The 557,961-nt window shown below is 45.9% G+C and overlaps 2 protein-coding genes and 1 pseudogene across 12 annotated transcripts; 2 read left to right on the top strand and 1 right to left on the bottom strand.

The window, feature by feature from the left end:
• Window positions 1-102,927: 102,927 nt before the first annotated feature.
• SH2D4A (SH2 domain containing 4A) lies at window positions 102,928-168,618 on the top strand. Of its 4 annotated transcripts, none has more exons than XM_057697157.1 (10): window positions 102,928-102,989; window positions 107,973-108,347; window positions 123,196-123,355; window positions 124,635-124,806; window positions 142,580-142,660; window positions 147,674-147,785; window positions 149,351-149,552; window positions 151,997-152,127; window positions 166,569-166,789; window positions 167,443-168,618. In XM_057697157.1, the coding sequence occupies exons 2-10, from the start codon at window positions 108,167-108,169 to the stop codon at window positions 167,533-167,535; spliced, it is 1,353 nt and encodes a 450-aa protein (XP_057553140.1). In that variant the 5' UTR covers window positions 102,928-102,989; window positions 107,973-108,166; the 3' UTR covers window positions 167,536-168,618. The 4 variants fall into 4 exon arrangements, with proteins under 4 accessions (XP_057553140.1, XP_057553138.1, XP_057553141.1 ...); XM_057697155.1 differs by lacking the exon at window positions 102,928-102,989 and adding an exon at window positions 103,580-103,754; XM_057697156.1 differs by lacking the exon at window positions 102,928-102,989 and adding an exon at window positions 103,692-103,848.
• A 17,558-nt stretch (window positions 168,619-186,176) lies between these two features.
• On the bottom strand, window positions 186,177-507,517 carry CSGALNACT1 (chondroitin sulfate N-acetylgalactosaminyltransferase 1). 8 transcript variants are annotated; one of them, XM_057697975.1, is made up of 10 exons: window positions 506,853-506,920; window positions 356,468-356,540; window positions 343,692-343,807; window positions 274,694-275,588; window positions 232,033-232,249; window positions 219,662-219,763; window positions 200,434-200,612; window positions 199,485-199,579; window positions 190,580-190,661; window positions 186,177-188,079 (listed from the first exon to the last, which is right to left on the bottom strand). In XM_057697975.1, exons 4-10 carry the CDS (start codon window positions 275,301-275,303, stop codon window positions 187,790-187,792), a joined length of 1,575 nt encoding a protein of 524 aa, XP_057553958.1. In that variant the 5' UTR covers window positions 275,304-275,588; window positions 343,692-343,807; window positions 356,468-356,540; window positions 506,853-506,920; the 3' UTR covers window positions 186,177-187,789. The 8 variants fall into 8 exon arrangements, with proteins under 8 accessions (XP_057553958.1, XP_057553957.1, XP_057553953.1 ...); XM_057697974.1 differs by lacking the exon at window positions 506,853-506,920 and adding an exon at window positions 356,821-356,969; XM_057697970.1 differs by lacking the exons at window positions 343,692-343,807; window positions 506,853-506,920 and adding an exon at window positions 507,384-507,517.
• A 16,787-nt stretch (window positions 507,518-524,304) lies between these two features.
• On the top strand, window positions 524,305-525,080 carry LOC130829814 (vesicle transport through interaction with t-SNAREs homolog 1B-like; annotated as a pseudogene).
• Window positions 525,081-557,961: the final 32,881 nt, after the last annotated feature.

Here is a 557,961-nt window from a genome sequence, read left to right as displayed (position 1 = left end):
ATCACCGGCTCCCCAGTGTTAAGTGAAGCTGTCTTTACAAGAGCCTAGACCTGGAAGCAGCCCAAATGCCCTTGGAAGGAAAAACATCGATCAAAAAGTTATACAACAGATGGACAATGGAATAGCACACAGCCATGAAATGAATGAAATCAGGCCAGTTGCAGCAACAGGGGTGGCCCTAGAGTTGGACTGCCTGACCCCCACTACCTAGGTCTCAAATCTCCCAGCACAGGGGGCCAACCTACACTCAGTCATGCCTGGGACACCCCAAAATGGTAGCACCTCTGGTTGAGAAGTGATTGGAAGAGTCCCCTCATCTCCACACCTCCCCGCTCCAGCCTCTTTCCTCAGTCTCCCCACAGGGGGAATCACACTGACACGCTGGGTTTGCACGGCTTGGAATCTCTCCGGGGGATGAACAGGAAACAGGGGAAGGAAAGAGACACAAGCCCTGGTGTGTTTGCACAGGAAGAGGCCGCTGTCCTTCCCTGAAAGCGGAGGACACACCCGAAGGCCCAGGCTGCCCCAGGACAAGCTCGGACTTGGTAACGTGATGAGGGAGCCGAGGCCAGAGAAGCTCTTTCACCCACTGTGGCCATGAGACACCTTAGAGGCAGTGTTGGGACCAGACCCCAAGCTCCCTGGCACCCAGACCTTCCCCCCACCCCCACCCGCACACTGGCCCCAGGTCCTGTGCACCACGGCAGATTAGCCCTAAAGTGATGGAGGTGCTTGTCAACCTCTGGGCTGTTGGCCATCTACACTCACGGGTTCTGTTCCTGTTTCATTTTGGTGTCAAAGGCCTGACCTCCCCTTGTCCTTCAGGGGCCACTGAAGTTCAAGAACAGCAACACAGGTGGCTCTGAAGTGCCCCATCAAGGCTCAGGCTGGAAAGTAGTGTCCTGTGTCACATGAGCCCTGAATTGGGATGTTCTTGACTTGCAACCGGAGAACCCCAAACAAGCCCACATTCCTCTCTACTCTGTGAGCAGTGAGAGCACATATGAGTAGGACCTAGTTTCAGGCACGACCTTGGGCTGACCTTCAGAGCACTCTGCCCACAAGAGGCCTAGAAACAGCAGAGCAGCTCCCCCACCTCGTCACGGGGTCACCGCCCTGCACAGGACCATGTGGTCCGTTTCGCTCAGCTCCCTTCCCCTGGTGCTTTCTCTTTTCCCATAGGGCACCTGGCAGTGTGACGACACCACTTCATTCCTCCAAGGACTTGGCAGGATGCGGACAGAACAGGTTGAATAGAACTCACATCGGCAAAAGGCTGGGCGCCTCCCATCTCCTTCCCAGGACGATACATGTTTCATCAGTGCCCTTCTGAGCTTTCTTCTTTGTGTTACTTACTTCCTAGGTTTGGCCTCGGGCCACAGCCAGGGGAGGTGATGAGCAGACTGCTCAGTGGGAGGAGATGAACCATCCCTGGTGCTGGTGCAGGCACGTGTTTTCTTTCCATATGCAGTGCCTTTGGCTGGACCACCAGACCGCCAGTGCTGTTCTGGCATAACTGGAACAGCAGCCAATGAACAAGGAGCCCAGCATGGTCTCCCCAGTCCTCAGAGGCCCTGCTTCCCAGGCACCTGGGCAGGAGCAACTACCCTGCCAACTGCCCCCTGGATCTGCACATATACACCCAGGGCGCTGTGACGGGGTCCACCTTTCTGCATCATCACCTAATGTTTAAAAAGGTAATACCTGACTGCTAATGCGAAGCATCTAACACCTTGCCTGGCGCATGCTAAGTGGTAGCTACAGTTAACTATTAATGTAAGTATTATCATTTGTATTGTGCAAGTAGTACTATCCTGTAGTGTGTAATACTATGCACCCAAATCTTCATAAGAGCTGGCATATTATAGAATTTTACAGCTATTAGATAATTTTCGGTCGTAATGCCACGTGATCCTCAGAAACATACCTTAAAATCCACCTCTACCTAAAGTTTTCTCCATCGGTTCCAAACTCTTTCTTCTCTGAACCACCATAGCATTTTTGTTTGTCTCCATTCGTCCCCCTGCCCCTGCCAACCCCTCAGCACACATACCCCAGGAATCACTCACACCCCCTCAGCACTGCTTGCAGCCCCAGCAGGTGACATCACCTGGGCCCCCCACTGTCTGGGCTTGGTCGGTGGAAAGTACCAGCAGGAGATCGGAAAATGTGTAGTCAGGCATTAGGGCTGTCCTGGTACACAGAACCAATTATGTGCACGTGTTTGTGTGTGTATTGTGTGTGTGTGTGTGTGTGTGTGTGTATCACACGTAGAAGGAGGTGTTTTGTAAGGGATTGGCTCCCGTGCTGATGGAGGCCGACAAGCCCCGAGATGTGCAGGGTGAATCAGCAAGCTGGGGACCCAGGAAAAGGATGGTTTGCATATTCTTCAAGAAGATGTCCGTGCTGGGTCTCTCTGTGTATCTATACCCATATCCAGGCATCCGTGTATCTATAGTATATTAAGTGACAGAGTCCTGGTTCCAGCAACACGGGCATTTGAAATAAAATAAGCTCCATCCCATCAACAAACATAAAAATATAACAAAGATGGTAAACACATAGCCAACATTGAAAAAACAAACGGACTTTCTTCAATTATCAGCAACAGCAGAAAGGTTTTGGGCAGGGTGAGAGACTTACAAGCTGCCCCAGGTGGCCCCCGAAACATCGACCTGAATACAGGTCCAAAAGAGTGAGGTTTTAATGCTCTGAGAAGGGCATTTAGATGTGGTCTTAGGCTCTGCAAAGGAGGGAGCTAAAACTGGGAAATGCCTTATACAGCTAAGGCCCTGGAAAGAAGTGCTAGAAAAACTCTACTAGTAGCTTGCTTCTTGAAAGGGCTCTGATTTTTAAATAAAAATCAAATAAACAAAAATAAATTCTTTGGTGAGAATGAAAATCCAATCCTGAAGCCCTTGCAAAGTATAGAGTCCTCATTTATGGGCTCACAAACTGTATAATTAACACGAAAATGTTTCCAGATCAGTGAAACCCATGGAACACTTGGCAAAAGAAAATGTAAAACAAGTCTGTAGGGACATCTTCCTACCCAGTTCATGGGACACCTACAGAAACAAACAACTTCACTTGAAGATGAGCTCACAGTGAAAAGTTACAAACCACAAAAGAAAATGAATCGTCATAAGGAAAGTATGTGCTCCCACCAAACTGAAATATTAGAAAGAGGTTATATAATAACCATGTTTAAATCATTAAGAAGTTAAAAAGAGGGAATAGAAACTATATGAATGATCAGGCACTAAAGAAAGGAGAATCAAAACAGAACTAAAAATGAAATATGTCGTTATTGAAGTTAAAAATTCAAAATATGGGTTAAATAACAAATCAGATACAATTAAAGAGAAGAAAGACCTGAGGAAATATCCCATAATTCAGAGATAAAATGATTCTAAGAGGTAAATGAGGGAGGGAATACAGGGATATGTGTATAAAAACAGATGATTGAACCTGGTGTACCCCCTAAAAAAATAAAAAATAAAAAAAAAAAAAGAGGTAAATGGCAGTGAGTGTAATAGTATATTCAACTTTACACATAGATACACAGCACTTACTTTCAGCAGGTGCTGTACTGTGTTCTCTATAAATATCATCTCACTTAATCCTCGAACCACCCTATGATGTATTTTCAACTATTATCACTTCAGTTATTATAACTCACGGCTGTCCCCAGTCCATCCTTCGCCAACCCCGCACGCCCCGTTTGTTGAGGGCTGTAGTCCCAGCATGCCTACAAACACCCTTTCATTCTGAGCCCCACAGCAATCCTACAAGAGGAAGGGCAGGAATTATCCTCTGCATTAGGTAGACGGGGCAGGGGAGACAAGAGAGGTCAGGAAACTTGCCTCCGTCCATGCGGTCATTTAGCAACTTCAAGACTCACGGCTTCTGCCTGGGTCTGTCGCTCATGTCACCTTATCCTAAAATGGTGATGGTGGAAACCCCAGCATAATGGGGTCTCCAGGAGTTTCCTCTTTCTTCCCGGTCTGTGCCACTTTCTTCACCCAAACAGCCAAGATCTCTGAGGTCTTGAGGTCTGTAAAGATGCCAGGAAATTCCACCAGCTCCGAATTCTCAGCAGCCCAAATGCCACCTTCTGGGTGACGACTGCTCCCCCACCCCCCAACACCGCCGCCTCTCCCTTTCCAGGGAAGACTCATCACCCCTCTCTCCGTGCTCGGACATCCCTCTGCACAGGACTTTACTGAAAGTTTTCACTTCACGTTACAGTTAGATGTTCCAGGTCTGCCTCTCCAGCTAGAATGAGTTCTATGACGGTGGGTCTACATCTTCTTCTGTTAGGGCCCTGGACCCTCAAATTAAAATTTAGAGCAAGTTTAACAAAGGGACTATTTACAAAGATGGGAGCAGGATTTAAGAAAAAGAGATCACGCAGTGTCCTCCCTCCCCCCACCCCCCAACCACATATTTACCACCTCACCCCCAGAGGTGACCCGTTACCGGAACCCTTCTGGAACCACGTGGGCACAGCTGCCGATGGGAGCTGACCCCAACCAGAAGCCAGAAGGCAAGGGCCAGCCTCCCAGGGCAGAGCAGGGAGGGCAGGGCAGAAAGCAGGACAGACTGGGGACGCACCCCATCTGCACGTCCCCGGCACTAGCAGGGCTCTCAGCACACAGCCAGCGGACAGAAATACTTTTGATTGCATGGCTAAATCTTAGATACCTCTCACTGGTGTACTCTATAATGGTAGAAAGCATTTTTAGCATTGCTACAGCATGTTGATCACCATTTAAACCAGAGAAATACCAAACATACTATCAAAGTTTAACATGTTTGAAGTGTTATGTTGTCACAATGAACTTCGATTTCTACAACAGAAACCTAAAACTCATTGTTCTATTTAAATATTATAGCCGAGGTATACAGTGCTGAGTATGAAGTTATAATCCTTCCCCACTAAGTGGATTCCAGGAAGGACGCTGTATACTCCTTCATATTAGAAAAACATATCTTTTGTTCTACTTTTCTTGCCCAAATGCTGAAGCTCCTCAGGTGGTTGGAGAATTAAAACACTGTGAGCCTTAGAAGGAATGACAAACGTTGTTACTAATGGCAAACACACCCCAAGCCTCAGCTCCACCACCTCTGAAGAAAGCGGAGAGGAGGTCCAGACCTCCCCCAACAGGCACTGCGGGTCCTCTGGTCTCCAAAGCTCTTTTCCCCAGCAGTCAGAGCCTCTGCTTTTATAACTACGTCCACGTGGTCATTGCTGCAGCATGAAATCCTTGCTTTAAAGGCCACTCAGTATGCATTTCTCTAATTGACTATTTAACAAAAGGGCCCTAAAAGGTTTGCATCACACACGACTTGAACATCTGTAGTTAATAAACCGAAACTGTGGCTCCAAAAACAAACTCACCGGCGACCACTAATTTGAAAATGAATAGCTTAAGCCATTCATCACCCAGGGCAGTTGGTCCAGCACTTGCTGTCCAGTGTGGCCCCTGGTCCTGCCTGCCCTCCTTTCTCCGAAGTGTTCTAATTAGTCCACAAGTTATATGGTCGCCCTACTTAAGACCACATTCAATCTGATCTTCAGGTCTCTCAGTATATAGATGACGGAGCTCTTCAAGCAGCACCTTCGCTGATGTTAGAATCTCGATGTCTGTGCTGCCATCTGTCAGTTCATCACCATGTCGTGTTATCTTCCTGCAGCTGCCGTAACAAAGTACCACAAACGCGGCGGCTTAACACAGCAGAAATTTGTTCACTCACAGTTCTGGTACCTAGAAGTCCAAAATGAGGGTGCAGATTGGTACACACCCCTTCTAAAGTTCCAGGGACCCACCCTTCACCTCCTCCAGCTCCCGCTGGCAGCAGGAGCCCTCGTGTTCCTGGCCGTCGCCACCTCACACTGTCTCTGCCTCTTCCCCTCGAGGTTTCCCCTCTTCTGTGTTAAGCTCCCAGTCTCATCCTTACAAAGACAGCTGCTATTGGAGTTGAGTCCCACCGGGATAATACAGGATGAGCTCTTCATCTCGAAATCCTGAACTACATCTGCAAAGACTTTGTTGTGTTATTTTTTTCAAATAAGGTCACGTTCACAGGTTCCAGGGATCAGAACTTGGACAGATCTTTTAGGGGGCCACCATTCAACCCACTACACAGATTAAGTAAAGCTTACATTTTCTAATTATATTTTTGAAAGGATGGGATTTCTGTGTTACGTTTTTAAAGATCCTGTTGCATCGCTTATACTTGATACAATTATATCTCAGATGTCCCCATTACAAATTAAAAACCAGTTGAGGACAGCCTCCCTGGCCCCTGTCCTGAGAAGGCTGCTTTCTATAACACCCTCCACACAGTTCATTTAGAGGGTCCCTCACTGGGACTAGGGTGATGGGACTGAGGTGCTTGCTTTGGGCACAAAATTTAAGCAGGTACCAAAACCTCAGTGACCAAAAGTCATACACTGGATATTAGACACTGTGTATCTCACACAGGTAGATATCACTCATCTTGGTCGCTGAAGTTTCTGGCATCCTGCGGAGGTACGCACCCAAGGTGAGAGCCTCGTTTGCCTCAGCCTAGGCTCTACATCTTCTGCTATTTTCCTGTGTAAGAGCGAGCGTAGCTCCTGTGTTCGCAGCGTTCTCTAATGATGAGTGTACAAAATCTGCTCTTTCCTTGCCACCCTCAGTATCTCTCAGCATCATAACCTGCATCTCCCATAAATAAACATAGGATGTAAATATTTTGAAGGGTTGAGTTTCCTCAGTCCCTTCCCTGTCCCTCACCACCAGCCTGCCCCACAGTCTCTTCCTATCCTCAAGCCCAGAGGAAAAACAACAGACTTTATAATTTTCTCTTTTTGGCCATCAAACCAGTGGACACTACGTTGTTTTTTTTTTTTTTCAACGTACTTTTAAATCAATCAGTGAGTCATCGTCGGGTACCTGTAAGTGCACCTCCTAATCCCCACCAACTCGGGACCTCACACTCATCTCATGAGATGTTTCTTTCTGCTGGAAACAAGTACTGGTGTGTTACCACCACCGTATCTCATTCTGACAAGTCACACTCAAACATGAAGCTGAAGAGCCATCATCCTGAAAAGCTGGCGCTACCAGCAGTATCTTCCAAGTTAAGCCAGGAGGATCTAAGAAACCTGACCCCGAAGACCTCAGTCCCTGATCCTCACCTTGAGCCCTTCTCCAAAATGTCTCTTCTGGAGAATTCCAGCCTGTTCTGACATTGCCCTCCTTCACTTCGGAGAGCTCTCAGGCTTATGGGATCTCTTCCCAAAGAGTCTTGGTCTGCATCTCTGAGCCTAACTAACTCAGAGCACCTCTTCCAGGAGAGTGCAAGAGCCGTCCTTCTCAAGCAGGGGGTGGGCCACGTGCATCTGTGCAGCCCAGGGTGGCCCCGCGGTGCCCAGCAAGTCTCAGGAGAGACCTTCCCGCTGCTTGGGGTTTGCTCATCTCCGTTGCCAGGACAGGACAGAACTTCACGGCTGGTCTCCTTCCTGAGCAACCAGCCCTTCAAAGTCATTGTTTGGGCATGAAGTCAAGTCAGAACAAGGCAGTAAACTGTGTGGAGACAATTGGAATTTCTTATGGAATGTTTATGTGGTTCCAAAAAGGAAAGTTTAAGAAAGAAAGAATTTTCTGACTCGACTTTATTACCTCAAGCCTAAATGTGAGTCTAGTGGCTGTTAGCTATTCATTAGTAGCTCATTAATAGATTGCATCCATGTTATTTCTGTTTTCAACTTGATTTGCTTACTGGTCTTTAGTCTTAGCATTCTCAAAGGACGTTGTTTTTAAACAACTGAGAAACTATAGCCATCGGAGCTTGCAAAAAAAAATAATTTATCCGTTTGCTACGCTCAAGAAATTTTGTTGTATATATACAAAGAGCTCATACAATTCAACATCAAAAAAACAAACAACTCAATTTAAAAATAGGCAGAAGATCTGAATAGATATTTTTCAAAAGAAAACATGCAGATGGCCACCAGGCACAGGAAAAGATGCTCAACATCGCTAATTATCAGAGAAACGTAAATCAAAACCGCAACATCACCTCATACCTGTCCGAATGGCTATCATCAAAAAGAACACAAATAACACATGTTGAGGAGGATGTAAGAACAGGGAACGCTTGCACACTACAGGTGGGGATGTAAATTGGTGCAGCCACTGTGGAGAACAGCATGTGGATTTCTCGCAACTAAAAATAGAACTATCATATGACCCAACAATTTAGTGAAAATACTAATTCGAAACGATACATGCACCCCAATGTTTATAGCAGCATTGTTTATAATTGTCAAGATAAGGAAGCAGCCTAAGTGCCCATCAACAGATGAATGGATAAAGAAGATGTGATAGATAGCTATATACACACACAATGCAATATTACTCAGCCATAGAAAACAATGAAATTTTGCCTTTTGCAACAAGATAGATAAACTTGGGGGGGCATTATACTAAGTGAAATAACTCAGACAGAGAAAGAAAAATACTGTATGATATCACTTATATGTGGAATCAAAAAATAAAACAAACTAGTAAATATAATAAGAAAAGAAACTGACTCACAGATATAGCAAACAAACTAGTGGTTACCAGTGGGGAGAGGGGAGGAGGAATATATAGGTATAGGATTAAGAGGTATGAACTATTATATAAAAAATATATAAGCTACAAGGATATATTGTACAACACAGGAACTATTTTATAACGACTATAAATAGAGTATAATCTTTAAAAGTTGTGAATCACTTTCTTGTACACTTGTAACTTATTTAATATTGTACATCAACGATACTTCCATTTTTAAAATTTGTTTTTAACAAAAAAGAAGAAATCTGTTTTGTGTAAAGAAGATAAAGGAGTCAACTAATTACTCTTCTCAAATGTTAATTGCCGTACCAATACTTGTTTACTTGGAATCTTTGTATAATAATCATAGACTTTGATGTAGGTTACAGTGTTAATGTACTGTAACATAAATATAAATTTCATTTGTGTTAGAGAATTCCCCACACAGCTACTCTGAAGTTAATGAATCTGTGTAATACATTAAAAAAAAAGAAAGAAATTCTGTTACAATGTGGTTTACTAAATAAACCATTGGGTTGAGAATAATTATAAAGATATACTCATATTCTTTCAGTTTCTGCATCATTAAACTAGTAAGACAGAGAAACAATCAATCAATCACGTGATGCCTACTAAAAATATGAGGCAATGTCTATTATCTATTACCATAGAGAACAGTCGCTCATAAGCTAAAATCACAGATAATATTAAAAGTCGGATATTTATTGGCTTCTGCATATAATGCTTGCAGATCATTTATGTTTAAAGTTGTACTTTGGAGAGGCTAGTATTGGATTACATTATTCGAGCGCATAAAGTTGGGGCAATAAAGGAAGTGACCTAAGAGTTTGTTGGGAACCAGAGGAGACTTCAGCTTGAGACTGAGAAAGAAGGATAAAGAAAAAATTGAGAGAAAAACCCGCAGAAACCATGAGACTGAATAACTTGGAAAATATAATTAAGAATATGTTTCTTCCAGTCATGGCTATAAAATAAAGGGACAGTTTCTCATGTGCAGTTGGGTTAAAAGATGTGGTCGTCATTTTATCTATGGGAAGACTTTCCACTCAGTTCCCACTGGGAAGGGAAGGGGGGCAGGTCGAGAAAGAACACACCTGACGAATGAAACCAAATGTAATATTGCTGGTTTCTTTCCCGGAGACGACTTTGCTAACATAGACCCAGGCCCGCCAGTAGGGCTGCACGTTGTCTTATACTCAGGCTACAGGTCACAGGATGCCAAGTGTTTGGAAAGAAAAATATTTAAGCACATTCACCGCTGTGTGCATTTAACACTCAGACCAACTCCATGGCTGCCCATCAGCCCCTGCGGAGCTAGTGTCCCCTGGGAGCACGGTCCCCAGGGGGCCGCCCGCGTCTTCCTGCTCTGCTGCAGGTGTCCTCAGCCCCCCGCGGCTCAGTTGTGGGGTCTTTGCTCACTTCCTTTATGCTGTCTGAGCTGGGCTTGGACAGCTCCACCACCACTTACCTCTTTTGACACTTGGCTTTAAAAAATTTGAAACACCGTGTGGAGGTTATTAAAAGAGAAAACTGGTGCTCTGAGGATTCTACAAAAGCCGTATATAACTAAAATTAAAAAAAAAAAAAGTGAAGGACTTCCCTGGTGGCGCAGTGGTTAAGAATCTGCCTGCCAATGTAGGGGACACGGGTTCCATCCCTGCTCCAGGAAGATCCCACATGCTGCAGAGCAACTAAGCCTGAGTGCCACAACTACAGAGCTTGTGCTCTAGAGCCTGTGAGCCATAACTACTGAGCTTGTGTGCCACAAATACTGAGCCTACGCTCTAGAGTCTGTGAGCTGCAACTATTGAGCCCACGCGCTGTAACTACTGAAGCTCAAGCACCTAGAGCCTGTGCTCCATGACAAGAGAAGCTGATGAGGGAAATTTGGAGTTCATAGCTTTATGCCTGCTCGCCTTTGTTTGAGAAACCCTTTGCATGTAACCCCTAGCAGCTCCTGTGGTCTGTAGTCACCTGTAACCTATGGAAACTGAGTAGCCAATAAATTAACCCACTCAGTTAATGCCAACTGTAGCCAATCAATTAATGCCAATTGTAACTATGTATTTTAACCTATATAAGGAGAGAATTCATCTAGAACGGGGCCCAGAACTTTGGAGCGTTAGCTCGTCTGGTACCGCCAGTTCAATAAACCTGAGTTCTCCAACCCTCCGAGTGTGGTGCTTGGTTTCTCGTGGGATCGATTTCTGCAGCAAAGCCACTGCAATGAGAAGCCCGTGCACCACAAAGAAGCGTAGCCCCCGACTTGCCACAACTAGAGAAAAAAGCCCGAGCTCAGCCACAAAGACCCAACACAACTAAAAATAAATTAATTAAATAAATCTTAAAAAAAAAAAAGTGAAGCCAAACCAAGAAGAGTACATTCTGGCACACACTCTGTGCCATTTCCCTGAACAGAGATGCAGGGGGTCTGAGCTGGGTGTGAATTTCAAAGGTGATCTTTCCATAGAACGACACTTAGTGCCTGTGCCTTGGCTGCAAGAGGAGGCAGTGATTCAACCTTGTTAGGGGGTGGAGGACGGTTAATTAACTGTCGTCACATCAAATAGGCCAACGGGACTGCTGATTGGACAGGTTTTGTATGAAAATGGATCCAGCCTCAACAGGTATGATCTGACACCAACTCTGATGGTCTGTTTGCAAAGGCAAAACTAGAGAGAGGTGACCTACAGCAGCAAATCACTGAGAAAAAGTGATTTGGCCTCTTTGTCCCAGGGTTTCGTATGTGCTGTTTCCCTGTTGAGGTCACAGGAGACAGTGGGTTTTAAAAATATAACTTTCCTCAATATGTGTTCCTCCTCAAAAATTTCAGTCCCCATGGTAATTTTTCAGTTTTTCTTGCATACACAGAGAGTGAAATAAAACAGATTCGAATGCCCGTGTGTAATTATCACACTGTAACATAGCAATTCGAGCAGTGGTTCACAAACCACGGTCTCCCTACGAGCAACATCAGCACCGCCCGGAAAGGGTGAGGAATGCAGATTCTCGGGCAGCCCCAGATCCCCTGACTCAGAATCCCTGGAGGTGGGCCCAGCCATCTGCACAGGCAAGCCCTCCAGGCAATTCTGACACGAGGCAAAGCTTGAGGAAAACCTTGTCCTTGTTTATTACTGATTACCGTGAGATCATTATAAACCAAGCAAAAGGAAACCACAGAGTCCCACAGTTATGGGGTCTGTTCTCACATCTGCTATTTAGCAAGATAGATAATTTTGGAATTGCTGTGTCCACATGTATCTAAAACATAAATCCTAGACAGTCCACTGAAAAGGGAATTCTGAAATGATAGATTTCCTGCTGTTTGCCCTTCAGCTTCTGCAGAGACACTGGATCCCCCAAATAAGCCTTTGCAGCTGACTTGCCGACATAGCGGATTGCTCTAAAGGATGGCTATTCCGCAGTTTCAGATGCTAGACAGCACTTCACTGTCCTGGGAAGTAACTGGCAGGGACTCTGACTCCAAAAAGAAACGTGAAGCCAAACTCAACACAGGAACAAACCACAGCTTTTGTTTTGTTTTTTGGGTTTTTTTGGCCGTGCTGCATGGCTTGTGGGACCTTCGTTCCCCCACCAGGGATCGAGTCTGGGCCCCGGCAGTGAGAGCCCTGCCACAGAGTCCTAACCACTGGACCAGGGAAATCCACAGTTTTCTGTTTGGATATAAGTGGACGGGAATATTTGGAAGACTAAAGTGAAGAACAACAACCTACAGTATCATTAGCCTGACCAACCTCTTCCCGCCGGGCCACTTTCATTTTAAATTAAAGCTGCGTTTTATTCCAGGGTAAACCCTTGACATTGTCTAGAATACACAAAAGTGGAAAATAAGGTGAAGAAAAGGAGGAGTCTTCTGATAAACGTTTCCCACCTCACAGTATAACTGTGGACAAGTGCTCCCTGGAAAATTATCAAGTGTTCACATTCCTCTAAAAATTAAGTCTAAAAAAAAAGAAAACCAAAGGACTGTTTGGAACCTGATAAAATCAGTATCTCTACTTCCTCCAAAAGCCAGTACATGGGGGTTTTAACAAGTGCTGCAGATAAACTTTAGGAACATGGGGTCAGTGCGACATTGAGTTTTGAGACTCTGAAACGCTCAGCCACCTCCTTGGGGGGCCAGGTGTGCGTCCTGTTTCTCGATATCTCAAGGGCAGGAAGGAATCCCATCTGCACCCCTCCACCCCCACCCCCACCCCCCACCCCCGGCTTCTCTGCTTCCCTTCTCCTTCAGGGCACAAACTCACATCTTACTTCAGGCTTCTTTGCTGCTTTCAGTTCAGTATTTGCACAACTTCTGTTATCTGTGTCCGCTGATCTTCAGAAGAGATGAAAATGCAATTTTTAGGGGTTATTCATGGTTTCCAGTAAAATAGCACATGAGCAGAAAGGAAGGGAGGGCAGAAAGGAAAAAGAAAAAAAAGGTGGAAGACAAAGGAAGGCTTTGCTGAGAGGAGAAATAAGTAAGTAACTCCATTCTCCACCCAGAATCCATCGCATGAGTGGTCTGGCCTTGGAGACTGGCTTTCAGGGACTCTCCCCGAACCCACGGAAAGGCTTCACTGGGTGATTCCCTGGACAGTTCTCAGTGCCGTGCTGAGGGGGTGTTGTGTGCCTTGTGATAAAGACCACCATTTCCTAAATGAAAGATACGCACTTCTGCCTCAAGACTATTTCGTGCAGTGATTCCCGCCAGGAGGGAGTGTGGGCCTGGGCCCGCGGGAGCGGGGATGCTCAGAGGTACGTGGTCGGGGCAGCACTGTGTGCTCCCTTCCAGAAGCAAGAGCTGCTCTGAATTTTAACATGTCCTCATAAAACCCTCCTTTGTTCTGACTCACGTCAGAGAATCACCAAGGCCTTTGTCACCAAGAGTGACTTCCTTCCTTTATTCGGGTGAGGCACGTGGCGAAACAAACACGGCAACTTCTGAATTTGAGCGTCAGATATTCTGAAGCCTACTCGTATCTCTAATACCTGAGGGAAGAAGAGAAAGGGAAGCAAGAGACAACGCCTGCCTGGAGGTGTCCCTGGAGAGAACACAGCAGGAGTCTACAACGGAGCCCTTCTCTCCAGCCCCGATGAAAATCCACCCCAGCGAAGAACCATGGTGACACCTGAGGTTGGGATCAGAGGGGAGGGAGCTGCTCCACGAACCCCAGGGAGGAGGTCTCAGGAGGGAGGGCTGTCGAGAGGGCCAGTAAGGTGACCACTCAGAAGGACACTGGATTTCAGGCCATGGATGACCTTCGCTGTGACAATTCAGTCAAGTGGTGAGGATGGAAACCAGGCTTCAAGGGATCAGGGAGTATAGGACAGGAGAGGGCGCAGTGACGGTAGAAAATCCTTTAGTGAAACAAAAGAGAGGACGAGGGAAGTAACTGGACCCTTTGGGGGGTGGGAGGGGGGAGTTGTACACATTTATAGGCCGGGGGAGAGGAATAAATAGAAGAGAGACGCAGAGTAGGAAACCGATGAAATACATCCCAGGGAAGGTGGGAAAAGAGAAAGACATTAGCAAAGATGAAAACGGTTGGCTTTGGACGGACATGAAGGACTTCTTCTCCACTAAGGTAGGAGGGGGAGTACGATGGGTAAGGATGTGGACGAGACGAAAACTGAGGCCCCAAGCTGCCCCACAGCTTCTGCTGAGAGACATTTTCACACGTTGAGAGAGAAGGAAGTCATTCTGGCTTACACACGAGTGACCTTGAATGTTATGCAAACTAAAAGAACCTGTTTGTGGCCTGTCAAACATACATGGTACATCTGCTTTAATTATTAGACAAAAGAGTACGTTGACCGGAAGTAAAGAATGTCCATGTTAAAGATGAAATGCCTCCCTTCCTGGGGCACCGATGCTGGTCCTCCTTGACAATAAGACCCCCTTCCCAGGTGCCCAGGCCACGCTGACTCGATGTGTACATGCCAGTCTGTGTGAGGTTTTTGAGGGGTTTTGTTTGTTTGTTTGCTTGTTGTTTTGTTTTGACCTTGAAGCAATGCACCCCTGACTTGTTGGATGCTCTTAGTTCTGACAAGATGTGAAACTGGGCTGGAAACACCGCCTCTGCAGCGTAGACCCTCAGGGTCCTCTGGGAAGCAGCTTCTGGGCTGGTCCTTAGTTTGACTCAAATAAAGCTCTTTTCTATTCCTATTATTGATTGTTTGTGGATGATTTTCCTTGACATGTCTTTCCTGAGCAGCCCAGGGAGCAGGTTGTCTGCAGACGTGGTCATGCAGATGGGAACATGAGGACACAGTTCACTTAGCAAGCCCCAGAGATGCTATGGAAACTGGCCTTTAGGGACCAAAACTTAGAAAAGGAAAAAAACCTTGCTGGTTTTTTTAGTTTCTTCCTTCAGTCACCACATTTCCTGGTAAAACGGCACTTAAACCAAGGAGAAAAGAGGTGCTCAGGCAGGAGCAGGGTGACATCCTACAGGCACCACTTTCTGAAAGAGAAACCACAGCTGATGGCAGCCTTCGGACTGAACGTGGGACACGGATGTCTCAATTGTTCTCACAGGCACAAAGAGACGTCCGCCAGGCGAGGCGGTCATCCCCTTCGTTCTTGGACTCTTCCAGCAAGAACTGCGGAGGAACCTTGTCACAGCCTCACCTCAGGGGTCCCTGGCCTACTTGCTTGGCTCGAAAGGGGGAGGTGTGGGGGGGGCATATCCATCCCCTTTGAGGCTCTAGTGTCTGGATTCTGCCAGGGCAAGAGGAAAAGGCTGCCAACCTCCGCTGAGAGCCCAAGGAAATAAAGTCTCAGCAGCATCAGGTAACAGACACCACACTCAGAAAAACAGTAAGCTCCAAGAAGCAAGGGCTTTATTAGAAACAGGAAAATGACACAACATGTGTGACCATCCTTTATAAAATATTAAGCCTAAAATGTGCACTATCACAAAAGGGTTGAGTATATAAATACTTGCCCAGAACACGGATTATGTTTCCAGTAGAGAAGCTGCCACCAGGCAAAGAGTGATGCGTGATGCTTAAAGTTTGAGTACACAGGTGAGCTGGGTACACTTTTCAGCAAAGAAGTAATACAGTTAGTCATAATTCAGCCAATTATTCTTTTCCAAAAATATAATAAGAGAGGAAAAATATTTACTAACTCATGTATAACCAACACAAGCTGATTTTGAGCAAGATTTAAAGAAACTCAATCACCCAGGTATATTTTGGTACTAAATGAAATAGAATTCAAGTGTAACACTTCTGACTTTAAGACTCACTGAGCCTTTTCTTAAAATCAGAAATTACCTAAGACATTATACACCCAAGAACAATTCCACTTGACAAGAAAGCTTATTGTTTTAGCTGTTGGGCCTTTAATTACTTCCTTATTCTAATTACTAGGACTTTACTTCCTACTTATCCCAGGAATCTAAATTCCATGAATCTTCTTTTCTAGGAGAAAGTTACTTTTCTTCCTGAGTGTTCACTTCCTTATGGCTAGCAGGAAAAAAGAAAAAACACAAAACAACAAAACAAAACAAAAACAAAAACAAAACCACGGTATACACTACATTTTCCTGTGTCTTCCTTTTGTTCTATCATAAAAGAGTTGTCCTGGCAATTAAGTTACTAACTTCCTTTGAGTGTCTTTCTTTTTTATATCCAAATTGTGTGTTGCATCGAATAATTTTCTTGCTTAACCTTACAACTTTTAGTCCTAACAGATTTCTTTTTAACTTTTGCAGTTTTATTGAGATGTAATTGACATACCATATACATTTAAGGTGTATGCTGTAATAATTTCACTTACATATATTGTGAAATGATTAAGAGACTTTGCAAAAGGGTCAAACTTTTTTTTTTCCTGAACATTTTAAGATAAAGCCACACCCAAAGAGTGTTTTAAGCCAAGCTATCAGTAGTTTTTAAAAATAGCTATTTAGGAAAAACACTTTAAGCCATTTAACAAAATATAACAATACCTTCCATTATTTCCCACCATCAACTTTGTTGACTATGCCTATTTGACACACGAGTACCTTAAGGAGAATTTACTTCTCTCTAAATTTATTTAATGAGGCAAATTTATTTATTTATTTATTTATTTTAAAGAGTGGAATGCCACTTGCTAAACTATTTTATTTTTTATTTTTATTTTTTATTTATTTTATTTATTTATTTTATTGGCTGTGTTGGGTCTTCATTGCTGTACACGGGCTTTCTCTAGCTGTGGTGAGCAGGGGCTACTCTTCATTGTGGTGCGCGGGCTTCTCATTGCAGTGGCCTCTCTTGTTGCAGAGCCTGGGCTCTAGGCGCATGAGCTTCAGCAGTTGCGGTGCATGGGCTCAACAGTTGTGGCTCATGGGCTCTAGAGCGCAGGCTCAGTAGTTGTGGCGCACGGGCTTCGTTGCTCTGCGGCATGTGGTATCTTCCTGGGGCAGGGATGGAACCCGTGTCCCCTGCATTGGCAGGCGGATTCTTACCCATTGTGCCACCTAGGAAGTCTGAGGCAAATTTATTTTTATCTCCAATCATTATTTAAAGTTCCTGCCTCATAAGATAGTTGTGAAAATTGTATGATTAATGTTAATTACCTATAATGTAAAACACTTAGGAAAGTGCCTTCAAGTGAGCAGGGAGTATAAACATGTTAGCTGTCATTTACCATCATTTCAGGAGTAACTGAGAAAATAGTGATCACCTGTTCTAATCGTTGGTCTGTATTTTCTACTTAAGAAATCTATGAGTATCCACTACCAAATGTAAAATAGATGGCTAGTGGGAAGCTGCTGCATAACACAGGGAGATCAACGAGACACCCGGTGATGCCTTAGAGGACTGGGATAGGGAGGGTGGGGGGAGTATGGCAGGGAGGGGATATGGGGATCTAGGTATAAATACAGCTGATTCACTTGGTTGCACAGCAGAAACTGGCACAACAGTGTATAGCAATTATACTCCAATAAAGAGCTAAAAGAAAAAAAAGAAAAGAAAAAGAAATCTATGAGATTTTTTCTTTTTCAGAGAAGCCGTTCCAAAGCCAAATTTTTAAAGATATTAAACTCCTTGTTTAAAGGTGAGCAGGAGCTGGGCTCTGTTGTGCAATGGATAGCGCGTTGCACTTCTAAAGGTGAGCAGGACTAACCAAACATTTCCTGTTAAAACTTCGGGCAAATGCGAGTGGAAGAGAACAGGCTGCGCGGCTGGCTTGGGCTGTGAGCTACGGCCGGGAACAGACCTCTCAGGATCTGAACCATCCGCTGCTGCCGCTGCTTCAGCCCGAAGGACACGAGGTCACATTACTCGTGGGTACAACTGTGTGAGCCACAGTCTGTTCTTCTGTAACTGCTGCTAAATATAAAGGTTTGTAAAGAATGTAAAGTATTGGCAGCACTTTCCCTTACTGTGCTGAATTACACAGTCTTTAGAATGCAGGGCAGTGAACCCTGTCGTGAGTGGGCATCTTGGGGTTTAGTGTAAAAGTACACATTTCCGTCAGACCACAGGCTCCTCGGGAACAAATCTAGGAAGAAACCAAACCACTTACAGAGGCCGGAAGATGTGGTCTCTCACCGCAATGGTGAGATTTTTTTTTTTCTATGAAGATCTACTGATGATACTCAGATGTTTAAAAAGAAACCAACTAGGGACTTCCCTGATGATCCAGTGGTTGAGACTCCGGGTGTCCACTGCAGGGGGTGCAGGTTTGATCCCTGGTCAGGGAACTAAGATCCCACATGCCCTTCTGCCAAAAAACAAAAGAAACCAACTAAAGACTTCACATTAATTCAAAACAATCTCAGTTTTTGAGAGAAATAAATAAAATAACAATCACTTTGCGAACTAAAACCAAAAGATGCAGGACTTTACTTAAACAAATAAACAAACAAACAAAATCTAAGATATATTTAGAAAGGCAGAGGGGAAGAAGGAAAAGGAGAGAAGAGGAGGTTTAGGAAAACTTTAGGAAAGTTATGACACAGACAAAGCCATACAGGAGAATGATTAAAAGAGTTCCTTCTGCATTAAAGAAAAATATCTATATCTATTTTCAAATTCATTCTCTGATCAAATTCTGCAGTTTTTCTTTTTATTGCATTGGGTCACAATTGTATGTAAAATCATAAAATGTGGATCACAGATACAAGAATTTAGGGTGAATTTTTGTGTGTGTGTTTCATTTTTATTGGCTTTTACTTTGGCAGAAGCATAAATATGATTCTTATAATAATAAAGAAAAATCAGTGTGATCCAATTAAAAGAATCAAGGCACCAGGAGGTTCCATTTGAGTTCAACCTCAACCTCCTGAATTGAAAAATATGTATAAACTTATTAGGAAATTCTCAAGCATACACAAAGGTGGAGAGAATAGCAAAATACCTTCATGGACACACGGTCCGACTTCAACAATGATTAGCACATTGCCAGTCTCACTGCAGCCTTCCCCCACTAAGACACACACACACACACACACACACACACACGCACATGCACAGTTTCTCAAAGTGGGACCTAACACCCAGCAAAGCCAGCATATTTCAGCACTTTTTGGAAATGTAAATTCTTAGTTCCACTCCAGACCCACTGGATCAGTATCTCTGGGGGACACTCAGTATTCTATGTTTTCCCAGGTTCTCCAGGTAATTCTGATGCACGCACACTCTGACAAGCAATATTTGCAAGCAAATCCCACCCATGAGGTCATGTCACCTGTAAACTCTTCAATATGCATCTGTAAGTGATATTACTGCATCTAACAGGAATGAGTATTTCCTTAATAGCATCCAATCTAGGGTAGTCACCGTCAGTCCAGTTTATACCTGTTGTCTGGGAATTATTATTAAAACTGCCCCTTTTCACTCTCAAAAATATCCCAACTAGGATGACACACTTTACGGTCATGGTACTCACCCTCTGTCCAAACTTCATGAACGTGATATACAATTACTAGGTTCATTTGCTTCCTTGTGTATTGTTTTAAAGGTGCTTTTTAATTTTTTTAAAATATGTAAGACATTTTCATGTTTCTGAAGTAAAGATTCACTTTGGCTCCCTTTACCCTAATTCCTCCCTCCCCAAAGGTAAATATTTTGTATTGGTTTTGTTCATTCTTCACTTGTTTCTTTTTGAAACTTCGGGTGAATTCACACCCTGTTTCACTCGGTGCTTCTCTTTAACACTGTCCCATAGCTCAGGGTTTAGGTACCACATGGGGAGCTCCCTCCAGGGCAGGCCTATAGACTATTCTCATTCCTCTTACAGCTGCAGAGTGAAAGTAACAGCAACCAATTCTTACTGACAGACATTTGGGATTTTTACAATCTCTTGCTATTTCAAGTAATGTGGCAATAAACAACCATGTGCAGGTTGTCATTTCATAACTTTGCCTGCATATCTTTGACATAAATTCCTAGAGATGGGACTGCCAATCAAAGGATGAATGCATATGGAATTTTGCTAGCTATTGTGAAATGCCCCGGGGTGTTGGCAGGTCCACCAGGAATTACTGTCTAACTTCGGGATGTTTGCCTATTTGGTAAGTGAGATGTGGTATCTCAGCACAGTTTGCTTGTCAACTTATTTGTGTATAATGTACATACAGAAGGTGCACCTATCAGAAGTGCAAAGATGGTGAATTTTCACAAACTGAGCACATTCCTGTAATCAGCACATCGATGAAGAAACAGAAAAATTACTAGCCCTGTGGAAGCCCCTTCATGCTGACTTAGTGAACTGTAATATTCATTTCTCTTACTTTGAGCAAAGGTAAGCTTCTTCCCATATATTTAAAGGACATTTATATTTTTTTTGTGAAATTTTCTATTTAAATATTTTGCCATTTTCCTACCAAATAGACCTCAGTATGATTTACAGGAAACCCACAAAGCTTTTAGGATAATTGTAGTAGAAGAAAATAACATCAACTGGGACAGAAAAGGGTAGAAATGTTAATAAAATAAAGAGATCCCCTTTGGACCCACAAACTTCTGTACACAGGAAGGGATGGGAAAACCACTCAGCTGTGAACATGGGTTGCATTTTACTTCCAGGGAGGAATTAAGAGCCTGGAGGGCAGTGTTCAGAGCTGCAGGGAATTGATCCTACAGCTGTAGGCCTGAGCCCTAACCAAGAACCTGGCAGCAGCATGTGCGGGGCTGGATTTCAGAATTGCTGTGTGTCTCCTGTTACCTCCTTTTGAGTGGGAGCATCTATAGCAGTTATCCCATGCTGTCTCACCATTGTGGGCTGCACGTGCAGAGGGCAGATAAATTCTCTCTAGTTTGCAAGACTTCAGATTGAGAGGAATATTACACAAGGAGCTGTGTGTGAAGACATGTACTTGAGAAGCCTCAGCTGCACCTAAGCTTGATTTAAATAACTTGATCCTGAACCTCAAGCCTGAGAATGGTACCTTAATGCATAAGATTTGGGGGTCTTCTGAGAGGGGCTGAATATATTTTGCATATGGAAGGGATGTGGATAACAGTAGCCAGAGGACAAACTGTAGCATCCTGTGTTTTCCAAAAATGGCCATGACAACACTCCTGACCCCCACATGCTCTTCCAGAACTTCTCAGCTCTCCCATCAAGGGATGGAGTCTATGTCTCCTCCCCCTTGAACTTGGGTGGGACTTGATTTCTGTCTCAGTTAATAGACTATGGCAGAAGTGACATAGGATAAATTTCAAGGCAAGGTCATTATAGGTAATATAATTTCCTCCTGTCTCTATCTCCTGGGACACTAGCTTTGGGAGCCCCGCATCACATGTAAGAAGTCTGAGGCTACCATGCTATGAGAGGCACAAACTTTCTTAGTCAAAAGTAGAGACCACATGGAGAGAGAAACGCCTGGCCAGTCCCCAGATGCTCCTCACACTGCTGATCCCACCGCTGCCACCATCAGATGGACCACACCAGACGCCATCAGCTCAGACACCCCAACTACCTGGTCCACAAAATCCATGACGAACCCTACGCAAGGGTCCTTGTCTTGAGACTCTAAGTTTTGGGGTTAATTGTTACGCAGCACTAGATAGCTGGCACAGATTTCGATCCCTGCTTACAAAGTAAGAAAAAAACCTAATTCTCTACTAAATTTAAACTAAACTAAAACAAAACAAAATACCCTCAGGAATGGTGGCTGAAAAACAGCTCAAGTTTTAGAAATTCATTCTGGAACACAAGAGATGTTGGTTAATTGTGGGAAGACATTCAGTAGCCTTTCTGAAACCTTGAAAATGTTAAAGTATGTGGGCCGAGCGATGGGATTCAGAATGTCCTGCTTGAGCAGTGGAGGAGCTGAGGGTGCAGGGCGTGGAGACTAATATCACCCTGTTTGGCCCTGAAGGATAGCTGGTTAGCCAAAGACGGGTAAGATTCCTCAGAGGAGGAACAACCTAAGACAGGCACAGCGGCAGAGGGGCCAACAGGGGTGGGGCACAGACCCCTAATATCTGAGAGAGGTCTCCTGCCCCCAGGGCTGTTTTGCTCTCCAGGCCCAGCTCAAATCCACACCTGCTCAACTCGGACCCAGGAAGCAAACAAAGATAATTGCCTCAGTCATGTGAGGCCTTTGATTGTTTATGGGTGTAACCTGAGAATGTTAGCAAAGAACTCAATAAAAGCAACCTGGGATGAGTCAGCAGGGCTCTTGATCCCAGAGGTCTTGAGCCCCCCATCCCACTTTTCTCTTCAGTCTGTGTCTATGTTTTCTTCAAGCTTGCAGCACCCGTCACTCACCTCGAGTCGCGGAGCTGGTCTTGGCAGTTAATTTGATACACGTTATCTGTAATTTAAAGTTATCTGACTGCCTTACACTCTAATTTACAGCAATGGGACATAATGCCTGAATTGTCTAGTCTACATTTATTTAATTGATATGAGATTTTAACTCTTTCCATAATATCAAGCTAGGTTTAAAAAAATCTTGTCAGTACAAATTAGGATAACCAATAATAAGAATAACATCATCAAAAAATGAATGGAAACAGGGACTTCCCTGGTGGTGCAGTGGTTAAGAATCCGCCTGCCAATGTAGGGGACAGGGGTTGGATCCCTGGTCTGGGAAGATCCCACGTGCCTCGGAGCAACTAAGCCTGTGAGCCACAACTACCGAGACTGCGCTCCAGAGCCTGCGAGCCACAGCTATTGAGCCAACATGCCACATCTACTGAAGCCCACATGCCTGGAGCCGGTGGTCTGCAACAAGAAAAGCTACGGCAACGAGAAGCCCTCGCACCTCAACGAAGAGTAGTCCCAGCTCTCTGCAACTACAGAAAGCCCACTCACAGCAACAAAGACCCAACGCAGCCAATAAATAAATAAATAAAAATTTAAAATGTATGGACACTAAGCGGGGGGGGGGGCATTGCAAGATTGGGATTGACATATATACACTAATATGTATAAAATAGACAACTAATAAGAACCTGCTGTATAGCACAGGAAACTCCACTTCACTGTACGGTAGAAACTAACGCAACATTGTAAAACAACTATACTCTGATACAAAAATAAATAAAAATTTAAAAAAGCAAACATACTCTAGGAACAAAGTTGGAACTCCCGTTCTCAGAGATTCATCAGTTATTATAACCTTTTCTCTGAATGGAAATATTAAAGAAGTCAATGGATAGAAATTATTCTGTAAATCAAAAAAATATCCATTTTAAGCATAACTAGTCAAATTTATCTTAAAAAGTTGGGACTTGATAGAAGTTTTGAAAACCCTGATCTCTATCACTTGATTTGCCAAGAGCCAAAATACAGTCACTGGATACAATTTCCAATACTTTTATTCTATCATTTAAAAATAGCACCAACTCTTACCTTGACTGAAGTAGTAAAGCAACAATAAAAATGTTGGGTTATATACGTTTGATACAGAGGAGATATATATCCAGGCTGCCTTGTGAGCATAGAAATGGCATTGAATTATTGAGACATTAGATGTCACTGCTACTGTAATTCAATTATTCAAAAAAATAGTGTTTAATCTTTCAGATGGTTAATGTGGTTTTCTTCTGAAAGCTTTTGGAGTCTCAGCACATTTCATCATATTTCATGTGTGTTGTTTTTATTTTTAATTTTAACAGAAAACTAGGATGTGACTTGACCTGCTTTAAAGACCGAGAAACCATAGGTTCTAGGGACTGCCAAATCTCACACCTAGACAAGACGCAGAAGAGCTGAAGGTTGCTTTTATAAAGCTTAGCCCGCCCGCAAGGCGAGCTGGGATGAGCCTGAACGTGAAGAAGATTGGACGGAGAGATGGAGGTGCGCGTGGTGTTTCCCCACCACTGCCCTCACCTGTCGTGGGGGAGGGGAGAGGATGCTTCACCCCGACCGCAAATCAAGCGCGAGAGGGGCTTCAGCAGCACCTCGTGGAGAGCTTGGCACCAGCGTGAAGGTGCTGAGCCGGTGTTACTGGGTCAGCCTGAGGGGCGGCAGGAGAGGAAATACCTCTAGCGCAGCGCCTCCCCTACCTGCGGGCACAGGCGCCCCTTCCTCCCCCGGGTCCGGCTGCCCAGAGATGGGAGGGGACAAAAGGGGTGTTTGCCCAAGGCCTTCTGCCAGGGGCAGGCACACGGCAGCTCCGCAGAACCAGACTGGAGCAGGACCTCCGTTAAGGGGCCGAGGGTTAGAAGAGGTTGAAAATGACCGGCCGGGCGAGTCAAAACCCTCTTCACCAGAAATCCGTCGGAAGTACCCAGAAGGGATTCTTTTAAAAAGCCCGGACGCTCCCTCATCCCCCAACAGAGGCCTCAGACGAGGGAACCCACACACTCAGAGAGCACCCACATGAGCTTGGAGCTGGACCACAGGCGCCTATATGCGCCCCACCCCACCTTCCTGGGTGGGTCGAACCAGCTTCTCCGGGTGTCAAGTAGGGCCCCTGCAGGAGAGCGAGCTGGGATCGGAGATCGTAAGTGCATTAACCTTTTATAATTGCTGTGAAAATGTATTTCAGAACATTCTGGACAAAAGACATCTTGAGAAACATTTACTTGTAGTGATTTTTTAAAGCACAGACTCATACTAACAGTGAATGTATTAACCTTAGTTCTATGAAGAAATACCTTCCCCCTTCCTCTAGTTTTGTATATGAGTAATATGTAACTGGAAATGTTTCTGAAAACTGCCTCAAGTAGAGTCTTGAACATACATTGTAAGTTTTGACGCATCCTTTAACCTGTAATTCCTCTTCTAGCAGTTGATCTTAAACAACGAAAAAGATGTAAAAATATTAGCTGCAAGGTTGCTCACTGCAGCATTGTTTATAGTGCTAAACTTTGGAGACGTTCCCAGTTGTCAACAACAGACTGAACAACATGTCCAGGCATGTTCACACAGAGGAATACTGTTCCATGATATCAAATGATGTTGTAGATCAGCGTTTCTCAACCTTTTTCAGTGTTGTCCCTGAAAGGAGCCTTTTAAACTTTTTTATTCTAATAGTTCTCATCCACCTCCTTCCTCCATAAAATTCTCTCTCTCTCTCTCTTCTTTTTTTTTGGCCATGCCACGTGGCTTGTGGAATCTTAGTTCCCCGACCAGGGATAGAACCCCTGCCCCCTGCAGTGGAAGCTTGGAGTCCTAACCACTGGACCTCCAGGGAAGTCCCAACCCCATGAAATTTTAATATCCCAATATACATCTGTTTATGTACTGTGGGCCTTTGAGGAATCACAAAAGATTGGGGCTTATTCTCAAACTCAGTGAGAACGCAGGTCATTGACAGATATGTACTGATAGGGAAAAACGTTTATGATATTTTGGAAAGTAAAAAAAAAAAAAAAAGGTTGTATGCTACAGTCCACATTTATTTACTTGTAAATAGGTATAGAAAAATATCTAGAAGTTTCTATACAAAGGTATGAATACTGGTTGTCCCTGGGTGGAAACCAGACCTAGGATTTATTAATGTCCTATTATGTGAGGCACTGGTCATGTCATTTACCCCCTGAGAACTCTGTGAGGGGCTGGGCGCCTGCCGTGAGACCAAGAGAGGGTAGAAAGCATGGAGCTTTGCACGGTTGGCATTTGGTCTAAGTGGTGGCTATTTTATTATTATCTTTATTTGTTTTATTATTATCTTATTTTAGAGGCTCTCTCTGTTTTTTACAATTAAGAGAGCAGAGGTAGGATGGCACAGGGAGCCAGGGAGTCTGGCTGCTCAGGTTTGAATCTTTGCCATTGGCTGGGGAACCTTGCACCCGTCACTTAATCTCTGATGTTCCGCCTCCTCACTCACTGAATGATCACGGTGACTGTGATTATAGCCACCACATAGGCTGGTTGTGAGGGTTAAATAGACCAACGCACACACTCTGCTTAGCACCGTGTCCGGTGTATAGGGCACCCTCAATAGTGTTGCCTTTCATTCTTAATCTTCACAACCAACCTACTGAGGGAAGGTATAATTATTCCAGTTTTACAGCTGAGGGGACTGAGGCTTGGAGAGTTTAGGTGATGGAATATGACTGCCTTCCATCCCGGGGTCAGGACATCTGAGACCACAAGGCAGTGAACGGGGGTCCAGGAATCTGGTGGAAATTGGTGATTAGAAGAAGGTAAGTCCTCACCAGTTTCCTGTCCACATCTACAGTGAAAATTGCCCACATCTGTGCACAGTGTGTGTTTTACACACACACACACACACACACACACACACACACACACACGGCTGCCTTGTGCTCCCAGGGGTCCTTTCTGGGGACCACATGGTGAGATAGGATTGGGGAAGGTGTGCCACCTGGGGCTGAATCCTGGCTCCACCAGCGCTAGTTAAGTGGCCCTAAAATACACACCCTTCCTTGGAGCTGAGGTTTCCTTACCTGTCCAAAAGGGGCCGTAACATCCACCTCATGAAGTTCGTAAACTTAAGTGAAACACAAACAGATACCACGTAGCATGTGCCATGGATGCCTGAGTTACCTCACCATACACGAATCCCACAGGGGCCTCAAAAGGCTGCTCCCTCCACCCTCCTTCCCTCCCGCTTCTTTCCCGATGCTGATCCAGGAATGGTTTCATTCACTCGCTGTCCACCTGACAGGCCCTCAGCGAGCTGCCTCCAGGTCCCGGTACCCACCAGCTCCGGGAGGTGTCAGTAAAAGCACTTCGCCCAGCTCTGGAGTGGAACTCCGGCTGCTTAGGGGACATGTAAAGGCGTCACTGGAATACAGTGTGACGCAGCTCCCCAAGTGACAGGCATACAACATTTAAAAAGGTGTAATAACTGGGATGAAGTGAGAGAGTGACATTGACATATATACACTACCAAATGTAAAATAGGTGGCTAGTGGGAAGCTGCTGCATAACACAGGGAGATCAACTCGATGATGGGTGATGACTTAGAGGGCTGGGATAGGGAGGGTGGAAAGGACTCGCTGGAGGGAGGGGATATGGGGATCTATGTATAAATACAGCTGATTCACTTTGTTGTACAGCAGAAACTGGCACAATAGTGTAAAGCAATTGTACTCTAATAAAGAGCTTAAACCAAACAGACAAAAAGTTAAAGTCAAAAAAAAAAAGGCTTAATAACATTTCATTTCAAGCTGTAAACCCTCTGTGATTAACCCTTTCCTCATTTTGCCCCCACTGCCAGACAACACCATCTCGGAGACTCGTAACTGTCACCAAGGCACCTGCCTCGCTTTCTAGGAAATCCTCACATGAAATAGTGGTTTCTCCTCCTTCAGACCTCTCTGTTGCAGAGACAGGGAACCATGTCATGTTTCCAGGCAAGTGACCTCTTTTCCCAACTTTAAAACCTCTCCCAAGGGCTTCTATTAAAGGAATCCAGAACCCAGCGCTTACAAGAAGGCTGAAGAGTGTGTCCCAATACATCTCTATATGTTTCTAATATTTAATCACATGCTCCCAGGGTGAGTAAAAGGAATGACAACCTTCATAGCTAAAATCTAGTTTGGTAAAAAGAAAAGATGTTTGCAATTGAAGCTATAAGACAATGGGGAGGTTCTCTTTCCTGCAGAAATTCCTTGGAATGATGTAGAAAGATTACCTCCTAAAAATGGAGAAATGCACAAGGTAACTTTCTCAAGATCCATCTCCTCCAGTTAGGCGGAAGCCAAAGACGGAGAACGTTCAGTTCCTACACAAGCATTGAGGAAGCCTCTGGGATGATACATCAGTAACAAAACAGTCAAACCCGTGCCCTGCGGGGATTACATTCTAGTTCGTGCAGGCAGACGATCATTTTAGTAATGCCCAGAGCATATCTTAAGCTGTAATCATCGCTACTAAAAACAGAGCTAGTTAGCAAATAGAGCTCGCCAGGCATGCTCGCACAGGAGACTACGATTGTAAATGGGGTGGGGGGTGGGCATCGCGGAGGCTGGAGGAGTTGAAGGACCGGAGGGAGCATCACATCAACGAGGAGGAGGAGGAGGAGGAGGAGGAGGAGGAGGAGGCAGCGGCGGCAGCGGCCAGCCCAGGCAGGAGTGTCCCTGGCGAGTTCCGAGCCCAGACCAGGAGGAGACGCGGTAGGAGGGATGATGGCCGGAAGGACAGACGATGCAGGGACTCGGAGGCCGCTCGCTGGCAGGACTTGGCTTTTACTCCACATGAGACAAGGAGCCTGGCAGGGTTTGTGCGGCAGAGCAGTGTGATCTGACTTGTGCTTCAAAGGGGCCTCCCAGGCTGCCCTGTGGAACACATGGGGGGAGTGGGCTTGTGAGCGAGCAGAGAGCAGTTGCCGTGATGCTCCAGGTGGGAAATTACGGCGCTTGGAACAAGTGGTCAGATTCTGGGGTTGTTTGAAGACTAGACTTCCTGGAAAAGGGAATGCGGGATGTGAGAGAAAAAGAAGAATCAAGAATGACCTTGAGATTTTTGGAAGGATGGAGAAAGACTGTGGATGGGGAAGATTTAAGGGGAGAGTCTGGAACCGTTGTGTGCGAATCTGTTGGACACGGTGAGGACTTCCAGCTGCGTCATTAGAGCGGAGGCAGAGCCCTTCATTCCCAGCGTTCCTTCCGTGTCTTCCCGGTCGGGCCACAGGTAAATCTGCGCTGAGTGAAGGTGACGATCAGGCAGCATCCGAGGTCAGGACAGGACCTGCCGGCACGTGGCTGATGCGCTGGCCACCGTTTTGCCAGGGCACGTAGCAGAGCCTGCAGCCCCTCCAGCACCACCCCCCACCCTCGCACCCCACCCCTCGCCCCCAGCCCTCCTCTTCCAGGTCTGCTGATCCCGGGGCCAGGGTGCAGGCCACGTGTGGTCCAGGTTGGAGGCAGCGAGAGGCAGCTGTGGCCCCAGTTGTCTGGCTCCCTTCCATGGCCGGTCCAGCTCTTCTTCCCAACTGCAGGTACAGATGACCTACAGCACCTGCAGGCCCCCAGGTGCAGAGCCAACAGCTCTTCACAGACCCTTCAACAGGTGCCACAACTGCAGAAATGCTAATCCCTGCAATAAATCCTCCATTTCCCATCACTCATAGCGGCCCTGTCCTTCTGATTAGACTCTAACTGAGTGAGATACCCAGTAGGTGTTGCTATGAGTCTCAAGTTGAAGGGAAAGGTCCCAGCTGGATGTGTAAATCTGGGAGTTGTGGTCATATGATAGGTATTTGCAGCCGTTGAGACTGGGTTAGGTCACCCAAAGGGAGAGCATCCAAATAGGAGACTCCAAGACCCAGGCTCCTGGGAGCTCCACAGTAAAGAGGTGGGGAGGTGGGGGGAGGGGAGACGGGGAGGTGGGGGACGGGAGACGGGGAGGTGGGGGGAGGGGAGGTGGGGGGAGGAGAGACGGGGAGGGGAACAGCCGAGGAGACTGAGCTACCAGTTAGATAGAAGGAAAACCAGAAGAGCACACGCAGTTCAAGGCAAAGGAAGAAAGAATGTCAGGAGGAGGCCGAGATCGACCATGTCAGGTAAGATGAGGACTGAGAGGTGGCCGCTGTGCTTGAAGCTGTTATGATTGGCATTTTCCAGAGGGGTTTGCTGAAGTGGAGTGAGTACAGTCTGATTACAGCAGGTACAAGAGGAAATAGGGTGTGAAAAATTGCAGGAGGTAACTCTTGAGAAATTTCTTCATGGAGGAGAGCAGGAAAATAATGAGGAAAAAGTAAGGTCAATAAAAAGTTGTTTTTTTAAAGATGGGAAAAACAAAGCCTATTTGCTTCCCAGTAGAGAAGGAGTCTGATTGCTGGAGGAGTGTCCTCGAGAAGTGATGGTGATGGTGATGGGGTCTAGTTCACCAGGAAGGCTGTTGGCCTCGGGAGCCTGGACACCTCCTGAAAGGGCAGGAGCATGGGGTCACGTGCTTCCTGATTGGCTGTGTGGTAGGAGTTTGGAAGGTCTCTTCTGATGACCTCAGTTTTCTCAATGAGTAGAAAACAAAGCCATCAGCTGAGAGAGAGCACAAGGAAAAGGTTTGGAGGGTTTTAGGAGAGGAAAAGGCATGAAATATTTCTCTAGGTGAGCAGGAGAGCACACAGACCAGGGATATATAGGATGTTCTCAGGGCAGCATCAGGGCCCGCTTGGGGATTGTGGTCGCGAACGTAAAGTGAGACCATGTGGTGTGAGTGTGTGGGACCCAGGCTCAGCTGCACAGACGCAGTGCAGCGAGAAGGAGGGCAGGGTCGGGCAGGGTCGGGGAGGGTCGAGGAGGGTCGGGCAGGTCTGTGGTTTTGTTGATTGAGATGAAGAAGGGAGGAGCAGGTGAGGATGAGAGCCTGCACAGGAGAGCGATTGGGACACTCGGCCATAGAGCTTTAACTGGGCAAAGAGGGAGGAAAGGGGGTGAGGGACGGGGAATAGGTGACAGAGTCAATGGAACGAAGCTCCCATTGGGGTCAGAGGATTGTTGGGCTAAGGTGCTGGATGGGTAACTGGAAAGATGGGGGATGGAGACGGGAAGTGGGAGGCGTGAGATGAAGGTCATGGGAGGTTAGGATGTGGAAGTGAGTGGCTGACGGAGGGCAGAGGACAGGATTATGGGGAACAGGAATTAAAGGACCTGAAGACCAGGGCGCTGCAAGGATCACAGACATGTGCACTGAAATCAATGAGTTAATATGAGAAAAATGTTGAAAAAAGTAATAGTGACTCGGGGCTCAAATGATCCAGAAATGAGGGGACTTGGCTGTTGTGATCCCTGTCCCCCCACTCGTGGGTGGGAGAGGGTCCCTGCCTGAATAGCGTGGGACACAGGACAGCGCGGGACACAGGACAGTGCAGGGCGCATGAGTGGGCAGCGGTCTACCAGCCACACACACTCACAGCTGGGGGAGGAGGGCGCCGTGTGCCACGCAGGGTCTCATGGGGGCTGCTCTCAAGGTTACAGTGAACCAGCAAAGCCTGGGGGCAGGCTCTATAGTAACAAGAGGGCGTGGTGCCCCTGCGCCCCGTGGAAGGGGCTGATTGGCTTGTTCCGGTAATTTTGCAGGGACGTGAACTTGTTAGGTTGAGGATCTGTTGGGACGAGGCTGGGGCGACTGACAGGGGACCAGCACACAGGGAGCCTTTCCCGTTGGGCGGGGAGGGGTATATCTGGCGGGAGCAGGACAACTCAGGATCAGGCCTCTGGGGCCAAGGTGTCACGGCAGCGTTTGAAGTCTTAGGCTTTACAGTGCGCTTGACCCAAGCTGAGGACTCTGACCATGAGAGGCGGCAGCGTCAGATGGCATGGGGTTCAAGGCTGGGAGATGTCAACATGGGGGGAAAGTGTAGAGAAGATGGGGGCAGAGAGGACATCAACCCCCTCCCCTCCAGCTGCAGGGCCTTCCGGGGAGACACGGGTTCAGTTAGGCAGTGAGGGGACCATCCAGAAAGGAAAGCTGAGGGATACGGAGAAATTAGCTGAAGGCTTGCGGTGAGTGTCAGAGGCATCATGGAAGGTTGCAGGAGTTGGGGAGGACTGAGAAACAGGGAAGAGAGGCTCTGCAGAACCACATGGTCAGGAGAGTCCAGGAGGGGACTGGGACCCTGGGGGCTGGGGCTCCTTGTGGTGACAGATGTAAACAAGGGAAGAGGAACAATGAGAGCAGTCATGACAGCCTCAGGGCACAGCTGTCCACTCGATGGGAAGGAGGAGGCAGGTTCTGGCCGGGCTCTGCCACGATTAGTTGTGGAATCTTGGATTCATCTCTCTCTCTCTTTTTTTTAATATTTATTTATATATTTATTTATTTTGCTGCGCCAGGTCTTGGTTGCAGCATGCGGCCTCTTAGCTGAGACATGCATGCAGGATCCACTTCCCTGACCAGGGATCCAACCCTGGCCCCCTGCATTGGGAGCACAGGGTCTTAACCACGGGACCACCAGGGAAGCCCCTGGATTCATCTCTGGGCTTCACTTTCCATATGAATGAAATGAGGGAGGTGGAATATAAGATTTCTTAGGGTAACTTGTAGTCCACGATGGGAGATGTTATCCAGTTTGCGCAAGTGCTGCAGCGCTTTCCAGCCACCTTGGCCATGCCCTCTGGCCACCGTGGCCACGCCTAGCTCACCCGGCCTCACTGTGCAGGCTCTGTGAGCAGGACCAGCTCAGAGTCGTTCCTTGCTATTTCTTCCTTTCCAGCAGCCCCATCCTGCTCTGAACTTGTCACCGACTACTTCTCTGCAGGCCTCGATCCTGAGAGCCACACACCGCTAGCCCTTCGCGTGGTCTTCTCACCCTGTTCTCTGGCTCTCCACGTGTCTGCACCTCCCCCCTCCTGGATAGAGGCCTGAGCCGCTCAGGGAGCCTCGGCTTCCTGCATGGTCAGGACCCTGTCTATCTCTGCGTGGGCAAGACTGACACAGTGACAAGGCTCTCAGATGTCTCTGCATTCTCTGTACTTGTGTACACGGGGCAAGAAACATTTTCTGCTCTCTGTCCTACGCAGACACCACCCACAAAGCACAAGGGTCTTGGACTGGGCCCCCTCGTATCCCAAATATCCTGAGATACTGAGTGCGGAGCTGGAGCTCAGAAGCCCAGCTTCCAAGGCAGCGTGTGTCCAAGACACGTCTCTCCTCCACCCGTGTGAGTCCTGCCCTCGAACATGCTACTCGTGCAAAGGAGTTGTCCTTCAACCAGCAGTTCTGCACAAAGCTGCAGGCCTTCTTAGGTCCGCCTCTTAGAATCCCAGAGACCCCCTAGGCTTTCGTAACTTGGGCAGCATTGCTTCCCGGGGATTTTATTTCCTCCTTTTCAAAGACAGAGAGAGAGAGAGAGCGAGAGCATCCAGGAAGGAGATGGAAGGCTCCATCTGGCCTCATTTCAGGGAGGAGACATTCCCGGGACAGAGGAGGGAAAATCCCATCTCATGACAAAGAGTTCTTCCTGGGAAACTGGTCTTTTCAGTTCATATCCACAGAGATGCCTCAACCTCTCCCTGGACAGCTTCCCCTCCCCCAACCCCAATCCTTGAACTCTCACTACTATGCTGGTATCCTGCCCATGTATCTAATTGAGGTTATGGAATTAGGCTGACATGGAGTCTACACTCTCAGTTTCTAACACAAGCATATTTAGTCAATGTTATTAATGACACATTCTAATGTTTATTCTTCTTGGGAACATATAGGTTCACACCGGTGGCACCCTTTCTAATCTTTTTATCCTAATTATTTATAAACTGTGCATTTTATGTCATAATCAGCTGTCTTTCTTTAAAGGGAGTGCTGACATTTCCCGAGGCTGGCGACTGCTCTGCATGCGAGGTGGTTATCTGATATGTCTGGTGAACAAGTTCCTCTTTGACATTTAATAAACTGCAGTGATTTCACATTTAGGTATTTCCCCACTCGCTTGATGAGGGCAAAGCACCATGTAATGGCCATCTTAGTAGGTCTAACTACAAAAATAGTGGCAATTTTTATGGATAAGAGGAAATAAAAAGTTACCTTTTCTACCTCTGTTTTTTTGAAGTTTAAGCCTTCAGCTTTTCTTTGGAAATACATGTTCTTATTCTAACATTTTTACGGTTTACAGGTTTTCTTCGTGTATTTGTCATCAGCTGCTTTGGTTATGGCTTTGTCTGTTTAACACTAAAGATATTGTTAAATGAAGGGCAAAAAGCAAGTTTCATTTTTGTTTCTCTTTTATGGAACTAGAGCTCCTTAAATCAGAATAGACTTGAGTTTTCCAATAAAATCTTCCATCAGTGAATGTTCATGAGAACTCTACACATGCAACCAGGCAACATTTCAGAATATATTGAAAGAAAGGCATAATTCAAGGTCATCAGCCTACCCAGATCCTTAAACACCAAGTCTCTGGCAATCTGATTTTATGCTAGAAAAGATTTAGATTGTAAAACCAAGAATATTTTCCGACTCTTCTTCCTCCAAAGGAAAACATATCCCAAAGCAGCCCAGCAAAATACCCCAAATCACATCTCCCACCATGTGAGAATTCTTATTTTTACACAGTCACGGTTATAGAAAGTATAAAACTTTTCAAAGACCCAAACATTTCTTCCTAAAACATATTCTTACTGGTGTTTTGCTTCACACAAAAGTTTCAGTCCTAAGGAGTGACTTACCAGGCTTGCATCTGGCCAGGTCCTTGGAGAGGTTCCTCTTTGTTTTGAGGTTGTGTCTGACACTTAAAATATAAAATTCGGTCAGTTCCGCTGCCTGGTATTAGTGACTTGGTTTATCCCAGTGGACTGACTCCATGACGGGAAGAAATTCCAGTCCCTTCTCTCTGCAAATCTTCCAATTATCTTCTTCCTCGTTCTTCTCTTCTACACTGCGGGCCACGATGAAAACCACACAGTCTTGGTTTCCTTATCAAGGAAAAGGTGTTGGATGTACACGTATCAAGCAAAGTAGGAATCATCAATTGCAAAGTGATGCAGAAGTTTCTTCAGATAAATGTAGCAACCTCATTAGGTCTCTGCTTGCACACATTTGCCAAAGGAGTAAGTTTTTTCAAAGCGGGAATGATGTCCAAGTGAAACACTCCTGCCACCGACAGAGAAGGGGAGAGGGACTCGAAACCAGCCGGAGGGAGATCAGACCCTGTGACTCTGACAGTTAATCCAGGGACAGGAAGTGCACTGCTTTAGCTGACGTTGGAGAAACAGTGGCCTCTTATGGAACCAGATGTCACACTGATTACACACGGCGTGGTGACTGGTAGCTTATTGTGACAGTCATTCAAGAGAAAACACGGAATCAGAGGGCTGCAAGTGAAGAGCCATCTCAGGCCTGATTATTTCTGTTTGAGGAATAAAGTCCAAAAGTTCCCTAATGTTCTTATCCTCATCCTTCCTTTCCAGCGTGTTACCTTCCTCCTCAGAGACATTTTAAAGATGCAAACATACTCTAATGAAGTTTAACTCTTAAACAATCTGTAACAAAAACGTGAATTTTTGTTTGCCTAATGTTTCTGGCATTCTCTACAGTAGGGATGTCATAAGCAAAAATTACAGTGTTTGACAATTTGAAAAATATCTTACAACTGGGAAAAAATCTTGCATCTCTACACGGAGCAGTTTTGCCCACTTGCCACATAGGATATGGGCAGGAATCGCAAATACTGGGGGATGGTGAGAGGTAGTGAGAAATTCAGGTTCTTCCAATCCTTGATGTGTTCTTTATTTTCTTTTATGCCTTTTTTACAAATGTGAGCACAGCCAAGAAAAGTAGCACATGTAGGTCTACCCAAAATCTAGTAATAAGCTGATCCTAAAGAAAAACAGACAGAGAGGCTGCCCTCTGACCCTTTTCAGATCTAGTATTTACTGGGACTTGGGGATCTTTGTATTCAGAGAACTCTGATCTGGTACCAGGCAGACCTTTGCACACTCACCTTTGATAAGGTAGAGTAAGATCCAGAACAATGAGGGGGTATGTGGGCAAGGCCAATGTAAACTGTAGGTGAAACCATGCAGCTCAGATTGGGACTTGAACCCACGTGCCAGGACTCAAACCCAGCTAAACTCAGATTGGGACTCGAACCCAGATGGCCAGGACTCCAACCGGGCCAAAACCCTGATTGGGACTTGAACCCCTGAGGCCGGGACTCGAACCCAGTCTAAATCCAAGATCTTCCAACTGAGATCACACACCTGGTTTCAGGACTTAAGGAAGCTCAGGTTCTTGATGTCTCATCACAGAAAGAATTCAGTGAGAGACAAAGTGAGAGGTAAGAAGTTTATTTAGAGATTTATTCAGAGAGAAACACACTCCGCAGACAGAGTGTGGGCCACCTCAGGAGGTGAGAAGGGCACCAGGGTGTGGGAGGTGTTTGTAAGAGCAGATAATTTTATAGGCTAAAGTGTGGGTGGAGTGTCCCACCGTTGGCCACTGCCCACTCTTTGATCCTCATGGGCAGCCTTGGAACTGTCATGGTGCCTGGAAGTTGACTTGTGCGCCATCTTGGATCCATCAGGTTCTAATCAGTTTATATCATGACCTCGGGCTATGTCATTCTTTCAAAGGTTGTGCCCTGCCCCCTTCCCTCCAGTATCATAGGGAGGAGAAAAAAATATTTGAGGAGGATTCTCTGAATTTAAAGTAGCATGTCTTTGGTGGAAAACAACAACACCCAGGTAAATGTAAAATAAAGTCAACGATAGGTCCAAAGGGGACTTCCCTGGTGGTCCAATGGTTAAGACCCTGCACTTCCACTGCAGGGGGCACAGGTTTGATCCCTGGTCCGGGAACAAGGATCCCACATGCCTCGAAGCCAAAATATAAAATAAAAAAATAAATTAAGTAAAAAAAAAGATAAGCCACAAGGAAGGCCTCATTTGTCAGAAGTTTACCTGTTAAAGATAATTCCTGGGATTTTCAATTTAAGCGCTAGTACAAGGTCATGTGAGATACATTTAGCAGAAAACTTGGCATCAAAGACCGATTTACCCCCTCGTAGTGCCTCCAATCAGCAGCCTGTCATGTCATATTATCTGTTTATTAAGCACAAAGCCAGGAAGCTCCACAAATCAATATCAAGATTCTAAGATAAGGGAAATCCCTGGTGGTATAATGGATAAGACTCCCTGCTCCCAATGCAGGGAACCCAGGTTCGATCCCTGGTCAGGGAACTAGACCCCTCATGCATGCTGCAATTAAGAGTTCACATGCCACAACTAAGGAGCCCACGTGCTGCAACTAAGACCTGGTGCAACCAAATGAATAAATAAATAAATATTTTTTAAAAGATTTTAAGATAATTATTCTATTGGTTTTCAATCATTATTTTCCTGGTACATTTATGGTCTTATTTCCTAGTAGTTTATTTAGTTACATGTAAATTCATAAAAAATTCTCAACATCAATGTTTCATGATGTCACTGGATGGTCAATTTCATTTATGCCTGAATGCAGGTTCATTGAAAACATTTTGTGGTCCTGGTGGAAAACCAAGAGGAATCCTGACAAAGGTTTCCTGGAGGTTAGCAAACCTAGTGAAATACTATACAATGAAGCATTGTTTGCAATTGTGTCTTAACTGAATTCTTATCTACTTCCACAGTTGCTTTCAGATTTATCTGAGCTGTAAACAGCTTCCAAAGGTCAGACTACCTTACAGAGAAGAACTGTGATTTCCCTTCTGTGAAGGCATGTATCTCTGCTCTATTTTTGCAGTATTTTATCTTCTTCAGCCCTATTCTCTTTTTTCCTGTGAAGGTCACCTCTCCGTCTCTGCCATGTCTCAGAATCTATTCCACTCCACTGATATTTTCTAAATCAGATAGAGAAGGATGCCACCTCTCTACCTATGATATGCTGTTTTCTTTTGAAACAGTTATAAGGGAGAGAGCATATCTAAAGATTTTAAACACTCCTGAAACAGGAGGGAAGCGGGCAGGGCACAATGTTTAAAAGAATGACACAGCCCAAGGACATGACAAAAAACTGGTTAGAACCACCTGGGTCCAAGATGGCGAAGTTGACTTCCAGTGGACCTTGAGCCTCATACGTTAGCATCATTGTAATACATCAGCATATGCTAAGTGACACACCAACCAGCACCAGGACACTTCAGAGGCTGACCATCAAAGACCAAAAAGTGGGCAGTGGCCCAATTCTTGGAAATCTCCACCCCTTCCCCAAAATAGTTAGAATAATCTTGCTACTCATTAGCCTATGAAATTACCCAGTCTATAAATATTAACCACCCCATGTTTCAGGGCCTCTCCCCTTCTGAGATGGCCCATACTCTGTGGAGTGTGTTTCTCTCTAAATAAATCCACTTCTTACCTCTCACTTTGTCTCTCACTGAATTCTTTCTGTGAGACATTGAGAACGTGAGCTTCATTAAGTCCTGATACCAGGTGTGTGATCTCAACTAAAAGACTGTGGGGTCAAGTCCCCATCTGAGTTGCACAGTTTCAGTAGTAGTTGAACTCATTTCTTGTTCTTTTTTCCTAAATATTTTTTCTCATTATAAAAGCGATTGTACAAAATTTGCAAATTTGCAGAAAAGTCCAAAGTACAAAACTTGATCATACAAATCAGCCACATTACCATCAACCAAAGATAATCACTCCCCCAGTCCTTTTATCTACATGTATTTTCTTTTCATAATATTCAGATGGTATTGTGTCCTCTTTTTTCCACCTACTTTTGTTAGGAGAAACACAGACTGAAACCACCCACCCTGGCCAGGCAGACAGTAACAATTTGCAATTATTTTACGACAGAAAATCCTGGTAAGGAGCATGGAGCTAAAAAGCCATCACTAACTGGAAGAATATGGGAAAGGTCAAAAGGAGATGCCAGTCCACGTGTCCTACCCACCTCCCAGAATCCTCCTCGCTGGAGTCCCTCTTGGCAGAGATGCACACGCCACCGGAAAGGACCCTGAGTCAGAACGATTGGCCAGAGACAACCCAGAAACTGACCCCATCACCATAAAACCCGAGACTGCGAGCCACATGGTGGAGCGTCCTCCTGGGCTCCCTCACCCTCCTGCTCTCCGCCGGGCGCCCCTCCCAATACAGTCTCTTGCTTTGTCAGCTCATGTGTCTCCTCGGACAACTCACTTCCCAGTGTTAGACAAGAGCCCACTCTCGGACCCTGGAAGGGGTCCCCCTTCCTGCAATACTTTTATACTTTGAATATTTATGTCCTCATGTTTTAATTTCTATACAATATTCATAATGTATTTACCTCTCCCCCCATGGGAGGCACTTAGACATTTCCCAATTTTTCAGTATTTTAAATAGTGTTGTTGAGAATGTCTTTCTAGACATTTTAAAATCGCTGCTCTTCAACAAAGCAGCCAGTTAATCCAGCCCTTCTATGGACATACAAGCCTCAGTCCCCTGTGAGGTGAGGGCTGCCCTTGCATTGCCTTCAGTCAAGGAGCCCAGAGGGATTCCATCACTTCCCTGAGGACAAATAACTAGTTATTTGAAATTCAGAATCTTTGATATTTTTCATTCTCCATCTTTCATGCTCAAACACTGTCTGTCCTTTTGAATTGCCTTTTTTTAAACCCATTTATCTTCATTTTATACCAGCTCTTGCCACCCAGACCCAGGCCTTCCTTGTAGTCACACCCCAAAGCCACCTAGATGGGCTTCCTGCCCCTGGACCTCCGTGTCCTAACCCTCCCCACACACTACTATCAGATGGGTCTTCCTTTAAGCCACCAACCCAGTTCAAAGCTTCACTGACTCCTTAGTGCAACCCCGCATGAAACATGAACCTCTGCCTGGCTCTCCAAGCCCCATTTTCCCTTCCAGTCTTACCTCGTCCACTGCCCCCCGTGCTCATCTCCTCACCATCCCATTCCTGGCTTCCTTGCCTTCTCCTTATACTCTGTAACCCAAGCAGAACCTCATCTCTTCAGATTTGACTCACTCCTCTAAGGCCCAGCTCAAGTCTCATTTACCCCATTGCATTCGAAGTTGGCCAACTTGAGATCAAATCTCTGCTTTGCTGCTTTTGCTGGGGGATCTGGGGAGAAAGAGTTACCTTTTCGGAGTCGTTCTTGCATATGGAGAGGTAAATGATTATACTAATACCTGCCCTTTGTCAACCTCCCAGAATCCTAGGAAGGATGGAATGTGTGTCACAAAGGTTTGGTAAGCAGCTGAGTGCTATACAAACGAGAGGCAATACCGTCCACGTGTTGAGCCAGTTCAGTGCCCAGGGCTGCACCATGCAATGTGGTGCTGAATTACGTCCTGTCCCATCAGACCCTCTTGTTGCTTCATGTACGGAAATCCTTTTCCCTCAGCTTGGCTGTAAAGTCTCTGAGTGCAGTGCAGTATCTTACCTCACTACCCCACCGCCCAGGGCCTAACACAGCACGTTGTCTCAGGACTGCTGGTCTTAATCCTCATGAGTTCTAGATGGGTTTGGATCACACTGGAATTTAGATATAAAGGGAAGGGCCCTGCTCTTCTGGAGTAGGATGGTCTTACACTTTGGGCAGTCCTAGAAGACTGGGATCAAGGTTAGCAGAGTCTATAGAAATGTACTCTCAATTTGGATCTAGCCTCTCAGAGACTTTCACTGCATTTTCCCAATAACCCTTATTAAGTACATTTAGTGAAATCAGAGAACAGAGGCAAGGATGTCCTGTAGACATCCAGGAACAATGCCCAGACCTTGGATAGCTTTATCAGAAAGGTCAGGCTACCGAAATGTGAAATGCTGTTAAACATGGTCCACTGATGATCTGCTTGTAAATTACACATGTAATCTGAAATTCATTTCTCAGTTTTGATTACTAGTTTCTAGAGACCTGAAGAATATTTTATCCTAACAGGTCTACTCCTAAAACAGCCAGTCCTAGGGTTAAGGTGAGGGTTCGTGACAAGAAATGGGGTTTAGGTTAGAGTTAAGGGTTTGGAGTTCCGGTTATGACTGGGGTGTGGTTAGTGTCAGAGTTAAGGTTCCGCTTTGGAGGAGGTGTCAGTTTAGGTGTATAGAAGCAGATGAAGATTCACCCCAGAGTTAGTGCGACACACAGGTTGGGGGTTAGGACTAGAGTTAGGGTTAAGGGGACAGGTTAGGGTTAGCGTCAAGGTTAAGGTTAGGCTAGATTCCTGGATACAAAAGGCAATTTTACAAAAAAAGGTGTTCCTGAAGATTCTACTTTGTATGGTAAAGGACACATTTTTACCGATTTCCCAGGAACCAGTATAGCACTGTTGGAAAGAACATTCATTCTACAGCATTTCAAGATAAAATTCAATATACAGTTTTCCATAGTTCACCAGAGTATTTTTTAAATCTCTAATTCTGAAAAGGCAAGTAACACTTCAATACCACTGTTAACACCCTGAAGTTCACTTTGTAGATTGTGTTCGGTTTGCACTGCCCTCTTCCCCTCCTGATGTGCTGAATCCCCAACATAAAAGCTGACACCATGGAAGAAAAAAGTCGTGATATGGAATCCACTTACATTTTATCTGAAAACTACACGTTAAAATAAACACCATAAACTTTTGAAATGCTAGTAACTTGTCAAGTGCCATAAACAGAAAACACAGTCTGTTTTTAGTAGAAACACATTTCCAAATTGTTAGGTGTAGCCCACATCTGCATTTCCAGCCCAGACTTCTTTCCCAAACTACAAAGTTGGATTTCCAGTGGGAATCCGACAAGTCCGAAAGTGAGTCCGTGTCTCCACTGCCGTCACCCAACACACCTGCTGCCTCTTTTCCATTCTACTCAACCGCAACACCAGTAACCAAGGGTCCAAAACAAAAACCTTCTCTCAACTCTTTTCCCCACCTCCCACCATCCCCGCCTGTTGCAGAAGCTCTCAGATCTCCACTGCATCCCCTCTCTGTGTCCTCAATCAGGCCCTTACCATCTCTTGCCTAAATCACTGCAGCAGCCTCTTAAATAACTTTCAATTAATGTTCCTACATCCAAGCTCTTCCCCCCACATTGTTAGCAAGCCTGACATCTTTGTCCTGTTGCCCAACAGCTGAAATCATTTCTAGATTCCCTCCCAGAGCCTCTGCCGTGAGGACATCCTTCCTCAGTCCTCTGCTCCCCAGAAGTTTCCAGCCTCCTCTGCATCCCGCACCCCTTGCACAGCTACCAGACTTTACTGCACTCACCGCACTTTCTTATGCTCGTCTCCCTGGAGAGGATGGCGAGCTTCTGGAAGCTGAGACGGGCTCACTCATGCCTGCACCCCCAGGGCCCTGAACAGTGCCTGGCACCCAGTTAGCGCCCACAAAATTCTGCAGAAAGAAAATAGCTTACAGGGCTACACAACTCTCAGAGATTCTCTTTATATATTAGTACATCCAGTCCCAAAATAAAACTTATGCTGTGTAAGGCTTCTTTAAAAAGCACACCCTGCATCTTAACAGGAAGTTACAGATTAATAAACAGCTGACAGAACAAACTAAATAGCATCCAGTGAATCACCAGTTGGCCATTCAATTGCTGCTAACTAGATGCAGGGAGTGAGCAAAGATGGGACAAAACCCTGCTCTCCATTGCTCACAGGCTTTGCCAGACGCTCCAAAGCTCCGGGGAGCAGGACATTCGCACATCTCACTGTGGGCAAAACTCAGGCACAGAAGCAGACCACAGCAAAGATGAAACTGGGAGGCTTTGTGAGTACAGAACCTGATTCATACCAAACTGGTGGCCACAGAATATCCACTTGTGTAGCAGGGAGCCTGGCATGTGGTTTCTAGGTGCCATCCCTGAGAAGATGATGACTCTATAGACAATAAATACTCCTGTAACCTCTGGGTGTCTGTGCTGCAATAGAACTCAAGGGGAGAGGGGTGCTGGTTTCACAATTATAAAGTCAGAAAGCTCAGCTACCATCTGTATTACAGAGCCAGAGGCCCAGAAGACACAGCTCTGAGCACCTGCGTGCCTACCGCTTGAAGCTTTTTCTCTTAGGAAAATGCCAATCCCCTATTAACAGGTTGGAGCCTATTGAGAATCCCCACTGACAGCTTCCAGGTGGGAAGGTGTCTGGGGTCAGAGCAGGCAGAAGGGGATGAGTGGTGGGAGCCGGTATGCAAGGGGATCGTGGCCAGATCTCATGTAAGCATGGAATTCTGACCCACAGTCTCTGCAGCAACCAGACCAAAACCCTGAGGATTTGATCAAGCTATGCAAGCTTCCTTAACGTCCCCCACCCCGCCCCCATCCCGTGCTCCCAACTCTGGACCAACCAGGGAAACCCAAACCATCTTCCTCAATCAATCACACAGAATGCTTGGCTCGTCTCCCAGGTCAACTGCCCCCGGCCAGGGCCTACGGTCCGCTACGAAGCCGTCCTACCCCTGCCTGCCTCGCAGTCGCTCCAGCGCTAGCGGTGGCGGCCACTCCCGCGAGCTCTCACGCGGGGGGTCTCCGTGGATTTTCACCCTGGGTGTCTCTGGGGCGTCCTGAGCCCCCGCCTTCTGTGATGGAACGAGGACTCGGCGCGGGGAGGTGGGATCTGGAACTGTAAGGGGGCACTTTGGAGTTGGCTGGGAGGCAGGTAAAGGCCTGGGGGCCGCCGGGGAAAAGGGGAAGGAGGGGAGGAACCGCGCCAAGCCGGGCAGTGACTCCGGCGCCTGGCGAGGGGTCCGTGGTGATGGTGATGGTGGTGGTGGCCGTGGCCGTGGCCGTGCGGAAGCTGACCGGCCGCCGCAGGGGCGCTCCGCGGGCAGTCGTGCCCCGAGGCTGCCCCAGCGCGCGCTGCGGACCCGCTGCCCGTCCTCTCGGAAAAGACTGTGCCAAGAGCCTGGGGGCGCGGGAGCCGGGCTCGCCCCGGGCCAGAGGGCGGAGGTGGAGCTCTGCGCGCGGGGCGGGTGGAGGAGGCGCGGGAGGTGGGGGTTGGGGACCTCGGGCCGCCCGACCGCCTGAGAACCTCCCCGAGCTGGGGGAGGAGGTGCTGACCCCCGCCTTCTCTTTCTTATTCTGACTCGGTTCTTCACTTCTCTCTGCAAGCAGTCCGGAGCCCTCCGGGGCGGGGCGCTAGCCTGCGAGTCATCCTGTCCTCCCCGGGGCAGGAGTCAGATCCCCCAGGAACTAGTTCCAGGGCAGAAGCGGCTCAGCTGATGCGAAAGGAAGGCCTCCGTCCATCTCCGCGCCCACAGTCCTCATAGGCACAGAGAGCATGGGAAGGTCTTGTCTCTCCGTCCCCTTTCAGGGCTGGGTGATGTTTACTTTAACCTTTCCTCCCGTGCTTCCTCGTCTCTCCTTCAGGATTGCCCTAGGAGGTGATTTAAATCTGATTTATTTCAGAACCTTACTGTCCTCCTGAGGGAGGAGCCCGTTCATGTGCCTTTGTCGGTGTCGCTGTCAACTCCTGGTCCCTGACTCGTGCCCTCCAATCTCCAGGGGCAGCTTTGATGCTGCCACCCGGCAAAAGAATTCGCATCACTTTCAGGTCACAAGGGCCAAGGCCTTGTCGATAAGTTTAGCACACAGCGAAGTGACCCCCAGACACAGCAAGGGGTCATTGTGGGGACTTTGATAATCAGGGATGTAGCTCATTTGCCCGGTGATCCCATCGCACTCCATGTATAATCAAATGTGAACACTGTTATTAGATTAATCGTCCTTAGTAAACTGCTTTTTCTTACCAGTTTTTCAAAGACCATCAGTGAATCTAGTTTCCTGTAACATTAAATAGAAAAGTGACTTGGCTTTTAAACCCTTCCAAAATCCATCCCTGCAATGCCTCTCTAATTTCACCTCCTAATACTCTACAATCCTGAACCAGAGTCTGATTTCAATCTAAATCATTTCTATACATATTTATTGAGCACCTAGTTGACCCCAGGCACTGCACTATGCACTAGGAATGCATAAGACAAAGTCCCTGCACTAAGGGAGCTCAGGGCACATCAGGAGAGTCAAACACATAAGCAACTATAACATAATAGCAGCAATAATAACCACTAACTTTTTTACTGAGCGCTTCATATAGTCCAGGCACCATTCAAAGCATTTCATATCCATCCCTCTAATCCTCACAACACACCTACCAGGTAGGTATCATCAGTATCCTCATTCTATAGCTGAATCCACAGAGAGGTGGTTTTCAAGATCACAGAGTTGGTGGACCCAGTAACTGAATGATCAACACTTCCTTAACTACAATATTGATAATGTGAAGAGAGCTGTGCTCGGATGAGAACAAAGCATTCTGGGAGCATAAAAAGGACAGAGAGTCAATCAGCTTGGAGACTGGGAAGCAGCATCACCCAGACAGTATCACCCTATTTTTTTTATGTCCACCCCACCTCCTTCTAGAAAGGGGTTAGGCCAGCTTATACCAAAAGTGTATACATGAAGGCACTGACAAAATAGAAATAGAGGATCAGGACCAGGGAGAATGTAATTATCATATGCAAATCAAAACCAGAGGAAAATTAAATTTAGTCCCCAAGGAACAGTTTACTTACACCGCACTTTAACATCTGACGTTGCTGTGAGCTCTGTGGTAGTCAAAGAGAAAAGGCAGTCACAGGCAAGTGCGTAATGTTTATTGTCATAAAGGAAAAAGCAAACCAGTTTATCAGGGGGAAAAATAAGCCTTTCTTAAAACTATGTTCTAAAATAAAATTTTCAAGCAGGAGTTTTGTGAACGCCACTGAGAACTGTAGTAGAAAAAACGTTCCCGTGATGCTTCTATACCAAATGTAATAGGAGATTTTATATGCAATTTCTTATTCAAGTCATTGATGAAAGCCAGGAACATCGTGTAAATACAACTCAGCAAAGATGATTCCACTAAGGACACTATTGTCTGAACACGGAATCTTCTGGTGTCAGGATTTTGAACTGAGTCTAGAAAAATGAGGATTTTTCTAGGCTGAGAAGCAGGATAAAGGCGTTGAAGGAGGAGAAACAGCAGGTGTACACTGTCGCATGGTTTCTCTTGTCTGAATGTGTGAGGAGAGCAGGGATGCAGGGAAGGTGGTGGTGAACACACCTCTGTTGAGAGCCTGCTGGCAGTCTGGCCCTGTCCAGGCTCCGCCACAGTTGGGAGCAGGCAAAGCCCCTGTTCCCCAGGAGCTCACATTTCAGAGTGTGGGTGTGGGGAGGGGGTAGGAAGTCCACCAGTAAAGATGGAAAGAAACAAGTAATTTCACATGAACGCTGATAACTGTGATGAAGAAAACAAGGCGAAGTAGCTCTATGTCAGGACCATGCCGGAGGCAATCATGGGAAGTGCTTTCTCAGACGGAAAGCAGGGCAAATGCAAAGGCAGGAAACAAGGTGGGTTTTATTCTAAGTACCAGCAAAGCCAATGCAGGGCTTTAAGCAGGGAGCTGACTTGATGTGACTTACCTTTTAGAAGGTGATCGGCTGGGAATTCTCTGGTGGTCCAGTGGTTAGGACTCCGAGCTCTTGTTGCTGGCCCCGGGGATTTGATCCCTGGTCGGGGAACGAAGATCCCAAGATCCCGCAAGCTGAGCAGTGTAGCCAAAAAAGAAAAAAAGAAAAAGAAAAGTCATTGGCTGAAATGTGGAGGAGGCAATAGATCCAGGGGCCCTAGAGAGTGGAGAGAATATGGTGGCAGGAACATCAGTTAGGAGGCTGCTTCAGGAGCCCAGGGAGCACGTTGGTGGTTCAGCCAAAGCAAGTGAATGGGTGAGGTGCCAGTTTCTGAGCAGGAAAGACAGAGAACACAGGAGTGGGGAAGTAAGTAGTTCTGTCCTGACCACGTTAGGTTTGACATGGCAACCAGACAGCCAAGTGGCAGTTGGATGTACAAGGCAGGAGCTCAAGGCAGAAAGATGCGCACTGGAAACAGAGAAAATACATTATTAAAATATGTTAGTTGCCTTTGCAAACACAGGCCCTTTATATATAAAACCATACGTCCATTCTTTAATCTGGAAAAAGTACAGTAAATGAATATGTCCTCTGTTTCCTGGTTTGGGGAGAGTCCATAGATTTGGCCATCTTCAGAACACACAGATAGAGGTCTTGAGACAGGAAAGGATCATTTGGAAGACCTGGTAGAAGAGAAGGTCACAAAATAGACTAAGGAGGAGGAACACATGACAAGGTGGAGAACTAAGATTTATGGGTGGAAAAACCATAGAAGCAGTGTCACAGAGCCTGGAGAAGAAAGACTTTCAAGAAGGAGGGACTGGTCAGTCATGTAACATCCTGCTTAGAGGGCAGCGAAATAGAACATAGAACTGACCACAGGCTTTGGAGAGGTGTGGGTCGTTGGTGGCCTTGACTGGAGTTTTAGAGGTGAGGTAGGGCTGGAGACCCAAGTGGTGTGGGTGGAGGAGAGAACAGGAGGTGAAGAGTAGAGAAAGTGAGGAACACAACTGTTTAAGGGAGGATTCTTGTGAAGCAGGAAGAGGGATGTGGTACCTGGAGGGAGACGGGGGATCGAGGGAGAATCTTTTTCAAAAATAATGGTTGATATTAAGACTTGTGTGTGTGTACGTGTATCAGAATGACCCAGTAAATAGAAACTGTTGACGCGAGAGGTAAACAATACACGTAGAAGCACACGGTCCTGGGAAAGGGAGAGAAGAGGGAACACAGAATCCTCAAGGAGACGCTGGCCTGGGAAAGAGGCAAGGACATCCCTTGTAACAGGAGGGAAGGCAGAGTGGGTGAGTTAAGTTACAAGTAAGTTTTGGGTGTGGTGATGACAAAATGGGTGTCATCCTGCAACTGCTTTTTCTTTGAAGTGTGAAGCAAGGTCATGCCCCCAAGTGATGGAGAGATGAGTAATGCTCGCTGGTGTTTGTGGATTTAACTTAGAAGCACCTGAGGCATGGCGAAGTGTGCTCCTGCCTCCTTCCTCCCTGCAGTAACTTGTTTCCTAAACCAGTCTCCTACATGCTCCACGTCTACTCCACCCACGAACTTTAAACTCCACTCTCACGCTTCGTGACCTTGTATCCAATTTTCCAGTTTCCACCCGCTTGCCCCCCGGCACCACGCCCCTTTTAATGTCCCAGGGACCTCGGCGGCTCCATCTCTCCGGGCTGCGGGGTCCTGTCCAGGCTTCATTTCTTTCCACGTGTTGCCTGGATCCCACGGCCCATTACTTCAGGCACTTTCCCGTTTAGTATCTTCAGTTCTAATTCAAGATCAGCCTCATCATCTGCCTGTTCTGTTCCTGCACCTAAGCTGTAGGGCAAAGCTAGGAGCAAATGGGGGAAAAAAAAGAAATGAAAAACTGTATGAATTTTGCACACCTATCCATGGCTTCTCAATGCTCACGACATTCCCAGTGCGCGTCCTTAGTCAGGTTCTTCTCTTATTCTGCCTCAGTGCTACATTTCCATCACATTTCTGACATGTTGCCACTTCCTCCATGACAGTTTGAAGGTGCCAGAGTCTTACTTATGCCAGGGAAAACAGAAGGCATCCAAAAAGAACATCCATACACCGCTGCCCACCGCCCCATCAACTCTACTACACTGTGCTTCTTTTCCTTCTGTCTCCGTGGAAAAGACGTCTTAACTCGCTCCCACTTTAATCCCCCCTTGCATGCTTTCCCTCCCTGGATCAGCCCTGAAGGCCTTGCCTGTGGCAGACACCCAACTCAACTAACTTAAGCAAACCCCGAGGATGCGACCAGCTTTAACCACAGCTAGTTCCAAGAGCTCAAATGAATGTTTCAGGACTCTGCCTTTCCCTCGCTCCCCCGAGCTCCTCTTCCCTCCATTCCTCAGCCCCAAGACGTCTGCCTCCACGAGCGTGGTGGAGGCCTCCACGAGCGTGGTGGAGATCTCCACCAGCAACGCTAGCTTTTGTTGTCCTTACAAAGAATGATACCACAGAAAAGAAAATTTCATTCTCTTGGTAACTTAAGAAAAAGCACCAGGAAGGGTTCTGCTGGCCACACTTGGGTCACATACCTGCTCTGGACCAAGGACCTGGTCAGCCGCTCTGGGTCATGTGTGCATCCCAATGTCCAAGTGGGGACATGTGACTGGCAGACTTATGGGTGGGAAAGTGGCATCTCTTGAATGAAAATATGCTCAACTAACAAAAAGTCCTCAGCTGTACGCCACGTATTCTCTCTGCTTTCCGAAGAGCTGCATCCATGAAACGTCCTCTCTCTTTCCCATATCTTCAAAATCCTTGCCAAACATTACACAGTAATAATAAAACACTTAACACAAGTGCCTGGCACATAATAAGTCTTCACTAGATGTCAACATAGGAGAAATAATAACACTAACAGCAACTTGGGTCACAGTCTCGGCGTCTTCCTCTGACTCCCCTTCCCCAGACACGCATCACCCCCTGTCCTTCCTCACTGTCCACTGTCTAACTCCTATCATCTGTCTCACCTGCACCACTGCACTGAGAGGTCACCTACAGTCTTCATGGTTCCACGTCAGAGGGATGCTGTCCCAATTTTATCTCACTCAACATGTTCAATATTTGATGCTACTGACCATTTCATTCTTCTTGCAACTCTCCTCCATTCGTTTTGTAATTCTTTCCGAGGGCTCCCCACCGCACCCCCCAGCCTTATTATCCTCTTCCTGAATGGCTGCTTTCTGAATGCCATTGTTAACCTGACCCTAAGGATTCCCAAGACCAGCCCAGACCTCTTCACTGAGATGCAGGTTTTTGTAACACAGCTTCTTATTGAAGAAATCCACTTGGATGTTCCACCAGCACCCAAAGCAAAGCATTTTAAAAACTGGGGAGTTCCTAGGTGGCACAGTGGTTAAGAATCCGCCTGCCAATGCAGGGCACACGGGTTCGATCTCTACTCCAGGAAGATCCCACCTGCCTCGGAGCAGCTAAGCCCTTGTGCCACAACTACTGAGGCTGCGCTCTAGAGCCCGAGAGCCACAACTACTGAGCCCATGTGCAGCAACTACTGAAGCCCACATGCCTAAAGCCTGTGCTCTGCAACAAGAGAAGCCACGGCAATGAGGAGCCCATGCGCCACAAAGAAGAGTAGCCTCCACTTGCCGCAACTGGAGAAAGCCTGTGCACAGCAAAGAAGACCCAACGCAGCCAATAAATAAAGAAATAAATAATTTTTTTAAAAACGGAATTAATGATTCCCCACAGCCCACACAAAAAAATGAGTTCTGACTGCGTGTCCTTTTCCAGTGAATAGCTCCTTCTTGCACTTACCTGCTGGAGCCAAATGATTGGGAATTAGCTTATGTTTCTTCTCCCTCACACCCAATAGCCAGATTCACATTTAGTAAGATTTCCCTCGTAAATATCAAAACCACCCCCTTCATATGTCATTGCGCTGATTTGGCCCAACATCTCTCACCTGAATTATTGCCAAAGCCACACAATGGCTTCTCCTGCCTCTTCTGCAATCTGTCCTCCATAGCTTTGCTAATGTAATTCTTTTTTTCCCTGAAAAGCAAACCTGATGTGTTGTTCTTCAGTGGCTCCTGGTGGCTTTCAGGGCTGCTCTGTTTCTATTTCTGAGTGGGATAGGAGGCCAGGATTCTGGCTGACTGAAGTCCAGGGACAGCTTCCTTGCTTCTAGAACAAAGACTGTCCTGTCTTCAAGCTCTTCACACTTGCCAATGACCGAGAGCCTCCCATGAGCTTGACATGAACAGGCTCAAGGGAACCCACATTCATGAACAGACAGGGAAAGGTACAGCTTTTTAAAGAGGGTCTTGGTAGCTTGAAGGAGGACTGACCCTCACGTCCTGATATTCACATCCTTGTGTAAACCTCTCCTGCAAGGATGGGCTGGCCTTATTGACTCACTTCTAAGGTATAGGATGTAAAAAATGAGTGGGATATCATTTCTGAATTGGGTTAGAAATAGGCTGTGGCTCTGTCTTGCGTGTTGCTTCTCACGTGTTCTTGGGTTACTCCTTCTGGGGGAACCAGCTGCCTTGTCTGAGGCAGCATGTGGAGAGGCCACGTGAGGGTGCCTGGACACTTTCTCAGTTGTGCGTGAGAGGACAGCAGCCCTGACCAGCACCTTAGCTGCAGCCTCGTGAGAGCCCAGGAACCAGAACCGCACCTCAGCCACTCCTGGACGACCCCCAGCAACTGTGAACTAATAATGTTTATAATTCCAACCACAGCATTTTAGGGTAATTTGTTAGGCAGTAATAGCTAATTAATACAAAGTTCAAGAGAGGGAGGCTCTCACTGAGGCAAAGAAAAAGACAAAAGAAAATTTAATAGAAATTGACGAGTCTCAAATAGATGCAATTATACAATTTTTAAAAACATTCACTATAAGGACAGAACATGACTTTGGGTTTAAAGATTCAAGAAAAACTAAAAATAATTATGGCTGAGGTGAGAATTCAATTACTGGAGCAGATGACCAAAGGGACAAGTAATTCACAAGGCCCAGAGGAAAAAAGAAAAGAATTGCAAATCATAAGGAAAACAATAAGACACTTGGAAAGCAAACCTAAGAAATCTATTATACAAATAATAAGATTTATACGAGAAGGCAGAACAAACAGAGAAGTGATGATTAAGGATAGAATAGAATATAAAACTATTCTAAAGATTTTTAAGTGTTTGAATCGTTTTACTGAAAGGAAGCAGAATTCCAAGCAGGACTAGGCAAAAAGAAGACACACACCTAGACATATTCTCGCAATGTCTCTGAACTTCAGTGATAAAGGACAAAACTGTCTAAGCTTCCAGCCAGAAAGCACAACATAAAGAAAAGAGGATTCAACTTCTCCTCTGCAGGACTGGAAGCTAAAAGACACTGGACAATCATTGCGGGCCACTGTGTGAACAGCTGTAAGTCCCCAATTCTTATACCCAGTGAAGACATCATTCTCTACATTTGCACACTTTCAAGACCTCAGAAAGCACACCACCCACATATTCTATCCAAGGAAAATACTCCAGGAAGTAACCTAGCCAAAGGAAAAGTAAATCTGAAAAACGAGCTTAGATAAGGAAACTAAAGTGTACAAGAGACAGCGGTGAGCAATGAGTTTTGTAAGACGGTTAAATCTAAAGAGATGACTATTACCTCACTTGCCGTTACATACACGCACTGAGAGTGTAAGAAGAGCCTTCCAGCTTCTGGTTGGGCATGTAAGCAGCTTGGAAGTTGTCGCTGTGCTCTGACAGGTAAACAGCTGAACAGACTGAATCAACAACTGTTCCTAGTCCTTCAGAGATGTGAGGTCACAGGGCAAACTGCTGCTCCCCAAATCGGAGAGGCAGACTTGTGGAAACTGAGAATCTCAGCTTCCTAGAGCAGAACCCCCTCGGGAACTAGTACCAAGGTGGGGAAAGCTGAACTATACGTGACATATCACTGGAGGTTTAGTGTGAATAATTCTGAGTTAAAAACTCCGGAGGGACCTTCCCATTTTTGTATGTTTTACCTCCAGGAGTTCTACGTTCTCCTGGTGAAGACTGGAGAAAAATCTCCTGGTGCTTCTGGTAGAGGAGGGGAAAGTCGCTGTTCTGAACCATGTCAGAGTGCTGTGTCCTTCCTTAACAGGGGCCGCCCTCGGGAGCAGGCATCTTCCCAGAACCTCACCTCATGGGGCTTTAGCAGCGCCCAGCTGAGCTGTAGGAAGGGGATACTCCAGCTCCCTCTATTCTTCCACAGGGGGACAGGAGATATACCATTTCATCCCACTCTAGCCGTTCTGTCACACGCAAGGGGGAGGGAGAGAAACAGAGAAGCACTTCTGAAGTCTGTAGTTCAGAGGCACAAGCTCACTGAAAGAGTGTGATTTCCTCATAAGATTAAAGAACATTTCTTCTCCACATACACCTTACTACCACATTATGAAGAAACTACTTACTCCAGTTCCTTTTATCCAATACATCATATCCGTCTATCAAGAAAAATCACAAAACATACTAAAATGTGAAAAAATACAATTTGAAGAAACTGAAAAAGCATCAGAACCAGAGTCAGATATGTCAGGAATGTTGGAATTATAAACCAGGAATTTTTTAAAGCTATAATTAATATGTTACAGGGTCTAATGGACAAAGTAGACAACATGCAAAAACAGATGGATAATTTAAGTAGAGTAAATTTTAATAAAGAATCAAGAAAACACTAGAAATAAAAAACACTAACAGAAATGAATTTGATGTGCTCATTAATAGACTGGACATGGTTGAGGAAAGAATGTCTGAGCTTGAGTATGTTCCAATAGAAACTTCCAAAACTACAAAGAAAAAAGAAAGGACTCTAAAAAACAGAACAGAATATCCGAGAACTGTGGGACTATGACAAAAGGTGTAAGTATGTGTAATGGGAATGCCAGAAGAAGAAGAAAGAGAAAGGAACAGAAGCAGTATCTGAAGCAATAATGACTGAGAATTTCCCCTAGCTTGTATCAGACACGAAGTCACAGGTTCAGGAAGCTTAGACCCAAGCAGGATAAATGCCAAAAAAACAAAAAACAAACAACAACAACAAAAAACCCCCACATCTAGGCATATCATATTGAAAGTGCAGAAAATCGAAGATTAAAAAATAAATCTAGAAAGAAGCCCGAGGGAAAAAATAGTTTACCTAGAAAGAAGCAAAGATAAGAACTACATTTGACCTCTTCAGAAACCATGCAAGAAAGGAGACAGTAGAGTGAAATGTTTAAAGTGTTGAAAGAAAAAAAAATCAACCTAAAATTCTGTACCCTGTGAGACTACCCTTCAGAAACAAAAGAGAAATAAGACTTCACTAGACAAACAGATTTTAGGGGAATCTGTGACCAATTCACTTGCCTGGTGGGATATGTTAAAATAAGTTGTTCATAGAGGAGGAAAATTGTATATAGATCGGAAACTCAGATCTACATAAAGAAAGGAAGAGTGTTGGAGAAGGAATAAGTGAAAGTAAAATGAAAACCTTTATTTTTTTTCTTAATTGACCTAACAGATAAGAGTTTGTTCAAAATAATAATAGAAACACTATATTAGGCTATATGTGCCTGTCTACAACTGAAATAAATGACAGCAATGATACAGGGATGAGAGGGAGGAATGGAATACTTTTTACTATACGATGCTTGCACTACCTGTGAAGCAGTACAATGTTATTTGAAAGTGGACTTCCGTTAATTGTGAATATATATTGCGGACTCTAAGACAACCACTAACCAAATGTATAATTGATATGCTAAGAAAGGAGAGAAAATGGAATCATCTAAAGTGCTCAGTGAAAATCACAAAGGAAGAAAAAGAGTGGAGAAGCAAAGAACAAAGACCAACAAATCAAGAAAACAATACCAGGGACTTCCCTGGTGACGCAGTGGTTAAGAATCCGCCTGCCAATGCAGGGGACACGGGTTTGAGCCCTAGGCCGGGAGGATCCCCCATGCCATGGAGCAACTAAGCCGGTGCGCCACAACTATTGAAACCTGTGCACCTAGAAGCCCACGCTCCACAAAAAGAGAAGCCACCGCAATGAGAAGCCCATGCACTGCAACGAAGAGTAGCCCCCAGTCGCTGCAACTAGAGAAAAGACCATGTGTAGCAATGAAGACCCCATGCAGCCAATAAATAAATAAATAAATTTATAAAAAAGAAAACAATAACAAAAACAGTAGATATTAATTCAACTATAGCAATAATCACTTTGACTGTCAATGGTCTAAATGCATCAATTGAAAGGCAGAGATTATCAGAGTAGATCAAAAAATATGACCCAGCTATATGTTGTCTATAAGAAACTCATTTTATTATTTTCTTAATTTATAATTTTTTAATTTTTAAATTAAAGTATTGTGTTAGTTTCAGGTGTACAGCGCAGTGATTCAGTTGTGTGTGTGTGTATATATATATATATATATGTATTCTTTTTCAGGTTCTTTACCCTTATAGGTTATTACAAAATATTGAGTATAGTTCCCTGTGCTATACAGTAGCTCCTTGTTGGTTATCTATTTTATATACAATAGTGTGTATATGTTAATCCCAACATATGGGGGGAGAGGAAAGAGGTGGGTGAGGGGAGGGAGAAATTACAAAACCCACTTACAATATAAAGCTAAATAGAGCTTTAAAGTAATTGGAGGGAGAAATGTATACCATGCTAACACTACTCAAAAGAAAGCAGGAGTAGCTATACTGATGTCAGACAGAGCGGACTTTGAAGCAAGGAAAATTATCAGGGATAAGGGAGGCCATCACATAATAATAAAGGGGTCAATTCTCCAGGAAGGCATGATGATGCTTAACCTGTATGTGCCCAACAGCAGGGCGTCAAAGTATGTGAAGCACAAACTGAGGGAACTGCAAAGAGAAACAGACAAGTCCTTCATCATAGTTGAATCTTTCAGCACCCCTCATCAGAAACGGATGCTCCAGCAGGCAGAACACCGGTCCAGACACAGTGAAACTAATCAACTGGATAAAACTGACACCCACAGACTGCCTCATCCAACAATAGCCAAATACACATACTTCTCAAGGTTACATTAGCATTCACCAAGATAGATCATATTCTGAGCTATGAAATATATATTAACACATTTAGAAGAATAGAAGTCATACAATATATGCTCTCAGATGGCAATGGAATTAAACTAGAAATTCATACTAGAAAGATGGTCGGAAAATCCCCAAATACTTGTAGACCAAACAACACGCTTCTAAATACCACGTGGGTCAAAGAAGAAATTGTAAGAGAAGTTTTAAAATACCTTGAAATAATAAAAATTAAAATACAACTTGTCAAAATGGGTGGGATGAAGCAAAATCAGTGTTTAGAGGGATATTTGTGGGATTTGATGCATATATTAGAAAAGAAGAAAGATCTAAAATCAATCATCTGAGGTTTCACCTTAGAGAACTAGAAGAACAAATTATATTCAAAGTAAGAAAAAAATCATAAAAATTAGAGCAGAAATCAATAAAATTGAAAGCACGAGATAGAGAAAATCAACAAAACTGAAAGCTGGTTCTTTGAAAAGATCAATAAAATTAATAAGCCTCAAACCAGGCTAACGAAGAAAAAGAGAGAAAACACAAATTACTCTAACAGAAATGAAAGGGGACATCACTGGAGGTCTCTAAGCTTCGTTTGTTCTTCTTTTTCTAGTTCCTTAAGGTGTAAAGTTGGGTTGCTTGAGATTTTTGTTTCCTGAGGTGGGTGTTTATTACTGTGAACTGCTCTCCCAGAACTGCTGTTGCTGCATCCCCTAAGTTTTGGTATGTTGTATTTCTCTTTTCGTTTGTCTCATAAAAAGTAAGAGACTTTTAATACCTGTGCTATTACTGTATTACCATCTATTTCTCCTTTAAGGCCTGTGAGTATTTGCTTTATATATTTTGGTGCTCCTATGTTAGGTGCACATATATTAATAACTTGTGTTTTCTTGATGAATTGTCCCTTTGTCCATCTTTGTCTCTCGTTACCTTTATTGGTTGAAGTCTATTTGTCTGATATGAGTGTAGCTACACCTGCTTTATTTTGGCTGCCATTTGCTTGAAGTATCCTCTTCCATCCTTTCACTTTGAGCCTATGTTTGTCTTTAGAGCTGAGCTCTAAAGTCTCCTGGAGGCAGCATATATTTGGAGATGGTTTTTTAATCCAGCCAGCCACTCTGTGTCTTTTGATTGGTAAAGTCAATCCATTTACATATAGGGTGATTATTGGTAAATGAAGGTTTAGTACGTCCCTTTAATCTTTTGTTTTCTGGCTGCTTTATATCTCCATTGTTTCTTTTCTTGTGTTGCTGTCTGCCATTTTGGTTTGGTGGTTTTTTATAGTATTTTTCTCCGTTTCCTCTTTTGTATGTGTCTCAGCTCTAGATTTATGTTTTGTGGTTAACATGAGGTTTGTATAAAATATCTTATAGATAAAATAGTGCTTTTTTGGCTAACAGCATCTTGTCTTCATTTGCCTATACAGATTCTATCCTTTTCCTCTTCCCCTTTTATGTTTTTGTTTCCCCAACTTATCCCTTTTTATGTTGTGAGTTTGTTACCAAATTGAAAGTTATAGTTATTTTCCTGCTTTCTCCCCCTTTAATTTTTATTAAAAAATAAAGTGCTTTAAAACTTATTCTAGTATAGAGTTGCAATTTTCTGGTTCTACTTATTACCTTGCTTGAAGGTCTGTGTATTTTGGTCATTTTGTTTCTGGTAGAAGATGTCTTTTCAACAACTCTTGTAAGGCAGGTTAGTGTTTTTTTTGTTTTGCTTTTGTTTTGTTTAAACTAAGTTTTTTGTTTTGTTTTGTTTTGTTTTGTATAGTATTTATTTATTTATTTTTGGCTACTTGGGATCTTAGTTGCAGTGTGCGGGCTCTTCATTGCAGCGCATGGGCTCCAGAGTGAGTGGTCTCTGTAATTGTTGCATGCAGGCTTAGTTGCCCCATGGCATGCGATCTTAGTTCCCCGACCAGGGATCAAACCCACATCCCCTGCATTGGAAGGCGTATTCTTAACCACTGGACCATCAGGGAAGTCCCAAGGCAGGTTAGTGTTGATGAATTCCCTCAGCTTTTGTTTGTCTAGGAAAGTCTTTACAGCTGAATGATAACTTTGCTGGATAGAGTATTCTCCGGTGACAATTTTTGTCTTTCAGTATGTCGAGAATGTCATTCTGCTCCCTCCTGGCCTATAGGGTTTCTGCTGAGAAATCTGCTGACAGCCTAGTGGGGGTTCCTTTCTAGGTTACCATCATCTTATCCCTGGCTGCCTTTCAACTTCTTTCTTTCTTATTGACTTTCAACAGTGTTAATATAATGTCTTGGAACAGGTCTTTTTACATTGAAATAATTGGTTTTTCTCTTAGCTTTATGGGCTTGTATATCAGTACCTTCCCCAAATTTGGGAAGTTCCCAGCTATAATTTCTTTCTTTTTATTTATTTATTTATTTATTTATTTATTTTTTATAATTTCTTTTTATAAGCTTCCTGTTCCCTTCTGCCTCTCTTCTCATTCTGGAATACCCGTTATTATAATGTTGCACTTCCTAAAAGTGTCGGATAGTTGTAGTAGAATTTCCTAATTTTTTTAGATCTTAATTCTCTCTCCTCTTCTATCTGTGTCATTAGAAAAACTAGAAGTCTTCTATCTTCAGGCTGGCTAATTCGTGTTTCCATATGGTCTGCTCTATTTCCAAGGCTTTCTAATGCATTTTTCATCTTGTTTGTTGAGTCCTTCAGCTTCAGTATTTCTGTATGGTTCTTTTTTAGAGTTTCAATCTCTTTGGTAAAGTTTTTTTCTATTACTTGGCTTCATTCCTGAGCTTATTGAACTGTCTTTCTTAGTCTCCTTGCACCTCGTTGAGTCCCTTCATAATAACTATTTAGAATTCTCTATCAGTTACATCACAAATCCCATGACTTTATTTTCTGGAAAATTGTCATTTTCTTTTTGCAGTATGCTATTACTCTGGTTCTTTATGGTGCTTGATGAATTGTTTCTCTGCTGGTGCACTTGAAGTTGCAACCACCTTTTCTTCTTTAGATAATATTTTTGTTTTCCCTTGATTCTAAGAATACAACAGGTTAGAAACTAGTGGCCTTTCTTTTGTTTCCAGTAGATGGCGCTGTAGCACAAGGTTTTGGTTTTTCCTACCTGAGCTGCCTCTGGTTATATTTGAGTTGGGTTCCTGGATGGTGCTACAGCAAGGGGGGGGGGGGGGGGGGTTTGGGGGGGGACCAGAGTCTTGGTGCCTCCATGGCTGGAGAGATGGGGTCACAGGCCCTGCTGGTGCTGGCGCCCAGTTACCTGTAGCCATGAGTGCCATGGCAGCTGGTAGGCTAGCAGGCCGCCTCCCCTGCTGCTACCTGGATTTGTGGGCTCAGCTGCCTCTGCTGGGCGGGGACAGGATTGCAGGCACTGCCTCCACTGCTGCCCTCATTCCACCTCCTCTATATGTTCCGACCCACCCACCTTTAGACGTATGGATGTGTGGAATTCTCGGGCATCCTGGTGTGTTGGGCAAAGGCACATTCGTTGAACTGTGGATTTTACTGGTTGTAGTTTGAAAGGGAGAAACAAAGGGAGCATGTCATTCCACCACGATGCTGACATCACTCACAAAGGGGAGGATCTTAGTGCCTAGATTCAGGCTGATTGAAAGCCAGACCTTTAGGTAGCAACTTCAAAAAAGAAAAAAAAAAAAAAATACATAGAGTCCTATGAGACCGTAAGCATAAGCCCTGCTGGCCCCCAGAGCTGGGTGAGCTTGAGGTGTCTCCTGGGCATCAGTCACAAAAACTGGGGTTCCAGGTGGGTTTACAAGCTCCGTTCTGGGAGATACTGGTGAGCTGTAGTGAAGCAGAGGGAGAGCACAAAGCTGACACCCCCAGCCTACGTTCCCTGAAAGCACTTCTGTATCCTCTCGATGTATGCAAACTTGAAGCATGCCCCCCAGAGCCAAAGGTCCAGGATTAGCAAGTAAGCCTCTTGCGCAGAAAGGCTGGGGGTGGGTTTCAGTCCTCTGTGCAGTTCCGTGGATGGTAGCCTGCCAAGAACTGTCTCTCCAATTGTTACAGTCCCATGGCACCCAGGAACACACGCCCCCTGGCCTCCAGAGCTAGGTGACCGGGATGGGGGGTGGGGGTCCCCCGCATGGTAGCCATAAAACTCCGGGCACTAGATGTATGTCAAAGCTCCCCTCTGAAAGACACTAGCGCTCTGGAGCATGGCAGAGGGAAAGTGCAAACATGGTACTGATAAAAAGGAAAAGAAAAATAGGAAAAAGTAAAAAGGGACATATAAAAGAAAAAAAGATGGCGCCCGCTGGCTGTAGCGAGGCAGGGGAAGAGCAGGAAGAAGGCGCCCCCCAGCCCCCGCCCTGGGGAGCATCCCCGCAGGCCCCGCCCCTCAGACAAATGCTTCAAACTTAGGAAATGGGTCTCTTTCACACAAAGTCCTGGTGCTTTTTGAAGGGCTGCTTCTGCATTGGGCCCCGGGGTGTGTAAGTCTGTGTGGGAGCCCTCAGTTCACCACAGCCTTTCAGGTCTCGTGCACACAAGCCCCACTGGGTTTCAAAGCTGGGTGTTTTGGGGGGGTCTTCTCTCAGGCACCAATCTTAAAAGTTGGGGTTCCTAAGGTGGGATGGGAGCCCTTCCCTCCTCAGAGAGACACTCCTGGCTCTGAATTCCCTCCCAATTGTGGGGCTTTGTGTGGGGTGGCTTTATGGCGAGTGTGTCTCATCCTCTCCTGCCCACTGCAGGGTGGTTTCCCTCTCATTCGCCCAGTGAGAAGCTTTTGCTCTGCCCGTTTTCAGGGCTTTATTCAGAGGCAGGTGTCCCACACATAGCTACAGACTTGGCGTGCCCATGGGAGGGGAGTGCACGGTCATCACCACCCTGAACAAGAATCACCCATGCCTTAAGTTTTCAGTATACAGAACTTTCATCTCCTTGGGTAGATCTATTCCTAAGTGTTTTGTTGTTTTTACGCTATTTTAAGTGAGACTGCTTTCTCAATTTCTCTTTCAGATAGTTCATTGTTAGTGTATAGAAACAGGATTGATTTCTGCATGTTGATTTTGTATTGTGCAACATTACTGAATTCATTAGCAGTTCTAACAGTTTTCCAGTGAAGTATTTGGGATTTTCTTTACATACAATCATGTCATTTGCAAATAATAGACAAATTTACTTCTTTCTTTCTGATTCTGATGCTGTTTATTTCTTTTTCTGTTTTAATTGCTGTGGCTAGGATTTTCAATACTGTGGTGAATAGAAGCGGTGAGAGTAGACACCCTTGTCTTGTTCCTGATATTAGAGGAAAAACTTTCAGCCTTTCACTATTGAGTATAATGTTAGCTGTGGGCTTGTCATATATTAACTTGTTTATACTGAACTGTGTTTCTTCTATACCCGATTTATGGAGAGATTTTATCGTGAAAGGAAGTTGAATATTGTCAAATGTTTTTTCTGCATTTATTGAAAGGGTCATATGATTTTTATCTTTCCCTTTATTAATGTGGTATATCACATTTATCAATTTGGTATATTGAATTATTATTGCATCCCAGAGGAAAAGTCACCTACTGCTGAATATGATATCCAGTCCCAATCATCTAGTGAGCCTGATCAGAGAATCCAGGCAACCACAGAGACCATCCTATAGCCTCGTTTGGGCAGAGAACAAAGCCAGCCATCCTACCCAGTCATTCTCAGCCAGTGACATCCACCCATATCCCCAATCTCAGAGCTCAACTAGTTGTCTTGCTCCAAAATAGACCATAATAGCAGGCCCCACCTGCCCAAGGATGTTACCAGCAGACATGTCCAGAAACCCAACTGAGCCTCCTGGTGAAGAACTGTCTCTGTCAAAGTGAACCTGCAAATTCTGGAAGAGTAGACCAATTACTCAAATGTGCAAATACCAATGTAAGGAATCAAAGATCATTAAAATCACGTACATATGACACCACCAAAGGAAACTAGTAAAGCTCTGACAACTGAGTCAAAAGGAATGGAGGTCTATGAACTGTCAGACAAAGAATTCAGGACAGTCCTCTTAAGGAAGTTTAGTGAACTACACGAAAACATAGACAGACAACTAAACAAAATTAGGAAAACATTGCATGAACAAAACGAGAAGTTCAACAAAGAAATAGAAACCATACCAAAAAAAAAAAAAAAAAAAAAGAAAACCAGAAATCCTAGAGCTGAAAAATACAATAACTGAGCTTAAGAATTCAATAGAGAGCTTCGAAAGTGGACTTAACAGTGCAGAGGAAAGAATCAGTGACCTGGAAGATAGGACATTTGAAATTATCCAGTAAGAGAAACAAAAAGAAAAAAGAATGTAAAAGAGTGAAGAAAGCCTATGGGACCTATGGGACATAATGTAAAGAAACAATATTCACATTATGAGAATTCCAGAAGGAGATGAGAAAGAGAAAGGGACAGAAAATATATTTAAAGAAATAAACTCTGAAAACTTTTCAAACCTAGAGAGAGAAATACACATCCAGATTCAAGAGGCTGAAATGATCCAAAGTAGGGTGAATTCAAATAGGGCTACAGGAGGACGCATTATAATTAAATTGTCAAAAGTCAGAGACAAAGAAAGAATTCTAAAATGAGCAAGGAGTTACATACAAGGGTACCTAATAAGACTCTAGGCAGATTTCTCAACAGAAACTTTTCAGACCAGAATGGGATGACATATTCAAAATATTGAAAGAAAAAACTGTCAACCAAGAATACTATACCCAGTGAAGCAATCCTTCAGAAATGAAGGATAGGTAAAGACTTTCTCAAACAAACAAAAGCTGAGGGAATCATCACCACTAGTTCTGCCTGACAAGAAATGCTGAAGGAAGTTGAGTAGAAATGAAACTAGTCAATATCATAAAACATAAGAAGACAGTGTGAAACTCACTGGTAATGGTAAATATATACTCAGAGTTAGATTCTATAATATACTGGGTTGGCCAAAAAGTGCCTTCTGTTCCTAAGTAAAAATAAAAGACACATTTTTCATTTTCACCAAGAACTTTATTGAACAACGTATTCACCCTTTTGTTCCACTACCTTCTGTCATTTTTCAGGCAACTTGTTAATTCCATCTTCCCAAAACTTTTTATCTTTTTGAGCAAAGAACTCTTCCAAGTGCCTTTTATAGTCTTCCAGGGAACTGAAATTTTTTCCATTAAGAGAATGTTGTAAAGACCAAAATAAATGGAAATCCAAAGGTGCAATGTCTGGTGAACACAGCAGATGAATCAGAACTTCCCAGCCCAGCTGTCACAGTTTTTGCCTGGTCATCAAAGAAACATGTGGTCTTGCAGTATTCTGATGGAAGGGAATGCTTTCAGTTTTTCCCCACTGAGAATGATGTTTGCTGTGGGTTTGTCATATATGGACTTTATTATGTTGTGGTAGGTTCTCTCTATGCCCACCTTCTGGAGAGTTTTTATCATAAATGGGTGTTGAATTTCGTCAAAAGCTTTTTCTGCATTTATTGAGATGATCATGTGGTTTTTATTCTTCAATTTGTTAATATGGTGTATCACATTGATTGATTTGCATATACTGAAGAATCCTTGCATCCCTGGGATAAACCCCACTTGATCATGGTGTGTGATCCTTTTAATGTGTTGTTAGATTCTGTTTGCTAGTATTTTCTTCAGGATTTTTGCATCTAAATTCAGCAGTGATATTGGTCTGTAATTTTCTTTTTTTGTAGTATCTTTGTCTGGTTTTGGTAGCAGGGTGATGGTGGCCTTGTAGAATGAGTTTGGGAGTGTTCCTTCCTCTGAAATGTTTTGGAAGAGTTTGAGAAGGGTGTGTGTTAGTGCTTCTCTAAATGTTTCATGGAATTCACCTGTGAAGCCATCTGGTCCTGGACTTTTGTTTACTGAAAGATTTTAAATCACAGTTTCAATTTCATTATGTGTGATTGGTCTGTTCATATTTTCTGTGTCTTCCTGATTCAGTCTTGGAAGCTTATACCTTTCTAAGAATCTGTCTTTTTTTTCAAGATTATCCATTTTATTGGCATACAGTTGCTTGTAGTAGCCTCTTATGGTGCTTTTTATTTCTTCCCTGTCCATTGTAACTTCTCCTGTTTCATTTCTAATTTTATTGATTTGAGTCCTCTCCCTCTTTTTCCTGATGAGTCTGGCTAAAGGTTTATCAATTTTGTATATCTCCTCAAAGAATAGTTTCATTGATCTTTGCTATTGTTTTCTTTGTTTCTATGTCATTTATTTCTGCTCTGATTTTTATGATTTCTCTCCGCCTACTAACTTTGGGTTCTGCTTACTCTTCTTTCTCTAGTTTCTTTAGGTGTAAGATTAGATTGTTTATTTGGGATTTTTCTTGTTTCTTGAGGTAGGATTGTATTACTATAAACTTCCCTCTTAGAACTGCTTTTGCCACATCCCATAGGTTTTGGATCATTGTGTTTTCATTGTTATTTGTCTCTAGGTATTTTTTGATTTCCTCTTTGATTTCTTCAGTGATCTCATGGTATTTAGTAGCATATTGTTTAGCTTCCATGTGTTTGTGTTTTTTACAGTTTGTTTCCTGTAATTGATTTCTAATCTCACAGTGTTGTGGTCAGAAATGATGCTTGATATGATTTCAATTTTCTTAAATTTACCAAGGCTTGATTTGTGACCCAAAATGTGATCTATCCTGGAGAATGTTCTGTGTGCACTTGAGAAGGAAGTGTAATCTGCTGGTTTTGGATGGAATGTCCTACAAGTATCAATTAAATCTAGCTGGTCTTTGTGTCATTTCAAGCTTGTGTTTTTCCTTATTAATTTTCTGTGTGAATGATCTGTCCATTGGTGTAAGTGGGGTGTTAAAGTCCCCCACTATGATTGTGTTACTGTTGATTTCCTCTTTCATAGTTGTTAGCATTTGCCTTATGCTCCTATGTTGGGTGCATATATATTTATAATTGTTGTATCCTCTTCTTGGATTGATCCCTTGATCATTATGTAATGTCCTTTCTTGTCTCTTGCAATATTCTTTATTTTAAAGTCTATTATATCTGACATCAGTATTGCTACTCCAGCTTTCTTTTGATTTCCATTTGCATGGAATATCTTTTTCCATCCCCTCACTTTCAGTCTGTTTGTGTCTCTAGGTCTGAAGAGGGTCTCTTGTAGACAACATGTATATGGGTCCTGTTTTGTAGCCATTCAGCCAGTCTGTGTCTTTTGGTTGGTGCATTTGGTCCATTCACTTCAAGGTAATTATTGATATGTATGTTCCTATTACCATTTTCTTAATTGTTTGGGGTTTGTTTTTGTAGGTCCTTTTCTTCTCTTGTGTTTCCCACTTAGAGAATTTCCTTTAGCATTTGTTGTAGGGCTGGTTTGGTGGTGCTGAATTCTCTTAGCTGTTGCTTGTCTGTAAAGCTTTTGATTTCTCCAACGAAACTGAATGAGATCCTTGCTGGGTAAAGTATTCTTGGTTGTAGGTTCTTCCCTTTCATCACTTTAAATATATCATGCCACTCCCTTCTGGCTTGTAGAGTTCCTGAGAAATCAGCTGTTAACCTTATGGGAGTTGCCTTGTAAGTTGTCATTTTTCCCTTGCTGCTTTTAATAATTTTCTTTCTCTTTAATTTTTGTCAGTTTGACTACTGTGTATCTTGGTGTGTTTCTCCTTGAGTTCATCCTGCCTGAGACTCTCTGTGCTTCTTGGACTTGGGTGGCTATTTCTTTTCCTATGTTAGGGAAGTTTTCAACTATAATATCTTCAAATGTCTTCTTGGGTCCATTCTCTCTCTCTTCTCCTTCTGGGAGCCTATAATGCAAATGTTGGTGTGTTTAATGATGTCCTAGAGGTCTCTTAGTCTGTCTTCATTTCTTTTCATTCTTATTCTGTTCTGCAGCAGTGATTTCCACCATTTTGTCTTCCAAGTCACTTATCCATTCTTCTGCCTCAGTTATTCTGCTATTGATTCATTCTAGTGTATTTTTCATTTCAGTTATTGTTCATCTCTGTTTGTTTGTTCTCTAATTCTTCTAGGTCTTTGTTAAACTTTTCTTGCATCTTTTCAATCTTTGCATCCAGTCTTTTTTCCGAGTCCTGGATCATCTTCACTATCATTATTCTGAATTCTTTTTCTGGAAGGTTGCCTATCTTCACTTCATTTAGTTGTTTTTCTGGGGTTTTATCTTGTTCCTTTATCTAGTACAAAGTCCTCTGCCTTTTCATTTTCTCTATCTTTCTGTGGCTGTGGTTTTCGTTCCACAGGCTGCAGGAGCATAGTTCTTCTTGATACTGCTGTCTGCCCTCTGGTGGATGAGGCTATCTAAGAGGCTTGTGCCCACTTCCTGATAGGAGAGACTAGTGGTGGCTAGAGCTGGGTGTTGCTTTGGTGGGCAGTGCTCAGTAAAACTTTAATCCACTTGTCTGCTGATGGGTGGGGTTGAGTTCCCTCCCTGTTGCTTGTTTGGCCTGAGGTGACCCAGCACTGGAGCTTACAGGCTCTTTGGTGGGGCTAATGGTGGGCTCCAGGAGGGCTCATGCCAATGAGCACTTCCCAGAACCCCCACTGCCAGTGTCCCCATCCCTGCAGTGAGCCATAGCCACCCCCCACCTCTGCAGGTGACCCTCCAACACCAGCAGGTAGGTCTGGTTCAGTCTCCTATGAGGGTCACTGCTCCTTCCCCCTGGATCCTGGTGTACACACTACTTTGTGTGCCCTCCAAGAGTGGAGTCTCTGTTTCCCCCCAGTCCTGTGAAAGTCCTGCAAACAAATCCTGCTGTACTTCAATGTCTGATTCTCTGGGAATTCCTCCTCCTGTTGCCAGACCCCCAGGTTGGGAAGCCTGACATGGGGCTCAGAACCCTCACTCCAGTAGGTAGACTTCTCTGGTAAAACTGTTCTCCAGTTTGTGAGTCACCCACCCCGTGGTTATGGATTTGATTTTATCACAATTGCGCCCCTCCTACAGTCTCATTGTGGCTTCTCCTTTAACTCTGGATGTGGGGTGTCTTTTTTGTGAGTTCCAGTGTCTTCCTGTCAATCATTGCTCAGCAGTTAGTTGTGATTCTGGTGCTTTTGCAAGAGGGAGTGAGTGCACATCCTTCTACTCCACCATCTGATCCTGCTCCAACCTTGATAAAAAATTGTTTTATTAGTCTGTTCTCAATGATCGAATTTAAGTGTATCATCTATTTTCTACTGAGACCTTGTATGAATAAACTGGTTCATTCCTGGACACTTACCCATCCTTGTTACTATGTAAATGACACTTCATTTCCATTATATTTTTCTAGTTTTGTATCAGTGGTGTGAAGAAGGTAGTTCTCATCACACTCAGTTTACTTGGCACTTTTGCTGAACTCTCTTACTATTTCTATTAATCTGTATGTTGATTCTGTTGGTTTTCACTGGGTAAATAGGCGATCATACAATCTTTGAATAGTAAACATTTATCTCCTTTTCTTTCACAGTTTATACTTCCTCTTTTCCCCTTGTAGCATTGGCCAGAACTATATTGAGGATTGTGAACTTTATCTTAAAGGGAATTTTTTCAAAGTTTTTCCATTAAGTGTAATTCTTGCTGTAGGTTTTCAATATAACCTTTACCAAGGTAAAGATGTTCTGTTGTATTCATAACTTACTGTAAAAAATGACATAAATAGGTATTGACCTTTATGAAATAAATTGAACTTGTAAAAATTTTAAAATTTAGCTCTCCATTAAGAAAAGGAAAAGGAAAATCACAGACTGAGGGAAAATGTACACATGCAGAGGACTTGGATACGAATATCCAGCATATGTGACGAACTTACAAGTCAACAATAAAAAGAAAACTCAAGTTTAAAACATGGGAAAAGGGCTTGAACTTAACTTCACGTAGAAGGATCTATGTATTGTAAATAAACACATGAAAAGATGCTAAATATCATTAGTCACCAAGGAAATGCAGAGTATAACCACAATGAAGTACCACTTCATGCCCACGATAGTGGCTAAGATTTAAAAGATTGATAACACCAAATGTTGGTGAAGTTGTAGGACGACAAGTGTCTCCTACTTTACTGGCCAAAGTAAGATGGTTTCACCACCTTAGAAAATGGATCGTTTTGGCAATTTCTTATAAAGTTAAAAAGACACCTGCTGTGTAAACCAGTAATTCAGTTTCTAGGAATGTATCCAGGAGAAGTGAAAACACATCTACGAGAAGACTTTTACAAGAATGTTTATTGCAGCTTTATTCACCAAAACCAAAATATGAAGACAACGCAAATGTGTATCAGACAACTGGAGAAACAAATTGTTTGGAATATAGCAATAAAAAGCAGCAAACTACTTATACATGCAACAACATGGCTTAACCTTTTCTTTTTTGAGGTCTTATCATGGTTGACTCAATATTTGAAAAATTCTTTATAGATGGTTGACAGGCATTTTACATTTTTTAAGTTTTACTATTATACTGTTTTTTTACATTTCAGTTACAAATCAAAAGCTGGAAAATTCAAACAGTACAGAAACACTAGCTGGAGATATTGAAAGCTCTCCACATTCTCTGCCCTCCCCGCCTGCACCCTCACCCCAACGGTGGTTTGGCACATCCTCTCAACTCTTTTTCATATTTTGGAGGGATGAAGGAGGGAAAAATAATAACTATAGTAACATTAAAAGAAAAATAAAAGCTATTATTGGTCAAGATTTGACCAAGTTTCAGGCAATTTTCATCTTAGCACTGATTCTTACAAAAGAACCCATAAAGGCAATTATTATTATCCTTTTTTTTTTTTTGCCTGTGAAGAAACAGACTGAGAGTGAGTAAGTAACTTATCTAGCCACAGCAAAAGAGCAGAGGCAGGATTTGACTTTAGCTCTGCCTGGTTCCAAACCTATGCTCTTTCCACTGTGACAAGAGGGACAGTCACCATTTAATGAACCCCTATTATCTGACCTACACTTTAAAAAGTTATTTCCACTTTTTACAAGAACTCAGTGAGATAACAGTGGTCATTTCTCCTTTGAAGAGGGCGTGTGGTTGGCCAAAGCCAAGGGCAAATCAAGTGCATATGCAAGATTCACATCCAGGGCTCTTAGATGCCAGAGTCCCTGCTTTTCCCTCGACACCCCCACACTAACACTTCAAAGAAGTTGTGCCTGTATCTCAACATGCTTGTGCATAGCATGTTCTTTAAGAAATTATTTGAGTAGCTGTTCCTCAGGTTTTCACCCCTCTGCCAACTCCATAGATGGATGGTGGCTGCCTAGAGTATTGGCTGGGAAGGGCTAGTGACGTGTATCCAGTGCTGGGATGGGTAGTGACGTCTGTCCTGTGCTGGGATGGGCTAGTGATGTCTGTTTTGTGTGTGTGAAGGGGAGGCGCTGCGGCCTCAGTGCCAAAAACCCGCCATCCCCAGCGTGATTATAACACAAGATTACTAACTATTAGTTAGTTACATTTCTACAATAATCACTGTTGCCCCCTCAACCTCCCTTAATGATCTATTAAAAACATAAAACTCTAAAGAAAAGAAAGAACAATCTATAAGGAGGTATATACATCCATATACTAATTTCATAGAAAATTTTATATATAGGTAAGCTGTTTTTAATATATACCAAAGAGAAAATTTTTCAGTACAATTTGACCACTATTCTTATTCACACAACCTGCCATATTTCATCATAGTGTTGTGCTCTACGAAAAGACAGAAAAGTCTAACCTTCTGCTCTAATAATTTCCTGCTACTCCATCTGACTTTAAGCTACCAGACAATTTTAGCTGTTTGTGCATCTCCAACTTAGTCATTCGTCTGTAGTTAAGAGACCAACTTAAATGTTTTTCACTTGGGCAGAATGTTTGATCTCGTTTTAATTTGGTACTTTGGTTTTGTGCACACAGATGGGTCTGGAAAAAAGAAGGAAGTTGGCATCAATACAGGAGAATATGTGGCTTAATCTTAAAAAACATGGTGTTGAGGAAAATAAACCAGGTACAAAAGAGTACACATCTAGATGATTCCTCCAAAGAACAGCCAACATTAACCTATAGTGAGAGATATCAGAGCAGGGTCGCCTATGAGAAGGGAGATTGGCTGGAAGGGGCCCAGGGGTACTTCCCAGGGTAATGGAAACGTCCTGTCTCACTTGGTGCACCACACCGACACACAGGACCATGTGTTTGCCATCACCCGCCATGGTGCACACTTGAGGTCTGTGCACGTCCGCCTTAAGGTTTATCACCATCGTCCCCGTCGTCACAGTGAAATGACACCAACATCGCAAATGAACCGGGCGGTTTCATTCCCTACTTTTTGGAACAACTTTTATAAGCCAGGAAACAAGTGCTCCTTGAATGCTGGTAGAATTCACCAGTAAAACCAGTCGGGTATGCTGTGTGTGTGTGCGCATATCGGCTCTCTCTCACTGTGTGACAAACCACCCCAGAACCTAGTGACTTCACACAGCACACATCTGTCACTTCACAGTTTTGTGAGCTTAGTTGCCTCTCACTCGGGGTGTCTCACGAGGGAGCCCCTGAAGTGTGGGTCAGGCTCTCCTGAGGGAGAGTCTGCTTTTCATCTCACTCATGTGGTGCTTGGCAGGACTCGGAAACCCACTTCCCAGCCCAATCACACAGCTGCTCACAGGCCACAGATCCTCACTGACTGTTGGCAGGAAGCTCGGGGAACCCGCGATGAGGGAGTGGAGCCCGAGGGCCTGGCTTCCCAGGCTCTGCTTTGTCACAAGCTACCCGTGTGACTTTGAGAAAAATCACTAACTTCTGTCCATCTGGTTTTCTCCTCTGGGAAATGAAAGGGCCAGGAGACACTAAGATACAACAACAATAAGCTTATTTTTTCTCTGACTTCTTAATGTCTGTCCTTTTTTGGTCTCTGTAGTCTTTTTATGCAAGTAGACTGAGGTTAGTAATGTATAACTTTTCTGGATAAAGAAGATGTGGTACATTATACAGTGGAATATTATTCAGCCATAAAAAAGAACGACATGGATGGATCTAGAGATGACCATACTAAGTGAAGTGAGTCAGACAAAGACAAATACCATATGATATCACTCACTTGTAGAATCTAATTCTTAAAAAATTATACAAATGAACTTATTTACAAAATAGAAATAGACACTCAGATTTTGAAAACAAACTTATGGTTACCAAAAGGGAAAAATTGGGGGAGGGAGGATAAATTAGGACTTCGGAATTAAGATATACACACTACTGTATATAAAATAGATAAACAACAAGGACTTACTGTATACCAATACTCAATATTCTATAACAACCTATATGGGAAAAGAATCTGAAAAAGAAAGAATATAAAAAAACCGAAACACTTTGCTGTACACCTGAAACTAACACAACATTGTAAATCAACTATACTCCAATAAAATTTAAAAAAAACTTTTCTGTAATTAAAAGAAAAAAAAAGCATCCCTGCTATATCTAAGGTCCTTTACAGCAGTTAAAAGAACTCCATACTCATCTACACAAACAGTTCTGATAACCTAGGCAGGTAGTTCCCACACCTGCTCTGCATCAGAATCACCTGGGAGCACTTGTTAAAAATGCAGATTCGTGTTAAAAATACAGTCCCTGGGTTTTGAAAAAAGAGCCTGGAGGAGTCTGATGAGCAGCTGGCTGGACCCCCAGCAAAGCTCTGGTGTCAGGAACGTGGCCTTGTTTGGGGCACCAGGGCTGAGAAAGGGCACTGCAGACACCATTGCCAAAAGCATCCTGCCTGGGGGCTCTGAATCCCCACGCCTACCCTGGGCAACATCCTTCCTCTCCCTGGGCCTCAGCTGTTGCTTCTGTGAAATGAAGGCTCTGATTCTCTTTTGGTCTGGAATCCTACTCATTCACAAGCCAGCTGCAGGACCTGCCTCCCATCTGTCCCCACACACAGGACCAAAGCTGGGCCTTCCCACAGGATATTCCTTTGCCCAGAGCTGGTCCCCTGGAGAATCCCGGGGACACTTGTCTTTCAATCCTGGCTCCTGGGCATGATTCAGGGAGCCATCCTGAACCCTTCCTCCTGCCTGAGATTTGAGAGTCACACCTATTCCAAGGGGGTGGTCCATCCTTCCTGGGGATGTTTCTGTTTTCAAAGAGGCTCTCAGGCATGGACAATGTTTAGCCCAAAGAAATAAATTATTGGCAAAATGAAATACCTGCTTGGCTGACATATGTGATACTGGGCGGTGGGGGTGCTCTAAGTTCTCTGTATTTCAGACACAGCCACATTGCCTGCAGATAAGGAAAACCCTCCCTGGCTGTTAATCCTTTGTCATCAATCCATTCACTCCACTTTGAATGAGTCAGAGTGTCTGTGCTCAGGGAGCTCCGAGTCTAAGGGAGAGACGCTTTGCCTTTAAAACTGGCCAGGAAGGGTGGGGCAAGGCTGGGGGAAGGCGACAGACTTCACCGGGAAGCTGCCCTCTGACTCCTTGGTGAGTGGTGTGGAGCCCAGTGTCGGGTGGGAGGCATGCAGGAAGGGCGGGACGGCGGCTTCACAAGGTGCGTGGGGTGAGCCCAGGGCTGGCAGCTGTGGCACTGATGCCAGCTGGAGGTGCCTCGGCTCCTATGTTCTCAGGAAGTCTTTCTTCTCACCTCTTCTCCTAAAAAGAGTAAACAAAATCATGAATGTCTTTTCCTTTCCTCTTTTCCTCCTACCGGGGACAGATTTAATTATTCCTTCCAGGAGTCTCTGAGTCCCAAATCATTACATAATGAGTGACCCGAATGAGCACTGTTGTAAGACTCATTTGCTACTCTTGGACTATAAAATGAAAGAGGCTCAGTTTCCCAATGCTTCCCAGCCTCAGGGGAAGGACCAAGCTCATCCTGCTGACATCACTATGTTACAGTCAGTGACTGAGGAAGGCAGGGGTCTCAACAGCGATGTTTCCCCACTCAGCTCTTCTTCAAGGGCGGCGGGGGGGGTGGGGGGTGGGGCGGGGACACCAAGAGCTCTGACCCTTGATCATAGCTCCAGTCTGGTCTCTGGGTTTGAGGAAGTAGCCCAGCTCTGCCACCTGGTCCACTTTACAGATGAGGAAGCTGATGCATGAGAGTGAAAGCTCAGCAGCTGTGACGAGTTCTCCCCTGTGTCACACTAACCGAGGGCCAAGGATGACACGACTGCGGGACGCTTTGCGGAGGTGCCAGCAGCCCGTGCGGGAATCGCTGTGGAGCCCGAGAACCCAGACGCCCAGCCCACCCGGACCCGCGAGAGCGCAGGGGCGGGTTCAGGGATGCTTCCTTTGCTCTCAGGGTGATTCTGAAGCGAGCCTCTGATGAAGAAGCACCGCATCACCAGTGGCTCTGATTGCACTGAAGCTGTTCGCTTTACGTGGCTCGCTTGTGCGCGCAGTTGCGGCGGGCACGGCCTCTCTGGGGCCTCCCGGGACCATCCTAAGAGCATCCGGGCTCCCGCGCCCTTCCCGCCCCAGGACCGCAGTCCTAGGAAGACTGCGGGCGCCGTCCCCGCGGGGCCGCGGCTGGGTGTCTTGTCTGTAGAGCGATCACACGACAGTGCTGCTGGATTCCAGGATGAAATCCTGGCACGAGGCCCTGGCCCTGAACAAAGCCGGACGTGAGCGTTCTTTCCCGGCGGCAGGATGAGCACCTGGTCCCGGAGCCGCCGGAGGCCTGTAGCGCCGCGCGCTGGAGCAGCTGCTTATTTCCCGAGGCACCCGGGTCTCGGTTCCGGCGCTGAAACCCCGCGTTTACACCCTCATCCTCACCTAGTACAGCCGCTCGTTCTGTTTTCAATAGCACAGATTTCCTAAGGACGGCAAGAGTAACGTAACATTACTACTAAACACAGGGCTGAGAACACCACCGAGAGCAGAACGGGCTGGGGAGGGAAAATGTTAGAAGTTTTCAAAACAAAGGATCTTTGGCTCTCAAATACACATTTGGAAAATCTAAGGCCCTTCAATGGTTATAAAGTTTCCACAGAGACTGAAATTCCTGTGAAGACAGCCTCTCAGACTGCAGCACTTCATTTGTTTACAAGGATCTAGAACCTCCTTTCTGTGGCACAGCTTAATGTGTCCTAGATGAATGGATAAAGATGTGAGATATATATATATAATGGAATAGTACTCAGCCATAAAAAGTATGAAGTAATGCCATTTGCAGCAACATGGGTGAACCTAGAGATTATCATTAGAAGTGAAGTCAGACAGAGATAAATATCATATGATATCACTTACATGTGGAATCTTAAAAAATGATACAAATGAACTTATTTATAAAACAGAAACAGACTCACAGACATAGCAAACAAACATGGTTACCAAAGGAGATGGGGGGAGGGGGAGAGAGAAATTAGGAATTTAGGATTAACAGATACACACTACTATATATAAAATAGATAAACAAGGACCTACTGTATAGCACAGAGAACTATATTCAATATCTTGTAATAACCTATAATGGAAAAGAATCTGAAAAAAGAATAGGTATATACATATGTGTATAACTGAATCACTTTGCTGTACACCTGAAACTAACACAACATTGTAAACTGACTACAAGTCAATTTAAAAAATGGTAAAGAAACAAAAAAATAAGTTAAGATGTGTCCTATTGCTGGTGGCCAGGCAATCCCAGCCTTGAAAGAAAAGGCAAGCAGACCACTGAAAATAACTGTAAAGGTTGAATCCATGTCTAATTGTACTCCTTTCCTTCCTCTGCTACTCTCAGCATGAACGGGTCTAAATGTCAGTGTGGGGTAACATAAAGGACGCGAGCTTTGAAATCAGGGAGTCTTGGGTTCAAATTCCAACTCCGACATTTACCAGCCGGGTGACTCAGGCCAAAGTAGTTAGTCTTTCTGAACATGATCCTTCCTCATGTGCAAAATGGGATGATATGGTGCCTGCCTCACGAGCTTTTCCTAAGAAGCTGGGGAAGTCAGTGAGAAAGCATGTGATACACGGCCTGGTGCCAGGCTCCCGGTAGAGGGTGGCGATTGGCCCGAGGATACGGGGTTAGCGCAGGACAGCGGGAGGAAACGGCCAATGCTTTTCTCCTGATTTGCTGGGCAAAATGGACAAGGAAGCAAGAGAGGTCAAGAGACACGCTGGGGCCAGTGGACCTACGTGGGCCGGAGCGCCCCCCAGTCTGGGAGCCGCTGGCAGAGAGAGGCCAAGCAGGAGGTACCCGGCATGTGCCCCGCCCCCTCCATCCTGCCCTGAGCCTCCTCCAGGTGCCTCCCTGGAGGCAGCGGCTCTCACCTGGCCTCTCCCCGCGCGGACTTACTGGGCCAGCGGCTGAGGAGGTGGAGGGAAAGACTGAGGTGCAAAAGGTAAGAGGTCTGAAGGGCCCTGGAAGAGGATAAAGGAAGGGGCCTCGGCGGTCAGCACTGGACCCCCGGCTTCCTGGCGGTCCTTTCATGCATCTCACAGGCCGCGTGGGATGTGGTAAATGGCGTCTCTGGTCCAGGGCACGAGGGCGAGCAGAGAGAGCCAGGCCCCGGGCGGCTCTGGTGCTTCCTCCTCATCCCGCCACTCAGGACAGTGACTCAGAGTGGCCGCTGACCAGCCCTGGGACTCTGGGAGATCGCTTACCCCTCTGAGGCTGGGCGTGCTCGTGTGTGAAGTGGAAATACCGGTTTCTCAGAGCTGTTGGCAGGATTCAGTTAGGTAATATATTTTTAATACAGCACAGTATATAGTAGAAGCTAAATAAACACCAGCATTCTGGCTGTCATCTTTCTGATCATAGTGTTGAAGAGGAAAGTTAGAAACTTACACTCAGCTAAAAATAACTCCATGCTTATTTTGCTTTTGTGAAATATGCTTGTTGCCCTGAGAAAAACAGAAAAACAGGATGACCTAACAATCCAATGTAACTTTAAGATGTTTTGCTACAACATGGAATGTTCTACACCTGCTCTTGTAAGTTTCTGTTTGGAACCGTCCATGCTCTGTAAACATGGGCACTATAAAAGCAAAGCCCACTCTGAGTTAGGGGCCCAGAATTTTGGAGCATGAGCCCATCTGGGGCCAACGGCTTAATAAACCTGAGTTCTCCAACCCTCCGAGGGTTTCTTGACAGACCGATTTCTGCAGTAGTGTTATTACTGTTATTATTATCCTGGCTTCCTGCTGCGTATGTTGTTCTCCCAGGGCTTCCCCACGCTTAATAACCAGTCTTCATGGGGGTAGAAACATTTCCCACCACCGCTCAAAGCCGCCTCCATCATCCAATGAGCTGTTGCGCTTGGAGGCCGTGTGAAGCACGGAAGGAGAATCGTGTGGTCGGAGAGCGCCCTCTTCAGGTGCAGGTGATGACCCTCCTCCCCAAGACGCTGTGTTTATCCTGGTCACCTCTTCCTGTTCTTCCAACTGTGGTAGGTGCTGCTGCATCTTGAGCACGTGGTCCTCAAAAATGCACTGCTCTTAGATAATCCCAGTTTCAGCCATTAAAACAGCAGCGGTGTAGAGAGAGTGGTCAATATGATTCATGTTCTCATTTTATGCCCGGCTCAGTGCCAGGCCCTTCACTTGTATTAGCTCATCTAATTATAACAATTTTTGAGGTGGGTATTAGTAGCTTCAGTTTATACACAAGGAAACTGTGCTTCAGGGAGATTAAGAAACTTGACAAAGTCCCACAATGAATAGATGGTGGACTGGGGCACAGCTTTGTATGTGGCTCACGTAACACACCCGGGGGTCATTTTTAATATCCCTTCTCCTATGTGGCAAAATTATGTTGAGTAGTAATTATGATATGAAACAAATAATTTTAAAGCAGAAAGGAAATAGACAATGAAAATTATCTCTTATCGAACCCCATATTTATTTATGCCATTAAAAAGGTTTTAAATAAATAAAAATGAAATACATAGTACAGTACAAAAAAGGAAAAAACAATAGATTCATACTAATTATATTAATGAATTTTTAAAAATAAATTTATTTATTTATTTATTGGCTGTACTGGGTCTTTGTTGCTGCACACAGGCTTTCTCCAGTTATGGCAAGCAGGGGCTACTCTTCGTTGAGGTGCGCAGGCTTCTCATTGCCGAGGCTCCTCTTGTTGTGGAGCACAGGCTCTAGGCACGTGGGCTTCAGTAGTTGTGGCATGCAGGCTCAGTAGTTCTGGCTCTTGGGCTCTAGAGCACAGGCGCAGTAGTGTGGCACTTGGGCTTAGTCGCTCAGCAGCATGTGGGATCTTCCCAGATCAGGGCTCAAACCCACGTTGCCTGCATTGGCAGGCAGATTCTTAACCACTGTGCTACCAGGGAAGCCCCTGGATTTTTTTAAGGTAATGAACTTGTGATAAACAATAACGTTGAAGTTCAAAGGCAACAAATTAGGGAAAATGACAATTTTTAAAGAGAAGAACACATTAACTTCAAAGATGTCATTCAGATTCCGTGTACGAGCTTCCTAGGGTCTCCATAACAAAGCACCAGAATCTGGGTGGATTAAAACAGCAGAATGTACTCTCTCACAGTTCTGGAGGCTGGAAGCCCAAAGTCAAGGTGTGGGCAGGGCCACACTCCCTGTGAGACCATAGGGGAGAGCCTGTCTTTGCCTCTCCCAGCTCCCGGCGGGTCCCCAGACCTCCGTGTTCCTTGTCTTGCACCGTCATCGATGCCATTGTCACCCGCATTGTCACATGGCGTCCACGTGCGTGTCTGTGTCTTCACATGGCTTTCCCCTCCCCACGTGTGTCTCTCTCCTCTCCTTACAAGGACACCTGTCATATTGGATTAAGGGCCCACCCCCACTCCAGTACAACCTCATCTTAACTATTACATCTGCAACAACACTCTTTCCAAATAAAGTCACATTCTAAGGGACTGGGGGTTAGGACTTGAATACATCTTTGGGGGGTGGGGGGACACAATTCAACCCTTAACATTTAGTGAAATAGCTTGTGTCATGCAAGCTAAAATTTGCACTTACCATACAAAAATATTACACCTCGCAGTTCACACTCTGTTTTACTCTTAAATTTTAAAAAACATTTAAAAGCTCCAAGTGGTCATGTAGAATGATAGAGTTGAAGGACTCACGTTGTTTCTTTGTCTTTACTGTTCCTATGCTATTGTTGTTTAAAATCTACCGTTTAAATGAAGTATCTGTATAACTACCAGGGTTGGAGACACAAACTGTGCTGCAAGTAAGTTCAAAGCATTCTAAACCATCATGAATTTATTCTCTGAACCTAAGCGGGTAGCTGCATCCTCACGTATAGCTGGTATGGTTGCCAGTCAAAATACAGGATGGCTGGTTAAATTTGAATTTCAGGTAAACAATAAATTTGCTTTAGTATAAGTATGTCCCGAATAAGCATGAGACATAGCTATACTAAAAAATTAATCATTGTTATTTGAAATTAAAATTTAAGTGGTGCCCTCTATTTTTATTTAATCAGTCTGTCAACCCTTACTGGGAGGTCTCTCATTAACTTTCATGGAGAATACAAGGTTTATTAAAGGATAAGAAACAAAAATGTGGTAAGTTGAAGCTTTCACATATATTATTAAAATTCAATAGTAACCGTAAGAATTACTTGGAATTCAGACCTATGAAAGAGCTTCTCAAGAAAGAAATATTTTATCACTGACATTATTTAAAATTGTCAAACACGGTGATAACAAAAAGCAACCTAACTTTTAGTTGGTTTTATAACTGTTTCCATTTTTATTTTTAATTGGGGTATAGTTGTTTTACAATTAGTTTCTACTGTACAGTGGAGTTCCCTGTGCTATACAGCAGGTTCTCATTCGTTATCTGTTTTATACATATTAGTGTATATATGTCAATCCCAGTCTCCAAGTTCATCTCACCCCCCATCTCCCCCCTTGGTGTCCTTATGTTTGTTCTCTATGTCTGTGGGCGTATATGCAGAGAAAACCATAATTCAAAAAGACGTATGCAACCCAATGTTCATAGCAGCACTATTTACAATAGCCAAGTCATGGAAGCAACCTAAATATGCCCATCAGCAGATGAATGGATAAAAAAGATGTGGTATATGTATACAATGGAATACTACTCAGCCATAAAAAAGAACAAACCTGGGTTATTTGTAGAGAAGTGGATGGACCTAGGGTCTGTTGTACAGAGTGAAGTAAGTCAGCAAGAGAACAACAAATATGGTATATTAACACAGATATGCGGAATCTAGAAAAATGGTACAGATGAACCTGTTTGCAAGGCAGATATAACTGCTTTTAAGTTGTCTGCAGACAATGCACCGCCTTGATGGCTGACCTTGGCATACCCCTGACCAGGCACAGTGAACACCTCACCTTGGTAGGATGCTTTACAGTTTCCAAAGGCCTCTCTCACATCCAATATTTAATCAGGTCCTGGCAACAGCCCTCTGGATAGGCAGAGGTGGTTAAAGCAATTATGGAAATTAGCACGTCTATGTAACCGACTTAGGCTAAACCACGCGCTTCCCACAAGGCAGGACTCAGACCCAGCCCATCTTTGGACCCTTTATCTGAGGCCCTTTCTCCCTGGACATCTTGGTTATAGTGCTGGTCAAGCCACTTCACTCATCTTGGGCTCAGTTTTCTCATCTACTCAAAAGGAATGCATTGGACCAGGTGATTTTTGAGATACCTTTCAGCTGTGTGACTTTACAACTCAGACCTTGGGACGCTGCCGTGTGCAGGTGTTCATCCACCTGGGCTGGAGCAAGAGAGGAGAGTCAGGACCCAGCCAAGGGGATGTGAGGGCAGGTGTGGCGGCATCACAAAGGTGACCTCCTTCATCGTTCGGCCCAGAGCAGCGAAGTGCCATCCTGCCAGCAGGACACAGTGCGCCCGAGACTAGAGCATGGCGCCGAGGAAGCACGCTCACCTTCAGTTCACGCGCACAAGCACCTGTGTACACACGCACACCAGGGGGACCATGGGACACCTCGCTGAGGACAGGCCATGGTTTCCACCACCGGCCAACGCTGAGGATCTGACCATGCCCCCACACAACCCCTATCTAATTCCAGGTGGGTGTGACCTACTCAAGACAGGTGTGTCCCAGTTACTCAGCCCCTAGCAGAGCTTCACCAGGCCTGATGCAATCGCTATCTCTGCCACTGGGCTATTGCATTTTAATTATTGCTATGGAGGGTGTGCTCGGTGAAGAGAGGAGGATAGTCAGGGAGCATGTAGAAGGCAAGGAGACGGGGGTGGGGGCGGTGCTTGGCTCCAGGGACGCTCTTGTGTGCACTTCTGATTATATGTACGTCAGGGTGGGAAAGCGCAGGCCACGGGGCAGGGGCTCCACCGCGACCTCTGCGAGTCTGTGCAGTGAACTCAGCGCAGAGTCTCCCTGGGAGCACCCCCCTGAGTCTAGGACAGGTAGGGACAGGGCGATGGCAGGCAGGGGCTTCTGGAGGACACGTCGCACGGCCAAGGTCCAGCTGCTCCGAACAGAGATGCCAATTCGCCCAAATGGGGGAGCCACGCGGTGTCAGCAGGACCACAGATGGCGCGTGAGATCCTGGGGAGGCCAGACCCCTGGAATGGCCCACGGCGAGGCCAGGAGAGGTGGCGGGGAGGATCTTTCCAGGCTTCCCATCAGGAGCTCAGTGCCGAGGCGCTGGCACCAGGAAGGCGCCCCCGGGCAGGAGCGGCCCTTGTCCACACAGGCCTGCCACCCAGGATGCCCGAGGGAAGGAGCTCCGGCCACAACTGCGCAGGTGCAGGCATCTGTGACTCCGCCTCCAGGCACCGCGGGATCGGTGCCGGGATCCGGGACTTATGGGGATAGGCCGGGCCCCTGTGGGGACTTCTGAGGACTCTTAGCAATGCCAAGGTCCACCACAGGCTCAAAACAGGGCTGCCGGTTCCACTGATGCCAGATCTCACGAGACATCTAGGGAATAATCCCTGGTAGCCCTTCAGTGAGAGTTACTTGGGAGACCTGCCTCCCACGGAGGCCCTGTGTATCCTCCAGTCGCAGGGCTGCAAGGGCTCTGACCCGACGACCTGCCCACTCTGCACCCAGTTCCAGGGTGTCACCTGCTGGGCTGGCTGGGCTGCTATTCACAGCCTAGAGGTACTAGATTCCTGAGGGCAGGAGGCGCGGGGAGGGAACTGTACGTGCGCCCCTCCCCTCTGGCTGGCGGCCAGGCTGTCTGGGTTCAGTCCTGGGTCAGGGCCACAGGTGGGGACTTGTGGGGGACACTGGGCAGCTGGGGTCCATCCTGCTCCAAAGCAGAGTCACGGAATCCCCAGATGCCAGTTGTATGTAGATACATATATACCACATATGTATTTATATAGTGAAATAAAAAATGTACAATAGCAAATATAGCTATAGATATCCTTACTTCCAAAACTGAAATTTAGTAACATTTTCCCCCCATAGTTAACTTACAGATTTAATACAGGGAGTTGGCGGAGAGCTAGGAAGTTGACTACCTCCTATATCAATGGTGGCTTTGTAAAGCTGTACAGTCCTTTGGAAAGTTATCTGGCAATATCTGTAAAGCATCATAAAAATATTAAAGCTCTTTGGCCCATAATCGTACCTCCGGGAATCTATCTTAAGGAAATAATCCAAACTATGAGAAAAACCATATGCTCGTAGTTGCTCACTGCAGTATTTAGAACGGTGAAAAATTGGAAGCCATTTAAATGCTAACTAATGGAGAAGGGTCATGGTACGTCATAGAGAGAGTATTATGCAGATATTAAAACTACTGCACAGAAAAGAACATCAAGGAACAAAGCACAGTACAAGGCTCTATTGTTACAACTAGTAAAAATCTTGGAAGCAAAGCTTTAAAAAATTACACTTTATGAGTTCGGGTAGTAGGTGACTTTCTCCTTAGTAAATGTGCCACATTTTTCCTGCAATAATAAAAGTAAAACTAGGGCAAAATTGAATTAGAAAGTGTACTTTGTTCTTTGTGATTGAGGTAACTACATCAAAATTAAAGGGAAGAAGTTTTGGCCAGCCAGATATCACTACTCACTTGTTAGGTTTTTTTCCTTAATTGCAGAGACAGTACCGAAGAAGAAAAAAGCATTTCTTGAACATTTTTGGAATGTCTCGGAAAGCAAACAGATTAAATGAAAGCAAAGATTCTATCCCATAGCGGCCACTGCATGGAGTAGGCCAGGCTGCACACCCACTCGGCTTCAGTCAGGCCAGGGGGCTGGGCTGCTTCCCCACGTAGGGGCGGATTCCGGGGAGGGCAGCGCCCAGGAGGAGACCTGCCTCAGGGGATGTGAGGCTTTGCTGTATTGTGGGAGGATGCTGTGCGGGAAAGACCAAGAATAGTACGTGCGATGAAGACCAGTGTTTCCACTCTCACTACAGTGTCCCGATCAAAAATATCCTACTGAACTCCGTGTGTTTCTATGTCATCTCAAATTCCCACTGAAACAAGATGATTATCTACATAAACCTGGATTTAAAAAACAACAATAATTTACTGTATGTCCAGCACTATCAAAGCCATTCCGGTTGGGTGGTAGACACTTAAACAAGGCATCTGCCCTCACAGGCCTAACATCCGGTAGGCGAGATGGGGTGGAGGGGAGGGAGTACGAGAGTGGGGCTAGGAGGGTAAAAAGAGACCGGAGTTCTACTAGACAAGGGAGGAGAAGGAACAGAGCAGAGAAGGCACAGGGGCCCACAGCGCTGGGAGACACACCCACATGAAAGAGACATTCTGGGGAGGCAGGGAGCCGCTGGACCACAGATCCCGAGGGACATCAGAGCACCACTGTAAACTAAATCGAGTTTCAGTCTGGCTTCATGGTCCTGCTTTCTATTTGGGGAACTAGGAAACCCCATTTTGATTCAAGTGCGAACACATCTTGTTCCTTTTGATTTATCGGAAAAATTTCCATCAAGTCCTTAGCACAGCCCAGCCCAGCACTCAAGCTGTCACTTCTTTGAAAGACGCAGGTGATGTATGAGCACGGCCGCACCAGGGCCTTCTGCAAGCCGCTCGCTCACCGCCCTGCAGCTCTGAGCCCATCAGCCCTGGCTGGTACACTCAGCCTCTGTTGTCAGGCTCTGAATGTGGCTTTGGTCCCGGTCAAAGCTTATTTGAAAGCTTAAATAGACACTAAAATTATTCTGTTTTTTTATTGCTTGAATGATGAACTAAGATATTATTCCCGAAGGGTATGGCCTGGGTTTTTATTACTATGCAGATAAGCAAAGCTTATTTCATTCTGCTGTCAAGTTAAAAAGCTGTGCTATCTTTTCCAAGAGTTTCTATGACACTGGGACAGGGTCATCACTGAATTTTTTTATTTTAACAAATTGAAGACCACATGGGCATTGCTGCATCAGTCAGTGAGCATCCACCGGGCATCAGCTTGATGGGAGGTACTCTGCTCGACAAAGCAGGTTAACACACACACACACACACACACACACACACACACACACACACACACACGACAGGAGCCCACCTTCCACAGTGCTCTGAGCGAGCCTCTCGGATCAGAAGGAACACTAAGTAAAGACAGGAGAGCTCAGTCCGCGTGTGAGGACAGGGTGCAGGGCGTCAGGCTGATCGGTGGCAAAGTCACGAGCGCCCTTCCAGGGCAAGGCCACGTGAGCCTCCACCCGGCTCCCGCCATGGCTCTGACCTTGTCTTCCCTGCCCTCCCCGCTGCCACCATCCTGACCACCCCCTGCTCCCCAGCATGTCAGGGCCCTCCCACCGGGGCTGCTGTACAAGTGCCCTCCTGGCTGGAGCCCCCTTCCAGACGTCTCTGTGGCTTGCTCCTTCACGTTCTTTTCCCAATTCCCTGCTCTGAGGAAGGCCTTCTCTGGCCACCCCATCTCTCTCCATAAGACGCCATCCTTCTCATATCCCTGTCCCTCACGTTATTTTTGTCCTCAGCCCAACATAGTATATGTAGTATGGTGTATCATCTACCTTGCTCTCCACCCTGCCCCCCGCTGAAACGCGGGCTCCGCAAGGGCGGGACGTCTTGCCTGCTCAGTTACTGGTCCATCCCCAGCACGTGGCAGGTGTTCACAAACGCTCATCAGGCGTTATCAGGTGAATGAACAAATGCCCTCTGTGTTCCCTGGTCTGTGCTGGGTGCTTCCTGTAAGTCAGTGTTGGAACTCTCTCAGCAATTCCGTGAGGCAGATGCTATTTCAGGAATTTAAATGTTTGTCCTTAAGCCCATGTGACATTTTGGAATCCTTCTCAGGGCAAGGCCAGCTGGACATTTCCCAAAAGCTTTCACAGCGCAGTGCCCGTCACTTTGGTAAATTTACTCTGGCCCGCATGGCCTTGCAGGCTTGTAGACACTCAGCCAGGTGTTTCAAACTGCCTATATATTCACTCACAGCTCGAGAGAAAACTGCCCCATGAACAGGCATGAGCACCACAGGCCGTGGACATCCTTTCCTCCGTAGCCAGGCCCACAGGGAAACCAAACCATCACAGTATTGCTACAACCCTCCAGCTTCCATCTCCACGCTAGGACCCCCGACCTGAGGCTGGGACCATCGGATGGTCAGACCTCCTGGTCAGGTCAGCTCTCCTCGGCCCCGGGCAGCACTTGGAGGGAGGGCTGGCCCCCTCCTCGGCCTGTTTCCATCCTCCGTCTTCTCTGCCCCACTCTGGCCCTGAGCCTGCCCGGGCAGCCTGCATCCTCCTCCCCAGGTTCTCGTGCCCTCAGGCTTCCAGTCGGATGCCAGCAGGAGGCACCAGCGAGACGGACGCAGGGCAAGAGGAGTCAGGGTGTCTCCTCAAACTGCCCAGGGCAGGGCCATCAATTTGGGTCCAGTGACATCATGCCCCCTCGGGCCGCTCCTCAGCAGCGCGGTGCTAGCTCCCTGCTGTGCAAAGGCTCCAGATGTTTCTCCAGCTCTGTTGGTTGGATTTTAGATGGTGTAGCCTTATCTTTGTCAATAATCTGTTTACTAAACCCTCTTCAGTTAACCCTTCAAGCGCCCTCTGACTTATCCCAGGACCCAGACAGATGCAACCTCACTGCCAACATTTAACTTGAGATCCTCCATTGTCTGCAAGGTCAATAGCTGGCCAGCTCTTCTATCAGATCCCGGGAGCTTTTCCAGATCAGCAGTGACCAGCAGAGCTTTCTGTGACAATGGAAACGTCCTCAAACCACACTGTCCAACGTAATAGCCGCTGGCCACATGGTCTATAGAGCACTTGAAATGTGACTAGTGAAACTGGGGGACTGAGTGTTTATTCAATCTTAATTAATTTTAATTTAAATCACCACATGTGGCCACCATATTGGACGGCCCAGAGCTAGCCACTTACCCAGTCAACTACTGCCAGCCTGGTAGCTGTTTATTTGTCCTTCAGATGACATATCTGTGTCTCATCTCTTGTGGTAGCAGTTTTCCTCACTTCCAGGTTTCTGGTGGGAAACTCACCGTGGCTCCCAGAAATTACAACATTACCCCAGAGGTTAGGCAACGCGGCAAAGTGCGCTGTGCTCCAGTGGTCATGAGACCCTGGCCCTCCTGCAGGTGGGGGCGTGGAGCAGTGTGACACAGGACCTGCTTCCAGGGGTCCCCCGTTTCCGTTGGGAAAGGGTGACAAAATTCCCCCTTTATCCAAATAGGAAGGAATCCAGCAAATAAATAATAACAGCGATAGGCAGTACGTTCAGGGAGAGGAGTGACTTCCTGACCGGGGCTGGGGGAGAGGCACTGGGCATGCGCAGGCCAAGCTCTGCCCCCCTCCCAGAGCCCGCTGCCCGCAGGGAGCTCGCGCTCTGCGCTCTCCTCCGCCAGGAGACCTCGCCGGGCAGGGGGCAGGTGGAGGCGCAGGGTGTGTCTGGTTCTGGAGCTCGGTGTCCGAAAGCCTGCTTCACAGCAGACGTAAACTGAGCCTGGCATTTATCAGCGGTTAGGGATGAAGATTCGGTCTCCCGTCTGCCTTACTCTTGTCTAATTTCTTAAATGGCTCAGAACTTGAAAGGGAGAGAGAGGTGTTATTTCGGGACTCTGCAAACACTCCAGTTTGAGAGTCGGGCCACTGTTCTGCGATGACTTGGGGATGACCGAGCCACGTGACATGGCAGGGAGAGCCAGCAGAGGAAGGACGCAGCCCCAGGAAGGGGCTCCGTGCAAGGACGTGTGTGCAGGAAACGCAGCGGCAGGGCCACAAGCAGAAGCTTATCATTCTGGGTCCGAATGAAACTTTGTTTTGATGCTTACTTTATCAGTTAGGTACACAGCTGCAGGAGGGAAGGCACTTTGTTTTGTTCACTGCTGAATCTTCAGCACTTGGAGATGTCTGCACACAGTAGTTGCTCAATAAACATTTTTTGGATGAATAAATGAAACACGATTGCATCATAGATTCCTTTTACAGGTGAAGGCCTGAGGCCAAGGGAACTCGACTACTCAAGGAGAAACTGCCAATTCGTGGTGACCGCAGGCTCCCAGGCTCCCCCTCCACTGCTCTTTCCTCCCCTCCAGCTTGCCTCCCGGCTCCAGGCTCTGGACGAATAATCTCACCTTTAACCCAATTTATCTCAATGTGCTTTAGTCTCTCTTTTCTTTTTTTTTAAATTGGCTGTGTTGGATCTTTGATGCTACGTGCAGGCTTTCTCTAGTTGCAGTCAGCTGGGGCTACTGTTCATTTTGGTGCGCACAGGCTTCAGTAGCTGTGGCACGTGGGCTCAGTAGTTGTGGCTCTCGGGCTTAGTTGCTCCGCAGTACGTGGGATCTTCCCGGATCAGGGCTTAAACCTGTGTCCCCTGCAATGGCAGGCGGATTCTTAACCACCGCGCCACCAGGGAAGTCCAGCCTCTAATATTTTTAAGCAGTCAAACAAAGCAGTTCCTTGCCCCCAAACTTGACTTATTTTCACTTGTAAACTCTGCTCACTCTGAGCCTCTGTGCACTCTCCCCACTTTTGAACCAGGCGGGGCCCTTTCAACACCATTCGGACCTGCTCTCCTCCGAGAACTCCTTCCTGACCTGCTCGCCTGGCTCCAGTTGTACTGTTAGAGCTACTCTATAAGTATCCCTGTGAGCTGCGGTCATTTAAGCAGAACTTTAGGTAGAACTAAGATACGGGTGTGGTCACCAGCTCTCATCCACTGGCCTCTCTCTAGAAACTGCCTCTCGCCACCTCCGTCCCTCCCGAGACACAGGGTGGGACCCAGCATCTCTGTCTGTGCTCCTGAGACCCTATCTCCCCCATCGTAGGTGACCAATCCAGGTGTGGACGGCTGACCCAACCTGGGCTTGTCACATGTCTCTCCTGGAAACTGGAGATTGCAAGTTAAGAGGCACAGAGCTTCGGGGGCGGGCAGTCGAGGAGGGGGTCCTGGCTGCTGCGTCTCGGGCACAGCAGTGTTCTAGAGAGAAATTCCCAAGGTGCAGCAGCCTGGCTTCCTGCAGCTTCCTCGTCCCTGTTGGTTCCGGGCCTGGGTTTTCAACCCTTCTCTGGATTCGTCACACCCCAGCATCCTTCCAGTACATTCCTGCTTTTGCATTTGCCAGCGAGAGTTGGTTCCTGTGAACTGCTATCAAACGAAGACATGATCCAGTCTCTTCATTTTGAAGACAGGAAAGCTCGAGTCCTGGTGACAGCTGCTCCAGACCTTCTTGGGCAGGTGGTCCTCTTCTCTTGTGCTGGTGGGCACCTCCTCTTTGGCATCCCCCCACCCCGCATCCCACACCCCTCCCCCCTCCTGGTTGTGAGCTCGCGCACCAGCCAGCGTGCACTCCTCCCCAGCAAGCCTGGGCTCCACTTGGGCACACATGCTCTATGCACCTCACGCCTCTCCCTGCTGCCGGACCTGTTTCTCAAGGGAGGCAGCTTATAAAACACACGTTGCCTTTACGGCCTTTCGCCCTGGCTATCCCCACAGCCATCCATCACTGGTCATCCTTCAAGGCCATTTGCTCACTAGCTTCCAAGCTGAGATCCAGTAATGGCACAGTTTAAGAACAAGACTCCACCGCTGATGTGTATGCGTTTTGCCAGCCCGAAGAATTAACACCCACGTTCTGGGTTCCACAGCAATGGCAACAGCTGACCTTCCCGCCGGAAGACTGAGGATTTTATTTGCAGCCCTGCTTCTTTGTAGGACTGTGGCTGAGGGACTGTGTTGTGTCCAGACAGCCCTCGTTTCAAAGCCACCCTCAAAGCTTCCAACTCCACCAAGGTTGGGGAGTGGGAGTGCAACACGGAAGGGAATGAAACATCGCCCTTTGCAAAAATAATAAAATAGCTCAAAATATAAACTCTATTTTATTTATTTATTTAAATTCTGCTGTGAGAAAGCTAGTATATTTGTCCATCGGATTTAATGTCTTTCAGAAACTCACATTACTTTCTGATTTTTTTAAAGGATTCCTTTTTACAATAACTACTCCATTATATGCACAAAGATGGGTCATTTAATTCTAACTTTAAAACAGAAATAAAAAGGAGACTTGTGGTCCCTTGGGGAGTGAAGGAGAATATTTGCTTTCAAAATCAATTCTGAAGTTTTATCATTCAAGGCTTGATTTTTAGTACCTAATGATAAGTTAGTACCTGTATACTTTCTGTTCAGTTTTATGACAATATCTATTAGGTATTGCACGAACTATGTCCCCAGCTATCTTGATGTATCCTTAAGGAGCTTAAAATCTAGATGTAGAGACAAGACATTCACCTAAAACAATCAAATAACAGCCTAAGATGGATAGATTTGCATCCCGTGGCAGTCAAGAAGCAGGAGATCTTTATATAAATCTGCTTATGATTTTCAGAGACTGGTTTCCTTTCAAAAGCATGATGCTGATGGAATATTCCACAACCCAAATTACGAAGCACACTTTATGAAGGCAACCCATTATGCAATGACTCAGAACTGACATGCTCACTAATGACATCTTTAAGTATTTAAGTCAAAGAAGAATAATTTCCAAGCCATGTTTCATAACCACTTAAATAATACCATTATTCAAGGAAGTTAGAAAAGTCCAGAGACGCCTTAAAAAATTATTTCCCTGTGTGATGTCAGTGGAAAAGCCAGTTAGACAGCTTCCCTCCCAGACTTGCTGGTCCGGAAGGCACAGGCTCAGCCAGATCCTCACTCCGTGACGGACTCGGGGTCACACCTGCTGCGTTGTGGCTGGGGAGGCCGGGGCAGCCGGGGCAGACTGATGGGTTCCCATGGGCGCCAAGCATGCTTCAGATGGCAGCGTGGTTGACACAAATTCAAGAGGAATGTGGGGTGTGACACAGAAGACTTCCAATCTGGTTTCATTCCAGGATGGCAAGAGCCTGTGATGGTTAATAAGGACACAAACGTAGGCGTCCAATGGCCTGAGCTGATTTCCTCGCTCTGCCACTCTTTAGCTGTGTGATCTTCTCTGCCTCAGTTTCCTCATCTGTAACGTGGAGATGATGGAAGGTTTAACTATGAGACGTGAGGTGCCTGGCACACAGTAAACACGCAATCGACATCAGCTGGCTTTTCACCGAAGGCTATTTGAATAGTTTCGTAACGAACACACCAGTCCACACGGGGCAATGGTCTCTGGACCTTTTCCCCCTTTTCTTCAGGACCACATCCAGTTGTATAAATCAGCTGGAGAAAAGGGAGGGTGAGGAGGGACAGAGCCCATGTGTTTGCCACACCCCCTCTACACATCACTCCTGCCTGCAGGGGTTGACATTCTGTCATCTGTGTGACCTAGAAGCACACCACTCATAAGGTAGATAACCTCCAGGATGGAGGTAACAGACCGCAGTCACTGAGTCAATGTTTTCCATCTCGAGGTCGGTGTACACAGAGGACAAAAGCAGAGCCAGGCAGAGAGAAGCAGGGGCATGGGAGCCTGAGCAAGATGAGGGAAGATGCCACCTCCCTGGTGCTTTGAGCTCTTAAATTGACCCCATGACATGTCTCTGGCCAGTGGGCCTCTTAGGAGAGGAGGTGGTGACCAGGACACTTAACATCTGAGTGATGTTTTTACCCAAATAATCCTGGTCTTCTGCTGCAGGAGCCTCATCGAAATCTACTTGGAATCTTTGCCGCGTCAATCTGGAGGACGCCACCCTTCCCCGCTGCTCTGGAACCAGAGGGCAGAAGCCTTGTCTTCTTGCTTTTCTAGATGTTCCCCAACCTGGCACTGCACTGTGGACATGCTGGCACTCGGCACATCATTTTTGCCTGCTGGGTCAGACCCTGGACACCTGTAGCAGAACCATTCACATAGTTCAGCTCCACACAGGACCCGTGCATTTGCATTCTCACCCCCCCGCCCCTGGAAGGGCTGGGGGACGGGCTGGGGGACACGCTGGGGAACGGGCAGCGGACTTGGGAAGGCTCTCAATCATCAGAAACCCATCAGGGCACCCTGTCTCCAAAGCCTCCTGCGTCACCAGCCTCTTGCTAATCACCGCTGTGCGATGGGGCCTGGATCTGACGTCATCTGACTTTGGCAGACAGCAGAGTAGTTTTGAAATTCACCCAGATGCCTCCTCACGAGAAACACCACAAGGACCTTTGGATCCTCCCAGATGCTTGTTCCTAATGGGGCACCAGCAAATCGCCATCACTGGCCTTCGGATTTCAGATTGATCTTTAAGAAAGAAAAAAAAGTTAGGTGATTATAGGAACACAGCTCTAGTCCGACTAACACACCAGAATTTCTAGTCTTGAAATATTTCACACTTGAACCTCAAACTATTAGGTGTCTGATTTATGAAAACAAAAAGAAATAGATTGACAACTGGGTAAACCCTGTCATGGGCTGGAAAAACCAGACTATTGGCATCTTCAAAGTCTTCTCCATCTATTCTTTTTCTTTTTTAATTAATTAATTAATTAATTTATTGGCTACATTGGGTCTTCGTTGCTACACAAGGGCTTCCCCTACTTGCGGTGAGCAGGGGCTGCTCTTCTTTGTGGTACATGGGCTTCTCATTGCAGTGGCTTCTTTTGTGGAACACGGGCTCTAGGCGCGTGGGATTCAGTAGTTGTGGCACATGGGCTCAATAGTTGTGACTCGAGGGCTAGAGCGCAGGCTCAGTAGTTGTGGCACACAGGCTTCATTGCAGCACATGGGATCTTCCCAGACCAGGTCTCGAACCCGCGTCCCCTGCATTGGCAGATAGATTCTTAACCACTGTGCCACCAGGGAAGTCCCCTCCACCTATTCTTTATTATAAATCTGTATAGAATATTTGTTGGAACTTGGAAATTCATTGCATACACCCTTAATTACATTAATTCAGATTCTCAGGCTAGTTGGTTGTCTACCTCTCAAGTTTCCTGGATCTGTAGAATTCGGGACTTTTAGGCTCCTTTCCTGATAAGCCTTTTGTTATGTAGGTGAGGACCAGAGGGGAGCGGCGGGCCCTGGGCCCCGTTTGCTCTGTTAGAGCCGAGATGAACCTTCGTGTGGCCCACTTCTCTCTCCACTCTTCAGTTGGTAATTATCCTGCTCCCAACTGTCTTCCCTCTTTCAATCACGGCCGCTTCTGCAAGAGAACAGCGTTCAGCTTCTCAGGACGCATTCCCAGAAGCACAGGTATTTTAGTTAATGACTAACCTTCTAAATGGGGCTTCGGAAAGCTGCTTCTGTCAGCCAGTTCCCTGCCAAAGACACAGCCCAGTGGTGCCTTCTGTCCCACTGGGACCCGTCCAGGGGAGAAGGGGGTGGGCTCCTAGTCACAGTGAATACTGCTCCCACCATGCCGGGCAGAGGGCAGTGCATGGGGGCAGGGCAGGGGGTGGGGACGCTGGCCTTGGGCCAAGAGCTGGCATGTCCCCAGGAGGGGAAGAAGTGTCTCCACTGGGGGTTCCAATGAGTTTAACAAAACAGTAAGAGCCAGTGTGGACGTCATTCCACAGGCTGAGAGCAAAGGCTCCTGCCATCGTGGGCTAATGGTCACGACCCTTCCTGAGAGGGGCCCGTTAATCCTGAGCTACACAGCCCGTAGGTTCAAATAACCCATGAACCCTTTCAAGCTACCTGAGCGAAAGCCAATCATATGTTTGCAATTCAAACATAAAATTTGTGCCTAAAAAACTTTGCTACTTCACTGTAACACATTTTTGTTATCTTCATTATACTGGAATATTTACAGGCTGTAATACTTAACAACTGATCTTTTAAACTCTCCCCTGCTCTAATTTCAGCCTTAAGATTGCAACATATCAGGTATTTGCCCCTCACTTGGCATGGTCTTCCTTCTTATTTCACCTTCCAACCTTGGATGTGCTCTGACTGTCCACTGAGCCACAGGTCAGTGTTAGGTTTGCCTCATGATTTTAGACAAAGGGTGGTCTTCATTCTGCCACGCTTCTGATGCTGATGGGGCAACTGTGCAAACAGCTTTTAAAATACCCTCAGAAGTGTGTTTAGGTAGCGCTGCTATCAGGAAAGTTATAGGGACAATGAGAGTGTCGGTGTCTTGGCACCAAAACCTGACTCTAGGTTCTGTGAAGGTGATCTGTTATTTCATTTGCTTCTCAGATGTTAATCAAGTATCTACTAACTGTCAGGCACTTTACCAGGCTCTGAGGTTACAACAAGGAATGACACCCATATTTCCCTTAAGGAAGTCACAGTCTCACAGGGGAAAAGACCTATTATAACTTGATAGTACAAAATATCGAGTGAGTGCTTGGAGGGGCACATAAGTGGCATTATGCGGGCAGGCAAAGGAGGCTCTACCTCTGCGGTGGAGAGCGGAGGCCCGAAAGACTGTGCAGAAGCTGATGACTGAGCTGGGCGTGAAAGGATGAGGAGGAGTTAGGTGGTGGTTTTCAGGGGCGGGGTGAGGTGTTACGGTAGAGAGGAGAAAGGAAAGAACATTCCAGGCAAGAGATGGCGCGCACAAAGACAGAGAAGCCGCAAATGCATGAAAATGCAAGAAACTAGATAAATCATTATCTAGTTTGAGGTTGAAACTACGGGACACGTAGTGTGAGGGAAGAAGCTGGAGAGGCAGGAATCCCCTGGGCGTCAGAGATGGGCTTTGAGATGTCACAGCACAAGCAGGTTAACATATCCTGTCTGGTGGCTGTGTGGACCACGGATTTAGAGAGGACGAGATGGGAAGAAAGGAGACCAGTTAGAAATTCAGAAAGAGGTGATGAGACCCTTGACCAATGACAGCAAAGCTGGAAACGCTGTGATGAATCCAAGAAATATTTAGGCATTCGAATTGGCGTGGCCGGATTAACGTTAACATGGGATGGGGGACAGTGAAGAAAAGGGAAACAGCAAGAATATCTCGAAGGACGGGTTGACGTCGCCCGCTAAGAGAGATCGGGATAAAGGAGAAAAGTTAATCCTGTGTGTGCGATGAGAGCTGGCATCAGGTGTGATGTTCAGATGGCATGTGCATCGGGCAGGCATGGACTAGAGGAACAGATGAGGAGACGTCCACATATACGTGGGTTCAGAAATGCAAGGAGTTGAAATCACCCAAGCAGAGCCCACGAGACTTGCTACAATCAGAGGAGTCATGGACTTAGGCACCCCAGCATCTTCACAGAAAGTGGAAGAACAGCCCGTGAAGAAGCAGAGAAGGACCCATTAGAAAGGTAAGGGAGACTAAGAGAGCAGGGCATTCCCAAGAGCTAAAGGGGCAGGAAGTTTCCAGAAGGAGGAAGCATCTCCAGGGTCAAAAGCAGCAGCTCAGCACTGTGAATTTGGGATTAATCTGAGTTCTTTGGATCTGACCAGCTGGTGGACATCTATTTGCCATTTGAAGAGCAGCGTCAGTGAAGGCAAGGCAGGCGCATTGAGGAGTGGGCCAGAGCCTGACAGCAGTCGGTGGAGGGGAGCAGTTGATGAAGAAATGGAAATGATTGATTTTATGTATTATTCCAAGAAGTTAGCTTGAGGAGCAGGGGAGAGCAAATTGAGGGAGTCTAGGGGGGAATTTGGGGATGGAAGAAGCTTGAATATACTCATCGATTGAGGGTAGTTGTCAAAATAGAGAAAGATTCAGAATATACGGAGGAGAGGGTATGGGAGAGGACACGGAAGAAGCAGAAAGGTGGGGAGTTAAGTATAGAAATAAAGAGGGTGACCTTCAAACCTACAGGCACTGTGACTGGAAGAAGGAAGATCTGAATGGGTCCGAGGCAGATAACCTTCCAGGTAGAGGGGGGAGAAGGTGAAAGAGGTCACAGGGGCTGCTGATCACGACTGTAGCTGCCAAATGTCTTTTGATCCCCTCTCCTGTATTGGAGAATTTCCCATATGATGAATCCTGCCTCCACAAGGTAGAAACCCAGAACTCACTCTCCTGGCATCCCTTGCTGCTGAGATGCATGTCTGAAAGCATCAGTTTTCTCAGAACGGGAGGCAGGTCCTCTGCTGACATTGAGAGGTGGGGGCCTGAAGAGTGCGATTACGGTTCAGAGCAGTTGACGGGAACAGTGGGAGAGGAAGCTGACTCAAGACTAGGGGAAGAATCGACGGGAAGCCTGAGCGTCCAGCTGAAGTTAGAGCCGCGACGCCAGGTAGCTCTTATCTTCATCACTGTGTGATTTTCCTTCTCTAGCAGGATAGGGTAGGAGTAAGGGCATGGAGTAAGTGGTGGTGAGAAATCAGCCAAGGAGGACTGTGCTCGGGAGGGAAGAAGGAAGGGGCAGAGGGTGGCTGATAAGCCGATAAAACGGAAGGAATCAAGGCCATAAAAGTTCCTTGGAGCTAAAAGAGCAGTGCAGTGTGAGTGCATGAGAAAGCTGGGAGAACAGCACGCTGTGGCCAGAATTTGCAAGGTTCAACATCAAATTTAAGACATAAGAGAAGATCCAGGCCGTGGACAGCGCCAAAGGCGCAGAGGATGTCTTCGGAATTAAGGAGACCCAGGAACGGGTGAGCTGTGCTGTGGGAAGGATCCTCTATCTAGGTAGATGGTGAGAGTTTCCAGGTCGCTGGCAGGAAGGGGAGTGGAGGGGAAGACTCTGTATCATGTCTCAAAGTCTGTGAGCGAGGGGCAGTGCCTGGGAGTGGCACAGGTGACAGTGGTCAAAGGGATGAGATGGGACAGTTTAATGTCACAGTTTGACACCATGGAATGAGCTTCAGTGCAAGAAACATAAAAGACTAGAAACAGCAGTGGTGGGTGAGCGTATTCAGAGAGGATACACAGCCAGAACTGATGTATGTGAAACCCAGTGTAGCCACAAATAATAAAATGGACCAGGACAGGCAGAAGGCGGTGACAAGTTTCCATTGTCCTCCATTTGGTAAATGATGATTCCCAGAAGAGATGAGATGTCGTGAGCAACAACATACCTCAAATTTCAAATGTCCTAATTTGTCCCAGGTATCTCTAGTAGGTGAGACTCTTTTAGATATTCCAGGATGTTCCCACATACCCCCAAGCTTTCTTTGGTTCAGGCTAATCACCCCCAATTCCTTTAACTATACTTAACTTTTCCATTCTTCCCTGGAAAAACTACACTTCTCTGTGATTGACCTCACCTTAAACTGTGGCGCTCAGATTCAAACGAAATTTCCCAGAAGCAACCTACCCGAAGGAGGATACGGTGAAACTGTCAACCTTTCCTTCCGACAGCCTGACACTGAGCCAAAAGAAAGGCCCCGACTTCATTTCCTGTGAAACTCCCTTTCTTCTCTCCATGCCCTTCACATGCACTTGTGCCTGGACAAAACCGTGCTGCTTGATAAGTCAGGGGAACAGGTGAATAAGGACAGGGGGGAAGATGAGGAAGCTGAAGGCAACCCCCGGGGGGACGGCACCTCACAGAACCAGCACCAGCCCTCGCGAGGAAGGGCACCCTGGGTTTGGTTTGGTTTGTTTGTTTAACCTGAACCTTACACAGAGAGCAAAGACTGTGTGACTTGCTCAGGGACCTGCTGTCCTGATGCCAAATTACATCCTGGGTTGAGTCAGGGCACAAGCTGAGAGATTACTGTGGTTCCCAGAGACGCCCACCCACCCCCGCCTAGTGGCTGAGGGCGGAGAAGGGTGACTCAGAGAAAAGGCAGGACAGAAGGATGGACTCAACATCCTGTCTCTATTCGGCCCCCTGCTGTTTGTTAAATTAACCCTCGGGCTTAAAGAGAAATAAAGCCCATAAGAAATGTGCTCTGAATTCACTTATGGTTATAAGGTAAGGTTTGTCTGATGTGGAATATCACTTCTTTTCTGAAAAACAATCCAAGTTATCAAATATCAGACATAGTCTCATGGTTGGAATACCAGCTAAAGCAAAGCAAATCAAAGTTAACAATAAACAGGAGGAAACATACATAGTTTGGGAGATGTGAGGTCCTGCGCTGCAGGGTCTGGTTTGGGGTCATTCCTGTATAGTGTCTCTACTAGTTAATGTTAAACATGGCAAAAATGAAATTAATGAGAGTGAAGCAATCAGGAGTATTCATAGCGTTGAAAACTAGAGGAAGCAGCAAATAAATTATAAATATTGAAAAGCATATAAAATATTAGACAAGAAGTCCTCAAATGTTACAAAGTAAATGAAACTGGAGACCATATATCCACAGGGGCTGGAGAGGGAGGGAGGTGGTTTATACAAAGATCAGGAGACTGAGATCTAGATTCTAGTCTGTAAAGCTCCCTAAGTTAGCAATTGAAAGGAGGGGGGGGGGGAGGGAGGAGGCGGGAGGGAGGGAAGGAGGGAGCTAGGAAAGAAGGGAGAAAACGTCCTTGTAGGCAGGGTCACCAGTGGTTTATTCCAGTCTAGGAGTTGTCCAGACGTTCCACATGAGACATCTGCAGAAACAAGCCAATGTAGGACACAGGGGCATAAATTCCTATACAACTCTGTGCTTTCCTGGGCTAACTGTCCATGTTCTGGAGAGTTCTATGCTGGACTGTGTGGTACACTGTGCCAGTAATGGTCCCAGTGAGTCACACTTCCCAGAATCCGTGCAGTGTAGCCCCTCCTATATTGACTCTGGATGTGGCTTTGGGTTTGTCCAGCCAGCAGGACACTAGCACATGCGCTGTAACACACTGGGACGTGTCCTCTTGGAACCCTGCTGCTGCCGGTGGAGAAATCTGCCTGCACTCTGTGAGAGTCAAAGGCCACACACCTGCCCCAGGGTCCAGCTGCCCCACATGAATGAGTCCAGGCAAGCCCAGCAGGAGAACCCTCCCGGCAACCCACAGACCCATGAGGAATGTGAAACGTTACTGTTTAAAGTCCCTAAGTTTTTGGTGTTTGTTATGCAGCAAAGATAACTGATACAAGCTGGAAAGATAAGACAAGAGGACTAAAACTTCCCAATCACATAAACATTCATAAAATCCTATCCTGTGTTCAGCCTCACTGACAACCCCAACTGCCTCAGTGGCTGCCCCACAAATTCCCACCATCCCCTACCAACAAGCTCCAGGAAGGAAGACAGAATGTAAGATGAGTTCTCTGATGACCATCAGTTTCCAGATTCCTCCGGGTTGATCTAATCTATCGTCACATGAATGCTCACACCTTGGTCTTTGTGGCTTTTGCAGTATTCATACTTTCAACTTCTTTATTAAAATTAGTTTGATTGTTTTTATTCATGACATCTCCCCCTCTTGCTCATCACCATCAGGGGCTGTGTCTCTTCATCACCCCCAGCCCCCAATGTTGTGGGTTTCCTAAATGTGTAACAAACCAGCAGATGTATTCATTCACTTCCCTTTCATTTTAGCAATGGAAACTCACATCTGTAGGTTTCCCCATGTTATTTGAGAAGGAAGGGATGGGTGGGGGCATGTGGGGCTTCTCTTCTTAAGGTAAATATCCTAGAAACTGCTCCCTCAATTCCATCTACATTTTTCGCCCTAAGGACAGAAAGTTTCATTATAAAAACATATAACTCTTAGGAAATACTATGAGGAGTTTAATAAAACAGAATTCCATTCCAGCTACAATATTAAGTTGGATCAAGATGAAAACTAAAACAAACCAACCTTCTCTGGCGAGTATTATCAGACGACAATAAGAGCTCTGTCAAGGGAATCTACATCCTCCACCTTCACTTGTGTACCCAGAAATCCATACTTTGAGTCGGTCCTTCATTAGGCATGAGGGAGATAAAACACATAAAATGCAAGAGTCTATCTGAAGGGATCTGTAATCTAGTTGGAGAACCAACAGCAATGAAACAGTTGAACAATAATTCAAGATGGTGCGTTCCTACATTTGCAGGACTGATCATGTAAGTAATAATCCTTCTGGGTCAGAAAATGCTACGTATTTCAAAACAGTAGTTACTCACATGTGTGTCACTCACATTGTAGGGATAAAAAATTTACATCATTGCATGTAATGAATAATAATTTGAAAAGTAATAAAACATTAAGGGAAAATAAAAATAAGGCATACCATTCTGTAGCAGGATGATAATATAACCCGCATGACATTATCCCCTCCTGTCATACAGACTAGCATCTCAGGTCAGAACATTCAAGTTACACGAGCCATTCCTGGGCTTAAGATAATTCCTCAAGACATATCAATAAATTCTTAGGCTACAAAGCTACTTAACATTAATTTCCAAAAATAAACTTACCCAGACCCTGCAGGGAGGCACTGATTCTCTCTAGGCAAGCCCAAATTTAGATTCCTTCAGCTCATCAACAAACATGTAGTAAGTATCTACTCTATATCACAGCCTAGGCTAGGCTCTGGGGATGCAGAAATAAGACAAAGCTCCGGTCGTCCTATGCAGCAGGGGGAATGACGGTGACAGAAGCAGTAGCGTGTAGGGAAAGGGGCCTTGGACTGGGTGTGGGAAGCCTCGAGTTCCAGCCCTGGTCCACCACCACACATGCTACTGTGTAAATCAGGCAAATCATGGAATTACCCTGAACCCAACTGTCCCCATTTGTCAATTAAGATCAAAAGGCCTATCTCACCAAACACGTGGGACGGACGGAATGAAATCATAGCTCCAACATGCTTTGATTTGTACAGATTTACGATGTCGTGATGATTTAGAGCACACGCAGAGGGCTAGAAACCATTTCTATCGGACCATTAAGTGTCATCTCTTTAGTGACATATGTTACTTCCTCAGAGTCTAACTAGGAAATGGTTTTTAAAGGAAAAAACTGTAGGATTTGAGTCTTCTGTTTCCCGGGCATTTGATTAGACTTTTGACTCAGCCAGTTTGGGAGGCCTGCTCACCACGCAGCAAACTAGCACTAAAATGCATGTTTTCAAAGCCGGGGATTGACCAGAAATTCCTCCACTTCCAAAGGCTCAAAGTAATTTCTGGATGCTAGATGCACTCTTCCACCAACTCCTGTGAGACCCCTCCTCTACTAGGAAGCAGTGCAGATTTGAGCCTCCAGGGCAAGCTCCAAAGGGAAGCAAAGCTCATTTAGGAAATCAGCTGAGTCATGCACACATTGTTGCAATACAAACAAGTGAGTTTCTCCATTGATATGGAGGGAATGAATTAGCAGTGGGGGAAACTGTTGCAATGCAAATAGAAGTGATTGTTCTTTCTCTTGAGAGCAAGGAAAAACAGAACTTGGAACAGGCTACAGGAGAAAGATAACCTGGCTGGAAAGAGTTAATCATTACTAGTTTTACTTTAGCTGTCACTGATCTGTAGTAACTAGATTTTTACTTCACGAAGTTAACTCCCTGATACTATACAAACTACACGCTGGCAACTATGACCCTTAACTCCCTGACTTACATCGTGCCTCTCACTCCCTAACCCAATTACGACCATTCTCTACCACCATTCTCTACCACTACTGTAACAAATCATCCTCTGTAGGTTTTTTTGTTTGTTTTTTGCATTTCAGAAAGGTCTCCAGCCGATAAACTGGAGGCAAACGGACAATTAACAGACTGCCGGACCCCAATTACCAGGCGGCCTGACACCAGCTATGGCTGTTTTGAAATAATGCGAAGGAAATAAATGCAAGATCCTCACCACCTGGACTCCTATCATTTACCTGGACTGCGAGCCCCACGTGTAAAATCTCCCCTGACCCCCGAGGAGAGGTGGGCACAGTTCTTGGGGCGCTCGCCTGCTGTGTCTTCCCTTCTGCCTGGAAGAAAAATAAAGCCATCTCTCCCTTCCTCCAAAATCTGTCTCCATATTGTTATTCGGTCTCGGTGCAGAGAGTAGCCGTTATTACGGCAACATGTTTAAAAAAATCACCTCCATTCTCTTTATTCTTCTGGTGTTGATTCCTCTGTTCCTTGTTCTTATGCCTCCTCCTCTGGGCAGAACGTGACCCAGGGAAACACTCAGAATTGATTGGGGGTTCCTGCGTATTGTCCTGAAGAGGGTCACAGCCTCAGATCTGCTTTCTCCAGGGGCTGGAAAGCACCAAGTGGCACCTGCAAGTCTCCTTCTCCAAGTGCTGTGAGTGCGGCCAGCACAGCCTGGAGGGGCCTGATGCCCCACAGCTGGCCTTGAGCTGGTGCTGTTGCAGAAATTGGTCCAAAGAGAAACCTAGCACCACACTCGGAAGGTTGGAGAACTCATGTTTATTAAGCTGGAGGCCCCAGGCGGGCTAAGGCTCCAAAGCTCTGGGCCCCAAGCTCAGGGTGAGCTTTACTTTTACAGGGGTCAGTGCATATGTTTACAGTTAGCATTGGTAGATTGGTTACTTGGTTTACAGAGCACAGAAGTTTCCAAACAGAAACTTACAAGAGCAGGTGCAGAACATTCCATATTTAGCAAAACATCTTATGGTTACATTTGATTGCTAGGTCATCCTGTTTTTGTTTTTCGGGCAGCAAGTATATTTTACAAAAGCAGAACAGCATGGAGTTATTTTTAGCTGAGTGCAAGTTTCTAATTTTCCTCTTCAGGGCAGCCCCCAAGGAAGCTCCCCTCTCCTCTTCATCAGCAGACAGAGGTGCTTATGTTGGGAGAGAAACACAGGGGATGCTTCCCTTCATTCTTACTCCTGAACTCAGTAACGTAAATGATCTGGTTCATTTATTACAGTATAACTCTGTAAAGACTGTACGTGAGAAACTGTTTTAATTCTGTTTTCACCACTAAAGCTCTGTTATGGTTAACCTTGCTGTCCCATTTTTTCAGCTGCAAAAATGAGGTCCAGATAACATCCAAATTCCTTCCAGCCCTAACCAGCGTGTGATGTACTGTCTTTAATGAGGACAGAGCTGTAGCATTCACTCCCAGTGATGGTTCCCAGTGTGACTATATAAACTCTATGAATACAGACTCCTTTCTCTTTTATATTTCCCTATTATTAAAGCATGATCCTTCATTTATTGGTCATAACCTTCCAGTACACTGAGTGCTGTACAAACGTCCTTGTTAAAATGCTGACATGTCCATAAAACCTACTTTCTGTTTCAAACTTAAACAGTGGCACTCACCGCTGAGGCCATACGCTGGCTCTTCTTTAAACATGCACTTAGGGGAAGAGGCAAAGCGTCTTACTTTACCCCAGGCTAAGGCTCTCCTTCCCGTGAAAGAAGAGTCTTCAGGCAAACAGTACAATGGGGAAGATGGTTCTAGGGAAAGAACTAAACAGCTATACCCCGGGGAAAGGCCAGGAAGTGATGGAGAAGCCTGCAGCCAGGGGCATGGGTGGGTGTCTTTGGGCCAGAGAGCGAAGCCCTGTCCTCAACTAAAAGGCCAGAGGGAACATCTGGGTTTCACAACCAGGAAGCAGTGGATGGCAGGGAAGAAGCAAACCTCATCCCTACAGAGCAGCAGCAGCAGCAGCGAGCCAGACACAGCATTTATGAAATGAGAGGCTGTCCATCCCCAGACGAGGCTGAGGGACTACCTACCAGACCAGAAGCAAGAAGGGGAACATCTAGCTTCATGGTTTTTTAGTAAAGTCTAGGGGCTGCCATTGCTACTTCAAAACCTCCCTTAACCAATTAACTTTGTTCTCACATATTTTAGTGGTTTTCACCGTTGGCCCTCCTAGGATGCTTTGGAAAAATCCTGTCTGTGTTCCATCCCATCCCCATCAAAAGAACCCCTCAAGGGAGGGGACAAAGGGGCGAACTTTAAATCTCCCTTAGGTTACTTTCATATGTGCTTGAGAACTACCTCTGGGGTCACTGGCAGTAAACCTTTATGAAACTAAAATGAATTCGTGTACTTTTTGAAAAGATGGCATGTAAGAGAGGTTAGGAAATCGAAACCTGATTCTGAATCTGGTCCAAGGAAGAGATGAGACTTTGGTTTTCTTTGCATTAAGAGACCTACTCCAAGCTGCCTGGGAAGATCCAAGGATGCCAGGATGCTAGCAACGGCTCTTACAGAAGCACAAGAAACGAGGGACGTCTGGTCAGCAGCCCATAGCGTGGGTTTGGAGGAAACAATTCCATAAAGGCCATTCAGCAAAGTCATCAACAATTAGAGCAATCTAATTAATTCAAAGATGATGTAAAGACCAATAATTTATCTTGATATTCATGAAGATGGAAAACTAAAAGCCACACTGACTCATAAAGGAATGAAAATAGTTCAAAATCAAATCTAACCGCTGACAGAAAATGAAAGACATAGTAGCCCTCCAATACATTTAAAAAAAATGATAGATGACTTGACTGAGATTTATATTGAGATTTGGTCAATTTTTAGTAAAATTAAAATTTCTTAATCTTTTTCTTTCACATCTACTTCCCAGTCACTGAGGGACAAACATATAGCTTACTTCTTTTAAGAGTTAAAAGTGTGGTTTCTGATACTGATGATAAAGTACCACAGGAAAAGCGTTATTGGTGTTTAGCTATTTTCTTTTATAAAGAAAGCATCTGAAGGTAGCTTTCATCTTTGGTAGAATTTACACACTTATGAAAAGCGGTCTTCTTGGTCTTCCTGGCAGCAATGGGCTGCTGTGTCTCACAGCTGGGGGGTGGCCTGGCTTGTCGCCCCTGCTCTAAGCCCCTCCAGTTGCACAGCGCTGGGCCACGTGGCTGTACACGGCTGTACACAGCAGCCTGGCCGCCGGGATCTGAAGCAAATTCTAAAAGGAATGTCAGGGAACGTGTTCATTAAAACGTAGACCATCTCTTTCACAGTATCCATTACTACAATAAATGACTAATTTTAAAAATTAGTATATAGTAAATATATATTTAGCTTTTCTCTTGGAACATTGCCCTAGATCGGCATCGGGGACGCCTGAACACGTGTGCTGGTGACACCCATCTTAATGTCTCTGACTCGCCAGGGGCCAGAGGCAAGGGAGGCTCAGGCCCCATCCCCTGCCAAGGCCGTTGGCCCAGACCTCACAGTGGACAGGAGTGCTGCCAGCAACCCTCCCAGATCACATCCTGGGTTAGAGCATGGGGACACGCTTTGTTCCGAGGACACGGCCCAAAGGGAGGGAAAATAAATGTAGACCTCATACTCAAGTAACAGAGGCACTGACGTTTTTAGAGCAATATAAAACATTTTAACGGTCTGCTTTCGAAATTAAAGAAAAAATACATTTTCTGTGTCAGATGATGCCAATTGAAAGGAAATACTGGGTGATGGGAGAGAAGGAACAGAAAGGGAAGGCCGTAGCAGGCAGGGGGGCAAAGTGACAAGGATGAGGGGTACAGAGGAAGGAGAGGAGAAGGAGATCTTACAGATCCAGGAGCGAGGCCCATGGCAATCAGGATGGAGAGGAGGCGGCAGAGAAGAGAAAAGACACCCTGGGCTCCCAGCTGAGTGAATGGTGCTCTGTGTCCAGGGTCTGTGCTTGGTCAGGCTGTTAACACCTATTCAGCTAACGAGCACTGCGTGCCTGTCCTGTGCCTGGATGTCAGGCAGGATTCAAACTCGCCCGGGATCGGTCCTGGCAACATGTTTATGATTTCAAGGAGGCATAAGCATACACACAGCTACCGTACAAGGCAGTGCTGCCTCGGGGACGGCAGCAGGACCCAGCCGTCTGCTCCCTGCAGGTCCTGCTGTCATCACAGACCTGGCACCCAGCAGGTGTTCATTAAATGCTAACTTCGCAGTTCTTCACCTGCTCCTCCTTGCAGTGGTTCGGTTCACTGTGGGCTGCCCACAGCAGCCACCCGGGGGCAAATGACACGCTTGCCAGAAACACCCTACAGGCCATTCATTTAATAAGCAGTGGGAACCAACCCCAACCAGAAATTCTCCCCTGATAGGATCCCTAGAATAGTTCTTAAATAGCTCCTCAGGACGCCTGACCTCTGCCCCAGGTTCTAACGTTGAGCATCTTCCGAGGTCTGGAGAGGCTAGACACGGCAAGGTTTCCTTTCGGAAGCAGCAAGTCAGGTGGGCTGTGTCGACGAGGTCTACCCTCGCTGTGTACCGCACCTCTCCCCGACACCTGCGACCTGGGCGTCCCCAACGCAGGCTGTTTGCTCCGGATCGGATCGAAAATGCCCTCCACCGTTTCCACGCTGCTCCTGCTGAGCTGTCCTCCCAGATTTCCTGCTCGCCCGCAGCAGCCCCTCCCCCGCGCCACCCCGACCTCTCCCGGCCGCAGGCCTCGGCCTTCCTTTACCCTCCTTCCTCCTCGCCGCATTGCCTGCATTTCCCCCTCCTCTCTGCTTCTTCATCTCCTCCAGCCTTTCTCCTCCTCGGTGCTGGCCGTCTACGAAGCCTCACCCGTACGCACAAGCGCCCGGGAGTTTGATAATTTACTTCAGGTCAACAAAAGAAAAAAAAAAAGAAAGAAAGAAAAGTGAGCTCTAGAGACGCCGGAGCAGCGGCTCAGCCCGCGGATCTGCGAGGGGCCCCCCTCCTGCCGGGGCCCCACCTGCCCGGACGCCCGGCCGGGGCCCGCGGGACGCGCGCGGAGGCACGAGCCCCGGCGGCCGCAGGTGCGGGCGGGCCGGGCGGGGACGCGCTCGGCCCACGTCGCGGCCGCGTGTCTGCGCAGCGGGCCCCGCCTTCCCCGCCCTCGGCGCCCGACGGCCCCGGGCGGCCCGACCCCGCGCAGGCGGGAGGCGGCCGCGAGGAGCCAGCGAGCGCGGGGCTTCCCGCGCGTCCGGGTCCCGCCGGCGCGCCCCGCGCTCCTCCGCCCGGCGAGCTCAGGTGCGGGCGGGGCGGTGTCCGGTGTCGGGTGTCCGGTGTCTGTCGCAGCGCCAGCGGGAGAGCGGCGGCGCCGAGGGCCGGGCCGGTGGTCGCGGTGAGGGGCGCGCGGGCAGCTCCGGCTCCGGGCCGGGTCCCCGAGGGGGCGCGCGCGGGGCTGCCCGGGAGGGAGCGCGGGCGGCCGGGGGAGGACGGCGGGCCGGGCCGGGCCGCGCGGCGGGGGCGCTCCCGGCCTTCGAGGGCGCCGGGTGCGCGGGGGGAGCGCGCGGGGTCCGCCGTGGGCGCCCCGCTCCCGGGAGGCGGACCGGGACGGTGGCCGCAGGCGGCCCGGCCATGACCTTCTCCCCTCCTCTCTGGTTCACCGGGCGCCCCAGGGGTGGCGTGAGGGGCAGCGGCGAGTCACTGTGCAGGTTTGCTCAGAGCCGGCTTGCCCTCCCCAGGAGTCACAGGAGAGAGGCAAGCGAGCGCCCCTCTTTCTGAACTTAGAGCCTGTTCATCTCCTAAAGGGCTTTGTTTGATCACCTGTTTAATAGAAACGACTTGGATACAGTTTTTCTTTTAAGTGGAAGTAAGTGGAAGGCGTCTGCGGCATAGATCTGACATGAGTGGAGTTTCTGGGTAAATCCGTGTACGGTGATTTCAAATTTCTGAAGCGCGGTATATATTTACAAAATGTACCAAATTGTTGTCACTCTTGGTAATTCACTTTATCCTCAAAGCTACCCCTTGTGCAGGTAGATCAATAACGTAAAGATGAATAACTTAAAGTCTGAAAACAGAGCTGGCTGTTTTGAAATAATTAGAATTCAAACTATATTCTTACCATTAAAGTTATACTGTCCATTTCACAATATTTTTATTATTAATTTGGCTGTATCTCTGATATTTCTGGTAAGGTCTCAGAGTCATCAAGAATACAATTATTGTTTTATAGCACAGTGGCTCTGGAAGGTGTCAGAGCCAGGCCACATCTATGGGCATCCTGGAAGACACCCGTGACCCATTAGAAATTTATTTTTGGAAAAAGCAGATGTGGACTTGTTGCTTGTCATTTCTGTCTTTTAAGAAAAGTGCTGTACAGGAAGCTTTCCTCTTTACTGGCTCTTGATTAAGTGGAAGCCTGCTGCACTCAGTGTGTTAGACAGGGAGAAGTCATCTGAGTTTAAATCAGTTTCAGCACTGATTGTCTGGGGAATAAAGTGGGGAAACCCTGGGCAGTTAATTTCCTCATTTCTGCTTCCTCTCCCCCAGCTCCACTTGTCTCTGTAACTCGCTGCTACCCTGTATATGGCATAGACCTCAGATGACAGAGAGTCACAGTTCCGGCTCGTTTCACGCTGAGGAAACTGAGTGCAGGGAAGTGAAGCGACAGCCCAGAAACACACACCCGCGAGGGGCAGAGCTGGCCGTCCCATGAGCTCCCTGAGCTGTTTGAGGAAGGAGTCTGTCCACAGGCAGCAGGAGTCCGCAGCCTCTGCGTGACTTGCAGGGCATGTTATTCAGCAGCCTGTCCCCACAAGACGGTCGTCAGCTGGGTCCCCAAGTTTTCTCCGAGGATGGGGGAGGCCAGTGTCTTTCCCTCAAGGTCCACTAGTTACCTTCAATGCCAGTAACTCCATGTTTGCTACGAAAGGCGAAACAGCCCGAAATTGAAGCTGTGAGAGCTTGAACGTATCATCCCCGAGGGCAGAGAAGCCCTTCACCCCACCGTCATCCATGCTGCTCCCAGGGGCTGTGGGAGGGGGCGCCAAAGAGGCACCCACGCCTGGGCCTTGCATGACGGTCACTTCCCGCCGTCCTTCCTGGGGTGGCGGCTTTTCAATCTGTGGCCTCCCCTAAGCTCACCTGCAGTTGCAGGGACGAGGCTTCTGGCCCCGAGAGGGACCCTGCCTCACGTACTTTCAGTTCAGTGTTTCCGCTGTTGCGAGAACTTGTTGGGTTTCATCCTGAAGCTTCACCTGTGGTACCACATCCGGACGATGCTCTAGTTCTGGGCTCCCAAAGTCTGCTGCACTGACTTGGAACCAGACCGCCCGGTGCACCCCTTTCCATCGTATTCTATGAAATGGGGATAGTGAGGGCCTGGACTCCAAGGTTATGGTGAAGATTCATTAAGTTACTGCATGTCAAGTGCTCAAGGTAGTGGCTGCACAGCAGGTGTCCGTGCTCGTGACCAGGAGTGCTCTGGGTGGGGGAGGGGGAGTGTGAACTTGGCTCTACCCACGCTGTCACTGTTGCGGGGCGTCACCCAATTCAAACTGGGGAACAGAGCGGATGCCTCCAGCTTCACTGGGCAGCTCCTCTCTCTCATGTTTTATTTCTGTGAAAGTCAACCCCTGGGCAAGGAAGGTGCCAGCATAAGGACGTTCATCGGAATGTCAAGGACTCATTCACTTGGGTTTCTTACCACTTGGTCTCAGGGCACCAGAGTCCAGTGAGCCGAGGACCTACATTCTTCCCGCAGTTCTGATGCCTACAGATAAGAGCGCAGCCTCTGGAAACCTCCCTTTAGTGTGGATTTAGTTGGCCCCACCCCTGGAGAAGCTGTGAGACCTGAGCGTCAAGAAAGCATCCCAGGACATCAGTGCTGTGGCCATTACAGACTTGGAGAGTCACCTCAAAGCAAAATACAAAGCTAGCCAGGGAGCCTGGGGCGGGCATGGCTGACCGAGTTAAAGTCAGACAGTGCCTTTCATTCTTTTAAAATTTTCTTTTAACATTGTGTCCCATTTGAGTTCCCGTAGTTGAATACTGCAGATTGTAGGACGCAGTTAGCGGGAGCTGTGGTCGCCTCAGTAGAGGTCCCTGCCTCATGAGGACTTGGTAGTGAATTGAACTCTGTGTTGTGTATGCAAAGCACTCTGGGTACCCTGGCTGTTGGGCTGTTGTTCATGCTTGTCTCAAAAGCACTGGTGTAAATGGAGAAACAGAGGCACGAGAAGGAGGAGGAAAAGGTGAAGCTGCAGGGACCTCCCAGGGGGTGAGAGGAGCATCTCAGTCTGGCTGGAGAACGACCAGGTGGTGGAACTGAGAGAGCCTCGGTGTGGCTAAGAGACGAGTCTCAAGTTTCAGAGCATTTGAACTTAGTTTGGAGAAAAAGATACTTGAGAGGGCGTGGTGGCAAGATGGTGGGATTATTGAGGCATTGTAAGCACCAAAGGATTAGTCAGTTTCTTAGACCATAGGTGATCCTGGAAAGTCGAAATAAGGCAGCTTTTTTTGTGTATCCTATTATATTGGAGCAAAATAGACATCTTTTTTTTTCTAGAGTGGAAATCTGTGCATTATTTCCTTCTGATTAAAAAAATACGAAGGTTTGCTATATATTTTTAAATAGACCAAATAGAAATGTGTAAAGTAGAATGAAACCGCCGTGGGGTAGGCACCGCTATGCAACTACCTGTGTGCTTAGGGCCAAGGCCCCTTCCTCTGAGAAACTCTCTTCCAGAGCCAAGACCCTTTGTGGTGAGCCTGGCACCTCCACTCCCCCAGTTTATCTGGTCTGTAAGTTTAGATCCTGTTAAATTAGGTTATCTGGAAGAGGTACACCTAAAACCTGGTGACCTTCCAAAATGTACATGAGTGTCCTCTCCTGCACCTGCACTGTTTTCATGGTTCTAGTGAGTTGTCCGAACATTGCATTGTCCTTTTGTGAAGATGAAAGTACATAACTGTGTTTATTTAGTGCTACTTTTAAAGGGAAATGGGAAAATTGACCTGTGGTCTAATTTTTATTTCTTCTTTCTCCTTCCTAGAGCATGGCCCAGGTTTGGTTTGGGTTTGGTGGGTAATTCTCGGAAATCTCAAAAACAGTATTTTCTTTTGAAGTTAGTTGTTTGGAGCAAGGCTTTTAATTTCTTCCTGTGCCTTTGTCTCTTTTAACTCTGCTCTTAGCCGTGGACGTGGTGATTTGTCGGGCTCTGAGGTAATAGTATGTTTGCTTAGTTGGGAGAAGGCCAAACCTCTGTTTTTTCTTTTTGTTTCCCTGAGATTGACCTGTAAAAAGTTAGAGTTTTTGCTTTTTTTTTTGAATAAAGAATCTTTGGAAATTACAGGATACAGGTTTACACAAACTCTTAACAAAGCTTGCCTGAGCTTTCTCCTGAAATGAAAAGTGATACTGTATTTCCTCCAAGCTTTATTCCTAAGCCTGCCCTGGCCCAAGTCTGCACATTTTAACACTTTTTAACAAGGCCTGCACTTGGGCTGTTGCTCTTGCAGGTTCGTGAGTGGCGTTTTGGACAGGATGCTTGGTGCCGGGAGCCCAGAGCCAGTTTGCTGAATTACTGCCCCAGACCCTCGAGTCTCCAGGAAGGTCTGCGGGGGCCTCCCAGGGCCAGCCCAGGTGGAGGCAGCCCTGGAAGCCATTTTCAGGAACTTTCGCCACAGGTGTAAAAGACTCCAGCCCTGCAAAGATGCTGAAACAGATACTGTCGGAGATGTACATAGATCCGGATCTGCTGGCAGAGCTCAGCGAAGAGCAGAAACAGATCCTGTTCTTCAAGATGCGGGAGGAGCAGGTCCGCCGATGGAAAGAAAGAGAAGCAGCAATGGAAAAACAAGAGTCCTTGCCAGTGAAACCCAGACCAAAGAAAGGTAAGCAGAGCCTGCCTCACCCGGGAGCCTGCGTGTGGGATACCTCCCTGCTCGTTCCCACGTTTCACACCAGTCAGGAGCAAGCCAGGTGCCAGGTCCAGTTTGGCAGGTGGACCCTCAGTGTTGCTGAGATTTTAATGGTGCAGTTTATCAACTTGAAGTCTCCACGGTCATGCATGTACACACACACACACACACACACACACACACATACGGCAATTACCCTGGAGTTGTGAGGCTGAAAGCAGATCTCTTATTTGAAACCAGACTGACCTTAAGCTGCAGTAAAGTCACCCGTGGAGCTGGACTTGAGGGGAGTTAAGGAAGAGTTCTATCCCCTTATTGTCACAGACACCTAGTATTCTGCTATCAGCATACAAAGTCTTTGTGTCAAAATCTTTGTAGAGATGCTGTTGAGTTTCCTAGATTCTAAGAGATGTTTCTTTGAGTTTTCTTTTTTAGGGAAATTCACTCTTAAAATGTAAATACTACTAAAAGGAAAAAAATCATGATACTAATTTTTAGTGTGAGTTCATTTTTCAGATGTACCACCTCTTCCTGACTCAAGGAATCCCTGGTAGCTTGAGTGGGCCTTTTGGGACCATGGGTGAGGAGGCATTCCTTGTACATCAAGCTTAAAGCAGATACACACACAGATGTGGAAAAGCACACATTAACATCCCCCCGCCCGGACACACACATTCTGTTATGAATGAATACTATGTTGTTTTAAAAAAAACACACACAGTTTTCAGCTTTAAATGGTGAAAGTGTGATGGGAAGCCTTTATCGAGTAATAGTCAATAGAAAGTTAATCAGTCTTAGCGATTTATTCAATGCCACTCTTGCCATCATTTTGAAATTGTTAAACTGGGCATCGTTCAGAAAGCAAACCTGATACCTTTATGGGAGATGGAGTCACCTTTGTGCTTGGTGTGTTTCACCTCTGCAGGAGAACATTACGTTGTCTCTTAAAGACAAAGTGCTTGTAGGTTTTGCCTCTTTACTTTGTACTTACTTTTAAAGTTGCACTTGTTCACCTACCAGTGTTCACGAAATCCTATATTTGGGATGCTTTTTTTCTATAATAAAATGTTATCATTAAAAAAAAAAAACAGCACAGTTTTCAAGGTCACTTACAGAGAAGTATTCAAGATCAATTTCTCTTCATTTTCCATTAAGCCAGGAAAAGTTAAATTTGATAAAACCATTCAGGGTTTCAAAGATTGAGAAAATGAATCTCACTTGTATATACAGACTCAAAAAGGAAGTTAATTTAGTGACCTTTACCTTCTACTGCTTTTTATTAAAACCTTTTTCCAATTAAGCATTTACATTTTAAAAAAATATTTATTTATTTATTTGGTTGCGTTGGATCTTAGTTGTGGCCCACAGGATCTTTTAGAATTAAGCCCTTATAGTGATACAGAAATAAATATGAGTATCTCATTTGCTGTTATTATTATCAATAGCTGCTATTAATTAAACACCTGTTTTGTCAGACGCCATGTAAAACACTTTTAATACATTATGTGTCATCTTCACAGTGTTTCTGCAAAATAGGTACCAATTGTCCTATCTTACAGATGGAGAAACTTAGGATCAGAGTTCAGTAATAAATGCAAGGTCACACCACCAGTTGGTGCCCAGATCTGTTGAGCTTCACAGTCCAAATATATACTGGCTTTTCCTTCTAGAAGTAACACGTCCAAACTGAAGCATGAGCTTTTATCTTTCTGAGCTGGCTCCTTCGTCTCCTTGCATCCTTTAGTCGGTTTCCCAGGTATAACCAGGCCTCCTGGTACCATGTTGGTTGTGAATGTAACACACAGATGTGGTGGGTGACTCTGAAGACAGGTGACAGCAGAAAGGCTCTTGACCCTGGAATTGATGGCCTGGGCTCTTTGAAAGACTCTGGGTTTCTCATGTTTGCTGAATTGGTCTCCTTGTGCTGACTTCAGACAATAATTTCCATTTCTTTGCTTAAATTCTTCCTTTGCATGCGTTTGAATCTACCTCTCCAAAAACCTATATTACTTTATTAGTTCAGTGATCATAAAAATGTATGTTGATTTACACAGTGGAATAGGTGTTTAATAAATAGCTACTATTGATAATAATAAATGAGATACTCATATTTATTGATTTTCTGATCTATTACTGAGTTAAATCCATACTTTTGATTGTTTTTTAGCTTCTCCTACTTTAGCCTGAGGATTACTTAAAGGTGGACAGGTTCCTGGGTTACACGATATGCTAGTAATGCTAAAACTCTAGTGATGCTCTTTGAAAACTCACCACAGTAGACTATATAAAGAAAAAGTGACTGGATGACAGCAAAAGCACTGCTAAGTGGTGAGCTAGAATGATAAAGGAAGGGAGTGGGCATAGCTTATTTATAAGCCAAGAAAAGCACAAGCTCAAAGCCACAGCCCACCTACAAACCACTAAAGAAAAGTAGCACTTAAGGCAGCCAGACCAATGAGGAGGAGCACACGCAGAGGGCTCAACCAGCAGCAGCCGGGGCCTTGGGGAGCCCCGGCCACGACCATGTGGCCTTGACTCTCCGTGGCTTGGTCATCAAAGACAGAGCAAGATGAGACACAGGGGAGACCTGTCTTTAGGGGAAGTAGAAAAGGACTCTCAAACCTTCTCCTGTTCTGTAGTCAAAGATGAACCAGTTTGGTGCAAAACATATTGTTCCAAGTGTTAAATTTAAGGCAGTAATGAACTTTTGTTGGGAAAAGTTGAGAACTAGTCTCATAGCATTGCGGTCAGGAAAGATGCTTGATGTGATTTCAGTTTTCTTAAATTTACCCAGACTTGTTTCATGGCTTAGCACGAGATTTATCCTGCAGACTGTTCCGTGTGCACTTGAAAAGAATGTGTATTCTGCTACTTTTGGATGGAATGCTTTCTATATGTTTATTAAACCCATTTGGTCTAATGTGTTATTTAAGGCCTGTGTTTTCTTATTGATTTTCGGTCTGGATGATCTGTCCATTGAGGTAAGCAGTGTGTTAAAGTCCTGTACTATTATTGCATTATTGTCAGCTTCTCCTTTGTCTGTTAATATTTGCCTTATATTTTGAGATGCTTCTATGTTGGGTGCATATGCAAATATAACAGTTGTTACAATTGTTATATTTTCTTCTTGGATTGATCCCTTGATCATTATGTAGTATCCTTTGTCTCTTGTAACAGTCTTTATTTTAAAGTCTATTTTATCTACATAAGTATTGCTACTCTGGCCTTTTTTTTTTTTTTTAATTTCCATTTGCATGAAATACCTTTTTCCATCCCCTCACTTTCAGTCTGTGTGTGTCTCTAGGTCTGAAGTGGGTCTCTTGTAGGCAGCATATATATAGGTCTTGTCTCTGTATACATTCAGCCAGTCTGTTTCTTTTGGTTGGAGCATTTAGTCCATTTACAGTTCAGGTAATTATCAATATGTGTGCTCTTATTGCCATTTTGTTAATGTTTTGGATTTTTTTTTTCTTTAGGTCTTTTTTTCCCCCTTCTTTCTTTTCTTACATTTTGATGGCTATCTTTGTATTATGTTTGGATTCTTTTTTCTTTTTTGTGTGTATATCTATTATAGATTTCTGCTTTGTCACTACCAGGAGGCTTTTGTATAGCAGCCTATAGATAGATAGATAGATAGATAGATAGATAGATAGATAGATAGATAGATGTGACTGTTTTAAGTTGCTGATCTTTTAATTTCAAATGCATTTTAAAAATCCTGCTTGTGTACTTTCCTCCCTCACAATTACTGTTTTTGATATCTTTTACATGTAATTGTTTTGTGTATCCCTTAACTGCTTATTGTGGATATAGATGATTTTACTACTTTTGTCTTTTAACGTTCCTGCTAGCTTTGCGTGTGGATGACTTCCTACCTTTACTATATAGTTTGCCTTTACTGGTGAGCTTTACTGTATGTTTTACCTTTACTGGTGAGCTTTTTCATTTTTGTGATTTTCTTGTTTCTAGTTGTGGCCTTTTTCACGTAGAAGATGTCCTTTAACATTTGTTGTAAAGCTGCTTCCATGGTGCTGAATTCTCTTAGCTTCTGCTTGTCTGTAAAGCTTTGATGTCTCCATTGAATCTGAACGAGAACATTTCTGGGTAGAGTATTCTTGGTTGCAGGTTTTTCCCTTTCATCACTTGAAATATATCCTGCCACTCCCTTCTGGCCTGCAGAAAATCAGCTGATAGCCTTATGGGGCTTCCCTTGTATGTTATTTGTTGCTTTCCCCTTGCTGCTTTTAATATTCTCTCTTTATCTTTAATTTTTGTCCTTTTAATTACAGTGTGTCTTCGTATGTTCCTCTTTGGGTTCATCCTGCGTGGAACTTTCTGTGCTTCCTGGACTTGGACGACTATTTCTGTTCTCAGCTTAGGGAAGGTTTTAGTTATTATATCTTCAAATATTTTCTCAGGCTCTTTCTCTCTCTCTTCCCCTATAGTGAGAGTATTAGTGCATTTGATTTTGTCCCAGAGGTCTCTTAAACTGTCCTCACTTCTTTTTATTCTTCTTCTTTTTTTTTTTTTTCTGTTCAGCAGCAGTGATTTCCACTACTGTCTTCCAGCTTGCTGATCCGGTCTTCTGCATCATTTAGTCTACTATCAATTCCTTCTAGTGTATTTCTCATTTCAGTTATTATATTCTTCTCTATTTGGTTGTCCTTTATACTTTCTAACTCTTTGTTAAAAGATTCTGACTTCTTCCTCTGTGCATCCACTCTCCTCCTGAGCTCTTTGACCATCTTTACAGGCACTACCCTGACTTCTTTCTTGGGTAGATTACCTATCTCCTCTTCACTAGTTCTTCTTCTGGGGTTTTATCTTGTTCCTTCATGTGGAACATGTTCCTCTGCTGCCTCATTTTGTCTAAGTTGTTATCCGTATTTTTATGTATGTGGTAGGTTTGTTATGTTTCTCAACCTTGGAGAAGTGGCTGTCTGTAGGAGATGTCCCGTGTGTCCCAGCAGTGCACTTCCCTCTTGTCACCTGAGCTATATGCTCTAGGGGTGCACCCTAAGAGGACTATGTGGGCCCTTCTGTTGTGGGGGGCTGAGTATGTGGACCATCTGGTAAGCTGGGTTGGCCCCTCGCCTGGTCGGTCCTCAGGCCCTGCCTTGTGCAGATGCTGCTGGCTGCTGTTTAGCTGGATCTGATCACGAGGTGACTGGCTGAGGAATCCGAGGGGGTCCTGGCACAGTGCTGGCCCACTGGTGGGTGGAATCAGGGTACCAAAGACTCCAGGGGTGTTGCCCACCCACTGACAGGTGAACTTCAGTCCTGGGGATAGTGCTGGATTACTGGCAGACAGAGCCAGGTCCTGGAGTCTGGCTGCTGGGCCTGGGGATCCCAGAACTCGTTTCAAATCATTGGTGGTGGGGAGGCTGGTTCCTCACACTGTTGAGGATGGGGTTCAGCGTCTCCTGAAGCTTGTGTTGGCCTGCTAGTGGGCGGAGCCATGGCACTGCTGGTCCCAGGGTAGCGTCTGGCATGCTGAAGGTGGGCTGGATCTGCAGGCTGTAGGATTATAGTTTTCTTGCTTCTGGTGTCTGCCCCCTGGTTGGTGGGGCTGGTCCTGAAACTAGTGTAGTCTTCATGGAGGGAAGGGCCCGTGCCTGCCCACTGGTGGGTGGAGTTAGGTCTTGGCCCTCTGGTGGGCGTGGCCAAGTCTAGAGGTGTGTCTAGAGTCTGCTGTGGGCTCAGGAAGCCTTTAGGCAGCCTGCTCATGGGTGGGGCTGTGTCCCCATCCGGGTGGTGGTTTGGCCTGAGCCATGCCAGCAGTGCTGCCTGCAGGCTGTTGGGGGGGGGACCAGGTCTTGGCACTAATGAGCCAAGATGGCAGCCGCCAATAGCAGTGTTCTCACGATGGCATGTTCCCAGATATGTCTGCCACCAGTATTTATGGCCCCAGGGTGATCCGTAGCCACCCCTGTCTCCCTGGGAGACTCTCCAAGACCAACAGGTAGGTCTGGCCCAGAGTCCTATCAAATTACTGCTTTTTGCCCCAGGTCGTGGTGCGTGTAAGATTTTGTGTGTGCCCTTTACGCGTGAAGTCTCTGTTTCCCCCACTCCTGTGGTGATCCCGAAATTAAGCCCTGCTGGACTTTTAAACCCAAATGCTCTGGGAGCTCATCTTCCTAGCGTAGGGCCCCTGGGCTGGGGAGCCTGACATGGAGTTAAGAACTTTCACTCCTGTGGGAGAACCTCTGCAATGGAAGTATTCTCCAGTTTGTGGGTCCGCCCCCCTGGGGCACCCATCTCGTCGTGGTGCCTTCTTTGTGTCTTTAGTTGTAGAAGATCTTTTCTGGTAGGTTCTGGTCTTTTTCATCGATGGTGGTTCTGCAGACAGTTGTGATTTCTGTGTGCTCGTGAGAGGAGGTGAGCTCAGGGTCTTTCTACTCCATCATCTTGGGCAGCCGCCTCTTCTGATTTTTAATGGGGTGGAAAATGTATAATTACAGGTGGAACCTCCCTTGGACAGCACTGCTCTAGGCTGTAAACGTGGCACCAGCCAGTGCTGAGTGAGCTGATGGCATGTCAGACCCTGAACTCTGCGCTTAAATATCTTATCTCATTAAATAATCACAGCCAAGCCTGGAGCTGAGTTACTGTCCATGTTTTGCAGATGAGGAAAGTGAGGCTGAGGGACCTTAACTAACTTGCCCAGGGCAGCAGCTAGTAAGTGACCCTGAGTCTGACTGTCCCGGAGCTGATGCAGTTAGCACATGTGTCACCCATTCCGCTTCCCTGGAGCTTTGTAACAGTTCCTGTCATCTGCAGGTGTCCTGTGCACGTCCGAACCTGTGCTTGCATTGGTGTCCTGCAGTGGAACATTTATTCTGTAATATTTTTTCTGGTAACACACACAGAAGAGGGAGGGTGCCCAGCAGTGGACCTCTCTAGCTGGCGGAAACCTCATGCCGGAGGCTGGGCTCTGGTCACTGTGTGTGTTGCCTGAGAGGCTCCGTGCCCTTGAAACAGACTTGGGCTTGGAAATTTCATCTGTGGATTCTCAGGCAAGTTCCTTTGTGCAAAACCTTCCCCTTGTCGTGAAATGATGATAAAGCCTTGGTTCGTGCCACCTGCCGTGTCTACCTCTTCCACTCCAGTCCTCCTGACCCAGCGGTGACCTCTGTTGCTGGATTCAGTTCTTACCTCAGTTGATTCCTCAGCAGCCTTCCACCCTGTGAGTTGCCTCTCGGAGTCTCTCTTGGTGTTGTGGTCCCTTGCTGTCTCCATGGCTGTTTCTTTTGCATCCCTGCCTGACCCTGAATACCCGTGTTCCCCAGGGAGCCTCACTCTATACCAGCAGTTGGTAACCTTGAGATGGGATTGAGGGGCCCATAGACCATGAAAAACTTACTAAAAGCTTGGACCGGGAAAGTGCACACAGAGGACTTTTCGTATAGTTTCCCAGTGTTCACAGACTCCCTGAGGCTCTTTCACAGACTCTGACTAGGTTAGGTTTAGGGTCTCTGTATCCGCTCCATGGGCATCTCTTCTACTCTTCATGCCAGTGACTCTTACCCCTGTATTTTGAAGCCAGACCTTTCACTTGGGCTTTGGTGTCCGTGTCAGTTACCCAGTGAGCATCTCTGCTCATAAGACCCTTAGGCCCTGCAAGCTTGATGCAAAACCAAGTTCACCCCAGTTCTCCCCACCCCCAAGCCTGGTCCTGCCTCTCAGTCTCCACCATGATCTGTGGCCCTGCTCTCCCCTGACTCACCAAAGCCAGAAACCCAGGAGTCCCCTGGTTACTCCTGACCTCACCACCCCCCAGTCTGTTCCTTCCCATGGATGCTTTCCCCGCCAACCTGCTGGTCTGTTAGCGTGTGCCTTGTATTTATGTTGTTTCATTGAATCCTCACAAGAATCCAGGAAGGTGAACGTTGCCCCCTGTATTCTTACAAATAAGGAAACAAACTTGAGAAAGTACCTTGTGTGGGTCACCGGTGGAGTCAGGGTTTATACCCAGGTCCAGGTCTACTCCAAGTCTGCTCTGAGCCACCGGCCCCGGCCCCGTCTGTGCCCCTCAGGCTGGGCTGGATGGCGTAGTGGCCTTGGCATCTTACGTGTTGAGCACTGTGTACAGATGCTCACCGGCTGCCCTTCCCGTCACCTGCGCAAGCCGTGGACTCAGCGGGCCTCCCTCCTGACTCCCCTTCTCACCTGTCTGGGCCGCCACCTGCTTCCCCGGACCATGGGGCCCTGCAGGTTCTCAGCTTCCTTTCTGTCCTTTTGTCTCTGTAATGAGCATAAACGTCTGTAAAGTTTTAGAAGATGGACTTGTGTTAATCACTGCAGGATTATCACCCAGGTTAGCTTCAGGAAGCGCCTGTAGGTCTGGGGCTTGGTCTTCATTCAACGCGGGTGGGGCTGGAGCGGTCCTGCTCTGCAGGGCCGAGAGGGCCTGTGACGGTGACCCCACACCCAGCTTGCTCAGCAGAGCCCTGCGTACATTCATTTCCTGCCATTCCTGTCGGTGGGTTTCCTTTTCTGCTCTCAAAAGTATTTCAGTTTGGACAGTGCATCTGAGGCGACTCTAAACACAGGTTTTACCGTCTCACAGCCGCGTTTGAATTCTGTTTCCTGTCTCACCAGCTCTGTGATCTTGGGCAAGTTACTTGCCCTCCCTAAGCCTCAATTTCCTCGTGGTCAAGTACAGTTAGTAACAGCCTCGGTGATGCTCTACATATTTCAAGGCAGACCTGGCATAGGCATCGGTCAGCAGGGACAGGGTCGTAGCACCTGAGTCCTGGAGGCCCTGCTGGCCAGGCATTTACCCTTTGGTCTCTGGGTCGGAGGTGGGTGACCTCGAGGAGCGGCCAAGAGTGGTGGGAGATTCCCGGGACGTTTTGAGTTCACGGAGCATGTGGACACGACAGCCTGTGGGTGGTGGGCGCCCTGCTGCTGTCTGCCGTGGTGCATTTCATACAGGATGTGTTGGGGCCTTGGCACTGCTGCTCTTCTGGCTTCTGTTCTGCAAGCCCGTGGTCTTCTCGCAGTGGGGATGCAGCATGCGATTCTCTCTCTCTCTGCATCCCTCTTGCTCTCACGCGCACCTGTTACTGTGCTTGTCCTGCCGAGTGGATCCGTCGGGGTGGAGACCAGGTGCTGACTCTCTGAGGCGCAGTTGTAGCCCCGGGAGTCGTGTTGACCTCAGCGGAGGAGACGATCACGCTGACACCTTTGGGCACTGCCTCCTGCTGCCCTGCAGGCCTCACACACAGGAGAGCAGACCCCACGCCACGTGAGCAGTGTCACCCTCCCCCATCAGAGTGGAATGGGCCTGGCCGTGGCCTTGTGAGGACACGTGTGACCTGTCACTGTTTTCGTGTGACGTTTTACAGCACTGTCTTGTCAGTCCCTAAGAACAAACATGAGAGCACGGCAGCATAGAAACATGAGTCAAAGACTGAGAAACAAACTTATAATTCAGTGGAAGCGCTGTGACAGGTCCCTCGCGCACTGTCCTCTGAGCTGAGTGCAAGTCACTTCAAGGTGAAGGCGACAGAAGACTGAGGACACCTGCAGAGCGTTCAGTCAGGACGAGGCACAGGGCCTGCCCTCAGCATCCCTTTTGCTTGTACCTTTACCTTAAAGAGGTACGTCGGGGACTGAATGTGGTCCCTGCAGCCAGGTTTCAACTCGTAGCCGACCGAGCTTTTCTCTCCCTTCATCAGCACCCTCTTTCCCTGCTCTCTCATGTCCCTGCATCCCCATCCCTGGCCTGGTCCCTGGCGTCCCTCTCCCATCCTGACAACCCAGTGGACGCGTCCACGTCCCCCTGAGCCCCTGGGCTGCTCCGTCCTTCCTGCAGGTGCCGTGGGTTGTGGCAGGAGCTCAGCGATGCCTGCTGAGCCCCGCTGAACCCTCTTTTCTCCTTCACTAGTCACTTGTCCCCAGTCCTTTCTGCCCCTGCGCTGCCTGCCCCCGCCTCCCTGAAATGACCGTCTCTGAGGTTGGAGCCTCTCCTCTCCTGGAGACAGGGCAGGGCATCCTCCCCACGGTCCTTCCAGTTATTTAGGAACCAGAATTCCCTCTTCCTCTTTTTCCTTTTGAATCAGGACTCTCCTTCCCTTCCTTTTTCATCTGTGTCCTGAGGAAGCATGTGCTTTTCTGAGGGTCTCTCCTGGGTTTCTTTCTCCAGGCTGGAGGCGTCCACGATGGTACCTGTGAAAGTGATCCCCGCATTCACACTGTCCTTCCCGACCTCACTGTGAACTTTGGTTCCATGTTTCAGGTACCTGCTCCACCTTGCCGTGTGGATTTCTAGTAAAACTGAAAATAATTTATTCCAAAAAAATTCATTACCTTACCCCTCAAACACACTGACTTATCATCTTGATGTCACTGTTTATCACTCCACATCTTCAAAATGTTGGCCTCATCTTTGAGTGCTCCCTTGCCTCAGCTGCCTGGACCTCACGGTCCCGTCTAACACTGTCCTCCCCTCACTCAGGCCCGCTGGCCTCACCCCTCTTCTCTCCACCCCTTGTCTCCCCCAGCATCACTGAACACCCGCCTCACGCCACCTGGTGCAGGAACTCCCTGCCTGTGCATGTGTTGCAGGGCCTCCTGGTCCCCTTCCTGGTCCTCACACCGCCTGCACAGAGACCGTCCTGGGCTCTTTTTATGATTGAAGTATAGTTGATTCACAGTATTGTGTTAGTTTCAGATGTACAACATCGGATTGGGTTTTGGGGTTTTTTTTGTCAATTATATTTGATTACAGGTTATTACAGGATATTGAATATAATTACCTGTACTCTACAGTAGGTCCTGGTCTATCTATTTTATGTATCTGTAGTTTGTATCTGTTAATCCCATTTTATTTTTTTTATTTTTTTTTATATCTTCCTAAATGTTAATCCCATTTTCATCCCATCCTAATTTATCCCTCCCCACCTCCCTCTCCCCTTTGGTAACTGTAAGTGTGTTTTCTATATCTATGAGTCTGTTTCTGTTTTATATATGGATTCATTGTATTATTTTTAGATTCCACATGTGATATTATATAGTATTTGTCTTTGTCTGACTTACTTCACTTAGTATAATATTCTCTAGGTCCATTCCTGTTGCTGTAAATGGCAATATTTCATTCTTTTTTATGGCTGAGTAGTATTCCTGTGTGTGTGTGTGTGTGTGTGTGTGTGTGTGTGTGTATCCCATCTTCTTCAGCCAGTCATCTGTTGTTGGGCACTTGGGTTGTTTCCAGGTCTTGGCTATTGTAAATGGTGCTGCTATGAACATTGGGGTGCATTTATCTTTTTGAATTAGAGTTTTTTCCAGATATATGCCCAGGAGTGGGATTGTTGGATCATATGGTAGCTCTACTTTTAGTTCTTTAAGGAACCCCCATACTGTTCTCCATAGTGGCTGCCCCAATTTACATTCCCACCAACAGTGTAGGGGGGTTACCTTCTCCACGCCCTCTCCAGCATAGTATTTGTAGACTTCCTGATGATGGCCATTCTGACTGGTGTGAGGTGATACCTCACTGTAGTTTTGATTTGCATTTCTCTAATAATTAGCGATGTTGAGCACCTTTTCATATGCCTGTTGGTCATCTATATGTCTTCGTTCGAAAAATATCTATTTATGTTTTCTGCTCATTTTTTGATTGGGTTGTTTGTTTTTTTGATACTGAGTTCTATGAGCTCTCTGTATAGTTTGGGTATTAACCCCTTGTTGGTCACATCATTTGCACATATTTTCTCCCATTCCATAAGTTGTCTTTTCATTTTGTTGATGGTTTCCTTTGCTATGCAAGAGCTTATGAGTTTGATTAGGTCCCATTTGTTTGTTTTTGGTTTTATTTCTTTTGCTTTGGGGGACTGACCTAAGAAAACATTGGTATGATTTGTGTCGGAGAAGGTTTTGCCTGTGTCCTCTTCTAGGAGTTTCATGCTGTTGTGTCTTACAGTCGTGGGCTCTTGGTCGGTCACTCAGACCAAGAACATGGAGCTAATGCTTTGTGAGCACATGTCACATGACTGACCTGTGAGTTCAGACTCATTACCTCTGTTTTACCAAAGAGGGAACTCAGGCTCAGAGACGTAAGGTGATATATACATGGTCACATAAAGAGTTGGTAGAAACACTGCAATTTTCGTACAACTTTCTGGCTTTATGCAACACAGGGCTTAAATTTAAACCCTTCAGCCTGGTGTCTGGGACCTGTGCCAGGCAGCTGCCTGTTCCCCCTGCGTGATCCTCAGCCCCGGCCAGGTGGCTTCTGAAGCCTGTCGGCTCTGGCAGAGACCCTCGTTCCCCAGGCCCCTCATTGATTCCCTTCTCTGATCTTTGGTCCTGCTGTTCCTTGTGTCCAGCTCCAAACCCACCCCTGTTCTCTGTCCACATTCCACATCCATCCTCCCAGACTGAACACAAAGAACTTATTTCTTCTCTGTCCTTCAGAAGTGTCCTCCATCCTCCGAATCCTCCCTGGACCTACATCTCTCGTGGCTACCGTGTAGGTCCCCCTGGCCCTCCACACATCCCACAGCACTTCAGCACCCTCCCCAAGCCCTGCTGCTTTTATAATTAACTAGTTGTTCAGCGCCTGCCTCCTCCAGCTGGAACGTGGGTCCCCGAGAGCAAGAACTGGTCTGTCTTGTTCGTGTTCACATGTGTCTACCTGGCACGTATAGACACGCCATGAAGTTCTTTATGTAAGTGACCTGTCACCCGGCTTTCCCTCCCAGGCTCTAGGTGACCTGCAGGAAGGTCACCCCACGTCCCTGCGGCACCCGGCTCTGCATCGTGCCTGCATTAGGAGTTCAGTAGGGTTTTGTGGAGGGAGCTGCACAGAGGCCCTGCTGGCCCTCCCTGTCTCGGTACAAAGCCGAAGGCACCGGAACGACACTCACTTTACTAGAATGACTCCCCTTCCCTGGGTTCAGGGAGCCGCGTGGAACCCCTCGAGGACCCCAGTATCTTTGCCCCAGTGAAGACGAATCTTTGGAGCAGAGACTCGTGTCGGACCGCTAAATCTGACACATTGATCTAATCCCCTTTCTTCTTGCCCCAAAGCCACTGTCTCTTTACCTCCCCCCACCTCTCCCCCCCCATTCAGAGGCGCCAGGACCGTCCTCTCCTTTGCTGCCCCTGCCTTTACTTTCTAAGCCCCTGTGTTCACAGGGCTCCTGGGATTTCTGTGCCCCGAGAGGAGGCCCTCCTCACCGAGAGTCACATCCCCACCCGCCCGTCCCCTCGCTGTGCTCTTGGACACGGTTTGGGGGACACGGTTTGGGGGGAGCACTTCTGAGCAGGGCTGCTGGGACCTCTCCTCCTGCCCCCCCCCCGCCGGCTCTCGGCCTCTCTCCTCTCCGGCCGCCTTCCTCCTGCAGCCAAAACTGTTGGTGGATGGTTACTTAGGTGAAGGCTGAGAGGTGGACGGAGAGTATTCTTAGCTGCCCTAGAGGGTAGTGAAGCGGGGTTTGTGAGGTCTGCCGGCTTTCCACGGTTAATGAACCAGCAGGCATTTCCTCAGACGAACCAGAGCTGGCTGGGCCTCCCCCCAGGGCTCACCTGGGACTGACCTTCCCTCGCACCTGTGTCCGCCTGTGAGCACGGGATGTTTGGCTCCTGTCGTGGTGAAGACTGACCCCTTTCCCCCAAGTATCCTATTCAGAACATTGTCCCCGGAACATCTCCGTGGCCCTGCGGAGGGTGGAAGGCGCCCCAAGAAAGAGCAAGCCTGGCCCCGAGCAGCTGCTTTTTTAACGTGTCCTGAGGCAACAGCAGGAAGGGGTCCACGGCACGTTGGACAGAGACGCTTTCATTGGAAACTGTCCTCTCCTGCCCGTGACCCGGCTACCGCCCGGCCTGCGTGCCAGCAGCTGCCCCGTGTCACACACTCAACACCTCTGGCTAGCGTGCGGCCTCAGGCCCAGGCATCTTGACCGGCTGTGGACCATAGTGGCCCCGGTGGGCCCCCTCGGGGACTGCCCCCAAACCCCCACCCCACCCCGACCCTGGGAATGGTCTACCTTCCCAGGTTCCAGGGAGCACGACCTGCGTGGCCACATCTGAGGAGCAGGAACTAGAAAGGATGTAACACGACCCCTGCGACCAGTCGTAAACACGGCTATTCCAGTGGCTTCCCCGCGTCTCACACTCCGGGCGTGTCACCTCCCAGCGGCTGGCCCGAGTCTCCGAGCTGCCACGTCCGTCAGCAGCACAGAGGGATGGTGGCACCGGCCTCTCCTGAGCGCCCGCCTGTGTCATGTGTCAGACACCCGGGGTCCGGCCTGCACGGCTGCCACCTCCTCCCCACGCTGTCCTCTGGAGTAGATGCTAATATTCCCATTTTGCAGACAAGGAAATTGAGGCTTAGGGAGGTGAAATAATGTGTCCAAGTCACACAGCGAAGTGGCAGGGCTAGGACTGAAACGAAAGCCGGTCTGACTCTCAAGCAGTTGCCGTGTACCCAGCCGGTCTGACTCTCAAGCAGTTGCCGTGTACCCAAGCCTAGAAAGATAGTGGACACACCAAGGCCCGGGGCAGCCGGATCATAGGGAGACTCGTAGGCTTTAGAGGTTCTGGTGTCTGATGCCGGCTCTGTTCCCTAAAGATAATGCAGGCGATGTACACTTTCTTCCCGCCTCGCGTCTTCACGTATAAAATGGACATGTGCAGAAACCACATTCATCATGTTTCAAAACAAACGTACGGCAGCCCACGGCCCCTGCCCTGGGAATGCTGTTTATTCTGAGCAGGTTTTGCCTCATCTGATTTTTAAATACATTGGTGACGGAAAGCATCCAAACCCACGGCTAAAGATATTTGTTCAATCCAAACTCTGTTTTGCCTGCAGACAACGGCAAATCGGTTCACTGGAAGCTGGGAGCCGACGAGGAAGTCTGGGTGTGGGTGATGGGCGAGCACCACCTCGATAAGCCCTACGACGAGCTCTGCAGCGAGATCCTCGCCGAGCGGGCGCGGCTGAAGGCCGAGCAGGAGGCCCGCGAGGGCAGGTAGGACCCGCAGGGCCGTGAGGGACCGCCAGCTCCACACAGCAGGGCAGCAGTGCGCTCGCTCCCAGAGCCGGTGGGAGGGCCAGGGGGCGCTTGAGGGCACACGGTGACTCCCAGTTTCTGGAAAGTTCCTTCAGACTTCCGGGGACTCCGTTTTCACAAGGCTGCCGCATCGGCTGTCTCGTTTCCCCCTTGGACGTGGACCCGGTTCCCCGGTGACCCCAGGCTTCCCTAGCATCGTGCTGGAGCAGCGCAGCTGCAGGAGGGAGTGAGGCGCGGGGACCCCTCGGGCTTCAGGCTCCGGGGGCCGCCAAGGAAGCAGGCCCGGGGGTGCGCGTCTGTGCTGGGCGCTGGGGACTCAGGGCTGGACCAGGAGTTTGCGGGCCAGGGGGAGACACGGGCAGACACGCAGGCTGTGGCATGTGCTATGACTAAGGCCGGGCAGAGGGCTCCCCGAGCCTGTCATCCTGATCCACGAGGTGAACCCTGAAAGGTAAGTCGTTTTCCAGCTACAGAGGGTCAGGCAGGAGAACGCAGGCAGAGGCGGCAGCGGCAGCCCTAGACGGAGTGTGTGTGGCGCTCTGGGCCATGGTGAGTCCTTCTGCCTCTTTGGGCTTCACGTGGGCGAGGAGGGCCGTGCTCTAAAGTGCTCGAAGGCCAGGGGTAGGAGTTTGGACCTTATTCTGTGACAGTGAGGCTGTGCTGAGTGAGGAAGTGACGTAAGCAGCTGCAGAGACAGGAAGGTAACTTGAGTGGTGGTAGCGAGGCAGGGGATGGGTCCCCTCGGCTGCGTGCCGGGGTGGCCTCTGCGAAGCCTCTACCCCTGAGTGTTGGCAGCCCCGTGCGAGCAGGGAAACAGGAACAGACACGCAGGCCTCTGTTCCGTTCCCTGGTCCTGTGACCTCACAGCCATAGGTGAGCACGCAGAAGGAAAGGGGCTCTTTGCTGCTGATGACAAGAAGGCCCTGTGCTCTGGCTGGTTTGCTTCCGAACCAGGAGCCGGGCAGCCCTGGCCGCTGTGTGGCCTGGATGAGGGATACCATCCCAGAATTTTGAGCCTCTTACAGCAAAGCGAGGATAACAGTGCCTTCCTGGCAGCGTTGTTACGAGGACTAAGTTAATGTCTGTAAATACCCAGCAAAGGGCTCAGCATACCATCCGCGCTCAGTAAATGGTACCCATCGCTGGTTTCTACATAATTTGAATGCAGACCTCAACTATGGGGAGGCTGTCTTTGTTGAAGCCTGTTTTTGATAATTCCACATTTGTTTCTCTTCAGGAAAGCTCAGTCCGGAGAATTCACCGGCAGCTTGAAACCAAAGTCACACTCCCCCGAAGTGCAGGCGCCACGTGACTGGGAGCCCCGAAGCGTGGGCGAGAAGGCGGCCAAAGAGGGGGCACCGGCGCGAGGCTGCAGGCCGGCTCCACCCCTAGCAGAGGAGAAAACTCCCGTGAGTCTCACGTGTCTGTAAACGTGTGGAATTTCATGACGGGGGAGATGAAGGTACTGGGGCCACGGAGCATCAGGGTCCTAAACTGGCTTTTCTGGGAAATATCCCTCCCAGCTTGAAGGCCCTGCTGTTACTTCTTGTTGGGAGATTTGGGGGGTGGGCTCACCTGCTTCTTCACAGACAACATAAAGCACCCCCTTGTTCATGGGAGGAGGTGTGAGGAGAGAACTCTAGATATGAAATTGTGCATTTTAAGACATTTCCAGGGTTGTTTTTCCGTGCCATGTGCCTTCTGTAACGGATTGGCAGACTCTTTCTTGAAGGGTCCGATGGTGGACCGTGGAGCTTCTGGGCCCTGCAGCCTCTGTCGCGGGTGTGCACAGGCTGTGGCCACTTTACTCACCAGGACACACGGGGCTGGGGCTGGCGCTCAGGCTGCGGTTTTCTGGGCCTGTAACACCTGCACCTCCGGGATCTAGATGATGTCCTAATGGGTCTCCCCTTTCGTTGAGGATGAAGCATCAGTGTCTCTTGGCTTCATAGATTCTGCATGAGATTGTGGAACCGCTGTTGCCCCAACACAACGGACGGAATTCTGTACTCAGAACTAGAATGGATTCTCTAAGGTTTCAGGTGGTTTAAAAAAGCTCAAATGTAGTTTGCTGCTTGGATTATGGCTTGGAAGAATAATTACAGTATATGATGAGGTATTTCTTTTGCCAAGAATGTAATTACCCTGAGAACTAACAGGGCATTTGCAGCTGTGTGGCTTCCTTTAGGTCTCTGGCTCTATGACACTGTAGACCTCTTGGAGGCTGTTAGTGGAGTAATCTTTTTATATACCTTTATTTTTTATTTATTTTTTTATAAATTTATTTATTTATTTATTTATTTATTTATTGGTTGTGTTGGGTCTTCATTGCTGCACACGGGCTTTCTTCTAGTTGTGGAGAGCGGGGGCTACTCTTCATTGTGCTGCGTAGGCTCCTTATTGCAGTAGCTTCTCCAGTTTCGGAGCACGGGCTCTAGGCACATGGGCTTCAGTTCTTATGGCACATGGGCTCAATAGTTGTGGCTCACGGGCTTAGTTGCTCTGCGGCATGTGGGATCTTCCTGGAGCAGGGATCGAACCCGTGTCCCCTGCATTGGCAGGCAGACTCTCAACCACTGCACCACCTAGGAAGTCCCTATATACCTTTATATATATAGAGAGAGACAGAGACAGTGAGAAGATCCCAATAATGGTTGATCTGTTCATTCAATGAAGAAGTACCATCATGTGCTAGGATTGAGATTACAGTGCAGTAGTGGAAATAGCCTCACTGCTGTCGTGAAGTTCATAGTTGAGGGAGCAGGGAGAGACTTCACATAAAATATCATTTCAAATGACGGCAGCGCTCCAGGACTGGGGTGTGTTTCTGAGCCTTAGCCATGCCAGGACGTGAGCATCACCGGGGCATGCAGAACAGCTTTGCAGGGAACTTGGAGCTGGAGGTGACCACAGAGGGTGCCTGGGGCTGGAGGTTCCAGCAGAGGGACAGCTGGGCAGGGCTGTGTGGCTGGGGTTGGGGTGACTGGAGTGCAGAGGGAATGACGGAGTGAAGAGGTGGGTAAGGACAGACAGGACAGGGTCTTGAGGGCGACGTATGTGTTCTGACCCTTTGTGCAAGAACAGTTGGAAATTGTCAGTGATCTCTGAGCAAGGGGCTGACCTGAGCTGATTCATATTTTGAAAGAAACTGATCGTTAGGGCATCACAGTGCGCGGAGGATACTGCCCCGGCTGCATCTTCACGACCGAAGGAGGAGGAGTGAGGCTTCCAGCTCAGCCCAGGTTTCCAAGCTTGGGTGTGGGGGTGTATTCAGCATAAACAGGAACAAAAGGCTGGCATTGCTTCTGCTTGTAAAGAATACGAGTCTGGGATTTCTCATGCTCCTCTAGGTGTAGCTGTAAGTTGATTTGATACGTAATAATGAAGTACATGCAATTTGACTTAGCGTTTGCAAAGCTTTTTCTCTTGGATTTATTTCATCTTACAGCACAATGCAAGTATGATTTCTTTTGTACAGATGAACAAACTAATGCCCACAGAGATTGATTTGGCCCCAAATCTCAGAAAATCCTCATTTTTTTATATCTCCTTTAGCTTCTACTCCCATCATAACTGTGATGTACTTAAAACAGATTTATTTCTTCTCCAGATCTGTTCCTCCAACAAGATCTCTAGTGGGAAACCAAGACAAGAGCTCTGGGAGTCACCCAGTGCGTGCTACTAAAGTGCAATCCAGACTTGCACATAAAGATTTCCGTGTTTCAGCCATAATTTAACCATAGTATCTGGAAGGATATCGTCATGTCTTTAAAATTTCATTGTCTACACAAGGCCTAAAATTTATTTTAAAAAGAAAAATCGAGAGGTTTTTATTGAAGTTAGTGATCACACTGCTTACCTGAATAACCATGGGAGGACTTAAAGAGCAAGCAGTTTTCCAGAATTATAAAAATATTCAAGGAAAATCAGTTATAGATTTACTAAAATATTATGGTCTTGTTGGACTTGTAATGAATTTCCACGTGACAGATCATCACCAGAAAACGCGCCCCACATGCTCATAAAGTTCTCCAGGTCTGAATCTGAAAGCACTCCTTACTGGTGTGATCTGAAATCTCCGAAGGGCTACGGAGAAGAGAGAAAAGCTCAACCCAAATGGTGATGTGCCTTCAGCCCCGCAGGAGCTCTTGTGTAAGAGTCAGTTACTCGCAGGAGGTGGTACTGGGGTGTAAGAGCAGACTGGTTTCTGCACTGGTATCAGCCAGTGTCTTTTCAGCTCTGCTCTGATCATCTATGAAAGGTTGGAGGCAGACATATAGTCAGGGACCCCTTTGGGTCTATGTAGGACTTGGGGCAAATCCCACAGTTATTCCTCCATTATCCTCCCTCTTTCCCTACTAATATTTTGAATAAGATGAAATCAACTTAAAAGAATGCCAAGGCCAGCTTCAAGAGGAGAAAGCAGCACAGCCTAAGAGCATAGCCAGGAGCCTGGGATATTCTTTGGTGAGCAGGCAGATTTGCTCTCGTGTGGGTAGCTGGGGTGATCGTGGCTGGGGTGAGGAATTTGACACTTTAGGTACGTGTATCCCTGGACAGTTGCCGAATGACTTAGATTCTCTGTCTCACTCCGTCCTCACAGCAGCTGGAGGAGACGTGGAACGAGGTCTGCTCTCCGAGCGGAGGAAGCAAGGGCAGGGGCTCGTGCAGAGCCTGCATTAGACGTGGAGCTGGGCCATCTCGTCTGCCCTGGGGAGGAAGGTGTCGCAGCTGCATCTTCACGATCACGTGGTTGGGAGGAGAGGTTTTGCTTTTCTCCCCATAAAGCAGGATGCTTTAGATCCAGATGTTGTTGGCTTTCAAATTAAACAGTTGACTTTTTTCTATAAGAAAACATGGAGAAAGAGAAAGAGGAGGGAGTGGAGAAATGGACCCAATGAGCTGTAAGTCCCCAGAGCCTTGGCCGGATTCTCAGGGCGGCGTCCCCCTGCGCGTGGCAGCACTGAGTCTGTGCGGCGGGGTTTCTCACACGGGCTAGTGGACAACCCTCAGAACCTTTTGGAGCCGCTGTCTTCTCATCTGTAAAAACTGGGAATTGAAAATACCTGCCTTGTTTTATCTCCTCGTTTTTTTGTTTGTTTGTTTTGTAAAAATTACATGAGATAATATATTTGGAAATGCTTGGCAAACTCAAATCCCAGTGCAACTCCAAGGGGTTATTTTAACCAGAAACATGCGAAGCCTTGCCTGGTCTGCGTGACAGTGTCCTACACCTGGGCTGCACATGCAAGCAGCCGGCACGGTGAGCCCATTGAGGTGAATCGGTCCTTCCCTGAGCTGATGCTTGGCAGGGACTCATACGTGTAGTGATAGGTGTTACGGGACCACAAGGGAGGCACCTGACTGGGTCTTGGTGTCTCAGGACTTGGGAGAAAGAAGGGACACCACTGGGAAACACTGCACCTGGTGAGGCAGGACAGAATCAAGTTCTGGGTGGGGAGGGCGGGGCCGGCCGGAGGTGGGGGGTGGTGGCGTGAGGCCTGGGGGCCAGCAGGGTGTCAGAGGGGAAGGAGTGAAAGCATCCCAAGTGGGCCCAGGGAGGGAGCAGCCTGACCTGGGCAGGGCTCGGCTGGGATGCGGGGAAAGTGCTTCTGGAGGGTGTCGAGAGGCCTCATCATGGGGGAGGAATCAGGCTTGTCCTGTGTAGTTTTCTGTTGCTGCCATAGCAAATTACTATAAACATAATGGTTTAAAATAATACCCACTAGTTATCTCAGAAATGTGACATGATTTGTCTGGGTCTTCTGTTTAGCATCTCACGAGGCATAAATCAATAGAGGTGTTGGCTGAGAAGGGAAAGGACTGCTTCCATGCTAATCAGATCGTTGATGAAAGAGCCACTGCAAGCCCTGTCAGCCTGGGGACATTCCTGGGGCTGCCTGCCTGCCTTGCCCTGCCGGCATGGCCCCTCCCGCAGCAGTGGATGGGGGTCTCTCTCCTGCGTAGAACTTAGAGAGATGCTAAGATTCTAGACTTTACCTTCTGCCGCATCTCTCGGACTCCTGTGAAGAAGGGGCTCCTGTGATTAGATGGGGTCCACAGGATAATCCAGGAATGTCTCCCTATTTTAAGGTCCACAGCTTGTGATGAATGCCTGCGAAGTTCCTGTGTGATGTAACACAGGCACAGGTTCCAGACATGAGGCTGTTTGGGGGCTGCTCTGCTTGCCACGCCCTGTAGGTGGTGGGCTCCCTAGGACTGGCCTGCCCTCCCTTATCCAGACCCCTGGGCCAGATGCGTTTCAGATTTCAGCTTTTTTCAGGTTTTAGAAAAGAAATGCTGTGTCTGTACTGTGTAATGTACAGTGTCCCCGGCAGGGTTTGGTTACCCTCTGTAACCAGTTACTGTAGGTATTGAAAACGGCTTCATGTTAGCCCAAGTCAGGTTTTCCCCCCGATGTATGTTATGTATGTTCAGAGCTTATTGGATTTCAGAGCTGTTAACGAGGGTTTGTGGACTTGTAATAGGTTTTTGCGCTGTGGTAACATAATGGGAGCAAGCATGGTAAACATAGCCAGAAGAACTGGCTTCCATTCTCATGCTGTCTGCGGGATTTCGTTTTTTCTTATCTACAGAATGAGAGGCTTTTAGAAGGTCTGTGACCGCAGAGCGTGAGACCCCTCCCGCACCTGCACCCGGGCAGACATCACTAATGGATAGCAGCGCTCCTCCCCCCGAGCCAGGGCACATGCGCCCTGGCCTCCCGTCCACAGGTGCTCCGGGCTGCCGTGCTCAGTCCCGGGAGCGAGTGCTAGAGGTGGAATCTACCTGCTGAGATGATTCCTCCTGCGTTTCCTTCCAGCTCTAAATGCTGCTAATCCTACACAACACCCCTGCCTGTGTAGCCTGAAGGCGAGTCTCTTCTCACGTCTCTACAGTCTCTACAGCCCTTAAGGAGGGTTTCCGTGCAGCTTCAGTGGGTAAATCACATCACCAGGGCTGGACTCTCACATCCAAGCGGGAGTTCGGCAGGGGTGTGAGGGCCACGCCCAGCAGTGCAGGCCTGAGGTTAACCCAGCCTTATTTCTGGAAATAAAGTGCACATTACGTCCTCCATCCTTGGTCATTGGCTGGCCTATCCTGAGCTTTTCACCACAGCCCTCCACCCCCAGATTCAAAACCATATCTCTGGGCCCACCTGAGCCTAGTTAATCATCTCACACATAAAAAACTGTAGAGATCGGTGCCCATGGAACCAGAACAGTAAACAGCCCAATCTAAAAGTTTGCATTTGGATTATTTTATACCAGTGTAACAATGATTTATTTTATATCTTCATTGGCAGATGGCTTCATCCAAGGGGATCTCTTCTAGAATAGTGAAAGATTTGTCCTGATTCTAAGAGTAGAGAATTTCTGCCTAATCCTTAGATCTACAAGGAACAACTCTGGGGGATTTGAGAAGAGTTGGTTGATGCTTGCTTCAGTGTTTGGAAAACTTGGAGTCCAGTCTCAGCATCTTTTTACACACTTAGGATAATCTTTACACTATATGTATATATATATATATATATATATATATATGGTTTTTGTTTTTGTTTTGTTTTTGTTTTTTGGCATATGGGCTTAGTTGCTCTGCGGCATGTGGGATCTTCTTGGAGCAGGGATCCAACCTGTGTCCTCTGCATTGCCAGGTGGATTCTTAACCACTGCACCACCTAGGAAGCCCCCACAAAGTATTTTTTATTAATACATTTATGTTAACTTAAAATATTCATTTTAACAAATGGATAACCAAAAGTGAGACTGCCCAGTTGTGGGGGTGGGGGTGGAGGGAGGTCCAAGAGGGAGGGGATGTGTGTATGTTTGTGGCTGAGTCACTTCATTGTGCCGCAGAAACTAACACAACTTGTAAAGAAATTATACGCCAATTAAAAAAAAAATAAGACTGCCCAATCAAGTACCAGATACCTTGAAACAGTTCCGCTGACACAGAAGACCTTTAGTCTGGGAATAGAGGTTTCCATGCTTAGAAGCAGCTCTGTGACTTGGGGCCACATCCTGCAGGAATTGGTTCCCTGTATAAAGTAGCAATTAAATTAGCAACACTGTTTCTTTACAAAGGAAGCTGAGACAATTTATGAGGTTGCTTGCCTAATGTCATCTGATGGAAGCAGCAACAATTGTCCCCGAAGTCCTTCAGTTATAAGAGCTATTCTTCCCAGGAGCCCAGCCTTGGTCCTTTTCATTTTTCAGATGAGGAGGTGGAGGCAGAGGGAGGCTGAGTGGCTGGTGCAATCTGAGACGGATGCAGAAATGATGCCTAGATTAGAGCTGACTGCATGGTTTTTATTCTGGAAGCTGTTGCCCTCTGCAAAATACCTGCCCTCTCCTTGTTTTTGGCAGCAGGGATAGCACTTGCGAAACTCAGAAATGACGTTCTGCTTAATATTTACTGAGAGTGTTGTGGTTCTCAGTGGATCACAGCAAACACTCAGTATTGCTGGGAGCCTGTCACTGAACGGGAGCTGATGGTAAATATCAGAATTTAGCTGTCACCCGGCCATGTTCTGAGACACGCAAGTTGGGAAGCAGAAGCCATTCCCAGGCAGAGACCAGTCTGATGGCGAGTTAATAGGAACCAGGGAAAATGACAGGAGATGCTCTGTGTGAGCAGACGCCCCCTCCTGGGGGAGTGCCCCTCTGCTGAGCAGAGATCCTTAGGGACCCTTGGTGTGGGCAGCCCTCCAAAAGCAGTGTTTAACCCCTTCCTGCAGGCGCATGTGGGAGGGAACAGAACAGGTTTGAGGGTGGTGGGGTGGGGATGCTAGTTCAGAGATAAGCCCCTGTGTGTCTCTGTGTCCGGTGATTTGTAGGCTGGGGACTCACTCATCAGTAGAAGGATTGCCCTTGCCCCAAAGGGGACCTTGGATAAAACTGTCTGCTCACTTTTTAGGGTTTTATTTCCAGAGAATTGCTTGTTTTTACAGAAATGGCCTTTAAAGTGGACCACGTTGCAAAACAGGAGATTAAAAGAAAATCAGAACACAAACATCTGGAATTCAAAGCATTCCAAAAAAAAAAAAAAAAGACCTTGAAACCAGCAGATTAAAAAGCCCCGTCGTACGTCATGTCTTCTTTAACCAAGTGAAGCTGGAGATGAGACCTCTTGCCTCTCCACCCCTGCCATGTGTGCACGTGCACACACTCACACACACACACACCCCTCCCTTACTGCCCCAAGGCTTTGGTACCTGCTTTTACATCTGTCATTTTACTATAACAACTGATAACAAAAACACGGCACTGAAATGCACATTTTGATCATAAAGTTGACATTGAAACCCTGGTGGGGTTCAGTTGTGTTTTTAGATGTTATTCTAACTCGTAGTGTGATGTTTCCTTTAGTAGAGGACAATGAAGGAGCACCTGTAAAATGATTTTCGGGCACAATGAAAGGCTTCCAGTTAGGTTTTCCTTCTTCCTTAGCTCCCTCATCCCTTCCAAACCAAAGTTATTAGGCTTTCTGTCTACTCGGAAACCAGCAGTTCTCTGAAACTGGATTTTGATTGTTTGCCTTCAGAGATTCAGACTACTTGGAAAGAATGGAAAAGAATATGCCTGATTGCTACTTTTGGACCCTTGTTCATCTCAAGGTGCTTCTGCATCACAACCAAAGTTTGGGGTTCTGTGTGGCATAGGCTTTCTATTAAGAGTGAAAAGTAGTATTAGAGGGACTTCCCTGGTGGCGCAGTGGTTAAGAATCCGCCTGCCATTGCAGGGGACCCAGGTCTAGGAAGATCCCACATGCTGTGGAGCAGCTAAGCCCAAGAGCCACAGCAGCTGAGCTTGTGTGCTGCAACTACTGAAGCCCCCAAGCCTAGAGCCTGTGCTCTGCAACAAGAGAAGCCACCACAATGAGAAGCCTGTGCACCGCAACGAAGAGTAACCCTTGCTTGCTGCAACTAGAGAAAGCCTACGCACAGCAACGAAGACTCAAATGCAGCTAAATAATAATAATAAAAAGCAGTGTTAGAGCACAGCTCCTCAGGTGACTTAACCTTGGAGAGTAGGCGGGGGAGTGCCCTGTCCCCACCGCGGGGTAGACGCCCTGCGCCAGGCACTGGTGGAGCCATCGCGGGGCAGCTGGCTCTCGTCTGCAGACAGACAGGTTGCCGGTCCCTCAGAGGGAGTCGGGGTCACGCTAATAATGAGGAAACCACTGTAAATAGAAAGGGAATGTGTTCCTGAAATGCAAGTGGAATTTCGAGGGTTGAGCTAAATGTGGAGAAGAAAGAGAGAATCCCCAACCAGCAGCTGTTTCCCTTAACGTGTGTTCCTTCCTCATGTGCGTGCAGGAAGCATCTCAGTGTTGCTTTCATGAGAGATTAGAGTGTTGAGTATTCCAGGTAAACACAGGCGAGGAGTTAACTGTGCTCATTTTATTAATTCTAGAATAGAGCCACCATCAGAGAGTTATGTGGTTACCCAGACAGTTTTCATGTAACTCCCATAGAATGTCATGATAGTTTGTAGAATACGACTTTATATAAGAGAGAATCACAGAACCCTAAGCCCTTAAAAGCCTTTTAAGCTGTTGGAGTTTTAAAAGTAGTATGTTCCTATTACGAGCTTAATACAAAGTGAATTACAAAAGAGAAAAGCAGTCCTGGTGTTGAGAGTTGTGCATGACAGGGTTGGTAACACAACTTCATTTTGTGTGATGCACGTGACGTGGGTAATGACTGTTTATCCGACTCGCTGGGACAGCGTGCTGGGGAGAAAAATACGGAACCCTGAGTCGGGGCACATGGCCCTGCTGACCTCTCTGGGGCTCAGTCTCCCGGTTTGAAAGATGGAGGTGACACTAGCTACAGATCACTGGGTGGGATGTGAGGATCAGATGAAATAACACAGAGACAGGTTTTTGTAAAGTATTACATATGACATAAAGGCTATTTTCTATTATTATTTATCGTTAGGGTCCTATTTTATGTTACATCAGGACTTCCCAAATCAACCATGTTTTTAAGACTCTTTGACTTACTTTCTTAACAATCCTTTATTCCTATCCGTATACTTTATATCTTATACTTTATATTTATATATTTATAAATTTATATGTTATATATATATATCCTTAAACTTTATATTGAACAATTACTTTATTTCTCTTCCTGTCTTCCCGTTCTTCTTCATGGCACATATACCAGGCATCTCCCTAGTGAAAATGTGAGAGCAGGCTCTGAAACACTTTCGTATCTGAAACACGTTGCCCTAACAACCCTTGTTAGTTCGGATGGTGGTATTTCCTGAGGCTCTTACTGTCCAGTTTTGCTATTTGCGCATCGCCTGGAGGAGTCATGGCTGAGGTGCGCTGCTGGTGGACCGACCTTCGTGCAGCACGACAGCCCCTCCTCCACTCTGCTCAGAATAAACTCAGACACTGGAGACGAACGGATTGTTTAAGGAGCTGCTGTGAAATTACACATCATACTGGAGTCCACTGTGTTTTCAGATCAGGCTCTCCAGTCGCCTCTGTGCATAGATTTTGCTAGAAACGATGTTAGAGAAATGGGGAGAAGACCCCCAGAGGTCTCCGTTGTCCTAATTCATGTTTCAGTAAAATCTCTCCGCAGGGACCACACACCGGATTTTCAGCAGTACAGCTGATTGTTCCTTTTTCATCTTGTTAGCCTAGTAGGCCATAGGCAACTATCTCCGCTTTCTCTATATTAGTATTCTTTGTTACTTTATCAAAGCACAGTTTCATTATTCTGCTTCTCTCGCAATTTTAGAAAGAAAAAAAAAAGCTAAGCCCCACTGTGCTCAAAAGCTTACTGTTATAGTCACCGGGAAATTCCCTTTTTACTTAAAATGGCTGAGCATAGAAATAGGAACATGGTTATTCCAGCAACCCGATTAGAAAAGGGGGAGACAGACTATCGATTTTTGGAGCTTTTGAATTCAGTCTCTCTTATTAGTATTAAAATTAGACTGAATATCTTTGAATGATGCAGAAACTGTTCACGAGTATATAGTGTGTTCGTTCATTCGCCAAATATTTCTTGAGGCCATACTAAGTGCCCGGTCACTGTTCTCTTTGCTGAGGCTCCAGGCATCAGTGAATTGGTTAAGTTGATGTGGTTTTTGCCCTCACAGAGGTTGCTCTCCTGACCACCAGTCTGGTGAGGAATACCACGGATGGAAGAGCTGTAAGAACAGGATGAGCGAATACTTAACCTAGTGGTTCGTTTTCAAATGTAAACTCTTGATTTTATCCCCTTAATTAATCATTTTCTTCCTCAGCATTAAAAAATGAGCGGTAAAAATGTCCTGTTCAGTGGAGTTTTCTGGTTTATTCCAAAGGCTCTTGACATTTGTTTGACTGGATAGCCCTACTTTTAAACAGAGTGAATATTAGGTTAGAAGCCAGATTGAACCATTTTTCAAATTGGTTTAAAAAGTGCATATAGGGAGAGACAGGATTAAGATGGCGGAGTAGGAGGACGTGCGCTCACTCCCTCGCAAGAGCACCGAAATTACAACTAACTGCTGAACAGTCATCGACAGAAAGACACTGGAACTCACCAAAAAAGACACCCCACATCCAGAGACAAAGGAGAAGCCGCAATGAGACGGTAGGAGGGGCGCAATTGCGTTAAAATCAAATCCCATAAATGCTGGGTGGGTGACTCGCAAACTGGAGAACAATTATACTGCAGAAGTCCACCCGCTAAAGTGAGGGTTCTGAGCCCCACATTAGGCTTCCCAACCTGGGAGTCCAGCAACGGGAGGAGGATTCCCCAGAGAATCAGACTCTGAAAGCCAGCGGGATTTGATTGCAGGACCTCCACAGGACTGGTAGAAAGAGAGACTCCACTCTTGGAGGGCACACAAAAAAGTGTGCTCACCAGGACCCAGGGGGAAGGAGCAGTGACCCCATAGGAGACTGAACCAGACCTATCTGTTGTGTTGGAGGGTTGCCTGCAGAGGTGGGGGGCAGCTGTGGCTCAGGGAGGAGACAGGGGCACTGGCAGCAGGGGTTTTGGGACATGCTTATTGGTGTGAGCCCTCCCAGAGTCCTCCATTAGCCCCACCAAAGAGCCTGTGGGCTCCAGCACTAGGTGGCCTCAGGCCAAACAGCCAACAAGATGTGAACACAGCCCCACCCATTAGCAGACAAGCAGATTAAAGCTTTACTGAGCTCCACCCACCCAGCCCTACCCACCATCAGTCCCTCCCATCAGGAAGCACGCTCAAGCCTCCTAGATAGCTTCCTCTACAAGAGGGCAGACAGCAGTATCAAGCAGTATCAGCAGTATTTCATCCTGTGGAACTGAAAACCACAGCCACAGAAAGATACAGAAAATGAAAAAGCAGAGGACTTTGTACCAGATGAAGGGACAGGATAAAGCCCCAGAAAAACAACTAAATGAAGAGGAGATAGGCACCCTTACAGAAAAAGAATTCAGAATAATGATAGTGAAGATGATCCAGGACTTTGAAAAAAGACTGGATGCAAAGATCGAAAAGTTTCCCAAAGACCTAGAAGAATTAAAGAACAAACAGAGATATGCAACACAATAATGGAAATGAAAGATACACTAGAAGGAACCAATAGCAGATTAACTGAGGCAGAAGGGCAAATAAGTGACCTGGAAGACAGAATGGTGATCATCACTGATGCAGAAAAGAATAAAGAAAAAAGAATGAAAAGAACTGAAGACAGCCTAAGAGACCCCTGGGACAATGTTAAACGCACCAACATTCGCATTATAGGGGTCCCAGAAGGAGAAGAGAGAGAAAGGACCTGAGAAAATACTGGAAGAGATTATAGTTGAAAACTTCCCTAACATGGGAAAGGAAATAGCTCCCCAAGTCCAGGAAGCACAGAGTGTCCCAGGCAGGATAAATCCAAGGAGAAACACGCCAAGACATATAGTAGTCAAACTGACAAAAATTAAAGACAGAGAAATATTATTAAAAGCAACAAGGGAAAAACGACAAATAACATACAAGGGAACTCCCATAAGGGTAACAGCTGATTTCTCAGCAGAAACTCTGCAAGCCAGAAGGGAGTGGCATGATATATTTCAAGTGATGAAAGGGAAGAACCTACGACCAAGAATACTCTACCCAGCAAGGATCTCATTCAGATTAGATGGAGAAATCAAAAGCTTTACAGACAAGCAACAGCTAAGAGAATTCAGCACCACCAAACCAGCCCTACAACAAATGCTAAAGGAACTTCTCTAAGCGGGAAACATAAGAGAAGAAAAGGACCTACAAAAACAAAAACAAAGCAATTAAGAAAATGGTACTAGGAACATACATATCGATAATCACCTTGAATGTAAATGGACTAAGTGCACCAACCAGAAGACACAGACTGGCTGAATGGATACAAAAGCAAGACCCATATATATGCTGTCTCCAAGAGACCCATTTCAGACCTAGGGACACATACAGACTGAAAGTGAGGGGATGGAAAAAGATATTCCATGCAAATGAAAATCAAAGAAAGCTGGAGTAGCAATAGTCACATCAGATAAAATAGACTTTAAATAAAAAATGTTGCAAGAGACAAGAAAGGACATTACATAAAGATCAAGGGATCCATCCAAGAAGAGGAGATAATTATAAATGTATATGCACCCAATATAGGAGCACCTCAATACATAAGGCAAATGCTAACAACTATGAAAGAGGAAATGCAAGGCAGAAATAGAGACACAAGTGTAGAGAACAAACACATGGACACCAAGTGGGGAAAGCAGGGAGGGTTGGGGGGGAATGAATTGGGAGATTGGGACACCAAATTGTACACTCTAAATGTATGCTGTTTATTGTCTGTTAACTGTATCTCAATAAATGTTCTTAAAAAAGAAAAAAAAAAGTGAATATAGGGACTTCCTACATGGCGCAGTGGTTAAGAATCTGCCTGCCAATGCAGGGGACACGGGTTCGAGTCCTGGTCCAGGAAGATCCAGCAACTAAGCCCATGCACCACAACTACTGAGCCTGTGCTCTAGAGCCCGTGAGCCACAACTATTGAGCCCATGTGCCACAACTACTGAAGCTCACATGCCTAGAGCCCGTGCTCCGCAAGAAGAGAAGCCACTGCAATGAGAAGCCTGCGCACCACAATGAAGAGTAGCCCCCGCTCGCCACAGCTAGAGAAAGCCAGCACGCAGCAGCAAAGACCCAACGCAGCCAATAAATAAATAAATATAAAACAAAACAAAAAAAAGTGAATATAAGTAGAGAAATCCTCACGTGGCGCACAGTCTCTGGAGAAAATACAGTTTGTAACCGTGTAGTGTTGACGCTGCTGGCAGCGTCTTTTGTTTGCCCATTGCTTATGTAGATCTGAACGGCCATACTTCAAGTTTAATGGTAATTTATGTATGTTTATAAAATCCTTTGGTCAGTGTGGAGGGGCTCCCCTCCCAGATCAGTCTGCATTGATTGGAGAGGGCCATTCTGACTTGGTGTCTGTGGGAAGTCCACTAGCCTCTGATGTCATTGGCTTCCAAGTTTTCACTTTTTTTTTTTTTTGGGCTTTTTCATAAGTATTCCATGGTAGTTTTTGTTTTTAAATAAAACAAATATGAAGCAGATACAATTGCTTTAACTCTGCCCCTGGAGCTTCAGCAGCTGCAGAAGTCTCTGTTGTGCCACAGGTGGGGGGGGACTGCCGTGGCTTCCATGCACGACAGCACGGCAGCAGACAGGGACACAGAAGGAGCAGGGCATGGGTTTCAGTCCCTGCTTTCCTACCTATGAACAGGTCACCTTTCCTTTTTGGTAAAGGGATAATACCTGCTTTGACACCCTTATGGTGTTGATATGAAGGTCAGACGATGTATGGACTTGAAAGTTCTTTGTAAGCAAAAATTATGCAGGGAGGTGGGTAGTTTTCCAGCCTTCCTTGTGCTACAAATTGGAAGAGCTAAAGAGTCGACTCCCTGGAACCCAGCATCACACGGAAGCTGCAGAGAGGGCCCAGCGCCCTCTCCAGGATGCCTCTTTATCCTCGAACTGGGGGTGTTCTGGGTGCTGTTCTTGAAGCTGTCTCCCTCTGGTACTGGCATTGTGAACCGTCACTTTTGAGCCACGGATCTGGCTGTTTTTTAGGAAAGGAGATCTCCTGGCTCACACTACTTTCAGTCTGTTCCAGTGTCCGTGGTGTGCTTTGTGGATTTGTAAGCATGTAAGTGTATCTGAGTGAACCCGCTCTGCACAAGCCTGGATTAACTTCTTCATATTAATTTAACACTTTGAAATAAGAGCGAATCTTGGCTCACCTTTAAAATGAGAATTTTTATAAATGTGGTTCTTAGTATGTGTGTATAGTGTTAGAGTTGACAGTATGTTTTAGACACATGGAAGGATTGGGATAGACGTGCTGATCTCTGGGGTGGTTGTTAAATTAATCAGTTATTGATGCTAAATCTCATCGACTCAAGAACCAACTTGTGAGCTTTAATGTACTAAAAACAGAACCTAAACCTCCAGACCGGGGAGAGGCTGTCAGCTCTGAGCGGCACCAGCAGGTGGTGCTGGTGATCGCAGAGGTCCCTTCGGTCCTCGCACCAGGTCCCCAAAGTTGTCTCTTTCCTGTGTCTGTGCTTAGAGTTGAGTTATTTTAAAAATATTGATAACCCCTTAATAGCTGACAAGTGCAGAAGCAGTGCCCATGTTGAAAGTGAGAAAGGGCACACGATGATGATAGAAACGATTCAGACAGTAATTTTTTAAAAGGGAGTGTGCACGTGAGACGGATAGGAAGGACTGCTTCTAAGGGACAAAGAGTAACTCGTAGAGTGTGTTGAAGGTGTTGTGTCCAAGCAGAGGACAGTAATTGGCAAGCGATGGGGGAAAATGCTTGACAACATAGACCACACTTTGAAATATGTGGCTTAGAAGAGCAATGTCAGATACCTATTAGCCTGATGCTCATTCAGGAAATAACTAAGAGTTGGTTCGAGAGCTGATCATGGTGGAGGCGCTTGGATGAAACCTTGGTCCAAAGCTCTGCTAGTGGCAAAAGCCCAGGTCCCACTGAAACACATGAGTGGAGAGGCAGGGCCTGCAGCATCATCTACAGCATCTGAGGAGGTATCCGTGGAGCACAGTTACCTGCCTCCTAGTTTTCAGCGTAGAAGAAACTGATCCTTTTTGTGAAATGATGCCCCACGGATCTTACATCATTGAGGGAAGGGAGAGTGAGCCTGTTGGTAAAGTTCACACTCCTTATAGTGGAAAAGGATTCAGAGACCACACGCTTGAGCCCTTCAAAGCCGTCTCAGACTTTTGAACAGACAGATGTATACAAAGCCTGTTGGAAGAGTTCTAGTCTCTTCATCAGTAGAGGAACTGGTTATTGGCCTGTTCTGCTTTAGATGCAGGGCAGCTACATATCTTTTTATAATATCAAGGAAAAGATGAGACAGAATATGGCAAGTGGCAGTTGTGAAACCTGTAGGATTCATTACTTTGCCAAGTCATAGGCATAAGAAACCTTTGACCTGCAACTCATTTTCCTATCATTCCAACATTGATATTGTGGAGAAAGCATCAACTCTGGCACAGGCCGGCTCTGTGACCCCAGAAAGCTGCACAACCCCTCTGAGATTCCGTCTCTCCACACGAGAATGGCATCATGTTGCCCCTCTATCAGCGATGTTGCGGCGCGTGAAGATGGTACTTACTAAGGCCCTGACACAGAGCCTGGGCAGGACAGGCTCCAGTGACCAGCAGCCATCAGTGAAATCAGCGTTGACTCTTCTCCCGTGATCAGTAAAAGCCCTCAGCGGAGAGCTGGAGTCGAGAGCCACCAGCGATTTCTGTGGCCAGCTGTATCAGCTAAAATAGAATACACCAAACAGGCAATGGTCAAAACATCACGGAAGTTCATCTTTCTCCCTTGTAACATCCAGGATGGGTGCTCTGGTCCAGGAGGGCTCAGGTCTTCACAGCCGCTCAGGGGCTCAGGCTTTGGAGGCTCTGCTGTGTTTCTAGTAGGATGACTGCTGTCAGCATTGCAGCCCAGAGGAAGGGGGAAATGGCCTGGAGACTCGTGTGAAGGAGGTTTTGAGGGCCTGGATACAAGTGGCCAGTACCAGTTATCACCTGCATTCTTTTGGAGATAATTATTCACGCAGGCACCTAACTCGGGCAGCTAGGAAATGCCGTGTGGCCAGGTGGCCATGTGCCAGCTGCTGTGGAAAAGGGTCAGGAGTGAGGTGGCTGCCCTGGCTCGTTTTATGGCATAGACGTGACCCTGAAGTCCCCTCTGCGTTCTGCACTGAGTCTTGGTTCTGGCCTTTTGCTGAAACTTTGCAGGCGATTTCGAATCTGTACCAGGACCCAGGAAGGAGCCCTCAGGCACAAGGCTCATGTCGTGGTGCCATGGGTTTGAAGGTGGCTACATTGGCCACACAGGTCACATGACTACCATGCTGGCCTTGGCCCAGACTCTGCATTCAGGCCAGGGACCGGGTGACGGGGGCCAGTGTAACTGACCTGGTCTTAAGAGGCGCCCGGCCAGCTCAGTCACAGAGCCAGAGGGGCTGGCGTGTGGCCCACAAGGATGGCCCCAGGGAACCCAGGCGGCAGAACTGGGAGTCCTGTTGGCAGGAGCTGACGCGTGGGAAATCCGTCTAGAGCAGCAGATGCCTAGGTCCTGAGCTGGGCAGTGGGGGCGGCAGGAGAGGAGGGATGTGAGCAGGCAGGGAGAGTGGGCAGGGCTCCCAGGCACGGGGGGCTCCAGGCACGTCTCCAGCCATAGACCCTAGAAGGGGAGAGAGGTGAATGCAGTTAGGTGGCCGAGACTAAGGCGTTTCTCTGGTCTGACCTAAACCACGGGATGGGGTAGAGCAGGGATGAAGCAAGAAAGAAGAGAGTTGAGATTAAGGAGTAGCGTTGATGTCTTAAGGTCATCCCAGGGGCCCTGGGGCCAGCTGGGAGCTAGACAGGACAAAGCACCCGCTCCTGGCTGCTGGGCAGTCATTCATCTCTAACCCTGCTGACTGCAGAGGCCAGGGCTTCACCCACCCGCTGCCTCAGTCAGGATGCGCTCAGGACCTCACTTGCCGGTGGGAAACGGGTGGACCCAGCGTTTGGGAACATTGACACGAGAGAAGCGTGAACATTATCCTCTGAAGTTGCACTGCGGCCCTCAACGGAATAAAAATGTGTTTCATTTAATTTTCAGTTGCCCTCCAGTACCTCAAGAAACATTCAGCAGATGTTGGCAGATTCTATCAGTCGCATGAAGGAATATGGATTTCACCAGGTAAAAGGCTTACCTTCCGTCCCCAGGGCTAAGTGCAGAGCCACTTCCACTGATGGTTCACAGATTGGTTCATAACCTCATGCAGAAATGAAATTAAGCAGCAGACTGTGAACGCTGTCTTTGAAAAGCTTGTGAGCACAGCTATTCATCTTTACCTGTTTATCTGGAGTTGGAGAGTCTTGAGTAGCATGAAAAGAGCAGATGCCAGGACGTATCTGCTCGACTCCTCCCTGAAGATGTGACAACCAGACAGTGTCCTGGGCGGCGGCGGGCGCTGGGGGAGACTGCTTTCAGAGACAGATAAATGAAGCAGGAAACGTGGCAGAGACGGTGGCTTCAGATTCGGTTCTCTAGGTGCTCGGTCGTCCTCCAGCCTCTCCCTTGCGCTGAGCAGCTGCTTGTGTCACTGTGTCCACGGTGCCCCCCGGACCTCCGGGCGCTCAGGCCTCTGCTCTCTCCATCCTGCTGCCTTGTTACCGTATTTGCTGCTCAGGATAACTGGGGCAGAGACTGGAAACCTTGTAGGGTTTGACCCACAGGAGGCCTGAAAAAGTGGAGGAAGAGAGGAGGTGGTAAAAAGAAGGTTCTGGTGGCCACAGGCTGGGATGGAGGCGGCCGGGCCTGCCCCCCATGGGTGGTGTGACCCAGGCCTGGACCCCTCTGCAGGGCCACGCGTGAGCTGAGAGCTCACACATTTGAGACTTAAGTCGTGGGGAGGTTGGGAGCTGTGGGCCTGGAGTACAGCTGCTGATGTAATTCATGCCTCTTTCTGAAACAGCAGCCGTAGTTTCTAAAGGAACTTTCCAGTGGTACTGCCCTGATTACATCATGTCATTTTAAATGAGGGCAGGTGAGGAGGAAAGGACAGATCTGCACATCCACTCAGACGATATTATGAGTTTCTCCTGCGTGCCCGGCTCTGCTGTGGGCACTGGAGACGCAATGAGCGAGATAGATGAAGTCCCTACCCTCGAAAGGCTTCTACTCCCGATGGGGAGACAGAAGATACACCTGTGTGTGAAGTCAGGTCCCAGGAGCTCTGGAGGAAAATCACGCAGGATGAGGGCGCTGAGGCACCTGGGGGTGGGAGTTGGTTTTCATAGAGGTGGCCAGAGAAGGAGACATTGGCGCAGAGACCTGAAGAATGAGGGCGGGGCGGTGGGAAGTATGTCCCAGGCAGAGGGAACAGCACGTAGGAGGACACAGAGGCAAGAGCTCTTGGACACGGTGGAGGAACGGACAGAAGTTAGTGAATGAGATAGAGCGAGGGGCTGATGCGGGAGCTGGTGGGAGTATTTGCATCAGTCGCCCGGGAGGGACAAGCGGCTTTGTGTCAGGGACCTTTGACATCTCCGCCTGCCCATCTCCGGCTCCACGCCCCGGCCCCTGGGCGTTTGGACCAGTGTCCGGCCTCAGCCCTGCTGCCCCTCCACTCCCCGGCCGTCATTGTGGACCTGTGTGCTTCAGCAGAATGCTTCTAAAGAGGAAATAATGGTTTTCTAAGCAGAGAACGTAAAGATCAACTGGTAAAGACTTTTCTAAAAGTAAAATTTCTGGAGGAATCCTTAGAGAAACTCGGGACAAGTTCTTGATTGTTCTTGCTGCTTTGAATAAAAACAGCGGCCAGGGCCAGATCTCATCTGCTATTACTCTGTGAAACATTAATTTCATCTCCTTTCTGACTGTGCCCATACGTGATGACACTGCAGATGAAGAAGGAGTGAGACTTACTAAACAGTGCTTTCAGACACTGGAGTGTCACCTCAGCAACCAAGTACCGCCTGAATTTGTATTTACTTAATGCAGTTCTTTAAGTAGACTCACTTTGTAAACCTCTTGCTTTTCCTGAGCAACAATATCCATGATAGCATAGTTCAATATTGTAGCTATATTTTTCTAATTATTTAAAATCAGTTAAAAATACGGGTGTGGAAGACAAACAAAGCTCTGGTTTGATTTTTTTTTTTTTTTCTGTTTGAGCTTAGAAATTGCTACCAGCACTTTTCCTGTATTTCAGCCTTGCCAACAGCTTCACTAAGGCAATGGCAAATTTTAAGTCATTTCAAACACCAAAAGCTGTTCTTTGGTTTTTATAATATTAACTAAAGAAGGGGTCTTAGCTCTAGGCAGGAAAAGAATGCAAGAAAAAAAAAAGTGAAAACAATCAAACCACAAAATATTCGTTGCATCTGAGGTGAAGTGCAGTTCATGAATTGTCACATCTTCCACTATGACTGTGGTTTAATCGTGATTAAAACCAGTCTCACAGCATCGAGGTACATATTTTACTTGTGGTGAAGTAATTTAACCTATGTTTCTATAGGGAAACACAAAAGAAAACAAAACCCATCATTTTTGTGGTGCCGAGTGAAGCACAGGCAGTCTTTCCTGCCCCTCAGCCTGTTTCATGACTCAGCTGCCCAGGCGTTTTCTTGCTGCACCAAGTTGTAAGTTCGGTGTTCTCGTGAGCACTCAGAAGGCTGTCCTCAAAGAAAGAAAGGAATTTTTAAGTGATTCGGTGTGTTAGTTTTCTCCTTGGTTAAAAACAACTTCCCTTGAATGTACTTAAGGCTACAGAACTGTACATGTCAACGTGGTTAAGATGGTAAACTTAGTGTTATGTAAGTTTGACCACAATTTTTAAAAATGTTAAAATGGTAATTTTACGTTCTATGTATTTTACCACAGTAAATAACATTGTAAGTTCACTACCCTTCAAAAAAAGAAATTCCCTTTCTAAGGAAGGCTCATGTTTCTTATTCTGTATGTTTCCTTCTCAAAAAGGATGCTTTTTAAAGATATTTTTATATATTTTATTTTTTTCCTTTATTGAAGTACAGTTGATTTACAGTATTGTGTTAGTTTCCGGTGTACAGCAAAGTGATTCAGTTTTTTTTTTTTTCAGATTATATTCCATTATACATTATTATAAGATATTGAGTATAATTCACTGTACTATACAGTAAATCCTTGTCATTTATCTGTTTTATATGTAGCAGTTTGTATCTGTTAATCCTATGCTCCTAATTTGTCCCTCCCTCTCCCCTTGGTAACCATAAATATGTTTTCTATGTCTGTGAGCCTGTTTCTGTTCTGTATATAGATTTATTTATCATTTTTTAGATTCCACATATATGTGATATCATATAGTATTTGTCTTTCTCTGTTAGACTTACTTCACTAAGTATGATAATCTCTAGGTCCATCCATGTTACTGTAAATGGTACTATTTCATTCTTTTTTTCTTTTTTTTTAAAGTTCTTTATTGGAATATAATTGCTTTACACTCTTGTACCAGCTTTTGAGGTACACCAAAGTGAATCAGCTGTATTTATACACATACCATTCTTTTTTTAGGGCTGAGTAATAGTCCATTGTATATAAATATCACATCTTCTTAAGCCAGTCGTCTGTTGATGGGCACTTGGGTTGTTTCCATGCCTTGGCTATTGCAAATAGTGCTTCTGTGAACATTGGGGTGCATGTATCTTTTTGCATTAGAGTTTTCTCTGGATATATGCCCAGGCATGGGATTGCTGGATCATACGGTAGCTCTGTTTTTAGTTTTTTAAGGAACCTCCATACTGTTCTCCATAGTGGCGGCACCAATTGACATTCCCACCAACAGTGTAGGAAGGTTTCCTTTTCTCCACACCCTCTCTAGCATTTGTTACTTATAGACTTTTTGATGATGGCCATTCTGACTGGTGTGAGGTGATAGCTCATTGTGGTTGATTTGCATTTCTCTAATAATTAGCATCTTTTCAGGTGCCTGTTGACCATCTGTATGTCTTCTTTAGGAAAATGTCTGTTTTGGTTTTCTGCTCCTTTTTTGATTGGGTTGTTTATTTTTTTGATACTGAGTTCTATGAGCTGTCTGTATATTTTGAATATTAACCCCTTGTTTGTCGCATCATTTGCACATATTTTCTCCCATTCCATAAGTTGTCTTTTCATTTTGTTGATCGTTTCCTTTACTGTGCAAAAGCTTATAAGTTTGATTAGATCCCATTTGTTTGTTTTTGTTTTTATTTCTTTTGCCTTGGGAGACTAACCTAAGAAAATATTGCTATGATTTCTGTCAGAGAATGTTTAGCCTGTGTTCTCTTCTAGGAGTTTTGTGGTGTCGTGTCTTATATTTAGGTCTTTAAGCCATTTTGAGTTTATTTGTATATGGTTTGAGGGAGTGTTCTGATTTCATTGATTTACATGTAGCTGTCCAGCCTTCCCAACACCACTTGTTGAAGACTGTCTTTTCTCCATTCTACAGTCTTGCCTCCTTTGTGATAGATTAATTGACCATAGGTGTGAGGGTTTATTTCTGGGCTTCCTATTCTGTTCCATGGATCTACATGCCTGTTTTGTGCCATTACCATGAATGTTTCTTCCTGATGTAGCTTTGGTCGGCTCTATGTTTCTAGAAACCTGTCCGCTTCTTCTAGATTGTCCAACTTGTTGGCGTATCATTGTTCACAGTATTCTTTTATGATTCTTTTGTATTTCTGTGGTGTTGGTTGTTATTTCTCCTCTTTCGTTTCTTATTTTGTTTGTTTGGATACTATCTCTTTTCTTCTTGGTGAGCCTGGCTAGAGGTTCATTAATTTTCTTTATCTTTTCAAAAAACACCAGCTCTTGGTTTTATTGATCTTTTCTATTTTTTTTTTTTAGTTCTATTTTATTTATCTCCCCTCTGATTTTTATCATTTCCTTCTTTCTGTTGACTTTGGATTTTGTTTGTCCTTTTTCTAATTCTTTTAGGTGGTAGGTTAAGGTATTTATTTGAGATTTTTCTTGTTTCTTGAGGAAGGCCTGTAGCGCTGTGAACTTCCCTCTTAGAACTGCTTTCGCTGCATTCCATAGATTTTGTAAGGTTGTGTTTTCATTTTCGGGCATTCTATTCTCTTGCATTCATCTAGATGCCTGTTTTTCTGCCCACACCATGCCTCGTGCCCACCTCATTGCAGGAAACTGCCAGAGTCCCTCACTAGTGTTTGTTTTTGGTTTTTTAAACAGAAGAAGGAATCTGTGAAGAAAACACAAGATGAAGAAATAAAACAAACAGATGAAGAGAAAACCAAGCAGATTTATAAGAGCTGGAAAGAAGATACGGAGTGGCAGGCCTCTCGTGAGTACCCGGGGCCTCCATAACAGTGACACTAAGCCCTTTTGTTCGCTTAGTAAGACGCTCAATCTAGGAAGCACTTACAGTGGTTGTTGAGAGACATTTTAACACTAAATTATTACTCAAAGGCTACGAGCCACTTTTTGAATAGCAGAAAGGTTCTCAACTCATCTTTGTACCATCAGAATTATGATGTATCTGTACGGTGAAGTGGTATTCAGCTATGAAAAACATGTTTCGGAAGAGCGTTTAATGTCCTTGGAACGTGTTTTTATCTTTTTAGTTTTTAGCTTGGAGAAGAAAAATCAGTATAAAATAGTATGAAAAATATCCCTATTTAGAAATGTCTATATGAGGGAAAAGATGTGGCAGGTTAACATATTAACATTAGTTTTCTTGGAGAGGCAGGATTCAAGGTTATTTACTGGAATTCTTCTTGTTTTTCTGTGTTTTTCTTAGTTTCCCACAGTGAACACATTCTTAACTTTGTAATCAGAAGAACACAGGGATAAGAGGCTGGCCGGCTGCGTCAGCATCCCTCCCACACCTGTGGCTCAACCCTGCCTCCTTCCACATTAGCGCTACCCAGAGAGCATCCTCAGGGGAGAGGCCAGTGCAGATGAAGGCAGGGCAGAGCGTGTGTAAGGATGCTGGGAGGAGCCGGGTTTGAAACAGGATTAGGGCTTCCATCTGACTCGCACAAAGACTCCCTAACTGCCTGGTCATCCCTTGAGGCAGCAGGAGGAGAACAGGGGCGGCCGTGTTCACAGAATGTTGGGAATTCCATCACAGGGAACACCATTAAAATGACAGTTTTTGTGAAATGAAAATGTGTACCAGATCCAATCACTTCTATGCAGTGAAATCTTAGTGTGATGGAACATTTTAGGCATTTCTTTGAAGTCAGACATAACAGATTCTGAGCAATGATGTCTCAAGTGCAGATACACTCAGTAAAGCTTATTCTTACATCCTGCATTAGAATCTTTAATGCTAGGTTACTGAAACAAAAACAGCAAAACCAACAGCCCTCTATTTTACAAAACAATCGTAAAAGGCAGCCTTGGGACACTTTTATGTACCTACAAAGGCTGTAACTGTCTGTGTAAGAATCATTTATTTTCTGGTCTGGGAGGCTGATTCACGCGTGGTTCAGCCACGTAGGCTCTCAGCGTGGCCTCACTGCCCTTCCACCCTGCCCACAGCCACGAGCCACTGAGGAGTTCCTGATGGTTGCTGGTGACTCGGGGCTCAAGGGTGAGGATGTGGCATCCGGGTCCCGCTACTGACTGGACCCTCACTCGGGCTGGGACTCCTCAGTCTTGGCCACTGCAGGAGAGTCTCGAACACATGGTTCTGCTTTTGTCTCTCGCCCCTTCCTCCTCTTTCTTCTGTCCCTCCCAGAGAGTCTTGTAGAAAGAGAGAACTGGGGCAGCGAGCCCTGCTCCCTAACCCTGAGTAAAGGCGTTGCGGGTGCCTGTTCCTTGTTACTGGAGCCCACTCTGTTCACTGTCTGCGGTGCTGATTCTTCCAGACAAGGCCTTTCTCAAACCCCGCTGTCTTTCTAGTGCGAAAATCCAAAGCAGCTGATGAGAGGAGGCGCTCTCTGGCCAAACAGGCGCGGGAGGACTACAGGAGGCTGTCCCAGAGGGGGAGAGGCAGTGAGGGGCCGCAGAGCACCCCCGGTGGCCCCCAGAAACCCCGGAGGCCCCCCCTTCCACCCAAGCCTCAGTTCCTGAGCTCAGCAGGACACCCCTGCAAACCTCTCAGGTAAGAAGCCACACAGGCGGCTTTGAGCATAAGCAGTGAAATGGCCGATGAGAGATGAATCGCGTGGCCGCTGCCGGGAGAGAGGCTGTGGGTACCGTTCACTCCATCACCCCCAGGTGATGCTGAGACACCTGGGCAGCCCTCATCTCGCCTCATCTGCAACATCCCCACTGTGGGTACCAGTAACATAGCCAGAACTTCGTGAAGATGCACAGTGAGGTCGTGACTTCCTGTGCCCCCAGCCCAGCTCGTCCCCACCCAGGGACAGCCAGCGAGGGGAGGGGGGCACAGCTGGGGGTTCCTTACAGCAGGAACCAGGCTTGCCGGGCTTCACATCAGCAGCAGAGTTACATCTCCACTGCTCAGCCTTCAAAATTTGATGATAATTCTCGTTCTGGGATATACAGCCAAGTCATAGGTTGAGAATTTGGAAATGTTTCTTGTTTAAATGAAGACTTTGTTTGGTGATGGTGGTCCCTTTGCCTCCTAGGCTGTGGGAGGAATTCGGCAGAACAATTTGTTTTGGAAAATCCCTGAAGAGAAATATAGTGATATCACAGCAGAAACCCCCGTCCCTTATGTTAACTAATTATAAAATTATTTTCTCCTGGCTATTGCTGTTATATGATTTTTTTATATTCTGATGTGTAGAAAGATATTTAAAATAACCGAGAGAAATCAAATATTGATTTAATGAAACACAACTATCTAAAGCCTTTTCCTCTGAAATAAAACTAAAAATCCTTCTGTGTTAGGAGTATGGAAAAATAAAAAACAAAGATCTCCCTTTGTGTGGGGTCAGTAGTTATCTTCAGGGTTTTTTCCTGATGGAGATTATGCCCTCAGAGGAAGCAGGAGGTGAACCATTTCCTCCACTATGATTGTTTCTACTTACTCAATTAAAAGGTTCCATCTGGGGACTTGGGGACCAGCACTAAATGACCACATTCTACAGAGTGACAGTTTGGGGAGCGATTTTTTTTCCTTATGGACAACAAAACAAGAGCGGCTTGCAGCATTGTGACCGGGGCACAGAGCGTGAGCTCACACGCAGGCCCCTCCCATGCCTGAGCATGTCACTGCATCCGGCTGCAGGTCCCCGTGGGCTGTGTGCCTCTCCGGGCTCCTCCAGGGGTGGGAATACAACTTGTCATGCGCCCGCACCCACCGTATTTTTCGAGCACAGCCTATGTGACTGACAGCAATGAAAGCACCCTTTTAATGAGGGTTTTAAGATGATGTTTTAAGCTCAGTGAGTTCATATTTTCCAACTGAAGCCAGTTGCATAAAGTGCTTTTTTGTGAGGTGCCCAGACTGGATGGTTTCAGGGCTGGGACTTCAAACAGTGATGACTGAGGTCAGCTAGGCGCCGGCCCAGGGAAAGAGAGAGCCGGGCTGCCCTTGGAGTTTCTGTTTGACCTCCAAAGATTTCCCGAAGAAAAGAACCTCATCTGGGAAGAGAACTTAACATGTAATCTCATGTGTGTGCAGTGCCTGCTCCCTTGGAAAGTCAAGTAATATAAACTGTTTTCTCCAAAATACTGTGTACGTATATACATGCATATATGTCACGTGTATATATATGTATGTCTGACATATATGTCACATGTAATTCCTGGTAGTGTGTGTTACCATGAAAAGCATAAAGAGCATAAGTTAATTTACATGACAGGATATGCTGGTAGCGCATCCAAATTCATTGCTGATTTTACATTGACTTCTGCTCAGAATCAGTGGGCCTAGGACTTGGGAGTACGTTTATTACACTGTGGTGTTACTTTCTGTAATGGAAATAGACTTACGTCCCAGAACTTAAGTTCTGCTACGGAATGTATCTCAAAACCATTCTGCAGCCTATATCTTTCTCTTAACCAATCTTCAAACACTCTTCTTTCTTTTCCTTTTTATTTCTGACACTGCCTTTTAGCAGAACTCTTCAAAGCATGAGAGAGAAGGAAGCACATCAGAGAGGTTCGTGGACACAGAAAGAGGAGGAAATTGAATGACGAAAGTGTTAGGGAAGAAGCTTATTCTATTGCGTTTGGTTTCTTCTATTTGCAAGTACATGCTCTCCAGGAAAATACAGCTGGGGGTGTATTTCACTTCTTAATGCTCATTTTCTCACATTTTAATTGGGAGTTAATGGAGCTTCTCATTCATATTAAAAATGAAATAAAATCTGTGTCAGCGCGGCCGTAGCTCACGACTGGTCTGCAGGATGGGACGGGCCGGTGACAGGTCTGCAACCCCCTATTCCCTGCCCTGGAGGAACCAAGCGATGGCCGTGCACAGGCCCCGCCCCATGAGCTCAGCCATGGGACCAGAGCTTCACAAGTGTGTTATATTCCGTGTGTGTGTGTGTGTGTGTGTGTGTGTGAGTGAGTTTTGAAACCATTATTTTCAAATGAGTTGAATCTAACTTGAAAAACTTCTTCGAATGTCAGAAATCAGGGAGTGGTGAGGCCAGCGTCCAGCTCGGCCCAGGAGGACATCGTGCGCTGGTTCCGGGAGGAGCAGCTGCCGCTGCGGGCGGGCTACCTGGACGCCTCGGACAGCATCGCGCCCTGGTTCCATGGTGAGTGCGCGGCTCCAATTCCGACAGCGGGTGGGCGGGGCTCATCCTCAGGAGGGCAGGATCGAGGCTCCCTTTCACCGGAGCTGCCCCAGAAGAGGCTCTGACGTTGTTCTCACGAGTGTGTTTGCTTGGCTTCCTCGGGGAGCTGCAGGCTCTCGGCAGGTGGCCCGCAGCCAGGGTGGCTGCCAGCATGGGGGGTGTTTATCACCCCAGACGGACCCCACGGGGCGGCGCGGGAGGCAGGGCCCCTTGGGCGCCTGCACGGGGCACTCGGCTGTGATCCCCCCCCCACCCAGCTGGCAGTGCCGTCACCCACCCTCCACCCCGGGAGGGGCTGGTGGGGCCGCCGGGCGTGGTCAGAAGGTCACAGGCTGGGTGACCTTGAGCACGTCCTCGTTCTCTGCAGTGAATCCATGTATCTGAGCCTCACATCCCTCATCTGTTAAGTGAAGGGGTTGAACTTTGTGATCTTTTGCTTAAAAGTTCTGTGTCTTTGATCCGTGCGGTTAAGGCTGTGAAGTGGGTCTGTTGGAGGTTGAGCAGAGTCAGCTTGTGAAGCACGTCTTCATTCGACCCTTGAAACTGGGCTTACTTAAGCCATCTGTGTACCCAGCGCCCACCTCACTGATCTCTCAGTTTCTTGGATTTCAAGAACAGGAGGTGACTTCCTGCCTCTGTTGGCTTCCACGAGGTCTGTGGTTGGGTTGGACTCATTGGTTCTGTGGACAACAAAAGCTTTTTCTTTTTTTGGCTGCACGGATCTTAGTTCCCTGACCAGGGATCGAACACGCGCCCCCCTGCAGTGGAAGCACGGAGTGTCGACTGCTGGATCGCCAGGGAAGTCCCCACAAAAGCTTTAAGGCAGAAATCACATCCTCTCACAGAGCACACTTGTCCTAACAGCTGTCTTGGTTTGAGTTACATTGAAGGCTACTCTCTTTTCAGTAGGATCTTCTCACACACAAATATAGCCACAAAAATAAGCTCCCAAACATGTAGCGTGGCAAACACCTCTGTAAAGAACCAAGTTACCTGTGGTAGACTCTCTACAAAAGGGCTGCGGTACAGGTACAGCAGAACCATCTAGCTTTCCTTGGAAGTGCATGTTCTTTGGCGATATAGGCTTTGTAACTGTCCATTCCCAGGGGAGCCCCTCACCCCAGCCCTCCCAGGACCAGGTCATAAGCCTCCTTCCTTTCCATTCTGCCCTGAAGACATTGGGAAAAAGTAACAACGGCTTCAAAAGATGACTAGAAAGAACATGGTCAGTGACCCGTCTGCCATGGTCACCTCTGCCGCCTTGCATTGCCTGTTTTTTTCCTTTTTAACATAAGCAGTGAGGAAATCAGCCACTTTGTAGCTTCTGTGTCACTGGGCAGAAGATACTTTCATCCCTGATTACAAGGGTGGTAGCTTTTTTAACAGCATGGAGTAAGAAATTCAAAGTGTGGATGTTATTAAAAATCCTGATACATTAACAGGCAGATCTATTTGAAACAGTTGCTGTGAGCTAAGAAGACACAGTCGGGCTAAAAAGTCTAGTTGAAGCTCTGGTTAAAAAATAAGACTCGAGTTTTACATATAATTGATTGTTATTGATTTATTTTCATTTATACAAATATTTATCATAGGTATAAGCAAAGCAAGTAATATGATACAATATAATAATGTAATAACAAACACACAGCCAGGTAGTCAATGTAAATCATTATCTTCAGTTTTAAGGAGACAAAATTTCACATTTTTGTGACAAAGAGAAGATGGATCACGTGTTGTTTATTTATCAGGACCCCTGTTTTGAAACAGCGGCGTGGACATTCTTCCTTGCTGGTTTGCTGGCTTCCATTCATTGTCACACACTCCGTAAATCACCCTTCCTAGGCTACTGTCTTGGCCACCTAATGTTCCACCCCACAGAAGGCTGTATTTCACCCCTTTCTCTTAATCAGCTTTGGGTAAGGATGGGGGTGGGTAGGAGGGGACGGGGACGCGAGGGCTGCTGGGCCTCTGGCTCACGGGGCGGGTGGGAGCTGCACGCTGTGGGTGGGATGGGAGCCCAGGAGGATGCGGGGACTTAGGGGAGGGGCCCGTGTGCTTGTTTGGGGTGTGATGAGTTTGAATGTTTCTTTGTGTGAAAATATCCATTTGGCAGTCGGATCAGTGGGTCAGTGCTGGAGACAGTAGATGGATTGGATCGTCAGCCCAGAATTAAAAGCACGGAGGGGCTGAGTTTTCCAGGGGTGAGTTGGGAAGATGGTAAGAGAGGAAGACCAGGCTCAGAACCTGAGGGAGCACCAGCCAGCACTCAGGACCGAGGCGGCAGGGAGGAGCAGAGACCACCCCCCCATCTCTGTCCCAGGCCTGGTGGGTCCAAAACCTGCCGGGCAGGCCAGCCGGCAGGAGAACGGGGCAGATTGGCAGCTCAGATCCACAGGCTGTCTACACCCCCACCGCCACCCCGCTGGCAGATTCCTTCTTGCTCAGGGAAGGTCAGTCTTTGCCCCAGGGAGGCCTTCAAATGACTAGATGAGGCCCAGCCACGTGATGGAGGATTTCCTCTCGTTTGTTTGTTTTTATTTATTTATTTATTTTTTTTTTTTTATTTATTTTTATTTTTTTTGGCACACGGGCTTAGTTGCTCTGTGGCGTGTGGGATCTTCCTGGAGCAGGGATCAAACCTATGCCCCCTGCATTGGCAGGCGGATTCTTAACCACTCTGCCACCTAGGAAGCCCTGTTGTTTAATATGTTTAAAAATTTATTTTATTTTTTATTTATTGGTTGCATTGGGTCTTCGTTGCTGCACACGGGCTTTCCGTAGTTGCGGAGAGTGGGGGCTGCTCTTCATTGCAGTGCATGGGCTTCTTATTGCAGTGGCTTTTCTTGTTGTGGAGCAGAGGCTCTAGGCATGTGGGCTTCAGTAGTTGCAGCACACGGGCTCAATAGTTGTGGCTTGTGGGCTCTAGAGCACAGGCTCAGTAGTTGTGGCACAAGGGCTTAGTTGCTCCAAGGCATGTGGGATCTTCCTGGAGCAGGGCTCGAACCCGTGTCCCCTGAATTGGCAGGCAGATTCTTAACCACTGCACCACCAGGGAAGCTCTCTTTCCTTGTTTAAACATGATTTTTCTAATTATTAAATATTTTAAACAAAAATAGTACAGAGGGAAATATATCTAGTGCCAATGATGAAACAAATGTTATAGCATAACATTTCAGGTATCTCCAGATGCAGTGAATGTTAAAAGCCATATTTACTTCATATCTGTTTTTATTAAGAAATAAATCCTAACAGAGAATTAAGGCTCCTTTTTTATTCCTTATTTGATTCTGTTTCCCTCTGTCCTTCCCAAGGGGTGAACCACTCTTCTGAAGCAGTCCTTTCCATCCATATATTTATACTCATTACATATATACATGTGTGTGTATTTCTATGAAATATATTTTAAAAATATAAAACAGGTATATGCATGTTTCTATAAAACAATGTTGTGTTTAACATTTACCTGGTATCATGTTACAGACATTCTTCTGCAACATGTTTCCTCTCAACATTACATCATCTGGACTTTTCTTTGTTTGTAAATGTAGCCTGGCGCCTTCATTTTATCTGTAGTGCAGTATTTTATGATATATGTTATTTATATATTTATAATACACCTACTATAAACCACATATTGTTTTGTGTTTCACGATGTTGTGTATTTTATTATGCACATACATACACACACACTTCATTACTCATGCATCCCTTCTCTTACATGTGGTACAATATTTTTGCTGTTACAGAAAGTGCTGTGGTGCACACCCTGAACGTGTCTTGTTGTAGACGTGCATAGTAACTTCTTCAGGGTGTGCATCTAGAAGGGGACGTGCTGGGAGGTAGGGCACGTGCATCTTTAATTGTATTAAGTACTGACAGATGCCCTCCAGAGTGATTATACAAAGTTACACTCCCACCAGCTGTACTTGAAAGGTTCTTTTCCGACACTTGACATGCGTGGTATTGCCAGACATCTCTGTCAATCTTGCGAACTCACAGTGGAACCACCCTCTTTTCATTTGCACTGATTTCTGTCCAGTTAGCCTTTCACGGTTCCTAGCCAGGTGGGTGTCTTCTTCTGAAATTCCTTGTAATCCCTTGACCATTTTTCCAGTGAATTGAGTTTTTAAGATTGATTTCTGGGATTTTATATGTCCAGATAGTGTTCCTTTATCAATTACATGGGTCACGTGTGTCTTCTCCTAGTCTGTGGTTTGTCTTTTAGCTTTTTGAGGCATAGAAGTTTTTCATTTCAATGAGATTGAGTTTTTGCTGTCTTTATGGTTTTTGCTTACTGTATAATACACAATACACCTGTAATTTATTTTTATAGATGATATGTGGTATAGAGGCTTGATTTATTTATTTTTTTTCATACAAGTGGCCAGTTGTCCCAACGTTGTTCCTTAAATAGTCCTTCCTTTCTCCACTGATTTTAATGCTGCCTCCATTTCATGCCAAGAGGCTGTCTCTGGGGGACTGCACATCAGTAATGTCTTTATATCTGGTAGGGGAAGTCCACCCTCCTTCCGCCTCTTGAGATTGTCTTCACTCTTCTTGGCTCCTTTACTTGCCCACATGGCTTTCAGCGACAACGGGTCAAGTTTTAAATCCCTTGTTGGGATTTTTAATGGAATTGCATTGAATTTGTAGGTTAATTTGGAGAGGTAATTGCCATCTTTATGTTACTGTATCTTTCCACCCATGAACATGGTAAATGTCTCCTTATATTTCTTTTTAAATCATGAAATAGATTCCCCACACAGGACATGCACTTTGGAAAAGGCAAACTAGACTTTAGTTCTATGTATTTATAATCTTTGTTTCTATGTTGAAATTTTTTTTCAGTATATCATTAGTTGTTGTTCGTGTAAAGAAGTTCTGTTCTTATATGTTGATCTTGAATCCAGTAACACTGTTGAACTCTCATTAATTCAGATTGTCAGAGGATTCTGCTGGAGTTGTAGTATTTTGAGGGCTAACGTGGGCCAAGCATTGCACTGAGCACTTAAACTTTCATTCCCACTCCATCGGAGAAGAACCTGGAAACTAAGACGGTAGGTTCCTTTCCCACCTGTGGTGGCAGAGGCAGCACTCAGACCCGGTCTGTTTGCCTTCAGAGCCACGTGGCATCTGCACTAGGACACGTGAGAACACCCACGTGGTGCTGTCTATTAGCTTGTGACGTTTAAATCAGTGAATAGTAATACCACAGAGATTTGTTTCTCTGATAAGTGAACGAGGCCACTCAGTCTCACAGTCAGTGTCACAGAGACCTCGTTCAGCTACATGTTGCCCCATCCTCCCCTCTGAGAATAAGGGAAGAGCACATTTTTGTCCAGACACTGTTCTGCTCACTCCCAGGTGGGATTCCAAGAAGCAGGTATTTGACATACAAATGTCCCAAGGCCACGAGGGTTTGGGGTGACAGAAGTGTAATCTTATTGTGATTGTGGCAGGAGTTACCCAATGGTATGCATTTGTCAAAATCGATCTACTGCACACTTAAAATTGGTGAATTTCATTGTATGTAAATGATATCTCAAGCTGATCTTTAAAAATTTGGTGCCGCAAAGCAGCACAGAGTTTTCTCAGCTCCTAGCTCGGAATGGTAGCGTGGTATAGGCTTAGTACCAGACTCCAGGATGGACCACTGGGTTTCAGTTGTGTTCTCACCTCTCTAAGTGGGTGTAATAGTAATATCTGCACCATAGCATTGTTTTCTTAAGTAAGTCAGCTGACATGCGTGAAGTGCTTAGGGCCTGGGCAGTGTTTCTGTTGTAACTGGAACTGATGGGCTTAAGAGGAAGTTGCCTCTCCTGTCCTCCCTGCCCTTCTCCTCCTCATCCTCACCCCGCCACAAAGCAGTGTTTTGAATAGTCGCATCACATACAAGGAAGAGGCAGCACTTCAACAAAATAGATCTTAATTACTGCAAAAACTGTCCTATGCTATTTCCTCAAGTATTTACTTAGGGCCTGTCCTTAAAAAGCCCAGAGCCCAGGAGGTCACCTCAGAAGGCAACGGTAGTTTGGGAGAACAGATGGACAGTCAGCCCGCAAACGGAATAAAGCTGCTTAGAAAGTTCAGCAGAACAAGCATTTAGGGTTGGGTGTGGGGTTAGGAGGGAGGGTGGACGGCAGTGAGTCCTAGGGTCACTGAAGCAATGTCTTCTCTTTTCTAGATTTATAATTTTCTGAGTATTGTAGCTGTTAAGTCTATTTGGTTTTGTTTCCTTTAAGAAGGATTGTTTTCTTCTCTCTCTCCCTCACCCCTTATCTCCTCTCATGCTTCAGTGTTCAGTTCAGGGCTGTCTCGACCCTTGAGAACGATTCTTGTTTTTATCCATTTCATCCTTGCGTGTGGCCACCTGGTTACAGCACCTTCCGGTCTGGACTGCTTGTGCGGTTGGTGATAAGTGTCGGGGAGCCCTGCTGGCCAAACCGAACACCCCACTGAGCAAAGCCATTTCACTCATGCTGTCTCCTGCTGTCAATCTCCAGCGTGGGTAGATATATAATTAATTGTATTCAGTGCTTGGAGAAAAGGGCCAAGGATAAATAAAACTGAAGTTCGAAGGTCCATCTAGAAACCCGCGGACCCATTTCTTCGTTCTGTCCACTTTCCCACTCCTGTTAAATATGCAACAGTGTCAGGACCTTAGGAGCCAGCAGGGACTAGGAGTGGGAAGGTGGGGAAAAGATAGAAGTAAACGTATAAACAGATTTCTGATGTAGGAAATGGCTAATTGCTTCTGTTGCTGTTAGATAATTCACATGCTTGCTTCACGCATCAGTAGTTGATCACATTCCTCTGAAATGTGATTTATGCTTCCTTGTCCAAATACGGAAATGACTAGATTGTGGATAATGTTTCAGGTGGATGAAATAGTTCCCCCTGATTTATGTCTCGTGGATGTCTTTGCTGTCATGGCGTATGATCGAACCTCCCCTCCAAATGCTTTACATTTTTTTTAAAAAACTTTATATTTTAAGCTACTTAAAAAGCAAATCCCTTTAGCATCCGTGGGATCCCAACACAGTTCCTGCTGCAGATATTTTGATTGCTTCCATTTTTGCTACACCCTCCAAGTGTTCACTCTCCATTGGGGGTGAATCCTGCCATTTCTGTGGAGGCAGTTACTCTCTGGAACTTAAGTTCCCCAGAGGTGATTGTCCAGGAAGAGTCCTGTGTCTTTGTCTCCCAGTGTTACCAAGTCCAAGCTCATCCTGTTTGCCGCATGACAGGCCAATACATTGAGAAATGAGGTGCTGGGGCAAGGAACAGTAACTTTATTCAGAAAGCCAGCAGACCGAGAAGCTGGGGGAATAGTGTCCCAAAGAACCATCTTACCCAAGTTAGAATTCAGGCTTCTTTTATCCTCAAAGGGGAGGGGGTGTGGTTGGTTGTTGCAAACTTCTTGGTGCAGGAATCCTTTGTTCTTGCAGCTGTGCATGTAGGTCAGTAGGTCAGGTCACAGTGTACCTGTAAACCTCCAAGGAGACAAAGGTTATTCTCTGTTCTGCAACTTTTTAATCTTTTTATGAATGGAAAGTATTATACCTTTAAAGGTCAGAGCCTTGAGAATGGGTTACCCTGTACATTTCAGGCTCTAGGTAACATTCTTTTACAAAGGTGCAAGCCAGCATGACTAAGCACAGGCAACACTGCACAAAGGTTAGTGCTAAAGGAGTAGATCCAATATGGAGTAAGGCTTGCTCCTCTCCGTTACACCGGCAGGGTGCCATCCAGGCTCCCTCAGCACCGTCCTCCAGGGCTGAGTGTACATACCTGGATGGGTTGCATTAAGAAAGTCTCCCAGAAGCGTCCTTAGATTTCCTTCAGGCTAAAGCCTTAATGAGCCTGGAAACTGGCACCCATAAGTGATAACCTGTCCTTCAGTTATTTTGCTGAGGAGTGGAGATTTCTTAATTGCGGGGCTGTCAAAATTCTGCCCATCTCTCACAAAGGGATTTTTCAAGTTTCTATCTTGATTTAAGCACAAATTGCTGCTTTGTGTGACTTTCCAAAGTCACACAAATGTATCCACCCTGACTCAATTACATCTGTGATTCAGCTGTTTCATGGAATGGGAGAGGCTGTGGCCAGCAGCAGGAGGACGTGTGTGTGACAGCAGCACTGGCCTGTGTGTGGACCTCTCAGTGCCTGTGTGTGGCAGGGAAGGGCACGGGGAAGCCTGACCTTGGGAGGGACCAGCAGGGCCTGAGCTGCGAGTCCTGGGAGTCACCTCCATTCAGCATCGAAGCTTCATCTACAATAGTGTCAGAGCGCTTTGTCTAAATCGCTCTCTGTGGTTCTCCTCTGTGCCTGCGTTGCGTTAGTTCAGATTTCTGAAATAACTGAAGATGAAACAAAGAGGTGAAAGCTACTATATTTATTCAAGTTTGAGAAGACCTCTCTTTTCTGCAGCGAATACTATGCATTGCTTTCTTTCTGGGAGGCCTTGCCTTTTCTCATAAATTACCCAGGGCAGCACATGTGCTGCAGAACTCTTAGTGTGTTACTCCACTAATGTTGAGGATAGTCCATTAGCCCCAAAGCCCTCTATTCCTTGAGCTTTTCAAATGATGCAGTTGGGTCCCCACCCGGACGCTGCCCAGCCGCCAGGGTCACGGCCTGCCTGCGCCTGGAGCCCCGCAGCCCCCATCACCGACACCCAGGGCTCCGGGCTTGTGGTTGCCACCGTGTGCTTGGAGGGACCTCAACAGCAAGAGAGGAGGGTGGTGGGTCCCACTAAGGAGAGCAGCTCTGCTTGGGGGTTTTCCACGGGATATTTTTCTGGAAAGGGGTTTCTACTCTTCAGAAAGTTGTTTTAAATCCATGCTTTTGTTGCCAGCCTTTCTTTGTTGTCACGTGCCCCATGGCCTGGATTTCTGCGGCCAGCGCCAGAGCAGGCTGGGGGCTGCTTCTTGACACTGGTGAGGGGTGGGAAAGCAAGTGCACTGCCGACAAGTGCATCTCTGGGGCCTCGCGCATGCGCTCAGCTCCTGGTCCCCCCTCATTGGCTGTGTGGCCGCAGCAGCGGGCATGACTTCTGCACTTGACCCTCATCAGTCCTGTGCAGATAAAGATGTTACCTGCCTCCCAGGGCTGGTCTGAACACTTGACGTAAAACGTGTAAAGTACTTAGAACTGTGTGTTGCACGCTCAGCCCTAGTTAGGAAGCGTTAGAACATTAAGGTGATGAAAGGAGAACAAACGAGGTAATTTTCACCTTTGAATCATTAAGGGAACATCATGAATAACGCTTTAGGAGCTCTGACTGGTTTCCCTCATCCCTAAGGTGCCTGAGATGTCAGGGGAGAATGCCGGCATCCCAGTGCGCATCCTTCCACACAGAGGACCAGGGCAGGACCCAGAGCCTCCCTGAATGTGCTTCCTTTACACACTGCAGGGTCAGAGAGTGTGACGTAGCGGGGAGCTCTCTCCCAAGTGTAAGGCTCCCTGGGATAACGTGTGCACTCTCAGTCTGCAGGGTTCTGCTGGAAGTACCGGCGTGTGCACCAGGGGCAGATGTTCTGGGTGGGTGGGTGTGAGCCTGGTTCCAGCCAGGCTCTGGTTTCTGATTCCAGCCAGCACTCCCCGCCCATCCTCCTGGCCTTGCCCTCTGTTCTTGGAGGGCAGTGACAGTGCCTCTTTCTCAGGCCACTGTGAGTATTAAATAAGGGAACGCACACCTGCAGGAGCGCCAGGCAGATACAAAGAACTCTCAGGGCTCGTTGTTGGTTACCTTTCGTTTGGTTATTACACCCAGCTTTTCCTAGAAGCTAGAAAGCAGGACAGCTTTCCAGACACTGGAAGCAGGACACACAGATGTACGTGTATCAGCAGAGTTAGACCTGGGGTGCCTTGGAGAAACATGAGTGCACCCTTTGTACCCGTGGTGACAGTTCTCAGGCCAGAGGCAGTGGTGGCTGAGAGTGTCCTAGAGAAGGAAGCTTCTCACTTCACTGTGTGACGAAATTATTATTTTTTTGTTTGTTTTTTTTAGAACTTTTATTGAGATATAATTGACATATAAACTGTATGTATTTAAAGTGTACAATTTGATATACTTTTTCTTATTAGTAATGTACATATGACAATCCCCATCTCCCAATTCATCCCACCCCAACACCCCCCACGCTCCTCCCTTGATGTGCATATGTTTGTTCTCTACATCTGTGTCTCTATTTCTGCCTTGAAAACTGGTGGATTTCTACCAATTTTCTATATTCCACATATATGCGTTACTATACGATATTTGTTTTTCTCTTTCTGACTTACTTCACTCTGTATGACAGTCTCTAGGTCCATCCATGTCTCTACAAATGTCCCAATTTTGTTCCTTTTTATGGCTGAGTAACATTCCATTGTATATATGTACCACATCTTCTTTATCCATTCATCTGTTCATGGACATTTAGGTGGCTTCCATGACCTGGCCATTGTAAATAGTGCTGCAGTGAACATTGGGGTGCATATGTCTTTTTGAATTACGGTTTTTTCTGCGTATATGCCCCGTAGTGGGATTGCTGGGTCATATGGTAGTTCTATTTTTAGCTTTTCAAGGAGCCTCCATACTGTTCTCCATAGTGGCTGTATCAATTTACATTCCCACCAACAGTGCAAGAGCGTTCCCTTTTCTCCACACCCTCTCCAGCATTTAGTGCTTGTAGATTTTCTGATGATGCCCATTCTAACTGGTGTGAGGTGATACCTCATTGTAGTTTTGATTTGCATTTCTCTAATAATTAGTGATGTTGAGCAGCTTTTTGACAAAATTATTCATTAGACCTTTTCTGGACATCTTCTAAGTGCAGGTGCTGAGGGTATGAAAATAAACAAGGAGTGGTAGTTGCCCTCTAGTTGCCCCCAAGGAGGTGGGGCAGGGAGAGACAGAGCAGAGTGTGCTGTGGGCAAGCGCCCAGGTGGAGGTGGGGCCAGGTGAGCCCTTGGAGAGGCTGGGTGAGTGCTCAGTGGGGCTGGGGCCAGGTGCCCACCAGGCCTGGAGGACTCTGGGGCTCTGATCGCTCAGGGAGAGATGAGAGTGCTTCATGCTGTTAGGCTGAATGTTGGAGAGTGCAGAGGAAAATGTGGACAAGAGCATCCCGTTTACCTGCCCTCCTTCTGTAGGGCAGTGGCTGTCGCTTAGATTTCCAGTGAGGGTCCTGCAGGGGGTTCTGAGTTGTTTCGGGTCTCCTGGGGTCCATTTACTCTCTCTTGTGCAAAAGCAGTTTTCCTGGGCCTGGCCTGGAGCTCTAAACCTGCACTCAGAGAGGTTTAGGGCTGTGCTCTCTGACATGGAGCCACTAGCCATGCCTGGCTCTTTACATCAAAATTAATTAAAATTAAAAATTGAGTCCCTCAGTCGCACATCAGGTGCTCAACAGCCACACGTGGCTACCATGCGACCAGCACAGACAACACTTCCATCATCACAGAAAATTCTATTGAATAGGACTGTTCTTGAGGGCTCCAGGCATCACGCAGACAGAGAAGTGGGACCTTTTTCTCTGTCCCCTCCAAGCCGGGGGTCCAGTCTCTCAGAGCTCAGCCCCCTCCTCAGCCCCCTCCCCCTGGTGCAATGCCCTCTGCTCTCCCCTGGGCCATTCTGCCCCACCCGGCCTGGATTCAGCTCCAAAATAGACTGCTGGGTGAAGAGCTGGTTCATTTCAAAAACTGATGAAGTAGAAGGAAGCTTTTATGTATCTATTTCCACTAGCGCAGAAATCCTGCTATGCCTCAGACAGGTTTGGTTCTTGTGTGAGGACAGCTGGTCTGAGGCAGGCAGCCTGGAGGTGTTGCAGCCTCAGGTGGCTGGATGAAGACCATTCACTGCTCTAGAATTCATTTCTTAAGAATCGTGCACAGGCCACGAGTCTGTGGTAATGAGTATCTGATGCTGGACTTTGGCGTTACGTTCAAGAGCTTGCTTCGCAGGTAGATCAAGGTCACTGCTTGGCAATGACCTCAGCCAAGCCTCCTTGAAGGTACCCGCTGCCCTCCATGGAATCATGAGAAATTGTACATCAACCTGTATCACAGATGCACCAAGAGAGCGTGCCCTTCAGGGATACCGACCCTGTTGTAAAGCAAAAAGAGCAAGGCCTGGTCCCCTCAGCACTCGCCTGCTACCCCTGCCGTGGGTACCACCAAGTGGAAGGAGGCCCCGTTAGGACCGTGTTCTGGTGTCTCTGGAGGTGAGACAGCGCCAGGATTTGTGCGTTATGAGGGAGAGTTACAGACTGGGAGGCTCGCGGACGGTTTGATTTACGGCTGCTATATGACCTGATTTTAGGAGGAATTTGCCTTATTCTGGTCATAATTTTCCAGAATAGGTTTCATTTTAGGAATCTAAATCCATCTTGATAAAATCCAGACATTATAAATTATAACATCTGTCCCATCTGTTGAAGTAATCTGGAATCTCAGAGTCCACCTGTCAGTACGTCTGGGAGGGGAGAGAAATCTTTCCAGAATGAGCCTCTCAATTCGATTCTGAAGTCAGTGAAAAATAACCTCTGGTTTCAGAAACAGTCAGACCAGAGTCTTCAAACCTCGGTCCCCTGCAGGCCCTGGGCAGGCTTGTCGCCTGTGGTCTTGGTTCAGCCCCCGGTTGCCCTCAGTGGGACCGGGTGTGCGCGGAAGGTAAGACAGGCAGACAGACGCGGTCACAGCTGGGGAAGCTCACCTGGGTGTCCCTTGGGCACCTGACGTGGGTGCCCAGCACTGACCCAAGGGGCTCCTCGGGGTCACTGTGCCTGCAGTGTCCAGCGGCTCAGTCTTGTTGGGGAAGGGCAGGAAGGCAACTGGAGAGGATGGAGAAGGTGCCACGCGGGGCCGGGGCACGGCAGAGCTGGGCCGCAGAGGAGAGGCCACAGGGATTCCTCCCTTTCAGGCACAGTTCCTGCCCGTGAGGGGCTGCAGGGCCTGCCACCCCCCGGCTCGCATCCCATCGAGGCGTCTGCCTGGGGCTGAGCCTCACACACCCCGACGTGCAGGTTCCGGCCCTGCTGGTGGGGGGGCGGGGGGGGCGGTGGGGACAGGGCAGGAAGAGGGCGGGGGGGCGAACAGGCGATTTCTAAGCCTCCCCTTATGAAAGGTCTACTTGCAAAAAAGAACATAGACATGGTTTTATTTTATGTCTCACTCTGGATAATTAGGTTGAATGCTCAGTTAACTTTACTAACTTTAGTTTTATTAGACTAAAGGGCTGTGAGAATCCATTGCCTTTTCACCAGGAGGTTTTGGGGTTTTTCCTGATGGGATACGGAGTGTCCGCGCAGGAGGAGGCGGACACGGGAAGGGCGTGGAGAGCGCTGCTCGCCCGTCAGAGGGCAGCGTCGCACGGCGGTCACCGCCCTGCCAAGATGCGTCTGTGCACTTTCTCTGTGTCTCATCACACTGTTGCTTCATCCGAAGAATTCTACTAGGAGTGAGAAAGGAAACCGGGAATACAAGTCGAACCTCGTGCGTGTGCACTCACTGGGGAAAAGGCTGCTCTGAATTAGTGTGACTTCCTGAGGATCTAAACTGTACACATGCATACATATGTGTATAAAACTCGTGTGTGTATATATATATATATATATATATATACACACACACACACAAATATATAGATATGTGAAGGGTTTCATTCTTTTGAGTATATGTGAAGACAAATATTAAGCATATATACACGTGTACATGTGTATACCTGTATCTACCTTCATACCTTTAAGTGAAGCATCGTTTAGGAGTAGCTACCGCAGAGGACACTGGGTAGGCCTGGGCCGATCCTGGTTCTGTCACTAACGTGCTGGCACCCGAGCAGGGGGTCCGCCTTCAGCACTGGCAGCGTTTGGGGCTGGACCACTCTTTGTAGTGAGGCTGTTGTGTGCCTGTGGGAGGTTTAGCAGCATCCCTGCCTCAGTGCACTGGAGGAAAGTAGCTCCCCACCCAGTCCCTGCCCAGGACAACCCAAAATGTCTCAGATATTTCCAGACATCACCCTGGGTGAGAGCCACTGTTCCAGACCAAGGAGGATCGTTCCCAGGCCACAGAGTCCCCATCGGTCAGCTGGGGAGAGCTCACCCTCCCAGGATGACCGTCAGGGGTCCTACCACACTCAGAAGCCGCCTGTGCTGTTGTAACTGGGTGTGCAAGTGGAAATGTGGTCTGGGGGGGTAAACGTTTCAGGGCTCATTTAGGCTCTCCATTGGCTTATGTAACCCCCCCCCCCTCCCGGCCCAGTTACCAAATACCAGACGACGGACGATCTTACACTCTATCCCTGAGAAGCCCAAAATGAACTTGAGGTTGCTCGGAGTTTTATCAGCTTTATCCACACGGCTGTATGTAACAGAGGGGAGCTTTGGAAATGCTGTGGCTGAAATACCTGCTCTTCTTTCCCACAGGAATTCTCACACTAAAGAGAGCGAATGAGCTTCTGAGCACTTGCGTACCAGGCAGCTTTCTGATCCGAGTCAGCGAGAGGATCAAGGGCTACGCCCTGTCCTATCTGTCCAAGGACGGCTGCAAACACTTCCTCATAGACGCCTCCACGGACATGTACAGCTTCCTGGGCGTGGACCAGCTGCAGCATGCCAGCCTGGCCGAGCTGGTGGAGTACCACAAGGTGAAGCCCTGCGCGGACTCCCTGGCTCAGTGATAGGTGTCCTGCAGCAGCTCTGACCCGAAAAGGCAACTCCAAGAAAAATGACTGAAACAAGCAGTGGGGGATTAGCTTTTGACAACCCCTCCGATAATCAGGGTTGTTAATGGCATTTCCTTTATTGCTGAACCTGGTTCCTCCTCAAATACTCAGGGAGAACCCACTAGGGCAGAGAATTCAGGAGATGCTACAAAATCTGTAGCATCTGATCACACCTGAGAACATGCTCTTTTTTTTGAAGTATAGTTGATTTACAGTGTTGTGTTAATTACTGCTGTAAGTGATTACAGGAAAGTGATTCAGTTATATATATATATATACACATTATTTTTTAAAAAATATATTCTTTTCAATTATGCAAACACTCTTAAGTTAGAGCACAAGGCCGGGAGGGAGGGAGACCTCGTGGCAGTTGGCAGGCAAGAAAAATCTCTTTCAAGGCTGCCTAAGCCAAGAAAGTTTGTGTAAACCCAGGGGAGATCAGCAGCTATGTGCTCTGGTGAGGTCAGGAGGGCACGGCTTCGTATTAAACTGTCTTGTAAATAAGACTCAGGAGTCACCTAATACCTGTGCCGCTGTCCCTGGGCACAGCCTGACCTGTACCCTCTGCTTCACAGGAGGAACCCATCACCTCCCTGGGGAAGGAGCTCCTTCTGTACCCCTGTGGTCAGCAGCAAGAGCCGCCCGACTACCAGCAGCTGTTTGAGTGACAGCCTCGTCGTGCCATGCTGCAGCCACCAGCTGGGCCGTCCTCTGGACAGACGTCGCGGAGATGGACACGTGTGTGAGGCCACGTCACCCCGCCGCGAGCCAGTCCCGACCAAGTGAAAGGACCCTTGGGGTCCCGTGGCGGCCTCTCATCTGCACAAATGCTGGAGTGTAATTAATGCTGAGGGAACCGCCTGTACGTTGCACGCGCTCCAGCAGTAAAGGGTGAAGAGCCCCCATGGCTGTAGCTCCTGACATGAAGGCCACCACCCTGATGATGTGTGAAGTACGCCAAGAAGAAATTGGAAGCTTTAGGAATTCAGGGGCACCTCAAAACCAGAACTCTTCCATGGCCTCTGCACTCCCTCTCTGCCTCATCTCGGAAGCTCTCAGGTCCTGTTCACATGGAGTTCCACGGGGGCTTCGGGGGCTGGCGAAGGCGCCTGCACTGGTGGCTGAGCCCACGGTCCCCGCACATCTCACTTACTGTGTGTGTGGGGCCCGGGGTGTAAGACACACAGGGAACACAAGTTGAGGATGTTGTGAACTGAATGAGGAGTTTGAAGATGTAGGAAGAGAGGCTTCCCCTGAACAGAAGTACTCCAGACGAGGCGGGAGGTGAGGGGCCCTGTGTGAGGGGTTCCCTGGCTCTGGGGGATCGAGACAGGGCTCCACCCAGGACCACGCCGAGAAGGGTGAAGCCACACGTGTGTGTTAGCGGATAGACAAGGGCAGAAGAGTGAGCTCTTTGGACACTACGTGTTGTGGGTTGAACTGTGTTCCCCAAAGACACGTTGAAGTCCTAACCCCCTGCACCTGTGAACGTGACTTTATTTGGAAACAGGGTCTTTGCGGCTGTGATCACGTTAGGATGAGGTCAGGTCAGATGAGGGCGGCCCCAGAGCCAACGACTGGCGTCCTTATAAGGAGAGAGGGCTTTGGAAGCGGAGATGCGTGTGCAGAGGAAAGGCAGCCAGGGGACAACAGAGGCAGAGCCCTGAGTGATGAGCTGTGAGCCAGGGGACACCGGGGGAACCCGGGGGTGGGGGGGAGTGGTGGGGAGCAGACTCCCCAGGGCCCTGGACGGGAGCGTGGCGCTGTGGACACCGCGATGCCAGACCTCTAGCCTCCAGAACTATGACAGAATAAACGTCTTTTGTCTTAAGCTACGGAGTTTATGGTAATTTGTTACAGCAGCCCTAGGAAACTAACATAGACGTTTATGTAATTACAGACCCTGGCGTGCACTGGGTACCACTGGTTGGTGTGCAGCCCGCCCGCCTCCCCTGGCTCTTGGGCTCTGGAGGCAGATTTGCTCAGTCAGGAGCCTCACGCAGCAGCTCCCGGACCAGCCGCGAGGGCCATGGCCCCTCTGTTGTCTGAGAGACACCTGTCTGCTGTCTAAGAGAACCTGTCTCTTAGCTTTCATTTCTAACAGTAGTTCGTGACAGAATTGCAGAGATACACAGGGCTGCAAGTCAGAAACTTCTGTTCCCAACTCTCCCCACCATTAGCTGTGTGACCTTGGACAGGTCCCTCTACCTCTTCAAACCTCAGTTTTTCACGTCTCGCAAAACAAGGTGGGATAACCAGGTAATTCTTATTTTCATCCAGCTTTGAAACCTTACGGTTCTGGAATAAATACAAAAATACCCTATAGCCACTAGTAATTACGAAGACATATAAGATGCTAGCATCATCCTCTTCCTAAAGCTATTTTGGAGGAAATAAGTACAGTCATATCCAGATATAATTACACTGAGTGACATCCTACTGGAGGAAGACTTAGAATATAGAAGATGACCTAGAAACCTGAATTAACCTAATATTACCAGGGGAAGCAGATTTGAGTTCTCTACTCTTTTACCCTGTTGGTTATTGATATTGAGAGGAAGAAACTGTCCAGTGTTTGATGATATAAGGGCCAAGAGTAAACATTGATATTCTGAGGGAGTGTGGTTTATGTAAGTGGGGTTGGGAGGCCTGAATTCTCATCCTAGCTCATCCTAGCTCTATAATCAGACTCAGTCTTCCAGAATCCGAGCCTGGTTATGGCTGAAGGTGAGGACGTCCAGACTCTGGCCTGGTCTGGTCCTCCTGTGGCCTTGGTAAGGCCAGCACCCAGGCCTGCCTGCTGAGCTTTCCTGGTCGGGGATGCACCCCAGTCCCAGGCGCTGCAACCCGCCCACTTCCACGTGCGGCGACTCTTCTCTCCCTCAGTGAGATTCCAGGTCTCCTCCTGCAGTCACCAGGGCCCTCCGCTTCCCCTCCCCACTACCAGACCCTCACACCCCCACCAAACCCCCATCAGGCCGCAGGAGGGTGCACCAGCGTCACTCTGTCCCTGTGCGTCACCAGCAGGCTACGTGACGTGGGGTGTCAGGGGGCTCACACCTAACACCGAGAAGAGGAAACACGGGGACCGCTAAGGAAAAGAACCAAGAGAAAGGAGAAACAGTGACACCGGGGCACAGGCAGATCAGTCCACATATCTCAGGGGCATTCGTACCAAAAATTGCCACTCTGAGCTGATGCTTTGGAACTGATCATCCTTTTAGTGTAAGGTTACGGCTGATGTGGCATGGGGTCTGTTTTTAGGTTACACAAAATTATGGTCTGTGTTTTTGCAATTGCCACCTTCTGCAGGGACGGCTTTCTTCAGGCACAGGCATCCAAACATCAGTTATGTCCTCACACATGTATACCCTGGGACTCCTGCATCAGGTGCACAGAGAAGACACAGGAGATGCTCAGATATGTCTTCATGGGGCCTCTTTGCTTTCATTTTGTGAAGAACATGTTCCAGACTGCATTGCACAGGGTTTTGTTTTAGAACGTACATTTTCTACAATTATGTCTTTAAATAATACTTTCATTCGAACTGAGTGTTCCTGTCCTCAGGAACAGTGGTACTTTTCACTTCGATTTCCCGCCTTTGCCTCCCATCATTGTAATCCCCTCCGCACTGTTTTCCCCTCCATCCTCTTCCTTGTATTACTGTAGAGAACTGCTCCCCCTGGCCTTTCCACTCACAGAAGACATTCTTTGCAATGTAGATTCTTCTGCTCATACAGCCTGCAGTGTGGACGTTAGTATTTCTGTTTCCAGAAGTACTGGCTCTGCCTCTTTACCTCCCTGTTCAGGGATCTTTAGACGTCCTACTACTGCCCCAGACTGAAAGCCCCCAGGAGGCTTAAATGATAAAAGTGCCCTCTTGTTATTGGGTGGTACACACACGTTATTTGGTCACGAGGCAGCTTGACACAGCGGAGGGAAAGCCCTGCAGGTTTGGGTCTGGATCCCAGTAGTTCACTAACCAGCTGGGTGGCATCTTAAAGGAAAAAAAAAAAGCTAAGCTGTCCGAGCTTCAGCTTCATCTCTGAGCTCTAAAGTCACTCTTTGGCTTCAGAGGTTTAGAAAAGAAATATGTACAGTGCCTGGAATGCACAAAGTTCTCTACAAATGTGAGCCCTGAGCCCAGGATCGCTCTCCCCCTTTATCAGCTCAGCTCATATAACCAGTGGGCTGTGTATCCTAACAGCCCCTTTGCTAGAGTTTCTGGGATGAATTTAGGGGTAGAGGGAAACTTTTAAAGAGTGAAGGACCTGATGGTGAATCACCCAATGTATCAGCCAGTTGACGTGCAGAGAAATGGCTCACTGTTTGGGTTTGAAATACTACAGAAAGAGCATTCTCTAATGCCTGATGCTGATGTCACCCAAGGTAGCAGTCACCAGTCTTCACCCCAAAGCTGTCATTGACAAACGGATTCAGCTGCCTTGGCGTCCCCGGTCACAAATCCCGAAGTATTTTCCCCTTTTTTTGACTGGAAGACTTATTACAAACCCAGATCCCATGGGAGTGAACTGTGCCTTGGCTGCGAATAGATCGGGCAGTGCCGGTGCCAAGCCAGAGGGCCCGAGAGGGGGCCAGGCCCGACACCCTGGTCAGTCTAAATCAGCTTTTACTTTTCTTCCATTGAAAGGATGCTCCTTCATGAGTCTTCCACCACCCGAGTCCAGACCTGGTAACTGTGCATTGCACTGGGCCTCAACACCGCACAACAGGGCGGGCGCCTCACCTTTGGAAGACGCTCTTGGTGGGGCGGCCGAGCTCTGGAGGAGCCTTCTTAACCAGGCCGCTCCCTACGTTCCTGGCAGCAGGCACGCTAGGGGTGTGAATCTTCTCTTTTATCTATTTTGCTACCTTTTCCTGACTGTTGGAAACTATAGGCGTATGCAGGCCCTAACACTTGCTTTTGTTTTGTTTAATTTTTTTATACCCGTCCCCCCAAAAACAAAAACAGTTCGTCATTTCTCCTCCCCTCCACCCCTATCTCATATCTCATGCAACCACCATATGTTCTTCATACCTATGAGCTTGGGTTGTTATTTTTTTTCTTCTTCAGATTCCACATATAAATGAGGTCATATGGTATTTGTCTTTCTCTGACTTAGTTGCCTTAGCATAATGCCCTCGAGGTCCACTCATGTTGTCGCAAATGGCAAGATTCCATGCTTTTTCATGGCTGAATAGTGTTCCACTGTGTATAGTTACCACATCTTCTTTATCCATCGGTGGACATTTAGGTCATTTCCTCATCTTGGCTATTGTCAATAGTGCTGTGATGAATGTGGGGGTACATATATCTTTTCAATTTTTTGTCTTCATTTTCTTCAGATCAATACCCAGAGGTAGAACTCCTGGATCATATGGTAGTTCTATTTTTTGTTTTTTGAGGAACCTCCATACTATTTTCCACCAATTTACATTCCCACCAACAGTGCACAAGGATCCCCTTTTCTCCACACCCTTGCCAACACTTATTGTCTCCACACTTTTTAATAATAGCCATTCTAACAGGTGGTATCTCATTGTGGCTTTGATTTGCATTTCCCTGACTAACAATGTTAAGCATTTTTTCATGTGCCTGTTGGCCATTTGTAAACCTTCTTTGGAAAAAGGTCTATTCAGACCTTTTGCCTATTTAAAAATCAGGTTTTGGTTTTGTTATTGAGTTGTATGAATTCTTTACATATTTTGGTATTAGCCCCTTATCAGAATATATGACTTGCCATTATTTTCTCGCATTCAGTAGGTTGCTTTTTCATTTTGTCGATGGTTTTCTTTGCTGTGCAAAAGCTTTTTAGTTTAATGTACTCCCACTTGTTCTTTTTTACTTTTGTTGTCTTTGCTTTTGGTGTCAGAACTTAAAAAAATAATTGCCAAGACCAATGTCAAGAAGCTTGCAACCTATGTTTTCTTGTAGGAGTTTTATGGTTTCAGACCTTAAGTTCAAGTCTTTAATCCATTTTGAGTTAATGTTGGTGTATGGTGTTAGAGAGTAATCCAATTTAACTCTTTTGCATGTGGCTGTCCAATTTTTGCAATATCATTTATTAAAAAGCCTGTTCTTTCCCATTGTATATTCATGATTCCATTGTTGCAAATCAGTTGACCATATACACATAGATTCATTTCTGGGCACTATTCTGTTCCATTGATCCAAGTTTCTGTTTTTATGCCAATACCATTCTGTTTTAGCTTTGTAATATAGTTTGAAATCAGGGAGCATGATGCCTGCAGCTTTGTTCCTCTTTGTCAAGGTTGCTTTGGCTATTTGGGGTGCTTTATGGTTCTGTAAAAATGTTTGGATTGTTTGTTCTACTTCTTTGAAAAAATACCATTGGGATTTTGATAGTGATTGCATTGAATCTGTAGATTGGTTTGGGTAGTATGGGCATTTTAATAACATTAATTCTTCAATCCATGAGTACAGAATATATTTCCATTTATTTATGACTTCAATTTCTTTCATTAATGTCTTATAGTTTTCAACATACCGGTGTTTCACCTCTATGGTTAAATTTATTCCTAGGTGTTTTACTCTTTTTGATGTAATTGTAAATGAGATTGTTTTCTTAACTTCTCTGATAGTTTGTTATTAGTGTATAAAACACAACTGATTTCTGTATGTTAATTTTGTATCCTGCAACTTTACTAAATTCATTTATTAGTTCTAAAAGTCTTTTTCCCCCCTTTGGTGGAATATCTAGGGTTTATATATGGTACCATGTCATCTGAAAATATTGACAGTTTTACTTCTTCCTTTCCAACTTGGGTGCCTTTTGTTTCTTTTCCTTGTTTCTTGCCTTATTGCTTTAAGAATTCCAATACTATGCTGTATACAGTGGCAAAAGTGGGCATCCTTGTCTTTTTCCTTATCTTAGAGGAAATGTTTCCAGCTTTTCATCATTCAGTATGATATTAGCTTTGGGCTTGTCATATATAGCCTTTATTATGTTGAGGTACATTCCCTCTATATCCACTTTGCAGATAGTTTTTATCATAAATCGATGTTGAATTTTGTCAAATGCTTTTTCTGCATCTATTGAGATGATTACATGATTTTTATCCTTCATTTTGTTAATATGGTGTGCCACTTTGAATGATTTGCAGATATCGAACCATCCTTGCATCCCAGGGATAAATTCCATTTGGTCAGACTGTATGATCCTTTTAATGTATTGTTGAATTTGATTTACTAATATTTGCTGAGGACTTTTGTATCTATGTTCATCAGGCATATTGGCCTGTAATTTTCTTTTCTTTTCTTTTTCTTCTTTCTTTCCTTTCTTTCCTTTCTTTTCTTTCTTCTTTCTTTCATTCGTTCTTTCTCTTTCTTTCTTTCTTTCTTTCTTTCTTTCTTTCTCTTTCTTTCTTTCTTTCTTTCTTTCTTCTTTCTTTCTTTCTTTCTTCTTTCTTTCTTTCTTTCTTTCTTTCTTTCTTTCTTTCTTTCTTTCTTTCTTTCTTTCTTTCTTTCTTTCTTTTCTTTCTTTCTCCTTCCTTCCTTCCTTCCTCCCTCCCTCCCTCCCTCCCTCCCTCCCTCCCTCCCTCTCTCCTTCCTTCCTTCCTTCCTTCCTTCCTTCCTTCCTTCCTTTCTTTCTTTCTTTCTTTCTTTCTTTCTTTCTTTCTTTCTTTCTTTCTTTCTTTCTTTCTTTCTTTCTTTCTTTCTTTCTCCTTTCTTTCTTTCCTTTTGTGTGTATGTGTGTGTGGCATCTTTGTCCCATTTTAGTATCAGGGTAATGCTGGCCTTATAAAATGTGTTTGGAAGAGCTCCCCCTTCTATTTTTTGAAAGAGTTTGAGAAGAATTGGTGTTAAATCTTCTTTGAATGTTTGGTAGAATTCACCAGTGAATCCATCTGGTCCTGGACTTCTGTTTGTTGAGAGGTTTTTGATTACTGATTCAATCTCTTTGTTAATCATTCTGTTCAAATGTTCTGTTTCATCATGAATCAGTTTTGGTGGGTTATATGTTTTAGAAATTTTTCCCTTTCTTCTAGGTTGTCCAGTTTGTTCGAACATAATTATTCACAGTAGTCTCTTGTGATCCTTTATATTTCTGATGTATCAGTTGTAATTTCTCCTCTTCCATTTCTTTTTTTTTTAATTTAAGCTCTTTATTGGAATGTAATTGCTTTACACTGCTGTGCCAATTTTTGAGGTACACCAAGTTGAATCAACTGTATTTATACACATATCCCCACCCTCCTGCGACCCCCTCCCACCCTCCCTATCCTGGCCCTCTAAGTCATCACCCATTATTGAGTTTGTCTCCTTATGTTATGCAGGAACTTCCCACTAGCTATCTATTTTACATTTGGTGGTGTATATATGTCAAAGCTACTCTCTCACTTCATCCCTGCTTCCCCATTGCCCCCCACCCCCACTCTGTGTCCTCATGTCCATTCTCTATATCTGCATCTTTATTCTTACCCTGTCACCAGGTTCATCAGTACCATTTTTTTTTCTTTTTAGATTCCATATATATGAGTTAGCATACGGTATTTGTTTTTCTCTTTCTGACTTACTTCGCTCTGTATGACCAACTCTAGGTCTATCCACCACATTACAAATAACTCAATTTCATTCTTTTTTTATGGCTGAGTAATATTCCATTGTATATATGTGCCACATCTTCTTTATCCATTCATCTGTTGATGGACATTTATGTTGCTTCCATGTCCTGGCTATTGTAAACAGTGCTGCAGTGAACATTATGGTACATGTTTCTTTTTGGATTATGGTTTGCTTCAGGTATATGTCCAGTAGGGGGATTGCTGGGTCATATGGTAGTTCCATTTTTAGTTTTTTAAGGAAACTCAAAACTGTTTTCCATAGTAGCTGTGCCAACTTACATTCCCACCAACAGTGCAGGAGGGTTCTCTTTTTGCCACACCCTCTCCAGCATTTATTGTTTTTAGTTTTTTTGATGATGGCCATTCTGACTGGTGTGAGGTGATACCTCATTGTGGCTTTGACTTGCATTTCTCTGAGTAGTGATGTTGAGCATCTTTTCATGTGTTTGTTAGCCATCTGCATGTCTTCTTTGGAGAAATGTCTATTTAGGTCTTCCACCCATTGGTGGATTGGGTTATTTGCTTTTTTGGTATTAAGCTGCATGAGCTGCTTGTATATTTTGAAGATTAGTCCTTTGTCTGTTGCTTCTTTGGCAAATATTTTCTCCCATTCTGAGGGTTGTCTTCTAGTCTTGTTTATGGTTTCTTTGGCTGTGCAGAAGCTTTTAAGTTTCATGAGGTCCCATTTGTTTATTCTTGATTTTATTTCCATGATTCTAGGAGGTGGGTCAAAAAGGATCCTGCTTTGATTTATGTCATAGAGTGTTCTACCTTTGTTTTCCTCTAAAAGTTTTATAGTGTCTGGCCTTACATGTAGGTCTTTAATCCATTTGGAGTTTATTCTTGTGTATGGTGTTAGGAAGTGTTCTAATTTCATTCTTTTACATGTGCTGTCCAACTTTCCCAGCATCACTTATTAAAGAGGCTTTTTTTCCATTGTATATTCTTGCCTCCTTCATCAAAGATAAGGTGCCCATATGTACATGGATTTATCTCTGGGCTCTCTTTTGTTCCATTGATCTTCCTTTCTGTTTTAGTGCCAGTACCATACTGTCTTGATCACTGTAGCCTTGTAGTATAGTTTGAAGTCAGGGAGACTGATTCCTCCAGCTCTGCCTTTCCTTCTAAAGATTGCTTTGGCTATTCAAGGTCTTTTGCGTTTCCATACAAATCATAAAATTTCTTGTTCTAGTTCTGTGACAAATGCCATTGGTAATTTGATAGGGATTGTGTTGAATCTGTAAATTGCTTTGGGTAGGATAGTCATTTCACAATGTTGATTCTTCCAACCCAGGAACATGGTATGTCCCTCCATCTGTTTGTATCATCTTTGATTTCTTTCATCATTGTCTTATAGTTTTCTGCATACAGGTTTTTTTGCCTCCTTAGGCAGGTTTATTCCTACGTATTTTATACTTTTTGTGGCAATGGTAAATGGAAGAGTTTCCTTAATTTCTCTTTCTGCTCTTTTGTTGTTAGTATATAGGAATGCAAGAGATTTCTGTGCATTAATTTTGTATCCTGCTACTTTACTAAATTCATTGATTAGTGCTAGCAGTTTTCTGGTAGACTCTTTAGGGTTTTCTATGTATAATATCATGTCATCTGCAAAGAGTGACAATTTTACTTCTTTTCCAATTTGAATTCCTTTTATTTCATTTTCTTCTTTGATTGCTGTGGCTAAAACTTCCAAAACTATGTTGAATAATAGTGGTGAGAGTGGGCACCCTTGTCTTTTTCCTGTCTTTAGAGGGAATGCATTCAGTTTTTCACTATTTAGGATGATGTTGGCTCTTGGTTTGTCATATATGGCTTTTATCATGTTGAGGTAACTGCCTTCTATGCCCACTTTCTGGAGAGTTTTTTCATAAATGGATGTTGAACTTTGTCAAAAGCTTTTTCTGCATCTATTGAGATGATCACATGGTTTTTATCCTTCAGTTTGTTAATATGATGTATCACATTGATTTGCATATATTGAAAAATCCTTGCATTCCAGGGATAAACCCCACTTGATCATGGTGTATGATCTTTTTAATGTGCTATTGGATTCTGTTCACTAGTATTTTGTTGAGGATTTTTGCATCTATATTCATCAGTGATATTGGCCTGTAGTTTTCTTTTTTTGTGACATATTTTTCTGGCTTTGGTATCAGGGTGATGGTAGCCTCGTAGAATGAGTTTGGGAGTGTTCTTCCTTCTGCTATGTTTTGGAAGAGTTTGAGAAGGATAGGTGTTAGCTCTTCTCTAAATGTTTGATAGAATTCACCTGTGAATCCATCTGGTCCTGGGCTTTTGTTTGCTGGGAGATTTTTAATCACAGTCTCAATTTCAGTGTTTGTGATTGGTCTGTTCATATTTTCTATTTCTTCCTGGTTCAGTCTTGGAAGATTGTATTTTTCTAAGAATGTATCCATTTCTTCCAGGTTATCCAATTTATTGGCATATAGTTGCTTGTAGTAGTCTCTCATGATCTTTTGTATTTCTGCCGTGTTGGTTGTTACTTCTCCTTTTTCATTTCTAATTCTGCTGATTTGCATCTTCTCCCTTTTTTTCCTGATGAGTCTGGCTAATGGTTTATCAATTTTATTTATCTTCTCAAAGAACCAGCTTTTAGTTTTAATGATCTTTGCTATTGTTTCCTTTATTTCTTTTTCATTCATTTCTGCTCTGATCTTTATGATTTCTTTCCTTCTGCTCACTTTGGGGTTTTTTTGTTCTTCTTTCTCTAACTGTTTTAGGTGTAAGGTTAGGTTGTTTATTCAAAATTTTTCTTGTTTCTTGAGGTAGGATTATATTGCTATAAACTTCCCTCTTAGAACTGCTTTTGCTATGTCCCATAGGTTTTGGGTCATCGTGTGTTCATTGTCATTTGTTTCTAGGTATTTTTTGATTTCTTCTTTGATTTCTGCAGTGACTTCTTGATTGTTTAATAGCGTATTGTTTAGCCTCCATGTGTTTGTATTTTTTACAGTTTTTTTTTTTTTTTCCTGTAATTGATATCTAGTCTCATGGCATTGTGGTCAGAGGAAATGCTTGATATGGTTCCAATTTTCTTTGATTTACTGAGTCTTGATTTATACCCCAAGATGTGATCTATCTTGGAGAATATTCCATGTGTACTTTAGAAGAAAGTGTATTCTGTAGTTTTTGGATGGAATGTCCTATAAATATCAACTAAGTCAAGATGGTCTAATGTATCATTTAAAGCTTGTGTTTCCTTATTTATTTTCTGTTTGGATGGTCTGTCCATTGGTGTAAGTGGAGTGTTAAAATCTCCTACCATTATTGTGTTACTGTCGATGTCCCCTTTTATGGCTGTTATCATTTGCCTTATGTATTGAGGTGCTCCTATGTTGGGTGTGTAGATATTTACAACTGTTATATCTTCTTCTTGGATTGATCCCTTGATCATTATATAATGTCCTTCCTTGTCTCTTGTAATAGTCTTTACTTTAAGGTCTAATTTGTCTGATACGAGTATTGCTACTCCAGCTTTCTTCTGACTTGCATATGCATGGACTATCCTTTTCCATCCTCTTATTTTCAGTCTGTATGTGTCCCTAGGTCTGAAGTGGGTTTCTTGTAGACAGCATATATAAGGGTCTTGTTTTTGTATCCATTCAGCCAGTCTGTGTCTTTTGGTTTAATCCATTAATATTTAATGTAATTATTTACATGTATGTTCCTATTACCATTTTCTTAATTGTTTTGGCTGTGTTTTTGTATGTCTTTTTCTTGTCTTGTGTTACTGCCTAGAGGAGTTCCTTTAGCAGTTGTTGTAAGGCTGGTTTAGTGGTGCTGAATTCTCTTAACTTTTGCTTGTCTGGAAAGCTTTTGATTTCTTCGTCAAATCTGAATGAGATTCTTGCTGGGTAGAGTATTCTTGGCTGTAGGTTTTTCTCTTTCAAGACTTTATCCCCTGCCACTCCCTTCTGGCCTGCAGAGTTTCTGCAGAAAGATCAGCTGTTATCCTTATGGGTTTTCCCTTATATGTTATTTGTTGTTTTTCTCTTGCTGCTTTTAATATTTTTTCTTTGTGTTTAATTTTCATTAGTTTGATTAATATGTGCCTCAGTGTGTTTCCCCTTGGGTTTATTCTGCCTGGGACTCTCTGCACTTCTTGGACTTTGTTTACTATTTCCTTTCCCACGTGGGGGAAGTTTTCCACCATAATCTCCTCAAATATTTTCTCAGACCCTTTCACTTTTTCTTCTTCTTCTGGGACGCCTATGATTCAAATGTTGGTATGCTTAATGTTATTCCCGAGGTCTTTGAGACTGTCTTCCATTCTTTTTATTCTTTTTTCTTTTTCCTGCTCTGTGGCAGTTATTTCTCCCTTTTTATCTTTCAACTCACTTATTCGTTCTTCTGCCTCAGTTAATCTGCTGTTTATACCATTGAGTATTTTTAATTGCAGTTATTTTGTTGTACATTACTGTTTGTTTGCTTTTTAGTTCTTCCAGGTCCTTAACTGTTTCTTGTATTTTCTCTCTTTTGTTATTGAGATTTTGGATCATCTTTACTATCATTACTCTGAATTCTTTTTCAGGCAATTTTCCAATTTCTTCTTCATTTATTTGGTCTTGTGGATTTTTATCTTGCTCCTTTGCCTGCATGGTGTTTCTTTGTTTTCTCATTTTGTCTAATTTATCATGTTTGCTGTCTCCTTTCCCTATTCTGCTTAGTAGGAATTCCTCTTATCTCTGTTCTGTTTGGCTTGAGGTGTCAAGCACTGGAGCTTGTTGGCCTTTGATTGGGTTTGGAACTTTTTGAGAACAAGAACTCTGGGGGAGCACTTGCTGATTAATATTCCATGGAGTCAGGAGGTCTCTGGTGGTCCAATGTCCTAGACTCTGCTCTGCTGTCTCAGAGGTCCAGGTTTGGCCCTGGCCTGGGCACCAAGACCCTGGAAGCTGCACAGCATGGAGAAAAAGGAGGCAGAAGGAAAGCAAAGAAAAAAAGGAAGAAAAAAGGGAAGAAAAGGAAAGGGCAGACAGATCCCCAAGACTGGTAGTGAAAGCAACTCTAATCAGTCAAAATCAGACAAGGAGATGTGCACACTTGCACTAGCAGAAACAGATGAGGAAAAGAAAGCAATGAGAAGAGAAAATGGGAGAACAAAGAAAGGAGAGAGTACTCATACCAATTACAAGCAAATCCGCATACACATATGTACAGTAAATATTTAACTAATATCTAAAACCAGAAATAAAATAAGTATACCAAAAAGTCCTCTAATATTTCTAGGTATGGCTCTGCCCCTGCTGTGGAGAGGATGTGGGGAGCTCAGACTGTGATCTGGTATTAGTCTTGTGTGTATTTGTCCCCACAGTCCCCAGCTGTCCCCTATGTCTGAAGTCTCTGTTGTAGAAACACTCATCTAATCAGGTGATCCACAGGTGCAGGTTCTTTCAAGCCTATTGTGGGCAAAATCTCTGGGACTGCTTGCAGCATCAGAGTCCAGTGTGAGCCTGAGATGTTTGTGGGCTTCCCCTGCTGCTGGGAGTGTGTGGTCAATCACTTGCCTTACACACAGGACCCTTGGTGTCTGTGGGTGTATGGGCCACAGGCTGGTGGCATGGTGGCGGGGGCAGGGGAGTGGGGGAGAGGGGTGGAAGGCAGGTGAGCGGGCATTCTGCAGGACCCAGCTGCGCGTGAAGCAGGCGGGGCACGGGGTGGGCTAGTTTTTCGATCCAGCAGTCCCCCGGCCGGTGGCATGGTGGCAGGGGTGGGGGAATGGGGCCGGCGGGCAGGTGGGTGGGCGTTCAGTGGGACCCAGTGGTGCACAGCACTGGCTCGGAGCTGCGGACTTTTGGAGCCAGCAGCCATGAGTCACACCACTTCGCTGCTGCCTGTGGGTTCGCAGAGAGCAATTTTCCTCCCAAGCACTCTGAGACAAAAGTCCCCTGACTCTCCGTCTGTCCCAGATTTTCCCTCAAACTCCTTAACTTGCTGGCGCACCAGCCCGCCAGGCTTTTCTCATGCACCCAGCCTGTGCTCTCTCCCTGGGGACTGTTCTCCAAAGCCCAGGCCTTGGCGCCCAGCCCCCACCTCCTCTGCAGGTGAGCAGCTTGGCTTCTCTGGCTGGGGAGTGCTGCCTGACTCCCCCGCACAGGGATCTCTCCGCTCTGCCCATGGCAAACCTGCCAGTTGCTCTCTCTTCTGGGTGCTCCACGGCTCCCCCTGTCCTTCCCCACCAACAAGGGGGCTCCCCCGTGTGTGGGAGCCTTACCCCCTCACAGCTCCCTCCCAGATGGGCTGGTCTCCTCAGAATTCTTTGTCTCTTTTTTTCTCCCCCTTCTTTCCTTTGCCCTACCCGATTACATGGAATTTCTCTTGCCTTTTTGGTGCTCTGAGGTCTCCTGCCGGCATTTGGGAGGTGTTCTCCAGGAGCCACTCTGCAAGTGGTTGTGTTTTTCAAGTATTTGTGTGGAGGAGGGTGATGGCCACGTCCTACTCCTCCGTCATCTTTCTCCGGTCTCCCCTCTTTCATTTCTGATTTTATCTGTGTCCTCTCTTTTTCCTGGTGAGGCTAGCTACTGGTTTGTCTACTTTACTTATCTTTTCCATAAACCAGCTCTTAATGTGATTGATCTTTCGTCTTTTTTGTCTATTTCATTTGTTTCCATTCTTATCTTTGTTATTTCCTTCCTTCTGCTAACCTTAAACTTCATTCTTTTGCTAGTTCCCTGAGGTATAAAATTAGGTTATTTGAGGCTTTTCTTGTTTCTTTTTTTTTTTATATACATTTATTTATTTTTGTCTGTGTTGGGTCTTTGTTGCTGCATGCGGGCTTTTGTTGTGGCAAGCAGGGGCTACTCTTTGTTGTGGTGCATGGGCTTCTCATGGCAGTGGCTTCTCTTTTGTTGTGGAGCACAGGCTCTAGGCTAGTGGGCTTCAGTAGTTGTGGCACATGGGCTCAGTTGTTGTGGCACACAGGCTTAGTTGCTCCGCAGCATGTGGGATCTTCCCGGCCCAGGGATTGAACCCGTGTCCCCTGCATTGGCAGGCAGATTCTTAACCACTGTGCCACCAGAGAAGCCTCTTTTCTTGTTTCTTGAGGTGGGCATTTATCGCTATGAACTTCCTTCTTTGAACTGCCTTTGCTGCATCCCATAAATTTTAGCATATTACATCTCCTTTTTTGTTTGTCTCAAGGTATTTTTTAAATTTCTCTTTTGATTTCTTCTTTGACCCATTGGTTATTCAGTAGTTTGTTGCTTAATCTCCACATATTTGTGATTTTCCAGTTTTCTTTATGTAGTTAATTTCTAGTTTCATACTTCTGTGGCCAGAAAAGATCCTTGATATGATTTAAATCCTCTTAAATTTATCAAGATGCTTTGTGGGGTTTGTCTTTAATTTTCACTTATTTTTCTTACCCATTTCAAAGGAGGTTTGACATCCCAGCCAGAGAGGTAATGTTAATTGTTGTAGATCTGTAAACACTGGATGTTGGAGGTGGTTCTGGTGGTTGGTCAGTGGTAGGATTAGAAGCTGGAGGATTGATAACTTAGGTAGGGAGTTGCTGGAGGTGCTGCACTCATCTTGTTTCAAGCCAACATGTCTGACCCTCAAGTAGATGAAGAATAAGTTCAGTTCACCCAGCAGCCCCACCCCCACCCTGGTACTGCCTGTGTATGGAAGACAGGCCATCTGCACAGCCAGCCACTGGGCTAAAAGGGCATTGGGTGAGCCTTTGGCAGAGGCCGAGAAGGTGGCCTCCCCTCTCTGAAGCTCTGCATGAGGACGGAGGCCAAGACAGCACAGCGTCACTTCGTCCCCCCACCCCTGCCCCTTGGAAGAGCAGACAAGGCAGACATAGCTGAGGGGCACTGGGCTGGCTACTCCACAGGAGGTGTCAGAGGATCGGTGATGCAGAGATGTTTGAAGGGCACCTCTGCTGACTGAGAGAATATTTTCTCTGTGTGTTGAAAAAAGCACCACCCAAACCCCCCACCCAACTGGCACAGGCCCAATAGTTTTTGGCAGCAACAGCAATGCACTGAGTCCTGCCAGGAGAAACAGCTTTGAGTTGATACATAGAGCTATTCAGAATATGGACCACACAAAGCTGCCAGCTATTTGATGGGTGTTGAGAGTAAAACACACCCACCCTTCCAAGGGGCTGCCCAAGGGCATTCTCTCTGATCAGCAATCCTCAGAAACAATGTCAAATCTTTTCCAAAAAGCAAGAATTCCCAACTGGCCTCCCCTCCAACCCAAGGCAGACTTTACGTCCAACACCTTGGGATCCTGCTTGGAGAGCCGGCTCCGAGGTCTCCAACCCACTGGTGATGACTCAGAGCTGGAGGGGTCAGTGGGAACCTGAGGTACAAGAGGACAGGCGCTGGACTCCACCCAGACCAAAGCTGCCCCCGCCCCGAGACTGCCAAGCCCTCTGGAGCTGGTCCTGGGAGGGAAAATGATGCCACTTTTTGGCCAGGCCTTGGGGTGAGTCCTTAACCATTCCTGAGCCTCAGTTTTCTGCACCCGGAAAATGGAAGTAATGACATTAGCTACCTTAGAAGGTTGGTGATCTGTTCGTAAAGTGCCTGGCTATGCGTTTTACTTCAAAAACCTCTAATGCCTCTCAACTGCCTAGTCACCAACTCCAAATCACTGAGCACGGAATTTAAGAGAAACTATTCATTCTAGTCTACACTCCTAGTAACACTTCTTCAGACAGACTGAAACTGTTTTCAGAGTGACAGAAATAAAGGACAACGGTGCACGTGTGATGGGGTCATGGTCTCTACTGTGTGACCCATTGTCTGGTTATACCCAAGAGGTGCGGGGCCCCCTGGGAAGCACAGCAGACACAGCTGTGAATGCGGAATCGGTATCAAGTAACAACAAATGGACGTGAATACCTGCTATGTGCATGATGTGTCCGAATTCCATGGTCAGTGTTTGATATAAATGTGATTGCATTCACGACCCTGAATGGGGACACTGGGGTGGAGACTTGAGTGTCAGGTTTAAGATCATTTGGACTGGAAGTGAAAGAACTGAATTTAAACCTAGGTGCATGGCTGGGGAATCCCTGATACTAATTTCCACGCTGAACTGAAACTGTGAATATCACACATTCTACATAAGGGACTTGTACAAAAGCAGCCCCGCAGATGCCAGCAGAGGACTGTCTCCCCACCATGTCTGACTTCAAGCTGCCAAGCGTCTTTAGGTTACAAGTGAGGAGCGGGGGTGGGGGTGGGGTGCTGGCAATTGGCTCTCATGAGGCTGGTCTGCGCCTGGCTGCTGGATGGGACCCCAGGTTCTACCAGGGACCCTGCTCCAGTGGGGTGACTGCGGCCAGTTCCTGGGCAATTTACATACAGTCAGAACAGGGAAGGATGCAGTGCTGGAAGGGACCTCAGACAAGCTCAAGCCTCAGTGCTTCCCTGGCCACATCCTCCCTCTGTTAGACAATGTCGTTCATTACTGCCACCATTTGCTGCCTGAGGTTAAATGCCAAGTCTCTGACTAAATGCTCCCATGGGGCACTGCCAGCCTGTCTTTTATAAGCAAGTGTCTCAGGCAGGGAATGGGGCAGGTCCTGCCAGGGAGCGAGTGTTTGTGCCCCACGTGATTCTTAGGCTGAAGCCCTAATGAGATGCTATTTGGAGGTGGGGCCTTTGAGAGGTACTAGGTCATGAGGGTGGGGCCCTGATGACAGAATTAGTGCCCTTTTAAACACGGGAAGGAAAGCTAGCCTTCCATCTTGCTCTCAGCCATGTGAGGACACAGCAAGAAGGGGTCCTCACCAGACAACTGATCTGCTGGTGCTTTGACCTTGGACTTCTCAGCCTCCAGAACCTTGGAAAATCAACGTCGGTTGATGAAGCCACACTGTCTGTGGTATCTGTTACAGCCCAAGCTAAGACAGACCCCTCCTGCATGTGCTCTACAAGGGTTCCTGCCTCTAGATAAAATCGTTTGCCTAACTAAGCTTTAAAAAGAGGGATATATAGTTTGATATGACACTGTGGTCTCTTCTCTTCAGCTACCCTCAGCATTTTTTAAAATCCAGTCGTTAACCACTGCCCCAGGCACCCATGATATGCAATTTAGACCCGCGCAGGTGGCTGGTCACCCACACAGTGCAGCCCGGAGGCCTCACCTGCAGGACACTTAGACCTCATTCTGTGGTCAAACACTGGCTCCCGCTCCCAGCCTTGCTGGAACAGTAACCTCCTGACCTGAGGAAGACGGGCAGGAGTGGACAGGGTCGGCCCCACAAAGCCTGAGACCCACTGGAGAGACAGACTGGTGCCCTGAGGCTCCTCCACCAGGACCGTGTGTGCAAATAAGAAACACTTTAGTGCCAAAAGAGCTCGTGGAAACCATTCCTCAGCAACTCCTAATCAAAAAGGATGAGTGGATTGTATTAACTGCCAGGTTTTTTACTAAGGTTCTCTCCTCCCTCTAGACCAGTGCCCCCTAGGAGACACCTGGAGGTGACAGGAGACAGTTTAGGTGTCCCCTGGGTGACAGATGCTCCTGGTATTGAGGGGGCAGAGGCCAGGGATGCGGGGGGGGGGGCACAGGACAGCCCCCAGAAGAAATGATCTGCCCAAAAGGCCATGGGGCCACAGCTGGGGAACCCTGGTCTACACATAGAAAACCGTGCTCCCAAAACTAAAGACATGGTGTTCTTACTCCAACAAGAAAGCATACCCACAAATCACATTTTATGAGCTATCCAATGCCACCTTCCATTCATGTCCTGGCTTTTAATTAAATTTTATGAACTACCAGTACAAATCAATACAATGCATTTTTTTTTTAAACACACCAACAGCTTGAACGTTGTTGAAGCTTTTAAACAACGAGTCGACTGTGGGCAAACAGGAGGCGAGGAACCGGAGCGATAATTAGCTCATGAGTCTGGTGCTGGCTGAAAAATAAATAATTTTCACATGAATGTAGAAACCACTCAATGTTAACTGCGTTTATTTTTTTTAAATAGCGGGAAACTGTAATAAAATGCGACTTTCAGAAGCATCTTGGTGACCGAGTAGAACAGCTTCATTTAAAAAATAATGAAGTTACTGCCCCTCGGCCGGGGTGGATGAACGAACGCACAGCAAAATCCTCCACCCTGCTGGATGCTGGCAGGTGGAGGCACATTTCACAGAAGACATTTTCCTGCGTGTCTTCTCGTGGAGGCCGGAAGCCAGGAAGAGCACCCTGCTTGGAAAAGAGAACGTGTAGTTCACACAGTCTGCTTTGGTTTATTTAAACAGGTAAGAAAGTGGTCCCCAGTTCCCCTGAGGAGAAAATGTGTTTCTGACTTCTATCACCCGTCTGAACGAGTTTCCTTTTCTGCCAAGGTACAAAGTACATTTTCCTTTCCCTCCAGCGTTCAAGTTGCTCCTCTTCAGAAATACTCTTCAGATAAAGTATCCGTGTGTCTCGTTCGGCCAGCAGCCCCAGGCCACGCCTTCCCCACGATGACCGTCTGCTGTCCAGTGCCGCCCAGCGCCTGCGGGGTCAGCGTCTGCCACATCCTTGGAGGTGGATGACAATCTGATGCTCTGAACTGAAAGCTCTCATGATGCAGCGCAAAGTATCTTCTCAAAAAATATAAAAATGCAGCTAACTTGTGCTCTCTTAGTAAGGCTTGCAAACGGGTAATTAAATAAGCAGATTATAACGCATAAGCCAAACAAGTGCATTTTAAATGAAATTAAGAGATGGTTAAAACTACAACCAAAAAGATGAGCAGGTTATTTCTGGTTAATCTTGCAGGGAGATGATACAATAGCTATCGGCTTTTTTCATTTTTAGTCCATTTGGTTTTGCTTAATACACCCACAAAGATCACAATGAGTGCATCTCTGAATTTCACACGGGCTCCCTGCCAGCCCCCTGATACTTCAGCATCCCAGACATGAGAGCCCCACTGATAACCGCTCAGATGGGGAGGGCTGTGCTGGCCTTCCATTCTAATGAACTTTTTACAAAACCGGTCTTCCTTCATGAATATTTCAATAAGCCGAGAAAACAACACGGTGTCGCTTCGCTTTGCTGTAAACATGCCACAAGGCTCACCATCTCACAATCGGGCCGCCTCTGCAAGACACCGCACGCGTGCTGCGTTTGGGCTGCTTCTGCAGGCTAAGTGGGGTGTTTTTGATTCCTGTTGCGTAAGCGAAACAGGCAGAGAGACACAGGAGGCTCTCTCCCCTCATCTGTTTTACCCATCAGTCAAAATTCTTTTCTTGCCCTTCAGGGAAATCTTTTCCTTGCAGCAGCCACAAGGAAGGTCACTCGGTAACTGCAAAAGGACAAAAATAAGCCGTCTCCCCTCCGTGGGCCCCTGGGCATTCAGGTCTTTTTGCTGCTTGCCCTCTGTTTCTGTTTGCGGAGGTGGGCCTCTATCTCGTGCCTGAAGACGAGCATCCCCAGCTGCCCGTGGGACGCCTCATTCATGGCCTTGGACTGCATGCACATCCTGTACTGCTCGGGTGTCAGCTCGTCCACGCAGCGCTTCTCGTGCCAGAGGTGGAAGAGGCCCCGCACGGGCGTCCGCACCACGATGAGGTTGCTGTGCAGGTACTTGCGGTAGAGGTGCACGTCCTCACCGCCCCAGCCTTTGATGTCCAGGTCAAAGCCACCTGCGGGAGAGAACACACTGCTGAACGCACTGCGGGGGCCCCCGGGTCTGCAGAGGGCCCCACGGGAGAGCAGAAGCACCTAAGGGAGAGGTCTCTCCGCCCCTCCAGGTGATGTGAGTCCGTCGGGGTCAGAGGACTCGGAAGCCCCAGACGCAGCACCAGCTCCTGGAGCCAGGGTGACGGCACACAGCTCCCCAGCCTTGCCTGCTCCCCGGAGCCCTCAGCAGTGCAGCCCGGCTCCCACCGTAACAACGCTGGGGTCAGATCCAGGGCTGCTGCAGCGCCCCAGCATCCCAGCGGAAACCTCTGAACGAAAGTTCGTGGGATTCTGTGTGAACGCGGCCTCCTCCTGCCGCTGCAGAGAACAGACCAGGGCCCTGCAGTGTGCCAAGTTCACGTCCCACAAAGGCACTCCTCCTCCTGTCGACTAAAGGGGTCCCTGAAGCAGTGTGCCCCCCACAAGCTGATGAAAGGAGTCATTTTAAAGGGACTGGCCTCGCGGTTCTGAAGTTTTACTCAGAAGATGTTGTTTCACGTTATAGGGACTCCTTCACACAGCGAGGAAGGGTCACCTTTGTAAACTGAGATGCCCCTTCGCTTAAAGCCACCGCATCCCACACAGCGCCAAGAAGCACTGGCTTCTTTGCTGTCTGTTCCTTTCTCACTGAGGAGGTCTCCTGGACCCTGTCGGGAAGCAGTGAAGCGGCTCAACCTCCTTGTCACGTAGCCCTTGAGTCCCTGCAGCCCCCAGGCTGCGCTGCTCCGACAGAGGTGGTCGCTGGAGGCGGAAGTGGGGAACCCACCCCGCGCCCCCAGCTGTGAACGTGGGGGCTGTGGGGCCCCTGGACGCTGGGCAGGAGGGAGCCTGAGTCACAGCCTGCATCTGAGTCCTGGTTTTCATACCAGTGGCCACTTTCTGAAGTTTGGGTTCTTTCCCCTGAAACGGAGCAGGTGCCGTAACCAGACGAGGTGGTAGGTAAAGGGCAGCGCTTGGTTTGCTGTGATGGACTTACCATCACTGGTATCCTTCCGGCTTATGACACAGAAGGCGCACAAGTGAGGCACCTGCAAACACGCACAGGATGGCCAAGAACGACGGGCGTGCAGACGTGGCCCAGGGGCTCTGAGCAGGCGCCCCCTTCCTGCCTCCACCCCTCTGGCTGTCAGTGACACAGTGCTCCACCGTTAGGAAAACCTAGTGTGTCATACACACAAAACCGGTAAACGCACATCATCTCAGAATCACCCGTGCCTATACACGGAGCAAGGAAACAAGAGCTTCTCAAAAAGGAAATTTCCTTCAGAAAACTTTAAAAATATGTCACTTTTGGAAATGAGATTTGCCCGTAACCATTTAGGACTACTTCTTAAAGAAATCAAGGAGCACCTGTGGTTAGCTGCTGGGACTCTGAGCACATCCACCACTCAGAGACCTACGCCCCGCGTGTTCTGCTGCTTCTTACAGGACGTGACTTCAAGACGTTTGGGTTTTTTAAAATCTTTCTAACTTGCTGATTTGAGGGTCCTCTTGTCCACCGCACTTTCAAATGAAAGAAACGGGGACTCCTCAGACTGACCTGCTGACCTTCCGAGGACACGCCCTAGGCCTTGGGCAGGAGGGGGAGGGGCCAGGAGAGAGCAAGTCGGGGGCTGGGGGGTCCCAGGAGGATGCAGGGCTGGGAATCTCCACCCGAGGGGGGCCTCTGCTCCACCCCACTCAGGGTCCACCCAAGCCCCTGGGCCCAAGGTCAAGGCTTGGGCCTGTTCACGCATCCCCTGGTCACATACAAGCCCTAGACCTACTGCCTCCAGAGGCACGTCTGTAGGTGCTGCCATGGGGAGGGGCGTGGTATTTCCCAGGGAACAGGAGCTCCCTCAGTGTGGTCCTGACTACGCCCCCCCTCAGGCTGTGAGCATCCTCTGCCTGTGGGAGACTCGGTCCTTCATCTGCAGCCAAGATGCCTTTCCTCTCTGTGTTCTGGGGGCCACGCGCGCGCGCGTGTGTGTGTGTGTGTGTGTGTGTGCGCGCATGCATGTACACCTGTGTGCACGCGTTTGTGTACGTGTGCGTGCGTGTCCATGCATCTGTGTACACGTATGCGTGCCTGTGTGCCTGGTGACAGCGTGCACTCTGGACCTGAGGTGACAGCTGGAATTTTCACAGGTTCAGCAGAGAGACTGGGATCCTCCTGGAGTGTGATTTTCCCCAGGCCTCCAGGCTGCCCTTCTTTCCGGTGGGTCCCCTCCCCGTGGAGAACGTTCCTCACGGAGGGCACAGCAGCCCGGCTGGAGGGAGGCCCTGGACGACTTGCTTCGAAGCCACCTTCAGGCAGCAACCTGCCTCTGCCCTCTGTCTGTCCTCCCCCGGGGGGACACAAGAGGTGCTGGCGGAGGCGACAGGTCCCCACTGCCCTGAGGCCCAGAACCTATGTCTGCGGCAGGACAGCGGCCTCCTTACGGACCAGCGCCGTCTCCGTCGGGGAACCGGCCCCGGGCTCACCTATGTTGATGAAGTCGGATCGGTACTGGCACGTCATCCCGAACCCGAAGTCTCTCCAGAATCCAGTTTCCTTCTTAATGACCTGCAGGGAGAGCACCGTCACTTGAGGGAGGAGGATGGCGTGGACGCAGATGGGGGTGTCACGCATGAGGGGTGAGGGGGCCTCACTGACACACAGCCACTCCCCCTGGGGGGGCGGCAGATGACGGCTAGGACACAGCAAACCCACCCGTCCCCAAGAGGCCCTGTGATTTTTGGCATCTCTGGCCAGAATGTTTTCAGGGTGTAGGCTTGAAACACACACACACACACACACACACACACACACACACACACACACACGAGCGCACGCACACACACTCAGAGACCAGCGTGGGGGGGCCCAATGTGGGGCAGCGCCATGGAAAAGCCACCTATGCATCTGGCCCAACACCCGCGTGGGCGAGAAGGAGGCCCGGGCCCCCACAGGCGGGTGGATGGCCAGTGAAGGGCTCGAGAAGCTGCGAGAAGGAGGCAGAATGACTGGAATTCAGGCGCCCTGGCCCGGGGCGCGAACAGGACTCCCTCAGGGACTGGAAAGAAAACCCGAGGCTGCACTGCTGGCCCTGGACAAGGGCACTGAGAGGCCGAGTCCTGAGGACACGCTCTGTCCATTCATCCCTGGCCTATTTTAAGGCCGCTGCTCCCCATGGCTGTGCGGGGCCTCTGGGCAGAGACGGGCTGTGAACAGCCAGGCCCAGCCCTGCCCTGCATCTCACTTTCAAAGTACATTTCCAACATGTCTGCTGGAGCAACAAGATGTTACAAATGTTTGTTGTTTGTATATTTTTGGCTGCAGTAATCCTGGGAGTGGGTGTGAGACCCTAATGGTTATCTGTCCAGATTCGTTCTGGTTGCTCACGTAGGTGCTGGGAGGAGAGGAGGCCGCGCAGCAGGGCCCCCGTGCCCAGCCCGGTTCCCCGCTAACCAGAGACAGCATGACCCATCCTGGGGACACCACCGGCCAGCGTGTCTGCCTCAGGCTGGCCCCTCAGTCCCCCTGTTTCTGTTCCTTTAAAGAGGAGGTTGAGGGACTTCCCTGCTGGCGCAGTGGTTAAGAATCCGCCTGCCCATGCAGAGGACACGGGTTCGAGCCCTGGTCTGAGAAGATCCCACATGCCGCAGAACAACTAAGCCCGTGCACCACAACTACTGAACCTGAGCTCTAGAGCCCACGAGCCACAACTACTGAGCCCTTGTGCCACAACTACTGAAGCCTGCGTGCCTAGAGCCCGTGCTCCGCAATAAGAGAAGCCACTGCAATGAGAAGCCGCGCATCGCCACAAAGAGTAGCCCCCGCTCACCGCAATTAGAGAAAGCCTGTGCGCAGCAATGAAGACCCAATGCAGCCAAAAATAAATAAATAAGTAAATAAATAAATAAATAAAATTAAAACAAAAAGAGGAGGCTGAGCCATCGCCCTGAGGGCTCTCCCAGCCTGACACCCAAATACTCACCCCCTCGCTGCCCTCCACCTTCCCAAGGGCTCACTCCACCTGCACCAACGGCTACACTACACTCGACAGATGGCCTGCAGAAGGGCTGACGGACTTAAGATTTCCTGTCCTCGGCCACCTATGAAACCACCTTATTCCACGATGACCTGCACATGGGTGTCGCCTCCACTACGGCCGGAACAAATCAGGACCAAGGAGGAGATGGGCCGGAGGGGCCCGTCTCCTCCCCTCCGACTGCAGGACAGAGGCCTGCTGTACGGCAGCTCTCCAGCAACGATGTCATGCGTATCGACTGGAAAGATTTCACAGGGCAGGAAAGTCTGCAAAAATGTCCACTGAGTCATTTCTTAAAAATGATTTCTGTCCCACCCCAGTTGTGGCAGGTACACGGTTTCTGCCACAGCCCACGGCTCCCTGTCCTTCCTGGTGGCTGGGACACAGACAAGGCCTGAGTAAAAATGCAGTCAAAGAGCAGGGCAGCATTCCAACTTCAAATACTTGGCAGCGGTCTACCTGGAATTTCAGAAAGAGAACTCCAAACAGGGGAAACAACGGGCCAGCACCTGGGAAAGAAGACTAGAGGGATTGCAGGGGTCACCACCCAGGACCTGCCGAGTGGATGCAGTGCCCAGCAAGGTGCGAGCCTCACCTGGGGACAGTGCGACACAGGCAGACTGACGTGTGAGTGGGGAGTGAGCTATACAAACACTTCTTTTTTTCTTTTTTTCACTTTTTTTAAAAAAATTAATTTCTTTTTTTCATTTTACTTATTTATTATTTTTGGGGGGGTACACCAAGTTCAATCATCTGTATTTATACACATATTCCCGTATCCCCTCCCTCCCGTGACTCCTCCCCACCCTCCATGTCCTGGCCCTCTAAGGCATCACCCATCACTGAGTTGATCTCCCTTTGTTGTACAGCAACTTCCCACTGGCTATCTATTTTACAGTTGGTAGTATATACACGTCTGTGCTACTCTCTCACTTCGTCTCAGCTTCCCCTTCACCCCCCGCCCCCCAAACCTCGAGTTCTCCAGTCCATTCTCTGTATCTGTGTCCTTGTTCTTGTCTTGTCACTGAGTTCATCAGTACCATTTTTAGATTCCGTATATATGAGTTAGCATACAATATTTGTCTTTCTCTTTCTGACTTACTTCACTCTGTATGGCAGACTCTAGGTCTATCCACCTCATTACATATAGGTATACAAACACTTCTTAACGTGGACTTTAAAGCTGGCAGGCCACGAAAAGCCAGTATCTGAAAAGCACATCAACATTCAGCCCTTGGTGGGCACGGACCCAGTGGTGCCCTCAGTACGTACTGTTGGGGCAAGACAGGCGCATCTGCAGAGCCCGCACGCCTCAGGTGGGCCAGGAGCTCAGGGGAGCGGCGCCCTCAACAGCCCGCGAGGCCTCGAGCGAGCGTCAGACCCCCTCCCAGATCCTCAGTGGTTTAACTGCATCCTCCTCGAGGCGATTCCAATAAAATCCACTGGGAGACCTGCGGCCGGCAGAGGCCCCACCTGGCCTGCCCCGCCCCTCCATCTCGTGTCCCCTCGAAGGCGCCAGGCTCACAGGTCTCCACGGCGGGACCCCTGCAGCCCGCCCGGCGGGGGTCGCCCTGTCCTGCTCACCACTGGGCTCTGCTCCGGGCGGTCCTCCTCACCCCCAGCCAGGGTCAGCTCCCGCCCATGTCACGCCACCTGGCTTATCTTCTCTGTAACATCTGGGCTCTCTGAAACTCTCCCGCTGATGGGCGGTTTCTGTCGGCGGACCTCACCCGCCAGCACGGCCAACGTAAGCGCGGGCCTTGGCCCTGGTCACGGCTGGTTCACTGTCCGGCGCCCAGCAGGCACTCCGTCCCTCCTCCTCCAGCGAACGGCGAGGAGCTCCCGGCCGTGGACACAGACACGGCTCGGGGAGGGCGTTCTCAGCAGCGAGGGGCCCAGCCAAGGCCTCAGCGTCCACTGAGGGGCCGCCCAGAACCGTGGGCTCTGCACCCACAGACGGAGACACGTTCCCCTTCCTGGGCTCTAAGCAGGCGGCTCGACCGCGGAGGAGGAGGACATGCCAGAGGAAGATGACACTGCGAGAGAACCATCCCCGCCCTGGACTTCTCCCCTCTGCTCCCGTGCTCTCCTCATCGCAAGCCCCCCCACCGACTCCCCCAGCACCCTCTGCACCCGGATCCCAGCAGGCTCTGGCCGGCATGACCACATCACAACCGCACACACACGCGGGGGCAGACACGTGATGGGAGCGATCACGTCCTATCAGGACCCACACACACAGCACAAATCTGCATCCCTCCCCACCGATATGGGCAGGCACCCCCCGGAGGCCCCACGGGTTCAGCTGTGCCTGTCGGGGTCCACGCTGCGGACTTGGCAAATGCCCGGGGAGCAATCTGGGCTGGAAAGTAAAATAAATAACAAACACGAAGGCAGAGTATTTCCTCTAAACCACAGAGGCGCCCGGGAGCCGAGGCTGTGTTTGGCCGCCTCACGCCGCCAGAAACCCCACGGGCCCCACGCCTGGCGTGAGGCTCTGCTGCCGCCATCTCGGGATTCTTAGTGCTTTCTGAGGAGGACCTGTGATCTCACTGCGCTCCGGGATGCGCAGGCCTGCGGGGAGCGGCACAAACCCTGGGCTTCCCCCGCCCCGTGCTCCCCCTGTGGTCCAGGCCCTGAGGCTCCGGGCTCACACGCACAGGATGCAGGGGCCTCGACAGGGAGGCAGATGACCTGCCCCTGATCACTCAGCCCGTCATGACCGAGCCCAGGCCAGCACCAGGGTGGCCGTGATGGTGTCCATTTCTAGAGAAATAAGCTGTTTCTCAAGCCACAGCTTTCGAAGAATTGGTTTAAGAATGGACTCCTCTGGGATCTGTACTAACCCACACTTTTCTATGGGTCTCCTTTTATCGGGATCTATATTAAAAAATGAAGTGTCTTCTGAAGGGCATCATGCTGGACCAGGACTCTGTCCTCGGAGCCTGTAACCCAACGTCAGATCCTCTGCCCCCCAGAGGCTGAGAACATGTCCCCGCACTCGGCTCCCATGGTCTGGTCCCATCACTTGAGATCCTGACCTGCCACCCAGTGCCAAGGGCATCTGAGCAGGTGACACACGCCTCTGAGTGTCAACATTCTCCCCGTGACATGAGCGTGACAATCCTCTTCACCTTAGTGAGTGCTACACGGGACAACATGGGCAGATGCCGGCTGCCCAAAGGCCACAGACATCTGTTAATGTGACCTTTGGTTCTCAGTGAATGTCTGCTTCCCCAACAAACAGAAATAGACTAAAAGGATGGTCCAGGCCCAGCCAGCAATTTTTAGAAGTTTAAACTGAAAGCCAGGTCACTGGTAAAGTTCTCTTTGGACTAAAGGAGAGAGAAGGGTGTAACCAGAGAGAGGTGAGGACAGGGCCCGAGTACCAGTCGTCAGACAGTGACGGCAGGCCCGCGTGGCAGAGGGAGCAGCCAGGCACTGCGGGCATCAGTGCTGGAGAGCAGATGGCCCCGGGGAAGGGCAGCTCAGGAGACACGGGTAGGGGTGCCCGCCTGGCAGAGCAGCCAGTGCCACACCCAGGTGCTGGGGTTTGCAGACCCCTCCTCTGTGATCAGTGTGAGAGTCAGACTGTGGAGGGCAGTTCATCCCCAGAGGAGTCAGGATTCAGGGCTGTGCTGGCATGGCTGGGCCGGGACCAGCTCACTGCCTGGGCTAGGATGTCTCTTCCTAGCTCTGTCCAGAGATGTCACGGGGGAGCCTGAACCAGGCCCCATGGGAGGACTGACGCCCAGAAGACAGACAGCCAACACTGGGAGCCGAGTGGCTCCTTCCGCCTTTGGAGAGTGGGCTTTAAACACTTCTGAGCACACCACTGGCTTTATGCCTGCAAAGATTTTTTTAATGGAATTAACCTGTGTTTTGGAAATGCATCTCTGGCCAAGGGTGAAGGAGAGACTGGAGTGTAAGGGAGTGGTGGATCCAGATGGCCTCCTGCAGTGGCCTCAGTAGGAACTGACGAGGCTTGAACCAGGAAAGGGGTTGTCCAAAGCTAGCAATTACATAGATTAGGGTTATTCCTATCTAGAAAAATGGTACAGATGAACTGTTCTGCAAGGCAGAAATAAAGACACAGACGTAGAGAACAAACGTATGGACACTGGGGGGGAAGGGGCGGGGGGTGGGATGAATTGGGAGACTGAGATTGACATATATACACTAATGTGTATAAAAGAGATAACTAATAAACGCTTTTGTCTGTGAAAAAATAAAATAAAATAAAATAAAATAAAATAAAATAAAATAAAATAAAATATGCACACAAAAAAATTGGGTTATTCCTTTCCCCAAAGGCTGTTTCTGTATTAAAGCATCAGCAAGTTTCACCTCAGGTTTAAAACTCAGCACATTAAGTATTAGTATGACATCCCATGATTTCACTTACTACTGATTATTAACGGTCTGTACTCAAATGTAAAGAAAGAACTAACCTGAACACACATAAAAAATCCCCATAAATTTGGCTTCTCGCCTTTGTCTGCAGGCGAAAGTTATCGGATGTCAGTAGCAGCAGCCAGAAGTAGTGAGTGGTACACCGACGACCAAGGTCATACCTGCAGGGCTGCGGGCAGAGCCCGTCTCCTGTTTGCACACGGCAGTCACCTGTTACAGCTGAATTCTGGATCTGGGCTCTCCCTTCACCTTGACACTGATGTAACCCAACAAAGGCGCTCAAGAATTTATTAATAGACATGTGCTGTAACTTTCAAATGAAAGATATGACAGACACGAACCCCTGGCAGGAAGTCTTTCCTAAGTTACCCCCTGCCAATCATGACCTGCTATTTTCTACCTTCTCTGCACCCACACGTTCTCTCTCCACCGTATTAACTTCTGGAGTTTGATGTTCTCCTCTGGTCATTTCCTTTCCATTTCTGCTTTCACCTAGATCTTAAGCAAATCTGTTTCCACCACACTAGATAAGGGAATCCTGGTTCTGGCCTGAGCTCTAGCTGGCTGTGGGGCCCTGGGCAGGTCTAGGAGGCAAGTGACCTGGGTATCCCTGCCAAGCACAGGAAACTGCTCCAGCTCCCAGACTGTCCCACGCACACCTCACCTAGCTCGCTGTGGGCAGCAAGTCTCCAGAAACGGCTCATCTGGTGAGAATATAATTAACACTTTTCTTTTTCTCAGAGACAACTGCTGTTTTTCTGGGATAAATAGCCATAAATACTGACGCCTAAAATATCAGACCTGTGTGCTCTACAGAAGGTCTCAGCTGTATCTGGAGGTGAACGGTGAAGGCTGCAGGATAACTCAGAGGCCTCACAGCTGTGCACACAGCGATCTGAGCTCTATTTCTGACTTGACCACTAATTCTGAGGATCTGAGAAACCGGCTGGACGGTGCCAGACCTTCAGCTTCCCTGAAGGGATGGCAATAAAAGGGTAAAACTTTTAAATTGTGAAATGAAATGAATTCCTTGAAAGCAAATAAGGTCTTGATTTGAAGTTGAAACATGAACCCTATTCCATGTCAAATGTAAAGCAGTACTTTATTTAAAATCAAAAGAACTGTTATTCTGATTGGTTGAAAGAAAATAAATCCTACATCCCATTCCCCCTCAAGCCCTATGAGAAGCTTAGAGCTCTATGGAAAGGAAACACACAGTTTTTCCGTCTCAACAGGGGCGATATCAGCTCTAAGGAGGTAAAAACCGTTTCTTGGGGAGTGAAAAGCTCTTACTGTGTGTATGTTTAAAGCACGTGCATACAACACAGTACAGACAGATACACAATGAATCTGTGGTATTAAAATTTCCCCGGGGAAGAGAGAACGATGTTATCGCTGTGCTGCGCGGCTCAGGCCCCAAGTGAAACCATGCTAAGGCACGGTGAGGAAGGAACCTGTCCAGCCTGGGGGAACCCAAGCTGGAACTTTCTGGGAAAGATCACGACATTAGCTACCAGAGGTTAACTGGAGGGGGACCCACGATGGGGTGGGAGACAACAGGTTTTCCTACCTCTGGAAGCTTCAACACAGAATCAGCCCTCCAAAAGAATTCCATAGAACACATTCTCAATGAAAATCAGTTTACTTCCCCAGTGCAGGGAAGCATGGGAGACTCAATCCCATCACTTCCTCAGGGTCAAACAGCGGCTTCCTTTCTCCACCCTGAGAGGCAAAGAAACAGGTCTTTGCCTCAACAGGAGACAGAGCCGCTGGAGGCAATGCAATCCCCCCCCAACCCCCTCAGTTTCAGCCTGAGCTGGCAACAGCTTTAGATAAGCCTCGCTGGTCTCTCTGTAGAAGATCACAGCCCAGCTCGGTGATGACGACAGTGGGACATTTTGCCTCGGAGGGGCACGCCTTCCAGTGGCACAGGGACCCTCTGCTGTCTTCACCTCATTCTCCTAGGTCTGCACTGTTTCTCTGCTGAATGGACCAGTGAAGGCATCTCAGCCTACAGAGAGCCTAGGTGCCGTGTGGGTCCCCTACTCATCACCTGTGCTGCCAGGATCTTAGCACAGAAATCCCTCCCATATTCCTGTGAAAGCCACCTTGCTGGTGACACTTCTGATGCTAACGTGGGAATGGTGACGCAGAACAGGGATCTGGCTCCTGCTCCCCCTGCCCCACTGAGTGCCCGGGGGTCAGCCACCTCTTCCTGATGTCTGTTTTCCACCTGTCAAATGGGAACCTAAATCTCACCTTTTTAAAAAAAATTAATTAATTTATTGGCTGTCTTGGGTTTTCGTTGCTGTGTGCAGGCTTTCTCTAGTTGCGGTGAGCGGGGGCTACTCTTAGTTGTGGTGTGCAGACTTCTCATTGTGGTGGCTTCTCTTGTTGCAGAGCACGGGCTCTAGGTGCGTGGGCTTCAAGAGTTGTGGCACATGGGCTCAACAGTTGTGGGTCACAAGCTCTAGAGCACAGGCTCAGTAGTTGTGGCGCACGGGCTTAGTTGCTCCATGGCACGTGGGATCTTCCCGGACCAGGGTTTGAACCCATGTCCCCTGCATTGGCGGGTGGACTCTTAACCACTGCACCACCAGGGAATTCCCTCACCTTTCTTACCTCGTAGGATTTTGTAATAATAAAGGGGAAATGTGCTACATCCGTCATGCAACGATACCGGTTTCCAAAACCACAGAAGAAAACTACGAAGGTGTGAAATTACCTTTCTGTAAGGAGCCGTTTGTGTTTGTTTTCCACTTTTAAATACTGCAAGCACTTTTAATCAATAAGGCACTGGGAGCAGAGGCCAGAACATCTGCCAAGCTTACAAATTACCCTGGGAAGCAACCCACAGATTCCCACTCACCTCCACTCACGGTCAGGTGCCCCTAGCAATGAAAGACATGCAAGCCCCACCAAGGCCCCGCGGGAGCACTCACCAGCTGCTGTTCTAAGGGAGGGACCGCGTCGTGATGGCCGTATATTATGCCAGGATTGTACTGACTGAAAAGGACTGGATAAAATACCTTCTTCCCTGCAAACCAGAAAACAGACATTTGCTCAAAGTGATAGATAAAGCTATTAGGTTTATGGTTCATTTACATTCGACCCTCAGAAACACCCCAGGGATCTGTATCCACTTTCCTTTCTCCCTTCACTGGACTCGGACACAGATGGCAGAAGTACTGCAGCAGGTAGACCAGACGGACAGACTCGGATTCCCGACTTCTTGGCACAGGAGTAATGTTCTGAGTACCAACAGTCAGTGGCTCTGGCACTGGGCACAACCAGCGGGAGTGGGTGTGCAAGAGAGCCCCAGTGCCCCATGTGCTGCTAGACCTTAACCCTTTAACTGCTGGCTCGTGGGGCAGTCAGCCAAGGTGACCTCAGGCACCAGGAACGGACTTAGGCAGCCCAGCGTACCAGCTCTTTACCAATTTACACAGAAGAATTTCAGTATTTTAACAGCAGACATGGCCATTCCAGTGGTTATCAGCTGAGTACCAGCCTTGCCTCTAATCAAAGCTACGAGAACAATTTTCACAGCGTGGGTTCTCTGTGCTCGGAGCGCCCCTGCCCTGGGAGCTGCCCACAGACACTCCTTCCCTTTGGTCTCAGCAGCTTCTCCAGGCCCACGTCCTCCCTCCCAGAATTGCTCCCGGGTTGCCCCTTAAAGCCGACCTCCCAGGGGAGAATGGAGAAGAGGCTGTAAACATGAACTTGGACTAAGAGTCCACAGCTAAGGCGGCGGACAGGCCCACAGCGTGCCACCAAAGGAGGAAGAAACCGACGGCTTCCTTGTCTGTCACCAGGGAATCCATAAGGCAGATTCAGGCAGGTGGTGGGAGCGAGCTGTGCAGAGAAGGATGCCCTGGAGGGGCACCCCACCTGGCTGCGTGTTCAGCCTGCAGGTGTTGAGGAACTCGGAGGTGAAGTAGATGTCCACGTCGCAGAAGAACAGCAGCACGTTGCTTCCCCTCCAGGAACGGGCGCCCACGTCCAGCCCCTTCCCCCGAGAGAACTCCCCGTTCAGCTGGATGAAGGTGAAGTTCCTGAAGTTGGCGGCTCTGAAAGGGGAGACCACACACAGTCAGTCAGGCGCCCACGCTTGTTGCCGACGGAATTCCCTGGAAAACACACCCGAGGCCCACGACATCTCACCAGCTGTCTTCTGTGACCTGAGGGCGCTGGGATTAAGGGCGCCAAGAACACCTGGGGAAGTTTTAGCACCAATTTATTTCTTGTTTCTCTAGCAATTTCCCCACAGTGAAAACTCCTGTCGCGGCTAATGCGTGTTCCTTGTGAGGGAGAGAACGTGGGCCCGTGAAGACCAGGGGACAGAACCCGGCACAAGCCCGGCACCTGTGGAGCCAGTGAAACCACTGGCCAAGGAAGTAAAGCTACACTGCGATGGCCCCGCCTGAGGGGCAGCTGCTCGCCAGGACTCCCTCCAGAGCCCGGCCGGGTGGTCCAGGTGTACGTCTATCCCCAGAGGTACTTACACCCGGATCCCTCCCCCACCTGCAGGCAAAGCAGCCGAGCACAGTAAGGAAGTGACACTTGGATTCGGAAGATGAGGACGTCTGGGGCCTGGCTCTCCTGTGGATTCACGCTGTGACCCAGGCAAACCCATTAATCTCCTGGAGCCTCAGTTTCCTCATCTGCAAACCAGGAACGACGACACCTTCCTTAACCGTCCTCAGAGTTACTGGTGACGCAAGTGATGCCAAGAGGACAAAGCACCAGGTGAGCACCAGCCAGTCTGTTCCCAGCACAGGCCTGGGGTGATGGAGTCCAGGTGTTTCTTCACTTGGCTGTTCTCTCCCAGAACCTTCTGAGATGCAGCACATCTTGAGCAAAAACTCCAGGCTCTCATTCAGTACCTAGTGGCACAGGGACTGTCTTCTCCCAGACAGAACCAGAGGCCCACTCTGGGTCCTACTGGATTCCCAATTCCTCTTGGGGCACCTGGCCAGCCCCTCTCCCGCTGACACACCCTCCCTGTCCTCATGGCTTCCTCACTGCCCCCAGCCTGCAGCCCTCCCCACACCCAGCCTATCCCATTCCCCGCAACGTCTCTCTTAACCCAATGCCTCAAAACAGGTATGAAAACCCATCTCCACTGCTTAAAGTCTGTAACTATCCTGGGGAAAGGGCAACAGACGAGTCATAAGCTTTTCAAATGTATCTGGTAGTTTAATCAGTGGAACTAGTTCTGCTACCCTTCCTTGACCTGTCACCTCCTTTCAGACCTGGGTGCGAGCTTGGTTTTTTTATCCCGGGAACCTGGGCCCAATCTTGTCTGAGTTCCAGGCCAGACACGCTTTTCAGATCAAGGCAGGAGGCCCGATGCCTGGCGGAGCGCTGGAGTCTGAGCCGGGAGCCTGCGTCCGGGGCCTGGAGCCGCCCGGCCCCGCTGGGTGTGCGACAGATGCTGGTGGCTAACCGTGACTCCAGTCCAGCCCTGCCTCTCGTTATCTGGGGCGGGCACTTCACTTCTCTGCCTCGGTTTCCTCCTGCAAAGCCTCATGGTACAGAGCTCAGGCCCTCTACGTGCTGATATTCTCCTGTTGGGAGATTCAGGGGGGTTCTCCTTTTTCAGAACTCATCTCGACTCTTCTCTCCAGGTAGGCGGACCCCAGGTCCTATTTCGGGTGAGTCACCTCGAGGTTATGTCCCAAAGCCTTCCCTGGCAGGGACAGCACTGCCTCCCTGTCTCCAAAGAGGATGTCCAGGTGGCGTGAGGCCCTTGGCAGCACCTCTGCAACCCCTGGAGGTTTCTGCAGCCCACCCTGTCCCCCTGCCCAGCTTCCCCCGCCGGGCTTTTTCAGTTTTCAGGAAAGTTCCACCCTTGGGAGATGCCTGGATTTTCACCTGTTCATCTAAGGAGCCTCACAGGACTTGCCCACCGCCCTGTGGCCCGGCCTTCCCTCACAGCTGTAGCAGGTCTCTTTCCTGCATTACCTCACAGTTCATACTCTGTGGGATCCATCCGGACCACAGGAGCACCTGTCAGCTAATTTCCAGGGCAGGGAGGGCCAACCTGCCCAAGCATCAAATCCTTGTTCAGGTGTATCTGACTCGTGACTCAGGTGCCTCCTCCCAGAGGTTTCCCAGGGTCTATCATCAGAGACTGCAAATAGAAAAATGCTTCACATTCAAACAAGAGCAAGTAACTTTCACCAAGAGTACGGGAAACCAGACAAGAGGGATTTTCATCCCAAACAGCTTGCAGTCCATTTGTGGTGACATAAATATTCACACAAATAGCATATTTGCTATTTACTGTGTAAAATATGAAACATTTACACAAAGTGGAGTCATGTTGAATACTTCAATAAGAATACCAAGCAGCGTCAGAAACTGAACTAACGGCATCGGAGACGTGCAGCCTGGGGGCCCAGGGAGTGGCAGGGAGATGGTAGAGCGCTACGGATGCGGGGAGAGCGCTGGCTTGGGGAGTACACGTACCCCACGCAGAGCTTAGCCTTCTTTGTTCTGTCCCCCAACCTACCCCCCCCCAGCCCTGGTCTGAGCTCTGCTAACGCACTGCTCTTCTCTGCCCTGCCGCAGTGGGTGGGGGTGGGAGGAGGGGGAGGGGAGGGGGGGAGGGCTTGCCTGTCAATCACAGTCCCTGGGAAAGGGGGCTGGGACGGCTCACTGTCCTGGTGCTTGAGATGACCCTGCTTTAGAAGAATTTTTTTAGAGTCTTAAAACATCAGCCTCTGTGCTTCAGTGTGTTGTCTGCAGAGAAAGAGAGCTCAGGGCAGCAGACGCTGGGCCCCTCCACATGGACAGATGCACACGGCAACCTGCCTCCTTTCTCTTCCTCCGACGTCCCCACGCGGACGAGGAGACCGCATCAGACCCTCGACGCTACCCAATCTGACTGTGCGCTTTAACCCCCTCTCCCAAGCGTCCAGAGGCCGGGCAGAAAGCCCCGCGACACAGCTCCTGCCACTCGCCGTCCACGCAGTGGCCCCGCTGCCCCACGGGCACCGGCCGTCTCGGCCTTCCGCCTCCACCTCGCGTTCCACAGAACCCGGCTTTCTGTCTGCCCTGACCGACGCTGGCCAGCAGGGGACACAAGGGGCCTGGACCAGGGTGCACACAGAGGCAGGGTGGGGACAGAGTCCCTGCTGGCCCAGCAAGCCCCACCGGCCGGTTCAGGGCACTGGACAGGCTCAGGGTCACTGTCACCATCTGAGGTTCCCGGTGTGGCAGCCGGGTCACTGCGCTCGGTCACACGTCTGTCTGCAGGTGGATATCGGTACGGCCCTCCTCCTGATCACTCAGCCCAGCACCCCCATAATTAACTAGGACCTGGGGGACCCCCTCTTTCTCTCCTGCCGTCAGGAAGGGCCTCTGATAACTGACACGTGATCTCTGCTGAGAAAGAGGGCTGAGCTGGAGACACCAGAAAGTGAATCAGAACAACTTCCCTCCCCTCTTTTCTAGAGCAGCAAGATAAACACGCAGTGAAGCATCTGGGCTGGGAGTGGGACGCCCCTCCCATCTCAGTCTCATCAGCACCAGCTTGAGGGCACAGGCTGCATGGGATGGAGGGACACCAGCTTCTGCAGGACAACTGGGCCCCGGACCTTCCTGCCGAGGGACTCGCTCGCTGGGCCCCAGCGCCCTGCCCAGCAGCACAGGGACAGCGTACTAAGAGGCTGTGCAAAAGCAAGGACACATTTCCACACAAAACAGTGATCTGCCCCAGTGGGGTCGTGGGTTTGAGAACGTGCACAACACGAGCACGAGGCCACGGGTCCAGACGCAGGCCGCAGGGGTGCACGGGCAGCGGCCCTGTTTAGTTCTCTGTCCATCCCCGTGCCCCCCACAGCAACCAGCGAGACGATGGCACCAAGAGCATGGACACACTGGGGCCTCCTGTGTCCGCACGCTGGTCCCTCCCTGGAGTCCACTTCCTCCACTGACTCCAGTGGAGATCCCACCTGATCCTCACTGCCACATCGAGTGTCCCCGCCTTTCACCCTCTGTGGACGGAGGTGCCCTCTCTGGGCTCCTGGGCATTTGGGCCAGTCCTGCCTCCATCCTCCTTAGCCCAGCGCCTTCTCGCGCCCCGTGCACCTGACCACGTGGTCTGTCCTCTAAACCCTGGAGGACAGGGATTGCCTTACTTTCTTACCTATCATCAGAGATTACCAGCACCGTGCAGTAAGTAGTGCCCCCGGGGACACAGTACAGCTCAGTAAACACTGGGTGAATCCAGAGATGAGTCGATGGAAAACACAGAGTGCGTCTCAGGCCTGTCACAGTGGAAGGCGCTGCCTCCTCCCCTTGGGTGGGCACCAGAGAGGCCCCCACACATCGTATTAAGCCTGCCTCCCCATCAGTAAGGGGCTCCGACCAACACGTTCCCGAGGACAAGCTTTTGAGAAGACAACAAATATGTAAGTAACAGGAAAAAAAAGAGAGCTGAGCAAAATAAAATGCAATTTGGTTTGAAATATTTAATTTACCCATACAAAGAAATGTAATGTTTAATTAGCGCCATGTCTAGAGTAATGGCCTGATAAGGTATGGGCTTTTTCACAGTAGAATGTGGGCATTACACTCTCTACCATGTAATTTCCTGCTGTGAATCAGAGTCTGCAGTTCCAAACAGCCCCAGTACTACTTATAATTATTTTTTCTCTTTCCTTCTTGAATTGTGTTATCAACTTATGAAACTCTTGAGTTTCTCATTCAACTCCTTTCTTTTATATAATGAGTCTGATGCATGGGGTCTCCTCCAGGTTGTATGTAGTCATGCTGACAGAGGTTAAAATGACCTGAGGAAGCTACTGTTTCAACCGGAGATTTAATTTCTCTAATTGACTAGCATTTCCCAGAACTGCTGGCTTAAAAATGATAAAAGATCTTGCTGTCTAATGTGATTTACTCTAATACAAATTTCTTCCCACCAGTGCAAGGAAATTCTCTTAATGTGACACTTCCCATAAGAGCTCTTCATTAAAAAAAAAAACATTTATATATAAATATTATATTTGATGTATAACTTAAAAATTTAAATATAACAGCCTTGAATATTGACATTTCTTATGAGGTCTACTTACTAAAGGGATCTGAATACAGTATATAATTTAAAGCTAAACATATCCTCAACCAGTTTTTCATAGTAGGCATTTTACACAATTTAGAGTTTTCTAGTTTCTGACTTTATATACAAGCCCGCTTATACAATTGCTTTAGCAAGTTTCTTTTGAAAAGATAAACAAAATTGACAAAGCTCATAATCTAGAAAAATAAGAGAGATGACTCAAATTAATGAAATTATAAACAAAAAAGGAGACATTACAACTGATACCATAGAAATACCAAATATCATAAGAGACAACTATAAACAATTACATGCTGACAGATTAGATATAACTTAGCAGAAATGGATAAATTCCTAGAAACATACAACTTATCAAAACTGAATCATGAAGTAACAGAAAATCTGAACAGGCCAATAATGAACAAGGAGATTGAATCAGGAGTCAAAAACCTCCCAGCAAATAAAATTCCACGGCTAGATGGCTTTACAGATGAACTCTACCAAACATTTAAACAATTAATTCCAATCCTTCTAAAACTCTTCCAAAGTACTGAAGAGGAAGGAACACTTCCAAACTCATTTTATGAGGCCAGCATTACCCTGATACCAAAGTCAAACAAAAACACAAGAAAATAAAATTTCAGGCCAATATCCCTGAACATAATGCAAAATCTTCAACAAAATACTAGCAAATTGAATTCAAGAGTTAATTAAAAGGATCATACACCATGATCAAGAGAGATCCATCCCTGGGATGCAAGGATGGTTCAACATCTGCAAATTAATAAATCTTCTACACAATATTAACAGAATGAAAAATAAAAATCATATTATCATTTCAATAGATGCAGAAAGAATTCCAATAAAATTCAAACATCCTTTTATGACAGAAACTCTCAACAAATCTGGAACAGAAGGAATGTACCTAAACATACTAAAGGCCATGTATTATAAGTCCACAGCCAATATCATACTCAACAGTAAAAACTTAAAAGCTTTTCCTCTAAGATCAGGAACAAGACAAGGATATCCAGTCTCACCACTTTTATACAGTACAGTATTGGAAGTCCTAGCCAGAGCAATTAAGCAAGAAAAGGAAATAAAATGCATCCAAATTGGAAAGGAAAAAGTAAAACTGTCACTACTTGCAGATGACACGGTACTATATATAGAAAACCCTAATGACTTCATCAAAAAACCATCAGAACTAATAAATGAATTCTGTAAAGTTGCTGGAAACAAAGTAACATACAAAAAACCAGGACTGGTTCAAAATGGTGGAGTAGAAGATGTGCACTCACTCTCTCCTGCGAGAGCACCAGAATCACAACTAACTGCTGAACAGTCATTGACAGGAAGACATTGGAACTCACCAAAAAGACACCTCACATCCAGAGTTAAAGGAGAAGCCGCAATAAGATGGTAGGAGGGGTGCAAACACGATAAAATCAAATCCCATAACTGCTGGGTGGGCGACTCACAAACTGGAGAACAGTTATACCACAAAAGTCCACCCACTGGAATGAGGGTTCTGAGCCCCACGTGAGGCTTCCCAACCTGGGGAAGGTGGGAGGTGGGATCCTCAGAGAATCAGACTTTGAAGGCCAGTGGGATTTGATTGCAAACTTCCACAGGACTGGGGGAAACAGAGACTCCACTCTTGGGAGGGCACACAAAAAGTAGTGTGTGCACCAGGACCCAGGGGGAAGGAGCACAGATCTAGCTGCTGGTGTTGAAGGGTCTCCTGCAGAGGCAGGGTGGCTCTGGCTCACTGCAGGGACAAAGACACTGGCAGCAGAAGCTCTGGGAAGTACTCATTGGCATGAGTCCTCCCGGAGTGTGCCATTAGCCCCACCAAAGAGCCTGTAGGCTCCAGTGCTGGGTTGCCTCAGGGCAAACAACCAACAGGGAGGGAACTTAGCCCCACCCAACAGCAGACAAGCAGATTAAACTTTTACTGAGCTCTGCCCACCAGAGCAACACCCAGCTCTACCCACCAACAGTCTCTCCCATCAGGAAGCTTGCACAAGCCTCTTAGATAGCCTCACCCACCAGGGGGCAGGCAGCAGAAGCAAGAAGAACTACAACCCTGCAGCCTTCAGGACAAAAACCACAATCACAGAAAGATAGACAAAATGAAAAGGCAGAGGACTTTGTAACAGATGAAGGAAGAAGATAAAACCCCAGAAAAACAACTAAATGAAGTGGAGATAGGCAACCTTCCAGAAAAAGAATTCAGGATAATAACAGTGAAGATGATCCAGGACCTCGGAAAAAGACTGGATGCAAAGATCGAGAAGATGCAAGAAATGTTTAACAAAGACCTAGAAGAATTAAAGAACAAACAAACAGAGATGAACAATAAAATAACTGAAATAAAAAAGAATGCTACAAGAGACAAGAAAGAACATTACATAAAGATCAAGGGATAAATCCAAGAAGAAAATTTAACAATTATAAACATATATGCACCCAATGTAGGAGCACCTCAACACATAAGGCCAATGCTAACAGCTATAAAAGAGGAAACCAACAGTATAATAGTGGAGGACTTTAACATCTCACACCAATGGACAGATCATCCAGACAGAAAATTAATAAGGAAACACAGGCCTTAAATGACATAATAGACCAGATATGTTTAATTAATGTTTATAGGGCATTCCATCCGGAAATAGCAGATTACACTTTTTTCTCAAGTGCACATGGAACATTCTCCAGGATAGATCACATCTTGGGTCACAAATCAAGCCTCAGTAAATTTAAGAAAACTGAAATCAAATCAAGCATCTGTTCTGACCACAACACTATGAGATTAGAAGTAAATTATAGGAAAAAAAAACCATGAAAAACACAAACACATGGAGGCTAAACAAGACACTACTAAATAACCAAGAGATCACTGAAGAAATCAAATAGGAAATAAAAAATATGTAGAGACAAGTGATAACGAAAACATGAAGATCCAAAACCTATAGGATGCGGCAAAAGTAGTTCTAAGAGGAACTTTGCAGCAGTACAATCCTACCTCAAGAAACAGGAAAAATCTCAAGTGAACACTCTAACCTCACACCTAAAGGAACTAGAGAAAGAGGAACAAACAAAACTCAAAGTTAGTAGAAGGAAAGAAACCACAGAGATCAGAGCAAAAATAAATGAAACAGAAACACAGCAACGATCAATAAAACTAAAAGCTGGTTCTTTGAGAAGATAAATGAAATTGATAAACCTTTAACCAGATTCATCAAGAAAAAGAGGGAGAGGACTCAAATCAATAAAGTTAGAAATGAAAAAGTTACAACAGACACTGCAGAAACAAAAAGCATCATAAGAGACTACTACAAGCAACTATATGCCAATAAAATGGACAACCTGGAAGAAATGGACAAATTCTTAGGAAGGTATAACCTTCCAAGACTGAACCAGGAAGAATTAGAAAATATGAACAGACCAATCACATGTAATGAAATTGAAACTGTGATTAAAAATCTTCCAACAAACAAAAGTCCAGGACCAGAGTGCTTCACAGGTAAATTCTATCAAATGTCTAGAGAAGAGCTAATATGCATCCTTGTCAAACTCTTCTGAAAAATTGCAGAGGAAGGAACACTCCCAAGTTCATTCTACGAGGCCACCATCACCCTGATATCAAAACCAGACAAAGATACTACAAAAAAAGAAAATTACAGACCAATATCACTGATGAATATAGATGCAAAAATCGTCAGCAAAATACTAGCAGAATTCAACAACACATTAAAAGGATCGCACACCATGATCAAGTGGGATTTATCCCAGGGTTGCAAGGATTCTTCAATACACACAAATCAATGTGATACACCATATTAACAAACTGAAGAATAAAAACCATATGATCACCTCAATAGATGCAGGAAAAGCTTTTGACAAAATTCAACACCGATTTATGATAAAAACTCTCCAGAAAGCAGGCACAGAGGGAACCTACCTCAACATAATAAAGGCCATATATGACAAACCTACAGAAAATATCATTCTCAATGGGGAAAAACTGAAAGCATTTCCTTAAGATCAGGAACAAGACAAGGATGTCCACTCTCGCTACTATTATTCAACAGTTTTGGGAGTCCTAGCCACAGCAATCAGAAAAGAAAACAAAATAAAAGGAATACTAATTGGAAAAGAAGTAAAACTGTCACTGTTTGCAGATGACATGATACTATACATAGATAATCCTTTTGCCATCAGAAAACTACTTGAGCTAATCAATGAATCTGTTAAAGTTGCAGGATACAAAATTAATGCACAGAAATCTCTTGCATTCCTATACACCAACAAAGAAAGATCAGAAAGAGAAGTTAAGGGAACAATCCCACTCACCATTGCAACAAAAATAATAAAATATCTAGGAATAAACCTACCTAAGGAGGTAAAAGACCTGCACTCAGAAAACTATAAGAACTAATGAAATAAATCAAAGATGACACAAACAGATGGAGAGATATACCATGTTCTTGGATTGAAAGAATCAATATTGTGAAAATGACTATACTACTGAAAGCAATCTACAGATTCAATGCAATCCCTATCAAATTACCAACAGCATTTTTCACAGAACTAGAACAAAAAATCTTAAAATTTGTATGGAAAAACAAAAGACCCCAAATACCCAAAGCAATCTTAAGGAAAAGAAAAAAAAAAGATAGATCAATGGAACAGGATAGAAATCCCAGAGATAAACCCACACATCTATGGTCAACTAATCTGTCACAAAGGAGGCAAGGATACATAATGAAGAAGATAGTCTCTTCAATAAGTGGTGCTGGGAAAACTGGAGAGCTACATGTGAAAGAATGAAATTAGAACACTCCCTAATACCATACACAAAAATAAACTCAAAATGGATTAAAGACCTAAATGTAAGACCGGACACTATAAAATTCTTAAGAGGAAAACAAAGGAAGAACATTCTTTGACATAATTCACAGCAACATCTTTTTTGACCCACCTCCTAGAATAATGGAAATAAAAACAAAAATAAACAAATGGGACCTAATGAAACTTAAAAGCTTCTGCATAGCAAAGGAAACCATAAACAAGATGAGAAGACAACCCTCAGAATGGATGAAAATATTTGCAAATGAGTCAACAGACAAAGGATTAATCTGCAAAACATACAAAAAGCTCATGCAACTCAATATCAAAAAAACAAACAACCCCATCCAAAAATGGGCAGAAGACCTTAATAGACATTTCTCCAAAGAAGACATACAGATGGCCAAGAGACACATGAAAGTCTGCTCAATATCACTAATTATTAGAGAAATGCAACTCAAAACTACAATGAGGTATCACCTCATACTGGTTAGAATGGGTATCATCATAAAATCTACAAACAATAAATGCTGGAGAGGGTGTGGAGAAAAGGGAACCCTCTTGCACTGTTGGTGGGAATGTAAATTGATACAGCCACTATGGAGAAAAGTACAGAGGTTCCTTAAAAAACTAAAAATAAGAGTTACCATATGACCCAGCAATCCCACTACTGGGCATATACCCAGAGAAAATCGTAATCCAAAAAGACCCATGCACCCCAATGTTCACTGCAGCACTATTTACAATAGTAGGTCATGAAAGCAACCTAAATGTCCATCAACAGATGAACGTCCATCAACAGATGTGGTAATATGTACAATGAAATATTACTCAGCCATAAAAAGGAATGAAACTGGGTCATTTGTAGAGATGTGGATGCACCCAGAGACTATCATACAGAGTGAAGTAAGTCAGCAAGAGAAAAATAAGTATATTAACACATGTATGTAGAATCTAGAAAAATGGTACAGATGAACCGGTTTTCAAGGCAGAAATAGAGACACAGATGTAGAGGATAAACATATGGACACGATGGGTGGGGGAAGCGGGGAAGCCAGGGGACATGGGTGGGATGAATTGGGAGATTGGGAATGAGGTATATACACTAATATGTATAAAATAGATAACTAATTTTAGAAAATGCTGATACCCCCCCAAAAAAAATCAGTTGTGCATCTATCAATACAGATTTATAGTTATTGCTTTATGCAGTTATCTTTTACATCAGATAGGAAAAAAGCTATAAACAAAAAACATTTATACTGTGTCTCATCTCTCCCTGTGCAGTTACTTTTACTGGCTCTCTGCATTTCTTCACATAGATTTGAATTTGTGTCCAGTGTCCTTTCATGGCAGCCTTAAGGACTCCTTTCATTACTTCCTGTGGGGCAGGTTTACTAGTGATGAAGTCTCTCAGTTCTTGTTTACCTGAGGATGTCTTAATTTCTTCTTCATGTTTGATAGACGGTTTTGCTAAACATAGAATTCTTGGTTGGCAGTACTTTACTTTCAGCACTTTGAATATGTCACCCCACCTTCCATTTTATTAAGGATTCCTTAGACCTGATGAATTGCTTCACTCTTGCTGCTTATGTAACAGAGAACAAATCTGACTCCATATTGGATCTGCTTCCTTTACTTTAACTTTTATATTCTACTGCTTTTGCTACAAGTTAAGAATGTTGCCTATGGCCTGAAATATACAGGACAGCGTGTTCTCAAAGCTCTGGCCTTTAAAGGTGTAAGACTTTTCCATTCACATAGAGATAAAGAGTTGCAGAACAGAGAATAACATTTGTCTTGTTGGAAGTTTACAGGAACATCAAGTGGACAACTGCAAGAACAAAGGATTCCAACACCAAGAAGTTTACAACAACCAACCACTCCCCCTCCCCTTTTAGTATAAAAGGAATCTGAATTCTAACTCGAGGAAGATGATTCTTTGGGACACTAGACCACCGTCTCCTCTGTCTGCTGGCTTTCTGAATAAAGTCGCTATTCCTTGTCCCAACAACTTGTCTCTCAATTTACTGGCCTGTTGTGTGGTGAGCAGTATGACCTTGGACTCGGTAACACAGATTCTTTCTTTCAACCATTTGATTCTGATATGTCTAACGTGCATTTCTTTTGAGTTTTCCTCTTTGGAGTTTTTGAGCTTCTTGGATGTGTAGATTAATGCTTTCATCAAATACAGGGAGTCTAGGGCCATTATTTCTTCAGATATTTTTTCCTGCCCCTTTCTCTTTCTCCTATCCTTCTGGGACTCCCATTACATCTATGTTGGCATGCTTGAGGGTATCCTGCAGGTCTTTGAGATTTGCTCAGTTACTTCATTCTTTTTTATTTCTGTTTCTCAAACTGTATCATATCAATTGACCTACTGTAAAGTTCACTGATTCTTTCTTCTGCCTGTTCAAACTTGATGTTGAAGTCCCACAGTGAATTTTTTTATTTTAAATATTGTGCTTTTCAACTCCAGACTTTCTTTTTATAACAGCTCTCTCTTTATATTTAGTGAGACATGGTTCTCATACCTTCCTTTAGCTTTTTAAATGTGGTTTCTTTTAATTCTCTGAACATATTTAATACTGTTGACTTATATGTCTTTGTCTAGTAAGTACAACACCTGGGTTTCCTCAGGAACAATTTCTAATGATTGATTTTGTTCCCTGTGCATAAGCCATACTTTCTTGCTTCTTTGCATGCCTCATAGTTCTTTGTTTAAAGCTAAACATTTAAACTAATGCAATGTGGCAGCCCTGGAAATCAGAACCTCCACCCTCCTCAGGGTTTTGCTATGTTGCCATTTGTTGTTTGTTTGTTTGTTCAGTGACTTTCCTGAAATAATTCTGTAGAGTGTACTCTTGTCTGTGATCACTTAGTGGTAAGCTAATGCCTAGTCAGGGATTTCCTTAAATGCTTGGAACCAAAAAGTCTCCCAGTCTTTGCAAGGGGATTTTGCGAGCATGGTGGGGACTCTGTGTGAATTGTGGGGACTCTGTGAGCATGGTGGGGATGCTGTGTGAATTGTGGGGACTCTGTGAGTGTGGTGGGGATGCTGTGTGAATTGTGGGGACTCTGTGAGCGTGGTGGGGATGCTGTGTGAATTGTGGGGACTCTGTGAGCGTGGTGGGGATGCTGTGTGAATTGTGGGGACTCTGTGAGCATGGTGGCGATGCTGTGTGAATTGTGGGGACTCTGTGAGCATGGTGGGGCATGTAATCAACACACAACCAAGCAGCTAACAGCTCACCTGAGCCTTTACTTCCCTCCTGCACAGAGCCTCAAGATCAGTCAGAGGTGAAAAGCAAGGGCCTGCTCAGGGCTTTCCCAAGTCTGAGCACAGCCTCTGGACCCCCAGGAATGTGCTGGAGCTGCCAAAGCCCCTTTGGATATGTCACGCCTCAGATTCACCTCCTGAGCTTTTTGGTTAGTCTACTGTTTGCTCCAACTCTTACCTACCACCTCAGGCAGCCACAAAGTTAGACTTCCTATAACTGTTTTTTGACAAATACCCCTGGATAAAGGGTTCTGCTGGGAGGGCTCCAAGTCATGTCAAATGAAGACAACCTTGTGGGTCGGGTCTCCCACGGAAATCCCCAGGCAGGTGAAATGATAATTCTCTGGGACCAATGCTTCCAAGGGGCTCCAGCCCCATCCTGGCCCCATGTGGCTGCCAGGCTGCGATTCCTGTGGGCTGCAGGCCCTTAAGGCTATTGAAGAGCTGAAGGGAAAGGGGGTGGAAACGGGGCAAATTAAAGTTCACAAAGCTCCCTGTTCACACCAAAATCAGTCATTTGGATACTTTCCAGACGGTTGCAAGCTTTCATTTCCAGAGTTCTTAAAGAAGTTGATTCTGACAATTTTTATTAATTTTCTCATTGCTTTTATGGAGGAGATTTTGCAAGGTCTTTATTCCACCATTTTCACTGACATCACCTTTTTTTTTTTTTCAACTGTTCCATTATATTCCATTGTATGAACTTAATATCATTTAGTTTTTTTCCATAATATATTTTCCCAAAATTTTTTATTTGGAAAAAATTTAAACCTTTAGAAGTGTTATAAGCATAGTATCGTACCCATATACCATTCCCCCAGATTCACCAAGCGTTAAAATTTTGCCATATTTCCGCCCGCCCTCCCTCCCTTCCCTTCCCTCCCGTCCTTCCTTCCTCTGAACCATTTGTTACAGACATCATGACAACTTCACTTTCAAAGATGAGTACTCCCCAAGAACCAGGACACTCTCCTTTGTAACATTATAACAATGTAATAATCACACTCAAGAAATGTAACATTGTCACAATACTACAATCTACATGCCATGTTCGAATCCCCAAAGAACAACTTGAAATACCTACAACTACAAAGCACAGCTCCACAAAGAGCTGGTCAGCAAGCAGAGCCATGCTTAGCGCCTCCTCTGGCAGATGCCCAGTGAGATGGCCACAGGCCTAGATGCTGCCTTCACCTGTGAGGTGCTTCCCAGGGCCCAAGACTCTCTTCTAGGAAAGAATTCACTGTGTGGCTGTTTTCATTTTAGCAGATGAGATTCTTATCTAAAACGTCCTTGTTTATGAAAAATATTAAAACAAAGCAACAAGTCGCAAATTTCAGACACCTTTCCCCCCAGTTTTTTTTGGGGATGTCCTGATGAAATGTCCCTGAGGGTACATGCCAAGCAAATCCCTTCAAAGAGGCATGAAAGGCGGACAACACCACGGCAATAGGGCACGTTCCTGAAAACACACACACCAAACCCTCTCCCAGGCACACACATGCAGGACAGGGCAGTTTCTCAGTTCTAGTGCTTCAAGGTCAGAGATGAGTCTACTGAAAGATGCCTTTGCGTCCTCACGACTGGACAAAGGTCAAGATGCCATGCAGTAAATTATAACTCGTGCAAATCCATCTACCAGCATGATTTTTTTTTAAATTTCCTAATGCACAGCTCCAAGCAAATGTCCACCTAGGCCGGAATTCCTCATGGCGTGGACCAGGGACCACCCACATCAGCAACCCAGGTGGAACTCGTTCTCAGCGTGCATTCCCAGGTGCCATCTCAGGCCTAATGACTCAGAACTTCTGGGGCTGGATCTCAGAAATCTGCAGTTTAAAAAGCATCCACAGGGAGGGGGAGGGGTTGGGGTGGGATGAATCAGGAGATTAGGATTGCCATATATACACCACTAACAAGAAAAAAATATCAAATTGTACATTTTAAATACATGCAGTTTATTGTATGTCAATTATATCTCAATAAAAGTTCTTAAAAAAATAAAAAATAGAAATAAAAAGCACCCCAGGTTATTCAAAGTACATTTATATTTGAGAACCATTGAGCTAGGCTGTAATCTGAGATTAACTGAAGCTTAGTATGAAAAAATGCTGTGGAGATGTAGAGAAAAAACAACTGGACACCAAGGGGGGAAAGCGGGGACGGGGGGTGTTGGGGTGGGATGAATTGGGAGATTGGGACTGCCGTATATTCATTACTAATAAGAAAAAAATATCAAATTGTACACTTTAAATATATGCAGTTTATTGTATGTCAGTTATATTTCAATAAAAGTCCTTAAAAAAACTCTGTGGAATAAAAATCAGATATTGAGAACTGATTTGTATTGTTATCTATGCCAGTGGCTTCTAAATATTTTGACCACAACCCTTACCCTTACCAAAGAATTTATTATACATCATGACAGTGAGCGCGGGCACATACAAACACTGAAGTTAAAGTTTCATGAAACAATATTTATCTTTGCTGCTTGTGATGCATTCTGATAATCTCCTATCCTATTCTATTTTGATTTTTTTGAAACACTGCATATAACCCACTACATCAATTTCACAGCCCTCTAATGAGTCACAAACTAGTTTGCAAAGCTCGGCTCTACAACAATCAACTGAAATGTAAAGCTCGACAGAGTAAGCATAAAACAAGGGACACAAACACTGTACGCTAGTTACTAAGCTACATTTTTTCAAGATATTCTTAAAATATATACAGTAGCCAGATTTAGAACAGTTTGAGCACGATGCTGAGAGCCAAATGAAGTAAATTTCATTTAAACTGGTTTCAAATCTTATTATTTCCAATGAATAATTATGGCTTTTTGGAGTGAGCATTTGGTGCAATGTTAAGACTGGAAGTCCGGGAGTTACAGATGAGGTGCAGTTCTGGCTGTTCCCCGGGTCAAGGTTAGCAGCCTGAGTAACAACCTCTCTTTAAGCCTCCGTTTCTTCATCTAAGAAATGGGGTTAGTAACAGCTTCTATCTCATAAGGTTGCAGTGAATATTAAATGACAAAATTCATGCTAATAATGGTTAGTATAATATTCAAAGATAAGATGCACTTGAATAAAAGCTTTTGCATCTTAAGAGAATGATAATGGTATTTAAATAAAGCTTCTCATTTGCGTTTTATATAGGTAACAGTGTATCCAGGGACCTCCCTGTGGTCCAGTGAGTGGTAAAGAATCCGCCTTCCAATGCAGGTGACACGGGTTTGATTTCTGATCGGGGAACTAAGATCCCACATGCCACGGGGCAACTAAGCCCACGTGCCGCAATTACTGAGCCCGCACACCTCAACTAGAGAGAAGCCCACACACAGCAACAAAGAGCTCGCATGCCACAACTAAGACCCGACACAGCCAAAAACTAATAATAATTAATTTTTTTAAAAAAGCCAATCTGTGCAAATTTACTACACACCTGGCATTGTCCTTCTCCTGATGAACGAACATTGAACATTTTAAAACTGAGTAAGGCCCTACACTGCGAGCTGGAGTTACAGAAGCACATGACATGGTACTACGTAAGCAGCTTATCACCTAGTGAGGACAACAGAAAGAAATGTAAGCAGGCAAATCACATGCCAAGTGCCACATACAAGCGATGCTGAAGGGGACCATGGTCAGAGTTCAGAGAGGACAGGTCAGGACGAGCTCCAGAGTGGGGACCTGGGTGGGGTCTGCGGAAGTAGGAAAGAGGGTGGAGGGAACGCCAGACCTAAGAAAATAAGGGGAGTGAAGACAAAGGTGAAGTGCGCCCCCATCTGGCTGCGGGGCAGTACGTCATCAAAACAAGGTTAGAAGTAAGAGCCAGCCTGGGTACCAGGCTGGGATGGTGGGTGATGACGTGCACACTGCATGGTCTCCAGTGAACAGAATGAGGAATCAACACAGAAGATGGGGCTCCAATGAATCTGCCCGAGTTTCTGCAGCGCTGCTTTAAAGACCCACTCAGGCTCCAGCACGAAGTCCCCATCAGGGGTAGCTTCGTCTCTGGAAATTCTCCAAACCATCCCTATCCCTTAAATGACTTGACTTTTCTTGTTCAGCTTCTATTCACTCTTTGCTCACCACGCAACCTTCTGATTGCGAATTCAGCTCGCCAGGCAATGTGATATGGAGGAGAATGCCTTGATAGAGTCCCGGGTGCTCCGGTCCCTGGAAAGGGTATTTCCCGTAACACTGCCTCAACTGCCCTTCCACTCGTCCATCAGACTTGTGTAAAGTTGGTTACACGTATCTATCACATGTCCGATGACCTCTTGATGTCCTTGGACGGTGCCAGACCCAACAGGACTGACATCTCAGTCCTGGCTGGGCTTTCGAATCCCCTGGGTCTCTACATCAAAATACCTCGAAAGGAGGCCAGCTGGCGGCAACCAAGGCCTCTCTCGGGCAGCCCCTGGGGGGACCGCCACTTTCTCAGAGAGTCATCCTCCATCCTGGCTGCGTGTTAGAACCACCTGGGAAACTTGAAAAAGAAATCCTCACCGAGGGCTGGCTACTTGCAGAGATGTTAAAACCCATCCACTGGGCAGAGGACATGAATTCTAATAATTCAGGCTCCGCGCTCCTAAGCAGAGATGAAAAGGATACCGCCACGTGCTGGGGTTGAGAGAGTTCTATTTCACTGACATTTAGGATATTCAATTACTTTATTTCCTTTGATCTCCCGTCAACTGGTGCCACAGCTTTAAGCTGGTACCAGTTTTAAACTCTTTTAACTCCTTATTCCTTTAGAACAGAGGTCAGCAAACTTTTTCTGTAAAGGACCAGATACTAAAGAGCTTAGCTTTGCCGTCCCTGGCACAACTACTCAGCTCTGCAGTTGTAGCCTGAAAACAGCATAAATCATACAGAAACAGATGAGCACGCCTGCAAGCCAATAAAACTTTATTGACAAAAGTAAGTGTGGACACAACCTGACCAGTGCACTGCTTCAGATGTCTAAATAATAACTGGCATTCTGATGTTGTGCTCAGTAATACAAACTTAGTAACAAAGCTTGAACATAAACAAAAAAAGTGCACTTAGTCTCGGCATCTTATCCTTTGACTGTCATCCTGTTACCATTTACCAGAGACTCAAAACAGAGGGACTTGTTTATATTCAGACCATATGGACCTACTCAGATGACGTCTGTCCCCAGTACCTCCCACCACCCTCCCGGCTGCACCTACAGAGAAACCCCACCTGGTCACTCACCTGCAGCCCACAAAACAGAGGGAGCGGGCAGTACCGCCAGCTTCCTCGCTCTTAGAAAATGCCACAGATACGTACTCATTAAATACACGTTGTTCATTTCTTTAGGTGGGAAAACCCCTCTCTGCCGCTTCTGAACACATTTATTCCCCACGTAACCGATGAACAAGGTAGAAATCCACAAGCTGGTCCAAAGGTGCTGGTTAAACAGCGTCTGTTAATCCAGGGTCCCTCCCCAGCCATCACTGGACCCTGATCTCTCAAAATGCAGGATGCGTGCCAGCTGGAGGGGGAGGCCATTTGCTAAGTGGATGAGACGGAGCCCTGACGAGCGGGGGCTGAGAAGGGGTTCCCTGCACGGCTGTGCCCCTCAATTCCACCCCTGCCACGTGCGGTCCCCAAACCTGCCATGTCTCGCGGGGGCTGGAGGAGCCCTGCCCCCACCCTGGGTGCTCCGGGCAGTTGTCTCCACTGTCTGCGGTGACACCCCGCACAACGAGCGTGCGTGAGAGGCAGGTGGTCCCCGGGAAGCAGGGTGCAGACCCCCCCACACACACACAGAAAAGGCCTGCCCGTCACTCCCGGGCGGGGTCACCCACGGTCACAAGGACGTAAAACAGCACGAATGGGCTCAGGTACCTCCCCCCACGCTCAGGCTCCAGACTCCCCACCACCGCTCCACACGGGACTTACCTGGAAGTGTTTTCCAGTATCCCTTTGACCTCACTCATTTCTTCTTTCCCAAAGTACACGACGGTGAGGTGCACCCTCCCGTCCTGCTGGATGCAGGTCTCCCTGGAAAACAAAGCACAGAAATCTGGTCCTGCGTTCCCGACAGGCAAAGTGAAAACAAATACCTATCCTGTCACGTGCAAAAGGGTCCTGGGAGGGACCGGGGAGGCCAGGGCAGCAGAGGGGGACAGGACATTCTGGCTGGCTCTTGCCGTCACCCGTATTCCTATCTCTCTTACTAAGAAAACCGTGAAATTTAAACATGCAGCCCTGGTCAATGAAAGCTTGGATGCAAGAGGCCGCAGGCTCAACCTGCCTCAGGTCCAGCCCATCGGGGCCTGGATCCAGTGTCTAGAACAGCCCTGGGCCCATACCTTTCTCTGCCGCAAGACATCTACAAAACACACGAGACACAAAGCTGTTTGTACAGATGAGAACACGGACGTCCAGCGAGGGTGAGACGGACTCCTCGTCCCTGTCTTTTCTCGCGTGGGCAACACAGAGTGTGAGAGACTGAACGTCAGAGGTAAAAGATAAGACCCCAGAAACCCTGGGGACACCCCGTATCACGGCGACAGGCCAGAAGCACCGCTCCTGGACCTCACCCTCCACAGGCAGACGCGGTTCCTTCACAGGCCCCCACGGCTCCTCTCTGTGGCTCCCAGCAGCCGGCCCGGGCGGGACCAGGCCTACACCTGCCGTCCCCACCAGGGCACACCTGTTACCTGCCTGGGTCCTGTTCTCTCGATGGCAACACTGAGCTAATCTGGTAAGAGCCTCTGCCGAGGGTTTACTTCATCATGTGTGTGTAACGTGTGCATAACATGTGTGGATGTGTGTATGAGTACATGTGTAGATATGTGTGTGTGTACAGATATGCACATGTGTGTGCATCATTTGAGCAGATTTCTGAAAGCAGCTTAATGCAGCAATTCCACAGACAGGATGGTATCTCCTGTTGTACGTTGATACTCTGCATGTCCTTCCACTTCATTCTTTTGTCTCTGTGTTTGCAACTTCCCTGAACCCCGCCGGACAACAATCCGCTTCAGAGTGTTTCAGAGTCTCTGAGCTCTACCTGCAGAGGCCAATTTATCCAGTGATTTTTATCGTGACATCAAGAAGGAGGGACTGCCTACCTGGGGTTGCCGGGAAGATCAAAGATATGGTTCCTGCCCCCGAGAAACTTGCTTGAGAAATAAATGAGCTCAAATGAAATCATCAGACACCTCATGCATGGAAAAGAACACAGAATTCAGAAAGCACAGCCAACCCTGTGGGCTGGAACTGCTGGCACCTTGAAGGATGGGCAGGGTTTAGGGCATCAGAGAGGAGGAGGAGGAGAGAATTCCAGAGGGAAGAAGTACTGGGGAAGCGACTTCCCAGGTGGCACAGTGGTTAAGAATCCACCTGCCAATGCCGGGGACAGAGGTTTAAACCCTGGTCTGGGAAGATCCCAAAAGCCGCAGAGCAACTAAGCCTGTGCACCACAACTACTGAGCCTGCGCTCTAGAGCCCGTGAGCCACAACTACTGAGCCCATGTGCCTAGAGCCCGTGCTCTGCAACAAGAGAAGCCATGGCAATGAGAAGCCTGCGCACTGCAACGAAGAGTAGCCCCCACTCTCCACAACTAGAGAAAGCCCACATGCAGCAATGAAGACCCAATGCAGCCAAAAGTAAATAAATACATAAAATAAATATTTTTAAAAAGAAAAAAAATAAAAGTACTGGGGAAGGCTCTACTGACCCCAGGCAAGAGGCACCAGGGCTCACCTGGTCAGAGGCTTGGGTCTCACAATTATGCTTCTTTCCAGAGGAAGGAAGGGAAGAGCTGATTCTGAAACCAGAAAAGGGGCAGGGCTCCGAGAAGCAGGCAAGGGACAGGGCATGGGGCCAGGGTGCTCTTCCTGCTTCGAAACTGAGCACTCGCCCAGCCCCAGCCCCTGCAGACCAACCTACCACGCACCGAGGACAAAATTCTCTGTTCAAAAAAGACCCCTTCTGCAAACCTGCCAGATGTTGCTGTAACTTCCTTTGCCTGGGCAGAATAAAAACACACAGCACCAAGGGCCTGAAAAACTATGCTTTAAAAGTGTGCGCCGTTATAAAAATCCATCCCAGAATCAGCAGAGGGTCACCTGCTGAGCCTGAATAAAAAGCATCCTTGTTTTTCTCGTAACATCTCTGCTGACATTTTAAAATCCATCAAAGAACGTCCTGTTTTCAAGGACTAAAACAGAGGCACATTGGACCCTTACTTTTCATTCAGCAGCTCAGGCTTCCCGAAAAGGTACAGCAGAGTCTGTTCTGAGGGCCACCTCCAGGCCCCCATTCCATTTACCCATTTACTCCTTCCTTCCTTCTTTCAACAAACAACAAGGCTTAAAAAGTGAGTAGGGTGTTTCTGCCCTTGAGAAGTTCTTCATCTGACTGGAGACTGCATGATTAAAATTATCTATACTGCAGCCAACACACGCTGCCAGAGAGAAATACCATTACCGTCTGTCTGATGATCTTGTAACTTTTGTTATTTTTCAAAACAGTTCTCACTGGACTCCATCCCCTGAGAGATGTGTGTAAGAAAAGAGTGTGCACGTGGGAGACTGTGGGCACAGAGGTGTGTGTGTTCTGGTGTAACTACCTGTACCTGGACACAATGAAGGTGACCTGCTAGCCGGTCTCTGTAACCGCAGGGTGCTGGTGTTTGGAACGAACCTCAGGGAACCCGCCTTCCTAAGGCTCCCCTGCTTTAGCTCCACACTGGACTTTCTTCCACCTTAACCTGGAAGCCTAAAAATTCTCTATGTCACTAAGACCTTATCCTCTTAGGACTTTTTTGGGGAGGGAAACAACAGTTCCTTCTCACTGAGGATAGTGTAACACAGCATAGAGACTAATTAAGATAACTTTTGGATTATGGCCACTTAAACACATATTTTTATTTCTCCCGCGGCTGAGAGCACGGCATCGTCTCTGAGTTCTGCTACTAATCTGTACAACTGCACTGTGGAGAGAGACCCTTGATGGTCATTCTCACCCTTCCTGTAAGGTAAGAAAATGGGTTCCAACGTCCTGCCCATGTAGGCATGCAGCCTGGTTTCCCTTGGGACCAGCCCGGTATTGGTACCTCAGGTTTCCTTGGCGAGGGTGAGGGAGGCACCCAGGATGTCTCACGGCTCTGCTCCCACCACCCGGGACCCCAGCACAGAGCTGGGTGGTGGGCGTGGCCAAGTGGAGGATAGATGCTGCTGGCAGTGGGCGTGGCATCACGGCAGCCCCTTGGCATCCGCGAGGACCAACCATGCTGTTCTTGTCAGAAGCACCGAGTTTGCACCAGGCAGCTGCCCTGACAGTCAGAGGAGGCTGAAGTGTATCTGACCTTGTGTGAGACCTCCCTGGGGAGTCTGACCAAGACCAGAGGGCACAGGAGGCTGAATGTCTCGCCACAGAAGGTGAGAGAAAGCAGGAAAACTGTGTTTCTTGTCATTATGGGACTTGTTCTTACATCCCGGGCTGAGTAGCCCATGGAAACACAGGTTCAATGACAAACATTATTGAGTTCCTTTGTTCTGCGATGCATAATTCTCACTGGAGTAAGATTTTAACGAGTAATCACATATAGCCCTGTAGGGGGACCATCCAGGTTTGCCTGGGATTCTCCAGGGTTTGGCACTGAAAATCTACATCCCAGGAAACGCCTCAAAGCAAACTGGGACAACTGGTCACCCTTCCTGCATCAGGGGCTTGACAGGAAGGAATGGGCAGCTGAAGAGCACAGGACAAGGCAGGACAGAAAAACGGCAGTAACAGGTCCAACGAGCCAGGGGAGCACGGCCGAGATGTGGCTGATTTCTGATGGGTGATAGGGATAGGTACCAAGGTCAAGACAGCATCCAAGCCGAGCCTGGACAGGTGGGTAGATGCTGCGCAGGTGGAGAGGAACAGGGAAAGGGCTCTCCCAGCTGAGGAGGTGCAAATGCAAGGAAATCATGTCACGATTCTTCTCTCAGTCAGTCTTCTACTCAGGCACACCAGGTATGAGAAGAAACCCTATTTAGGCTTTAATTACGCCCCACGCAAGTGAAATAACACGTAACAGCCTGTCAGGCTACAGTCTCTCCCTGTGGTCGGCGAGGACACTGACCTCGCCAGAAGGAATCTGCTCAGGTGCAAACGGACTGAGGAGGGAACAGAGCGTGGTGGGAGTGGTGTCAACATCAGGCTTCAGAAAATAATCCTCTTCTTTTGGGCTGGTGGGTCCTCTCCCTCCCGCACCCCACGCTGAGATGACTCACGACTCCTGGACGGTTGAGACGTGAGGATGAACAGTGACCCTCAACCAGGCCATCGGGACCTATGCTCCTGGTCGCATGTTTCACAACAGCAAATGAGACCATTGCCAACTGACCATTTTCTTCCCTTGAACAGATGTTTCTACAAAATCTGCGCCTCAAACAAAGTAAAAAACAACTTTTATTAGGCCCCCAAGAGAAACCTTTACGGAAATAAGGTGAATGATGTAGATCAGTGTTTCTCAAACATGTAAACCATAAAACTTTCCTGGTGCAACACGGGCGTCTCAGCAGGGAAGGGGCCGCCAGAGGAGAGGCGGAGGGCGAGGTGGGGGTGGAGGATGGTGCTGGGAAAGCTACGCTGGTTTTCCTTCTGGGAAACACAACGAAGGCCAAGGCCTCCTGGATCACAGCCTGTGTGTGCGGCCCAGCACGCTGCGCGGCAGGGCTCGGCTGCTCCACGGCGCCATCCCGGCCGAGCCCCCACTGCAGCCCCTCTTCAGTCTCAGAGTCCACAGTCACTGTTTTTCAAAGATCCAGAAATGTCCACGAACGTCTTAAAGGTGCTAAGCCGGAAAACGATTTTAAAAATGGCTGAAGAGAAAAAAAAATGGCTGGAGAAAATTCAAGTAAAAGATGTCCCTGATACTACCTTTAAATGTCATAAATGCCATAGGAGGGACAAGAGGAGAGTCGGAGGAAGGAAAAGGGAAGAACATTAAAATAAAAATAACCAGCAAAGTCTGAGAAGACTCACAGCAACACGGAAAAGGGTTCTCAGTCCAGCTGGAAGGAGTCAAAATAAAAACCAAGCAAACTTGGAATGAATTGAGAGAGATCTTTGAAAATCGTAAAAAATCATTTCCATAAAAATCCTTTCTGGACGAGGCTCAGAGACAAAGACACAAAAATCTATAGCTTTGTTGTCATGAAGGTGCCTCCTGCTCCTACGAAAAAACTACACAATAAAACAACAGATGAGCTTGAAATCCATAAGCCAGACACCAAGGGAAACTGAGCAGACAAAAAGCAAATGCGAGGACAGTTTCAAAAGAGGCAGAATGAGGTGATTAAAAGAGAGGAGGAGGAGGGGAAGGTTCAAGCTAACAAGCCCCTGGGCAAAGGGGACTGAATCTGAAGCAAGTTCTCCTGGGTGCACCCCCTCTGCTCCTGGCCACGTGTACAGCAGTCCTGGGACTGGAGGCACATGGGGCCTTCATGAGAGGAGAGACTGCACCTGGAGCCTGTGAGGTTCATCCAGGGATCAGGACCATTGGAGAGCAAGAGAGAGGGAGCCATCTTATCTCCATAGCAACAGTGCAGCCCGCAGCACACAGGTCCCGAAGCAGCCCCACGGCACCTGACCCAAGAAGTCCCTACATCTCCTCAGGGTACATCCAGGTGTCATTCCCACTCAGGGAGGGGACAGTCCTGGAGCTGTAGCCTCATAACTTCCTGTAAATCCGGGAACATCACCCATTTCTTGTTCACAGCCTCTTAAAGGCCCTTAGGGTCTAGTGCTAGGAAAATCTTGTCTTACCCAACAAACAGCAGCTTCCTTTTCATTAATGACTAGGCTTGCTTTCTCCCTCTCCCCCTTGCCCGCCAGGGGGTTCAGAACTGGTGCTTCTGACAAGGTGCACTGCTTCCCCCAGGCCCAGCACCCAGGTGTACTTCACCCCCGTTCCACACCGTTATGAGTCCTTGTCCACTGACCTTTATAAAAATGGTTTTATGAAATCTCCATTTTTTTTATAAAACAAATAATTTTTAGGATTTGAGATGATTCTAATAATGATGAGAATAAAACAGTAATCATAAACTCCTTAGTCCACGAACTCCACAAACTCAGGAAGTAATTTTGTCGTGAGGGTCCACCCCACCCTGGACACAGTTCTGGGACAGCAGAGCTTGGTCCTTGGTCCTTGCGGATGGCACCCCATGCCTGGTCATCACCCCAAGTGAGCGATTCCTCAGACCCAGCCTTCCCCGGGGCTCTCTGTGTCTTGTGGCCAGCCCTGCTCTCTCTGAGGGATTCCAGGGTCTACACCAATTTTTTCTGTCCGAGAAGGCATATTTGTTATAATTCTTAGCCAACTGGGTCTTTTCTAGCTGAATACTTAGCAAACTGATGCTGCAGCGGGAAATAAAAAACCTAACAACCAGCATCAGAGGTGAAAGGGACTCATCTGAACCAGTTCTTTGATTTTCGAGAAGATATTAAAGCCCAGATACATGAAGTGACTTGTAAAAGTCCTCGGCCAAGTGGTGTCAGAGCAAAGGCTGTTTACATTTTCAAGGAGATGCACTGGGAGAGTAATGTTTTACATAAACTAATCTCAAGTGGTGATCATTGCAACCACGTATCCAAATAGCGGAAAGTGGCAAAAATCTTGCCACCAATAAATGGCCAAAAAAAAAAAGAGATACAATCTGCCATAACGTCACAAAGAGGAGACCAAGAAGAGGAACGGGAGAGTCCCCCTTAGCCTCGTGTGACTCCAGCCCCACAACTGCTGCAGAAGAGGGGCTGGAGGTGCCGCAGGAGGTGCGGAGGCTGGGGAGACAGAGGCCCAGCTCCCACGGCAGGATCTCGGTGCGGGAACAGCCGCAGCGGGATATCTGGTCCCTCAATATCGCGTGGAAAGTGGGGAAGGAAGGTAGGACCACCTAATGATGTTTTGTGACCTAACCCCTGCAGAGAGGTGGGCGTGGCAGAACCAGAGGAGAAAAGGCATCACATTGAGTCACGGTCCTTCCTAAGAACAGGCAGAGGAGCTGGGGTGAGGGGCACCGACAGCCAGGCCCCTCCCTGCCCACCCAGCAAATATAGGGCCAAAACTTCATCTTTTTCCCCCATTTTCACCTGTGGGAGTGGAAACAGCTGAAGATAACCGGTAAGTAAGAAGAAAGATAAAAACAAACAGGGCCAATTCCCCCTGACATTTTAGTCTCAGCACTTAACATGGGCCCCTGCTAGGTGTCCCCAGTTAGGACGAAGGTCCAGGTAGAGTGAGGCTGGTACCACCCACATGCCCGTCCCAGGGCCCGGAGGGGCTGCAGGCATCAGGAACCTCCAAGAAAGGCCGCACAGAGGCCAGCAGAGCTGTCTCCTCCTTCACGTGCTCTTCCAGACCACGAAGAACGTGAGGACAACACAAATACCGTCCTCAAAATACAGCTGGGAGTGTGACACGTCCACAGTCAGGGTGGGGCCAGCCGAGGACTACCCACCCCTGCAACGTCAGAGCAGCAGAAAGCCGTGCCCCCCACACATCGCACGCAAGAAGGATGAAGACGAACGGCAAGGCATCCGCATCTCCAGGGCCACAGCAAAGATGAAGGAAGAAAGAGAGGGAATTCAGAAAGCAGCAGCGTTCAAAAGGCAAATGAAAAACCTCGTCTGAAAGAAAACATAACTCTAATAGAAGGAAACGTCTTACGAACGTTTCACACTTTCTTAATAAAACTGTGAATTCAGTTAAAAAAAAGTTCAAAGAGGATATGATAAAAACAGCATTCTGTGCTCAGAAAATAAAGTGATAACCGAAAGAAACAGAAGTAATGAATGAGAAACAGCAAGGTACAGAATAGATGTATCTGAAAATCAAATTACTCACATAAAGGAAAGACTTATGTGAAAGCAGACAAAAGACTAAAGCATTAAAATTAGAGAGAAGCTAATAAATGAGAAAACCTGTGGAATCCACAAGTGGGTCTGAGAAGCAGAAGTACTCAAAATTAGAACCAAAATTAGTACCAAGAAAAGTTCCTCGAAATGAAAGAATCCACAGAACAAACAAGGAAACTGAATTACAGGAGAGAGAACAGACACTGAGCTGAGACATGTCCCGATTAAGTGATCGCAACTCACGACGAAGGAAGCATTCTTCCATCGTCTTCAGGAGAGAGAAAAGAAGCTGTCCTAACACTTCTCCACGGTACCATCAGATGCAGAAGAGCCTCTACAAGGTCCCGAGGAAAGAAAGTGTACCCAAGGGTTTGAAGCCCAGCCAAGTCATCCTCAAACTGTGCAGAGAACAAGCAGACATTCTATTCTCCAGCACTTATGACCCTTCCTGAAGAAACGTCTTGACCATGAAATCCAGACAACCCAAACCTCAGGCATGAAGAAGCCATCGTCGGAGGAGAGCTGACGAATGCACTAGATCCACTTACGCACAGGACTGTGGTTACAACGCAGTGTAAGGGCTGCAAACCCTGAAGCGGTGAAGATGATAGATGGCTGAGAAAATGGGGGGATGGGACCAGGAGCGCAAAAGTGTAACTGTGCTGCTCTCTCCTCTTCTTACCGTCACTTTTCAATCAACACAGTCTAAAACTAAAACACGGGGTAAAAATAATGGTTCCAATCTGTTCTGTTTTGTAAAATCACTTTTTTAATTTTAGAGGGATCTCTTAGGAACTGATATCTCTTATAGCACAGAAACATTTTCTCAAAGATCAGCAACTTCTTTGTTATACTTCAGATTCTCTTCTATAAATTTAAATAAGGTAAAATTTAATTCTTTAATTAAAAATAGAACATACAGCTGATCTCATGTGTAATTACATTTTAAGCATGTTATTTTTCTATCTGTATATGTGCAAAAGAAAGGCGCCCAGAATGTTCAATTAATGGTAAAAATGGATACTGTAGGGAAGCAGGGCCAAAACTGAATGTGTAAATAATTTATTCCTGGTTGTTTTCTACTGTTTAAACATCTCATAACAGCCATGTATCACTTTTACAAACTTAAAAGTCAGGTTGAAATTATAAAAGCAAAAAAATAATATTTCACTGAATTTTTAAACAAAACAAAAAATATGGTAACTATATAAAAATTTACAAAATGATATAAAAATGTATAAAACAGAGAGACTCCAAAAGAAGGAAATAAAAATCACTCATAGCTCCAGGGACTTCCCAGGTGGCGCAGTGGTTAAGAATCCACCTGCCAATGCAGGGGACACTGGTTCAACCCCTGCCCCAGGAAGATCCCACATGCCGCGGAGGAACTAAGCCCGTGCGCCACAACTACTGAGCCTATGCTCTAGAGCCCGCAAGCCACAACTATTGAGCCCACGTGCCACAACTACTGAAGCCTGTGTGCCTAGAGCCTGTGCTCCACAACAAGAGAAGCCACCGCAATGAGAAGCCCGTGCACCACAATGAAGAGTAGCCCCCGCTCACCACAACTAGAGAAAGCCTGTGTGCAGCAACGAAGACCCAACGTAGCCAATAAATAAATAAACTGATTAAACAAAAAAAGGCCTTGATTAATAAAAAAAAAAAAAATCACTTAGTTCCATACCCAGTGCCAACCACAGTTAACGGTTTCCACTCGTGGGATGCACGGGACTTCACAAAGACAGCATCAAATATTCAATAATTACCCCTTACATTTTCTCCCAATACTCTTACGGTCAACTTAACTGCATTTAAATATTTAATTGACCAGAGTTTGCTTTGGGTTTTGGTGTGTAGTCAGAATTAAATTTCTTCTGCTGTTTGGTTAGTTGTCCTAAAGCCACGCACTGAATAATCCCTTCTCTGCTGGCTGATCTGAAATGCCACCTGTACCAAGTTCTGACCCGGAATTAAAGACCCCAGGCCTGAGTACCCTCTCTCATCCTAATTTTTCAGAGACCTCAACGCACTCGGAAGCCCTGGACCACAGAGCAGACTCCCCTGTCAGCCTCTGCTCCGGCCCCCTCCATCCGGGAAGCCTTTCTCGTCCCACTGTCCTGGTCTCTGTTTCTATCTCTGCGTGGCTAGATTCTTCTCTACGTGAAGCCATGTTCTTCTTACCCCTCCACCTGGTCCAGGGTCCGGTGCACACACAGGCCCTCCTTGTCCCCAAGAAACCCATCTCGCCGCCCCCCTGCTCCTGCCCACCTGCCACAATGGGCATCTGAACAGGGACAGGCAAGAGAAATGGCCCTTGGATTTTTGTTTTTAAAACATGAACTAGACCTACATTTCATTTCACCACCTCCACTTTGGACACTTGCAAAGGTACGACTCTTACCTTTTTCAACACTATTTCCCTTCCAGTTAATTAGCTGCCACCCCCGTGACACTAAGGCAATCACCAGTCACGTGCTCCCCGGAGGATCTTGCAGGCTCCAGAGTCTCGCCAGGGGTCTGGGCCACCCCCTGAGCAGACCACCCCGCAGGGCGAGCACCACCTCACCAAGCCCAGCTCGCGAGCGACGCGCCTGCGTGCTGCGCCAACCTCAGGGCCCTGTGGGGCAGGCTCCACGCGGCTTCCTGGCCGAAGGAACTTACTGTAAACTCATCCTAGGAGGGGCACACCGGCCGCTGGGGGTAGTCGTTCGCCTTCAGGTCTGGGGTCCAGCCCCGGGTCAGTCCCCCCAGGATGGATGCTTCATCGGCCAGCGCACTCGGCCGGTCCAAAGAGAAGGCAGAGAGGGACACAGACGCACCTGGGGCTGGGCGGGGTAGGGAGCTGAAGGGGGCCCGAGCCACCCAGACACTTCAGTGCTGGAGCCAGGGCGGGCGGTGCTCACTGATACGGCATCCCGTCCCGCGGGGTGTGCTCCAAACCGGCGCTGGGGGTGGGGGGACGGGATGACAGGACCATCAGCCCAGCCAGCTCCGCAGGACATCACAGCTGAAGGCCCAGCTCCCAAACCCGGAGAAGACGAAGGGAGTCATTTCTTCAGAGTCCAGAACTAGACCCACTGGGTAGAAGTTACAGGGAGGCCGACTTCAGGTCCAAATAACAGTGAGCTTTCTACCCAGAGCCGCAGCCTGCCCTGGGAAGCAGGACATTACCTGGTACACACACACACACTGCACACACACACACACATACACACACACACAACCTCATGTCAGGAGTGCCCCCGGGGATTCTGAACGAAGGGAGGATCAGACCAAAGCCTCCCCACCCCAAGACTCTTGGATTCTGACCTTACAATTTAATTGGAGAAGCTTTATTAAGGACCTATTTACAAAACTTAGTGACAGGATGCAGGGAGGACACGGGGATGAGAGCAGTACCCCTCCTAGTGACTGCAGAGCCACTATCATCTCCAGCCTCAATGTGCTAGTGGAGAAGGTTCTGGAGGCTGGAATGAGACCATCTTGCGGGAAGGGCCATCTTGAGAGGAGCTGTCACCTTTGCTTCAAGGAGACATTCAGACTGAGGTTATTCCCGTCTCTGAAACCTAGCTGGGGAGTAGAAGAGGGTTACTCTTCACGTGTCCCTTGGCCAGAACTGTGAGAAGTATCACTACACCTTATACTGAGCATCGCTGGCTTTTAATAATGTGAATTTAACGATAAAAGATAAAAAATACATTTGCTCTTCCGATACTTATAATTAGGCACATGTGACTTTCTACCTTTAAAATGTGCTGGCTAAGTCAGCTAGCCGATGGACCTTGAGCAGCGTGTGAGTGCTGCCTGCAAGCGTGTAAGACGTGAACCACACAAGCAGGAGCTTGAAGACACATGTAAAACTACACACTGCATCCCAACATAAAACCTGCTTAGTCTCCTTGAGCAGCTGTAAAACAGCATGCTGGGAAACTTCTCAGCATAATTCCACATGTAATCTCTGAGGAGACACAGGCTAAAATAAAAAAGACTGACTCAGTGCATTCTAGCCACTGCCAGGGCAGGACAGCAAAGGAAGCCCGGCTGCAGCCAAGCAACCAGGTCCACGGCCACGTGGGCGCCGCCTTTCAGAGGCTGGGAGGGGCCCCGTCCACTAAGGGGACAGCACAGCCCCGCCATCCCCCAACCTGAGCCCCGACCGCAGTGACAACGGAACCCGGCAGGCGAGGTCCCACAGGTTCTGATGAAAACCCTGACCTTCACTTCTGGAGGTAAGCCTGCTCACCGGGCAGCTTTCTCACTGCTTTAGGGAAAGGCGCCTACAAGGATAATCTTTACAGGAAGGGAGCGGAATTGAATGGGGAGAGAAAGGGGCCTGCGTGCTGGGCAGGGAACAGGGAGGGACAGGACGTGCCATCAGCGTTGCACACACACCTGCCGACAGGCCCACCTGAAATTCTGCATGAACTGCCGGAACGTGTCCACCCTCCTGGCCAGCGGCACGATCACGTTAACCAGCGTGCTGGCCATGTGCAGCTCCTCCGTCTTCACCTTCATGATGGGGCCGAATGGGCGGAACAGGACGAGGCGTCGGAACTGGTGCTTGTGGTCCCCTCGGAACGTGAGCTCATACAGAGTGCCTTTATCCTTCTCTGTACGGTAGATGCCTGTGAACAGACACAGGAGAGCAAGTTCTAAAGATCAGACTTGGCTGCTGAGTGTTTGTAACAGTCGAGGGCTAGCACAAACTGCCTTATTTCAAAAAACTAAGATTAAATCTCCACACCGAGTGCGTATTAGAAAACTCAAAATACTCCCACTTAAATCACAGAAAAAATGAAAACACCGTCAATTTAAAAATCGGTTATAAAGACCTCAAAAAAAAAAAAACAGAAAAAGTGTGTAATGTTGGATACAAAGCTGTATTTACACTATTCAGAGGCATTTAAAAAGGACCATAAGGATATATGCCAAAATAAGACTGGCCGTGATGTGGAGCAAGGTTATGTGTTTTTTTCTCTTCTGCTCTTTATCTACATTTCTGCAATATGAGACACATTTTAATATTATACTTTAATATATTTATTTAATGTAAGAAATGTGTTGAAATGATCTCAGAAATGACAGCCATTTTAATATTTCAATATTATATTTATTTAATGTAAGAAATGTGTTAAAGTGATCTCTGAGAAATGACAGCTGTTTCAGATGAAGTAACCATAGTGGTCTATTGCGGGCACTGGGAGCCACTCGGGGCCGGTCACGCAGCCCCACAGAAGCTTCTGGAAGCACTAAAGCAGAAGACTTATAAAGTACCTGCACAGCGGCAGGCGCACGTCGTATGTAACTTCCCTGACCAGACTTCCCCACCTCGGGAGCAAATCATCCCCGGGGGCCTAAGTCCCACACCTCCCAGTGTCACTGGGCTTGTGGGTGTTTTTCTACCGTCAGAAAAAAACCATCAAATTCAACACAACGCCAGAGACGCATCCTCCTTTTCTCTCTGCTTGGCCGGGTTTTCTCTTCCCCATCCTCCCCTCCTCTGAGCCCCCACGGTGGCCGGGATGCACCCGGGGTTCTGAGCAGCTACCAAGGCGACTCTGCAGGAGGCATCCGCCTGGGGTCCCCTGTTCCAGGCCTCTCCCGAGCCCGTCTCTTTTCGTCCTCACCCTCCGTCTCCCTCTGTTTTGTGGGGACTCCTGGTCTGCTGCACAAACATCGCTGTTCTTTGCCTCCCAGGAGCTGTTCACCCCACAGCCCCAGTTCTGTGGCCTTTCCGATCTCCCCTGAGAGCCGCAGAGAGTGGAGCCCGGGGCTGTGAGCCTTCCAGGTGGTCTACTTCCCACAGCCCAGAGGTTCACACGTGCAGCCTGATGGGGGCGGCAGGGGGACTTGAGGACCTGGGTGCTGGGCTGCGAGGATGGACGGGGCGGAGCTCCCACCTGAAGCCGACAGGGGCTTCTCGATGCAGGTCGGGGAAGCTGAGAGAAGGTCTGCCCAGCTCCCTCGGGGAGAGGATCCAGCATCCCCTCAGGGACCACGCATGGGAGAAGGGAGGGGCACTTCCCAGGAAGCTCAAAGGATGTCTTTGAAAACGTGAAGCGGTTCCCTTCAAAGCCTGTTCACGTCCAGGCAACTGGTCCTCGCAGAGGAAACGGGCTCTTCCCGCCACCAGCTCCCAGGGCCCAGGTGAGGTGGGGCTGAGTCAGGAAGGAGTCAGCTCTGTAACAGCATCTCTGCTGGGCGGAAACACCCCTGCTCCCCACGGCAACCTCCAGCAAAGCTGCCACTGCTGAACCTGCAGGTAACAAGGTGCTTGGGCCGGGACGGTTTCTCAAAATTGAAGTCATCTTCCTCAGCACCGGGCTGAGTCGTTAACTTTTTAAAATCTAAATCCACAGATTTGAAGACACAGGTACGCACCCATCTCAAGAGGTGGGCATCTATTTATAAAGAACCAGAGAACGCAGCAGTTCTTATTAATAATGATTCCTACAACCATGCCTTTGGGGAGTGGCCCAGCATCCCGGGGGACAGGAGCCCTGCGTTCCTGGCTCCCAGACACAAACACCCCCCACCCCCCAGCCCCCCCAGCCAGCAGGAGCCAGTGCACCGGGAGGATCTCACCCACAGCTCCAGCTGTTTTCTCCGCACCACCCGCATCCTGGGCCTTGAAACAGCTGTTACATCCACTTTCTAGCATAATTCCCCAAACTCTGCCTAATTAAATTCATTGTGTTATAAGTAAGTTACTCAAAGCTTTCTTGCAGCCTGTGTCCACCAAACCCAGCCCCAGCCCTCTGCCCACCCCACCCCTCAGTCTGCTTGTGACATGAGGACGGCACCTAAACAGAGCCCGTGCCTCCTGGAAACCTTCGGGGGTGGAAACAAGGCGATGCTCCCCCTGAGAGAAAGGAGCAGAGGCACTGAGGCGGGGCCGGGTTTTCAGCCAATGAGCTGCGTGCACAATGGAGAATGCAAGGCAAACAGGCCACACGCATACGTCCCTGGTAACACTTCATGGGACGGCACCACTCTTACCCACTATGCAGATTAAAGATGAAAATAAGGACTCCGGAGCTGGCTCTGAGCTTAGCTTAACACCTTCCCCTCTGTCCGCCCACAGGTGCCGAGCTCACTTTGAGTTTGCTGTTTCTGCTCCCTGTGCTGTTTCTGCTTCACTCATGCTTGTCCTGCCCTCCTCCAGCGGGGGCCAGGCCCCAGGACCACCAACTTGGTAGGGACACCCCCAGGAATCCAAGACACAGCCCCAGGTCTGCTGCCAATGTCTACTCCTTACTAGGCGAGGAGCTTACCAGACACGGACGTGACCCCTGCATCCTGTCTCCCACTTAGGACCTCAGGAATCATGAAGCCGAGGGTCCCCCCCCACTCCGCAAGCCCCCTTCCTCTCCTCCCCGCCCACACTCAGGACACGTGAATATGATTGTGGCCGGCGCTGCACTGCTGAGTCCACAGGTGTCTCCACTTTCATCCCCGCCTTTCCTACCTTCCCGCATGGAGCCCAGGTCCCCCAGCTGGATACCCCCCGGCCTCTGACACCCCTGCCCCACCTCCAGGGCCCGGTCCATCCTGCACATACCCTGGGGCCCTGAGCTTCCTGCAGCACCACTCTCCTCCTGCCCTTCCCCAGCTCAGAAGCCCCCCAGCTGCCCACAGCCCACAGAGCAAAGCACCAATACTACCGCCAGACCTTCAAACCCTCGCTTCTCTGGCTCCAAACTCCTGCCCTACCTGTAGGTCCTGCCCCCGCCTCACAGGAAACTGGGTGTATGTCGCGCACACACAGCTGCTCTTCCCCCGGAGAAACTGGAACCAAAAGCGCAGCACTGGTGAGAATGCAAAATGGTGCAGCTGTGGAAAAGAGCCTGGCACTTCCCTCAGAAGTTAACCACAGAATTACAACATGATCCAGCCATTCCGCTTCTGGGTACGTACCCAGGACTGAAAACAGAGACGCCAACAGACGCGCGTACACACGTTTCCCCAGCAGCCCCAAAACAGAAACAATGCCAGCCTCCAGGAACGATGAATGAATGGATGGACAAAATGCGGTCTGTACACACGACAGAGTATCACTCGGCCTTAAAAAGGAATGACATTCAGACACATGCTACAGCTCGGATGAACCTGAAAACACGTGCTAAGTGAAGTTAAGCCAGACAGAAAAGGACAAGAACTGTATGATTCCGCTCATACAAGGTCTCTAAAGTAGCCAGATTCACGGAGACAGGAAGTAGACTGGTGGCCTCCAGGGGCGGGGGCAGGAGGAGGGGGCGTTAGTGTTTAATGGGCACAGAGCTTCAGTGTGACGTGATGAGAAAGTTCTACGGATGCGTGGTGACGATGGGGACACACGTGAGTGTACTTCATGCCAATGAACCGTACGCTTAAAAACGGTTAAAATGGTACATCTCACGTGATGTATATTTTACCACAGTAACTGCTGTCCTGCGAAAAGGCCTGGCACTTTCTCAAAACACAGCTTCCCACCAGTCCCCCGACCCCTTCTAAACCGGACCCTCCTCCCCTGGGAAGGTCCCCCGACTTTCTCAATCCCAGGTGATCCCTTGCTCCTCCAGACACGTGGGTCTCAGAGCTGCAGCTCCTCTGTGTGGAGCGGCTCTCCCGGCACGTGACACACGTGCCCCTGGACGTGGGCTGGTCCGGCCTCTCGTTTTACAGACCGAGACCCAGGGAAGCTGTCTCCTCCCTGCAGGTTACCTTCTGTACCCAACACGAGCCCCTGTGAGCGAAGGAAGAAGCAGGAACGTGAACAGCAGCGTCTGCGAAGCCAGACAAACCCCGTAAGTCACAGTTCACAGCTCCTCTACCCTCGGATGACCTTCTGGGCCCCCTTGGAGCGTCTCTCTTTTACACACAACTAACAGCTGTTAGATAACAATGATCTGAATTCAGGGTCTACAACATGTGGAAAGTGGCACATTTTGAAAAGGGGGAATTTTCTTGAAAAAAAATACCTCCAGAAAAAGGAGAGTATATACGGAAAGAAACGTGTACCGGGCAGAAATGCTGACAGCAGTGAGTAGTGACAGGTCACCTCCTAACAGCAGGGGGGAGATGGAACGTTATTATTTTCAATTTAACAGAAATGGCGGCGATCACCTAACATAAAACACACTCCACCCATGTAAACTGCCTTCAAAGACATCACTGTAGGAGCCTATCCTCCTTAGTCTGTTCAGAAAGAGAAACCGGGACACACCTGAGAAAGATTCTACTCCACAGCGGTAATTTTCTATGACTATGGTGCTTCCGTTATCTGGAGAATTCCACTTAGATGGACCGTCTCCCTCCCGGGCCACATGGGATAACGAGACATCATCACAGTGCCGTCTGTCGTCAGTTCTGTTTTCTTAAGGAAAGTAGCAGACATTTGTCATTTGCGAGAGACGGCTATGAATCCCCCAATGCTCAGATACTACAACGTAAATAATTCTCCCCATAAAAACAGTAAAAAGTAACTACTTAATGGCTTTCGTCCTCTGCCAGGTTACGGGAACCCCCGTCTACACCTTGTTTCTCCCGCATCACAGGGTATCAGCTCACAGCCGCTTCTGGACACGTCCTGACTCAGGTTCATCACCATTAACTGTCACTGAACATTTCTCTTCTGATAAGAAATGGCTGCACTGACTGACGTCCTTGCGGAAACAATTCATGAATCACTTTTTAAATTCCTATTCACTGCATTTCTTCATGCTGTAGATTCACGCAGACAAACTCAACACTTGGTCCTTAACCCATCAGGAATTCCTAAGAAGTTCACTTCCTGAGGGCTCCCCTTACTTCATCACTAGTACTGGCAGCCGAATTTTCTTTTCAGAGCCCTCTTTTCCCCACTAAACCGCATATCAACGCCAGGAAGGCCATCACGTATCTCACACTCAGTGGGAAGTGAAGGCGTGCTACGATCCCAGCACAGCAGTGAGCTGGGCTCCTCAGCAGGTGCCCTGCCAGCCACACACAATTCACAGTCACATGACATGGTTATTCTCATCCTTATTGATGTTCCTGTGGCCATCATTCACCACGGACTGTGTTCTCCATTAGAGACATAAAGAGGGACGTGATAAAAAAATCACCGTGCTCTCAGAATTCACATTCGAGAGAGGAAGGCAGACAGGCAAACCAAACAGACACACATAACACGCTAAGCACCTAGGAGTCTGCCCAGGGTGCAGGGGGCAGAAAGGAGGGTATCTCCACCTGCTGAGGGTGTGGACAGGCTGATACATGGTATTTCACCAGAACCGGAGACTGATGGCGTGTCTGTCAAGACTACAAAAGCAAAGAGAACATTCCAAGGAAAGATAACAAAGATACTGAACGAACAAAACCAACTTGTTATGTTTGGCAAACGTGAGGCAGTCCAGGCAGGTATGGGAGGTAAAGCTGGACAGGCAAGCGGGCACAGCACGCCCGCCACCAGGACATCCTTGGGGCAAACTCTCCCGGAGCTCACGGGAGACGTGGCTTTAGTGCCATCGCCTGACAGCAGTGCGGGTGGAGGACGGGGGTGCGATCAGGGCAATGGGGGAAGAACCCCTGGGACTCAGCAGGAAACTGAGGCAGCGCCAGTGAGGGGACGGCCAGTGGGAAGGGCTGGAGAGAACTGGGTTAGAGGACGGAGGGCAGCGAGGGGAGGGGCTGCAGGAGAGGCAAGGCTTACGAGTTACACTCTGAAATGCTGTGTGGGCAGGTCTGAAGCTCAGCAGACACGGGCCCTTTGCAGACACAGTGAGGCACCCCAGCGTTTGGGGGGAGCTGCGGGAAGTGTGGAGAATGGGAAGGGGGGCCCCCGATGCAGGTGCTGCGTGGCCCGCAGGGAGGCTGCCGGGTCAGGGGCAGGAGGGGGTGGCAGGGAGCCTACAGTGAGCCAGGGCGGCTCAGCACCCACTGCTGCGTCAAGGTCAAGATGAGGACGGGGCGGCCCACCGGACGGCAAGTGGCCCACCGGTGGCCCCAGCCATGACGCTCGTGGAAGCCACAAGGTCTGGGAGCAGATCCGAAAGAGGGTGAGAGGTCGAGTGGCAGGAGTGAGCTGGGTGAGGAGAGCATCCTTCCTGCTGTTTCCTTGAAGTTGTCAACTTCATCCTTGCACCAGGACCTCTGCCCTGCCCCCCTCTGCGTGGGATGCCTCCCCAAGGCCGGGCACCACCAGATCCTTCCCACCTTTTAGGCCTCGACCCAAATGCTGTCCCCCCAGTCCCCTCTCCCACGCTCCCTGTTCTAGTGCTGTCACTGCCCCTTACCTGAGGGTGTTCATCCTCCCACCTCCTCACTCCTGTGCAACCTCCCCTCTCCTCGCCAGCAGGTAAGCTCCGCGGGACCCAGAGCTCTGTTTCTGCAGCACAGAAGGCAGATGGGGAGGTGGCGGGGTGTGCTGGGTAAGAAGGGGTGGACACAGCAGAGTAGCAGCCAGAGGAACTCAGAGAGCTGACAAGTCCTTGATGAAGGACTTGAAAAATCGGAGAAAGAAAAGTCCTTCATGTGCTGAGAGGACGAAGCAAACAGAAACATGGTGAGGATACGTGGATGGAACGCAGAGGGAGGGGCGGGGCCCACACCCAGGGAAGGACCAGGTCTCGGAGCACCGGTCCCTGGGAGCCCTGACAGCATGTGCTTGCGAACCCCTGGGAGCCCTGACAGCACGTGCTCGCGGCCTCCTGGGAGCCCTGACAGCATGTGCACGCGGGCCCATCCTGGGCAGCAGGAGGGGGAGAGCGAGGAGGGGGAGACAGGACTCGCTGATTCGGGATGTTGCCCGCGCGTGTGCAGAGCCAGGGGTCGGCGCGGGAAGAAAGCGGCCGAGGGGACTCCCCGGGGTCTGGCCTGGGGGGAGGGTAGAGCCGAAGGAAAGGCAGGATCGGACTGGAGGGCGAGAAATGGGGCCGAGTGAGAAGCCACAGCTCAGCTCAGGGGCCGAGGTTGGAGGGGATGACGGAGTCACAGGAAAAGGCTCCGCAGGATGTTTAGGTTTCATGGAAGAGCGGGCTCTTTGGGAGACCAGGCCCGGGTGTGGCCGCCGGGAGTCAGGCCTCCTGTTCCTGCGATCTCACGCTGGCAGGACAGACCCCACCCCCACGGTCTCCTCTCCACCCGAGTTCTCACTCTGTGGGGACGGGGTCTCAGGACGCACCTGCTCCTTCCTCTAAGGAACCAACGTGGAAGGCGCGATGCTGCTGGACTGAGGGGCCAGAGGGGCTGGTGTGGGGGGGAGGGGGGGTGGCTGGGGGAGGGGGACCGGCAGGGGGTCCGGGGCTCCTGAGCAAACCCGGGGGCGGGAAGTCGGGCACCGTTATCACACTTGCCACCAGCTGCCGACCTCCTCTCTGAACACCGCGGACGGCACGTCCAGGATGTGGGGAAAGCAGCACCTCAAGACACAGGTGCAGCAACGGGGTGAAGGGTCAGAGAGCAGCGCACGTGTGACCTCGCCGTTGTCTCTGATGACTGTAGGCTGTGTGTACACAACCGCTTGGCCAGCCACCCCGAAGCAGAGGCCATGCAGCCCAAACAACGGTGCCTGCTCACGTCTGCTCAAACCACGTCCACCAATACCATCCCAATTCCAAGGAGGCTTCCAGAGGGCCGGCCCTTCACCACGTCCTCTTACAGACGGGAATGCTGAGCGAGGAACTCGTTCCAGGTTACGCATGATATGCTCACAGGGTGACGGGCAGGGCGGCTGTGAATCTAAGAGCCTGTCATGCTCAAGCTCTTAAAGGCCAATTAACCTCACCATCAGAAGGATGTTTATAACGCTCTGTCTTTTCTGCGCTTCCTTTCTGAGATTGAGAATAGAAAAACATCAATAAAGATACTTCAGAAAGATACTCAACTGTCTAAAGTACATCAGAAAAGTCAGTCTCAAAACTCACTTTTGAAGACTGAGATAACATACTGTGGATTGATTCACTGACACCCATTTCATCATCTTTAAGAAACGGGATCAATAATAATACAGCCTGGGACTTCCCTGGTGACACAGTGGTTAAGAATCCGCCTGCCAATGCAGGGGACACGGGTTTGATCTCTGGTCTGGGAAGATCCCACATGCCGCAGAGCAACTAAGCCTGTGTGCCACAACTACCGAGCCCAAGTGCTGCAACTACTGAAGCCTGCATGCCTAGAGCCCGTGCTCTGCCACAAGAGAAGCCACTCACTGAGAAGCCCGTGCACCGCAACAAAGAGTAGCCCCCACTCACCACAACTAGAGAAAGCCCACACACAGCAAGGAAGACCCAAGACAGCCAAAATTAATAATAATAATAATACAGCCCTATTTATTTTAGGGATGTTGTGAAGATTAAATAAATTAACACATGTAACCAGGCCGGGCACCCAGGAAGCACTCGGTGACGTCAGCAGCAGTAATAAGGATAACAGCATCATCACTCCCGTTATCAACACCATGACATCAGGCCCCTTTGCTCCTCTCGTCGCTGATGGCATCCCTGCTCTCCGTCACATGGGTCCAGGCTCGGGCAAGCCCTCCTCTCTGTGCTGTATATTAACACGCTGGCATCACACATGCTTGGAAGCTGGATCCAACAACATTTTTTTTAAGTCACTGTGGACCCAGAGACCAAGATTCTTTTTTTCTTTAATTTTATTTTTTTATTGGAGTGTAGTTGATTTACAATGTTGTGTTACTTTCAGATGTACAGCTAAGTGATTCAGTTATACATACATATTTTTTTTCAGCTTTTTTTCCATTATAGGTTATTATAAAATATTGAGTATAGTTCCCAGTGCTATACATTAGGTCCTTGTTGGTTATATATTTCACATATAGTAAGCAGTGTGTACATGTTAATCCCAAGCTCCTAATTTCTCTCTCCCCACCTCTCCCCTTTGGTAACCACAAGTTTGTTTTCTATGTCTGTTTTGTAAATAAGTTCATTTGTATCATTTTTTAGATTCCACATATAAGTGACATCATATATTTGTCTTTCTCTCTCTGACTTACTTAGTATGATAATCTCTAGGTCCACCCATGTTGCTGCAAATGGCATTATTTCTTTCTTTTTTATGACTGAGTTACATTCCACTGTAGATATGTACCACATCTTCTTTATCCATTCATCTGCATGTGGACATTTAGGTTGCTTCACTGTCTCGGCGGTTGTAAACGGCTCTGTAATGAGCACTGGGGTGCATGTATCCTTTCGATTTATGGTTGTCTCCAGATATATGCCCAGAAGTGGGATTCTGGGTCATAGGGTAATTCTATTTTTAGTTTTTTAAGGAAATTCTATACTGTTTTCCATTGTGGCTGCACCAATTTACATTCCCACCAACAGTGCAGGAGGGTTCCCTTTTCTCCACACTCTCTCCAGCCTTTATTATCTGTAGACTTTTTGATGATGGCCATTCTGATTGGTGTGAGGTGATACCTCATTTTAGTTTTGATTTGCATTTCTCTAATAATAATCAGCAATGTAGAGATCTTTTCATGTACCTTTTGGCCTTCTGTATGAGACCAGCATTCTTGATATTCTGGTAAAAGGCCTGGTGGTATACAAACTAGCATATCTAAGTCAAGGTAGTTCTTAGCAATATTGCAATAGAATCTTTTTTACCTGTTGCTTAAGAAATCCATTTCTCGTATATAATATCAACTGGAATTTTCAAATCACTGACCTGTATTTATCAGATACCATGACCCTTTATCTGACTATACCTCCCCCGCACCATACTGGTCAGCACACCCCTGCACGGTAGCCCACCAACACCCCTCCCCCACCCCTCCCCCATCATCAACACAACTAGAACAGCCTCCTTCCCTCTGCGGACGTGCCCAGGCCCACTGCGGTCCTGACCGTTGCTGTGCTTGGCAGCACCTAAACCAGAGACTCCGGTCTAACTCTGGCTTCACCACTCACTGTGTAGCACCTTAAACAAGATATTTCATGACACCAAGCTCTTATTTCCTGGTCTGAAAAATCGAATCACAGCGTAAGGTCAAAGCATCCACATCAGCTGCTTTGCGCTTCAAGGAGTACCCTAAGTTGGACCTCCTATAGGCATTTATTTTATTTGGCTAACTCATCCAATCAGTCAGTGGTAAGAATGCATTTTCGCTTTACTGATAGTCTATCACACTGGACCACTGAACATATGCATGTTTCTGTGGAGTTTCCGCAAGACAGATGAAACCACAGCAAGCTGAAGACTAAAAGAATCAGAAGCCCTGGCACACAGATCGCCACTTTCTACCAACAGACGCGGGTCCACCTGCATTTGTCTTTGCTGGTAGAAACTGGTCAGCCTTAGAAAAGGGATATTCTTGGGCCTCCCACCAGACCTATTAAATTGGGGAACCACTGGTTTACCCCAAACTGTTAGATAGTAAAATTAACATTTGTCTGCAAATGTTAGACAGTAAAACTTAGAACCAGCCACTGTAATAAATAATGATGTTCTGAGTCGATGGAGCTTTGCTGGGAGGGAGCCGTGATCAGGGGCCCACGGAGCAGGCCCCAGGGCAGGGCTCAGCCTGTGACCCCTGCTGCTTCTGGGGTCACAAAACGGGAGAGGAACTGGGGCCAGAGTAGCCTGGAAGACCAAGTGGGAAAGCATGTTTCAGACACCAACCCTCTTTTTTTTTTTCTCTTTGAACAACTCCTTCATAATATGAGAAAGTCTGGAGCTATGGCCCAAACTTTGGCAGTATTTTAAATGAAATCTGAATAATGAATCATTTCTTGCAAACATTCTAGGGCCTCAAGGGCAGAAGGAAGGGCAAGAGGCAGGTGAGTGATGGGTTATCTTCTGTGGACCCTCAATCCAGTAGCTCCTTCACTCCACGGTCCCTCGATTCGCACCTTCCATCACAGTAACAGACTAGACGCATGAAGATGAACAAGACCCAGGCCTCCTGGAGAGTGCTGTGGTTGGGGGTGTGGCCAGAAGCCCTGGCTCTGCCTGGGAGATGTGGGGATGCTGCCCGACAGGGAAGTGCCTGAGGGGCGTAGAGGAGGAAGGACGAGTCCAAGCAGAAAACTGTGGATGGTCCTGAGGCTGGGCGAGGGACTGGGTGTGTCCCCAGTCCCCTAAGCCTGTGAGTCACACCAAAGTAGGACTAGTCGCCATCACACAGGTTGCTGGTTTTGTTTGGATACTGGTTTGTGGATTTTCTTTTATTTTTTGACAATTACTATAGCTAAAATTTAACAATCTCGATCTTAAACTGTAAAAACGTATGTTCGAATCACCATAACGTTTTGAAGAAAACCCCGCTGAGAATAGCTTTCTTTTGGAAGAATGAATCCTGTGCCACACTTTCCTCCCCATCCTCAGAAACAGATGCGGATACACACCCATCCTTAGAAACAGACGCGGATACACACCTCAACTTGATCACCAGGGAAACGCACCGTGAGGAAGTGAACGCACTTTCCTCTGGAGGAAAAACTAAAAACTAAGAAACAACATAACACTGACTACTAGGAGCTGTGAGGTCTGTCACCCAACAGGAACCTCCTGTTTTATATAACATCCTGTGCTCAGAACACTGAGCTATGTGTCCTCACCCTCGAGGTGGTACATCATAGGGACCCCTTAGATAACACAGCCAGGGACGTTCTTACAGAGACACTGGCCCAGGAGAAAGAGACACTGAATTCAATTCCATTCAGGCATTAACTTGCTCTGTGACTGTGGACGAAGTCAATTCTCAAAGCTTCAGGTTCTCCAACTCCACAGGACATGCACCAAACAGCAGACGACTCACTACGTACATGAAATCACAATAAACCCAGAGAAACACAGTGTGATCTCAGGGTGATGAGCCTTGAGAGAATTCCTACAGCAATCTTACTGACACAGCCAGAGACCTAGTAGTCAAGCATAAAAGTAATTACACAGGGTATCAAAACAAGGTGGTCTGTTAGGACATGAAGTTTTCAGATGACAGTTTAATATAAAATTTTTTTTAAACTTAGAGAATCTAAAAGAACAGATACTACTTAACCTATTTAGGTGGCAGTACTCCTTAACTATTTTTTCCCAAATATGTCATGACCCCCAAATCATTTGACAAGGTTCCCATCAAGGGAGGGCCCATCCCCTGGAATCTCAGTGGGCCTGTGGCTGCTTTGCCCAAGAGAGGCCCTTGGAGCGACACAGCTGCCACTTTGTTTACTGGAACATTTTCTCGTGGAGCCCAGACCACCGTGTAAGAGGTGGACTGCCCCAAGGCCGCCTGACTCCAGGGACCGTCCTGGTGCTCACGCCACCACAGCACAGCTGCCAGATCCGCGAGGGAAGGTGCATTCGGGTGATTCTCTCCCCAGGGTCGAGTCACCCCAACATCCTGCCTTCTGAGATGTGGCCCCAGACGAGCTGGAATGGGACAGCCATCCCCACTGGGTCCTTTCTGAACTCTGGGCCCCCAGAGTCTGTCAGCATGTGAAATGGGGATCAAAAGCCACTGAATTCTAGGATAGTTTGCAATTCGGCAATAAAAACGGAGCGAGAGCAACTGATAAGGGCGAGGAGACATGAAAACACAGCATGCTGGTCACCGTGAGCAGATGCAAACACTGGCAGCCACGGTACTCGCAGTATCACTGACGTCCTCCTATGACACACAGGGCACGTGCCACAGCAGACGGCCACCCAGCCTCGGATGGCAGCTGCACACAGGGAGTCCCCAGGTGGGACTAAATATTCCCCAGAAAGAAGTTCTGGGTCCACCAACCACATGGACAAGTGGGCAGCTGACACCCTAAAACCCCATGCAATTAAGTGTGATCTCAATACATTTAGCCTAGAAAACTTTTCAAGAGGATGACATCAAACTCTTATTTTGGCCATAAAATCATGCAAATAAACAAAGATCCCTTGGGCAAGTACCCACTGACAGCTGTTCTTAGTTTCAACTCTTGTTGAGCTCCCTAAAAGAAAATGTACCCTGGTTATGTAAACTGTTAACCTGGGAGACAAACTCTAACATATTACAATTACCTCAAGTCTAAATGGCCTAAATATAACAATTTTAAAAAGGAGACTGGCAGGGTGGATTTAAAAAAAAGAAAAAAATACCATAACACAACTCCAGCTGTTTCAAGAAACTCACTTCAAATTCAACAAATGACAATGGGTAATAAACTCAAGGATAAACTGAAAGAAAACAGGTGGAGAAAGATGTACATTAAGTAAACAATAAAACAGGAGTAGCCATAGAAAATAAAGTAGACTTCAGAACAAAGAAAATTCCTAGAGACTAAGAGGGACATTATAAAATGATAAAGAGATCAATCCACCAGGAAGACATAATGATCCTAAATACACATGCACCAAACAACAGAGCCTCAAACAATAGAGCCTCAATCCCTTTGTCAGCAACTAACATAACTACTAGACATAAAATCAGAAAGGACACAGAAGAAAAAAAGAAAAAAAGGATGCAGAAGCTGTGAACAACACAGTCAACCAACAGGATCTAACCAACATATACAGAATACTCCACCAAACAATGGGATGATACACATATTTTTCAAGCACCCATGGAACACTCAACAAGATATATATATATCTTGGGCCATAAACAAACCAACAATCTTAAAAGAAGCCAAATTATACCAAGTGTGTTCTCTGATCATGATAGATTCAAAGTAGAAACCACTAACAGAAAGACAAGGAAATCACTAAACACTTGAAAGTTAAACAACACACTTCTAAATAATCCATGGGCCAAAGAGGGTATCTCAAAGTAAGTAAAACAAAGTACATTCAATTAAACAGTTAACTTGCTGTTTAAGGCTTTTAGATATAAAGAGCTGATATTACAGGACATCAATGAGGAATAATTATTTTGAAATTGATTTTAAGTCATTTTTCTCTGACAGCATTAGGCAGATCTGTTATCGTTAATTCACCACAATGAAAGTCTGAGTGAGGGCCTGGGCATGCTGTAGGGGCTCCGTAAATACCTGCTGAATGAATCAGTGCTTGGCTTTCTCTCTGTGGACTGAGAGGTAGGAGACAGGCGTGCAGACCCCGGAGCCAGGGTGCCTGGTTTCAAGCACCAGCTGTGTAACCCTGGGCAGGGGACTGAAGCTTTCTTTGCCTCTGTGTCCTCGCTTGTAAATATGAGGATTGTAATACAAGACTCTCCTCGCGGGGTCCTCGTGAGAACTGAAGCATACGTATGGCACTTAACACACAAAGCGCTTGAAGCACTCAATAAGTGTTAGCTAGCGTATTATTTGGGGAGAAGGAAAGGAAGACGAAAGACTTCAGTTCCCCCAAATGAAGGTCATGTGCTCATTACAGAGAGAAGGTCAAATATATTTCATAATCTTTCATGAAGAGCATCACAGCTTCCAGAGAGCAGCCCCTGAACAGGCAAGAGCTTGAGAACTATTACCTATAAGGCTGCTCCTGCTCTAGGGCTGGCGATTCCTTCAAGGCAGTGGTTCACAACAGCAGCTGCACACTGGGGTCACCTGGGGAGCTTTAAAAATAGCAATGCCTGGCGCCATCCCCAGAGATCCTGATTTAACTAGTCTGTAGCGCGCCATGGACTCCTCCACGAGATTGCAACGTGCAGCCAGGGTTGGAAAGCATTGCTTTAGGGACTACGACCTCAATGCTCCCACAAGCCAGTGACTCTCAAGTGGAGCAAAGCCATCACAGGGCCCCAGGGCTGCACCGTGGAGCAGTTCCAGGAGGTGAGTGAGGACAGGGACGATGCCCGCTTCTCCACCCTGAGCCTCTCTGACACTCACTCTAAACTGCACCAGGAAAGGAGCGTCCCGGCTGCAGAGGCCTGACGTGGCAGAGGCTTCATCCCATGGAGGCCGGACATTCACATGAGCTGGTGTGAACAACCCTGAAACCAAGAAGAGCTTGCTCCCTCGTCACATGTCATCCTGCTTAAAAGAGCCATTCCATATGCTGTGCATCTTCGCCGAGTGTGTAACAGGAAGGATCTCAAGAAGCCCTGGTTTTCCCTGTTTTATAAAATCCACCTTAGGTTGTCAGTGTGTGAGTGGTGGACATTTCTGTGAGAAGAAGTGGAGGGGGAACCTGGGGGCACGAGGACACTGTGACTGTCTGGAGAAGGCTTGTCTGATGGTGTTTAGACCTGGAATTCAGCGTGAAAGCCCCATAGGGTAATGGTCTTACGAATGACAGCTACTAAGGGATGTGCGTTGTCATGGTAAGGAGATGGAGTTGGGAAGAGACAGGAGGAAACACCATCCTTCAGGACAGGGACCCATCTGTGAAACTAGTGCAAAAGCTATCTTCTGGGCCCAGGGCCTCATCCATTCCAATAAGGTTGGCAGTCATCACAGCTGTCACTGACACACAGTAAGACACCTCAAGGCCCACCACTGTAAAGAAGAAGACTCCAGACACCATCCTCCTTTGTATGAGGAATGGCCTCTAAGGGCCAGAAGGCCCAACTCATGGTGAGAGCCTAGGCTGTCGAGGTGGCACTGTGGGCCCGTGGGCCAGTGCCTGCAGGCTGGCCTTCGCTTTTGTCAATGTTAATACTTTAATACAGCTGGATTTATTCCTCTTTTTCTTCCATTATTATTCTACTGTAAAATCAGGGTACTTCATTTTTCTCATTAATTCTGCCCTACTCTCATTCATGACTTCACTGTAGTAGTTAAGGCTTATGAAGAAACTCGGCATTCAGACAAAAAAACCACAGTTCAAAAGGTGTAAGAAGTGGACTTCCCTGGTGGTGCAGTGGTTAAGAATTTGCCTGCCAATGCAGGGGACATGGGTTTGATCCCTGGTCTGGGAAGATCCCACATGCTGCGGAACAACTAAGCCTGTGCACCACAACTACTGAGCCTGCACACCTAGAGCCTGTGCTCCGCAACAAGAGAAACCACTGCAATGAGAAGGCCCACACACCACAATGAAGAGGAGCCCCTGCTCGCCACAACTAGAGAAAGCCCGTACGCAGCAACAAAGACCCAACGCAACCAATAAATAAATACATTAATTAATTAATATTAATTAATTGATTTTTTAAAAAACATGTAAGAAGTGCTGTAATAGCCAGGCAAATGTCCAGAATTCAGGGACATTCGTGCAGGTACAGACACAGAAAACCAGGACAGTTAGTGTTCCTCGTGAAGTGCCCTCAGAAGCTGTGGGTCTCAGCAAGGCCCTGAAGGGAGAGCCAGGTCTCTAACTCAGGTAGAAAAGATTCCTGTCCAGAAATCACACTAGCACCTGTCTGTGGGGAATGGCTCTTCCCTGCTCACCAGGGCTCTTATAGAAGGAACAACAGATACCAGATAGCAGAGCCTTGAAGAGTAATTTTCAGTACAGCAGGCTTACTTTCTCAAATTTGAATTACAAATACCTACAGCAGTGCATATTTCAGTTGCCTTCTTCTCTAATTCCAATTAGGAAACAAGTAGTATATTTTCTACAAATCAGGCAAAGAGCAGCAGAGCACTTCGTGGTCTGGACGGTCTGGAGCTGAGGAGTAAAAAGGACGTGGGTGACCTTAGGGGTTGTAACATCACAGGTCTCTTGACCCCCAAACTCCCCAAACTATAGCATGCGGCAACACCCAAGTGGACCTTGGAACTACCCTGGGGAAAAAGAGTGCAAACCAGAGACACACACGTATTCCTATAGTCAAAATTAACTTCCACGTCCTCAGCACCCAGCACCCAGTGCAGGAGCTGGAGCATAGAACCCCGCCAGCACACGACACCACATGGTCACGCCGTGTACTGCATCACCCAGCACACAATGCCACGTGGTCACGCCGTGTACTGCATCACCCAGCACACGATGCCACGTGGTCGCGCCGTGTACTGCATCACCCAGCACACGATGCCACATGGTCGCACTGTGTATTACATCACCCAGCACACGATGCCACATGGTAACGCCGTGTACGACATCACCCAGCACATGATGCCATGTGGTCGCGCCGTGTATTACATCACTCAGCACACGATGCCATGTGGTCGCACCGTGAACGACATCACCCAGCACACGATGCCACGTGGTCGCGCCGTGTACTGCATCACCCAGCACACGATGCCACGTGGTCGCGCCGTGTACTGCATCACCCAGCACACGATGCCACGTGGTCGCGCCATGTACTGCATCACCCAGCACACGATGCCACGTGGTCGCGCCGTGTACTGCATCACCCAGCACACGATGCCACATGGTAACACCGTGTACGACATCACCCAGCACACGATGCCACGTGGTCGTGCTGTGTATTGCATCACCCAGCACACGATGCCACATGGTAACGCCGTGTACGACATCACCCAGCACATGATGCCACGTGGTCGCGCCGTGTATTACATCACTCAGCACACGATGCCATGTGGTTGCGCCGTGTATTATGTCACCCAACACCGATGACCCAGGAGGAGCTCAGAGTCTAAGTCAACAAGTATGTATCAACCCCACTTCACATGCAAAGGTGAAAAATTATCAAGATATAGGGATAAAACAATATTTTCTCTTTCCAAGTAAGTTTTTAAACACACCTAGAAGTATTCAAAATAATTTGTCAAGGGTATCAAAATGCTGGCAGGAGTAGAGGGGATCCTTTTTCTATTTACCACAGCTGCCTGACGGGACAGAGGTAAAACATATATTTCACACGAGCTCTTTCCCACCAACTCTAAGTATCTTATGTCTCTCTCATTACACACACACACACACACAGACAAACACACACACACACACACACACAGAGTTCAGAACAGCTACTGCTCCATTTCTTTCCTCTCCTTCACTGCTCCACATCTAGCCCATCACTGTCAAAGAGAATTTTCTGGGATGATGAAAATGTTCTGACAGCTATTGGGGACTTGAAATGTGACTAGTGAAGGTGAGGAACTGGATTTTTAATCTGCTATCACCTTAATTAATTTTCATTTTCAATAGCCACATATGTGAGTGACCACTATGCTGGATGGAGCAGTTCTGGAACATGTAGTCTGTGTCTGAGGACTCCATCTTCTCCCTCCACTGAGATCTTATTGCTGCCCCACCGCACCACGGGAAATGTTCTCATCAGCCCAGGGCATGAGTGACCTCCTGGGGCAAAACCAGTGATGCTGTGAGTCCTTATCTTGCCCTGCCTCTCACCAGCATCCCACAAGGATGCCCACTCTCTCCATCAAAAACTGCCCCCTTTCCTTGGCTTTCAAGGTGCCAAGTTCTCCTGGTTTTCTGCCAACTTCCTTGGCTGTTCCTTTCTAGCCTCCTGCACAGGTGCCCTCCCTCTGCCGGTCACTCAGTGGTGTGGGTCCTGGGTCCCCAGACTTCTGGACACAGATCTCTTCACCAGAGCATCTCACTCTGCTCTACAGATTAGATGGCATAAACACCACCCTAGTAAGCCCCACCTCCACAGCTCCAGACTCGATTTGTCTTGAGCTCCAAAATCCACATTCTGACTGTCCTGACCATCTCCTCTCACGTGGACCAGAGACACTTCAAAGTCACCAGCAAGGCTGGGCTGACCACCTCCCCTTGCTCTTCCCTTCTGAGGAGCAGTGAACAGCACTGGCACTAAACGAGATGTCCAAACCTGAGGTCCAACCTTAACCCCTTCCCTCTCCAGGCCCTGCCTGGCACACAGTGAGCTTCACCTACGTCAGGTGTTACTATCAGGGAATCAATCACCACCTCTGGAGCTGGCCACCTCCCATGTCACTAATTCTGCTGCCACAGATCAGCTGGCATCATCCCAGCCCCGAATCACTGCCACAGACCTCTGTCCCACTGGGCTAAGTCTCTCCAACTCATCCTCCACAGAGCAGCCAAGTGATATTTCTAAATTCTGATAGTATCACCTTCTGTTTAGCCCTGTCCAGTGGCTTCCTGGTGTCGTCAAGGTCAAGCTCCCAGGCACATACAGCTAAGGCACTTGGTCATCTGGTTCTCAGGGACGTTCCAGCCTCATCTCAACAAACCTGACCCCAACCCAAAGCTCCAGTCAGAATGGGTTCTGGTCCATGAATCTGCCCAGCTCTGCCCATCCCCAGGGCTCTGAATATCTCCACGCTGGCCCTGGCCCCCCATCTCCAGTCTCCTCCTCCCTACCCCATCCAGCTCCCATTCATCCCTCAAGACTCAGCACAGGTTATCTTTTCTGGGAGCCAGTCCTCCCCATGCCCTACAGGAGCAGGCTTGGTGGCCTTCCTCCTACGCGCCCCCGTGTCATCGGGGCATGATCTCTGGAATCTCGCCACAGTCAGTGATCACCTGTGGACCATCGGAGGAGGGAACTCTCTCACTCATCTTTGTTTCAGTGCCTAATGTGTCAGAAGTACTTCATACAGTGCTGAGTGAGTGAGCTGAACCTATACAGCAAGAGCATTTACTTCAATGTTTTGTCCTTTAATGTAAGGAATATTATAGACATTCTCATTCCAGGGGTCATTTCTCCCAGCTGCAAGACAGTCTAATCACACGCCTTCAGATTTCCAGATGCCAAAGAAGACCAACGTTATGGGCTGAATTTTGTCCTCCAAAAACTCACATGCCAACCACGCCTAGCGTCTCAGAACGTGACTGTGTTTGGAGCAGGACCTCTAAAGAGGTGATTACGTTACAGCGAGGCCATTAGGGTGGGTCTTAATCCAGTCTGACTGGTGCCCTTATGAGAAGAGGAGATTAGGACACACGGAGACAACATGGAAAAGACCAAGTGAGGACACAGCGGGGAGGCAGCCACCCACAGGCCAAGGACAGAAGCTTCAGAAGAAACCACACCTGCCCGCACCTTGACCTTGGACTTCCAGCCTCCAGATCTCTGCGAAAATAAACGTCTGCTGTTGAAGGCCCTCCCCCACCTGCGGTACCTGTCATGCAGCCCTGGGACCAATAATGACCACCATCAGTTACACGGGGGTCTACCTTCCCTGAACGTGTCGGGTTTTGCGTGTGTATGTGTGTGAGTGCTTGTTTAGGAACTCTATTATCAGAGTCTGTTTCTTATAATTTCCTCAAAAAACAAGTTTCGTGTAGTTCAGACATAAGAAAAACATCTGCATCTTGCAAAACAGACTCCTCTTCCCCTAACATACACACACACACACACATGCACACACGCACACACGTGCACACACTCCGCCCAGAGTTTGCCTGTCTCCATTAACAGCAACGTGCCCTCTGGATGTTCAGGCAGAGTCCCCAGCGTCACCCTGACTCTCCTATTTCGCTTGTCACTCCACTGGCAAACATGCTGGTTCTATCCTCAAAATACGCCCAGCATCCGACCACTGCCAACCACCTCCCCTGTCACAACCCTGGTCCAACCACTCCACCTGTGCGTGGTCCCTGAGACAGCCCAAGGGGTCTCCCGGCTTCTAACCTCCCCACGGTCTACTCCCAACACAGCATCCAAAATAATCCTTCCAAAACTCAAGTCAGATCAGCTGAAAGCCAGCCAGGATCCCCCCATTTCACCGAGGCATGTAAAGCCAAGTCCCCACAATGGTCCATGAGATGCGGGAGCCACACCCCCCCCCCCCCCCGCCACTGGCTCCATCTCCCCTCTCCTCCCCCACCGTTCTGCCCAGCTCGCTGGCTGCCCACGCCTCCCTCCTGGGCACCGGGCAGAGCCAGTGCCCCCGCCTGTCCTCTCTGGAGCCCTCTCCCTGCAGGTGTACGGAGGACCAGCTCCTGCACCTTCTTCACGTTTCTGTCCACCTGTCTCTGGCTCAGCAAGGCCCCGTCTGACTGCCTTATTCCAGACTGCCCCTGGCAGCCCCCGCTCCCCTTAAACTCCTTTATTTTTCCCCGATAAGGGGCCCATCTTTACTCCTGCCACGTAATTTGCCCCTTCAGGCTTGTGTTTACTCTCTTCCCCAACTAGAACATAAGCTCCATGAGCCGGGCTCTGAGTCTGGGTTCCCGCTCTGGGCCCCCAGCGCCTGGGACGCGCCTGGCACAGCCCAGAGATGCCGCAGGATGAGTGGGGGCAGGAAGCCGTCTGCTGTTTAACGCCTGTGCGAACGGCTCAGGCTTTACCACTCTGCCTCTCAGGAAGCCAAGATAAAGAGAAATCCTTTCACCATTATTTCCAGGGAAGAAAGTTAACCTATATTCAGATGCCAACTCACACTTCCATATGATGCTTCCTTTCTGAAGTATTACCTCATTTTTTTCCCTCAAGCTGACAGCTCTAAAGAGCTTAAATTTTATTCCTGAAAGCTTGTGTTTTAACATTTACCCATGACCTGCCCCAGAGGCTTATCTATCACATTAATATTTGAAAAGCACTATGAAACGAACTGCACCCTAAACACAGTATTGCTTTAGAAAGACAGACAATGTCACTCCAACCGACACTCCAAAGAGTTTACCATCCCACCTCCCAATGGTATGTAGCTGTGGGATCCTGAAATAAAAGGATGGATTTCCTTTATTTCTGCTCTTGCTTGGTCCCACCAGTCCCAGATCCCAAGAGCGCTGGACACCCAGTCTTGTGACAGCGAGGTCTCGGACATGGCCCCCAGGGGAGGAGGGGCCACCTCGCAGCAAGACCATGGTGGAGTCTGCACCGAGGTCAAAGGGCGGAGCCAGTGAGTCTGGGGCCAGAGAAACGAGAATCTAATTGCAATGAACAAGAGGAGGGGAAAGTCAGTAAAACTAATGGGTGACATTCCAGATGAGAAAAGCAGCCAGGCTTTGAAAGACCCAGCTACTCATAAACCCCAGCAGGCAAGAAGCCACCCAGCTAACAAATCGGCCTGCAGCTCAGCTCCGGGGCGTGGTCCACGCCTGCTGCTGACAGCAGTTCTCAGCACAGAAGTGCCTTTTCACATGCCAACTGCGAGAGCCTTCCTCTGCCCCCATCTCCTAAGAGGACTCTACTTGGGGAGACACTGCAGGCATCGTGAAATCATTGAGCTCCAGCCACAGGAGGCTTGGGGTTTGAGGATGGAACACAGCAGACCAAAGACAGAAATGAGAAAGAACGAAAGCTCACGTTCCAGGATGTGCTGAAATAAATGTGAATATTGATAATCACCCTAGATCCGAAATTCCTCATCTTACACGTTTCCCAAGAGACACCCTCTCCCTTCCGCAGATTCTGATGCACAAAACTAGGCTTAGTGCACTACAGACATTTAAAGAGGACCACTGATAACCACAGTATTGACACGGGGTTGGATCAGAACTCTAACTTTGTGAAGAGAACGTTTCAAAACTTCTGCACTGGAAGACGTTTAATTTTGCTTGTATTAAATGACATTTTGGAGATGAATCGGGAAAGGGAAATGAACTCACCACTATCTCAATGGTGCCTTAGAGAAAACCCACTATAATTCAGGAGTGTGTGAGGAGCCAGGGAAGGAGTCTAAAAAATTTCTGGTGCTATAAAAATGCCTCCCCCAGGCCTACCAACAAACAGCAAAGGCAGAAACAGTCACTAACACTCACTGTGCCTGGGGCCACTATAAAAGCATCTTGTGTAGTAAGCCATATACTTCTCGCAACAACCGCATGAGGTATTAGTAATGCCCACTCTGCAGGTGGAGAAGCAGAGGTGGTGTCTGTCTGTATGTCTACAGGTACAACTGGTTAGACAGCTCAGCTGAGATCTACATCCAGGCAGCCCAAGTCCAAAGCCAAACTTACGAAAGAAGACAGCATAGGGATGGGAGAGTCTAATACCAGTACACGTCCCCCACTGTGAGATCATGGAAAACATACATTGGTCCCTGCCCTGGTTCCTGGCACAGAGCCCTTGAAGTCCTTGGAATTTCCTAGGTGACAGGAGTACCTTTTGTTCTGATGAGGTGACTCTGGATGGCCTCCCGGATGAGGGCTGGTCACCTGAAGGACAGAGTCATGATTAGAAACTCGGAATTTTCAGCCCCACCTCCACATTCTCTTGAGAAGTGAGAAAGGCTGGAAATGGAGTGAGAGATCAATCATGCCTGTGAGATGAAGCCCCCATAAAAATCCCAAAGCTCTGGGGGTTCGGGGAGCATCCAGGTTGGTGAACAGGTGGAGATGCTGGGTGGTGCCCAGAGAGGCCGTGGAAGCCCAGCCGCTTCCCACGTACCCCGCTCTACACCTCTCTCCAATCTCAATGCTCATCTGTGTCCTTTATCACATCCTTCTATCATAAACCAGTAATCTAGTAAGTAAAATGTTTCTCTGCATTCTGTGAGCTGCTCTAGGAAATTAACTGAACCCAGTGGGGGCTTTGGAACCTCCAGTCGATACAGCTGGTCGGTCAGCAGCACGGGTGACAACCTGGGCTTGGGACTGGCGTCTAAAGTGGGAGAAGGGGGAAGGCTTGTGGGAGTGCACCCCCAACCTGTGGAATCCGATGCTCACTCCAGGTAGAACGTATCAGAACTGAGCTGAATTCTATGACACCCAGCTGGTGTCAGAGACCTGCTTGCTGGATGTGTGCGGAAACCTCCCCCCCCACACGTTGGAATGGGGTGCAGAACCCTTTTACCTGCCCACGAGTCACAGTAGAATAAGAGGGTTTGCATTTTACATAGACCAGGATTGTGAAACAGTAATTATATGCAGTTATGATTGTTTGTAAATATGTCCAAGAAGAAACACTGGCCCCCCTTTGAAGGGCAGAAGATGTATCTCTACAGGTGCAGTACGGAGATGAGCGGGGGATGCCAGGACGCCTAAGACGGGTTAACAGCAAAGAGAGTGCTGTGACTCGCAGCAGGGTGAGGTGTCCTTGGAAGAGAAGGAAGATGAACCAAGGGCAAGAACCAGGATGGTTACTAACATAGAAACGCCAAACACACATTAAATTAGCTTTCTGCTTTAAACACTCAAATACATGGAGGAATCGAAGAAGAAAAGTACCGTATGAAATCATCACCTCAAACATTTACTGAAGGGCTTCCCTGGTGGTGCAGTGGTTAAGAATCCACCTGCCAATGCAGGGGACACGGGTTCAAGCCCTGGACCAGGAAGATCCCACATGCCATGGAGCAACTACACCCGTGAACCACAATTATTGAGCCTGTGCTCTACAGCCCCCGAGCCACAACTATTGAGCCCACATGCCACAACTACTGAAGCCTATGCACCTAGATCCCATGCTCTGCAACAAGAGAGGCCACTACAATGAGAATCCCGTGCACCAGAAAGAGTAGCCCCCACTCACCACAACTAGAGAAAGCTCGCACGCAGCAGCGAAGGCCCAACACAGCCAATAAATAAATTAAAAAAAAATTTACTGAATACTAAGCACAGTGGTTATTTTTATGTGTTTAGATGTTAAATTGTCAGTCTCTTTCTCAGAGGAAAAAAAAAAATGAGCAAAAGTTTACTCATCACACTGCAGAGCTACCTCCTTCCTCCTGGGCAGGCCGGTCCCTCTACCTGTGTTCCTGTGAGTTCATTTATTCATTCAACAAACATCCATCAGCATCTGTGTACGAGGCACTCTGCTTAGTGTTAGGGCTAGAAAGTGGTATGAGAAATGGTCCCTCATCCGAGGCTAGTGGGACCTTGCAAACAGCAATCACAGGACACAAATGCTGTGAGAGGGGAGAGAGGGGTCAGCCCCAAATGCCCCATCTGGTGTTTTTACCGACATCTTTCTCCAGCCCCATTAGAGAGTTGAGTATCTCTACTTTGAAATGCAAAACAAACAAATAAAACCCCTCTCCTTCCATCTTTTGGCTAGGAATCTTCCACTTGGGAAGCCAAGCAGAACTGTTATTGCTCAGCTGTGATGATTCACTTCCACACATTTTCTAGCCCTGTGGGTTCTACCCAACGCCTCTATCCACGACTTGAATGGCACAAACAGACGCGAAATTCTGCTCCAAGCTCAGAAAATGACCAATTGCCTCCACGGACTAATTACCGCCTGGGCCAGCTGCCTTCACGGGCCATCTGCTCTCTCAATGTCCCCAAATATCTCTAACTTCTGGATTCTCGGAGAAGAGCCAACAGCACTGAGCAGCCAATCCCATCAAGAGCCCTGCTCTCCCATCTGACTTCCCAGCTCCCCTTGAAGCAGCACACAGAAAAGTCCCAATTTAGGCAGCTAAATATACAGCACATCATACAGACCGAGCTGCAGATGGAAAGCCACACATGCGAGGCTGCCGCGGTTCACGCTGGCTTTCACAAGCCGACTGCAAAGACATATTTTTGGAAAGGAAGGGAAAGGGGAGAGACAGGCTTTTAAAAATGACACCACTGACAGTAGGGTCCTTTTCCAAGAGGAGGAAGAGGAGGTGTTTTGTTCTCCTTGACATTTGAAACTCCCGTTCCTCTCACAGAAGAACTGGGAGGGCTTTAAAGAAAGTTAGAACTTGAGAAAGAATAGATACTGTACGTGTGTGTGTATAACTGAAGCACTTTGCGGCACACCTACAACTAACACAGCATTGTTAGTTAACTATACTCCAATACAAAATAAAAAGTTTAAAAAACAGCTATGTATAGAGAATAAAAAAAATTAAGTCTATTTTGTCTGAAACGGAAAAAAGAAAGAAAGGAGAGTAAGATGCTACAGGGACAGGGACTCGGGCGGAGAGCACCAGAGCTGCTGGGGTGTCAGGAGAACACAGCCTCCGCCTGTTTTTTAGGGGCCACGGGACCCAGGGCCACCGTCCTGCAGAGTTGGTAGCGAGGGTGAACGTACGGCTCTCTGCTGACTCCTTTGCTCCAGCCTGGACATCTGCGATCTGTCATAATGAGGGTGGGCACAGAACTCAGGGCACAAAGAAGCTGTGCTCAAGCCTCTTCCAAGAGGCTGGTCATCACCTTCCTAAGAGCAACCCTCACCTCCGCAGGCTGCCTCCTCCCGTCTTGGAATTTAGGGTAAAGATTGGTCAAGACTGAGAAGTGATCTACAATGTTTTTTTCTCGTCTCAGTTCTCCAGAAGCGGGATAGAAATGTACTAACACCGCCACCTTGGATTCTGGGTCTGTTTCAATCGCCAGATTTTGTCACTTAGAGGAGATCAAACGCTACTTTCTTTTTTAATCATGTCAACATCATTCAAGCACTGCTACATCCTTTTGCAAAGTATAAGAGCAACAGACTGTCAGAGTAGAATATCTGGAACCACAGGGTCACCTATAATTCCACCACTTGGGAATACAACCATAAATGCTTTGATACAGTACTTTCATCCTCTTAATCTTTTTTCTTTACATAGTTAGATGTAAACTTTATCATTATCCTCACAGCTAAAATTACCCCTTTGCTCATGACAGAGGCTTTGCCCCATTTTACTTAATAGTTGCTGAATAAATGACTTTTAGTGGCTGTACAATATCCCACTTTACAGATACTGTAGGATTTTACCATCTCCTACTGTCAGGCATTTGGACTGTTTCTATTTCTTCACTATTATAACCACTTATATGGTGAACTTGCTTGATATAAATATTCATGGGCATTTCTGAGTACAGGTTTTCAGAAATGAAAATACTGAGAAAAGGTATGAACATTTTAGAGGTTCTTGATACAAACTGCCTTACGGAATGGCTGTACCCATGTATATTCACATTACTACGTATAAATGTTCAGTTCACCTCACCCTCACCAATGCCATGTATTGCCATTTTTTTTAAACTGGCAATTTAATACTCAACTTTTGTTTTAATTTTTCTCTATTTCTCACTTCTTCATGTGTATTTCAGGCACCCGTGTCTCTTCTTCTGTGATCTGTTCATATCTTTTGCCCATCTATCTTCCATAATATTTGTCTGGAATTAAGTTTAAGGCAAGAACTGATATCATGCTCATTGTACCTTTAGCCATAAAGTAGGGTCTGTTTATACTTCACTCCGCGTTTGATGTGTGCCTGTTATTCAATAATCTGCAAAGGACATGACAGATTCTGAATACATTTGGTACACAATTGAAGGGTACTAAGGCATACTTTTATATCCACACTTTATGTGAGGCCACACAGTCCGCTATTTTTCATGAATTCCAGGGCAATTTAGTTTGCGGGTAGAGGTTACAGAGATTAATGATCTCCTTAAACGTGGAGAGAAGGCCAAAGTATACTCTGTACTGTTAATAAACTCTACTTAATGACCATAAACATCTTCATAATTTAAGGAGGTCCAGCCATGAACTTGAAAATGAATAACATTTAAACTATAGCCTTTTAGGAACATTGGTAATGAGTGAGAATCCTTAAGAAAACGTCCAGAAATTTATAGGATTTTAGTACGAGAATATTATCGACACAAGAATATTATCGACACGAGAACTGCGAAGCCTCCTTTCAGAGAAGCACACAGCCCTCCCCCTGCGGGCAGCCAGCAGACCGCCGGGCTCTGCCTGACATGCAGCAGACGTTCAATAAATGTTGAATGAATCATCGTCCCACGGTGCTGAGCTCGCTGCTCCTGACCTGACTCAGATCGCACCTCCTGCCCGTTCCGGGTGTCCAGCTGAACCCCCGACCTTTATCCCTGTGGAGCCCTTGAACTCTGCACCACCCGCCCTGCTTGGGCCGCCCTGTCACCTGGTGCCAAACCTTGCCTGGTCGGGCCTGACGCCCCAGCTGGACCAGGTTTTGCCCTAAAGGCTTTCGTCCCCTTCTGCACCAGCTGGAGGCCCTGCTGTGCGCTGGTCTCACAGCTGGTCCACCTGCAGCCCAGTCCTGGGCCTCCGCTGAGGGCCTCTGAGCAGCGATGGCACGCGCGCTTTAGGTTCTCATGCTTGAACGCTTGGCCTCAGACTGAGCACAGCGTGTTTGGATGACGACTCCCAAACCAGAAATTCATTTCGAAGGCAGTCAGTTGACTCTGGTCAGAAACATGTAAACAGAGATTTTCTGTATTTCTGTCTGTTGAATTAATCTTATAGTAAACATAAGCCTCTGCCCAACTTCTCCGCCCAGTGTCTACCCATATTGGTGTCTCATATGAGAGGACACGATTTAGCACTTACAAAAGTGGGAGAGAGGTCTGACATCAATAAAAACCACTGCCGCCTTAAGTTCCCTTTGGAAAAAGCCATGATGTCAGTAAATATGTTCCTGGTAGCTTGTTGATTACACACTCCGGAGAAATGCCTAAGGAAGAGCCCAGGCTGGACCCGAGGAGTTTCACCTCCCGACATACTCGCTCCCCGCGCCTTCCTGTCCCACGCCTTCCTTCGCCACCTCGACTATTTTTAAAGCCTTTTCATGAGTCTCCCAGCCTTCACTTTTTTTTTCTTTTGAAGACAGAGATTATGTCATTTTTTTGTGTGTGATTTAAATACTTTCTCTTTATTTTGAATTTCCACCTTTTGACACCTCTGATCCTTGTAGCCAGCTTAACCTTCTTTTAGATCTTAGATTACTGTCTTGGCGGCACTGTTCTCTGCCACTTTTAGGGTGTCATTTATTTTTGTTTATTTATAAGTGGCTCTGTTGAGATGTAATTCACATGCCAAACAATTCACCACTTCAACCGTACAAGTCACCTTTTTAACTATATTCACAGAGGTGTGCAACTACCACCACAACCTAATTTTAGAGCATCTCATCTCCCTGAAAGGAAGCCCTGGACCTGTTAGCAGTCACTGCTCATCCCCGCCCGCCCGCCCGCCCACCTGGAGTCCTAGGCAGCCAACAATCCACCTCCTGTCTCTACAGATGTGCCTGTCCTGGACACTTCACGGAAGTGTAACTATACAGTATGTGATGTTTTGTATTTGGACTCTTTCACTCAGCAACATGTTTTCAAGGGACATCTGTGCGACAGCGTGTATCAGTACTTCATTTCGTTGTATGGTGGATACTTTTGTGTGGAGAAGTCACAGTTTGTTTATCAGTCCATCCACAGGGGGACGGCTGGGATGCTTCCACCAGCCGGCCTTCCTGAACATGTGTGTGCAAGTTTTTGTGTTGAACGTATGTTCTGTCTCTTGAGTTCATACTTAGGAGAAGAACTCCTGGGTCATGTGGTGATGCTATGTTTCCCGTGTTGAGGAATTGCCAGACTGTTGCCCACACATGCCTGACTCTCCATCTCCTCCAATACTCCGTCCACCCCGCTATCCCAGTGACTCAGCCTGAAAGCCAATTTAATTAACCGCTATTAAAAATGGTCAACAGTGCTTGTGCCCTACAGGACAAGCTGGAAACCCTTAAATGCGTGTAAACCCACGATGATCTTGGTCCTGACCCTTCAGGGTCGTCATCTTGCCACACGGCCTCGCACCCAGACCTACGTCCTCCTACTTAATACTCCAGCCTCGCCTGCCTGCTGCAGGTCCCTGACGACGCCCAGCTTTCACACGCCTCCAGGTTCTGCCCCCACCACTCTGCTGCCGAGGGCACCCCCCGCCCCACAGCCTCGCCCTTGGCCTGACCCAGCTCTGACTGTCTTTCAAAAGCCTTCTCTGTGACGCCCTTTCTGACCCTGGCACCTACAGCCAGTCTCTCCCCGCTGTACCACTTGTTCAAGGTGCGACTCTGCCGTCATCACCTGTGAGGGGCAGGGACCGTGCGGATGACTGTCCACCCCGGCACACACGCCGCCGGCGCACAGGACACACCCAACGGATGAACAGACTGACCACCCAAGCCCTTAAAAACCTCAAACCGTAACTCCCCGTTACCCGTCTGTTCCTACATTTAAGAAGCTATGATGTTTCAGGTCCCTCCTAAACCAATCACTTCCTCCTGGAATTCCATTTCCTCTCAGCTCTGTCCTCTCCCATCAGCATCCTCCCTTCAAAACCCTGCACATGAAGTCACCTCAGGAAACTGTGTTTTCCAGACCAACTGATAAACCAATGGAACCTCCAAGGATGGAAAAGTCTATTCCTTCCGTTCATCTATGTCCACAGCAACGGCGGAGCCTGCGGTCAGAAGGAGAGCCGGGCAGGATGCAGGCCAGCATTTCCGCGATGCAGCCGCGCCCCTTGGTGCTCACCCTTCCCCACCTCAGCTCCTATGGTCCTAAAATGAGGACAGAGCCATGGGGCAAAGGCTCGGCGGCCCTTCCAGCCCACGTCCCTGCGGATTCCGACTTCTGATCAGCAGTCTCGGTGGAAACAGACGGGGAGAGAGGAGAGACGCTTCACAGACCCTGGTGACTGCCTACGACTCTAGGCAGAATGTAAAGGTAATCTCATCACTGCCACCCGTACGCTCCCTTTCCCTGGGTGAACTGGATGGAGTGTGACTTGTGGTGCAGGAAGCCCCAGCCGCAGCTGACAGAGACATTCACGACGCAAAGGAAATGGGGAGCGGGGAGTCCTCTATCCACAAACGCGCTGTGCTCAAGAGTTTACATGTAGATCGCTCAGACGGCGCAGGAATGGTAGGATCCGTGGTGGTGAGGTCCTCAGACCAGCCACAGCCCTGACCGCCACGCGCCTGCAGTGACACCTCCGGTGCTATAAACCAGCCCAAGCCCACGGCTGTGAAATCCAGCCACAGGCACGACTCCACAAGTCAGCACGACGTTGGATGGGACAGGGGACCAACCCTCCCTCTCCCACGGGACTGGGGACGAGGGACACAGGCTGCAGGGATGGAAGCAAAGAAGCCAGGGACAGAGCCCCGAGGAAGCAGCAGGACAGGATGCAGAGGGGAGAGCACAGCCTCCTGCGATTTGAAAGTCTTGGCTTTATTTCTGAAACAAGAGTTTGTGCAAAGTGGTGACAAAGAGGTAGGGGCAGCAGGTGCCAGCTTCAGCCACCAAAGTGTCCCCAGGCCTGTGGGGACAGGGGGGAGGGTGTGGAAGGGGTGGAGGGGGTGGAATGCAGGAAGAAGGCGGATGTTTGATGTGGGAACAAGAGCACCTTTCCCCCTTTTCCCTTTAACTCGCCCCACCCAGCTAACACAGGACCCGGATCGACGCCAGCTCGAGGGTGACGGGGATTCCAGGCAGACCAAGGTGAAAGGCAGAGAGGGATGGAAAATAATAACCCCAAATGCTGACAGTGCGGAAGGCAGGGATGGCTCCACACACCAGCTTGGGGAAGTGTGTTGGGAAATTATCAATTGTCACAGTAAGAATAATTTTACTTCTTACAATCACGTGACATTTGAGAGAAGAAATCCAAGTACCCACCACTGAAACGTTAAAACGCAAAGAACAGATATATGGTACCCGACAGGTGTAAGCAACACTGCTGTTTCTCTGACTCACGGCCACAGAGGACAGACCACGGGATGCAAGGTTTCCACTCAGAGGACCCAGATTTGGGATGTCCCAACCTTCCCACTCATGAGCGAACTCCATGCAATTCAGTGCTTTTAAACTGTTGGCTTGAGCGTGATGGTTGAAACTAGATTGTGAGAAGAGTTTATTGATTTATAGAGAAATGGAAGTAGAGTCATCAACAGATTTTAAATTATTTATTTTACTTTATTTTATTTTTGATGTGGACCATTTTAAAAGTCTTTATTGAATTTGGTACAATATTGCTTCTGTTTTATGCTTTTTGGTTTTTTGGCCACGAGGCATGTGGGATCTTAGCTCCCCAACCAGGGATCAAACCTGCGTCCCCTGCATTGGAAGGAGAAGTCTTAACCACTGGACCGCCAGGGAAGTCTCTAAATTATTATTTTAATGTGGTTTCACACTTCTGCTTCCACTCCAGGGTATAATGAGTTTAAAGACACATTGCTCACAATGAAAAAGAGCAGACTCATTTCAAACGAAGGATTTCTCTGAACTTAGGGGAGAGCTGAGGCCACAGAAGAAACGGCTGGTCCCAGATCTGAGCAGAGACGGGAGCCTGCAGAGAGGGGAGAGGCGGGAGCCCTGGCTCTGAGGGGTAGGTGCATCCGGACATGGGGAGGAAGAAAGAAGGCCAAGTGCAGTCTGGTGAGACAGGCACGGCCTGGGGTTCCAGAGACCGGAGAGGTCTGCACCCCTGCGGCTCTTCCTCCAGGAACCTCATCAGGTACTCACAGAAAATCAGCGCCTTACAAGTGTCCATGAGGTACAGACCCCGGGGGAGGGGGCAACAGCCATGTGTGTGGGGGGGCCTTCCCTCCTGTCCCCGCCTCTGGAACCCAAACTTTATTGCTGGGGAAAGTGCAGCAAACCTGTTTATCCTCAGGAACTGGTGAAAGCTCCCCGCAGCCGGGGGAGGGAGGAGCAAAAGGTCTTATTCCTGGGGTGGGACAGGAGATAACCCCAAGACCCAACGACCCGGCAGGAGCAAGATTTAATCAGGACGTCAGAGGACACCCCGCTCCCCTGCACTAAGCTAACAAGCATGAATAACAAGAGGCAGCAGAACTGCTGGGAGCCAACAGGAAAGGAGCACAGGGAGACCCTCCCTGGGATGCAAGGCCAAGGGGACACCTGAGTCACAGGGCTGGGCGGACAGCCCTCAGGCAGAACCGCCTCCACCCTAATGCAAGGTATCACCAAGGAATTGGGAGCCTGGGGTGCGCTGAGGGTAACCATGGCAACCACAAACCTCAAGCCCTGCCCACGCCGACTAGGCATGCATGCGGGTGCACACACAAGGCACAGGAGCGGGAAAAGAGTGCCATTTCCAGGCATAAACACTCTTTTTTTGGGGGGGGTCTATTTTTTTTTTGAGGTACACCAAAGTGAATCAGCTGTATTTATACACATATCCCCATCTCCCCTCCCTCCCGTGACTCCTCCCCACCCTCCCCGTCCCAGCCCTCTAAGGCATCACCCATCATCGAGTTGATCTCCCTTTGTTATACAGCAACTTCCCACTAGCTATCTGTTTTACAATTGTCAGTATATATGTGTCTGTGCTACTCTCTCACTTCGTCCCAGCTTCCCCGTCGCCCCCCCGCCCCCCCCAACCCCGTGTCCTCTAGTCCATTCTCTGCATCTGCATCCTTATTCTTGTCCTGTCACTGGGTTCATCAATACCATTTTTTTTTTTTTTTTTAGATTCCGTATATGTGAGTTAGCATACAATATTTGTTTTTCTCTCTCTGGCTTACTTCACTCTGTATGACAGACTCTAGGTCTATTCACCTCATTACATATAGCTCGATTTCATTCCTTTTTATAGCTGAATAATATTCCATACCAGGCATAAACACTCTTTATCTCAGTCTCTACCAGCCATACCAGATTCAACAAAAGTTATGAGGTTTGGAAAAGACAAGAAAAAACTCCAAGACACAAAGCAACCATCAGAACCAGACTCAGAGATGACACGGAGGCTGGAGTTATCGGACAGGGAATTTAAAATAACTGTGATTAATACGTTAAAGGTGGAAAAAGTGGACAACATATGCAATCGCACAGGCAGCTTCAGCACAGAGATGGAAACGATCGGAAATACATGCAAATGCTAGAAGTTAAAAGCTCAGCAACAGGGAGAAAGAACACCTTGACGGCCCGTCAGTAATCTCTTCGCTGAGGAAGAACCCGTTAACTTCAAGCGGGTCAATGGAAGTTACTGAACAAACTGAAACATAAAGAGAAAAAAGTGAAAACAAAAAAGCAGCAGGACATCCACTAGCTGCGTGTGAGGCATTCACCTAAGTGGAGTCCAGGAGAGGACAGATGGTGTGGGGCAAAGAAGGCTGCTGGAACACTGGCTCAGAATTTCCCCAAATGAATGACAGACACCGAACCACACAGCTGAGCTGTCCTGAGAACACCAAGGAGGAGAAACACAGGAACACAGCAACGCTCAGGCCCAACGAGGAGATGGTGCGGCACCAGTGCTCTTCCCCGTGCTGGTGGCCGCACACGTGCAGGACGCGGACAGCCGGAGGCTGGGGAGGGCACCTGGGAGCCCTGTGCTTCTTCTGCAGCTCTTCCGTAATCCCAAACCGATGGCAAAATAAAAAGTTTCTAAACGTGGTTTTGGTCAGGTTCTCTGTTGAGAATGTACTAGGAACACTCAGGGCAGAAAATGAACACAGCTTTCTAAAGAAGTCCTCTCCACTCATCCCCAGTCCCTGGCATTTGTGTCCTTGAGTTTAGAGTTTAAATCAGATTTGCAACGGGTCCCAGGAACCCAAGAACTATTCATGGTGTTGCTTCGGTGGAAAAGATCCTCCAATCAAACAGCTAATTTACAATGGAACTTGAAGAGCAGAGGTGAGAACTGTATGTACCTGTTTTCTGTAAACTTCCTTCCACAAGGTTCAAGCCATCTCTCATACACGCGGGCTGTGCAGGGTGTGCTCAGTGACAAGAGCTGAACGGGACGCGAGGCTGGTGCCCCAGGTGTGCGCCACTCACCCGGCACGGGGAGCGGGAGGCCGGGCCCCCCAGGGCCGGCAGGGGACCTTGCGGGGGTCAGACTCTTCCAGGCGAGGCTCCCACATAGGAAACGCCGCAGTGAGGGCTGTGCCGCCACCCAACAGGGAAAGCCCTGTGCACCCATCACAGCTGCTGCACGTGGTCAGGAAGATGGGCTGACAGAGGGCGGAGGGGCCGAGAGCGCAACCCACAGCCTCGGGAAGATGACAGGGAACGTCCCGCTGGGAGACCCAGAAGACTGCGGGGAGGAAAGTCTTACAGAGGGCAGCCCCGGGTGGAGAGGACGGTGCAGGGCAGGAGGAGGGTCGGGGCAGGATGAGTCCGTGGGAACTGGGCGCAGGGGGCGGGGTGGGGGGGGTGGCAGGAGGAGCAGCAGGAACAGAGCTGAGGGGAGCTGGGATCGGAAGGCGGGCAGGGTCCCCCAGGACAGCCCGCACCATGACTCACATCAAATCCAAAACTCACATGAAGTGCACACGCTGGAGGACAGAGCAGGAACATAAACCCTGTCCCTCCCCCGAGCGCCAGACAAGCAAGTCACCCTGCTCCCTGACGGCCCGGCTGGTCTGAATTCCATCTTCTCTCCTGACTCTTGGGCTCCCACCCCTCTTCCACACTGCCGAGGATTCTCCGAAGAAACGCACACCTGATCCCTGTACGTGTTTCATGCGGAAGGTGACCAGCCCTCGTGCCCCCCTCCCACCCCAAGGGAATAACGCAGCCCTTCCTGCGCCTCTGTCTGCCCTTCTCCCCCAGGAGCTCACGTTTTTCCTTCTCTTCCTTTAAAAACTTCTTCCCAAGAAAACCTCCACAACTCACCAGGGGAGAACCCTTCCCAAGGGTCTGCATGCCTTGGATGTGCTTTCAGGTTTCCCCACATCATCGGGGACCAGGGAAGCGTGTGGACTGGTCAGAGACCCTCAGAGGTCCAGGTGGCAGGGCCGGGAGCTAAGATCTAAAGGCTGGAAGCTGGGCCCTGCACTCACCAGCTGAGTGGCCTGGAGGCTGTCCCTTAACCTCCGAGTTTCAGACTCCACGCTGACAAAACAGAGTTTAAGTGAATGCAGGGCGCTGGTGAGGTGTCAGGACATGCCCTGGTGCACAGACACACGACTGGCTGGAATAAACCACAGGGTCCCCATCTGACCGCAAGGGTCCCCGTCTCCCAGCACGGGGACCTCCCAGGTGCTGCGGCTGCCTGAGCACTTGGGAACCACAGCAAGTGGGAGAAGGCAGGGGGTGGGGGGGAGCTGTGCTGGGACCCAGGAGCTGAGCTCACGGGAACGCTCCCCCCGCTGCAAGGAGGGACCACCTGACTCCAGATCCAGGATCCTGTGAGCTGAACCCCTTGGCCCAGCCCTCAGGATCCCCGTGTCCAACATTCCTAGTGACTCCTGGGTGCCCTCTGCTGGCTGGGCTGCTCTCCCTGCAAGCCCACACCCCAATCCCAGTCCCTGGGCAGTGGGCTTTCTGGGCCCCGCCGTCTGCTGCCATCAGTTCTCCCCTCGCTCGCCCCCTCCCCGTAACCCCATCTCCCTTTCGAGACTGGCTCAGGTCTCCCCTCCTCCGAGGTCTCCTCCCCCACCCCCCCACAGCCTCCAGCCACCGATTCTGGTGCCCTTGGCACAACAGCCACTTCCCGCCACCGACCTCAGTCACTCAGAGCTTTGTCTCCCCAGGTGGGCAACCGGGTCCTTCAGGCCTGAGACCCAGCTTCATCTTCCATCCCTGCCCCCCACACCCCAGGCATCTGGGGACGTTCTGCTCACAGGGCAGGTGTCCCATCCACGCACGTCGATTCAGCCTGGGCACAGGACCTCACCCACAACCCCGCAGAGGACAAACTCGGGGTCTGGCTAAACAACCACGGATCCTTCCTGCAAATACCACCTCCTACCCAACGTGGTGGACAGGCTGGGGCCACTGGCCACACCCCCGCCCGCTGCCGTCTCCTTTCCCTCCTCCCAGGGAGCCCGAGGCCCCAGTCCAGGCCTCCCTCCATCGCGTCTCTGCTCAGCACTCCTGCTAAACGCAGCCGCATTCCTCCGTCCTGGACACTCCCGTACCATCACAAGCGCCCTCTCTCTGCACAGAAAAACAGAATTTAAAAAAAATCTCCTGGGACCAAAATCGCTTTGAATGAGTCCAATAAAAATACTAACAACAGAGTTATCATAAAACAAAGTAAGACTTGCCGGTTTCTGCAGCCTTGCTAGAAAGTACTCCACACCCACAGGACGGGTGCCCAGCCCAGGTCGCACCTGTCCCAGTCCACTGTGGGTCCACAGAGCTGGCCTCAGAGACGGTGTCCATCTCCCCACCTCCCCTCCCCTCCCGGCCTCTCTACTCAGCAGCAGGACTGGCTGCCCAGGTTGCATGGCCCTGAGCAAAATGAAATGGTAGGGTCCCTTGTTCAAAACTCAGTGAGAATTTCAAAATATTCTGAGACAGCAGAGCACCCACCCTGGCAGGAGGCTCATCTGCTCCCCAGATGGGGGGCTGGGGTCCCGCCCCCACAAAAGTGCAAGGCCACTACCTTCCTTCTCACCATCCCCACAGGAAGACTCCCTCTACTGTGCAGCCTCGAACCATTTATTTCCATTTAATCCTCTTATCTGATTTCAGAATAAAAAGCATTTCTCCCTCTTTAAAGGAATGTAAAGCATCAGCAAACAAATGAGGAGATCTGAGGCAGGAAGCAGACAGAGGACAGAGGAACTCCACAGTAAACACGTGTGGTCCTTTCGTGTACGTGAAGTGACGGAAGGGTGAGGGTGGGTGGGAAGGGCTGTCCACCAGGACCTCCCCAGAGATGCTAGCAGAGAACTGGGGTCCTGCTCAGGACCTGATGCCCTCTGTCCTGCCCGCAGCCATCTCCCCGCACCACCTGCTCTTCCCTCCACACCCCGCCCACCACGCAGAATCCTTGCTCTCCGCTGTTTCTGCACCAAGATCCCCAGATGCCCCCAATGCCCGGAAATGCACCTGAACGCCTGCCTTACCTCTCCTCCCCAAGTCGCAAAGGAGCATCTCGCGGACATGCACACCAAGCATCTGGCTCTCCAAGCACCCGGCCCTGGGACTGGACTCAACTTGCCTAGAAAAGCTTAGCAACATGGTCACAGGGCATCCTTTGAGGTTATACTGAGGCACCAGCAACGGATGTAAAAGGTGCGGGATCCTCACTCGTGCCCCAGGCGCTCGGGGGGCATGCGGTCTTGGCTGGGGGGCACAGGAGGCGGGGCTCACTGTGCGGGCGGGTGGGTGGCTATGAAGGTTTTAGAGCTATTTCTGTATCTCCTTGTTTGAAAACCTGTCTCAGGGTGCCATCAAAACCTTCACTTTCTTGTGGCTCATGGCTTGACTCCATCTCACCCTAAAATCAAGTCTTGGCGTCTGAGCCACTCTCGCCACCGCAAACCCTGCAAAAGCTGGGGGAGGGTGAGCTGCCCGGGCTGGTACAGAACCAGTCCACAGAGACAGCCGGCACAGCACCTCCCACAGGACTCACGGTGTCAGGTGTTTGGACTGTAAAAGAGGAATAATTCGGGAAGCTAAATTGTTTTGTGGAATGATGTCAGATGTAGGTCCAAGAGCTCTGTTGAAAAATATGCCATCAAAGCCAAACCTCGTGCCACTCAGATTTCAACAGGAGTCTGTGCGTCTCACACACAAGGGGTCATAAACCACAGACACAAAGAGAGGCTTTCTGTTCCCTTGAGATAAACAGTTAGGTTTCCGAAGGCACAGGATCTGACCATGTTTTTCTACTTTCTCTTCTCTTCCCAGATGGTTGTACAGAAAATTCATTCTATTATGTGAGAATCCAATGCAAAAATCAGTGCCAGTGAAGCATCTGGAGACGGGAAACTGGGGCAAACGTTGTTCCCTCTATGCTTGAGAGAGAGACAGTAATTCAGTCTACATGGGTAATCAATTAGATGCTCATCAAAAGGCATTCGCCCTCCACAGGCTTCACAGAACTGTAGAAGGGGACTCGGTCAGGGCAGACCTTACAGACAACCTGTCTGAATCCCTCCTTCCATATGGCAGGATCCCAAGGGGTGGGCGTGTCCTGTCACCCAGCAGAAGGGGTGCAGGGTACCCCTCAGGGATGGTTCCTCCACAAAGCCAAGCAGAAGAAAGCCAAAGCAGTGCTTTGTATTTTGCAGAAGGCTGGGCCGGGCAGGCCTTGGGGGACGTGAATGTCAGCCTCTTAGTGAAGGAAGAGGAGAGCCAGCCGGCAGGAGGTGAGGTCTGGGTCGGAGTCACACAGCCCTGCTGGTCGTCACGCCTCCTGCCCACGGTGGCTTCAGGTCTACACCACTGCTATCACTGGAGGCATTCCACGGGGTTTTCTTACTATCCGTTTACACACAAAGAACCTCCATCCTCATCACACTGGTTCAGGGTTCAGCGAACCCGGGGCCTTCGTGCAGAGCTCTCTGAGGGTATGGAACCCACGTGTGCCCGTGGACTCCCACTCAACCACCCCAATGTTTAGACCACTGACACCCAAGCACAAAACAATCTCTCCAAGGTTATGTTTAAAAACCCAAACACGGGACTTCCCTGGTGGCACAGTGGTTAAGAATCTGCCTGCCAATGCAGGGGACTCGGGTTCGATCCCTGGTCCAGGAAGTTTCTACATGCCACGAAGCAAATAAACCCATGTGCCACAACTACTGAGCCTACACTCTAGGGCCCGTGAGCCACAACTATTGAGCCCTCGAGCCACAACTACTGAAGCCCGAGCACCTAGAGCCCGTGCTCCACAACAGGAGAAGCCACAGCAATGAGAATCCCACACACCGCACGAAGAGTAGACCCCGCTCACCACAACTAGAGAAAGCCCACGCGCAGCAATGAAGACTCGACGCAGCCAATAAATAAATAATAAAACCCCAAATATGTTATTTTAAAGACAGACTTCATCCTTACAGGGTCCCATCGCTTGTTCTAACGCATTATAGAAAGCAGATTTCAAAGCAGACCCCTTCATTCCCTTCTTTCTCCTTAACTAGGTGTAGAGCAGAGCATCGTGAACCAGGATTGCAAAGGTCTTCAGATATAATTCAGCCCAACCACCTCTCTGTTGCTGGAATCATGAATTATCACCTCCTGCCATCCAGCGGATGACAGATTCCTTGTAGTGATGGGGATCCCAGTCTGTTTTGAAACATCACTGTTCGACAGTTACTCCTTAGGCTGATGGTAACTCTGCCTTCCTGCGGCTCCCTGACTAGCGGAGTCTCTCATGACGCCCCAGTTCCTGGGGATATAAAAGATCCCCTCCAGGATCTTCCGTGGTAGGAATGAAAAAGTGTGAGTGACGCTGTGTGAACGATGGTCCAATATGTATATGCATATTTAAAGTGTTTGTGTCTATTTACTCATCATATGAAAACAGCCGACTAGACTTTCCCCAGATGTGGAAGGCGTGTGTGTGGACTGATCTGCCTTCACACACAGGCTGTGTTAAGCCACACAGGGCAGCGTGACAAGAGGGTCTGCGACAGAAAGTCAGCCGTACCGCAGAGCACATCGCCTCAGGGACAAGAGGCCCGAGTCACTGTTGACTGAGAACCGCAGGCCTTACAGTTTAGTTTCCTGTACACAGAAAAGCAGACGGGGATTTCAAATATGAACGCAGATTAAAAATCACAAGGGTAGGACTTCCCTGGTGGCGCAGTGGTTAAGAATCTGCCTGCCAATGCAGGGCACTCGGGTTCAAGCCCTGGTCCGGGAAGATCCCACATGCTACAGAGCAACTAAGCCCGTGCGCCCCAACTACTGAGCCCATGTGATGCAATACTGAAGCCCGCACGTCTAGAGCCCGTGCTCCACAACAAGAGAAGCCACCGCAATGAGGAGCCCACACACCACAACGAAGAGTAGCCCCCGCTCGCCACAACTAGAGAAAGCCCATGTGCAGCAACAAAGACCCAACGCAGCCAAAAATGAACAAATAAAATGTTAAAAAAAAATCACAAGGGTGAACATGCCCACGTGCGAGCACTGATTTGTAATGAAGCTCTTCTGAAAGTGCTCTGTGTGAGGTCAGCTCCGGCAGCAGACTCCAGGGCGAGGGGCGACCAGGGTTTCCTTGTTAAGGAGGTTTCGTGACTTTCCCTGGGGGTCAGCTAGGCAAGTAACAGTTGTGGAAACGCTTCACGAACTCTACAGCGCTATAAAGTGGGATGCTATATCCTCATGACATTTTCAACGCTTACCGAGTGCTTACCTTGTGTTTACACTTGCTAGCTGCCCAGCGCGCTAGGCGTTTTTAATAACTCATGTAAATGAGTAAAATCCTGACACCTGTGGGCGAAAAATTGCCACTTGCCACCTGCCCCTACAACAACGAAGTCACTGGCCACGGCAGCTGCTGGCCTTCAGCACCCCCTGAAAGGAATTCGGGGTGGAGGCCAGGAACCTCTGTGCTCCGGGAAAGCTGGCAGAACAGGCCTTCCGATAGTCAGATATTTTCAGGAGAAGATTTTAAAAGCCTAATGCTTGCATCTCCTCGTATCTAGAGAAGCACTAAAGCCATGAACGGTGACACCGGCTCCTCGTGACTGGCAGCAACCTTCTGCCAAAGTGTGTGCTTGACTGGACATACCCCCTTCACCTGAATCATATATAACACTGACCCCGCCCCCCTTTGGAGCAGGTCCTCTGAGCTTTCCGATGGGCTGTCTCCCAGGCTATCGTCCCCATTTTGCTCCAAATAAAACGTAACTCACAACTCTCATGTTGTGCATTCTTTTCAGTCAACACACAAAAAGCTTGATCTTAGAAAAGATTTCTTTACCTGGCTCTCAGTATACGAAAAATGATACAATCCCAAAATTGCATTAATTTATGGTTCACACATAAAGGGGAAAAAAAAATCACAAGACAGGAAGCGTCCAAAGAGAACAGGCACAAACAGCAGCCGCAGGGTTTCTGATACAAGTAAAGAGGGTCTGTCCTGCCCGTTGGCGGATGAGATGGTTACAGAACCCGAGCAGGGAGCGGAGTCAGGCGGACGAGCCACGCGTCCGGGAGGCAGGTCCCACCTGGAAACAGGGGGAAGGGCTGCCGTGAAGGCAGGTCCCCCCAAATCATGAACTGATTTTTGAACCACTAACAATGGAAAAATTGGTAAAAAAGAGTCTTCCAAGAAACTTCCAAGAGGAGGCTGCTTGCTTCTAAAATTGACACAAACACAAATTAATACTAGGCTGTTCTGGGCCCATGAAGGAAGGTGGGCCACTCACCCTCCTAGTTTCCAGGTGCTCTGACCACCTGCACAATGTGAACTGATGGTCAAGGACAGGGACCCTGGAATCGGACTTCTGGGTCCAAATCCCAGCTCTGTCACTTGCTCCCAGAGCCACCTTAGGTGATTTACTTAATTAATCTGAGCCCGCATTCCCTCACCTCCCAAAAGGGTCACTGCAAGTGTGGAGTTCCCAGAACAGAGCTGGGCCGACATGACTGCTACACCTACACGTTCACTGCTGCCCTCCTGTCCAGGACCTGACGACAGGGCCTGGTCCCTAGAAGTGCCTGCAAGAAGGCATAACACGAAAACTGCCTATCACGCTCTATTTGGGTTTCAATACTTCATGTTTATGTTTTGTTTTCTTTCTTTTTTATTGAAAGCAAAAGTTCTACCTTCTTCTGCCAAGAAACAATGAACCTGTTCACTCAACGCCTACGGTTTCCGTGAGGACGTAAGTGGAAACAGATGTTTCTGAAAATAACAAAGCCACGCTCTGCTTTCAGGGTCGCGCTCACGGAGCTGTCTGCGCGCCATCCCCGAAGCCGAGGTCAGCCTCCGCGGCCGGGTCCTCCCCGGGCCCAGACCCGCCGCCCCTCCGACCGCTCTCCACCCCCCTCACGAGCGGGCCAACCTTCGATGAAGTCCGAGGCCGTGTAAGGACGCTGGTCGGGGCTGCTCTCAGCCGGGCTGTTCAGGGCCTCCACCGCCGCCTGGACGGCCTCCACCAGCTCGTCCCGCTTGTCCCTGCGCACGGGCTTCTCCTCGGGGTGGCGGGTCAGGCCCGTCTCCAGCTGGTACACCTTGTGCAGGGTGAAGCTGTCGAAGGGCACCGCCGCGTACTCGCTGGCCTGCTTGACGCCGGCGTGCACCTCCGCCCTGTCCACCTGGGAGCGCAGGAAGGCCAGCAGGTCGGCCTGGGCCCTCCCGGGGGGGCCCGCGGGGTCCCCGGCCAGGTGCTGCGCGGTCCTGAGCTGCTCGCTCCTCTCTTGCAGCTCCTCCTGGAGCTGCGCGATCTGCCTCTTGAGGCTGCCGATGTAGTCTCGGTGATGTTCCTCCCACTCCTGCATCGCCGCCTGGTACCCGTCCTTCCCCGTGGGGCCGTTGGCCCTGGGCAGCCCCAGCTGCTCCTCGTCGCCTCTCGGGGTGCAGGCCAGCATGTAGAGGACGGAGACGGCGCAGCAGAGGAGCACAAGCAAGACCACCACCCGGGAGACCCACGCGAGCAGCCCCCGGCGCACCATCCTCGCTCAGGAGTCAGCCATGCGTGCGGCAGCCGCCGCCTTCGTCCCAGGCGCCCGGCCCGCGAGGGGCGCCCCTGGACTAGTCCACAGGGAGCACGCGTCTGGGGGCCCCCGAGCCGCTCTCATCCATTTCCTTCTACACCACGTCTTGCTCCTGGGAGCCCACCACCTCGAGCAGCAGTTTCCTGTCCTCCGAAGGATGGACTTCCGGGCAGAGGCAACGGCAAGTCTGGGGAACCGTCCAAGTCGTCAGGCTCCTTCCCATCATAGCCTTCCAGAGGGGACCTGGGGAGACACCAAACGACAGTAGCACTCAGGACAATAACCCCTCGTGTTCACCACGGCGGTCAATCATCAATATTCAGTGGGGTTTATGGAAAATGCTTACAACAGGTGATTAAATGTTGTTCAGTGTTTCTAAATCAGAATGCAAATATGCATCTGTAGAGTTGTGTACACAAAGAACAAAGGATGCAGAAAAGAGACTGAAAGAAACGATGGCAATGTGAAGTCTCTCGGGGTGGACGGATTAACGGGGATTTTTCTGCTTCTCTGCATTTTTCTCTACCTTGTAAATGGTCCACAGTGGCACAATATTATTTTCATGGTTAAAAGGGGAAAAGTAAAACTTGAATGACAATGAAATTGCAGATAGGGCCTGCCGGGCACTGGTGGACTGGATGCAAATAGCGAGCATCCCGGCTCCTCGTGGCACCCACCCAGGGCAGGGCTGCACACAGTGTGGTCCTCAGGCAGTCTGATGAGCAGGTGAGGAAGCACCTGGAGGCCCAAATATGTAAAAGCTAAGTGTGGATGATAAGATTCAGAATGCACCCGGACAGTCCTTCCAGGACAGGGGATGCTGAGTTTAGCACAGAAAGGGACGGGGCTGGGAGAAGGAGACCAGAAACACTGCTTTGTCAGGACTCAAACCCAGGAAGCCTCTGCCCAGTCTCTGGAGGGGTGGGAGGCGAGAATTCCCTGTCCCGGCAGCTCATCAGGAACCCCCAGCCAGACCACAGGGCCTTTCCTCTCGCTCTGCATCTCAACTCCACCCGCCCCAACAAATGAGGAGCCACCCGGCTCTGACCCACAGTCCCCTTCCCCCGGGCATCCCTCCTCCCTCCTCCACCCATCACGACACCCCCAGCACTCCTTCCCTGGTTCCTCCCTTCTTTAATCCCCTTTCCTCAGCTCCCCTGCCCAACTTGAGCCAGAAAAAAAGAATAATAAATGGATCAAATAAGATTTCTTGTTTAGGGAGATTTTAATAAAATTTTCCTAGATGCATCTTTTTGCATCACTTCTCTTAAACAAGCTCCCTGAGGGTACTGTGTCCTAGCCATTTTACAAAAATTCAATGTCTAAAAAAATTCCCATGACAACTAAATTACTTTTTTTTTTTTTTAATATTTTTTACTTGGCGTTGTTTTGTTTTTGGTCGCAACACGTGGCTTTGGAATCTTAGTTCCCCTACCAGGGATTGAACCTGGGCCTTGGCAGTGACAGCACGGAGTCCTAACCACTGGACTGCCAGGGAAGTCTCTAAATTACTTTTTCTTTTTTTTTTAAGAACTCTTATTGAGATACAATTGACATATAATAAACTGCATATATTTAAAGTGTACAATTTGATTTTTTTTATTAGAAATGTATATATGGCAATCCCACTCTCCCAATTCATTCCCCCATATTATTTTTAACATAGTCTTCACCAGACCTAAAAATCCAGATTCTCGCCTCATTTACCGGTGGTCTGTCCCATTTACTGACTGGAAGGACCCCTGGGAGAAGCGAGAGATGATTTTCTGGCATCCTCCCCACGCTGAAAATACCTATGCGGAAAATAATGTACTCACTGACCATCTAAGTAGTCACCCGCCATGTCCTATGGCCACACGTGAGAGTTCCTCTCCTATTTCCCTGGTGATATGCCTCTTAAAGATATCACTATGTTATCAAAATAGTTTATTTCCCAATTTTCCTTTAAAATTCAACACATAACATTCTCTCTAATATTTCCCTTGGCCTCCTGAGGATTCTCTCTCCAATAATTTAACACAATACACAGTTATCAGTGCTGAGATTAAAGTGCACATTTAGCCCTGGAAGCCTTTTCTGTCTGATGAAAATCTCGGGCTTTGTATAATTACTATAATTCTGTGATTAAAAACATCTCAGCTTTGGTATTCAGGCACCTTGCTGTTTTTAATGAAATCTCTCAGATGAACTCATTATATCCAAGTATTAAATTACCAGTGAAGACATGTTATTGCATTATTCGGCTACTTTAAAGACTTTTACTTTAAATAGACTGTCATTAAAGACAAAATAAGCAAATCAAAAAACAAAAATGGAACATTCAACAGCATTTATTATACTGTGGAAACTAAGTATGCAATCTCTAACATATTTTTAATGGAATAATTGCTACTTTTGCATAATAAACTGAAGTCATGTTGGTTAACTGAAACGGTGTATTAAAGCACTGGCTAAAGAAATTTAAAACTGTACAATAATTATTTTGTTGTATTCCATAAGTCTCTTGAAAGTCTGGTCCGGCTTTTGAAATTCACTAGTATAAATTTCAAAGTGATTTGGTATTCCATTCTTCAGGATGTAAAAGAAGGAAAAAACAGATCTAGGAAGGAATGACTTTTCAGAAGAAATAAAAGCCATAAAAGTTACTGCCAAAGGAGCAGTGATAGATTTCTTCTTTTCAATGTTGAGAGCATATAATGTATGTCAGAAACAAAATTCTGCATCTTTTAACACAGTGTTTTTTGGACCTTTCTAGCGATCTAACCCGTTACCCAAACAGTAACACCCAGCCACGCATTTGTCTGCTGGAGTCAGGAGGCTCCCCTCCTTCGCTCTCTCACTTCTATGAAGACATCGGGTTCTTCCCCTGCAGCAGAGATGTTACCTTCCCAGCTCCACCCACACAGGTAATACCTCCCTTAGCGAGATGCAACCCAGACCAAACGTACAGCCAAACCACAAGGTACAACCTCTTCCGCTCTCTGCAGAGGTGCCGGGAGAATTAAAGAGTTAACATTTATACTGTTTACAGCTGCAGATGGAAAGCACCATGCAATTACCAAGCACTATTACAAGCTAGCCACACAGTGAAAACACAGCTGTACGATCCCAGCAGCACTGTGCTACTATTTTAAAAACTTAAAAAAGGCACCCAGATTTCAGAGTCTTTGGGGTGGTTAAAGAGAGAGATGAAGCCCTGTCAGTGACCAACGTTAGGATGAGTGGGAGATGGGAGGTGCATGTTTCTATTTTCTAACGACAGAAAAATCCCTTGTGCTCATCAGGTGTCCATCATTCCCAAGTGCTTTCCCCAGTGCTTTCCGGCCCCTGGCCAAATCCCCAAGAATGTTCTGTGATGCACCCTGTCCAAAACACTGAACTTACTGATTAGACTGAAAGGACATCTGAGCACAGTGGCTTTGCTGCTGTTCTTACAACCCCTGGGCAACAAAACGGCAAACAGAGGTTCCTCCATCGTCCGCTGCAGGGCAGGGCTCGCAGACCAGCCGGGCTGAGCCCACCTAATGCAAGGTTACTCCCCAAACTCTCAGGCTGAACAAGGGCTCTCAGAACAGACAGAATAACCCTAAGAGCTGTGCCCTGGGGTATATAGGTAAGGGGCTACTTAAGGAATTTCTTTCTAAACACTTAAAGCAGAGAGTCTGAAAGACACACGGGGCCTCGGCCAAGGGGTCCAGCAACGGGTGGGTTTCCCAGACTCCAGGTCCGACAGCCCTGACATCCTGCCCAGCCCATCAACCATCCTGGGTAGCCCCGCATCTCCAAACAACACGGCAACAGCCCAACTGTGGGCCAGAGTCACAGTCTGTTCCACCCAGGACTGGGGCATTATTCATCCTTGCTGCTCCTGAGCATCTACTGTGGGACGTGAGAGCAGATGAAAAGTGAACCAAGCACAAATTTCATCAGCAAGTTCACGAGCTGGTAGAGGAATTAAGCCCTTTGCAAATAACTATAACATGAGCCCCCAACCGGCGAACGCCATTAAAACAAATATAAAGGGTTAATGCTACGTTCCCACCTACCAGATGTATGGGGGGGGGCGGCGTTCGAGAAGGAAAGTATAAATAAATAAATAAATTTCAAAATGACAAAAAGCTTCAGATAAATGTTAGGAATCAACAACACTCGTTAAAATAAGATCGGCAAGCAGCTACAGGTACTGTTTATCATTTCATCCTAGGGTGGAAACTCTTCGAGAGTGAAGACAGGTCTAAGTTTGGTCCAGGGTCTAACACTCACCACATGGGGACAGTGGAGATTAGAATTCCCACAGCTAGGACAGAGGCGCTATTAGGACGAGTGTCTGCATTCCACTCTGCAGACCCCAGTGCGCGTCCTGGTCACGAGGGCTGTGTACTGTGACAGAGAGCCTGTCAACAGGCATCTGCTAATGTCCACGAGAAGCTCATAAATCACCAGGACTGCCGGACAAGCCTGGCTGGGAGGGGCTGTCGGGGCGGCGGGCAGAAAGGATGGGGCTTCGTGGTGAGACCCGGCCGGGCGGCGCTCCACTCCACAATGACAGGCCGTGTGAGTGATACCGGAGACCGTTCAGGGAGTGGCCATGAACTCCACGGGACATCCCCACCCTGTGCACACACACGGCCAACAGGGATGGTGGGGAAGAAAACCAGCAGTGTGTCCTGAGCTGGGAAGGGGCGACCAGGGCCCCAAGGCCACCGTGCGTGCCGGCTCCTCTCGGGCACAATCAGCTCTTTGACGGCAGGACCACAGCTAAGCTGCAGTGGCAGGGTCAGCTGGACTAACAGGACATAAATCGAGGTCCTTCCTATCTCTTGGGTCAACATGCCATCCTGCGTGTGTGCAGAGAAGCCAACCTGCAAAAGATTCTTATTCAGAGATTGTGAACGCTCTCAGAAATGTATATGAAGCCACTCAGTAACCTTCACGCTGCATTTAGAACTCCCTCCACCTCCCTTTAGCTGCGGTGAGCACCGGGCAGCTCCCAGGACAGCCTCCACGTCCTGCTTCCCCATCATGGGCGTCTGCCTCCGCATCAGCCTGGGGCAGGTGTGAGGGACTAACGCCACACGCGGGAGTAGGGGGGACGTCTGCAGAATTCAGCAGAAGACAGCCCAAAGCCACTCAGGGAGCTGAAGACCCCCCAGCTCCGAGCCCCTACTCCCTGCCTCCTGTTGTTCTTTCCATCTGGTCTCTTAAGAGACAAGCGTCTACAAGCAACTCCTGCAGCAGCGTTACAGGGTCCACAGTAACCCGCCCCTTGTGCACACTTGCTACTTTAGGGCTGAGACGTTGCAGAGAAGTTAAAACGGCCTGAAGGTGAGGATAATCTCCCCAAACCACACCCCCAGAGCTCCAGCGCCGGGCTTCTCGGGCGTCATGGATCTTTCCGGAACACAGGCGTCTCTTTTTCGCTGGGGCTTGAGTCAGTATCCATCACGTGCCGCGTGCTTTATCCTCAGGGTGCTTCTGATGGTAACTGAGAAGCGGAGGGAAGACCCTGTCGCTGTCCACACAGGACCAGGGGTGGGCCAGCGGGAGCTTCCAAAGGACATCACAGCATCAGCGTGGCCAAGAAGAGTCCTCGGGGACCTCGTTCACCCTGACACCAGGCTGCCCGGCCCGAGGCCCTGCCCGGACACAGAACCGGGCTCCGGGGGCCACACTCCTCCTCCGCCCTCAGCGCTTGGATCAGGGTCTCCACACTGACCGACATAAGTAGCAGGATCCAGGCAGGAAATAACCAGTGCACAAGTACCACATGTGATGTGCTCACTGGTAAGTTACGTACCGGTTTTAGAGCACTGCTGTAGTCACAAAACAATACCCCTAAAATAGGGAATCATAAAAAGTTGCTTCTAATGTCTTCTCACCCTGATGGACCGTCCGGGGACCCTGGGGACCCACTTCCGGCTCCAATGTAACTGCCCTTTGCATCGCGTTTCATCCTAGTGACCCCAGGATGAAGCTGCAGCCCTACGCACCCCAGGGCCCCAGCACAGGCTCCTGCTGCTCAAGGTGACCGTCCTGCCTCTGGACCCCGGCTCCATCCCAGAGTCCCCAACACCTGCTGTCCAAACACTGCCTGGCCCCTGCTAGGAACATGCCTCCCTTCCGTCCAACCCGGAGGACTTGGACGTGGCCTTCGAGACACCCTGAGAGTTCGCTCTGAGGTCCTCCCTGTAGCCAGATCCGGGAGCTGGTTCCCCACGGCCCAGAGGGACCAAAATCCCCTCGTTGGGAGGTGCCCCTCCATCCCCTCATGTCTAAACTGTTCTGAAAGAATCGTTCTGATTCCTTTTTCCCTGTTTGGAAGCAAAAAAAAAAAAAAAATTAGGGAAATGTGGCTAAAAGAACTTGGGGTCTGCTAATCAGAAAATGAAAGCACAGAGGTTAATCACAGCTCTGAAAACCAAAAAGCCAGGAAACAGGTCCAAGCCCTTTCTGCTAGTTTCTTTTGATGTGGGATTCTAATTTGCTGATGAACCTTTGTAGAGAAGAATTGAAAGAGAGGGTCTTCCTGAACACGCATAGATTTTTCTACTTCCTCGCCCCTTGCCACCTCCAACCTCCTCTCAGGAAGCACCTAAGGAGGTCAATCGGCACAGGTGGCGGCCGTGGGGCCTGGGGAGTGAAGAGAGAGAAGGGCTCCGGCACATGAAGGCGGGACTCACGCCACTTGGACTAAGCCGCATAGAGAACCCTTTCCCGGCAGGAAGATGCCCCAAGCAGACGTGAAGGGCTGAGTCAGCTGCCCAAACCTGCTGAGAGACCTGTCTGGTCTCAGTCTCCCATGGCCCCGCTGGCTCTCCGAGGCTGGTGGGTCACCCTGCCCGCAAAGTGAGAGCCCCAGAAACCAGGCTCCCGGCACCTCCCAATGCTGACAATAACACCCACTCAGAGAGCGTCTGGTCCGAGCCAGACACCAGGCTAAGCGCTTTATACACATTATCTCATTTAATCCGCCAAACAATTCTATGAGCTGGGTCTTATTATCCCATTAAAGGTAAGGAAACTGAGGCTTAGAGCAGTGAGGTCACGCGCCCAGGTGCGCAGCTGGCAAGCGGCCAAGCCTGCTTCCAAACCCAGCTCAGTCTGATGCTACATCTGCCCGTACCCACTAGGCTATACTGTTCGCCACCCTCACTAATCCCGAACCGCTTGCTGAGACCCGTGCCTCACCCTGCACCCAACGTGTCCAATTCCTCCTGCTTCTGAGCGCACAGTGGATCTCGCCCGGCCCCTCCGATGTGGCATAAAGCAGTCTTTCTCTCTCTGTCATGTTCTGCCTCCCCATTTAGCCGTGGTTTGCATGTCCCCACCCCTTACCAGCTCTGCAAACTCACACCATCCCCGGAAATAATGCCGATTCCGGCCGTGCCTGGTGTGAGCCTTGCCCTGGCCCCTCGGCGGGGCCGGGACAGAATAGCCCTGCAACATCCAAGGGCTCCTGAGCAGATGCCGGGAGCTTCCATCCACATGTCAGGTTTAAGACGGCTCCATTAAAAAGCATCCTGGCAATGAACGGAGAGAAACAGGACATCTCTCAGTCAGTTACGGGAGATGCTGGCTGGCCTCACCACGAGTTCTCTCCTGCCAAACACCAGGTTCTCCCTTCCACCCTCCAGAGCCTGGTGAAGGAGCTGCCCGTGCAGTGGCCACACACCACGTGTCAGCTACTGTACTACCCTGCTCCCGTACAGGTAGAAGTCACCCTGATAGCTGACACCACTGGAGACTCAGGGCAGTGCACCCCTGGGGAGACCAGGTCCCGAGGTCACGCAGCTTCCAGGGAAAGGCACGCTGTTGACTCACAAGGAGAGGACTAATTAAAAGTGAGCGGTGGTCGTGCCAAGCCCTTCCAGCTGAGCGGCAAGCACGGGGGCCTCTCACAGAGGCCAGGTGGAGTCGCTGAGTGGTAAAGGTCAGCTCTGAGGGGAGGTCGGAGGTGTGAATCACTCTCCCTGTGCCGTGAAGGCTAAGGGAGGCTCAACTTCAGTTGCAGTGAGAGCAGCACAGAGAGGGAAATTGGAGTCCTCTGCTTCCTGAGAAGATGATCCGTGCATCTTATCAGCAGATCAGAGAAGGGAAGAGGATGAGAAATAAGCTTCACCAAATGCCTCTGCCATGTCCCAGCCAATGCCTTTAAAACACGTGTAGGCACAGAGCTCCCAGAGCAGGTGCAAGTCCAGGCAGAGGCCTGGTGGCCTTTCAGGCAGCCCCAGGGGCTCCACCGAGGACCTTCCAAGAACCCCCGGACCTCAAGCATCACCTGCAGTCTCACCTGAACCTCATGTGAGTGGCTGATCCCCATCTCGAGACCAGGCAACTGGGAAGTGGGGAGGCCTGAGATCCACACAGCCAGTGGCCTCCACATCCCAAACGCCCCCAAAGTCACTGACGCCAATCAGCCCGACACTCGAGAGCACAGACAGCTGCCACACGCCCAGAGCTGAACCTCACCAGCAAAGGGGAGGCAACGCCCACAGAAAGGGCCACAGGGAAAGGGCAGGAAAGCTGAGAACACGCGCAGCACGGAGAGCCCCACAGAGAGGATAAAACACGGGCCCTGCAGAGAAGTGCAACCAGACACCAGCCTCTGAAAGTGCAAGACGGCGGCGCCTGGACGTCACTCGGGTCTCAGGACAACACCCCTCCCGGCTGTAAGCAGCAAGCAGACCATGTGACCAGCGGACTGCCCACCTGGCCCACGGGCACAACTCAGCCAAGGTTGGACCCTCCAGGTCCCTGGTGAAAGACCAGTCGATACTATTTGGGAGAAATCTCAGGTCCTCCTAGGATATTTCTGAAACGCAATTTTCCAGCAGCTCAAAATGGCATGATTCGATACAGCAGTGTTCTAATTTTAGCTGCTGGCACTAGAGATATTCCTGGGGTTCAAAAAAAATTTTTAAACAACAATAAAATCTGCTTCCCTAAATGAAGCTTCAAGATCCCCTCTTCTGACTGATACCTAACAGTTCTCAGCTCAAAGCCCAGGGGCCATAAAGTGCTTCTTCCTGAGAGATAAACTGGAATGTTATCCTTTTGATTACACACGTGAGTCTGCAACACTTGCTAAAATGACTACAACTGCACGACCCTATCTCGAAGGAGCAAAACTGAGTCTCGCCCCAGCTGCAGAGACCCAGGGGCAGCAGGAATGGGTAGAAGATGAGCAGGGGCTCTGAGACCAACCGCCCCACCCCTGCCTGCCCCATGCCCACCTGGTCCCACCGAAGGGTGGCACACGGGACCCTCGTGACAAGCATTTTCTCCACAGTAACTGGAGCACAGACAATAACTCCTGAAATTCAGCAACGATGTTTTAATTAACATGAATTTTATCCACCTGGTCGCTGAAAATGTATTGAATGAGGCCATGTGGACTATGACAGGGACAGAGGAGGGGTCGCTTGAGGTCCCTGTCCTCACAAGGTGCCAGGCGGGGGGGAGGGGTGGAGGCACAGGTGGAAAACAGCTGGCTGCCAGGGGCACGTGATCAGTCATCATTGATGTCGCTGTGGTTCAGAGGAGAGGCGTTGCTGGAAGCATCAGAGAGGGTGCAGAGGAACCTTCCAGGTGGCAGAGCTGGGGACCCTCGGGAGAATCCCTCCATGACCACAGATATAAAACATGCAGACCTAGTTAAGGTTCTCCACTCCCGCTCCAATTCCACTGCTAAGGATGCCTAATTTTAAAAAGGGAAAAAGATAAAGAACTCTAAAAATTCAGCATTTTATTGACAGTGTCTAGTTTTCCCCAGATTCTTCTTTGCAGATTCTTTTCCATTATAGGTTATTACAGGATACTGAGTAAAGAGTTCCCTCGTGCTATACAGGAGGCCCTTGTTGTTTATTTTATATATAGTAGTGCATGTATGTTCATCCCAACCTCCTAGTTTATCCCTCCCCCTCCTAGACTGTGACTCTCTGAGTGTGTCTCTTGGTGCTCAAACCTCTTTCACATGTCCTTGGGCAAGGTGAAAACGCCACAGCCTGTCACAGTGCTTGTTTATTTATTTATTTAACATCAGCTCCTTCTAAGTAGAAAGAAGAGTTGATTTTTTTTTCCCCTTGAAACCAAGCTAATGGGTCTCAAGACTGACACGAAGGCAATTACCCTGTGGAGAAGCAGGTCTGAGGAGGGCCCCGCTTTTAATGAACGCTGCTTTATCTCTATTAAAAGCCTCTAATGAGATGAGATTTGTAAGGAGCTTCCTGAGTTACGGAGGCCGACCCTGCCGCTCACCTACGTTTACGTTTGGCTGACATAAGCAAAAACACAACGAAACGAAGGGTACCTCTGTCGAATATTCCACAGCCTCAGCCTCAGCATCCCATGAAAGATGCTGAAAAAGACAAAAGGAGGCCATCCCATCCCCACAGGGCAAAGCACACACTGACCACGCCTTCAGGCCTCAGCACCGCATATAATTCACTGTTTCCTCGGGTCTTTATCTACTGCAACTCAGAAAGGCAAGCCCCCCTCTTCAGCACAGAAACTTCCTGCTCTTTATCCCATTTATTTGCCAGGTCAAGGTCTCCCTCCAGAGCATACAATCCCAGCTGCAAACCTGATGAAAAAGTCACATCAATTTTCTTTGAACAAATGTGAAAAGGCTTTGCAGAGTACAAACTAAAACACTCACGATGGGTGGGACTGTTACTGCTTTTATCTTCATTATGACTGGCACTAAGAACCTGCAGAAATTTCAAAGGCATAATGCTGGAGGAAACCAAATTAGGAGGTGATAATCAGGAAAATAAATTCTTGTTTACACAGGAAGCTCAAGGCCAAGTCTGTCCTCAGATCATGGCCCCGCCTCTCCCTCCCAGCTCCTCTCTCCTCCAGCCGCACCCCCACACCCCCCCCCCATCCCTCACCTGGCACCAGGTGTGTTCAGAGAGGCCTCCCCTCCCCTGGAGACAGAGACGGGCAGCTGGAGAGACTGCTCCGTGTGTGGTCTGACCCAAAAGGATGAGTGGAGACTCCCAGTGGCCTCGCTCTCGGAAAACTGTAGTCAATGACCCTGGGGAAAAGCTGCCACCTGGGAGTGGTGGCCCGGGGCACGTGGCTGAGTCACAGCACGTCCGGAGCCTCAGGCCCACAACCTGAGTGCCTTATCAGACCCCAACGGGTGAGGCCGGGGCAGCTCCTCTCTGCTGCCTGCGGAGGGATTGCTGACGGGTCCCATACAGCTGCTCCCTGTCGATCTCGCCCCCCAGCCCCTGCCCGATTAGGAAGCTAGAGCCCGGTTCCACCCAGAGGCTTGCACTCCCTTAACTAGGAGGGTAGGACAGCCATTATTTCAGGGCCCTTAACTTTGAGCTTATAGATACATTTGAGATTTACAGATGAAAATTATAGATCAAATGAAAAATGCTTATTTGACTGATAAAGTTTATCTGACAAACTCTTAGAAGTCATAACCCAATGGCAGTCAATCAGAAATGAAAACAAAGCATCCCTGAAAATATCCTGTAATTTAATGGGGGAAAACTGTGTACTTTACGAACTTCAATCTAGATATTACTTTTCTGAATTATATCCTGCGTTAAGTAAAATACACCCAGATAAAAAACATTTGGCTTACTCTTTTCAGTACTAAAATCACCAAAGCCCTGGTCATTCCAGGACTGGATAAAATGCTAACTGAGCCTTCAGACAACCAGCAGTTGAACAAGCATGGACTCAATACAAAGACTTCAGTGGCAAGTCTAGTTCAAGGTCTCCGCTACCTATATCACAGACCTGTGTCTACATGTCTGCATTGAGATATACATGTAAGTGCAGGTAGATAAGTACAAAAAATCTCAAAACGTTAAGATGAATAAGCTAGAGTTCCTGCAGGAGGTAGACACAAGAACAGAGAAATCTCGAGCTCACTGCTGGAGGAGCAAAGGTAAAAATGACAGAGAGGGGCGTCCAATCCAGCCTAGAGAGTAGAGAAAAGGCTTTCTGCAGGAGGTGACACTGGGCTAGGTCTCGAAAGAGGGGCTTAGCAAGGCAGAGAGGATGAAAGAGCATGCCTGGCAGAAATAACCCCATGGCAGGGCTTGGGGGCAGGAAGCACACAGGGCCGTGCAGACCAGAGGGGTGGCTGGAGCGGGAGCTGTGGGATCAGGTTGTGCAGAACAGCGAGTTGAGGGGGGAGGTTATGAATTTGGCCTTGGAGGTGTTAAATGCCTCGGAAACGTCCAGGTGGAGATGGAGCATAAGGGGAAGTCTAGCACGCAGACGGTACGGCGTCGAGGCCATCCGCGTGGAGACAGCACTCAAACCCTGAGGCTGAAGGGGTAATGTGGGGAGAACACAGAGCCGCAAGAAGAGCTGGTACCCGCACCAGGGAGGGAGCCCGGGCACCGAACGGCCAGGAAAAGGAGAGGAGCTGCAAAGCAGCCGAGGAGGGACTTCCAAGGAGCTCCGAGTTCACAGGACTGTTAGAACCAGAGACCGAGACCCCGGGCGCCGGGGCCTGTGCATCTCCCGCGCCGTCCACGAGTGCGTGGGAGTCCGCCTGCTCGAGGTTCAATGTCAGCAGCCCATCTCTGACACACACCCAAACCACGTCCTGCACACTAACCTGCAACAAAGCTGATCTCGTGGTCTCCGTTGGCCTGAACACAGTTTCTCCACTTGTTCAGAACTGAGACAAAGAAAAAAGAAAGCAACTCCTGACATTCAGAAGCTGCGTGGACTCTCCCAGCAAGGCCAGGTACCCTCGTACCAGACATAAACCATCTCAAGAATCGCAGCCTCCCACACGGTTACTGTTGAGACCAGGATAAAAACTTTACAAAAATAAAATAAGGCCACCTCATAATTCTGTCTAATCACAGACAAAAACAAAGAAAGTGTCACCCACGAGATACCAAACACTCCTTTTCTTGGCCACAATGACTGACTCTGCTTCTTTCCCAGTTCCTCATTCAAGCCGCTGCCCCAGTGGGTGAGATTTAGGGAGGCACCACATCAGAGAATTAGCCCCGATTTCTGACAGCATCCAATCTGGAGCAAATCTCCCCTTCCTCAGACCCTGCAGGTCATCCAACTGAAACCCAAATCCAATACCAGGTTCTAACAGCCTCTTCCTGGCTCCCTCCGGACCCTCCATGGTGTGTCTTCACTGCAATGAGCAACAGACCCAGAAAGACCACGCACCGCCTTCCTGTCTGTGGCTGGAGACACCTGACGGAACTCAGGTGAGGAAGACGAACAGACGGAGCCCCAGGGCCCCGGACGGGACAGTCGGACAGCGGCTGCCTCTCAGGATGGAGCAGGTGAATGTGGCGGGGGAGGGTGGAGAGCCTGTGAGGCCCCAGAAGGAAACAGGTGTTCATATTGTTAAGATTCTATTTCTTAAAGTGGGTGGGGAGTATATGGGGTTGTCATATTCTTAATAAAATGTTTAAGTCTGACATCTTTAACGATATATGTTTAAGGAGAAGGATGCAAAATAACAATGTCAGGTGCCGCTGAGCTGTCAAGCTAAGAACTGAGAAAAGGAGGTCACGGTAACTCCGCGAAAGCTCTCTTAGTGGCTTGATGGGTGTGAACATAAGGTTAGAGCGGATTACAGAGGGGAGAAGGACACGGAGACAATGAGCATAGAAAACGTTTTCTACTTCAGCTGCAAGGGAGAAGGCAGAGGAAGCTGGAAAGGTGCTTAGGGGGCGGTGCGTAGCCTGTGATGTCACATGACAGACGAGACCTGTGGACCTCCACTCAAGACAGGCGGCAAGGGGGCCAAATCAAGAAGACCCGTCTCCTGCTGCCTCCTCTGACCTTAGGATCTGGCCTCTGATCACCAGCACCACCCCCTTCCCCACTGCTGCCTGACAGGTGTCACAAATAGGAGTGCAAGAAAAGACCGCATCTATAAAATCTCATAATATCTGCAACTCTTTCCTTCATTAGCATAGATAAGTAACAGACTTTGTGTTTACAGTTTAGTTTCTGTACCTGTAAATTATAACCACGTTGTAATTCAGATGCTAAACTCTTGCTTCCAAAAAACTATAGAACCAAGAGCAAAGCAGAAAAAAGTGACTGTCCACAAAGTGCAGAACTTTACATCTCGCCTCACAGACACTCTAATGAGAATGGGGCTGGTGACAAGAGCCACCCGTAAGGAGCCATGGAGTTTTGTTCAGCACAGCGTTTCCCTGCCCTGGGGCCTCCGTGGAGCTGCTCCCCCACCCCCACCCACAGTGGGACCGAGGCTGCAGCCACGCCCCAGCCTCTCCTGCCACAGCTCCTTCACCACGGAGGTCAGCAGGGCTCAAGGTCAAACCCAGAACTTGGGCCATGCTCTGGGGCTGGAAGAACCCCCGTCAGTGGTTACTTGGCAAAGCTGCCATTCCCATCAAACGAAAACAGGACGGTGATAAATTAAAACCTTTGACTAATTCCAGGGAGCTCGAAACTCACCACAGCCAAGATTATTTCCCTAATCCTCAGTATAGCTGCTAAGGGATCGGATAGCTATCATCCTCATTTGAGAGACAGAAAAACTTAAATCCTCAAAGTGCAAGCTTTCTAGATGCATGTAAAATAATTAAGAATCGGTCTGCTAGAATATTCATTCACGTCTACACATAAAGGAGAGAAAACAGAGAGACAATGTTCTTGCTATGGGAGTATAGAAGAAATGTTTAAAGATCCTCTTCTTCAAGGAATATGCAATCTGAGGGGAAATGATAGATATATGGAAAACAAGGAAAACAAAGCTTAAACAGAACTTCTTAAAAACGCCAAAGTGATAAGACATTCGAAACCACGAGGGGAGCAAAGAGAATCTTTAGTATCAACCAAAATACAGCCTCCCCAAGTTTTCTGGCTGCAGGCCTGAACGTCTCACCTCTTAAGAGTGTAGCCAAGGTGAAACTGTATATCAACAGTGACTTCTTTGGAAGAAAAGAACTTCGGCTTCTGCAACTGAATTCAATCTGCTCTCAGGGGCCCCCATCTGCAGGAGCAGGCAGAGATCCTCTCCTGTTCCGATGCACTCGCCCCATCAGCTCAAGCACCCTTGCACACCTGAACACGCGTGTGCGTCACTGCACAGGCCGGAGCTGCACCCCCTCCAGCAGGCAGTGCCCCGAGGTTTCCCTGCCCGCTCCTGCCCTTCTCCTGGAGACAAAGCTCCTGGAGGGTATGGAAGGGAGGCCCCTCGGAACCTCTCCGCTTCCTGCTGCTGCCTGAGTTTTCTTTTCCATTCCCAAGAAAACGTCCCATGTCAATACTCTGCTTCACGGAAAATTCTACGCTTAGGCTGTCCGCTTGGGCTTCTAGGAAAGCACAGATCCTTTTTTGTTGCTGGGCTGTTTCCTCCTTTCTCCCTCTCAACAAAGCCAAGCTTTTGGAACTATAAAGTGTGTGCTTTCAGATTACTGTCTTGCTATAAACCTTAAAACGACTCTGGTTTTGTTCCCGGAAGCCAACCAAGGTCCCAATCTCAATGGGTGGGAGCTGCAGGGCGCAGGGGACACTCGGGGCTACTGGGAACAAGACACGCTAGTTTGGTGTTTTCAACAGTATCCATGTTACAAAAGCCTTTGTATGCATCCTCTCTTTTCTAGTCCCTTAAACATCTCTTTTAGGTTCTGATCATACAAAGAGCTCCCCAGCCGGTCTTCCCACTCCACATCCTCCTCCATGGCTGCCAATAGGGTTTTACTAAACTCACAGCTTCAATTATGATTTTAATGATGGATGAATAACCAGAAACACCCCTCATGTCGACCTTCAAAGCCCCGCTGATGCGGACCTCTCCCGCCCTCCAGCCTTGCCTCCCCCACAGTCCAACTAGGGGAGTGCTCAGAAGGCAGGTGGTGAGTCCTCCAGCCCCACGGATATGCAAGTTCAGACTGCTCGGCTGTTGGCAGACACAGTGTAGAGAGCGAGGCATCAACTAATATGCCCAGATCCAATAACACCCCCAGGACAGTGCTTGAACACATCCTCCACCTCTGGACCACAGCCGGACCGGAAAGCAAGCTGCTGTCCATCGGGTGCCGTACTTTCCTACTGCTGTACCTCTGTTCACAGGGTAACCTTGGTCTACAACGGTCTTCTCTTCTTTTTCATCCCCTACTTTAAATTTATTCCTTTCCAAATCTGACTTCTCCTTCAAGACTCATCTTAAATACCTAACTGTTCATAAAGCTTTTCTTTTCTGCTATAGACTCTCCTGCTTAGCCTTCAAATCCCTTGATTTCATCTTTCTCGAGGCTCAGACATTCTGTCTCCAATCACATATTTCTACGCACTTCACATCCTCCTGACGGACTGTAAGCCCCTTGAGGGCAGGACTGGATCTGCCCACTTTGTCCATCGACAGCATAGAGAGCACAGAATAACATTCAGTTTCAATCTGTTGAGCATCTACAATACATTTAGAAGCCTCCTTGCTGGGGGAGTAGAGAAGAGAATTTTAAAGATCCTTTTCTTCAAGGAATTTGCAATCTAATTGAGGAGAAAAAAACTAGAATATGACAAAGCTTAAACAGAAATTCTTAAAATGGCCAAAATGATAAGATTTACTCAAAAGCATGAAGGGAAGGGAAAATCTTTCGCATTAGATCAAAATACAGTCTCCCAAAATGTTCTGGCCAGTCTCCCCCCACCCTCACTCCCCCACCAAAGTCACTATCATAAAAAACTCAGATGCAGCATTTGGTCTTCTTACCTAAAAGTCTAAATTAAATATAATATGAAAATATATCCTATTCAGTGATGTGTGAAAATTAGAATAAAGTTTGGAAAAAACCACACTTGACATTACCAGGCCCATAGCTGGGTGTGATATTCAGCTGCAGGAGCACAGCTGCATAACAAAGAAGCAAACTGCAGGGAAATCAAATGCCAGCAACTGAGCTGCTGCAGAGGTGGCCTGTGCGCAGGAAAACACTCATCGCAGCCCTGCACAGGCTACTAAGCCAGGGGCCCAGGGTTAAAGGAAACCCACCAAGAATTACTTCCTGTCAGAACTCAAGGCAGAAGGAATAGAAGATTGAATCAGAAATGGAAAAGCTCCAAGTGACCTAAACTCTCTCACGCATACCTGAAATGTGCAGGGAATAACAGTTTAAAGAGGCATAAGAAATGCCCGGAAGAAATCAAATAATAGTAATAGACAGCTGATTAGGACTAATCGTGCACGCAGCAATATTTCTTCCTCCTCAAGTCAAGCGGGGAGTTTGCAATCCAAATAGTTTTGGTGATTATAACAATGTATTTTGTGTCCATCCATTGCACTTCACAGTATTTCCTCTCAGAAGCTTCCCATCAGATGCATAGGGGCTGACAGGGCCAAGAGATGTTGCTGGTTAAAGTAGATGAGGACACCGAGTTCGCAGAGGAAGTGTTTACAAAGGAGAACGGCAGAGGCTCAAAACCATCCGTGGTGAGAAAAATGTGGAAAGTGAGAGGTTTCTAGTACTTTAAACAATGTTAAACTTATTTCCAAATTATAAGCCCTGTGCCTGTTATCTGTGAGTAGACTAGATCATGCAATATATAAGAAAAGAAACATTCTCTCCCATGTTTAATTTTATGGAATAATTAGTGAAGCCTTCCAGTTCTCTAAAGGCCTGGAAAAAGTTTTCAGGGTGCTCTTCCAGAACCTCAAAGAAGGATTCATCATCCAAGCTGCCCCTTAAACTATTTCCAAAATCAAGGGTCTAAGATAACTCAGTAATTTACAACTTCTGTCCCAATGACAACAGTAAAAAATGGGATAAAAGTTCATTACCACTTAAAATAGACCTTCTTGTAATGGGTGATTCATCAACTGAACTCTCCTGATTAGAAGGTTTAGAAAAAATATACACTCAATCTCAAAATCACTGGTTCAACTAAATGTCCATTAATAACAATGTTAAGATTTTAAACATTTGCAATCATTTAAACAATGATTAATAGGCACAGATTAACAACTGAAAAGGCAGGTTTTGTTTTTTATAACTGAGGGAAACATAGTGCTCCAATTCAATGTCTGGAAATTTAGAAACTAAACATGACACCAGGTGCAAGATGGCAGATTGAACCCATGCATTTAAGCTAATGTAATACACCGTATTAACAGGCAATAGAACAAAAATCGCGTGAGCCTATGAATTCATGCAAAAAAGCATTTGACAAAATTCAACATCCATTCATGATATAAAGCAAACAGAAAAAAAAAACCTCTCAGAAAACTAAGAGTAGAGGGAACTTCCTCAACTTGATAATATGTACAAAAACCTACCACTAACATTACATTAATGGTGAAAAACTGAACAGGGAACAAAGCATGGGTGTCCACCTTCACACCTTGTATTAGATCTAGTCCTGGACATCCTAGCTAGTGCAACAGACAGACCAGAGATGAAGAAATAAAACCCATATTTGCAGATGACATGATTGTCTCTAGAAAATACAAAAATCAACTGTATTTCTACGTAGTATCAATGACCATGTGGACGCAAATTTAAAATACAACAGCATTTACAATCACTCAAAGAACTGAAATGCTTAGGTATAAATCTAACGAAACATATATACGACCTACATGCTGAAACGACAAAATGCTAATAAAGGAATTCAAAGATCTAAAAAAATGGATTCATGGGTTGGAAAACAGATTCACAGATTCAAAGACTCAACACAGGAAAGATACGGATTCTCCACAAAGTGATATACAGATTTATTGCGACTCCTATAAAAAAAAAAAATCTCAGCAAAATTGTTTTCTAACAATTATATTCTAACAAAATTTCTAACAAAATTATTCTAACGATTATAATCAGGCAGCAAAGGAACCAGAATAGCTAAAACAATCTGAAAAAGAGTAAGATGAGAGGAATCAGTCTACCCATTTCAAAAATTATTATATAGCTATAGTAATCAAGACTGTGTGATATTGGCAGAGGGACAGACACACAGACCAATGAAATGGGATAGAGAACCTGAAATACACCCCCACGGATACGCCCACCTGGGTCTTCAGGGAGCTGCAGAAGTACTTCAATGGAGGACAAACAGCCTTTTCAACAAAAGTGCTACAGCAATTGACTATTCACAGCCCCGCCTCCCCCAAACAACGTCGAACAAAAATTAACTCAAAACAGATCACAAAGGTGAATGTAAGATGTTAAACTATAGAGTTTTTAGGAAAAAACACAGGCAAAAATCTATGGGATCTAAGACTAGACAAGGAGTTCTTTCACTGGCACCAAAAGTATGATGAATAAAAGGAAAAATTAATAAACTGGATGTCAGCAAAATTGAAAACTTCTGTTCTGCCAAAGAAGTTGGCAAGGGACTTCCCTGGTGGTGCAGTGGTTAAGAATCTGCCCCTCAGTGCAGGGGACATGGGTTCGATCCCTGATCCGGGAAGATGCCACATGCCATGAAGCAACTAAGCCCGTGCACCACAACTACTGAGCCTGTGCCCTAGAGCCCGAGAGGCACAACTATTGAGCCCATGTGCTGCAACTACTGAAGCCCATGTGCCTGGAGCCCGTGCTCCTCAACAAGAGAAGCCACCGTAATGAGAAGCCCACGCACCACAACGAAGAGTAGCCCCTGTTCGCTGCAACTAGAGAAAGCCTGTGCGCAGCAAAGAAGACCCAAAGCAGCCAATAAATAAATAAATAAATTTATTCATTAAAAAAAAGATGGCAAGAGGATGAAAAGATAAGCTACAGACTGGGGTAAATATCTGCAAACCACATATCCAACAAAAGACTATCATCGAGAATACATAAAGAACTCTCAAAACTCATCCGTGAAAAACACAAATAATCCAATTAGGAGACGGGCAAAAGGGCATGAACAGAGACCTCGCAAGGTGGGAAAGCATCATCCCAGTGAGATAACGGTGGTCTGGATGAGGAGGAGGGTGAGGGAGCGAGCGGGGCAGACAGTGGGATGCGGGACAGACGGAGGGATGCAGGACTGAAGGACTTGGCAACTGGACGGCAACAAGGGAGGGAGGAGGTGGTGTGGGTTCTGAGAGCCACTGGACGGTTTGATTTCCTGAGCTGATGGAGATGGGCTTGGGGAAGCGGGAGATGACTGTGAGGTGAGTGGAAAGGCCAGGGTTTCACAGGGCTCCTGCCCTTGTCCCCTTGCGCCCCAGTGCCCCGCACCTACGGGCTGTGTCATCTCGGAGCCTCACGAGCTCACTTTTGCCCGCAGGCCTGTACACATCTCTGCCTGGACCGCTCCTCCTGAGACCTCAACTCCCAGCCCTCACTTCCTGAGTGCCCTACTGACTTATTTCTCAGTCGCTAGGCTTCCTCCTCGCCCAGCGAGCTCTGTTAGTCCTGTTCCCTGTGCCTGGGAAGGCTCTCCTCTCCCTCCCCCGCTTTGGCCTGAATATTCTCGGGCATCCCGCAGCATCAGCTTAGGCCTCCGGAATCCTCATGTGACCTCTGGGCAAAGCCCCCCATGTGGTCACCTGACACAGCCCCCCTCACACTGTCCTGTGGCTGCCTGTTCACCCCCCACCCCCTCCCTAGATGACAGGTCACTGAGAGAAAGGGCTCCATCCTGTTCACTGCTGCCTCCGCCCTGAGTCAGGCCTCTATCAGCACATATGGGACAATCACACCTATTTTCTCCGGGTAGCAGGGTAATAAACAGTTTTCTCTGTTGTTAGTTTGGCTCTTACAGGTTTCCCATATTTATCTTCATTCGACTTTATTTTGTAGTAGAAAGTAAATATAATTCCTGAATGTTTCCATTTCCCCGTTCCCTCCAATGAGCGTCTGGAGGGGAAGCACGGGGGCAAAAACTTAGAGGAAGTCCTTTCGCCCTCCTGTCAAACAGCACTCTGCAGACTGCACAGGCATCCCACAGCATCTGACAGAAAAGGCTTCAAGAGCCCACAAACGCCCGAGTGGAGACAAGATGCGTTTATACAAAAGACCAACTTTGGCACCGGAAGATTTCATCACGGAAAATATTTCCAATGCAAGGAGGCTGTCTAGTTTGGGGTGGAGGAAGGAAAAAGGAGTATTTAAATGACAAAGAACCGTTTTCTGAATGCTCTCTTCTGTGGGCCACTCGGTTTTGACAAGGATTTTGTTCCAAGCATCCAAGGAAGGAAGAGAGAAGGCACAAGGAGACACACACACACACACACACACACACACACACACATGCGCACAGTGTAACTGCAGCCTCTTAGGTTAACCCAGGGGAAGGCTGTTTAGATTCCCTGTAAAGAAAACACTGTCAGCCTAACCAGGGCTGTGTCACTTCAGCCACAGCAAGAAGGGAAGACGGTCCATTTCACATTAGATTGAAACCGCGTTTGTGGCAGAGGGATCAGTGACTTTAAAACCCCAGGCTGGCTGGGGCTCCTGAGATGCCCTCCCAGGCCCCCCCCCACCTGCTTCTTCCCTTCCTCGCAAGCACCTGCTGCCCTCCCTCTTTTCGAGTCCTCGAGTCTTGAGTGACACCGTGAGGCTACACTAACGGAGTTACAGAGACCAGAGACGCTGACTCTTTTGCGCGGGGAAACAAAACACACTTCCACGTCTCTTCACAGCACCATTTCTTCAATCCATCATTTTTACTTATTTACTTACCTAGAACCTCATCATTCACTTGAGCTTTTAGTACAGTTGTTATTCAAAACAGAACCAAGGGCTTCCCTGGTAGCACAGTGGTTAAGAATCCACCCAGCAATGCAGGGGACATGGGTTCGAGCCCTGGTCTGGGAAGATCGCACATGCTGTGGAGCAACTAAGCCCGTGTGCCACAACTACTGAGCCTGCGTGCCTAGAGCCCGTGCTCTGCAACGAGAAGCCTGCACACCGCAAAGGAGAGTAGTCCCTGCTCGCCACAACTACAGAAAGCCTGCACGCAGCAACGAAGACCCAACACAGCCAATAAATAAAAATAAATAAATGTATGAAAAAAAAAACCATAATCAAAAAAGAAGAACATCTAAGTTGTTTTAATTGACTAAATGGCTCTAAAGCTGTTGGGTTAATTTATAAAAGTGACCTTGTAATAAGCACTTTATGAAGACCTTACATTCCAGTTTTGTGTCCTGATAAATCCAATTTAGTCTGCAAGCTTCCATAATGAAATCTCAGAGAGGTAACAGCTGCCCGTAGAATATTCACCCACAGGTGTAATTGACAGGAACATGGAGATAACCTACCAGCAACAAAACTGACTTAAACTGTATGATGCCCACGCCGGCGCATTTCAGAAGCAGTTGCCTGCATCTGCAAAATGTAACCCTGCTGAGGACTGAATTAGAATTTTAAATATTAGGCTCATGGATTTCTAAAACTAGAAGTCTGTTCTCCAGAGAATCCTCACATTTTTTCATCTTAAGCTCCTGGTACCTTTATACCATGCAGAGTCTGATCTTGGTGACAGTTCAGATGAACCACCACATCGCTTTCCCCAGCACTGTCACTTAGGGTTCAGTGTATTGCTGCAAACTGTTTACAAAAGTGAAATACAGGCTTGTGTGGGAAAGCATGCACACAGCAGGTCTGGGGCTGCTGTCCTTAGAAAAGCCTGCTTCCACGGTTGGCCCTTGGCTGGTGTCCGGGAGCTCAGCGTATACAAAGCTCCCTACGCCGATGTGAGGCGTCTCCTAGCTGATAAGGTGGTTTGGCTGTGTCCAGGTTGCCTGCCCTAACAGTGTGATTTATGGTGGACATCTGCTTTCTTTCTGGGAGGCTGGAGTTTTAGCGGGGGTGCTAGGCAGAGAACACCTGCCTGACCATCCCTACAAGAGAACCCTAAACTCAGACTCAAACAGGTTTCTCTGGGCAGAAAGCTCTGCAGAGAGCCAGCTGCAGTGTTCACCATCCAGGAGGGCATAGCCTGGGGATCTGTCACACGGACGGCACAGGAAGACTGCACAACCCTTGCTGTGTCACTGTAACTGCCCCCTCCCCAAGCCATAAGTGTGGCCACATGTTGATCCTGTGAGCCCTTCTAGTAAATCACCACACTCGTGATGTTTTGGGAGATCCCCCCCAAAAGACTTAAAACAAAATATTAGCTCTTATGGGATAAACATTTTGTGTTTGCTAATTTTTCTAAAGGGGAAAACAGACCGCCATCGTTCAATCCAGCCACCATAGTAACCTGATGCTGCCAAGGTAGTGGGTTTTCCATCATCAACACACAACTGTAACTTTTTACAGGCTGTTTGCGGCTAGTTTACGGAAAAAGAAGAGTTTGGGGACCACAAGGACATGGCTGTCAAACTACAGATTTAGACAGAGCCCAAATAATAAGTCTGCTCTCTGCCAGAAGCAACAAAATAAAGCAGAGCAGACAGCTGGAATGGGCCTCCTCCAAGGAGACTAAGACTTCATTTCTCTAATTCAATCTTAAGAAAAATACAATTTCATCAGACTCATCACTACTTTTCAAATATACATTTTAGGGTTACACATTTTAAAAGATACTGGGAACAAATTACCACTAACTTTTATTACTGAAACACTGAACATAATAAACATGAAAATTCAGATGTTCAAAATAAGAACAAGAGATTTTAATTTTTTTCTCCAATAGTGAAAAGAAAAAAAAACTACAGAGCTGTACAAAATAAATAAGCAACAAGGATATACTGTATAGCACAGGGAAACATAGCCATTATTTTATAATAACTTTAAATGGAGTATAATCTATAAAAATATTGAATCACTATACTGTATGTTTGAAACTAATGTAATATTGTAAATCAACTATACTTCAATTAAAAAAAAAACCCACAGAGCTTCCTGATAACTCTGAAAGAAGAAAACTCTGTTTTTACTACTTTAGAAATACACAGAACTGGGCTTCCCATGTGGCACAGTGGTTAAGAATCCGCCTGCCAATGCAGGGGACACGGGTTCGAGCCCTGGTCTGGGAAGATCCCACATGTCTCAGAGCCTGTGTGCCACAACTACTGAGCCTGCCCTCTAGAGCCTGTGCTCCCAACGAGAGAAGCCATCGAAATAAGAAGCTCGCACATCGCAACGAAGAGTAGCCCCCACTCTCTGCAACTACAGAAAGCCCATGCATAGCAACAAACACCCAACTCAGCCAAAAAATAAAAAAATTAATTAATTAACTAATAAAAAAAAAGAAGAAACACACAGAACTAAACCAAAGCTGACCCCAAATAAACATGCACCTGCTTGGAAGACCTTCCTTTTTTTTTTTTAATTAATTAATTTTATTTATTTATTTATTTATTTATTTATTTATTTATTGGCTGTGTTGGGTCTCGTTGCTGCACACGGGCTTTCTCCAGTTGTGGTGAGCGGGGGCTACTCTTCGTTGTGGCGTGCACGCTCCTCATTACAGTGGCTTTTCTTGTTGTGGAGCACAGGCTCTAGGTGCATGGGCTTCAGTAGTTGCAGCACATGGGCTCAATAGTTGTGGCACATGGGCTTAGTTGCTCCGAGGCATGTGGGATCTTCCTGGAGCAGGGATCGAACCTGTGTCCCCTGCACTGGCAGACAGATTCTTAACCACTGCACCACCTAGGAAGTCCAAGACCTTCCTTTTTTAACCACTCTGATGTTATGAATTCTACAGAGGATGTGCAACCGGATTCCCCAAATATTTCATTACATTTCTAGAGAAACAGGGAATCTGGCCTCACAGATGTAGAATATGTATGTAGACTACACAGCAGGTCCATCTTCATCCATTCCGCTCAGTGACTAGGGACACCCAACCTCATCCTCCAGACAGAGGCTGTGAATCTAAGAAACAAGAAAAGCCCCCTGAGAAGACAACAAAGAAACAGACTACGGTTACAGAAGGGACCTTGGGCCTCTTTCCTTTCAAAAAGAGAGGCTTTCAAAGGCGAAGATCAGGGACCATGGGAGAAAGCGGCCCATTCTTTCAGATGCTGTCTACTTTCAACAGCTTAGCTCCCAGGACGAGGGTGAACACAGCTGCACAGGGGTCCCTGGGGGCGGGACTGGAGCACAGCAAGGCCACTCCCAGGTCATCACAGGCTAAAAATGCATGTGTCTCCAGGGAAACTGGTGAAGTCCTATTTCTGGACTTGACTGACCAAGGCTGAGTCTGGCGTGGCAGAGAGGCCTGTTCACAGCAGTTAAGTGGCCGCCATAGGAGACATCTCTGCTGTAGGAGGATGTGGGCCTCCTGCTGGTTGAGCAGAGACAAATGAATGAAGTCTCAAGAAGAGACCTTCCTATAGAACGGTTACCATTTAACTGAAGATGTAAATTCACAGACAAGCCTCTCATGGAAAATGAGATTCTGAGAATTTTCTCACAGATGTATCCTGGAAAGGCAGACCCTGGCCTATGACTCTTTTTTCCTTTGGTAATAACCGATGCCGAGGAAGTAGAAGATGCCGTCGCTGATTCTGCCAGGCGAACTACTGGACAGCCACTTGCTGACAGCAAGGATGCTGCCGTTGCTGTTCCTTCCTTTCCAATGCCTAGTGCAGGGCTTCCAACATCACAGACACTCCAGAACTGTTTCTGGAAGAATGAAATGAGTATGTTAAAGAGATGAGGTAGTAAAACCATAGTGAAGAAAAAACTCCGAAGAAGTACATCAGTCCAACCATCAGATGAAAGCACAATGCACTTTTCCTCCCAAAGTCTCCAGACAGACAAGGATGGAAGATGCTGGGAGGAACTGATGAGGAAGCAATATGACAACCCCATTTTTTAAAAACAACAAAACAAAACACAAAAAAGCAGATAAGCAAGGCACATAGTGTGTAAATTGCAAGTACAGTTACGGAGTGGGAAATTCAGAACGTGCAGTTGCCACAGCGCTGGATAAAACCACTAGAGTACTTTTCTCTTCATTTAACACAAGGAAAAAAAGTTTTACGAGGAAACAAGAAAAGGCTCAATATGTTCCACATGTTTTATTCGATTACACAAATAGATATATGCAGAAAATTTAGTAAAACAGAATATTTACTTTTAATATTTTACCCAAGTTCTATACTCACTGATATTTATGTATCAAATATACCAATATAATAAAATACTTCTTTAAGCATATTTTGATAAATGAGTTAAATATGGCTTTCATGTATGCCTAAGGGGCTGTGTTTCAATATTAAGGTTTACATTTTTTCCTGCCCCAAAATAACAACAAGATGCCCATATGTCCATCTTATTCCTGCTGTGACAATTTCTGTGCAAGTTACTGACCACACACAAATTATTAGACAATATTCTTTCTAACAAGAGCTCTGCCTGTACCTCCTTTGAAGAAATATGTGAACCTCAATAGAACTATCAGAACAACCACGCCTCATCACTCTCCACTGAAACAGGAACATATCGTTAGGAATTAGGAGGATATAAAGCCAACTAGAATCTCCTTACCCAGACATGCCATCAAACCATTTAGAAAATAAATACTTGGAATAGCCTCTGACAATGCACAACAACAGAAATTCTTTACGAATATAAGTTCAAGGTTTTTTTTTTTTTTAAGTCTACTGAGTTGTAGGGACCTATAGATTAGAAATTGGCCCTTAGGCCATGAACAGATAGATACCTGTACACCAATGTTAATAGCAGGGTGATTCACATTAGCCAAAAGAGAGAACTCAGATGTCCACAGACAGATGCATGGACAAGCAAAATGTGGTCTGCACGTACAACGGACTATTGTTCAGTCTCATAAAGCAAGGAAATTCTGACACCGGCTACAGCATGGACAAACCCTGAAGACACTATGCTCAGTGAAACAAGCCAAACGCAGAAAGAGAGATACTGTATACTTCCCCTTATGCGGTATTCAGATTCACAGAGACAGAGAACAAAATGGTGGTCTCCAGGGGCTGGGGGGAGGCAGGGATGGGAGTTAGTGTTAAACGGGCACAGAATTTCAGTTTTGCAAGATAAAAAGAGTTCTGCAGAGGGATGGTGGCAATGATTCCACAGCAATGGGGATGTAGTTAATGTCCCTGAACCTCAGTGAACTGTACACTTAAAAATGGTTACGATGATAAGTTTTATGTTATGCATATTAAAAATGTTTTAGTTTTTTAAAAACTTTAAACATTTTAAATGACAGTTTTATATATATATATAACCACAATTTTTCAAAAATTAATTCTGTAATATACCAAAGCCATTGAATTCTGTACATAGTTGTTTTGTATGGTATTAACTTTATATCTCAAGAAAGCTGTTTTTAAAAAAGAAGACTTTGGCCTTTCCAATGTGACAAACCCCCAATTTAATTCAATCAACCACAACTGACGGTCCCCCACTGAGACTACACTGTGCTTAATGAATTGACCCCACACCAGATGGTGCAGGTAATTACACATGACCAGAAGCAGGCTGTGTGAAGGGACAGGCCAAAGCCTCCACGCTTCTCTCTGCTTCATCTGCCATCTACCCCTTGTTCATCATGCAATTATTTACACAGTCCTGCTGAACTGCTAATAAAACAATACCTTAAATGCTGCCTTGGTCTCTATCCAAACTCAGATGAAAACTAAAAGCAAACCAACTATTCTTTGCAAAGAACTTTAAATCAACCAAGCTGAGGTCTTGCCACTGTAACCGAGGTCCCTGAATCAGTGTCACATTAAGGGCCAGGGTGCAGGGCTCTCTTGTGGATTTACAAAGGCCATCAACTGCCAAGATGCTCTTCCAGGAGGGAGCCGACAGCAGCTGAATCATCAGAAGCCTCTTCCCTAGAAATACCTGACAGTGATTTTCCAAAAACGTCTCTGAGAGCTCGCCGGTACCTCAAAGTAGAGTCTCCCGGTATTTTTACACCCAAGAATATAACAAACAAGACACCTGGAGTCTTACTTGCTAAAAAAATATATGTTAGCCCAGAGATGAAGGTTTCATGATGCAACAATAAAAGCACTGTTTTGCTAAAAGTCTGCTCATCACTTGCTGGGTTTTTTGAGGTTTTATATAACATGTTTTTGGGTACGTGTTTATATAACATGTTTTGGTTACATAACATGCTGAGGGAGAGGAGAAAATTCTTTTATTTATGGTCCAGGCCTGATCATTTGGAATCAGAATGCTCGTAGGTGTTTAGAAGAAACAGTACCGTGTATTCTAGGGACCTTCAACTTACATCAAGAATAATAATTTAAAATTCCTTGGAAAAAGAGAGACAGATCCCTGATATAGAAAATAAATTTTGACTCGTAAGTAAGTTTCAGAAGCGAAGGAAAGAGCAAAACTTACATAAAAGGCAAACGGGACAAGAAGGCGACTGCCTGGCCTCGAAGACTGGGGTGTGTTCTGGGGGCTCCGTGGTGATAGAGGAGGGACGGGACGGGGAGAGCGGCTAAGGTTCTTGGCTCCGTTTCCACCCTGTTCCAAGCACCGTGTTACGAAATCCTACCTATGATGTAACACCTCAGTGAGGGTGAAAGCCCAGAAGTTTCCAGAGCTGGAAGGAGACCACTATAGGCTTGAGTATTAAATGTTCAAAGTGAATAGTGCATCTGGAGTATATTTCAGCCAAACCATAATCAACACTTACCATTAAACTAGGAAGAGGCAACTTGCCCATTGCACTGTAACTGGAATTTTCCTCAAGGGAGGCAAATTTGAATTCCAATGATTCTGGCACCTTTTTCTAATGCTTAATAAATATTAAAGAATAAACTGAACACTACACATGTGAATAATAAAGCTACGCTCTCACAAATTCCAATGTCAAATATCAAACCAACCATGACTCTGAACCCAAGATTCACAACAAACTCAAAAATGTGACCTTTTCAACACATTCCAAAAACTCGTTGCTGTTAGTTCTTCTTAAGTATTAGTAGAGTATTTTGTGAAATACATAAAAGTGTGCATGTGTAAATGCACTTTCATGTAAACGGTTTATTTTACTCTCATCAACACAACGCACACACATAATTTCCAAACTGAATGGCACTACAGGCGCACAGCGAAAAATGACAGACCTCTGCCCGCCCTGCCCTCCCATTCTTGAGTCCCAGGGACCAAAGGCAATCACTTTCAACCCTTTCCGCTGTTTGTTTGTTTTCAGTATTTACATTCATATTTTAACAAATATTCTTCAGCTGCTACTTCTGGCCCATTTCTACTGCCTCTGGCTTCCTACCGTAGAAGGTGAGGGTTTAGCTCTCTTGCCTTCGACACTTGTTTCCCAGGCCCCCCACCAAGTCCTCCCAGGTTAACTACATCACAGGTTTTGGTGGCAGTAGTACTCGGCATCCGCACTACACAATTACGTCTAAGTATCGTACAAGGCTGAGCCACATGGTGTACTATAATTATATTTCTTCTCTTGTGCAACCTTTTGTTTTTCCCAACGTTAATAATTACCTGTTTTCCATCTGAATGATTTTTTTTCATGTCTCTGACACTAATCTCCCCCGCACTCTAGTACAGAACTAAATACTCATCTCATCGGAGGTAAACACACTCGGTGATTGCTCTGATTTGCTGCTGGTCCCTCCTCTCCTGCCTCTACATCCTCCTGTCTGATCTGGAAAGGCTGTTCTCCGGGCCTCACACAGGTGATATCCAGGTGTCACTTGGAATGCCTCTTCACCTCCCCATCAGGGAGCCTCCTTCACTTTCCCCTGCTTCCCACATAATGTTTGGCTATTATCTCATCTTGGTAGAGCACTTCCTCCAGGAACTACCCGAGAAAGAGTCATGCGAGACCAATTTTTGAGACCTTTCGTGTCTGTCTGAAAATAGCCTTATTCTACTCTTGCATTTGGCTGACAATCCAGCCAGGTACAGGATTCCAGATTGGAGGCTATTTTCCCTCAAATTTGGGGATAAAGCTCTCTTTCTTCTATGTTCTACTACTGCAGCTGAGAAGTCAGATACCTGAACCTTTATATGTGACCTACTTTTTCTCTCTGTTAAAACTTCTAGGGACTTCCCTGGTGGCCCAGTGGTTAAGAATCCTCCTGCCAATGCAGGGGACACAGGTTCGATCAGTGGTCTGGGAAGATTCCACATGCCACGGAGCAACTAAGCCCGTGAGCCACAACTACTGAGCCTACATGCCACAACTACTGAAGCCCATGCACCTAGAGCCTGTGCTCTGCAACAAGAGAAATCACTGCAATGAGAAGCCCATGCACCACAATGAAAAGCAGCCCCTGCTCGCCACAACTAGAGAAAGTCCATGCACAGCAACAAAGACCCAACACAGCCAATAATAAATAAGTAAATTTATAAAAAAATAAATTTATAAAAATATAAATTTATCAAATATGTTTTGGAATTGGTCCTTTTTAATACATTGCACTTTATGTACCACTTCCTTCCCTATGGAAATTTATGTCCTTTAATTTTGAAAGAGTATTGTATATCATTCTCCTTTAATTTTCTTCCCCGCATTTTGTTTCCTTTCTAAACCTCTTATTAATCAGATTTGGGGCTTCCTAAAAGGAGCCTCTTCTTTCCTCCTCTTTTCTCTCATGTTTTCTGTCATCAACATTCCAACTCTTCACTGAATTTTTAATTTCTGCTCTCAATTTCCAAGCCCTCTCTCATGGATGCAGTATCTTCTCCAACCTCTCAAAGAATATCAATTATAATTTGTTGACCTTTCTTCCTCTCTGCATTTCCCTCTGTCTTCCCTGACTGTACATCTGCTTTGGTCCCATGCGTTCATGGCAGAGATGACCTTCAACGCGTGGTGACCCCTGGCTGTGCACGTGGGACCCAAAAAGGTGAACTTACGTCTTATCTCCCCACCTGGTCAGCTTCCCAGAGAAGAACCTTCTAGTCCTCTAGTCCAGGGATGGAGGGATACAAGCCTGGTTGTCAGAGCTCTGGGTGTCCAGAAGGGGGGTGGCGCCTGTCCACGTGTACATGTTTACGTAACACTCCTATTTTCTCCAAGGTGTCTCACCTGCACGCTCACCTGTTTCTGGTGTTTCCAAGTCCAGCGCGTCTCTACTCTAATTTCTCCAGAACATACACCTACCAGGGGTACCTGTCCAGCCGTGTGGGGTGGGAGGGGGTCCGATTAATCCTCACCTGCGTTTCCCCAGTTCTGACCTGTCCCCCAGCCACCCTCAATACAGCCCGTGGTGCCGAGTGCAGCGCCTTCTGGGTCTCGACCGCAGCTGCTCTCCCCAGGCTGCTTCCCCACCACGGGCACCTGGCTTGTAGTCTCCTCTGCTTTGCCACCATCCAAACATCCCTTTCCATCCCCCAAACATCTGCAGACACCCCTCATCCCCCAAGCCTATCTCCCAACTTCCTTGTTCATGTGGGTTTATGCCTTTTTTATTTGCTGCCCAGCATTCTGGGCCATCTTAGGAAACAGAGATAAACACGCATGCTCAAACTGCCACGTACAGCCTTAAGTCCAAAAATCTTTTCATCGTGAAAAAAACATTCAGGTTAGAAGTCTCGGTTAGAGAACTCTCTAAATAGAGTAACACCCCTCCTTGGTCAACGAGCTTTGGGCATAGGCTGGCAAAGTTTAAGGTTCAATTTTTGAGTCTATAAATCATAATTTATAGATGATATGGAGCGAATGTACATGGGAAAAAAACAGTAATAAGAGAATTTGGAAACTGGCTTAAGAGAAAGCTACACAAACAGATTATATCACAAAGGGAAGGCTGCTGTGGGATTTATCAGTGGCAATCAGGCAGCTGAAGGATTATTTCAGACACAAGATGCTCAGGCCAATCGCTCTGCTTCCATCTGAAACAGAGTAAGAAAACGGACTTAAGACATAGCGTAAGAAAAATACACTGCCCGTGAAGTGTGTTAAATATTACCAGGAGAGGCTGTGGAATTTTCTTTTCTGGAATTATATTAAAAGTAAGAATAGTCCACGTCTTGCAGGTAAAATCCTGCACTAGATGACATCTTAAATTTTTTCCAGCTGTGTGTTTCTTTTGTTTCCAATAGACCTACATGCAGAAAATAATCACTGCTATTTCAAGCCTTTTTTTTTTTTTTTTTTTTTGGCTAATAGAAACATTCTTCTGGGAATAAGAAGATTATTTCTAAAGCAAGTTCCGTTCAATTTCAAGATTCACACTTGCAAGTTTCAATAATTTTTTTAGCGAAATTAAAGATTCACTTTCTACACGTTAAAAGCATGACTACATTCAAGTTGTGGGCTATCCCTTCAACACTGAGACCAAAATCATTGAGAAAGTTTTAGATTCTGCTTTGCAATAAGATGCAAAAGCATTAGCTTCCGTGTGTAAAAAGACTCATGAAGATAGAGTCAAACTACGGCTAAACAGATTGCTTATTATAAGACTTTTCCTTTGCCATTCACCTTTCAAGGGGCAGGACAGTGGCTACTAAGGGGCCATCAGGAGGGACAGATGCAGAGGAGGATGTACGTACAATGGACAGAAACCACATCACAAGGTCAGGTTAAGGCTCAACCACACCGTCCTGCCTCCATCACATGCTTGATTTTCACATAGGTTTGTGTCTATTTGTTTTTAGTACAGAAATTCGAGCCTGACTTCACACCAGGTACAAGAGTCAATTCCAGGCAGAAGATCTAAATGTAAGCAACAAACCAATGGGTAGGAAAAAAAATACAAGGTAACACCTTGACCTCTGATTAGGACAAGATTTATTACATAAGACAGAAAAAGCACTAGCCACAAATACTGATTAGACCACAATAAAAAATATCTGTTTATTAACAGGTACCCCAAAAAAGTAAAAAGGCAAGTCACAGAGTGGCAAAAGATGTTTGTGACACAGATAGCTGACAGATAATTTGAACCCAAACACATTAAAAAAAAAACCCTACAAATCAAAAAGAAAAGGATAACCTAACAGTGAAGAAGAAATCCTAATGGCAACGTGACATGTAAAAATGAGTGCAACTCAGCCATCAGCAAATATAAAGAAAAACTACAATAAGATACCACTCCATACCTACCACAATAACAATTTTTAAAATCTGACAATACGTTGCATAAATTGGTATAACCGCTTTAGAACTGCTGGCAGCATCTAGTAAAGCTGAAGACATACATACTCTACGACCAGCAATTCCACTCCGCAGTATCTACCTGGCAGAACCACGAGCACTTGTTTATCAGGATACCTGTACAAGAATATTCCTAGCAGCACTACAATAGTGTGAAACTGGAAACAAGTCCAATGTCCATGAACAGTAGACTGGCTAAATAAGCTATCATATATTCACATAATTGGAATATTCTGCAGCAATGAAAATGAATGAACTACATCTACAGGTAATCATGGGAATGAATTCCACATAAGTGAAGCCCAAGAGATGACTCTATTTAAACATGATTCTAAATCATGATTCATCTTAAACCACTTCCAAAAGGTCACTAGGAAGCCATACTTAGGTAAAATGATAAAGAAATCCAAGGAAGTGGGCTTCCTAGGTGGTGCAGTGGTTAAGAATCTGCCTGTCAATGCAGGGGACACGGGTTCGATCCCTGGTCCAGGAAGATTCCATATGCCTTGGAGCAACTAAGCCCGTGCACCACAACTACTGAGCCCACGTGCCGCAACTACTGAAGCCCATGCACCTAGAGCCTATGCTCCGCAACAAGAGGAGCCATGGCGATGAGGAGCCCACACACCGCAAAGAAGAGCAGTCCCCGCTCGCTGCAACTGGAGAAAGCCCGTGTGCAGCAACGAAGACCCAACATAGCCAATAAATAAATAAATAAATAAATTTATAAAAAAAAAAAAGAAATCCAAGGAAGTAATAACCTTGGATTATAATAACAGGCTGTCCTGTGTCTCGCTCTGCGCAGTGGTTACGCAGGTCCTCACTTTAAATCACTCTCTGAGCTTTATGTTCGCTTTACATAACACCTCAAATAAGTCTTTACTATTTTATGTACTTCTCTTTGTTTTTATTTAAAAATCTAAATAGTTAAAGAAGACAAATACAGCATTACTTAAAGTAGAAACTCTGTGTCCTTACCCCACACTGACAAGTAACTACTGTTAACAATTTGGTGTATTTCCAGATGTGCCTGCATGCTTTTTTTATAACTTAAAAAAAGAAAAAAAACTGAGAAGGGATCCAAAATGGAACCACGCAACACCACCAATTCGCGACAGAAATGCTACAGTGAGGCGTTGATGTAGACTCCTTTTCATCTGAGTGGATCAAAATTTCGGTGAGACTCCTGAGAAGCAATTCCAGCAAGGTCCCAGGATACATGGCTAACACACAACAGTCAATTCCAGCAAGGTCCCAGGATACATGGCTAACACACAACAGTCAATCACCTTCCTACAGACAAGTAATGCACCAATGGAAATTAAAAACAGTATCATTTACATCAGTGCCCCCCAAACATGAAATACTTAGGTACAAATAAAACAAAAATGTAAAAGATCTATGTGATGCAAACTACACAACTCTGATGAAGGAACTCAAAGAAGAACTAAATTAATGGGGAGATTTTCCATGTTCAAGGATAGGAAGACAATATTGTCATGATGTCAGTTCTTCCCAAGATGATCTACAACGTCAATGGCGTCCCGGTCAAAATTCCAGCAAGTGATTTTATGGATATTGAGAAACTAATTCTAAAGTTTATATGGAAAGGCAGAAGACCCAGAATAGCCAATGCAAAACTGAAGGAGAAAAACAAAGTTGAAGGACTAACACTACCCAACTTCAAGACCTACTATAAAGCGACAGTAATCGAGACAGTGTGGTACTGGTGAAAGAAGAGACAGATAAATCAATGAAACAGAACAGAGAGCCCAGAAATGGACCCACATAGATACAGTCAACTGATCCTTGACAAAGGAGCAAAAGGCAACACAATGGAGCAGAGATAGTCTTTTGACAAATACTGTTGGAACAACTGGACATCCACATGCAAAACAATGAATCTAGACACAACTTTCACAAAAACTAAATCAAAATGGGGGACTTCCCTGGTGGTACAGTGGTTTAGAATCTGGCTCCCAGTGCAGAGGACACAGGTTCAATTCCTGGGCCTGGGAAGATCCCACATGCCACAGAGCAACTAAGCCAATGCATCACAACTACTGAGCCCACGTGCCACAACTAGTGAAGCCTGTGCGCCTAGAGCCCATGCTCCGCAATAAGAGAAGCCACAGCAATGAGAAGACTGTGCACCACAACAAAGAGCAGCCCCAGCTCGCCACAACTAAAGAAAGCCCACATGTAGCAACAAAGACCCAACACAGCCAAAAGAATAAAAATAAAATAAAATAAAATAATTAAAAAAAAATTTTTTTTTAATCAAAATGGATCACAGACCTAAGGGTAAAATGCAAAACTATAAAGCTCCTAGAAGATGACACAGGAGAAAACACAGATGACCTTGGATTTAGCAATGACTTTTTTAGCTACACCACCAAAGGCACAATCTATAAAAGAAAAAGTTGATGAGCTGGGCTACATTCACATTAAAAACTTCTGCTCTGCTAAAGACAATGTCAAGAGAATGAAAAGACACAGACTGGGGAAAAAATTTGCAAATACATATCTGATAAAAGACCATTACCCAAAATATATGCAGAACTCTTAAAACTCAAAAAGAAGAAAACAAAAAAGTCTATTAAAAAAACAGGCCAATGATCTTAACAGACACCTCACCAAAGAAGAGGTATAGATGGTAGGTTAGCACATGAAAAGATGCTCAACATCACATGTCATCAGGGAAGTGTAAATTAAAACAACAACGATACCGCTATACGCCCATCAGAATGGCCAAAATCCCAAACACTGACAACAGCAAACGCGGGCAAGGATGTGGAGCAACAGGAACTCTCATTCACTGCTGGTGGGAATGCAAAATGGTGCAGCCTTGCTTTGGAAGACAGTTTATTATTTCTTATAAAAGTAGACATACTCTTAGCATGGAATGCAGCTGTCACACGCCTTGGTATTTACCCAAAGGAGTTGAAAACATATGTCTACACAAGAACCTGCACATGGATTTTATAGATGCTTTATTCATAACTGCCAAAACTTGGAAGCAAGCAAGATGTCCTACATAGGTGAATAAACAACTGTGGTACATCCAGACAAGGGAATATTATTCATTGCTAAAATTAAATGAGCTCTGAAGCCATGAAAGACATGGAGGAAATGTGAGTGCATGTTACTAACTGAAAGAAACTGATCTGAAAAGGCTACACGCTATACTATGAGTCCAACTATATGAAATGCTACAAAAAAACCCAAAAAACAAAAAACACCTATGGAGACAGTTAACTATCAGTGGTTGCAAGGGACTGGGTGGAGGAACACATGCTGAGAAAGAGCACAGAGGAGTTTTAGGACACTGAAAATACCCTGTAATATAAAGTGGAAAGCTGTCATTGTATCAATACGTTTGTCCAAACCCACAGAGTCTACAACACCAAGAGTGAATCTCAGTATAAACTATAGGACTTTCCTGGTGGCACAGTGGTTAAGAATCCACCTGCCAACGCAGGGGACACGGGTTCAATGCCTGGTCTGGGAAGATCCCACATGCTGCGGAGCAACTGAGCCCATGCACCACAACTACTGAGCCTGTGCTCTAGAGCCCACAAGCCACAACTACTGAAGCCCATGGGCCTAGATCCTGTGCTCTGCAACGAGAGAAGCCACGGCAATAAGAAGCCCACACGCTGCAATGAAGAGAAGCCCCTGCTCTCCACAACTAGAGAAAGCCCACGTGCAACAATGAAGACCCAACACAGCCAACAAATAAGATAAGTTAAAAATAAAATAAAAAATAAAAGACATCAAAGGGTAAATTTAAAAAATTATAACTATAGACTTTGGGTGATTATGATGTGTCAATGCAGGTTCATCAGCTATACCATGTGTACCACTCTGGTGGGTGAGGCTATGCACGGGAACAGAGGGTATATGAGAAATTTCTGCCTCTTGAAAAGAGGTTTTTAAAATGTAATTATTATTCTCAGAGAGCAGAGAAAATACCGCATCCATAAAATAAGTATAGGATGTTATGAAAAAATCAGTCACAGAACAAAAGGATACACAGACAACAATCTTTTTAACCAACAAAAGATGGGAAGGTAAAGCTGAGAAAACCATCCAGAACACAGAAAAAGAAAACACAGGCATCTAAAAGATCATTTCCAGTTTGTCCAATTGTCCATCATCTAACAGAAGTCCTAGAAAAAGTGAACTGAGAAAATGGGAGAAAATTAGTAGGGGAAATAGGAAAATTAACGAAAGAAAACACACAGACACACACACAGAGACGCACACACACATGAGACAAACACACTCCTCAACACATGGAGAAATTTCAGAACCCCAAAAGTATAGAAAATATTCTAAAGGTCTCCAAAGAGGAAATGCAGGTCACCTGCAAAGGAAAGCCAGTGAGACTGATATCAGGCTCATCAGCAACACTGGACACCAAAGCGGAGCAGAGTCTCAGAGCGCTGAGGGAAAATCAACGTATCACCTTATCAAGTAAGCGGTATCAATGCAAAGCCCAGGGACAGGACAGAAGCGGATGGGAAGTGTGGAGAGGTGCTGGGACTTCACCCGACACATCACTCCACCCAGAGGGACGAAGCAAGATACACAACATAACCATGTTACTTAAATTACTGCAAAAGCGGAACTAAAAACTGATACAGCTGTGTTGGGTAAAGGAGGAAGGAGAGACTGGAAAGTGTGGTGGGAAACCAGCAGACACTGTCCAAACCGAGGGATGAGGAAATACCAGCGTAAGTACAGAGCTCAGACGTGTGGCAGGAACCACCAGAAGAAGCAGTTAAGGTGTTATAAGGGCTTCCTTTTGTCAGGAAGCCACTGTTCTTTTCTTCTAAGCCATTCCGCACTTTTTAACCATGGGCATGAGTTACTTTGGTAAAAATTTTAGAAGAAGCTATATTATAAAACTCATTTATAACGAGGTTATTGATGTGTTGTTGCAGGGAAGGTTGGGATGGCCTTTGGGGATGGATGGCGGGGTCACCCAACCAAGACAGCTCTCAGAGAGCAGATCAGGCTGAGGGCAACAGGAAGAATCTGGTAGAGGGACTTTCCTGGTGGCGCAGTTCTTAAGACTCTGTGCTCCCATTGCACGGGACCCAGGTTCAATCCCTGGTCGGGGACCTAGATCCCACATGCTGCAACTAAGAGCCCACATGCCTCAACGAAAGACCCGCATGCCTCAACGAAAGACCCCATTTGCCGCAACAAAGACCCGGCGCAGCCAAATATATAAATAAATAAGACCACGCTAAAAAAGAGAAGCTGCAGAGGACGAGGTGACACCCAGGAGGACAGGACTAAGGAGATCTGGATACGCAGGTGGAAGCTGCAGGGAGGGGCGTGGCCTGGAGCTGGCAGCTCAAGGTCATCTGTCCACAGGCTGTCAGAGGCAGGATGGGGAGGGAGGCCATCTGGGAAGAATATGTGGTGGGATTAAAGGAGCGGCCAAGGTGAGCCCTGCCGAACATCCAGGACAAGTGGAGGGAGGAGTCTGCAAAAGAGACCCAGGAAGGTTTGGTGTCATGGAGGCTGGAGGGGTGGAGGCTGAAGACGGAAACTGACAAGCGTATCAGATGCAGCAGAGAGGTTGCTCTTAAGCGGCCAAAACACTTTTCAAGATCTCCTATGCTACCCGCAAGCACTCTCTGATCTAAGTATGCGACGTCTATGCACAGACCGAAGCATAATTCCCACAGAGCTAACAAGGGGCTAAAATGGGACCTAGACACTGCCCAACCAGAAACACCTCTGAGCATCCAAACCATCCCTGTGGTTAAGGTGCTGTTTCGTGCTCCAAACCCTACACGTCGAGACTGCACCTGGCACCTAACAGGTGGCTGGGCTCCAGGGCAAATAAGAAGATCCACTTCCACTCACACTTGCTTTCAGAATGCCATGTACCGTCACCTTTACAGACTCTGCCTAAAAAGATGGGCTGCCTGCTCTGTGGGCGATCTTCAACCTGGTGTGTAAACTACTGAAAATACCACCTTTTGGAAACACACCAACTCCACGCACTCCTCCCCTTGGTAACTCAGCAGCGGGGGAGAGTCTGAAACTGGAGAAGTAAAATACTCATCTTCATTCTGCCTCCCGATCCCCATTCGAAAACCAGCCATCGGGAATGTCTATTCTGTGGCGTGTTCTTCCCTCAAAGATAAGAAAAACAATAACACTGAAAGTCGCCATGAGAAGCAGTGACAACATCCGGCATTAACAGACTGCATGGAAAGGAATATTTCATTAGTGAAGAAATCCTGATGGAACATGTGTTCCTTGTATTTTAGAAGAAGGAGGAAAAAAACAGTCGGCCATCGGTATTCACGAAACCCAACGGATCTGCCTTTGGCATCAATTCAGAGTCAAGACTCAGTGTCACTGAACCAGAGCGAGGGACGCTGCCCTCCAACAGCGAGGTCCTCTGGCCCATTTAATGAGCTGGAGCCATTGGAACATGGCATTGTTGGGACTGTTCTGTATGCTGTGAGCAGGCACAAACTAACAGATTCTCTCCTTCTCCCAGGGTAATTTCTGCAGTGCCAACACGCGGAGCTACAGCAACCATATTAATGCCCCATCTATCTTGAAGCAAATCTAACCTCAAAAAGGCTTAGCAATTTTCAAGTCAATGCGGAGATGAAAGGAAAACATTAGGAAGCTTCCAGATGTAAAATGAAACTGAACCAGGTGCAGGCATTTAAAGTCAATCTGATTCAAAGTTAGCAATACCTGTGGGCAGGTGCGCTGTAAACAAACCTTCCATCAGAGCAGATGAGAAGGATGTCTGCCCAGCAAACAGCCTGAAGCCCTGACTCAAACATCCCCAGGAGAGAAGAGCAAAAGCGCATCCTGGCAGAGCCCTCTAAGGAGGGGTGGTCAGGGGAGGGAACAGGCACAACTGTGAGGAGCTGGATTCCCCTTGCATCCCACATCCAATGCTTCTGCCAATCTCGTTCCTGAACCTTTAAAATATATCAAGAAGTCATCACACTGTCTGTCTCTCTCGATAGTCCTGGTTTCTCACCATCAAACTGCAGCCCGCCCCCCCGCCCCAGCCCTCCTCCATCCTGGTCTCTCTTCATACCATTGATTCTACAGCAGCCAAAGGGCACCCTTCAACCTGCAGTCAGACTGTGTCACTTCCCTGCTCAAAACTCTGCAATGCCTACAGACACAGAGTAAATCCTGAAGTTCTCACCAGTCCTCTGGCCCTGGTGACCTGGCCCAGGTCCCACCCCCCTGCCCACCTGCCTCGGCCCCCTTGACCTGGCTGCCTGGAACTCTGAGCACCTGTGCTTCCTGTTCCCTTTTCTTAGGACATTCTTCCCCAACACGCCCAGGGGCGGCTCACTCCCTCATTTCAAAGGTCATCTCCTCATGAGTCTTTTCTTGACCAACCTACCCAACAACATCCCTGTCACCCCCACTCCCCCCCCCACTTCATTTCTCTTCTTGCCACTTCTCCACGCCAGTCACTGTGTCACACAGCTCTCTGCTTACTGCCTGTCTCCTACTTTGGAATACGAATCCCTGGAGAGAAGGACTTTGTTGACTACCATATCCCCTGAGGAATAAAAATTAAGCTTTTTGATATGAAAGGCACCATTGCGTTTTCCACACATAATAGGTTCTCAGTAAATGTGTGCTGAACATAAGGGATGAAGAAAGAAACAAACAAACAAATTTGGCCCCAGCTCTATAAACAGGCACATCACCGGTCTCATCTCTGGGAGGAGGGAGTCACACTGCATGGCGGCCGATGTCGCCTCTTACTCTGAGACGCTAATACTTCCTTCATCAGCTTATCACCACCGTCTGATTAGTATTTGTCATGTTTGCAGGAAAGGATATTAACAACCTGGGTGTTCACAAACACCACCTCTCAGCACACTTTCCTTTTTATGGATTCAGAGTTCCTCGACATCCTATTTGTTTCAATTGTCGGTGGCATTCGTTTATACATATATACTTACCCAGTAGGAACCCTCTTCTCCGGCTGGCTACCTGGCTCTCTGTCCTTCCCAACGCTATCTCATAAATTTGATGGGTTTTATAATTCGGGGTGCAGGAGTCCCTGTGGCTGAGCAAGTTATATCATCAGGGTTTCCAGGTGGTTTCTGAACACTCTCGCAAAGCATATGTGGACACATAAAAAGATATACATGATCTGGAAAGTTACTGAACGTCAATCAAAATTATAACTTTTTTACATCATGTGGCTTTTGTCTAGATTCTACTTTTTTAACTTATAACCCTTGTCTTTTGCTTCCAAAAACTATTTTTAGAAAAGACACCACTCAATTACTGACTCAATACTCAAATTGTTCATATCACGGGGCCTCCAGGACAAGAAAAGCTCTTTCCACACCAACATTCAGTTTAGAGACTGAAATGGAATCGTGGTCAACTTTTAAATCTAATTAGCTTTTAAAAATTGGCTCATCAGAGGATGAGGCCATTACGTACCTGTCAACAACATTCTTGTAACGATTTTGAAAAGAACTCTTTTCAACCATGAAAGGATTTGTATAAAGGAATTTTCTCGTTATTAGCCAAACGGAAACATTCTGAACATGATTTGAAATTTTCCAACGGAAATCAATTCTAAATATTTGATATTCCTTACACTACATGCATGGGTAAATAGTTCTATTTCAATGCAATGGTGCCTTTCATATCAAAAGGCTTAATTTTTATTCCTCAGGGAACTTCAGAACGAAATTCAGTATTTCAAGGCCTTATTTTAACAACAAAGATGGTATGAAAAAGGAAAAAATCATAAACTAACCTCTTTAATAAACACAGATACAAAAACCCCCACTCAAAATGTCAGCAAACCGAATTCACTAATATATAAACTATCAAGTTGAATTTACCCCAGATACTAAGTTGGTTTAACACGATGAAATCAGGAATCTAATCAGTCTAAAGCAGAAATATCATATAATCTTCTCAACAAATGCAGAAAATGTATTTAGTAAAATTCAATATTCATGACTCAAAACCCTTAGAAAAGTAGAAATAGAAGATCACGTCTTTCCTCTTTATTAAATTATCTGCTCCTTCCCACAAAATGCCATAGCAAACATCACACTTAATGCTTAAATGCAGAAAACTTCCCTTTGAAATTATAAGCACAAAGATGTCCACCTTTCTAGTCAACAGTAAATGAAGTCCAGCCAGTATAACAGGGTGGTTATACCATTTATAACTAAATGGTATAAGGCTAAGAAAGAAAGCCTTATATATTTGGATTCTTCACAAATGAAACGATCATGTTTGTAGAATATCCAAAGGTATTTACACATAAGCTGTCAGGAGAGTGTAACAATGTAGAAAAATCAATTAGCAATGCAGAAAAACCAACTAAATTTCTACAAACAGCAAACAGAAAATTAAATCCTAAAAACAATAACATTTGCAACAGTATAAAAAATATATGAAATGCCTAGCAATAAATCTAACAAAATACATAAAATTCCTAAGGAAAAAACTGCAGAACTTTATTAAAAGACATTTTAAAAGACTTAGAGAAAGATTCAATATTATAAAATATCAGTTTTCTTCAAATTAATTCACAGATTCAATGCAATTCCACTCAAAATCTCAAAACTTTATTTGGGGGATGTGGAACTTCACCAAGTCAATTCTAAAATTTTAAATGGAAATGTAAAGGGCCAGGACACGTCAAGACTCTCTTGAAGAAGAATGTCCTCTTACAAATTAAGATTTAAAAATAAATAAACCAGTGTGGTATAGGCATAGAATAGACCAACAGACAAGACTCACACTCATACTGATGGGTGATACATCACAGAGGTAGAAAGGATAGTCTTTTCAACTACACATCCATAGAGAAGAAATCAATTCAGTTTTTAACCTCACACTGCATGTCAAAATTAACTTCAGATGACCTTCAGACCTACGTGAAAGGCTAAATATAAAAAATAATATAGAAGATACATTAAATATACTTAAGTTTCTCATAGAAAATACATTAAATATAGAATTTAACATAGAAAACACATCCTGACCTTGGGGTAGGAAAGGATGTCTTAAACAAGGTCCAAAATGCAGAACCCATAAAGGAAATAATTTATAAATGTGACTACATCAAAATTAAAATTTTCTGTTTACCGAGAAACACCACAGGAAAGTCGCCAGAGAACAGGAGAAGACATGAGCTATACACAGAACCAACAGAAGACCGGGGTCCAGAATGAGTAAAGACTTCTGCCACAATACAAAACAGACAGACAACACAACAGAAAAATGACCCGCTCCACAAAAGAGGAAATCCACATGGCCATAAACATATGAAAAAGCGATCAATCTCATACTAAACAGAGAAGGGCAAAGAAAAACCATACACTTTCGTTTAGCAAAAAACAAGGTCTGCCAACACTAAGTGCCGACAAAGTCAGATGACCTTCTGGAACAGAGCAGAGGTGAGGACAGCCAGAAACTCCCCTTCTCGGCTGACAGAGAATGTCAAGCTGTGCACGGGACACATACACAGAACAGTCACAGCTGCTTCATCTGTGTTCCCCAGACTGTTAGCAACAGCAAGAGGAGGATAAACACATGTCATATTATCAGGCAAAGAAACACTACATTGCAGTGGAATTTAGCAAACTATCGCTACACACAAGAAAATAAATGCATCTTACACATCTAATGCAGAACAAGGAAGACACGAAAGAAGGACCGTCTGACTCCACTTACATATGATCCAAAAACAAGAAAAACCAAATGATATTACTTAAAGAATGGTGAGATTATTTTTTCAAGCAAGAAAATTATTATCATAAAAATGAGAATGGTTAACCTGAGTGAGGAGGAAGGGGTGTGATCAGGAAAAAACTGGCAGGCTGTCCATGCTCTGGGTTACACAGCTGTTTACTTTCTATTTATTCATTAACCTATATATTTATGGCCTAACCTATATATTCATAGTCTACGTAATTACTGAAAATAAATACATAAATTCCAGTGTTTGATTTGGAGCTATTAAAGTTGCATTGTCATAAGCAAGCACAGGAAGACAGCAGAATAAGAAACAGACCACAAATAAGAGTGGAGGCTATCCTCTATCCACTAGTCCCTCTTCTTAGCCCCCTGGGCTTCTCACATGTTCCCTCCACTGAACCACAGAAAAAAATTCATGTCCAAGTGCTGCGTCCACCTCTGCTAGAGCTGCCCTCTGTTGTGCTGTGGTCCACGGGTCAGGACACAGGCGCAAGTCTGGTCTTCCTTCACCCGGGGAAATAGAGAAAGGGGGGCAGGGGGCACAAAAGAGAAGACGTGATGACCCCAATCTGCCTGGATGCTAGAAGCTATCACAAGGCCAAGAGCAGAAGGAACCAGCAGGGTGAGGACGGCCAGGGGAAGCAAGAGGGGCTGCGGGCCGAGGAGGCAGGGAGGCCTGGGCCACGGTGGCCACAAGGGCAGGGGAGGGGTTGCTATTCCAGCCGGATGCCAGCTCCCCCACTCCTCACTCCTGGCCCTGGGGCAGCTTCACATCCCCCACCCCTACCTACATCAAAGGGCCCCGGGCTTTAAGACACCACCCTCAGTTTTCAACTTTGAAAAAGCCATTCGTGCTCATTTCAAGTATGTTTTCCAATTAGGCTGACTTGCTCATTTTGTGCAAATTCTTTAGGCTGACACCAAAAAATTACTTTGAAGCTCCCCTGTACCCAGCAGTAACGACTTAGAAATAAAAGTCATTTTCAGCTGCAGAAGCAACTGGCAAGTCCCAGATAACCCGGAGTCACCTCTGCCGGCTCCCACTGGGTGACAGCCCCCCCCCAACCCCGCCACCGCATCCTCCCACGTCCGCATGGTCCTCACACCCACCTCTTCTCCGCACGCAGGTCCTCACCCTGGCTCCACCGCCCTCCCCGGGGCAGCCCCACGCCCTCCCGGCCTCTGCGCTCCAGGGTCACCGCCCAGGCCTCCCAACCCCGAGCCTGCTCGAGCCTCGCTCCCAGGGGCTGCCCGGCCTCCTTGCGTGACACTCATGGGCCTCGGCCGGCCCTCCAGCCTCTTCCGCCTTCGCTGCCCGCCTCGTCCTGCCCCGCCGACGCATCACCACGCCCCATCCCACCCGCCCCCACCTCCACCCACGCTGCCTCCCGCCCCACGACGCCCCTCATTTTGCCACCCCCCCCCGCTTCCTGCCCCTCGACGCCCCCTCCTGCCCCCCCCCCGCCCCCTGCTCACGGTGCCGGCACGTTGCCCCGCCCCATGATGCTCCCCTCATCCTGCCCCCCAACCCACGCTGCCCACCGCCCCACGACATCCCCCCCAGCCTGTTCCGCAGCCACTCTGTCTCCCCTTCACCCTACTCCCTTATGCTGCCCCGCCCCACGCGCCCCGCGATGTCCCCCCGTCACGCGGCTCCCCGCCCCACTCTGCTCCCTGCCTACACTGCTGGCCACCCCACGCTGCCCTCTTCGCGATGACCCCATTCCGGCTATGTCTGAAGCCTGGAAGGCATGTCTTCGCCGCTCTACTTACCAAACACCTCCTCCTTCAACTCTCCCTCCTTCCCCTGGGAACCTCCCCAGCCTGACTTGACCCCTCTGTGTTCCTGGCACCCACAAGCCTCTGCTTAAACGTCAGCTGAAGGATTTGGTTCACATGTCTACAGCCGAACTCCTAATTTTCCTCACCAAATCTGCGCCTCCCTTGGGCTCCCCGTCCAGTGCTTGGGGCACCGTCCACCTGGTCACTCAGACCGAAGAGCCAGGACCATCTGGGATGCCTCTCTCTCTCCCCACATGTGGTCCATCAGCGGCTTAATCAGCACTGCCTGCGTCCCCCCCTCCGTCTCTGCCACAGCCTCCCTGTGGCCCCCGTCTCTTCTGTGCCCTCCAACCCCTTCTCCACAAAGGACACAGAGAGACCTAAAACCACAAAGGCCATCGTGTCATTCCCTCTGTTAAAGGACTCCATGACCTTCCACTGACTTTAAAATAAAATTCCTTACCTTTTCAAAATCCTGAATTACCATGCTGGCTTTAGATTAGATTAGGATTACATTAGGATTTTTCTTCTTGCAATTAATTATAAATCAGCATTTATTAAAAATAAACCAAAACTTGTAAAGGAAATAAATCAAGAGAATCTAAACTGTTGATCTTGCATTAATCACATTTAGCTTAGAACTTAGCTGTACTTTCTTAGAAACAGAAACAAAATAATCATGGGAATGTCTGAAACCCATCGGTACCACTGGAGAGTCGCCACACCACAGAGATCTCCCCCAGAGAGCACTGCAGCCTCGTGGGCTACTCCCCAACAGTCTGACACAAACCCAACGTTAGCCTATCAGAGTGCACATAATAAATCAAAGATCCTTTGCTTCGGGCTGTGATTACAGCAACTCAAATTGGTAAGAAGGACAATTTCATTTTAACCATAAGTTATAATTAGCTGTTGATCATAAAGTGATTTTCGAGGGCCATCTTAGAACAAAGCATCCCAGAGAGTAAAAAAAAAAGTGGGGGAATTGCTGTTTAAAATTCACCAATATCTCCTTGGGAACAAAACAAAACAGAAAAAACCAGCAACAAAAACGGATGCCAGTTCCACCCTCAAAGCCTCTCATTTAATTTGTCTCGGGTGAGATCCAGGTAAGGTTTTCAAGTCCCTGCAGACGTTTCTATGGGCTGAGAACCACAGAACCAGGTGACTGGCTCTAACTCCCTCTCCAACCTCATTTCCTCCCACAAACCCTTCACTTGCTCTGCTCATTTTTTGGTTGCTCTGAGACGGCAAGCTCATTCTTGCCTCAGGGCCTTTGCAAGAGCTGTTCCCGCTGCCCTGTATGTTTCTGCACCCTCTCTAGGCCACCCACAGCTCACTCCTTCCTGTCCAATCCGAACTCATCTTAGATATCACCTCCTGAGAGAAGCCTTCTCAGCTGGATCACCCAATCAAGAAGCCACTGGCCACCCTGTAGCATTTCTTACTTCAGCTGTCTGCAGAGCACTTATTCTCTACATTTTTCATGTTTGTCTCTTCCCCACCAAAGTAAAATCTTTATCTGTGCCGTTCATCACAGCTTCCCAAGCTCCTAGAACAGTGCCTGGCACATGGCGTCAATTCGGTAAATATCTGTTGAATAAATGAGTGATAAGTAAACAAAAGAATAATCTAGGTCACCTCCATCTACCATGCCTCATGAAAATCACCATTATATTACAAATGTAGCCAAACTAAATGTTACAGTCAGCCTTACTGAAAAAATATCCTTTTCCTGTATCTACAGAATGAAATATTAAAGACGAAAAATCCATCTTTCAGAAAAGTTCTAAAATTGATAAACATCATACAAAAAAATTACCAGTCTGTCTGACTCCCAGAGTGAATACATTTAAAATAAAGCATCCCTTCAATTTCCTCTGGCATAAACTGTCACCTCTCTAGGCAATGCAGCACAACTGCTTACTTATATCCTTCAACATCATGGAAACTCTTTAAAGTAAATCTTTTACTCTGTATTTATGACATTCACTCATATAATCGGGCTGTTAGAGATATCTTTCAAACTCAATTTTAGTGGAAATAAACAGGAAGTGCAAAGGAGAAATGAGAGATATATTCAAATATTATTTTCTCTAGCTCCACTTTTTGGGTACTAAAACTAAAAGCACCTCTATTTATACATTAAAGACATTCAAGGCTAATCTAGTGTTTAAGTGTCCATTTCTAGTTACACTGAGAAAATCACCACCAAAAAATAGGTTTACTTTTGTGGGCTGAATGGTGGTCTCCAAAAAGATCCAGCCACATCCTCGAATCTGTGAATATTATCTCACATAGCAAAAGAATGAATATTACCTTCATGGTAAAAGATGTGATTAAGTTAATGATCTTGAGAGAAGGTGCTTACTCTGAATTATCTAGTTGGACCCTAAATGCAAACCCATGTATCCTTTGGAAGAGAAAGGCAAAGGGGGTTCTGACACAGAGGGGGAGGAGACAACGTGATCATGGAAGCAGAGACTGGAGTGATGTGGCCAAAAACCAACAAACACTACAAGAGGCAAAGACCAGATTCTCCCCCAAGCCTTCGGAGGGAGCACAGCCCTGCCGAAACCTTTATTTTAGACTTCCAGCCTCCAGAACTGGGAGACAATACATTTATATTGTTTTAAGCCTTTCAGTTTGTTGTCATTTTACAACATTTGTTACAACAGTCACTTAACTGATGGTTACTATGCACTAGACACTATGAAAAGCATGGCTCAAGAAGTTTGAGAGCTATCAAAAAAAGCATTTGTTTTAAAGTAAATAAATTTTGGACTTCCCTGGTTGCACAGTGGTTAAGAATCCGCCTGCCAATGCAGGGGACATGGGTTCCATCCCTGGGCCAAGAAGATCCCACATGCTGCAGAGCAACTAAGCCCGTGCGCCACAACTACTGAGCCTGCGCTCTAGAGCCTGTGAGCCACAAGTACTGAGCCCACATGCCACAACTACTAAAGCCCACTTGCCTAAAGTCCATGCTCCACAACAAGAGAAGCCACAGCAATGAGAAACCCTCACACCGCAACGAAGAGTAGCCCCCACTCGCCACAACTAGAGAAAGCCTGTGTGCAGCAACAAAGACCCAATGCAGCCAATAAATAAATAAATAAATAATAAAAAATAAATCTTTAAAAAAATAAAATTTGATATTTATGTTTTAAATAAGTATAATTTAAATATATTCAATTTCCATTTGCAGGACAGATCTAGAAATATGGTGCTCTGTTCTTGTGATTTGAAGCCAATCTCTTGATCACTGTAAGGTAGTTTTCCACCTGAAAATACAGGATTAAAATTCTTGACCCCCTCAGGATTGTAAGGATAATAAGAAAACTGATGATGACAGACAACCCCTCAAAGATTCACAGAGTCTTAGAGCTATAGTAGCCCTAGAGGAGAATTTAGTGCCAACCTCAATCTAGGGAGGGGAAGGAACACAACAGCTCACGGGGTGAGGCCCATGCCCTTCGAGAGCCAGGGGACCCCAAGTACCTCGACTCTGCCAAGAGCCCTTTGCACAGAGATGTGCTGCCTACAGAAGGATGAGGACAACATTCCCAATTCACCCGGTTGCTCTGCTTTCTTCCTCCAATCCCCTCTTATTCAATGCAAACACTCAGTGATCTTAGGGCTCATGGCAAAATATGGGGCTTGGACAGGGATTGTTTCCACTGTAAAGACTCTAGCCTAGGCCTGCTGGGGGAAAAGTAACAAAACAAAAACCCAAAATGTATTCTGAGGAAAATAAGTCAGGCCCTACACAGAACCAGCACAAAAAGGAGGTGTCAGGCAGTCGTAAACATCAATTCTTTCAGCATGGATTAGCCAAGAAAGGGATTGAAAGGATCTGCCTGGAACCCATCCTAGGTAATAAACAATGCAACAAATCACACCTTAATGAATGTCAGTCAGTACTGCCATCTTCCCATTAAAGAGACAGTGTGATAGAGACAAAGTGTGCAATAAAACTCATCATCCAAACAAGATAAAACTGTTAACCGAGAATAGGAGGCAGCCTCTTTAATTTGATGAGTAGTATTCACAAACACCCTCTAACATGCACCAGACCTATTGGTGAAATGATAAAAGTTTTCCCCTCAGGATCAGGAGTAGGATAAGGATGCCAACCACCACTACTTCCCTTCAACACCACACTCAAGGTCTCAGCCTATGCACTAAGGCAAGAAAAAGAAATAAAGATTATGAGGGATGGAAAAGAAGAAATAAAAGTGTCATTATTTACTGATATGTGATTAAATATGTAGAAAATCCAAAAGAAAGCACAGATGAAATATTAGAATTAATAAGGCAGTTTAACAAACTTGCTAGATACAAAATTCAGCATGTAAAAATAAACTGTATTTCAATATACCAGCACATAAGAGTTAGAAGACGAAATATTTAAAAGACACCACTGACCACAGAATCAATAATGTAAAGTATCTAGAAATGGGTTTAACTAAAGCTGTGCAAAACCTGTACTAGGGAAATTATGAAGTTTACTGAGTTTTCTAAAAGTAACTCAGGTTGTGTGCAAAGGTTTTAGTGATAACAAATGAAACAAAAATAAATTGGATATGATTATCACCATATCTTCTCATTCAAAATTGGTTTTTGAAATCTACAGGTATCTCGATGCATTGTATAAGAATTCTGATCAGACAAGTACAATGTAGGTTCTGATGGTGGACCAGAATTCTTATCATTATCCCACGTTTTAAGTAAACATTGAAGAAACATTTGAATTTCCACACTAAGTACTATATTAACTATGAAAAATAAAAAGAATTTAAGTCCTTTAATTTTACAATGTGTATACAGAAAAGTCTATTGGAATATAAGATCTAAAGTGGCATTTATACATATCTGAAGATATGTATAAAATTTCAACACATCTGAGATTGTATTCCATCTACTCTATTCCAATCCATTTAGAATAAGTGGTCCAAACCAATGGGTATATAATGGGGCCAATTCATCCTTCAATGGGAATTATTTGAAATTTTGGCCTTGTTTTTTTGGTTATTCCCGTTACAGCTACCTTTAAATGTAGGTAGAGAGACTTCCCTGGTGGCACAGTGGTTAAGAGTCTGCCTGCCAATGCAATAGGCACAGGTTTGATCCCTGGTCCAGGAAGATCCCATGTGCCACGGAGCAACTAAGCCTGTGCACCACAACTACTGAGCCAATGTGCTGCAACTACTGAAGCCTGCATGCCTAGAGCCCATGCTCTGCAACAAGAGAAGCCACCACAATGAGAAGCCTGCATACTGCAATGAAGAGTAGCCCCTGCTCTCCACAACTAGAGAAAGCCCATGCACAGCAGCAAAGACCCAACACAGCCAAAAATAAAAAATAAATAAATAAATAAATAAAAGATTTTTAAAAAATTAAATGTAGGTTGAATGGATAGCTTCCCTTAATGTGATATTTATAAAGTAGACTTCTCAAAATTCTCCATTAGCCTGAAAACATCAAAAATCCAAGCATCAATGGTAATTCCTTTGAGCCAAGACACAATGTCTCCCAGGATCCATTTTTAAAAGAAAAATACTTCTTGGAGGAGGTTATATGAGTCATTATCCAATTGTAATACAAAACTTAATTTACCTAACTCATGAGCAAGATCTTGGGGAATCAAGTCTGACAATGTAGAGGGGAAAGACAGAGTACTTTTAGGGAATACACAGCACTACCATTAGCCAGATGGGTTGGCACAGTGAAGTATGCTGGAAAGTACAAAGTGATGACATTACAGCACTAAAGGAAAAGTGAAAAGACACCAGGGTTGAGCACAATGCACTTGACAACGTAACTGAGGAAACAGTCCTGCTGTCAAGACGTGTTTACGAGACTGAATATGGCACTTTTATCACATCCTGACTTGTAGTGCTGATGGCCTGTACTCTACAGCACCCCAGTGGAATATGGTAAACCTGTGAAAGCCGGGGTTATATTTTATTCTCTTACAGACCCTAAGGCAAAATAAAGCCTTCAGTAATACTCAGTAATACGATTTGGGGAATTGAAAGTTCATTTAAAAGCAAGGAACTTAGCTCTGGGGATATAAAAATTGTATTTTTAAATTAGAGATAGAATTTTTTAAAATGTTAAAAGTTGGCTGTTGACAAAACCAAGTGCTGACAAAACCAAGTGTTGACAAAGATGTGGAGCAACTGGAACTCGCATACAATGCTGGAGGGAGTCTACACTGACACCAACAATTTGGAAAACTGTTTATTACTGTGTTCTAAAGATAAGCATAGGCTCTGTGATCCAGTAATTCAAGAACAGATGTGTCCGCCAGAGCTTTATTTGTAGTAGTCATTGTATGACAGACACAAATCGTCCATCAACAGTAAAATGATAAATTGTAGTATATTCCTACAATCGAATACTACACAGCAACAAACAAGAACAAACTATTGCATCAATCTCACACAGTGAAAGAAGCCAGACACAAAGGAACACAGACCTTGTGATGCCACTTACATGAAGCTCAAAAACAGGCAAAACTAATCCAAGATGTTGGATCAGATCAGAGGTCAGAATAGCAGTTATCTTTGAGGGCAGGAGTATTAAGTGTAAGGGAAGGGTAGACAGGGAGCCTCTTTGGTGCTAGACATGTCCTAAGTCTTAATCTATGTGGTGATCTGTGTGGGTATATTTGTATGTAAAACTCCATTGAGCTGTATACACTTAAGATCTGTGTACTTTATATGAATTATACCTCATTAACATGGTAAATAAAAAATGTTGGCTGTTTATCAATGCCTACTGTTTGTTTTAATCACTTTAATTATGAGAAGCCGATTTTCTTTAAACGTATTTCCGCTGTTGGCAATAATTACAACGTCTAAACACTTGAAAGGAACTTTTAGCCAATCAAATAAAGAACGGGACTCTCCCGACACAGATATTTAAGGGGGTCTAACTGTCTCAGTAGTTTGATCCTCATTAACACCTCAAAGGAGCCCTAATCAAAATCCAGACAGCAACAGAGAGCAAGAGGTAATGAGGACAGGCACCGAAACCAGGAGCATCTCCGGCTTTGTGACTGGGGGACCCCAGGGGCTCAGGGCCCGCGATACCCGAGGACTCTCCTAATGTAGTAAGAGGTGTACAGAGATGCCTCTGATTCCTGAAGCTCTACACCTGAGATGCATAACACACTCGTCTGCAGGACTCTGAGTCTTACGTGAGCCAGTCACCAGCTAAAGACCCGCTACTCGGAAGTCACAGAAACTAGAGCAGGAGAACTACTGCTGATAGGAGCCTGGTGTGTCTATGGCGGAAAGACCAAGGCAGTGGAGAGCAGGCAGGAATCAGAACCAGGGAAAGGGTCTCTGTCAGCTGCCATCTTTCTCATTGATTAATGTGGCTACAGTGACATTTGCATGGAAAAGGTGTTGAACTTAAGTTAATGATTACACATAAAGGAGTTGTTATTGTTGTTTAAGTAACTCCAGAGGAAAATAACTAATATTTGGGGGGAAAATAATATTGAAAAGCCACAGGGAAAGGCATTAATTTCAGCTTCTACAGCCAAAAGCCCATGGAAAATGGCCTCCGTTATTTCAGCCACTAACTTTCGGAGCTTTCAAGCAAACCTACATCCGTCTGCAAAATGAAAAGGAGACCCCTGCCCTTTTTGTTACCAGAACTGGCTACCTGAAAAGCTAATGTATGATACCTCTGAATTCTAAGATGATGCTGTAGGTTTTCAGTGGGGTCTAGATAGGTAAGCTGGACTCATTTCAAAATATTTAGATTAAAACTGGCAGATTCATTTTCGTCAACAGAAAAGTCACTACGTCATTTTCTCCCTTTAGCCGACTTCCCACATGAATGGGAAAGACGCTCATCATATATCACTTCATAATAGCGTGTTTTAAATGGCTACAGAAAATCATTCACCATCCAGTGTTTTTTTTAATACTGAAAACAGTAAAATCTGCCAGTCAACTGGAAAAACATCAGCAGCAACAAAAATGTAAACACTTCCCCTTAAAATATCATACAGTCACTTCCCCAAAAGACCTAAACATTTATCTACCTATAAAATTTCATCTCTCCTGATGAAAGGGATGAAAACTTTAAAATTTACGCCATTAATTTTCTCCTTTTCTTGTCATTCTTCATGGATATGAGGCAGTGAAAGAAGAGTAGTATTTTAGGCTTAACACTGGTTCTAAGAAAACAAATCACAGTAGTTTTCAGAACGGGTTAACACAGGAAGTCAAGAAAGCAAAAAGCAACATGATTCAAGAGTCCCTTCTGGGACACGAGCCTTGAGAATGGTTAAGGCCCAAATGTCAAATGGACAAAGTCTTCTTTATGTGCACTACTCACAAAGGAAAAGTATAAATTCAGCAAAAATAATAAATTATTTCAGCAGTTCAAACTAATTCTATTATCCAACTACAAATAAATAAATTTACGCTTTGGGTGGATAATTTGCGAGGTGCACTTCCTATGCAAGAGAGAGACCAGACAGCAAATGCTAGAAACGACATTTCATAAAGACTATTAAAGGTTTACGCAACTTCATGTTTTATTAATCGGGGCCACTTGTGACGATTCACACTGAAGTTTTTCATGGATGTTCATAAAAGACAAAAGACATTATTTTTCATTTTAGATAAATAACCTGGAATGAAACATAATTATGTACTTTCTCCAGAAAACTGTCATGGCCCTGAAAATCGTGTTTAGAAAAGAAGACAATACAAGGGAATCCATGTCAAACCTGTACGCATTACCACCTGTGGAAGCGACATTAAATGAGAAATACACACAAGACAGAGGATGAATGAACAGAGAGGGGGTTTGCACTCCCACCAGCAGATCATTTAAAAGGATAGACTCCCACGACTGCCATTCTGAGGTTTTAACTTTGATTCAAGACATGAAACGAGTTCAGCTTGGTTCATCCTCTCCTCACCCAGCCCAACCCAGCAAAGCAGCCCCCACCCACTTCATCCAAACATGCACTGTCTGAGCAACCAGCACGTTGAACAAGCATAACCACAGAATGTGATCAAAATACAAGGGACCCAGAGGACAGACTGGTGGCTGCCAAGGGGGAGGGGGTTGGGGAAGGGACAGAGGGGGAGGTTGGGGTTAGCAGATGTAAACTTTTATATACAGAATGGATAAACAACAAGGTCCTCCTGTACAGCACAGAGAACTATAGTCAACATCCTACGATAAACCATAATGGAAAAGAATATGAGAAAGCATGTATATATATCAATGAATCGCTTTGCTGTACAGCAGAAATTAACACAGCATGGTAAATCAGCCACACTTCAATTAAAAAAAAAAAAAACAACAACACAGCTTCCTCCCCCACAAGTCACCTGTGCTAAAGCCCATGACACTTCACATCTGAGCCAACTGCAGCTCCCACTTTCCCCAGGAACGGGATCTGAATCGGTCAATCTGGAGTTTCCTGGTCAGCACCAAGGAGGTAGTCTGCATGATAAGACCCCTGCCACTTCCCTCCCCTAGAAGAAGAAGTCCTGGCCTGAAATAATCCTAACTTTTCTTTTCCTAATAACTTTCTTGCCCCACCCTCCTTCTGTCTATGAAAACCGTCCATTTCATACAACTCCTCAGAGTACCTCCTTGCTGGATGGGATGCTGCCCGATTCACAAATAGCTTAGTAAAGCCAATCAGATCTTCAAATTTACTCAGTTTAATTTTTGTTCTTTAATAGACACAACGGATTAATAACCAATGGTTTTATTTTTTCCAGTAACTGCAACAGGCACACTGTGCCCCCTTCCCCCTGGGAAGTGAGCAACTTCTATTCAGTCCATCCCCAAAAGCTTTAGTCTCCTTTGCTTATTAAAATACTAACAATATTAATAATTAATAATATTTAATATTGATAATATTAAAATAACCAGCTATGAAGTAATCTTGTCTAAAAATAATTGAACCTGAATCTAGTCAAGTTTCTAAGTCTACCTACCAGCTTACAGGCAATACCCGGGATACAGAAACAAGTTCAATGTCACCAGGAGGAGTCAGTCAAGAGGGTGACACTTGCTATAGGACAAATGAACCTGCTTCTCCACCAATCAGTGTCAAGAGGAAAAAAGAGAGCGCTCACTAGGGAAACAATTACATAATAAAAGAGACTTATGAAACACAGTAACCAAATGCAAAATGCAGGTCTAGTTTATATACAAATTTGAAAAGTAACTGTAAAATGATCTCTTTGAAACAACTGGGAAAATTTGAATGTGGATTGGGTGTTATATAATATTAAGTAAGGAAGTAATATTAATTTTGTTGTAAACAATAATGGCATAATGGTTTTGCAAAAAAAAGTCCTTGTGTGTTAGAAATATACACAGGAGTATTTACACATGAAATGACATAATGGCTAGGATTTGCTTTAAAATATTCTCACAAAAAAATTCTTTAAGACAGTATGGTACTGGCACAAAAACAGAAATATAGATCAATGAAACAGGAGAAAAAGCCCAGAGATAAACCCATGCACCTATGGTCACCTAATCTGTGACAAAGGAGGTAAAAATATACAATGGAGAAAAGACAGCCTCTTCAACAAGTGGTGCTGGGAAAACTGGACATCTACAGAATGAAATTAGAACACTCCCTAACACCACACACAAAAATAAACTCAAAATGGATTAAAGATCTAAGTGTAAGGCCAGACACTATAAAATTCTTAGAGGAAAACATAGGCAGAACGCTCTTTGACATAATTCACAGCAACATCTTTTTCGACCCACCTCCTAGAGTAATGAAAATTTAAACAAAAATAAACAAATGGGACCTAGTGAAACTTAAAAGCTTTTGCACAGCAAAGGAAACCATAAACAAGACGAAAAGACAACCCTCAGAATGGGAGAAAATATTTGTAAATGAAGCAACTGACAAAGCATTAATCTCCAAAAATATACAAGCAGCTCATGCAGCTCAATATCAAAAAAACAAACAACCCAATCCAAAAATGGGTGGAAGACCTAAAAGACATTTCTCCAAAGAAGACATACAGATGGCCAACAAACACATGAAACGATGCTCAACATCACTTATCATTAGAGACATGCAAATCAAAGCCACAATGAGGTATCACCTGACACCAGTCAGAATGGCCATCATCAAAAAATCTACAAACAATAAATTCTGGAGAAGGTGTGGAGAGAATGCACTGTTGGTGGGAATGTAAAGTGATACAGTCACTATGCAGAACTGTATGGAGGTTCCTTAAAAAGCTAAAAATAAAATTACCATATGACCCAGCAATCCCACTACTGGGCATATATCCTGAGAAAACCATAATTCAAAAAGATACATACCACAATGTTCTCAGCAGCACTATTTACAATAGCCAGGACATGGAAGCAACCTCAATGTCCATCAACAGAGGAATAGATAAAGAAGGTGTGGTACATATATACAATGGAATATTACTCAGCTATAAAAAGGAATGAAACTGGGTCATTTGCAGAGACATGGATGGACCCAGAGAGTGTCATACAGAGTGAAGTAAGTCAGAAAGAGAGAAGCAAATATCGTATAATAACGCATATATGTGGAATCCAGAAAAATGGTATAGATGATGTTATTTGCAAAGCAGAAATAGAGACAGATGTAGAAAACAAATGTATGGATACCAAGGGGGGAAGAGGTGGGGTGCGAGAAACTGGGAGACTGGGATTGACACATACACGTTATTGATACTATGTATAAAACAGACAATGGATAAAAAAAATTTATTTAATAAAACAAAAGTTGGGGAAGGAGAGAAGAAACAAGACTGGCAAATTGTCGATAACTGTTGAGACTGGGCGATGGGTTCATGAAAGTTCATTATATTCTACTTTTGTGTATATTTAAAGATTTTCATAATACAAGGGTTCTTTTTAAGTTCATGCAACATTTCAGCCTCGTGTTCAATTGCAAGATTTCCCTCCTTTCTGCAAAGCAGGCCAAGCTGGCGGTCTTACTGGCTGAGGAGGGACGAGGTGGGTGGGCAAAGACGGAGGAAGCGGTGGTCTGCTCCCCACACCTCTCCCTCTTCCCTGCACCTGCTCCTCTGACCACAAGAGCAGAGAGGCTGGGGGGGCGGGTAGCTTTTCCCTCTGTGGTGAGTTGTTTTCTGTGTTGGTGTCCTATTCTTTTACACAACTGACACAGAAAGATGGAACAAGACCCCAGCAAGCCTTGCAGGCAGGGTCTCAATCCCGAGCTGCAACTTAGGCATTGATGGTCTCATGTGAGGTATGACTGCATCCTCTAGCTAAATCCCCAGCCAGCAGCAGCATGTCACCCGGCGCGGATATGAGAGCCTTCTCCCCCGGCCTGTGACAGCCCAAGCTACTCTTCCCTCTGTGGGCCAGGATGTGAGCCTGCTGGTGGCGGGAGCCTGCCTGCCTATTTCTCAGGGACCCTGAATGCAGGAGGCTGTCTTGTGTCCTCTGCGTGTGACCCCACCACACCCTCTGTCACCAATGCTCTGCTCTGCGCTCCATTAGCCCTGGGGCAGGTCAGCAGGTCCTGGAGCTCAGCAGACATCCAATAAGAGAGAACACACGCAGCCTTCCCTCCTTGCAGACCCCAGGAACTTGCCGAGCAAGCCTCGTGCCCCTCCTCCGCCTCAGCTCAGGAGCATGGTACCCTCCCAGCCCCCTTGGCCTCTCCGCTCTCCTTTGGGAAGGAGAAGGAGGAGCAGCCTTGATTCACAAGGTTGTCTGCAGGAACCCCCCTTCTTATCTGTCACCAGTATAAGTTTGACAAACTAGTGTTCCCTTTTGCATGTGGAAATCAATTTGGGGTGTACTGGGGAACTTAGAAGCTGCTCTCAACAGGACACCAGCTCTACTCTTGGGGCTGGGGGGGGTGGCACAGAAGACCCCAGCCAGCACCTCCCACCACCCTCCTGCATCTATTAGGCATCAGGTTACTAACCCAGGCAACCAAAATATGAAGGCAACGGAGACTCGCGCCACTGGCTTTGACATCCCAGGGACTGAATGTACACACAGACCTGACACTTCCCAGGGCTCTGCCTGGAGTAAGACACTGGAGCCAGCGCTGTGAAGACCCTCCATCTGTCGCTAGGGAAAAAGGAGAGGTGGCCGAGATGACTCCACAGCTCGGAGCCCTGGAGGCTGGTGAACAAATCTCCTGGCATCCTGTGAGCCCGGCCCTCTGCCACAGCTAATTCAAAAGTAAAGAGCCAGCTGGTGTGCAAGACACGTGGGCCCTGCAGGTGTGGCTCCCTGAATGGAGTGGAGGAAGACACTCAGCCGACGGGCCAGCACAGGGTCCAGCTCGGGCGGAGTGCACAGCCCACGCCCGAGGCACAGGGCAGCAGGCGGGCTGCCGACACTGCCCTGAGATTCCACTGCCCTAGCTGTTCACTCTGCCACTGGCATGCAGGATGACAGTTTATCATAATTCCTAATGTTATCTCTCCCCAGAGACCAGTCCTATTATGAGAGCTAGGCCAGCACCCAGCCACTGCGAGCACTAGGATGAGCTGATGCACTCGACACCTGCCACGCCCCGGGCTTTACATACCCCTCCCACACTTAGGGATCAACCTATGATGGTGCTGCCTCAAAGAAGACATGTATTCTCCCAGGCTCTCTTGCATTTTTTTTTTTTTTATTTTATTTTTTTGGGGGTACACCAGGTTCAATCAACTGTTTTTATACACATATCCCCATATTCCTTCCCTTCCTTGACGCCCCCCCCTCGAGTCCCCCCCACCCTCCCTGCCCCAGTCCTCTAAGGCATCTTCCATCCTCGAGTTGGACTCCCTTTGTTATACAACAACTTCCCACTGACTATTTTACACTTGGTAGTATATATATGTCTGTGCTACTCTCTCGCTTCTTCTCAGTTTCCCCTTCACCCCCCGCCCCCTCCCATACCTCGAGTTCTCCAGTCCATTCTCTGTATCTGCTTCCTTGTTCTTGTCACTGAGTTCATCAGTACCATTTTTAAATTCCGTATATGTGAGTTAGCATACAATATTTGTCCTTCTCTTGCATTTAATGTGAACCATCTCCTCTGAATTTTAAGTGAAAAAATTAACTATTATTCAAGTCACTGTATTTGGGGGTAGCTTAGCCCAGACCCTAATACTCACACAAAATGAAGAGAGTCTGTTCTACAGGACCGCAGACCCTACCACCTCTGTACCGTCTATGAACTTCTATTAGAGTGTGTGTGTGAATCTGGTCGCACGCCGGGTTTCTCAGAACAGCGTCGGCCCTGGCGTCTCTGTGTCTGGCTCCGTGTCCCTCAACCTGGCTGCCACGTCCACCCCTCCACTCACATTGACCCTCCTGAGGTCACCTCTGAGCTCCCTTCCAAAGCCCTGATTGCCAAATGCCTTAGGGGTCAGGTCAACAGAAACATACCCACCTGAACTCCACCCCGATCATCATGATTGTTGACTGTATCTAGAGAAATAGATTTACTCTACTGCCCGCCAGAAAAAACTTAAGTCTTCTCTGGAAGAGGATAACAGCACCCAGAGACCCTACAACTTTTATACACAATGTCAGGGCCTTAATAAAAAATTACAAACCACAACAAGAGACAAGAACAAATGACCAAAAATGAAAGACAAAGAAGGGACAATGTGTACCCTCTAGCTATAATATCTAGGCAATATACTATAATTATCAAAGAGGAATTTTAATATAATTATAATTGCTAAGTGCAAGAAAATAGAATAAAGATGATGAATTTCATCAGCTACCTGGAATCTATGTAAAAGAATTGAATAGAAATATAATAATTGAAATTAAAAATGCAGATGGGTTTAAGAGCAGATTAGACACAGCAAAAGAGGGATTTCCTAAAGTAAAAGAGCTGTAAGGAGAAGATGTCCCTATAAAAGCACAGAGAGGACAAAAGAATGAAAATACAGAAAAGAGCTAAAGTGGCACCTGAGACATGGATAAAAGAACTAACATGCCTGTAACTGAAATCTCAAAAGGAGAAAAGAGGAGACAGAAGCAACAGCTGCAGAAATACTCACCAAAAGTTTTCAAAAACTGATTAAAGATATTGGGTTGCAAATCCAAGAAGCTCCGTGAACCACAACTAGGGAAATATACTGGGGGAGGGGGAGTAGATACAGCAGATATAAATCACATATTTAGGCCTGGCTCATAACTTCATCTCACTTGTGGAATTTTGATAGCCTCTCTCACCCACTTTGCTATGAAGGATAAAAGGTCAGATAACGCCCTTTTTAAAGTTCCAAGGTTAAAATTTTTTATTAATTTGGGGCAGAATTCTGCAAGATATCAATTGTGATGTAAATTATTTTCTTTTTTTCTGATTTTTAGTTTTAAAACCTGTCACTTGTTCTATAAAGAGAAAAAATTCTTATTGAAGGCTGATGCTTCTTTAACTCCAAAAATGAATATAAAAATATGTCAGCTACTGGGTATCAACAGTATGCTTATACTCATAATTTCACTTTCGAGGAACCCAAGGCCCATAAAGGAGAGAATAAAATTGAGTTATTATTCTGGTGTGCTGAAATTGATCTCCTAACATGAAGACAGAAAGCTGCTATTGTAGATATTTAAGACCGGTGAGTATACCTGTAACTTATATAATACTGTACATCAACTATACTTCAATAAGCTTTTTTTTAAAGATGAAGAGTTCAAAGGGGATTTACACTTTAAAAAGAGTGGGGAGCTCATCATAATTTCAAAGGCTTCAGAAATTTCTTCTGATTTTTCCAACAACCTAGAAAGTTATTCATTTTCATTAACAGGAAAAGAAAGCAGATGCAAAAGCGTAACGATAACGTTGTGAGGGAAATGAGTGTGCAGACAAGTGAAGGGGGGTCACCTGTATGGTGATGGATGGAAACTAGACTTGAGGTAATGGCCACCAGTAGTATACGCAGATGCTGAACTATCGTGCTGTACACCTAAAACTTAGACAATGAAAAAGAACTTTTACAGATAAGTTTATAATAATAATTTACTCGCCCAGGCTCTGTTTGAGTATCTGCCTCACCAAAATGAGTCCTGGCAAAGCTGGGACAGAAAAACGAGGCTTGAGAGGGTTGGGGTAGGATGAATTGGGAGACTGGGATTGCCATGTATACATTACTAATAAGAAAAAAAATATCAAACTGTACACTTTAAATATATGTAGTTTATTGTAGGTCAAAAAAAAAAATAAAAGTAATACCAAGCCGCCCCCCCCCCCCACCCAAAAAAGAAAAAGAAAAACGAGGCTTGAAAACACAACAGTGCTGTCACTCAGCCCTCCCTCAAGAAGGCCAGCGCTGTTACTGGGCACTACAGCTGAATATAGGTCCCCCCATTTACTGGGATTTTAGATACTGTCCTGGTGAGTGATAGCATAATAGAGGAATATGGTTCAAGTTTTCACAGGTGACTCAGAGAAATCAACACAAGAACCTTATGGGTGAAAAAATCAACCCTGACCACTTAGACCATGAGTGACACTGCAGCATCCGGGTCAAGGAAAAAGACCCCAATGCTCGTGTGCCCTCAAAGTCCCGACAGCTTCCTTCGAAGCGCCTGAGCGCATCTACTAAACCATCATTTTCTCCAGCTCGTGTGTGGAGAAAATCACCTGGCTGCAGGAGTGATACACACGACCAAGACCTGGGCAATGAGTAATTCAACCCCCAGACACGGGGACTGGTTTAGAGACAGACACATGCCCCCATCAAGGCCAGCAAGAGTTCGTCCTGGGATCTTCCGGGACGACCAAGAGAGAAGCACTTCCCTCTTCAGCTGGAATAAAATCTACAGACACCTAACGTTTCCCACTAGCTGAATGAGGCCAACATAAAGAGCAGGGCCCAGAGATCTGAGTCCCTGGACCAAGGAACCCCAGAAGCCACCCTGTGTATTTACATAAGCCAAGCCTTTCTTGCTTGCGCCAGAGTGAGCTGGGGTTTCTATGTCTCATAACAGAAAGAGTCTCAAATAACATGTTCCCTCTGCAGAAAGGCAGCCATCCTAACAGGTACCGTCGGGCGATGCCTCAACAGATTGCTCAGCTGGGAGCCCTGGGGACCGCATCAGAGCATGGAGGGCAGACACTGACCATGGACATACACTCTGGGAAAAAAAATTCTAAGCTGCACTGAACTCAGTGCAAAACCATGGAGTAAAATATGGTATCTGACCAGTCTCTAACGTTAAAATAAAAGTAAGGTCATTTGATTCCGAGCTAAGCGTCCTTTCCTCAGAACGTATCGGGCTACCAAACGTCCCAGTCCTTTCTGATAAATGATAAGCCAATATAATTCAGAACAACACAACAGAGAGAAATACATGTAATTTTCCCTAAAATTACCAATCACTATAAATCCAATTACTCTGACCACAGGCCTTGTTTCGGCTTAGTTAAACTCCCCTGTCACCTTCCTGCTACCCTGCACCGGGCTTCCAGATTCCACCTGCTCTTCCTCCGGGTCTGAGAGGGCTGACACGGACATCCCTCATTCCACGCGTCCCGCAGCTCCGAGGACTGTCTGCATTCCTCGGTTACCATTAAATAACACATAAGAAGCAAACACCGGGCCAAGCCTAACAGTTGGCTACGTAATAGTCTTGGCTAAAGTGTTTCTTAAAAATACTGCAACTAAAGGCAACACTATCTATGGTGACAAAACAAGAAGCGGTGTCTGCCACCCACCAGCCTTCTGACTTTCAAAAGATCATTCACCTTTGCATTTTACCTGTAGAAGGCGTCTGTTCTTACGACTTAGGTTTAGTCTAACTGAATGGTCACCCTCCAGAGCTACCATTTGAGAAACCTGTGTTCCCTAAACCTGAACGCTTACGGCCACGTGCCTCCCGGGCAGTGGTATCTGGCTTCTGGAATTAACTCATGGAGACAGTTCATATTACTCACGCTGTGCTTTTGCAAGTCTATGGTGATTTTCACATTAGAATTTCAAATGTGAGCTGAAATAAAGGTTTTTCCCTCTCTCTTTTTTTCTTTTTAAACACAGTAAGGCTTAACTTGGATTCTGAATTAAGAGAAAGCTTAGGCTAACAGTTAACCTTGGATTAATATTTATTTTACTAATGTTGGCTTTATATCACATGGTGATATTCTATTTCCTCCAGGAAATTTTTTATGCCATTATAAAATTCTAGCTAACGCCACAAATTCTAGACACAAGGCACACTGCCAGTGAGCATTAGTAACTGCTTATTTGAAAACCAATTATCTATTTATAAAATCAAAAGAAGCATAATCTAAATACACTCAGGGGATAAAAAAGCTGGGTCCTCTGCCACCACATTCCTTTCATTCAGAGTCTGACCCAGAATGACTGGTGACAGAAAGTGCTCCGTCCCATGGCTGCAGCACTATCCGATAAGCACTAAAGCATTACAAGGCATCTCTATCGTTTAAAGAGCTTGTTATCCAGCCCAACCACAAAGAAGATATTCAGGAGCAAGAGTGAAGGCAACCTTGACATGAGGACCAGCAACAGACAGCAGGACGGGCCAGGGAACACCCAAGGGGAGTCTGGAATCAAATAGATTTAACTCTGAATTCTACGCCATCACTCTCAAGCCATCCGTGTACCTTGCACAAGACATTTTAACTCTGAGCTTCCATGTCTCTCATCTTTACTTAGAGAATTAACAAGAAGTACTGCCCAGGGCTGCGGCAGGGAATAAATGGGGGAAATACACAATACATGTGAAGTAGATTACACAGCGCTTGGAACCGTATGCAGAAAGCGGTCCCCTTTCCTCTCCTTCTGACCTACCCCTGGGCAGATCACGTCCCTGCACCACACAGAGAGACCAGTGAGGGCTCTTTCCTCCACCCATAAATCCACAGGACAGGGGCTGCTTTCCGTCGGCATTTATACTCTCTGGTGACAAATGGCATCATTTCCGTGGTGAGGCTGGTGACCCCATGTTGACCATGTGAAGACAAGCTTGATTCGCCTGCCTCTGATCAAAGATTTAGCGACTGGGTCGATTTGCTGGACTCTGGCTTGGCTTTAAAACCGAGCAGGACCCTATGGGGCCTTTCCAGGACAGACCCCACCATGTCCTAACCTGCCTTTTGCCTGTAGAAAAACTTTAGCCAAAGAATAAACTCAATCAGAAGAGTGAGAAAATGCAAAAGCAAAGAAAAGTAGTCAAACAGGATGAAATAATAGTTTAGTCATTAAACAAAGTCAAGGACCTTTAGTTCCTCTTCAAGAGCTATAGGTAATATTCTGAGCCATGTCCTGTGAGCTGTCTTATAGATACTGAAACCCCCGCCAGGTGGAAACCCCCATCATTAACTACATGATGACCAGACTGTAGCCATGACGGAAGCTGCCACAATTCCAAGAACTGGCCTCAAAGAAATGTTAACAAACTGACCCTGGAAAACTGAAGATTAACTGTACTTAAAACAATCAAGATGATGCTGATCAGACCACCACAGGACCAATTTCAAGATGACTGTCAGAGCTGACTGCTGTTTCTGCATGTAGCCCCCTCCCTCCACCTATACATCCCTGAGGCTCCCCCTTTAAAAGCTCCTGCCCCCTGATGAGCAGGTGAAGTTGGCCTTTGGACGAGTCTGCCTTTTCCCCTGGTTTCCAGCCTTCAATAAAGCAACCTTTCCTTTCTACCAACACTTGTCTCTCAAGTATCAGCTTGCGAACAGCGAGCAGCTGGACCTGAGTTCAGTAACAGCTTCTGTGTCCTATGCTCTCACCTGGGCCCTTTCCTGGAAAAATTCCCAGGGGGCAGCCTGTGGCAGCAGGACCCACCTCACTATCCTGGTATTAATTTCCTGAGTAGCTGAAACACAAAAACACCCCGAATAGCCAAAGCAATCTTGAGAAAGAAAAATGGAGCTGGAGGAATCAGGCATCCTGTCTTCAGGCTATACTACAAAGCTACAGTAATCAAGACAGTATGGTACTGGCACAAAAATAGAAATACAGATCAATGGAACAGGATAGAAAGCCCAGAGATAAACCCACACACATATGACCACCTAATTTATGACAAAGGAGGCAAGAACATACAATGGAGAAAAGACAGCCTCTTCAATAAGTGGTGCTGGGAAAACTGGACAGCTACATGCAAAAGAATGAAACTAGAACATTTCCTAACACCATACACAAAAATAAATTCAAAAATGGATTAAAGACCTACATGTAAGACCAGACACTATAAAACTCTTAGAGGAAAACATAGGCAGAACACTCTATGACATAAACCATAGCAAGAGCCTTTTTGATCCACCTCCCAGAATAATGGAAATAAAAACAAAAATAAACAAATGAGACCTAATGAAACTTAAAGGCTTTTGCACAGCAAAGAAAACCAGACAAAAAGACAACCCTCAGAATGGGAGAAAATATTTGTAAATGAAGCAATTGACAAAAGATTAATCTCCAAAATACACAAGCAGCTCATGCAGCTCAATATCAAAAAAACAAACAACCCAATCCAAAAATGGGTGGAAGACCTAAATAGACATTTCCCCAAAGAAGACATACAGATGGCCAACAAACACATGAAAAGATGCTCAACATCACTAATCATTAGAGAAATGCAAATCAAAACTACAACGAGGTATCACCTGACACTGGTCAGAATGGTCATCATCAAAAAATCTAGAAACAATAAATGCTGGAGAGGGTGTGGCGAAAAGGGAACCCTCTTGCACTGTTGGTGAGAATGTAAATTGATACAGCCACTATGGAAAACAGTTTGGAGGTTCCTTAAAAAACTAAAAATAGAACTACTATATGACCCAGCAATCCCACTATTGGGCATATACCCAGAGAAAACCATAATTCAAAAAGATACATGTACCACAGTGTTCACTGCAGCAGTGTTTACAATAGCCAGGACATGGAAGCAACCTAAATGTCCACCAACAGAAGAATGGATAAAGAAGATGTGGCACATATATACAATGGAATATTACTCAGCCATAAAGAGGAATGAAGTTGAGCTATTTGTAGTGAGGTGGCTGGACCTAGAGTCTGTCAAACCAGAGAGAGAAAAACAAATACTGTAAAGTAAACCAGAGAGAGAAAAACAAATACTGTATGCTAACACATGTATATGGAATCTAGAAGAATGGTACTGATGAACCTAGTGGCAGGGCAGGAATAGAGATGCAGACACAGAGAACGGACTTGAGGACACCAGTGGGGAGGGGGGAGGGAAAGCTGGGACATAGTGAGAGAGGAGTGCTGACATATACACACACTGCCAAATGTGAAGTGGATGGCTGGCGGGAAGCTGCTGCAGAGCACGGAGAGATCAGCTTGATGCTTTGTAAGGACCTGGAGGGGTGGGATGGGGCGGTTGGGAGGGGGGCGCAGGAGGGAGGAGACATGAGGATATGTGTGTACACATGGCTGATTTGGTTTGTTGTACAGCAGAAACGAGCACAATACTGTGAGGCAATTATACTCCAATAAAGATTAAATAAATAAATAAATAAATAAATAAATAAATAAATAAATAAATAAAAAATGAAACCCTACCAACCTCACTGAGCTGTTTCCCACCTGGCTTCTCATGGTACAATGTGAAGGAACAAAGATTCGAGAGGATGTCAGGCCATGAGGTGAAAGAGGAGAAGAACCTAACAGGACATTTCTCCAAGACAACCTGAGGTCCACCTCCATGTCACCAAGCCAGCAGCTGACTGACGGGCAGAGTTCCAGGTCTGAGCAGCACCTGAGGGCTCAGGAGCGGGACCCTTGATGTGCCCTCCTCTTCATCACTTCCTTCTGCCCTCCAGCAACCTCAGGACCACGCCTGCAACAGACGGGGGCCAAACCCCCATCCCCTGCACCCAACAGCAGGAGGCTGAGGGGCTGAGGACCTCCAAGCGACGTGTCACATTAGATTTCTTTCAAAAGGAAACCAATTCCCTTGAGGAAACATCCCAACGTCAAGGAGTTTGAAGTGGATATAATTACTACAGCCTTAGAGAAAAGAAACAGAATTAGAAACCTCTTCCAAGCAGAGTAACTCTCAACTTCTAGGACATTTGGGACCACCTGCAGGGCATCTTAAAAATGTAGGTAACTGGCACCAGCCCAGACACTCAGGACCAGAAACTCCGGGAGTCTGGGCATCTGTATTTTTTCAAAGGTCCAAGACGGGGGCTGAGAGATGCTGGCTGAATCTGTGACTATTAACGAAGAGCAAATCAAACTCAGAATCAGATTTTCCCATCGTGGGCAGTGTTTCTTAAAGGCTGGTGGGTGGAACACTGTTCTTAAAAAGTTAAGAACTGTCATGTTGGAAAAGGATTCTGTGGAGTAGAAAGCTGGGACCCACGAGGTTAACCCAAACTCAAGTCTTCTCTTTGGAATTTCCAGAACCTTTAACAGGCCCAGGTTCACTGTACACTGCAGAAGAGGAATATACTGTACGGTGTTTTCCAAACTTATCTGATCAGAAAAATTCCCCTTTGAAAAAGTCTGGCAGCTCTAGTAATCTCCGGGAAACACCTTGGGTCTGACATCCTGTCCTCCGTTAACTGCCTCTAGAGGTTTCCTGAAAGAACAGCACAGTGAAGATGCTGGAAGGCAGGAGGGGCGATCATGACTCCACTCGGAGCTTAGTCGAGAATCAGGTGAGGAGGACCCCATTTCCCTCGTCTCCCGACCTGGGATGCCCCTCTACACAGCTCAGCACTCTTCTAACTTGGTCCCAATAGAAACAAAAAGATGATGCTTCCAAAAAGATGATGCGGTACAAGTCCTGTAAGTTGTTATTCCAGGACCTAGTCCCAAGGGCATAAATACCGCTGCATTACAACAGGGATCCTTAAAAGGGAGGTACCTTTCAGCCTTGGGTCAGAGAGGGGCACAGCTTTCCTCTGCTTCCCCTCTTGAGGGGTCAGAATTTTAAACTCTGGCTATGATCGGATCACACTTGTACTCCCTTTGTGGCCAGCACTGCAAACACGCAACAGAAAAAAGTCGTAAGTAGGGTATTCCGTGGGTGATGACATACATACCAATGTTATAATACTGTCTTCAACATCATATTCTAGCAGTGAGAACTCAGCACAGACGTTATTATTATTGCCATAGGTTATTTGATTGCAACATGAAATAAAGTTTATCTAAGCAAACTTAAAAGAATCCAGTAGCCCATATCCTACCAGAATCCTGACTACCTAGGTGTAATATTACCCACAAACACGACCCATAAGCTAGAGTGTGCCCGTGCAGCCACCCCCACATCTCCAGAGCGTCTCCTGGTCGCCAGGCAGTATCCTAGGAGGTGGAAATGCAGCAGCATGAGACAAACATCCCTGCCCTCCTGATGCCTTTATTCTAGATCTATGGATCCAAATAGTTAGCAAGTTAACTGGATTTCTGTCATTTCCATGTTCTTCTAAGGTTTATTCCCTATTAAACTCCTGCCTCACATGCACCCCAATATTCACAGCAGCACTAAGACGTGGGAGCAAACTAAACGTCTACTCACAGATGAGTGGGCAAGGAAGATGCGGCCCATGCTCACCACGGAATACGGTGCGGCCATAAAAAAGAATGAAATAATGCCATTGGTAGCAACACAGATGGACCTAGTAAGCGAAGTAAGTCAGACAGAGAAAGACAAATACCATGTGACATCACTTACATGTGGAATCTGAAAACAATACACATGCATTTATTTACAAAACAGAAAAAGACTCACAGACACAGGAAACAAACCTATGGTTACCAGAGAGGAAAGGAAGGGGGGATAAATTAGGAGTCTGGGATTAGCATATACACACTCTACATTATAAACACCCTACTATGTATAAAATAAATCAATACAGACCTACTGTATAGCTCAGGGTACTGTATCCAATATCTTGTAATAATCTATAACGAAATGTAATCTGAAAAAAAAAATCACTTTGCTGTTCACCTGAAACTAACACAACACTGTAGATCAACCACAGTTCAATAGAAAGAAAAAAAAAACTCCCATCCCTCTCTGATCTCAAAGATCTTGGATTATCAGAGCTGAAGGAAATGACCAGGGTAGCTCTGTCCCTGGCACGGACTCCAGGCAGGGGGGCAGGGGACCGAGGTCCTGGCTGTACTTGTACCTGTGACTTCGGAGGACCTCTTTCCTGCTCTGAGCCTCAGCTTGCTCATCTGTTAAACAAGGACTGGGTTCGAGTCTGACTCAAGCACAGTGGTGAAGGGTGTTTGGAAATGTTGCAGGGGGTGGGGGGTGAGGGTGGGGATTGTGGCTGACACCACAGCTGACTGGGCTCAGGACAGGTCCCAGGACAAGCCCCGCCTGGGCCACAGAGCTTGTGAGCCCAGAGCTGGCCCAGGGCCGAGACCGCTACACACAGCTTGGGGCTCCTTCTGGACACCTGGCCATTCCACTGTGTCTTAAGGACGGTCTCGGCCTTCGGTGGGGAGGCCGCCTGCCGTGATCCTCTGCTCTGAAGTCCTCACAGCGTGTAGAGTGAGTGCTCCTCGTCACTGTTCTAAAGATACCCTGACTTTCAGAATATCCACCTTCCTCTCACAGAAGTCTTTTCACAGCTGAAGCTCAAATACAGAAAGCTGAAATTATTCCATCAACTAGATCTAATTGCTACTAGGCGCTCGCTAAGCCGCACAGCTTGGTACCAAAGATAGAAACCTTATGGTGACACTCTGGGTTTGAGACAATTTTCAACATTCTTCCAAAGCCTGAGGTGGACACTGCTAAAATATTTGACAAGGAAATCATAAATCCACAGAAAATAAGCAGCTCGTGGGAAGAATAACATGTGACCCAAACGAAAAGGTTAAGTAAGAAAATCTTATCAAATAAACAATGTAGTTAAACAGCTATTGGCTTATCCATGGCAAGCAGGGTACAACACAGTACAGACCAAGAGCCGGATCAGGCCTCCTACCTGAGCCGTACTGTAAATAAAAGAAGGAATTTTCATCTTTTGCCAATTAGGTTGAAATGTCATCTCTGCCCTCTTGTCCATGTGCTGTGAAATTATAATCTTCCTCCTTACAGTTATTTAACCCCTAACTTGCCCTGGATGTATATATTTGGGCAGCTAAAGGCTACAGAAGGATTACAAAACATGCCCAGAAAGATTCTTATACCTAACTCGATGGTTCCCAAACTGTGCACCGAGGCACCCTGGGGCACCAAAGGGAGCTCATCACTGTGCTTCAGAATATTTTAAATTTTCAAGCAAAGCACTGGGTACTGGACATCTGTTGGATGTTATGCAAACTACTAGCTCCAGGCAATTCACATTTTCAACATCCGAGCGACATTCCTTTTGAAGATATCACATCTTTGTGAAACTACATTTTGAGCAGCTACTGTGATAAAACGCAACGGCTACACAAGATGAAGCGTCCACTGTGACTCCAAGGTCTGGAGGGCTGTGCAGGGCCCAAGCGAGGCACACGTCCCGTTATTAAGTAACTGTGGTTAAGAATGAAAAACTATTCTTTTTCTTTCAACGTATTGTATTATTTTTCAAACAGCTATTAAGTTATCAGGACATCAATACTCATACTGAACATCACCACTTCATGGGAAAAAAACTGTTAGCCATTTTCTTAGTCAAGGGTGTTGGGAAAACGAACGCGACACTAATGACACCGTGAACTGAGACAACCAAACCTCAGACCAAAACATCTCGGTCAATCTCCAAAACAGGGCCGACAACATGAAAGCTTCTTTTGCAGAGGGCAGATCTTCGGAAAAAGAGGTCCCTTCCGGGGCGGCCTCCTCAAGCGTCACAGTGACGGCATCCCTGCTGCGGCCCCCGTGGGAGGGCCAGGACCGCCAGGCCACCAGCTCCCCATGTGGTATGGCGGCTGCCACCTCTGTTTCTGGGGTTCAAACACGGGAGGACAGAGTGCCTGCAAGTGTACAGCAAACACAGCCTTCCACGTCGTCACCAGACTGAAATTTTCTTACCATGAATTTAGGAGTGCGAGCGCCTCGGAATAATTCACCACATGAGCATCCGTAAAAAACCAGCAACAGTTACTTCAGTGCCTTTTCAGGCCTCCTATTCATCAATCTTCAGTCCATCAACTGCTTGTCAGGCTGGAGCCTCCATGTAAGACAAGCACCTGAATTGCACAAAGTGGGCTTTAAGAATGCGAATTTCCTTACTGCGAAGAGTTGATGGACAGGCATCAAAACAAAACAGACAAAAGTAAGGTATTTCCTATTAGTTACAAGGAGAAAAACAGCAACCACATGGTGAAAAAACGAATCGTCACCTTGCCTGGGTCACCAAATGAGCATCACCAACGAGGGGCAGATGGGGACCGACAAGAACACATCCCTAAGCAGAATCCCCACGAGGAACACACAGGCTGAATCCCACCGCGAGATCACTCCTCTAACCCCAAGATTGTGGGGTTTCCCTGGTGGCGCAGTGGTTAAGAATCCACCTGCCAATGCAGGGGACACGGGTTCAATCCCTGGTCTGGGAGGATTCCACAGGCCACAGAGCAACTAAGCCCATGCGCCACAACTACTGAGCCTGCACTCTAGAGCCCGTGAGCCACAACGAGAGAAGCCACCACGATAAGCCCCTGCACCTTAACAAAGAGTAGCCCCCACTCACCGCAACTAGAGAAAGCCCGTCCAGCAACAAAGACCCAATGCAGCCAATAATAAACAAATTTATTAAAAACAATGATTGTATTCCTCAAAAACATCATTTCACAAAAGAAAGACTGTGAAAACGTTTCAGATTAAAGGATGATAGAGACATAACAGCTACATGGAATGCCTGGTCCTAGGAGTTAGGGGAAAGGCTATAAAGGAGATTATAAGTCAGCTTCCAGAGTCAGAGTGCAGACAATGAGATAAACTGAGATAAGATAAACTGGGTGATACCTGCACTGTTGTCATATTAGAAACACGCTTCTCCTTAGGAAATACACACTGAACTATTTTGGAATAAGAGCTATAGTGTATGAACTTACTCTCAAATGGTTCAGAAAAAAACATGACATAATAATTTTATGTATATATACTATATATATATATAGAGGGAGAGAATGCACAAATGAAAAACAAATGGTGCAAAATATTAACACGTGGATCTGGGTAAAGGCTTTAGATACTTTTGGTTCTATTCTTATCTCTGAAACTTTTCTATAATTTGAAATTATTTCCAAATAACGTATTTTCAAAGAGTAAAGTGTTGAACTACATTTGGGCACAAGAAAACAACTGCTAAGTAACTAAACAGGACACGTGCACCACAGCTAAAGAACTTGTGTATCAGAAATGGGTGGTCCTATCTTCTCTGTAAAAGTCTTTCCCCAACTCTTGTCAGTGGAGTGCTCCTACCACTTTCAGTTTGGCGATGCCTGAGTTGAATTAATTTTTGCTAAATAAACTCTTAAAAAAAAAAAGAAAAAAGAAATGTGTGGTCCTGGTGGCAAGACATTCACCATAAACCAGGAGGGATGACACAGAGCACATGAAAGAGGCCCTCCAGTCGTTGGCCCAATGGAGGCTCTAGAGTAAATGAGCTGCAGGACCAGTGAAACACTGCAGATGGCCAGACTGGAGCAGAGACCACGCATCCTTCAGGGGCCCCCGCTGGAAGGTTCTCCACGGCGAGGTGAAGTCGGCGTTACTCTGAGGCTCCTCTGGGCAGAGCCAGAACACCCAAGCTCCCCAAAGATTCTGATTCCGAGTGAAGCCTGGGACTCCAGGCGGGTCCCCAGCATCCCAGAAAACTCAGTGCAGCGGCTCAAGGACCAAGTCATGGACTCCTTGAGGGCAAGGACCGTCCATCCCCACGAATCTTCAGCATCTAGCAGTGGACGACTCATGGCTGACACCCAAGCCAACGTTTGCTTAATTAATTAACTAATTAACCAACAAACATGTGAATTCTTTCAATTATGGAAGCTGGGAAAGGAAAAGGGAGGGAGCAGGGACCAGAGGGGTTTTTTTTTTTTCCATTTTAGAATAATGTGAATATTTACATCCTATTAGTTAATGCTGGTAATTTCTTGCATCCCTGCAACATGCCAGGTGCTTCACAAACATTAGTCTCAATCCTCACAACAACTCTAAAAGGTACCAGTCTTTTCACTTTCCAGATGAAATGAAGGGCAGAGGGGTTCAGCAACCTGTCCAGCTCATGGGATTAGTAAGCTGAGGCTCCAACCCCAATTCTAGGGTCCCCATGAAGCTAGCTGCCTCGCCTCTAGAAACAGGGAAGCATCGACCCCAACGCCAATCAGCCGAACAACCAGAAGGACTAGGGGTTAAAGTGCCCTAAGTTAAAGAAGAAATCCAGGAGAAAGGGGATGTCTAGATACACCTTTAGTCTGCTTCTAACGGGAAGAAATACGTTAGGACAAAGACATCTTAGGGAGACACCAACATGCAGACTACAAGTTACCAGGCTGGTGGCCACACACTTATGTTCCCCAAACCAAAGTAAAACAACCGGAAACAGGAGTGAGAAGTGCAGTAAGTAGAATAAACAACAAGTTATTTCTCTGATGCACTTCTGACTCTTTGTTAATTATTTTCTTTCATTCACATACTTCTTTGTCTTAAGTTTCTCCCACGATTTTACTCAGGGAAAAATGAGAGCCCTTCCTAGAGGAGAAGGCACAGACCAGGAGAAGAGGTGAGGAGAGAGATGCTGGTGAGAAGACAGATGCTGGTTTGAAGCCCTTGACAGCTTGCGCCTCTGCATCCACGTGTCCACCCTCCTTGTCAGAAGAGCAAGTGGGGCTTCCCTGGTGGCGCAGTGGCTAAGAATCCGCCTGCCAATGCAGGACACGCGGGTTTGAGCCATGGTCTGGGAAGATCCCACATGCCGCAGAGCAACTAAGCCTGTGAGCCACAACTACTGAGCCCACGTGCTGCAACTACTGAAGCCCACGTGCCTAGAGTCCATGCTCCACAACAAGAGAAGCCACCACACTGAGAAGCCCGTGCACAACAGTTGCCCCTACTTGCCGCAACCAGAGAAAGCCCACCCACAGCAACAAGACCCAACGCAGCCATAAATAAATACATAAATAGATAAGAAATGTGACTTTAAAAAACAAAAAAAGAGAGAGCAGGCAGACCCGCTCCCAGCTGGCTCACAACCACCCACTAACCTAACCGCTCGTGTCGCTGAACACCTGCTCTGTGCCAGGAACTGAAGGCACCACATGGTCCAGAGGAGGCTCAGGACCCTCTGGACATCACATCACAGGCTGGTTAACCGGGAAGAAAGGCAAGGAAATCAAATGTAATAACACGATGCAGCAGGTGCCCTAACAGGGGAGCTTACTCTGCAGGTCAGCCCAGGGGGCGGGGTCTGGAAAAAGGGACCACCTGAGCCAAGTCACGGAGGACAGGTAGGAGTCGGCCCAGCCAATGAGCCTGGAAGGGTGTCTCGGGGAGAGGACCCAGCAAAGGCCCTGGGTCAAGCCACGGAGCCCCTCAGGGCTGCCGCACCAGAGCTCGGGCCACCTGGAGGTGCTGGGAGGCCACTGGGAGATTCTGAACAGCAGCAACGTGACCAAAGATGCACTTCAGAAGGGCTGCTGTGGCTGCAGGGGAGTGGGGGCGAAGGTGGGGGTGGCGAGGTGAGGACAGCCTGAAGAGTCCAAGTGCAGAGCAACACGTGAGGAAGAGGGCTGGGCAGGGTACGGGACCATGTAAGCCTGCGAGCGACAGTGAGGACGTCAGGATGCCTTTGGGGGGCTCTGGCTGGTGACTGAGGGAGAGCCCGGGGACGTAACAAGTGCAGGGTGCTGGCAGGACACACGGCAGAGACGGCCAGGAGTCCACGGTGCCGGACGGCAGTGTGAGCTGGGGAGACCAACGTGAAGTCAGCAGAAGCTCACCACTTACAGCAGAGGACACTGCGTGGATGGTACAGAATGAGAGGGCGGAGGGGACGGAACACCAGGGAGCGCCGTTACGTAAGGGACGCGACAGGCACCGCACAGGAGCCGAGGGAAGTGAGGGTTTGCAGGGCAGTGGTCGGAGTGTGGGACGCTGCAGAGAAGCTGGGTCACACGCATCGCCACAATCTGGCTTCCTAAGTACTAAATAGGAGTTAAGATGCCTTATCAAACTACAGCGAAATGAGCAATAACGCTGAAACTGAAACACACAAGGACTTCGGGGGAAGAAGTTAGGTGATCAGATAACACAAAACACATCCCGCCCACATGCAGTCAGCTAATCCAAGCCCAGGTGAAGCTCCCATTCCAATCGCGGGACTCCAGTTAGGTCATTTCATTTCACCTTGCTGCGAAAAACTATCATAAAAGTCAAATGGTATATGTCATGTAATGGTACTTAATTTAATTTTAATTTAATCCTTTCTTTTCCCCCCCATCACGACCTCTGTCCCTTGGCATATATCCCACAGGCTTGGGACAAGGTTGGCTAGTCACATGTTTTATAAACTTAGAAAACACATTTAAGGATACCAGTAGCCCTGGCTCAAGTTTTATCATATATGAGGTTTGGGTTCTCCTATCACCCTGTGGGACATTCTTCCAATAGATTCCTTTCCTAAGGTGGTCTAGTCCATTTCTATTGTTTGCAACCAGGAATCCTAAATGATATCCAACATTTTAATTTGCCAAGAAATAGAATTTTAAATATTAACTACCATTATAGTCTAAAAAAAAATAAACATTTAAAATTTTTACACATAAGAAAAAAGACTAGAACCTCAAAGTAAAGGTTATTTCTTTAAAGTGAATTAGCTCTTTGAAAATATCACTTTATTTTTCTCATTTCTCTGTGGGTGACTGACACCTTCACCAGAGACTGGATTCCAATCTAAGAATTGGCACTTTGTAACCAAAAGGACTCAAGTCTAACATTTGGTAAGTCTCACATATTTGTTGAATTGCAAATATGCAAGTTTTTACTGCAACATTTAAGTATAAACTAAACTAATTAATGTTTATTAATAATTAGTCCATTATTCCTAATTACCATATTTTAAAAAGAACTTTAGGAAAAAATTTACAGTATTAACTTGGATTCATTTCTTCATAGTACAGATTTTGTCTTTTCTGGTGGCCTGGACCATAGGCTCATGTTTGCAATGACTGAGCTGGAAGTTTCCGTAAGGTCATAATTCCTTCTTTCGCCCCCACCCCCCAATCCCCACTTTTCCCGCAAACCTTCACACACAGCCCCACCAGATCCTCCCACCTTCCCTTCCCAGCAAACGTGTCCCAAGGCTGACGGGATTCAAGTTGCATTTCAAATTCTTCAGGAAACACTCCATAGCGGGTCAGAACCTTCAAGTAGAAAGAGAATTGCTTCCTAAGTGTCAGCTGAACCTTGTGCAACTGTGCTCTGTCAAGCACCAGAGTGTTATTTACAGTTTTAGAGCCATGATTTTCCATGTGAAAGGGCCGGTGTGATGAAAAAAAAGCCAAAAAACAAAACATGACCTAAACAGCTATCTCCCTGTGAGCAAATTAAACCCGAGTTTGTCACACCCTCTGCTTGTGACAGAACAAACATTTCTGCTCTTCCTCATAAGAGTGATTTTTAAGTGTCATACAAGTATTTCTGGGTGAGGAACAAGATCCTGTTATCTTTGCTGAAGAAAAACAGGTGAGCAAGTGGGTAATTGAATGAGGTTTTAACTGCAAATACAGGCAACACTAAGAAAAGGAATAAAGAGGTCTAAAAGTAAATTCCAAAGGCCTTATCAATGGAAATACAATTTGTTTTTATTACATAACACATTTTTTTTATTAAAAGTGATTTTTAAATCTTAGCAAATGAAAAATAGGGACAAGGAAGGAAAAGTCCCCAAGTCAAGGAAGGAAAGGTCCCCAAATCAAAGAAATCCTTTTCAACTTTTTTTTTTTTAACTTTTAAAGGATTAATTATCCTTTTTAAAGCCAGGTCTTTGACTTACTTTGTTATTTTTAATTACAGTAAAATACACATAACATAAAAGTTACTTTCTTCACAATTTTCAAGTACATGGTTCAGTAGTGTTCAGTACTGTATGACACTGTTGTACAATCTCTCTCCAGAACTTACTCATCTTGCGAAAGTGAAACACTGTTAAACAACACTCCATCCTCTCCTCCTCTCGGCCCCTGGCAATCACGATTCTACTTTCTGTTTTTATGACATGACTGCTGTAGCTACCTCCTAAAAATGGAATCATACAGTGTTTGTCTTTTTGTGGCTGGCTTATTACACTTTGTATAACATCCTCAAGGTTCATCCATGTTGTGTCAGACTTTCCTTCCTTTTTAAGGCTGAATACTATTCCATTCTCCATACAGAACACATTTGTTTATCCATTCATCTACCAATGGACACTTAGGGTTGCTTCCAACCTTCTCTGACTTACTTTTAATATAATTTATTTAACTAAGCAGGCACTGGTGCTGGAGCCACAGTACCAGGTTCACATCCCTCCTCTCCATGGTAATGCAGAAAACACAAGTGTGAAAAACAAAGAAGACAGAGAGAGAAAAAAAGAAGGCAGAGAAAAGATAGGTACACATTCAAACTCTGAGCACATTAAAATACTGACACTTAAATTCTGATGAGGGTTTTCAGATACCAGAAATTCATCCAAACATTTGTTTGTAAATGTGACCAAACATATGCTGGAGGCTGCAGATGCAGAGATGGTGACCCTTCTGAGGACAATAACAGCCAAAGGACAGACATTTAGCAGGTAAACAATTGCAGACAATGGGGAAATAAGGTTGGGGAGGGGGGGCACCGGGGCCCAGCCCCAGGCCAGGCAAAGGCTCAGGAAAGGCTTTCCAGGGCTGAGTCCAGAGAAGGAACACAGTCAGCAGGGCACAGGGGACAGAGGAGGCAGGGCAGAGAAGGGCCAGCAAGATGAGATTTGGACATGAGAGACTGAGGCAAAAAACCAACCTGATGGAAGAGGAATCTCAATGAGCAGAGCCCTGAAACAGAGCAGACAAGACGAAAGCCAGGCCTAAGGAAGCGTCAATCAACAGAGAGAGGTGGCGGCCGCCTGGTGCACCACCGGTCACCCACGCTGGTGGCAGCGTGACTCTCCTGGCCTGGCCTGGAGAAGCCTCACCTGCAGCAAACAAATTGCGGCTCCAGAGGATAAATTAAAAGTGCAGCAGCAAATGCTGACACTCCTGAAAAGCCTACAGACTTTATGTCTCATTCCACTAAATGGAAAGATTCTGAAAGTCTAAAACAGGGCTCAAAGAAGGCCACTTCCTAAAATACAAACTGTTCTACTTAATTTTCTAGTTTTGCAAATACGTGCAACTTGCCAGGTTACTCCATTATACTTTGATATCAGCATCATATTTACTTATAACGCCCACGTCATTGCAAAATAAAATGGAATCAGCTACCATTTTATGTTACCCGGTAGATGCATGTCATGGGCTCGTCAAGCTGCATAGAACTACAGCGTTATCCGTCCACACACAGAGTCTGTATCCCTCAGACACCAGGTGAAGAACTAAGCAGGTCACAGAAATGAGAACAGGCAGGTCTGCACCTTGCTGGGGATGGGACGGTGTGGGAGGCCCGGGGCCGGTGGGTCCTGCAGGGCTGGGACACCCCTCACTCCCTTTCCCACGCGTCTGCTCACACATCCATGGCTTCCTTCAGTGCCTCCAGGCACCAGGCCCTGGTTCTGAGTGTTGGAAGCCCCACGGGGGTGGCTGCTGGAGGACCAGTAAACGTTCCCTGGGGGGTGGCAAAGATGGAAGAGTCCCCGGCAGGAGGAAGAGTGGGGACACGGGGCACAGGGTGGGCGCACAAACACGGTTGGCAGCGACTCACTGAGAAGGACGGGCGGCAGCACAGGCTCCATGGAGGACGTGGGGGACACCGGGAGGTCCCTGGGCAAGCTTCTCATGGCCTCGTGCTGGTGAGTATCTAATCGGTCAGCTCTCCTGGCTGGGACTCCATGACCACCGTGCACGGGGGTGGCATACCTGCCGACCAACAGCCCAGCCACTCTTTTCCCAGTTCACACCATTGTTCCCTGCAGGTCTGCTGAAGGGCCACTAGGGAGGGACATTCTAGTCCCCGTGTCTACAAAGGACTCAGTCTATAAGGAGCAGCTCCTGGAAAACCAAAGGCTCTCCCAAGCTGGTACTGCCCTAGTGGAGCCTGACGCCCTGGCGACAGCCTGTCTCCACAGCGCGACACAAAGCGCCCCGGATCACTACCAAACCCAGCTCGGCCGCCCTCATCGCTTCATCCTGGAGAACAAACATCTTAATCAGCTTCTGATCACGTCTCTATTTTGTACGGTTCACTTTGGCTCTTTTCTACAATTCTCTCAAGGTTTTAATATCAGGGTGCTCTAATGACACTGTTCTCTTCTACATCATCCAAGTAGTTCTCAAAAACATGAAACATCGCAAGACCTCAGATTAGAAGAATTCCATTATGACCCTTCAGCTGGCCTTGAATCACTTGGACCTCTTAGCCCTTCGACTTTCTACTCAGAAAAGAATTTGTGAAGAATCATGCTTTAGTTATTTTTGTTTGTATTATGAACTTTGGCCAAGGTTGGTTTTATTTTTCATTATTGGTAACTGAGATACAATCCCTTTAACTCCTCATTCTCTGTTGTTTGAGGACCAAGTAGTTCATTAACGCAAAATCACATCCAACGTTCTGACTTTCACTCTTTTACCTTAATCAGTGTAACAAAAGTAAAAACAAAACATACAAAATCGTGAGCAAAGCCTCTACAGAAGTCTGTTAAATGAAGAAGGGTGAAGAGGTTTTCTTGAAGATATGCAGATGCTGAGCACCGCTTACCTATTTTCATTTTTACGTGTATAGAATCTGGTCCAGAGAAAACTAAAAAAGTGTTTGCTCTGCTGAAGATAAGAACCATATATACGACCTCCCATCTCATACTGTTCCATTTCAACTAACGATGTCCCCGAGGTTCTTGTTTTTTTGCAAAGTTCAGTCTTGCCAGATGTAATAAAATATCTTATTGCTGAGAATTACAAGAGCAGAACGAAAACAACATTCCGAGATTTACACGCGTCCTCAGTCTGAAACCAACCACACAATCCATCCGGGTACTACTATTCTCCAAGAATTCTAGAAAGTATTCCCCTAAGATGCTGGACGTCAGAAAGGAAGAGTGTCCTTCAATTTCCTAAACATTTTATTTAAATAATTATTTTGTAGCATGGTGAAAATTACGATGCCCTGTTGATTATGAGTTACATATTTGAGAAAGCTTAACATTTTGTCACAACTTTCAAAGAGAGAACAAACGTTCCTATTCGCGTGAACATTTTTTTAGAAGAATTATGTAGTTCTTCTAACCAGATTATTGGTTTCAGGCATTTGCCACTCTGAGAAGAGAGAAATTCTGAGGAAGTTGGCAACGTTAAATGTAGATAGCAGGCTTTACAAGTGAATAAAAGGATTTTCCAAAGCAGCCAAGTAAATGAGTACTTAGTACTCATATGATAAAAGAAAACTTTGTTATTAATGGAACTATTGAAAGTAAAATGAACTTTAGCACATTTCAAATATAGCCAGAATACTGAATAAACTCAGATCATATAGAGGTTCATTTCTTAAGTAATTCATGATTAAGACTCACTTACCTGGAAGTATAAGAAGGTTAGGATGAAACTACATCATTCTTCCACTGGGTAAAAAAATATCTTGACTTCTCTCCTTGAAATGGAAAGGAATCGAAAATATAGAAATTAAAATAGGAGTCGCCCTTGTGAATTTCCATGTCTTAAACGTAGATAATATTACAAAATTTTAAATCATTTAGGAGATAAAACACAATTCATCCAAAGTTCTGCCCCAAAAAGCAGGATGGTATTTTCCCCTTCTATTTTAATGGGTAAAATGCAAAATATTTGTTAAAAACAAAAAAACATAATCAAGGTTTAAAATAAACGCTGAAAGCCACGTAGATGTGTGTGTAAAATCAAAGCAGAGTTACCTTCTTGGAAAGGAACCCAAAGAGCAAACTTCACAGCGAAGAAGGGTGCCCGCCGCTCGCTGCCGCGCGGCTCCCTCCCTCGCTGGGGCCTGGGCTCTGCATCCGCACGGAAACCGCGGCTCAGGTGGGGTCAGGGGACCGCGCGCGGCGCCGCCACCTTTTTTTTTTTTTTTTTTTTCTCTAATAGTCGTAGGGAATGAAATGTTACAAAACAGCAAATCCCCTGGAAGTTGGAGAGCCCAGCTCCTTGGGACGCGCGCCCCCGCAGCCCTCGCGGACGCCCCCGCGCAGCCCAGCGCCCCGCCCGTGGGACCCGCCCCGCCTCCGCCCCAGGATGCGCCCCGCGCCCCGCCTTTCAGGAATCCACCGAGCCGGCCCTGTGTCCACGGAGATCAACGCGGATGGAGAAGAGGTGCGAGCAAAACACCGCGGAAGCAAAGGCAAGGAAAATATTCTAAAGAAGAGTGAGCCCCCCGTTAAATAAACGTTAATGATGCTATCTTCAGCCCCTTTACGCAGAGTCGTCCTTCCCGAGTTTGTGATTTCATCTCATCTGTCTATATCATTCAAGTCATAGCAAAGAAACAAACAATACTATATGGTTTCCATTTCACACGCAGATATAAAAGAGGTCCAGGGTGGTTATACAGGGACAAAGAAAAACTGAGAAGATGCTCGGGTCTGCGATCACTAACTAGTGCCCTCGCTCCGCGGGGTCGGCCTCCTGGTGCCAGAGCGGGGCCGTCACCTGTTTGTTCCTTCTTCCCCCTAAGTTTGAAGGTTTTCTCTGCGGCACGGACACTAGGTCAGCACTGCGCGAGGTGTGTCACGGCAGAAGGTGTCCACACACTCTCACCGCTTTGCTGCGGGTTCAGCGCTGAAGCGGGTGGGCCGGCCGGGGCCGATGCTCCCAGGCCCCGCGGCACTGCCTCCACTGCGAATTCCCCCCGGCCTTGCTGCCGCTCCTGGCTTCGCTCTCACAACCCACTTCCGTCCCTGCCTGGCTAATTAATCTGTGTCTAAATGGAATTGCAGTTGGCAGAGCGGCAGCAATGCCAAAGTCGAATAATCACTTGGACCCGAATCTGAGCTGTTTTCCATCCTTGACAACAAATAGTGTGACTGCAGAGCCTGCGGGCCAGGGGCTGAAATGAGTTTATAATTTGGCCTCCGATCTCACATCCTCATTCTCAACCACTTAAATGTCCTTTTCTGCCTTTTAGCATGCAGGGGGCAACTTTGCAGGCCGAATCACAGACTCAGTCTTTACTGATACCCGTAATGAATATTCTTTGCCGTCTAAATAAAAAGAGGAAAAGTCCACATCATTCAAAACCACACTTGTTTTAACAATGAAACGAAATAGACTGTCGGCTCATACTACCACATGATCATTAATAACCTAATTTGTTCTTCTCACTCCAGCAGCTTGAAGAGAAACGCTCAGTTTTTTCATCTACACACAGAGGCCCCATTCATCAGGCCCCTGAGTGCCTGGTCCTGGCCGATGCCAAACTGCAGGTTAAGAGCCACAGGACGGGCCAGCTCCTCCTCTTTTTCCTATCAAAGAACTTATTAACATTCGGGTCCTTGGCTCTGGGAAGTACATTATCTCCTTCGCAGTTCCAAACATCGTGTGCCCTAAGAAGGGTAATCATTACACCTCCAGCTGGTGATGGAAAAGGAAAGAGATGGGAAGGTAGAACCACTGGCAAGACTCCCTAGAGATCAGGGTGGGAAGGAAATTAGCATCCTGGAAAATTACTGGAGGTGAACCACAGGTATGCAAAGGACGGTGGGTGTGTCTGGCTGGACACACCCCCTGTTAGGAGGAAGGGAAGGGTCCTCACTGCAAGCCTACCAGTGCCTCACACTGAGCGAGCTCCTCCCATCCCCGCAGCAGTGCCACGAATGTCTGCATTAACATCCCCATCTTACAAATGGCTCAAAGGGGGTTAAGAAACCTCTCCAACTGGTACGTGGTAAAGCCAGGATTTTTCTGACTTCAAAACTGAAGCTCTAAAAAGAAAAAGAAACGCAAGCTTTCCAGTGTCCAACATGGCCTTGTCTGCAAGTGCCAGTCCTCATGGGTGGTTCTCCAGCGGGTGGGTGGCTGCCACCAGTGGTAACCTGGCAGACACACTGCCAGTATCCAAAGGCTGCCCATGTGGTCTTGGGAACGTAGACCCTCCCCAGGCTCCTGAATCCCTTATCCTTCATAAGAAACCACAATGACAAAACCACTCTTGGACAAGCTTTCCTGAGAATCAAAGAAACAGACAGTAAGAATGTGCTAAAAATAAAAGCTAAATCCAGGAAAGCAACTGCAGGTACAGAGTAGAAATAGTACCTCACTTTGTCCAGTTCAGAAAACAGTTCTCAGCGACATCCCTCAGGCTAAATCCAAGTCTGAGGGCTTCTCTCCTGTCATCTGATGCCCTGGTGTTCTTTGGCAAAGAGAGTGAGAATTACGGAGGGGCTTCTGTGGCTTCCTGAGTTCTAGCTATGGTAAAAAGTGAGCAGGAGAGGGCTTCCTAGGTGGCGCAGTGGTTAAGAATCCGCCTGCCAATGCAGGGGACACGGGTTCCATCCCTGCTCCAGGAAGATCCCACAAGCCATGGAGCAACTAAGCCTGTGCGCCACAACTATTGAGCCTGCGCTTTAGATCCCGTGAGCCACAACTATTGAGCCCATGTGCTGCAACTACTGAAGCCCATGTGCCTAGGGCCCATGCTCTGCAACAAGAGAAGCCACCGCAATGAGGAGCCCGTGCACCACAAGGAAGAGTAGCCCCCACTCACCGCAACTAAAAAGCCCCCACACAGCAAAAAAAGACCCAACACTGCCAATAAAATAAAATAAATAAATAAATAAACAAATAAATTTATGGGGGGAAAAAAGTGAGCAGGAGAAGGCAGGATGTGCATGAGAGTGGCTGGGACAGTGTCTGTGGGAAAAATCACACACTCGGTTTTAGAAATTTCCCAGTTGGGATTCTACAGGTTGGGAAGCCTGCCCTCCCCCACCCCACAGTAACAGAGTTTGACATCCGTCAATTAGCAGCACTCCATACATAAGGCAGCTTTTAATCATGCCAAAGGAGACCGCCAAAAATCAACTACGGAAAAAAGAGCAGTTGAACATGAGAACACTGAGATCAATAGTATTTTAACAAGCTAGGAAGCCATGCAAGTCAACATACAACAAATCAGCGAAAGTTCCCAGCACTTCCAAAGAACTTCAAAGACACAACTGGTCCAATGGTGTGACTACAGCCATCCATGTACCTTAAGTTCCAAGGCTTCCTCACATTCATAAATGTAAATCTAAATCTTTAATGTATCTAAACCACCACTGCGTCAGACAAATTGATTCCTGAAATGTGAAAATAAGACGGGAAGACGAGAAAGCCCTTTCATCACCAGCGTGTCTACAATAACAAAAGCACCGAAAGATGAGAAACATGTCAGCCAACTCAAGCTGCCCGGTGGGATTTTCTTTGTGCAAATGTGGATAATAATGTATACATTTTACAATCTTGATGGTAGTGTTTTCATTTGTATAAATCAGTGGAGCCCTCGGGGTAACAGCACTGGGAGAGAGAGCAGGCTCAGGGTCAGGAACCGTACAGCCAACTTCTAAAATTATCTTTCTCAAGAATATGTTTCAGAAAATAAATGCCCTTGGGTGTGAGATGTTACAAACGGCATGTTGTTATGTTCTTGACAAGATTCCTTCCACATTAAATAATTTTACTGAGAACAGTATGCTTTAGGACACAACTGACTTTAAAAGTCATGAAAGTTCTTCTCCCCACGTTGTCTTCTATCATTCTGTGAAATGAGCAACAGGGTCTCAGTGTGTACAGACGCGAACTAGATGAGAAGATGCCCCTTTCTTATTCCTAATCCTGCCGTGAAGTAGGCCAACCTCACTTTCTTCACTTCGATTTCTCACCCTGATAACTGGGGGTAAGCACAGATACTGTGACTGGAACTACCAAGACGATGGGCCGAAGTATGTTGCTAAATTATTTGAAGTCTCTTTTAAAATGGGTCTGGGGGCTTCCCTGGTGGCGCAGTGGTTAGGGACCCGCCTGCCAATGCAGGGGACATGGGTTTGACCCCTGGTCTGGGAAGATCCCACATGCCGCAGAGAAACTAAGCCCGTGCACCACAGCTACTGAAGCCCGCACACCTAGAGCCCGTGCTCCACAACAAGAGAAGCCACCGCACTGAGAAGCCCGCGCACCGCAACAAAGAGTAGCCCCTCCTGCTCACCGCAACTAGAGAAAGCCCATGTGCAGCAACAAAGACCCAACGCAGCCAAAAAAAATCAATCACTTAATTAAAAAATAAAATAAAAAATAAAATGTATGGGTCTAATATTGCCTTAAATAGTATCAAGTATATTTCCTTATACTGCAAGGATTTACCAAGTGCCTCCCACCCTAGGCTATGGGGTCCCTGTGAGGCCCCTGTGTGAGCCGTCTTCACACCATCAACATGTAAACCCCCAACATGAGGGAGAATGAAATGACTCACATGCTAAATAGAGATGCAAATAATACGCTGTCAGAGCATCAGGAAAGGCAGGCCAGGGCTGGCGAAAATCAGACTTACATCCAATCTCTCAGAAAGAAACTACAGGGCTCTGTTTGCCATGGATGCTGAGGTCGATAACACAATCTTTCTCCTAAATCAGTTGGGATACAGACAGACAGCTGATGCTCCTTCATAAAAGAGAGCTCTTTCCCAGCACAGTCTGCGGTGACACTCACACAGCCTCTCCCAGGAAACTCCTCCAGGCCAGCCCCGCCCCTATGCAATGCTGCAGCTGCCCGGGGGTGGGGGGGGTTGGGGGGGAGGACACATATGCTAGATACCATCACAGATGCTAATGAGGGAGACCTGGTGCACTTAACCCTGGGCAGAGCAAGAGATTCGGGTTTTCATCTGCTATGGACTGAATGTTTCTGTCCCCCCAAAATTCACATTTCAACGTCTAATCCCAGTATGTTGGTATTTGGAGGCGGGGTCTTTGGGAGGTCATTAGGTCACGAGGGTGCAGCCCTCTTGAGTGGGATGAGTGCCTGATGAGATGCTCTCTTTTTTGCCACATGAGGACACAATGAGAAGTCAGCTGTCTGCAGCCTAGAAGAGGGCCCTCACCAGAACCAGATGGTGCTGACGCGGTGATTTTGGACTTGCAGCCTCCAGACCTGTGAGGAACAAACAGCTGTTGTTGATAAGCCTCCCGGTCCGTGGTGTTTAGTTATAGTGGCCTGAGCTAAGCCATCATCTTAAATCTGTCGCCGTGAGCTTTCAGACACGTCCATGACTTCTTTGCCTGTGTTTCCTGGTCTGTAAATAAGGGGCTGGACCAGGCCAGTGGTTCCCAGTGAAGGAGGACGGTCCTCATCCGCTGCCTCCCCTCCCCACTAGCATTCTGTCTGTGGAGAAGATACATCACAGAGAGGAACAAGCAGCACAGACAAAGGAAGATGAGGCAGGACAGCATCTAGACTTTGATGTGAAGGATGAGGGAGGGGAGCTTTGAAAAGCACAAGCTCTTGCAACACTTAAAGTTACAGCCTTTCTGAGTATAAAGATTTTACCAGGCTGGTTGATGATGGATAATTTGACGATGAAGACCGTGGGTTTGTCCGTTAACAAACATCACATCTCACATAACTGACAGAGCCGGAAGCACAATCCTCCCTTCACCAAAGTACACCTCCCCACAAAGAAGACAGGATGCTCAGGAAAAAGAGACCGTCAGGTCGCTGTGCTCCAGGGACTGCTACACTGGGCAGCTCAGAGAAAACAAATCACACATTCCAGCACTACACACACCAACGAACCAGCCCCAACACAACAGAAGCAGCAACACAGAAGACACGAGTGTGTGGTTCAGAACTCCCAGATCTAGTCCCAGTTCTGCCATTAAGTTATTGTGTGACCTTGGGCTGGTCACCAGCAAAATAAAAGTCTGGATGAGATCATCTTCAAGTTAACCTTCCAGCACAGAAAGTAACTGACTTACTTTTTATTGTGCTACATAAAAATCTATCTGCTCCTAGAATCCTTGTGGCATCTTTACGGTCAGTATATACATCTCCATTTATGGGCTCAGTTTTTAAATTACTGCATTCCCAGGTTTCCCAGGACAATCGCCCGGAACTCGAGTCCGAGATGCAGGATGGATGAAGTTTGTTTTCTCTGGCTTCTTTACAACTCCCTCTGGCTAAATGCTACCCTCGCCCCTGCCAAGTCTCTGCACTTCTGGTGCTGAGGTTTGATCTATAGTGTTCATAGGGCTTGTGACACTGTGATAGATGAAGAAATTAAATCTTTCACTAACTTGAACAGGAGTTTTGAATGGTAATTTTTATCTCCTTGCTTCCCAGATGCAGAAACGTCAACAGTTGAGATACTATGATGCTGGTAAAAAGTCATTACAAAAATGGACTTGCCTCCCAAATGATCTCTTATTATCTTGCAAATGTATTACTTTTGTTGTATCAATTTTTTTTTTGGTTTATTTCATGTTATGCTCCAGCTGCAAGGGAATTGAGAACATACTGTCCACATTTTCAAAAACAGACTATAACATTAACAAAAGAAATACTTCACCATAAAAATGAAAACTATGTGTAAATATTTATATAATTGAATTTATTCAATCAATTTATTGAGTCAGGCCAATGGAAGGATGCTTTTTTTGTATGGAGAGCCAACAAGACAGGAGAAAATTTTCATCTCAATGTTCAAATAAATAGTAACATTGCTTATGGATATCAATTTTTTAAAATATGCATACAGAATATAACGGGCGTTGCTCTCAGGGAACATACAATTTCTGTATGTTATTTACTGTGTATACTGGATAACAACAAAATGAAAAATAAGAAGGAGAAACACAGATATTTAATCAATGAGTATTTAAAAATCATTTAAATATGTTTTCATTCCATACCATGGCCAGTTAAGCAAGACAGGGTAAAAAGCAAACAAAGAAAAAATTATTGGAGAAATCAGCCATGAAAAGGAATGAACTATTGGTACACATATCAACAAGGATGGTAATTGTGCTGAGGAAAAGAAACCAAACAAATAGTAAACATATGTACGACTCCATAATATAAAATTCCAGCAGGTCAACGTTTGCCTGGTGATGGGCGTGGAGGGTTGGGAGGCGCCAGGAGCAGGCAGGAGGGTAGGATGTCAGCATGACCAGGGGGCAGAAGAAAACCTTCCTGGTGATGCATATGTGTTTGTTATCTATATTTGCAGGGTGGTATCAAAACTAATCAAATTGTATACTTTAAATATGTGAGTTTATTGTATATCCATTATAACGCAATAAAGCTATAAATACTATTGAGTAGAGAGACAAAAATAGGGAAAAAGCTTTAAAGATCAGGAGTAGGTATATCTTGAGGCAATTAAGATAGCTATTGGATGAAAAGCTGCAGAAAAAATTAGGCTACACTAGACCCATAAAAGACTACTGAAGAAAGAGTTCTGATTGTTGCTACATAAATATATATATATACACATATATACACATAAACTTTTTATTTCCTTAGGATTTTTCGCAGAAATAGTTCTAACTACCCTCTTGCAATAACAATGGCCAACACTTATTGAGCACTTACTATAGATCCGGCCCCAATCTAACAGACTGAGCCATTCTATCCTCACCTAAGGAAACTAAGAGATGGGTACTACCTATTATGGTGAGGATATCAAGGTTCAGAGAAGGCGAACAACTTCTTCACATCCTCCACCAGCCCGGTGGTGGAACTAGGATATGAACCCAGGTCAAGCCCTTGAAATTAAACTTCTCTCCCTCAGCTAGACAAACAGAACCAATGCTGTGGGTCACAGTTTGCTGACACACCACTGATGGCTTCAAGAAACTCTGTGCATTAAACCGCTACATTTCTAACTCTGAAGGCTAATCGTGGTAGTACAGAAAAGGTCAGTAACGAAGCAGTGGTGGAAGGAAGGGAACTGCAGCAGGGGGAGCAGGAAAAATAATACCCGGGAATCAACAGATTTTGTTTTGGCCGTGTCCTCAGTGATGACGATAAACCTGGGCAAGCCATTTCTCTTCCTGGAGTCTATCTCCTCTTTAATAAAATCAAAGGTTTGGACTAATCGATTTCTACGACTCCTTCCAGCCTGGTGATTTCGCCAGTCCTCTCTGGGGTAACACACCTTGCATTTTGTAACTTGGGTCAAAAAGTTTCCATGACACCAAACACATTTCCCGATACAAAGCTTCCTCCATCGCTTTGAACACCTGGACCCCTCCCACACCAAGCAAATCCCTTCATTATTTCCCAGAGGTATTCTGTTCCCAAGGGACAGCCCAAAGAAAAAGCCCAAGGAAAAGGAGGCAGGTCCCCCAATCAGAGCCCACCATGTTCCCCTGTATACACTAACAATCTTTTTCACTTCAAAAACACTAAAACATTGATTTGGGAGGTGTGGCCAAGATGCTAGGGTAGAAAGGCCCTGAGCTCACCTCCTCCTGTGGACACACCAAAATTACAACTATTTACAGCGCAACTATTGATGCGAACAACCTAAAGACCAACAGAAGAGATTTTCCACAACTAAAGATAAAAAAGGAACCATGATGAGATGGGTGGGGCTGGAGATGAGGTATAGTTAAAAACCCACCCCCTCAGGAGGGCAACCCACAAACTGGACAACAGCCACCAATCTCCCCAGGGAGTGAGGGCTCCGAGCCCCACACTGGCCTCGTCAGCCCAAGGGTCCTGCCCTGGGAAGACGAGCCCCCAGCACGTCTGGCTTTGAAGGCCAGGGGAGCTTGCATATGGGAGAACCAGAGGGCTATGGGAAACAGAGGCTCCCCTCTAAAGGGCACACAGAAACTCACATGCTCTGGGACCCAAGGCAGAAGCAGTAATTTGCAAGGAGCCTGAGTGAGACCCACCTGCTCATCTTGGAGAGCCTCTGAGAGAGGCAGGAGGCATCTGGGACCCCCTGGGGACACAGACACTGGCAGCAGCCACTTGGAGAGCTCTTTCTACCACGTGGGCACTGGTGCTGGCAGGTGCCATTCTGGAGCCTATTAATGCCAGGGGCTTACTGCCCACCCATGGGCTGGCACCAGTTCCAGCCCCACCACCCAGGCCATGCAGCCAGGGAGACCTGGACCTACACGTCAGTGGGGCAGCAGCCACTGCACAAGGGCCTGGCAGCCAACCAGGCAGGAGGCAGCCTTGCTCACCAGCCACACACAGGGAAGTCGGCCCACGCAGCGAACACAGGGGCATCCCAGAGCATATAGCTGTGGGGAGGGGACTGTGCTGCTGGGCCCCATGGGACATCTCCTACATATGGCCACTTCTCCAACTGGGAAATGGGACCAACCCAAAATAATACATAGAAATAAACACAGAGAATTAGGGAAAATAAGGAAACAGAGGAATATGTTCCAAACAAAGGAATAAGAAAAAACCTCAGAAAAAGAACTAAATGAAGTGGAGATAATCTATCCAACAAAGAGTTCAAAGTAATGACCATAAAGATGCTCAATGGGGACTTCCCTGGTGGCACAGTGGTTGGGAATCTGCCTGCCAATGTGGGGGACACAGGTTCGAGCCCTGGTCCGGGAAGATCCCACATGCTGAGGAGCAACTAGGCCCGTGCACCACAACTACGGAGCCTGCGCTCTAGAGCCCGTGAGCCACAACTACTGAGCCCACCTGCCGCAACTACTGAAGCCTAGAGCCCATGCTTCACAACAAGAGAAGCCACTGCAATGAGAAGCCCGCACACTGCAATGAAGAGTAGCCCCTGCTTGCCACAACTAGAGAAAACGCTGTGCACAGCAACAAAGACCCAATGCAGCCAAAAATTAATTAATTTTTTTTAAAAAAGATGCTCAATGAACTTGGGAGACGAATGGATGGACACAGTGAGAAATTTAACACAGTTAAAAAATATAAAAAAGAACCAAATGAAGAAGGAGGAATAAAGTAACCAAAATGTAGAATGCATTAGAAGGGGCTCCACAGCGGTTCAGATGATACAAAGAAACAGATAAGTGACATGGGAGACAAAGTAATGGAAATCATCTAGTGGAACAGAAAAAAAGAATTTTTAAAAATAAGGACAGTTTGGGATAAATCAGGAGTTTGGGATTCAAATATACACACTACAATGTATAAAATAGGCAACCACCAAGGACCTACTGTACAGCACAGAGACTTCTACTCAATATCTTATAATAACCTATAATGGAAGAGGATGTAAAAAAGAAAAAATATATATATACATACACATATATATATGAATAACTGAATCACTTTGCTGTATACCTGAAACTAACACAACATTGTAAATCAACTATATTTCAATAATTTTTTTAAAAGAATCGAAATAAACAAACATGAGGACAGTTTGAGAGACCTCTGAGACAACTCAAGCATATTAACATTCACATTATACAGGTCCCAGAAGAAGAAGACATAGAAAGGGACAGATAATTTATCCGAAGAAATAATAGCTGAAAAATTCACTAACTGGGAAAGGAAACAGACATTCAGGTCCAGGAAGCACAGAATGCCAAACAGGATGAACCCAAAGAGCTCCACACCAAGACGTATTGTAATTAAAATAGCAAAAATTAAACATAAAGAGAGAATCCTAAAAGCAGCAAGAGAAAAGCAACTCATTATGTAGAAGGGAACTCCCCTAAGACTATTATCTGGCTTTTTAGCAGAAACTTTGCAGGCCAGAAGAGAGTGGCACAACATGTTCAAAATGATGAAAAGAAAAAACAGAAAAACAAAAGACAAGAATACTCTACCTGGCAAGGCTATCATCCAGGTTTGAGGAGAAGATAAAGAGTTTTATGAACAAACAAAAGCTTAAAAGGTTCAGCACCACTAAACTGGCTTTACAGGAAATGTAAACTTCTCTAACCAGAAAAGACAACAATTAGAAATTAAAAGAATGAAAAGACCGCAATTACACAAATGAAAATGGAAACACAATGATCCAAAATCAGTGGGCTGCAGCAAAAGCAGTTCTGAAAGGGAAGTTTATAGCAATATAAGCCTACCTCAGGGAATTAAAAAAAAAAATCTCCAATACACAACTTAACCTTACACCTAGAAGAACTAGAAAAAGAAGAAAAAATAAAACACAAAAATTTGTAGAAGGAAAGAAATCATAAAGATCAGAGCAGAAATAAATGAAATAGAGACTAAAAAAACAATGTAAAATATCAACAAAACTAAGACCTGGTTCCTTGAAAAAATAAACAAAATTGATAAGCCTTTAGCCACATTCATCAAGAAAAAGAGGGAGAGGGCCCAAACCAATAAAAACAGAAATGATAAAGGAAAAGTTACAACTGCCACTGCAGAAATACAAAGGATCACAAGAGACTACTAGAAACAACTATGCAGCAATAAAATGGACAACCTAGAAGAAACGGACAAATTCTTAGAAAGGTACAATTTCCCAAGACCGAATCAAAAAGAACTGGAATTGCCATATATACATTAATATGCATAAAATAGATGACTAATAAAAAAAGAAAAAAAATATCAAATTGTACACTTTAAATATATGCAGTTTATTCTATGTCAATTATATCTCAATAAAACTCTTTTTAAAAGAAAAAGAAAAGACTGAATCAAAAAGAAATAGAGGGCTTCCCTGGTGGCGCAATGGTTAAGAATCTGCCTGCCAATGCAGGGGACATGGGTTTGAGCCTTGGTCTGGGAAGATCCCACATGCCACAGAGCAACTAAGCCTCTGTGCCACAAGTACTGAAGCCCGAGCATCTAGAGCCCATGCTCCAAAACAAGAGAAGCCACCATGAGAAGCCCACTCACCACAATGAAGAGCAGCCCCCTGCTCACTGCAACTAAAGAAAGCCCGCGTGCAGCAACTAGCACCCAATGCAGCCAATAAATAAATAAATAGATTCATTAAAGAAAAAAGAAATAGAAAACATGAACAGACCGAATTACCAGTAATTAAATTAAATTAGTAATTTAAAAAACTCCCACTAAGCTAAAGTTCAGGACCAGACAGCTTCACAGATGAATTCTACCTTCTCAAACTATTCCAAAAAAACTGAATAGAAAGAATGCTTCCAACTCATTCTACCAGGGCTGTGTCACCCTGATACCAAAACCAAACAAAGACACTGCAAGGAAAGAGAAAACTACAGGCTAATATCACTGATGAACACAGATGCAAAAATTCTCAACAAAATATTAGTAAATCAAATTTAACAATACATTAAAAGAATCATACATCATGATCAAGTAGAATTTATCTGAGGATACGAGGATGGTTCAATATCTGCAAATCAATCAATGTAATACAATACATTAAAAAATTGAAGACTCAATATCACATGATCATCTCAACAGACGAAAAAAAAAACTTTTGACAAAATTCAAATCCATTTATGATAAAAAAGCTCAACAAAGTGGGTAGAGAGGGAACATAACTCAACGTAATAAAGGCCATCTGTGATAGGCATCATATGCCGTGGCGAAAAGCTGAAAGCATTTCCTGTAAGATTAGGAACAAGTCAAGGATGCCCACACTTGCCAATTTTATTCAACATAGGATTGGAAGTCCTAATCACAGCAATCAGAAAAGAAAAAGAAATAGAAGGAATCCAAATTGGAATGGAATGAGAAAACTGTTACTGCTTGCAGATGGCATGATACTATATATAGGAAATCATAGAGATGTCACCAAAAAAACTCTTAAAACTAATAAATGAGTTTAGTAAAGTTGCAGGATATAAAATTAATATACAGAAATCTGTTGCATTTCTACACACTAACAACAAACTATCAGAAAGAGAAATTAAGAAAACAATCCAACTTACAATTGCATCAAAAAGAATAAAATACCTAGGAATAAGTCTAACCAAGGAGGTGAAAGACTCAGAAAACTATAGACACTGATGAAAGAAACTGAAGATGACAGAAACAGACATAAAGATATACCATGCTCATGGATTGGAAGAATTAACATTGTTAAAATGACCATACTGCTCAAAGCAATCTACAGACTCAATGCAATTCCTATCAAACTCCCAATGGCTGGGCTTGCCTGGTTGCAGAGTAGTTAAGAACCCACCTGCCAATGCAGGGGACACAGGTTCGATCCCTGGTCCAGGAAGATCCCATATGCCGCGGAGCAACTAAGCTCGCATGCCGCTACTACTGAAGCCTGCAGAGCCCATGCTCCACAACAAGAGAAGCCACTGCAATGAGAAACCTGCACACTACAAAGGAGAGTAGCCACCACTCACCACAACTAGAGAAAGCCCACAAGCAGCAATGGAGACCCAACACAGGCTAAATAAACAAACAAATGAACAAATAAATAAATATCCCAATGGCATTTTTCAGGAGCTAGAATATTTTTCACAGAACTGACTTCAGATTATACTGCAAAGCTACAGTAATCAAAACAGTATGGTATGACATGGAAACAGACACATACATTGATGGACCAGCATAGAGAGCCTAGACATAAACCTATACTTATATGCTCAATTAATCAACAAGGGAGGGAAGAATATACAATGGGGATAAGACAGCCTCTTCATTGAATGGTAGTGGGAAAACTGGACAGCTACATGCAAAAGAGTCAAACTGGACTATTTTCTCACACAATGCACAAAAATAAATACAAAATTGATTAATGACTTAAATGTAGGACCTGAAACAATAAAAATCCTAGAAGAAAACATAAGCAGTATGCTCTTTGACATCAGTGTTAGCAATATATTTTTGATATGTCTTCTCAGGCAAGGGAAAGAAAAGCAAAAATAAATAAATGTGACTGCAGCAAACTAAAAAGCTTCTGCACAGCGAAGAAAACAATCGATAAAATGAAAAGGCAGCCTACTGAATGGGAGAAGATATTTGCAAATGATATATCTGATAAGGGGTTAATATCCAAAATACGCAAAGTACTCCTACAACTCAATATCAAAAGAAACAAAAAACCCCAATTGAAATATGAGCAGAAGACCCAAATAGCCATTTTTCCAAGAAAACATACAGATGGCCAACTGACACATGAAAAGATGCTCAACATCACTAATCATCAGGAAAATGCGAGTCAAAAATGCAATGAGATACAACCTCATGCCTGTCAGAACAGCTATCATCAAAAAAAGACCAGAAATAACAAGGTCTTGAGAAAAGGGAACACTTATGCACTGCTGGAGGGAATGTAAATTGGTGCAGCCACTGTGGGAAACAGTACAGAGGTTCCTTGAAAAAGTAAAAACAGAATTGCCATATACTCCAGCGATTTCACTTGAAGGTTTTTACACAAAGAAAATAAAAACAGTAATTCAAAAAGATACATGCAGGGGCTTCCTAGGTGGCGCAGTGGTTAAGAATCTGCCTGCCAATGCAGGGGACACAAGTTTGATCTCTGCTCCAGGAAGATCCCACGTGCCACGGAGCAACTAAGCCCATGAGCCACAACTATTGAGCCCATGTGCTGCAACTACTGAAGCCCATGCGCCTAGAGCCCGTGCTCCACAACAAGAGAAGCCATGGCAATGAGGAGCCCGCGCACCACAGCGAAGAGTAGCCCCCCACTCACCGCAACTAAAGAAAGCCCATGCACAGCAAAAAAGACCCAACACAGCCAATAAAATAAATAAATAAATAAATTTATTTTTTAAAAAAAGAAACATGTAGCTTTATATTTATTGAAGCATTATTTACAATAACCAAGGCATGGAGGCAACCTAAATGCCCATCAGTAGATAAATGGATAAAAAGATGTGATACATATATAAACCATATATATATATAAAACACAGAATATATATATGTGTTACATATATACATATATATATAAAACACAGAATACTACTCAACCACAAAAAAATGAGATCTTGTCACGTGCAACAACATGGATGGATCTAGAGGGTATTATGCTGAATGAAATAAGTCAGAAAAGACAAATACTACATGATTTCATTTACATGTGGAATCTAAAAAATAAAATAAACAAAAAATGAAAGCAGACTCTTAGATACACAGAACAAATGGGTGGTTGCCAGAGAGGAGGGGAGTGGGGGTTGGGTGAAACAGGTGAAAGGATTAAGTGGTACAAACATCCAGTTGTGTGAGTTATATAATAAGTCACGGGGATGTAATGCACGGCATAAGGAATATGGTCAATGCTACTCTAATAACTGTGTATGGGGACAGATGGTCACTGACTCATCACGGTGACCATTTCATAATGTATGCAAATGTCGAGCCATTATGTGGTACACCCGAAACTAATATCACATTGTTTGTCAACAATATTTCAATTAAAAAATAAAAATACACTTTTTTAAAGTTGGTTTGGGCCTTCAGGGGGTGAAAATGAGGCACCCGTTGCCCACATCTCATTCCATTTCCCCTGTAAAGCTTCCGACATCTGAGACGATCCAAAGTACTTAGCATGTTGTGGCCATGGGGCCAGACTCCATTTATCTCCATTCCTGCTAGTTCTCTAAAGTGGCTATTCTCTCTTTGCCCTAAAAACACATCATTTTCTCTTTTTCAAATGATGGATTTTTGTGACCCTTTGGGGGAACGTAAAAAATAAGAGCAACTAAATAAGGCAATCATATACCATTCCAGCATCTATAAAACCGTCTCCTTTGTCACAAAAGAAAACAAGGAAAAGCAGCTGGGGAAAAAAAGTGCAACTGACAGGGAACTAGATATCCCTAAAAACAACTTCTCTGTGAGTTTTCTTCTCCATATTTGAGGGTTTTCGCTGCCTTGAAAGTTATTTCTGGGAAAAGCATGTGTGATATCAGTTATCAAGTGTGATAACTAGTTTCATGATGCATTGGTGGGGCAAACTTCTAAAAATTATGGGAAGTGTAATGCCTACCTTTCTATAATTCCATCTACTTCTGCTCTACATTTTTATTCTGTAGTTCATATACTCTCTTTCCATAGATACCCTGTTCTACCTCAGAACATATAATTTATATTTTTATTTTTATTGACTCAGTGATCATTATACTATAATAAATCAAAAATTAAAATATAAATCTCCTCTTTCCCACATAAAACTGGAGATTTACAAAGTTCACTTCCAACCTTTATCACTTCATAGGCATGGGTTTTGTGTGGTTGTGTTTGGATGTGCACACTATTTTCTAATTTTTTGCTTGTATTCGCCATGTATCGACTCGGTCGTCATATCTGTCATTTTAAATGGAGAAATATTCTACTGTATTGCTAAAATGGTTTAATTAAGCCATCTTTCATCTAGTTGTTTCCACCCATTATAATTCAGTCAAGCATTTTTAAATAAATAAATTTTGTTTTTCCTTTTTGTGCTATTTCCTCAGGCTGGAATCTGAAAAGTGGGATTACCAGCTTAAATAACGTAATCAGCTGGGTGACTCTTATTATACATTGCCAGGGGCCCTCCACAAGAGGCATTTCCAATTTGCAATGTCACCAGAAAAATATGAGTCTAGCTTTTTCTTCATTGTGTCTTTAACACCGGGCTTTCTGGGTTTTATTTGTTTGGGGGTGATTTCAAAAGAATAATGGGAAGTATTTTAGTTCTTTGAATCTTCATTTGTTTGTTTAATACACTTAGTGCCTCTTCTTAAAAATAGGTATTGATCACCCACTCCATGCCAGGTGCTTTCTGCGCCTTATAACTCACTTAATACCCTTGACTGCCTCATAGACACTATACATTTCATTTTCACTTAAACTGAGTCTCAAAAGCTCAAATAATGTGCACAAGATTCAAGGGCTAATAGTTGATGTTGTCAGGACTCAAAATCACTATCTACTTCCTGTGAATTCTCCACACACCATCCTGTCTCATAGCCACAACCTTTAAACATCTTGCCAATTTTTCTTCTGCCTCTGTCTCTCTCTCTTGGTTTATTTATCCTGTTATTTATCCTTATTTATATTGAGGTATAAGACACACAGGTAAAGTGATTAAGGTGCCTTCACCTTAAAGGTACGGCTGATGTACATTTCTACATACATATACACAATGTAACCACCACACCAACCAAGACACAGAATCTTTTATCAACTTAGGATCTTTTCTCTACTTTTTCAACACAGATTGGTTTTGAGCTTCTCATTCTACATAGGCCTGGTACTGAAGCTATGCAAATAGGTGTTTAATAAACTCTGTTTAAAAATAAAAGGTTGAAACCAAGAAGCAACCTCAGCGATTATGTGTCACAACCTCCTAAACGTCATAATGTGGACCCTGAAGCCCAGAAGGAAAGTGGCTTCTCAGGATCTAATCATTCAGAGCTATTTCTGCGTCCCCACGCTGCCTGTGCAGGCCTGGCTGCCTGACTGACGGGAGACACAGTGAGGCTGACATGGGAGGCAGGGTGCACAGCAGAGAAAGGGCCTGGACAAAGATTTTGTTTTGTTATCTTTATTTGAAATGAGTCTTGAAGTAACCAAAAGGTCAAATTACAGTAAGCTGACCTTACTGTAAAACACTTCTGTTTTTTAACATAAAAGTATCAACACTTGAAATGAAATGAGTTTGCCTGTTTCCTTGGGTGGCAGACACTTATTCCAATAATGCTCCATGGCTCGTGACTTCTTTCAAACACCCTCTTTTACAAGAACTTTCAGAGCTAATTTGAATCAATTTTATTTTTTGAAGCTATAAAATTGGCAACAACAATAAAAAATGGACGTGTGCCTTTCAAACCACTAGAAAGAAAACAAAAATAGAATCCATACAACAAACCACACAGAATGAGACACATATACAGAAAAAAAAATTTAATTGACAAAAGATCAAATTTATCAAATATGACAATAAATGTGAACGGGTTAAACGGACCCCAACAAAGACAAGGATTCTCAACATCCAATTATACACTGTTTATGACAGAGGCCTAAAACCAAATGACTCCAAAATCTAACATAAAAAGATGGGCAAAATATTTCTAGAAAACACAAGTGGAAAGAAGGTTTAGATGGCAACATTTATACCAAACCAAGCAGAATCTGAGGGAAAAAAACACTTAACGAAACAGACTACGTTAAAAATTTCAACTGTACTAATAATAAGAATTCCACTTTTAAGAAGCAATTTAGTTTATCAAATTGGTAAATATATTTTAATTATAATAGTTTTATCATTGAGTGTACAGGAGAATAGACACATCCAGGAGTGACTATTAATAAGGCGACAGGAAAATGGTCAGTACGGTATGGATACATATGATAGAATAAAATATAACCACTAAAAATCATGTTTTAAAAATCTAATGAGCGGCAATGTACTCATCATACAGTACTAAGTAAAAGAGGCAAGATACAGAGATACAGGCAGTAAGATCTCAATTTGTCTTAAATATACATTTGAGATTTTTTTTAATTAGAAAAAAATATACCAAAATAATAATCTGGTTAAATTAAGGTAGATCTTTAGTTACATTTTTACCCTATTTTTTCCTATTAAAAAAAAAAAGAGGGCCTTAAGTCCAAGATAAAGGAAAAGATAGCATGAGGGGACTTTGCTTCCTTAAATGAATTCATGTGTCCAGACTTCCTGACACAAACAAACCCCATTCTAGGGCACTGGCAAGGAAGTCAAAGAAAAGACTTTTTGTACTGGATGAGAATTCTGAAATTACAGCATCTTCAGGATCTAAAACCATGATGTCTAGTGTTTTCTTCCAAGGACTGACTAGTCTTCAACTGAATATAGACTATGTTAATTTTCTTTTTTATTCTAGGTTCTCCAAATGAACATAGAATAAATAAACTAATAAATAAGGAAACAAAGCAATAACACAGTTCAGCCACCCAGTTTGTTCACAGATCTGTCCTGCAAAGACAGATTTGCCAGCGTTAGAAACAAGAATCTGCAAGTTCTCAAGGATAATTCTGAACAGAAGTTCCAAACATATTTTAAGCGAAGGCAGTCTCCTGGGAACAGCCTCCTGGATAGCTTCACTGAATTACTTTGCATTCATTTTGATGTACATATTTTACATGTTAGGGTATCTTAAAATAAAATTGTACTGATTTATGTTACCATGTCATTTATTTAACAGTTTGAAGGAAGAATAAATAAGCTTTTACAAGAGGGACTCAATAAAATTAATTCTATTCCTATATGCTGAAAATGAGATGTGTACTCACTATTATGATTAGGAAATAATCAGATTCCAGATCTTCAGGGAAGTTCTGTACCTCTGCACAATATATACCCCAAATTATAATACACTGGCTATCAGGTGTGACAGTAAGGGCCACCGACCTGAAAGAGTCCTGGCCATCATGGTGTCCAGTGTCTGCTTCTCCTGGAAACCACGGTCCAGGGAGGGGGGTGACTCGTCCAAGTTCTTAGCTGATGCTCTTTCCTAGCGTAGCCGCATCTGTCATGCCTTCTGAATTTTTTCTTCCTGCTAAATCTACATAATGTAATTCTCACCACCACTCATCTTCTTCCACATTGAACTCTTTACCTCAAAAGGAAAGGAGACATTTTTACTGGAGCAGAGAGCAGGAGCTTGAACAGGCAAACCTCCCATTTCTCTCATCCAACAGAAATGTCCCGAGAGGCCCCAAGGGTCCAGTTCTACGATGAGGCTACAGCCGCTGCCCTCAGGGAGCTCCCAGACCCTCTGCTCCCCCACCATCCAAAAATCAGAAGGCTGTGGAGTCTGGGGGGCACTGCAGGTGCTGGAGGAGCATCTAATCAGATTCACACCTGAGCCGCAACAGGAAGGTGGGAGGGAAGATGAGAGAGAAAATGGGAGAGAAGAAAAAAAGCATTTAATGGGACTGGAAGTACAGATGCCCAGGGGCCCTGGAAGCAGGCGAGGGGACAGAGAAGGCTGGAAGCCTCCCTATGGGAAGGAACCGTGTCCAAAAAGCCATGGAGCCACTAACAGAACTTAATTGAGAGATGGAAATGGTCAGGTTTGTGTTTTAAAATGCTCACTGTAGGACAGTGAAGCAGCTAGGCTGGGGAGGTGAAGACCCCAGGTGTGGAACCTTCCAGAAAGGTCCAGCAGTCACCCAGTCGAAAGGACTGGGGGCTGGGTGAGGAGGGCAGGTATCCCGGGGCAGGTCGAGGGGACACCCAGGCAGGCACTCGGGACAGGTGATGGTTCTCACGATGGGCGAGGGAAAGGAGGAAGCTATCCAAACTTAACTTTCTTCTTTTTCAAAACACGTTCAAATCGTTTACACATTCATGTGTAACCACAACAAAATGACCCTGTCCTCAGACTCTACATTTCAAGGAATCCTAACTAAATTCTGACTATAAAAAGGGAAGCAGAGGCCAGTAAAGTTCCTTGAGAAACAAAGGAGAAACCGCACAGACGGCTGACCAGTCACAGGACAACATAGTGGTTACAGCGCCAGGTGAACTTGGGTTCAAATCCCAGGCTGGCCACTTGATACCTCGGGCAAGTTACTCTTACAAAATCTCAGTTTTCTCATTTCTAAAATGCGGGGAAGAATGGGACCTACTTAGCAGGTGAATCAGGAAGTTGATATAAGGAGAAAGTGCAAAATGCAGGCTCTGATTACCACGAGCGGTCCTCAAGTGATCACTCTCATTACAGAGTACAGAGGATTTCCGAGGGCTGGAAAAGAATAATGTTTTAATTTTTAATATTAGCTTTTACTGTTAAGATGTCCTGAATTCGGGGCATTGGGCAAGAAAGAGAGCATCGACTCCACGGCAGGTAGCAATGACTTACGGCCACGGTCAGATGCGCCTTCTCGGTTTCTATCAGGGGGCATCGGAGTGAGCAAAGGTCCTCACAGGGGGACGGTGAGGTGCTCCCACCCAAAGTCTGCCAGCAGGACGCAGGGAAGTGCACGCTTAGAAGGCGTGGACACGGGAACAGAAAAATCTTTTAGGCAAAGGGAGAGGAATTATCTACTTCATATTCTGAATAGATAAGCAGAGAAACCCAACAGTATGTAAAAATATTGTGAAAACCTTGAGTGACACCTGGGTAGTTTTGACAGAGGTGGTAAGAGGACAACTTGTCCAAGTTCTAGGAAAATTCTAGCAAAGAAATGTACAAAGAAGCAACTTGGAAAACTCTAGTAATGTGCAAAGAAGCAATTGCCGCATTTAAGTCAGTAACATCTGTCACTTTTTATGGGAGGAGTCCTAAGTAAGCAGATACAGTAACAAGGCTTTTAACTCGTTTTAGAGGAATGACTCAGTGGTGTGCTGGCAAATGTTAACAACCAGCTCCCTGAGAAAAGAGGAAATGCCTGTATGTCTATACCTACGTACATGTGTAAATTATAAATTTTCCTGATGTAGAGTATTAGTACACAGTTTACAAATAACAATAAAATATATGATGTTCTTTATTATAAATTCCATATAGCCACTTCACTTATTAATTTTTGCCAAATTCTTGTTAACTATAGAAAACCTATGATGGTGGCAAGGGACAAATGAGTGTATTAGTTCCAACATGAATGCCTTATTTTACATCAGGAGTAAGACATCAGGAGTAAGACAACACATCACTTGCTTACCAATGGCAAGAGCGATTTTTTGCTGAGTCAGATCATTGTTTTCGAATATTAGAAGAATATTTCCGTGGTTTTTGTGCTATTTATGATGTAACGCTACAGACAGGAGACATCATTAAATGTAATCTGCAATTCTCCTAAGTCTAGAAAACTAAACACTAAATCACGCTCTGATGTAGAGCCAATACTCCCAAGCAGTAAATAGTCCTGAGGCCAGTTTCAAGCCACAGCACGCCCACCACTCAACAGGGCTTGGAAGGAAGGGAGTAGCGCATGGTTACACCGTGTTTCCACCACACAGGTGTCTCATTGTGGCATGTTTACAAACCCCTTCTCAATCCTTCATCCAGGTCATCAGTAAAACTGGGCCCCATTTGTTGAACTTGACAAAACATGGTGGTTGTCTCCTTGTTTAGGGATCATATACATCCGTGTTTGGATGCTGAGATGTTTGGGATTCCATGGATTATTTTTATTAAACTTGGCTATCAGTCTAAGAAATGACCTCACTAGGGACTTCCCTGGTGGTCCAGCAGTTGAGACTTCACCTTCCAATGCAAGGGGTGAGGGTTTGATCCCTGGTCAGGAAGCTGGGGTCCTGCATGCCTTGCAGCCGAGGGCCCAAAGCATGGAACAGAAGAAGTAGAGTAGCAAATTCAATAAAGACTTTAGGGATGGTCCACATCAAAAAAAAAAAAATCTTAAAAAAAAAAAAGAAAAGAAATGACCTCATTCAGTGGTACTTGAGCCAGCTCATATCAGCTTGCAAAAGATAATTATGCAGTTTTCAAGGATTTTGCAAGCTGGTGGTTAAATACAACCATTACTAAAAAATAAATTATACAGACATATAATTAAATTATATCTTTAAATTTTAAACAAAGATATTAAATATTCAAGAACCATCTCTTCCTATCAATTTTACCACATTGTACTACTATCATTGCTCATGGAGTTATTCAAAACACATGAAAATAGTAGCGTATAAGTTTGGGGGGGTATAAATGGAATTCAAGTATTCTAAGGCCCTTGCATTGGCCAGGAAGTAGCATAAGTACTAATTTGTATCAGCCCTTAATAAGTCAAAGGTGAACGTTGTACCCTCTCTAAGGCAACCGCTGAAAGAACAGAAAAGAATGTATAACTCACCAGCCAAAGAAGAGACGGAAAACATGGAAAAGTAAAAAATACTTGATTGAAAACAAGGCAAGAAAGAAGAGAAGAACGAAAAAGAACAGGTGGGGCAAACAGAAACCAAATAGTAACACCGTAACTTGAAATCCAAATAGATCTGTAACTTCAAAGGCAAACAGTCCAGTTAAAAGACAAAGATTGACAAACTAGATGCACAATAAGATTTAACTCTGCTGCTTGTAAGAGACATGCTTTACACATAAGGATGCAAATGTTTGACAGTAATAGGATTTTAAAAAAAGATAAAGCATGTCAACACTAACCAAAAGAAAGCTGGAAGAGCTATGTTAAAGCAGACTTTAAGGGAAAAATCTTGTCATCAGACTAATAAAACAATTCTATATTTTGTATAATTGTAATAACAGGCCCTGAACCATATAAAGCAAAAAAGTAAAAGAAATGAGGGAGGAATAATCACAAGCGCTAATCCATAGTCACAGTGAGATATTTCAACACCCCTCTCTCAGGAGCTAATAGAAGAAACTGGAAAAATTCAATTTTCCTACCCTTTTACTTTATCTTCTCTATGACCTTAATTCAAGAACTATCTCTTATAAGCAGCATAAAGTTGGTCTGACACACTTTTTTAATTGAACAATGCTTTTAACACTCAAACACTCAGCAACTGTAGAACAGGCATCATTTTCAGGCGTAAACAGAATGTTTACAACAACTGACCTCATGCTGGGCGAGAAAGCATGTCTCAGCAAATCTCCAAAGATGGAAATTACTCTGAATGCATTCACTGATCCCAGTACAACTGAGCCAGAAATCAATAACAGGATTGAAAAATCCCCAGGTGTCTCAGTATTAACCAGTAAACTTTTAAATAATTCATTCATCAAAAACTACTTCGAACTGAATGATAATGAGAAGATAAACCCTTCCAGAGGGAAAACCTCTAAGTCAAGGAGGCATCTTTTGATCCGTCCACTGAAAGTGGTGAAGAGGTCTGCTCCCCTCGAGACATGCTGTCCTGAGATCGCGGTCATTTTTATTAACAGACCACACACTGAGCCTCCGCCTGAAAAGGGGCCTCCTCCCTCCTACGTCTGGGAAGTCATTGGGGGCAAATGGTTAAATACCTTTAATATAGACCCTGGGCAGCCACTCCACGGAATACAAGAATCTTCCATTATACAGTGAGGATTGGTACAGTCTTTCCTTCCGGTGCTCAGAAGTACTCTCCCTGTAGAAGAATACCCACCCCCACTAGACCATCGCGACCACCTCCTCAGCAGAGGAGACCCTCCAAGACTTAGTCCTCTGCCACTCTGGTTCCTGACGGCTCTTATCCTTAAGGGACTATTGCCTTGACTTTCACCTAGATAAAGGAGCTGCTTTCTGATGCTTGAAAAATCACATAAAACCACAAATATATAAAACTCTCAAAAATATTTCAGTTTGAAATTTTATATTCATCACAAATGAAGAGCTTGTGTTACAGCCTCCTACTAAATTGCCTGCGTGCTTCATAATGTATTTCCTGTCGCTCATTAAAATTATGAAGCATTTAGAGCATTATAACAAATATAATGTTCAAAAGATAATTTTGTTTAAGTTTTTAAACATCCATCAGTACATTAATTGGAGTAATTAATACTAAGTGCTGTAGCCCATTCCCCCCAAATCTCAGGGGTTTAAAACAACAAAGGTTTCGTTCTCCTTCAAATCACTGCAGTGACTTGGAGACTCAGGCTACGGCCACCTTCTTGCTGCAGTGTCATCTGGGTACCACGCAGCAGGAGCAGAGGCGCCTGCAGGCCGATCAGACCAGACCAGGCCAGGCTTAGCTTCTCAGCCCAGCAGAGACACACGCTAGCCATGCTCACAGTCCATTGGCCAGAACTAGTCACGTGACCCTACAGATGCCACAGGGTGGGCAAGTGTGGTCTCCTGTGATCAGAAGAAAAGTGAAACGCTTTGTTAAACGCGTAACACTGTCCCTGCCTCAAATGGACATCAAACCTCCCAGGCCATTAAGGAGGAAGGAGGAAGGAAGTGGCCTTCACGGATGTGGGTGTCAATGTCACACACACTGTGTTTAAACAGAAAGAAAACTTAGGAACCAGATGCCATTATCCGCATTTTACAGATGAAGAAACCAAAGCACAGAGTAAACAGGCAGGAGTTGACCTAAGTCTATGACTCCAGGGCCATGTGTTTCTCCATCACCTCAGGTTGCTCCAAGCATGGCCCGTGGCCCACCTACATCAGAGTCACTGAGGTGCCTCTTCAAATTGTGGGTTCCTGAGCCCCACACCACACTTCCTGAACAAGAACCCCCAAGTACACGAACCTGTACTTTTAACAAGTTTCCAAGGGACTCCATCACGTTATCTCTGGAATTCAATAGCAAAGTCTACATAACCCCTTTCAAAATAAGTAGAACAATGTATGGGAAAAAGAAAAGATTCAGTAGGTTTAAGAAGGGAGGCCTTGTGGAAAATTGAAAATCCTACAAATGAAAGAGTCAGAAGCCGTGGACACTGGTCCTCAACCAGTTAACCTCCTGAGGGACCTTAGGAGCTGCTCACCCGCACTGAATCTGTTTTGAAGGAAGATGACATTTTCTCCACTGAAAAACACTGGAATCAGGCTAAATGATCTTTAAAGCCCACTTTGGCTCTATGATAATGTGAGAACTGTAAAGTGAGACAATAAAACAATAGCAGAATGAAAAAAGTAATAATAACACTTAAAATAATAGCTTATCCCAGCAAGCTTTTTTTTTTTTTTTTTTAACAAAGACAAGCTTCTTCTAAAATTTATAGGGAAAGGCAAAATAACTAAAATAACTAGAAACAATTTTGGAAAAGAAGAATACAGAGAGAGGAATCACAATACCCAATTTTGAGACTTACTCTGTAACTGCAGTAATCAAGACCACTGTTTATTGGCAGAGGAACAGACACAGATCAATACAGCAGATTTAAGAACCCAGAAATAGCTCTGCATCAGTATGGTCAATGCATCTTTTTACAAAGACACAAAAGCAACTGAATGGAGGAAGTACAGTGCTTTCCACAAATGGTGCTGGAATAATTGTTTATACATATGCAAAAAAAAACGAAGGAATTTCAATCGAAACCTCACACCTTAAACAAAAATTAAATCAAAATAGATCCTAGATCTCAATGCAAAATGTAAAAATATAAAGCTCTTAGGAAAAACCATAGGAGAAAATCTTTATAATTTAGAGTTAGGCTAAGAAATCTCAGACATAACGAAAGCATGATCAGTAAAAGAAAAAAATAAATTAAAAACTTCCACTCTGCAAAGCATCCTGTGAAGAGGATGCCACAAAAAGGGAGACGATAACAAAGGACTTGTATGCTGCATATATGAACTTTCTAAACTCAGTAGTAAGAACACAAAGAATCCAATTTTTTAAATAAGCAAAAGACATGAAAACAGACCGCACCAAAGAGAATACACAGATGACAAATAAGTACATGAGGAGATGTCCAACATCACTAGCCATTAGGGAAATGTAAATTAAAGCCACAGTGAGATACCAATTCACAGCTGCTAGGATGGCACAAATAAAAAACAGCAATGCAGAGACACTGGATGTCTCCTGCATTGCTGGTGGAAGTGTAAAATGGTACAGCCACTAGAGAAAATAGCTTGACGGGTTTTTTATTTTTTAAGTTAAACATACACTTCACATATGACTCAGCAATCCCAATTTTAGGTATTTATCCTTTGAGAAATGAAAACATGCTCACAAAAAAAGGACATGAATTTGCATAGTAGCTTTGTTTGTAATAGCCAAAGAATAGACAACAACTCGAATGTCTTCCCAGCAGTCGGTGGATGAACAAACTTGGGGCATCCGTACAATGGGCTACCACTCAGCAGTGAAAAGTCAGGGACTACTGCCTCATGAACAACCTGGATGGCTCTCAAGGTCATTATGTTGAGTGAAAAAGACCAATGTTGAAAGGTATGATTCCCCTTGTATAACATTCTCCAAAGGTGATGGAGAACAGATGTGTGGTTGCCGGGGTCGAGTGGAGGGAGGGTGTGACCGTGACGGGACAGCGTTTGTAGAAACAATTCTGCACTCTGACCGGGGTGGTGGTTACACGAAGGCATGTCATGAAATTTCAGAGAACTGTACACACATACACAGGAACACACAAAAGAGAGCATGAAAAACAGGTGAAATCTGAATAAGGTCTGTAGTGTTATAGCAATGTCAGTTTCTTGGGTTCAATAAAGCACTATAATTATGGAAGATACTATTATTAGATGAAGCTGGGGTGGATCCATGGGAACTTTCTATACTATTTCTTCAACTTCTTGTGGGTCTAAATGATTTCAAAATAAGAAGTTAAAAAAAAAAAAAAGCTAATATTTGTTGGGTACTCTCTACGTAGCCGTACTGTTCTGAGAACTTTATATTTACCTACATATTAAATGCTTAAATCCTTACAGTAGACACTGTGCTCACCCCATTATATAGATGAGGAAACTGAGTTTCAGAAAGGTTAAGTAATTTGGGCAAGGATGCAGTTGGTAAGTAAAAGAGGTGGGACTTGGACCCAGGAAGGCCAGCCCCAGAGCCTTAGCTAACAAGCAGTACTTATAAAATAAAATAAAATAAAATAAAATAAAATAAAATAAAATAAAATAAAATAAAATAAAAAGCAAGTCAAAGAAAAGGTCAGCACAGGAGTCAATAATATGGAAGGAAAGAAAAAGGACACAAATAGAGAGTAAAATGAACACTGCAGGAAAGGCCCCAGAGTGGTCATTCCTCACCACTCTGTGTGTGTTCCCAGGAGGACACATGGTCCCTTTTGATCCAAGTATCACTGAAGACTGAGGAGAAGCTGGAGAGAGGGAAGAAGCATTTTCAAAGGAGAATCGATAGGTCAGAGGAACTGGGGTTATTTAATCTACAGGAAGTCAGGAAGGGGGTTTAACTATCACCTTGATGAAGGCTCTTGAGAGAGTGTGCAGAGGACATGGGACAAAGCAAAGGAGACTCACACTGAAAAAAGAGTTTAGTTTGATATTAAAAAACGGTTTCCCAACCACGTGAGGAGGGAGAAAACTAGGATGGATAAGAGGGAGATGACTCTTCTGAGATATTCTAGAAGGAAAGCATGAAACTGGCAGTTCACTCTGCTCAAACTTAAACCTGTGCGGACAGTCCCCATCACTCCCTGCTGTGCAGGCCTGGTGGAGGGCACGTAACACATGATATCTGATTGAATCAGCTGGTTATAAAGTAGGTGTGGCCGGTCCACTTTACACATGAGGAAACTGAGCTTCAGAGAGGCTGAGATCTAGCCTAAGCCCCTCAGCTGCCAGGGTGGACATGTGAGGTCCAAGCCCATGTGCTTCTGCCTTCAAGCCCAGACTTTCCACTACATGACACTCTCTGCTAAGTTCAAAGATATAAGGACTTGAGAAGTCCTCTGCCTGCTGGCATTAAAAAAAAAACCACTGTGGTCCTTTCCAGCTGCAAACATTATCTGTCCAACAAAGTGCAGCTAATCTGGTTTAAAAATCAGCTCCGTCTCCCCTGATCTCTACGAGGTTGATCTTTTAGGATCTCAATTCATCCAGTAAGTGAACCCATATTTCTGATTATCATTCTCTTTACAACATTCCTGTGGGTGTGACACATCAAATTAGAAGAAACTCAAGCGAAAGAGGAAGAACGATGACTCTCGTTTTACAGATAAGGACACCTGGGCTGCCCACTCAGGCAGGCGTGGGGTCGAGATTGTGTGTGGGTGGGAAGCGACTCGGGGGCTTGGGAGGGAACCGCCTGCAGATTTCAAAACAGAGCTAGTGCAGCCCAGGGGAGGCCACCTCAGAGCAAACGCCCCTGGAAGGGCTCCTCCCATCCAGCCTGCGCAGACGGTACCGCAGCCACGGTCACCATGTCAGAAGAGATATCCACCAACGTGCCCCAGGTGTGTATTTATGTGTATGCTCCAACAAAATTTCATTTATGGACACCGAAATCTGAATTTCATTTCACTTTTTGCTGATTTTTAAAATGAATAGATGAATTTTAGGAGACGTTTTATGTTTATGGAAGAACTGGGCAGAAAGTACTGAGTTTCCATATATTCCCAACCACCCCACGGAGTTTCCCCTATTACTCACATCTTGCATGTGGAACATTTGTTACAGCTGATGATCCAGTACGGATACATCATTATTAACACATTTTGCTTTAAGGTTCACTCTCGGTTACACAGTCTATGGGGTCTGCCAAATGCGTAATGACACGTATCCGCCATTACAATATCACACAGGATAGCTTCATTGCCCTAAAAGTCCCATGTGCTCTGCCTATCCATCCCTCCCCACCCCAACCCCTGGCAACCACTGATCTTTTTACTGCCTCCAGAGTTTTGCTTTTTCCAGAATGTCATAGGGTTGGAATCACATAGTACGCAGCTTTTTCAGACTGGCTTCTTCCACGTAGCCAAGTGCATTTGTTTCCTCCATGTCTTTTCATGACTTGAGAGATTTTCTTTTTAAGAGCAATTTTAGGTGTACAGAAAAATAGATCAGGAAGTACAGAGAGTTCCCACAAACCCCCTCTCCCCACACACTCACAGTTTACAACTTACACTAGTGTGGTGTGTTTGATATAATTCATGAACCAATACTGTTACCTTATTATTATTAACTGAAGTCCACGCTTTGACATGAGAATTCACCAGTTTATGGCAGACGTATAAGGACGTGTATCCATCCTTAGCTCATTTCTTTTTATCCCTGAGTAACATTCCATGGTATGGAAGTACTATAGTTTATCCATTCACTGCTGAAGGACTTTTTGGTTTGTTCCAGTTTGGGGCAATTATGAATAAAAGTACGATGTGTTTGTGTGCACGTTTTTTTGTGTGGACCTAGTTTTCAATCCATTAGGAAAATACTTGGGAGTTCCTGTTGTTCTACATCCTCGCCAGCACTTGGTGTTGCAAGTGTTTTAGATTCATCCATTCTAATGGTCTGCAGTGGTATCTCAGTGTTGTTTTAACCCAAGTGCATATTTTTTAAAAGCACAATGTTTGACTCCCTAAAGCAAAAAGCAAGTTCTAATTAATAAATTGCATGATAAACTGCCAGGATTTAACCCATAATGGTCATTCTCAGAAATGCCAATCAAACAAGAAGGCCATGTTGAGAGAGGGAAAAAAAAATTTTTAAGCAATTAATTCCTATTGCTGAAGGCAAGGTTGCTATGACTTGGAACTTGAAATACACTGAGCTTAAAAAAGCCAAAGCAAAATTTGTCCCTTCATCACGAATATATTTCATCACTAAGATGCTAACATGAACTTTCAAAAGCAGGAGGACACCTGAAGTTTAGAGATTAAAAAAAAAAACGTCTTCTAGTGACCACTTGCTACACACAGGCATTTTCTCTGACATTCCTGGCTTTGCTTTAACAAACTTCTCAGATTTAAACATTCTGCCGTCTGAAATTGCTCTGTACTACTTCTAAGACACTAAAACTTGTGGAGAGGGGAGGGGAGGGAGGGAGGGCTGGGATTTTTCCTTCTTCTATAGCTTGTCCAGATGTTCTCTAACACTTTTTATGGAAACTAGAAGAAAGTTTTTATTACATTTTATTTAGTATATTATTACACCTGCTATGGCTTGAATTTTCATAAAGATATTCTCTGACTATATTTATGCCAAAGCAGCATTTCACACCTGCATGTTGATATAATGCTTTTGATGTTCATTAACTCAACAAAGATTCTGGCAATAAAGTACAAAAAAATTCTTGAAGCAAGAAGTCATTCAATGTCATATTTTTTTGCCTCCATGCGAACCTGCCACATGAAACTTAACATAATCACAAGTCACATAACACATCTACCTTGAAAAATTATTGGCAAGCATCTTAAGTTTTTCAACAGCCCATTTTACGTTCCCATTCTTAACAGGCATGATTTAACCCATACAAAACAAGTGCTTTACCCTCAACTGTGGATCTGCTATTTATGGCAACTTCTCAAAAGCCTTGGAAATAGTCCATAATGAGGTGGCAAAGATGCCTGAAAACTTTTCCAAACCAAATGGCAAAACATTTAGGAGAAGCATCAAAAAAGAATTTGCCAGGAATAAACCTAACATTTGGAATACTTTTTCTTTGCATTTTGAGAATACATTCTTGGAGGATACAATCAAATACTTCTGTTTTTAACCACTAGCTACCTACAAGAATTGATGCAAGGCGTCCCCGTATTTTATACGGCAACATCTTCTAGTTAAAAACCTTCAAGTAAAAAGCTTAAACAGCCACACTTCGGTAACGTTAAGATTATTCTCCCCATTATTTTGCTGTCAACCTAAGCAGAGTGACTATGCATTCTGCTGAAAGCTTTTTTAAGGGGAGTTTTGGAGCTAGTAAAAGTAAAATATAGTCTAACTTGTTTTCAAATTTCCCGAGAGGGACTTTGGGCCCAGGGGATACTTGATTATGATGCTAAATTGAAGGTGTCTCTGCCAGGCCAACCACACACCCTCACTGACCACGCTGTGGAGTATCCAGGACGGGAGAGGCACAGATGTTTGATGTAGTACAAGTAACTGGAAGATTTCTGTAATTCACTCCTTTCCTTTTTCACCCACAGCTTGATAAACATACTACTCCCATCCACACCAAAGATGGAAAATTTTCTAGCATACACTTGTGGGTTGAATTTTGTGCCCCTCAACAACAAAAAAAGATATATTGAAGTCTTAATACCCAGTAGTTCAGAATGTGACTTATTTGGAACCAGGGTCTTTTCAGACGCTATAAGGTCATCTCATTGAAATCAATTGGTCAATGGAATAGGGCAGATCCCTAATCCAATATGGCTGGAGCCCTTATAAGAAGATGATGTGAAGACACAGGGAGAGACCATGACAACAGAGACAGATATTGGAGGGGCTGAGAGATGCAGCTGCAAGCCAAGAAAGGCCAAGAATCAGCACCCACTACCAGAAGCTAGGAAAAGGGAAGGACGGACTGCCCCCTACAGGCTTCAAAGGGAGCATGGTCCTTCCCACACCTTTCAGACATACAGACTTCAGACATCTGCCCTCTAGATTTGTGAGACAATACATTTCTGTTGTTTTAAGCCACTCAGCTTGTGGCGATTTGTGTGGCATCCTTACAAAACTAATACACAACATGATCAAGTGGGATTTGTTTCCTGGGATACAAGGATGGTTCAGCATGCACAAGATGACCAATGTGATGCACCACATTAACAGAATCAAAGATAAAAATTACATATTCATCTCAACAGATGCAGAAAAAGCACTTAACAAAAACACAACATGCCTTCATGGTAACATTCCTAACAAACTGAGTACAGAAAGAACATACCTCAACACAATAAAGGCCATATATGACAAACCCACAGCCAACATTATACTCAGTGGTGAAAGCTTTTCCTGCAACATCAGAAACAAGAAAAGGGTGCCCATTGACACCACTCCTATTCAGCCTAGTACTGAAAGTCCTAGCCAGAGCAATCAGGTGAGAAAAAGAAATAAAAGGTATCCAAACAGGAAAGGAAGAAGTAAAAGTGTCTTTGTTTGCAGATAACATGATCTTATAAAAATCCCAAAGACTCCATGACAAAAGTTGCTAGAAGTAATCAGCTAATTCAGTAAAGTTGCAGGTTACAAAATCAACACATAGAAAATAGATGTGATTCTATATACTAACAACAAAACACCTGAAAAAGAAATAAAGAAAACAATTCCATTCACAATAATATCAAAAACAATAAAATACTTAGTAACAAATTTAACCAAGGAGGTGAAACATCTGTACCTTGAAAACTATAAGACTTTGATGAAAGACACTGAAAAAGACACAAATAAATGGAAAGATATCCCATGTTCATGGATTGAAAAAAATTAATATTATTAAAATGTTCCTATTACCCAAAGCCATCTACAGATTCAAAGGAATTCCTATCAAAATTCCAATGATATATTTCATGGAAATATAAAAACTATCCTAAAATCTGTATGGAGCCACAAAAGACCCCCCAAAATGGCCAAAGCATTTTGGTAAAGTAGAACAAATCTAGAGGCATCACATTTTCTGACTTCAAACTGTATTACAAAGCCGTACTAATCAAAGCAGGATGGTACTGGCATAAAAATAGATACATAGACCAATGGAGCAGACTTGAGAGCCCAGGAATAAGCCCATGCATATGTGGTCATCAATACTTGACAAGACACCAAGTATACACAATGTGGAAAGGATGGTATTGGGAAAACTGGATAAGCACATACAGAGGAATATGCACCACTCACAACAATGAACTTGGAATGGATTAAAGACTTAAATTTAAGATATAAAACCACAAAACTTCTAGAAGAAAACATAGAGGCAAAGCTCCTTGGCATTGGTATTGGCAGCAATTTTCTTGACATGACACCCAAAGCACAAGCAACATAAGCAAAAATAAATAAGTGGGACTACATCACACTAAAAAGCTTCTGCATATCAACAAGATGAAAAAGCAACCTACTGAATGGGAGAAAATATTTGAAATCATATATACGGTAAGGGTTTAATATCCAAAATATAAGAACTCATACAACTCAGTAGCAAAAAATCAAATAACTCAATTAGAAAATCAGTGGAGGAACTGATTTTACACAGAAGACATCCAAATGGCCAACAGTCATGTGAAAAGGTGCCTGACATCACTAATCATTAGGATAATGCAAATCAAACCCACAATGAGGAATTACCTCACACCAGTTAGAATGGCCATCATCAAAAAGAACACAAACAACAAGTGTTGGTGAGGAAGTGGAGAAAAGGGAACTCTAGCACACTGTTGGTGGGGATGCAAGGTGGTACAGCCATTATGGTAGTTCCTCAAAAAAGTAAAAATAGAACTACCATACGATCCAGCAATCCCACTTCTGGGTATTTATCCAAAGGAGTTAAAAATCAGGATCTTATAGAGCTATCTGCAACCCCATGTTCATTGCAGCTTTACTCACAATAGCCAAGATATGAAAATGACCTAAGTGTCCATTAAGAGACAAATGGATAAAGATGTGATATATATGTAAGATTGTATAAGATTAACAAGTTCTGGGAATCTAATGGACAGCATGATGATTACAGCTAACAATACTGTATCATATATTTGAATGTTGCAAAGAGAATAGATATTAAATATTCTCACCACAAAAAAGAAATAATTATGTAACAGATGGAGTTGCTAGCTAATGCTATGGTAGTAATCATTTTGCCATATATAAATATATCAAATCAACATGTTGTACACCTTAAACTTTCACAATGTTGTATGTCAATTACATCTCAATAAGGCTGGGAGGGGAAGTAAAAATAAAATTAACCATCAAAAGAAAGAAAGAGAGAGAGAGAGAGAAAGAAAAAGAAAAGAAAGAAAGAAAGAAAGAAAGAAAGAAAGAAAGAAAGAAAGAGAAAGAAAGAAAGAAAGAGAAAGAAAGAAAGAAAGAAAGAAAGAAAGAAAGAAAGAAAGAAAGAAAGAAAGAAAGAAAGAAAGGGAAAGAAAGAAAGAAGGAAGGAAAGAGAAAGAAAAGGAAGGAAAGAGAAAGCAAGCAAGCCAGCAAGTGAGCAAGCTAGTAAACATATCTTGTGAAAAATGGGTTCTGGAGTCAGGTTGAAACCCTGCTGTCTGGACAAACCTTCATGGCATTCAAAGCTCCTCTGGGCTAGCCTTGCTGCAGTAACCCCTCCCCAAGGGCCAGAATCCTGTCCAGACCCAGAGTCAGTGCCTCGTACCCACACCTCCCTTAGCAGGGAAACAGCCTCCAGGGACACCACCTAAATGATGGTGTGTGGTCAGGATTCATGGGGGCCTCCAGGGATGTGCGAGTTTGTTTTTTCTTTCTCTGATATTTAATAAACCCCAAATAAACTGGGAAACTCATTTTACCTTAAAATTAAAATATACCTAAGATATTTTATGTCATATTCATTAGTCCTAAAAATATATTTTATTACTTTTATACATATGAAATAGCTTTGGCTTAAAAGTTGTTGGTATAGGTTGAATTGTGTTCACCCAAAATTCATAGCTGGAAGCCCTAACCTCATTGGAGATGAGGCCTTTGGAAGATAATTAGGGTTAGGAGGTCATGAGAGTAGAGCCCTCATGATGGGATTAGTGCCCTCATAAGAAGAGAAGAGACACCAGAGAGCCGAGAGAGAGAGAGTGTGTGTGTGTGTGTGTCTGTCTGTCTGTCTGTCTGTCTGTCTCTCCCACCCCAACACCCCCCTGCCATGTGAAGACACAGCAAGAAGGCAGAAGCATAAGCCGGGCAGAGAGTCCTCCCCAGAAATCCATGAGCTGGCACTTGGACGCCCAACCTCCAGCACTGTAAGAAAATAAATTTTTGTTGTTGAAGCCTCCCAGTCTATGGTATTTTGTCATGGCAGCCTGAATTAAGACAACTGTCATACACAAGTGAGAACACAATTTAATGAAATGGTGACAACACCTCAAATTCTGTAGTGGTTATTAGATATCAACTGGGTCAGACCTCCCTCCTTGCAAGTCTTAGGTGCTTTAAGCACAAACAAATGTCGAAATGATTGTTTCAATTCAGCTGCTGTGATCCTTTGCTTTCAATAACAAATAAGATCTGGTAATTTCATGCTTCACGGCACAGCCCTGCACCCTGGGGTCGGCTCTCAGGGCAAAGCAGAAAAGGAAGAGGGGAGGGAGAAGAGGGCTCTCCTGCCTTCTCCAGGGTACACCGGGTCCCTGCCTGAACCTCCCCATCAGCGATGCTCACAGAACGCCACAGCGTGTGAGCGTCAAGAGTGGGATGAAGCGAGGCTGCTTCTCTGCCTGGCTTCCGCGGTGCCGACGCCCTGTCCAGGGCACCAGACGAACAGCTCCCCCGCTCACCGCCCCCATCACCTCTGAGATCAGCTCCACTGCCTGGCTATTGGGGTCTTTTCATTAGGGGATGGGCAGAAGAGAACGGGTGTGAGGCTTCCAGAGTAGGGCAGCAGGGAGTCTCTCCACTTTCCTGTCCATCTCTTCACTGTCCTATTCTTTCAAGCTGTTTAGAAGGCCTCTCACACAATTTCTCACATTTCATGATAATAGTCTCAGAAAGGATGTATAAGAAATACCAGAACCCCGGACAAAATACCTCTGACATCAGCACCGCATCACTTTTGCATAGTGTTGGGGCCACTTCATAGAGAAGGGCTGACTTTTTTTATATTCTATATTTTTTTTGAATCTGAAAGGTATTGACAGGTCCATAAAAACATATTGGCCTGTTATTTTTAATACACCTGAACAGGACTTCCCTGGTGGCGCAGTGGTTAAGAATTCGCCTGCCAAGGCAGGGGACATGGGTTCGATCCCTGGTCTGGGAAGATCCCACATGCCGTGGAGCAACTAAGCCCGTGCACCACAACTACGGAGCCTGAGCTCTAGAGCCCAAGAGTCACAACTATTGAGCCCACGTGCCACAACTATTGAAGCCCACGCACCTAGAGCCTGTGCTCCGCAATGAGAAGCCACCACACTTGAGAAGCCCGCGCACCACAACTGAAGAGTAGCCCCCGCTCGCCGCAACTAGAGAAAGCCTGTGTGCAGCAACGAAGACCCATCATAGCCAATAAATAAATGAATAAATAAATTAATTTTAAAAAAATACACCTGAACAACACAACCCATCTGGCCAAAATCGGTGTTCACAGCAATTGAGGTTCACGAGTGCCCTATACTCAGAGCCAACAGCACCTTCCCCAACTTTAGACAGATCTTTGTAACATCCTTCTAGAATTCTCTATTCAACAAGAATAGCAGGAGAGTCCTTCTCCTGGGAGGTTTTATGAAGTATTTTACCTTGATTACTTAATGCACCATTTTATACCACTTGGGTATGGCTGCTTTGAGACAATGGTTTCGAATGAATCGTTCGTTAAAGGAAGCAATGACTTACACTGCATCATCTGCTTCCATTAAAATGTCTTAAGGAAATTGTTCTGCCTTAAAGGCTCTCTTTCCTAGTTCACATGCAACCAAATCACCCCCTTCTCTTCCACGCAAAACCTTTATTCTTGCAAGTTAGAGTTGGTAATTTTAATATTTAGTAATAGCCGCAATCATTCTTTTTTACTTACCATATGCAGTTGGTAAGATTTTTATTTTACTGTTTTTCTTTCCATTTTATGATAATGTTCTCTTTTTTGTATGATAATGTCATAAGCCTAATTTTCCCTTCTGTTAGGTCTTGGTTATTCCCCCCAAATGCTGATATTTTAAATGAAAGCGTTTAAAATTTAATGTTAGCAGAACGGTTATGCGGTCACATGCATATATAGTGAAATAAGCCAAAGATACTGTTGCTATTATTCCATGCAAATTAAGTCTAATGCACACGTAGGAAGCAGCTTCCCTTCAGGGCCGAGCTAACTGTAAAACTGAGGCTAACGTTTTAGAAAGTTAATAAGAGGGAGAGCAAATAGCTAGCAATCAGTTTGTCCACGGCCCTTGCAGGGCTGACTTCTCAGTATCATTTGCATCTGACGGAAAAAATGACAACCTAAGAATTATGTCCATTGTATGAGAGTCTAGTCTAAATTAACCTGACCAGCTTTTTGCTGCCACAAACATACCAGACCGGTGTCTCTTGCAGACTTTAGCTGAGGTTGGCCCGAGGAATCAGTTAAACAGGTCCTTCCAGGTTATCTGGAGCCCGAGTGCAAGTTGAAAGAGACACCAGTGTAACTGAAGCCAGAGGATGGGGGTGACAGGAAGGAACAGTTTCAGGAAGGCAGGAAGTGGCAGTGAATCAGGCTTACTGGCTTGACAACCAGCCTAAACTGTCAGTTCCTTGAGAGCAGGCACTAAGATTTCTCTCTAGCTTCCCATTTCTAACAGGTGCTGAAACCTTCTCTGCGCCTGAAATTCCCTCCCGCCTCTCAGCATCTCTGGGTCCACACCACCATTCTGGCCTCAGTTCCAATGTCAGCTCCGAAGAGAGGCCAACCTTGGCCAGGCCCTACCCCAACGCTGTCTACCGAGGCAGCAGAGCAGAGATAAGAAACAGAGAAGGACGACCTGCAGGGGAGAAACGGCCGTGGCTTGCCCGGCGTGGCAGCCACGCCCCAACGATACCTACTTGTCTTGGGGCTCAACCTGACCCTGGACCTACCGTTCTTCTCCCTGCCCTGTAAGATCTGTGCTCTCACACGGCTCACTGTTCTAATTACCTACGGTTCTCAGGAGCATCAAAAACGTTATCCCAACGTGAAGTAAAGGAAACTGGAGGAACTCAAAAGGGAATGATAGAAAAAAGAATAATAAAAGGGTACTTGGAATGTATTATAATTGAATGAAATCGAAATGCACAAAAGACTGACCCACCTGGAATTCAAACAGCTTTAGGAGATCTTTGCAAGAAGCGACTGTGCAAGTGGACGGAAAAGAACAGGAATAGAGAGGAGGGACTGCAGAGTGCTCCTCCCCCGGCTGAGAGAGACGGTGAAAGAGCTGAGCGGGGCCTCTGCGAAGGCATTTTGTAAAGTCAGTGCATTATCCACACGTCTGCAGACCACATTTGGATATAAAAGCACATACAAAGCCTTATGTAACTTCCAAGGTCAGCCAAAACCACCACATACATAATTCGACAAAGGCTTTTTTAATTACTATAAATGCCGGCTTTTGTGTTCTTTTTCTGAACTTTTATGACTCACTAATAAAGAGACGTGTCATCATGATGTTTTCTCTAATGAATCTGCCCTCTCTGTTCAGGACTCTGAGAAGGAGAAATCGGGAGTAAATGTAAATGTTTTTCCTAGCCCTTATAAAAGTACAAGACTAAAAAGGCCCGTTATCCTGCAATGGAAATATTCCACTTAATTGAAATCTCATTTTCAAATGACCCCACTGCAGAACAGTCAACAATCACAGGCTTTATGTCCCAAGGGGAGAGAAGAGGGGCACGGGTAACTCACCCGTGGGTTAGAAGGGTTGTATTTAAACAATGAGGGCCAAACATATCCATACGATGGGCTCTGAGGAAAATATGCTGGGTATTTTTTTTAGTGGATGGGAATTTTGCTTCCAAATTTCCACAGAAAGCTTTTTCTTTTCTCATCTGATTATTCATGGCCGTTGTAGCCACTGCCAGGAAGAAGTCAGAAGACTGTAAAAATCTACGACATCACATCTGAAGCAACGTGACATCCAGTTGGGGTCCCTGGGGGCCGCTCGTTCCCGCGTGAGCTGAGTGTGGTGGTGTGGGGGTCAGGAAGAGAGATGCACAGAAAAGAACAAGCTAGGGAGGTCCCCGAAACAGGAGCAAGTACTGAGACCCACAATCACACCAAGTGTAGGTGACAGGAAGCCAGGTCAGCAATTTCACACTTGACAAAAAGTTTCCCTCTCCTCCCACACCCACAAAGGAATAAGGCTGCTCTTCTTAATGAGGCCACAGACAACACGCAAGTGCTGTGACCCTCTCCCTTCACCATCGACAGATGGCAAAGGATGACGGTTTCCTGGATTTACAGGGACATGTCCATTTGCATCCTCTAGAAGTGCTCTTTGGAACACTCACTTTTAAAAGAGCAGTTCTTGAAACAACAAGGTCCTATTGTACAGCACAGGGAACTATATTCAACAGCCTGTGATGAACCATAATGGAAAAGAATATGAAAAAGGATGTATAACTGAATCACTTTGCTGTACAGCAGAAATTAACACATTATTAAACTATACTTCAATAAAAATTAATTTTAAAAAAAGAACAGTTTTTGAAAACTGATATAATAAAAAGATGACAAGAAGGGGGATTAAAAGGTGAGAGTTTATAACTTTAGTCACAACTCAGCATCATTTCAGTCTAATGAGATCCCTGGGAGATTTCAGCTTTATTTTGTAATATATAGGATAGTCTCATACAATGAAAACGAGTAAATGTACCAAGATAATTTAACAAGTTTATTTGTTTCCTTGTAAAAATCTTGATGCTACTACATGTGGAAAAGCCACACACGACCCGCTCACACAGCAGTGTCAGCAGTAACAGCATTACATCTCTGCGTCTCTCCGGGTGCATTATATGCAATACTTTAGGTCCCTGTCGTAGTAATTATTACTCCCCCGGGAGGAAGTCACCCAGGCAAGTGGCAAAGAGAGTCAGTGAGGGAATACCGTCCCATAAACAAAGCACCCAACCCCGAATCCAGTACTTTTTTTTTTTTTAATAAATTTATTTTATTGGTTGTGTTGTGTCTTTTTTGCTTTGCGCGGGCTTTCTTTGGTTGCGGTGAGTGGGGGGCTACTCTTCATTGTGGTGCACGGGCTCCTCATTGCCATGGCTTCTCTTATTGCGGAGCACGGGCTCTAGGCACGTGGGCTTCAGTAGTTGCAGCACATGGGCTCAACAGTTGTGGCTCAAGGGCTCTAAAGCGCAGTCTCAATAGTTGTGGTACACGGGCTTATCTGCTCCGCGGCATGTGGGATCTTTCTGGAGCAGGGCTTGAACCCGTGTCCCCTGCATTGGCAGGTGGATTCTCAACCACTGCGCCACCAGAGAAGCCCCAAATCCAGTACTTTTATTATTCACCCCCTCATTAAGGTCCAGTTTTCTGAGGAAGAAAATTAATCTCCTTAAGAAAGGCAGTATTGCACGGTGGTTAAAAATACAGGTTTTGGAGGCAAACAAAACTAAGTCCCAGGCCTTTTTCTGCCATATTCCAGCTGTGTGACTTTGGACCAGTAACCCATCCTCTCTGGGCTCAGTTTTACCATCTGTACAATGGACCCGTGAGAGCCACTGTCACTATAGCAGTTTCCGTGCCATCCCCCTCCACCCTTCCCAGCACACAGAAGGCTCGCTTCTCAGCCCCCCGCAGCTGGATGGTACCACAGGACCAGTTCTGACCAATGAAATGTGAGCAGATGGAGGCTCGTGGTACAGGTGTGGCCAGTGAGAAGTCCGTGCACCCACGATGCCAAAGCCTCTGTGGTACCCAGTCCTGGGCTGAGATGGCAGAGGTATGCTGAGACCAGAGTCATCTCACGTGGGGCTGTGACTGCAGCACAACCTAACAGGTCCTGGCCCAAGTGTTCCTCAGGTGTCTTCTTGTGATGATCAAACAGAACGACAGAGGAAGTTCTTGACACAACGCCTTTACAGTCACAACCAATAACAGCCGGCCCCCATCAATATGACTAACTATACGGGGCGAAATGTGAGAAGTAGGATTTAATCTCAAGACACCTAATTTATAGTTCACTTATTCCCTCTACAAATGTTTACTGAGTCTCTACCACGTACCAGGCACCCTGCTGGGAGCTGAATACATGCCCCCCCACCCCCAGCCCCCAAGAAATAAGCACATCTTTAAAAATCATCTAGAAACCCCTTTCTGAGGGAATTTAGATGCAACTTTTCATGAATATGTACGGATCTGTCCTGGTGACTTGGAAAGCAATGAAGCCCTGCCCCAGGAAGGATCTGAGGTGTTAGGAGAGACCACCTAGGAAGCTCCCAAGGCCTCGACTCCCCCCCCATCCCCCACCCCACACAGGACTCACTAAGCCACCCTGCCTGCTGAAGAGTGCACTAAATGTCAACACACCTGTGGAAAAGACCGAGGTCCACCGGGATAGAGCTCTGATTTCCATTAAGGACATTCTGGTGAGCAAACAGCTTATTACATTAGCATCTCACATCGTATCCTACAGCACTCGCCAGGTATCAGCTTGCTTTATGAAATATGTGAGCTGGATGGATAGATCCAGATAAATCTCCCAATGTTTTAATCTTGTTGTTTTCTCCTTGATTCTCAAAATTATACTTTTCTTGAGCGGGAAATTCTCCAGACTCCTTGGAGTTCAGCTGCTAGAATATTCCTGACTAAACACCCAACTGCTGCTAGACACATTAAAGCAAGAGCTTTGAGCTCCTGATACAGCCATGTTTTCATTTACTTAGAGAAAATGATTACATCTGGAGAACGTATATACTTGCACTCAAAACTCAAAATCGGTCCCCCACAGCATCAACAAACAACGCTAGTAATTGCAGGCAGACTCCTGTAGAATTTAACAGTGAGACTCTACGGCATTTCTCAGCAGTGATCAGTCACACTCAAATCTAATTTAAATTTCCAACAACTTTGCTTTAGAAGTTTTTCCATGAAATTTGGTCTTTGCCTGACTTGCCTGCTGTAAATTCTATTAACCACACTCTGCATGGCCTTACACTACCCTTGAATAATGCTACATTTGGAGAAAAAAAAAGATTATGAAACATAATTATAAACACTGTCTATATTTCAGAAAGTAGACTTAGGAGCTTAGGACTTAAACTTTGGTTCTTTTTCCTGTCAGATCATCCAAAAGGCTGGATTCAATGCCTGAACAATCATATTTTCCAAGACACAGGAAACAAACCCTAAATTTGGTCCCAGCTGTGAGACTCAGGTTGCTCGCGAAACCAGGTCCCACGGGTCCTCTCCTGCCCTTTCTTCAGCAACCATGGAAACTTCTAGAACAGAGGCAGAACTGATGTTATTTTTCTGACTCATCTGTCTTAAGTCGGGGTTTCCAGGTCTCTCAGGACATGGAATCTGCCCGTATTACCAGTAACAGTGACCTGTTGACCCATCTGTCTCCTGCCAACTGTCTCTCATCCTCAAGTCTTCTCCCAAGACCTTGCAAAAGTCTTCAAGCTCCTTCAGGACACCTGCAGCCTCCGCAGGGCTACTTCCTCGCCTGAACTGCTAGGTCCACACTCTTGCCCTGTCCCCGGTGGAGTCTGAGATCTCTCCAGCGATGTTATCCTTCAGAATCCACAGGGGATTGTTTCTGGGACCCTCATGGATACCAAATTCCAGGGATGCTCAAGTCCGTTTTGTAAAATGGTGTAGTATTTGCATATAACCTATACACATCCCCTCCTATACTTTGTTTTGTTTTGTTTTGCATTGACTTTTGTTTAGTTCTGGATTTTTATCACAGCAACTGCTGAAAATGCTTTACAAAGATAAGACATCATTGCAACATATACATATACCAAATCATTATGCTGTACACCTAAAACTAATACAGTGATATATGTTAATTACATCTCAATAAAACTGGAAAAATATGACATCAAAATCTCCTATCCTTTGTCATGTCCAGATTACTTCTAATACCTAATACAATGTAAATTGCTATGTAAATAGTTGTAGATACAATGTAAATGCTAGATAAATAGCTGCTGGCACACAGCAAATTCACGTTTTGCTTTTTGGAACTTTCTGGGATTTTTTTTTCTCGAATAGTTTCAATCTTCAGTTGGTTGAACTTTCAGATGCAGAACCCATGGACATGGAGGGTCGACTGTAGATGAAAGTTAATCAGATAATAAACCAGATCACATCAGGTTAATAAAATGCCTTACTCCAGTTAAGAAGAAGTCTATGAAATACCACTGCTGGTGGGGTTTGGAGCACGGCGCAGGCCTGGGGAGTCTGCTTAGAGCCCTGCAGACACGCCTGTGTGGGCAGCTTCCTGACTACCCCACCAGCCCTGCTTCAGGACACCCGTCATTAAAATGAGATGTTCCGACAAGCAGACATAAGCCTTCCAAAAGAAATACTTTCTTAAAATATTTTATTTATTACTTATTTTTGGCTCTGTTGGGTCTTCGTTGCTGTGCACTGGCTTTCTCTAGTTGTGGCAAGCAGGGACTACTCTTCGTTGCAGTGTGCGGGCTTCTCAGTGCAGTGGCTTCTCTTGCTGCAGAGCACAGGCTTTAGGTGTGCGGGCTTCAGTAGTTGTGGCACATGGGCTCAGTACTTGTGGCACGTAGACTCTAGAGTGAAGGCTCAGTAGCTGTGGCGCACCAGCTTAGTTGCTCTGTGACATGTGGGATCTTCCCGGACCAGGGGTCTTCCCAAACCCGTGTCCCCTGAATTGGCAGGCGGATTCTTAACTACTGTGCCACCAGGGAAGTCCCCAAAAAGAAATACTTAAAAAAAAAATTTCACAACACTCAAGGCACATTTTAAGATGTATAAAAACATTTTGAAATGTAGGGAGAAAACAGGAAGAAAGGAACAAAACCTGCAGTCATTCACTCATTTCCTCACCTAGGATTACCTTAAATGCATTAAATAAACAAACAAAAGCCTTCCACATGCCTGTCTGTGGGCCAGTGCTTTGCTGCCAGTGCCCTCAGCAAACTTTATCTGTGAAGAGCCAGACAGTAAATATTTTTGGCTTTGTGGCCACAAAAGCATATTCTTCTCTGATTTTACAAGTTTGGTGGGGTTTTTTTGTTTTGTCTTTTGCCACACTGTTCGGCATGCAGGATCTTAGTTCCCCAACCAGGGATGGAATCTTCGCCCCCTGCAGTGGAAGCATGCAGTCCTAACCACTGGACCATCAGGGAAGTCCCTGATTTTACAAGCTTCTAAAGGTGTAAAAACTATGCCAGCTTGTGAGAGCCACAGGTGGTGGCCTTGACCACCTTTGGCCATTTTCAGGCTGTAGTCACACGGTTCTGCCTTACACCATCTTTGGTGCTTAAATGGCAATGCATGAAACCATCTCTGAAACGACAAAACTGTAGATAAAGCAAAACACAGAGAAATGAGAAGCTTCTGTTTAAAAGGAAAGTGCCTTTCTAGATAGGCACTAAAAGAGCTCAGTTCTGCCTCAATCATTTTATTGATTCTACACAATTACAATTACAAATCCCAGAGCTGTCTGTGTTTCCTTTTGCTTTTCATTTCGTCTGCTTTTGCTTTAGGGTGGAAGTAGGGAGGTCAAAGGAGATAGAGGATAAAGATTTGGCAGAATGATTCTTTGACATTTTTTTTAAATTAAAAGGTTGGGGCTTCTGATGGCGCAGTGGTTAAGAATCTGCCTGCGAATGCTGGGGACACGAGTTCGAGCCCTGGGCCGGGAAGATCCCACATGCCATGGAGCAACTAAGCCCATGGGCCACAACTACTGAGTCTGCGTTCTAGAGCCCATGAGCCACAACTGTTGAGCCCAGGTGCCACAACTACTGAAATCCACACTCTTAGAGCCCGTGCGCTGCAACAAGAGAAGCCACGGCAATGAGAAGCCCGCGCACCACAATAAAGAGTAGCCCCCACTCACCGTAACTAGGGAAAGCCCCCTCGCAGCAACAAAGACCCAATGCAGCCCATAAATTAATTAATTAAAAGGTTAAAATAAGTAAGTTCTGGAAAATAATTGTAAGAAGAAGAAAAAACAATCTCTCAAATAATAAAGCATATTATAAATCTATAGTAATTAAAAGTATAATTTTAGACTAAAAATAGAGTTTCCATATGATCCTGCAATCCCACTCCTGGGCTTTATATGTGGACAAAACTATAATTCAAAAAAATACATGCACCCATATGTTCACAGCATCACTCTTCACAATAGCCAAGACATGGAAGCAACCTAAATGTCCATCAGCAGAGGAATAGATAAAGAAGATGTGGCAGATATATATAGATAGATAGATACACATTTATATATATAATGGAATATTACTCAGCCATAAAAAAGAATGAAATAATGTCATTTGCAGCAACATGGATGCAACTAGAGATTATCAATACTAAGGGAAATAAGTCAGAAAGAGAAAGACGGATATCATATGATCACTTATATGTGGAATCTAAAATATGACACAAACGAACTCATCTATGAAACAGAAACAGACTCACAGACATAGAGAACAGACTTGTGGTTGCCAAGGGGGAGGAAAGTAGGGGAGGGATGGAGTGGGAGTTCGGGATGAGCAGATGCAAACTATTATATAGAGAATGGATAAACAACAAAGTCCTACTGTAGAGCACAGGGAACTATATTCAACATCCTGGGATAAACCATAATGGAAAAGAATATGCAAAAGAATGTGTATATATGTAAAATTGAATCACTTTGTTATACAGCAGAAATTAATACTACATTATAAATCAACCATACTTCAATAAAATAAATTTTTAAAGCATAATTTTTATGGTAAATAAGAAACAGATCAATAAAACAAAATGTCACAGAAACAGACCCTAAGAGATACAAAACACGAATACATGATGAAGTGATGACAAAAGTCTGTGGTGACACAATGGCTTATTCAACAAAATAATTGCCAGGTCAATTGATTATCTACTGGAAAAAATCAAGTTAGAAATATATACTCCAAAACAAACTCCAAGTCAGTCACGAAATTTAAAAATTCCATTAGAGGAGCTATAAAAAAAATAGTTAAATGTATTAACTCCTTTCTGTATGGAGAAAGACCTTCTAAAAGTATCACAGAAATCACACACACATAAAAGATAAAACTGACTACTTAAGCATTAAAATTAGTAAATTAAATTAGTAAATTTATTTTTACATAATAAATTACATATTCTATATTCTATTATAAATTATATAGTAAATTAACATTATAAATAAAAATTAGTAAATTACAGGCATCTAAACATCAAAAAACTAAAAGCCAACAACTAACTAGAGAATATTTTCAACAAATATAATGGAGAAAGGGTCAGTAGACGTAATACATAAAGACCCCTTATAAACTGGTAGGAAGATTCTACAGTTCAACAGTTTAAAAAGTAGAGTATTTTTTTTTTAAAGAGTAGAAAAGTTAATATACAGATTTAAAAAATGTTTAACTTCACTGGTAAACAAAGAGATGCAAATTGAAACACCGTGAGTTTTTGCTTCTCAAATTAGCCAGGTCAGCACACGCTGTCTGATGAGGGAAATAAGTCCAGGCTCCCACCCACTGCTGGCTGGACAGAAATTCACTCTGGGAAATAATGTTGGATTTTTTTAGTGTTTGATTTTTCTTATCAAAATGTAGTTGATTTACAATGCTGTGTTCATTTCTGCTGTACAGCCAAGTGATTCAGTTATACATACATATATACATTCTTTTTTTTTATATTCTTTTCCATTGTGGTTTATCCCAGGATACTGAATAGAGTTCCCTGTGCTGTGCTGTAACGGAGGACCTGTTGTTTATCCATCCCATACAGAAGAGCTCACATCTGCTAACTCTGGGAAATCACTTGGCAAGCACTGTGTATCAGTACCTTTAAAGTGATCACACTTTTTGAAAAAAATCAATCTAAATGAAAGAATCATAAATCTGGACAAAGCAGATGCACGAAGGTGTACATGGGAGAATTATTCATAAAGTTCAGAACAATTTAATGCCTTCCACTGGGGAATGGTTAGTAAGTGATGACATACATACACATCCTATGAGATATTATGTTGCCATTAACACTGTGCTCATGGCGAGTTTTTAATGATGGAGAATTTATTATGATCTACTTTAAACGAGAAAGGAGAAGACAAAATCGTACGCGTGTTGTGATCTCAGGTCTGATAAAATACACACACACGCACACACACACACACACACACGAGGACTGGAAAAAAATCCTAAAGTGGCCAAAAGAAAGTGAGAAAGTGAGATTATAGGTGGTTAATATTTTATTCTTCATATATCACTGCATTTGCTACATTTTCCACAATTAATATATATTAACTTCCTACTCACAAAAAATAAACTTTAAAGACATTCCTCGACACCTCAAATAAGATAGTAAGAAAGGAAATACTGATACTCACCAAGCCAAAACTTATTGGAAACCAGAATTACAGAACTAAAAAGTACCTTAGGCATCTAATATAAAGCTTTCACTGTAGATTAAAACTCATTATAAGAACTTTATGAAACTGAGATCTACCCTGAATTCATCAAGATCTTATCCCTGCCTGCACTCAGCTCCATATTAACCATATTCCCATGTAAACATCAGCAGAATGTTCTGTTTACGCAAGACACGGGACTAAGAGTTAAAAAACCAGCACCGATAAAAAGAAAGAATCCATGTAAAAGCGTCAAAGTTTAATTCATTAAAAGGAAAACAATCAATAACCTTGACTCTGATGTTATTGATATTAGATGGTCAGGGCAACACATGATATTACCTTAGGCCTGCTCTCACAGTCCAGGAGGGTGGATACGGGATTCACCAGGTACCTGAATCTAACACAGTGAACAAGGGAAATGATGTACTGAGATTATTAATGAATGAAATAGGGAAAAATGAATAATTCCAGGGGGAATGATGCAATAGTATTAAGCTACAAACTAAGACACCCTCTAATTTGGACACGAAGGCGGACCCAAAAGAAGATGACAGAAAGTGTGGAAAGCGCTCAAGTACCAAGTTCACCTGGACAAAAAGATGCACTGCGTAGAAACAATGAAGGTTCTAGAGTCGCGCAGACAGGGCTGGAACCCCAGAGCATCCACTGACAAGCCGTGTGCTCCTTGGCAAGATTCTTAACCTCTCAGAGCATCAGTTTCCTTGACTGTCAAACACAGCGAGGAACGAACCTTGCAGGGTGGGTGTGAGGTTCAAGGTAAAGGCACCAGACACCTGGATCGAAGCCCAGGTGCCCAGCCATGAATGCAACCCAACACCCACTCCGTTAGGAAAGACCAGGGGCCACAGAGGCCACCCCCCCCACCCCATGCTGGGAGCACTGCTTTCCCTTTCCTGGCCGACTTGCGGGCCCCAGCGAAAAGCCTTGCTTGGTGCTGGCAGGAGGGCTGGGGCAGGTATGAAGGGAATGGTGGGCAGACCCTGAGTGATTCCACCAAGTGCAGGCCCGGACGGTCCCTGCGGGCTCCCCCAGGCGGTGCTGGCCTGGCCCTTCTCCACCACAACCCAACCCAGACTCCGAACTGCCCGGAACAGAACTGGGGCAAAAGAGATGGGAAAACAGCAGAAATAATCCCCAGGGAAGGAACAAAATACAGTAAGCCTTATAACTAAAAGCAAAATAACAACAAATGAATTAAGAATGAGAAATCGACAACTCTCAATGAGCCTACCGAACACTTTAAAAGAGACGTTATGCACAAAGGAAGAAGAAAATTGGCAGTGATGGGAGGAATTAATGAAGACAAAAATCAATATCACTCAGTAGGAAGACAGAGAAAAACCTGGAAATGCAAGTATGGGTAGACTATTAGAATGCTGCCTGGTGTGCTTGAGGATCTTAAGAGAACTGGACAATGAGCTTGCTGGGTGGTGGGGAGGGAGGCATGGGGGGGAGAGAGAGAGAGAGAGAGAATTCCACCCAACACCAGAAGCTGATGGTCACTGAAAAGTTAAAGGGCAATTCTGACAACTTGTCAATGAATTAAGGCCCCAGTCTTCAGAGAAGTAATAAAGATAATTAGGGGAAATATTGAAAATCATTACCAGCATTAAAATTCTTTATTTAATGTATTTATTTAGCTGCGACGGATCTTAGTTGCAGCATGCGGGGTCTTTGTTGTGGTTGGTGGGATGACTAGTTGCGGCATGGCTGTGGGATCTTGTTCCCTGACCAGGGATCGAACCCGGGCCTCCTGCACTGGGAGTGTGAAGTTTTAGCCACTGGACCACCAGGGAAGTCCCAGCAGCATTAAAATTAACTGTAATTACATTACGGGTACTTAAACTAGGAGCAATAATGAGCCCTTATTTAGAAAAAACTACTGTGTCAAACAAATGTGACAGCTCCTTACCTCCGTGCAGGCACTTCTATTTTTAGCTGGTGGGAGAGCACAGTGGATAAAGCAGCACCATCCTCAGTGTGAAAAAGACCTGAGCGTGAATCTCAGTTCTGTCCCCTTCCTAGTTTACGTGTTAGTTAATCTCTCTAAGCCTCAATGTTTCATCTGTCTCACTGGTGTGGCTGACAATTAACAACTAACTGACAGGGCTTCCCTGGTGGCTCAGTGGTTAAGAATCTGCCTGCCAATGCAGGGGACACGGGTTTGAGCCCTGGGCCGGGATGATCTCACATGCCATGGAGCAAATAAGCCCGCACGCCACAACTACTGAGCCTGCACTCTACAGCCAGTAAGCTACAACTACTGAAGCCCGCACGTGCCTAGCGCCTGTGCTCCACAACAAGAGAAGCCACTGCAATGAGGAGCCTGGGCGCCACGACGAAGAGTAGCCCCTGCTCGCTGCACCTAGAGAAAGCCCACACACAGCAATGAAGACCCAACACAGCTAAAAATAAAAAATAAATAAATATACTTATTAAAAATAAACTAAATGATGAAAAGCCTAGAATGAGAGCCACATAAATGGTACCTACTGTGAAGTTTAACAGCATGTCTTGTGTTGCGCTAGATTCTCAACAGGGGGGAAAAAGACATGTTTCTCAAGTCGAGATGTTGTCAAGCTGCTAAGACGGGATGACAGCCATGCTGATAGAGTCTGCTGTCCAACTCCTCAGGGTACATGTGCACTGTCTCCTTGGCTCCTAGCAACACGCGAGCCTGGAGGGCTGGGATTCAGCCCACTACAGAGCACCTGGGAACCCCACCTGCCCATGGACCCCTAAACCAGAGCAAAACTTCTGTGGCCCCGAGCGTCCCTACCAGGTGGGGAGCAGTCAGCCGAGAGCCGGCTGGGTACCACCTCGACCCGCTGCCCCCTGCAACACAATTCACGTCCAGCGGTATTTCCTGATTGACGCCAGGGACCAGAAATGGCTGTGCCTCTTGGGAATTAAAGTTAGCTTTGTTTCTCTTTCAACTCCTCAGCTCATCTGGATAGTCAAAAAAGAACCCAGCGATTGTCTGCTAAATGGATTAAAAGTGTGTATTTCAGCGGTACTCATAATCGCTCACCACAGACTAGTGTCGTTTCAGGAAGCAGTGTGTCGTGGTCTCTGTAAAACTCAACGGCGGAATCGTTTACAAAACGTAAATGAGATAAGAGGACTGCAGATATTTTGCATTGCTCAAAAATTACTAGAAGGTCACAGCTTTCGCCTACACCCTAAATAAAAGCTGTTGGCAGCAAGGGTTTGTATAACAAGATGTGTGAGTGACAGGAAGAGGCTCTCCACCGGCCAACCTCGGAAAAGAAGGCGCCAGGCTGAGCTAGGAAGCCCTTATCTAAGCTCCAAGGAGCCTCCAGAGGCCAGCGCCACGCACACTAGAGCATTGCGGACACCGTTGTTCCCGGATCTTCCACGGGGTTTTGCTTCAGTATCGCGAGAATACTTTAGGACTTAGTGAATATACTGAGTTTGTTTCACACTGCACGCTCCTCACCACGCCACCCTGTCTGTCCTTCTACACCTCAGTACAATCATTTCCCCAAACACCTGTTCCAAAGAATCTAGCAAACTTAATGACATTTCCAAATACGCATGGGTATTTTTACTACATATTCATGAACAAAACTGTATTTTTTAAACTTTTTTAAATTGAAGTACAGTTGATTTATCATGTTTGTTAGTTTCAGGTGTACAGCAAAGTGATTCAGTTGTACATATATATATTCTTTTTCAGATTCTTTTCCCATATGGGTTATTACAGAATACTGAGCAGAGTTCCCTGTGCTATACAGTAGGTCCTTATTGTTTATCTATTTTATGCATAGTAGTGTGTAGTTAATCCCAACCTCCTAATTTACACCTTCCCACCCTTTCCCCCTTGGTAACTGTAACTTTCTTTTCTATGTCTGAGAGGCTGTTTCTGTTTTGCAAATGAATTTGTGTCATTTTTTAAGAGTCTACACATAAGTGATATCATATGATATCTGCCTTTCTCTTACTTCACTTAGTGTGATCATCTCTAGGTCCATCCATGTTGCTGCAAATGGCATTATTTCATTCTTTTTATGGCTGAGCAGTATTCCATTGTGTATATATATACACTACATCTTCTGTATCCATTCCTCTGTTGATGGACACTTAGACTGCTTCCTTCCATGTCTTGACTACTATAAACAGTGCTGCTATGAACGTTGGGGTGCATGTACCTTTTCAAATTAGAGTTCTTGTCTTTTCCAGATATATGCCCAGGGGTGGGACTGCTGGATCATATGGTAGCTCTATATTTAGTTTTTCGAGGAACCGCCATACTGTTCGTCATAGTGGCTGCACCAGTTTACATTCCCACCAACAGTGTAGGAGGGTTCCCTTTTCTCCATACCCTCTCCAGTATTTATTATTTGGAGGCTTTTTGATGATGGCCATTCTGACTGGTGGAAGCTAATACCTCATTGTAGTTTTGATTTGCATTTCTCTAATGCAAAATTGTGTTTTTAAAAATTAAAGTTAAACACTGTCAAAACAAGTATATGAGAATATTTTGCTGGTAGGAGTACATCATAATATGGAGGGCAATTCATCAGTATGCAGCAAAACAAAAACCTATACTTTGACTATTTCTAGATTCCACTTCTAGAAATCTGCCCTACAGACACACTGGCACATGTACACATGCCATTTCACCAAGGCTTTTTATAATAACGTAGGAGTGGAAACAACCTAAATGTCTACCCATAGGGGACTGGATACATAAATTATATCCATAAAACAGAATCCTGCAGACCCACTAATAAGAATGAGACAGATCTATACGTAAAAAAATGAACCAATCTCCACATTGTTAGGTTAAAAAAAAAAAGCAAGGTGTGGAAGTATATACAGTACGCTACTATGTATGTACAGAAATGCTTAGAACATAAAGAAACGCTCACATTTAATATTAATTGTTGATACTTGAGTGTACTCTGCAGGCCAAGAATTGTTCTTTGCACTTCACATGAATTATCTCATTAGTTCTTCTCGGCAGCTCTGAGATCCCATTCGTACATCCATTTTGCAGATGAGAAAACTGAGGTACAATGAATCTGGGTAACTGGCTTAAAGTCACAAAGCTAGTGGCCTGGGTTCAAACTCTGTCTGGCTTCAGAGCCCCCCCTCTTGGCAACGACCACACTGAACTTTCTAGTACATATGCTATCTCTGAGAGTGTCCCTAAGAAACTCGTACAAAGAGGTGCCCCCATGGAGGTAACTGCCCGGCTAGGAAGTGAGAATGGGAAGGAGGTGATCTAAATTCTGTATATGGGCATAACCTGCCCCAAAATAAATAAATGCAATAATGTTTTACTCTGCCTGCTTGGACTAATTGGCAAAAGGACAATTTCAAGGACTTGAAAAAATGGAAAATAAAACTTCACCTAGTACAGAACTCCCAGCTACGCATACAAGCAATGTCCAGGATAATCAAGGGGGAAAAATGAAATACACACACAAAATAGCATTCAGCCTGTGGCTACAGCTGAGAGCAGAGGTTGTTCACTTACTATCCCAGGCTCTCCTCAAAGGCAGGAAGAGGGTTAGACTTTGTCATTTCTACACAAACAGAGAAATTAAATGCAGAAGGAATAAAAGCACTCACCACCTGTCTCTTACGTATGATCTATCTCCAGCAATAACCAAGAAAAACAGCAAAATTTTCTGATAGGGAACATCTTCATCGTAAAATAAAAAACCACACCATCACAACATAGACAAGCTACAAAATGCCTGTGAGGTAGGGCTCTATGTTTTGAGTGTTTGTCTGAAACACAAGGTCAATAAGCCAGAGTAGTGCTTCCCAAACTTTAACATGTGTACACATCCCAGGGGACCTTGTTAAAATGCACATTCTGATTTGGTAAGTCCAGGTGAGATCCAAGACTCTGCGTCTCTAACGCACTCCCAAGGGACGCCTAGACTGCAGTGGGCTGACCACACTTTGAGTAGCAAGGCGCTAGACAATACGGTAAGTAGGCACAACTACAGCCTGATAACGTAAGTTGTAGAACTACATTGCAACTCTTAAAATCTTAGTCCCTTTGTTACTGACCAGGGTTCTTGGCCTCCTTAATCAATAGAAATTGATCAGAGGCCAGACAAGAAATTCAGGCCAGGCTTTATTGGGGCCCCTCCTGCAGCAGGGAGTGAAAACAAACAACAGGTTCCCTTCCTCACTCTCTGAGGGGGAGTGGTGAGCTGGTTCCTTATATAAAGGTGGGTCCAGGGGTTGGGCCGGAGGGGTGGCTTAGGTGGTCTGCCCACCCCTCTGGTGGTGTTGTGTGCAGGGGAAGCGCTCAGTACTGCTTTTGCTCTCCGCTCTTCAAAAGTGACAGTGAGTTTTTGGTCTTTTTGTATGCTGTACACAATTTGCCCCAACTGTGCATGTACACAGTTACTTTTAGTCCCTTATGGTCTCTCTGTATTTTGTTGCTCAAGGAGACGTCTGCCCAGGTACGAGCATTGCGGCAAATGGTCTCAGGGCCCAGGTCCCAGCCTGTCTCACCTGCAGAAGCACCTGAAAATCCAGCAAAGACACAGATTTGAATGGATGTGTATTTTCTCTTGAAAACTGAACCGTGTGGCATAAAGAGAGGAAAGGTACCTGTAAACATGTTGCTTTCAATTTGGTCAGTAATTCACAGTGGATTCAAAAGAGTCAGGGGAGGATCTGGTTTCAAGAGTGGCTGAGAAGGCCCAGCAATTAGTACCATTTCACGCTTAAGTGAGCAGTTCTGCAGCACTTAAAATTTTTCAACTTCGTCAAAATTCTTGTGCTGAGCATCAGTACCCGCTGAGCAACTGTGGGACACAGGGTCAGTGTGGTCCCCATCCTCCAGGTTAGAACAGACCATGCAGCGGCCCCATCACAGAACACAGATACTCGTGAGAAATGCATGTGTGGGATGGAAACAACACACATGCTGGGGAAGTTCAAGGCACGGAAACAAAACCACTGGGGTAAGAAATACGTGGGGGGGCTTCCTTGGTGGCGCAGTGGTTAAGAATCCGCCTGCCAATGCATGGGACATGGGTTTGATCCCTGCTCCAGGAAGATCCCACAGGATGCAGAGCCACTAAGCCCATGCATCACAACTATTGAGCCTGAGAGCCCATGAGCCACAACTATTGAGCCCATGTGCTGCAACTACTGAAGCCCACGCGCCTAGAGCCCGTGCTCCGCAACAAGAGAAGCCACCGCATTGAGGCGCCCATGCACCACAATAAAGAGTAGCCCCTGCTCACCGCAACTAGAGAAAGCCCATGTGCAGCAATGAAGACCCAATGCAGCCAATTAATTAATTAATTAAAAAAAAATACAAGGGGGATTTGGTAACGATTTCAGAGAGAAAGTAGGTCCTGGCTTCTTAAAAAAGGTGGAGAAAAGTAATCCAAGCGAAGCAGAATAAACCAGCACATCTCAGTCATGGAGAGAGCAAGGCAGGCAGACTGCATCACCAGGACTCCTGCCTTTAGCATACGTCCCCTAGGAAGCACCCAGACACGTGTCTTTCTAGGGTGTGGCCAGGAAAGGTGTAAATCTGACCTAATCTACAACTGTAACAGTGGAAGTTGCTGACAGAGGAGTCAGCAGGTAGTTCTGAGCAGGCAGCGTCTGGAGAACACCAGGGGACACAGCAGGAAGCGCTCCCAGAGATACGGAGAAAGGCTCCTCTGAGGTCAACACCCTCTCCGCACCTCAGTTTTGCCACCCGTACAGAGGTCAGTAAATGTCTGAAAAGGGCCAGTCAGTGACTATTTTAGGTTTTGCCGTTGTCATGCAAAAGCAGTCTGAGACGCCGGGTAAATGAATGAACAGACCATGGCCGTGTGTCAATAAAACTCCATTTTACGGAACAGGCGGCAGGCAGGCTGGATTTGGCCATGCCCCTGAATTGTAAGGTGGGGTGGTAATAATTTCCTAATGTTAGGTACTTGGGGGTAAAAATCAAGGAGGGGGAGTTGATGCAACTTACAGGTGACACGGCACGCAATCAACAGTCATTGACTGTAACCATCTGTGTCCATCTAGAAACATCTGTATCCCTCTCATCTTCACCTCTGTCCCTCCTGATCACGCGGCAAGGTGTCTCTTCCCATCCACCCCCCTCCTCCTCCAGGACCTCACCCCTTAAACCTTCTCTCTCCCCCCAGGTCTTCAACTGCCCTCGCTCTGTTGCCTCTTTCCATTAGCTTACGAACAGCACAAGTCCACCCTGCCCCCCAAAACAACCCCCACGTCTTGACCACATCCCTCTCTGTCCACCGCAGGGACCCACACCAGCTCTGCCCACTTCTCAGCACTTCCACTGAACAGCCCTGTGCTGATGGGATTTCAACCCCCCTATGCTTGTAACAGTCTTTGCCGAAATCACTTCTGAGTCAACGTCCCTGACCATCTCGAGCAAGGGAAACTGCTGACGGCCAGCCCCTCCTTCAAACCCTCTTCCCCCACCTTGGCTGGCAAGCCGGCACCAGCTTCTCCTACCTGTGGCCTCTCCACGTGCTCCTCCTTCTCCTCCCTCAAGTGTTTCTGTTCACCGGGTTTCTGCCTTGAACCTCCTCTCTGCATATGTAATAATTTATGTAACACGAGTTTGAGAGTCATAAACTTATCATTTTAATTAAAGCCGTGGAAGTGAATGATGAACTGATGAAAACTGAATCCACCCCTTTCTCTTTAGAGCTGCCCCCCCTCAGATCTGCTGTCTCCCTCGGTAGAACCAGCATTCACCTTGCTCCCCAAACCACAACACTGTTCTCCCCCACTGCTCCTCAAGCCCCATTTTCAACTGACGGTCTTCTGTCAGTTTTAATTCTCTCATGGTCCTCATATCTTGCCAAATGAACCCATGAGCACTTTTCAATTTCACTGTGACCTGATCTCTCGCAGGGCTGGCACTGCCGGGGATGCCCTCAGATGGAAACCCTCCCCTGTGATGTTAGAGGTCCTGCACTCCTGCCCCTGCGAGCACCTGCTCCCACGACCACCTGGAGGCTCCCTTTCCATGGCCCGTTGTGTGCTTCAAGGTCCTGCCCTTGGTCCTGATCCAACCCTATGGCTTTAAGTCCCGTCTATGTGCCTTAGGTACCAAATCAGAATCTTTCCCTGTGCATTTCTCCCTGTATCCAACTATCCACTCACCTCTCCATTTAGGTGTCATCAAGTGCATGACAGTGGCTGTAGTTTCTGACTGTCTCCATGCCTCATGCACCCTCCCCTACCCCCCGTGACCTCCTCCTCCTCCTTGGGAGGAAGCCATCCTGGGTGCTTCACGCAAGACCCCATGTCCCCCACCCCAACCAATGAGAGCCCTGCAGCCCCCTCGCCGTGCTCACTGCACCAACAGTGCCCTGTCCAACAATCACTGAAAACACCTCGGACTACTTCTGAGTGTGTTAGGATCTCACACTAGGACGTAAGCATTAGTCATTGTCAGTGGTAGTCATTGAACAGATAATATTTTCCTGCTGTTTCTCCAGATACAAAGTAAACGACAGGAAGTAGAAACGCTCAATCACTTTCCGATGAGGTCATATCCTGTGAATATCACAATAAGCTTTGAATTTCAAGTGGGAAGGGAAGGCATCTAAACGTGCTTAATGTCAAACATTTAAAATCTGACCAAATCATAGTATAGAGCTGAGTCTGTGAATGTGTGGAGGCCAGAAAAGAAAGCAGAGGTATGAGTTCAGGTGAAGCAAACCGTAACAGTCCCAGCCTTAACTGGTGACTAGGACAAGTTATTCTGCTTCAGTTTCTCAATCTTTAAAATGAGGATCCTGTAGGATCTTCAATGTTTAGATCAGGTAGTTTATAAAAAGTTCCCAGTTCAAAGTCAATTTTCCAGAAGCACCAGATAAAGCAAACTCAAAACTTTAAAGAAAACGTTTCTCTAGTTCTACTGAAAAAAAAAGTTCTAAAATCACCTGATATTGGCAAAAAATTGGAAAGGAAGAAAAACTGCAACATGCGTTCATTCACTCAACAAACTGAGTAGAATATATTGAGTGATAATCAAATAAACTTTAGGGCAGTCATTTTTAGAGACCAGTCTGGCCTCATATCTCTTTGCAAAAACAATGATTGATAGAAATCTTTTTCCCAGAACGACACAAAGATTTTCCTCCATAACAGACATCTCTGACTCTATCATGAACTGACAGAGTTTTGCCAAACCACTCTGAACTCCAGACACTGCGACAGTGCAAAAAAATCCAAGCTCTCTGTGCCGGGGCATGCCATCACCCAGAGGAGGCCTCCACCCACTTCCACAGCCTTTCTGAACTACACACGTGAGATTTAAGGAATCTTTAGGCACCATCCAAATTGCTAGCCTTTCGTAATCCTGTGTTTAGTAGGTTCACATCCTGTTACTCAATTAAATTCTTTCCTTTGATTATTGAACAAAATACTCCAACTACTGCTTAAGGCCTTCCACTGAGTGCTGTGGGACAGAGAAATATGAATTAAACATGGAGCTGTCAGTCTGGTGATGGAGATAAGGGTAAATCTGTGATAAATGCACACTGGCACGGCAGTAATTCAGAAGACAGGATGCCTTTGGAGTTAGCGTAGGGAAATCAGGGATGTCTTCACAGAGGATGGAGGGCTCCAACCAGGACTGGATGTGAAATAGGGAAGAACAAATCTGACTCCGTATTAGATCTGTTTCTTTTCCTTTAACCTTTATATTCTATTGCTTTTGCTACAAGTTAAGAATGTCAATGGTAGCCTGAAATATACAGGGTAGCCCATTCTCAAGGCTCTGACCTTTAAGGATATCACACTTTTCCATTCAGAGAGAGATAAAAAGTTGCAGAACAGAGAATAACATTTGTTTTGTTTGAGGTTTACAGGAACATCAAGTGGACAGCTGCAACAACAAAGGATTCCAACACCAAGAAGTTTGCAACAACCAACCACACCCCTCCCTCATCTTGCCTTTAAAAATGCTTTGCTAGAACCCTTCCGGGAGCCTGGGGTTTTGGGGGCACGAGCCACCTGTTCTCCTTGCTGCACCCTGCAGTAAACCTTTCTCCGCTCCAAACCCCAATGTTTTTGGTTTTTGGCCTCACTGTGCGTCCAGCACACAGACTTGCATTGGTAACTTCAGGGCACCACTGTCGCCCGCATGGTGGGAGCTGGGTGGTTTCAACCAGTCTAGGGCCTGTGTTCTCGCGGTCAGCAGTTTTCATCTGGTGGGGGTCTGCTTCCTGTGAAAACAACTTAGGAATGTGTTTCAGGCCTTTATCTATATCTTTCAGGTAACTGTGAGTCTGGTGTTTCTGTTATGTGGCAGAATTATAGTCTACGTTGTTATCAACACCTATTCTTTGTTTCTACATCTTCACATTCCCTAATCATTAACTTCTGAGTCAGCCTTTTCTTCAAAAGACAAGGACACAGGGGCTTCTGTACAGTTTCAGTTGAAACCAGAGGTTGATGATGCTTGAAACCTCACCTATCCAAGAATTGTACACGAGCTGATCATGCCCTGCAGCCCCCTCCCTCACACTGCCTTTAAAACCCCTTTCCTGAAAGCCACTGGGGAGTTTGGGTCTCTTGAACATGAGTTGCCCATTCTCCTTGCTTAGCACCCTGAAATAAATGTTGTACTTTCCTTCACCACAACCCAGTGTCACTAGATTGGCTTTACTGTGCGTGGGTGAGTGGACCCAAGTTTGGTTCAGGAACATTATGAAATTTTTCTGACTGAAATAATAAAGTATCTTGAAAAAGGAGCATTTTTTTTCCTAATTTGCACAGCATCTCCACAGGACAAGAAGCATGGCTGCCTCCCAGGGACTGCAAGCATACCTGACTCCTCAAACCTTGCGACTTCGTGGAGGAACAATCTCCCCTAGAAATCTATCAAGATCTAGCCCTCACACAGGATCTGCAGTCCAAATTCACAGCACCTGGTGGCCTGGGAAGCCTCAGACAAAAATGTATTTTAAGGTGTTCCCAGGTTGGTGGGACCCCAAGAAATCTGGCAATAAACTCGCTGCAGAAACCCACCTTCAATCCAGACCCCAAAGAAGCCCCACAGATAAATTTTCAAAACATCGAATTCACACTTAAAAATTACAAATATACAGGAGGAAGGACCAGCAGAAACCACACACACAAAAAGATCAGCAAAGATTTCAAATATTAGAATGATCACACAAAATGTAACACAATTACGTTCAAAGAAATAAAAGTAGCAGTTAATAAGATGATACGAAACAAGAGTGTTAAAAATAAGCAGTCTTTTTAAGTCAATAGAACTTTTGGAAATAAAAGCGTGTAAGATAAGTGACATTTAAAATGCAACGGATATGTTTATTAGTAGACTAGACACCGATGAAGATACCTCTTGAAGGCAGAACTGAAGAAATTATTGAGAATGAAACAGAGAAAGACAGAGGTGGAAAACTGAAGGAGTTATTAAAAGACATGAGGATGCTGAAGACATCTTAACAAATCTAATCAGATTCCCATAAGAAAAGAAAGAGACTGGATCAGAGGCAGCAGATGAAGAGAATGGCTGGGCGTTTCCTAGAACGGATGGAAGACACCAATCCAAAGATTCAGAAGATCTACCGAATCCCAAAGAGAGTCATCAAAAGACCTCCTGACATATCACAGAGACACTAGAGAACACCAGAGACAAAGAGGTCTTACAAGCAGCCAGAATCAAAAGACAGAGTATAGTCATCCCTTAGTATCCAAGGAGGACTCGTTCCAGAACCACCCTGCAAAAGCAAAATCCATGGATGCTCAAGTCCCTATGTAAAATGGTGCAGTATTTGAGTGTAACCTATGACATCCTCCCGTATACTTTAAATCAGCGGCCCCCAACCTTTTTGGCACCAGGGACCGGTTTCATGGAAGACAATATTTCCACGGAGAGAAGGGTGGGGGGATGGTTCGGGAGGTAATGTGATCGATAGGGAGCAATGGGGAGCAATGTTGGGTGGCAGATGAAGCTTTGCTTTCTTGTCAGCCGCTCACCGCCTGCTGTGCAGTCCTCTTCTTAACAGGCCACAGACCAGGACCAGTCCGAGGCCCTGGGGTCGGGGACCCCTGCTTTAAATGATTCCTACATTACTTATAATACCTACTACAATGAAAATGCCACACAGCTAGTTGTAAATACAATGTAAATGCTATATAAATAGTTGTTGGCCCATGGCAAATTCAAGTTTTGCTTTTTGGAGCTTCGGAATTTTTTTCTGGAATTTTTTTTCAAATATTTTCAGTCCACAGTTCGTTGAATCCTCAGATGCGGAATCCGTGGATATGGAAGGCCAGCTGCACCTTCAAAGGAACAACAATTAACTGATTTCTCAAGAGCTACAATGCAAGTCAAAAATCAGTGGAATAATAACATCAGGGTAATGAGAGGAAATGAATGTCGGTCTAGCACCAGCACAGGCTGAGGAAGCATCTTAAGGACTACGGCAAAAGAAATGTATCACAGAAAGAGTTTTCTAGACGGAGCAGACAGAAAGTACACAGTACAAAGGGATGGGCACATGCTTGGGACATTTGGGAAAAAGGCCAGAGTGATGCGGGTAGAGTAATGGAAGAGGGGTGCCAGGAGATGAGGACAAGGGGACCCTGGGGCACGTTACATGGGCCTGTAAAGCTCATCTGAAGGACCTGAGCTTCTCCACTGGGAAAGTCAGTGGAGGGTCCAATTGGCCACACGGGCCGAGCCCTGCATTGTTGAGTACGCAGACGTTGATCAGACGGCCTGATGCACAGAAGACTCAGAACATCAGCTTTGTGGTCCAAACAGCTGATTTTTAAGGCTCCTCTCAACCCGGAAATCTTATTATGCAGGCAGAACAATGGCAGGGAAATTGCGGTTAATTATTATTCAACCAACCATACTTTATTAAGATATATTTCAAGATAGGAAACACCAAGAGAAGTCAAGAGGAATCCCAAAATCCAAGCAAACTCTGTGTGCAACCAGACTTTCAGCAGCTATGGTATTTAGCAAGTTTCAGCTCCTTCAAGGGAATTTTGAGACTAAAAAGTAACACATTGCATTCGCTTTCCAATCTGTAAGCCTTGTGTTGAACAGGTCCGTGGGATGTGACAGTCAAAATCCAGTACTGATGGCGAGTTACGTTTGTTGAAGTTGTGAATAACTAGCTTCATCTAAGTGATGGAATCTCTGGTTCAGTTCTCACTGAAAAGGTGAAGGTTTTTCCAACTTGCATGTCTTTATCGTCTATGTTTTCTGCAGGACAGTTTTGGCATTGTAATGTCCAGTGTACCTCTGGAGGACATGTATATGCCGGCAAGTTTACCAAGGCATCTCCCAGACGAAGGGGGTGCAATGGTATTTCTTAAGTCCATACTAAAAAGCAGAAGTCTGTAACCCAGGTTCACCATCATTTCCCTCCTGTAAGTCTCCAGCATCTCTTTCTTTGCCCCAATTATGTCATCATCCTAAAGGATGACGCCATCAACCAACCATACTTTATTAAGGATGAAGTGTGATGTCCTAAAGGATGAGGTCCTCCACACTCTCTGCGTCGACTCCAATTCAAACACTCCCACAAAGCCGTCTGCAAGTAATTGTGTGTTTTCAACGAAACTGAAGCCTCCTCAGGAGCAACTGGTCACTTGAATCCCCCAGAACTTGTATCTTTGTGCTGCTTCCAAAAGTATTTAAATTGAATCTGCCCAGAACCTACAAACAACCATGAAAGTGCTTTTCATCAGAATCGGATATCATCTTAAATTTTCATTTTCTTTCTTGCATAATAAGAGTATAGGACACATACCCTGTTAATCTCTGCCTAGACTGTAATCTAAAGGCGGGCTGATCATCCAGTTTTGCTTAGTATGTTACCTAGAACCTTGTCCGCCGAGACCTCGAGCATCAAGGCACCTGCACGGGGACAATGCTGCGTGTCCTGCCAGCCACAAAGTACCCACCTCTTCCCCTTCCTGAAGAGACAGCAGCAAATTATGACAAAATAATAATGGCTCACACGTAGTGAGTGTTCATCATATGCTAGACTCTGTCCCACGTGCTTTCTAGGGAGTAATTCATTTACTATTTTAACAACATAAAGTCGGTACTGCTATTGTCCCTGGCTTACAGATGGAGAAACTGAGGCACAAAGAAGTTAAGTAACTCGCCCAGGCTCATAACTAGGATGTAGCCAGCCCTTGATGTATACCTGGTAAGTCTGTTGGGCTCCGCAATTCACATCTGTAACCACAATTTCATATACGTGTGTATAAAGGGCACACTGAACTATCCCCTACATCCTGCCATGGATCAGAGGAAGGAAGAAAGGAAGGGAGGGAGACAGGGAGGAAAAGATGAGAGGGTGCAGCAGATTTCAAAGTGCAGTCTGGGAGCCAGACAGGCCTGAGTTACAGTCTCGACTCTTTAAACTATGCGACCTCAGGCCAATTACTTAATCTCCCTAAGCCTCAATTTCCTCATCTGTAAATTGGGGATAATTATACCTTCTATCACTGTGATGAGTGGCAGAAGCAGCGTTCAGCCCCATAATCTTTCCATAATGCTGTACTGCCACATCCTCCAGAAGGTTATAATCTTTCAAAACTGTGGGGAACAGCAAAGCTTCCTGCTGCTGGCTGGTTTGGAAGCAACTGTACCTCCAACCAGGATCTCCTGGTCCCATCACATCTGAAAAGGCTGGGTTCTGAGTGACCAGTGAGCCGCAACACAGACACACTCCCTAGCAAAGAAAGGCCATCCCCTTCCTCGTGAGCCGCTCCAGTAGCTACGGGAGTGTCCTCAGAGCCCACCTCCACATCACCCCCTAAGTCAAAGGCGACGGCATCATAGCTGAGAATGACCGGCGCCTGCCCAAACAGCATACTCCCTCCTACACACAGCGAAACACAAGGTTCTCAGAGCGTGCATCCCCAAAAACTCCTAGACACACCTCCTGCTATGGGGACAGGGCCTTTCAACCCCCCCACCTGGGATCTGCGAGAGCCCTGGGAACTGGCTCAGCTCCACTCAGACCACGTGAAGATGAGTCACACCAGGGAGCACGTCGAGCTATCCTCATCCGGCACAGCTCCTCGACAGGATGTTGCAAAGACCTTTTATGGACTCACTATGCAGCAGCCCCAAAGTTGTTTATAAAATGAAGGTTAAAAATCAAAATGAGGGGCTTCCCTGGTGGCGCAGTGGTTAAGAATCCGCCTGCCAATGCAGGGGACACAGGTTTGTGCCCTGGTCCAGGAAGATCCCATGTGCTGTGGAGCAACTAAGCCTGTCCATCACAACTACTGAGCCTGCGTTCTAGAGCCCATGAGCCACAACTAATGAGCCCGCATGCCACAACTACTGAAGCCCACTCGCCTAGAGCCCGTGCTCCACAACAAGAGAAGCCACCACGAGAAGCCTGCACACCCCAACGAAGAGTGGCCCTTGCTCACTGCAACTAGAAAAAGCCCATGCACAGTAACAAAGACCCAACACAGCCAACAAATAAAATAAATAAAGTAATAAATAAAATAAATTAACTTAAAAAATCAAAATGAGAAACTATCTAGAATCTAAAGTATACACAAAACCAACGGTGTCTGTGTCAGGGTTCTGGTTTCGTGGCTCGTACTTTTTTGAGACTTTCAAATGTTCAGTAATACAGTATTCTTACTGCCATAGAGATTTTTTTTAAGTAACACAGATAGCATGTAGCCTGGATTGGAAGAGAGGCAGGGATGTTCGTCCCTGATCTATTTCATGACCGTCTGTGTTATGCTCCCCATAAAATAATGGGACAGATGCCTAGATATTCTGCTACCGGGGGAGGGTCCCATCTTCCCTTTCCATGAACCCTAAAGGTCAGGTATATCTCGACTCTAAGAGAAGCTGCTGATTGATCTATCACTGATATACACAGTTATGGGTATCCTGCCTTCCACTGCCTCAGTAAATTTCACATGTAAACAGCATCTTCTCTCATGAGACTTGCTTTGACCTAAGAGCACACTTTCATCCTCATAAGTCAAGATTTGGGGAACAAGCCCATGTTCCACCTCAGCCATTCCCCTTCTTAATGTCCACTCTCTGGGATTCAGAGCTTAGACATCTTTAGATTCTCCCAACCAGTATTAACTCCTTTCCCACCCATCATTTAAAGCTGTCCCTCCTTGCTCTTTGTTGAAATTCAGTAACTAAAACAACTGCAACATAAACTCATGTTCCCAACACTCTTACTGACTTAAAAAAATCAAAGTTAAAATGCTAAGGTGATGTTTGGGTTAAAAGGGTTTGCATCGTCCAATACATCTATGCCATCTAAACAGTTAACAACCATGCTACCAGTAAGCAGATTTCCTCCCCACAAGAAAGCCTCCACCTATTCTACTTCCTCTTTCCTGATAGGAAACCTTTAAGTCCTGAAGCGGAACACAGCAGCTGGCCCCAAACAGGGGGAAAAATAGCGGCCAGGAGGATGCTGCGGTTGGGCAGTAACACACCAGAGCAAGAGGGCTGTTGGTCTCACTCCTTTGGCGGCAGGGGCCAAGCTGCTAACACCTCACCTGGCTTTGTCCCCGCTGGGCCTTGGGACCCTCGAGAGACACAGCCCACCTGCTGTGGCCTCAGCGGAGCTGTCCTGACCCACCCCCCACGCGGGGGCCGCGCTGTGCATCCAGCCACTCAGAGCCTCCGGCCCCCAGCAGAGGATGAGCCTCTGCCTCAGCTCTCCCCCGACGGACCCCTACCCCACCCCGCAAGGCAGAAACCCCGGCATTATCCGCCCACGCAGACAAGCGCACGAACGACAGAAAGGAAAGAAAACAGCTGCTAGCGCTACACCCGCCTGGAACAGGACGCAAGCCTCGGTGCTGGCGGCCGTCTGTGTATCTGTTGTGTTTCTCACCAATCACGATGGCTCTGCCTCTGCGATGCCACGAGTCCCCCGCCCCGTGCAGTTGAGCAAACACTTCCCTGGAACAGCATCAACACCTCTGAAGATAAGCGCGGTCCACGGGACTTCCCTGGTGGCACAGTGGTTAAGAATCCACCTGCCAATGCAGGGGACACGGGTTCGAGCCCTGCTCCAGGAAGATCCCACATGCTGCATCGCAACGAAGCCCATGCACCACAACTACAGAGCTTGTGCTCTAGAGCCCACGAGCCATAACTACTGAGCCCGTGCACCACAACTACTGAGCCCACATGCCTGGAGCCTGTGCTCCGCGACAAGAGAAGCCACTGCACTGAGAAGCCTGCGCACCACAACAAAGAGTAGCCCCCGCTCATGGTAACTAGAGAAAGCCCATGCACAGCAACAAAGACCCAATACAGCCAAAAATAAATAAATGAATAAGACAACCACAGTCCTGCCGACGGACCTTTCCATCCTCCATGACTTAGGGTCAGGTCTGCACTTACTGTATGTTTTTCATCTCCCATCATGGCTCAAGGCTAAAGTAAGTACTATGAAAACCCTATGTTTTCTTTGGGTGATCTATTTTTCTTTTAAACCTCTCCCCCAGCCCCAGCAAATCTAAAAGCCAAACATACTGAAAATCACTCACGGTAATTAAAGATTCCCAGAGCAAATCTTACATTTGAAACAACCCGTGACCGAGCACCCCAATCCACCTTTCCTCCCAGGAAGAGGGGTCCCTCCAGTGGGCTCCCTTCCAGGTGGCGTGCCTTCATGCTTTCACGAGCTGAGAATAAGCAGTCCTGCAGGCTGCAGAGGAGGCCTTATTCACATGCCAGGCATGCGTGGCCGGGGTGGCAGCGCTTCCTGAGGCTTCCACCACTCAGACCTTGGAGGAGGGTACAAAGAATGACTACTGACCGGGGGTGGGGGAGGGGAGCAGGGGACCGTGTACACATGCCTGAGACCTAAAGAGACAAATGTACTACCTGAAACAACTTGCGGGAAATGTACTACTACACTTCTGTGGTGCAAAGAGTGCCAATTCATCACCGAGGAATTTTAGGTACAAAGGCTGGTAAGAACCAGCGAGATAACCCCCCACCCCCGCCCCGCCTCCTACAGTTCTCTGTTCCCAATGTTTGATTTGACCCTGAACCCACCTTTACATGCGGGTGTGAGCAGACACTGGCAATGTGAAGACAACAGACAAATGTCACTTTCTATACGGGACTAAAGAGGACAGCCTCCGTAGCAGAGACTTTCCCAATTACCAGCAGAGGGACCCTGGCCGGAGAGGGCAGTCCACCATCAGACGGCCCCCCAGGCCCTCGACGGGCCGTGTGGTAGCTCAGGCGAGGCCCTGGGAAGCAGAGCAATTCTGCTCTCATCACCTCTTGGTATTGCTACACTCTCCCCAATTGTTCTTCAGTCTCACATTTTACGCTGAAAACATTTTTCAAAGCTGTACATCGAGGTGTGGAATAAAGACATTACTGATTTTGCAGGGTTGCAAGAAATGGCATTTCTGTTCAGCTTCAAACTATCCTGAGAGATAAATTTGGGACTTATAAAAATAAAAGAGAAACTTGTTTGTGAGAGTATTAAATACCCTGGTTCTTTCAGGCTTTTAACACAGTGTTTAAAATAGTTACCAAATGTCTATTAATAACCAGCTTGCCTCCTAAGATAACACACAGGAGCCAGAACTCAGAAGGATCAAGAAAAGGCAACTGTCTCAAAGGTCCGGAGGCTCTGGGTGGACTTGGGTGGAATAAATGCTTGTATTCACAGCCTGGGCTGAAACGTCCCGCACAGCAATGACTCACCATACCTCCTCCCGACTTGCAGCCCGGGCAGGACCACAGTCTACCGAGGAGACCTCGGTTCTGCCGTCAGGACCAGGGTGGACGGCTGCCTGGGAAGACGTGATCCCCCACCAGGATCCTCCCAAAGGACGTGACTTTCCCCCAGACTTCACCCCTTGCGTAAGGGTGTGGGTTAGTTACACTGGGGATAGTGGATAACTTAAAACGTACTTTCCCCTGTCAAAGAGCACAGCCTCCATTCACTGAAACTTAACACATCAACGTCCAAGAGGCCACCGCTCGGTCTCACCTCCCTGGACGAGGTCAAGCCCCTCGTTCATCTAACCCCATCCCTGATGATGTGCCCGACGTCTTAGCTCCATCATCCTGGTCCAAGTTTCCTTTCTCTTTACATTTGCCTCATGTCAGCTTTCACGTGGCGGGTCCACATTCAGGTTATTTTCATTCCTTTTGGGGTCACTTCGTAGTGTTTGTCTAGTTTAAATCCAGGCAACCTTAGAGGTCGTTCCCTACATTGGTGCAAGATGGTAAGTAAAAGGAGGGTGTCCTGTGTCCTCCCAAGGTTCACGGAAGGAGCGAGTCGGACATGCTGGAGGCAGAGACCAGGACAAGCCACCAGCGCCCCTCCCGGAGCCCCAAACCCACGTTACCAGCCTTTCGCTGTCAGACCACAAAGAGCTAAAGGGGAGTTGGCAGCATTCAACCCACCGGCCCCACTTTACAATCAAGGGACGGAGGCCCAGAGAAATGCAGGCACTCGCCCCAGGTCCCACCAAGAAAACACCACCTCTTTTACTTCCTTCTCTTCTAGTGTTAGCTACTTCACCAAGGCATTGACTCATGTTTTCTCCTCCAGAGATCATTTCTATTCTACCTTAGTACTTAAAATGTGAAGTGATCTCTTTTATATGTGGAATCTAAAAAATAATATAGATGAACTTATTTACAAAACAGAAACAGGCTCACAGACACAGAAAACAAACATGGTTACCAAAGGGGAAGGCGGGGGAGGGATAAATTAGGAGGTTGGGATTGGCAGATGCACACCTCTACATATTAAATAAACAATAAGGACCTACTGTATAGCACAGGGAACTGTATTCACTATCTTGTAATAACCTAGAATGGAAAAGAATCAGAAAAAATATATAAATATGTTTAACTGAATCACTTTGCTATACACCTGAAACTAACACAATATTGTAAATTAACTATCCTTCCATTTTCAAAAATGTGATCGAAGTATTCCTTCAACACAACAAGGAGAGGAATGGGTTGGGACTCCCTTTGAACAAGCAGGACTGGAGTTTGGACAGGTTGAGACCCTAAATCCAACACGACCACAAAACGACTGTCAGGAAACCACGTCTGCAACTCAAAACCTAATGTCTCTCCCTCCAACGAGGAGAACTTCCACAAGGCAGAGAAGATCACTTGCTGCTTCGTGAGAGAGAAGGTGAAATCATAGGCTGTAAATCACTCTCAGTTATACCACAGAGAATGGAATGTAAGACTATACCAGGCACACATTTTCATTATGAGGATTAAATATTGGTAAGAAATTCAAAAACTTGAAAAAGCATTTGAAAAAAGTATTAAACTCTATGAAGACCACGAAACTGCCTTCAACTAAACATTTTAAAAGGGAATATAATTAAAGTGCAGATTACAACTCCTCTGAAAATGAGGATAGGGTAGTTGAACAGAAGGAACTGTAAAATTCAAATACGAGAAGAAGCTGGAAATGGATTAAGAAAATACAGCCTTGAGCAGCATACATTATATCCTGTAACTTTTCCAACAGGAGAGAAAAACCTGGCTCCAAACTATAAAACACAGTCATCTACACAGGGAAAAACAGTTCCGACAGGTTTTTTTCTCTATTTTTATTCAAAAATGCAAAAAAGGAAAGGTAAAAACCACAGATAATCTCATCACTCTTTTAAAAGTATATTAAGTAAGAAGTGCCTGGCCCTTCCCCCCTCCTCCAACCCCACCCTCGTCCCCGGAGCCGCTTCAGGGATGCAGTGTGGGGCCAGACGCTTGCTTCTCTACACACACAGCCCCGCTCAGACACACACACACACGCACACACACACAGCCCCGCTCAGACACACACACACACACACACACACACACACACGCACAGCCCCGCTCAGAAACACACACACACAGCCCTGCTCAGACACACACACACAGCCCCGCTCAGACACACACACACAGCCCTGCTCAGACACACACACACACAGCCCCGCTCAGACACACACACACACACAGCCCTGCTCAGACACACACACACACAGCCCCGCTCAGACACACACACACACACACAGCCCCGCTCAGACACACACACACACAGCCCCGCTCAGACACACACACACACACACACACAGCCCCGCTCAGACACACACACACACACACACACAGCCCCACTCAGACACACACACACACGCACAGCCCCGCTCAGACACACACACACACACACAGCCCCACTCAGACACACACACACTCACACAGCCCCGCTCAGACACACACACACACACACAGCCCCACTCAGACACACACACACTCACACAGCCCCAGCTCAGACACACACAAAAACTTTACAGAAACAGGCAAACATTCCACATGAGTCTTCAATTTGCCTTTTTTTAATATATTTTAGAATTTAAAAACTAAAAAAAAATAACAAGGTGAATCTTCATTAAGTAATACCAAAAAAAGTTAAGTAACTGATTACTCCTGAATAAACTCAAATACAAAGATTCCTAGCTGTGTACTCCTAAACTTCAAGTCTATTTTTAATAGGAAGATACAAATTGTGTCCGGTTAGGAATATATACTTTTGAAACCTTTTGAAATACTATGAAATATAGTTTATGAATTTCCAGTCATCATGGTTTGAATTCCTCCCCCAAAATGCTTCTTAAAACTGTTATAGATGGTCGTTTATTGACTCTGAAACAAATTCTGCATAAAGCAATAGACAGAAATAGCATTAATATCAGCACACTCATTGCACAGTGATGTCAACCATACTGATAATTATCACACAGTTTCTGGTAAAGCACTCTTCTTAGAGACCAGGCACATGGAATCCATTCAAAAGTATTTTAACTATTTGCCATACAGCTTTGAGAAAATAATTTCTTTTTGGCCAAGCCACAGGGCTTGTAGGATCTTAGTTCCCAGGGATTGAACCCGTGCTCCCAGCAGTAAAAGAGCAGAGTCCTAACTACAGGACTGCCAGGGAGTTCCCTTGAGACCATAACTTAACCACGTAAAATTTACCTCCATTTTCCCGATAGTAGTTGAGTAAATTTGCAAATTCAATTGCTAGTCCAATCCAGTAGCTGTGCAACCACAGAGGGAAAAAAAAACATATTTCTGGGAGCAAACAACTTTCTCTTTGATTTTATGTCTGTTCACTGAGTAAATTTCATTATGAGAGGAAAGGCACTACCCTAAACACGAGAAATACCAAAAGCACATGGTGCCACTTCTATTTGTCAAACCAAATGAAAACTGGAAACCTTTTGTTTCAAACCCCATTTCCAATGCGGGAGAATATCCGGAGGTCCCTTGGGAGGCTGAAAACAAAGCCTCCTATTCCAGCAGGAAGGCTCTCCCTGTGGTACCTGAATCCACCAGCCAGCTGCCTCTGTCGGCCCTCACCTGCACATCCCCTGCCCAGGAACCCACTGTTCACCCAATCCCTTCTCCCATCCCCTCTCAACTGTGTCACCTCCGCCTGGAATCCTTTATTTCCCCCATGTCTACTGTCTCCCGCCTAACAAAAGTCATAATTCTGGGCCCATAATAATGTCCTCTACTCCATGTAGATACACCTGCCCCCAGATCTCGCACAATCTCTCCCCTCTTTAAACCGCCAACAATATATCCCTTCGGCATCGTTTATGCACTTAGAATCCCACCTCACAGGCTATTTTCAGCTGACCTCTACATTGCCCTTCAGTGCTTACTGAATTACCTTATAAGCAGTAGAATCTCCATAAACACTTATGGAACTGAATCATCTGTTATCTAATAAACTGCTTCCTAAAAATCAATCTGTATTCCCTGAATAAAAACTGCCCAATTTTGACAGCGGAAGGTTCCCGCAACCAAGTGATATGGACCTTTCACTTTATTAGCTTTCCAAAATTATTCATTACAAACTGTCATTAAATATACACGTGCACGTGAGTCTCCGCCCATGCTATTCTCATGCCATCTCTCGAGGGTCAGAAAAGACATTTATTTTATATACGGGAAACCAACGACCAACCAACAAGTATGTGCTGTCAACCTGGAAACCAGAGCCATATATAGCTAGCAAAGGCCAGAGGAGGAGAAAACAGAAGCCTGTTTCTCCAGCAGCTTGTTATTTGCTTGCAGAGAAAAGATGGCACAGGGACGTGTGTCCCACATGTGCTTAGAGTATTTCTACGGTTGCTTCTTAAAGAGGTTCCACGTGGCTCACAACCGTAGTAGCTCTGGCCTCTGGTCAATGTCGGTGGCAAACGAGGGTCTCCCAAAGGCCAGTGTGAGAGCCGTGAGTACGAAGGGTGTCGAGGGACTTTCTAGGCGGTGCAGTGGTTAGGAATCCGCCTGCCAATGCAGGGGACACGGGTTCCATCCTTGCTCTGGGAAGATCCCACATGCCGCGGAGCAGCTAAGCCCGCGCGCCGCAGCTACTGAGGCAATCCGTGTTTATTATAGAAAATACAGAAAGTTCCGAAAAGTAAAAGGAGATAATCAATAACAATCATCTTATCACAATCCAACTCTGTTATCTTCAACATTTATTCAACAGTCAGAATATCTATGAGGATCTGCCATGTCCCGGACACATCAGAGAACAAGACAGGAAAACACCCCTGCCCCTCTACAACTTACATCCTATCAGGAGAGAAAGACAATAAGCAGAAATAGGAAGTAGGTTGTACAGGACACTGGCAGGTGGTAAGCACAGAAGGTCAAGGGCAGGGTGGGCCCGGGGTGCGTGAGAACGTCATGTTACCATGGTGAGATCACCCTGCTTTACAGGCTCCCTTCCCCACTAGTTAGAGGGTGAGTGTTTCCCTGAGCCATTACACACTCTCTTGCAAAATAATTTTTAATGATTGCAGAGAACTCCATCTCATGAACGTACCGTAATTAATTTCACCATTCTGCTCTATGCAGCAATGAGATTTTCTTTTTTTAACTCTCACAAATAATGCTTCTATTTCCTCGAGAGAAATGTAAAGAAGAGGAATTACACAGGATGCAGCGCACTGCTGAGGCTCACAGTACCCGGTCACTGCACAGGGCACACCATCTTCAGGCCACGCACTCAGACTCATCATCCTCTCTCTCCTTCAATGTTCCTAGATGCCCACCTAGCGCCATGTCTGGTATGGAGCGGAACATGCAATACATACTTACTGGATTAATAAACGCATAGAAAAATGAACGCGTACTAAAAAATCACTCTGGCTGTCAGACAGCCAGGAAGCTGCTTAGAAATTTTCCCTCCCACTAAGGAGTGAGTCATATCTCAGACACATTCAGCACCTTCCTAACAGGGCTGCAAAGTATTTCCCGTAATGCCTTTCAGATGTTGGAAACTGCCATACGACCTGGACAACCAGAGAATACTATTAACCATCTAAATTAAACCCTAAATAGCACACAGAAACTATGCAGAAAACGCTGCCATTACTTTCCCTCTACTTAAAGATTACAATTATATAACACCTTACTTTTTTGGGGGGGGAGGGGGTGCACTGGGTCTTTGTTGCTGCTTCCTCTAGTTGCCGCTAGTGGGTGCTACTCTTTGTTGTGGTGCGCAGGCTTCTCATTGCTGTGGCTTCTCTTGTTGCAGAACACAGGCTCTAGGAGCATGGGCTCAGTAGTTGTGGTGCACGGGCTTTGTTGCTCCACGCCATGTGGGATCTTCCTGGACTAGGGCTCACACCCGTGTCCCCTGCATTGGCAGGCGGATTCTTAACCACTGCGCCACCAGAGAAGTCCTCTTGAAACATAAATGAGAAGTATATCTTTTAATAGTTCACGAGCTACTACTCATCCTAAATGCCAACCATAGCATTATAAACTGCTACTCTCATCAAAAACAAACAACAAAAAACTTGTACTATCATAAAGAGGAAAAGCCTTAAAATGATGTGTATAAAAACTTGGCAAACAATTCAAAACAAGCTCACAGACATAGAGAACACACCTGTGGTTGCCAAGGGGGTGAGGGGGCATGGGAGGGATGGATTAGAAGTTTGGGATTAGCAGATACAAACTACTATATAGAGAATGGATAAAGAACAAGGTCCTACTATAGAGCACAGGGAACCATATTCAATACCCGGTAATAAACCATAATGGAAAATAATATGAAAAAGAATGTGTGTATATATATATATATACACACACATATAACTGAATCACTCTGCTGTACAGCAGAAATTAACACAACATTGTGAATCAACTACACTTGAATAAATTTTTAAAACCTGGCAAACAAAATACAGCACTCAAAAAAAAAAGCAAAGGAGACATCAGTTCTTTTTCCCCTGAGCTGGTTCATTACGGGGCCATGTGACTGAGCAGTAACAGTTTCATTGTTGAGGGAATGGAATACTCTGAGTCATAGGCACGATGTTTCCCATTTAGAAAAACAACCTTGAAATCCTCCTTCCTCAAGTCCATTTTCAGAAATCAGAAGTAAATCCAGGAAGCCATCTAAAAAGAGCTCCTCGTTCATAATGGAGCCTTGAAAAAACGAGAGGCAAATGTCCCCTCATACGCACCAGCAGTAAGAACACACACCCTGCGGTAACAACTGTCCTATCTGTGAATAACCCACATGGCCCTTCATCCACTGCACTGCAAATGGCCTCGGGTGCAAAGAACAGAGGGGATGCGGACTTCAGAGTCTCCACGGGGTTTCTGGGTGTGCACACTGGAGCTCCATAACTACTGCATCTCCACAGCCCCTTGGCTGTGTCTCAGAGGTGCTGAGATCAATACAGGAGGGGAGGATTCTGGCCGCAGCAGGTGACTGTGTAAAGTTGCTCACATTTGGGGCTACCTGCATAAGACCTCGCAGTCTGTCCGCATGATCATGGGACCTGGCCACAGCAGAACAAGATGCAGGGATAATGAGGCCAAAGCGGCTTGTGCAACGTGGCCCGGGTGGGCTTCCACACCGCGCTGTCCACCCCGTCAGTCTGCACATGTGTCGCATCTCTGATTCCAGCGGCTATCCTTAGAGAAGTGGCCCAGTGGGAACCAAGCACCCAGCCCAGGTGTGTGAGAGTCAGAATTCATGCCTCTGCTTCCACCAGGGCACTGATGCTCTGCGCTGCGAGGGGAGCTTGTGGGTGCCAACATCTCAGATCACATCACAGGAACTCTGCCTGCATCCTTCTCTTAATATAGTGCTTTCGGAAAAGACTGGAAAGTAACTCTACCAAATACCTGTCTGTGAAGAAATACTCTGACTACATCGTTTGTCTTTTGGTCTGTTCATTCAACACATATTTCTTATTTATTGGCTGCGTTGGGTCTCCAATGCTGCGCACAGGCTTTCTGTAGATGTGGCGAGCAGGGGCTACTCTTCATTGTGGTGCGCAGGCTTCTCATTGTGGTGGCTTCCCTTGTTGTGGAGCACGGGCTCAAGGCACGCAGGCTTCAGCAGCTGCGGCACGTGGGCTCAATAGTTGTGGCTTGCCGGCTCTAGAGCGCAGGCTCAGTAGTTGTGGCACACGGGCTTAGCTGCTCCTCGGCATGTGGGATCTTCCCAGACCAGGGCTTGAACCCGTGTCCCCTGCATTGGCAGGCAGATCCTTAACCACTGAGCAACCAGGTAAGTTCAACACATATTTCTTTTTTTTTTTTTCATAATATTTTTATTTATCGATTTGTTTGGCTGCGCCAGGTCTTAGTTGCAGTATGTGGGATCTTTTTTTTTCAGTTGTGGCATGTGGGATCCGGTTCCCTGACCAGGGATGGAATCCAGGCCCCCTGTATTTGGAGCACGGAGTCTCAGCTACTGGACCACCAGGGAAGTCCCCAACGTGTATTTCCTGACTATCGGTTTTACAAGATGAAAAGCACTATGGAGACAGACAGTGGTGATGACTGCACCACATTATGAATGTATTTAATACCACTGAACTGTACAGTTCAAAATGGATAAGGTGGTAAATTTTGTTATATGTATTTCACCACAGTAAAAAATTTGGGGGAAAAGCAGGCAGATTGTAGAAAGGAGTGGAAGTTGGGAAAGTGACCTGCAAAGGGTTAAGCCCCCCACTTCCCTCCCTCACCCCCATTTTCCTTTGCCCCCAAGGGAGGACCCCAGTCAGACCAATCACAGAGGAAACTGGCTGGCTGTCTCAAGTGTGAGTGGGGCCAGAGAGTAGAGAGAGCTAGACAAGGGGGTCCCTGAATTCCATGTGTGAACTCATCCAAGCTGCAAACGTGCAAGACAGACCCCAAACAGAAAGCAGAGGCTCTGGAAAACTAAACCACACGGGAACCACCACTCAGAGGGCATGACATAGAACTTGTGTCCTAACCTCACCTAACCATGTCGACTACCTGCTAAAACAAAGAAACAGACAAAAAACACAGCACCCTCCTGGATTACAACAGGACCCAGAGTTTATACACACAACATTCACCACGTTCAGGACAAAGGAAAATTACTTGATGTACAAAGAACCAGGGAAATGTGACCAGTTTCCAAGGCAAAACAGAATCAGCAATGGCAGCTCAATCTGACCCAGATGTTAGCGTTACAAGCAAAGGCTTTAAAGCAGCTACTGAAGCTGCGTTCCGCGAGGTCAATGCTCTTGAAATCAACGGCAAGTTGAGTTTCCCAGCACAGAAACAGAAACGACAGAAAAGAATCAAATGGAAATTACAGAACTGAAAGCTAGAAGATATATAATCAAAAATTCAGAGGGTCATCGCAATAACAGAAGGGAGATGGTAGAAGAAAAGCTGGTAAACTTGAAGATCAACAGAAATTACCCAATCTGAAGAAGAGAGAGAACAGATATCAAACAATAATAAATACCCAGCCTCAGGAACCTGCGGGGCAATGCTAGAAGATCAGACACATGTTGTCGTAAAAGAAGGAGCAGATGATGAAAGCAAGACCAAAAATAAATATCCAAGGAAATAAAGTCACGGGACTAGATGAGAACCTCTGTGAAGTAAGAGAAGAGGGGACCCAAAAACTGAGCCCAGCACTCAGACTCAAGAGTAAGAGAGACCATCAACACAAGGTAAAGGGGGGAAACAACAGGACAGAACAGAGAGGCTGGGCCCCCAAACCCAGGGAAGAGGACCAGAAAGGAAGGAGCGGAGGGTTGTGTCAGATGCTGCAAGTGTGGCCAGGATTGAGAACCAACCATTGGACTTGACAGCGTAAGAATGATCAGTGACCTTGGTAAGACCTATTTGGTAAAGGGATGGGGACTAAAGCCAAAATGATAAGGATGCAAGGAAGGCAGGCAGGAAGGAAAGGGAGTGCAGATAATTCTTTCGCAAAGTCTCGCAGGAAAGGGGAGGAGGGCTCTACCTAGAGGGTTCTACAGACAGAGTGGGTTCAAGAGTGTGTTTTCTAAGATGGAAGAGATTTCTGAATGCTGATGGGGTGGATCCAGTACAGAGGGAAATTCATGACACAGGAGAGAAGGCTCAACTTTAGAAAGACATCCCTGAGTGATGAGTGGGGATGGAACCCAGCACAAGGAGGACAGGCCTCAGACAGGCACTCAGATGAGAGTGCGGGTGTTTCAACAGGAAGGAAATCAGAGTCTAGAAGTGCAGATGTGGGGGGCTGCTAGGTTTAGCTGAAAGGATAGAATCACTGTCTTCAAAGTGTGTCTACTTCATCAGTGAAATACGAACCAAGACCACCAGCTGATATTAAGGAAGGGTGGGAGATGCTGGAGGTTTGAGCAGGAAACAAGATGTGAAAAAAGTCATTTTGGAGAGAGAGAGCATATCTGGACCAGGGAGAATCCACGGTGCAGAATTCAGCAGGGACGTAAGGAGGACTCCTTTGTAGAGAAGGTTGAAAATCACAGATGCTTTCCAGACTGTCTGAAAAACAACCCCACTAAATGCGACCTCAGCCACATTACAAGCATATTTCCTAAGTCATTTCCTCAGGGAGTCATCCCAAATGCTAGGCAACCTCTTCAGCCTTAACACCCAGCCCTCCAGGGCTCGGCCAGGGGCTAGAGAGAGGTCTCTACATAACTTGCTTTGTGGCCTCAAGGAGATGGCCGTTGGGAATGAATGTGAAATACTGACACCTCATAAGTAGACAAACGTCAGGGGAGGGAAACTCCAGACCAGCAACTCTTCAGATAACCAACGACCAAGCCAAAACTATCCCAGGAAGAGCTGTACCAGGGGTAGCTCAGTTTAGAAAGTTCGGTCTCCTTTCGTCCTCAGAGCTGAGCAGGAACGGATGATGTCTGACATGATTGCAAAGCGGGCACGACAGGGAAGGTAAGCAGGCTTGAGGAATATCCCTCCACCTCCAGATTCCTAAGAAAATAATAATCCAAGGTCCAAGACTAACAGCGGACAGGAAAAGGTCAAGGGAAAAAAAACGCTGCAAGGACTCTGAGACCGCAGCGAGGAAACAAAACCAGTTCCTGCACTGTAGCAAATCAAAACTCTTAAAAACATAAAAAAGAAGAGATTCTGTACCTCTTGACCCATAAAGGAGAGCTCGCGGACTATGAGACAGATTCTTCTGGAGTAACAGAAAAGACCTTCAAATTAGGGCCGAGGCCCTGGAAAGCACAGGAAACCCCCCGAGGAGCAGACAGGAAGAGGCTCCCAGCAGGGATGGGCATCCCTGGCTGCCGTGACAACAGGACAAGAAGAGAAGACACACGATCGGGGTCCCATTATCACAGGCAGATGGTGCCAGGTCATCCTGACCTGTCATGATCCTTGTTTTAGGGATGAGGAACAGCCCCACCATGTTACGCAACTGACACACGAGAAAACAAACTTCATCAAGTTCTGAAAAACAGCAGTTATTGTTCTAGCTACTAGAACTCTTAAAGGTAAGGAAATTCCAGATGGCCGGAAAGCCAGGAAGAAACTCCAACAATGGAACTCCACGGGCAGATCCATGTCATTTTAAAGTAGGGATGGGGACACCAAGAATGTGGACTGAGCGAGGCCAGCGGCCACCTTTCAGGTCTAAGGAGCTGTGACTCTCGCGGCCACTCTTCAGATGTCCTCTCATTTTAATGAGGTCACGAGTGTGAAATCTACCAGGCACCCATGGAGCTGAGGGTCCTGGGAGCACAGGCGGCTCCCTTGCACCCCACCCCCCACCCAGCTCTCTACCCTCAAACAGGCGCTGGTGCCCAAATCCCCCAGGGAATCAAAACAGCGGTCCTCCGTCCTGACAGGGGTGGGAGGGGGTAGCAGGGAGGGCTCCCAGGCCTGGCTGCAGACAAGGCTTTGCTTAGCTTTGTAGAAATCACACTCTCTGATCGAGGTTTTCTCACCCATAAAAACCAAGCAGGTGGACTCAAATCACAGCCTTCAGAGCGGCAAGGGGCCCCTGCATCAGGTGAGGTTTGATTCCGTCCACCGACTGACGTGCAAAGAGTATCTTTCAGGTCCAAAATTCTAAAAATAACAGGCACAACAACCAACACATTTTGTTCTGGAAGTTCATTTCTAAGTCAGTTATTTGAAACTGGGAATGTGCTTCTCCATAGAAATAATGTTATCAGGTTAGGTTTCCATGTCAACCTACCCAAACCTATTAACTTGCAGAAAACGTGAATATAGTACGATTGTAATACGTCACCGCTCACTGGGCTGCGAGGGAGGCTCTCCCACCTCCTCGTGGGACCCCCACTGCCCTGCCAACCACCGCCACCACTGCCACTGTCACCAAGCATCAGGGAGAAGGAAATTCTCAGGCACAAAAGGAACAGAAAGTGAGAATGGAAATAAAGTATAAAGATGGGTCTAGGTGGGTGGGTGGGGGGTGAGGCCAAGAGTGGGGACCAGACCAGCAGGTCCATAAGAGCAGAGGCGGGAGAAGCCATGTGTCCCAGTCCTCCCCAACCCCACTGCTGGCCCCTTTCATCACTGTGGACTCCCTCTTCCAACACCAAAGCCACATGATAAGGAAGAACTGGGGACGGGGGCTGGGAAGGAGAGGGGCCAAGACAGCACCGTGTCCACGGGGTCTGCATCAGAGAATCCATGAGTCCGTACACGTATTGCCCGCAACCCAGGAGTCACAAAAGGGCATTTCTAACATCACAGGGTGGCACGTCCCAGGGTCCGCACGCACTTCTCCAGTGCCATCCACACCTCCCGTCTCCATCCCCCGGCCCCACTGGGAACTGTAAGCTGGGCAAGAGGCTGGGCCAGTGCCCTGGGCACCAAGCCCAGAGGAACCCCGCTCACGCCTCTCCAGCCACACCACATCCCCGAGGCCAGGGGCTCACAGGGCCCCCCGTCTTCCAGACCACACCACAGTCCTGGACCTGCTCCAGGCCCTACCTGGGTTCATGCAGACCTGGGGTGTGCAGCAGGGATGGACGCAAGCACCATGGGAGATGCTGGACAAGAAACCAGAGGTGCAGCAGATCTTGACCTTGAACCTCGCTGTCCAGGTCATCATGAAGGTGTATTTATCAAGAGAGGAGGACAGGACTTGACGTACAGGGCGGCGGACTGATGCCTCTGAAATCTGTGTTCAGACGCGTGGTATGCGAGCCTCCACCTGTGCTCCCGGCCCCGTCCCAGCGAGCATCACGGGCGGGGCTGCCCATCCTCCCCCGCCCAGACCGCCGGGCAGTGTGCCCACAAGGTGGGATCGGGTTTGCAGTGAGCTGATCTCCTTCCTCTGGGCTCTTCTTCATTAGAAATCAAATGACTCCCAGCGCTCCCCCGACGGAAGGCTCTCCAAATTTCACTCCCACGGAGGATATTTCCCCCTGCCCACCCCCACACAGGATCACAAAGATGACCCTTGTAGGCGCCACACCGCGGGGCTTGTTCCCCTGCAGTAAGACGCTCGCTCGCTCACTCGCACCAGGGGTGCAAAGCCCACACACTGTGTTGCTTCAACATGAAACAATGTTCAAGTGTAACCCGTCTACACCACAGGTAAGTCACGGATGCAGGTCCCAGGTCCTTTCACTTTCTGCAGCACATCCTGCAGCACAAGGGAGCAGTAACACCTGTTGCAGGGCTCCCAGCCCATCAGCTGTCTGTGTACCTGGGGCCCACCTGCTCACCCAGTGGCACCTGTGCTCACCCAGGGCTAGTCCAGCAGGCACTGTCCTGCACAGCCAAGAGCAGGCAGAACCAGGGGACACTGACTGGCGTCATCAGACAGGACAGTCAGGGTAAGTGAGAACCAGCCATGTATTATCAGGGCTGCGACCAAGTTCAATGTCAGCTCAGGATACGTGACCTGATCTGTACTATAGCGGAATCTGTGCTGTGGGTCACTCTTTGCCAGGCTCTCAGTGATTTCTGCAACGTCCACAGGTTCTATGCATCCTCACCTTTGCCCTGCTTTGCTCCATCACAATTATGATGATCAGGAATCCTGCCCGATCAGGTCACCAGGATGATGTCACCAGGCCCTGACCTCCTCCCACAGCACAGAGGCCAGTCATTATAGCATGTTTCCAAAACTGGGTTTGATGAGGTGTCAAACTCTTTTTTAAAAAGCCTTTCTATGTACCAACACCAGCCAGTTAGAAAATTTTCTGATATGGGAACACTGGTTAGAATGGGCATCATCAGAAAATATACAAACAGTAAATGCAGGAGAAGGTGTGGAGAAAAGGGTACCCCCTTGCACTGTTGGTGGGAATGTAAATTGACACAGCCACCATGGAAAACAGTATGGAAGTTCCTAGCAAAACTAAAAACAGAATTACCATATGACCCAGCAATCCCACTACTGGGCATATACCCAGAGAACACCATAATTCCAAAAGACACATGCACCCCAATGTTCAGTGCAGCACTATTTACAACAGTCAGGACATGGAAGCAATCTAACTGTCCATCAACAGACAAATGGATAAAGAAGATGTGGTACATATATACAATGGAATATTAGTCAGCTGTAAAAAGGGATGAAATTGGGACATTTGTGGAGACATGGATGGACCTAGAGTCTGTCATACAAAGTGAAGTCAGGAAGAGAAAAACAAATATTGTATATTAACACATATATGCGGAATCTAGAGAAATGGTACAGATCAACCAGTTTGCAAAGCAGAAATAGAGACACAGATGTAGGGAACAAACATATGGACACCAAGGGGGGAAAGTGGGGGGGAGGGATAAATTGGGAGATTGGAATTGCCATATATACATTACTAATGAGAAAAAAATATTAAATTATACACTTTAAATATATGCAGTTTATTGCATGTCAAAAAAATTAAAATTAAAAAAAAGAGAAAAGATTATGGGAGAGTGATATAAGATCCCTTTCATAACAAAAATAAAAAATACTACCTAGAACTGAACACTAAAATTTTGCCAAAAAGACAAGAAAAACCACTCACAAAGAAAAGGAATAAAATGGAATAAAGAGAAATACCACATTTCTGGAAAACCTAATTTAATATTATATAGATTTCAAGTCTTTAGAAAAGAATCTGAAATTAATACGCACCCAATCAAATCCCAACAGAATTTTTTTCTGGAGTTTGGCAAAAATGATTCTAAACATCACCTGGAATAATAAAATATGTGAGAAGAGTCAAGAAATTTTTTTAAAAGGAAAGCTATTGAGGGGACAGGACAAGACCCCACCCTCCAAATATAAAAATATATAACTAAAGTTCAACAATGGGGGGAGTAACGGCCTAGAAATAAACTGGCGTATCAATGCAACGGAACAGAAAACCCAGAGACAGATCCAAATATAATCAATATATGGTAAAAAGTGGCATTTCAAATCCGTGGGGGCAAGGTGGATTAGTTAACAAATGGATTGAAGCACCTGGTGAAAACTTGGAAAAAATAATAAATCAGATCCCTACCTCAAACCATTCACCAAATCAAACTAGATGTGACAAAAACAAAACATGAAATCATAAAATTCTGAGAAAATGCCAGCAAATGTCTGTATCACCTTGGGGTCAGACAGGAATTGTTCCACCCCTGCTGGGCAAGCCCAGGGACCCCCAGGCACGCAGCTCAGAAGAGGAGCCTCCTGCCCTTGGCTGCAGCCCTGGGACCCCGGCTCTTCCCCTGCCCTGTGTCCCTCCCCTGCAGCCAGCGAAGTGTAGGCAGCAGGACCCTCCCTCCCACAGCCCCAGGGAGGGTAGCAGAGCCACATTCCAATCTGATCAGAAAGCCTTCTTAGTGTAAGCCAACTGCCCACGGAGAGCCCGGAAGGAAAAAACGGAGCTGAATTTCCAAAGCTCCAGGGATGTGTTTTGATTCCTTTTCTCGTTCCAAGTAAATATTCACTTTCACATCTAATTCTCTATTCAGATTTTTATATGCTTTTCCTTAAACAGAAACCAACATTGCAGAAGCTTCAGCCCCTGCAAACCCTGGACCCAGGCTGCCCCACACTTTCCTGCTTGCTCACAGCTCTGCACAAGCGCCTCGCGGCAGCAGCAACACAGCTGGGAGGAGGTCCTGGATGAGAATTCACAAAATAATTGCATGTTCATAACATGTGGGGTACGGCTGTGGTTAGAGCACAGCCTTTGAAATCAGACCGACTCTTCAGAGCTTCAGTTCCCTTTTCTGTAACATGGCAATTACAATACCTTGCAAGGTGGGAAGACTTGATGGGATCAGATATGCAAAAAAACGCTCAGAGCGGTACCTACCCTACGGCAGTGAAGGTGAACAGAAAGAAGGGCCAGAAGAACACACACATTAAGCTGGTTTGGCTTCTGAAGACGTGGTTCCAGAGCTGAAACGCCACTGTCCTATTACCTACTCCCAGCCATGATTTTTACTCCTTAGAAAGAAAAAGACAACCTAGAGGCAGGACTGTTATTACTGTGTCCACTACAACTGTACATCACGAAGCAAAAAATCATTGCAATTTTTCAACTGCTGACACTTCCAGGCAATTTCTTATATAAGTGAAAAAACAGAAAAGTGAAGCAGATGGTATATGACCCTCAGAGAAAAAAATTCCGGTTTCTCATAAAACGTGAACACCCACACTGGCCTGCGGGACTACAAATAATCGGTTCCCTACATCTGTATAGCGCTCGGCAGGTCACAATGTTTACCGTTTAGAGAGCATTTTTACAAGAGTGATCACTCTCACAACATCCCCCAAAGTAGGTATTCATACCCCATTTTATAGATGACCAGTTGACACTCCAAGAAAAATGGCTATCTGGCCAGATCAGTGTTTGGTCCTGGGGCCATCTGTGGGGGCCCCTAGAAGCCCTCCAAGCCCCGGGTCTTCCTACAGGCTGTTCTGCTTCAGGGGTGACCTGGGAAGAGGTAGAGTTTGTTGGTGAGCTCTCTGAGGTCAGGATGAGGAGAAGAAGTCATCATGAATTCCAGTGGAGGTCACTGGCAGGCCACGGCTGCCAGCAATGCAGGAGATTGATTTTTACTTAAAATCTCCTTGGTCTACTGGGAAATAAAATGGCAGGCGAAGGGTCCTGCCCTGAAGGGAAGGAAAGAGGCCACCGCAGCCGGGGAGCCATCCCACCAACACTGCTTGTTCTACAGCAGAGGTCTGGGGGGGCCCATGGTGTGAGGCACGGTGCAGGATCCCTGCCCTGGAAGCGGGAGTAAGTCACGCAGGTGGACGGGGCACCAGCTTACGCCTGGCATCGGCTCCTTCCCTTCACCCTACACACTCGCCCAGGCGTGAGAAAAGCAAACGAAGAGGGACGCCGTCCTGGCCCATACCACCGTACTCTCCACACCTGCACTGAGCACCTGAGCCGCCATGCCCACCGCGCGGCATCCTCCCCGTCACCCCACGGTCCCAGAAGCCCCACAGCCTGACCTCCATCCCCACCGCCCCGACAGGACGGCCCCGCCCCGCTCACCTGGGCCCACGGCGGTGCGCACCTGAACAACACTGCTCAGCAGCACCTGCTGGGCCCAGACGGGGTCCAATCAGGCCGTGTGATCACAGGAAGCCGGGCAGCCCCTCCCGATCGGTAAACAGTCAAAAGTCTTCCACTCGGAATTCACAACAGCCAAGACACGGAAGCAACCGAAGCGTCCATCGACAGAGGCGTGGAGAAAGAAGATGTGGTAAACGGACACAATGACTGCTACTCAGTCATAAAAAAGAATGAAGTAATACCATTTGCAGCAACATGGGTGGACCTACAGATTATTGTACTAAGTGAAGTAAGTCAGACAAAGACAAATACCATAAGATATCATTTATATGTGGAATCTAAAATACAACACAAAGGAACTTATCTATGAAAGAGAAACAGACCAGACTTGCGGTTGCCACTTTGGCGGGGCGCGGGGGCGGGGCGCGGGGGCGGGGGGGGGAGGAGCGTTGGGGAAGAGAAGGATTGGGAGTTTGGGATTAGCAGATGCAAACTATTATACATAGGGTGGATAAACAGTAAGGTCCTACCATACAGCACAGGGAACTATATCCAAGGTCCTGTGATGAACCATTATGGGAAAGCATATACATTGGTATAACTGAACCACTTCACTGTACATCAGAAATTAACACAACATTGTAAATCAACTATACTTCAATTGAAGAAAAAATTTTAAGTTTTCCATTTAGAAGCCACAGCTAAATGTTGACCAGAGGATCCTAATGGGGGTTGGGGGGGGGCTCCTCTTGTCAACAGGTGGAGTCTGCGGTCCCCACCCTTCCAACATGGGCCACCAACGGAGCACAGAAGTCACACCCTGAGACTCCCAAGACCGGCAGGAAGAGGACAGCACAGCTTGCCACCTGGTTCCACTGGGACGATGGCTCCCAGAACCCGGCTCCCGTGGCACGAGAGAGCTCAGGCACTCACGGAGGGTCGGGTCGCACAGGGAGAGGGACCCAGGCCCTGGCCCGAGGCTAGGGAGCGCCCAGGCTACAGCTGGAGTCAACTACCCAGCCTGCAGGTGGAGTCTTGGAAGAGGATTCTCCAGCCCCTCCCCTCCCTCTCCCCTCCCCCGCCATCTCCCTCCTCCATCCCCTCCCCTCCCTCTCCCCTCCCCCGCCATCTCCCTCCTCCATCCCCTCCCCTCCCTCTCCCCTCCCCCGCCATCTCCCTCCTCCAGCCCCTCCCCTCCCTCTCCCCTCCCCCCACCATCTCCCTCCTCCAGCCCCTCCCCTCCCTCCTCCATCCCCTCCCCTCCCCCCTCCTTGAACACATGACCTGCAAGCCTTGCATGGCGTGCAAGCCTCCCACGCCAAGTTCTGGCCAAAGTGCCTGTTTGTGCGTAAATAATAAATGACTGTTGTTGTTTTGAGCCATTATGTTTGGGGAAGGTTTGCTATGCAGCTATAAATAACATACAAGGGACTGCAGACAATTCCGCTCCCATTAGAAATTCTAAATGAAAGATGGTGAGAATTTTCTGTGTATTAAACCCATCACATAAAGCACAATACTGTATTTTAGAGATAACTGGAAAACCGCAGGTACACATTTGTAAGAGTCTGAAGCAAACTGGGTTTTGAAGAAAAGGTCACAAGCAGCTATTTTCTAATAGATTGCCTAATGTTGATTAGCAATTAATACACGAAAACTTTCAGAATTGGTTTCTAAAGTAACTGAAAATAGGATTTTCCACCTTTTCTTTCCAGAAGGCCGCATTAACTGCATTAATAGCCAAGTAAAACTGTTTTACAATCTCTACCATTCAAACTATTTATCTACATTGTTTTAAATCCATCCCTTTTTCTAATCTAATCCAGGTCCCAGGACCTTGATTTCTCTACTTTCGGTCTTAATTCGCTATTTCTGCACAGGAAACACGATGGAAGCTTCTGCGACTGTGATATATAGAACTATTAAACAGTAAACAGCTCACATTTCTCCTAACTGAGAATCTGGCTACAGTTCCCCAAAATGAAAAAATAGAAACCATATATCAAACAGTTTTTCCTTGATAAGCAAAGCCCATTTGTAATAAACTACATGAGATATTCAAATCCTCTTGATCATAATAGAGCTGTTTAAAAATACATGGATGGAATTCACATTTGCAGTCTGCAGAGGGAACAATAAAGATACTCAGAATTAATAATTCATACATGATTTAAAGCCAGCAGGGAAGGAGGTGGCGTGTCACGCACACACTCTCACCCTCTTTATCCTTCATGTCCTACGTCTTCCCGTGGGCGGTTTTGCTCAGTGTGTGACTCGGGAAGTTAGGCAGAGTTTGTGGGCTTTCTATCTGAGATCTGGGATTCACGACTCTGTGAGGGTCCCTGGGAATGGCCACAGCATCAGTCCACGTGGGAGACCGATTTTATTCAAAATATCCTCGGTTATTGTGAAACAAAATGCCAGGCAACAGGCCAAACCCCGAGGCAGAAGGAAAGAGGTCTCAGTGCACTGGAGCCCTGGTGGGGGAGGGGTCGGAATCCCAGCCCAGCAGTCAGCCAGTCACGCAGAGGGTTCCCCCCCCGAGGACCCTGGAGTGGGGCTCCCAGGCCTCACAGCCACAGGCAACACAGCCAGCCTCAGCCAGCAGGGGCGTTTGTACCAAAAGTGAAAGTCCACTAACCGATCCAAACAGGATCCAATGTTTTTAAAAATGTAACCCACCAACCAACAAGGACCTTACTGTACAGCACAGGGAACTAAACTCAATATTTTGTAAAAACCTATAAGAGAAGAGAACCTGAAGGAGATAGATATGTATAACGGAATCACTGTGCTGCACACCTGAAACTAACATGCTATTGTAAATCAACTACACCTCAAGTCTTTAAAAAATGTAACCCATCAATTCACTTTCACCAGAGAATAAAATTTAAGTAAGCCACTCACGAAGGCTGTAAGACCAAACTACAAATTCCACAGGTGGCCACTGAAGGTGGTACCATCCGGTCCCACAGCACCAAAGCCCTAACGATGGTCCAGGCCTGACCGTGCTCGAGCCAGGGGGCCACCAGCAGCCGACACACACAAGGACCTCCTGCTACCACGTCTCAGCCACGCGGCCCTGAACCGGTGACACGACCTCTCCCAGCCTCAGCTCCTCCGCTGTAGGATGGACATGACTGCCCGTGACCTTGTGAGAAGCTGAGGCACTCATGCTGTGGTTCTCAAAGTGCACCTGGGACCAGCAGCATCAGCACCATCTGGAAACTAGTGAGAAACACACACTCTCAGGCCCCACCCAGACCCACTGAGGCAGAAACAGAGTGGCAGCCCATAAAGCGGCGAGGCTGCCTGCATTTTAACAAGCCCTGCAAGTGATCCTGCCACGCTAAGGTCTGAGAACCACGGCCCAGCTGTTCTTTTTTGCTAATTGCTTTTTTATTGAAGTATAGTTAATTTACAATGTGTTAGTTTCACGTGCACAGCAAAGTGATATAAATATATACATATTCATATATATTCTTCTTCAGATTCTTTTCCACTATGGGTTATTATAAGATATCAAGTAGAGGTCCCTGTGCTTTACAGTAGGTCCTTGTTGTTGACCTATTTTATACATAGCAGTGTGTATATGTTCATCCCAAACTCCTAATGTATGGCTCAGCTGTTCTTAAAGCACTTTGCACAGTGCCTGGTGAGTGTTAGTAGTTCCACAAATGCCAACTGTTATTGTTACAAAGAGCTGAACTCAGCTTACCTCATCCCTTCCCTGCAATGCACAAGGTTCTACTGATAGGTGTTCGATTTCTGTGACGATGACAATGGGGATGGTGACAGTGGTGACAGGATGATTAAAATGGCAATTGTTCTACCTAGAGTGGCTGGAAGGGGGTCACAGACCAAAAGACACCCTAGTTCATGGCTGGGAATGTACAGGACTGACTCAGAAAAGTGTTGCCTCTGCAGCCACCCAAGACAGAAAGGCATGAAAGGAGCCTCCTTTACAGAACTTTATTTTAGTTCTCACTGCTGTAGAATTCTCCATCACTGATCCAGTGAGGTCTGGGCAGCCCTGGTCAAAGGCCGGCTGCTGCGCCTGCACGTGGCAGTCAGAACCCTGAAAAGGTGCCACTGCCCCACAGCTGGCTGCGCTCCCAACGGGCTGGGGAATAAGCACCGTCTCCCACGCGAGGGGCCCGCCGCTCGGGCTCCGTCACCCCCGTGGAAGGTTTGCTCTGCTCTCCTGCAGGTGCACTGGGCAGGCATGCAAATCTCCAGGAGCGTGTCTCCCTGCAGCCTTGCCCCAGACTCGCGCCTACTGCTGGGTCCGGGTTTGCAGTAGGATCCATTACCACCTCTTCCCCTGCAGACCACCTTTTCCAGACTCAACTGCGGACTGGTTCCAGCTAGGCTGAGGTGGAGGGCTGGAGGATGGGCAGGAGGAAGAGGCCAGAGTATTTCTTCCCTTTCCTCTGTCTGCTTTGGATGGTACCTCCAGCGGTGACACCAGACAGGCCTTCCCTCCATGGCCCCAGCGGCCTCTGTGAGCCGCCATGGAGATCCAACTCTTGGCCTCTGTTCCACCAGCCTCAGGGTGGCACTGCTTTCCTGCTATTGCTAATCTCTGGGTGACCACGTCACCCCTTATTTGGCTTTCAGATATTCCAAAGACCTTCATGACTAAGTCCCTGCATTAAAGGGCTCCTATTTGATTACATGGGCCACAACTAATGCAACCTCTTCTCACATCTTCAGCCTTGATCATGCTTTACCTGATGCCTGACTGGCTGGCTCAGCTCCCTAGCCAAGACTTTCCTTGGGACTCTCTTCCCCTGTGGGGAGCCCCTGTTCACATCTAGCTCTTCAGTTCTTATCTGTCTGTGATCAACCAGATTTGATGCCAGCCTATGCAACTGAACCCTGACATCAGCCCCATCCCTGATCACCCAGACTTGACAGATGGAGTTAGATCACCCAATTCCCTCGAGGACCAGCATTGCCCCCCATCCCTCCTTGACCTCAGTAACTAAGTTAATATGCACACCGAGTTTCTCAATAAATATTTTACATTTTAAACTCTTTCCAGGAGCAACCATACACCATTAACTGAGCAAATCAATCAGGTAAAAGTAAATTTGTGACTTGAAATAACTATCCAACTGGCCCCCAACTCACCTGATAGTTTCACAAAGTTCCACTTTCTTTTGGCTAGAGAAATGCAGCAGATGTACAAACTCGAGTCAGAACACAGTGCTCCAGAAAATGAGGATGCTTTTGGCAACTACCTACATAAGTGCAGTAAGTACAGTATTAATGACTATCCTTGCATGATGCTTCTTGTTTTGTAGAAGGATCTGTCCCATTTCAAGTCTTGCAATCCAAAAGAAATCACTGAATTATCCTTAATGGCCAATCTTTAAAAGCTCAACTCTCTTAATTAATTTCTCAAGAAGCTCAAAAGTGGAAAAAGCAAACCAGACAACTGCATGTAAGGAAGAACGCGGTGGTGTTGATCTGGGATTAGAGCCAGGCTGGCAAAGGCAGTGACTTTCCTGGGCAGACAAGCACTATATTTATTTGAGTTGCACACTGCACTACAGCTTTTGGAAACATTCAGTTCATGTCTGTGAGAGCTTCTAGAATGGGAAAGGGTATGGATTTACTTAAATATTAAGTAAACTGCGAGAAGTGATCAACTACCTTAATATTTGCTTCTGAGCCCTTCTGTCTTACTTGGCTATTCCCAGTTTGCCCCGAAGCTATGCAGGCAGCTGTCTTAAGAAAGAGCACATTAATATAAAGAAGAAAGGGAACAGGCACAGATTTACAGGTTATGTTCTAAAGCGATCCACTGCACAAATGCACAAGATCCCCAAGAGTTTATGCCATCCTACCTGTGCAAAGACACAGGGCACCATGTCTGCAAAACAGCCAGGGCCCCTCCCACTCGACAAGCCTGGAGACCTGACCTGAGAACCCTCAGGCAACAGAGGGTGCTCATCTCGCTGTACTTGCCAAGAGCCTAGTATTTTAACATCACCTAACATTGTGAAGGAGGATGCAAAATCCCAAGAAAACGTGTCTATAGAAACATCAATGTGAAATACAGCGCTTTTTCAAAGTGCATTGTTATTACTTTCCTAAAACCAATGACTCAATTTTAGGTTTCTACAAATTGGAGATCACTTAAATCGTAATAGCTTCAGTTAAAAAATAAGGACTTTTATTATTTTTTCCCACCCAAGTTTCTGGATGATTTCATCCCTGAAAACTTACAAAAGGGAAAATTTTCAGCAAGGAAATGTAAGCATGTGGGTCTTGTCCTGGTTCTTGTCTTTGCTCCACTGCTGTCTAGTCATAGGACCATGGGTATATTTCATAATCTCTCTCCTCGTCTTTCTTTCTTGTAAACAAGGTGGTTGGCCCCTTCTAGGCCTAAAATGTTCTGATTAAAGTGTACAATCAGCTCCAGAATAATAACCTAAGAAATGCAGTTTTCATTCAAGGTAAATTTGAAGCATGATGAAATGAAAACACTGGCTCTTTGATTTCTAAAACCATTTTGGAAGCTACACTGCCGCTTGGGCTGAGATTAATAATATAAAAGAAACAACAATAAAAAGACAAAGGAATGTGTGTGACAGAACAGCTTCCAAAAGTTACTAAGGTTTCACATGATGTAATGCACTTTTTTTTAAATTTGCAGTCAAAAGCTTTTTCCTTCGGTACAGAAGAGTTTGTAATATTTCTAAATGACAGCTTGTGAGGAAGAGAAAAATCAAATATTACACTACATGAGCTTTCATCCTGTCACAAAGCCATTAGAGCTAATGAAAAACGGTGGCATTGTTAAGTTTTATTTATAGTTTCTTCTTAATAAGATGAAAAATGAATAGAAAAACACTCTAAATATAAATTTTTAAAGACTTTAAAGATCGAAGACCAGTAGCAAAAATATATATGTTGACATAGGCCTATAAATAGTCTTTTTTTATGTATAGCTAGGCTTGTGTATGGATTCTGCAGAGTTTTCCTTTTCCCCACTGGCATCATGAGTAATTAGCTATCCTGCAGTCCCAGGTCACTGCCATCAGGAATTTGGGGACCTCACAATGTGAAAGAAATTCTGTCTCCAATTCAAACTGTAACAATCTGTCCTAAACACCACTGACTGGCCCCCAGGATAACCGAGCGAAGCATGATATCACACAGTATATCGTTTAAGTCACTTGCCCTGCAACCAACCAACCAGGCACTACCCTAAACTAGGTTTAGGAGCAGGAGAGAGAAAGATCACACCTTTTAATTACAATCACACTTGTTTAGCACTTTCTGTCCAGTCTTACATTTAGGTCTTTAATCCATTTTGAGTTTATTTTTGCATATGATATCAGAGAGTATTCTAATTTCTTTCTTTTACATGTAGCTGTCCAGTTTTCCCAGCACCACTTATTAAAGAGACTGTCTTTTCTTCATTGTGTGTTCTTGCCTCCTTTGTTGTAGATTAATTGACCATAAGTATGTGGGTTTATTTCTGGGCTTTCTATCTTGCTCCATTGATCAACATGTCTGTTCTTGTGCCAGTGCCATACTGTTTTAATGACTGCAGCTTTGTAGTATAGTCTGAGGTCAGGAAGCATGATTCCTCCAACTCTGTTCTTCTTTCTCAAGATTGTTTTGACGATTCAGGGTCTTTTGAGTTTCCATACAAATTTTAATTTTTTTGCTCCAGTTCTGTGAAAAATGCCATTGGTAATGTGATTGCAATTGCACTGAATTTGTAGATGGTCTTGGATAGCACAGTCATTTTGACAATATTGATTCTTCCAATCCAAGAACGTGGTATATCTTTCCATCTGTTTATGTGATTTCATCAGCAACTTATAGTTTTCAGAGTACAGGTCTTTTGCCTCCTTAGGTGGGCTTATTCCTAGGTATTTTATTGTTTTTAATGGGATGGTAAATGGGATTGTTTCCTTAATTTCTTTCTGATATTTCATTGTTAGTGTATGGAAATGCAAGATTTCTGTATATCAATTTTTATCCTGCAACTTTATGGAATTCATTGATGAGATCTAGTAGTTTTCTGCTGGTGTCTTTAGGATCTTCTATGTATAGTATCATGTCATCTGCAAACAGTGACAGTTTTACTTCTTCCTTTCCAATTTGGATTCCTGTTATTTCTTTTTCTTCTCTGATTGCTGTGGCTAGGGTCCCTGCACCCAGGACATAAGCATAGCTAAAGGCTCCCAGTGTACTTGGAGGAGAGTGTACCAAATGCCATAACACAGATGTGTGTGAGTCGGGTGGGGGCAGGGCAGCCCAGGAGGAAGTGGCCGCCTCTGTCTGACGCAGACAGACAGCACTGCTCCCGCGATTCAGAGCCCAAAGTCCAGAGTGTGACTGCCTGTCCTCAGATCCCCACTGGCCACTAGCCATCTGCATAACCCTGAGCAAGACATTTAATCTCTCTGTGCCTCCTTTTCCCAACTGTGAAATGAGAGTGACAATAATGGTGCTTACCCTATAGGTTGTTTTGAGGATTCGGCGAATTAATTCATGTAGAGCATTTAGAGCAGTGACTGGCACACAGGAAGCATGTGCAAGTGTTGGAGGCTCTCCTTATGACAGAGACAACTAGGATGGAGCTGAGTCTCAAATGATGAGTGGGAATTTCCCAGGAAGACAAGGTCGAGAGTATTCTCAGCAGAAAACAATGCATGCAAACACATACCAGCATGAAAAGCCACCCCTATTGCTTTGCTGTAGCTCAGAAGTGAAGGGGTCTGGCAGGCAGGAGGGGAGGGCAGTGAGAACAGATGGCAGAGGCTGTGTGCACCATTTAGATGAACCAGTTCTTGATCTGCAAGAGGGTGCGAGTTCTAGACAGCTGAGAGCAGCAGCGTTGGAGGGTCTAGCCGCAGAGCGGAGGATGCCCGGGAGGAGGCAAGGATGGGCACAAAGAGACTGGACAAGGGCTAAAGCAACAGTGACATGGAGATGACCACAGCCTGAAAAGGAAAGTGGTGTTGAGGACACAAAGGCGGTGAGGACTTGGGAGCCCTGCAGAAGCAATTTCAGAAGCTCAGGGACCCTCAGCTGCGGGTCACAAGGGAAAGGGGCGAGGGGCAGTCCCGCGTGACAGCCAGATCTCTGGCCTTGGTAAAAGGTGGGTCGTGGGACTGACTGCCTGATGGGAACTTAGGCGGAGTTAGAACTGGCACGGAGGGGTCCAGACACAACAGTGAACCAGATCAGCCCAGGGAAGGCCCAGCCACACCCCTGCAAGGCAACCGGGCACGAAATCCCAGGGCCAGGCAAAAGGAGAACAGGAAGAGCCAGGTTACAGCTCCCTCCTGAGCGCCTTCAAGTCAGCGTGTCCCCAGGAACCCTCAGTTCAGAAAGTCAGAGGAAGCGGTGTCCCAGGAACCAATGTGGAAAGATCACAAATAGAGAGGTAAACACAGTCAGGTGCTGCAAAAGAGCTGAGGAGGACGAGGCTCCACGCTCTCCAGACTTGGCAATTAGAGAGTCCCCGTGAGAGCCGTTTGCAGGGGAACTTACACTTCAGGCATGAAGAGAGCATGCAAAGTCCCAGGGTGGCAGCAAAAGGGAGGCTGCTGGAACCCCACTTCTGGGTATTTATCCGAAGGAAATGAGAACAGTGTCTTGAAGAGACGTCTGCATCCCCAAGTTCACAGCAGCGCTACTCACAGCAACCGAGATGGGAATACAACCTGAGTGTCTGACAGCGGATGAGTGGGTAAGAACCTAAAGACCCATGAAGCATATGTACAGACAATGGGACGTTATTCAGCCGTGAGAAAGAAGGAAATCCTGCCATTTGCCACAACACAGAGGGGCCTTGAGGGTGTTATGCTAAATGAAATAAGCCAAAGACATTAAACACCTTATGTTCTCACTTGTATGCAGAATTTTAAAAGTCAAGCTCAGAGAAACAGAGTGTAGAATGGTGGTTGCCAGGAGGGTGGGGGGTGGGGTTGGGCGGGAGAATGGGGAGATGTTACTCAAAGTGTACGAACTCCCAGCTAAAAGGTGCATAAGTTCTGGGGATCTAATGTACAGCACAGTGACTATAACTGACTGTATTCTTTACTCCGAAGTTGTTACGAGCTTAGATCTTAAATGCTCTAACCACACACAAGAAAAATGGTAATTTTTGAGGGCATTAGAGGTGTCAGCTAATCTTACTGCGGGGATCATCTTGCAATATGTAGTTGTACCAAAGCTTCACACTGTGCACCTTCAACCTGCGTGTGTTACATGTCAGTAACATCTCAATAAAGCTGGGGAAAAACTTTAGGCTGTTGTGGGGAGTTAGGTAAGTATACAAATCTAGTCCCCTGAGGTGCCCACGGGTTATGCCTTCTTTTTTTTTTTTTAACAGATAAAGAAAACAAGACCCAGATATTTGTCCAAAGTCCCTCAACTAGAAAGTGGGAAAGCTGGAATTCTGTTCCATCTCTTCCAGCTCCAAGACAAATGCCCTTTCCACTATAACACTTTGGAAATATCGTGTTTGGGATTAGGATGGAGGAGGAAATCTATAGCTAGGAACGATACGAATATTAACAAGAGTGCACTTTGTTCATGCCTTTAGCTTTTCCAGGGCCGTAAAATTAGTACCTGAATGGGCATATCTCACCAGCATCCGTACAACCCCTCCAAACAGGCATTTTTATTGAGCGCAAAATGAAACTGAGGCTCTCAGGCTAAGTAACTCTCCCAAGCAGACACAAGGATTAAGCAGAGGAGCAGAGATTCGAAAGATAGTTAATCTGGAGGCAGTGCTGATACTGCTTCAAAACTTCCATAGATACCTCACTCCTATGAGGATGGCCATTATCCATAACACAGAAAACACGTGTTGGTGAGGATGTGCAGAAACCGGAACCCTTGTGCACGGCTGGTAGGAATGCGAAATGGGGCAGCTGCTATGGAAAACAGTACGGCTGTTCCTCCAAAAGTTAAAAATAGAATTACCATATGATCCAGCAATCCTACTTCAGGGTATATGCCCAAAAGAATTGAAAGCAGAGTCTCAAAGAAATATTTGTACACTTATGCACATAGCACCATTATTTGTAATAGCCAAAAGGTGGAAGCAACCCAAGTGTCCATTGACAAATGAATAAACAAAATGTGGTATATGCAAACGATGGAATATTATTCAGCCTCAAGAAAGGAAGGAAATTCTCATGCATGCTGCGCCATGGCCGAACCCTGAAGACATCATGCCTAGTGCAGGAAGCCACTCACAAATGCACATGCACTGTGTGATTCCAGTTCTCTGAGGGAACAGTCAAAGTCATAGAAACAAAGCAGAATGCTGGTTGCCAGGGGTTGCGGGGAGGGAATGAGGAGGCATTGTTTAATAGGTGTAGAGGTTCAGCTGGGGAAGATGAAAAAGTTCTGCAGATGGATGGTGGTGATGGTTATACCATGTGAATGTGTTCAGTGCCAATGAACTGTACACTTAGAAATGGTTACGGGGGGGTACATTTTATGTTGTGTGTATTTCACCACAATTGAAACAAAAACTTAGGCACAAAGAAGGCAAGTTATTTTTTGTTATATAAATCAGTTACTGCAGCTCTGAGCCTAAGGCTGAAACCTCCTACTTCCGGGCGCTGATCTTACTAGATACGCTCTCAGGCTTGCTTTCAATTCTCACTTGGACTTGAGGTGATGCAGGTCCTCGTAACTCGTTGCTGTGGTCCTTCTTTATGTGTAACTCTTGCCCGATAGTCTTTCTTATCTACAGAATCAGGCTAATTACCTTCCTTCTTTGCATCTCGTATATATTTACAGTGTTTTTATATTACTGTCAGCCTGACTATAGATATAGAAATATGACAGACAGGATATAGACCGGATGACAAAGCCTTCCTCACCATCAGTCAAAAGAGCACGTGTTATGTGACCCACAGATTAGATCTTAGGTATAAACTACAACTCCTCCCTACACCTATACTGACAATTAATTGGGCTTAAAACATCCTACGTTATCATCTCTTTCTGTAATTGTCTTTTCTTTCTTGAACAAATTTCTTAAAGGCAAAAACTTACAATAAGCTGACCAGGCTTCCAGAAGCTGTCAATCTGGGAGAAGGCAGTGAACTGCTAATGCAGAAATAGACAAAATTCTTTGAAGCCCTGGAGGTAGTTTTCCTGCAGTGAGGTCCCACTGTGGCAGAGATCGCTAGCTGCCCATACAATATCCATCCTTCTCTTTTTAATTAGTAACAGAACATATGTATTTTTGAGGGGAGCAAAGTGCCTGGAGACAATTAGCTTTCCCAACAGCCTCTGAAGATAGAGATGGCCAATATGGTATTAGTGGAAGCCCTTAGGTAGGGTTTCTAGGAAGGAATTATAAAGAGAGCTTACTGAACTGGCAGGTACCCTTTTGATCTTCCACCCTTCATTCTTCCTTCAGTGAGACAGACATGATGGCTGGAGGGGCAGCAGCCATCTTGAGCCCACGAAGGAGGAAATCTGTTACCTTGACATCCCAAAGACATCAAAGCAGTGTCAGCAACTGTCTACCTGCAGTCTTCTTGTTAAGAAAATAAACCCTTAGGAGTTTAAGATCATGGTGGGGGGAGACTGTTAATTCTCAGCCAAATGCAACTCTTAAGAGGGACTATTTAGGATACTGAAAAGATTCTGTATGTCTGTGCAGTAAGACACTTAATTTGTGACAAACAAATGTTACAAATGATGATGATGATGGCCACCTTAACTTTTGAGAAGGTGGCAGGCACTGAGGCACAGGAAGGCTAAGTAGTTCACCCAAGGGCTCACAGCTAATAAGCGGGAGGCTGGGCTTTGAATCCAGAGTCCATGCTTTTAACTACAAGACAATAATATCACGCACAACAAACTACGCTGCACAAAGTAACCTCCACTGATACACAAATCTTAAAGGAGCTTTGTTGATTCAGCAAGGAAAATCCTTATTACATGTCAGCTCTCAATCACGCCTCTGTTTGAGAAACTGACATTCTCGTAAGTCTCACAAAACATTGGACTGGTTTCATAGCTGTCTTACTTGTTACCTTAAACACCGCTCGGGCCATGACCACAGTCTGCTGATGAAAGTCCCTCCTCACCCCCTTCAACCGCTGCAAGACTAACCTCCCGAAAACGAGCTCTGATCACATCACAGCCCTTGGCATCACAGAAGCCTGCAGTGGATGCCTGCATCTGCTCCCAGCCCCTCGCCACCTTCCCGCCCCCCCCCCGCACACGCCACACCCTCCAATGTGCCCTGCGTTCACCTGGGATTTCCCATCTCGGACCCTGGCACACGCTGTCCCGTCCACCTGGATGCACGTCCTCTCCCATCCCTCCCCCGGCTCTGTCGGCACCAGACCTCACCCTCAAGGCCCACGTCAAATGGTTCGCGTGCCATGTTGTAGCTCCTTCCAGACAGGGGCTGCGCTGCCACGGAGCTGGTTTGCGAGGAAAAGTGCTGGGTTTCAGAGTCTCCCCTAAAGAGGCCAAGCGCAGCCCAGCCCTGCAGCGGCCCCAACCCAGACGAGGGCCAGGACTGGACCCCTTCCTCCACCACTCACCCACCCTCCTCGGCCGCCTCCCACTGTGCTTTCACTTCCCTCCTGTTGTCGGGTCAAAATCAACACCATGGACAGCCTTCAAGTTAAAAATACTTCACAAAAGGGAAACTTGTGGGCTTCCCTGGTGGTGCAGTGGTTAAGAATCCGCCTGCCAATGCAGGGGACACGGGTTCAAGCCCTGGTCCGGAAAGATCCCACAGGCCGCGGAGCAACTAAGCCTATAAGCCACGACTACTGAGCCCTCATGCTTCAACTACTGAAGCCCACGCACCTAGAGCCCATGCTCTGCAACAAGAGAAGCCACCACACTGAGAAGCCCACGCACTGCAATGAAGAGTAGCCCCCGCTCACCACAACTAGAGGAAGCCTGCGCACAGCAACAAAGACCCAACACAGCCAAAAATAAAAAATTAAAAAACGGAAACTCGTAACCCTCAGGATGTGTGAGACAGGGGAAGGAGAGAGGCCCTGGGGAAGCTCTCCCAGGGCCAAGGGGTCCAGCCAACAGGAGGCTGCTGCCTCTCTGACCTGTTGACCAAAATCATCCAAGTCAGGGAAATCCAGAAGGCAGCTCGCCCAGCTGGTGCAGCATAAAAAGGGGCTCACCTCTCCTGAGACCCCCCAGGTAGCTGGAGGGCGGATTACTACTGACTGCACAGCACCTTGCAGAGGAAAACCAAGTTCAACCAAATATAAAGCATCCTCTTGGGGCTGCAGGTCTCGCTGACTGATACAAAGTTATCAGATTCAATCACTCAAAACCACATATTCTAAAACAAATCCTGCACCAAGCCTGGAGCTCCTCGGTGTGACTGACTGCAGTTCACCCGGTGAGGACTGCTAGCCGGGTCCTCCACTCACAGGACCATGCGTGCTGCTCCTACCCGCGGTACACATACACCGTGTGCGGGCATCTGGCTGTCACGTCCTCCCCAGCAGCTGGCAGCTCCCGAAGGCTGCGGAGGTCGGCATCCACATCTGCTCTGCTATTCCCGCCCCAGTTAGACAAACAGCCCGCACTGCACTCGGGAGAGCTTTTTAAGCTTCATTCAATGAAGAATGAGAATGCTCCAAATTTGCTGCATCTGATGGTTAATTAGGCAATTCCATTGGTCCCTCTCACACCCTTCTCTCCTCCCGCCCCCACACCCGCCACATCCCCTGGAAAACAAGGCACCAAGTGAACATACAGCCAAAGATGAGAGAAGAAAAATGCATCTGAGTCCCACATGCTTCTGCAGCCCCTGTTATCCTGGGCTTAGATGGATTTTTCCAAAGCACCACGAATGCTGGGTTTTTATTTAAAAATAGATGTCTAATCCGTCTCCACCCCCAGTCACACACGGCCGGCCGACACACAGTAAACCACACCAGGGGGAGAGCTATTTATACCCCTCTTCCTTTGTCTGCCAGTGAACCCCAACCCCACCCCTCCCCAATTTAATCTCTAACTCCCTTAAGTTAGGAAGAAGTCTGTTTCCAGCTCTCACAGATTTCACAAAAGGGCCAAGAGGGTGTGAACCAAAGCCCAGCTCGGCCACATCCCCATCCTCGGGGAACAGCGTTTCCTCAACATCCTCAAAGGAAACGTGACTTGCTAAAAGGAAAGCTGTAGGGGGGGCCGGTGGTCCCCTCGGAGCCGTAGGTCTGCTGCCACTCGGGCCGCCAGCGGTGTGAACCCAGGCGCCAAAGTCAGATGCAGGGAGGCACCGCATGGGGCTTGGGCAGGGGGGCTGTTCCTTGCCCGAAGCCCACCAGGCCCCCAGGAGGAAAGGAGAGGGACCACTGCAGTGGGGATAACAGATACACACAGGCATCTGGAGGCCAGAGTCCCCCCAGGTTGGGGCCCCCCAAGGGGAGATGCCAAGCACAGGCTCCCACTTCCCTCCACATCTCACCTGAGCAAAATCAACACCAAAGACAGTCCTCAAGCTAAAATACGTCACGAAAGGGAAACTCGTGACCCTCGGGATCTATGAGAAAGGAGGCTGGAGGGAGGCCCTGGGGAAGCTCTCCCAGCGCCGAGCGGTCCGGCCAACGGAAGGCTGCTGCCTCTCTGATCTACTGAGCAAAGCCGTCCAAGGCCGGGAAGCCCGGAAGGCAGCTCAAGGGAAAAGCAGTGAGGTTCAACAGGATGTGAGAACACCAGCAGTGCCGGGGGAAATACTGGTGCTGAAGCCAGGAAATTCTCAGTTGGTTGACAGATCAAGCAGTTCTGTGTCCAGAAGGCACTGCACAGTTACCGTAACCAACAACCACCTTTAAATCCCAATTAATAATGCTGCGAAAACCTAAGGGACCCAGTCGCCAACCTAGTTACCGATTATTTCCTATTAAACTGCCCGATTTCAGACAAGGACGTGCCTGTGGGCAGGTCAGCAGCGGGAAGTGTGATGCCCCTGCCAGCACTGTGATAAGTGATACAGCATCAGAGGCGGGGACTGCTTATTTACAGTCACTGATCAAAACTGGGACGTTCAGAGAAGATCATGCTGGACAAGGTGGCCTCTGTAACTTATCACCAAAATGGGCACCCGTCTGGGAGCAAGGGCGTCACCATTAATAACTGTGCGAGGACAGCAGACACCACAGGGCCGTCCCGGGCAGGCCAGCATACAAAGTCACCGTCCCCGGGGCCGCATTCAAATTAAATCCAAGGCAGGGACGAAGCTTTAAATGACATGCTCTTGAAAATCCACCCTCAAACGCCCTTAAAACTGTATTAGATATAAACAACAAAGCTACTCGCAGCTCCATTCTGAGCAAGGTGAGGAGCCAGGCAGACACAGGGACAAAGATGACGGGGCGGGGCCGAATGCAGGACCACAGAAGAGCAGCTTATTCTGGTCCTGAGGTCGAGGTAACCAATCACATTGCCCTGTCTTATTTCTTTTTGTTGTTGTTTTTTGTTTGTTTGTTTTTAACATCTTTATTGAGGTTACAATTGAAATACAAAACACTGTATATCAGTTGTTTAATCTAAAGTATATCATACGATGAGTTTTGACATGCGTACACCTGATTGGGTAATAAACATATCTGTCACCTCCAAAAGTCTTCTCCTGCCCCTTTGGTTTTCTCCTGGGGTTTTTTTTGTTGTTGTTGTTGTTTGTTTGTTTTTATGGTGATAAGAATGCTTAATATGAGACCTAACCCTTAACACATTTTTAAGCGCACAAGACAATATTGCTAACTATAAGCACAATATTGTGCCGCAGATTTGATAGTGGCATCTCAAAGAGTAATGCTTTTCTTCTTCCACCCCTGTCTTATTTCTTATGCTTTAATGGCTGAACGATGTGATATTTCCACATGCAAAGGAAGATATGCAGCACACACCTAAGTTAGGAAGCAAACTAGCAAACTCAGCATCCGTGACCCCCCCCACCCCATCACATCAAAATCAGAACAGCATCCACCCCATTGCATCACATGGAGGCCCATCCAGGTGATGTATTTTTTTTAAATATGTATTTATTTGGTTGCAGTGGGTCTTAGTTGCGTCATGCAGGATCTTTAGTTGTGGCATGCAGGATCTTTAGTTGCGGCATGCAGGATCTTTAGTTGTGGCGTACAGGATCTTTAGTTGTGGCATGTGGAATCTAGTTCCCCAGCCAGGGATCAGACCCAGGCCCCTTGCATTGAGAGTGCAGAGCCTCAGCCACTGGACCACCAAGGAAGTCCCCAGGTGGCGTATTTTAATCTCTGTCAGTTGGACACTTAGACTGATGCGCCGATTAGTGAGGACTCCAGGCTTTAGGATCTTTTCCTGAAACTCACGGCCAGCCACGATTAGGGTTCCCAGGAGCTCACTGAGGACGGAGGCTGCCCTCAAAGCCAACCAGGTGGAACAGAGTCAAGCTGCTCCAGGTCCTCACCTGCACCCAGAGAGAAGCCACAGGAAACCGTCCACGCAGAGTGGAGGGGCAGCGAGTGCCCCGGTGCTGGAGGGGTCCGATGCCCTCTCTCCCCCGCTCATGGTTACCAAAATGGGCACCCATTCCAATCCTCTCACTTACCACGCTGTGGACTCAGCCATGTTATTTATTTCTTTATTACTTTTGGTCCCAATTAATTTTATTTTATTATTTTTTAAATGTTTTCAATTTTTATTTTACATGGGAGTACAGCTGATTTACAACACTGTGTTAGTTTCAGGTGTACAGCAAAGTGATTCAGTTACACATATACATATATCTATTCTTTTTCAGATTCTTTTCCCACGTTATCACAGAGTATTGAGTAGAGTTCCCTGTGCTATACAGCAGGCCCTTGTGGATCATCTGTTTTATGCACAGTAGCATGTATAGTTAATCCCAAGCTCCCAATTTATCAGTCACGTTCTTTACCTGCTCTGAGCCTGTTTCATCACCTGTGTGTGATCTCCCCACCCCCGAGGAAAGGATCAGGTCAAAGTACGTGAACGTTCCTTAGAGCTGATGATTACTGTATACATGCTTGTGTCCATATTTCTGTTATTATTATTATTATTATTATTCATTAGGAGATACTGAGGGAAGACACAGGCCCAGGACTGGGTTCCAGGGTACATTGCCCTACATTCTGATTAAATACAAAGAGACCAGCACATCTTTTCAGGAAAGTAGTTACCCTTCTTTAGGTCTTAGAAAAAGGGCAAACATGTCCAGTGGCCCTTCGAGGCCTCCTCATACTAAAATTCATTCTCACTTAACAAATATTTCACACGTATGTATTCCAGGCACAGGAACACAGTGTAAACAAGGAGCCAGGGTCCTGCTCTCAAGGGGCTCATTTTCTAGTGGGGCAGTGGAGAGAATAAGCAAGTGAACAAACCCAGGGACCATTTCAGATGCTCTAGTGTGAGGAAGGGAACAGAGCAGGTGCCACACTTTGGTCCCGCTGGCGAGGGGTGGGGCGGCTTTAGAAAGGCTGGTCTAGGAAGGCCCATCGGAAGAGGTACAGCAGGTGCTCCTGGGGCGAGGAGGCACGTGGTGAGTCCAAGCACCCGGGGATGTGACCATCTGGGTACGGCCTGGAATCGTCCAGGCTCCCCAGGTGTTTCTGATGCACGGCCCAAATTAAGGACCACCAGGTAAGATTGTAAGTAGGCTCATCCGGACAGAGCCCTGGGCCGCCGGGCGACTGAGACCTTCCAACTCGGAACCTTTGTCCCAGGAGCATCTACACCAAACACTGAGTGAAGGCCCGTGAGGGGGCGTGTCCACAGCAGATGTACAAGAGTCATTACTTCACTCCTCAGCCTGGAGGCAAGCAAGACAGTGTGTGTGAAATATTTACTCCCTGGAGCCTTCATTTTTCTTCCTTAAGGAATACTTCTAGGAAAAACATTACAACTGAATCCTCTCACTCCCCATCCCTGGAAATTATCCGCTACTTCTCATTTCACGCGTTAAAAAATATACCGAAGAAGAAGGCATCAATTCATTCTGATTGTCTCTGTCATCCCATAAAACGCATAATTAAAAATTAACACAGCGTGACTCTGCATGGGGAGTGAACAGGATTTACAATCCATATGTCAAGAAATAATGACCAGCTGAGCATTGGCTGCTGCAGGCACCCAGCTGACTTTATAGACCATCGTAAAGCAGAAAAGTCATCTGTACGAAGGATGGTTCCTGTAAAAGAAGTTGATCATCACCTTGACCGTGATCTGCCCTGCGACAGGAAGCTCACCAAACTCACCACCGCGGCTTCCTCTGGGGGGAGGAGGAGAAGGACAAAGAGTTCCCTCACCAGAAATATCTTACTTCTTTCATTTAAAAAAATCTGAAGCAAACATGGCACAATGTTTATGACTTCTAGGGAGTGGTCCATGAGCGCTTGATGTATTTACCCTATTCTTTTCCATATGAAAAAGAGAAAGGGAGAGAGAGAACATTTGAAGCGCAAAAAAATTATTCTTTTTCAACACTTCTTGCATAATGTGTTAAATTGGCCGAAACCCTATAATTATTTCTTACTGACTGTTTGCCAGTTTCTGAGGCAATGCATTTGTGCTCCTCTTATATTTATACACAAAGACTAAGGAGGATGCTGTTCAATGCTGTGTGGATTGTCTCTTTCACACTCTCCTCTTTTATTTGACTGACCTTAAGCGCCTCTCTGCCGTTCTTCCTAAAAGTACTACAAGGACTTCCTAGGTGGCACAGTGGTTGAGAATCTGTTACCTAAACCACGGATGCTTCCCCAACTCTGCTCCCCCCACCCCCCACCTGTGCTCTCTCATCTCCTAACAGCAGCCCACTCCAGACTCAGCCCTTTGTCAGGACAGCCTCTCCCGGCCCCTCTACTGAAACGACCCTGGAAGGGGGCGGATTAGACCACCGATCGCTGACTCCTATGACACGTCCAGTTTCCTTCCCCACAAACTCTCTGCACTGCTGAACACGAACACCCACTTTCTCCCTACGTGAAATGTTCTCTTCTTCTGGTTCCTGCAGGATTACACTCCCCAAAGCTCCTTCCCAACTGCCCCTTTTCTGTTTCCTTCGTTGGCTCTAGATCATTTAGGTGTTCATTTCCTAAGTCACTCTGCTATAGCCATTCTTCCTAGCATTTGCCCCAGGATCTACAATACATCTCCGATTGCTCAGAGCTCACCTTTGAACAGTATCACATTGCTTTATGTGTCGTGTAAGAACCTCACCTTGGTAAGTACCTAACTCCCCACTCCCGTTATTTGTGGTATTACTGTCATATATTTTAGATTTTTTTAATTTAATTTTTATTTCATATTAGAGTATAGTTGATTTACAATGCTGTGCTAGTCTCAGGTGTACAGCAAAGTGATTCATTTATACGTATACACATATCCATTCTTTTTAGATTCTTTTCCCATATAGGTTATTACAGATTATTGAGCAGAGTTCCCTGTGCTATACAGTAGGTCCTTGTGGATTATCTGTTTTATAGACAGTAGTGTGTATATGTTAATCTCAAACCATTATCATATATTTTAAAAGCTAGCTTAGAAATACACCCCACATACATGGACAACTGGATTTACAACACAAGAGCAAAGAATATACAATGTAGAAAGGAGTCTCTTCCATAACTGAAATTGGAAAAACTGGACAGCCACACGTGAAAAACTAAACTAGACCACTATATCACACCATGCACAAAAATCAACTCAACATGGATTAAAGGCTTGAATGTAGGACCTGAAACTGTAAAATTCCTAGAAGAAAACATAGGCAGTATGCACTACGACATCAGTCTTAAGAATATCTTTCTAGATGGTTTCTTCGGGCAAGAGAAATAAAAGCAAAAATAAACAAATGGGACTATAGGAAACTAAAATCTCCTGCACAGCAAAGGAAACCATCAACAGAGTGAAAGGACAACCCACCAAACAGGAGAGAATATCTGCAAATGATATATCTGATAAGAAGTTAATATCTAAAATACATAAAGAACTCATACAACTCAAAAAAAAAAAAAAACCCAAACAACTGGATTAAAAAATGGGCACAGGACCAGAACAGACATTTTCCAAAGAAGACCAACAGATGGCCAATAAGAACCTGAGAAGATGCTCAGCATCACTAATTACTAGGGATGCACATCGAAACTACAACAAGATACCTCACATCTGTTAGAAATGGCTATTATCAAAAAGGCAAGAAATAAGAAGTGTTGGCAAAAATGGAGAAAAAAAGCGAACCCCTGTACACTGTTGGTGGGAATGTAAATTGATACAGCCACTATGTAAAACAGTACAGAGATTTCTCAAAAAATTAAGAGTAGAACTACCCTACAGTCCAATTATCCCACTTCTGAGTATTCATCCAAAGCATATGAAAACACTAATTCAAAGATGTATGCGCCCCTACGTTCACAGCAGCATTATTTACAAGCGCCAAGATATGGAAGCAACCTAAGCGCCCATCAACAGATGAATGGATACTGAAGATGTGATATATATACATATATACATACATCCATGGAATGGAATCTTGCCATTTGCAACAACATGGACAGAACCTGGGGTATTATGCTAAGTGAAATAAGTCAGATGGAAAAAGACAAATACTGTATGATATCACTCATATATGTAATACAAAAAAAAAAAACCACAACAAACAAGTAAACAAAAAAATAAAATAAATGAACAAGCCAAACCAAACAAAAACAAGCACACAGATACAGAAAACAGAGTGATGGTTACCAGAGGGTAAGGGGTGGGGAGAAAGGCAAAAGGAGTAAAGGGGATCAACTGTATGGTGATAGATGGAAACTAAATGTTTGGTGGGGAGCACACTATAGGGTATACAGAAGCAGCAATATAGTGTTGTACCCAGGAAGCATATACTGTCATAAACCAATATGACCTCAATTAAAAATAAATTATAAGTAAAAAAATAAAATAAAAGGTAGGTAAGAAATACACAATACACTGCAACTACTTTTGTCTTGCACAGTTGTCTCTTTCAAAGCAATTAAAAATAGGAAAAACTGAATTTTTTTTTTTAATTTATTTTTTTGGGGGGTACACCAGGTTCAATCATCTGTTTTTATACACATATCCCCGTATTCCCTCCCTTCCTTGACGCCCCCCCCTCGAGTCCCCCCCACCCTCCCTGCCCCAGTCCTCTAAGGCATCTTCCATCCTCGAGTTGGACTCCCTTTGTTATACAACAACTTCCCACTGACTATTTTACAGTTGGTAGCATATATATGTCTGTGCTACTCTCTCGCTTCGTCTCAGTTTCCCCTTCACCCCCGGCCCCCTCCCATACCTCGAGTTCTCCAGTCCATTCTCTGTATCTGCATCCTTGTTCTTGTCACTGAGTTCATCAGTACCATTTTTAGGTTCCGTATATGTGAGTTAGCATACAATATTTGTCCTTCTCTTTCTGACTTACTTCACTCTGTATGACAGATTGTAGTTCTATCCACCTCATGACATATAGCTCCATCTCATCCCTTTTTATAGCTGAGTAATATTCCATTGTATATATATGCCACATCTTCTGTATCCATTCATTTGTTGATGGGCATTTAGGTTGCTTCCATGTCCTGGCTATTGTGGAAAAACTGAATTTTATTTTACCTTCATTTATGCCATTTCCAGTGTTCTTTATTTCTTTGTATAGATCCAAGGTTCCCCCTGGTATCATCATCCTTCTGCCTAACGACCTTTCTTTTTAACATTTCTTGTAGAGTGTGTATGCTGGCAACAAATTTCTATAGCTATTATTTGAGAAAAAATGTTTTTCTCTTTCATTTCTGAAATAGATTTTCACTACATGTAGAATCTGGGTTGACAGCTCTTTCCTTTTAGCAATTTTTAAGTGTCACTCCATTGTGCTCTAACTTGCATAGTTTCTGCAGCATGGTCTGCTATAATTCTTACTTTTATTCCTCTGTATTGTGTCTTTTTTCCTCCAGTTGCCTTTAAGATTTCCTCTTCTTCTTTTAGCCATAACTGCTTGAATGTGTGTTTTGTTTTGTCGCATTTAACCTGCCCGGTATCCTCTGAGCTTCCTGGACCTGTGAATCGGTGTCACTAATTTGAGGAATTATTCAGCCATTGTTTCTTCAAATATTTTTTTCTTCCCCATTCTCTCTCACATCTCCTTCTGGCATTCCAATAAAGTACGTTAGACTCTCTGATATTATCCCACAACTCTTAGATGCCCTGGTCTTTTGTTTGTGTTTTGTTTTGATCTGTCCATCTTGTTTTTAGTTTTTTTTTCCTGTGTTTCAGTTTGGGTAATTTCTATTAACCCATCTGATCTTGCACATTTTCTATTACAGACTTTAGCCTATTTAATCACCGTTACTTTAAACTCCCTGTCAGACAGTTCTGACATCTGCGACATACCTGAGTCTGACTCTAATGATTGCTTTGTCTCCTGGGATTTTTCTTCTTGCCTTTTCATATGCTTAGTCATTTTTTACTGAAAGTTGGATATCTTGTGCAGGCATGTAGACTAACGTAAACATTTTTTAACTCCTGGAAATGCGCACACCTTTCCTTCTGCAAGGCCTTAGTTTGAGGGTTTGAGCTCATCTAATCAGCAGTTGGGCTGGCTTTGAGGTCTGTCGTTGCTATGGTTACCTTCAGTGTCCCACCCTGTGTTAGACTCAAATGCCAGAGTCTTTTGTTTTCCAATGACTACTGCACCCTCAGCCTTAAATCCTCCTTCTGCACCAGGCCTCAGAGATCTGCCTCTTGCAAATTATTTGTTATTCCACACTGGTGGTAGGGTGAGGGTGGAGAGTATCCTCTGTTGTTCCAATTAAGCCTCAGTCTTGGGCAGGTCCTATATCCCTGGACCTCGAGGGGACGGCCTACTCAGTGACCTTGCCGTCCTTCAGTGGTCCTGCCCTCTCCTGCATCCACTGTCCAGCTTGTACTCTTGCCCCTTCCCTGGGGGTTGAGATTTTCTTCCCCATTTTCTTCCCCCAGCTACCCTGAGATTTCAGCAGTACCCTAAAGATAACAGTGTCTGTCGTCCCTCTCCCAAAGTGAAGCTTTTGTCTGTGGGCGAGACACAGAAGAGGTCAGGAGAAATTTCTTGCCCCTCCCACAGCAACTTCTGTCTCCTCCCCCTAGTTCTGCCCAATAAAAAAGACTTTCTATAGACTTTTTCAGTCTTTTCTGTGAGTGACTGGTGTGGTTCATGGAGAAGAAACCTTCCAAGATAATGCAGACTCTCCCATATTTGCACCCCCAGGGCCATCACTCAGCCAGCCTTCTCCCATCTCCAGCCAACCCTGCTGGGTTCTTCTTATCCATGTCCAGGTAAGTGAATGCTGTGTCTCCTCTCCATGCTGGGCCTGGCACCTTCAGCATGCCGTGGGTTCAAGATCAGTCGTGAACTTGCTGTCTGTCCACCTTTTACTCATTTCAAGGTTGAGAGTGAAATTCCTATCTTTAGTCTTCCTAACTTTCTTTTCTCTTCCCTCCACCAAGAAGGACCTTCCTGTTTATCTCCAAACACCAAAACCCACTTCAAAAATTACACACCCATCAAAAACATTCCTCATTTGTCCCAATCATAATTCAACTTCCCCCACACTCCAGAGCACTGCATTTGGACCTCTCCTTTTGCACTTTACACCTGCTGTCTGGGAGGCAGTATATTTCTAAATATGTTTTACCTCGTGTAATAGAATATCAGGTTTTCCCATGGTGTCAATCTTGTCTTATCACTATATAATCATTCCATACATGCTTATCTGGTATCTTAAGCAAAATCAGTTCTTCTCTGATAATACAGTACAAACTTTTTTTTTTTATTAAATTAATGTTTCTCTTTTACACCACGTTATACTCTCCTCCAACCTCCAAAGACACAGGTTCGCCTGGTCCTTTCCTGCTGACTGTAAATGACTAAGAGACAGCAGTTCATGCTGGGGCCTCAGGTCCCCTCTTGGTAGCTGCATGGCCTCGGGCAGATGACTTAAACACCTGAGTCTCGGTGGGGTTCATACTTAATTCACAGGACTGTTGTGAAGATTAAATGAGAGGGTGCATGTGAGATGCACTGCACAGATGCTAGTTTGAGGTATAATCATTTTAAGAAATAATCACAGAGATTGGGACTGACATATATACACTACTATATATAAAACAGGTAACTAATAAGGACCCACTGTATAGCACAGGAAACTGTACTCAATACTCTGTATTGACTTATATGAGAATATAGGTCATTATAAAAAGTGGACATAAGTATAACTGATTCACTTTGCTGTACAGGAGAAACTAATACAACACTGTAAATCAACTATACTGAAATAAAAATTAATTTAAAAAAAAATCACTTCTAGCAGAGGAGGAACAGAGTGACAGCCTTGACAGGTCCCAGCACGGTGCCCAGGACTTTGCACTTTCTCACTGAGCCTCATTGAAGACGAAAGTTAGAAACTTACACTCAGCTAAAAATAACTCCATGCTTGTTCTGCTTTTGTGAAATATGCTTGCTGCAGGGAGAAAAACAGAAAAACAGGATGACCTAACAATCCAATGTAACTTTAAGATGTTTTGCTAAAAAATGGAATGTTCTGCACCTGCTCTTGTAAGTTTCTGTTTGGAAATATCCATGCTCTGTAAACATGTGCACTATAGAGGAAAGCTCATCCTGAGCTCAGGGCCAGAACTTTGGAGCGTTAGCTCATCTGGGGCCGCCGGCTTAATAAACCTGAGCTCTCCAACCCTCTGTGTGGGGTGCTTGGTTTCTCGATGGGCCGATTTCTGCAACATCATCACTGCAAAGCTAACTGTGTTATCATCCAAATTTGGGACACGAGGAAATGGAAGCTCAGTCAACACTAAAGGTCACGTAACTGATTAGCACCAAGTCAAGACTCAAGTCCAGCCTGTTCCCCCAGCTGCTCCGCTGGCCCAGTGACCTGTGCCGCAACCTCACAGGGATTCCGCTCACCGAGCCCACGACTTCCTGAACACCCAGCACCAGCCATGTGACACCAGCGCTCGTGGCCATAAGGACAGAGTTTCACAGGCCCTGCGGTGGGGGTCCCGGCAAAAGGTCCACATCCTTTCAGAACAGGATCCATCACACAGAATCAGGACGTGAGGTCCACACCCTGGGCTCCAGGTCCGGCCAGGCCTCGGTGCAAGTGGCCTCGCCAGCAGCAGGAGGGGACGGAGCCCATCGCGCCACACGGCCAGGGTGCCTTCCCTGGTAGCCTCTGGTGCCCCCCGCCGGCTCACGGGGCAGCTAAGGAGCAGCTCCGATTTCCTTGGATGAAGCCACTGCCACTGTGTCCCATGCAACTCAGGTTCGAGAGAACATGACTGCGCATCACAGAAGCAAGGGACAAAGTCACGGTGTCACCGCTGAGGTGGCCAGTACATGACGACCACCTCTTCTGGGGCGTCAGAGGGACCCTAGTGTGTACAGGAGGGGGTTCCTGATGAGGTGGCGGGGCTGTGACATCACTGCTGGGCCTCCGGACTCTGTGTGCTGGGTTATGTGAGTTTTCACAAACACAGCAGGTCAAGTCATCCCCACCCCCGGACCCCAATAAAACACGGCCGGTCACTCCACAGTCCCCTCAGGCTATGCCTTGTGTGGTCTGGGGGTTGGGGTAACACCATACAGCCAGCAGGCCCGGCGGCGGGGCCTGATTCCTAGGCCCCAGCCCCCCACGCTCCTGACTGGGACCAAGTTAACAAGCCCAGCTCGCTCATCCAGGGACCACGAACCCAGGCCTTATTTCTGCAGACTATTTCCTTCAAGGCTAGAGGTCATTTCTCACATGATACCCCTCAAAGTGTCCCCTAGTCCAGCCTTGGGCACCACTACGTGGCAGGCCCCGACTATCCCTGTGGCCAAGGAGCCCGGCCACGGCCCTGCCTGTCCACCCGGCCACGGGCTGCAGCATGGTGGGCACACCTGTAACAGGCAGGAACAAACTCGATTCCCTATTAGATCTGTTCCTTTCACTTTAACCCTTGTGCTCTGTGGCCTGTGCGTAGCCATGCCGGCTCTGCACCTTTTGTCAAAGAATGTTGCCTATAGCCTGAAATATACAGGACAGCCTGACTGCGACCTGACTCGAACAGAAAATGATGTTTGTCTTATTGGAGGTTTATAGAAGCGTTGTGACCTGACCTACATGGATAGCTGCAAAAACAAAGGATTCTAGGACTTTCCTGGTCGTGCAGTGGTTAAGAATCCACCCGCCAATGTAGGGGACACGGGTTCGAGCCCTGGTCCGGGAAGATCCCACATGCTGCAGAGCAACTAAACCTGTGCACCACAACTACTGAGCCCACGTGCAACAACTACTGAAGCCCAGGTGCCTAGAACTCATGCTCCACAACAAGAGAAGCCACCGCAATGAGGAGCCTGGGCACCACAACGAAGAGTAGCCCCCGCTCGCTGCAACTAGAGAAAGCCTGCACACAGCAACAAAGACCCAACGCAGCCAATAAATAAATAAATTTATTTAAAAAAAAAAAAAGAACTCTCCTACACTGTTGGTGGGAATGTAAGTTGGTAGAGCCACTATGGAAAACAATTTGGAGGTTCCTTAAAAAACTACAAATAGAACTACCATATGATCCAGTAATCCCACTACTGGGCATATACCCAAAGAAAACCATAATCCCAAAAGAAACATGTACCATAATGTTTATTGAAGCACTATTTACAATAGCCAGGACATGGAAGCAACCTAAATGCCCATCAACAAATGAATGGATAAAGAAGATGTGGCATATATATACAATGGAATATTACTCAGCCATAAAAAGGGATGAGATGGAGCTATATGTCATGAGGTGGACAGAGTCTGTCATACAGAATGAAGTAAGTCAGAAAGAGAAGGAAAAATATTGTATGCTAACTCACATATACGGAATCTAAAAATGGTACTGATGAACTCAGTGACAAGACAAGAACAAGGACGCAGATGCAGAGAATGGACTGGAGCACTCAAGGTTTGGGGGGGCAGGGGGTGAAGGGGAAGCTGAGACGAAGTGAGAGAGTAGCACAGACATATATATACTACCAACTGTAAAATAGATAGCCAGTGGGAAGTTGTATAACAAAGGGAGTTCAACTCGAGGATGGAAGATGCCTTAGAGGAGTGGGATGGGGAGGGTGGGGGCGACTCGAGGGAGGGAGGGAATACGGGGATATGTGTATAAAAACAGATGATTGAATTTGGTGTACCCCCCAAAAAATAATAAATAAATAAATAAATAAATAAATAAAAGAACAAAGGATTCCGGCACCAAAAAGAATGCAACAACCAACCACGCCCCTCCCTCACCTGGCCTTTAAAAATGTTTTACTGAAACCCTTTGGCGAGTTCGGGGGGTTTGGGGCATAAGACACCCATTCTCTTGCGATAAACCTTTCTCTGCTCCAGACTCCGATGTTTCGGTTTGCTTGGCCTCCCTGTGCGTCAGGCACTTGCGGTCAGCAACACACAGTTTGCCTGGAGTTCAGAGCCCAGGGCTGACAATCCCCATTTATGATGCCTGAAAGGTCCAAAATGTCACAGGTTATTTCTTATTCATTTTCCTGTTTACAAAGTAGAAGCCAAAGACTGAAGTTGAAATAAATGTGCACAATTCCTATGCTATATCAACAGAGATGTGTGGTCGCAGGAAACACTTGTGTTCTCGAAGTGATCTAACTGAACAGATTCACTTTTCCTTTTTTCTTGCCATCGATGTACTGTTTTTCTTTTACACGAACTGGTAATTACTGTATGCAGTGTTTTCGCATCGTGAGCACTTAGTAATTTTCAAAAACACTGCTGTGATTCTGTCACTTCCCTGCCCCCAAACATTTCACAGTTTGCCATTATTTATCCGGTAAAGTCCAAACCATTTAGCCATCTCTAAATGTGCCCAGATTGCCTCCCACGACACAGCTCTGCTCTGGAAAAAAGACTGATTTTCACCTTCCCTACCCCTGTCCCTTCTGCAATTGTCACCACCTCCAGGAAGCCCTCTCAGGCCACCATGAACAGGAATGAATTTCCTCCCTCACCTGGATTTCTGTCAACCAAACTCACCATCCTAAGCTGCCTTGGTGCTGTGGTGCTCTCTCAGCACCAGAAAGCACCAAGCTTCTCCTGAGTAATTGTCTGTCTTCGCCTCATGGATGAGGGGTTCGTGTCCTCTACCTGCTGAGGGATAATAAGCTCAGGGCTAAACGTGCCCCTACTTCCAGCAGGTGTACAGGACCATGTGGCACACATTTCACGTGGTCACTACACCTTCAGCCTGGGCTCCAATCACAGGTCCTGACCCTTATTTCCTCTTAGACTCATTTGTCTCTCTGACTTGTCATTCGCATAATCCTGCCATGTGCATGTGTTCTTGGGAGAGAGGGTGAGAATGTGTGAGACACTGAGGCTCATTCTGACACGGGCATCCTGTAGCATCCACAAGGCAAAGTTGGCAAGAGGGGTCTTAACATGCTGGTATCTGTCATCATATACAGATGTGTCAGAAGTAAGCACAGGTCCTAAGTCCTGAAGGCTGCTGCTATGACCAACCGGGACCATGAGCCACTCAACCCTGGGTGCATTAAACAACACCAAGGCCCTGATCTGGCCCAAATCAGAAATTTTCCATTCTTTTAAGGTATTTTCATAAAAACTGTAAGAATGCCCATGCCACCCAAAGTAGCCTACAGGTTCACTGCAATCCAGCCAAGATTCCAAGGGCATTTTTAACTGAAATAGAAAAAACAATCCTCAAATTCACATGGAACCAGAAGAGACCCCAGCGCACACATAACCAAAGCAGTTTTGACCAAGAAGACCCAAGATGGAGGTGTCACACTCCCCGATTTCAAACTATATTACAAAGCTACAGTAATCAAAACAGTATGGAATTGGCATAAAAAAGACACACATATCAATAAAACAGAGAGCCCAGAAATAAACCCATGCATATACAGTGCACGCATATAATTTTCCACAAAGGCACCAAGAACACACAATGGGGATAAATAAATAAATGGTGTTGGGAAAACTGGACAGCCACATGCAAAAGAATGAAACTGGACCCTTTTCTTATACCAATCACAAAGCAACTCAAATGGATTAAGGACTAAAATGTAAGACACGAAACAATAAAACTCCTAGAAGAAAACATAGGCAGTAAGCTCCTTGACAATGGCATTTTGGATCTGACACCAAAAACTCGGGTAACAAAAGCAAAAATAAAAAGTGAGACTACATCAAACTACAAGGTTTCTGCACAGCAAAGGAAACCATCAACAAAATTAAAAAGCAACCTGTGGAATGGGAGAAAACATCTGTAAATCATGTATCTGATAAGGGGTTAATACCCAAAATATATACAGAACTCTTACAACTCAACAGCAAAAAAACAAATAACCTCATTTAAAAATGGGCAAAGGGGGCTTCCCTGGTGGTGCAGTGGTTAAGAATCTGCCTGCCAATGCAGGGGACACGGGTTCGATCCCTGGGTCAGGAAGATCCCACATACCTCGGAGCAACTAAGCCCACAAGCCACAACTACTGAGCCCAAGCACTGCAACTACTGAAGCCTGCACACCTAGAGCCCATGCTCTGCAACAAGAGAAGCCACTGCAATGAGAAGCCAGCACACCGCAATGAAGAGTAGCCCCCGCTCGCCACAACTAGAGAAAGCCTCTGAGCAGCAACAAAGACCCAATGCAGCCAAAAATTAAACAAATAAATAAATAATCAAATAAATCCTTATAAATAATGATGGCAAAGGACCTAAACAGACATTTTTCTAAAGAAGCCAAGCAAATGTCCAACAGATATATGAAAAGATGTTCAACATCACTAATTATCAGGGAAACTTAAATCAAAACCACAAAATCATCTCACACCTGTTATTATCATACCTGTCTATTATCAAAAAGACAAAAGATAACAAATGTTGGCAACGACGTGGGGAAAAGGGAACCCTATTGGTGGTTATACAAATTGGAGCAGCAACTGTGGAAAAATATGAAGATTCCTCAAAAAATTAAAAATAGAACTACCGTATAATCCAGCAATCCTACATCTGGGAATGTATCCAAAAGGACATGAAATCACTGTCCCAGAGATCTCTGCACCCCCATGCTCACTGCAGCACTATTCACATGAGGCAAGATATGGAAACAATCGAGGTACCGAAGTGTCCATCAGTGGATGAGTGGATACAGAAAATGTGAAACACACACATATACACACACACGTAAACACACAATGGAATATCACTCATCCATTCAAAAGGAAGTACAGTCGACCTTGAACAACAAGGGCTTGAACCGCGTAGGTCCACTTACACATGGATTGTTTTCAACAGGAAATAATATGGTACTTCAAGACCCAAGGTTGGTTGAGTCTGCGGATGCAGAACTGTATCCTGAGGACCCGCGTATACGAGGAATGGAGGGCCAACGTCGAATCACAGGCAGATCTTCAACTGCGTGGAGGGTCAGTGCCCCTAGGTCCGTGCCCCTAAGCCCCAAGTTATTCAAGGGTGAACGGCACTGCCTCTTGCAACAATGTGGATGAACCCAGAGGACATTATGCAAAGTGAGATAAGTCAGAGAAGGACAAATACTGTACAGTATCACCTGTGAAATCTTAAAAAAAAAAAACCCAAAACAAAACGCTTAAACTCATAGAAACAGTAGAATGTTTATTTCCGGGTGAGCGGGTTGCTGGTCAAAAGGTACAATCTTCCGGTTATAAAAGGAATTAAGTTCTGAGGATACAGCGAGGTAACTATAAGAAATAAGAGTGTATTATATACTTGAAATCTGCTCCAGAGAGTAGATCACAAGCAGTCTCACCACAAAAACAACAACAAAAAGGTACCTCTGAAGTGGTAGATGTGTTAATTAACTTGACTGTGGTGATCGTATCATCGTGTTTGTATATCAAATCATCACACTGTACACTTTAAATACATTACAATTTTATTTGTCAATTATTACCTCAATAAAGCTGGAAAAAGGAAAAAGAAAAGCTACAAGAAGACTGAATTCCAAGTGGTAAGCCCTCCAAACAGTCTTCCGGTGCTGGCAGGAGCAGCCTTCCACAAATGTCCTGTGCTTCAGGGTCACCTTCATCTTCCCTCCTGCCACACAGCTTCCTGTCCACTACACCACCCACGTGGCAAGTGTCTGAGTCATTTCTACGTGGCAGTGTCTCACAATGCTAGCTGCCTACCTTCTCCTTTCTTCTTCACCATCAGACCCCAATTTTGCTCCAGGCAACAACAAAGAAACGTCATTTGCCCGGCTCCCTTACGGCTAAAGATGGCCTACTTCTGGCCAGGGAGGTGTGGGCAGAAGAAAGCTGTCCTTTTCCTAAGAACAAGAGAAGCACCCTCGGCTGGCCCACACCTCTTGACCTCGCCATTCACCCTTCTTACTACTGGGAAGGTGACGTAAGGACAGAGGTGCAAGAGCCATTTCTAGACCCAAGAATGGGAGAAAAGCAGAGCAGAAAGCTAAGGATGCGGCTGCTGCACCATCGGGTAACCGGGCACCAGCCTGGACCACTACCTCCTCTGCATATCTCGCGCACGAGAAAAACAAACCCCCACATTTCAATCCAGCAGTTTAGGTTTTCTAGTACATGCAGCCAAACTCAGTTCCAACGTGCTGGGGAAGAGGTGTCCTTGGCAAAGAACGAAACGAGTAAGGTCTCGTCCCAGCAGCCCTCCGACGGTCATAATCTATCAGGGGAGGTAAGAAATGAGGAGGAACAATCCTAACAGCAGATGGAATGTGACCAGCACCTGGGCCACAGCTGGCTGCTCAAGGGAGCTCAGAGGGGAGAGGAGGGCTTCCAGCTGAAAGCATTTAAGTCCGGCCACTGCACACAAATATCACATTTATCCCACCTGGAGAGACACTGTTCAACCCAAGAGAGTACATCCCTACCGGTGGACTGCATGGGTTTGAGCCTCTTGGCGGGTTATCGAGGTGACTCCCCTTCCACGGGCGGACAGGGCTGAGGCGCGTGGCCGTGCCAGGCATGGGCAGGGAACGTGTCTAGGATTCCCTGCCTCCCCCTCCCTTCTAACCGCCCACCAAAGAGCCCCAAATGTGTGTTCTCAGGGCCCGAAGGGGACCAACCTGGCTCCATCCTCTCCAGATGATTCCAGAGCTGCTGGCTGGGGCCCAGGAACACCTTGGCAGAGCAGCTCCCGGAGGAGGTTTGGGTCCATGTTTTAAACCACTGCAGCCAAAGCCCTGATGAGGACCCTGAGCCTCAGCCTGCAGGGAAGGCAGTCCTGCCATGGCTGTGACAACAGCCCTGTGCAGAGACCCTGAGGCTGGCTGAGCGCAGGTGCCCGCCCTGGGCACCCAAGAAAACACACCCAGAGGTTTGCAGCACTGTCTTCCCAGATGGCACAAGGCCCAGGTAACATACTGGAGGTCACCAGAAACAGGACCCCAACCGTGCAGCTGACCCTCTCCCCCTGCTGGAACTCGGCCACCCTTAAGTGTCCCCACGGGGTCCTCCACTCAAGGCTGGTGCCCATGACCCACCTGAGGATCTCTCAGTGTCTTCCGCCCAGGCCCCCTGGGGTCGTTGGCCATTGCCATCTCCACAACCTGCTGCTGCCACCAGGGCACAGCTGGTCCCCGCGGCACTCCCTGCCCTGGCTTCCCGGGTCGCAAATCGGGGCACCACCCTCCACACCCGCCCCCTGCATTCCACGTGGGCCACACGCAGCGCTGCTCTGTGCTTTTTTCAGCATCCCCCCCACCTGCTGTGTCCACACCCTCTGTGATTTGGGGAGGTTCTTTTCTATTTTTTTATGTTAAAGTATAGTTGATGTATAGTGTTGTGTTAGTTTCTGGTGTAGCCAAAGTGATTCAGTGTTTTATATATATATACACACACATACATATATATACTTTTTCAGATTATTTTCCATTATAGATTATTACAAAATATTGAATATAGTTCCCTGTGCTATACAGCAGGTCCTTATTGTTTATCTCTTTTCTCTTTATTTTTTTTATAAATTTATTTATTTATTTATTTTTTGGCTGCATTGGGTCTTCGTTGCTGCACACGGACTTTCTCTACTTGCAGCGAGCGGGGGTTACTCTTCATTGTGGTATGTGGGCCACTCACTGCAGTGGCTTCTCTTGTCGTGGAGCACGGGCTCTAGGCACACGGGCTTCAGTAGTTGTGGCACACGGGCTCAACAGTTGTGGCTCACAGGCTTAGTTGCTCCGTGGCATGTGGGATCTTCCTGGGGCAGGGACCGAACCCATGTCCTCTGCATTGGCAGGCAGATTCTTAACCACTGCTCCACCTAGGAAGTCCCTGTTTTCTTTATTTTATATATAGTAGTTTGTATCTGCTAATCCCATACTCCTAATTTATCCCTCCCCCACCCCCTTTCCCCTTTGGTAACCGTAAACTGGTTTCCTATGTCTGTGAGTCTGTTACTATTTTGTAAATAGGTTCACTTGTATCATTTTTTAGACCCTACAGGTAACTGATATCATATGATATTTGTCTTTCTCTGTTTGACTTTCTCCACTTAATATGATAATTTCTAGGTCCACCCATGTTGCTACAAATGGTAATATTTCATCCTTTTTTATGGCTGAGTAATAATCAATTGTATACATTCTCCACATCTTCTTTATCCATTCCTCTGCTGATGGACAGTTAGGTTGTTTCCAGGTCTTGGTGATTGTGAACAGTGCTGCTATGAACATAGGGGTGCATGTATCTTTTCGAATTATACTTTTGTCCCAATATATACCCAGGAATGGGATTGCTGGATCATATGGTAGTTCTCTTTTTAGTTTTTTGAGGAACCTCTATACTGTTCTCCACAGTGGCTGCACCAATTTACATTCCTACCAACAGTGTAGGAAGTCACACCCTCTGCTTTGAAAAGTGCCACTGCCCTCTGGGACTCAGGCCAGGCCAGACGGAGGGCAGCACATGGGCGTAAATTCCACCTCACCCTCCAAGGCTGACACCTATTACTAACCTCCTGGCCATCAAGCCCAGTCTACACCCTTTCTCAGGTGGCCCCCGGTCCTCCTGGTAATCACCAGCCTGGAGACCTCGTAACTAGGTCTCCATGGAGACACACAGACACAAACCCTAGAGCCCCAGCCGAGACCTCAAGCCCTCTGCCTCCGCCCACCCCACCCCACACACACAGAAGGATTCTGATGAAAGAAGCATGGAGAGCACTGTTTTCACTGTGAAATCAGTAACTATAAAAATATTTTACCTAAAACACAGAGGTTGTAACAGTCGACAGAATTCCATTTGCCATCTCAAAGGTTAAATTTGAAAAGGCAGCCATTTCTTCTCACGTAGTCAAAAAATACCATTCATCACACTGAAAACACATTTACAGCTAATGAGCCGGACTACATATGCAAACTCACACATGCTAATTGGCTTTGGCTGTTTCTTTTACATAAAGTCAATATTTTCATGGGTCATTAAATGTCTCCCTTAGCATATTAATTTCAAAAGAAACATTAATGCCTATAAAATCAAAGACCCTGCTGCAATCACTGTAGAGACTGAAAACACTTAACATGCGGCCACAGCCAAGTGTTTTAACACGCTGGTACCTCAACTCAAGCAAAAAATAAATTTTGTACTGAAGTCTTTCTTCCTGTGATTTAAAGCTGACTGACCGATTCTGTCTAAGTTTAACGTAAGCTATTTTGCTCACATTTCAAATGGTTTAAAATAAGTATTCACTCATCACTTTTTTTTCTTTTTTTCTCATTAGATGAGAAAAGAACATAAAAGAACCAAGAAGGCAGCGAGAGGAATCAGGTCAAGAGGCTACACTGCCTGCTCTGGGATGGCTCCTTCCCCAGGATGCCCACGGCAGAGCGTGGCACAGAGGAGCCCAGACAACATTCAACATCTTCATAGAACAAACTACTGTGTATAAAATAGATAAACAACAAGGACCTACTGTACAGCACAAAGGACTGTATTCAATATCTTGCAATATATATGTATACACACACAGAGACACACACACACAACTGAATCACTTTGCTGTACACCTGAAACTAACACAAAACTGAAAATCAACTATACTTCAATAAATAAATAAATAAATAAATAAATAAATAAATAAAAGAAAATATTCTCATATAAATGAATGAAGGAAAAAATGAGCTGTTTACAGTACCTTATGATGCCTTAAGTTAATTAAAATAATACCAACCAATACTATGTTCCAGGTACCCTTAAAACATAGGTAGTGTCCCCAATTTACAGAGAAGAAAACTGAGGCACAGGAAGCTTATGTGCCAAGGTTAAGCAGCTATTAAGGGACAGCCAAGATTCAAAGGCAGGTGTGGCCACAAACTCCCACCACCACCTGCGCCTCATTTCCCTGCCCCCAGTGCCCACCAGGCACAGTCTGGCCAGCGCCCCGCAGGGGGCCTCGCAGCCCAAGAGTCCCGATGGGGCACTGGCCTTGCACACCCGGAAAACTGATTTAACCAGCAGCAGCCAAGTCATCACTTGGAGAGACTCAGACTAACCTAGTCCCCCGTGCTGGGCGTGATCAGAGCACTAGCTCCTCTTCTGCGGTGGGAAATAACGTCACAGGGACCAGCATGTTCTCCCGCGTAGCAGGATCTGCTACACAGGAAGCCAAGGAGTCGTCAGAACATTGCCGGGAAAGCAGAACAAGGGCGGGTACGGCCGTTTCACAAGACTTTTTCAGAGCAACTGTTTGGATTTCACTGGCCACCACTACCAGCCACGCACCTCAGCCCTGGGGACAAAGCCCAGAGACGCAACTCTATCGTCTGTCTTGAGACTGTCCTTTTCCATGTCTCCACCTGAAAGCCAGCCTCCTCCAGGTACACAGGCTAATATTCACCTAAGCTACCCTCAAATGGAAATTCTGGGAATGTTTTACCTCTTGAAAGACATGTAGCATTCGGGGCTCTGACCCAAGGACCCAACGGATTGATATCAAAATTTAAGGTCAAACCTATTTCCCTTATTTTCATGTTCTTACATTTGGGAGGACTTCTGGTATAAACTAAAGAACTGAAAACAGTATTATATGTGTGTTTAACATTTCGAACGTGCTGATAAAAGACAAGTGTGCCAATAACAACAACAAAAAAAAAATCTGGCCATCAGCACTATATATTAGCCTTAAACACTACATATTCACATTAAACATTAGGTATTAGCATCACATCAGTGGAAACATCACATCACTTCCATGCCCTCCAGATACCAGGGACTACTCGGAAAAAGAATAAACATTTATCTCAGACCTCAAGGGTGGCTGACTGTGTCAGTTCTCAGATTAGCAAGCGTGAGAAAAGGAAATGGGATTTATAAACTAACCACTAAGGAGCCAATGCTACTAGGATAAAGAGAAGATGAAGGCGGGGAAGGAAGGTAAGCTGACAGGTTTGTTTTCTAGTTCAGGGCACAGAGGTCATGGTTAGCTCCTCCCACACTACGTGTGACCTTCATTTCGGAAAAAGTGCCTCCCCTGCAAAGCTCATAATTAAACATAATGATATACTTTCACCGTTTAATGGTACTGTACATGAGAACATGCTATAAATGCCCTGGAAAACTGAGGTGGCTATACTGTAATCTGAAAACTGTCCTGGTCCCAAATTCAAATGAAAATAAAAATAGTGGGTTTGAAATAGAACTCTGACCACCAAGTCTATCTTTCAAGGGTAGGAGACGTTCTTCTATCAGTAGAAGCAGTTTATTCTATTTTCATCACCAATTTTGTCACCTTTTTTTAGGAGGGGGGCTTCAAATATCCCATTTCGAAAACCCTAGGATTTTCTGGCTCTTGGGTATATTTGTGCCTGAAAGTGGGGTTTGTGCATGAAACCTCTGCACTGGCTTCTCCTTTTCCCATCCCCCAAGCCAGGCTGACCCCGGGAAGCAAGGCCAACCCGGCAGCACACTTCTGCCCATTTCCTGCCGCTGCTGTAACAACTTACCACCAACTTGGTGCCTTAAAACATCTCAAATGTATTCTGTTACAGTTCTAGAGGTCACAGGTCTAAAATGGCTCTCCCCGGGCTGGCCCCAGTCTCCAGGGCTGGATGCTTCTGGACCACAGGGAGACCCTCCAGGGGAGAATCATCTCGTCACCTTCCCGGTTTCCAGAAGCCACCTTCACTCCAGCCTGTGCTCCTGCCTCTACCTCCGAGGCCGGCGACGGCTGGTTGCGTTTTTCTCACATCACGTCAATCTGGTTCTATGTTCTCCTCATCACATCTCTTTTCTGACTCTTTTAAGACTTGTGATGACATTGCCTGCCCCCTTCCCCAGATAATCTGGAATATCCTCCCCGTCTCCAGGTCCCTAATCCCAATCGCATCTGCAAAGCCCTTCCCGCCACGTAAGATATCACGGACTCCAGGGATGAGGATGCAGACGCCTTCGGAGGCGACTGTTCTGCCCACAGCACCCTCGGCTCACGAGAGGAGACAAGGGCGATGAAGCTGCAGGGCCTCCAAAGCACGGCACCAACGTACGTCCACTCTGCCCAGATGTCCCAGGTTCTACAGCCTTGAGGGCTGCAGGTGAGACACGCATATGCTCTGAGTGTCATGACCTTCTGGGAGATGAGAGGATGGCAGGGGTTCAGGTGCGAGACCCCATTCGCACTTAGTGCCCCCACACGCCCTGCTTCATCAAGGCGTCTGACCCATGATCTCCACCCTTGCGGCAGCCTTGGCTGGTGCCTTCACCTACCCCTGAGCCCTGCTGTTTAACCTGACCCTGAATCCATCCTTACCCAGGAAGCTACGTCAGACCAGGAAAAAGCACAGTCTTCCTCGGGCAGTGTGGGTGACAGCTCAGTCTCAGATGGTTGGACGAATCTGAAGGCACTCAAGCATCTCCAGTGCAGCCCAGCCTCCAGAATAGTCAGTCGGGTGGTTCTGGACACACGGCCGTCAGAAGCATGGCCCATTGCCTGTCCAAGACCCCAAGAGCATCCTACTCGATGAATTAGAGCCCGTGAAAATACACCAATAGACCTGAATTTCTGCAAAGACCAGAAACTGGTAATATAGCCAATAATCACAGCCAGTGATCATTGGCTATATTACCCAGGGAAAGTCATGAGGCCTCAGATTTAGTAGCAAGACACTGGCAACCCTGCCTGAGTCGCCTATATGTTAGAAAGCATATACTATACTTGGATATGCATATTTGGATTTAAAAAGGTATTGCAAGTACTTACAAACTTTAAAATATGTGAATATTAAATTTTAATGCAAGTATAGTCAGGACCTTTAATAAATGAAATGGCCCTATGTTCCTAAAATGATGCCTAATAAAGAAAAAAACATTTATTTAAGACACAAAAAATGTTAATTATCTCAATAAATATGAAATACCCATGCGAGGTAATAATATACAGCTACTTTGGTGAAATAGGGAAAATATTTTTAGAATGGGTATAAAATTGTATGAACAATATAAATATTGAGTATGTAAAAATATATTAAGAGACAACGGAAGGAAAATAAATCAAATGTTGGCAGAAATTTCCTCTAAATAGCACGTTTATCAGTTAGAGACCTTTAGCTGCAAACAACAGGGACCCGTTCTGGCTAACTGGAACCAAAGGGGTTTTACACGATACCGGGAGCTCAGGGGACTGGGAGCTGGGAAGCTGAGCTTGTCAACAGGTGAGAAGTAAAGTGACCTCAGGCAAGTCCTCACCCAGGAACACCACTCAGGTGCCACCACCAGGAAGAAAGGAGCTCTGGAATTCTTTTTATTTTTTTTCTCCCCTCCCTCCCAAGACTCCTTTCTGCCTTCCCTATCCCAGCCCTCCAAGTCATCACCCATCATCGAGTTGATCTCCGTGTGCTATGCAGCAGCTTCCCACTAGCTATCTATTTTACATTTGGTAGTGTATATATGTCAATGCTACTCTCTCACTTCGACCCAGCTTCCCCTTCGCACATATCTGCCCCCCCCCACCGCCACCCTCAAGTCCGTTCTCTACAAGCTTTGGCATTCTTAATCTTTGTCACTATCCTCTGATCCTTGGGAAGGAACACCATTTACCCAGCCGGGGTCACATGCCCACCCCCCGGGGAAAACCACGTGAGAGGGAAATAAAACTTTCTTCTCCTTAAGCCACTAAAATTGTTGAATCTCTTTGTTGTAACCTCTCGGCCTTATCCTAACTGATTCAAGACTCAGGATGTCCCTACAAGGGGGTCGGTAAGTCTAGAGCTATGCTCTGAGAGGCCGTGTCCAGGAGTGACTGAGCCACACTCAGGACAAACTGCCACCAGGACAAACTGCCAGGGCCTCGGGCTCCCCCTCAGCAGAGGCGAGGCCGGGTCCAGCTGGTGAGACTTCCGTGCCTCAGTTCCCTCGTCTGTAAAATGGAGCTAACGGGGGATGAAGGGAATTAGTCTGTGTAAAGCATCACAGTGACTGCACAAAGGAATCACTGTTACATTTCTACATTATTTCAAAAGAAGTCGTCTCATTTTTTACAGCTGTGTTTCAGCTATTTGATTTGGAAAAATATTAACACATCTGTTAGTCAGCCCTAAAAAGAGGAAGTGAACAGGGTGAAGACTAAAATTGTAACAGAGAAGAACAAACCTGACTCCATGTTACATCTGTTCCTTTTTCTTTAACCTTTGTGCTCTGTGACCTCTGCTTAGTCATGCTGGCTCTGCCCCTTTCGCAGCCTATACCCTGAAATATACCGCGTAGCCCATTCTCAAGGCTCTGACCTTTAAATGTCCATTCCTATAGAGACAAAAAGTTGCAAAACAGAGAATAACATTTGTCTTGTTGGAGGTTTATGGGAACATCCTGACCTGACCTAGGTGGACAGCTGTGAGAACAAAGGATTCCTGCACCAAGAAGTCTGCAACAACCAATCTTCGCCCCTCTCTCACCTTGCCTTTAAAAGTGTTTGGCTGAAACCCTTCCAGGAGTTCAGGGTTTGGGGGGGGCATGAGCCACCCATCTCCTTGCATGGCCCTGCAGTAAAACTTTCTCTGCTCTAAACTCTGATGCTTGGGGGTTTGGCATCACTGTGCGCCGGGCACACAAACCTGCATCCAGTAACAGAACATTCTCCACGTGTGTAGCAGGAATTATTAGAACCACAGTAAGAACGGAGTTTAAGAAAGGCTTAAACTCAGTGGCGTAAGCTGAAGATAGAGTTTGATTCTCAATTCTTCTCTTTAGGGTTCTGTGAGTTTAGGTCAGAGGTTTCATCTTATTTGCACGGGCCTGTTCTAACCTGAGCACGCACGCACACACGTGCACACACACACGTGCACACACACACGCTCACACACGCACACAGGCACCCTCCTTGATGCAGATCTGGCTCCGCATTTCTGCCCACGACTCATGCAGCTGAGGATAAAGTGCTATTCACTCGGTGGAGGGGCACGTCACTGCCGCATAGAAAGGTGGCTTGTTAATTCATTTCTCAAGTTTTAATACTTTCTTACAATTTCTACCCAAAACTCTGCAGTGGTTTCAGCTGTGTATGACCACACTGCCGGGGGAAAAAAACAACTCTTTCCTGGACCCTAGGAGACTTAATTCCCCTCTAGCCTGGGCCTTTCAAGAAGGTGAAAGAAAAGAAAAATAAATAAAATTGTCCTTCAGACAAGGAGCTGTGAGTTTACAGATGTCATGGTCCTGGCGAGTTTACTAAAGGAAAATTTTAACTGTCCCCTTTCTTATTTTAAGCTGAATATATTTACCCAAGGCAATTAACACAAATTTCCTCTCTGTCCTCTGACAAAATATCCCATGGATATTTCCATAACAGCATAAACTGGTTACATTGGGCCTACCAGATTCAGCCCAGCGTGGTTGAAATGTACCACTGTTGCCAGGAAGGAAAGCAGTATCTTTTGAAAACTAACACACGCACTCGGAGGCTCTGGGCATGTTAATCAAGGGACTAAAATCACACAAAATAACGCCCGGAGTCAAGAAGCAGGCTCGGCTCACGCTGACACTTACATGCTCCTGTGTGCGCCTGCCTGCTTGTTTGTTACATGATCACGTGCGTGTCTCCACACGGGGTTCACATGCAAACCGTACCCACCATTGCTCTTCCTGTCTCTAAGGGGCAGAATTTAAGACCAATGGGTAGAAGCTGTAGAAAACATACGGAAAATTTTCAAATAGGGCCACCCAGATTCAGAATGGACTGTACTGTAAAGGGGTGAGTTTGCTGTCCCCAGAAGTATTCAAACACAGGCTGCACAGCCCAGGATGCTGCAGAGAGGCTTCAGCATCACAGTGCTAGCTAGACTCCATAGAGATCTAGACTCAGTCGAGGTCTAGGTCAACTGAGGAAGCCCACGACCTCACCGAGGCAAACCGGGAGGCGACTGTTCCTTTCACCTCCATTTAACTATGTTTTTCTCCTGAACCTCCCACCCCGGAGGAACCAGCTCTGGGAGGTACGGGGCACATACCTAGACTATGACAAGACTTCCCGGCCCTTGACCTCCGGGGAAGGGTAATCCCCACCACCCAGCGCCTGGGGGGACTCCGGGTTCCTCCTGGGGGCCCTTGGCAGCAGTGAGAACAAAGGGTCCAAAGCACATCCCACAGAGATGGTCCCAGGCTCCTGCTCGGGGACAGACACCTCCCCGACCCCGCCAGCTCCCTGGAGGGAGCGCCGATGAGCTCTCCCAGGAGAAACATGGACATGAACAGGACCAGGCCACCCCGTGGCAGAGGGGGGACCGCGGGGGGGGGGGTGCAGGAGGAGCCTGCCATACTAGAGACCTCCTACAGAAATCCTTGCGATCTTTCTGATGGTGCCCACGAAATAGAGATCCCCAGTCTACAACCCCAACTCTCAGCTGCTCTAGTGATAGAAAAGAAAGCTCATTCCTTAAGAAACACAAAGCCCAAATCACACTACAAGTCACCACACTCCCTTCTTCAGACTCTCAGTATCACTATTTCCAAATCCTAACCAACTAAGGGATTATGAAGGCAGAGACAGAACGACTACTGGGAACGAGGCCAGGCTCCCTGCACGGCCCTGGCTTCGGAGACGGCTGAAATGCGGCACTAAGAGAATCTGCATACTGGAGGCCCTCCAATCAAGTTGTTAATAGAGAAACTGCTACGCTACATGACTAAAAATGCTATGCATTGTTAAAAATGTGTGTTATGTACATGCTGAGAATGACAATGTTTAAGTGACCGCTATCCTGAATGGACTTTATCCAAAAAGGGGAAGTGAGGGGGTAAGGAAAAAAGTAAAGCAAGAAGGTGGACCCACAGGAGGGAAGAAGCAGGCCATTGCTCTGAGCTGACTGCCGTCTTCCTCGTGTGCAGAGCCACCGTCGTGGTCCACCGACAGCTGTAGCTCCAGGCCCCGCCAGGGACTGCTGAGTGGGAGCGGCAGTCCAACCCTGACCATCCTCTGACTACCCCTAGAGCAGGGTGTCCTTTAAGTCGCTGGCTCAACAGTAACAATGAAATAATTCTCGTGCTTTCCATTTTCTGATCATCTCGCAAACCAGATTCCAACTGCCACCGGCCAGACCTTCCTTGCTAACCCAGAAAGGTTGCTCACAGTCAGCTCTCATGCACCACACCTGGGATGACCGGGACCTGGCCTCCCGCATCCTTCAGCCACCAGGATACAGGCTAAACCTTGCAGGGACTTTGAGCAGATACCCCTGGGAGGAGGAGTGGGAGAACTGGTGGCAGCATCAGAGAACTGTAACAGGGAAGAACAGATCTGACTCCATATTGGATCTCTTTCTTTACTCTAACTTTGTATTTTGTTGCTTTTTCTACAAGTTAAGAGTGTTTCCTATTGCCTGAAATATACAGGAAGCCCATTCTCAGAGCTCTGACCTTTAAAGGTTTAACACTTTTCCACTTACATAGGGATAAAAAGTTGCAGAACAGAGAATAACCTTTGTCTCGTTGGAGGTTTACAGGAACATCATGACCTGATCTACCTGGACAGCTGCAAGAACAAAGGATTCCTGCACCAAGAAGTTTGCAACAACCAACCACATCCCCTCCCCTTTCAGTATAAAAGAAGGCTGAATTCCAACTTGGGTAACATGGTTCTTTGGGACACTAGTCCACCACCTCTTTCATCTGCTGGCTTTCTGAATCAAGTCATTCTTCCCTGTCCCAACACCTTGTCTCTCGATATATTGGCCTGTCGTGCAGCCAGCGGTACAAGCTTGGACTCAGTAGCAGAACTAACCTTGACTGGGCTTCCCCCTAAAATTAGGGCATGTGGGGAAATGGAAGGGCTCCCTTAAAGAAAGGGCCTCATGAGTCCTCTAAAGATGGGTGTTCTGTGACATACCACCTTAAAACTTAAAGACCTGAGAACTTGTGGTGCCACCTGTCCACAATGAAATTCCATCAGGCTAGCTAGAACACGGTGCTCAAAGTAACAGTAATACAATCAGCTCCTGGAAGGGCTCCGGGGATGAATGGTGGTGACAGCTGCACAACAGTGTGAATGTACTTAATGTCACTTAACTGTACACTTTTAAGCAACCGTTTTTTTTTTCTTTTTGGCTGTGTCGGGTCTTCATTGCTGCACGGGCTTTCCCTAGTTGCGGCGAGCAGGTGCTACTCTTTGTTGCAACGCGCAGCCTTCTCAGTGAGGTGGCTTCTCTTGTTGCAGAGCACAAGCTCTAGCCACGTGGACTTCAGCAGCTGTGAAACTCAGGCTCAGTAGTTGCGGCGCACGGGCTCAAATGCTCTGCGGCAAGTGGGATCTTCCTAGATCAGGGACCAAATCTGTGTCCCCTGCATTGGAAGGCAGATTCTTAACCACTGAGCCACCAGGGAAGTTCCTTAAGTAACCATTTTTAAATGGTTAAGATGGTAAGTTTCATGTGTATTTTACAACAACAAAAAGAAAAGCTCTTCCTTAGGCTTTAATTCTTGATCAAAAAAGAGCAGATATTTACTTGTCAGCATCCTCTATAATTTTACATTAAGAACTTCTTTTAAACTGTTGCCATGGTTAATCATTTAGAAAATAAAATGTTGAATCGAATAATAACCAAGTTGTCAGGCCAGGCTGCAACTCTGTCTTTGCCATTTCAATTATGTACGGCACCAGTTTTTATCTCCATAATGCGTTGATAGCACACAGAAAACAAGAACATTTCCAAAAAAAGTGTCATCCGCCAAACCCTTTCTTACAATCAATTCTAAACCATCCAAGTTAAGAGAATTAAGTACTGTAAGCCAAATGCTGCAATCTGGATCAATCTAGCTTTAATCAGATCTTCCTTTTTTCTAGAAATCAGTGTGCTAAAAATGGCATGTTTTCAAATAAACTAACAAGGGTTAACTATATTTCTCCTACTGTGTTTGATGGATATTAACAGGTAAAATCTGCACTCAACGACACTGTTTTTAATTTCCTAAAATACAAAAGTTAGCGTTTTTAACAGTATTTCTACAACAAAATACAGCAATTTAAGACCCAAAAGTATATCCACTGTGGTTAATTCCAAAAGTATATCCATAGAACAAATGTATCAAATTACTTGCTGTGCTCAACGCCCATCTCTTAAAAACCAGAACATGAACACAAACTGTGACTCTCCAGTAGTTGACCTTTCACTTAGATATTGAATTTCCCCAACCCTGAAATCAGAATAAAAAGCAGCTGTGTGTCCACGTGACTGTTCCCGGCACCAGCTCAATGCAGGGCATATAGCAAGGGCTCCATGAGCGTGTGTTAAATGAATAAATAATAACATCAAGGTTCAACAGTTTACAAGCATATACCCCACAAGCAAGAAGTATTCACAGACACTTTAGTCTTGGCAAGAAGTCAAGTTGCAAAAAAGTTATATACGTGAATCTTTAAAAATTACGTCATTTCCAAACACTCGCTTTATGAATTGCTAACTGTATTGCCTGTATCACTGCATCCCGTGAAGGAAAGTTTGGTGGGTTGGTTTTGTTTTTTTTTTTAGAAAGTAAGTAATTTCTAATTTATTTTGTAACTTTGATGATACTGGATTTATTGTTGTTCTTTGTTCTTTTTTAAAGTAGAACATGTAGATACCTCAAATTCATTTCTAAGTATGAAAAGGAGAAAATATAAATACCTAAAACCTGGAGAACCCATACTTTCAAACAATTATACTCCTCAATCAGCCCTTTATTTAGACTGACATGTTGGGGAAATGGTAGAACACTGAAAGAGGATTTCTGAGGATTAATAACATAAATTGGCAAAGAGTAAAACGTCTGGAAAGAAAAGGGGAGAACAGGCAACACTGTCCTAAGAAAACCCATTGTTTTCCATTTCTTTTGTCTGACACAGCAGTGCTTTATGTGGAAGGTATGCAGGAAATTCAGGTTAAAAAAAAAAGTACAATCCTATCCATGTATTCTAAATACCCAATCTTACAAAGCACCCCAGTCACTCTGGAAACACGCTCCTTGTGGTACGTTACCATTACAGGATCACATCCAAGGCCCACACTCGACCAATGGTCCATGCAAAATTCTATTTAAGCATAAAATAGATTCCACTATTTCCCACTTTGAAGACCTTTACTTTCCATTAGAAAGAATAAATCAATTCTCTGTCCGGGACAAGCCCAAGTCAAACTCCACTGTCTCAAAAACTTCCTGATTTAGGAGTCAGCAGCCGGGTGACACGTGGAGTTTGGTGCCAATGTGGATTATCTGCTCCTCCAGATTCCTGGAACAGGGTCACGGAGGTAACGCATCAGGCATTCCGTGTGCTGAGAGGGCCAGGTCTCTCTGCCCTGGGGAGAACGTCCAGAGCTAACCTATGCCGGCTTCCACACCTGAAACACACCTCACACACGCTGACCTTTTGCAAATGAGATGCAAAGAAAAAGAGATACTTCTTCAGATAGTCAAGGCAAAATCTGTTTTCACTCATCAATATATTTTAATCATATTTACACATCATTAACCACCTACATCATTCTTCCTAATGGCTAATAATAACCCCTCTGTATGGACACACCATAATATCTTCACCTTTTCCCACTGCTTGATATTTAACATCTTTTCTCTATAAATAAGGCTTCAATGAACACGCTTTACTCACCTTTGGATACTAGTCTGAGGAACTCCGTAGGATGAATATAAGCAGACTTACTAGGTTAGAGTATGCATTTTTGTAAATTGAAGTCTAATTGACAGAGATAATTAGTTTCAGATGTACAATGTAATGATCCAATGTTTGTACAAACTGCAAAATGATCGCTGCAATAAGCTCAGGTAACACCCATTACCATAGTCAGTTACAAAATGAGGAAAACTGAAACATAGCCTGGGATATTAGGCACTTTTTACAGGACGATCATTAATTTTTCAGGTGTGAAAATGGCATGGTGGTTTTGGATAATGACATTATTAAGTTGAAATAAATGTGATGTTCAAGCAGTGGTTCCCCCTCTGTTACCCAAGGGAAACTCTGGTAGGTCCCGTAATTCTCTGGCCATGTGTAGGTAACAGAAAGTCCTAAAGTTACTTTAAGTCACAAAACGCAACTATGATTCAGAAAGTAAAATGTCAGGTCAGTATATTATCCACCTTTAAGTAAGGCCAAAAAAGTTAGAGGCGTTGGCTTCTGCCAGCTGGCTGTGGTTACTCTTCCCTCCAGGGCTGGAAGATGGGAGAAAGGGCACTCGACTACTAGTGCCTGAAAAAGAAGAGGCACAGGCTTCTGGGTACCTCCCAACATCCACTACTCCCTTCCTCTTGACAAAGAGAATCCCAATTTTAAGCTGGGCCTGGGGCTACCCAGCAACAAGCTTATATTTCTGAGCCTCTCAGAGCTGGGTGTGAACCCATGACTCAACCCTGGCTAATGACATATAAGCAGAAATGCTGGGTGATGTATCTTAAAAGTATCCTTAAAAGGGAGGGAGCAGACCCTGCCTCTGTCTGCCAGAACCGTAATGTGATGGCTGGAGCTGCAGCAGCCCCTCTGACCAGGAGCACTAGCACCAGTCACGGGCCTGGGCCGTGGGGCAGTGAACTAGGAGGCATGATCCTGACAGCTGTGTGAAGCCCCCATCCCATCCCTGAACTGCCTATTTCCCGACTGATTCTACGTAAGAGAGAAATTAACTTCTACTGTGTTACCACTGTTCTTTCACGTACATGCAGGCAAACTTACCCCTCATCAGTACAGATGACTTTGCACTCTCTGGACCAGCAGATGCTCAGACCTGACTCTCTGACTCTCGTGGATACTTCTGTGGGTTCTCCAGGGGCTCCTCTCAAATTCCTGTGGTATGGGCGATGGACCCAGCCCCTGAAACTCAGTCCACAAGCTCTCCACCAGCTGTGCCCTTGGGCAGGGGTCAAGTTCCAGGCTGCCTCTCTCTCCCTACAGGGGCCACACCTGGTCCAGGGGAAGCACCCACATTCGCCCCAACAAACACGGCAGGGTTGGGAGGAGGCCTGTCCCAGCTACTCTTCACTCTCCACACCCCCAGAACATCTCACCAGAGTCAGAACCAGCCCACCACGCACCCAGTGGAGGGGACACAGGGCTCGGGGTGAGGGGGTAGCACCCCCAACCCCACTTCCTCCAGGAGGAGGGGCGGGTGCACTCCCAGCAGAGGCGTCTCCAAATAGATGGATGATTCTTATACCCTCACGTTCAGATACTGCCTTTGAAAATGCCCATTTTGGTCTTTCTCACACCTTATTTTTGTAACTGCTCTCTAGTGTATCTGGAGGCTTTAGTCACATTTCCCAATTCAACAGGCTGTCACAAAGACAATAAACTGTGTAGATGCACACTGGTGGTAGAACTCTAGTAAAGCAAGGAAATGACTAACAATATCTGGGAGAGTGGTTACCGGAGGGGGGGAGGCAGGAGGAAGGGAGGAAATAAGACCGGGAAGCATGTGAGGGGCTTCCGGGAGAATGCTCCGGATGCTTATTGGACAGTTACTTTATTATTATAAGTTACAAGGCACACGTGTTACGTATACATATGTCCATCAGGTCTTAAGAACACACGGCAGAATATCTAAACTCCACAGCAAACACTCTGGAAATAAGCCTGCCCTTAACAACGAGGCTATGAACTCACCACCAAGTGGAGGACGCTGGCCAAAGAAGGACTCTTCCCAGATCTCTCAAAGGTGTGCGTGTCGCCCTTGACCTCTGTGGCGGAAGTTGGTGCTGCGGCAGTGGCAGTGTCCCGGGCAGATCTGACCCACTCAACTGTCTGGGTGACAGATGAGGGGACATCGTGCAGAGCTGCTGTCTGGAACCCCAGAGTCATCCCCCACGAGCTGGAAAGGCGTCTCGGCCACCGGCTCCCCCCCACGGCCCCTGCCCGGCTCGGCTCTCCCCGCACTGTCCACCCAGAGGGACGTCTGACTAAGGCTTCCGAATTCTCTCTGCGTGACTCTTGTCATTGCCAAAGTGACTTTCTGATTATGTCCTGGCTTCTAGGAGCTCGCTGAAGGGCCAAGAAGGCGCTGATCACGCAGATTTTCCTGCTGCCCTTATGAAGGCAATGCCAGCTTTCCTACAATCAGTGAGGAAATAAGCCTGCGTGCTTGTCTCATGTGATCTTCACAATCATCTTAACCCCACTAAGAGGCAGCAGAGCAGAGAGGTAAAGAGTAACAGGCTGCCAAGATTCACACCCCAGCTCCCACCCTCAACACCTGTGCAACTCGAGCAATTCGCTGAACCTCTTTGGGCCTCCGTCTCTGCATCTGTAAAGTGGGGATAACGGCAGCACCCACCTCACAGGGCTGCCGTGAGGACGACACACGTGAATGGTCCTGGAGCACCAGACAGCAGCTGTCACATAGTGAGTACAAGATAAATGTTTGCTATTATTCCCACTTTACAGACAGAACACCTGAGGCTCAAGCGGTAAGGTAGCTGGCCTAAATTCCACACACGGCAGCAAGCCCAACCCAAATACGTTAGGCTTCAGACCCCACGTGCTTAACCACCGCACTTCTTACCAAACACCAAGACGGCTATTTGTCAAGGTAAACGAACCCCTAACCCCTGTGCCCTGGCGGTGTTGGCCGGATGACTTACTTGGAGCCTGACAAGGCCACCGCAGCCTGGAAAAGGCCCCAGACTCTGGGCCTTGGGAACAGCTGAGCCCCGGTTGGCCAAGCAGCAGGCAACCTTCCCTGGGACCATCATCCCAGGACAACAGACAGCTGTCTCCCTACTGATTCCCTGCTGAGCTCGGAGGTGCTCAGAGGCAGACACCAACTCCCAGTTCTCCGTTTCTAGAAATGTGCCAACTAGCAGATATGAAACGTAAGTTATCCTCTAACCCCGGACAGGTTCAGACTACACCTACTCTGCCTTGAGTTGGTTGTAAGGCAGCAAGCTTTCCTTCGAAACCTTTCTAACCAACCCAGGCCCAAGCATACTACACCTGCGAAGGGCAGGGAGATGGGACCTGGCCCGAGTGTCACCATCAGGCCTGGAGTCAAGTGCAGGGGAGCAGGATCCCTGCTGACACCCTGTGACCTTGAGGAGCTGCCTGCCTCCCTGCCTCGGCTTCCCCACTCAGGAAGCAGAAACATTAGACCACGTGATCTGTAAGGGCCCCTCCATTCTCTGATCTTTAGATCTGTATTTTAACTCAGCTAAATCTCATTTTGATTTGACCACATTCAAAAACAACTCAAAATAAACTCACTTTAAGGAGATACAGGCTGCTTTCTTTCCATAGTGCGTAGAGGGCAAGTAATGCTACTGCTATTTGCAATTATGAAGGGATAAAGCCACTTTCAAAACCCTAACAAGGGGTTTCCCTGGTGGAGCAGTGCTTAAGAATCTGCCTGCCAACGCAGGGGACACAGGTTCGAGCCCTGGTCCAGGAAGATCCCACATGCCGCGAAGCAACCAAGCCCGTGCACCACAACTACTGTGCTTGTGCTCTAGAGCCCATGAGCCACAACTGTTGAGCCTGTGCCACAACTACTGAAGCCCGCATGCCTAAAGCCCATGCTCCGCAACAAGAGAGGCCCAAACACTGAAACGAAGACTAGCCCCCTGCTCTCTGCAACTAGAGAAAGCCCGCGCACAGCAATGAAGACCCAATGCAGCCAATAAATAAATAAATTATAAAAACACAAACAACGTAACAGGAGCTGCTGGGACCATGAGAGGGAAAAACCTACTAGCCTGGTACCCACACATCACACGAAACATGGCTTAAAAGCTATAGACTCAGCTTACTCCTCATCCAACTCACGCCCATCAGCCCCAGATTACACGTGTACACGTGTGTGACTGTGCGCATGTCTACATGCAAACGGCAGACTGCAGATTTTTTTAGGAATGTAAATAATGAGGAAGTACCATGAACACTTCAAAAAAAACAGACATTGTTACGGTGATTGTCTCAAAATGATGTAGATAACTTATCAAAGACACTAGCCTGACTCATAATCTGACTTTTGGTCTTACGCTAATAAAATGCTTGCTATGAAGTCCACGATGCAAATTAATTTTTGAATTAGACTGCACAGAAGAGATAAGTTGAAAAAGTAATGGACTGCCCCATGAACTTTCAGGTGATAGCAGTTCAACATCTAAAATTATTCTTTTTATCAGCAGCGTGTATAAAATGCAACTTCTCCCTGATGGTTTTCTCTTCATCCAAACAATACTGCAACTTGTATTTTTAGCCTTTAAAGCTATGTTAAGATTCTTTTTTTTTTTTTTCATTTGTCTTTCCTTTTTTTTTTCTTTTTTTTGGGGGGTACACCAGGTTCAATCAACTGTTTTTATACACATATCCCTGTATTCCCTCCCTTCCTTGACGCCCCCCCTCCTCGAGTCCCCCCCACCCTCCCTGCCCCAGTCCTCTAAGGCATCTTCCATCCTCGAGTTGGACTCCCTTTGTTATACAACAACTTCCCACTGACTATTTTACAGTTGGTAGTATATATATGTCTGTGCTACTCTCTCACTTCCTCTCAGTTTCCCCTTCACCCCCCGCCCCCTCCCATACCTCGAGTTCTCTAGTCCATTCTCTGTATCTGCATCCTTATTCGTCACTGAGTTCATCAGTACCATTTTTAGATTATATGTGAGTTAGCATACAATATTTGTCCTTCTCTTTCTGACTTACTTCACTATGTATGACAGATTGTAGTTCTATCCACCTCATTACATATAGCTCCATTTCATCCCTTTTTATAGCTGAGTAATATTCCATTGTATATATATGCCACATCTTCTGTATCCATTCATTTGTTGATAGGCATTTAGGTTGCTTCCATGTCCTGGCTATTGTAAATAGTGCTGCAATAAACATTATGGTACAAGTTTCTTTTGGGATTATGGTTTTCTTTGGGTATATGCCCAGGAGTGGGATTACTAAAAGGCAGCCCTCAGAATGGGAAAAAATAATTGCCTGTGAAACAACGGACAAAGGATTAACCTCCAAAATATACAAGCAGCTCATGAAGCTTAATACCAAAAAAGCAAATAACCCAATCCACAAATGGGCAGAAGACCTAAATAGACATTTCTCCAAAGAAGACATACAGATGGCCAACACACATATGAAAAGATGCTCAACATCACTAATCATCAGAGAAATGCAAGTCAAAGCCACAATGAGGTATCACCTCACACCGATCAGAATGGCCATCATCACAAAGTCTGGAAACCACAAATGTTGGAGAGGGTGTGGAGAAAAGGGAACTCTCCTGCACTGTTGGTGGGACTTTAAGTTGGTACAGCCACTATGGAAAACAATTTGGAGGTTCCTTAAAAAACTACAAATAGAACTACCATATGTTAAGATTCTTTGATTAAAACTGGTTTCATCAGAAATATCTGTTCAGATGCCTGATTCATGAAAAATGCCAGCTGTAGATAATGCATCTCTCCACTCATTTTTAAAAGGTTTCATAATCTTTGTAGCAGAGCCCTTCTCACTGGCCCAACGGTGCTGAACCATTCACCAAACTTTACTGCACTATATTCGGTACATGGGCACTCTGATAGAAGGGGGAAAAAAAAGACAAACGATCCAGGAAGCTGAGGTGTGTCACAGGTAATGAGTAGCCTATCACCGTGAATGATAACGCAGGCTTGCGCTGAGCGCTTTGCCTAATTAGACTTCACACAAGGGGGAAAAACACTTTAATATTTAACATGTATAATGGTGTAATCGATGTACACAAATCAGGCCTGATGAGGAATACTGCTTATTAAAGAGGCAGACAGATGGCTACGGGAGAGGTAGCATCATTAAATGTAAAATCCCACAGGCTCTCGCTGTGAGCACCGGCCACATATCACGACTCCAACCCCAGCCAACCAATGCATTATTTAGTCTGTCCTCTTGCCCAGCAGGCGACAGCTACACCCACATCACAGTCTGAAGAAAATCACTTGGTGGAAACAGATCACCTCTCATGGCGTCTGAAGCACGCGGGCTGCGGTCAAAATCCCAGTGAGTCAAGATCTCCAGCATTTCTCTTACAATCACTTGAGTGAGATAATTAGTCCTCCTTTTTATTACCTTCAAGAACCCTTAATGTGTTGGAAGGCTTCCTGACTGTATTAAATCCAGCTGGCCTGCCACAAGATTGTGAATGCATAATGTATTTACAGGTAGCTTGGAAGAAAACACCAAGTAAGAAAACCATACGTGGCAAAAGAGTTGAACACAGGCACGCGTACGAACAGCAAATGATATGAAAAGAGACCCGTAAGGGTGGGTTATTTGTTTGGTTTCTCCAAGGTCAGCTTTACACTCACATGCAGGGTTCCTGGAAGGGAATGTGCCCCGTTCGTGAACACAGTTTCTCACCAATGCTGCTGACTCTTCAGGTGCTGCCTCCGTTCATTTCATGCATATTTACAGAGAACCTACTGTGTCCACACACTGCGCTTCGCCGCTCACAGTGCATCAAACAACTGTGTGAGCTGCAGTCCCCATGCTCCATGCGTCTGCAGTCCTGCCCAAGGATGACACAAAAGCAACTATAAGGCCACTGCCACATCACGCATGGTACCCACGGAGGTGACACACTTGGGAGCAGGAGCTGCAGTGGCAAACAGACTTTTGTGCAAACGCTGGGTCTCCCTGCCACCCCATCTGCCCCTGCCAAGGCATTCTATCTAACCGAACCTCGGTCCTTCCAGTCTTTTTACATGGGTTTAAAAACAATTCCACAGGACTTCCCTGGTGACGCAGTGGTTAAGAATCCGCCTGCCAATGCAGGGGACTCGGGTTCGATCCCTGGTCCGGGAAGATCCCACATGCTGCAGAGCAGCTATGTCCGTGCACCACAACTATTGAGACTGCGCACCACAACTATTGAAGCCCGCACACCTAGAGCCCGTGCTCCGCAACAAGAGCAGCCACTGCACAGAGAAGCCTGCGCACCACAATGAAGACCCAACGCAGCCAAAAATAAATTAAAATGAAAAATAAATAAAAACAAAACTAAAACAATTCTACAAATAAAGTGCTTCAGATACTGCTTAGTACCCAGTAGATTTCTTCCTAAGCTTCTGCCAGCTCTGCACTACTGGGGGGAAAAATGGGCCTCAATTTAATTAAAAAACCAATTATTCAACCCCTGACTCAGCTACAGCGACACCCATATCCACATCTTACTTCTCCTTGGCGTAAAACATCCGATTTTTACTTGAGTCTGTAAACAAACTCCTCCAGAACTATTCTTACCAAGTGTTTCCAGAAAGATCACGGATTTGAAGTGCAGAGAAAAAAAGAGTTTCAAGTTTTAATCCACTCGCTGGATGTGTACAGATGAGACTGGGACCATTTTCAGTAAATTTGATTCATGAAGTTCATGGCCATCATTCCATTTCTGACATTGTAAAATCAACAGGAAATAAAAAGTAATCCCGTTGACCTTGTAAGTAGGCGCTGAGAGCTTACCATCCCCAAGGAAGATGTTCCACGTGTCACTAAGCCATGGCTTCATGATACAGTCCCTTCTTTGTATTTCACTCTACTGTGAGCTCCTTGAGGTCAGAAACCCCTGTCTTTTCACCTATGATCTAGCACTAAGAACAGTGCCAGGCACACGGCAGGAGCTCCATAACCAGATTCTGAAAAACCTGAGAGCAGGCAGTTGTGTAGGTGACATCATTATCTGGGCACCTAAAACTACCTGCCAGCCGGGGCTGGTACCCAAAAAGGATGCTTCACGGCCCATTAAATGCATTGGGATGGAAACAAGGGACCTGGGCTCCATTCCTGACAATGTCATTCCCCTAAGTAGCTGGGTCATCTTAGCTAAGGCACTTCACCTCTCTGGGCCTCTTTTGGTTCATCTGAAAAATACAGAGATAGTCCAAATGATCTCAAATGTGCAATTATTTCTGCGAAATACTGATGCTGGTCCAACTGATCTCAGAGATAACATTTTTTCTGTTGATGTATTCTTGCTAAGCAGTGGTCCTCCCATGACTTCTAACTCCAACAAGTCATGGACAAGACCATTAAATGAAGTCTACAAATCCTCCAGAATCCAAGTGTCCCCTTCAGATGCACGATTTTGCCAAGTCAAAGATTTTTAGTTCCTGTAGATAAAATAGATCAACATGGCTAGCTTTAGTCAAAATTTCTCCATTCTTTCTCTGACTTTCATTCCTAAGTGATTAAGAGCTGCAGTAATGCCTCTCCACTTTACACTGGCATGACATTTGCCCCCAAAATAATGAAACAGTTGCTTACGGAGACCAGAGAAGAGAGTATTAAAAACCTGGTGCCTCCCGTGCACCTTCACCCCAGGAAGAACAATCCCCACAAGCCCAACACTCACCTCCCTGTGCTTTCAGGCAACCAGATGGGTCTAGTTCCTGAATCTCCTTCTGCCTCTGGCCTCACTTCTATCAGGACACGAGACACCCGGTCTGCGTGAACACCTAAGAGAGCACGTTCTCACGGCCTCTGCTCTCTACACTAACAACAGCCCAGACACTGGTCCAGACTCACTCTTGGAGGAAGAGAAAAAGGTAATTCCAGTGAAGCTGGATAAATTCTCCTATATACCCAAGGATATTCATGGAAAACACTCAGGATTTTTAATTACTTCAGTGAATAATACCCTCTCTGCAAAGAAAAAAACATTTTTGAGACAACCCAAGACCCAAAGGGTTGAATCAGCTCACTTGATCCAATGCGGTAACTAGTTTTATGCTCAGATTTTGACTTCAGCCACCATCTGGACGGATGAAACCATTCCCAGTCCAAACACTTCATTGCTTTCCATTCAAATGGTCCCTGAGTCTCAATGATTAAATTCCTACTTTAGGGATTAAGAACTTACTCATGGCCACAGAATGAGCCAGCTCAGGAATCCTTTCTCCACCAACCTAGTCTCCTTCCGGAGCAACATGTGTACACCTCCATCTGGAGGAGAGATACAAAACAAACAAACAAAAACTCTTTAAATTCATCAGCTCTCTCATTATTCTGGCCCAGAAATCTATGGGTCAAGAGTTCGGTGAAAAGACATAAAGGACCAGGACTTCCCTGGTGGTCCAGTGGTAAAGAATCCACCTTCCAACGCAGGGGACATGGGTTCGATCCCTGGTCGGAGAACTAAGATCCCACAGCTGTCCTCGCACCACAACTATTGAGCTCATGCACCACTAGAGAGCCCACGTGCCCTGGAGCCCGAGAGAAAACCAGAACACCACAACTAGAGAGAAGCCCACATTCCTCAACAAAAATCCCGCGTGCCACAACTAAGACCTGATGCAGCCAAAAATAAATAAATTAAAAAAAGAAAAAAGACATAAAGGACCCTCCCAACCAAAGAACATGCTTCAGACACAGGAGCTTACAGGTCACAGCGACATCCAAAGAAATACCCCCCAAAACACAAGTCTCCTCTGATGGGTTCCTATTATGCAGCCACCAAAGTATTTAAATAAATCTTACTTCTACACAAATAAGATACCCAAAGGTACCCCGGGTATTTTGAGTTATTTATGTCTATGAGGCCTAAGAAGTACTTATTTTCTATCCATCTGTATGTAGAGTAGATGGGAAATAAGACAAGGTATTCTAGTATCCTTTGGGCAGCTCGTTGAAACAGCCAAGGGACACTAGAACTCCTTCTGTAACGGCAAGACCCCGTCACAGTCTTGCCTCTCTCAGCCTAAGACCATGGGCTACATGAGAACACCGAGAGTGGTTTTCTGGGATCAGAGTCTATACCCAGGTCCCTTATCATAGGGACATACACACAGAGCGTGTTCAAGATGTATTTGATTATAATCATCTAGAACCTGACATTAAAAACTATGCAAATAGCTCAATTTCATTCCTTTTTATGGCTGAATAATATTCCATTGCATATATGTGCCACATCTTCTTCATCCATTCAAAGGAATGAAAGTGAGCTATTTGTAGTGAGATGGATGCACCTAGAGTCTGTCATACAGAGTGAAGTAAATCAGAAAGAGAAAAACAAATACCGTATGCTTACACATACATATATGGAATCTAGAAAAATGGTACTGATGAACCTAGTGGCAAGACAGGAATAGAGACGCACACGTAGAGAACGGACTTGAGGACACGGGCCGGGGCGGGGGAGATGCACGGCGGAAGCTGGGACGTAGTGAGAGAGTAGCACTGACATATACACGCTACCAAATGTGAAGCAGACAGCTCGTGGGAAGCTGCTGCAGAGCACAGGGAGATCAGCTTGATGCTTTGTGACGACCTAAAGGGGTGGGATAGGAAGGGTGGGAGGGAGGCTCAAGAGGGAGGGGATATTGGGATATATGTCCACATATAGCTGATTCACTTTTTTCTACAGCAGAAGCTAACACAATACTCTAACGCAATTCTACTCCAATAAAGATTAAAAAAAAAAACAAAAAAGCTATGCAAGAGTAGAATTAGAAGGGTCCAGCCCAGGGTGGATGCAGACGCCCCCGATCCTCCCCTCCCCCCTTCCTTCCTGCGCGCCTCTGTAATCACGGCAGCTGCGGCTACCTGCCGAGTACCCACCTCGTGCTAAGCAGCCTCCCTACGTTACCCACACCCATCCACCAACTCCCCGACACGACGGGCACTATTATCCCTCCTCTACAGACAAGAAAACCAAGACCTCGAGGATTCAGGAACTTGCCCAGGATCACAGTTAAGAACGTGTGGACCTGGGTAAACCGGCTCCAACGTCCAGGTCCGTCCCCAACGTCCAGGTCCGTCCCCGAGGTGCCGCCTCCCCCACGCAGTTCACTCTGCCCAGACTCTCCCACCTATTAGAGCGATCAGCGAACATTATTCCAACTCAGCTCCCCGAGGACCATAGGAACCAACCTGGATTTCATTTCAAGGTTTACTCTACTTCCCACAAAGCTACCCTTCTGCCACTTTTTTAAAGTCTGCTTGTTCATTTCATTTTAACACGCGCTATTAATTCCACAAAACGGGCTTTTGAAGATTACAGTAGCTTGCTTTGAACAAACTGTTCCCCGAGTCAATACCTTTTTTAGAATTTCTTGCATTTTTTTTTAAACCCTGAATCAAGCTTGTCTTGCACCCGGGCAGGTTCTGTTTGCTTATTCACAGAAGGGCTGGTTTATGCCCCTGTGCCGACGCAGAATAAATGTCAGGCCTCCTGCTCCCTGGCTGAGGTGGCCGTTCCCAGACTGTAAAGATTTTGTAAAGCCCGCATTCCATCCCCACCACACACGGCATCCACCCCGGACACCAAACAAGGCGGCCCATTGTCATAAAACCGCTAGGAACATCTCCCTGAAAAACCCCCGATCTCACAACACAGCCCACGCTACAGAAATGCCAGCAGGACCCCAAACAGGGCCCCGTGGACCTGGCTCCCTGACTCACCAGGAACAGAGCTGGGTGTGTTTACCCGAATCTCCAACTGGAATAAGGAAAGGTTTATTTTCCTGCGATACCAGCTACCCCTTGAAGATCTAGAGTGGAAACTGGCAGCAACTAATGATTTTGACGTAGCTGTTTGCCGGGAGAGGCTGCCGTGCTTCTGGAAAAACCCTGCAGTGGAAAGCCAGGGAGCCGGACGTCTGGTAGAGGCCCTGCAGCACTGGGGGAGGTAGCGCAGGGCTCAGGCCTCTCCCCACGCCTCAGCACAGCCCCCCGGCCCCCACCTCTGAGCCACCCGACCCCCCTGGTGCCCCAGGAACAAGCTGCTCACATTCCTGCCTCGCCCTCCACCCAGATCCCAAACCTTTTCCCCTCCGCCCGCCTCAAACTTCACTTCCGGCTTGTTCTAATTTCCATGAGACTCAAGTTCTCGGTTACTCCCCAAAAGACCCTCCTCCCCACCCCTCTGGACCCACAGGCATCTATCCTGGGCTCCAAGCTGCCCTTGCTTTCTGGAATTCACCCTCGTCTGGGCCTCCTGGGTAACAACCCCGTGTGACAGGAACCCTACACTCCACCAGCTCCTGTACCACCCAACCCCACCGCCGGGTCTGCCCCAGCCCCACAAGGGAGAACCAGAAAGGAACATTCTGAATAATTCTATCTTGGATGTTAAGTATCTTTATTGCTACCACCCCCTGTAATGGGTGGTGTGAGAAGAGACAGGAAAGACGGGAGAAGCGGAAGGGCACCGCTGTGGGTACCACCCACAGCATCAGTACCACCACCTCCAGTGGCCTGATGTCTTCCCCGTGCATCTCACTTAATTCCTAAAACAGCCTACAAGGTATTATTACTCCCCATTATGTACACAAGAAACTGAGCCTCAGAAATGTCCACGGATGGGGCCAGGCCCCCAGTCAGTGAGCGACAGAGCTGAGGTTCAAACCCCAGCAACGCCAACCCCAAAGGCCCAGAGCCTTCCTCTGCACCACAGCCTTCCACACCTTTGCCATCTCCGTGGTGTCTGGCAGTGCGCCTTCAGAGAAGAGGTGAGTAGGAAATATTTGTTAAGTGAATGCGTGAATGGCTGGCTCCAGTCTTCATACCTTAATTCTCTGCAACCCACACGCTGGATTTTAGTCACATATTCTGCTTATAACACGCCTGAAAAGCGCCTTGATAAGACATGAAACGTTGTACAGAAATAAGTTGTACCACAACTGTACTGTATTTCAAGCTGCTAGAAAAAGCCACATATAAAAATCTATAAATAAGAAGTGCTGAACGGACCCACTGATAACAGTTCATTTGTCTTCTTGCGCCATCCTGTCTCGAAAAGGATACAAATACAAGAATCTACAGAAAATCAATGTTTTCACATTTTGTTAACCCTCAGAACTTGAAGACGTTTTCTGGCTACTAGTTCAAGGAGTATGGATGGTGAACCAGACAGCAGGGAGGCTCTGGGGCCGGGCAGATGTGGCTCAAGGCCCAGGCCCGCCACCCATGAGCTGACCTTGGGCAGGTAACTCGCCTCTGTACACCCCTGGTTTTCTCATCTGCAAAATGCAGATAATAAGAGCACGTGCTTCTTGCAGCCGCTGTGCTGACTGAATGAGTAACTCACGGCCCAGGTTTAGCAGAGCAGCTGCCACGCAGTTAGGGCTCTGTGAACAGAACTCTCATGGAAAATGCAGCAAGAAATCTAAAATGAATGAGTCACTTGCTTTCGCAAACGTTATTATCAGCACTAAGTTCACCTGAATCCTCTGTTCCGGGTTACTGTGCCTGCCAGCATGCTCTACCCTGAAAGCAGTAATATCAATAATAATAGTAATAATAATAATAATAATAATAGCCACCACAGCAGCTATGACACAGCTCTCATCCACCTCGTGCCCAGCACTGTTCTAACCACTCGTACAGGTGAAAGCCTCCAAAACAGTTGTGCAAACTGTGCTCCACAAGACTGCCCCCCTCCCCAGAGGTGCACAGGCACGGGCGGAGGTCCATGCTCCGTTTCCCACGCTGTGCACCCGGGCACAGATGCTCCTCAAACGGGCACCTCCTGGGCTGGCAGCAGCCCAGTTCACAGATGGTAGCAGACACATTAACTGCAGCAAGTTTCTAAAGGATGGGAGACAGAAGTAGAAGATCACTTTTGAGAGCACCCAGGCCCTAAGTCGGAGACCAACATCTTAGTAATTTCATTAACGGAGTAGATGAGGATCCCTCCAGATCACCAGGGAACAGCTCCTATTACCAAGCTGCACGCGTGTGCCCACGTGCCTGGGGAAGGGAGAGCAAGGGGCCCCACTGTCCAGTATAAACAGACAACTCCCGTCTACCTCCTCCCTGTTTCCTGCTTCCCTGTTCCTCCATCAACACAAACATCCCTGCCAGTGAAAAGGAAACAGAGTAGCAGACATGACCCCAGGATAACCAAATGTATGTTTTACACGGTCCAAAAACAACTAAACTGATCTGTGTAGCAAAGTACTGTTTCACTAAGTCACAGGACCCAAACCTTTCTCTGCCAGCTCTAGAGCTGCTGTTTCTGTGCATCTAGGCAGCACCACCCAAGTGCAAGTTCCTAAGAAGAGACTCCCAGGTGCAAACAAGCAAGTCCTCCCACCTCGGGCATCCATAATCTTGGTCAGCTCCAGGGCTCCTGTCCAAACTCCAATGCCTTGCTCTACACCAGGCTCCACCCCATCACTGCAGCAGAGCCTCGGCCTGCTTCTGGGGGAAGTCAGGAGGCAGGGAGACCCAGGGCCTTCACCGGCCAGATGTCTAACGGCGACAGCGGCGCTCTCCCAGTTCTAGAGAAGCATTCTTGTGCAAACAGGGTCTCTGTAACTCAGAATCCTAAACATGGTTCCCAAAAGTGAGCTTACTCATGGGGAAGTGATAAGAAGAATTATCTGCGAACTTCACGCAGAAGCTCTTCCTCTTCCCCAGTTCTTAGTAATGACCTAAACCTTGACAGAAAGGCAGCAAAGATCAGACTGCCTTGTTTTAAAGTCCTACCATGTGATGTATATCCAGACAAAACTCTAATTCAAAAAGATACATGCATCCCTTATGTGCTTAGCAGCACTATTCACAACAGCCAAGACATGGTAGCAACCTAAATGTCCATCAACAGGTGAATGGATAAAGATGTGGTACATATATACAATGGAATATTAGCCATAAAAAAGAATGAAATAATGCCATTTGCAGCAACATGCACGGCCCTAGAGATTATCATACTAAGTGAAATAAGTCAGAAAGAGAAAGACAAACACCATATGACATCACTTATATGTGGAATCTAAAATATGGCACAAGTGAACCTATCTGTGAAATAGAAACAGAATCACGAACATAGAAAATGGACTGGTGGTTGCCAAGGGGGAGGGGGTTGGGGGAGGGACAAAGCGGGAGGCCGGGATTAGCAGATGTAAACTTTTATATATAGAATGGATAAACAAGGTCCTACTGTACAGCACAGAGAACTATATTCAATATTCTATGATGAACCATAATGGAAAAGAATATTAAAAAAAGAATGTGGTTGTGTGTGTGTGTACACACATATCTGAATCACTCTGATGTACAGCAGAAATTAACACAACATTGTACATCAACTACACTTCAATTCTAAAAAATACTGGAAAAAAAAAGTCCTGCCACGAGAAAATCAGAAGTCTGATAAATTTCTGAATTCAGAAGAAATCCCTCAGTAAGATTTGGGACCTACAATGAGCTGAACTCTTCTGTAACTGTTGTTAGTTTTACTTTACTGATTACTGATATTTAGTTTGTCACTGTAATTAAACTCCACTGAAAACCTGAAAATATTCTCTTACAAACAATATGGCAATATTTTCAGTCATCGTGTTTAGTTACATACCTTGTCGATATTTTTTCTACCAAATATCAAATTCCATCTGACAAAATAAAAACACCAACACAACTTCAAGTTGTTCAATAGTCTCAAGCCTGACTAACTTCATTCAAGTTAGAATTCAGAAGCAAGAGGGCTTTTCAAAAACTCCCAGAAGAAAAATGCTTTTCAATGATACATCTTGGAATGTAGTAAAACATATTTTTTAATGTGTAGAATGTCACGTGGCCCCATTTTTTAAAAAGACAAGACACCAGCAGCTTCTTACTGGCCAGATAAACTCCTTGAGAAACAAGTTATCAGCACTCCAAGTACCAATTTAGGAAATAAAGCAATTTTAAACACATTAAAAGAAAAAATAAGCTCTACCAAAAACATACTCCCCAAAACCCTTAAAAATATTAGACCAAAATTATATATTTGAATTTTTAGACAGTTTTTTTAAATCATGTATTGGCATATAAGGATATGCAAAGCAAAAAGCCCGATTCTTACATCTCCTTTAAACTTTTAAAGTTATTCTAAAATGGTACCGAATCCGTCATTTAAGACCCCTTGCACATATTTTTAAGGCCTCTGGTAATGCTTTTCACACAGGTTGCCCTTCTCTAATAAGGCATTCCATGTGGAGAACCCAGGAAGTCAAGTTCCTTTGCTGCCTTACAGGACATGGCAGCCTGGGTGATACACTACGCAGAGGGGGCCCCTAGTGGTGGAGCCGCCGCTCCGACTTGGCTGTGTAGATTTTATAAGACTCCTTCATCACCAGAGCAAAATCAATAGGTAATAAAGTCTACCTGAGCTACCTTCTTTAATAACCTCTATTAGCCCTGATGTAGAGTAGGGCCATCATTTAGAATCCCAAGGTCCTTTCACTAAGAATAAAAAAGGAAAATGTGACCTGAAGAATAACTTCACTACATCCTGTCTTTCAAATCCACAAACATTTATGAAGCCGCGCCCTGCCAGGCCTGAGCTGGCCGGAGACACAGGGTAAACGCCGGAGCAAGCACCCACCGCACAGAGCTTCCTGTGCTTTCTTTCCAACGTGATATTACACGAGGGACAGAGTGAGAGCAACACGAAGACGGCAAAGTACAATTCCTCACCGTGTGACCTCGTGACGGGCTCTCATCAACAGGAAAAACCTTAAGTAGTGACCCACCCCACCTCCAGAGTGTCAACTCCTGGTGTCCAAACACCCAGGCAGGGCAGCACCCGAGCTTCTTCAATCAAGGGTGATTGAATGAACGGATGGGAAGGAAGACCGCACACAAGAAGGAATTTTAAATTAAAAACAACAGCAACGCTGAAACCTGCCACACCTGGGGGGCCCCAAAAGTCAAGGAAGACAAGAGACAACTCGTCCAGCGCATTCACTGTGCCCCCCGGGGCCCTGGGATAAGTTCCTAAGTGTTATTTCTTTTTTCCTAACATCTTCACAAGATGAGGAATATTATTGGCATTTTACAAAGTCGAAACAAGGCTGTGGAAGGGTGCCTTGCCCAAGGTCACACAGTTAATAAATGGGAGGCTGCCTGGAGCCCAGGAGTCTGGGCGGCAAAGCAAAAGTTCCCGTGGCTTCAGTGTAGTCTGGTGAGTCCAGCAGCTTGAGATTTTGCTCTGAACTCCATGGGTACAGTCTGCAATTTGGAACACAAAGATGAACGGAAGTAAAGCGTTTCAATGCTGTATACTTTAGAGAACATATAAGATGGAAAGAACCATCACGTATTTAAACCCTTATGGCCCCATCTCTCGCTTTCCAGGAACTGACCTTCTCTGGGAACAACGCCGCCATCCCATGTCCTATGATGCACTATTACACAAGTTCAAGCCACTTTTTATGACTAAGCCTTTATGGTTTTGCTTTATGCTTCTATATCCAAGTTTGAAAGACTTTTCTCATTCCAATTAGCAACATGACAACACCGCGCAGGGCTTGTTAATATTCATTGTTGCAAGTAAGGCTACGACAATTACGACTTTCCTGCATGAAAATGTGAACAACATCCAAGAAATCCGGTAGAACTGAATTTCAATTTCTAGTAAAAAAAAGACGCGAAAGAACAGTTAATTATCTTTATTATCTAGACCTCTCTAATGACATTTAAGTGAAAACCACTCCGAGGCTTTGAAATCAGAATAAAAGCGGAGTTTGCGAAATACCCACTCGATCATGTACTCGCGTTTCCCAAGGCTCGCTGTTTCGGCGTGCACGGTGCTGTTAAATCTCCTCTCCCATCGCTCTGCCCTGCGATGAAAAGATAACTTCAAAGCCAACTGACGGGAGTGCAGGTGCAGGAAGCGCCGCGGAAACAACAACTTGGCCGCGTCTTTGAGCAGCACTCCTCGCCGCCCTTCACCCCGCCCCCAGACCGTGCCCTCGAGCGGCTCCTCCGCGGACCGCACACGGCACTCCCTCCCGGCATCCCGGATCGCGGTGACCCTCGGGCACGTTCGCCCCGGCACGGGTCCCAGGCAGAGGGCACGCTGCCCACCTCGGCGCGCCCCCCGCGCCCCCTCCATCCCAGCCAAGACGATTCCGTGCAGCAGCAGCAAAAGAGTCACGCGGGCACGTGCAAAGGCTACTTTTTAGTGGGTGTTCGAGAAAGTCATTAAACAGCGAAAGGCCACCGGAGGCTGGTGAAGCCAATGTGACCGCGGCGCGACAGCGCCCGGGTCCCTCCCGGGAAGCCTCCCCGGCGACCCCGCGTACCCACCTGCCGGCGCCGAGCGAGCCCCCGGATCCGAGCCGCCCCCTCTCCTCGCCTCCCCCTCCCTCCCTGCAGCGCGACCCCCTCCCCGCGGCCCCGCCCTCCGCGGCCGCGCGAGCCCCCGGGTGCAGGCGGGCCGGGGGCGCGAGGATGCCGCGCGATGCCCCCGCGGCGCCCACGCCGGCTCGGCCCGGGGCCCGACTCACCGCGAGGCGCTGCCGGCCGGCTCCCGCCGCTCCCGCCGCCGGCCGCCCCTCCCGCGCGGCGCCGCGGGCTCGGCTCCACCTCCCGCTCCCGCGGCCGCCGAGCCTCCGGGGACCCGGGGGCGGGGAGCGCGGGACCGCGGCCAAGCCCTGCGCCGGGTGGGGGCCGCGAGCCGCGGGCGGGGCGGGGCGGGGGTCGCGCTGGCCGCGCCCCCGCCGTGCGTCCCTCGCCCGCGAGCGGGTGCCCGGGGCCGAGCAGCTCCCGCTACGACGGGCGCGCCGGAGACCACCCCGCAGGTGGCGGCTCCGCGCGAGCCTGAGACGCGGAGCAGTGGAGGGAGGGGCGAGGGCGCGGGGCGGCCCGGGCCCCAGTAGAGGGGGGTCCGTGTCTGCTCGGCAAGTGCGGTCCTTCCTCTTTATGGACGGAGCCCCCCGCCCGGCCCCGGCCCCCCCACCCGCCCTGTCCCCTTGCCCGCTCTCGGCTGCCCTGCCCGCCCACATCCCCCCACCGACACCCCGGGCCGACGGACTTACCAAAACTTTGCAAATGGCACTTCGGAGAATTAATCCCGTAGTCGCTGTCTTTGCGGCCCCGGGTGGGTTACGACGCCTTCACGAGAGAGCCGTTACTCACGGCCAAGGTCAGAAAGCCCTCGAGCTCTGCGACCCCACCGCTGTGGGGAAGTGATGTCTGCAGGGACCCCTGACGGCCACTGGGAGGCCGAGGAGGGAAGTCGGAGCGGAGGGGAAAGGATGGAAAGCTGGCAGGCGGGGTGTTGAGTAATAAGGCGCCCCCCCCCCACACACACACACTCACACACACGCACAGTCGCACACACACATGCCCTCGGGGCCGCACGTGCCCTTGACTTGTAAGTACTCCAGCACTTCTCTGCAGGAAAGGAGTCTGGGGGTATTTTGAACCCAAATTCTCGGTATAATGGAGGAGACTCGGGAGGCATCAGTGTTCAGCCAGAGGAGGCCATCTCTCCACCTACCATCCTACCTGCAGAGGCCCCACGGCTGAGCCAAGGCCGGGCCAGAGCTGAGACCAGTCCTCCGATCCCTGGTGTTCCTTCTACTGCCCGGCCAGCAGAATGCCCAAAGTCCCCATCCCGGAGATTTGGGGGCAGACTGTACATGGGCACGGGGTGGCAGTCCTGGAGGCAAGCACCTACTTACCTGGAGGAAGCACCCCAGAAGCCAGCATTCCAGCAGCAAGCTTGCTTCCTGGGGTGACTCTCCAGCCCACCCCAGGCCATCCTTCTTCCAGCCCAGGCTGCTGTGGGACCTCAGGTGGCTCTGTCCCCATCCCCACACCTCTGATGTGATGAGGTCCCCACAGCAACTCAATTGTGATTTGGGAAAGAGGGGAGAAGCAGGTGTTAATCAAATGAATGAAAAATACAGTGCCAATGTACTGCCCCCAAAACACTGCAGAGTAATGGAGGTCATAAATAAATAGCTGACCCGGCATCCACACATATGTAGGTACGAGTCATGGGTCAAGCATCCTCCATACATTATCATGTGACAGTCCTCACTGAGCAGATGCAGGCGCTGCATGGAAGCTAGGTTAGTGATGAGTCGTGTGAATATTAGAGCCAGCACACTCAAGCGCTCTTGGTAACCAAGTAAGCTCCTCAGAGCCTTCTAGCTGTCACCAAGACATTCCCCACCTCCATGCGGTGATAGTGGGTTGTTAAAACATTGATTTTCTTTCCTCTGCTGGGGTATCTCTGTTCAGTGAGGTCTCCAGAATTTCTATATAATAGGGTTTAAGCGAGGAATCTGGTTTGGAGGATGGGCCAAGGACTTGAGTAGGGGCTGCTGTGCTGGCAAACCAGGCACTCAGATTCTAGGTCATGTGCACTGGCTTGGGGAAGGTAGAGGAGGCACCCACCCCTGTGGCTGTGATTGTCTCTTTTCCCATCATCAAGAAGGAAAAGGGAGATCACATCAGGGTTAATCACATTTTCTCCGGGGCTTGTAACACACCTGTCAAGGTACCTGAAGAAATTTTTCAGCCTTTCTCAGTTAGGATACTAATAGATCAGCACAGCAATGTAGGTATCAAAATATTTCACATCGGTTCACATCAGTATATATTGAGATGAGGTGGATAGACCTACAGTCTGTCATACAGAGTGAAGTAAGTCAGAAAGAGAAAGACAAATATTGTATGCTAACTCACACATACGGAATCTAAAAATGGTACTGATGAACTCAGTGACAAGAACAAGGACGCAGGTGCAGAGAACGGACTGGAGAACTCGAGGTTTGGGAGGGGGCGGGGGGTGAAGGGGAAGCTGAGACGAAGCGAGAGAGTAGCATAGACATATATATACTACCAACTGTAAAATAGATAGCCAGTGGGAAGTTGTTGTATAACAAAGGGAGTTCAGCTCGAGGATGGAAGACGCCTTGGAGGACTGGGACGGGGAGGGTGGGGGGGACTCGGGGGAGGGTGGGCAGGGAGTCAGGGGAGGGAGGGAATACGGGGATATGTGTATAAAAACAGATGATTGAACTTGGTGTACCCCCCCAAAAATAAAAAAAATAAAAAAATATGTAGAGAGAGTACTGAAGCCAATGCTAGCTAAGGGCTTGGTGCCTTCAGGTACATCTTCACAATAATTAGTATAATAATGAGAAAATAAGAGAGTTGGAAAATGATAAAACTACAAAACTAATAGCATAATGTGAGAAAACATACCTTTGTGGGTGTGCTACCCAAAAAGAAAGTAGATATTATTTCCATTATTATTTAGTAGCTACTATTTCGATTACATGGTTGTCTTTGGGGGACCACTGTTGGGGGGCCCTATTGTGAGGCAGTGTCGGTCATCGTTAGTGTTTACCATTAACAGAAACAGAACAGGGAAAACACCAACCAGCTCACCTCTGCAGCTCCCACTCGGTGACAGACGATGCCAAACAGAACTGGGACAGTGAAACCAGTAGAAGGATGGTTCCCTTAGACTTTCTTAGTTTTCTACATGGGTTTTAGCTTTTAGCCACAGTGCTCTTTTGTAAATGTTTTTCATAAACATAGTGATTTAGGAATCAGAATATGTTATTAGAATTTCCAAGCGCATTATAAAGGTGCTGCCACTTTCACATGGTCCTGGGAATGTGGTCACAGTACAGAAATATACACAAAGTTCTGAAAATAAGTAAGGTCATGATGCCAGAGTGATTTTATCCTCCTGGGGGGGAAACTAGTCCAGATAAAAATACACTATAAAGCAAGACGTAAGGTGTCAAACTTTACACTTGGAAAATACAAAATATGTATAGTATAATATGTAATGTGTTTAATAACCTGTTTCAGATGTATACTGCATAGATATTAAACTTTAAGTACAAAAATATTTCATGGAGTTCAAGGTCAGACTTCTCAGCCTCACCAGGATCCTTGAGAACCTTGACCCAGAGGCAGTCCAGGAGCTCGGGGAGCATTTGTGAAGCTCATTCATTAAAACTCAATTACAACTTTACCTTCTAACAGAGGCAGTCAGGCAGTCACTCAAGTGTGTTGACTCTTACCTTACATAGCTCTAATAATCTGCGTTATCGATTTCTTAGATCACAGCAACTGTGCTGTGGAGCCAGAAGGGCTCATTCAGTGGGCGAGGTCTGTGGTGTTCAAGCATGAAGACTGGTGGGTGGGGACCGCTGGGAGGGGTTGTCAGTGACATAGGGTCTAATTATATTCCGTAGCGTCTGCTTCAGAAGTCTCACAAATATGCAACGCATTTCCAAAAGATTTTCATTTACACTGAGGAAAATAATGTGTAACCTAAAAAGGCAAGCTTTGCTTTTCTAGACCAAAATCACACCCGCTGAAGACCTCATCCCATACGCCCTGTAACTCACACACAGTGGGGCTCGATTAAAATGTGCTGACTAAATAAGAGATGTTTTTAATTTCCTCTAGATGTGTTGCATTAACGTCTTTAAATATACGCATCAAAATCAATGAGTTGGTTAGTATTACTTGCAATCCTCCACTGTCCGTTCTTTGTGCTGTTTTTCCCCGAGTCAGTCCAGGAGGAGGACAAGAAGGAGAAGACGTTCCCCCATCCCAGCGCCACTACCGAGCGCTCTTCTCCAAGTGACAGGCGGCTGAAGCAGCTCCGCAGGCACGCGCTGTCAGCCGGATCGCTGAGACCTCACAAGGAAGCGTCTAGCACTCCAAGCGCCTCGCAGGGTGACACTGCCATTCTGCTTCTGTGCCTCCAGCATCCCCCACAGGAGAGAAGAAGAGTGTTACAGAGGGAGAAAAAAAAAAAAACAGAAAAACCAAGAGCACAGCAGCACCAGAGACTACTGCACATCTGGCCTGCATCTGCTGACATAAAATCCCGAGATCTAAACACAGATCAGCTCAAGACGGTGCCTTTTATGTCGACAGTAGATGCACAAATTCACCCTTGTACAGATCTAGCTCACCCAGGCCTGTCTTCTTGGAAACCAAGAATACTGGTTTGTAAACATTTCCCTTGGACACCTCACATCTCTAAGGTGTGCAGACAAGGGGTCATGTAACTTTCACCCCAGCTTTAATTTTTTAAATTAAAAAATGGATAGATTATTTTAAATTACTATTATTATTTCTCTCCAAGCATTATTAGCATCTTTTAAAAAAAAAGATTATTTATCAATGAAGTCAATGTCTGCAAAGTCCTGTCACTGCTATGAATACATGTTATGGTGAGATCTCCATTAATAAGAGAATATGTTTCAATAACAGATGTTACTGTAAGAATCTTTAGTACTGACAGTAGAAATATGATGTATAAGGTATACTCAGGGGTGTTAGAATGGGAAAGCTACTGTATAAAATATTAACATTCAACCAGCCAAGTGGCTTGGAGACAGGAAGGGCAAGGCTAGTAAAAATCAATAGGTCCAAGGGAAATTAATCCTAAAAAGAAGCAGCAAGCGAGATGCCCACCAACAAATAAGACACAGAAAGGCGAAGGTGGTGCAGGAAACCAGCATTGCCAATTTTACAAACAAGGGTATTTCCTTTCCTTTTTTCACACATATCTAAAACCTGGGCACACAAGGGATTCATTGTGTATAACCACACACACACACACACACACATCTGCAGGGGAGCTTTTCAAATTCCAAGATGCCAGCATTGCCTCTCTTACTGTATGAGACATATTTGGCTTCTTTGTAAACACAACCAAAATGTTTTAGGCAAATCATTATTCATCCAATACCAGTAAGTTAGGCAGTTTGTGTGAGCCAGGCACTGTGGAAACTACAAAAATGACTAAGCACAGCCCTTAACCTCAAGGAACCTAAAATCTAGTAGAAAAGACTGAACGCAGAAACATAAGAATTCAAAGGAGAAAAAAGAGAGAGGGGTGCCCATGCCTTCATGTTAGAAGTAGCTTTCCAGCTAGCTCTTGAGAGATGAGTAGGCTTTTGATGGGCAGAGAAAATAGGGTAGCACCAAGAAGCAATGCCTGACCCATGAGGCAGGGATGGGAAGGACTGCACAGGTCCTGAGAAGGTACCAGAACACAGAGGGCATTTAGAGAGAGAGGTACGAGTCCAGAAGTGGCCTGAGTCTAGACCACGCGGACTCTCAATGGCAGATAAGGAATCCACGATATGGATTTTCGTGAGCGGGGAATTGTGTACGTGGCCCAGCAGTGATAGCTGCCTGATCAGCCCTTCTTGCTGGAGGAACTCTTAGCTGTTCAGAGTGTATCCCCCAGAGGCCCCCCCGAGGCCCTAAGAGGGAGGTAAACATCCTCCCAGTTCTGGGGAGCGGGAGAGGGGCATGAATTGTGGTTGGTTTAAGCCAAGAGGAAAATCAGTGTGAAGAACGGCTGAGCTTACGGTGTATGTGCGTCCCCAGAGGACAGGACTGGCTTTCCATTAGAACTAGAGAGCTGGGGACTTCCCTAGCAGTCCAGTGATTAAGACTCTGGGCCTCTACTTCTGGGGGGAGGGGGGCGTGGGTTCGATCCCTGTTGGGGGGAAATAAGATCCCCCAGGCTGTAGGGTGCGGCCAGAAAAAAAAAAAAACTAGAGAGCTGGAACTTGGGGTAGGCTGGGGGAGGGATGTGGACGGAATGGGGACTCCTCCGCATATGAAATATCATCATTTAAATGAGGACGAAAGTATCTAAAATGAAAGAAGGTGGCTGAGAGCACAAGCCAGGGGGACACTAGAATTAATGGAAGAAGAAAAGAGGTTCTAGGAAGAAACTAGAAGGTGTGATAAACACAGGAACCAGGTGTCTTAGGAGCCAGAGAACTTCAAGGGGTGGGGGAGGGGTACGAGAGTGGCATTCTGTAGCATCTATTGGGTTTGTCCAGAAGCTGCTTTAGTTGTAGACAACCCATAATCATCCCTTCAAAAACCCAACAGAAAAGGTGTGTATATCCACAATGGGACAGCATCAGCTCACTAAGCACAGAAAGTTTCCCTGTTTTTTTGCTAGAATCATCTGAAATCAGTGTGGTTACATTTCACAGTGGACCAAGCTGATTTGCTGCTGATGGCATTGCAGGACTTCCTGGTGTGTGGATGGTGACCCTGTCACTGTGCACACAGGGTCCAACACACCGTCAGTCTTGGCCTAGAAACTTAAGTGCCGGTATGTTTACTTACCCTCATTGTTTTTTAGCATCACAACCATATCAGTAATTCAAGCCACAAGGTAAATTTATTCTATCCCTTTGATAATGGTGAATCTTTGGTTAAAATCTGAATGGATCAGAGATGAAATAGAAAAATAATGTGACTACAAATGGAAAAAGTCATCTTTGCTAGAGGGTCTCAAGGCCTTCAATCTAAAGACCCAGCCGTGTCCAAGCCCTGAGTTTGTGCTAAACTATTCGGATCTGCAGCCCGGCCGTGGGGCAGGGGATGTCTCTGGTCTCGCCACCCTCAGTCTGTATCCACTGTGAGCATCTGCTCACCACCAGCTGCATCCTCTCCCCCTTCTGGAGGTCTGGGTCCTCCTCTAAAAACAACCTCTGCTTTGAAGCCTGGCTATCTGCCCCGGGCCCTGATCCCTTCCTAGTTGTTTTGTTAGTCTGTTTTTTTCCTGTTTCACTTCCTCCACCTGCAATTCTCCCTAACCGAATCCTGCTCCAACCTTGACAACGCACGCAAAATCAGCTTAGACCTCTGCCCTTGAAAAACAGGACCACTTCTGCACCCAAACTCCTGCAGTCCACTCCACACTCCCTTAAATGTACAGGAGCATCACTTGACCAAAGTCTGCTGTGTCCCCCTGGGCATGGTGGGTGGGGCTGTAAGCCAACTCTCAGGAGGGCCAGCCCTTCTATCTGGTTAGTTCAAATAATAATAATAATGATGATGATGATGATGATATTATTATCATCATTGTTAAGATTTTGCCATTCACCACGTTGCAGACACTGCTCTAAGCCATTTATACATTTATAGACTTGCCACACACGAAGAGGAAACAGGCTTAGCGGGGGTATACAGCTTTCCCAAGATTATACAGCTGATAAGCCGTGGGACCAGGATTCACACCCAGACCAGCTTCCTTTGTTGCGGACCAGCAACCTCTCCAGTGCCCTCTTTGAGAACGAGGTGAATGCAGAATTGGGATGTAGCCCACCTGACTCGCGTCCCAACACGTTCTTCTGATGGTCCAAGGATACCTGGTCAGAGCTTTTAGGAAGCGTGGCAAGTATTACAATGGAAAGTTAAACAAAATTTTAACTAATGGGTCTGCTTTTTCCATCACTTGCTTTATTCTTTAGTCACATGACGCCATGTTTTGTCTTCCAGTTGAGGTGACAATGCCATTTACTTATTTTCAATTTATTAAGCCAACAACTAGTCATGCTAACAGTGCTTACCTAATGAAATAGAGAAGCCTTTTTGTTTATTTTCCTTCTCACAGTACAGATACTTCTCGTTCCTAGTTTTCTTTTTTTTTTTTACCAGCATCTTGGAAGACGACCAGTCCCAGGATCTATAAACAGTGCTTCCCTCCAGATAGAGCTTTTATCTTGATTGGGTGGAGAAGACAGACTGCTCTCTCACGGACAAAGGGCTTTTTGAAGACTTTTACATAACTTCTGCCGTGTATTTGAGAATAATGCCCAGGAAGAGAGGGGAAACATTACTTACTGCTGTACATACAGTTCTTTTTTTTTTTTTCAGAGTAATATGGCGTTACAAATAAAATGGGAAAATAAATAACAATACCACATTGCAGCTGAATTTCATCAAGAGGGAACTGGGCACTCGTCCATTGACTTTGGGAGTTTGCACGTGTGGCCTCTTTCCTGGGGTAGGAAGAGGTTGTGGGGCCAGCTCTTCCTGGGAAATCTCTGTAAAGCTCAGGCAGGCTTATCTGCTCTTCCAATCCTGCCTCTGAGCAACCCATTCTGAGAAAAACTAGGAAATAAAAGCACATTTTGAGGTGATTAAGAAGGCATCACACTTACACAAGAAAGGGTTCCCTAGTCAGGGTTCCCTGTGGCCATCTCCTTGCAGCAGCCCTGATGCAGCCCTGAATTTCTAGGTACAATTAACTGGAGGTGAGCTGTGAGTGTGCTATTTTACATGGGGTTTTGCAAAATCTATTTATATAATAGTCGATACCTAGTTTTAGCTTTCAGGTTGTCTTTCTTCAAAGGGGCCCCTCAGAGTCAGATAAACTGAGAGGCCAGCCAGGCAGCTTCTTGGAGTAACAATCTATAAAAGGAGGCTAAGAAGTCATTAAAACGAACCAGAGCTACAGCCCCTGTTAGCCTGAGTAAAGGAGAATTGGTCTCACCACTCAGGAAATAGATCACATTCTGGAGTGGGAAAACAAACACCACACACACACACACACACACACACACCCCACCTATCTCTGTTGAGTATGTTGTCACTGTATATGTGCTGAATAGAATTAGTTGCCTTCAGCTAAATTCTGAAATCACATAATGTATAGCATAACGTCTGCTGAAGTGAGTTGTTTATTATCCAAATTTTAAACCCTTTAATATACCTCCCAAGATGTTGTCTGCTTCAGAAAAATCACAAAAGGAAATGGAAGGGCAAACAGGAACTACAGAAAAATGGAAAATAAATTCAAACAAATGTATCCTCAGCCAATGAAGTGAATTAAATAAGTGACTCTAACTCCATACAGTGTCCGTTAATATAAACTAGTTTCTTCCCACTTCCACTAACTCAAGGCTATGTAATTATTTAAAGCATATGAATGACTGTGTAATTCCCGGCTTGCTTCAGGTGCTTGCATGGGAATCTTGAGCCAATGTGAGAACCACCCATGCTTTTTTCACCCCCCAAAAGAATAATAAAAAATGGCCTCTACCACTTTGAAAAACAGTGTGTCAGTTTCTTAAAAAGTTACACACACATCAACCATGTGATCTAGGCATTTCATTCCCAGATATTTACCCAAAAGAAGAATAAATGTATGTCCAAAGGTTTACACACAAATGTTCATAGCAATGTTATCTGTAATAGGCAGAAATGGATACAACCGAAACATCCATCAGCGTTGAAACAATACAGAAATTGTGTTGAATCCATACAACGGAATACGACTCAGAATAAAAAGGAACACAGTACTCAGACACCAACATGGATGAAACTCCAAACAGTTAAGCTGTGAAGGAAGCCAGACCAGCAAGAGCGCACTCTACATGAAAATGCAGACGGACCTACGGTGACATAAAGCGGAGCAGTGGTGCCCGCGTGTGGGGTGGGCAGGAGGGGTAGAAGGGAAGGATCGCAAAAGGGCACGAGCGAAGACGTGGGGGACGGATACTTTCACAGTCTTGATTAATGAGCCTGATCTTTTTGTTCCACAGCTAAAACAGTGGTTCTCCAAATTCAGGAGGGGTAAGAATCCCCGAGATGCTTGTTTGAAATGCAGATTCCTGAGTTTCACCCAGAGGTGTGCTAGAAAATGTTTATCAACTAGCTCTCCAAAAAAACGAAAAAGAAACAATGTAGGCATTCTATACACACGTAAGCATATAATACATCTTGCTGATAAGAAGGATGTGTACTACATAATTTACAATTAATAATACAACGTTTTTTATTGTAAATTTCATACAGTTGATTCTTACAGAATGCTTTTTTTTTTCTTTTTTGCCAAGCTCATTTATCTACAGCCCATCTGTGGTTGCAGTTGATGAATAAGTGTAGCTGTGACATGGATGTGGGCTGATATTTTCATTTATATTAATGAGTAAAACAAAAGTGAAACATCAATTGATGATGTGAGAGATTTCTTTGCTGAATTGTCATTGTTTTTTGAATATTGGAAGAATATTTTCTCATACTTTGTACTATTCAAACTGTCATGGCCATAGACATGACACACTTTTAAGTTTAATCTGCATTAATAACAATTTCTCCATTACTCTCTTAAGTCTAGATAATGAACAAAACCATAAACTAAGCCTGGTTTGTATTCGCCAATTTCCATCTTGGAAATGCCCCCATGTGGCCGATTTCAAGCCACCACTGAGTGTGCAGCTGGGAATTGACGCCCCGTGGCGTATGGAAACACAGTATTTCCAGCGGCCAGACACAACACGTGTAGCCTCCAGAGCACAGATCATAGCAGAGGAGTGAGGTTTTCAATATTTGTTACCTTTGTTTTTAATATAATGTATTTAATTGTTAGCATATATAATTTAATTTTAATGATTTTTAGTAATTGGCTCATAAAATTCCTTAAAATTTAGTAGTTGGGTTGCAAGAACCAGTATAATTTGGCTCCAGCAAACCCTAAGGAATTAGGTTCTCTGGGGTCGGGGGTCAGGAATTTACATTTTTAATACATCCCAAGATGATTCCAATGTAAGATACTGGTAGAGAATCTAATTGCAGGGGTTTTGGCTTTTTTTTCCTTTTTAGCTGGAAAGTAGGTAATCTTTAGAGGCAACATGTTTTATGGGAAAAGAATATAGGCTTAAGTATTAAGAACACTAAGGTTCTCACTCTGGTTCTGCCACTAATTAGATGGCTTTGGACAAATCACTAACCCTCTTGGTTTCCTCATCTACTCAGGAGGGAGTGAGACTGACAAAGGATTAATAGATGTAATTTTTAAAGGATTTACTTACATACTGAGGTATTTATGGATTTAATGGTCTGGTACCTATGATTTGCTTTAAAATGCTTCGGGAAACAGAAAAAAGTTGGGCTGGGAGGTAGGTAAAATAAGATTGGCACACTGTTTCAATGATGAGAATATGGGAATTTATTATTATAATATTATCTCCTCTTTTGAGTATGTTTGAAATTTCGCATAATGAAAATTTCTTGGAAAGTCACCAGTAACCTGCCAGGATCCCTTCATTCTTGAAAAATAATGTTTCACATCATCTTTGAGTTTCTAAACTCTTGAAAGGTACAGGGGTTAGGAATTAGCATCTACTATACATTTGATGCTTAGGAATTGAATCTCTTCGAAGTCTCAGAGCAAGTCAGTGGCTGGTCCGCCTTCCGAACTTCGAAGCCCCTGTGGCTGTTTCAGTTACACCGAGAGCCGGGGTGCTGCCGTCCCAGCGTCACATCTAACGGGAATACGGTGATGGGAAAGGGGGTGGAGTGGGTTTGCTGACTCAGATCCTCCAGTCACGAAGAATCCTCTAAGCGGGTTCTGGGCTGTTCAGAAACTGCTTGTACCACTTTCTTTCCCACTGATCGTTCCAGAACAAAAGGCTGGAGTCACACAAGCCTACGGGGCATTTTCTTTGTTTCAGCCAGGCGGACACCTGATACAGAGATTAGCAACTAGTAATCATTCAATAAATATATCTGGTGGAATCTAGGTAACCTTAAATGTTTTTAGCTATTTGTGCTACATGGTACTAGGGAACATTTAGCACTTCCATATTTTAGATTAATCTAGTAATTTTTGATTCATCGAATTATTAATAAATTGTTATATCAATAATGCTACTGGAATTTTTCAGTTTGGGAATCTTTAGATCCTTCTTGTATAAATTTCATACAATTAACCCTAAAATCATCAGTAAAAGACAAATCATTAGGTTGGAATAATAATTTTTTAAAAAGCAAGGCTCAGTTATGTCTGTCTGCAAGAACCAACTTTATTTTTTTATTAATTAATTTTTATTAGAGTATAGTTGCTTTACCATGTTGTGTTAGCTTCTACTGCACAGCAAAACGAATCAGCCACACATATACATATATCCCCTCCCTTTTGGACATCCCTCCCATTTAGCACACCATAGTGCATTAAGTGGAGTTCCCTGTGCTATACTGTATGTTCTCCTCGGTTGTCTATTTTATATATAGTATCAATAGTGTATGTGTGTCAGTCCCAGTCTCCCAATTCCTCCCATCCCACCCCTTTCCCCCTTGGTATCCATACATTTGAAGAAGCAAATATGAAGACATACATAGGTTAAGAGTAAAAGGGTGGGGGAAAATATACAATGTAAACTCTAACCAAAAGAAAGTTGGAGCAGCTACGTACATGTCGGACAAAGTAGGCTTCAGAACAAGGAATATTACTCTGAATGTAGAGGACATCGCACGGCAATACACGGGTCAATTCACCAAGAAAGCAATCCTAAGTGTGTGTGCACTTAGCAACAGAGGTCCAAAGTACAGGAAGCAAGGCACTTCCCTGGTGGTCCAGTGGTTAAGAATCTGTCTTGCAATGCAGGGGATGCCGGTTGGATCCCTGGTGGAGGAACTAAGATCTCACATGCTGCAACTAACAAGCCCATGAGCTCTGGAGCCCCTGTGCCACAACTAGTGAAAAGCTTGCCCACTGCAATGAAAGATCCCACATGCTGCAGCTAAGACCAAACGCAGCCAATCAATCAATCAATAAAATACATGAAGCAAAACTTGTAGAACTGGAGGTGAAATAGAAAAATCCACAGTCCTTGAGCTCACCACGAGGTCTGAGAGCTAAACCTCAGAGTCTCACATTTCACTGGGTCTTCTAAGGGAACCCCCCGGCACACAACAAAGGATAAAACAAATTCTTCCTAAAGAAAGCATCCTTGACGTAGGCCCTCAGAATCCCAACTAATTAAAATCAACCAAATGTGAACTCACAATGCAATCTCACCAAACATATAAGGAAGTAAGCCACCAAGACAAAAGTCGAGAAACAAGGAAAAATAAACTTAGAACTCCAAGAACTTGAGTATTGAAGTTATGCAATACAGAATACAATATAAACTTGAATGAAGATGGGGGGAAATGTGCATAAAAGAGCAATAAGAAAATGAACCAATAATTTTTTAAAAGAACCAAATCTTGAAAATATAATCATTGACACTCAATGTATGGGTAAGCAGGCAGATTAGGTGCGGTTGAGAGAGAAACAGCAAACTTGGGGATAAGTTAGAAAAACATCACAGTGAAACTGAAGGCCACGCAAGAGAAAAAGAAGATCTTGCCATATTGCTTACTGTCCAAACGGGGACACTTTTTTGGTGTCAAAGAGGGCATGCTTCATCATTGCCCTAAGGCAGCAGTCTTAAACTGGGCTTTCCCGGCAAATGCAGAGGCAAGGTCGTTCTGTTAAAGCAGCCAGTGAGACAAGCTGACCTCCTCAGAATGACAATTAGACTGACAGCTGACTTCTCACCAGCACCAGCGGAAGCCAGGGGACAGTCCAGAAGCACCTGAAAGATGCTGAGAGCAAACTACTGCGGATCTCGAATTATGAACTCACAAAGACTACGTTTCAAGAATAAAGTTGAAATAAAGACATTTTCAGATGGAAAATAAATTTTCAGTTTTTGTTTCCAGTGCATCTCCACTAAAAAAAATTTATAAAAAAAAACTTCTAAAAAAAACTTCAGAGGGTGAAAAAAAAACAAAAATAAAACCAAAACCTGCTTTAGGAACAAAGTATGGGACCTAAGGAGGAATGAATGAACAAAAAAGTAATGACATTGGCAAGTGTGTGTGTGTGTGTGTGTGTGCGCGCGCACGCGCGCGCACACGCACGCACGCCTAAAGCAAATACTATCTGTCTAAGATAATAATATCTAAATGGGTTTTTTTTAAAGATGAAATGCTGGACAACAATAGCATATAAATTGGGAAAGAGTGACAACAGGAATATATTCTAAAACTCTTTTATGACCCTGGGAGAGAAAAATGCTGATTAATGTTAGATTAAATATGTATGGTAAAATACTAAGGGTAACCACTAAAATAAAAGAAATAAAGCATATGACTTCCAAACCAGTGGAAGAGGTAAAATGGGACAAGAAGAAAATTCAATTAAAAAAAAAGAAAAAGAAGAGCAACAACTAACAGGTCTGACAATACCAAGTGTTGGCAAGATTGGGGAATCATGAGAACTTCTCTATCTGCCTTGGAAAAGTATTTGGCATCTTCTTAAAGTGAGATATGTTTCCTCTACAACCCAGTAGTTTCACTCCAGTGTGCATAGCAAAACAAACCAACAAAGGAAAAAAACACCTCACAGGCATCACCTCACACCAGTCAGAATCTAGAAACAACAAATGTTGGAGAGGGTGTGGAGAAAAGGGAACCCTCCTGCACTGTTGGTGGGAATGTAAGTTGGTACAGCCACTATGGAAAACAGTTTGGAGGTCCCTGAAAAAACTTAAAATAGAACTACCATATGATCCAGTAATCCCACTACTGGGCATGTACCCAGAGAAAACCATAATCGAAAAAGAAACATGTACCATAATGTTTATTGCAGCACTATTTACAATAGCCAGGACATGGAAGCAACCTAAATGCCCATCAACAGATGAATGGATAAAGAAGATGTGGCACATATATACAATGGAATATTACTCAACCATAAAAAGGAATGAAATGGAGCTATTTGTAATGAGGTGGATGGACCTAGAGACTGTCATACAGAGCAAAGTAAGCCAGAAAGAGAAAAACAAATACTGTATGCTAACTCATATATATGGAATCTAAAAAAATGGTACTGATGAACCCAGTGACAGGGCAAGAATAAAGGTGCAGATGTAGAGAACGGATTTGAGGTTGGGGGGGGGGTCATAAAAGAGCTTTAGAATATATTCCTGTGGTCACTCTTTCCCAATTTATATGTTGGGGGGGTGGGGTGGAGGGGAAGCTGGGACGAAGTGAGAGAGTAGCATAGACATATACACACTACCAAGTGTAAAATAGGTAGCTAGTGGGAAGTTGCTATATAACAAAGGGAGATCAAATCGATGATGGGTGATGCCTTAGAGGGCCAGGACAGGGAGGGTGGGAGGGAGTCCTGGGAGGGAGGAAATATGGGGATATATGTATAAATACAGCTGATTCATTTTGGTGTACCTCAAAAACTGGTACAAGAGTATAAAGCAACTTTATTCCAATAAAGAGCTTAAAAAAAAAGCCTCACATGCATATGTATAGGAACAAAGATGTTATTAGCAACATTGCTCATAATATTAAAAACTAGAAACAACCGTATATATACATACATACATTTTGTGTGTGTGTGTGTATATATATATATATACTTGCTAGGGCTGTCATTACAAGATATCACTGGGTGCCTTAAACAACAAAATTTATTTTCTTGTTGTATCCTTGCGTGATGTTTCCTTGGTTCGTGTATATCCCTGCTGTCTTTTTGTGTGTCCGAAATTCCTCTTTTTATAAGGATACCAGACAGATTGGATTAGGGCCTATCCTAAGGGCCTCATTTTAACTTAATCACCACTTTAAAGGCCTGATCTCCAAATCCAGTCACGTTCTGAAGTACTGGGGGTTGGGCCCTCAACATATGAGCTTGGGGGAACAAAATTGGGCCCAGAGCAAACCCAAACATACATCACTAGGAGAACAGATAAACGCTGGAATGATTACTCAAGTATTATACAGCAGTACCATGGACGAATTACAAGGACATGTGAGAGAATGGATAATGTTGAAAGTCAAAAGCAAGTCACAAAAGACAACCTCCATTACAATACCATTTTTATATAGGAAAAAAAAGCAAGGTTAAAAAGTACATAATTGAGGGATGCATACACACGGTATCACTATTGCAAAGGGGGACTTTCCTGGTGGCCCAGTGGTTAAGAACCCATTTGCCAATGCAGGGCACATGGGTTCGATCTCTGGTCCAGGAAGATCCCACATGCCGCGGAACAACTAAGCCCATGCGCCACAACTACTAAGCCTGCGCTCTAGAGCCTGCGAGCCACAACTATTGAGCTCGCGTGCCACAACTACTGAAGCCCATGCACCTAGAGGCCGTGCTCTGCAACAAGAGAAGCCACCACAATGAGAAGCCCTCACACTGCAATGAAGAGTAGACCCTGGTCTCTGCAACTAGATAAAGCCCACATGCAGCAACGAAGACCCAATGCACCCAATAAATAAATAAATAGACTAAAAAATAAAATAAAATAAAAGGCAAAGAAAATGTGGGCAGCCCCTAGAAACTGGAAAAGGCCAGGAACAGAGCCTCTGGAAAGGAATGCAGCCCTGCTGACACCTTGATGTTAGCCCAGTGACACAGAATTGGATTCTCACCTACTGAGCTGTAAGATAATAAAATGGCTGTTGTTTTAGGGCATCAAAAAAAAAAAAAAAAAAAAGGCAAAGGAATGATAAGGATAAAATTCAAGATGGTGAATTCTTGAATTCTTCTTGGGAAGAAGAAGGGGGATGGAACTTGGGAGGAGCCCACAGTATTGATAATGTTCTAGTTCATAAGTTGGGTGGTGGGCTTGTGGGTATTTGTGGAATGCATCATCGCTTGTGTCATCTTATATACAATATTCACGTGTAATACAGCCAGCTAGCTAGTGCAGACGGTCGAGCAGCATCTCCAGCCTTTACCACTAGATGTCAGCAGCGCACCCCAACCCCCACCCCCAGTCAGGACAGTAAAATGTCTCCAGACACAGCCAAAGGTCCCTTGGGACAAAATCCCCCCTTGTTGAGAACCACCCTTCTAAACCATTCCTGATGCAAAGGACAGATATGCCACACGGGAAATAACCTTTTCATCCCTTACTCCAGTGTCCTAGCTTGCCAAATAAATCCATTTTGTTCCTTAACACAAGATCTCACCTAGCCACCAAAACAATGTCGACTGTGCTATCACATGGAAACACTAGTGATAACTGAATTTGATTTTTTTCCTTAAATATTTCACCTCACCAAAGAGCTGTGGATGTAAAGTGAAGAGAAGGCACCTGAATTTCTCTGTGTTGTCCTGCTAGCAAACTTTAAATCTTCTACAGCTGCGGACAAATCCATGCTCTGACTTAGATGTTCCCAATCATGTCACAGGACTGTAAAATACTATGCAGGAACTTTTCTTTCTCCTTCTTCATAAAGCTCTTTACATATTTAAAACAAGTCCATTTCTGAAGCACCTCGCATCCTGGACAGTGGTGGTGGTTGCTGTGATGCCCGCGGGGCTGGGCGGCTGATGGCGGAGTAGGAATGGCCTGGTGCTCTAGAGTGGCCTGCACCATAGCCACCCCCACCAGGGCCACTGTGGTCACCTCCGCCAGGGCCACCTCCACCAGGGCCACCTCTGCCGCGGCCACCTCCACCGCCTCCACAGAGCATTTTCAGAAACTACATGAGATCTCCTGCGGCCTCCGTGAAGACCTACGAGGGGTGCTGGAGCAGCTCCTGGGGAGGGCAGGCACAGAAGAGAAGAAGTCGGTCAGAGATTTCAATGACAAGCAACGGGAAGCAATTGAAATGCTGGCAGAGATGGAAGAGGAACTACGTTAGGCACCCCTATCTTTTCGTAACCCTGTGATGTCAAAGCTTCGAACCTTGCTGAACGCCATCGGGAAGTGAGAAGCACACCTTTGACAGCCACTCCTGGGGCTAAGGAGCCGTGAAATAGGATACACACGCTGTAGAGAATGAGCACATGAATCCTCATGGAATACGCAACAGGCTCAAAGGGCGTTGCTTCTGCCAGGCACTGACAGCCTGAACCCAGCCAGTCTCACCGGATTGCTGCAGAGACTGACCAGATTGACTCAGAAATCACAGAAGAGCTAGGGGAGCGATGTGAGCAGTTGGAACGCTCTAAGAGTAGACTGGTAAACACAACTGAAAACTTGGGCAAAAGTTGGAAGATTCTGCGTTCAATGTCCAGAAAAGTGACAACCCACAAGCTGCAATCTTCCATCATCATCTTACTGGAGCTAGCCATCCTGGGAGACCTGGTTTATTACAAATTCTTTCACAAGTATTGAACCTCCTACAGGGAAGGGTGTGTGGACCAGAACTGTGAGTCTGTGAATAAATCGTGTTAGAGATGTGAACAAATCTTACTGCCGTGACCTAAGGGTTCAAGAAGGCACTGTGTAGCCAGACTGTGCCGGTGGGGGGGGGGGGGGGGACAGAAGACCACTTAAATGTGAAGGAACAGCAGCAAGACCAGTATGGTATACCAAGGTAACAAATGCTGTTTATGACTTCTTGAAGTTTAAAAAAAACTTCTTTAAGTTTAAAAAATAAATAAAAATTTAGATAATAAAATAAGTGCATTTATTAGAATGGATAGATCATTTCTCAGAAATGAAATTATTGGTTCAAGGTTATGAATAGCTTTAGAGCTCTTGAATATGTTACCAAATGACCTCCCCAAAGGGTTGTGCCAATTTGTACCATCACCTCTGGTTTGAAATAATACCATTGCCTAGAGAACTCTACTAGAACAGTAGACTTTTTCCATCCCCCTTAAGGATTTTGGCTTTCTCAGTTCTTTGGAACGGTTTCCAATGTCTAGAAACTTAATTCTAGAAACCTAATTTCTAGAAGGAAATTTCTTCATTGTGATGAAGGCAATACACAAAAAACCCACAGATAACATCACACTCAATAATGAAAGATTAAAAGCTTGTCCCCCAATAAGGAATAAGACAAACGTGCCCAGTTTTGCCACATCTATTTAGCATAGTACTAAAAGACCTCATCAGGGCAATTAGGCAAGAAAAAGAAATAAAAAGCATCTAAATTGGAAGGAAGAAGTAAAGTTATCTGTTGGCAGGTGACATGATCTTCCACGTAGAAAACTCTAAAGATTACACACACACACACACACTTAGAACTAATAAGTGAATTCAACAAAATTGTAGAATACAAAATCAACACACAAAAATCAGTTCAATTTCTATACATTAGCAATGAGCAAGCCAAAAAAGGAAATTTAAAAAACAATTTCAGGACTTCCTACGTGGCGCAGTGGGTAAGAATCCGCCTGCCAATGCAGGGGACATGGGTTCAATCCCTGCCTGAAGAAGATACTACATGCCGCAGAGCAACTAAGCCCATGGGCCACAACTATTGAGCCTGTCCTCTAAAGCCAGTGAGCCACAACTACTGAGCCCATGCGCCACAAGTACTGAAGCTCACGCTCCTACAGCCCGTGCTCTGCAACAAGAGAGGTTACCACAATGAGAAGCCCATGCACCACAATGAAGAGTAGCCCCGCTTACCGCAACTAGAGAAAGCCCGTGTACAGCAATGAAGACCCAACACAGCCAATAAAATAAATAAATAAATAAATAAATAAATTTATTAAAAAAACAGTTTAATTTACAATGTATTAAAAAATAAACATTTAGGAATAAATATAACTAAGGAGGCGAAAGACTTGTACACCGAAACTATAAAACATTCCCGAAAGAAATTAAACATAAATAAATAGACAGCCTGTGTTACTGGAATGGAAATTTTAATATTTTTAAGGTGACAGTACTATCCAGGGTGATCAATGTAGTCCCTATCAAACTCCCAATAATGTTTTTTGCAAAAATAGAAAAATCCAACTTAAAATCTGTATGGAATCTCAACAGACTCCAGATAGCCAAAAAACAATCTTTAAGAAAAGAACAAAGTTAGGAGTTCTCACACTTTCTGATTTTGACACTGACTACAAAACACCGGTAATCAAAACAGTAGGGTATTGGCATAGGGACAGACATAAAAACCAATGGTATAGAACATAGAGCTCCCTGAAAAAAACTCTCACATGTACAGTCAATTGGTTATTGACAAGCGTGCCAAGACCATGCAATGAGGAAAGAATGGTCTTTTCAACCAATGGTGCTGGGAAAAGTGGGTATGCTCATACCATACACAAAAGTTAAATCAAAAGTTAACCAAAAAACTCAATCAAAGAACTGAACTTCAGAGGTAAAACTATAAAGCTTTAAGAAGAAAACACAGGAGAAATTCTTCAAGACTTTAAATCTGATGATGATTTTTTTGGATATGACACCAAAAGCACTTGCAACAAAAGAAAAAATAGATAAACTGGACTTCATCAAAATTTTAAACTTTTGTACATCAAAGGACACAATTGAGAGTAAAAAGACCACCCACATAATGGGAGAAAATATTTGCAGATCATATATCTGATGAGAGATTAATATCCAGAATATATAAAGAACTCCAACAACTTAACAACAACAAAAAACAAACAACTCAGTTCACAAGTGGGCAAAGGACTTGAACAGACATTTCTCCAAGGAAGAGCTGCAATGGCCAACAGACACATGAAAAGATGCTCAATATCATTAGTCATTAGGGAAATGCAAACCAAAATCACAATGTGTTATCACTTCACACCCGATAGGAAGACTCTCATTTAAAAAAAAAAAGAAAAAAGGAAAATAGCAAGTATTAGCCAGGATATGGAAAAATTGGAATGCTTGTGCATTGTGGTGAGAATTTCAAACGGCAAAGATGAAAATGGAAAACATTTTAGCAGTTGCTCAAAAAGTTAAACACAGAATTATCATATGATCCAGCAAATCCACTTCTTGGCATATACCTAAAAGAACTGAAAGCAGAAACTCAAACAAATACAGATACCTGTACGCCCAATGTTCACTGCAGTATCGTTCATAATAGCCAAAGGCAGAAACATCTTTTGTGTCCATCAGCAGATAAATGGATGAACAAAATTGTGGTCTACACATACAGTGGTATGTTATTCAGCCAGAAAAGAATGACATTGGGATACACGTTACTGCATGGATGAACCTTGAACACATTATGCTAAGTGAAATAAGTTTATACACCAAGGGGCAGATGTTTTATGATTCCACTTATATGAGATTCATAGAACAGGAAAATTCACAGAGACAGAAAGTAGAACAGAAGTTAGCGAGGACTAGGAGAAGGGAGAGTGAGGTACCCATTACTGTTTAATGTTTGGGATGATGAAAAAGTTCTGGAAATGGATACGGTCATGGTTGCAGAACATTGTGAATATACTTAATGCCACTGAATTGAACTTTTAAATGATTAAAGTGGTAAATTTTATATTGTGTGTATTTACACACTAAAAAAATTGAATAGTTTGAGATGTCAACTGCCCAATTAGGCAAAATCAAGTTTTTAATTGATAAACCAAAATTTGAAAATCTACTCACCAGTAGTTCAGCTGACTATAGTTAAACCCTGGCCTTACATGATTTTGCTAGATACTCCATCACACCACGTTCTTTTAAAACCGTTAGATGGGGACTTCCTTGGTGGCGCAGTGGTTAAGAATCCGCCTGCCAATGCAGGGGACACAGATTTGATCTCTGGTCCAGGAAGATCCCACATGCCTTGGAGCAGCTAAGCCCTTGCGCCACAACTACTGAGCCTGTGATCTAGGACCCTTGAGCCACAATTACTGAAGCCTGAGCGCCTAGAGCCCGTCCTCCGCAACAGGAGAAGCCACTGCAACGAGAAGCCCGCACATTGCAAAGAAGAGCAGACCCTGCTCACCACAACTAGAGAAAGCCTGCGCACAGCAACGAAGACCCAACGCAGCCAATAAATAAATAAATAAATAAAAACTTTAGATGGCAAAATTTAGGCATTTACCAATTTTTAAAAGAAAATGATATGGTTCTTAATTAGGAAACAGGAGGACCTAACTCTCATACTTAAAAGGAAGCATTTACAACAATAAGAGAAAAAAAGCACATACACCTTTCTTTAATCATAGTACTTAGGCATATGAAACAGACTCCAGGCAAGTCCTTAGTTTCTTCATTCATAAAATGGGATTAGCATTTCCTGCTCTGCACCACTGTCTCCCCCTGCCCCACACCCCATCACCAAAAGGTAATCACCTGGACAGAACTGAGGCACTAAACTGAAAACAAGAAAATGGATAATGTTAAATATTAATCCCTGTTTAATATTCTTCTTAGAAGATATATAGTACTTTGTTTAAATTAGGCAAATTCCGGATTGATGAGGGGGGGATGGATTTTTCCCACAGATGTACACATAAATTTTTCTGTGTTTTGTGTGAAAGGAAATCTAGTCTGATTGAAGTATAACAAATATTTATGTAACACTTTTTTAAAAATAACCTTAGATGACACACAAATGAATAGAACAAGAAACACCAGGAAGAGGTCCTCTTATACTTCAGAATTTAAAACATGGTGGTGGAGGCTAAATCCATGAGGAAGACCAGGGTTCTGCAAGCCATGGTGTGGGGACACCTGGCACACAATTTGGGGGGAAAATTGCATTTAGATCATCACCTTAGAATACATACCAAAATAAAAACCATAATAAAAACTAGCAGAAAAAAAGAACTTAGTGTTTATTCAGCCCTTAAATGTAAAGGCCTTTTTAAGCTGAAAAGAATTTTTTTTAAAAAGCACAAAAGAAAGGATCAGCACATTTGACTGCAACAACAACAGAGTTAAAGTTAAAGGCTAACAAACAGAATGTATATGTAAATATGTATTTCTAGCAAGTACAAAATACAAAGGGGAATATCTTTGCTTCATGAGGAATGCATATCAAACTCATTTGCCTCCCACCCAGCACCACAAAAGAAAAAAGCTTAACTCCTGAATCTTGGAGGGAAGTCTGAGATGTACCTGCCAAGCCAGCCCCACAGGAGTGAGATGAAGCAGATGCGGTGAAGTGGAGGAGAACCTGTTTTATGTGCATTCTATATTGTTTTAATTTTACAATAAGGATATATTACTCTTTTTACGTATTTACGGAATCTAGAAAAATAGTACTGATGAACCAATGGCAGGGTAGGAACAGAGATGCAGACGCAGAGAACGGACTTGAGAACACCGGGGGGAGGGGAAGCTGGGACCTAGTGAGAGAGTAGCATTGACATACACGCACTACCAAACGTAAAATAGATGGCTAGCGGGAAGCTACTACAGAGCACAGGGAGACCAGCTTGATGCTTTGTGAAGACTTAAAGGGGTGGGATAGGGAGGTTGGGAGGGAGGCTCAAGACGGAGGGGATATAGGGATATATGTATACATGTGGCTGATTCACTTTGTTGTCCAGAAGAAACTGACACAATACTGTAAAGCAATTACACTCCAGTAAAGATTAAAAAAAAAAAAGGATATATTACTCTTGCGATTTAAAAAGACATACAGTTTTGAGGATAAAAGGCAACATCACAACAGATAATTCATTAAAAAAAGGAAATAATACTGTTAACATGGGTAAGTGATTAAATTCAGTCACAAAGAGAAACTAATTAAATACAGTCTATCATTTTGCTGCTATCAAACTAGAAAAGAACAGGTAACATCTGGTATTGCTACATAATGTTGATGGCAACATGAATAAGCACAGCCTTTTGATAAAGCGATTTGAAAACACACGCAGGAGCTCTAAAGCTTGTCCTTACCTTGAGCCAATCATTTTGTTTCTGATAGATCTGTTCTAAGAAAACATATAGAGAGCATTTGATGAAAAAATAGAAATAATGTGTCCAACACTGTGGAAATGGTTAAATGAATTGTTTATGTGCATTCAGTGAAATATTAGAAAACCAGTAAAAGGACACTTTTAAAAGACGGATAACATACTATAAAAGTAACTTTGAAGAATATAGAGCATCACGGAAAAAATGTTTATGAAAAAACAATTCAAAACTGTTTATACAGTACAATTATAACTACGTACTTTTTAAAATGTCTAGACATGGAATGAAAGAAAGGATCGAAAATTAATATTCCAAATGTTACTCAAAAAATGGCTGTGTTTTCCTGCGTGTAGTTGTGAGCACAGGCTGGTGTGCAGGTAACACTCAGTAAAGAGCAGCTGTTGTTATTGGTCTTACTGTCATTTATTAATGGCACTAAGCATTTTTTTTACTTAATGAACATGTATTACTTTAAAATAAAAACTACTCATTTTGAAAAGCATTAAAAACTAATGTTATTGGTGGTGACTTCTGGGTAGTGGAATTATGGGTAATTTATCTATTCTTTGTTGCTTGTCTGTTTTTTTCTGAATTTCAAAGAAGCACATATTGTTTATATAAACTTTAAAGGGTTTAAAAGGTTTTTGTTTTTAACACAGATTTAACATGTAGTTGTTACTAATCTGAATATATTGCTGTACTAAAATTCACTCTGAGCCAATTTACTGAATTATATGCACTTTGATATGTTGATATCAGTCAAGATAAGTATCCTGGATATTGAGACTTACATTTTTTATCCTATATGCGTCCATAAAGTCTTACATTCTTAAACTGAACATGTATAAATGTATTACTTGTGTAGTCTCTAAAATACTTTAAAAGAAAACTTAATGACAAAACAAAAACTGCTTTGTTCTCAGACTATCATTAGGGCACATAATACTCTTGCTAAAAAATTCATTCAGTAACTACTCAAGGAGTATCTCAAACAGATACATAGCCTTTAGGATGGAGATTACTGTATTCAGAGGGCAGTTCAGAGAAAGAAAGAAAAGCCAGTTATTTCTTTGGTTTGTTGTCTTGGTAACTAGGCAGCTGTATGAACTGTTTTCTATTATTTTCCAATCCTGTCACAGAAAGAAAATTTTCAAATGGGAAAACAGATGTGCTGAGGTTGTAATTAATCTCCCTGAAAATGGCCCATTAAAATAACGGCAGTGAACAGAAGGATAAAAATGAATCCAAACAAAGGAACTAGAAAAATATAAGCCTGAAGCCAGAGAGTGTTACACATTTGGTTCCCTTTACACAGTAACATGAAAGATTTTGCGACAGGCCAAAAATCTTTACAGCTGGCTTCGAAGGAGGCCCAGGCAAGCTTGCTCAGAAGCCAGTCAGAGCTGGCGGGGGGAGGGGGGGGTGGGGGGAGGGAAGCTTCCTGGGGCCAAAAATCACTAATACAAAGGAATAAAACTCCCACTGGCGAGAGCGCCAAGGAGGAAAGAGTATGACTTCATGGGATAAATCCTTCTAAATAGAGTCTGTTTTCAACAACCACATATAAAATGAGAAATTAATTCTACCAGAAGTAACTCAATTAAGAAAACAAACCTCTGGACAACTGTATGCAACTCACATTCAAGGGCCATATTGGTGTGAGGACACATCACAAGGCGTGTACCTATACCTAGCGCTCCAGAACAGATCAATTACAATCAGCTGCATAGATTCCCCCAATGTCTGTGAAGTGGAAATTTACGCCGAGATAGATTGATCTTCCTTGGGCTTGATTTTTGGCTACTTTCAAGTCAGCTGAACTTGATGTAATTGGAAATGTTAACAACTTTTTTCTAGACTTTGAGAGTGCAAAAATAAAAAATCAGGGATCTTATTTTCTACTTTTTTTTCCCACTCACCACGTTGCCCAGCACAGATGGATGATTTGTCTTTTAGTGAATCAATAAACCAGCTGGGAAAATGTCAGCAATCTCAGATAGTGATGGAGAGAGAAATCCTCAGAGTCTAATCAAATAGCAGATAAAATAAGTTGCACTATTATCTGGGTAGGCTAGCTTCAAATAAATTTTTTAAGTTGAAAAAGAGAAAAAAAAAAAAACTCAGGTCATCCAAATAACCACCTAGAGCCCATGCTCCACAACAAGAGAAGCCACTGCAATGAAAAGCCCATGCACCACAACGAAGAGTAGCTCCCACTTGCTGCAAGTAGGGAAAGCCCGCGCACAGCAACGAAGATCCAACACAGCCAATAACTAATGAACGAACTAAATAAATAAAAAATTAAAAAAAAAGTTTCCAGAGGATTTCGCTAGACTTATTGTGGTGACCCTTTTGCAATATATACAAATATCAAATCATTGTGTTGCACACCTGAAACTAATATAGTGTTGTAAGTCAGTTATACCTCAATAAAAAATAATAAATTAATTTTTAAAATAAAGTTTTCCAATTATTTTTCTTATTACAAACATAAAGTATGCTCACTGGCCTCCCCGCCTAAAGAAGAAAAGGAGGAAGATGAAGAGGTAGAGGAGGACAAAAGAAAACTGAGACAAGAAAAAGGAAAAAGAGGAAAGAAAACAAGCCTGGGCTGGGTCTCCCAGCAACAGCCACTGTGGACCCTCCTGCCCTGGGCGTGCCCAGATGCTTTTCTTCATGTGTATAAATTTTCCCTGAAAACATTCATTCATAACTTTTTTTCACATAAAACTGTACTTTGTGTTTCCTACTCTCCTTTTCCTTTCCCGTGAACAGTTTGGGCCATGAGTCATTAGATCATCACATGGGACAGAGCAAGACGGGCCAGCATGTGGCTGGTGTGAGGGCTGGGCGGGGAGTGGCGGGGACACGTGAGGAGGGGATGGGCCGGGTAAGTGACACTGGCAGCCCGTGGGAGGGGTCAGAAGCCACGTGGGTGAGGGGGGCGTAGCAGGAAGGATGGCCTGACACACCCGGGCCCTGGCAGGGTGGAAAGGGCATCTGTCATGAGCGGAGAGTGTCTGCACGTGAACGGAGCTTTCAGTGTTAAACCAATGTACTGAGGACAACGGGAACCAGGATTCTCACTGTCAGGGAGGAGGGGTCCCACTGTGGAAAGAGAGAAGAGCGGACTGAAATTGGGGATATCAGTGTGAATTCCTGGTTTTTAAAACATATGTTTACTTATGAATGTGTGTGTGAATGTATATATTTCTCAGCTCTGGGAACAGGGGACTCCCAACAACAGTGAGCACACCTGGCCCTCAGATCGTGGTTTCTAAATACCGTTCTACATGGAAAGGAGCCAGGTCTCCTTGAGAAATGGCTGCTTCTAGGCCACCCTAGAGCGAGGAAAGGACACAGTGTTAGTTTCTGACACTGCTTTAACAGATGACCACACACCTGGTGGCCTCACACTGCAGAAATGTGTCCTCCCATAGCCCTGGAGCTGGAAGTCCAAAGTCAAGGTGTTGGTAGGGCTGTTCTCCCTCTGGAGGCTCCAGAGGAGAGTCCTTCCTCTCCTCTCCCACCTATCCTGGCTCCAGGAGGTCCTGTGGCTGCATCACTCCAGTGTCTGTCTTCTCCTCTTCTGTCACCTGGAAGGACACCTGACATTGGATTTAGGGCCCACCAGATGATCCAGGATGCTCTCCTTATCTCAAGATCTCTAACTTAATTGCATATGCAAAAATCATTTTTCCAAAAAGTATTAACTTTTTATTCACCAGTTCTGGGGATTTGGACACAGATACGTCTTGGGGGGCTGGGGGGGGGAGGGTTGCCATTCTACTTGCTATAAACACAATGATCTTGGAATATCTATTGTGCCAGAAAGTAAGAAACAGCCCGAAGAACGATGGTGATGTGTCAGAATAACAGAGAAGATGGCTTGAAAAGGTTCCCACTGGTCAAATATGGAACAAATTGAACATCAAATAAATAATGACAGAGACAGATTATAAAGCAAGGAATAAAATAGGAACCCATGTGTCCGTGTAGATATAAACAAACATGCTGAGAGTTTGATGAAGAATGAAGCTTACACAGCCTCAGTGGACTCCCCCATGTAACACTCATCAATTACAAAGTGAGAAAAGAGTAACTTCATGGTGGAGAAGACTGAGCAGATTAATCCTGTCCCAGGAATGAGACAAATGGAAGCTGCACACTTTCCCAGCTGATACAGAAGTGTCACTTCTAAGACCTTCTTGCCAAAGTTGCACAACCTGAATCCAATCACACAAACCCAGATTGAGGAACATTCTACAAACTAGCTGCAAGGGACCCATGAGGCAAAGAAAGGCTGGCGAACTGCTCCTGATTGAAGGAGAAAGAGAGACCACTAAATGTAACACGTGCTCTGAACCGGATCTTTTTTCCAGAAAGGAGTGTTATTGGGACAATCCTAAAAGCCTGAGAGAGGTAACAAGATATTATAGTGGCTAATTGTATGAGTCAACTTAGCTAGGCCACAGTGCCCAGACATTGGGTCAAACATCATTCTGGATAGTTATGTGAGGATGTTTTTGGATGAGATTAACATTTAAGTGGGTGGACTTTGAGTAAAGCAGTTTTCCCTCCATTATTTGGGTGGGCCTGATCCAACCAGTTGAAGGCCTTCATGGAACAGACTGGCCTGAGCAAAAAGGAATTCTGCCAGCAGCTGATCTTTCTACATGAACTGCCACTTTTCCCTGGGTCTCCAGGTGGCCGGCCTGCCCTGCACACTTGTGGGAGCCAATTCCTTCAAATAAATGTCCATCCCTCTGTTTCTCTGGAGAACCCTGACTAATACAGATATCAATGTTAATTTCTTGATTTTGATGGTTGTGTTGAGGTTATATAGAAGAATGACCTACACCCAGCTGCAGTAAACAAGTATTCAGAGGTCAGGAGATATTATGTTGGCAACTTACTGTAAAACGGCTAAGGAGAAAAATATTGACTGTTCTTATCTTTTGCTGCAAGTTTGAGATTATTTCAAAATGAAAAAACATTTTAATTCCAAAGTACGGTTTTTAAAAAGTCCATTTAAATACGCTTCACATCGGTAGATACATTCATGTAACATTGTTTTAAATAGTTTTATATATTGGTTGTATATATCATTGCTTATTTAACCAAATCTTCCATTGTCAGACATTTACATTCTTTCCAACGTTGCATTATGCCAAACTATGGTTCATTGGCTATTACGGTAGTGATGTATCTGAGTATATTCTTAATTATTTCCTTAACACAAATTTGTAAAAGTGGAATTTCTGGGTCAAAGGCATTCATGTGAAACTTTTGTATACATAAATTGCCAAACTGCCTCTGAAGCATCAAATTCCCTTGCCACCAACAAACATAGAATTACTTTCATGATCACCAAAACTGTTTAGCCAAAACTCACAGCTTCTTAAATGGTCCCGCCTGGCCCTCAAACTGTCCAGATTACAGCCCCCCTTCTCTTTCCCACCTTAAATACACCCCTTGTGAACATGGAGTCTCCCCGCCAGCCAGACGGCATGAATGCCCTTCAAAGCATAAACCACACATGTGGGTGAGAACAGGCTTTTGAGTCAGACCTACATTTGAATACCAGTTGCACCACTTCTTATTACCAGTGACTCTACTTTGGAAAAATTACTTAACCTGGTATATAGTTCAAACCATATTATATGCTTTTTTCAAAATTCCAAGCTCAAAATAATTTTACAATATGAGACTACACCCCCTTGTGTGTTAGTTCAGGTCCTCTGATCAGTCGAGGCAAGGACTGCATGAAGGTGTTTTATCTGTGGGAGAAAATGCAGGGGGTGGGGGGGGGCATCAGAGTGGCATGAAGGAAACAGGAAGGGGAGGTGAGTGGAGACATCTCAGACCACGATGCCCAGCATCTCAGGAAAGTTCAGTGAGGCTTCAAGGGTGCTCACGTCAACATCAGCCGGCAGCGGTGCCCTGTCTTCCAGAAAGAGGTACCTCAGTATCCTGGTGCAATATTGTGATTTACAAGAAACACACCCATGATTCCTGGCTCACAGCTCCCCAAACCCTTGGAATTTCTTGAGCAACAAGAAGAATGGAAGCGTCTTTTGCTATAATATCTGCTGTCCTCGGTTTCTGAAAATGCTTCAGAGCTGCACAGGTGAAATGGGTGTCGTTATTCGTGACAAGCTCCTTCCCACCACCACTGGGCTTATGTTAATAAGGTGATTTTGGGAAATCCCCAAAGATGGGGACTGGTTGCCAGGGGAACCAACGGGGGCCTTCAGGGAGAGAAGAGGGGCTGGAGGTTGAATCTATCACCAATGGCCGATGATTTGGTCAGTCGTGCCCGTGTAATGAGCCTGCATTAAAAACCCCAAAGGAGGGGGTGCGGAGGGCTCCGAGGCTGGGGACCCAGAACGCTGACACTTGCCGCTGAGCCGGGCCCCAGGCTCCACGAGGACAGATGCTCCTTCGTTTAAGACCTCACCTGTGTGTCTCTTCCCCTGGCCGCTGACTCACACCCTTTAATCTCCTTTGTAATACATCAGTAATCTAGTAAGTCAACGGGGTTCCTAAGCTCTGTGAACCACTCTAGCAAATTAATTAATCAAGCCCAAGGAGGGGGTCATGGGAACCTCCAACGTGTAGCCAGTTGGTCAGAAGCAAAGGTGAGAACCTGGGCTTCCAATTGGTGTCTGAAGTGGAGGGCGACCTTGTGGGATGGAGCCCTTACGTGTGGGAATCTGATGCTCTCCCCCGGTAGGTAGTGTCAGAATTCAGTTGAGTTGTAGGACATCAGCGGTGTTGGGAACTGGCTGGTTGGTGTGGGGAAACCCTCTACCCCTCCACCCCCTACCCCACAACCCTCCAAACTCCACCCTGCTGCCGTGCGGAAATTGGGTACAGGACCCTTGACCTAGACTTGGAGCAGTGGTGGATGTCAGGACACAGCTCCAGCCCTTGCACAGTTTTCCTCCTGAAGTCAGAGGATGGCAAGGCCCAAGCCTGTGGCCACCACACCTGGTTCACTCCCTGTCCCCACCAGTTTCCAACACTTTACCTCATTTGGGAAGTCAGCAGTCCATACTTTGGAACCAATCCTGCCTTTTGGGAAAAGGAAAGAAATGATTGTATTTTTCTAATCAAGAAGAGATTTGGAGGACCTGTAGGACGATATTGACAGAACTTTACTGAGGCTCACGAGAGAAGACTAGAATAAAGAAAGAAATAGGCTCTTCTGAATGAAACAGTTCTAGATTATTACAATATGATTTCTTCCAAATTACTGGAAGAAACACCCATGAGATTGATGAAATTGTTGTAATATCATCTTAATCAATAAGTGGGAAAGAATAGTTAATAAATGTTGAAAAGGATAAATAACAAGGAAGGTTTCTGCACCTAACAGATACAGAAAACTATAAAGTTTGGTCATAAACATAGCGTGATGTGGTCACAGAAACAGACGTGGAAATTATTACAGGGCTTAGTAATAGACCTAAGTACAAAGAATATTTAGTCTGTGATGAACAAAACCTTTTAAATCAGCACAGATAAGTGAGTAAATGATTTTGAAATGACAATTTGTAAAAATAAAACCAGGTCCTTAACTCTCATGAAACACCAAAAGAATTACAGAGCAATTTTTTTAACGTACAAAAAGAAAAGAAAGTACTAAAAAATATATGAGACACTATTTACCTGCACTTAGAATAGAGGAAGGCCTTCTAGACACACAAGCATAAACATAAACCATAAAAGTAAAGAGTAATAAATTTTACCCCATTAAAATTCAAGAGGTCTGCAAGTCAGAAAACACCATAATAGATTCCTGGAAGACCATGGTGGCAGAGATGACAAAATTTGGAGGACTTCCTGAAAAATAGAGAGAGAAACTAGATAGCAAAGTCAAAGTCATAGCCAACACTTACAACAAATCTGAGTGAGAGGGTATCCCCCCAACCCCAGCCAACTAACAATTGCCATGTGCCGTCTGCATCTACAAGGATGCAGTCACTGGCCGTGCAGTCGCTGACCTTCAACTCAACCTGTAAGGAGTTCAGGGTGGAGATCAGGAGTGAGGGCTTCTGTGCTCTGGAGAAACTGGCAGAACAGGCCTTCAGATAGATATTTTTCAGGAGAAGATTTTTATGAGCCCAATTTCTTGCATCTTCTCATATCTAGAAAATCATTAACACAGGCATCTCCTCCTCATGATGGGCAGCAACCCTCTGCTGAAATGAGAACTTGACTGCACATACCCCCTTCACCTAAATCACACAGATACTGACCTCCCCACCAGACCTCTTCGGACCAGTTCTTTGGAGTGGTCCGAGATGTTGTCCTGGGCTATAGTCCTGATTTCGTCCCAAATACAATTTAACTCATAATTCTCACGTCATGCATTTTTTTCAGTCGACAATGCAGATACAGGCAGAGAGGTGCAAAGCGCCAACAGCCACAATACGTGGGTGGTATTAGCATCTTTGCAGGAGGAAGCAGAGGGAAGCCATGCGGCATCTAACAGATCTGAGAACAGCAACACCGTAACATAGCCAATAGATATTCACTGTAAACTACAGCAGGTCACCCTGAGAGAAAAAGCTGAAATTGATGGGATTTCATGCAGTCCAATGCAGGTGAGAGCACAGGTGAGAACAAGAATCCAACCCATGTTTAGGTCTGAAAGGGCTGGAGCCTTCCAGATCGTTTGCACTCTCAAAACTGACCAGCCACTACTCCCTTCCAGAACTGGACTCCACGCTAAAAAGAAATGATTGGAAATGGAATCAAAACTGTGTAGTGTAAGGACAACAGAGGCAAAGAAAAAACCAAGCACAAATAAAACTGTGAGGAAGGGACTTCCCTGGTGGTCCAGTGGTAAAGAATCCGCCTTCCAATGCAGGGGATGTGGGTTTGATCCCTGGTCAGGGAACTAAGACCCCACATGCCGCCGTGGGGCAACTAAGCCTGTCACAACTACTGAGCTCATGCGCCTCAACTAGAGAGTCCGTGTGTTGCAAACTACAGAGCCCACACACCACAACTAGAGAAGAGAAAACCTGCCACCACAACTAGAAAGAAGCCCTTGCGCCGCAACGAAATATTTCACATGCCGCAATTAAGACCCGATGCAGCCAAAAATAATAATAGTAAAACTGAAATTATAAATTAATCAATAATTAGAACTTTTACTTCATCTCATCTATAGTACTGTATTTTCTTTCTTCCACCTTGAGTATCTGATTCTCAAGGACACGGGATGATGGAATTTAAAAAAAAAACCAACAACAAAAACTGTGAGGGAGAACTAAGCCAGGAAATTTCAGAAAGCAAGCAAACGATCATGTTTTCTCAAAGCTACACAAAAACAGCAGGAGAGGGAGCCCTGTGAAGTTAGAAGAGCTTGACTAAACCAATCCTCTGTCAAAAAGTTGAGGAAAACTAATTTCCCATGAAAATGAGCCGCTGACAGTGGTCAAGGTTAAATCCCATATAAAATCCCAGATGGAAATAAGGAGCAGAACAGCATCATTGAAAGCAGTCTAGAAAGACACGCCCACGAGACTCACCAAGACTCTTACTTGTTATTTCATAATAAGCTAAAAAGGTAAAACCGCTTTGGAAATCTAGGCAATTGAGCAGCTGACTAATGAGGGTAAGGAAGTCAGGTTACCATCACACTTTTGGAAAGCAACACTTTATGCTAGAAGTACATTTAAGATCCTCAAGGAAAGAAAATGTGAACCAGGGATTTTAAACCCAGTAAACTTTTAAGTACAAAATGTTAGAAAGACTGTTATCAAAACATACAAGAACTCAGGGAATAATTGTCTCGTGAGCATTTCTGGAAATATTTATTAGAAAAGAAGCTTCAAACAGATACTTGCGAGACATTGACATAAAAATTGGTCATGAGCATTAAATATATGGTTACTTTAAGACTAAGTCTAGGGCTTCCTCGGTGGCACAGAGGTTAAGAATCTGTCTGCCAATGCAGGGGACATGAGTTCAGGCCCTGGTTCAGGAAGGTCCCACATGCCGCAGACCAACTAAGCCTGTGCGCCACAACTACTGAGCCTGCGCTCTAGAGCCCGTGAGCCACAAGTACTGAGCCTACATGCCACAACTACTGAAGCTCCTGCACCTAGAGTGCGTGCTCTGCAACAAGAGAAGCCACCGCAATAAGCCCGCTCACGGCAAGGACGAGTAGTCCCCGCTCACCACACCCAGAGAAAGTTCCCAGCACAGCAACAAAGGCCCAGTGCAGCCAAAAACTAAAAAAACAAATGAGTAAATAAACAAACATTTTAAAAATAAAATAAAATGAAACTACACTAAGTCTAAATGAGGGTAAATGACAAAGGTTTCGTGTTTAATGGCTATACTCTCTAATAAGGCAAATAATATACAACCATTAAAAACAGGGAAAACTTGGGACGCGCGTAAGCAAAAAATCTTAAATATATATTCAGTCATCATTTCAGTGACGATAGCAGTCTCAGCAGTGCTGTTCTCAGTCTGCTGTGAGAGAAGACAAATAGGTAATATGAGATTTTCTAATTCCATCATCCTCTGTGTCCTTGAGAATCAGGACACTCAATGTGCAAGAAAGAAAATACAGTCATATAGACGAGAGGAAGGAAAGATTCTAACTTCGTAAGTAATAAATTTCAGGTGGGACACACTTTACAAGTAGATCAATAGACAGATGTCATTCCTCGATCTGCCCATTGAAAAGCCTCATAAACAATCACTATCCAGGTGGCAGGAGGAACCCACCAAACCCAGACTGTGCTCATGAAACGCCACTTCCCACCAAATCACAACACGAAACAAAACAAATGAGTAAGAAACAAGGCTTCTTGAAATAACGGCTGGAGATGTAGAAGATAAACCTGGAACATCTTGTCACACCAGGTAAAAAGGAAGCTGTCACAACATTCAAAAGATTGTACAGGAAGGTTCCAGTCCAAGGGGGTGACGCAGGAGGCTCCTGAGGTCACCGCTGCCACCAACACATCGAATCTGCAGCTCCCTACATAGGCAAAAATTCCCTCTGAAAGAAATCCGGAGACTGAGCGAGTTCCCCCCACAGTGAGTGAATGAGAAAATACCCACATGGAAACGGGTAAGAGGGCTAAGAGGCAGCCCTCCATAAACCCCATCCCCTGCACGACAGCATGTAATCAGGAGGACACGCATGACTCTCTTTAAAGAAATCTTTTTTAAAGCACTTGTGAGGATTCCCAGCTTTTGCCCCAGGCCTCAGAGCAGAGACAGCACACGGCAACACCCAGCCTTTCCCTGAACGAGGCCTATTTATGTGTCTTGAAAGCTGCAGCCGGAGTATCAGGCCTCTAATCTAACACAAAACAAGGGGCTGACGGCAGTCCTCTCCAGAGACCAGGGAGGCCCATGGGCACATCTTTGTGCTCTCCCTGCATCCCCATCTACGTCATGAGTATCTCCCTGAAAGGAGCTTGTGCACACGTCTGGTGCCCCAGCTGTGTGCCTCCATCCAAGGGCCACACTCCTTGATTGCCTGTCTCTGGTTGCCAGCAGGACTTCTGCTCCCAGATCCCACAGGACCATACAATATAGAGAAAGAGTTCTTAACGGACTATCTCCCCAAGGCCCAGTGCAGAGACACCAATCAGAAACACCCAGCCCCCAGTCTTTCTCTGAAAAAGGCCTATTTACTTATCTTAAAAGCTACAGGGACTTCCCTGGTGGCATAGCAGTTAAGAATCTGCCTACCAATGCAGGAGACACAGGTTCGAGCCCTGGGCCAGGAAGATGCCACATGTCGTGGAGCAACTAAGCCTGTCTGCCACAACTACTGAAGCCCACGTGCTCTAGAGCCCATGTGCCGCAACTACTAAGCCCACACACTGCACCTACTGAAGCCTGTGTGCTCTAGAGCCCACATGTTGCAACTACTGAGCCCGCTCATGGCAACTACTGAAGCCCACGCACCCAGAGCTTGTGCTCCACAGCAAGAGAGGCCACCACAATGAGAAGCCCGCACACCACAATGAAGAGTAACTCCCACTCACTGCAACTAGAGAAAGCCCGCTTGCAGCAATGAAGATCCAACACAGCCAAAAATACATTAAAAAAAAAAAAAGCTACAACTTGGGAGTCAGGCTTCTAATTTAACACATATCGAGAAGCAAAGGACAACACTCTGAAGAGACTGGGGAGGCTGCAGACTGGCGAGGCCACAGGAGCAGTTTTCTCACTCTCCCTCTGCCCCACTCCAGGCCACCCGTCTCCCCATGAAGAGAGCTGGGGCACACGCCTGGCATCCTGGGTTGTATGGCTGCCGTCCAGAGGATATATCCCTTGATCGTCTGGCTCTGATGGTCAGTGAGGCTTGTGTTCACAGGTTCAACCAGACTGTGGCAAACAAAACAGTTCTTAACTGGCTATACACCCAGAGTTCAGTGCAGAAGGGGCAGAGAGAAACTTTTTCCCAGTCTTTTTTTCTGGAAGATGTCTATTTCCATACTTTAAAAGCTGCTGCCTAAAGGTCCAACTTTCAATCAGCCTGAAGCTATGTGCCGGCTGAGACCCTCCCCTTTGGGGCACTGACAAGTCTTGGCACAGCCTCAACTACTGGGAGCCACTAAGAACAAAGTAGTTGGCTTAGACACCCACAAAGATTTGGGAGACAACCAGGAGTAGAGACAGAGTAAAGTCAGGTTGAACAGTAAGTTTCATCTCCTGCAGGAGGCCACTCCTTCAAGACTGGGAAAGGTCGCTGTTTTATTCAATGCATAGAAACACAGAGCGCCAAGGAAAATGAAGAAATAGAGGAATATGTTCCAAACAAAAGAACAGGCTAAAACCCCAGAAATAGGTCTTAGTGAAATTAAAATAATTTATTTACCCCATGAAGAGTTCAAAATAGTGGTCCTAAAGATGCTAACCAAGGTCAGGAGAACAATGCATGAGCAAAGCGAGAATTTCAATAAAGAGATAGAAAATATAAAAACGTACCAGACAGAAATCACAGAGCTGAGGAATACAATAACTGAACTGAAAAATTCAACAACAGACTAGACATAGGAAAAAAAAAAGAATCAGTGAACTTGAAGATAGCAGTGGAATTCATTCAATAAGAAGAGCGAAAAGGAAAAAAAGGATGAAAAAGTGTGAAGAAAGCTTAAGGGACTTATGGGACACTATCAAGTGGATGAAAAATCACATTATAAAGGTCTCAGAATGAGAAAAGAGAGAAAGAGGCAGAAAGTTATTCAAAGAAATAATGGCTAAGAACTTCCCTAACCTGGAGAAATAGACATCTAGATCTAGGAAATCCAAAGAGTTCTAAATAAGGTGAATCAAAAGGGGCCCATATGGAGACACAATATAATTCGTTAAAAGTTAAAGACAGAGAATCTTAAAAGCAGCAAGAGAAAAACAACTTGCCACATACAAGGGAACCCCCATAGACTATGACCAGATTTTTCAGAGGAACTTTGCAGGCCATAATGAAATGGTAAGATATGTTCAAAGTGCTGAAAGAAAAAAAAAAAAAAAAAAACTGCCACCAAGAATACTCTACCTGGAAAAGTTGTTCTTCAGAATTGAAGTAGAGATAAACAGTTTTCCAAACAAGCAAAAGCTGAAAGAACTCATCACCATTAGACCAGCCTTACATGAAATGTTAAAGTGACATCTTCAAGCTGAACAAAGGGCACCAATTAGTCACAGGAAAACATATAAAAGTATAAATTTTGCTGGTAAAGGTAAATATATATTAAGCGCAGAATACTCTAATGTTGTAATGGGATGGTAAGTCACTTTTAAATTTGGTATAAAGGTTAAAAGGCAAAATTAGTAAAAATAATATAACTATAATGATTTGTAAGTGGATGAGCAAGATAAAAGGATATACATTGTGGCATAAAAAACATAAAATGTTTTCTTAAAAAGTACAAATGTAGAGATTTAGTATACATTCAAAGTTAAGTTATCAGCTTAAAATAGACTATTATAAATAAGATGTCTTATGTAAGCCTTATGCTAACCACAAAGTAAAACCTTAAATAGATTCACAAAAGAGAAAGAGAAAGGAATCTATGCATATCACTACATGAAAATCACCAATCACAAAGAAAAAGAGCAAGAGAAGAAAAAAGAAACAAAAGAATGACAAAACACCAGAAGACAATTTTAAAATGGCAATAGAAAGTACATACCTATCAATAATTACTTTAAATGTAAGTGGACCAAATTCTCCACAAAAGATATAGAGTGGCAAAATGGATAAACAAAACAAGACCCAACTATATGTTGCTCACAAGAGACTTGCTTCAACTTTAAGTACACACACAGACTGAACGTATAGCTATGAAAAATGGTATTCTGTGCAAATGGAAACCAAAAAAAGCTGGGTAGCTGTACTTGTATCAGACAAAATAGATTTTAAACCAAAGACTGTGGTAAGCGATACAGAAGGTCATTACATAGGGCATGTAAATATATAAAGCAAATACTAACAGACCTGAAGGAGGAATAAACAGCAATAGTATAATAGTAGGGGGCTTCAATACTCCACTGTCAACAATGGATAGGTCATCCAGACAGAATATCAATAAGGAAGCATTGAACTTAAACTACAGATGGACCTAACAGACATTTACGCAGTATCTTTTCAACAGCAGCAGAATACACATCCTTCTCAAGTGCATATGGAACATTCTCCAGGATAGATCATATGTGAGGTCACAAAACAAGTATCAATAAATTTAAGAAGATTGATAGCATATCACCCTTCTTTTCTGACAACAATGATATGAAACTAGAAATCAATTATAAGAAGAAAACTGGAAAATTCACAAATACGTGGAGATTAAACAATGTGTTGTTGAACTACCAATGGTCAAAGAAATCAAAAGGAAATCAAACATATCTTGAGACAAATGAAAATAGAAATACTACAAACCAAAACTTATGAGATGTAGCAAAAGTAGTTATAAGAGGGGAGTTCATAGTGAAAAATGCCTACCTTAAGGGGAAAAAAAAAGCTCTCAAATAAACAATCTAACTTTACACATCTAGGAACTAGAAAAAGAAGAACTACCTAAGCTGAAAGGTAGTAGAAAGAAGGAAATAACAAAGATCAGAGCAGAAATGAATGAATTATAGACTAAAAAAACAATTAAAAAGATCAATAAAACTAAGAGCTGTTTTTCAAAAGATGGGCAATCCTCACCTAGACTCACCAAAAAGAGAGAGAAGATTCAAATAAATAAAACTGCAAATAAAAGAGGAGTCATTACAGCTAATATCAAACAAATACAAAGGATCAAACAGGCTACTATAAACAATTAGAAACCAACAAATTGGACAACCTAGAAGAAATGAATAAACTCCTAGAAACATGAAACCTATCAAGGTTGAATCATGAAGAAACAGAGAATCTGAACAGACCAATTGCTAGTAAGGACATTGAATCAGTAATCAAAAATCTGCCAACAAAGAAAATTCCAGGACCAAGCAGCTTCACTGGTGAATTTTACCAAAGAGTTAAAGAAATAATAACAATTTTTTTCAAACTCTTACAAAAAAAAAAAAAAAAAGAGGTGGAAACACTTCCAAACTCACTTTATGAGGCCAGCCTTATTCTGATATCAAAAGCAGACAAGGACACTACAGGAAAAGAAAATTACAGACCAATATCCCTGATGAACACAGATATGAAAATCCTCAATGAAATATTAGCAAATCAAATTCAAAGTACTTCATACACCATGATGAAGGGGATTTTATTCCAAGGATGAAAAAATGGTTCAACATCCACAAACTAGTCAATGTGGTATACCACATTAACAAAATGAAGGATAAAACAATATGATCATATCAATAGTTGCAGAAAAAGCATTTGATAAAATTCAATATCTATTCATGATAAAAATTCTCAACAAGGTGGGTATGAGGGAATGTACCCCTTCATAATAAAGGGTACATATGACAAACCCACAGCTAACATCATACTCAATGTTGAAAAGCTGAAAGCTTTTCTTCTAAGATCAAGAACAAAACAAGGGTGCCCACACTTGCTACTTTTATTCCAAATAGTACTGGAAGTCCTAGCCAGAGCAATTAGGCAAGGAAAAAAAAAAAAAGGCATCCAAATCAGAAAGGAAGAAATAAAACTATCTATTTGCAGATGACATATTATATATAGAAAGAGTCCATCAAAAAACTGTGAGAACTAATAAATGAATTCAGTAAGTTGCAGGATCAAAACCAATGTACAAAAATCAGTTGCATCTCTATATACCAATTACAAACTGTCAGAAAGAGAAATTAAGAAAATGATCCCACCTACAATTGTATCAAATATTAAATACACTGAAAGCTACAAAACACTGATGAAGTAAATTGAGGAAGACACAAATAAATGAAAAGATATTCCATGCTCATATATTGGAAGAACTGATAAATTAATATTGTTAAAATGTCCATATTACCCAAAATGATCTACAAATTCAATGGAATCCCTATCAAAATTCCCATGATATTTTCCCCCAAAATAGGAAAAAACAATCTAAAAGTCATATGGAACCACAAAAGATCCTGAATAGCCAATGCAATCTCAAGAAAGAACAAAGATGTAGCAGCCTCAGGAAACTAATGCAAGCGATGAAGACAGTAAAGACTCTCTACCAGGGAGCTTACGTTCTCCTGGAAGAGCCAGACAATAAACAAGTGGGGATAGTATAGTACTAAGAATCCCAACAGGGCAAGGTAAAGGAATTAGAAAATGAGGAACAAAAGATATTTGTGATTTTAGAAGGAAGGTCAGTGAGAAGGTAACATCTGAGCAAAGACCAAAATGAAATGAGGCAGCAGGGCCATGTGCAAGCTGGGGAACCACATTCCAGGCAGAGGGAGAAGCAAGTTCAAAGGCCCTGCTCCACGTATTCTGGGAAGAGCAGGAGGCCAGTGCGTCCAGACAGAGTAAGTAAGAGGCTCCACTGGCTAGCGGTGAGGCCAGTGAGGTGAGAAGGCAAGTGGACACCTTTGAAAGTCATTGTAACAACTTGGCTTTTACACTGAATGAGATGAGAAGCCTCTGGGGGGGTTTCACAGAAGAATGGCATGATCTGACTTGTGTTATGAAAGGACCCCTCTGGCTGCTGGAGAGAGTGCTGACTGTTGCAGGTCAAGAGCAGAGGTCACCTAGGAGGCTGCTATAACAGTTTATGTGTGAGATGACAGGAATGTGGACAACTGTGGCAGATGAAAGGAGATTGGGGAGATTTCACAGACAGAGCTGCCAGAATCTGCTTATGAATCTGATGCATGCTTTAATGACTTATTGGTTTAGGTCTTGAGCAATTTGCAGAAAGGGGTGACCATTTACGGAGATGGGGAGATCTGAGGGAGGGCAGGATTCGAAGTAGAGGCTGGGGAGAGGAATGGGACCAAGGGTTTGCTTTTGGACATGTTAACGGGTAGAGCCAAGATTTGAACCCAGCCTATCTACCAAAGACTACACGTTTTCACTTCATACCACTATAGGCTAAGCAGCAGTACCATCAGCCTCTTCTTATGGAACTACCACTACTGCTAAGAATGATAATAATAAATTACAAAGAAAAGAAAAGAAAAGAAAAAAGAACAAAGATGGAAGCACTGTACTTCCTGATTTCAAATGATATTACAAAGTTATAGTAATCAAAACACTATGATATTGGCATAAAAGTAGACACATAGATTAATGGAACAGAATAGCAATCCCAGAAGTAAACCCATGCATATATGGTCGATCAATTTACAACAAACCAAAATTATGCAAACTATATACTAGACAGCCACATGAAAAACAAACAGTCTTGAGCGTGAAAATCTGCTCAACATCACTAATCATGGGAAATTTTAATCAAAACCACAATGAGATATTGCCTCACAACTGTCAGAATGGCTATTATGAAGGACAAGAGAGAAGATTTGGCGAGGATGTGGAGAAAAGGTAACTCTTGTGCTTTGTCGGTGGAAATGTAAATTTGTGGAGCCATCCTGGAAAACAGCATGGAGATTCCTCAAGAAATAAAAAACAGAACTACCATATGAAGCAGCAATCTGACCGCTGGGTACTTTCTAAGGAAATGAAAATGCTAACTTGAAAAGACATCTTCACCTGCATGTTCACTTGCAGCATTACTTATGATAGCCAAGACATGGAAACATGCTAAGTGTTCATCGGTGGATGAGTGGTTAAAGAAGATGTGGTATACACACAGACATGGACACACACACTGGAATATTATTGGGCTATGAGGAAGGAGGAAGCCCTGCCACTTTGACAACATGGATGGAACTTGAGGGGATTATGCTAAATGAATAAGCCAGACTAAAAAGACAAATACAGTATGGTGTCATTTATTTGTGGAAGCTTAAAAAAAAAAAAGATCAAACTCATAGAAACAAAGAGTAGAAAAGTGGGGGGTATTCCAGGGGATGGGGGGTAGAGGAAATAGGGTGAGGTTGGTAAAAGGGTACAAACTTTCAGTTATAAGATGTGTAGGACTGCATAGATCATGGTAATATCACTTATTCTGAGTGATGGAATTACAAGTCATTTATATTTTCTTCCTTGTGCTTTTCTGCACTTTTCTAATTTCCTATAATAATTAAATATTATTATCAGAACATTTAGTGTTTCACAATTCTAATGAATAAAAACAATGGATTTTACAAAAGATACTATCGGGAATAAATATTGAATGCTTAACTGTTAAATTTATAGGATATTTGGGTGATTTATGGTAGTGATTCTCAAACTATTCCAAGGTGTCCTACAGCTAAAATTGAGTAATAAGTGCCCTCTTCCAATTTGCAATGGTTTCATTAATTTTGTTTAATGCCTACAACCAAATTTAATATATCAAGCTATCAACCTGCATGCACATCAATGAATTATTAATACTCCAAATAAGATCCAGTAGAAACAAAAGTTATGATAGACGTTTGAGACAAAATTAGGAAATCACACTCCTCTATCAAGATAAATTTCTGCTTTCAGTCCCACCAGAACTCCTATTAATGTAGCAGCTTCTAAAATAAAAGTATTTGCATCCTGACAAAGCACACAGTAAAAGGTCTTAGATTTCTCATGCTCTGAAAAATTGATCATAAAATAGTAATTGAATAACAACTGTTCCCAATAGTATGTAACATTAAAAAGATTGAAAACATCATGCTTGACCTCAAAGAGCTTGCCACCTAATTGGAGAAACAAATCAAGCCCTTATGAAAATAATAACATGCATGAAGATGTACAAATGATGTAAAGAGTCAAGGAAATCATTTAAAAGTAAGATGAAGCCTTAAGAGAATGCCTAATACAAGAGGAACACGACTGTGGGTGAGAATCCTTTCCTCACTGAGACTCTGCCTGGGTCCTGCAAAAGATGTTACCACACAACAATGTAAGATTTTTGATCTAAATTTGTACTACCTTCTTTCTGCTGTCATAGTGGCCAATCAGATGGTTTTAGGATGGTCTCTAAGCTACAACTCCCCGGAATCCCAATCCTTTCTCTACTGCTTTGCTATGCTCTACATCTTATTCATATACACAAATGTGCTTTCTTTTGACCAAGGTACCATGGATGCCTTTGCATAATCTGGAGTATATCTTGAAGAAGGCCTGAAAATATGTGTATAAATTAATTTTCAGCTATCACTCTCAATAATTTTAAATTCCCCACAGCAACCTGAAGTCAGTTTTTATAACTGTTAAATTAGAGAGTTGACACTGAGAATTTAAAATGCACTGTACCAGAATGTGAGACTAAATAAGCCCGGGATGGCAGGGAAGATGGCAGTGCAGGAAGTGTTAGGAATTTGTCTCTCCACCTGGACGACATGGTATTGGCCAAATCTGTCTTCTGTAATTATTTTAGAATTTCAGAGTCTATTCAAAGGCTTGCAGCTTCCAGGGGGGGACAAGCCGGGTAAATTGTGCTTAATTTTGGTCAATTTCAGCCTAGTGTAGAGGGGCCTATGCATCCTCCCACACCCCAGCCCACAGCAGCCATCTGTACCAGTGTTCTTAGAGGGTCCTGCAGAAGCCAGAGTGGCAATAAGGACTTTGTCCTCCAAATATCAGGGACCTGGGTTCTGATCACCAACAGCTGCCTCTGGTCTTGGAGGGGCAGACACAGAGGGAGGCAGTCAGCTGCATTTCCCACCACCATTGTTTCATGCTCCTCCACCTGAAGCAACTTTTAGGGGATTTAAAGAGACAATGGCTCTTTTATTCCCTTCATGTTTCCCTTTTGCCCATTTTGGGAGTAAGATATTTAAAGATTAGTTACACACAAGGGGAAATTTAGAAAGTCAACACTCATGCCCAAGATGCAGGCTTTTCTTAGAGCTGAGAAGACCTTAAGTTTACATACATCAGGCTGATCCCTGACACAGAGACACCTATACAAAAAAATTTTTTTTAAAAGAACGAGGAATCCTAAAATTTGCATGGAACCGCAAAGGACTTTGAATAGCCAAAACAGTCTTGAGAAAGAGGAACGAAGGTGGAGGCATCACACTTCCTGATTTCAAACTATATTACAAAGCTATACTAATCAAAATACTATGATATTGGCATAGAAACAGACACACAGATCAATGGAACGGAGCTGTGAGCTCAGAAATAAACCCATGTATATATGGTCAATTAATTTACAACAAATTTACAGTGAGGAAAGGACAGTCTCTTCAATAAATGATGCTAGGGAAACAAGACAGCCACATGCAGAAGACTAAAACTGAACCACCGTCTTACACCAAACAGTTACACAAAACTGACTCACAATGGGTTAAAGACTTGACCATAAGGTCTCAGACCATAAAACTCCTAGAAGAAGACACAGGCAGTAAGTTCCTTGACATTGGTCTTGGCGAGGATTTTTTTGGGGCTTGACACCAAAGCAAAGGCAACAGAAGCAAAAATAAACAAGTGGGACTACAACAAACTAAAAAGTTTCTGCACAGTAAAGGAAATCATCAATGAGATGAAAAGGCAGCATACCAAATCGAAGAAAATATTTGCAAACATACCTGATAAGGGGTTAATAACCAAAATACATAAGAAACGCAAACAACTCAACCTGATTAAAAATGGGCAGAGGAAGTGAACAGAGATTTCTCCACGGAAGACATATGGATGGCCCATAGGTACATGAAAAGTTGCTCAGCATCACTAATCATCAGGGAAATACAAATCAAAACCACAATAAAAATATCACCTCACACCTGTTAGAATGGCTATTATCAAAAAGACAAGGGATAACATGTGTTGATGAGGAATTGAAGAAAAGGGACCCCTTGTGTACTGTTGGTGGAATGGAAATGGGTGCAGCCGCTATGGAAAACAGTACGGAGGTTCCTCAAAAAACTAAAAATAGAACTACCATACGATCCAGCAATTCCACTTCTAGGTATTTATCCTAAGGAAACAAAAACACTAACTTGAAAAGAGATCTGCAACTCCATGTTCATTGCAGCATTATTTACAGTAGCCAAGAAATGGAAACAATCTAAGTGTCTATCAATGTACGAAATGGATAAGGAAAATGTGGTATATATAGAACAGAATGTTAGCCATAAAAAGAAGGAATCCTGCCATTTGTGGCAACATGCATGGATTTGAAGGGTATTATGCTAAGTGAAAGAAGTCAGACAGAGAAAGACAAATACTGTATGATCCCACTTATATATGGAGTCTAAAACAAAAACAAAGAAAACTTGGGACTTCTCTGGTGGCACAGTGGTTGAGAATCCACCTGCCAATGCAGGGGACATGGATTCGATCCCTGGTCCAGGAAGATCCCACATGCTGCAGAGCAACTAAGCCTGTGTGCCACAACTACTGAGCCTGCATGCCACAACTACTGAAGCCCAAGCGCCTAGAGCCGGTGCTTTGCAACAAGAGAACCCACCACAATGACAAGCCTGCACACCGCAACAAAGAGTAGCCCCCACTCGCTGTAACTAGAGAAAGCCTGTGCGCAGCAAAGACCAAATACAGCCAATAAATAAATAAATTAATAATAATAAAAAAGAAAACCTGAACTCATAGATAGAGAACAAATTGATCAGAGGTGTGTGTGGAGGAGGAGTACAAAATGGTGAAGTGGGTCAAAAGGTACAAACTTCCAGTTACAAAATAAGTCAGTCCTAGGACTGTAACTTACAGCATGGTGACTATAGTTAATGATACTGTATCATATATTTGAAAGTTGCTCAGAGAGTAAGTCTTAAAAGTTTTCATCACAAGAAAAAAAAATTGTAGTTATATGTGGTGATGGATGTTAACTAGACTTAGTGGGGTAGTCGTTTCGCAATACATACATGTATCAAATCATTACACTGAAACTAATACAGTTGACCCTTAAACAGCACAGGTGTGAACAGCATGGGTCCACTCACACGGGGATTTTCTTCAGTAGTAAACGTGACTGTGCTAGGTAATTTCCAGTGGGCTGAATCCAAGGACACGGAGGAACCACATATACGGAGGCCCGACCGTAAGTTGTATATGGATTTTTGACTGTGTGGAGGATGGGCGCTCCTAACACTACCTTGAGCTGTAAAATGATATCAATTATATCTCCATTTTTTAAAAGTTAACCAGCAAAACCCGGCAAAGGGGGGAAATCTGATTTTCAAAGTCACCACATTATAAGATTTACTTGTCCAGTGTTCAATTAAAAAAATCGCAAGGCACATAGAGGAACAGGAAAATAGGGCACATCCAAAGGAAAAAATAAATAAAAACTAGAAGACGTGATATGAGGAGGGGGATTTATTTCAAACTGAAAAAAGAATTTTTTTAACAATGAAATGGTTGTAGTAATTTTGTAAAGTAACTGCTGGTTCTGGCCTTAATCGATTAGTTCAAATTGCATTTATAGTCCCACCATAAACAACTAAAAAACGAGGAAACATAGAAAACAACTATCTTCAAGCACTGGGCAGCATCCAGCACAGGGCTGCGATCCTGGAAGAAGGGAAGCACACTGCAGGCGAGCTCCAAATCCACCCAGACTGCTTCTCTGGAGGCATTTTCCAAAAATAGTGCAGGAAAATGGAGGCCAAGCAGAGAACTGTCTCACTGGGCAAAAAACAAACAAAACAGACAAACAAACAAAAAACAGAGACTTGGGGACTTCCCTGGTGGTGCAATGGTTAAGAATCCTCCTGCCAACGCAGGGTACATGGGTTCAAGCCTTGGTCTGGGAGGATCCCACATGCCGTGGAGCAGTTAAGTCCATGCGCCACAACTACTGAGCCTGCATGCTACAACTACTGAAGCCTGTGCACCTAGAGCCCGTGCTCCACAGCGAGAGAAGCTACCATAATGAGAAGCCTGTGCACCACAAGCAAGAGTAGCCTCTGCTCTCTGCAACTAGAGAAAGCCCGCATGCAGCAGTGAAGACCCAACACAGCCAAAAAACAAAACAAAATGAAACAACAAAAAAAAACAGAGATTGGAATTCAGAGATGCTTAGGCAGTTGAAATTTGGGGAGCAGATTATCAGAAAGGGAGGAGCTACCAAGAAAGAATCCCAAAAATCTGCATAGAGCTTCCCCTGGCATTCTTTTACAAATCCAAAGTTATGTGTGTGAAGATGAGGCTCTGAAAAGCCTAGCAGAGAAAAACTGGTGGGGGACTGAAAGCTAAGAGGACTATTAGGGATTTCACAGTGCTGGGGAGACATTGACCCAGCCAGAAAGGAGAGACGCTGGTCAATGTCCTTGCCATTCATGTGAGACACCAGAATGCCCATCTGTAGAAGTAAAGACCATGCCCTAGAATTGAGGGCAAGTTAGACCGACCTTTAAAAAGCTTAGAACTAAGCCTTGATAAGATTAAAGTGGCCCACATTAATTTAGGTATCTGCGAAAATAAAATTCAAAACACTTTCGAAGAAAATAAAACAATCCAGAGCCTCTGAAACAAATCATCAAGGGTCCAGGATACAGTCAAAAATTACTAGAAATGCAAAGAAGAAAAAATGTGATCCAGAGTAAAATGTTCAGTAGAAACAGACACACAAGAGGGTGTGGAGAAAAGGCAACCCTTCTACACTGCTGGTGGGAATGTAAATTGGTACAAGCACTATGGAGAACAGTATGGAGACTCCTTAAAAAACTAAAAATAGAGCTACCATATGACCCAGCAATCCCACTCCTGGGCATATATGCAGAGAAAACTGTAAGTTAAAAAATACATGCACCCCAATGTTCACTGCAGCACTACTTATAATAGCCAAGACATGGAAGCAACCTAAGTGTCCATCAACAGATGAATGGATAAAGATGTGGCACATATATACAATGGAATGTTACTCGGTCATAAAAAGGAATGAAACTGAGTTATTTGTAGTGAGGTGGATGGACCTAGAGGCTGTCATACAGAGTGAAGTAAGCCAGAAAGAGAAAAACAAATACCGTATGCTAACGCATATATATGGAATCTAAGAAAATGGTACTGATGAACCCAATGACAGGGCAAGAATAAAGATGCAGATGTAGAGAACGGACTTGAGGACACGGGGTTGGGGGGTGGGGTGGGCGGTGGCGAAGGGGAACCTGGGACGAAGTGAGAGAGTAGCATTGACATATATACACTACCAAATGTAAAATAGATAGCTAGTGGGAAGCTGCTGCATAACACAGGGAGATCAACTTGATGATGAGTGATGACCTAGAGGGGTGTGATAGGGAGGATGGGAAGGAGTCTCGGGAGGGAGGGGATATAGGGATATATGTATAAATACAGCTGATTCACTTTGGTGTACAGCAGAAACTGGCACAACAGTGTAAAGCAATTATATTCCAGTAAAGAGCTTAAAAAAAAAAAAGGAAGCATTACAAGTGGATTTGCACACAGCAGGATCACAGAGGACCACAGCGCCTCGCAGGGACAATGAGGGCCTGGTGCTGCACCCTGCCTGCCCTCTCTGCTCTAGAGGGTGACCCCCGGGCACTGCATCAGCCCCAGTTAGCATCCAATGGGAAGTACCGAAGGCATTCAGAGGGCAGGAGAGGGCAGCAGGACATTTCCTGTCCACCCTCTCTTCCTGTACCCGTGCAAGAGCTCGGCTGAGGCTGGCTCTCTTCGACAGCAGCTTCTGCCAGCGTGCCCCTCATCCCCAACCTCGTCCCTCCGCCTCCAGGGCGAGGGGGTCATCCTGCTGCCGCTGGTTCCTCTGTCCCTCCACGTCCCCTGTGGGTCTCTTAACTCTGTCCACACTGCTGTGAATAATTCCTTCATTAAATCCTTCAGAACTCCACTTGAGTGTATCTTGCTTTTTCCTCTTGGGACCCTGCCTGAGAGAGCAAATGGTATGAAGAGTGACCTCGGAGAATAGGCTCTGAAGATGGAATTCTGGGGATCCCATACATGGCTCAGAGCCACTGGGAACCCACAGCACCCCTTGGCATCAGGATTACTCAAATTAAGGTCTGCCATGGCACGAGATGGAGTAGAGATGGGAAAAGACGTGGAAAATCATTTGGTTACTGCTGCAATAAGATGTAGATTGGCAGCTTTGCAAAAGAAAAGCTGACTGTTTTGAACTTTCAACTCAAGGCATTGGTTGAAATCAGAAAATGTCTCTGATGGCCTCCATGGAATCTGTTATCCCTTTGCTTCCAAGCTGTAACAGCTGCAGATGGGGTGCTTGTTCTGTATGACTCACCCCATTATCCCAATATACCCAGGCGTATAACGAGAGGAAAATTCCAGAATGTCAGCATATTTACATGGCCTTAAAGTGTCTCCCTCAGTTTGCTTATTGTTGCAAAGGGTAAAAAACAGTTACAGTTCAGACAATACCTTGAATGCGTGATCAAAACGAGTGTCACCCGTGAGGGGCAGGTGGACATGGTACGCCTCCAGGTGTGATGCCCGGAGAAGGGTAGATCACACATGTGGTGTTCCACCTGAGAATGCACAGCTGAGTCTAATCAGGAGGAAGGACCGATGAGCCCGCAATGAGGAACTTTCCATTTAAAAGAAAATGGAGGGGAGCTATATTCTTCAGAAATGTCAATGTCGTAAAAGGCAAAGAAAGGCTGTGGAAATATTCTAGATTCCAGGAACATTAAGTGGTAAGTGAATGCAATACCTGATCCAAGACTGGCTCCTTTACTAGATGGGGGGATGCTGTGAAAGACATTATTGGGTCAATTTAAAAATGGGAACGTAGACAGTAGAGTGGATGAAAGTATTTTATGAAGGTGAAATGTATTGTGGCTGATAACTGTCCTTGGCTATGTAAGAGAATATGCTTATTCTTAGAAAACACATACTGAAATATTTAGGAATAAAGGGCCAGGACAAATACAATTCACTCTCAATTGTTCAGTAAAATATATATTATGCATATATATATTGAGAGAGAGAGAGAAGCCATGCAAATGATAAAGCAAATGAAATAAAATGCTAACAATAAGGAAACCTGGGTAAAGATTGTGCATTAGCTTGCTAAGGTGGTCAAAGTACTACAAACCGGTCAGCTTCAACCGCAGAAATTTACTGTCTTGCGGTTCTGGAGCCTGGAAGTCCAAGATCAAGCCAAGATCAAGGTGTCAGCAGGGTTGGTTCCTTCCAAGGCTGTGACGGGGAAATGTCCCAGGCCTCTCTCCTGGCTGCTGGTGGTTTGCTGCAGGTCTTTTGTGTTCCTTGGCTTGCGGACACATCACCCCCGTCTCTGCCTTTGTGTTCACGTGGCGTTCTCCCTATGTGCCTGTCTCTGTGTCTACATTTCCCCCTTTAACAGGACACCAGTCACATTGGATTAGGGCCTAAGCTTAACCTTAGGTTTAAAACTTGATTACCTCTGGGACTTCCCTGGTGGCGTGGGGGTTAAGAATCTGGCTACCAATGCAGGGGACACGGATTCCATCCCTGGCCCAGGACGATCCCACATGCCTCAGAGCAACAAAGCCCATAAGCTGCAACTACTGAGCCCACGTGCAGCAACTATTGAAGCCTGGGCGCCTAGAGCCTGTGCTCCACAACAAGAGAAGCCACTGCAATGAGAAGCCCAGGAACCACAACGAAGAGTAGCCCCTGCTTGCCGCAATTAGAGAAAGCCCACATGCAACAACGAAGACGCAATGCAGCCAAATAAATAAATAAATAAATAATTTGATTACCTCTGTAAAGATCCTATTTCCAAACAAGGTTACATTCTGTGGGATCAGGACTAGGACTTCAGCATATCTGTTTTGGAGGGGACACAATTCAACTCCTAACAAGTATATGGATAATTTTTATACTACTTTTATTCTTGTAACTTTTCTGTAAGTTTGAAATTATTTCCAAGTAAAACATTTTTTTTTTTTAAGAAAAAGAAATTCCTATACAGCTTAAAGAGTGACTTACAAAACCAGGAAGAGAAAAAGTGTATCCCCA

This window comes from Hippopotamus amphibius, chromosome 10 (assembly GCF_030028045.1).
Source record: "Hippopotamus amphibius kiboko isolate mHipAmp2 chromosome 10, mHipAmp2.hap2, whole genome shotgun sequence".
Lineage (NCBI taxonomy): Eukaryota > Metazoa > Chordata > Mammalia > Artiodactyla > Hippopotamidae > Hippopotamus > Hippopotamus amphibius.
Note: the sequence above shows the minus strand (reverse complement) of the source record. Positions and strands in the feature narration are given on the sequence as shown.

What these genes read in the sequence shown, in the direction of transcription:
- SH2D4A (XM_057697157.1), top strand. Translation starts at nt 108,167, where the DNA reads ATGCTGAAACAGATACTGTCGGAGATGTACATAGATCCGGATCTGCTG. An exon ending in AGGAATATGGATTTCACCAG is followed by an intron (nt 142,661 to 147,673) that starts GTAAAAGGCTTA and finishes TTTTTTAAACAG; the next exon opens with AAGAAGGAATCTGTGAAGAA. An exon ending in CACCCCTGCAAACCTCTCAG is followed by an intron (nt 149,553 to 151,996) that starts GTAAGAAGCCAC and finishes TTCGAATGTCAG; the next exon opens with AAATCAGGGAGTGGTGAGGC.
- CSGALNACT1 (XM_057697970.1), bottom strand. Translation starts at nt 275,303, where the DNA reads ATGGTGCGCCGGGGGCTGCTCGCGTGGGTCTCCCGGGTGGTGGTCTTG. An exon ending in CAGTTCATGCAGAATTTCAG is followed by an intron (nt 219,764 to 232,032) that starts GTGGGCCTGTCG and finishes TTTGTTTTCCAG; the next exon opens with GGAGACCTGCATCCAGCAGG. An exon ending in CTCCCTTAGAACAGCAGCTG is followed by an intron (nt 190,662 to 199,484) that starts GTGAGTGCTCCC and finishes CTCTCCCTGCAG; the next exon opens with GTCATTAAGAAGGAAACTGG.